A 561160-nucleotide genomic window follows, 5' to 3' on the forward strand; every position below is an offset into this window, starting at 1 on the left:
GTTTGTATAGGATGCCTTCCAGACTTTTCATACTTACCTGAATTATTAGAGCCAAACGAAATACCTTAATACCTACTAAGAACGTGCTTTTATTTGCCAGAGACTTCAGGTGGGAAGCGTGGTTCATAATTTGCCCTAGAGACAGCCAGAACCTAACAGAGGAGACGCTGTGCTGCGGCTGGTGCAGTTCCTGCGCTGGGCGCCCGGTGCCGCTGCTGGCCAGCGCTGGGCGGGGGCTCCCACGCAGGGAGGGACCTGCGAGATGCTGCGTGGCTGACATCAGCTGACAGCCGAGCCGAAAAGCCCCGGCTGCACTGGGATACGCCTTACTTCAAAGCCCTTTCAAGGGATATGCTGGGAAATTGCTGCATCGAGAACCGGCTGGAAACATCAAGAGCACAAGGCAGAACCGGGAAGGAGAAGGAGGGAGACAGTCTCCCAGGTCCAGCCTTGGGGAATTTGGGAGCATTTCGCCGCAGGTCTGGCGTGACGCAGGCAGAGCCTGTTAGTTGGTAAGCACCGACTTAACACCGCGAGAAAGAAATGTTTACATTTAACGGAGTCATGGGGAAAGCATTAACTGGAATGAATGCAGAGAGAGGAGGCCTGCTTAACGCTCGGAAAACGAACCATAAACAGAAGCTGTACCAGCGGGATTTACGGTATAACGGAGAGCCAGCAGGTTGGGAACGATTATCCTGGCTTTCCTCACGTTTGCATCTAGCTGAGAGCTCAGGGCAGCCATTTTCACAGGGGAGCTGGGAATTCAAGCGCCGTGTGAGTGCTGGAGGAGAGAACAGAAACCAGTCCTGGAGCTGGCTGGGAATGAGAGGACTGGAATGTTGGTCCCTCTTTGCACGCGGGTTTGGAAGCCACAGGGACTCGGGGAAGCATTTGTGCTTTCGATCTGCAGGATCGAGGAGTCTGCAAGGACTCCTCCCAAGCCAGGCAGTCCTTGGGGTGTGCTGGAGGTGGATGAACTCCAGGGATGGGGAAAACCCTTTACCCAGGAGGTCAACCAAACTTGGCATGGGGTCTCTGAGAGTTCACTCGGTGGATCTGAATTCCCAGCTAGAAGACCAAGAGGAGGAAACTGAAATTGCTCAGGCTGCAGAAGCGCGGCGGAATTTTCGTTTAGAAACACTGTGTTCTGAAATAGACATATCAGGAACTGAGCAGAGTATGTTGCAGTAGGTCTTTTCTAGCGGTAAGATGTAAATCTCCGGGTAAGAGGAGAACCAGTTTTCCATCATTTTAAGCTACCTTCTTAGAATAAAGATGTTATCACTAAACCAAGAAAAGAGGAAGCCTACAACACCACTACGTGCTCCAGGAGATACGTAAATTCTCTGACACCTTTATGCAAATCATAATTTTATTGTGGCTATAGTTCGTTATGGTGTGTCCTAAAACACAGTGTGCTGGCAGCATACATGCTTCTTTTTTCCAGTTATACACATCCATTTTATTGTTGTGACCCAACAGAAAATACCAGCATCCATCCAAAATCCAGTGGGGCACGGTAAGTGACCCTCTTTATTTGATATTTCTCTAAAAATGAGCTTCGGCTTAAGAATAGCATCTTCTGATGTGCAAAGGTATTACTGTAGCTAAGAGCTCAGTTAAGGATCACTGTTCCTTTTACACCCTTCTACGCTTGAAGTTGAAGATCATTCCCCTTCTGAATGAGGCAAGTAACAATTGCCGGGTTATTGCTGAGAGGGTGGGAAGTGTCTGTGGAAGCTCTTCTTAGCTTGTGTCTGTTCCGTAATTAGGTTATGTAGAAGCAAAACCACCTTCGTCTCTCGGACGTGCGAAGAGCTGAGCAGGAGCACTGGCAAGGGCACAAAGCAAATGGATTCCAGGTATAACTGTTATTTTTGCATGGCACGAATGAGGAGAGAAGCAACATTCCAACATATCTACCACTGTACTTGACCTATGTTTGATTTTACATCAATCCTCTGTGCTGGTGAGAATGATAGCAACTCAAGAGATGGACATGGACATGTCCCTGAAAGGGAAGAAAGGAAGAAAGAGCTGACCTGGTATTTCATGTTAGTCTTTTCAATTCTATTACCCTTCCAAGACATAAGAGCGGTAAGAAGAAATCTCAAAAGATGGCTACACTCGCACGAAGTCCTAATAGCTAAAAATGTAGTTAAAATTCTGTAAATTCAACCTCGGTTACTACATTCTCCTACTGACACAGTCACGAAGTTTTTATTTTAAAACAAATGAAGGCATTGGCGAATTTCTAGGACTTCACCTGGTGAGTATTGCTGGAGAGTGGCAGCCCTTTTATCGAACAAAAAATAAAGGGGAAACACCTAGGAAATTAAAGGAAAGGTGTGAAAACCAAGGAGGTCGGGATACTTTACGTATATACTAAAAAATAGCGCACCAGAGGTACATGGCGTTGGCCTTTCCCCGAGCTCACCGCTGGCTCCCTTGTGGTTTCTGGTTGAACCTCTTGTGATTTACACTTGAATGGTTCCGTTAATTGTGTCTTTAGATCCCGGGTCCTTGCTATCATCCCCTTTAGCTCCTGCTCATTAGCTTTTGAGTGTCTGGGGGTTTAATTTATGAGCTCTCCACAGGGAGAGGAGTTCAGGATTGACATCTGAGTAGAGGAACCTTTAAAGTATTTCTAAACCTGTGGGGTAACAGGGGAGGAGAAAGGACTGTGTACTGTCTTATGAAGACAGGCGGAGAGAGTTGGAGTTGTTCGGCCTGGAGAAGTCATCCCCGGGGAGAGCTTAGAGCAGCTTCCAGTGCCCAAAGGGTCCTACAAGAAATCTGGAGAATAGCTTTTTATAAGTGCGAGTAAAGATAGGACAAGGGGTAATGGCTTTAAAGAGGGAAAATTTAGACTAGATACTAGGAAAAAAATCTTCACTGTGAAGGTGGTGAGACACTGCCGCAGGTTGCCCAGAGAAGCTGTAGCTGCCCCATCCCTGGCAGTGTTCAAGGCCAGGTTGGACGGGGCTTGGAGCAACATGGTCTAGTGGAAGGTGTCCCTGCCCGTGGCAGGAGGTTGGAACTGGAAGAGCTTGAAGGTCTGTTCCAACACAAACCAGTCTGGGATTCTGTGATACCTCCAAAACAGCAAAGCAGGTTGCAACATTTCCATGTCTGTGTACGGCTGGGGACATTTTTCATTAATGTGTTGTACAGTGATACACTTATCGTGAGTGCAAGTGTCAGCAGTTTGCAAAGGGTGGGGGGAGAAAAACGCTTTTCACACAGAAAAGCGTTAAAGTTTTGTGCCCTTTGTGCGAGGTGTGATACACAAAGTGAAGAAGCATTACGATGGTGTGTCCTAGAGCAGCATGATCATTCTAGAGTGATGGTGAGCTGGGGTGATGGAGAAGCACTTACTTTCGGGAATCCTGGTCCTGTCATCTTTCTGGCACCAGCTCGCATATTCTTCTCCGAGCCGCCCCACTTGCCAACTGCCCTGCTGATTACCACGAGGAGAAGAGAAGGAAAATCCCACAACACACCCTGTGGAAGTGGCAGACCTTGCTATAGCTGCACCACACAGAGGAAACCCAAAAGCTCCGTATGAACAGTTTGTGGGTGTGAGCTGGGAAAGTGATACCCAGAGCATGCAGGGAAGAAGCCGGCTTCCAAGCGAGGAGTGCATTTACACTGCGCCCGTTGGCTTCGGTTTGGCAGGGAGGGTACAGAATTAAGCAACAAGCTCGGAACCAGCAGGTCTGCCTCGAGTAGGGCAGAGGGACGGACTATTCCCCCTTACGACGCTGGGTGGGGATGTTGCCCACGGACCAGCAGGTTCCTCTGCCCACCCGGGGTTTGCAGGCACAGGGAGACAAAAAAAGCCGGAGGAGCTGCTCGGGAAGGGCTGCGCGGCGCGGAGCTGGCGTGCGCGGAGGCTTTCAGATGCCACAACCCCGGGATTCCTGACAAACACTGCTCTGCCTCGGACGCTGCTTAAAAATGCTGGGAATCACGGAAGACAGTGGATGGCTTTTCTGGAGAGTAATGGCGTGTGGGAGAGTGAACAGAGACAGCAAGAGGCAAGTGATCTTGTTTTTTCTGTGCTTTTGCGTGTGTCGGAGCGGGGCCGAAACCCTCCGCTATTCTCTGCCGGAGGAAATGGAGAGAGACTCCTTTGTCGCCAATATTGCAAAGGACCTGGGGGTTTCTCCGAGCCAGCTTGTGTCTCGCAATGCCCGTGTTGTGTCAGAGGGGAACGAGCAGCTTTTCCTCCTTAATCAAAACACGGAAGTCCTGACGGCAAAGGAGTCTCTGGACCGAGAGGAGATCTGTCCGCAGAGGGACACCTGCATGCTCGTCTTTAAGATATTCCTTGAAAATCCGCTGCAGCTGATCCGAGGGGAGGTGGAGATTCGTGATGTGAACGACAACTCGCCCGCGTTCCCGGAGAAGGAGATGGTTTTAGAGATACCGGAAACGGCACCCCCTGGGTCCCGTTTCCCTCTGGAAAGCGCCCAAGACATGGACGTGGGCAGTAACGGTTTGCAGAACTACAGCCTTGGATCAAATTCGCATTTCTCCCTCGCTCTGAAAACAGGGAAAAATGGAATGAAATATGCGGAGCTCGTCCTACAGCGCCAGCTGGACCGCGAAGAGCAGCGAGAGATGAATTTACTTATCACGGCCACCGACGGGGGCTCGCCACCCAGGCTGGGGACGGCTCAGGTCCGGATCGTGGTGGTGGATGCCAACGACAACATCCCGGTCTTCGGACAGGAGGTCTACGAGGTACGCCTGGCCGAGAACAGTCCTCCGGAGCAGCTGGTGGTCAGAGTGACAGCAGCAGATCTCGACGAAGGGTCCTACGGGAAAGTGCGGTACACCTTCACTCAGACACCGGAACGATCTCGGCAGCTCTTCGAGCTGAATCCAGCCACCGGGGAGATACGGGTGGCGGGCAACCTGGATTTCGAGGAAGCGAAAACCCACGAGATGGTGGTGAAAGCCACTGACGGCGGGGGGCTGTCGGCGCACTGCAAAGTGCAGGTGGAGGTCCTGGACGTGAACGACAACCCTCCGGAGATCGCGCTCACTTCCCTCACAGCCTCCATCCCCGAGGCCGCCCCGCCCCGCACAGTGGTAGCCCTGTTCAGTGTGCGGGACCGGGACTCCGGGGACAACGGCAGGACAGAGTGCTCGATTGAAGGGGACTTGCCTTTCAGTCTCACCCCGACTTTTGATAATTACTACGAACTGAGAACGAGCGCGGCCCTGGACAGGGAGAGGACAGCGGAATACAACGTCACCGTCACAGCCATGGACTGGGGCACGACGCGGCTCAGCTCTCGGAAAAATCTCTTTGTGCAGATATTGGACGTGAACGACAATTCCCCAGAGTTCACCCAGGAGGTTTACACCATGTCGGTCACGGAGAACAACAGCCCCATGCTTCGGATAGGCAGCGTGAACGCCACGGATGCCGACGCGGGAAACAACGCCCGCATAAACTATGCGCTGGTGCAGCAGGAGGGCAATGAGCAGCCAGTCGTGTCGGTCAACTCTGAAAACGGGGATGTTTATATCCTCCGCCCGATGGACTACGAGGAGGTGGGCACCTTCGAGGTGGCGGTGCGCGCTACCGACGGCGGGTCGCCGCCGCTCAGCGCCCAGACGGTGCTGCGCGTGGTGGTGCTGGACGAGAATGACAACGCGCCCGTCGTGCTGCACCCGCCCCCCGACGGCAGCGCGGCGACGGGCGAGCTGGTACTGCGCTGGGCGCGGGCGGGATACCTGGTGGCCAAGGTGGTGGCGGTGGACGCGGACGCGGGGCAGAACGCGTGGCTGTCATACGAGCTGGCAAAGGCGACGGAGTCGGGGCTGTTCCGCGTGGGGCTGCACAGCGGCGAGGTGCGCACGGCGCGGGCAGTGTCAGAGAGGGACGCGTCCCGGCAGAGGCTGGTGCGGGACCGGGGGCAGCCGCCGCGCTCCGCCACCGCCACCCTCGGCATCACCCTCGTGGACGGCTTCTCCGACGCCCATTTGCGAGTGAGCGAGGAGGTGCCAGCCTCTGAGCCTGACGGGCCGCTGACTCTGTACCTCATTGCCTCCCTAGCCTGCGTGTCGGCGCTGTTCCTGGCCACCGCGGTGGCCGCCGTGGCGGTGAAGCTGCGGCGGGCCAGGCAGAGTGAGGCGGAGTCCTTGCCCACGTTTCCGAAGGCTGCCACAGATAGCAACGCTGGCTCCTTGCCCCGCAGCTACCTGTACGACGTCTGCTTCGCCGCCGGCACCGTCAACAGCGAGTTTCGGTTCCTCAGGCCCCTCTTGCCCTGCTTCCCCGCCGGGCTGCCCGCCGGCCCTGGCGAACAGCGGAGCTCGGTGTGCTCGCAAGATGCGGCTATCCCCGGAGAAGGTGGCGACTGGTCAGCACAGGTGAGGGACTTGACGGCGCAGAGGCAAGGGGGAGAGGGGGGAGGAAGCAGCGCGGCGGCGGGGCATGAGGGGATCACCCTTGGCAGTAAGGACTATTGACGTTGCGGAGCTGGTGGTGGAGGAACGGGTAGAGAGGGACTCGGAGCCGATGGCGGGGCCTCCCTGAAGGATCTGGATGGCTCTGGTGCTCCCCAACTGTTGAATAACCACGCCTCTCCGCCCCTAGCTCTGTTCTCTGAGCATTAGCGTTAGATCAAGTCTTAGATCAAGTCTGGTGCTACCACAGTGGGGGGCAGGTGGGCCACGAGAATATGAGAACTAGAGGTTATAGGATTGTGATCCACGCAGTGAGTCCTGTCCATGCACTGTGTACTCTACTCGGCAGGGACCCAGAGCAGGAAGGACAAATCTCCTAGGGACACGTTCGGTGGCACCGGGAATGCGGTGGTCCTGTCCAGAGTCAACTGGGACTGCGAGGACAAGGGTGGGAAGGGGTGTCACGTCGCTAATTATGTCCCCTGCACTGCTGTTAGGAGCTGGTGCTCGGTGCTGCCAAGTGCTGTTCATCAGAGTGGTGGCAATGCTGAACTTGGGCTGTCTGATAAGCTGCTGGAGGCCATGGAGGTGGGGACCTCTGCCATTGAATTCCCTTACATTTTTTGTGGCTTGCACCAATAGTATTTGCCAGAAAAATATGGTTACCTGGACTTTACAATGCACCCTCCCAGCCTTTTCCTGGCCCAGTGGGTGCTTTCAGACAGTACCAGCTGTCAGTATTGCTGTGAACTCAGTGAGTCATGTCTGAGGCACCCGTTAACCTTCGGCTGTTCAAAGAGCATCGGGGAGATAAGAGGTGATCATTGAAGCAGTTCCTTCTTTTCTCACTCTCCCAGGAAGTTCAAGTCCCCTCTAAATATGGGGGTACTAGTTTCTGGGGATCCATCCAGCACTTCACAAGGGTCCGGAGCATGAACATATATGAGACTGAGGACCTCATATATGTTTAAAGATCCACAAACCTGTAATTTTTGTTTACATCACATTTTCGTATTTCATAACCACAGATGACTTACTGCAGGTTCTCAGAACCAGCTGCAGTAGCCTCAAGGGAGACCAGGACCCATCTTGATACAACAGCATTAAACCACATTTACTGTTAGTGAGAAAATGGTTTTATTCTGGGCTTTTACTGTCTTAAAATACTCTCTCAGACTCATAAAGGTTTGCCTTTGTCATATTCACAGTGGAGGATGTTTTCTCGCCTTAGATTTTCCCCGTTCAGGTCAGAGACCCACCACCAAGTCCAAACTCCTCCTTGGCTCTGGGTAGAGAAGGGTGGTGTCACACATGCAGTGGTGTAAGACATGCCCTTCAGTTTCTCGCTGCTGTCTGCTTATCTTCAAAGCTCAAATGACAACCTCCACTCTGTTCTCTGCAGGGCAGAGCTCCTCCCCCCGAAGGTATGGGTCCCAGCCCCGCAGAAGCAGCCTGCACTGCGAACAGGGGGATGGAGCTAAATGTCAGTTCTGATCAAAACCGCTGGCTCACACAGCAGTAAGTGAAGAGAAAGACAAGCACTCCTGTCCTCACTGATGAACGTCCTCAGAGTGAAAAGGGAATAAAGGGACCAAACACCCAGCAAAAAGTACCAGGGAGGTACAAAGCTTTCCTGTGTGAGCAAAACCACTCTTTTGAGCAGTTCTTTATTCATGTAGGTATTTTGTAATCATGATATGGATGAAGGAGGAGGACTACGTCGTATTTTGATTACACTGAGACTTGATATATGATTGCAAGAGTGCTATTGCTTCTAAATGTTAAGGGAAATACTGAAAACTGGAAGCAGGTCTTCAAGATAACTTTTTCCCACATCACCTTTTCTTTGTTGTTGTTTGGTTGCTTTTTTTCTTATGAAGAGGATTCTTTAACCATGTCTTAATTTTCTGCAGCCTGTTCAGTACCAGGCCAAGCAGATATTAAGCAAAATGAAGTGGTGCTTTCAAAGGAATTCCTTAGTAACAAGAAGAAGCGGCTACGTTAGAACAGCTAATTACATTAGCTATTACATTAGAAACAGCTGATATTGGTTACATTAGAAAGAGCTGATATTGACACACTTTGCATATGTGACCAGGAGTTTACAGGTTCTCTATACTGTAAAGAGTGGGATTTAAGCAATGTATTCAATTTTATTTTCCATAACGTAAGATTGAAATTAACATTTCATCGAGTAGAAAGTAGTAGAGAATTAAAAGTACCATTTGTGGGTTTACAGTAAAATAGACTAAACCGTTTACAATTAAGGCACAGTAGAATATAGGGCTTCAAGAAGCTTTCTGTTTTAATTTCTTTTTATTAACCGGTATTGATCTATAAGGTAATGTGATATTTCCTGTCGCTCACACATTTTTAAGAGTTAAATGCCCGATAACAGAAAAGAAAACCTACTCGGACCTCCCTCGGGTGAGTGTGCTTTCTCGAAGAGCATTTGTCGCAGTCATTGCCGAGGAAACAGCTGCCTAAAGAGCAGGATTTCGGGAGTAAATCTGGGGACATTGTGCAGGGGAAATCAGCAGGCTGTTCTCAGAAGGTGGAGCAAGGTTCCAAGAAGCTGTGTAAAATCTCGATGTTAGAAGATAGGTCCCAGAATACCTTAGTGATGGTGGTGCCTGCTAGCGATTTAGACACAGGAATGAACGGGGAAAAGCCGTTCCACCGAACACCGTGGAGGCCTTCGCCAGTGTGCGGGACGGGACCAGCACTGAGCAAAGACGAGCCGGCGCGGACGCCCCTGGGCCGTCTGAGCGCAACGGACGCCGAAGCGGGAAACAATACCTGTATGAGATAGGCGCTGGAGCCGGCACCGCCGGGAGCCCTCGCAGCGGCATCATTTCTGTTGAGGACGCGGAAAGCGGAAACGTGCAGGCGCCCGCTGGACCACGGGAAGTGAGCGCCTACGAGGTGGGGATGCGAGATGCCGACACGTGGTTTGCTCATTCAAGCGCGGGACGCGAATGCCAATATTCCAGTCGTGCTGCACCCAAACCTCCACAGGACGCGGGCGGGCTACCTAGTGGCCAAGGTGGTGGCGGTGGACGCGGACGCGGGGCAGAACGCGTGGCTGTCACGAGCTGGCCAAGGCGACGGAGCCAGGGCTGTTCCGCGTAGGGCTGCACAGCGGCGAGGTGCGCACGCACGGCGCGGGCTGTGTCGGAGAGGGACACGACCCGCCAGTGGCTGGCCGTGCTCGTGCAAGAACAGGGGCAACCGCGGCTCTCCGCCACCACTACATTTGGCATACCCTTTGTTGACGGCTATTCGGACACGTCCTTCAACATGTCTCCTGCTTCTGCAGGGCAGAAGCAGCAGCTGCTCAGGCGGCCGAGGAAGACTCACTCAGGACCCGTGTCATCGCTCTTCCTCCTGCCCGATCTCGGCTTTGCTGCGGCCACGCTGTGCACGGCTCGCCTCGGGGACCTTGCCAGCAGCGGGGAAAGCCGTGGGGCAGCTGCCGGCGCTGCGCGGGCGCTCGGGGTGCAGGGGCGGCCCCGCGGGGCTCTCGGCGCTCCTGCCCGTGATTCCATCCCCGGAGCGGTGTGCGCGTGTCCTGCCGCGGGTCCCACGCGGGCAAGCGCCCGGCAGCAGCGCTTGTGCTCATGGGTCCGAGTGCCGGGGCGAGCCGGCAGTGCCGGCAGCAAGCGGCGGCGAGCGCAGTCCCGCCTCGGGCCGCAGGGTGGTGCTGCCGGCCAAGGCGATGCAGAGCCGGCTGCGGGAGAGGAGGAGGCTGAGCTCCCACTGGCTCTGCCGAGCAGAGCCCAACAGAGTGGAGCCGGGCAGCGGATGTGAGTGGTGCCCCGTGTCATCTGCGGCGGCCGTACTCCGGGCCGCCAGCCAGAGTCAGAGAGAGAAAGGGCGCACGCCCGCCGCCCCGTCGCTCTGCTGCCGGGCGCCAGTTGCAGCAGAGGACTACGCGGGCGATAACCGACACGGACGCTGCCCGCCGCCCCGCCATGGCGACCGCAAGGCAAGTGCTCTGTCTCTGTGCTTTCCTCTCCCTGCTGCACGCTCGCGCTGAGCCCATCCGCTACTCCGTAGCCGAGGAGGGCGAGAGCGGCTCCGTGGTAGCCAACGTGGCGGAGGACGCGGGGCTGTCCCCGGCGCAGCTCTCGGCTCGCGGCGCCCGCCTGCTCTCGGAGGACGGCCGGCAGCACTTTCGCTTAGACCGCGCCAGCGGCCGCCTCGTCGTGGGCGAGAGGCTGGACCGCGAGGAGCTGTGCGGGCAGTCCGCTACCTGCACGCTGCCCTTCGAGCTCCTTCTGTCAAACCCCGTGCAGTTCTTTCGGGTCGAGGTGGCCGTGGAGGACACCAATGACCACGCGCCCGCTTTCCCGGAGGAATGGGTCAATCTTAAGATACTGGAAACGAGCAACCCGGGGTCGCGTTTTCCTCTGGAGGGTGCTCGGGACCTGGATGTTGGCAGCAACGGCATCCAGGCTTACGGCATTGCTCCCAAGAACGAGTACTTTAGTGTTGACTTTGGGAGTCGGATTAAGGGCAAAAGGTATGTGGAACTTGTTTTGGAAAAGCCTCTCGACAGAGAGGAGCAGGCAGAGATGGATTTCAGTCTCATTGCCATGGATGGGGGCTCTCCACCCAGGAGTGGGACTACCCAAATCCACATTCTCATTCTGGATGCAAACGACAACGCTCCCATCTTCTCGCAGGAGCTGTATGTTGGGCAGGTTTTGGAAAGTGCCCCAGAGGGCTCTGTGGTTCTCAGAGTAGTGGCAACAGATCGTGATGCAGGGGTGAATGGGGAAATCTCCTATCAGTTTAGCCAAGCAGGAGACCAGAGCCACTCGGCATTCACAATTGACCCCACAAGCGGTGAAATTAAACTCACAAAGCCTCTGGACTTTGAGGCAGCAGAGACTCATGAGCTCAGCGTGCGAGCCACAGATGGTGGGGATCTCTCAGCAATCTGCAAAGTGTTGGTGGAAGTGGTAGATGTGAATGACAATGCACCGGAGCTGGTGGTCAGTTCCTTTAGCAGTCCCCTCCCTGAGAACGCATTGCCTGGGACGGTAGTCGCCCTCTTTACTGTCAGAGACCGGGATTCTGGTGCCAATGGGAAGATCTCCTGTGCCCTTGAGGACCAGCTGTCATTCTCCCTACGCCCAACCTATAAGAATTACTTTGAGCTGGTGACTATGAGTGCGCTGGACCGGGAGGAGACAGCACGGTACATCCTCACAGTCACAGCAGCAGACGCGGGGTCACCTCCTCTCACAACGACCCAGACCTTCACAGTGGACATCTCCGATGTCAATGACAATGCACCTGTGTTCAACCAGACATCATACACCATGTATGTGCGTGAGAACAATGTCCCCACAGTGCTTGTTGGAACCATAACTGCTACGGATGCTGACGTGGGGCCCAATGCCAAAGTGACCTATTCCCTGTTGCCAGCCCACCCTGCAGGGCAGCCTTCCTGCTCCTGCATCTCTGTGAACTCTGAGACTGGGGATGTGTTTGTGCTGCGGCCCCTGGACTATGAGCAGGTGAGGCAGATTGAGGTGTCAGTGAGTGCTTCCGATGCGGGGTCACCTCCTCTCAGAGCCAACGTCACTGTCCGCATTTCTGTGGTGGATGAGAATGACAATGCCCCACTGGTGCTTTACCCCTCGCAGGACAACAGCCCTCCATCCAGTGAGTTGGTGCCCATTTCAGCTGAGGCAGGCTACCTCATCACCAAAGTGGTGGCTGTTGATGCTGACTCAGGGCAGAATTCATGGCTCTCGTACCACCTGCTGAGGGCCACTGATCCCGGGCTGTTTGCGGTGAATGCCCAAAGCGGGGAGGTGCGACTGAGGAGGCCGGTGACAGAGCGAGATGCCGTGAAGCAGAATCTCATTGTGGTTGTGCGAGACAATGGTAAACCTCCACTGTCAGCCACTGCAGCGCTGAGTGCACTCGTGCTCAGTGACTTCTCAGATGTGCGGCTAACACACAGCAGCCTGGCCACAGAGGATGATGGCAGCTCCCTGACAACCTATTTAATTATTTCTTTGGTCTTCGTCTCGCTTCTCTTCCTTGTGTTCATAGCAGCCTTCATCGCTCGCAAGCTGTGCAAGAGAAAGGAGCTGAAGGATGGGCACGTGCTTTATGGTGCCAGCAACTTGCAGAGCAGCCTGGCTGATGCAGCTGCTGCAGGGACCCTGCCCCACACCTATTGCTATGAGATCAGCCTCACGACGGGCTCAGGCAACAGCGAGTTCAAGTTCCTGAAGCCCATCCTCCCCAGCCTTCCTCCACAGCTGCATGCCACAGGTGAGGGCACCAACAATGAACAAGACTTCCCGTGTGGCATTGTCACTGCAGAGGACATGGTACCAGACAACCCTGACATGCTCTCTGCAGAAGAGTTCAATAGTCTTTCCTTTAACTAGGATGGTGTCAGCACAGACAGAGGCTTCACGTCTCATGAGAGGACGTCATCCCTGCTAGGACCTGTGACAATGGGACCTCCAGAGTAAATCTGTATTTACAGTTGGCATCAATGATTTCCCAGAAAGACAAAATGAGAAAAAATATTGACTTCTACAGAAAAAACCCAACTAAACCCAATGGAAGAAACTAAAGCTCCCTCACTCAGGAAATGGCATGTTCCAGCTCTATTGCAGCCATTTCTGAAATGCTTTCAGATTGGGATTAGTACCAGGACCCCACCTAAGTTCTTGTCTCAGTTGCTGGCAGGCAAGACCATGGACCAGTTCCCCTGCGCTGTAACACAATGGTGCAGTCCGGCAGGCAGACTACAACCTCATTGGAATGCATGTAGCCCCCCTTGTGGGTTAGGAAAGCAAGAACGTTGTGAGTACTGTGTGACAAGGTGGTGTGAACATGGGGCTCTTTCTCCTCTGGTTTCTGAATGCCTTTGTCTGAGATGGGTGTGCTCTGTGTGTTTTTCCTTCTAGACACTGTGTCTGTCCATAAAGTGGTTATGTGTCTGCCTATGCTGCACAAGGGCTTCCCATCAAAGCAGGCAGTTGCTCACATCCAGCCATTGCATATCCTTCCAGCAAAGAAGAAAGTTGTTTTGACCTTTTGAGTACAGCAGTCTCATCGTCCTTAAGGGAGACCCGTAAAACATTTGAGGTCTTCCTTTGGCCCGTAATGGATGGTTGTGTGGACTGTTTCCTTTGGATTGCCAGGAGAATAAAACAGCACAACTGATGTTGGATAAAGTGTAATGGACCAGAATAGACTAGACTAAGACTGGACTAGAATCATTTAATTTTAAAGGGATCTACAACAATCATTTGATCCAACTGCTTGACCACTTCAGGGCTGACCAAAAGTTAAAGCATGTTTTTAATGGCATTGTACAAATGCCTGTTAAACACTGGCAGGCTTGGGGCACCAGCCCCAGCTCTAGGAAGCCTGTTCCAGTGTTTGGCCACCTTTTCAGGAGATAAATGATTCCCAGTATCAAGTCTAATCCTCCACTGGTGTGACTTTGAACGTTATCCACTCATCCTACCACTGGATATGAGGGAGAATAGCTCAGTGCCTCCCTCTCCACTTCCCCTCCTTAGGGAGCTGACCCTCACTTGCTACTTCAACTGTGGCACTCAGCACAGCACAGAGTACTCAAGGTGGGGCCATACCAATGCTGAATGCAGTGGGATACTCACATCTTGTGAGTGGCTGGTTGTGCTGTGTTTGAAGCCCACAGGATGCAGTTTGCCCTATTGGCTGCCGGGGCACACTACTGGCTGCTACTGAGCCTACTGCCCACCAGTACCCCCAGCAGCTCCCTTTCTGCAGGGCTGCCCTCCAGCCTCTGCTTGCCCAATTTTCACTAAAATCCAGAAAAACTACAGTGACAACCTTCCCTTCATCAAGGAGGCAGGTGACCTTAGTGCCAAGTATGATCTTCTCCATATGTTTTCCAGGAGCTGAGGTGAGAGTAACAGGTCTGTAGTTGCTTGTGTCTTTCCTCATGCCATTCCTTCTTGCAGACTGAAAGAATATTGGCTAGCTGCTAGTCAGAAAGCTCAGGGGACTGGGCAGCCCTGGGGTGGATGATTTAATTAAAATGTGAGGTAAGAAAAGCACTGAATGGCTTCTCTTCTCCTTCCTCTCTCTTCCCCAGGGAGGGACCACCTTCCAGGAGTACTAGTTTAATGTTTGCTTTTGACCTCCTCTTGCTGTAAACATACTTGAAAAAGCCATTCTTGTTGTCTAACGAAACACTGTCCAGTTTCAACTCAAATCGAGTTTTGATGTTTTGTGTCTTCTCCCTGCATACATGAGCAGAGCTCTGCAAGCCTCCTGCAAAGCCTGTCCTTTCTTCCAGAGATCATACAATTTCTTCTTCCTCTGGAGCTTCACAAAGAATTCCCTATTCAGCCAGGCTGGTCTTCTGCCCCTCATGATTGACTTTTGGCACATGGAATTGCCTGCTTATAGAACGCAATTGAACAGAGTAGTGAGAGTATGTTCCTTGTCCTGGGTCGGATTGTAGGGAAACTCCACAAGTTGCTTCAAGGGTTTTTTTCTGAAGGTAGACTCAAGATGAAATCTGAAAAGGGACTTTGGGTTTGGCCTTGTTATTGTTGTTTCTGAATACAGAGGTTTCTTGATGGGAGTGGAAAGAGGTATTGTTATGATTTGCTGTGTTTTTTATTAGACAATTGCATTCTCCTTTTTGCCTTTTCTTCTTCTCCTCTGTGAACTCTGTTTGAGTACTGTATTGCATCTTCCTCTCAAGAAGGACTCTCTCACCCATGTATAATAGCAGATTGTTTGAATGAAGGCATTGTGTCATGGGATATTTGGAAACTCTCACACTGTGTTGTGCAGCAGTTGTAAACCATGCTGTTGTAACATGGGAGACCCTTGTGTGTAAAAGCAATATAAAGAGAACATCCAAATGCTTTGTGTGGAGCCAGTAGTCATTGTAGAGCTGTTCTTTCTGGTAAAGCTCTGTCACAGATTCCAAAGGGCCAGGAGTGTTTTTCCCATGTTGTCCATTGCCTGAGGTTGTGTTGAGTGGGTACATTTCTTGAGTTGGGAGATGTTGCCATCAGAGCCTTCAGGAAAGTTGTGGGGAACAGGAAATTGCTGGCAGGCCTCTATGGATCTCCTCGGTACTGACTATCTTGCTGTGATGGGGCAGAGCTATTTGTAGATTGGGGCAACCTGTCCCCTACCTTCCCAGAGACCCAGTTCTGCCTTGGTGGGAGGTGGGGAGAGTGACCATCTTAACTCTTGTGACAGCTCCAGCTGCAGATGACAACTGTGAGGCTTTTCAGAGGAAAGTGTTTGTGACACTAAAGTTGTAGGAGTTTCAGAAGATGGATGTCACAAAAATGGCATCCCTGTTCCTTTGGAAGTGTTTGAGGTGGCACCAAGAGCATTTGGTAAGCAAAACCAGCGACCAGGGAGAGGCTTCTCTCCGGAAATGTCTTGGTCTTCACAGGCAAGTGCTCCAGCCTCATCGCCCAAGCCACAGAAGGCAAGTCGTGGACTGGGAGAATGACCACCTACTGTATAGAACACCAGGTTTGAGACCATCTAAAGGAACATGAAGATGCAGAAATACATGGGACCTGAAGAGATGTAATAGTCAAGATATTATCCATCATATTTCAGAAGTCATGTCAGCCAGGATAAGATCCCAGTGACAGAAAAATGGGAAACATAACCCTCATATTTTCAAAGGGAAAAAGAGCCAGGGAACTACAGGCTGATCAGTCTCACCTTACTGCCCAGTAAGATTATGCACCAGAACCACCCGGAATGCGTGCTAAGGGTCATGGAATGTAAAGATGTGATTGGTGCCTGCCAACATGACCTCACTAATGTTCTTGAACAATTTGATTGCCTTCCACAATGGAGTTATGACATTGGTGCATAAGAGAAGAGCAAATGCTGTCATCTACCTGGACTTGCGTAAAGACTTGACACTGTCCCATATTACATCCTTCTTCTTAAACTGGAGAAGTATTTATATGATGGATGGATCACTTGGTGGATATGGAATCGGAAGGATGATTGCTCTCAAAGATTTGTGGTTAATGGCTCTATGTCCAAGTGAGAAGTGGTGTTGGTTGATGCAAAGCTAAATGTGACCCAGCAAGGCATGCTTCCAGCTTTTAGGCTGACTACATATGAAGGACATGGATCTGTTGGAGTGAGTCCACAGGAGTGCCAGGAAGATGATCAGATGACTGGAGCACTGCTCCTATGATAAAACCCTGAGAGAGTTGGGGTTGTTCAGCCTGGAGAAGTGAGGGTTCGAGGCTGCTTTAGAGCAGTCTTCCGAAAGGAGGAGTGCAAGCGTGTCTAGTGATAGGACAGCTGGTAAAGGCTTTAAATTGAAAGAGGGTAGATATAGATTAGATATTAGGAAGAAGTTCTTTCTTGTGAGGCTGGCAATGGTCTGGAACAAGTGTTTCGATGTCTCACCCCTTGCCAGGTTGGATGGGGCTTTGAGCAACCTTGACTAGTAGAATGTGTCCCTGGCCATTGGAGGGTGTTCAGAACTAGATGAGCTTTAATGTCCCTTCCAAGCCAAACCATTCTTGGATTCTAGGATTCTATGAAATGCAGAGGCCTACAGCCATACCTTCTGGAAGGCCCTGATAAAAAGGTAAGTGCTGAGCAAAGACTCTACTATCCAGTCAAGCTGAGCAGAAACATAGAATCATCTGGGATGGTCCTTGAGATCCTTGAGACCATCAAGTCTGGTATTATTTAGCAGTGCTAAGGGCATCACAAAATCATGTCCCAGAGTGCCACATCCAGGAATGGTGACTCCACCACTTCCCTAGGAAGTCTGTGCCAACACTTGACAAGCCTTTTGGTGAAGAAGTGTCTCCTAACATCCAATCTAGACCTTCCTGGCACAAACTGGGGCCATTTCTTCGTGTTGTGTCACTTCTTACTTGCAAGAAGAGACTGACCGCAGCCTCACTACAATCTCTTTTCAGGCACAGGCCTTGGCTGTCTTGTGCTGTGTTTTGTTGCACAAATCCTTGGGTAGAAGTCAAAATTCATCTCATTGTAAATGAGGAACCTTCAGGCAGCACCTACTTGCTACTGGTGAGAAAGCCACCTGTGAGCAATGAGTCTTCAAGGGAATTTCTTTTCCTGGGACAGTGGAAATGAATAGAAACTGCCCTCTGACAGGAAAGCTCTAAACTGGCTTGAAGAGCTGACATGGGAGTACTCTCTCTTTTCCCTGAGTGGGGTCTGCCTGACAAGCAGTTTGTGTCTGGAGTCCTGTGTGAAGCTACTCTGCTCAGGGTTCTCCACATCTAAGGGGATATAAGATTATGGATGCTAATCTCCTCCAAGAGTGACAACTGTAACAAAGGGGGTTGTGAAAGACATTTGGGAGAGTAGATGTGTCTCTTCTCCAGAGATCACAAGGAACCAGCACCTCCTGGTGTAAATTGCAGCTTCTTGACTCGTTCCAGCTGCATGGGCCAGGTGTCTGATGCAGTGCATAACTAGAGGATGTATCACAGTTTCTACCCAAGGAGATGAGGGAAGCCTTTTCCTGTCATTTGAGAACGTGCACGCACTGCTGAACTTTCCCGCGGGCTCTTGGGAGACGCCCTTTAAGAAGCATTGTAGTGGGCAGGAGGGGTCAGAGAGACTAATCTGGGCGCAGGCACGTCTCGTGCCTCTGCAAGCACCACCACGCTCGGCATCGCCCTTCTGGGCGGCTCCTCCGCCGTCTCCCGCCAGCTCTGCTCCGCTCCTGCGTGTCGGGCCTCGGCTTTGAGGTGGCCACGCTGTACGCGGCTCGCCTCTGGGATCTCGCCAGCCGCCTGCTGCCCTGGCCAGAAGCCCGGATGCTCGTTGTGCAGCGGCGGCCCCGCGGGGCTTTCGGCGAGGTGTGTGCGCATCCTGCGGCGGGGACCCAACGCGGGCGAGCGGCCGGCTGCTGCGTGTGTGAGCACGGGTGTGTGTGCTGGGGCGAGCAGACAGCTCGGGAAGAGGGCGGCTGCGGGCGCAGTCCCGCCTTGGTCCGCAGGGTGGTGCTGCCGGCCAAGGCGATGGAGAGCGGCTGCGGCAGGGGAGGCGGCTGAGCTCACACTGGCTCTGCCCAGAACAACGCAGGCGTACCCAGACGAACCGAATCCACTCGAGCCGTGCAGAGCCGAGCAGCGGAGACGAGCGGAGCCCCGTACCATCCGCTGGCGGGTTAAAGCGGCCGCGCTCCGAGCCGACAGCCGGAGTCAAAGAGACGAACGGCGCACGCCTACCGCCCCGTCGCGCTTCTGCCGGGCGCCGCTTGCCCCAGAGGACTGCGAGCGACCCCCGACACGGAGGCTTCCCTCTGCCCCGCCATGGCGACCGCAAGGCAAGTGCTCTGTCTCTGTGCTTTCCTCTCCCTGCTGCACGCTCGCGCTGAGCCCATCCGCTACTCCGTAGCCGAGGAGGGCGAGAGCGGCTCCGTGGTAGCCAACGTGGCGGAGGACGCGGGGCTGTCCCCGGCGCAGCTCTCGGCTCGCGGCGCCCGCCTGCTCTCGGAGGACGGCCGGCAGCACTTTCGCTTAGACCGCGCCAGCGGCCGCCTCGTCGTGGGCGAGCGGCTGGACCGCGAGGAGCTGTGCGGGCAGTCCGCTACCTGCACGCTGCCCTTCGAGCTCCTGCTGTCAAACCCCGTGCAGTTCTTTCGGGTCGAGGTGGCCGTGGAGGACATCAATGACCACGCGCCCGCTTTCCCGGAGGAATGGGTCAATCTTAAGATACTGGAAACGAGCAACCCGGGGTCGCGTTTTCCTCTGGAGGGTGCTCGGGACCTGGATGTTGGCAGCAACGGCATCCAGGCTTACAACATTGTTCCTGAGAACAAGTATTTTACTGTTTCCTATAGGAGTCGAATTAATGATGACAGATACGTTGAACTTATTTTGGAACAGCCACTTGACAGAGAGGAGCAGGCAGAGATGGATTTCACTCTCATTGCTGTGGATGGGGGCTCTCCACCCAGGAGTGGGACCACCCAAATCCACATTGTTGTTCTAGATGTAAATGACAATGCCCCCATCTTCTCGCAGGAGCTGTATGTCGGGGAGGTTTTGGAAAATGCCCCGAAGGGCTCTGTGGTTCTCAGAATAGTGGCAACTGATAGTGATGCAGGAGTTAATGGGGACATTTCCTATCAGTTCAGCCAAGCAGGAGGCCAGAGCCACTCGGCATTCACAATTGACCCCACAAGCGGTGAAATTAAACTCACAAAGCCTCTGGACTTTGAGGCAGCAGAAAATTATGAGCTTAGAGTGAGGGCCACAGATGGCGGGGGCCTTTCAGCAATCTGCAAAGTGTTGGTGGAGGTGGTGGATGTGAATGACAATGCACCAGAGCTGGTGGTCAGTTCCTTTAGCAGTCCCCTCCCTGAGAACGCATTGCCTGGGACAGTGGTCGCCCTCTTTACTGTCAGGGACCAGGATTCTGGTGCCAATGGGAAGATCTCCTGTGCCCTTGAGGACCAGCTGTCATTCTCCCTACGCCCAACCTATAAGAACTACTTTGAGCTGGTGACCGTGAGTGCGCTGGACCGGGAGGAGACAGCACGGTACATCCTCACAGTCACAGCAGCAGACGCGGGATCACCTCCTCTCACAACGACCCAGACCTTCACAGTGGACATCTCCGATGTCAATGACAATGCACCTGTGTTCAACCAGACATCATACACCATGTATGTGCGTGAGAACAATGTCCCCACGGTGCTTGTTGGAACCATAACTGCTACGGATGCTGACGTGGGGCCCAATGCCAAAGTGACCTATTCCCTGTTGCCAGCCCACCCTGCAGGGCAGCCTTCCTGCTCCTGCATCTCTGTGAACTCTGAGACTGGGGATGTGTTTGTGCTGCGGCCTCTGGACTATGAGCAGGTGAGGCAGATCGAGGTCTTGGTGAGTGCCTCCGATGCGGGTTCACCTCCTCTCAGTGCCAATGTCACCATCCGCCTTGTTGTAGTGGATGAGAATGACAATGCCCCACTGGTGCTGTACCCCTCGCAGGAGAGCAGCCCTTCATCCAGTGAGCTGGTGCCCGTTTCGGCTGAGGCAGGCTACCTCATCACCAAAGTGGTGGCCGTTGATGCAGACTCAGGGCAGAACTCATGGCTCTCGTACCACTTGCTGAGAGCCACCGATCCCGGGCTGTTTGTGGTGGGTGCCCAAAGTGGGGAGGTGCGACTGAGGAGGCTGGTGACAGAGAGAGACGCCATGAAGCAGAATCTCATTGTGGTTGTGCGAGACAATGGTAAACCTCCACTGTCAGCCACTGCAGCGCTGAGTGCACTCATGCTCAGTGACTTCTCAGATGTGCGGCTAACACACAGCAGCCTGGCCACAGAAGATGACAGCAGCTCCCTGACAACCTATTTAATTATTTCTTTGGTCTTCGTCTCACTCCTCTTCCTCGTGTCCACAGCAGCCTTCATCACTTGCAAGGTGTGTAAGAGAAAGGAGCTGAAGGATGGGCACGTGCTTTATGGTGCCAGCAACTTGCAGAGCAGCCTGGCTGATGCAACTGCTACAGGGACCCTGCCCCACGCCTATTGCTATGAGATCAGCCTCACGACGGGCTCGGGCAACAGCGAGTTCAAGTTCCTGAAACCCATCGTCCCCAACCTGCCACCACAGCTCCATGCCGCAGGTGAGGGCGCCAACAATGAACAAGACTTCCCGTGTGGCATTGTCACTGCAGAGGACATGGTACCAGACAACCCTGACATGCTCTCTGCAGAAGAGTTCAATAGTCTTTCCTTTAACTAGCATGGTGTTGGCACAGACAGGGATATTGTGTCTCATAACAAGAAGGGATTCCAGCTCGGACATGTGACAGTGATACCTTCAGAGTAAATCTGCACTTGCAATTGTCATCATTAATTTCCCAGAAAGACTAAGTGAGAAAAAATATTCAGTTCTTTTACAACAAAACTAACAAAACCTATCAAAAGAAACTAAAACTTTTTAAATCAGGAAATAGCATGTTTTAGCTCTGTTGCAGCATTTTCTGAGATGCCTTGAGAGTGAGATTAGTTCCAGGACCCCAGTTAAGTTCTTGTCTCAGTTGCTGGCAGTCAAGACCATGGACCAGTTCCTTCGTGCTGTAACGCAATGGCACAGTCGGGCACACAAACTACGACCTCACTTGAATGCACGGATCAGGAAAGCAAGGATGTTGTGAGTACCATGTAACAATGTGGTATGAGTATGGGGCTCTTTCTCCCCTGGTTTCTGGATATGTCTGTCTGAGTCAGGTGTGCTCTCTGTGTTTTTCCTGCTGGTCATTTTGTCTGTCCGTAATGGTAGAGTGTCTGCCTCAACTGCTGCTCAAGGACTACACATGAGAGCAGGCAGTTGCACGTCCCTGGCAGTGTTCAAGGCCAGGTTGGACAGAGCCTTGGACCACGTCGTTTAGGGCAAGGTGTCCCTGCCTATGGCAGGGGGGTTGGAACTAGATGATCTTAAGGTCCTTTCCAATCCTTACGATTCTATGATTCTATGATTCTATATCCAGCCATTGCACATCATTGCAGCAAAGCAGAAAGTAAGCTATTTTCAAAATTTGAGTAGAGCAATCTCATTGTCCTTAAGGGAGAACAGCAAAGCACTTGAGGTTTTCCATTTGCCCATAAGGGTTGGTGGGGTGGGCTGTTTCCTTTGGATTGCCAGGAGAATACAGCAGCAAAAATGGTATTTGAATAAAATATAGTGGACAAGACTAGACTAGAAGTATCTCATTTTGAAGAGACCTACAATGATCTTCTGCTCCAAATGCCTGACTACTTCAGGGCTGACCAGAAGTTAAAGCGTGTTTCTAAGGGCATTGTACAAGTGCCTGTTAAACACTGACAGGCTTGGGGCATCGACCCCAGCTCTAGGAAGCCTGTTCCAGTGTTTGGCCACCCTTTCAGGAAATAAATGGTTCCCAGTATCAAGTCTAATCCTCCACTGGTGTGACTTTGAACGTTATCCACTCATCCTACCACTGGATATGAGGGAGAATAGCTCAGTGCCTCCTTCTCCACTTCCCGTCCTTAGGAAGCTGACCCTCACATGCTGCTTCAATTGTGGCACTCAGCACAGAGTACTCAAGGTGGGGCCACACCAATGCTGAATGCATGGGGATAATCAAGTCTTGTGAGTGGCTGGTTGTGCTGTGTTTGAAGCCCACAGGATGAGGTTTGTCCTCTTGGCTGCCAGAGCACACTGTTGGCTCCTACTGAGCCTACTGCCCACCAGTACCCCCAGCAGCTCCCTTTCTGCAGGGCTGCCCTCCAGCCTCTGCTTGCCCAATTTTCACTAAAATCCAGAAAAACTACAGTGACAAGCTTCCCTTCATCAAGGAGGCAGGTGACCTTAGCACCAAGTACGATCTTCATACGTTTTCCAGGAGCTGAGGTGAGAGCAACAGGTCTGTAGTTGCCTGTGTCTTTCCTCATGTCATTCCTTCTTGCAGACTGAAAGAACATTGGCTAGCTGCTAGTCAGAAAACTCAGGGGACCTGTCCTCTGTCTCAGGGGACTGGGCAGCCCTGGAGGCTAACAATTAAATTAAAACTTGAGGCAAGAAAAGCACTGAATGGTTTCCCTCCTCCTTAGTTCCTGTTACTCAGGGAGGGACCACCTTCCACAAGGACCAGCCTAATGTTTTCTTGCAAACTCCTTTTGCTACAAACATACTTAAAAAGCCATTCTTGTTGTCTGACACAACACTGGCCAGTTCAACTCTCATTGAATTTTGGTCTCTCGTATCATCTCCGTGCATATATGAACCACAGCTCTCCAAGCTTCCTGCAAAGCCTGGCCTTGCTTCCAGAGATCATATAATTTCTTTTTCTCTGGAGCTCTATGAGGATTTCCCTGTTTGGCCAATCTGGTTTTCTGCCCAGTGTGCTTGACTTTTGGCAGAGTGGAATTGTCTGATGATAAGTGTACGGAGTAGTGAGAACATGTTCTTCATCCTTGGGTAGAATGTAGGGAAACTCCGCAACCTGCTTCGATGGACTTTTTCTGAAGGTATAATTGAGATGAAATCAGAAAAGGACCTTCGATTTGGCCTTGTCATTGTTGTTTCTGAATCTGGAGCATTCTTGATGGGAGTGGAAAGATGTCCTGCTATGATTTTCTGTGTTTATCTTTGAGCATTTGAGTTCTCCTTTTTGTCTTTTCTCCTTCTACTCTGTGATTTGTATTTGAGCATTATCTTGCCTCTTCCTCTTAAGAAGGACGTTCACCCCACATATAATAGCAGATTCCTTGAATGAAGGCAGTGTGGCATGGGATATTTGGAAACCCTCACACTGTATTGTGCTGCAGTTATAAACTGTGCTGTTGTAACGACGGAGACCCTTGTGTGTAAAAGCAGAATAAAGAGAACACCCGAATGCTTTGTGCAGAGCCAGTTGTCTCTGTAGAGCTGTTCTTCTTGTGAAAGCTCTGTCACAGATTCCAAAGCGCCAGGAGTGTTTTTCACATGTTATCCCTTGGCTGAGTTAAGGTTGTGGGGGTACATTTCTTGAGCTGGGAGATGTTGCCAGCAGAGCCTTCAGGGAAGTTGTGGGGAACAGGGAATTGCTGGCAGGCCTCTACGGGTTTCCTAGACTGTCTGGCTGTTATATGCACAGTTATATGCAGATTGGAGTGACCTGTTGCCTACCTTCCCAGAGACCCTGGGTCTGCCTTCGCGTCTGCAAAGCAGGGAGGTGGGGAGAGTGGCCTTACCAACTCTCCTGACAGGTCCAGCTGCAAACAGCTACTGTGAGGCTTTTCAAAGCAAAGTGTTTGTGACACTAAAGGTGTAGGAGTTTCAGAAGATGGATGTCACAAAGATACACTCCTATTCTTTTGAAAGTGTTTGGGGCAGCAGCAGGAGTTGGGCATTTTGTGAACAAAAACTGCAACCAGGCAGAGGCTTCTCTCTGGAAATGTCTCAGTCTTCACAGGCAGGTGCTCCAGTGTCAATGCCCAAGTCACTAAGAGCAAGTCATGGACTGGGAGTATGATGAACCATCTGCTGTATAAGAAGATCAGGTTTGAGACCATCTAAAGGAACACGAAGGTGCAGAAATTCATGGGATCTGAAGAGATGCAAGTGGCCAGCATATTACCTGTCATGTTTCAGAAATCATGGCAGTCAGGAGAAGGTCCCAGTGACAGGAAAATAGGAAACATAACATCCGTATTTTCAAAGGGAAAAAGAGCCAGGGAACTATAGGCCAATCAGTCTCACCTTACTGCCCAGCAAGATAATGGAACAGATGCCCTGGAATGTGTGCAAAGGCTCATGGAATGTAAAGATGTGATTGATGCCTGCCAACATGGCCTCACTAACATCCCTGAACAGTTTCATGGCCTTCCACAGTGGGGTTATGGCATTGGTGGACAAGGGAAGAGAAAATGCTGTCATCTACCTGGACTTGCACAAATACTTGACATTGTCCCATATTACATCCTTCTCCTTAAACTGGAGAAATATTTATATGATGCCTGGATCACTTGGTGGACATGGGATTGGAAGGATGATTGCATCCAAAGATCTGCTGTTAACAACTTGACGTCCAAGTGAGAAGTGCTGTTGGTTTATGCAATGGTAAACATGACCCGGCAATGTGTGCTTCCAGCTTTTAGGCTGCCAACATAAGGATGTCGATCTGTTGGAGTGAGTCCAGAGTGCCGCAAAGATGATAAGATGGCTGGAGAACTGCTCCTATGATAAAACCCTGAGAGAGTTGGAGTGGTTCCGCCTGGAGAAGAGAAAACTCAAGGAGGCTTTAGAGCAGCCTTCCTAAAGGGGGAGTACAGGCTCATGTAATGATAGGACAGCTGGTAGTGGCTTTAAAATGAAAGAGGGTAGATATAGATTATTACAGAGAAGTTCTTCCTTGTGAGGCTGGTAAGGGACAGGAACAGGTTGCCCAGAGAAGTGATGGATGTCCCACCCACGGCCAGTTTAGATGTGGTTTTGTGGAACTTTTCCAGTGGAATGTGCCCCTGCCCATTGCAGGGCAGGTTGGAACTGTATGATCTTTAAAGTCCCTTCCAAGCCAAACCATTTTAGGATTCTGTGATTCTATGAAATGCAGAGGACTACAGACGTACCTTCTAGAAAGCCCTGATAAAAAGATAAGTGCTGAGCAAAGTCTCCAGTATCTATTATATCTGAGCAGAGTCGTAGAATCATTTGGGATTGAAAAGATCCTTGAGACCACTGAGCCTAAAGGTTATCTTCAGACTGGCAAGGCCACCACAAAACCATGTGCAGTGTTATCCAGGGATGGTGACTACACCACTTCCCTAGGAAGCTTTTGCCAAGACTTGATAGTGCTTTTGGTGAAGAAGTGTCTCCTAACATCCAATCTAGACCTTCCTGGCACAAATTGAGGCCATTTCCTCATGTTCTGTCACTTCTTACTTGCAAGAAGAGACTGACCCCAACCTCACTACAATCACTTTTCAGGCACAGGCTTTGGCTGTCCTATGCTGTGTTCTGATGCACAAATCCTTTGGTGGAAGGAAAAATTCAGCTCATTGTAAGCGAGGAACCTGCAGGCAGCACCCACTTGCTACCGGTGAGAAAGCCACCTACGAGCAATAAGGCCACGTAGAACTTCTTTTCCTGGGACAGTGGAAATGAACAGAAACTGCCCTCTGGCAGGAAAGCTCTAAACTGGCTTGAAGAGCTGACATGGGGATACTCTCTCTTTTCCCTGAGTGGGATCTGCCTGGCATGCTGTGCCTTACTGAGGTCCTGTGTGAAGCTACTCTGCTCAGGGTTCTCCAAATTCAAACAGACATAGGACAATGGACACTAATCTCCTCCAATAGGACACCTGTAACAAATGGAGTTGTGAAAGACATCTGAAAGAGTAGGAGTGCCTCTCTTCTGGAGATCAAAAGAAACCAGCACCTCCTGGTGTAAAACTGCTGCTTCTCGGGTCATTCCAGCTGGATGGGCCAGGTGTCTGATGCAGGTCATAACTAGAGGATTTATCAAGGTTTTTACCCAATGAGAGGAGGAAAGCCTTTTTCTAGCATTTTAGAACCTGCATGCACTGCTGAGCTTTCCCGCGGGCTCTTCGGAGGCGCCCTTTAAGAAGCAATGCTGTGAGCGGACTATCCTGGGCGCAGGAACTTCCCGCGCCTCTGCAAGCACCACCACTCTCGGCATCATCCCACTGGACGACTTCGCCGCCGCCTCCCACCAGCTCTGCCTCACTCCTGCGTGTCCGGCCTCGGTCTGCGACGGCCACGCTGTGCACAGCTCGCCTCCGGGGCTTCACCAGCGACGGGCTCTGGGCAGCGAGGGAAGCTGCGGGGCAGCGGCGGCCGCGCGGAACTCTCGGCGGTCCTGCCCCGTGATTGTGTCCCCGGAGCGATGTGCTCGCATCCTGCGGCGGGGCCCAAACGCGGGCGAGCGCCCAGCAGCAGCGCTTTTGCGCACGGGACCGTGTGCCGGGGTGAGCCGGCAGCGCAGGCAGCAAGCGGCGGCGGGCGCAGTCCCGCCTCGGGCCGCAGGGTGGTGCTGCCGGCCAAGGCGCTGCAGAGCGGCTGCAAGAGGGGAGGACGCTGAGCCTACGTTGGTGTGCCCAGCCAAGCCGATTCTAGACGAGCCGAGAAGAGCCGAAACCAGCCCAGCACAGTCGAGACAGGCAGCGGAGGCGAACGGTACCCTTTCCACCCGCTGCCGGGCCAAGGCGGCCGCGATCCGGGCTCCAGCTGGAGTCGAAGAGCGGAAAGGCGCACGCCCGCCGCGCTGCTGCCGGGACCTGCTTGCCGCGGAGGACTGCGCGGACGATCCCCGACACGGAGGCTGTCCGCCGCCCCGCCATGGCGACCGCAAGGCAAGTGCTCTGTCTCTGTGCTTTCCTCTCCCTGCTGCACGCTCGCGCTGAGCCCATCCGCTACTCCGTAGCTGAGGAGGGCGAGAGCGGCTCCGTGGTAGCCAACGTGGCGGAGGACGCGGGGCTGTCCCCGGCGCAGCTCTCGGCTCGCGGCGCCCGCCTGCTCTCGGAGGACAGCCGGCAGCACTTTCGCTTAGACCGCGCCAGCGGCCGCCTCGTCGTGGGCGAGCGGCTGGACCGCGAGGAGCTGTGCGGGCAGTCCGCTACCTGCACGCTGCCCTTCGAGCTCCTGCTGTCAAACCCCGTGCAGTTCTTTCGGGTCGAGGTGGCCGTGGAGGACATCAATGACCACGCGCCCGCTTTCCCGGAGAAAGAAATCACTCTTAAGATACTGGAAAGGAGCGACCCTGGTTCACGTTTCCCTCTGGAGGGTGCTTGGGACCTGGATGTTGGCAGCAACAGCATCCAGTCTTACAGCATCTCTCCAGACAACGAGTACTTTAGTATTGACTTTGGGAGTCGGATTAAGGGAAAAATGTATGTGGAACTTGTTTTGGAAAAGCCGCTAGACAGAGAGGAGCAGGCAGAGGTGGATTTCACTCTCATTGCTGTGGATGGGGGCTCTCCACCCAGGAGTGGGACCACCCAAATCCACATTGTTGTTCTAGATGTAAATGACAACGCCCCCATCTTCTCAGAGGAGTTTTATGTTGGGCAGGTTTTGGAAAATGCCCCGAAGGGCTCTGTGGTTCTCAGAGTAGTGGCAACCGATCGGGATGCAGGAGTTAATGGGGACATCTCCTATCAGTTTAGCCAAGCAGGAGGCCAGAGCCACTCGGCATTCACAATTGACCCCACAAGCGGTGAAATTAAACTCACAAAGCCTCTGGACTTTGAGGTAGCAGAGAATCACGAGCTCAGCGTGCGAGCCACAGATGGCGGGGATCTCTCAGCAATCTGCAAAGTGTTGGTGGAGGTGGTGGATGTGAATGACAATGCACCGGAGCTGGTGGTCAGTTCCTTTAGCAGCCCCCTTCCTGAGAATGCATTACCCGGGACAGTGGTCGCCTTATTTACTGTCAGAGACCGGGATTCTGGTGCCAATGGGAAGATCTTCTGTGCCCTTGAGGACCAGTTGTCATTCTCCCTGCGGCCAGCATATAAGAATTACTTTGAGTTGGTGACTGTGAGTGTGCTGGACCGGGAGAAGACAGCACGGTACATCCTCACAGTCACAGCAGCAGACGCGGGGTCACCTCCTCTCACAACGACCCAGACCTTCACAGTGGACATCTCTGATGTCAATGACAATGCACCTGTGTTCAACCAGACATCATACACCATGTATGTGCGTGAGAACAATGTCCCCACAGTGCTCGTTGGAACCATAAGTGCTACAGATGCTGACGTGGGGCCTAATGCCAAGGTGACCTATTCCCTGTTGCCAGCCCACCCTGCAGGGCAGCCTTCCTGCTCCTGCATCTCTGTGAACTCTGAGACTGGGGATGTGTTTGTGCTGCGGCCCCTGGACTATGAGAAGGTGAGGCAGATTGAAGTCCTGGTGAAAGCCTCCGACGCAGGGTCACCTCCTCTCAGTGCCAATGTCACCATCCGCCTTGTTGTAGTGGACGAGAATGACAATGCCCCTCTGGTGCTGTACCCCTCACAGGAGAGCAGCCCTCCGTCCAGTGAGTTGGTGCCCATTTCAGCTGAGGCAGGCTACCTCATCACCAAAGTGGTGGCTGTTGATGCTGACTCAGGGCAGAACTCCTGGCTCTCATACCACCTGCTGAGGGCCACTGATCCTGGACTGTTTGTGGTGGGTGCCCAAAGTGGGGAGGTGCGACTGAGAAGGCCGGTGACAGAGAGAGATGCTGTGAAGCAGAAGCTCGTTGTGCTGGTACGAGACAACGGTCGACCTCCACTGTCAGCCACTGCAGCGCTTAGTGCACTCGTGCTCAGTGACTTCTCAGATGTGCGGCTAACACACAGCAGCCTGGCCATGGAGGATGACGGCAGCTCCCTGACGATATATTTAATCATTTCCTTGGTCTTCGTCTCACTCCTCTTCCTCGTGTCCACAGCAGCCTTAATCACTCGGAAGGTGTGCAAGAGAAGGGAGCTGAAGGATGGGCACGTGCTTTACGGCGCCAGCAACTTGCAGAGCAGCCTGGCTGATGCGGCTGCTGCAGGGACCCTGCCCCACGCCTATTGCTATGAGATCAGCCTCACGACGGGCTCGGGCAACAGCGAGTTCAAGTTCCTGAAGCCCATCCTCCCCAGCCTTCCTCCACAGCTGCATGCCACAGGTGAGGGCACCAACAATGAACAGGATTTCCCGTGTGGCATTGTCACTGCAGAGGACATGGCACCAGACAACCCTGAGATGCTCTCTGCAGAACAATTCAGTAGTCTTTCCTTTAACTAGGATGGTGTCAGCACAGACAGAGGCTTCACATCTAATGACGTGAAGGGATCCCTGCTAGGATATGTGGCTATGGGATCTCCATAGTAAATTTGGATTTACAGTTGGCGTAAAAGATTTCCCACAAAGTGAGAAAGAATATTGACTTCTCCTACAGTAAAAACCCCAACAAAACCCAACAAAGAAACTAAGGCTGCCTCATTTAGGAAACGGCATATTTCAGCTCTATTATAGAGGTTAAAATACATTTCTGAAATGGTTTTAGTTCCACGACTGCAGCTACGATCTCATCTCATTTGCTGTCAGGCAAGACTATGGACTAATTCCTGTGTGCTGTAACACAATGGCGTGGTCAGGCAAACTACAATCTCACTGAAATGCAGGTAGCCTTCCTCGTGGGTCAGGAAAGCGAGGACCTGTGAGCACTGTGTGACAATGTGGTGTGAGCACGGGGCTCTCTCTTCTCTGATTTCTGAATGTCTCTGTCTCAGATGGGTGGGCTCTGTGTGTTTTTCCTTCTGGACACTGTGTCTGTACAGCAGCTGTGTGTCTGCTTAGGCTGCACAAGGGCTAGACATCAAATCAGGCAGTTGAGCACATCCAGCCATTGCACATCATTCCAGTGTAGCATAAAGTAAGTTATTTTCAAAATTTGATTACAGCAGTCTCACTTTCCTTAAGGGAGAGCAGCAAAACACTTGAGGTCTTTCACTGGCCCGTAATGGCTGGTTGAGTGGGCTGTCTCCTTGAGATTGCCTGGAGAATACAGCAGCAAAAATGGTGTTGGGATACAATGTAATGGACTAGACCAGACCAGGCAAGACGAGACTAGAATACACTAGAAGTATTTCATTTTGAAGGGACCTAGAATGATCTTCTGCTCCAACTACCTGACCACTTCAGGGCTGACCAAAAGTTAAAAAATGTTTTAATGACATTGAACAAATGCCTGTTAAACACTGACAGGCTTGGGCCATTGACCCCAGCTCTGGGAAGCCTGTTCCAGTGTCTGGCCACTCTTTCAGGAAAAAAATGCTTCCTAATGCCAAGTCTCATCCTCCACTGGTGTGGCTTTGAACTATTCCTACACACCCTATAAATGGATATGAGGGAGAAGAGCTCAGTGCCTCCCTCTCCACTTCCCCTCCTTTGGAAGCTGACCCTCACATGCTGCTTCAATTGTGGCACTCAGCACAGCACAGAGTACTCAAGGTGAGGCCACACCAATGCTGAATGCAGTGGGATATTCACATCTTGTGAGTGGCTGGTTGTGCTGTGTTTGACCCTCACAGGATGCAGTTTGCTCTGTTGGCTGCCGGAGCACACTGTTGGCTCCTACTGAGCCTGCTGCCCACAGTACCCCCAGCAGCTCCCTTTCTGCAGGGCTGCTCTCCAGCCTCTTCCTGCCCAATTTAGACTAAAATCCAAAAAGACTACATTCACCACTTTCCCTTCATCAAGGAGGCAGGTGGCCGTAGTACCAAGTATGATCTTCTCCATATGTTTTCCAGGAGCTGAGGTGAGAGCAACAGGTCTGTAGTTGCCTGTGTCTTTCCTCATGCCATTCCTTCTTGCAGACTGAAAGAACATTGGCTAGCTTCCAGCCAGGAAACTCAGGGGACGGTCCACTGTCTCAGGGGACTGGGCAGCCCTGGAGGCTAACAAGTAATTTAAAACTTGAGGCAAGAAAAGCAGTAAATGTCTTCTCTTTAGTCCCTGTTACGCAGGGAGGGACTACCTTCCACAAGTACCAGTCTAATGTTTTCTTTTGACCCTCTCTTGCTGTAAATGTACTTAAAAAAGCCATTCTTGTCACCTAACACAACACTGGCCAGTTTCAACTGTGGTCGAGTTTTGGTCTCTCGTGTCTTCTCCCTGCATATATGAACCGCAGCTCTGCAAGCTTCCTGCAAAGCCTGACCTTTCTTCCAGAGATCATACAATTTCTTTTTCCTCTGGAGCAATACAGGAAGATCGCTGTTGGGCCAGGCTGGCCTTCTGACCCAAAAGCTTGAATTTTGGCACAGTGTAACTGCCTTCTAATAGACTGTAACTGTACAGAGTAGTGAGAACATGTTATTTGTCCTGGGGTGGATTGTAGGGAAAATCCACAAGTTGCTTCAAGGGACTTTTTCTGAAGGTAGAATTGAGATGAAATCTGAAAAGGGACTTTGGGTTTGGCCTTGTTATTGTTGTTTCTGAATTCAGAGGTTTCTTAATGGGAGTGGAAAGATGTATTGTTATGATTTTCTGTATTTTTTATTAGACAATTGCATTCTCCTTTTTGCCTTTTCTTCTTTCAGTCTGTGATCTGAGCATTGTCTTGCCTTTCCTCTTAAGAGTGACTGTCACACCCATGTATAATAGCAGACTGTTTGAACAAAGGCAGCATGGCTCGTGATATTTGGAAACCCTCACACTGTATTGTGCTGCAGTTATAAACTGCTGTTGTAACACAGGATACCCTTGTGTGTAAAAACAAAATAAAGAGAACATCCAAATGCTTTGTGTGGAGCCAGTCGTCTTTGTAGAGCTGTTCTTTCTGGGAAAGCTCTGTCACAGATTCTAAAGAGCCAAGAGTGTTTTCCCCATGTTGTCCCTTGGCTGAGGTAAGGGTGATTGGGCACATTTCTTGAGCTGGGAGATGTTGCCAGCAGAGCAACTTCAGGCAAGCTGTGGGAGCATAAAATTGCTGGCAGGCCTCGATATTTCTCCGCAGTACTGAGCACCTGGCTCTGACGGGGCCCAGTTATATCCAGATTAGGGCAATCTGACCCCCACCCTCGCAGAGGCTCTGGTTGTGCAAGGGTCTCTCCAAAACATGGTTGTTAGGAGAGTAGCCTCCCAACATTCCTGGCAGCTCCAGCTGCTGATGGCAACTGTGAAGCTTTCCAGCATGAGGTGTTTGTGAGACTAAAGGTGTAGGAGATTCAGAAGATAGATGTCACAAAGATGACATCCATGTTCCTTTGGTAAGTGTTTGGGGGAGCTCCAGGAGGTGAGCTTTTGGTGAGCAAAACCAGCAACCAGGGGGAAGCTTCTCTCCAGAAATGTCTCGGTCTTCACTGGCAAGTGCTCCAGAATCAATGCCCAAGTCACTAAGGGCAAGTCATGGACTGGGATAATGATGAATGATCTGCTATAGAAGACCAGGTTTGAGACCACCTAAAGGAACATGAAGATGCAGAAATTCATGGGATGTGAAGAGATGCACGTGGCCAAGCCGTTATCCATCATGTTTCAGAAGTCATGGCAGTTTGGTGTTCATAGTGACTGGAAAATCAGAACCATAACCCCCATTTTTACAAATGGGAAAAGAAGAGCCAGGGAACTACAGGCTGGTCAGTCTCACCTGGATGCCAAGAAAGATCATGGAGCATATTCTCTGGAAAGTATGGAAAAGCTCCTGTAAAATAAGGAGGTGATTTGTGACTGCCAACATGGCCTGACTTATGTCCCTGAATAGTTTGGTGGCGTTCTACAATGGGGTTATGGCACTGCTGGATAAGGGAAGAGTAATGATGTCACTTACATGGACTTATGCGAAGATTTGACACTGTGCCAAATGACATCCTTTTCCCTGAACTGGAGAGATATTTGTATGATGAATGGATATGATGGTGCATAATGAATTGCAAGGATGATTGCACTCAAAGATTTGTGGTTAACGGCTCGATGTCTAAGTGACAAGTTGTGTTGGTTGATGCAAACCTAAACCTTCCTGACACAAAATGAGGCCATTTCCTCATGTTCTGTTACTTCTGACTTGAAAGAGGATATCTCCAGAAACCTTGCTACAAGCCCCTTTCATGTACGGGCCTTGGCTGTCATCTGCTGTGTTCTGTTGCACAATTCCTCTGGTGGAAGAAGAAATTCTGCCAATTGTAAGTGAGGAACCTACAGGCAACAACCACTTCCTACTGGTGAGAAAACCAACTATGAGCAAGGAGTCCTCGTGGGAATTTTTCTCCTCGGAGAGTGGAAATGAGTATAAACTGCTCTCTGTTAGGAAAATTCTAGACTGGCTTGAAGGACTGACATGATGGTACTCTCTCTTTTCCCTGAGTGGGCTCAGCCTGGCATAGAGTGTGTGCCTGGAGTCCCGTGTGAAACTACTCTGCTCAGGTTTTTCCACATGCAAAGGGATGTAGGATTAGGAATGCTAATCTCCTCCAGTAGTGACAGCTGTAGCAAACGGGGTTGTAAAAGACATCTGAGAGAGTTGGAGTGTCTTTTTCCGGAGATCACAAGGAACCAGCCCCTCCTGGTGTAAAACTGCTGCTTCTTGGGTCGTTCCACCTGGAAGGTCCGCTTACCTAACACAGTGTATAACTAGAGGATTTATCACAGTTTTCACGCAATGAAACGGAAAAAGACTCATTTCTCCACCATAGACCGTGCACGCACTTCTGAGCATTCCCGAGGGCTCCTCGGAGGTGCCCTTTAAGAAGCAGGACCGACCAGAGAGACTATCCCGGGAGCAGGCACGCCCCGTGCCTCTGCAAGCACCGCCATCCTCGGCATCGTCCCACGGGACGGCTTCTCCGCCGGCTCCCGCCAGCTCTGCACTGGTCCTGCGTGTCCGGCTCCGGCTTTGGGGCGGCCACGCTGTGCACAGCTCGCCTCCGGGACCTCGCCAGCCGCGGACTCTGGGCAGCGTGGGAAGCCACGGGGCAGCTGCCGGCGCTGCCCGGGCTCTCGGGGTGCAGCGGCGGCCCCGCGGAGCTCTCGGCGCTCCTGCCCAGTGATTCCGTCCCCGGCTCGGTGTGCGCGTGTCCTGCCGGGGTCCCCGGCGTGGGCAAGGGCCCGGCAGCCGCGTGTGTGCTCACGGGTCCGTGTACCGGGGTGACACGGCGGAGCGGGCAGCGGGCGGCGGCTGGCGCAGTCCCGCCGCGGGCCGCAGGGTGGTGCTGCCGGCCAAGGCGCTGCAGAGTGGCTGCAAGAGGGGAGGCGGCTGAGCTCCCACTGACTCTGCCCAGCCAAGCCGACCACAGCCGAACCGAGCACAGCCGATCCGGGAGCGGGGGCGAGCGGAGCCCCGTAATATCCGCTGCCGGGACACGGCGGCCGTGCTCCGGCCCGCTAGCCGGACTCGGAGAAAGGAAGGACGCCCGCCTGCCGCCCCGTCGCTCTGCTGCCGGGCACCGCTAGCCGCGGAGGACTGCGAGGACGATCCCCGACACGGAGGCTGCTCGCCGCCCCGCCATGGCGACCGCAAGGCAAGTGCTCTCTCTCTGTGCTTTCCTCTCCCTGACGCACGCTCGCGCCGAGCCCATCCGCTACTCCGTAGCCGAGGAGGGCGAAAGCGGCTCCGTGGTAGCCAACGTGGCGGAGGACGCGGGGCTGTCCCCGGCGCAGCTCTCGGCTCGCGGCGCCCGCCTGCTCTCGGAGGACGGCCGGCAGCACTTTCGCTTAGACCGCGCCAGCGGCCGCCTCGTCGTGGGCGAGCGGCTGGACCGCGAGGAGCTGTGCGGGCAGTCCGCTACCTGCACGCTGCCCTTCGAGCTCCTGCTGTCAAACCCCGTGCAGTTCTTTCGGGTCGAGGTGGCCGTGGAGGACATCAATGACCACGCGCCCGCTTTCCCGGAGGAATGGGTCAATCTTAAGATACTGGAAACGAGCAACCCGGGGTCGCGTTTCCCTCTGGAGGGAGCTCGGGACCTGGATGTTGGCAGCAACAGTATCCAGTCTTACAGCATCTCTCCCGACAACGAGTACTTTAGTGTTGCCTTTGGGAGTCAGATTGGCAATGCCAAATATATTGAATTGGTTTTGGAAAAGCCACTCGACAGAGAGGAGCAAGCAGAGGTGGGTTTCACTCTCATTGCTGTGGATGGGGGCTCTCCACCCAGGAGTGGGACCACCCAAATCCACATTGTTGTTCTAGATGTAAATGACAACGCTCCTGTCTTCACACAGAAGGAGTTCATTGGACAGGTTTTGGAAAATGCCCCGAAGGGCTCTGTGGTTCTCAGAGTAGTGGCAACCGATCGGGATGCAGGAGTTAATGGGGAAATCTCCTATCAGTTCAGCCAAGCAGGAGGCCAGAGCCACTCAGCATTCACAATTGACCCCACAAGCGGTGAAATTAAACTCACAAAGCCTCTGGACTTTGAGGCAGCAGAGAATCATGAGCTCAGCGTGCAGGCCACAGATGGTGGTGGCCTTTCAGCAATCTGCAAAGTGTTGGTGGAAGTCGTGGATGTGAATGACAATGCACCGGAGCTGGTGGTCAGTTCCTTTAGCAGCCCCCTCCCCGAGAACGCATTGCCCGGAACAGCGGTCGCCCTCTTTACTGTCAGAGACCGGGATTCTGGTGCTAATGGGAAGATCTCCTGTGCCCTTGAGGACCAGCTATCATTCTCCCTACACCCAGCCTATAAGAATTACTTTGAGTTGGTGACCGTGAGTGCGCTGGACCGGGAGGAGACAGCACGGTACATCCTCACAGTCACAGCAGCAGACGCGGGGTCACCTCCTCTCACAACGACCCAGACCTTCACAGTGGACATCTCCGATGTCAATGACAATGCACCTGTGTTCAACCAGCCATCGTACGCCATGTATGTGCATGAGAACAATGTCCCCACGGTGCTCGTTGGAACCATAAGTGCTACAGATGCTGACGTGGGGCCTAATGCCAAGGTGACCTATTCCCTGTTGCCAGCCCACCCTGCAGGGCAGCCTTCCTGCTCCTGCATCTCTGTGAACTCTGAGACTGGGGATGTGTTTGTGCTGCGGCCCCTGGACTATGAGCAGGTGAGGCAGATTGAAGTCCTGGTGAAAGCCTCTGACGCAGGGTCACCTCCTCTCAGTGCCAACATCACTGTCCGCATTTCTGTGGTGGATGAGAACGACAATGCCCCTCTGGTGCTGTACCCCTCACAGGAGAACAGCCCTCCATCTAGTGAGTTGGTGCCCATTTCAGCTGAGGCAGGCTACCTTATCACCAAAGTGGTGGCCGTCGATGCTGACTCAGGGCAGAACTCCTGGCTCTCGTACCACCTGCTGAGGGCCACTGATCCTGGACTGTTTGTGGTGGGTGCCCAAAGTGGGGAGGTGCGACTGAGAAGGCCGGTGACAGAGAGAGATGCCGTGAAGCAGAAGCTCGTTGTGCTGGTACGAGACAATGGTCGACCACCACTGTCAGCTACTGCGGCAATGAGTGCACTCGTGCTCAGTGACTTCTCAGATGTGCGGCTAACACACAGCAGCCTGGCCATGGAGGATGACGGCAGCTCCCTGACAATATATTTAATCATTTCCTTGGTCTTTGTCTCCCTCCTCTTCCTCTTGTCCACAGCAGCCTTCATCACTCGGAAGGTGTGCAAGAGAAAGGAGCTGAAGGATGGGCACGTGCTTTATGGCGCCAGCAACTTGCAGAGCAACCTGGCTGATGCGGCTGCTGCAGGAACCCTGCCCCACGCCTATTGCTATGAGATCAGCCTCACAACGGGCTCGGGCAACAGCGAGTTCAAGTTCCTGAAGCCCATCCTCCCCAGCCTTCCACCACAGCTCCATGCCACAGGTGACGGCACCAACAATGAACAAGATTTCCCGTGTGGCATTGTCACTGCAGAGGACATGGCACCAGACAACCGTGGGATGCTCTCTGCAGAGCAGTTCAATCGTCTTTCCTTTAACTAGCATGGTGTTGGCACAGACAGGGCTTTTGCTTCTCATGACAGGAAGGAATCCATGCTATGACATGTGGCAATGGGACCTCCAGAGTAAATCTGCATTTGCAATTGGCATCAATGACTTCCCATGAAGACAAAGTGAGAGAAAATACTGAATTCACCTACAAAAAACCCCCAACCAACCAACCAAAAAACCCTACAAAACCCAACAAAAGAAACTAAATCTGTCTCATTCAGGAAATTGCATGTTTCAGCTCTGTTGCAGCCATTTCTTAATCACTTTCAGATTAGGATTAGTACCAGGACTCCAGCTAAATTCTTGTCTCTGTTGCTGGCAGGCACGACCATGGCCAATTCCTCTGTGCTGTAATGCAGTGGCACGATCGGGCAGGCAAATTACAACCTCACTCAAATGCATAGGTCAGAAAAGCAAGGGCATTGTGAGTACTGTGTGACAATGTAGTATGAGCATAGGGCTTTTTCTTCTTTGCATGTCTCTCTCTGAGATCGGTGGGCTCTGTATTTTTTTCCTTCTGGTCACTGCGTCTGTCCATACAGCTGTTGTGTGTCTGCCTATGCTGCATGATGGCTATACATTAAAGCAGGCAGCTGCTCTCATCCACCCATTGCGGTTCCAGCACTGCAGGAAGAAAGATATTTTGGCTTTTTGAGTACAAGAATCTCATATTCTCTAGGGGAGAGCAGCAGAACAAGCGAAGTCTTCCCTCGGCCCATAAGGGGGTAGTTGGGTGGGTGTTATCCTTGGTATTGCCTGGGAAATACAGCAACACAAATAGTGTTAGGGTAAAATGTGATGGACCAGACCAGACTAGACTAGACTAGAATAGAAATATTTCATTTTGAAGGGACCTATAATGATCATGTGGTCCAACTGCCTGACTATTTCCAGGCTGACCCAATTTAAAGTATGTTTTTAATAGCATTGTACAAATGCCTGTTAAACACAGGCTTGGGCCATTGACCCCAGCTCTAGGAAGCCTGTTCCAGTGTTTGACCACTCTTTCAGGAAAGAAATGCTTCCTAATGTCAAGTCTCATCCTCCACTGGTGTGGCTTTGAACTGTTCCCACGCATCCTACCAATGGATATGAGGGAGAAGAGCTCAGCATCTTCCTCTCCAGTTCCCCTCCTTAGGAAGCTGACCCTCACATGCTTCTTCAGTTGTGGCACCCAGCACAGCACACAGTAGTCAAGGTGAGGCCTAACCAATGCTGAATGCACGGGGATACTCACTATAATTAAAGATTGCTAGGAGTGGCTGGTTGTGCTGTGTTTGATGTCCACGGGATGTGGTTTGTCCCCGTGGCTGCCAGGACACACTGTTGGCTCCTACCGAGCCTGCTGCACACCAGCAACCCCAGCAGCTCCCTTTCTGCAGTGCTGCCCTCCAGCCTCTCCTTGCCCAATTTAAAATAAAATCCAGAAGAACTACATCCACCACCTTCCCTTCATCAACGAGGCAGGTGATCTTAGTACCCAGTATCACCTTCTCCATATGTTTTCTAAGAGCTGAGGTGAGAGCAACAGGTCTGTAGTTACCTGTGTCTTTCCTCATGCCCTTCTTGCAGACTGGAAGTACACTGGCTAGGTTCCAATCACCAGGGAATTCTCCTGACTTGGGAGAAGAGCTTGGGTAGGTGACTGGGAAGGGTCCTGCTGTAGCATCTGTCAGCACCTTCAGTGCTCTGGGCTGAATCATATCAGGCCCCATTGGCTTTTGTCCATACAGCTGATACAGCTAGGTCCTGATGATTTCAGTGTCCACAAATGGAGAGTCACTGTCTCTGCACTCGTACTCCTCTGCCTCAGGGGACTGTGCAGCCCTAAGGTTATTGGTATAATTAAAGATTGAGGTAAGAAAAGCATTGAACAACTCCAACTCTTTTTTGTCCCTGTTAGTCAGGGTGTGATCTTCTTCTATGAGTACCAGTCTAATGTTTTCTTTCAAACTCCTCTTGTTATGAACATACTTAAAAAGCCATTCTTGTTGTATGACACAACACTGGCCAGTTTCAAGTCTGATCGAGTTTTGGCCTTTCGTGTCTTCTCCCTGAATATATGAACCATAGCTCTGTAAGCTTCCTGCAAAGCCTGACCTTGTTTCCACAGATCATACAATTTCTTTCTCTTCTGGAGCTCCATAGGGAATTCCCTGTTTGGCCAAGCTGATTTTCTGATCTGTGTGCTCGACTTTTGGCACAGTGGAATTGTTTTCTAATAGACTGTAACCCTACAGAGTTGTGAGAATATGTTCCTTAAGAAAGATTGTAAGGAAACTCCACAAGTTGCTTCAAGGGACTTTTTCTGAAGGTAGCGTCAAGATGAAATCTGAAAGTGGACTTTGAGTTTGGTATCATCATTGTTGTTCCTGAATTCAGAGGTTTCTTGATGGGAGTGGAAAGCTGTTATGCTATGATTTTCTGTGTTTATCTTTTAGAGCATTTGCATTGTCCTTTTTGTCTTTTCTCCTTCTACTCTGTGACTACTTTTGAACATTGTCTTGCATCTTCCTCTTGAGAAGGAATGTCACTCCCACATATAATTAATAAAGGATTGTTTGAAAGAAGGCAGCATGACACGAGATATTGGGAAACCCTCACATTGTGTTGTGCTGCAGTTATAAACTGTCTGTTGTAACGACGGGAGATCTTTGTGTGTAAAAGCAGAATAAAGAGAACACTCTAATGCTTTGTGTGGAGCCAGTTGTCTTTGTAGAGCTGTCCTTCCTGTGAAAGATCTGTCACAGTTTCTAAAGGGCCAGGAGTGTTTTTCCCATGTTGTCCCTTGGCTGAGGTTGACTGGGTACAGTTCTTGAATTGGAGACATTGCCAGCAGAGCCTTCAAGAAAGTTGTGAGGAGCAGGAAATTGCTGGCAGGCCTCTATGGATCTCCTTGGTACTGACTGTCTTGCTGTGACGAGGCAAGTTATATCCAGATCGGGGCTACCAGGCCTCTTCCTTCCCAGAGACCCTGGGTCTGCCTTGGTGTCTGCAAAGCAGGGAGGTGGGGAGAGTGTCCTTCCCAACTCTCCTGACGACTCCAGCTACAGATGGCAACTGTGAGGCTTTCCAGAGCAAAGTGTGATGCTGAAAGTGTAGGAATTTCAGAAGATGGATGTCACAAAGATGGCATCCCCATTCCTTTGGAAGTGTTTGGGGGAGCTCCATGAAACGGGTATTTGGTGAGCAAAAACAGTGACCAGGGAGAGGCTTCTCTACAGAAATGTCTCAGTCTTCAGTGCTCCAGCATCAATGCCCAAGCCGCAGAGGGCAAGTAATGGACTGGGAGAATGATGACCACCCGCTGTAGAGAAGATCAGGTTTGAGACCAACTAAAGGAATATGAAGATGCAGAAATACACGGGACTTGAAGAGATGCAATAGTCAATATATTATCCATCATGCTTCAGAAGTCATAGCAGTCCAGAGAAGATCCCAGTGACAGAAAAATGGGAAACATAACTTCCTTTTTTACAAATGGAAAAAGAGCCAGGGAACAATAGGCCAATCAGTCTCACCTCATTTCCCAGCAAGATCATGGAACAGATCCCCCGGATGTGTGCAAAGGCTCGTGGAATGTAAGGATGTGGTTGGTGCCTGCCAACAAGGCCTCACTGATGTCCCTGAACAATTTGATGGCCTTCTACAGTGGGGCTATGGCATTGGTGCGTAAGGGAGGACCGAATGCTGTCATCTACCTGGACTTGCACAAAGACTTGACACTGTCCTGAATTACATCCTTTTTCCTAAAGTGGAGAAGTATTTATATGATGCATGGATTACTTGGTCAATATTGAATTGGAAGGATGATTGCGCTCAAAGATTTGTGGTTAATGGCTCGATGCCCAAGTGAGAAGTGGTCTTGGTTGATGCAAAGCTAAATGTGACCCACCAATGTGAGCTTCCAGCTTTTAGGCTGACAACATAAGAAAGATGTGGATCTGTTGGAGTGAGTCCAGAGAGGACCACGAAGATGATGAGATGGTTGGAGCACTGCTTCTATGAGGAAACCCTGAGATAGTTGGGGTTGTTCAGCCTGGAGAAGAGAAGGCTCAAGAGGCTTTAGAGCAGCCTTCCTAAAGGGGAAGTACAAGCTCGTGTATTGATAGGACAAGTGGAAATAGCTTTAAAATGAAAGAGGGTAGGTATATATTAGATATTATGGAGAAGTTCTTCCTTGTGAGGCTGGTAAGGCATTTGAACAGGTTGCCCAGAGAAGTGATGAATGTCCCACCCATGGTCAGGTTGGATGGGGCTTTGTGGAACTTTTCCAGTGGAATGTGTCCCTGCCCATTGCAGGGCAAGTTGGTACTAGGTGATCTTTAAGGTCCCTTCCAAGCCAAACCATTCTAGGATTCTGTGATTCTATGAAATGCAGAGGACTACAGACGTACCTTCTGAAAGGGTCCACTATCCAGTCATCCTGAGCAAAACAGAATAATTTGAGTTGGCAAAGATCCTTGAGACAGTCAAATCCAACAGTTATTTAACACTGCTAAAGCCAAATCAAAACCATGGCCCAAAGTGCCATGTTCAGGGATGATGACTCCACCACTTCCCTGGGAAGGTTTGCCAACGCTTGACAACCCCTTTGGTGAAGAAGTGTCACCTAACACCCAATCTAGACCTTCCTGGCACAAATTGAGACTATTCCCTCACATTCTGTACTTCTTACTTGCAAGAAGAGACCAACCCCAACCTCACTACAACCTCCTTTCAGGCACAGGCCTTGTGCTGTATTGCACAAATCCTTTGGCGGAAGGAGAAACTCGGCTCAATGTGAGGAAGCTGTAGTGAGCACCTGCTTGCTACTGGTGAGAAAGCCACCTGTGAGCAATGAGTCCACATAGAACTTCTTTTCCTGGGACAGTGGAAACAAATAGGAACTGCCCTCTGGCAGGAAAGCTCTAAACTGGCTTGAAGAGCTGACACAGGGGTACTCCCTCTTTTCCGTGAGTGGGATCTGCCTGGCATGCTGTGCCTGACTGGGGTCCTGTGTGAAGCTGCTTTGCTCAGGGTTCTCTGCATTCAAACAGACGTAGGATTATGGATACTAATCTCCTCCAATAGGACACCTGTAACAAATGGAGTTGTGAAAGACATCTGAAAGAGTAGGAGTGCCTCTCCTCCGGAGATCAAAAGAAACTAGCACCTCTTGGTGTAAAACTGCTGCTTCTCGGGTCATTCCAGCTGGATGGCCCAGGTGTCTGATGCAGTGCATAACTAGAGGATGTATCACAGTTTCTACCCAATGAGAGGAGGACTCTCCAGCACTTGGGAACCTGTATGTACTGCTGAGCTTTCAGACGGGCTTTTTGGAGATGCCCTGTAGGAAGCATGGCAGTGGGCATACTATCCTGGAAGCAGGCACTTCCCGTGCCTCAGCAAGCGCCACCACCCTCGGCATTGCCTTTCTGGAAGGCTTCTCCGCTGCCTCCCGCCAGCTCTGCTCCGCTCCTGCGTGTCCGGCTTCGGCTTTGGGGCGGCCACGCTGTGCACGGTTCGCCTCTGGGACCTCGCCAGCCGCGAGCTCTGGGCAGTGGAGGAAGCCGCGGGGCAGCTGCCGGCGCTGCCCTGGTGCTCGGGGTGCAGCGGCGGACCCGCGGGTCTCTCGGCGCTCCTGCCCAGTGATTCCGTCCCCGGCGTAGTTTGCGCGCGTCCTGCAGCAGGGCCCCAGCGTGGGCGAGCGCCCGGCAGCCGCGTGTGTGCGCTACAGGTCTGTCTGTCGGGCGATCCGGGAGCACCGGCAGCCGGCACCAGGGGCGGGCGCAGTCCCGCCTCGGGCCGCAGGGTGGTGCTGCCGGCCAAGGCGATGCAGAGCGGCTGCAGGAGGGGAGGTGGCTGAGCTTACACTGGCTCTGCCCAGCCCAACGCAGACGAGCCGAGCCGAACCGAGCCGAGGTGGGCAGAGCCGGACAACGGCGGCAAGCGGTTCTCCGTGCTATTCACGACCGGGATACGGTGGCGGCGCTCTGGCCGCCAGCTGGAATCGGCGAAAAGGAGACCGTCCGTCCACTGCTCTGCTCGTCGCGCTTCTGCCGGGCACCGCTTGCCACGGAGGACTACGAGGACGATCCCCGACACGGAGGCTGCTCGCCGCCCCGCCATGGCGACCGCAAGGCAAGTGCTCTCTCTCTGTGCTTTCCTCTCCCTGACGCACGCTCGCGCTGAACCCATCCGCTATTCCGTAGCTGAGGAGGGCGAGAGCGGCTCCGTGGTAGCCAACGTGGCGGAGGACGCGGGGCTGTCCCCGGCGCAGCTCTCGGCTCGCGGCGCCCGCCTGCTCTCGGAGGACGGCCGGCAGCACTTTCGCTTAGACCGCGCCAGCGGCCGCCTCGTCGTGGGCGAGAGGCTGGACCGCGAGGAGCTGTGCGGGCAGTCCGCTACCTGCACGCTGCCCTTCGAGCTCCTGCTGTCAAACCCCGTGCAGTTCTTTCGGGTCGAGGTGGCCGTGGAGGACATCAATGACCACGCGCCCGCTTTCCCGGAGGAACAGGTCACCATTAAAATCCCGGAAACGAGCAACCCGGGGTCGCGTTTCCCTCTGGAGGGTGCTCTGGACCTGGATGTTGGCAGCAATAGCATTCAGACTTACAGCATCTCTCCCGACAACGAGTACTTTAGTGTCGTCTTTGGGAGTCACATTAAGGACAAGAAGTATGTAGAATTGGTCTTGGGAAAACCTCTCGACAGAGAGGAGCAGGCAGAGCTGGATTTCAGTCTCATTGCCGTGGATGGGGGCTCTCCACCCAGGAGTGGGACCACTCAAATCCACATTCTCATTCTAGATGTAAATGACAATGCTCCAATCTTCTCGCAGGAACTGTATGTTGGGCAGGTTTTGGAAAATGCCCCGAAGGGCTCTGTGGTTCTCAGAGTAGTAGCAACTGATCAGGATGCAGGAGTTAATGGAGACATCTCCTATCAGTTTAGCCATGCAGGAGGCCAGAGCCATTCAGCATTTGCGATTGACCCCACAAGCGGTGAAATTAAACTCACAAAGCCTCTGGACTTTGAGGCAGCAGAGAATCACGAGCTCAGCGTGCGGGCCACAGATGGTGGGGGCCTCTCATCAATTTGCAGAGTGTTGGTGGAGGTGGTGGATGTGAATGACAATGCACCAGAGCTGGTGGTCAGTTCCTTTAGCAACCCCCTCCCTGAGAACACGTTGACTGGGGCAGTGGTTGCCCTCTTTACTGTCAGAGACCGGGATTCTGGTGCTAATGGGAAGATCTCCTGTGCCCTTGAGGACCAGCTGTCATTCTCCCTACGCCCAGCCTATAAGAATTACTTTGAGCTGGTGACTGTGAGTGCACTGGACCGGGAGGAGACAGCACAGTACATCCTCACTGTCACAGCAGCAGACGCAGGGTCACCTCCTCTCACAACGACCCAGACCTTCACAGTGGACATCTCCGATGTCAATGACAATGCACCTGTCTTCAACCAGCCATCGTACGCCATGTATGTGCGTGAGAACAATGTCCCCACAGTGCTTGTTGGAACCATAACTGCTACGGATGCTGACGTGGGGCCCAATGCCAAAGTGACCTATTCCCTGGTCCCAGCCCACCCGACAGAGCAGCCTCCCTGCTCCTGCATCTCTGTGAACTCTGAGAATGGAGATGTGTTTGTGCTGCGGCCCCTGGACTATGAGCAGGTGAGGCAGATCGAGGTCTTGGTGAGCGCCTCCGATGCGGGTTCACCTCCTCTCAGTGCCAATGTCACCATCCGTATTTCTGTGGTGGATGAAAATGACAACTCGCCACTGGTGCTGTACCCCTCACAGGATAGCAGCCCTTCATCCAGAGAGCTGGTGCCCATTTCAGCTGAGGCGGGCTACCTTATCACCAAAGTGGTGGCTGTTGATGCCGACTCAGGGCAGAACTCATGGCTCTCGTACCACCTGCTGAGGGCCACTGATCCTGGGCTGTTTGTGGTGAATGCCCAAAGCGGGGAGGTGCGACTGAGGAGGTCGGTGACAGAGAGAGACACCGTGAAGCAGAAGCTCATTGTGTTGGTGCGAGACAATGGTAAGCCTCCACTGTCAGCCACTGCGGTGCTGAGCGCACTCATGCTCAGTGACTTCTCGGATGTGCGCCTACCACAAAGCAGCCTGGCCATGGAGGAGGATGAAGGTGCCTCCTTGACAACCTATTTAATAATTTCATTGGTTTTTGTCTCACTCCTCTTCCTCGTGTCCACAGCAGCCTTCATCGCTCGGAAGGTATGCAAGAGAAAGGAGCTGAAGGATGGGCACGTGCTTTATGGCGCCAGCAACTTGCAGAGCAACCTGGCTGATGCGGCTGCTGCAGGAACCCTGCCCCACGCCTATTGCTATGAGATCAGCCTCACAAAGGGCTCGGGCAACAGCGAGTTCAAGTTCCTGAAGCCCATCCTCCCCAGCCTTCCTCCACAGCTGCATGCCACAGGTGAGGGCACCAACAATGAACAAGATTTCCCATGTGCTCCTCTCACCATGGAGGATGTGGCACCAGACAACCATGGGGTGCTCTCTGCAGAGCAGTTCAATAGTCTTTCCTTTAACTAGCATGGTGTTGGCACAGCCAGAATCTTTACGTCTCATTACCCAAAAGGTTCCCTACTAGGACATGTGGGCAATGGTACCTTCAGAGTTAATCTGCATATACAGTTGGCATCACTGTTTTCCCACAAAGTGAGAAAAAATATTGAATTTTCCTACAAAAAAACTAACAGAACTCGACAAAACAGACTAATGCTCTCTTATTCAGGAAATGGTATTTTTCAACTCTCTTACAGGCATTTCTGAAATGTTTTGAGAGTGGTTTTTTTTTTCAGGACTCAGCTAAGTTCTTGGCTCCCTTGGTGGCTGGGAAGACCACGGACCAATTACTTTTTTCTGTAACGCAGTGGCGTGGTTGGGCAAACAAACTTCAACCTTGCAGAAATGCTCGTAGCCCTCCTCATGGGTCAGGAAATCAAGGACATTGTGGGTACTGTGTGACAAGGTGGCGTGAGCATGGGGCTCTTTCTCCTCTGGGTTCTGGATGTCTCTATCTGAGACTGGAGGCTCTGTCCATTTTTCCTTCTGGACACCGTGTCTGTCTGTGTAGTGGTTGTGTGTCTGCCTATGCTGCACAAGGGCTTCCCATCGAAGCAGGCAGTTGCTCCCTTCCCATCTTTGAGATTCAAGCAAAGCAGGAAGAAATATGTCTTCACTCTTTGAGTACAGCACTCTCATTTTCTCTAGGGTAGAGCAGAAAAACACACAAGGTCTTCCCTAGGCCCATAATGGCTGTTTGGGTGGTCTGCCTCTTGGGATTCCTCGGAAAATACAGCAGCACAAATGGTGTTGGAATAAAATCTAACGGATCAGACCAGACTGGACTAGACTAGACTACACTAGGATAGAAGTATTTAATTTGAAGAGACTTACAATGGTCATCGGGTCCAACTGCCTGACCCCTTCAGGGCTAACCAAAAGTTAAATTATGTTTTTAATGTAATTTTACAAATGCCTGTTAAACACAGGCTTGGGACATTGACCACCTCTCTAGGAAGCCTGTTCCAGTGCTTGACCACCCCTTCAGGAAAGAAATGCCTCCTAATATGATGTCTAAACATCCCCTCGCGTGGCTTTGAAACATTCCCATGTGCAATATCACCGGACATGAGGGAGAATAGGTCAGTGCCTCCGTCTCCATTTCCTCTCCTTAGGAAGCTGACGCTTACATGCTGCTTCAATTTTGTGCTGTGTTTGATGCCCACAGAATGCAGTTTGCCCTCTTGGCTTCCAGGGCACACTGCTGGCTCCTACTGAGTCTGCTGCACACCAGCATCCCCAGCAGCTCCCTTTCTGCAGGGCTTCTCTCCAGCCTCTGCTTGCCCAATTTAGACTAAAATCAAGAAAAACTACATCCACCCCTTTCCCTTCATCAGGGAGGCAAGTGACCTTTATACCCAGAATGATCTTCTCCATATTTTATCCAACAGCTATGGTGAGAGCAACAGGTCTGTATTTGCCTGTGTCTTTCCTCATGCCCTTCTTGCAGACTGGAAGAACATTGGCTAGCTGCCAGCCAGGAAGCTCAGGGGACTGTCCTCTGTCTCAGGGGATTGGGCAGCCCTGGAAGCTAATGATTTAGTTAAGAAGAGAGGCAAGAAAAGCACTGAATGGCTTCTTTTCTCCTTCGTCCCTGTTACTCAGGGAGGGACCATATTCTGCAAGTACCAGTCTAATGTTTTCTTTTGACCTCCTCTTGCTATGAACGTACTTTTAAAAGCCATTCCTGTTGTTCACCACAACACCTGCCATTTTCAACTCTGATCATGTTTTGGCCTTTCATGCCTTCTCTCTGCATATATGAACTGCAAGCTTCCTGCGAAGCCTGACCTTGCTTCCAGAGATCATACAATTTCTTTTCCCTCTGGAGCAGCACAAGGGTTCCCTCTTTGGCTAACCTGGTTTTCTGCCCTACATGCGCGACTTTTGGCAAAGTGGAATTGTCTCATAATAAGTATACGGAGTTGTGAGAAGATATTCCTTGTCCTGGGATGGATTGTGTGGAAACTCCACAAGTTGCTTCAAGGGACTTTTTCTGAAGGTAGAATTGAGGTGAAATCAGAAAAGGGACATTGGGTTTGGGCTTGTCATTGTTGTTTCTGAATCCAGAGGTTTCTTGATTGGACTGGAAAGATATTCTGCTATGATTTTTGTGTTTTTCTCTTAGAGCATTTGCATTCCTGTTTTTGTCTTTTCTCCTTTTACTCTGCAGACTGTATTTGAGCAGATTGTTTGAATGAATGCAGTGTGGCACGACATATTCAGAAACCCTCATGCTATGTTGTCCTGCAGTTATAAACTGTGCTGTTTTAACTTGGGCAGCCTTGTGTGTAAAAGTAAGTAAAGACAACACCCAAATGCTTTGTGTGGAGCCAGTCTTCTTTGTAGGGCTGTTCTTTCTGGGAAAGCTCTGTCACAGTTTCCAAAGGGCTGGGAGTGTTTTTCCCATGTTGTCCCTTGGCTGAGGTAAGGTTGAGTGGGTCCATTTCTTGAGCTGGGAGATGTTGCCATCAGAGCCTTCAGGAAAGTTGTGGGAACTGCTGGCAGGCCTCTATGGGTCTCCTCAGTAGTGAGCACCTGGCTGTGACGGGGCAGACTTATATCCAGATTGGGGCAAGCTGACTCCTACAGTCCCACAGGCACTGGGTATGGAAAGGCCTCTCCAAAACATGAATGTTGGGAGAGTGACCTTCCCAACCCTCCTGACAGCTCCAGCTGCAGATGACAACTGTGAGGCTTTCCAGAACAAAGCATTTGTGACAATAAAGGTGTAGGAGATTCAGAAGATGGATGTCACAAAGATGGTATCCATGTTCCTTTGAAAGTGTTTGGGAGCGCTCCAGGAGGTGAGTATTTGGTGAGCAAAACCAGCAACCAGGGAGAGGCTTCTCTCCAGAAATGTCTCAGTCTTCACTGGCAAGTGCTCCAGCATCAATGCCCAAGTCACAAAGGGCGTATCATGGACTGACACTGATGAACCACGTGCTAGAGAAGAAGATCAGGTTTGAGATCACCTAAAGGAACACAAAGGTACAGAAATTCACAGGACCTGAAGAGATGCAAGTGGTCAGCCACTATCCATCATGTTTCAGAATTCTTGGTGGTTGGGTGAAGTTCCCAGTGGCTGGAAAACAGGAAACATAACCCATATTTTTACAAAGGCATAAAGGAAGAGCCAGGGAACTAAAGGCCGTTCAGTCTCACCTGAATGCCAAGAAACATCATGGAGCAGATGCCCCCAGAAAGTATGTGAAGGGTCATGGAATATTAGAATGTGATTGCGACTGCCGACATGGCCTAACTGATGTCCCTGAACAATTCGGTGACCTTCTACAATGGGGTTATGGCCCTGCTGGATAAGGGGAGAGCAAATGATGTCATCTACCTGGACTTGTGCAAAGATTTGACACTGTTCTAAACAACATCCTTCTCCCTGCACTGGAGAGATGTTTATTTGATGGATGGATCACTTGCTGGATATGAAATTGGAAGGATGTTAGCACTCAAAGATTTGTAATTAACAGCTCGATATCCAAGTGACAAGTGGTGTTGGTTGATGAGAAGCTAAATGTGACCCAGCAATGTGTGCTTCCAGCTTTTAGGCTGCCAGCATAAGAAGGACATGGATCTGTCGGATTAAGTCCAGAGGGGGGCCACGAAGATGATCAGATAGCTGGAACATTGCTCCTATGAGGAAACCCTGAGAGAGTTGGGGTTGTTCAGCCTGGAGAGGAGGAGGCTGAAGGAGGCTTTAAATTAGCCTTCCTAAAGGAGGAGTACAAGCTCCTGTACTGATAGGACAAGTGGTAACAGCTTTAAAATGAAAGAGGATTGATATAGATGAGATATTAGGAAGAAGTTCTTCCCTGTGTGGCTGGTGAGGCACTGGAACAGGTTGCATGGGGAAGTGGCTTGATGTCCCACCCATTGCCAGGTTGGATGGGGCTTTGAGCAAACTAGTCTAGTGGAATGTATCCCTGACCATGGCAGGGGTTTGGAACTTTTATGGGATCTTTAAAGTCCCTTCCAAGCCAAACCATTCTAGGATTTCGTGATTCTATGAAAAGCACAGCCATACCTTCTGCAAGGCCCTGATAAAAAGGTAAGTGCTGAGTAAAGGCTCCACTATCCAGTGAACCTGAGCAGAATCATAGAATCATTTGGGTTGGAGAAGATCTTTGAGACCATTGAGTCCAACAGTTATCTTCACACTGCTAAGGCCACCACAAAGCCATGTCCCAAAATGTCATATCCAGGGATGGTGACTCAACTGCCTGCCTGGGCAGCCTTTGCCAATGCTTGAAAACTCTTTTGGTGAAGAAACATCTCCTAACATGTCCAATCTAACATGACCTTTCTGGCACAAACTGAGGCCATTTCCTCACATTCTGTCACTTCTTGCTTGCAAGAGGAGAGATCCAGCCACTTCACTACAAGCTCCTTTCAGGCACAGGCCTTGGCTGTGTTGTGTTCCACAAATCCTTTGCCGAAAGAAGAAATTCAGCTCTTTTCTAAACAAGGAACTTGCAGGCAACTCCCACTTGCTACTGATGAGAAAGCCACCTGTGAGCAATGAGTCCACATAGGAACTTCTTCTCCTGGGACAGTGGAAATCAATAGAAACTGCCCTTTGGCAGGAAAGCTCTAAACTGGCTGAAGACCTGTCACGAGGCTACTCTCTCTTTTCCCTGACTAGGGTCTGCCTGGCATGAAGTGCAAGTGGCTTGGGTGCTATGTGAAGCTGCTCTACTCAGGATTGTCCACATCGAAATGGACATAGGATTAAGGATGCTAATCTCCTCCAGTAGTGACAGCTGTAACAAACGGAGCTGTGAAAGACGTCTGAGGGAGTTGGTGTGTCTCTCCTCTGGAGGTCACAAGAAACCAGCACCTCCTGGTGTAAACCTGGTATTTCTCAGGTCGTTCCAGCTGGAGAGTCTAGGTGTCCGAAGCAGTGCATAACTAGAGAGTTTGTCACAGTTTTACTCAATGAGATGGGGAAAGGCAACTTTCTGCACTGGAAGGACTGCACACACTGCTGAACTTTCCCTAGAGCTCCTCGGAGGCGCCCTTTAGGAAGCAGTGCGACGGGCAGGAGCGGTCAGAGAGACTAGCCTGGGTGCATGCACGTTCTCTGCCTCTGCAAGCACCGCCACCCTCGGCATCGTCCCACTGGACGCTTCTCCGCTGTCTCCCGCCAGCTCTGCTCCGCTCCTCCGTGTCCGACCTCGGCTTTGGGGCGGCCAGGCTGTGCACGGCTCGCCTCCGGGACCTCGCCAGCCGCGGACTCTGGGCAGCGTGCGAAGCCGCGGGGCAGCTGCCGGCGCTGTCCGGGAGCTCGGGGTGCAGCGGCGGCCCCGCGGAGCTCTCGGCGCTCCTGCCCCACTTTTCCGTCTCCGATGCGGTGTGCGCGTGTCCTGCCGCGGGGCCCAAAGGCGGGCGAGCTCCCGACAGCAGCGCTTGTGCTCACGGGTCCGTGTGCCGGAGCGAACTGGCAGCGCGGACAGCGGGCAGCGGCGGGCGCAGTCCCGCCTCGGGCCGCAGGGTGGTGCTGCCGGCCAAGGCGATGCAGAGCGGCTGTGAGACGGGAGGGCGCTGAGTCCAGCCTGGGTCTGCCGAACACACGCAGGGCAGAGCAGAGCAGAGCCCCGCCAAAGCCAGCCAGACAACCGCGCCGAAAGGCAGCAAGCGGAGGAGAACGGTGCCCCGTGTCATCTGTTGCCGAGACACAGCGCCCGCACTCTGGGACGCCAGCCGGAGCCGGAGAGAGGGATCGCACACGTCCGCCGAGCTGCTGCCGGGACCTGCTTGCCGCGAAGGACTGCGAGGACGATCCCCGACACGGAGGCTGCCCGCCACCCCGCCATGGCGACCCCAAGGCAAGTGCTCTCTCTCTGTGCTTTCCTCTCCCTGACGCACGCTCGCGCTGAGCCCATCCGCTATTCCGTAGCTGAGGAGGGCGAAAGCGGCTCCGTGGTAGCCAACGTGGCGGAGGACGCGGGGCTGTCCCCGGCGCAGCTCTCGGCTCGCGGCGCCCGCCTGCTCTCGGAGGACGGCCGGCAGCACTTTCGCTTAGACCGCGCCAGCGGCCGCCTCGTCGTGGGCGAGAGGCTGGACCGCGAGGAGCTGTGCGGGCAGTCCGCTACCTGCACGCTGCCCTTCGAGCTCCTGCTGTCAAACCCCGTGCAGTTCTTTCGGGTCGAGGTGGCCGTGGAGGACATCAATGACCACGTGCCCGCTTTCCCGGAGGAGCGGGTCAATCTTAAGATACTGGAAAGGAGCGACCCTGGTTCACGTATCCCTCTGGAGGGTGCTCTGGACCTTGATATTGGAAGCAACAGTATCCAGTCTTACAGCATCTCTCCCGAAAATGAGTTCTTTAGTGTTGACTTTGGGAAACCGAGGGACAGCGACCAATATGTTGAACTTGTTTTGGAAAAGCCTCTCGACAGAGAGGAGCAGGCAGAGGTGGATTTCACTCTCATTGCCGTGGATGGGGGCTCTCCACCCAGGAGTGGGACCATTCAAATCCACATTGTTGTTCTAGATGTAAATGACAACGCTCCTGTCTTCGTGCAAGACCGATATATTGCACAGGTTTTGGAAAATGTGCCAGAGGGCTCTGTGGTTCTCAGAGTAATAGCAACCGATCGAGATGCAGGAGCTAATGGGGACATCTCCTATCAGTTTAGCCAAGCAGGAGGCCAGAGCCACTCAGCATTTGTGATTGACCCCACAAGCGGTGAAATTAAACTCACAAAGCCTCTGGACTTTGAGGCAGCAGAAAATTATGAGCTTAGAGTGAGGGCCACAGATGGCGGGGGCCTTTCAGCAATCTGCAAAGTGTTGGTGGAGGTGGTGGATGCGAATGACAATGCACCGGAGCTGGTGGTCAGTTCCTTCAACAGCCCCCTCCCCGAGAACGTACTGCCTGGGACAGTGGTTGCCCTATTTACTGTCAGAGACCGGGATGCTGGTGCCAATGGGAAGATCTCCTGTGCCCTTGAGGACCAGCTGTCATTCTCCCTGCGGCCAGCATATAAGAATTACTTTGAGTTGGTGACTGTGAGTACGCTGGACCGGGAGGAGACAGCACGGTACATCCTCACAGTCACAGCAGCAGACGCGGGGTCACCTCCTCTCACAACAACCCAGACCTTCACAGTGGACATCTCTGATGTCAATGACAATGCACCTGTGTTCAACCAGACATCATACACCATGTATGTGCGTGAGAACAATGTCCCCACGGTGCTTGTTGGAACCATAACTGCTACGGATGTTGACGTGGGGCCCAATGCAAAGGTGACCTATTCCCTGGTCCCAGCCCACCCTACAGAGCAGCCTCCCTGCATCTCTGTGAACTCTGAGAATGGAGATGTGTTTGTGCTGCGGCCCCTGGACTATGAGCAGGTGAGGCAGATCAAGGTCTTGGTGAGAGCCTCCGATGCGGGGTCACCTCCCCTCAGTGTCAACGTCACTGTCCACATTTCTGTGGTGGATGAAAATGACAACTCACCACTGGTGCTGTACCCCTCGCAGGATAGCAGCCCTCCGTCCAGTGAGTTGGTGCCCACTTCAGCTGAGGCAGGCTACCTTATCACCAAAGTGGTGGCTGTTGATGCTGACTCAGGGCAGAACTCATGGCTCTCGTACCACCTGCTGAGGGCCACCGATCCCGGGCTGTTTGCGGTGGGTGCCCAAAGTGGGGAGGTGCGACTGAGGAGGCCGGTGACAGAGAGAGACACCGTGAAGCAGAAGCTTGTTGTGTTGGTGCGAGACAATGGTCGACCACCACTGTCAGCCACTGCGGTGCTGAGCGCACTCATGCTCAGTGACTTCTCGGATGTGCGCCTACCACAAAGCAGCCTGGCCACAGAGGATGAGAACAGCTCTCTAACAACCTATTTAATAATTTCATTGGTTTTTGTCTCACTCCTCTTCGTTGTGTCCACAGCAACCTTCATCGCTCGCAAGCTGTGCAAGAGAAAGGAGCTGAAGGATGGGCACGTGCTTTATGGTGCCAGCAACTTGCAGAGCAGCCTGGCTGATGCGGCTGCTGCAGGAACCCTGCCCCACGCCTATTGCTATGAGATCAGCCTCACAAAGGGCTCGGGCAACAGCGAGTTCAAGTTCCTGAAGCCCATCCTCCCCAGCCTTCCTCCACAGCTGCATGCCACAGGTGAGGGCACCAACAATGAACAAGATTTCCCATGTGCTCCTCTCACCATGGAGGATGTGGCACCAGACAACCATGGGTTGCTCTCTGCAGAGCAGTTCAATCGTCCTTCCTTTAACTAGCATGGTGTTGGCACAGCCAGAATCTTCACATCTCATGACTCAAAAGGATCCCTACTAGGTCATGTGGCAATGGTACCTTCAGAGTTAATCTGCATTTCCAATTGGCATCACTGTTTTCCCACCAAGTCAAAGTCTGAAGAAAGGCTGACGAATCCTACAAAAAAACAACCAAACAAAAGAAACCAGAGCTTCTTTACTGCGAAATTGCATGTTTCAGCATTCAGAAATAGCCATTTCTGAAATGCTTTAAGAGTGGGGTTAGTTCCAGAAACCCTAGCTAAATTCTCGTCTCTATTGCTGACAGTCAGTGCTGTAACACAATGGCATGGATAGGCAGACATCACATCCTCACTGAAATGCATGTAGCCCTTGTCCCACATCAAGAAAGCAAGGAAATTGTGAGTACCATGTGGCAATGTGTTATGAACAAAGGCCTCTTTCTTTTCTGGGTCCTTTTTGTCCATCCCTGAGATGGGTAGGGTCTTTTACCATGTATGTCCACACAGGTTTTTTGTGTCTGTACATGCTGCATCAGTGCTGCCCAGTGAAGCAGAGACTTGCTCACATCTAAATATGGTGATGTGCACAATTCCAGCTCAGCAGGCAAGATTTTGATCCTTTAAGTACAGCTGTCTGATTTTCTCTAGGGGAGAGCGGCAAAATGCATGACATCTTCCTTTGGCCTGTAAGGGGAAGTTACTTTCCTTGGGGTTGCCTCTGAAATACAGCACCACAAACAGTGTTGGGATAGAATGTAACATAACAAAACAGAACAGAGTAGTAGTATTTGAGTTGTGAGGGGCCTAAACTGATCATCTAGTCCAACTGACTGACCACTTCAGGGTTGACCAAAAGTTAACATATGTTTTTATGGGCATTTTATAAATGTCTGGTAAACACTGTCAGGCTTGGGGCATCGACCACCTCTCTAGGAAGCCTGTTCCAGTGTTTGACAACCCTGTCAGGAAATAAATGCTTCCTAATGTCTAGTCTAAACTTTCCCTGGCACGGCTTTGAACCGTTCCCTGTCATGGATGAGATAATCACCTCTTTTGGGCCTCTCCTTGCCTGATTTTTACTTATACCCAGGGGCAGAGGTTTTTTATATGAACTTGTTAGATTTCCTGCCATTAATGATTCCCCAATGTCTCAATCTATCCAGATTCCTCTGCATGGCGTCTTGACCCTCAAGAGAGCCAACTGCACCTCCCAGTTTAGTATCATTAGAAGAGTTGCTAATGATCCATTCAACTCCTGCATCTAGATCACTGATAAATACATTGAAAAGTCCTGGGCCTAGAGTTGAACCATGAGGAACCCCACTGCTGCCTGTTACCAGACAAATTTAGCCCATATACTGCAGCCTTTCAAGCCCTGCCCTTCAGCCAGTTCTTTACCCAGCTCGCTACGAACCCAGTCATCTCACAGTGACCTTATCGTAAGCAGAACTTTCCCCTGGGGAGCCCATGTTGACTATGTCTGATGACCTCATTGTTCCTTAAATGCCTTTCAGTAGTACCCAGTATGACCTTATCCATGATTTTTACAGGAGCTGTGGTGAGACCAACAGGTCTGTAGTTGCCTGTGTCTTTCCTCATGCCTTTCTTCCAGACTGGAAGAACATTGGTTAGGTACCAGTCACCAGGGACCTCCCCAGACTCCTGAGACCTTGGGTAGGTGATTGAGAAGGGTCCTGCTGTAACTTCTGCCATCTCCTTCAATGCTTTGGGCTGAATCCCATCAGGTTTCATGGACTTTTGTCCATACAGCTGATACAGCTGGTCCAGAAATGGAGTCACTCAGTGTTCTCACACTTGTGGTCCTCTGTCTCAGGGGACCAGGCAGTCCTAGGGACTAACAATTTAATTAAAAAGCAAGGAAAGAAAGGCATTGCACACCTCCAACTCTTTTTTGTCCCTGTTAGTCAGGGTGTGATCTTCTTCTACAGGTACCAGTCTAATGTTTTCTTTCAAACTCCTCTTGCTATGAACACACTTAAAAAGCCATTCTTGTTGTATGACACAACATTGGCCAGTTTCAAGTCTGATCGAGTTTTGGCCTTTCGTGTCTTCTCCCTGCATATATGAACCACAGCTCTGCAAGCTTCCTGCAAAGCCTGACCTTGCTTCCACAAATCATACAATTTCTTTCTCCTCTGGAGCTCCACAAGGACTTCCCTATTTGGCCAATTTTCTGCCCTGCATGCTCGACTTTTGGCACAGTGGAATTGTTTTCTAATAGACTGTAACCCTACAGAGTTGTGAGAACATGTTCCTTGTCCTGGGGTGGACAGACTGGAAGAACATTGGTTAGCTGCCAATTCTGAAGGTAGAATTGAGATGAACTCAGAAAAGAGACATTGGATTTGGTCTTGTCAGTACTGTTCCCAAATTCAGAGTCTTCATGATGGGAATGAAAAGATGTCCTGTTATGATTTTTTGTGGTTTTTCTTAGAGTATTTGCATTCTCCTTTTATATTTTTTTTTATTTTCTTCTACTCTGTGAACTGTATTTGAACATTTTCTTGCCTCTTCCTCTTAAGAAGTACTCTCTCACCCATGTATAATAACAGATTGTTTGAATGAAGGCAGTGTGGCACAGCATACTTGGAAACCCTCATTCTGCAGTTATAAACTGTGTTGTTGTAACGCAGGAGACTCTTGTGTGTACAAGCAAAATAAAGAGAACACCCGAATGCTTTGTGTGGATCCAGTCATCTTTGTAGAGCTGTTCTTTCTGGGAAAGCTCTGTCACAGATTCCAAAGGACCAGGAGTGTTTTTCCCATGTTGTCCTTTGGCTGAGGTAATGTTGAGTGGGTATAATTCTTGAGTTGGGAGATGCCGCCAGCAGAGCCTTCAGGAAAGTTGTGGGGAGCAGGGAATTGCTGGCAGACCTCTACAGGTCTCCTCAGTACTGACCACATGTGTGATGGGGCAGTTATATCCAGACTGGGGCAAGCTGTCCCTCAGCCTCCTGGGGGACCTGTGTGTGCAAAGGCCCCTACAAAAGAGGGATATAGGGAGAGTGATGTTCTCAACTCTCCTGACAGCTCCAGCTGCAGATGGGAACTATGAGGCTTTCCAGCACAAAGTGTTTGTGACACTAAAGGTGTAGGAATTCCAGAAGATGGATGTCGCAAAGACAGCATCCCTGTTCCTTTGGTAAGAGTCTGGGAGAGCTCCAGGAGACGGGCATTTGGTGAGCAAAAACAGCAACCAGTAAGAGGCTTTGCTCTTGAGAAATGCAGAGGATTACAGTCTCCCTTCCACAAGGCCCTGATAAAAAGGTAACTCCTGAGGACAGGCTGGTGTACTGATGCTGACCAGAAGACCATTTTACATCAAGGACTGAGAGATCCACTGTCCCGTTGATCTTGGAAGGCACAGGCTTAGGCCATCCTGTGTTGTGTTCTATGGCATAAATCCCTATTCCATAGCCAGCTCATGTTAACTGAGGAACCCACAGGCAGCTCCCACTTGCTACTGGTGAGAAAGCCACCTGCAAGCAAGGAGGCTGCATGGGAATTTCTTCTCCTGGGACATGAGAAACAGTGAATAGAAATTGCTCTCTTGCAGGAAAGCCCTAAATGGCTTGAAGAACTGAAATAGGGGCACTCTTTCTTTTCTCTGAGTGGGGTCTGCCTAGCAGTGTGTGGCGGGATTCCCCTTTCTAACTACTCTGCTCAGGGTTCTCCACATCCAAAGAGACATGGGATTATGGATGCTCATCTCCTCCGATAGTGACAACTGTAACAAATGGAGTTGTGAAAGACATTTGAGAGAGTTGGCATGTCTCTCCTCTGGAGATAAAAGGAACCAGCACCTCCTGGTGTAAAACTGCAGCTTCTCAGGTTGTTCCAGCTGGAGGGTCTGGTTGCCCGATGCAGTGCATAACTTCAGGATGAGACAGGGAAATGCTCTTTTCTGCACTGGAGAACCTGCATGAGGTTTCCTGAGGGGCTCATCTGAAGTACCCCTTAGGATGGATAACTTCTTAGTTCAGGTAAGACACAGTCCTACCAGAGGAGATGCATTTCTGGACCTGCTGGTCACCAACACAAGCAAGCTAATCCGAGACATCAAGATTGGAGACGGTCTGGGTTGCAGTGTCACATACTGGTTGGTTTCACAGTCTTGAGGGGTATAGGTCAGGTGAAGAGTAAAGTCATGTCCCTATATTTCAGGAAAACACACTTCCCACTCTTCAAGGGGTTAGACCCCATGAAAAACTGCCCTCAGGGACAAAGGAGCATAATTGAACTGACAGATCTTTAAGGATGCTTTCCACAAAGTGCAAGATCTCTCAATCCCCACACATAATAAATCTGGCTGCGATGGGGCCCAGTTATATCCAGACTGGGGCAACCTGGCCCCTACTCTCCTGGAAGACCTGGATGCGTAAAGGCATCTACAAAGCAGGGAGGTTGGGGGAGTGATCTTCCAAACCAGGATGGAAAATAAGGAATAGAAGGCAAGAGACTGACATGGCTGAGTAAAGACTTGCCATTCAAACTAAGGGGCAAGAACGAAATACACAGGCAGTAGAAGCTGGGATAGGTATCCTGGGAAGAGTCTAGGGACGCTATCCGGTTGTGTAGGGGCGGAGTTAGGAAGGCCAAGGCATGACTGAAGCTGAACTTTTCAAGGGATGCATAGAATAGCGTGAAGGACTTCTACAGGGGGAGCAAAGTCCTTCCCCTGCCGCTGTAAGAGAAGATCAGGTTTGAGACCACCAGAGGAACTGGAACATACATAAGTTTATGGGACTCGATGAGATGAATCTCAAGATTCTGAGAGAATTGGCTGATGTAGTTGCCAAGCCACTCTCCACGATATTTCAAAAGTAATGGCAGGCAGGTGAAGTCCCCGGTGACTAGAAAAAGGGAAGTATCACACCCATTTTTAAAAAGGGTTGAAAGGAGGACCCTGGGAACTAGTGACCTCAATCTTACCTCTGTGCCTTGGAAGATCATGCAACAGATCCTTCTAGAAGATGTGTAAAGGCACATAGAGAAGAGGGAAGTGATTTGAGACAGCCAGCACAGTTTCACTGAGGGCAAGCCTTGCCTGACCAGCCTAGTGGCCTTCTATGACAGAGTGACTACATCAGTGACTAAGGGAATGTATCTCCCTGGGCTTCTGTGAGGTCTTTCACACAGTCCTCCACAACATTCTTCTCTCTAAATTGGAGACAGGTGGATTTGATGGATGGACTGGTTAGTGGATGACGAATTGGCTGGATATTCTACAGCATAATGTCCAAATGGAAATCAGTGGTGAGTGGTTTGCCTCCAGCATCCATATGGGGGCCAGTACTGTTTAATATCTTTATCAGTAACACAGGCAGTGGGATCAAGTGCACCCTCAGCATATTTGCAGATGACACCAGAATTGATGGTGTAGTTCATACACCTCAGGGACAGGATGCCATTCAGAGGCAGCTGGACAAGCTCAAGAAGTGGGTGCAGGTGAATGCCATGGTGTTTAACAAGACCAAGTGTAAACTCCTGCACCTGGGTCAGGGTGTGGCAGATACACCCGCCCTGATAATAGCCTTGACAAGGACCTGGAAAAAGCCTATGGAAGCTTCCCCCCACTAATGAAAGCCTGGGAGAGCTTCCTGCATGCTCAGCTCTTGTTCCACTCATATGGTGGCAAGCAGAGAGACGAGGAAGTTGGGGTTCTGAGACAATGAGGGGCTACATGACCATCTATGGCCACAGGTCACGTTCAACCAGGGTATAAAAGGAGCCCCTTGGGCAGCCATTTTGATTTGGCCCTCCTCAGAGCAGTGGTCTGCAGTCGGGGGCTCTTCACTTTGGCCAGGACACCATCCAAGGTAACTCCTTGTGGTTGAGAGCCCTCCATTTTTAGGGGAGTGATAGCACGTTTTGGATCATTTGGCCCTAAAGTTTAATAATTGGCAGTGTAGTGATGAATCCATGTGACATCTTGAACCTGTAGTTAATGTGGCTGGAGCTTTAATTGAATTTGAACAATACATTTTGTTTAGACTCTATTTATTGGTTCTGTGACATGGGGCAACCTCCAGAATCAATACAGGCTGGGGGATGAAGGGGTTGAGAGCAGCCCTGCAGAGAAGGACTTGGGGGTAATGGTGGATGAAAAGGTGAACGTGAGCCAGTGATGCACTCTCACAGCCAAGAAAACCAGCCATATCCTTGGCTGAATTAGCAGCAGCATGGCCAGCATGTTGAGGGAGATGATTCTGTCCCTCTGCTTTGTCCTGGTGAAACTCCACCTGGAGTGTCACATCCAGCTCTGGGGTTACTTTATTGTGGCCTTTCAATAATTCAAGGGAGCTTGTGAGAAAGATGGGGACAGACTTTTTGTAGGGCCTGTTGTGATAGGACAAGGATGAATAGATTTAAACTAAAAGAGGGTAGATTCAGACTAGATATAAGGAAGAAATTGTTTATAATGCGGGTGGTGAAACACTAGAACAAGTTGCCCAGCGAGGTGGTAAATGCACCATGCCTGAAGATATTCAAGGCCAGGTTGGACAAGGCTTTGAGCAACCTGGTCTAGTGAAAGGTGTTCCTGCCCATGTCAGGGGGGTGGAACTAGTTGGCCTTTAAAGGTCCTTTCCAACCCACACCATTCTGTGATTCTATCATTCAGTAATTCTATGAAGCAATGCGGTGGATAGGACTTGTCGGATAGACTATCGTGAATGCGGGCATGTGCGTGAATCTGTAAGCACTGTTATCAGAGGTAAGAGCAAGCGCTGCTAGCTGAGCAAGGGTGGAGCGCCGGCCAGGAGAGCCCCTTACCCTACGCTGCAGTTGCTGTCTGCGGCTCCGAGTGTCGCTGTTGGCTCACGATGGGCCGAACGGAGGGCGGCGGCTGCCCGAGCAGCGGCGAGGGAGACGCGGGGCTGCAAGTTCCGAGCCCGAAAGAAGCGCTGTGGGAGAGGTACGAACCGAGCTGTTCGGAAGAGGGCTCGGCGGGAGGAGTGCGGCGGCAGAGGTGACCCGCGAGCGGCTTCGGCGGATGCTGCCGAGCTTTGCAATGGCGGAGAGAGGAAGGCGCTGGGGCCAGCGGGAGCGAGCGCTCCTGTGGACCGTCCTGGTGGCTGCGTGGGACGCGGCGTGGGGACAGCTGCGGTACTCGGTTCCCGAGGAGCTGCCCAAGGGCTCATTCGTGGGCGACGTGGCCAAGGACCTGGGGCTGGAGCTGCCGGCGCTCCGCGACCGCGGCGTCCGAGTCGTCTCTGAAGGTAAGACGCAGTATTTCGCCCTGCACGGGAAGACGGGCCATTTGGTGACTGCGGAGAGGATAGACAGGGAGCAGCTGTGCCGGCTGGTGGAGAAATGCGTGCTGCGCTGTGAGGTGATCGTGGAGGGGGACATGAAGTTTTACGAAATCACAGTGGAGATCACAGACATTAACGACAACGCCCCCAGCTTCAAGGAAACCGAGCTAGAGGAGACAATGAGCGAAATGACAGCCCCGGGGTCGCGGTTTCCTTTGGCCAGGGCTCACGACCCAGACTCAGGCCCCAATTCCCTGCAGCGCTACGAGCTGAGCGGCGACGAGCACTTCTCGCTGGCCGTGCAGGCGGGCCCCGGCGGGGATCAGCGTCCCGAGCTGGTGCTGGCGAAGGCGCTGGACCGCGAGGAGGCGGCGTTTCACGAGCTGGTGCTGAGGGCGAGCGACGGCGGAGAGCCTGCGCGGACGGGCACGGCGCGGATCCGCGTGGCCGTGCTGGACGCCAACGACAACGCGCCCGTGTTCAGCCAGGCGGAATACACGGTGTGTGTGCCCGAGGACATGCCCGTGGGCTCTGTCCTCATCATCCTCACGGCCACCGACGCCGACGAGGGTCTGAACGGACACGTGAAATACTCGTTGAAGAAAGAAACGCAGCTGACATCGGAGATATTTCAGCTGGACTCTGAGGTGGGAGAGCTCACGTTGGTGCGGAGCCTGGACTTCGAGGAGGACGACTCCTACAAACTGGACGTGCAGGCAAGGGACAGCGGAGGCCTTTTTGACACCGCGAAAGTTGCCATCACTGTGACAGACGTCAACGACAACGCACCAGATATTTCAGTGCGGTCGTCGCTGAGCGAGATCTCTGAGGATGCGCCGCCGGGGACTGTGGTAGCCCTTCTTCACTTTCAGGACCGGGATTCGGGGGCGAACGGCCAGGTGCGATGCTCGCTGGACGGGGGCATCCCGTTCCGGCTGCAGAGCTCTCAGGGCAGCTACTACAGTGTGGTGACGTCGAGGGAGCTGGACCGCGAGAAGGTGTCTGAGTACAACATAACGGTGAGGGCGGTGGACGGCGGGTCGCCGGCGCTGGAGAGCAGCGCGGTGCTGGCGCTGCGGGTGCTGGACGTGAACGACAACGCACCGGTGTTCGCGGAGGCGCGCTACAGCGCCCGCCTGGCCGAGAACAACGCGGCGGGCGCGCTGGTGCTGACGGTGCGGGCGTGGGACGCGGACTGGGGGCAGAACGCGCGCGTGCGGTACCGGCTGTCGGAGGGGCGGGTGCGGGACGCGCCGCTCTCGTCGTACGTGTCGGTGCAGGCGGAGACGGGCGCGCTGTACGCGCTGCGCTCCTTCGACTACGAGGAGGTGCGCGAGGTGCGGCTGTGGGTGCGGGCGGAGGACGGCGGCGCGCCGGCGCTGAGCAGCAACGTGTCGGTGCGACTGGAGATCGTGGACGAGAACGACAACGCGCCGCAGGTGCTGTACCCGCCGGCGGCGGCGCCGTCGTCCGCGGCGGGCGCGGGCTGGGCAGGCGTGGAGCTGGCGCCGCGCTCGGCGGAGCCCGGGGCGCTGGTGGCCAAGGTGGTGGCGGTGGACGCGGACGCGGGGCAGAACGCGTGGCTGTCGTACGAGCTGGCCAAGGCGACGGAGCCGGGGCTGTTCCGCGTGGGGCTGCACAGCGGCGAGGTGCGCACGGCGCGCTTCCCGCTGGCCCGCGACGCGGCGCGGCAGAGCCTGGTGGTGGTGGTGAAGGACCACGGGCGGCCGGCGCTGTCGGCCACGGCCACGCTGACGGTGGTGCTGGCCGAGAGCGTGGCCGAGCTGCTCTCGGAGCTGGGCAGCGCGGCGGCGGCGACGCCGGGCGAGCCGGCCGGCAGCCTCACGCGCTGGCTGGTGCTGGCCGTGGCGGCCGTGTCCTGCCTCTTCCTCGCCTTCCTGATGCTGCTGCTGGCGCTGCGCCTGCGGCGCTGGCGCCGCTCGCAGCTGCTGGCGGCGGCGGGCAGCGCCGCCTTGCGCGGCGTCCCGGCCTCGCACTTCGTGGGCATCGACGGCGTCCGCGCCTTCCTGCACTCCTACTCGCACGAGGTGTCGCTCACGGCCGACTCGCGCAAGAGCCAGCTCCGCTTGTCGGCCGGCAGCTGCTGCGACACCCTCCCGGCCCGGCCGCCGGCTGAGGCTTCGGGTGATCTCGTCCATACCGGAGATCACATTGCCGGGAATGATGGCCAAGTTTCCTGTCAGGTACGTTAATTTTTTTAACCACCTTCTGCTTGCAGTTTCTTTAGGATTCTTAGGGTGGCCACTGACATTTCAAACTGCATCGTTCCCAGTTTTGAAAATCGTGGTTTACGATAATAGCCGGCTCGTGAATGTCATCTTCTGAAGTGTGCTGAGTCTTCTCTGCGCGTTTTATGTGCCATGTTCTCTACCGGCTAGGCAGATTTCATCACATCTAACTTTCTCTAAGGCTGGAAGGTTCCATTGCATGTGCAGCTGCACAAGGAAATTTCAGTCTAGGTCTTCCTCTGACACTTCCTTGAACTTGTTTACTCACTTTTAAGTACACAGTTCCCAGAATTTCATTGCTATGCACTGTATCAGGTCTTAAGTGCTGGTAGAATTGGTCCACCTTGCATCCCCAAAGCCAACATCTTTAAAGTCCCAGGTTACTTGGAAATTTGCCTTTAACAAATTAATTTATTCCATTTAAAGACACTCAAAGTTCTATGAATTGATTCGTATTCGCATGGGGAAAAATCAGCCTGATAACCCATCGAGATTTTCCCACTGCTGGGTTTCATGACTTAACCTTTGGATTCGATATAAATTATCAATTGATGTACAAACGTAGACATCCAAATATCTGCTAGAATACAGATTGAAAATATTTTAAAACAAAGTACGATTCATCACTGGCTGTTTATCTTGTATCTAATTTTGGAATGCAAGTTAATTTAAGAATATAAACGACTTAATTTCTTGGTTGTCTTATAATATTAAATATATTTTTTTTCCTGCCAAGCACATCATTCTGTTCTGAAAGTACGTCTACCAAACAGGCTGTTTTGGAAGTGACTTGCCTTATCTCTTCCATTACTGATCTTTCAGTATGGCCTGGATAGGCTTTTAGGACTTCAGAAATAGAATCAATGGATAATATTAGTTCGCTCTATTGTTTGTAATTCTCCTATTGAAGTTGGTGATACATTGCATCGTTGCATGAAAAACAAAATGAACTCGTGTCAAAAAAATGACTTTTCAAGTCGAGGGAAAATCATACTATAAGGTTCACGGTGCAAGTCTGCAGAGTGGTTCTTGTGGTGATCCTAGATCTTGCTAAAACATTGTGACTGATGCTTTTGAGTGTGGTGGAAATGTAAACTGAGGCACAACATATGCTGCACATAAATTAACCTTGTGGATGTTATGCCTTTCTGCTGTCCTTCATCAGACACAAAATTACATGGAATATGCATATGAGAAGAAAGTGTTTCCCTCGCTGATGCAGGCTGATTCTTAGCTGCCGACCTTCTGAGGCTGTATTGTGTCCTACAGACCCAGGCACAAGGGGGAAGAGAAAATCGTGGAACTAGGAGACATCAATCTCCGCTTGAAACAGCGGTTGGGGGGTGGGGGTGTGCCTCGCTGTGTGAAGATGCATGAAAATGTGTGTGTGGGTGGTGATAGTCGAATTTTGTCATATAGGAGGCAGAGAATTGACCGTCACACGTTTCAGCAGTCCCGAGGTCCCTATATAAATATCTACATCCTTCTTTTGATCTCATGTAAACACGTTCACCTGTTTGCTGCCACTTGACTCCTGAAACACTACACATTAAAACCAGCTTCTCGTTCAGATAAGTTATTAATGTGTCACCGTGAATTATGTGTAAGCGTAGCTGGAAGAGAAGGAATTCTTCTCCTCTGGCTTAATGGCCAGAGTCAGCAGGAAAACACATTTTCTAACGCTTTACTGAGAAGAGGAGGAGGTCTTCACGCTGACCTATAATGACGCTGTAGGTAATGTGGAGGCTTTTCTAGTCTTTCTTTGTCTCCTGTGTAAGGGGCTGTGGTGATACAACCTTCCCTCGGGTATATGGGTTGTTTGTTTCTTTTTTTTGTTCACGGTAAGTGGAACGAGTTTTTAATGTACAGGTGAGATACAACGCCTTTTTGTGAGGGATCTCTCTGGTTTCTCTTGGCTTGTTCAAGGAATGCTAAGCGTCGCTGACATTTGCCAGCAAATATTCTTAAGGTTTGAGACCCACTGCAGTAACGGCTGGCTTAGGAGATGAGGATGTGGTTTGTCAGATATAAGAAATTCGGGATTGGATTGTATGGTACTGACATGGTGATGCTGGTCATGGAATGTCAAGAGACTGCTCTGGTGGGTCTAGTGTGAATTCTGTGGTTTAATCAGGGTCTGGGATTCCTGGGGCTGCAGCGTTCATCCCGTCCTGCCGCTTCTCTCACAGTGGAGAGGAGGTGGCAGCGAGGACACCCCGTGCAGCACCCTGGAGATCAGAGCTAGAGACCTTGCCTCACATCCTCCGAGCAATGGGGGAGGATTTGGCCTGCAGAAGATTTGTAAGTGTAAGGAATTCAGGCAATGGGAATTCCTAGACGCACCTTTTCAGCACAGGTACAAGTTTTCTATTTCACGTTACTGACGTTTATATTTTCCCACCCGGATGTGAGTCCGATTTCAGGACGTGGCAGCACCTTGGGGTGTTCTCTTCCTCTTGGTCGTTGCTTTTCTCCGGTGCGGACTCACGGTGTCACTGTTGGCCAAGTCGGAGAAGCAGCTCCGCCGTCGGCCCCTCCCCGGCCCCGATCTGCAGTGCCTCTCCGCCGAGAGCGGAGAACAGGAGCAGCCCGACTCAACCGGTCCTCCGCCCGGCAACAGGGATTTCCTATATTTATTTCTCTAGGGTACTGATCCAGCTGCTCCGAAAGCCTAATTTAAAATCGCCTGCAGAATCCTCTTCAGCAAAGCGGAGCATGGAGGAGCGATCGGCAGCGCAGAGCCGGGCAGCCGCTGCCTGGATTGTGCTGTTGGTCGCGCTGCTGCCGGTGTGCTGCCGGGCGGCGCCGGAGCGGCTCCGCTACGCCATCCCCGAGGAGCTGGGCAGAGGCTCGCTGGTGGGGCCGCTGGCGCGGGACCTGGGGCTGAGCCCGGCGGAGCTGCCGGCACGCAAGCTGCGGATAGTCTCTGGTAATGAAAAGCAATACTTTAATCTAGCGGAAGAGAATGGAAATCTGCGCGTAAAGGAGAGGATAGACAGAGAGGATGTCTGCGGGGCCTTGTCGCCCTGTGTCCTCAATTTGGAGGTTGTCGTGGAAAAGCCTTTCAATATCTTTCATGTCAGCGTTACTATCCAGGATATCAACGACAATGCGCCGCAGTTTGACAGAGAATTTGTTGACATAGAAATAATCGAGTCCACGGTTCCTGGGGCCAGGTTCCCCCTGGGCAGTGGCAGAGATCCTGACATCGGAGCGAACTCCTTACAAAACTACCAACTTACCCCCAACCCGCTCTTCTCCCTTGTAGTGAGGGAGAGTCCTGATGGGACGAAACATGCGGAACTGGTATTGGAGAAAAGCTTAGATCGAGAAAAACAGAGAAATCACCATTTGATATTGACGGCGGTGGATAGTGGGGATCCAGTCCGATCCGGGACCGCCCAGGTTACTATTTCCGTGACCGATGCAAATGACAACCCGCCAGTATTCACAAAAGAGATCTACAAGGTTCAGCTTCTGGAAAACCTGTCAGAGGGCTCCTTAGCTTTTCAGGTGAAAGCTACCGACAGCGACGAAGGTACAAATGCAGAAATTATCTACACTTTCAGTGACATTGCAAACAGTGCTCGCCAGCTCTTCACTCTAGACTCGAGGACAGGAGACGTGAAGGTAACAGGCCCCTTAGATTATGAACAAGGAAAATATTATGAAGTGAGTGTTGAAGGCAAGGACGGGGGCGGACTGAGTGCTCATGCCAAAGTCCACATAGACATTCTAGACGTGAACGACAACGCACCAACACTTTCCCACCTGCTTATCTTGAACCCGATACCCGAAGACTCGGTCCCGAGCACAGTTGTAGCTGTGGTCAATGTCCGCGACAGAGATTCGGGAGATAACGGCAAAGTAAGCTGCAATATTGACGGCGATATGCCTTTCAGACTAGAATCGTCATCAGGGAACACCTATAAACTAATAATAGCGAGTGCCTTAGACAGAGAAAAGGACTCTGCTTACAATATCACCATCACGGCCAGGGACGGGGGCAGCCCGGCGCTGTCGAGCAGCACGGCGCTGGTGCTGGAGGTGTCCGACGTGAATGACAACGCGCCGGTGTTCGACGGGGCCGCCTACAGCGTGTACGTGGCGGAGAACAACGCGGCGGGTGCTCCGGTGCTTCGCGTGAGCGCGCGGGACGCGGACGCGGGCGCCAACGGGCGCGTGAGCTACTCGTTGGAGGGCGGCAGTGCGGGCGCGGCGCCGTACGTGTCGGTGGAGGCGCATAGCGGCGCGGTGTACGCGCAGCGCTCCTTCGATTACGAGCAGTGCCGCGAGTTCGCCATGGTGGTGCGGGCGCAAGACGGCGGGTCGCCGGCGCGGAGCTCGACAGCGACGGTGCGCGTCTTCGTGTTGGACCGCAACGACAACGCGCCGCGGGTCCTGTGGCCCGCGGCTGGCGCGGCGGCAGAGCCGGCCTCATTCGAGGTGGTGCCGCGGTCGGCCGAGGCCGGGTACCTGGTGGCCAAGGTGGTGGCGGTGGACGCGGACGCGGGGCGCAACGCGTGGCTGTCGTACGAGCTGGTGCAGGCGCCGGAGTCGGCGCTGTTCCGCGTGGGGCTGCACAGCGGCGAGGTGCGCACGGCGCGGGCCGTATCGGAGAGGGACGCGGCGAAGCAGCGGCTCGTGGCCGTGGTGAAGGACCACGGGCAGCCGGCGCTGTCGGCCACGGCCACGCTGCACGTGGTGCTGGCCGAGAGCTTGCAGGAGGCGCTGCCGGAGCTGAGCGAGCGGGCGGCGGGCGCCGAGTCGGCGGCGGAGCTGCAGTTCTCCCTCGTGCTGGCGCTGGCGCTCCTGTCCGCGCTCTTCCTGCTGAGCGTGGCGCTGGCCGTGCTGACAAGGGGCCGCCGTGCCGGGCCGCCCGCCGTGCTGCGCTGCCTGGGCGCTCAGCGCTTCTCCGGGGCGGGCGCCGCCTTCCCGGCCGACTTCTGCGAGGGCACCTTGCCCTACTCCTACAACCTCTGCGTGGCGCCGGGTCGCGCCGAGGCCGCTTGGCCGCCGGTGCCCATCCTGCCCGCGGAGGAGCTTCTCGTCGGGGAGCCCTGTGAAAAGCGGAGCCTGAGCAGCAGCGCCGGCGCTGGAGAGCCGTCCGCGGAGCTCAACGCACCGCAGGTATGTAAGTCCGTTCTTAGGTTCTTATCTTGGACACATTCCGAAACTGTGGTAGCTTGTGGGATGTTGCTTTTCGTTGCTTTGTCGGGGAAGAGGGAAGCTGCCGGTCTTTGTTTCTAGGAAAGAACGAAACAACCCTGTCTCTAGGCTGTTTTGGCCGCAGGCATTGTGAACGGGCGTTTTCGGCGCGCTACCCGCCGTCACAGGTGTAGATTCGGTGGGAAGGCCCTCGATTAACTATTGAGCGGCTAATTTTATCCAGGCATTATTTGTTGGAATTTCTTGTGCCCTTTTTTTTTTTTACCTTCCCCCCTCCCCCCATTCGTCTTCTGCCTTTTTATACAGGGGTTAAGTCGTGTTCTGTCTTTGATAGACTATTTTGGTTTTTTACTCCCCCCTTTCCTAAAGAGCTGTACTTTGTGAAGAGCTTGCTTTCTGCCCGATTTTTTTTTTTTTTTCCTTGTCATGAACCTCGAGAGCGAGTGCGTTCGCATCGCTGCCTGCTGCTGAGTTACTCTAGAACGGCAGCCCCTAGTCCTAGGCAATAGTGTCAGCCTATAATGAAAGATTCCCAAGTGGTGACGGGAGAAGTGAGAGCTGTTTGCTGACTACACAACGGGGTCGAGAAAATGGGGTGACGCTTGGTATTGGAGATGTTTCCTTCCTGATCACTTTTTACCGAAACGATAGTCTTGGACCTGGTTCATGCTGGTTGCCAAAAGCAATGCGCGTGTGGTTCCCTGAATTGAGCAGTTATAGATTGTCCCTCCCTAGGGAATGTTTCTGTTTTCTGTCTTGTGCCCTGCCGCCTTTCGGAGAAATAGCAGCATTGATGGCAAGGATAAGTTCTATCGGGGCGTAATTTTTCTGAGTTCTTTGTGCAGTTACTGTTCATCCCTTTTCCCTGGTGGTGGTTGCCTCTTCTTTATCGTCTTTGCTCAGTGTTCCATACACTGGTGAAGGTGTAGTATGTGATCTCAAAATAACAAAACCGAACCAACCTCCTTTGGTATGTCGGACCCTGTCCTCTTTTGCTCTGCCCGTTTCACGGAGAGGTGCATGGAATAAACCAAGGAGTTTCGTGTGTCAGCCACACACACGGCAATTAAAAAGGGAAATTACCCATTAAAGTCCTTAAACTTCGCTTTTACAGTCGAATATTGGGAAAAATGGGTTTATATGAAAAACGTGGAGCAGTCCTATAAAATCACAAGAGCAAAGGCAGATGTACCTGCTCCGGTTCTTACTCTAGTCGAACACTTAAATGTCTCATCTCCGGCAGGGCTGGTGGTATAGTGAATTCGAAGCTTGTTGCGTATGAACTGAAGTATTTAAAGCAAAGTTCCCGCCACCTGGGTTACTGAGCTGAAACCAGATTTTCGGGAATGGTGGGAAGGGTGTGTCTGATTATTATGTTTGGGATCTCAGGGCCCGTTTTCTTTTGCTCTCCTTGTACAAGTCGTTCAGTAACTAAGGCTAAAAAAAATTTGTGGTGGAGATTATGCTTTTGGACTGATGGAAAAATTCCAAGAATATTCTTTATGTTAAAATCAGAACAAGCGTTTTACTTTATGTATACCGCCAGCACCAATACACTTTTCCTGGGCGGTGGAAATCCCCGGCTAATGGGTCACGGCAGATCTCGTCTCGAGGGCAGCCGAGGCAGGAGAAGATCGCTGGCCGGGACCGATGGCAGGTCCTTGGTGCCCGGGCCGACCCCGCGAAATGGCCGTGGGCAAGTCTGGGAGGGCAGCGCTCGGTACCTGCAGTGCCGAGAGGAGGCTGCGGGCGCCGCTGTTGGCCGAGGAGGAGCGAGAGGAAGGCCGGAGTGCTGCCGGCAGCCCCGCCCGCTGCGGCCCGGCTCTCTCGCTTTCTCGCTGGCCGTCCCGGCGCCCGGGAGGTCTGCGAGCGTCCCCGCGGTGCGGAGCCGTGCTGAAGCGAGGTGGAGAGGCCGGCGGCAGCGGCGGCCGTGACAGGAAGCCAGTGCAACAGCCGCAGCAGAAGAAGGAGCAGAACCAGCGGTCTGCGGAGAGGAGCTGCCTGCGGCGGTGATGAGCGCTGCGTGGAGGCGATGCAGCCGGCGGGAGCGAGCCCTGCTGTGGGGCGTCCTGATGGCGGCCTGGGACGCGGCATGGGGGCAGCTGCGGTACTCGGTTCCCGAGGAGCTGCCCAAGGGCTCGTTCGTGGGTGACGTGGCAAAGGACCTGAGGCTGGAGGTGCCGGCGCTCTGCGACCGCGGCGTCCAAGTCGTCTCCGAAGGTAGGACGCAGTATTTCGCCCTGCACGGGAAGACGGGCCATTTGGTGACGGCAGGGAGGATAGACAGGGAGCAGCTGTGCGAGAGTGTGCAGCAATGCGTGCTGCGGTGCGAGGTGATAGTGGAGGGGGAAATGCAGGTTTACAAAATCGAAGTGGAAATAAAGGATATTAACGATAATGCTCCCAGCTTCCGACAAGAAGAAAAAGAACTGAGAATGAGCGAGATGACTGCCCCAGGGTCGCGATTTCCCCTGGCTAGGGCTCACGACCCGGACTCGGGCCCCAATTCGCTGCAGCACTACGAGCTGAGCGGCGACGAGCACTTCTCCCTGGCCGTGCAGGCGGGGATCAGCGTCCCGAGCTGGTGCTGGCGAAGGCGCTGGACCGCGAGGAGGCGGCGTTTCACGAGCTGGTGCTGAGGGCGAGCGACGGCGGAGAGCCTGCGCGGACGGGCACGGCGCGGATCCGCGTGGCCGTGCTGGACGCCAACGACAACGCGCCCGTGTTCAGCCAGGCGGAGTACACGGTGCGTGTGCCCGAGGACGTGCCCGTGGGCTCCGTCCTCGTCACCGTCACGGCCGCCGACTCTGACGAAGGTCTGAACGGACACGTGAAATACTCGTTGACGAAAATCACAGACAAAGCCTCGAAGGTTTTCCAGCTGGGCACTGAGACGGGAGCACTCACCCTGGTGCGAACCCTGGACTTAGAAGAAATGTCCTCATATGAACTAGAGGTGCAGGCGCATGATGGGGGGAGTCTTTTCGACAGCACGAAAGTCGTGATCACTGTGACAGACGTCAACAACAACGCACCCGAGATTTCAGTACGATCGGCTCTGAGTGAGATGTCTGAGGACGCGCCGCTGGGGATGGTGGTGGCCCTGCAGCACGTCCACGACCGGGACTCGGGGGCGAACGGCCAGGTGCGGTGCAGCATCGGCGAGAGCCTCCCGTTCCGCCTGGAGAAGTCCTTTGAGGACTACTACCGCGTGGTGACGTAGCATAATAACTCTGCACGTGGAATGATGATTCATGGGTAAAATGGCTGAGGGGCTGTTGAAGGGAACAAGAGACATAGGTTACTTCTCTCCCTGTTCTGTGCCCATCCGTGTTATTGGGAAATGCTTCGTCTTCCCAAAGAAGCTTGGCCAAAGAAATGTTTTTCCAGCTGTACAGGGAGCCTTGGAAGGTTCTTGTTGTGTGTTTGCAGGTTGTTGTGATGTTTCTAACTGACAGCTTAATTACGTACTTATGACAGGTGCCATAAGCTTTGGGAGGAGACAATTTTGGGAGGATTATTCATTCCCTACTACAGACCTGAATTCTGTACCTATTCTAAGAGCCATTATCAAGAAGAGTATGTTATGATCCTTTTGTTTTGTATGTGTTCACTTCTTCCTTGCTTGTTCTCATGATCTAAAGGTGGGAAGTTGTTTCTAATAATGTGTGTAAGATCAGATCTGTTACATTTGCCTGCCTGTCCCATACATGTTTTTCATGTTTAGTGCTGTGATGAGGAAGACTTTCACAGACATGTTTCCTTAAAATGTCATTGGAAGAAATACTCTCGCTTCTCACATACACATGGTGAGAATTCAAATTTTATCCATGGTAAAGATCTTCTCTGTGCATCTTTTCTTTTGATGGAATCTGAATGCAAATTATGAAGATCGATGACAATGATGCAAGCTGTGAAGGGTTTGAGGAGGGTCTCAGGGTGTTGTGTGTGAGAAGGAGATTCCCAGATTTATTGCTGGCACACAGAAAATTATTCTGAAGGTGTATTTTTTTTTTTTTTTTTTTTTTTTTGGATACTCCCTTGGTTGATCTCCAACTGTCCAAGCTGTAGGTTCATCAGCTTGCTTTCCTGTTGCATGATCATTTTGTGATCATAGATGTATGGTTTACATTAAGCTTTCAGTCGTGTATCTGCCAAGTTGACCATGTGCTGAAGTATGATGATGGTGTTTTGAGCTAATAGTTTGATGACTGGGTCTTCATCAGAGCTGCATATTGCTTACGCACTTGAGAACATTTTATATTGTGTTGTAGTAGTGTGATGAGCAGTGAAATCTCTCTGAATGTGTCCCTGTTGTGATATTTATTCTCAGTTGCATGCGCAACTTTTCTTTCAATTGTATCTGTCTGCAAATATAGCTTTCCTGTTGTGTAACTTTAGGCAGAGTGAGAAATTGTCTGTCCAGAGATAGGACAGATGTAAAAGTTTGCTGTGATATAATTTGAAATGTCTAAAATATGCAGAGATGGTGTAAAAGTTCACTTTGTCCTTATTGTTATTTGAGGCCCACAGTCGTGGTCCCACGTATACACTTCTTTTCTACTGTCCAAAGAAATTGACTGGAGAGAATATGGCTATGGTCTGTGGTGTGAACTCATGTGGACATTTTACCAACTGTATCCCCCTCTTGTGTACCTACTACAGCTGACATACTCTGAAATGTTAAGCTATGGTTCCTTCCCATCTGCAGGTTTTCTATTCTTGCCTTGTTTGTTATCCAGGTTTAAACCTGGGCCTCATTGTCCCTGCTAGCCCCTAAAACATTAAAAGATCTCTTACACTTGTTGGGCTGGAGGAACAGTTGCCATCCATACTGTCGAGGATTTACTCTACAAAAACAAAGATAAATCTTTTATATGCCTCTGTTTCCTTAAGATGTCATAGAATGACATGCTTTTTCATGCATAGCTGATGTATGGCCAAAACATTGGATATGATCTGTACTGCAACTAAGGGCTAGGAATACAATTCAAGGAGGGTGAGAGTCTGGCTTGGAACCAGGAAAATAAGTCGATCAGCATGGCTTTGGTTGGGCAATGCTTTGATTTTCTGCCTGATGCCAAGGTCTGTGCCATATTTTGTGTGCTCCTGGTTTCCCTGTTCTGAAAGGCAATGGTAGTAGAGCATTTGCATTGTAAATCAGTACATAGGGGGTGATGCATAGGTACAATGGCTTATAAGTTTTTTGGGAAACCTCTTTTTTCCAAATGGTATCTCCCTGTAACATTACAATGTAAATTTTCTCCATAGCTGTAGTTACAGTTTCTTTTGGGCCTTTGTTTTCCAAAAGGTCATGGTTCTTTTCTCCCATTTTGGGCAGTGCTTTTGCATTTGAAATGGTGCATGTTGTTTTGCAGCAAATACTTCAGCTACCTAAGACAGAATTGTAAGTGTGAGGAGAATGAAGCAGAAGCTAAAAGAATATCTGTTGTATTGTTGAATACTGAGCTGGAAAAAGAGAACCATGATAAAGCCTTTACTCTTAGAGCTTCATATTTTTGGGAGATGAGCATGCTACAGAATAGAAAACAGTTGCTGAGAGCTGGTGACTATTAAAGTGAGCCCCATACTATGTAGTGCAGAGGAAGACTTTAGGCCCAGAGTTGCAGCTTGAGATATGAATGACTTCCAGGTGTTCCCAGGGATGAATTTCAATGCTTGCAATGAGGAGGAAGATGTCTTCCAGGTAAGTTTCTCTGACAACACTTTCTCTTCTAATGTTTCCTTGCCTTGCTTTTCTGACTTCTGGGTTTACAACTCTACACGATGCTGTTGGGAAAATGTGATTGTTGCTTGATATTTGAAATTTTTTGTTTATGAGTGCTTTTTCCCGACATGATGGACTTGCACCTTGGTGACAGATTAACAAGAATTGGTTGGTTAATGTTGTTTTAGTGTTGGACTCCATAAGGAAATGTGCGCGGGGCTCCACCAATGGCGAAGTGGCAGATTGTTCCACCCTAATGAATGTTCCTCCCCTCAGCCTTGTGCCATCACCATCTTATGGTGCAGGGTTGCTGTGGAAATGGCAGCAGTAGTGGAATGGCTCAATTTTGTCCAAGCTTGATTTCTTTATTCTCTTTGTGCAGTTATTACTCAGTTTGTCTTCCATCCTGGGTGGCAGTTCCCTTTTTCTTACCATTCCTTATCTGTCTTTTCTACAGCTGCATAAAATGGAATATAAAAAAGCCTTTGCTCTTACGGCCTCATCTTTTTGGGAGAATAGCATGCCACACAGTAGAAAACAATTGCTGAGAGCTGGTGACTTTCTTTTCTAATGCTTCTTTGCTTTGGTTGTGTAATCAATGGTTTTGGTTTCCTCTTCTTGACTTCCTAGGTGTATAGGTTTAGTTGTAATTGTCAGCATAGCTTAGCAAAGCAAAGTAGCATGTGTTAGTGCCTCATGCTCATGCTCCAGCAGGTATGAAAGGTGGAGGAGGAGATGTAAGGGTGTGTTTTGTTATTGTCAGGGGTATCCAATGTAAACATGACCTAAGTAGAAGTCGCATCTCTGTGGAACAGCTTGTGTGAAAAAAGAGCACAGGAGACTCCCCCAAACAAATAATTTGGCCTCAGAAATGTTAATCGTCCTGCTCTGTTCATTTCTGCATGTTTTCAACTCTTGCCTTGTTTCTTGTCATGAGCTGGAGCTGGACCACAGGATGTCTGGTCAAATAGAGGGAAGGTCACATCTGTTCCAATTGTCTGAGTGCAGGTGCAGTTCCCATATGCACATTTGATGTTTACAGCTGTGAAGAGGAAGGCTTTCATAGGCATACGGGTGCTCACCCAGGTACACTTGTTTGCAGTGAAAGAAGGCAAAACCATCTCTGCTGCCACCCTCAAAGTGCAGAGTGGCAGCCCAGCCCAGACATGTTTCCAGGAAAAGAGTGGAGACCAGAGGGAGAATGTGTGCAGGGTGTCTTCCACACTTTGCCCCATAACGTGTTGGCTACTCAGCTGGAGGGATATGGTTTTGACAAGTGTACTGTTAGATGTATGAGGAAGGTAGGTAGCTGGACACATATAAAGAGTTATAGTCAATATCCAGTGAAAGGGATCAAGGACAGATTTGACAGGGCTTGCTGGCAGGTTCAAACCTCAGTAACTTCCAGGTGCTCTTGGACGCAAATCTTCAAGACTGAGTTATGATAAAGAACCTGTACATTCCAGGAATTTAATATTTACCCCATTTAGGCCAGTCAGAGCTTTTCATTTTGTTTATTAAGAATCAGGAATGTCAGATATTTGAGCTTCTGCTTCACAAAAAGGAGACATGGAGAACACTTGCACGCACCCCTACCCACTGCTTACTTCTAGTGGGTAGCAAGGTGTCCTTTAGCACTGAGGATGTTTTAAAGGCAAAAACTCGTGGCAAAGCGACTGAAAATCACAGTACTGAAATACCTGCCCTGATGAAGTAAGATCGAGGTTTCTGTTTTCTGCAATAATCACCAGAAATCATTGAAAAGCATCCAGCTGACCATGCTGTCCTTGGAGGAGCAGGACAAGTGATGGGACTTTTGCTAGAAGCTCCCCAAATCAAAGCAACGAAAATATGAACTCAATTATTATGGCAGATCTTGGATTTTTCGGTTCACCAAGAGCACTGAAGGTTTTTCCGGATGGAAGAGGAATCAGTGTAAGGATGTACACAGGGCAAAGAGCCTAGATGGTTTTTCCCTTTCTTTTTCTCTGCCAGGTGTGGACAGTGTCACTGGTCTGAGTTCAGGTCCACTACCTTTAGGCCTCACAATTCTCCATCGGTGTTAATCCTTATTCTAATTCAGAATCAAACCGGAGCAATTCACAGCAAAATGAAACTCACCCTGGCACAAAGTAATACTACTTTAAAAGTCGTCTACAGATACAGAAATCCTCTTTCGGTGGGTGCCTACCGCTGCTGCTTTGATCACGGGTGCAGCCACCGACCCGCCGACGGAAACCGAAGTCCTCCGCAGCGCGGCCATCACCCGGCTGCGGTGGCATCGCGGCGCCTCCGGGTGCCGCTGTTGGCCGACGCGAAGCGGCGCTGGAGCCTCAGCCACAGCCGGAGCCGCCGCAGAGCCCTTCCGCCCCAGGCTGCTCGCTCACCCGGCGCCGGCCAGAGCGGCAGCGGCACGGGCAGCAGAGGCAAGACGCGGCGCGGGGATCAGCGGCGTCCGAGCCGGCGCCGAGCTCGCTGCCCTCCGGCAGCCCCTGCGCTCGCTGCGGAGAGGGGCTGGAAGCGAGGGAAGGCAGCGGCAGGAGGGAGGAGGGACGAGGCGAGCGCTGCCGAGAATGGCGGGCAGGCAGAGGCAGATGCGGCGGCCAGGGGCCGGGCGAGTGCTGCTGCCCGCTTTGCTGCTGTGCTGGTGCTGCCGGGCGGCGCCGGAGCGGCTCCGCTACGCCATCCCCGAGGAGCTGGGCAGAGGCTCGCTGGTGGGGCCGCTGGCGCGGGACCTGGGGCTGAGCCCGGCGGAGCTGCCGGCACGCAAGCTGCGGCTGAGCGCCGAGAAGCAATACTTTACCGTGAACGGGGAGAACGGGAACCTGTACGTGAGCGAGAGGCTGGACCGGGAGGAGATGTGCGGCGAGTCGGCGTCCTGCTCCGTCAGCTTCGAGGCGGTGGTGCAGAACCCGCTTAACGTTTTCCACGTCGACGTGGCCATTCATGACGTAAACGACAACGCGCCGGCCTTTAGCAAGGATGCTCTGGACATCGAGATTGGTGAATGGATCGCTCCCGGTACTTCTTTTCCGCTGGAGATAGCCCGAGATATGGACGTGGGCAGGAACTCGCTGCTGACTTATCAGCTCACTAGCAACCCGTCCTTCAGCCTCGCCGTCAAGGAGAGCCCCCGTAGAAAGAAGCAGCCGGAGTTAGTCCTTGAGAGAGCGTTAGACAGGGAGAAGCAGAGCTCCTTTCAACTACTGTTGACGGCGGTGGATGGCGGAGACCCCGTGAGGTCCGGCAGCGTCCAGGTTCGTATCAATGTGACGGATGCCAACGACAACCCGCCCGTTTTTAGTAAAAGCGTCTATGAGGCGCGAGTGCGGGAGAATCTGCATGCGGGGTCGCTTGTGCTGCGGGTGCACGCCACCGATGCGGACGCGGGCTCCAACGGACGTGTCACCTACTCCTTTGGCAACGTCCCGGGCGACGTCCGCGCGTTGTTCAGCATCGACGGCGCCACTGGCGAAGTCAGGACGGCGGGACACCTCGACTTCGAGCATAAGAGCAAATACAGCTTCGGCCTGGAGGCGAAAGACGGCGGCGGGCTAATCGGTTACTGCGAAGTGCAAATAGACATAAGCGACGAGAACGACAACGCGCCCGAAATCACAGTGCTGTCGGTATCGAGCCCGGTGCCCGAGGACGCGCCTGCCGGCACTGTGGTGGCCCTGGTGAACGTGAAGGACCCGGACTCCGGGGAGAACGGTCAAGTGTGGTGCGAGCTGTCGGGCGAGGCGCCGCTGTCGCTGGTGGCGTCGTCGGGCGGCTCGTACAAAGTGGTGACGGCGAGCTTGCTGGACCGGGAGCAGGCGTCGGAGCACCGGGTGACGGTGGTGGCGAGGGACCGGGGCAGCCCGGCGCTGTCGAGCAGCACGGCGCTGGTGCTGGAGGTGTCGGACGTGAACGACAACGCGCCGGTGTTCGAGGAGGCCGCCTACAGCGCGTACGTGGCGGAGAACAACGCGGCGGGCGCACTGGTGCTTCGCGTGAGCGCGCGTGACGCGGACGCAGGTGCCAACGGGCGCGTGAGCTACTCGTTGGAGGGCGGCAGCGCGGGCGCGGCGCCGTACGTGTCTGTGGAGGCGCAGAGCGGCGCGGTGTACGCGCAGCGCTCCTTCGACTACGAGCAGTGCCGCGAGTTCGCCGTGGTGGTGCGGGCGCAAGACGGCGGGTCGCCGGCGCGGAGCTCGACAGCGACGGTGCGCGTCTTCGTGTTGGACCGCAACGACAACGCGCCGCGGTTCCTGTGGCCGGCGATGGCAGGCTCGGGGACAAACCCGGGAGCGGCCTCGTCCCCATTCGAGGTGGTGCCGCGGTCGGCAGAGGCCGGATACCTGGTGGCCAAGGTGGTGGCGGTGGACGCAGACGCGGGGCGCAACGCGTGGCTGTCGTACGAGCTGGTGCAGGCGCCGGAGTCGGCGCTGTTCCGCGTGGGGCTGCACAGCGGCGAGGTGCGCACGGCGCGGGCCGTGTCGGAGAGGGACGCAGCGAAGCAGCGGCTCGTGGCCGTGGTGAAGGACCACGGGCAGCCGGCGCTGTCGGCCACGGCCACGCTGCACGTGGTGCTGGCCGAGAGCTTGCAGGAGGCGCTGCCGGAGCTGAGCGAGCGGGCGGCGGGCGCCGAGACGGCGGCGGAGCTGCAGTTCTCCCTCGTGCTGGCGCTGGCGCTCCTGTCCGCGCTCTTCCTGCTGAGCGTGGCGCTGGCCGTGCTGACAAGGGGCCGCCGTGCCGGGCCGCCCGCCGTGCTGCGCTGCCTGGGCGCTCAGCGCTTCTCCGGGGCGGGCGCCGCCTTCCCGGCCGACTTCTGCGAGGGCACCTTGCCCTACTCCTACAACCTCTGCGTGGCGCCGGGTCGCGCCGAGGCCGCTTGGCCGCCGGTGCCCATCCTGCCCGCGGAGGAGCTTCTCGTCGGGGAGCCCTGTGAAAAGCGGAGCCTGAGCAGCAGCGCCGGCGCTGGAGAGCCGTCCGCGGAGCCTGACACACCGCAGGTATGCAAGCCCGCTTTATGATTCTTATCTCTGAAGTTTTCCGAACAGTTGCTGGCACGGGTGCTGTGCTCCCCCTTGCTCTACCGGGGGAGGTTGCTGCACTTCGTTTCCAGGGGCGAATGAAATAATCCTGTCCATTGTCAGTTTTGGCAGCAGGAACTGAGATCGGGCATTTTCGGCGCGTCACAGGCCGCCACACATGTAGTCTCCGTGATGGGGTTCTTCTGTGAATTGCTTATTGACGAGTTATTTTGTCCAGTCGTTATTTGTTGGAGTTTTTTGTGAAACTATTTCTCATTTCGCCTCTAAACTCCCCCGCGACCCCGCGCAGCTTTTTCTGCTGTTCATTATCTGTCTTTTTTACGGAAGTTAAGTAATATTCTGTCTTTAATAGTCCTTTTTTTTTTTTTAACCCCCCTTTTCCCAGTAAGCTGTACTCTTTTTTAACCTGAAGGCAGTATTCGAAAATTCCTAAGTGGTGGTGAGAGAAGCAGCAGCAATAAAAAGTGATCAGAGCAGCTACTGGACTGCAGGAGAAAAGTAGGAAAATCCAGAGGAAGGGCCAGACAGAGGAGGTCTCTTTTTGAGTAGACATCCTCATGGGTGCCTTGTGGTATTGCTCGGGATTTTAGAAATTAATGTGGCTGGTGGCGTTCCGGTCTGATACAGTTCTGATATGCTGAAAGGCTGAGGGAAAAGTCGTTCGAGCAAAAGGATTACAAAAATCTGTTCAATGGATGGGGGAGAGAGCGCCTGCGGACTGATGGGCTAAGGCTTCTAGTACTCTAAAAATCTAAAACCACAAGAACTTACTCTGAAAAGTAAGAAGCTGGTCTTTTCTGAAATGTTATGAGCCAGTAACGGTGCACGTGGATCCTTGCGGTGCAGAATGAGATCCGCTAACTACGCGACAGGGTGGAGAAAATGGGGTTGACGCTTGATATTGGAGATTTTTCCTTCTTAATCACTTTTTACCGAAACGATTGACTTGGACGTGGTTAATGCTGTTTCCCAAGGGAAACGCGCTTATGGTTCTCTGAATGTCCCTCACCAGTGAATGTTCCGTCTTCTGCCCTGTGCCCTGCCACCTTTTGGAGAAGGCTGCTGCAGAAATGGCAGCAATGATGACAAGGATAGGTTCTATCTGGGCGTGATTTTTCTGAGTTCTTTGTGCAGTTACTGCTCATCCCTTTCCCCTGGGTGAACGTGTAGAATGGGATCTCAATTAAAAAAAAAACAAACAACACCCCAAACCAAATCAACCTCCTTAAGTATATCGGAATCTGTTCTCTTTTCCTCTCCTCATTTCCCGAAGAAAGGTGCTTGCACTAAACTGAGTTCGGTCTGTCAGTCACTTTTTGCAATATTTGTTGCGCTTTCCTGGTTACCAGTAAACCCTCTACGCATTTCGAGAACGAGGTACGAAAAATGGCAGAAATTAGGCGCCCGAATAAAAGCCATTTGCACATTTACAGGTGATCCGCGTAGCTTAAGGTTTGCAGCTCTAATTGTCTCCTGTTGTCCTATGTTGGTTTTTTAAATAGGTGTTTATGTGCACTAATAAAGGGGGAAATTACCCGTTAAAATCCTTCAACTTCGCTTTCCAGTCGATTATGAGGAAAAATGGATTTATAAGAAAAATATGCAGTAGTCCTATAAAACCCGTCGCAAGAGTAAAGGTGGGTGTACCTGCTCTGGTTGTTATTCTAGTCGAACTCGTAAATGTCTCATCTCCGGCAGGGCTGGTGGTGTAGTGATTTTGAAACTTGTTCCATATGTACTGAAGTATCTGCATCTGAGAACTCGGAGCCAATTTTCGCCTGCTCTCCATGTACAAATCATTCAAGCACGAAGGAGAAAAAAAAATCGTGTTAGAGACTATGCTTTTGGAGAAATAGGAGAATACTAAGAATATTCTCCACATTAAAGCAAGAACAAGTATTTTACTTTAAATATACCGCCATCACCACTTCATTTTTCAAGGCGGAGGAAATCACAGGTCACGGGACAGCTCGCCTCGAGGGCGGCGGAGCTAGAAGAAAGGCTGAGACCCGACGGCAGCTTCGTCTCGCCTCTACCGCTCCCGCGAGATGGACCTGAGAAAAGCCGGGCAGACAGTGCTCGGCAGCACTCGGTGCCTGCAGTGCCGAGAGGAGGCTGCGGGCGCCGCTGTTGGCCGAGGAGGAGCGAGAGGAAGGCCGGAGTGCTGCCGGCAGCCCCGCCCGCTGCGGCTCGGCTCGGCTCGCTCGCTCGCTCTCTGTCTCGGCGGCCGGGCGGTCTGCGAGCGTCTCCGGGGTGCGGAACAGTGCTCCAGCGAGGCGGAGAGGCGGGCGGCAGCGGCCGGGAGCGGTGACCCGGGCCGGGAGACGGAGCCCGAACCGGAGCAGCGGTCGGCGGCAGGGAACTGTCTGTAGCGGTGCGGGGCAGGCGGAACGGCGGCAGAGATGGGTGCTGCGGGGAGGCGCTGGGGCCGAAGGGAGCGAGCGCTCCTGTGGACCGTCCTAGTGGCGGTGTGGGACGCGGCGTGGGGGCAGCTGCGCTACTCGGTTCCCGAGGAGCTGCCCAAGGGCTCGTTCGTGGGCGACGTGGCCAAGGACCTGGGGCTGGAGCTGCCGGCGGTCCGCGACCGCGGCGTCCGAGTCGTCTCCGAAGGTAGGACGCAGTATTTCGCTCTGCACGGGAAGACGGGCCATTTGGTGACAGCGGAGAGGATAGACAGGGAGCAGCTGTGCGAGAGTGTGCAGCAATGTGTGCTGCGGTGCGAGGTGATAGTGGAGGGGGAAATGAAGGTTTACAAAATCGAAGTAGAGATCACAGACGTTAACGACAACGCCCCCAGCTTTCGACCAGCAGAAAAAGAACTGAGAATGAGCGAGACGACTGCCCCAGGGTCGCGATTTCCGCTGGCCGAGGCTCACGACCCGGACTCGAGCCCCAATTCGCTGCAGCGCTACGAGCTGAGCGGCGACGAGCACTTCTCGCTGGCCGTGCAGGCGGGCCCCGACGGGGATCAGCGTCCCGAGCTGGTGCTGGCGAAGGCGCTGGACCGCGAGGAGGCGGCGTTTCACGAGCTGGTGCTGAGGGCGAGCGACGGCGGAGAGCCTGCGCGGACGGGCACGGCGCGGATCTGCGTGGCCGTGCTGGACGCCAACGACAACGCGCCCGTGTTCAGCCAGGCGGAGTACACGGTGCGTGTGCCCGAGGACGTGCCCGTGGGCTCCGTCCTCGTCACCGTCACGGCCGCCGACTCTGACGAAGGTCTGAACGGACACGTCAAATACTCGTTGAAGAAAATCACAGACAAAGCCTCAAAGATTTTGCAGCTGGACTCTGAGACGGGAGCGGTCAGGCTGGTGCAGAGCCTCGACTTTGAGGAAATCTCCTCATACGAACTGGAAGTGCAGACTCATGATGGCGGCGGTCTTTTCGACACCGCGAAAGTCGTGATCACTGTGACAGACGTCAACGACAACGCACCAGAGATTTCAGTGCGGTCGGCTTTGAGTGAAATCTCGGAGAACGTGCCGCTAGGGACGGTGTTGGCCCTACTACACGTGGAGGATCGGGACTCGGGGGCGAACGGCCAGGTGCGGTGCAGCATCGGCGAGAGCCTCCCGTTCCGCCTGGAGAAGTCCTTTGAGGACTACTATCGCGTGGTGACGTCGGGAGAGCTGGACCGCGAGAAGGTGTCGGAGTACAACGTGACGGTGCGGGCGGTGGACGGCGGGTCGCCGGCGCTGGAGAGCAGCGCGCTGTTGTCGCTGCGTGTGCTGGACGTGAACGACAACGCGCCGGTGTTCGCGGAGGCGCGCTACAGCGCCCGCCTGGCCGAGAACAACGCGGCGGGCGCGCTGGTGCTGACGGTGCGGGCGTGGGACGCGGACTGGGGGCAGAACGCGCGCGTGCGGTACCGGCTGTCGGAGGGGCGGGTGCGGGGCGCGCCGCTCTCGTCGTACGTGTCGGTGCAGGCGGAGACGGGCGCGCTGTACGCGCTGCGCTCCTTCGACTACGAGGAGGTGCGCGAGGTGCGGCTGTGGGTGCGGGCGGAGGACGGCGGCGCGCCGGCGCTGAGCAGCAACGTGTCGGTGCGACTGGAGATCGTGGACGAGAACGACAACGCGCCGCAGGTGCTGTACCCGCCGGCGGCGGCGCCGTCGTCCGCGGCGGGCGCGGGCTGGGCAGGCGTGGAGCTGGCGCCGCGCTCGGCGGAGCCCGGGGCGCTGGTGGCCAAGGTGGTGGCGGTGGACGCGGACGCGGGGCAGAACGCGTGGCTGTCGTACGAGCTGGCCAAGGCGACGGAGCCGGGGCTGTTCCGCGTGGGGCTGCACAGCGGCGAGGTGCGCACGGCGCGCTTCCCGCTGGCCCGCGACGCGGCGCGGCAGAGCCTGGTGGTGGTGGTGAAGGACCACGGGCGGCCGGCGCTGTCGGCCACGGCCACGCTGACGGTGGTGCTGGCCGAGAGCGTGGCCGAGCTGCTCTCGGAGCTGGGCAGCGCGGCGGCGGCGACGCCGGGCGAGCCGGCCGGCAGCCTCACGCGCTGGCTGGTGCTGGCCGTGGCGGCCGTGTCCTGCCTCTTCCTCGCCTTCCTGCTGCTGCTGCTGGCGCTGCGCCTGCGGCGCTGGCGCCGCTCGCAGCTGCTGGCGGCGGCGGGCAGCGCCGCCTTGCGCGGCGTCCCGGCCTCGCACTTCGTGGGCATCGACGGCGTCCGCGCCTTCCTGCACTCCTACTCGCACGAGGTGTCGCTCACGGCCGACTCGCGCAAGAGCCAGCTCCGCTTGTCGGCCGGCAGCTGCTGCGACACCCTCCCGGCCCGGCCGCCGCCCGACGAGCCCGCGCCGCTGCTCGGGGAGGACTCTTCGGCTGCCCTCTGCGCGGACCCCGCCGCTGCCCCGGTGAGTTCTTTCCAGGAGTCTTTCTCTGCGCCGCTTCGTTCCCTCTGCTGCTGCTCGGTCCTTTCCCCGATGGGTTTCTCGTTCCGCGTGCTATGGTTCTCGCGGGAAGCTTTGAGTAGGCAAAGCTTGTGTGAGGCTCGCGCTGCGTGCTGGTGCTTTTGCTCCCGGGAGGCGAATGCGGGTGGATGCTCAGCTTCCTAGAAGGTAGGGAGGAGCGAGGCTTCTGCCGGCATTAGTTTCCTTGGAGAGGTGTTTTGTGTTTCACCACGTCCTCGCTGTGTTTCACGCTCGTCAGCGAACCATTCTCTCCTGGTGGCCTGTGCCTGGTTTTCTTTTACACCTTGATATATATATCTTGAAGTGTTATGAGCAGGCAATCTGTCTTTACCTTAGGGTAGATATGCAAAGAACACCATGTGGGTGTTGGAGAGGATGCTCAGAGAAGCTGTGCGCGAGTGGTTGTTGAAGCACACAAGAGACATGGTTTGCTCCTTTCCATGTCCAGTCCCCTTCTGCAGGATTGCTATGGCTGATGTTTTTCTTCCTAAAGAATGTTTGCTAGAAGACACGTTATTCTTGCTCTATAGGTGGTGTTTGAAGTTTCCTCCCATGTGCTGTAGGTTGTTGTGGTGTTCTTAATTAACAGTTACATTATGTACTTATGACAAGTTCCCAGCTTCCTGGAGGAACCAACTGTTCTGCCAGTTCCAACAAGCCCCCTTTTCCTGCATACTGAGAGATGACAATCATCTCACAGACTTGTGTGCAAGCATTAGGGAAGGAAGTGTGAACATCACTCTGGGCTACCATGTTTAAGAACTGCTGTGTGAAACATCATTTTGTCATCTATATGTCCTTGTTGGTTGTATGAAGCTTTCCTCAGCCTTAACCAACTTTCAGATGTTTTCAATGGCTCCTGCTCACATGAAGTAATTGCTGATGTTTTGTCCATATTAAAATTGGTGAGAATGTAGGGAGTGTGGGTTGGGGGGGTATTTCTGTCATTAATTTCTTTGTCCAGAGTTTGTTCCTTAAAATATGTGCCAGGAAGTTACTCATTGTATGCACTATGTCTGATACAGCTTTTCCTGTGAATGGTGGTTATTGGGTGTAGATGTAAACATTGCAGGAAGAGTTGTAGAATCGCGTGTCTGCAAAATTGCCCATGTGCATGGTGGTGTCATTGAGCTGATACTTATGACTGAGTCTTGAACCAACCAGCTAGATACTCTTCTTATGGCCTGCTACAGATGACATAATCGGAGCTACTGAGCTATGGTGCCTTCACGTTCCCATTTTCTAATTCTTGCCTTGTTTTGTCTCCTGTTCTATACCTGGGTCTCAGTTCGGCTGATAGTAGAGAGCTCTTCTAGTTGTCAGTCTGGGAGAACACTTTCCATCCATTGTATGAAGGTGTTCAGATGACAAGAGAAAGATTTTGATGTAATTCTGTTTCCTTAAAATGTCAAGGAATGAAACTCTTCATTGTCAGCTTCTAGCCTACATATGGTCAAAATTAGAATATAGTCTGTGGTGCTACTAAAGGCTGTTAATGTCAAACAAGGAAGGTGAGAGGCTGGCTTGGTACCAGAAACATGGGTGGGTCAACATGCTTTTTGCCTGGTTCCAAGGCCTGTGCCACTCATGCTGTGATGCTGGTTCCTTGTCCTGAAAGGCAGTGGGAGTCCTCTGATAAAAGAGCATTTGCATAATATCTCTGCATGTAGAATGATAATGCATGGGTAGAATGGCTGAGAAGCTGTTGAAGGGCATAAGAGACATGGGTTGCTCCTTTCCCTGTTCAGTGCTCAGCTGTATTATTGGGCAATACGAGTTTCATCTTCCCAAAGAATCTTGGCCAAAGTAATATTATTCCAGCTGTACAGGGAGCCTTGGAAAGTTCTTGTTGTGTCTTTGCAGGTTGTTGTGGTGTTTTTAACAGCTTAGTTATGCGCTTATGACAAATGCCATAACGGGAGCTTTGGAAGGAGCCGATTCATTCTCTATGAAAAACCTGAATTCTGTACCTAATCTAAGAGCCGTTACCAACAAGACTATCTTAAGATCCTTTTGGTTTTGTGTGTGTTAACTTCTTCCTTTCTCCTTGTAATGATCTGAAGGTGGGCAGTTGTCTCTGATAGTGTGTATAAGATCGGATCTGCTATATTTGTCTGTCTGTCCTGTATGTCCCTTTCATGTTCACAGCTGTGAGACTTTCATAGGCACGTTTCCTTGAAATGTCGCTGGAAGAAATGCTCTTTCTTGTCACATAAAGATAGCGAGAAGCCAAATATTATTCATTGTAAGGATACATTCTCTGTGTAACTTCTCTTTTGATGGAGTCTGTAAATTATGAAAATCGATGACAACAATGCAAGCTGTGAAGGATTTGAGGAGTCTCAGGGGTGCTGTGTGTGTGGAGGTACTGGTGGAGATATGGCATGCTTTGTGTCAATTCCCAGGGTTTATTGCTGGCTTACAGAAAATGAGTCTGAAGACATCTTATCTTTGGATATCACACATCTCAGAATCTGACTGTCCAAGCTGTGGGTTCATCAGTTTGCTTTCCTGTTGCATGATTATTTACTGGGCATAGATGTATGCTTTACAGTAAGCTTTGAGAGTCGTGTATCTTCTAAGTTGTCCATGTGCTGAAGTAGGGTGACAGTGTCTTTGAGGTAATACTTTGACTAGGTCTTTATTGGAGCTGCATATCACTTTTGTGCTTGAGAAAATTTTACATTGCTTCTAAGTAGTGTGATGCAGAGAGAAACCTCTCCCCATGCATCCATGTTGTGATCTTTTTTCTCAGTTACGTGTTGAACTTCTCTTTCAGTGGTGTCTTCTGCAAATGTAGCTTTCCTTTTGCGTGACATTTGGGCATGGTGAGAAATTCTGTCTGTCCAGAGACTGAGCAGGTGTACAAGTTTGCTATGGTATGATTTGAAATGTCTAAAAGATGTAGAGATGGTGTAAAAGTTCAGTTTGTCCCCCCCCGCTTTTTTTTTTTTCTTATGAGGTTCAGAGCTGTTTCCATGCATTTACCTCTTTTTTATTGTCCAAAATGAGGGAATGTGGCTATGTTCTGTGGTATGAGCTCCTGTGGACACTTTATCAACTACATCCTCCTCTTGTATACTTACTACAGTTGAGATGCTCTGAAATGTTAAGCTATAATGCCCCACCTCTGCAGGTTTCCTGTTGTTCCATTGTTCATTGACCAGGTCTAAAGCTGGATCTCATTGTGGCTTGTAACCCTTACAACATTAAAAGATGCCTTATAATTTTTGAACATGGTAGTAGTTTCCATTGATATCTGTAGATGAATGATTTAATCTACAAACATAAAGGCTTTGATATACCTCTTTTTTCTGTGATGTCACACAATTACATGATCTCTCATCTGTGGCCAACATGTGACCAAAACACTGGGTATTGTCAATGTTGTGACTATGGGTTGTGAATACAGAGCAAGGAGGGCAAGATGCTCGTTTTGAACCAGGAAAATAGGTGGGTCAGCATGACTTTGGCTGAGCAATGGTTTGAATTCCTGCCTGGTGCCAAGGCCTGTGCCTTTTTTTTGTGATCCTGGTTTTTCTGTCCTGAAATGCAATCATAGTAGAGCATTTGCACAACAACTCAGCACATAGAGGGATGATGTGTGGCTGGAATGGCTGGTAATCCATCTGAGATCTCCATTATCCATCTATATCTCCCTGAATATTGTGATACAGCATTTCTTCACAGCTGTTGTTCCACTTTCTTTCTGGCCCTTCTTTCTTGGAAGGTCATGGTTCCTTTTTCCCATTTCTAGGCAGTGCTTTTGCATTTGAAACTGCGTGGTTTTTTGCAGCAAATACTTCAGCCTCCTAAGACAGAATTGTAAGCGTGAGCAGAAAGAATAGAATCTAAAAGAGAATCTATTGTGTTTTCTCAGAAGAATGCGCTGGAGGAAGTGTCCCATGATGGGGAATAAATGAGGAATTAGAGATGTCTACACGTCTATGGGAATATGACATCGTTGGAATCACAGAAGTATGGTGGGATGGCTCCTATGACTCGAGTGTTGGAATGGAAAGTTATAGGCTTTTTAGGAAAGACAGGCCAGGCAGACAGGGAGGGGGTGTAACTATTTATGTCAATGATAGTCTGGAGAGTATGGAACTGCCATACTGCCCAGGGAGAGGTGAGGAGCCAACAGAGAGCTTGTGGGTTAGGGTCAAGGGAAGAACTGTGATGGGGGACATTACTATGGGGACCTGCTACAGACTGTCTGATCAGGAAGACTCTGTGGATGAAGCTTTCTATAGACAGATAGGAGCAGCCTCATGCTCGCAGGTCTTTGTCCTCATGGGGGACTTCAACCACCCCAGTATCTTTCGGAGGGATGGTATGGCCTGGCACAAGCAATCCAGGAGGTTCCTTGGTTGTGTGGAAGACAACTTCCTCTTGCAAGTAACAGAGGAGCCAACAAGGAGAGATTGAGCTCGTGCTCACCAGCAGGGAGGGGCTGGTTGGGAATGTGATGCTGCAGTGATTATGAGATGGTGGAGTTTGAGATCCTGAGGACAGTGAGAAGGGCATGCAGCAAGCTCACTGCCCTGGACTTCAAGAGAGCAGCCTTTGGCCTCTTCAGGAACCTGCTCAGTACAGTTCCATGAGATAAAGCCCTAGAGGGCAGGGGAGCCCAAGACTGCTGGTTGATATTCAAGGATCAAGCTGCTCCAAGCTCAGGAGAGTTGCATCCCAGCAAGAAGGAAATGGGGCTGGAAGGCCAGGAGGTGTCCATGGATGGATAAGGAACTGCTGAGAAAACTTAGAAGGAAAGAAGCAGCTTATAGAAGGTGGCAGTGAGGACAGGTGGCCTGGAAGAGTACAGGAACATTGTCTGGGAACCTAGGGATCAGGTTAGGAAAGCTAAGGCCCCGACAGAATTGAGTCTGGCCAGAGATATCAATAACAAGAAGAAGGGCTTCTGTAGGTATGTTGCAAACAAAAGGAAGTTTAGGGATAATATGAGCCCTCTCCGGAAGGAAATGAGAAAACTGTCTACCCTAGATTTGAAGAAGACTGAGGTTCTCAGTGACTTCTTTGCCTCAGTCTTCACTGGCAAGTGCTCTGACCACAACACCCAAGTCTTGGAAGGCAGATGCAGGGCCTGTGAGAATGAAGAGCTTAGGCCCACTGTAGGAGAGGATCAGGTTCGAGATCATCTTAAGAACCTGAAAGTGCACAAGTCCATGGGACCTGATGAAATCCATCCATGGGTCCTGAAGGAGCTGGCGAATGAAGTTGCTAAGCCACTGTCCATCATTTTTGAAAAATCATGGCAGTCAGGTGAAGTTCCCAATGACTGGAAAAAGGGAAATATAACCCCCATTTTCAAGAAGGGGAAAATGGAAGACCCAAGAAACTACAGACCAGTCAGTCTCACCTCTGTGCCTGGCAAAATCTTGGAACAGAGGCTCCTGGAAAGCATGCTAAGGCACATGAAAAACAAGGTGGCTGGTGACAACCAGCATTGCTTTACTAAGGTCAAATCATGCCCGACCAATTTAGTGGCCTTCTGTGGTGGGGCTACGGAACTGATGGATAGGGGCAAAGCAGCTGACATCATCTACCTGGACTTGTGCAAAGCATTCAACACTGTCCTGCACAACATCCTTGTCTCTAAACTGGAGAAACATAAATTTGATGGGTGGACCACCTGGTGGATAAACAATTGGCTGGATGGCCACACACAGAGAGCTGTGGTCAACTGCCCAATGTCCAACTGGAGGTGGGTAACAAGTGGTGTCCTTAGGGGTTGGTGTTGGGACTGATCCTATTCAACATCTTTGTCGGTGACATGGACAGTGGGATTGATGCGCTCTCAGCAAGTTTGCTGACAACACTAAGCTGCGTGATGCTAACTTCATGAAGTTCAACAAAGTGCAAGGTCCTACACCTGGGTTTTGGCAGTCCCAGGCACAGCTACAGGTTGGGCGGAGAAGAGATTCAGAGAAGCCCTGCAGAGAAGGACTTGGGGGTGTTGGTCAATGAGAAACTGAGCATGAGCCGGCAGTGTGCACTTGCAACCAAGAAAGCCAACCGTATACTGGGCTGCATCAAAAGAAGTGTGACCAGCAGGTCGAAGGAGGTGATCCTGCCCCTCTACTCTGCTCTCTGAGACCCCACTTGGAGCACTGTGTGCAGTTCTGGTGTCCTCAACATAGGAAGGACATGGAGCTGTTGGAGCAAGTCGAGAGGAGGGACACAAGGATAATAAGGGGCTGGAGCACCTTCCGTACGAAGACAGGCTAAGAAATTTGGGGCTATTCAGCCTGGAGAAGAGAAGGCTGCATGGAGACCTCATGGCAGCCTTCCAATATTTGAAGGGGGCCTACAAAATATAATGGGTTCCAACTTAAACAGGGGAAGTTCAGGTTAGATATAAGGAAGTTCTTTACTGTGAGGATGGTTATGCACTGGCACAAGTTGCCCAAAGAGGTGGTGAATGCTTCATCCCTGGCAGCGTTCAAGGCCAGGTTGAATGGAGCCTTGGGCGACATGGCCTAGGGTGAGATGTCCCTGCACATAGCAGAGGGGTTGGAACTAGATGATTTTAAGGTCCTTTCCAACCTGAACTATTCTACGATTCTTTAAACTTACAGCTTCATTTTTTTGGTAGAATAGCATGCAACACAGTAGAGAACCAGCTGAGGGCTGGTGTGTATTTCTTAAACTGAACCCCAATACTATGTGGTACAGATGAAGACTTTAGGGCTGCACTTGCTGCTTTAGATAGGAATGACTTTCAGGTGCTCCCAGGATTGCATTTCAGTGCCCGCGGTGAAGACCAGCAAGATTCCCCAGTGAGCTTCAATGACAACACTTTATTTTCTAAAGCTTCCTTGCCTTGCTTGTCTGATTTATAGTTTTGGTTTTGTCGTCTTGGTTTCCTACATGTGTATGTTTACTTGTAATTAGCAACATAGATTCATTTAGCAGTGCATCATATGTTAGCGCTTCTTGCTCATGCTCCAGTGGGTGTGAAAGGCACGAGATGTGAGGGTGTCTTTATGTTCTGTTATTGTTGGGGGGAACAAATGTGAATATGAACTGAGTAGAAGTTGCATCTCTCTGGAATGGTGTGTGTGATAAATGAGAGGAGGAGATTCCTCCTAAGTGAATAGTTTGATGACCCAATCTCTGTTGGATGACCACTCCTCTTTTATTTTGGCCTTTTTGTATTTGTGTGCTTCAGAGCCCTTGTGTTTCTTCTGAGAATGGTGGTGAGAAGCCAAATGTACCTCCCTTCTTGTGCAATGGTAGGACATCATCCTCTTATAATAGGTTACTGGCAATTTAAGAAGGTCAGAAGCAATCTTGCAAGTTATATAGGGTTGGAGAAAAGACCAGGGAGCGCTGTCTGTGAGCCTGTAGAAAAGCTGATGAGCATTTCCTTGCTTGCCATAGATAACGCAAGTGTGTGCCTGATAGAGTACCACAAAGTTTGAGTTCCTGCTTCTCAGTGGCTTAAGAAATACACATTTGTCTCCAGCAAAAGAAAGCAAAGCTATCTCTGCTGCAGTCCTCAGAGCGTAGAATGGCAACCCAGCCCAGCCAAGGTTGCCATGAACGGACTAGAGGCTAGTGGGAGAAGGCCTGCAGGGTGTACTCCACACATTCCCGTTCAACATGGTGGCCACTTAAAGGGCAGGTGGACAATTAGGTGGTTGAGGAACTGGCTGGATGACCAAGTTCTAAGAGTTAGAGTCAATGGCTCAATGTTCAAGAGAAAACCGGTGGCATATGGTCTCCCACAAGGGTCCATATTGAGACCCTTGGACTATTTAGTATCTTCTTAGTGGGATTGAGTGCACCATCAGCCAGTTTGCAGATAAGTGGTGCCACTGATTTGTGGGAGGGAATACATCCCATGTCATCAGCCCCCTCATATGTAGGCTCCTTGGGGAGGTTCTCCCCATTCAACATGTGCTGCAAAAATGACACAAGTGAGGTGGATCTCTTAAATGACCTCTGCTGATGCTGGATGTTTTCAAGGCAAAAATAGAGACTTTGTTGTTGTTGTGTTTCACTCCAGTTAGTTAGTGATGGCATTTCTTGGTTCATCACATGTTCAGGTACAGCTGAAAAGTTTTCTCTACAAAGGTTGTGTTGTGTGAAATGCTATGACTTAATAAAGGTGAAGGCAGTTCGTTAGTGTGTAGAATGACATCTGCCAACTCTACATAACAGGGTTGGGGAAATAGTGTTTCGTTGTCTGACTCCCAGAGGAGCCCGAATTCCTAAGTGGAAGCGCAGCCTCTAGTGTCAGGCTGTAATGAAATATTCCCAAGTGGTAGTGGGAGAAATTGGACAAATGCAGGGTGATCTAGAGCAGCCTCCGGAGTGCAGGGGAAAAGTAACAAAGTCCAAAGGGCCGGCCTGGAAGACAACTATCTTTGAGGCGGGATCTTGCTCGCTGCCTTGTGCTATTACTTGCGATTTGGGAAATTAATGTGCCTGATGTCATTCCAGTCTGATAAGTTTTAATCTGCTGAAAGGCTGCAGGAAGAGACATTCAACCACAACGACTAAAAACAGCTGTGCAATTGGTGGAGATTGTGCCTGCGGACTGATGGGCACATATATATTCTGTGTGGTAGTAGTAGAGCCACCGAAAGAGTATTATTTCTACCTGGCCGGGATCGCCGCGAGGATCACGGAGGAGCTCGTCTCGAGAGCAGCCGAGGCAGAGATCACCGCTGGCCAGGACCCGATGGCTGCTCGGTGTCACCCGTCCCGTGCCCGCGAGCTGGACCTGGGCAAAGTCGGGCGGGGAGCGCTCGGCAGCGCCCGGTGCCTGCAGTGCCGAGAGGAGGCTGCGGGCGCCGCTGTTGACCGAGGAGGAGCGAGAGGAAGGCCGGAGTGCTGCCGGCAGCCCCGCCCGCTGCGGCGCGGCGCGGCTCGCTCTGTCGCTCGCTCTCTGTCTCGGCGGCCGGGCGGTCTGCGAGCGTCCCCGGGGTACGGAACAGTGCTCCAGCGAGGCGGAGAGGCGGGCGGCAGCGGCCGGGAGCGGTGACCCGGGCCGGGAGACGGAGCCCGAACCGGAGCAGCGGTCGGCGGCAGGGAACTGTCTGTAGCGGTGCGGGGCAGGCGGAACGGCGGCAGAGATGGGTGCTGCGGGAAGGCGCTGGAGCCGAAGGGAGCGAGCGCTACTGTGGGGCGTCCTAGTGGCGGTGTGGGACGCGGCGTGGGGGCAGCTGCGCTACTCGGTTCCCGAGGAGCTGCCCAAGGGCTCGTTCGTGGGCGACGTGGCCAAAGACCTGGGGCTGGAGCTGCCAGCGCTCCGCGACCGCGGCGTCCGAGTCGTCTCCGAAGGTAGGACGCAGTATTTCGCCCTGCACGGGAAGACGGGCCATTTGGTGACTGCGGAGAGGATAGACAGGGAGCAGCTGTGCCGGCTAGTGGAGAAATGCGTGCTGCGGTGCGAGGTGATAGTGGAGGGGGAAATGAAGGTTTACAGAATCGAAGTTGAGATCGCGGATATTAACGACAACGCCCCCAGCTTTCGACCAGCAGAAAAAGAACTGAGAATGAGCGAGACGACAGCCCCGGGGTCGCGGTTTCCCCTAGCCGAGGCTCACGACCCGGACTCGGGCCCCAATTCGCTGCAGCGCTACGAGCTGAGCGGCGACGAGCACTTCTCGCTGGCCGTGCAGGCGGGCCCCGGCGGGGATCAGCGTCCCGAGCTGGTGCTGGCGAAGGCGCTGGACCGCGAGGAGGCGGCGTTTCACGAGCTGGTGCTGAGGGCGAGCGACGGCGGAGAGCCTGCGCGGACGGGCACGGCGCGGATCCGCGTGGCCGTGTTGGACGCCAACGACAACGCGCCCGTGTTCAGCCAGGCGGAGTACACAGTGCGTGTGCCCGAGGACGTGCCCGTGGGCTCCATCCTCGTCACCGTCACGGCTGCCGACGCCGACGAGGGGCTGAACGGACACGTGAAATACAGTTTCCATAAAATTTCAGACCGGGCGTCGGAACTTTTACAGCTGGACTCTGAGACGGGAGAAATATCCCTGAAGGACGTTTTGGACTTTGAGGAAATTTCCACACACGAACTGCAGGTGCAGGCACTCGACGGAGGAGAGCTATTCGGTACAGCGAAAGTCGGGATTACGGTGACAGACGTCAACGACAACGCACCAGAGATTTCAGTGCGGTCGGCTCTGAGTGAAATCTCAGAGGACGCGCCGCCGGGGACGGTGGTGGCCCTGCTGCACGTGCAGGACCGGGACTCGGGGGCGAACGGCCAGGTGCGGTGCAGCATCGGCGAGAGCCTCCCGTTCCGCCTGGAGAAGTCCTTTGAGGACTACTACCGCGTGGTGACGTCGGGGGAGATGGACCGCGAGAAGGTGTCGGAGTACAACGTGACGGTGCGGGCGGCGGACGGCGGGTCGCCGGCGCTGGAGAGCAGCGCGGTGCTGTCGCTGCGGGTGCTGGACGTGAACGACAACGCGCCGGTGTTCGCGGAGGCGCGCTACAGCGCCCGCCTGGCCGAGAACAACGCGGCGGGCGCGCTGGTGCTGACGGTGCGGGCGTGGGACGCGGACTGGGGGCAGAACGCGCGCGTGCGGTACCGGCTGTCGGAGGGGCGAGTGCGGGGCGCGCCGCTCTCGTCGTACGTGTCGGTGCAGGCGGAGACGGGCGCGCTGTACGCACTGCGCTCCTTCGACTACGAGGAAGTGCGCGAGGTGCGGCTGTGGGTGCGGGCGGAGGACGGCGGCGCGCCGGCGCTGAGCAGCAACGTGTCGGTGCGGCTGGAGATCGTGGACGAGAACGACAACGCGCCGCAGGTGCTGTACCCGCCGGCGGCGGCGCCGTCGTCCGCGGCGGGCGCGGGCTGGGCGGGCGTGGAGCTGGCGCCGCGCTCGGCGGAGCCCGGGGCGCTGGTGGCCAAGGTGGTGGCGGTGGACGCGGACGCGGGGCAGAACGCGTGGCTGTCGTACGAGCTGGCCAAGGCGACGGAGCCGGGGCTGTTCCGCGTGGGGCTGCACAGCGGCGAGGTGCGCACGGCGCGCTTCCCGCTGGCTCGCGACGCGGCGCGGCAGAGCCTGGTGGTGGTGGTGAAGGACCACGGGCGGCCGGCGCTGTCGGCCACGGCCACGCTGACGGTGGTGCTGGCCGAGAGCGTGGCCGAGCTGCTCTCGGAGCTGGGCAGCGCGGCGGCGGCGACGCCGGGCGAGCCGGCCGGCAGCCTCACGCGCTGGCTGGTGCTGGCCGTGGCGGCCGTGTCCTGCCTCTTCCTCGCCTTCCTGCTGCTGCTGCTGGCGCTGCGCCTGCGGCGCTGGCGCCGCTCGCAGCTGCTGGCGGCGGCGGGCAGCGCCGCCTTGCGCGGCGTCCCGGCCTCGCACTTCGTGGGCATCGACGGCGTCCGCGCCTTCCTGCACTCCTACTCGCACGAGGTGTCGCTCACGGCCGACTCGCGCAAGAGCCAGCTCCGCTTGTCGGCCGGCAGCTGCTGCGACACCCTCCCGGCCCGGCCGCCGCCCGACGAGCCCGCGCCGCTGCTCGGGGAGGATTCTTCGGCCGCCCTCTGCGCGGATCCCGCCGCTGCCCCGGTGAGTTCTTTCCAGGAGTCTTTCTCTGCGCTGCTTCATTCCCTTTGCTGCTGGTCGGGCCTTTTCCCGGCGGGTTCCGTGTGCCGCGAGGGGAGTCGTGGGGACGAGGAAGGCAAAGCTCATTTGAACCCCGTGGTGGGTGCTGGTGCTTTTGCTCCCGGGAGGCGAATGCGGGGGATGCTCAGGTTCCCAGCGGGTGGGGAGGAGCGAGGCTTCTGCGCGTATGACTTTCTTTTGTGTTTTACCACGTTCTTGCTGTTTCATGGTCTTCTGCGACCCATTGTCTTCTCGTGGTTTCTGCCTGCTTTTGTTGTGCAACTTGACATTTTTTATCTGAAGCGTCATGAGCAGACAATCTGTCTTCACCTTAGTGTAGATATGAAAAGATGTGCAAAGAACACCATGTACGTGTTGAAGTGTTGGACAGGATACTCAGAGCGAGGCTGCTGCAGACGGGACTTTCCTTGGAGCAGCTTTGTGTTTTTCCACGTCTTTGCTTTGTTTATGCTGTTTAGTGACTCCATCTCTCCTGGAGGTCCGTGCTTGGTTTTCTTTTAAACCTTGACCTTTCCCGTTTGAAATGTCGTGAGCATTCAGTGTGTCTTCATCTTAGTGCAGAGATATTAAAGGTATGCAAGGAATACGATGCGAGTATGAAGGATTCTTAAAGTGGGTCCTGAGAGATGTGGCCTACAGTTGTGTCCTGCAGTGTGAGTTTCATCATCACAAATAATGTCTGCTAGAAGAGGTGTTACTCCAACTGTGTCGGGAGCCCTGAGAGGTTCTTCACGCGTGTTTGCAGGTTGTTGTGACAGTTTAATGATGACAAATGCCTTAGAGGTAGCTTTGGGAGGAACCAACTTGTTATTCATTCTCTATTAAAGACCTGAATTTCTCTAAGAGCCATTATGAAGAATACCACGTTATGATCCTTTTGTTTTTCCATGTCTTAACTTGTTCCTTGCTCATTGTGTTGATCTGGACATGGGCCATTGCTCTCATGGGATGTGGAAATCAGTTCTGTTACATCTTTCTGCCTGTCCCGCATGTTCCTTTCATGTTTAGAGCTATAAAGATGTGTGAGAGAGATCAGATTGGTTACTGTTGTATTTGTGTCCCGTATGTACCTTTCATGTTTACAGCTGTAATGAGAAAGACTTTCATAGAAGTGTTTTCTTAAAATGTCACTGGAAGAAATGCTCTTGCTTGTCACTTAGACATTGTGAGAAGTCAAATATTACCGTGGTAAGAAGTTTTCTGTGCAATTCCTTTCTAATCTGTCTGTAGATGAGGAAGACCAATGGTAGCGATGTAGCTGTGAAGAGTTTGAGGACAGTCTCGTTGGCGCTGTGTGTGCAGAGGTACTTGTGGAGACAACGCCTGTGTTGTGTTGATTCCCAGGGTTTATTATTGGTCTGTGGAATAATGATTCTGATTGTGTCTTATTTTTTTATATCGCTTTGCTTGAATTTTTCTTTCCTATTGCATGAGCATAGACATACAGAAACCATTGATCTTTGAGTCATGGACTTCTAAGTTGCTCATGTTCTGAAGGAGGATTATGGTGGTTTTGAGCTGATACTTTGACAACTAGGTCTTTATCAGAGACGCATATCGCTTATGCACTTAAGAATGTTCTCCATTGCTTTCAAGTACTGTTATGAGCAGATAAATCTCTCTATACATGTCTGTGTTGTGGTCCTTGTTCTCAGTCAGAGGCAGCATGTGCACCTTCTCCTTCACTGGTGTCTGTCCAGAAATGTAGCTTTCCTGTTGCATAACATTTGGACAGGGTGAGAATTTCTTTCTGTTCAGAGGCAGGGCTGGTGAAAAAGTTTGCCGTGGTATCATTTGAAATTTCTAAAATATACATAGATGGTCTGCAGAGAAGGGTTTGAGAAGAGTCTCGGTGCTGCTCTGTTTGTGGACGTAACAGTGGAAACATGACATGTGTTATGTTGGTTCCCAAGGTTTGTCACTGGCTTACAGAAAATTATTCTGAAGGTGTCATATTTTGGAATATCACTTTGCTTGGGCTAAACCTCCAAGCTGTGGGTTCTTCAGTTTGCTTTTCTGTTCCTTGATCAGTCAGTGACCATAAACGTACACTTTATGTTAAGCTTTGAGAGTCATTTATCTTCCAAGTTGCCCATGTGCTAAGGAAGGATGATGGTGTCTTTGAGCTGATACTTTCATGACTGGGTCTTTATCAGAGTTGCATATCGCTTATGCAGTTCAGAATATTTTTTATATTGCTTCCAGGTAGTGTGATGGGCAGAGAAATCACTTTGCATGTGTCCATGTTGCAATCCATGGTCTTACTAAGGAGAAGCTGTGTGTGCAACTTTTCTTTCAGTGGAGTCTGTCTACAAATGTAGCTTTCCTCGTAACTTTAGGCGGGGTGAAAATTCTGTCTGTCCACAGACAGGGCAGGTGTAAAGGTTTGTTGTGGTATAATCTGGAATGTCTATAAGATGTAAAGGTGGTGTAAAAATCTAGTTTGTCCTGGTTTGATGAGGCCCACAGTCATGATTCCATGCATTTACCTCTTTCTTTATTGGCCAAAGAAATTGCCTTGAGGGAATGTGGCTATGGTCTGTGGTGTGAACTCTTGTAGAGGTTTTACCATCTAGATTCTCCTTTTGCATACCTACTGAAACACTCTGAAATGTTAAGCTATGATGTCTTCAATTCTACAGGTTCCCCATTCTTGCCTTGTTTGTTCTCCAGGTCCAGGGCTTCATTGTCCCTGCTAACACTTAAAACATTAAAAGATCTCTTACACTTGTTGGACTGGGGCAATAGTTTCCATCCATAACCTGAAGGTGTTCAGCTGCCAAAAAAAAGACTTTGATATACCTGTTTCCCTGAGATATCACAGAATGACATGCTCTTTCAACTGTGGCTGACATATGGCCAAAATGCTGGATGTTGTCGTTGGTGCAACTAAGGCTGTAAATGGAGAGCAAGGAGGCTGAGAGGCTGGCTTTGAACCTGGAAAATAGGTGGTTTTCCTTGGGCAATGGTTTGATTTCCTGCCTGGTGCCAAGGTCTGTGCCATATTTTGTGTCATCCTGGTTTCCCTGTCCTGAAAGGCAACGGTAGTAGAGCATTTGCACCATAAATCAGCACGTAGAAGGATGATGCAAGCATAGAATGGCTTATAAATCTTGTGGGAAACCTCTTTTCTCCAAATCATATCTCCCTATAACGTTACAATGTAGAGTTCCTTCACAGCTGTGGTTACACTGCTTTTCAAGCCATTGTTTCCCCGAAGTTCGTGGTTCTTTTTCCCCATTTTGGGCAGAGCTTTTGTATTTGACACTGTGCATGTTGGTTTGCAGCAAATACTTACTACAGCCATCTGAGACAGAATTGTAGGTGTGAGGAGAATGAAGCAGAAACTAGAAGAGAATCTGTTGTATTGTTGAATACTGAGCTGGAAAAAGAGGACCATGATAAGGCCTTTGCTCTTACTGCTTCATATTTCTGGGAGATGAGCAGAAAACAATTGCTGAGAGCTAGTGACTATTAAACTGAACCCTCTATGATGGAGTGCAGAGGAAGACTTTAGGCCCACAGTTGAAGGTTGAGATAGGAATGACTTCAAGCTGCTCCTAGGAATGAATTTCAATGCCCGCAGTGAGGAGAAGGAAGACTTCCACATAAGTTTCTCTGGCAACACTTTCTCTTCTAATGTTTCCTTCCCTTGCTTGTCAGATTTATGGGTTTGTAACTCTATATGATGCTGTCGAGAAAATATGATTGTCGCTCAATGTTTGAGATTTTTCTTTCCTGATGTTTTTTTCTGAAGTGATGGACTTTCACTTTTGTGACAGATGAACAAGAATTGGTTGGTTAATGCTGCTTTGGCATTAAACAAATGTTGGACTCAATAACGAAACATGCATGGGGCTCCATGAATGGAGAAGTGGCAGATTGTTCCACCCTAATGAATGTTCCTCCCCTCAGCTTTGTGCAATCACTTCTTTTGGTGAAGGGTGGCTGCAGAAATGGCAGCAGTAGTGAGATGGGTTAATTTTCTCTGAGGTTGATTTCCTTCTTCTCTTTGTGCAGTTACTGTTCAGGTTGTCTTCCATGCTGGGTGGCAGTTCCCTCTTCTTTAGCATTCCTCATCTGTCTGTTTTTCAGCTGTGTAGAATGGGGTCTAAAACAGCCTTTAAAAAAAAATTTTTTTTTTAAATTTTTTTTTTTTTTAGAATAGCATGCCGCACAGCTGAAACTATTGCTAAGAGCTGGTGACTTTCTTTTCTAATGCTTCCTTGGCTTGCTCGTGTGATTTAGGGCTTTGGTCTTCTCTTCTTGATTTCCTCAGTGTACATGTTTAGTTGTAATTATCAATATAGCTTTGTTTAGCAATGTGTGTCATGTTAGTGCCTCTTGCTCATGCTCCAGCAGGTGTTCAGCATCTTCTGTCATTGTCAGGAGGAACAGACTTCCCCTAAACAGAGAGTTTTGCCTCAGAAGTTTTAATTTTCCTGCTCTGTTAATTTCTGAATGTTTCTAAATCTTACCTGGAATCTTGCCATGACTACAACTAGACCTCATGGTTTCTGCACTGACAAAGAAGGTTACATCTATTCAATTGTCTGAGCACACGTACAGTACTCATATGCACCTTTGATGTTTACCGCTGGGAAGATGAAGGCTTTCATAGGCATACAGGAGCTCATCCAGGCACAGTTGGCTGTAGTGAAAGACTGCAGAGAGGCAACTCAACCCATCCAAGGTTTTCAGAGAAGGACCCAGTCGGAGAATGCATGCAGGGTGTCGCCCACACAGTCACCCATAAAGTGTTGTCTACTCAGTTGGCTAGATATGGGGTTAACAAAGTGTACTGTTACATGGTCTGGTTTCAAAAGCACTAACCTAGGCCTTACATTTCTCCATCAGTGTTAATCCTTATTCAAAATCAGAATCAAATTCAGAGTAAAAAGAAATTCATCCTGACAGAGTGTAATACTACTTTAAAAGGATTATGTAGATACAGAAACCCTCTTTCGGTGGGTGCCTACCGCTGCTGCAATGATCGCAGGCGCAGCCCCCGACAGGCTGACGGAAACCGGAGACCACGGGAGAGCCGCCATCACCCGGCTGCGGTGGCGTCGCGGCGCCTCCGGGTGCTGCTGTTGGCCGACGCGAAGCGGCGCTGGAGCCGCAGCCGGAGCCGGAGCCGCCGCAGCGTCCTGCCCCCGCAGGCTGCTCGCTCGCCCGGCGCCGGCCAGAGCGGCAGCTACACGGGCAGCAGAGGCCAGAGGCGGCGCGGGAAGCAGCGGCGTCCGAGCTGGGGCCGAGCTCGCTGCCCTCCGGCAGCCCCTGAGCAAGCTGCGGAGAGGGGCTGGAAGCGAGGGAAGGCAGCGGCAGGAGGGAGGAGATAGGCGAGCGCTGCCGAGAATGGCGGGCAGGCAGAGGCAGATGCGGCGGCCAGGGGCCGGGCGAGTGCTGCTGCCCGCTTTGCTGCTGTGCTGGTGCTGCCGGGCGGCGCCGGAGCGGCTCCGCTACGCCATCCTCGAGGAGCTGGGCAGAGGCTCGCTGGTGGGGCCGCTGGCGCGGGACCTGGGGCTGAGCCCGGCGGAGCTGCCGGCACGCAAGCTGCGGCTGAGCGCCGAGAAGCAATACTTTACCATGAGCGGGGAGAACGGGAACCTGTACGTGAGCGAGAGCCTGGACCGGGAGGAGATGTGCGGCGAGTCGGCGTCCTGCTCCGTCAGCTTCGAGGCTCTAGTGCAGAACCCGCTCAACGTTTTCCACATCGACGTGGCCATCCAGGACGTGAACGACAACGCGCCGCGGTTTCTTAGAGAAAACATGCACTTAGAAATCATAGAATCAACACCTCCTGCTGCCCGTTTTTCCTTGGGCATGGCATACGACGCAGACGTCGGCAGCAACTCGCTGCAAGGCTACGAGCTGGAGGCCAACGGGTACTTCTCAGTGGAGGCGAAGGAGAGCCCGGACGGCAGCAAGTTCGCGGAGCTGGTGCTGCGCCGGGCGCTGGACCGGGAGCGAGAGCAGAGCCTGCGGCTAGTGCTGACGGCGGTGGACGGCGGAGACCCGCCCCGGAGCGGCACCGCCCAGCTCTGCATCAACGTCACAGACGCCAACGACAACGCCCCCGTGTTCGCGCAGGAGCGGTACCGCGTGAGCCTGCGGGAGGACGCGCTGCCGGGCTCGACGGTGCTGAACGTGTCCGCCTCCGACGCCGACGCTGGCAGCAACGCCCGCATCACCTACGGCTTCGGGGAAACGCCGGCCAAGGTGCTTCAGAAGTTTGTGGTGGTTGCGGAGAGCGGGAGGATCACGCTGCAGGAGTCGCTGGACTTCGAGGACACACGTAGCTACACGCTGCTGGTGGAAGCAAGGGACGGGGGCGGTCTCTTGGCGCACTGCAAGGTGGAGGTGGAGGTGCTGGACGTGAACGACAACGCGCCCGATATCACGGTGCTGTCGGTATCGAGCCCCGTGCCCGAGGACGCGCCGGCCGGCACGGTGGTGGCCCTGGTGAACGTGAAGGACCCGGACTCCGGGGAGAACGGTCAGGTGTGGTGCGAGCTGTCGGGCGAGGCGCCGCTGTCGCTGGTGGCGTCGTCGGGCGGCTCGTACAAGGTGGTGACGGCGAGCTTGCTGGACCGGCAGCAGGCGTCGGAGCACCGGGTGACGGTGGTGGCGAGGGACCGGGGCAGCCCGGCGCTGTCGAGCAGCACGGCGCTGGTGCTGGAGGTGTCGGACGTGAACGACAACGCGCCGGTGTTCGAGGAGGCCGCCTACAGCGCGTACGTGGCGGAGAACAACGCGGCGGGCTCACTGGTGCTTCGAGTGAGCGCGCGTGACGCGGACGCGGGCGCTAACGGGCCGCGTGAGCTACTCGTTGGAGGGCGACAGCGCGGGCGCGGCGCCGTACGTGTCTGTGGAGGCGCAGAGCGGCGCGGTGTACGCGCAGCGCTCCTTCGACTACGAGCAGTGCCGCGAGTTCGCCATGGTGGTGCGGGCGCAAGACGGCGGGTCGCCGGCGTGGAGCTCGACGGCGACGGTGCGCGTCTTCGTGTTGGACAGCAACGACAACGCGCCGCGGTTCCTGTGGCCGGCGATGGCAGGCTCGGGGACAAACCCGGGAGGTGCCCTGGCCTCGTCCCCATTCGAAGTGGTGCCGCGGTCGGCAGAGGCCGGGTACCTGGTGGCCAAGGTGGTGGCGGTGGACGCGGATGCGGGGCGCAACGCGTGGCTGTCATACGAGCTGGTGCAGGCGCCGGAGCCGGCGCTGTTCCGCGTGGGGCTGCACAGCGGCGAGGTGCGCACGGCGCGGGCCGTGTCGGAGAGGGACGCGGCGAAGCAGCGGCTCGTGGCCGTGGTGAAGGACCACGGGCAGCCGGCGCTGTCGGCCACGGCCACGCTGCACGTGGTGCTGGCCGAGAGCTTGCAGGAGGCGCTGCCGGAGCTGAGCGAGCGGGCGGCGGGCGCCGAGTCGGCGGCGGAGCTGCAGTTCTCCCTCGTGCTGGCGCTGGCGCTCCTGTCCGCGCTCTTCCTGCTGAGCGTGGCGCTGGCCGCGCTGGCAAGGGGCCGCCGTGCCGGGCCGCCCGCCGTGCTGCGCTGCCTGGGCGCTCAGCGCTTCTCCGGGGCGGGCGCCGCCTTCCCGGCCGACTTCTGCGAGGGCACCTTGCCCTACTCCTACAACCTGTGCGTGGCGCCGGGTCGCGCTGTCGCCGAGGCCTCTTGGCCGCCTCCGCCGGTGCCCATCCTGCCCGCGGAGCAGCTTCTCGGCGTGGAGCCCTGTGGGAAGAGGAACCCGAGCAGCAGCGCCGGCGCGGGAGAGCCGCCCGCGGAGCCCGACGCACCGCAAGTAGGTAAACCCGCTTTATGATTCTCTTTCGGAGCTTTTCCGAACCGTTGCTTTCAGTTGGGCTGTTGCTTTTCGTTGTTCTTCTAGGGGAGGCTGCTGGTGTCTTTCCAGGAACGAATGAAAAAATCCTGTCCCTAGTCTGTCTTGACATGAGGCATTAAGAACGGGCATTTTCTGTGCGCCACCAGCCACCACACGTGTAGTCTCGGTGTGAAGGTTCTTGCTGTTAGTTCTTGACGGGTTAATTTTGTCCCGGAGTTATTTTTTGGAGATTTTTGTGCAACTGTTTCTTTATTTTTCCCTCTCGCTTTGTCTACCGTTCCTGATCTGTCTTTTTATATCGAGCTTAAGACATATTCTGCTTTGATAACTTATTTCCCTTTTCGAAAGAGCTGTACTTTGTTTAAAGTGAAGAGGTTGGTTTCTGCCCTATTTTTTTTTTAATTTTTTTTTTTTTCCCTCTTGAAATGACATCGGGAGCGAGTGCGTTTGCATCGCTGCCTGCTGCTGAGTTACTCTGGAACGGCAGCCCCTAGTCCTAGGTAATAGTGTCAGGCTGCAACGGAAAATTTCCAGGTGGTGGTGGGAGAAGCAGGGTGATCCAGAGCACCCTCCGTAGTGCAGTTTAAAGGAACAAAGGCCAGAGGAATCGTCGGCCCTGAGGAGGACTCTCTTTGAGGGGGGATCTTCATCGATGCCTTGTGGTATTGCTCGGAATTTGGGAGATTGATGGGGCTGATGGCGTTCCTATCTGATACAGTTCTGATCTGCTGAAAGGCTGAGGGAAATGCCGTTTAAGCACAGCGACTACAGAAAGCTGTGCAAATGGTGGGGGGGATTATGCCTGCGGACTGTTGGGCTAAGGCTTGTTATACACAAAAAAGCTAAAAAGACAAGAACTTACTCTAAAATCTAAGAAGCTGGCGTTATCTGAAATGTGAGTCAGTAACGCTGAAGGCGGCACTTCACTGTGCAGAATGAGATCCACCAACTCTGCATAACGGACTCGAGAAAATGGGATACGCTTAGTATTGGAGATTTTTCCTTCCTAATCACATTTTACCGAAACGATGGACTTGAACCTGGTTAATGCTGTTTCCCAAAGGAAATGCCCATGTCGTTTCCATAAATGGAGCAGTTACAGATTTTCCCTTCCCAGTGAAGGGTCCCATCTTTCGCCATGTTCGCTGCTACCTTTTGGAGAAGTCTGCTGCAGAAATGATGGCATAGATAAATTTAATATGTGCGTGAATTAGCCGAGTTCTTTGTGCAGTTACAGCTCATCCCTTTTCCTGGGCGGTATTTCCCTCTTTTTTATCGTCTTTGGCCTGCCTTTCATACACGGGTGGACAAGTAGAATGGGATCTCAAAAACATGGCAAAGAGCCCAAAAAGAAAAATGTGGAGCAGTTCTATAAAACCTGTCGCAGGAGCCAATGCAGATACATGCGCTCTGATTCTTGCTCTACTCGCTCGTGTAAAATCCAATCTCCAGCAGGGCTGGTGGTGTAGTGAATTCGAAATTTGCACAGTTTAAACTCCAGTATTTAAAGCAAAGTTACAGCAGCCTGGTTAATGAGCTGAAACCTCTGCTTTTCGGGGTCACGATGGCCGCTCCGTGCTGCGAGGACACGATGTGCCGCGCCCGCGAGCTGGCCGTGGGCAAAGCCGGGCTGGAAGAGCCCGGCCGCGCTCGGTGCCTGCAGTACCGGGAGAAGGCTGCGGGCGCCGCTGTTGACCGAGGAGGAGCGAGAGAAAGGCCGGAGCGCTACCGGCAGCCCCGCCCGCTGCAGCCCGGCTCGCTCGCTCGCTGGTTGTCTCGGCTGCCTGGCGGTCTGCGAGCGTCCCCACGGTGCGGAGCCGTGCTGCAGAGAGGCAGAGAGGTAGGCAGCGACCGGCAGACGGAGCACGAACAGGAACCGGAGCAGTGGTCAGCAGAGGGGAGCTGCCTGCGGCGGAGCGCGGCCGGGGCGACCGCGGCGGAGATGGGCGCTGCGGGAAGGCGCTGGGGCCGAAGGGAGCGAGCGCTGCTGTGGACCGTCCTGGTGGCGGCGTGGGACGCGGCGTGGGGGCAGCTGCGGTACTCGGTTCCCGAGGAGCTGCCGAAGGGCTCATTCGTGGGCGACGTGGCCAAGGACCTGGGGCTGGAGCTGCCGGCGCTCCGCGACCGCGGCGTCCGAGTCGTCTCCGAAGGTAGGACGCAGTATTTCGCCCTTCACGAGAAGACGGGCCATTTGGTGACAGCGGAGAGGATAGACAGGGAGCAGCTGTGCGTGAGTGTGCAGCAATGTGTGCTCCGGTGTGAGGTGATCGTGGACGGAGAAATGAAGGTTTACAAAATCGAAGTGGAGATAACAGACATTAACGACAATGCCCCCAGCTTCAAGGAAATGGAGCTAGAAGAGAAAATGAGCGAGACGACAGCCGTGGGGTCGCGATTCCCCCTGGCCGAGGCTCACGACCCGGACTCGGGCCCGAATTCCCTGCAGCGCTACGAGCTGAGCGGCGACGAGCACTTCTCGCTGGCCGTGCAGGCGGGCCCCGGCGGGGATCAGCGTCCCGAGCTGGTGCTGGCGAAAGCGCTGGACCGGGAGGAGGCGGCGTTTCACGAGCTGGTGCTGAGGGCGAGCGACGGCGGAGAGCCTGCGCGGACGGGCACGGCGCGGATCCGCGTGGCCGTGCTGGACGCCAACGACAACGCGCCCGTGTTCAGCCAGGCGGAGTACACGGTGCGTGTGCCCGAGGACGTGCCCGTGGGCTCTGTCCTCCTCACCCTCACTGCCGCCGACGCCGATGAGGGTCTGAACGGGCACGTGAAATATTTGCTGAAGAAAATCACAGAGAAAGGCTTGAAGATTTTCGAGCTGGACTCTGAGACGGGAGCGGTCAGGCTGGTGCAGAGCCTGGACTTCGAACAAGGCGACTCCTATGAACTGGAGGTGCAGGCACGGGATGGCGGGGGCCTTTTCGACACCGCGAAAGTCGTGATCACTGTGACAGACGTCAACGACAACGCACCCGAGATTTCGGTGCGGTCGGCGCTAAGCGAGATCTCTGAGGACGCGCCGCCGGGGACGGTGGTGGCCCTACTGCACGTCCACGACCGGGACTCGGGGGCGAACGGCCAGGTGCGGTGCAGCATCGGCGAGAGCCTCCCGTTCCGCCTGGAGAAGTCCTTTGAGGATTACTACCGCGTGGTGACGTCAGGGGAGATGGACCGCGAGAAGGTGTCGGAGTACAACGTGACCGTGCGGGCGGTGGACGGCGGGTCGCCGGCGCTGGAGAGCAGCGCGGTGCTGTCGCTGCGGGTGCTGGACGTGAACGACAACGCGCCGGTGTTCGCGGAGGCGCGCTACAGCGCCCGCCTGGCCGAGAACAACGCGGCGGGCGCGCTGGTGCTGACGGTGCGGGCGTGGGACGCGGACTGGGGGCAGAACGCGCGCGTGCGGTACCGGCTGTCGGAGGGGCGGGTGCGGGGCGCGCCGCTCTCGTCGTACGTGTCGGTGCAGGCGGAGACGGGCGCGCTGTACGCGCTGCGCTCCTTCGACTACGAGGAGGTGCGCGAGGTGCGGCTGTGGGTGCGGGCGGAGGACGGCGGCGCGCCGGCGCTGAGCAGCAACGTGTCGGTGCGGCTGGAGATCGTGGACGAGAACGACAACGCGCCGCAGGTGCTGTACCCGCCGGCGGCGGCGCCGTCGTCCGCGGCGGGCGCGGGCTGGGCGGGCGTGGAGCTGGCGCCGCGCTCGGCGGAGCCCGGGGCGCTGGTGGCCAAGGTGGTGGCGGTGGACGCGGACGCGGGGCAGAACGCGTGGCTGTCGTACGAGCTGGCCAAGGCGACGGAGCCGGGGCTGTTCCGCGTGGGGCTGCACAGCGGCGAGGTGCGCACGGCGCGCTTCCCGCTGGCTCGCGACGCGGCGCGGCAGAGCTTGGTGGTGGTGGTGAAGGACCACGGGCGGCCGGCGCTGTCGGCCACGGCCACGCTGACGGTGGTGCTGGCCGAGAGCGTGGCCGAGCTGCTCTCGGAGCTGGGCAGCGCGGCGGCGGCGGCGCCGGGCGAGCCGGCCGGCAGCCTCACGCGCTGGCTGGTGCTGGCCGTGGCGGCCGTGTCCTGCCTCTTCCTCGCCTTCCTGCTGCTGCTGCTGGCGCTGCGCCTGCGGCGGTGGCGCCGCTCGCAGCTGCTGGCGGCGGCGGGCAGCGCCGCCTTGCGCGGCGTCCCGGCCTCGCACTTCGTGGGCATCGACGGCGTCCGCGCCTTCCTGCACTCCTACTCGCACGAGGTGTCGCTCACGGCCGACTCGCGCAAGAGCCAGCTCCGCTTGTCGACCGGCAGCTGCTGCGACACCCTCCCGGCCCGGCCGCCGCCCGACGAGCCCGCGCCGCTGCTCGGGGAGGACTCTTCGGCAGCCCTCTGCGCGGATCCCACCGCTGCCCCGGTGAGTTCTTTCCAGGAGCTTTTCTCTGCGCTGCTTCCTTTCCTCCACTGTTTGTCTCCTATTTCCGCGACGAGTTCTGTATTTCTTGTGAGAAGATGTGTGGATGAGGGAGGCAAAGCTTGTCTGAGGCCTGTGCTGGGTGCTTGTGCCTCTTGCTCCCTGCAGGGAAAATGGGGTGATTGCTCTCAGTCGTGGGAAGGAGTGTGACTGTTGCTGTAGTGTCTTTCTTTGGAGCAAGGCGTAATTGTTTTGCCACATACTTGCTCTGTTCTATACTGTTCAGTGACCCTATCTTTCTTGGCAGAAGCCTCATTTTCCTTTTAAACCTTGACATTTCTTCTCTAAATTGGCATGAGCAGAGAGTTTTTCTGAATTTTAGTGTAGAAATGCAAAGATATGTAAACAACACAATGTCTGTGGTATAGGGTTGGAGACGAGAGCCTTGGAGTTGTGCATGAGGGACTGTTGAATTGCACAAGAGACATAGTTACTTCTTTTCTGTTTCCACTGCCCAACTTTAGTATTATGCAGTGTGACTTTCATCTTCCTAAAGAATGTGTGCTGGAAGACATATTGTTCCGTCTGTATGGGGAGCCCTGGAAGATTTCTCTTGTGTGTTTGCAGGTTGTGGTTCCCAATTGACAGCTTATGGCAGATGTGGTAATGAGAGCTTTTGGAGGAGAAAACATGTTCATTGCATATTGAGTACCTGAATTATATTTCTAGCCTAAAAGCCATTATTAAGAGCACGCTGTGATCCCATGCTTCCTTCATGTGTTACCTTTTTGCCTTGCTCATTGTGATGAACTGAATGTAGGCTGATATCTCTGATAGTGCTTTCCAGCAGTGTTATGAGCAGATAAAGCTCTTTATGGAGCCTGACTTACCACAGGTCTATAAGCTTGCATGGTTTTCCTGTTCTTCCGAATGCTTGCTGAACTGTTGTCTTCTTTCCCATGGGTATTCCAGAATGGTGTAGATTGGGAGTGCTGAACTGTGTGTTTCTAGACAAATACAACGACGGGGTCAGTCCCTTCCTCCACGAGCAGGCACTTGGCTGTAGTGCTGCATGCTGCTTTGGTGGTTGCAGGTTCAGGTTCATCTGAGAAGTTTGGCCTACATCTCACATGCGAGTTAGTAACGGTGAACATGGTAAATGAATGACATGGTGATTCTGTGTGATGGAGGTTTTTCCTTTACGATCACCTTTTTCCCAAACCAATGTACTTGATCTTGTTTGAGAGCTGGATGCAAAACTGTTCCTTAATGCTGTTTCATGAAACTTGCATGTGGCTTCATGGGTGGAGGTTACAGACTGTTCCTCCAAAGTGAATATTTCTATCTTTTGGAGAAGGGAGCTGCAGAAATGGCAGCATTAATGTTTGCATTTGTTCTTTTTCTACTCAAAGTAGGTAGTTAGCGATGGCATCTCTTTGTTCATCACACATTCAGCTTCAGCTGAAGAATTCGTCTATGAAACTTGCGTGTTCTCAAATGTTATGAGTCAGTATTGGTGAAAGTGGATCCTTACTACAGGGTATGATATTCACTAACTCTACACAACGGGTTTAGGAAAATGGAGTTGATGCTTGGTGAGCAGTTGTCTTTGCATCTTTTCTTCTGATGGAGTCTGCCTGCAAATGGTGAGGATTGATTGATGAAGACAGGCTGGGGAGATGAGGAGGGATGTTGCCCTCTAGGTCAATGACCAGCTGGAACACATGGAGCTCCGCCTGTGGCTGGATGAGGGGCTGACTGAGAGCTTATTAAAGGGACAGGTGACATTGTAGTCTGTGTCTGCTACTGGCTGCCAGACCAGGTGGACCAAGCAGATGAGGCCTTCTATAGGCAGGAACAGCCTCATGTTCACAAGCCCTATTCCTCACTGGGGGCTGCAACCAACCCAATATCTGTTGTAGGGACAGCACAGCAGGGCATAAGCAGTTCAGGAGGTTCCTGGAATGCATTGATGGTAACTTCCTCCTCCAAGTGACAGGGGAGCCATCGAGGAGAGGGATTATGCTGGACCTTGTCTTCACCGACAAAGAGGGGGTGGTGGGAAATGTGAAGCACAAGGACAGCAATGGCTGCAGTGACCATGAAATGCTGGAGTTTGAGATCGGTAAGGAGGGTGTACAGCAAGCATGCTACCCTGGACTTCAGAAGAGCAGACATGAGAGCAGACATTGGCCTCTTCAGAGATGTGGTAGAGTGCCACAGGATGAAGTTCTGGACAGAAGAGGGGCCCAAGAAAGGTGGTTAATATTCAAGGACTGCCTCCTCCAAGCTCAGGAGCCATGTATTCCAACAAAGAGGAAGTCAGGCAAAACCAACAGGAGGGCCCCGTGGATTAACAAGGAGCTCCTGGACAAACTCCAACACAGAAAGGAAGCCTGCAGAGGGTGGAAGCAAGGGCAGGTAGCCTGGGAGGAATACAGAGAAATTTTCTGGACGGCCAGGGGTCAGGTTAGGAAAACCCCGATAGAGTTAAATGTAGACGGGGACATCAAGGGCAATAAAAAAAGCTTCTATAGGTACATCAGTGATAAAAGGAAAACTTCAGAATATGGGGGCCATCTCCAGAAGGAAACAGGAGACCTGGTACCAAGAACATGGAGAAGGCCAATGTAATCTACAATTTTTTTGCCTTGTCTTCACTGGCAACTGCTCCAGCCACCCCACCCAAGTTGCAGAAGGCAAAGGTAGGGTCTGGGAGAATGAAGAACCATCTGCTGTATGTGAAGATCAAGTTTGAGACCATCTAAGGAACCTGAAGGTGCACAAGTGCATGGGACTTGAGGAGATGCATCCATGGGTCCTGAGGGAACTGGCAGATAAAGTGGCCATATCCAAATATGACATCATATTTAAGAAGTTGTGGCAACCCAGTAAAGTTCCCAGTGACTGGAAAATGGGAAACATAACCCCCATTTTGAAAAGGGAAAAAAGGAAGTCCCAGGGAACTCAAGGCCGGTTGGTCTCACCTTGTCAGTCTCAACCCTGCAAGATCATGAAGCAGATCCTCCTGGAAACTATGCTAAGGCACATGGAAAATTAGGAGGTGATTGGTGACAGCCAGCATGGTCTCTCTTGTGGCAAATTGTGCCTGACAAATATGGTGGCCTTCTACAATGAGGTTACAGCGTTGGTGGATAAGGGAAGATGTCATCTACCTGGACTTGTGCAAAGCATTAGACACTGTCCCAGACAACATCCTTGTCTCTAAATTTGAGCAGCATGGAATTGATGGTCAGAGCACTTGGTGCCTAAGGAACTAGCTGGTCACACACAAAGAGTTGCAGTCAAGGCTCGATGTCCAAGTGATGAGTGGTGTTCCTCAGAGGCTCATATGGGGACTTCTGCTGTTTAACATCTTTGCTGGTGACATGGACAGTGGGATCAAGCACCCTCAACAAGTTTGTGGATGACACCAAGCTGTGTAGTGCAGGTGACACGCTGGAGGGAGGGGATGCCATTCAGAGGGAGCTGGGTGGGCTTGAGTCATGAATCTGTGCATACTTCATGAAGTTCAACAAGGCCAAGTGTAAGGTCCTGCACCTGCCTGGGGCAATCCCAAGCACAACTACAGGCTGGTTGGATTGAGAACAGCCCTGAAGAGAAGGACTTGGGGGTGTTGATTGATGGGAAGCTCAATGTGAGTTGAATTGAATGTATGCTTGCAGCCCAGAAACCCAACAGAGCTCTGGGTTGCATCAAAAGAAGTGTGACCAGCAGGTCGAGGGAGGTGATTCTACCCCTCTACCTCATTCTCGTGAGACCCCACCTGGAGTAGCATATTCAGCTCTGGGGCCACAACATAAGAAGGACGTGGACCTGCTGGAGCTGCTCCAGATGAGGCCATAAAGATGATCAGAGGACTGGAGTACCTCTCCGATGGACACATGCTGAGGGAGGTGGGGTTGTTCAGAGAAGAGAAGGCTCTGGGGAGGTAGCAGCCTTTCAGTACCTTAAGGGGGCCTACAAGAAAACCCTACAAGAGGTTCTTTCCACAAATAGTGGTAGGACATATAGTGATAGGACAAGAGGGAATGGCTTTAAACTGAAAGAGGATAGATTTATGTTAGATGTAAGGGAGAAGCTCTTCCCTATGAGGGTGCTGAGGCTCTGGCACAGGTTGCTCAGAGAAGCTGTGGCTGCCCCATCCCTGGCAGTGTTCAAGGTCAGGTTGGATGAGCCTTTGAGCAACACGGTTTAGTGGATGATGGCCCTGCCCATGGCAGGGGGTTGGAACTAGGTGATCTTTAAAGGTCCCTTCCAACCCAAGCCATTCTATGATTCTGTGATTCTATGATTCTATGATCAATGACAACAATGTAAGCTGTGGCACATCTGAGGAGAGTTTCAGGGTTGTTGTGTACGTGGAGGTTCTGGTGGAGACAAGGCATGTGTTTTCTCAGTTCCCAGGGTTTATTGCTGGCCTTCTGAACGTGAGTCTGAATGTGTCTGAACATGACCAGGACTTGAACTGATCTCCGTATTGCTTATGGCCATTAGAACCCTTGATGTTTCATCAAACTCTATGGGATGAGCAGAAAAATCCCTTCACATGCAGCTGTGTTGTGATCTCTGGGCTCTGAGAATTTGTGTTCACAGCATTTCATTTGATGGTGTCTGTCTGCATATGTAGCTGTCATGTTGTGTGAGGTTTGGGCAGGGTGAAGAGTTCTGCCTGTACAGAGACAGGGCAGGTGGAAGAGTTTGCAGTACTACAAGTTGAAATGGCTAAATGGAAGGTGTAGAAGTTCAGTTTGTCCTAGTTGTTATTTGAGGTCCACACTCATGGTTTGATGTATTTCCCCTTTTTCATTACAAAGAAATTAACTTTGAGGAACTATGGCCATGGACTGTAGTGCAAGCTCCTGTGTGAATGTCCTGTGGACTTTTTACCATCTAGGTCCCCCTCTTGTGTACCTACTAGCTATGACATAATATGAAATGTTAAGCTATGATGCCTTCACTTCTGCAGGTTTCCCATACTTGACTTGTTTGTTGTCGAGGTCTAACGCTGGCCCTCACTGACCCTGGTAACCCTTAAAACATTAAAATATCTCTTATAATTGTAGGGCTGGGGGAACAGTTTCCATCCATACCCTGAAAGTCTTCAGCTACCAAAGTAAATCTTTGATATACCTCTGTTTCCCTGAGATGTCACAGAATTACATATTCTTTCACCTGTGGCAAACATCTGGCCAGAATTCTGGTTATTGTCTGTGGTGCACCTAAGGGTTGTGACTGCAGAGCAAGGAGGGTGAGAGACTGGCTTGGAATCAGGAGAATAGGTGGGTCAATGTGCTTTGGGCTGAGCAATGGTTTGATTTCCTGCCTGGTGCCAAGGCTTGTGCTATATTTTGTGTGATCTTGGTTTCTCTGTCCTGAAATGCAATGGAAGTCCTCTGAGAATAGAGCATTTGCACAGTAACTATGTATTTAGAAGGCTGATGCTTGGGTAGAACATCTCATAATTCCTCTGTGAAATCTCTGTTATCCATTTGTATCTCCCTGGAATGTTGTGATACAGAGTTTCTTCACAGCTGTAGTTACTCTTTCTTTCAGACCTTGGTTTCCCTGAAGTTCATGGTTCCTTTTCCCTATCTCTGGACAATGATTTTGCATTTGAAACTGTGAGTATTGTTTTGCCACAGTTACTGACTTAATTAACCTAAGACGGAATATTATCCCTGATGAGAATGAAGCCAGAAGCTAAAAGACATTTGGTTATATTTTCTCAAAGGGGTAAGTTGGAGAAAGAGGCCCATAGTAAAGTCTTCACTCTTACTGCTTCATATTTTTGGGAGATGAACAGGCCACACAATAGAAGACAATTGCTTAGAGCTGGTTATTATTTCTTAAACTGACTCCCCCCTACTCTGTAGTTCAGAGGAAGACTTTGAGCTGCACTTGCAGCTTGAGGTAGGAATGACTTCAAGCTGCTCCCAGGGAGGAATTTCAGTGACCTCAGTGAAGACCAAGAAGACTTCCTGGTGAGTTTCTCTGACAATACTTTCTCTTCTAATGCTTCCTTGCCTTGCTTGTCTGGTTTATGGGCTTGTAACTCTACACTATGGGGTCAAGAAACTGTGATTGTTTGTCAGTGTTTGAGATTTTTCATTTATGAGTGCTTTTTCCTGAAGTGATAGACTTTCACTTTGGTGATAGATGAACAAGAATCTGTTGGTTAATACTGTTTTGGTGTTGGACTCACTAAGGAAATGTGTGTGTGGCTCCATGAATGGAGAAGTGGCAGATTGTTCCTCCTTAATGAATGTTGCTCCTCCATCACACCTTTTGGTGAAAGGCTGCTGCAAAATGGCAACAGTAATGAGATGGGTTCCTTTTCTCTGAGCTTGGTTTCCTTATTCTCTTTGTGTAGTTATTCACAGTTTATCTTCCATCCTGGGTGGCAGTTCCCTCTTTACTGTTCCTCATCTGCCTTTTCTACAGTGGCATAGAATGGGATTTAAACAGCCACAGAAAATCGGTGGCTGTTTTTCTGAACATGATTTCTTTTTCTATCTCTTTTCTCCTAAAATTGCAAAGTACTTTGTCCAGGGTGATAGCATTTAAGCTACGGGTGTGCTATGTGCTAATGGTTTCATTTTGTTAATTGTCCCTGACAGAGAGCGTGTGTGCAACAGCGCTTGCTGCTGAATTGAGCAAGCACTCAATTACTCCTGAATGGAGCCGCAAGTGCTAAGTGAAAGTGTGGACTGTGTTGTAAGGCTGTAATGAAAAATTCCCAAGTGGAAGTGGGAGAAGGGAGAACTATGCAGGTTGTTCCAGAGCGGCATCTGGTGTGCGGGAGAAAAGTAACAAAGTCCAGAGTGAATGGCCAGAGCTATCCTGCGGGATGAAGGGAAACTTCTTTCAAGCTCAACGACTACAAAACCCGATGCAATTGGTGGGGAGATTGTGCCTGAGGGCTGATGGGCTAAAGCCCATAATGTTCTAGACAATATAGAGAATATTCTGTATGCATTAGATCACCATTAGAAAACCCACTTCCGGAAAGGTAGGAGCAGGAAAACAACAGGAAGACTGTGCCGGGAACGCAGCGAGTATCACTGAAGAGCTCGTCTCGAGAGCACCCGAGGCAGGAGATTATCGCCGGCCAGGACGCGATGACTGCTCTGTGGCACCTGTGACGTCCCGGCGAGCTGGCCGTGGGCAAAGCCGGGCGGGCAGCGCTCGGCAGCGCTCGGTGCCTGCAGTGCCGGGAGGAGGCTGCGGGCGCCGCTGTTGACCGAGGAGGAGCGAGAGGAAAGCCGGAGCGCTGCCGGCAGCCCCGCCCGCTGCGGCCCGGCTCGCTCGCTCGCTGGCTGGTTGTCTCGGCAGCCGGCCGGTCTGCGAGCGTCCCCGCGGTACGGAGCCGTGCTTCACAGAGGCGGAGGGGCCGGCGGCAGCAGCCGAGAGCGGCGACCAGGAACTGGAGACAGTACAGGAGCCGGAGGAGAAGAAGGAGCGGGAGCACCGGTCGGCAGAGGGGAGCTGTCTGCGGCAGTGCGGGACAGGCGGTTCCACGGCGGAGATGGGCGCGGCGGGGAGGCGCTGGAGCGGGCGAGAGCGAGCTCTGCTTTGGGGCGTCCTGGTGGCGGCGTGGGACGCGGCGTGGGCGCAGCTGCGCTACTCGGTTCCCGAGGAGCTGCCCAAGGGCTCGTTCGTGGGCGACGTGGCCAAGGACCTGGGGCTGGAGCTGCCGGCGCTCCGCGACCGCGGCGTCCAAGTCGTGTCCGAAGGTAGGACGCAGTATTTCGCCCTGCACGGGAAGACGGGCCATTTGGTGACAGCGGAGAGGATAGACAGGGAGCAGCTGTGCCGACTGGTGGAGAAATGTATACTGACCTGTGAGGTGATAGTGGAGGGGGATATGCAGGTTTACGACATTGAAGTGGAGATCACAGACATTAACGACAACGCCCCCAGCTTCAAGGAAACCGAGCTAGAGGAGACAATGAGCGAAATGACAGCCCCTGGGGCACGGTTTCCCCTGGCCGGGGCTCACGACCCGGACTCGGGCCCCAATTCGCTGCAGCGCTACGAGCTGAGCGGCGACGAGCACTTCTCGCTGGCCGTGCAGGCGGGCCCCGGCGGGGATCAGCGTCCCGAGCTGGTGCTGGCGAAGGCGCTGGACCGCGAGGAGGCGGCGTTTCACGAGCTGGTGCTGAGGGCGAGCGACGGCGGAGAGCCTGCGCGGACGGGCACGGCGCGGATCCGCGTGGCCGTGCTGGACGCCAACGACAACGCGCCCGTGTTCAGCCAGGCGGAGTACACGGTGCGTGTGCCCGAGGACGTGCCCGTGGGCTCTGTCCTCCTCACCCTCACTGCCGCCGACGCCGATGAGGGTCTGAACGGGCACGTGAAATACAGTTTCCATAAAATTTCAGACCGGGCGTCGGAACTTTTCCAGATAGGCGCTGAGACGGGAGAAATATCCGTGAAGGACCATTTAGACTTTGAGGAAATCTCCTTACACGAACTGGAGGTGCAGGCACGGGACGGCGGCGGTCTTTCCGACACGGCAATAGTGGCGATTACGGTGACAGACGTCAACGACAACGCACCCGATATTTCAGTGCGATCCTCGCTGAGCGAGATCTCTGAGGACACACCATCGGGGACGGTGGTGGCCCTGCTGCACGTGCAGGACCGGGACTCGGGGGAGAACGGCCAGGTGCGGTGCTCGCTGGACGGGGTTGTTCCTTTCCGGCTGCGGAGCTCGCAGGGCAGCTACTACCGCGTGGTGACGGTGGGGGAGTTGGACCGCGAGAAGGTGTCGGAGTACAACGTGACGGTGCGGGCGGTGGACGGCGGGTCGCCGGCGCTGGAGAGCAGCGCGCTGTTGTCGCTGCGGGTGCTGGACGTGAACGACAACGCGCCGGTGTTCGCGGAGGCGCGCTACAGCGCCCGCCTGGCCGAGAACAACGCGGCGGGCGCGCTGGTGCTGACGGTGCGGGCGTGGGACGCGGACTGGGGGCAGAACGCGCGCGTGCGGTACCGGCTGTCGGAGGGGCGGGTGCGGGGCGCGCCGCTCTCGTCGTACGTGTCGGTGCAGGCGGAGACGGGCGCGCTGTACGCGCTGCGCTCCTTCGACTACGAGGAAGTGCGCGAGGTGCGGCTGTGGGTGCGGGCGGAGGACGGCGGCGCGCCGGCGCTGAGCAGCAACGTGTCGGTGCGACTGGAGATCGTGGACGAGAACGACAACGCGCCGCAGGTGCTGTACCCGCCGGCGGCGGCGCCGTCGTCCGCGGCGGGCGCGGGCTGGGCGGGCGTGGAGCTGGCGCCGCGCTCGGCGGAGCCCGGGGCGCTGGTGGCCAAGGTGGTGGCGGTGGACGCGGACGCGGGGCAGAACGCGTGGCTGTCGTACGAGCTGGCCAAGGCGACGGAGTCGGGGCTGTTCCGCGTGGGGCTGCACAGCGGCGAGGTGCGCACGGCGCGCTTCCCGCTGGCTCGCGACGCGGCGCGGCAGAGCCTGGTGGTGGTGGTAAAGGACCACGGGCGGCCGGCGCTGTCGGCCACGGCCACGCTGACGGTGGTGCTGGCCGAGAGCGTGGCCGAGCTGCTCTCGGAGCTGGGCAGCGCGGCGGCGGCGACGCCGGGCGAGCCGGCCGGCAGCCTCACGCGCTGGCTGGTGCTGGCCGTGGCGGCCGTGTCCTGCCTCTTCCTCGCCTTCCTGCTGCTGCTGCTGGCGCTGCGCCTGCGGCGCTGGCGCCGCTCGCAGCTGCTGGCGGCGGCGGCGGGCAGCGCCGCCTTGCGCGGCGTCCCGGCCTCGCACTTCGTGGGCATCGACGGCGTCCGCGCCTTCCTGCACTCCTACTCGCACGAGGTGTCGCTCACGGCCGACTCGCGCAAGAGCCAGCTCCGCTTGTCGGCCGGCAGCTGCTGCGACACCCTCCCGGCCCGGCCGCCGCCCGACGAGCCCGCCCCGCTGCTTGAGGAGGACCCCTCCGCTCCCCCGGTGAGTTCCTCTCGGGAGCCTTTCTCCGCCCCGCTACTTTCCCACTGCTGATTCTCTGCTCTTTCGGCAACGGGTTCCCTGTGCCCTGTTGGGAGCACTGGAGACGAGGAAGGGAAAGCTTGTCTTTGCCCCGTGGTGGGTGCTGCTGCTTCTTGCTGTCGGGAGGGGAACGTGAGGTGTTTGCTCAGATTCCCACCGGGTGGGGAAGTAGGAGGAATGAGGCTGCGGCAGGCGGGACTTTCATTGTGGCTGGGTATGTTGTGTTTTACCCCGTGTTCACTCTGTTCGACGCTGTTAAGTGACGAAATCTCTACCGGAGGTCCATGTCTCATTTTTTGTTTTTTGAAATCTTGAAGTTTCTTCTCTGAAGTGGCGTGAGCTGACACTGTGTCTTCATTTTAGTGTAGTGATATAAATGTATGCATTCTATGCGAGTTGCGAAGGGTTATTTAAGTGAGTTGTGGGAGATGTGCCCAACAGTAGTGTCCTCAAGTGTGACTTTTGCCTTCCCAAGGAATTTCTGCTACAAGAGATGTTATTCTATCTGTATGGGCAGCCCTGGGAGGTTCTTCATATCTGTTTGCAGGTTGTTGTGACAGTTTAATTATGACAAATGTCTTAGCGGTAGGTTTGGGAGGAACCAACATATTATTCATTCCCTACTAAAGACCTGAGTTACTCTGTGAGCCATTATCAAGAATATCATGTTATGATCCTTTTGTTTTAGCATGTTTTAACTTGTTCCTTGCTAATTCTGATGAACTGAACATGGGCCAGTGCTCTCATTGTATGTAGAAATCTATTCTGTTAGATATTCCTACCTGTCCTATATGTTCCTGTCATGTTTAGAGCTGCGAAGGGAAAGATTTTCATAGACATGTTTCCTTAAAATGTCACTTGAAGAAATGCTCTTGCTTGTCACATACCCATGGTGAAAAGTCAAATATTATCCGTAGTAAAGAGAAGTTTTCTGTGCAACTCTTTTGATGGAGTCTGTCTGCAATTGATGAAAATCATTGAAAATAATGCAAGCTGTGAAGTGTTTGAGGAGATATAGCATGAGCTGTGTTGTTTCCCAGGGTTTATCACTGGCTTACAGAAAATGATTCTGAAGGTGTCATATGCTTGGATATCATCTTGGTTGAACTTCAACTGTCCAAGCTGTGGGTTCATCAGTTTGATTTACTGTTCCATAATCAGTGACTGAGCATAGAGGTATGCTTTATGTTAAGCATTGAGAGTCGTGTATTTTCCAAGTTGTCCATGTGCTAAGGAAGCTGATACTTCCATGACTGGGTCTTTATCAGAGTTGCATATCGCTTATGCAATTGAGACTACTTCATATTGCTTCCAAGTGGTGTGATGGGCAGAGAAATCTCTTTGCATGTGTCCGTGTTGCAATCCATGGTCTCACTAAGGAGAAGCTGCTTGTGCAGCTTTTCTTTCTGTGGTGTCTGTCTGCAAATGTAGCTTTCCTGTTCACACAATGAGAAATTCTGTCTATGTACGTCTGTGACAGGGCAGGTGTAAAGTTTTGTCTTGATATAATCTAAAACCTCTATAAGATGTAAAAGATGGTGTAAAGGTTCAGTTTGTCCTGGTTGTTTGATCAGGCTCACAGTCATAAGTCCATGCCTTTACCTCTTCTTTTATTGTCCAAAGAAATTGCCTTGAGGGAATGTGGCTACTGTCTGTGGTGTGAGCTCTTGCAGAGTTTTTACCAACTAGATCCCTCCCTTGTGTACCTGCTACAGCTGACATACTTTGAAATGTTAAGCTATGATGCTTTCACTTCCGCATGTTCCCCATTCTTGCCTTGTTTGTTGTCCAGGTCTAAAGCTGGGCCTCACTGTGGCTGCTAACACTGAAAACATTAAAAGATCTCTTGCACTTGTCGGACTGGGGCAATAGTTTCCATCCATAACCTGAAGGTGTTCAGCTACCAAGAAAGACTTTGATATACCTGCTTCCTGAGATGTCCTGGAATGACATGCTCCTTAACTTGTGGCTGGCACATGGCCAAAATGCTGGGGTTTGTTCATGGTGTAACTAATGGCTGTAAATGCAGAGCAAGGAGGCTGAGAGACGGCTGAGAAAAAGAAATACAGGTAGATAAATATTTTCCTTGGGCAATGGTTTGATTTTCTGCCTTGTGCCAAGGACTGTGCCATTTCTCTGTGTGATTCTGTTTTCCTGGGTCTGAGAAGCAATGGTATTAGAGCATTTGAACCATAAATCAGCATGTAGAAAGCTGATGCAAGGGTATAACGCCTTATAAATCTAGTGGGAAACCTCCTTTCTCCAAGTTGTATTTCCCTGTAACATTACAGTGTAGAGTTCCTCCACAGCTGTAGTTACACTTCCTTTCAGGGCATTGTTTCCCCAACGGTTGTGGTTCTTCCCCTATTTTCAGTAGTGCTTTTGCATTTGAAACTGTGCGTGTTGTTTTGCAGCAAGTAATTACTTTCAGGCACATAAGATAGGATTGTAAATGTGAGGAGAATGAAGCAGAAGCTGAAAGAGAATCTGTTGCACTGTTAAATACTGAGCTGACCATGATAAGGCATTTCCTCTTACTTCTTCATATTTTGAGGGATGATCACACCACAGAGTAGAAAACAATTGCTGGGAGCTGGTGACTATTAAACTGCACCCCCTACAACGTAGGGCAGAGGAAGATTTTAGGCCCACAAAGCAGCTTGAGATAGAAATGACTTCCAGGTGCTCTCAGGGATGAATTTCAATGCCTGCAGTGAGGAGCAAGACAACTTCCAGGTAAGTTTTCTGACAACACTTTCTCTTCTAATGCTTCCTTGCCTTGCTTGTCTGATTTATGGGTTTGCAACTCCAGATGATGGAGTCAGGAACATGTGATTGATGCTCAGTGTTTGAGATTTTTTCCTTCCTATTTTTTTCCTGAAACAAAGGACTCTCAACTTAGCAACTGATGAACAAGAGTTCGTTGATTAATACTGTTTTGGTGTTGGACTCAATAAGGAAATGCGCGTGTTGTCCATGAATGGAGAAGTGACAGATTGTTCCACCCAAATGAATGCTCCTACTCTCAGCCTTGTGCCATCATGCCTTTTTGTGAAGGGCACCTGCAGAAATGGCAGCAGTAGTGGAATGAATTCATTTCCTCTGAGCTTGATTTCCTTGTTCTCTCTGTGCAATTATTATTCAGTTTGTCTTCCATGGTGGGTGGCAGTTCCCTCTTCCTTATTGTTCCTTATCTGTCTTTCCTATAGCTGTGTAGAATGGGATCTAAACCAGCCTTCTATAGCAGAAGCGGTTGCCAAGGGCTGGTGACTTTCTTTTCTAAGGCTTCCTTTCCTTGCTTGTGTGATTTACGGTTTTGGTGTGTTCTTCTTGATTTCCTAGGTGCATAGGTTTAGCTGTAAGGTCACATCTATTCCATTTGCATGGGGGTATTTCCCATACGCACATTTGGTGTTTACAGCTGGGAAGAGGAAGGTTTTCATAGGCCTCCGGGTGCTCATCCAGGCATAGCTGGCTGCATCAAAAGTGTGCAAAGTGGCAACCCAACCCAGCCAAGGTTTCCAGGAACACAGAGGGACAATGCATGCCGGGTGTTCCACAGACAGTCCCCCATGACATGTTGGCTACTCTGGATAGATATGGATAGGCAAGTGGATATGTTGGATAGATATGGGTTAGACAAGTGGGCTATAACATGGTCTGAGTTCAAGTCCACTACCTTTAGTCCTCACAATTCTCCATCAGTGTTAATCGTTATTCTAAATGAGAATCAAATTTGAGCAATTCAGAGTAAACTGAAATTTGCCCTGACTAAGAGTAATACTACTTTCAAAGCTTTCTATAGATAGAGAAACATTCTTTCTGTGGGCAGCTGCCGCTGCTCTTATGATCCCGACCCGCGAAACCCCGGGAGCGCCGCCATCACCCGGCTGCGGTGGCGTCGCGGCGCCTCCGGGTGCCGCTGTTGGCCGACGCGAAGCGGCGCCGCAGCCGCAGCCGGAGCCGCCGCAGCGTCCTGCCCCCGCAGCCTGCTCGCTCGCCCGGCGCCGGCCAGAGCGGCAGCGGCACGGGCAGCAGCGGCGTCCGAGCCGGCGCCGAGCTCGCTGCCCTCCGGCAGCCCCTGCGCTCGCTGCGGAGAGGGGCTGGAAGCGAGGGAAGGCAGCGGCAGGAAGGAGGAGGGACGAGGCGAGCGCTGCCGAGAATGGCGGGCAGGCAGAGGCAGATGCGGCGGCCAGGGGCCGAGCGAGTGCTGCTGCCCACTTTGCTGCTGTGCTGGTGCTGCCGGGCGGCGCCGGAGCGGCTCCGCTACGCCATCCCCGAGGAGCTGGGCAGAGGCTCGCTGGTGGGTCCTCTGGCGCGGGACCTGGGGCTGAGCCCCGCGGAGCTGCCGACACGGAACCTGCTGCTTAGCGCCGAGAAGCAGTACTTTACCATGAGTGGGGAGAACGGGAACCTGTACGTGAGCGAGAGGCTGGACCGGGAGGAGATGTGCGGCGAGTCGGCGTCCTGCTCCGTCAGTTTCGAGGCGGTGGTGCAGAACCCGCTCAATGTTTTCCACGTCGATGTGGCTATCCAGGACGTGAACGACAACGCGCCGCGGTTTCCGCAGGACAGTTTCCAGCTGGAGATCAACGAGCTCACTTCTCCCGGCGCCCGCTTTGCCTTGGGCATGGCGGAAGATGCAGACGTGGGCAGCAATTCGCTACAGGGCTACGAGCTAGAGGCCAACGGGTACTTCGTGGTGGAGGCGAAGGAGAGCAAGGACGGCCGCAAGTTAGCGGAGCTGGTGCTGCGCCGGGCGCTGGACCGGGAGCGAGAGCAGAGCCTGCGGCTGGCGCTGACGGCGGTGGACGGCGGAGACCCGCCCCGGAGCGGCACCGCCCAGCTCTGCATCAACGTCACAGACGCCAACGACAACGCCCCCGTGTTCGCGCAGGAGCGGTACCGCGTGAGCCTGCGGGAGGACGCGCTGCCGGGCTCGACGGTGCTGAACGTGTCCGCCTCCGACGCCGACGCCGGCAGCAACGCCCGCATCACCTACGGCTTCGGGAAAATGCCGGCCAAGGTGCTTCAGAAGTTTATGGTAGACGCGGAGAGCGGGAGGATCACGCTGCAGGAGTCGCTGGACTTCGAGGACACGCGTAGCTACACGCTGTTAGTGGAAGCGAGGGATGGGGGCGGTCTTCTAACGCACTGCGAGGTGGAGGTGGAGGTGCTGGACGTGAACGACAACGCGCCCGAAATCACGGTGCTGTCGGTGTCGAGCCTAGTGCCCGAGGACGCGCCGGCCGGCACGGTGGTGGCCCTGGTGAACGTGAAGGACCCGGACTCCGGGGAGAACGGTCAGGTGTGGTGCGAGCTGTCGGGCGAGGCGCCGCTGTCGCTGGTGGCGTCGTCGGGCGGCTCGTACAAGGTGGTGACGGCGAGCTTGCTGGACCGGGAGCAGGTGTCGGAACACCGGGTGACGGTGGTGGCGAGGGACCGGGGCAGCCCGGCGCTGTCGAGCAGCACGGCGCTGGTGCTGGAGGTGTCGGACGTGAACGACAACGCGCCGGTGTTCGAGGAGGCCGCCTATAGCGCCTACGTGGCGGAGAACAACGCTGCGGGCGCGCCGGTGCTTCGCGTGAGCGCGCGGGACGCGGACGCAGGTGCCAACGGGCGCGTGAGCTACTCGTTGGCGGGCGGGAGCGCGGGCGGGGCGCCGTACGTGTCTGTGGAGGCGCAGAGCGGCGCGGTGTACGCGCAGCGCTCCTTCGATTACGAGCAGTGCCGCGAGTTCGCCGTGGTGGTGCGGGCGCAGGACGGCGGGGCACCGGCGCGGAGCTCGACGGCGACGGTGCACGTCTTCGTGTTGGACCGCAACGACAACGCGCCGCGGGTGCTGTGGCCCGCGGCGGGCGCGGTGGCAGAGCCAGCCCCGTTTGAGGTGGTGCCGCGGTCGGCCGAGGCCGGGTACCTGGTGACCAAGGTGGTGGCGGTGGACGCGGATGCGGGGCGCAACGCGTGGCTGTCATACGAGCTGGTGCAGGCGCCGGAGTCGGCGCTGTTCCGCGTGGGGCTGCACAGCGGCGAGGTGCGCACGGCGCGGGCCGTGTCGGAGAGGGACGCGGCGAAGCAGCGGCTCGTGGCCGTGGTGAAGGACCACGGGCAGCCGGCGCTGTCGGCCACGGCCACGCTGCACGTGGTGCTGGCCGAGAGCTTGCAGGAGGCGCTGCCGGAGCTGAGCGAGCGGGCGGCGGGCGCCGAGTCGGCGGCGGAGCTGCAGTTCTCCCTCGTGCTGGCGCTGGCGCTCCTGTCCGCGCTCTTCCTGCTGAGCGTGGCGCTGGCCGTGCTGGCAAGGGGCCGCCGTGCCGGGCCGCCCGCCGTGCTGCGCTGCCTGGGCGCTCAGCGCTTCTCCGGGGCGGGCGCCGCCTTCCCGGCCGACTTCTGCGAGGGCACCTTGCCCTACTCCTACAACCTGTGCGTGGCGCCGGGTCGCGCTGTCGCCGAGGCCTCTTGGCCGCCTCCGCCGCTGCCTATCCTGCCCGCGGAGGAGCTTCTCGGCGGGGACACCTGCGAGAAGCGAAGCCCGAGTAGCAGCGCCGGCGCGGGAGAGCCGCATGCAGAGCCCGACCCACCGCAGGTCTGTAAGGCGGCGTTTAGGTCCTTATCTTGGGGTCTTTCCAAACCAGCTGTGTGCTTTCACTCGTCTTTGCTCTGCTGGGGTTGGGAGGGGAGGTCATGCCGGTCTCTGTTTCCAAGAACGAAAGAAATAATCTTATCCCGTGGCCTTTTTTGGGGAACATTCACTCTGAACAGCCACTTTTTGGCGTGTGACCAGCCACCACACGTATATTCCTCGTGGGTGAGTTCTTGCTGTTAATTGGCTCTTGACGGGTTAGTTTTGTCCAGGCGTTATTTGTCGAAGTTGTTTTTGCAACTATGTCTTATTTTTTCTTCTCTCTTTTTCTACTATTTCTGATCACAGTGTGCGTGTGCATCACTGCCTGCTGCTGAGTTACTCTAGAGAAGGGCCCCAAGTCCTAGGCAGAAGTGTCAGGCTGTAATGGAAAATTTCCAAGTGCTGGTGGGAGAAGCTGGAGCAGTGCAGGGTCGTCCAGAGAAGCCTCTGGAATGTAGGGGGAAATTAACAAAGTCCTGAGGAGGACTCTGTCTGAAGCGGGAATTTTATCGCTGCCTTGTGCTATTATTGCTTGGGATTTTTGAAATTAATGTGGCTGATGGCGTTCTGGTCTGATACAGTTTTGATCTGCTGAAAGGGTGAGGGAAAAGTCGTTCTAGCACAACGACTACAAAAACCAGTGCAATCGGTGGGAGAGATTGTGCCTGCGGACTGATGGCTAAGTCCTGTTCTACACGAAAAAGCTAAAAAGACGAGAACTTACTCTAAAGACTAAGAAGCTGGTGTTGTCTGAAATGTTGTGGGTCAGTAACGGTGGAGATGGATCCGCATTATGCAGAAGTAGATCTTCCAACTCTGCACAACGGGGTCGAGAAATCGGGGTGGAGCTTGTTATTGGAGATGTTTTCTTCCTAATAACTTTTTACCAGAACTATAGACTTGGGCGTGGTTAATGCTGTTTCCCAGAGGAAAAGCGCATGCGGTTCTATGAATGAAGCAGTTACAGATTGTCTTTCCCCAGTGAACATTGGCATCTTCCTCCGCGTGCCCCCTTGTCTGCAGCAGGAGAAGGCTGCTGCAGAAATGGAAGCATTGATGGCAAGGATAAGTTCTGTCTGGGCGTGATTTTTCTGAGTTCTTAATGCAGTTACTGCTCATCCCTCTTCTCTGGATGAAGGTGTAGAATGGGATCTCAAAAATGACAAAGCAAAAAAAAAACAAACCACCAAACCCCAGAAAACTCTTTTGTATTTCGGAGCTTGTCCTCTTTTTCTCTCCCCATTTTCTTAATAGAAGTGCTTAGACTGAAGAGTTAAGTCTGTCAGTCACTTATTGCCACAGTTGTTGTGTTTGTCTGGTTACTAGGATAGTCCTCTACCCATTCTGAGAACATATCTAGCCCGAGAAAGAGGTAAGCAAAAAGGCAGCAAATGGGCACTGGAATAAAACCCATTCACACATTTCAACGTGGTCTGCGTAGTTCAGGATTTGCAGCTGTAATTGTCTACTGTCCTATGGTATTTTGTTGAAGAGGTGTCCTACCAACACGAAGAGTCGAGGATTAGCTGGAAAGTTTATTAACAAGTTACAATCCTTTACATCAGTATTCCAGAGCTATCGAATTACTTGAATAAACTAGAACACTCTTAATTTTATATGGCATATTAAAAGGGGAAGTTACTCTTTAAAGTCCTTCAACTTCGTTTTTCCAGTCGGATATTTGGAAAAAAGTGTTCTTAAGAAAATTGTGGAAGTAGACCTATAAAACCTCTCACAATAGCAAGGGCAGATGTATCAGGTCTGGTTCTTTCTATACTCGAACACGTAAAGATCTCATACCCGGCAGGGCTGGTGGTGTAGTGAAGTTGAAGCTTGTTCCTTCTGAACTGAGGTATTTAAAGCAAAGTTCCTGCCGCCTGGGTTAATGAGTGAAACGTGGTTTTCGGGAGGTTTGAGAAGGGTGTGTCTGATTACCGCATTTGGGATCTTAGAGCCAGTTTTCTTTTGCTCAGTCGCTCAAGTACGAAGGATAAAAACCGTAGTGTTGGAGACTATGTTTTTGGAAGGACGGAAAAAGACTATTTTTCAAATATTTTACTTTACATATACCGCCATCACCACTTCGTTTCTCCCCGGCGATGGGAAAAAAGTGGCTATTGTTTAGGGAAAAGCTCGACAGGAGCCGGGCAGGCAGCGCTCGGAAGCGCTCGGTGCCTGCAGTGCCGGGAGGAGGCTGCGGGCGCCGCTGTTGACCGAAGAGGAGCGAGAGGAAGGCCGGAGCGCTGCCGGCAGCCCCGCCCGCTGCGGCCCGGTTCGCTCGAGCGCTCGGTGGTTGTCTCGGCGGTCGGGCGGTCTGCGAGCGTCCCCGGGGTGCGGAGTCGCGCTGCAGCAAAGCGGAGGGGCCAGGAGCGGCGACCCAGACCGGGCGACGGTGCAGAACTTGTACCTGGAGGAGCCGGAGCGGCGGTGGGCTGCGGCGGTGCGGGGCCGGAGGGGCCGCGGAGGAAATGAGCGCTGCGGGAAGGCGCTGGGGCAGGCGGGAGCGAGCGCTGCTGTGGGGTGTCCTGATGGCGGCGTGGGACGCGGCGTGGGGGCAGCTACGCTACTCGGTTCCCGAGGAGCTGCCCCAGGGCTCGTTCGTGAGCGACGTGGCCAAGGACCTGGGGCTGGAGCTGCCGGCGCTCCGCGACCGCGGCGTCCGAGTCGTCTCCGAAGGTAGGACGCAGTATTTCGCCCTGCACGGGAAGACGGGCCATTTGGTGACAGCGGAGAGGATAGACAGGGAGCAGCTGTGCCGACTGGTGGAGAAATGCGTGCTGCGCTGTGAGGTAGTGGTAGATGGGGAAATGCAGGTATACAGAATCGAAGTGGAAATCACGGACATTAACGACAATGCACCCAATTTCCAAGAGGAAGAAACGGAAATGAAAATGAGCGAGACGTTGGCCCCGGGGACGAGGTTTCCCCTCGCCGAGGCTCATGACCCGGACTCTGGCCCCAATTCGCTGCAGCGCTACGAGCTGAGCGGCGACGAGCACTTCTCGCTGGCCGTGCAGGCGGGCCCCGGCGGGGATCAGCGTCCCGAGCTGGTGCTGGCGAAGGCGCTGGACCGCGAGGAGGCGGCGTTTCACGAGCTGGTGCTGAGGGCGAGCGACGGCGGAGAGCCTGCGCGGACGGGCACGGCGCGGATCCGCGTGGCCGTGCTGGACGCCAACGACAACGCGCCCGTGTTCAGCCAGGTGGAGTACCCGGTGCGTGTGCCCGAAGACGTGCCCGTCGGCTCCGTCCTCGTCACCGTCACGGCCGCCGACTCTGACGAAGGTCTGAACGGACACGTGAAATACTCGTTGAAGAGAACGAAGGACACGGCATCGCAGGCATTCCTGCTGGATTCTGAGACGGGAGCGCTCACGCTGCTGCGGAGCCTGGACTTCGAGGAAGGATACTCCTACGAATTGCAAGCGCAGGCACATGATGGTGGAGGACTTTCCGACACGGCACTCGTCACCATTATTGTGACAGACGTCAACGACAATGCTCCAGAGATTTCGGTGCGGTCGGCACTAAACGAGATCTCAGAGGACGCGCCGCCGGGGACGGGGGTGGCGCTGTTGCATGTCCACGACCGGGACTCGGAGGAGAACGGCCAGGTGCGGTGCAGCATTGCCGAGAGCCTCCCGTTCCGGCTGGAGAAGTCCTTTGAGGACTACTACCGCGTGGTGACGTCGGGGGAGCTGGACCGCGAGAAGGTGTCGGAGTACAACGTGACCGTGCGGGCGGTGGACGGCGGGTCGCCGGCGCTGGAGAGCAGCGCGGTGCTGTCGCTGCGGGTGCTGGACGTGAACGACAACGCGCCGGTGTTCGCGGAGGCGCGCTACAGCGCCCGCCTGGCCGAGAACAACGCGGCGGGCGCGCTGGTGCTGACGGTGCGGGCGTGGGACGCGGACTGGGGGCAGAACGCGCGCGTGCGGTACCGGCTGTCGGAGGGGCGGGTGCGGGGCGCGCCGCTCTCGTCGTACGTGTCGGTGCAGGCGGAGACGGGCGCGCTGTACGCGCTGCGCTCCTTCGACTACGAGGAGGTGCGCGAGGTGCGGCTGTGGGTGCGGGCGGAGGACGGCGGCGCGCCGGCGCTGAGCAGCAACGTGTCGGTGCGGCTGGAGATCGTGGACGAGAACGACAACGCGCCGCAGGTGCTGTACCCGCCGGCGGCGGCGCCGTCGTCCGCGGCGGGCGCGGGCTGGGCGGGCGTGGAGCTGGCGCCGCGGTCGGCGGAGCCCGGGGCGCTGGTGGCCAAGGTGGTGGCGGTGGACGCGGACGCGGGGCAGAACGCGTGGCTGTCGTACGAGCTGGCCAAGGCGACGGAGCCGGGGCTGTTCCGCGTGGGGCTGCACAGCGGCGAGGTGCGCACGGCGCGCTTCCCGCTGGCCCGCGACGCGGCGCGGCAGAGCCTGGTGGTGGTGGTGAAGGACCACGGGCGGCCGGCGCTGTCGGCCACGGCCACGCTGACGGTGGTGCTGGCCGAGAGCGTGGCCGAGCTGCTCTCGGAGCTGGGCAGCGCGGCGGCGGCGGCGCCGGGCGAGCCGGCCGGCAGCCTCACGCGCTGGCTGGTGCTGGCCGTGGCGGCCGTGTCCTGCCTCTTCCTCGCCTTCCTACTGCTGCTGCTGGCGCTGCGCCTGCGGCGCTGGCGCCGCTCGCAGCTGCTGGCGGCGGCGGGCAGCGCCGCCTTGCGCGGCGTCCCGGCCTCGCACTTCGTGGGCATCGACGGCGTCCGCGCCTTCCTGCACTCCTACTCGCACGAGGTGTCGCTCACGGCTGACTCGCGCAGAAGCCAGCTCCGCTTGTCGGCCGGCAGCTGCTGCGACACCCTTCCGTCCCTGCCGCCGCCCGACGAGCCCGCGCCGCTGCTCGGGGAGGATTCTTTGGCTGCCCTCTGCGCGGACCCGGCTGCTGCCCCGGTGAGTTCTTTCCAGGAGCTCTTCTCTGCTCCGCTTCCTCCCCCCTGCTGCTCCTTTGCCCTTTTCCCGAGGAGTTCCCTGTTCCATATGCTGTGCGGCATGCTGCGGGAACGAGGGAGTCAAAGCTTGTCTGAGTCTCGACCTGGTGCTGGTGCATCCCCGGATGGGATCGTGGTTGCTCATTTTTCGGGTTGGTGGGGGAGACGGGAGGAGCGAGCTGCCTTCTGGTGGGACTTTTGTTGAAGCTAGGCTTCGTGGTTTACCGCGTCTTCTCCCTGTTCCACGCTATTAAGTGACCCAGTGCCTCCTGGAGGTCCATTCCCCGTTTCCCTTTAAAACTTGACATCTTTTCTCTAAAGCGTAGTGAGCTGACAGTGTGTCTTCATCTTAGTATAGAGATGTAAGTATATGCAAGCAATACTATGCGAGTTTTGAAGGCTTATGGAAGTATGTTGTGGGACCTGCGCCTAACAGTAGTATCTTGCAGTCTGAGTTTTGCCTTTGCAAGGAATTTTTGCTAGAATGGATGGTATTCTATCTGTATGGGAGGTTCTTCATGTGTCTTGCAGCTTTCCTTAGCTGAAGCTTTGAAAGAAACTGATTATTCATTCCCTATTAATGATCTGAGTCGCTCTAAGAGCCGTTATCAAGAATATCATGTTATGATCCTTTTGTTTTAGCATGTGTTAACTTGTTCCTTGCTCATTATGATGATCTGAACATGGGCCATTGCTCTCATAGTATGTAGAAATCAGTTCTGTTAGATCTTCCTGCCTGTCCCATATGTTTCTTCTATGTTTAGAGCTCTAAAGAGAAAGACTTTCACAGACATGTTTACTTAAAATGTTACTGGAAGAAATGCTCTTGCTTGTCACATACACATGGTGAGAAGTCAAATATTATTCATGGTAAGGAAGTTTTCTGTGGAACTCTTTTGATGGAGTCTGTCTGCAAATGATGAAGATCATTGACAACAACGCAAGCTGGTAAGTGTTTGAAGAGAGTCTCGGTGGTGCTGTGTGTGAGGAGGTACTCATGGTGACATGACATGTTGTGTTAATTTCCAGAGTTTATTATTGCCTTACTGAAAATGATTCTGAAGGTGTCATATGTTTGGATTGCCCCTTGGTTGGACTCCAACTGTCCAAGCTGTGGGTTCGTCAGATTGCTTTCCTGTTCCATGATTAGTGAGTGAGCATAGAGGTAGTCTTTATGTTAAGCTTTGAGAGTCGTGTATTTTCCAAGTTGCGCATGTGCTAAGGAAGGATGATGGTGTCCTTGAGCTGATACTTTGACGATTGGGTCTTCATCAGAGCTTCATATCGTACAGACTTGAGAATATTTTATATTGCTTCCAAGTAGAGTGATGAGCAGAGAAATCTCTTTGCATCCGTCTATGTTGTGATTCATGGTCTCAGTAATGAGAAGAAAGAAAAGAAGCAACTTTTCTTTCAGTGGTGTCTGTCTGCAACTGTAGCTTTCCTCCTGTGTGACTTTAGGCAGGGTGGGAAATTCTGTCTGTCCACAGACAGGGCAGGTGTAAAGGTTTGTTGTGGTATAATCTGGAATGTCTACAGTATGTAGAGATGGTGTAAAGGTTCAGGGTCTGCGGTGTAAGCCTTATTGTCCCTGCTAACCCTTAAACATTGAAAGGTCTCCTACACTTATTGGTCTGGGGCAATAGTTTCCATCCATACCCTGAAGGTGTTCAGCTACCAAGAAAAAGACTTTGATATACCTATTTCCTGAGATGTCATGAAATGACATGCTCCTTAACTTGTGGCTTTCATATGGCCAAAGTGCTGGGTGTTGTCCATGGTGTGAATAAAGGCTGTAAGTGCAGAGCAAGGAGGGTGAAAGGGTGGCTTTGAACCAGGAAAATAGGTGTGTCACTGTGACTTTCATTGGGCAATGGTTTCATTTCCCACCTGGTGCCAAGGCCTGTGCCATATTTTGTGTGATCCTGGTTTCCTTGTCCTGAAAGGCAATGGTAGAAGAGTGTTTGAACTATAAATCCATATGTAGAAGAATGATGCAATGGTGAACAGCTTATAAATCTTGTGGGAAACCTCCTTTCTCCAAATTGTATCTCCTTGTGACATTACAGTGTAGAGTTCCTCCACAGCTTTCTATCAGGCCATTGTTTCTCTGAAGTCCATTATTCTTCTTCCCCATTTTGGGCAGTGCTTTTGCATTTGATACTGTGCTTGTTGGATTGCAGCAAATACTTACTACAGCCACCGAAGACAGAATTGTAAGTGTGAGGAGAAGCTAGAAGAGAATCTGTTGCATTGTTGACCACTGAGCTGGAAAAAGAGGACCATGATAAGGCCTTTACTCTTACTGCTTCATATTTTTGGGACAAGAGCAGCAAACAATTGCTGGGAGCTGGTGGCTATCAATCTGAACCCTCTACAATGTAGGTCAGAGGAAGACTTTAGGCCCACAAAGCAGCTTGAGATAGGAATGACTTCCAGGTGCTCTAGGGATGAATTTCAATGACCACAGCAAAGACCAAGGAGACTTCCAGGTAAGTTTCTCTGACTTTCTCTTCTAATGCTTCCTCGCGTTGCTTGTCTGATTTATGGGATTGTAACTCTACACGATGGTGTCAGAAAAATGTGATTGTTGCTCGATGTTTGGGATTTTTCCTTCCTGATCATTTTTTCTCAAGCGATGGACTTTCACTTTTGTGACAGCTGAACAGGAATTTGCTGTTTTGGTGTTGGACTCACTAAGGAAATGTGCATGCGGCTGGATGAATAGGAAAGTAGCAGATTTTTCCTCCCTAATGAATGTTCCTCCCGCCATCCATGTGTGATCACGTCTTTTGGTGAAGGGCTGCTGCAGAGATGGCAGCAGTAGTGGGATGGATTAACTTTCTCTGAGCTTTATTAACTTGTTCGTTTTGTGCAGTTACTATTCAGGTTGTCTTCCCTTCTGGGTGGAAGTTCCCTCTTCCTTACCATTCCTCATCTGTCTTGTCTAAAGCTGTGTAGAATGGGATCTAACCCCACCTTTTAAAACTTTTTTTGGGTGGTTTTTTTTTGGGGGTTTTTTTTTTTTTTTTTTTTTTGGGTTGGTTTGGTTTAGTTTTTTGAGAACAGCATGCCACACAGCTGAAACTATTGCTAAGAGTTGGTGACATTTCTAATGCTTCCTTGGTTGTCTGGTTTATGGTTTTGTTTTCCTCTTCTTGATTTTGTAGGTGTATAGGTTTAGCTGTAATTATCAGCATAGCTTTTTTTAGCGATGTGTTGTGTGTTAGTGCCTTTTGCTCATGCCCAAGCAGCTGTTCAATGAGTTCTGTTATTGTCAGGGGTATCCAAGTAAATATGACCTGAGTAGAAGTTGCCTCTCTGTGGAACTGTGTGTGTGAAAAAAGAAGACAGGAGACTCCCCCTAAACAGAGATTTTAGCCTCAGAATTGGTAATCATCCTGCTTTGCTCATTTCTGAGTGGTTCTTATCTCTTACTTCGCATCTTGTCATGAGCTACATGTAGACCTCATGGTTTCTGCTCAAACAAGGAAGGTCGCATCTGTTCAATTGTCTAAGCAGGGGTAAAGTTCCCACATGCACCTTTGATGTTTACAGCTGGGAAGAGGAAGACTTTCATAGCCATATGCGTCCTCACCCAGGCACAGTTGTCTGAAGCAAAAGATTGCGTAGTGGCAACCTAACCCAGCCGAGGTTTCCAGGAACAAAGTAGAGGCCAGAGAGGCAATGCATGCAGGGTGTCCCTCACAAATAATACGATGGCTACTCAGTTGGATAGATACAGGTTTGACAAGTGGACTGTTAGATGGTCTGAGTTCAGGTCCGCTACCTTTAGGCCTCACGTTTCTCCATCAGTGTTAATCCTTATTCTAAATGACAATCAAACCTGAGCAATTCAGAGTAAAAAGAAATTCATCCTAAAAAATGTAATACTACTTTAGATACAGAAATCCTCTGTCGGTGGTTGGCCGCCGGTGCTGCTATGATAACGCGCGTCCCCGACCCGCGGCTGGAAACCATCACCCGGCTGCGGTGGTGTCTCGGCGCCTCCAGGTGCCGCTGTTGGCCGACGCGAAGCGGCGCCGGCGCCGCAGCCGGAGCCGCCGCAGCGTCCTGCCCCCGCAGGCTGCTCGCTCGCCCGGCGCCGGCCAGAGCGGCAGCGACACGGGCAGCAGAGGCAAGAGGCGGCGCGGGGAGCAGCGGCGTCCGAGCCGGCGCCGAACTCGCTGCCCTCTGGCAGCCCCTGAGCTCGCTGCGGAGAGGGGCTGGAAGCGAGGGAAGGCAGCGGCAGGAGGGAGGAGCGCGGCGAGCGCTGCCGAGAATGGCGGGCAGGCAGAGACAGATCCAGCGGCCAGGGGCCGGGCGAGTGCTGCTGCCCGCTTTGCTGCTGTGCTGGTGCTGCCGGGCGTCGCCGGAGCGGTTCCGCTACGCCATCCCCGAGGAGCTGGGCAGAGGCTCGCTGGTGGGGCCGCTGGCGCGGGACCTGGGGCTGAGCCCCGCGGAGCTGCCAGCACGCAAGCTTCGGCTGAGCGCCGAGAAACAATACTTTACCGTGAGCGAGGAGAACGGGAACCTGTACGTGAGCGAGAGGCTGGACCGAGAGGAGATGTGCGGCGAGTCGGCGTCCTGCTCCGTCAGCTTCGAGGCGCTGGTGCAGAACCCGCTCAATGTTTTCCACGTCGACGTGGCCATCCAGGACGTGAACGACAACGCACCGCGGTTTCCGCAGGACAGTTTCCAGCTGGAGATCAACGAGTTCACTACTCCCGGCGCCCGGTTTTACTTGGGCACGGCGGAAGACGCAGACGTGGGGAGTAACTCGCTACAGGGCTACGACCTGGAGGCCAACGGGTACTTCGCGGTGGAGGTGAAAGAGAGCCCGGACGGCAGCAAGTTCGCGGAGCTGGTGCTGCGCCGGGCGCTGGACCGGGAGCGAGAGCAGAGCCTGCGGCTGGTGCTGACGGCGGTGGACGGCGGGGACCCGCCCCGGAGCGGCACCGCCCAGCTCTGCATCAACGTCACAGACGCCAACGACAACGCCCCCGTGTTCGCGCAGGAGCGGTACCGCGTGAGCCTGCGGGAGGACGCGGTACCGGGCTCGACGGTGCTGAACGTGTCCGCCTCTGACGCCGATGCCGGCAGCAACGCCCGCATCACCTACGGCTTCGGGAAAATGCCGGCCAAGGTGCTTCAGAAGTTCATGGTGGATGCGGAGAGTGGGAGGATCACGCTGCAGGAGTCGCTGGACTTTGAGGACACGCGTGCGTTTCGCCTGGCCGTGGAGGCGAGGGACGGGGGGGGTCTCTTGGCGCACTGCCAGGTGGAAGTGGAGGTGCTGGACGTGAACGACAACGCGCCCGACATCACGGTGCTGTCGGTATCGAGCCCGGTGCCCGAGGACGCGCCGGCCGGCACGGTGGTGGCCCTGGTGAACGTGAAGGACCCGGACTCCGGGGAGAACGGTCAGGTGTGGTGCGAGCTGTCGGGCGAGGCGCCGCTGTCGCTGGTGGCGTCGTCGGGAGGCGCGTACAAGGTGGTGACGGCGAGCGCGCTGGACCGGGAGCAGGCGTCGAAGCACCAGGTGACGGTGGTGGCGAGGGACCGGGGCAGCCCGGCGCTGTCGAGCAGCACGGTGCTGGTGCTGGAGGTGTCGGACGTGAACGACAACGCGCCGGTGTTCGAGGAGGCCGCCTACAGCGCGTACGTGGCGGAGAACAACGCGGCGGGTGCTCCGGTGCTTCGCGTGAGCGCGCGTGACGCGGACGCAGGCGCCAACGGTCGCGTGAGCTACTCGTTGGCGGGCGGCAGCGCGGGCGCGGCGCCGTACGTGTCGGTGGAGGCGCAGAGCGGCGCGGTGTACGCGCAGCGCTCCTTCGACTACGAGCAGTGCCGCGAGTTCGCCGTGGTGGTGCGGGCGCAAGACGGCGGGGCACCGGTGCGGAGCTCGACGGCGACGGTGCGCGTCTTCGTGCTGGACCGCAACGACAACGCGCCGCGGGTGCTGTGGCCCGCGGCTGGCGCGGCGGCAGAGCCGGCCCCATTCGAGGTGGTGCCGCGTTCGGCCGAGGCCGGATACCTGGTGGCCAAGGTGGTGGCGGTGGACGCAGACGCGGGGCGCAACGCGTGGCTGTCGTACGAGCTGGTGCAGGCGCCGGAGCCGGCGCTGTTCCGCGTGGGGCTGCACAGCGGCGAGGTGCGCACGGCGCGGGCCGTGTCGGAGAGGGACGCGGCGAAGCAGCGGCTCGTGGCCGTGGTGAGGGACTACGGGCAGCCGGCGCTGTCGGCCACGGCCACTCTGCACGTGGTGCTGGCCGAGAGCTTGCAGGAGGCGCTGCCGGAGCTGAGCGAGCGGGCGGCGGGCGCCGAGTCGGCGGCGGAGCTGCAGTTCTCCCTCGTGCTGGCGCTGGCGCTCCTGTCCGCGCTCTTCTTGCTGAGCGTGGCGCTGGCCGTGCTGGCAAGGGGCCGCCGTGCCGGGCCGCCCGCCGTGTTGCGCTGCCTGGGCGCTCAGCGCTTCTCCGGGGCGGGCTCCGCGTTCCCGGCCGACTTCTGCGAGGGCACCTTGCCCTACTCCTACAACCTGTGCGTGGCGCCGGTTCGCGCTGTCGCCGAGGCCTCTTGGCCGCCCCCTCCGGTTACCATCCTGCCCACGGAGGAGCTGCTCGGCGGCAATGCCTGCGGGAAGCAAAGCCCGAGCAGCAGCTCCGGCACTGGAGAGTCGCCCGCGGAGCCCGACGCACCGCAGGTCTGTAAGCCCGCTTTTAGTTCCTTATCTCTAAGCCTTTCCGAACCGGTGCTGTGCTGCTGGTCTTTGTTTCTCTGACGGGGACGGTGGTGGCGTCTTGCCGGTCTCTGTTCCCAAGAACGACCGAAATAATCATGTGCCGTCGCTTTTTTTTAGCAGCAGGCACTGGGAAGGGGCACTTGCCGTTTCACCAGCCTTCACACGTGTAGTCTTTGTAGGGAGGTTCTTGTTGTTAACTGGCTCTTAACGACTTAGTTTTGTCCAGGCATTATTTGTCGGAGTTGTTAGTGCAACTATTTATCATTTTTTCTTCCCGCTTTTTCTACCGTTCCTCATTTGTCCTTTCCTAGGGGGCTTAAGTCACATTCTGTCTTTGATAGCCTATTTTTCTTTACCCCCTTTTCAATAAGAGCTGTACGTTGTTTAATGTGAAGTTTTCTTTCTGCCTGAATTTTTCTTTTTTTTTGTTTTTTTTTTTTCTTGTAATCAACATGGGGAGGGAGTGCGTTTGCATCGCTGCCTGCTGCTGAGTTACTCTAGAAAGGCAGCTCCTAGTCCTAGGAAGTAGCGTCAGCCTGTTATGAAAGATTCCCAAGTGGTGGTGGGAGAAATTGGACAAATGCAGTGTGATCTAGAGCAGCCTCCGGAGTGCAGGATAAAAGTAACAAAGATCAGAGGAAGGGCCGACCCTGAGGAGGACTCTTTTTGAGAGGGGATCTTTAACGATGCCTTGCGCTATCACTCGGGGTTTGGGAAATTAACGTGGCTGATGGTGTTCCGGTCTGATACAGTTCTGATACTCTGAAAGGCTGAGGGAAAAGTAATTCAAGCACAACGACTGCAAAAATCTGTACAATTGGTGGGAGAGTTTGTGCCTGCGGAGTGATGGATTAGGGCTTGTTATACACGAAATAGCTAAACAGAGAAGAACTTACTCTAAAGACTAAGAAGCTGGTGTTGTCTGAAGTGTTATATGTCAGTAATGGTGCAGGTGGATCCACACAGTGCAGAATGAGATCCACTAACTCTACACAACGGGGTCGAGGAAATGGGGTTGACGCTTGGTATTGGAGACTTTTCCCTACTAATAACTTTTTACCGAAACGATGGACTTGGACATGCTTAATGTTGTTTTCCAAAGGAAAAGCGCATGTGGTTCCATGAATGGAGCAATTAGAGATTGTCCCTTCCCAGTGAACATTGCCATCTTCCTCCGTATCCCCGCTTGTCTTTTGGAGAAGGCTGCTGCAGAAATGGCAGCATTAATGGCAAGGATAAGTTCTGTCTGGGCGTGATTTTTCTGAGATCTTCATGCGGTTACCGCACATCTCTTTTCCTTGGGTGCAGCTGTAGAGTGGGATCTCAAAAATAACAACAAAACCACCCAAAACTCTTTTTTATTTCGGAGCCTATCCTCTTTTGCTATCCCCGTTTCCCTGAAAGAGGTACTTGGACTGAAGAGTTCTGTTGTCTGTCACTCATTGCAGTAGTGGTTCCGTTTACCTATTTTACCCTCTAACCATCCTGAGAACACATCTAACCGGAGAAAGAGGTACGTAAAAGGACAGCAATTAGGCACTCGTATAAAGCACATTTCAAAGTGGTCCGCGTAGTTCAGGGTTTGCAGCTGTAATTGTCTCCTGTCCTGTGGTGTTTTCTTGAAGAGGTGTCCTACCAACACGAAGATTCGAGGATTAGCTGGAAAGTTTATTAACAAGTTACAATACTTTACATCAGTATTCCAGAACTATCGAATTACTTGAATAAATTATAACCCTCTTAATTTTATATGGCATATTAAAAGGGGAAGTTACTCTTTAAAGTCCTTCAACTTCGTTTTTCCAGTTGGGCAAAAAAGCGTTCTTAAGAAAAATGTAGGAAGACCTATAAAGCCTGTCACAATAGCAAGGGCAGATGTAGCAGCTCTGTTTTTTTCTCTACTCGAACAGGTAAATGTCTCATCTCCGGCAAGGCTTTAGGTGCAGTGAAGTTTAAGCTTGTTAATTGTGAAGTGAGGTATTTCAAGAAAAATTCCTGCCGCCTGGGTTAATGATCTGAAACGTGGTTTTCCGGAGGGTTGAGAAGGGTGTGTCTGATAACCGCATTTGGGATCTTAGAGCCAGTTTTCTTTTGCTCAGTCATTCAAGTACGAAGGATAAAAACCATAGTGTTGGAGACTATTTTTCTGGAAGGACGGAAAAAGACTATTTTTCAAGTATTTTACTTTACATATACTGCGATCGCCACTTCATTTGTCCCGGGCGGTGGGAAAAAACGGCCTACGATTCACGGAAAAGCTCGACAGGAGCCGGACAGGCAGCGCTCGGAAGCGCCCGGTGCCTGCAGTGCCGAGAGGAGGCTGCGGGCGCCGCTGTAGACCGAGGAGGAGCAAGAGGAAGGCCAGAGCGCTGCCGGCAGCCCCGCCCGCTGCGGCTCGGATCGCTCGCTCGCTCGGTGGCTGTCTCGGCGGCCGGGCGGTCTGCGAGCGTCCCCGGGGTGCGGAGCCGTGGTGCAGCTAGGCGGAGTACGCTGCGGCAGCGGCCAGGAGTGGCGATACTGGCCGGGAGACGGCGCAGCAGACGGAGGAGGTAAAGGAGTCGGAACAGGGATCGGCGTCCAGGAGCTGTCTGCGACGGTTCGGGGTCGGCGGTGCCGCGGCGAAAATGGGCCCAGCGGGAAGGCGCTGGGGCCGAAGGGAGCGAGCGCTGCTGTGGGGTGTCCTGATGGCGGCGTGGGACGCGGCGTGGGGGCAGCTGCGCTACTCGGTTCCTGAGGAGCTGCCCCAGGGCTCGTTCGTGGGTGATGTGGCAAAGGACCTGGGGCTGGAGCTGCCGGCGCTCCGCGACCGCGGCGTCCGAGTCGTCTCCGAAGGTAGGACGCAGTATTTCGCCCTGCACGGGAAGACGGGCCGTTTGGTGATGGCGGAGAGGATAGACAGGGAGCAGCTGTGCCGGCTGGTGGAGAAATGTGTGCTGCGCTGTGAGGTGATAGTGGAGGAGGAAATGAAGTTTTATGAAATCGAAGTGGAAATCACGGACGTGAATGACAATGCGCCCAGCTTCGAGGAGGCAGAAACGGAACTGAGAATGAGCGAGATGACAGTCCCTGGGTCGCGGTTTCCCTTGGCAAAGGCTCACGACCCGGACTCGGGCCCGAATTCCCTGCAGCGCTACGAGCTGAGCGGCGACGAGCACTTCTCGCTGGCCGTGCAGGCGGGCCCCGGCGGGGATCAGCGTCCCGAGCTGGTGCTGGCGAAGGCGCTGGACCGCGAGGAGGCGGCGTTTCACGAGCTGGTGCTGAGGGCGAGCGACGGCGGAGAGCCTGCGCGGACGGGCACGGCGCGGATCCGCGTGGCCGTGCTGGACGCCAATGACAACGCGCCCGTGTTCAGCCAGGCGGAGTACACGGTGCGTGTGGCGGAGGATATACCCGTGGGCCACGTCCTTGTCACCCTCACGGCTGTCGACGCCGACGAGGGTCTGAACGGACACGTGAAATACTCGTTAAAGAAAACCAAGGACACGGCATCCCAGACCTTTCAGCTGGATACTGACACGGGTCAGATCATGCTGGTACGGAGCCTGGACTTTGAGAAAGACGATTCCTACGAACTGGAGGCGCATGCATGGGATGGAGGAGAGCTTTTCGACACGGCACTTGTTGCTATCACTGTGACAGACGTCAATGACAATGTCCCTGAGATTTCGGTGCGATCGCTGTTGACAGAGATCTCGGAGGACGCGCCGCCGGGGACGGTGGTGGCCCTACTGCACGTCCACGACCGGGACTCGGGGGCGAACGGCCAGGTGCGGTGCTCGCTGGACGGGGACGTTCCGTTTTCGCTTCGGAGGTCTCAGGGCAGCTACTACAGAGTGATGACGGTGGGGAAGTTGGACCGCGAGAAGGTGTCGGAGTACAACGTGACGGTGCGGGCGGCGGACGGCGGGTCGCCGGCGCTGGAGAGCAGCGCGGTGCTGGCGCTGCGGGTGCTGGACGTGAACGACAACGCGCCGGTGTTCGCGGAGGCGCGCTACAGCGCCCGCCTGGCCGAGAACAACGCGGCGGGCGCGCTGGTGCTGACGGTGCGGGCGTGGGACGCGGACTGGGGGCAGAACGCGCGCGTGCGGTACCGGCTGTCGGAGGGGCGGGTGCGGGACGCGCCGCTCTCGTCGTACGTGTCGGTGCAGGCGGAGACGGGCGCGCTGTACGCGCTGCGCTCCTTCGACTACGAGGAGGTGCGCGAGGTGCGGCTGTGGGTGCGGGCGGAGGACGGCGGCGCGCCGGCGCTGAGCAGCAACGTGTCGGTGCGGCTGGAGATCGTGGACGAGAACGACAACGCGCCGCAGGTGCTGTACCCTCCGGCGGCAGCGCCGTCGTCCGCGGCGGGCGCGGGCTGGGCGGGCGTGGAGCTGGCGCCGCGCTCGGCGGAGCCCGGGGCGCTGGTGGCCAAGGTGGTGGCGGTGGACGCGGACGCGGGGCAGAACGCGTGGCTGTCGTACGAGCTGGCCAAGGCGACGGAGCCGGGGCTGTTCCGCGTGGGGCTGCACAGCGGCGAGGTGCGCACGGCGCGCTTCCCGCTGGCCCGCGACGCGGCGCGGCAGAGCCTGGTGGTGGTGGTGAAGGACCACGGGCGGCCGGCGCTGTCGGCCACGGCCACGCTGACGGTGGTGCTGGCCGAGAGCGTGGCCGAGCTGCTCTCGGAGCTGGGCAGCGCGGCGGCGGCGGCGCCGGGCGAGCCGGCCGGCAGCCTCACGCGCTGGCTGGTGCTGGCCGTGGCGGCCGTGTCCTGCCTCTTCCTCGCCTTCCTGCTGCTGCTGCTGGCGCTGCGCCTGCGGCGCTGGCGCCGCTCGCAGCTGCTGGCGGCGGCGGGCAGCGCCGCCTTGCGCGGCGTCCCGGCCTCGCACTTCGTGGGCATCGACGGCGTCCGCGCCTTCCTGCACTCCTACTCGCACGAGGTGTCGCTCACGGCCGACTCGCGCAAGAGCCAGCTCCGCTTGTCGGCCGGCATCTGCTGCGACACCCTCCCGGCCCGGCCGCCGCCCGACGAGCCCGCGCCGCTGCTCGGGGAGGACTCATCTGCTCCCCCGGTGAGTTCCTCCCAGGAGGTTTTCTTTGCGCCGCTTCCTTCCCGGTGTTGCTTTTCTGCCCTTTGTCTGACGGGTTCTGTGTTCGTCGCGGGCAGCTGTGTGGACGAGGAAGGCAAAGCCTGGCTTCGCCCCGCGCTGGGTGCTGGTGCTTCTTGTTTCCGTTAGGGGGATGTGGAGTGTTTGCTCAGGTTCCCAGAGGGTGGCGAGGCGGGGGGAGCGGGGCTGTTGCCAGCAGGAATTACGTTGGGGCTGCGATTTTCTTGTTTTGGCACGTCTTCATTGTGTTCCACGCTGTTAAGGGACCCAGTCTCCTCTGTAGGTCTGTGCCTAGTGTTCCTTTAAACCTTTATGTTTCTTTTCTGAAGTGGTATGAGCAGACAATGTGTCTTCATCTTGTTAGAGATGTAAAGAGATGTGCCCAACCATAGTATCCTCCATTGTGAGTTTCGTCTTCTCATAGAATTTTTGCCAAAAGACATGTTATTCCTGTTGTATGGGAGCCCTGGGCAGTTCTTCATGTGTGTTTGCAGATTGTCGTGACAGTTTAATTATGAGAAATGCCTTAGCGGGATCTTAGAGAGAAGTCCACTGGTTATTCATTCCCTGAATTGCTCTAGAAACCATTAGCAGGAACATAATGTTATGATCATTTTGATTTCGAATGTGTTACTTTTTTTGCTGATTGTGCTCATGTGAACCTGGGGCATTGCTCCCATAGTATGTGGAAATTAGTTCTTTTATATCTTTCTGCATGTCCTATATGTCCCTTTCATGTTTAGAGCTGTAAAGATGTGTGTTTTAGATCAGACCTGTTACTGCTGCATTCCTGTCTGGTACATGGTTTTTATGTTTACTGCTGTAATGAGACTTTCATAGACATGTTTTTTTAAATGTCATTTGAAGAAATGCTATTGCATTTCTCACATAGAGATAGCAAGAAGTCAAATATTATCCATGGTAAGGAGACATTCTTTGTGCAAGTTCTTTCGGTGGAGTCTGTCTGCAATTGATGAAAATCAATGACAACAATGCAAGCTGAGAAGGGTTTGAGGAGAGTCTCAATGCTGCTATGTGTGTGGTTGTAGTGGTGGAGACATGTGTTGTGTTGATTCCCAGGGTTTATCACTGGCTTACAGAAAATGATTCTGAAGGTGTCATATTTTTGAATATTAGCTTGCTTGTACGCCAGCTGTCCATGCTGTGGGTTCATCAGTTTGATTTCCTGTTCCATAATCAGTGACTGAGCATAGAGGTATGCTTTATGTTAAGCTTTAAGAGTCGTGTATTTTCCAAGTTGCCCATGTGCTAAGGAAGGACGATCATGTCTTTGAGCTGATACTTCCCTGACTGGGTCTTTATCAGAGTTGCATATCGCTTATGCAATTGAGACTACTTCATATTGCTTCCAAGTGGTGTGATGGGCAGAGAAATCTCTTTGCATGTGTCCGTGTTGCAATCCATGGTCTCACTAAGGAGGAGCTGCATGTGCAGCTTTTCATTCAGTGGAGTCTGTCTGCAAATGTAGCTTTCCTGTTGTGTAACTTTAGTCATAATGAGAAATTCTGTCCACAGACAGGGCAGGTGTAAAGGTTTGTTGTGGTATAATTTGAAATGTCTATAAGATGTAAAGATGGTGTAAAGAATCAATTCGTCCTGGTTGTTTGATGAGGTCTACAGTTGTGGTTCATGCTTTTACCTCTTTTTTTATTGACGAAAGAAATTGACTAGAGGGAATGTGGCTATGGTCTGCTTTGTGAGCTCCTGTTGTCTTTTTACCAACTAGGTCTCCCTTTTGCATACCTATTACCAAGGACATACTCTGAAATGTTAAGCTATGAAGCCTTCACTTCTGCAGGTTCCTCATACTTGCCTTGTTTATTGTCTGTGTCTAATGGTGGGCCTCACTGTGGCTGCTAACCCTTAAAACATTAAAAGATCTCTTACACTTGTTGGACTCGGGCAGTAGTTTCCATCCATAACCTGAAGGTGATCAGCTGCCAAAACCAAGACTTTGATATAGTGGTTTCCCTGAGATGTCATGGAATGACATGCTCCTTAACTTGTGGCAGACATATGGCCAAAATGCTGGATATTTTCCATGGTATGAATAAAGTCTGTAAATGCAGAGCAAGGAGGGTGAGAGGCTGGCTTGGAATCAGGAAAATAGATGTGTCAACAGAGCTTTCCTTGGGCAGTAGTTTCATTTCCTACCTGTTGCCAAGGCCTGTGCCATATTTTTTGTGGCTTTTCTTTCCCTGTCAGGAAAGACAAAGGCAGTAGAGTGTTTGCACCATAAATCAACATGTAGAAGGATGAGGCAAGGGTGGAACGGCTTATAAATCTTGTGGGAAACCTTCTTTATCCAAGTTGTATCTCCCTGTAACATTACAGTGTAGAGTTCCTCCACAGCTTCCTTTCAGGCCATTGTTTCTCTGAAAGTCGTGGTTCTTCTTCCCCATTTTGGACAGTGCATTTGCATTTGACACTGTGTGTGTTGTGTTGCAGCGAATACTTACTACAACCATCTAAGACAGAATTGTAGGTGTGAGAAGAATGAAGCAGAAGCTAGAAGAGAATCTGTTGTATTGTTGAATACTGAGCTGGAAAAAGAGGACCATGACAAGGCCTTTACTCTTACTGCTTGATGTTTTTGAGGGATGATCAGGCCACAGAGTAGAAAACAATTGCTGGGAGCTGGTGACTATTAAACTGAACCCGCTACTGTGTAGTGCAGAAGACTTTAGGCCCACAAAGCAGCTTGAGGTAGGAATGACTTCCAGGTGCTCTCAGGGATGAATCTCAGTGCCTGCAGTGAGGAGCAAGACAACTTCCAGGTAAGTTTCTCTGGCAACACTTTCTCTTCTAGTGCTTCCTTGCCTTGCTTGTCTGATTTATGGGATTGCAACTCTACATGATGGAGTCAGGAAAATGTGATTGACACTAGATGCTTGAGATTTTTCCTTCCTATTAATTTTTCCTGAAACAATGGACTCTCACCTTGGTGACCGATGAACAAGAGTTTGTTGGTTAATGCTGTTTTGGTGTTGGACTCCATGAATGGAGAAGTGACAGATTGTTCCGTCCTAATGAATGTTCCTCCTCTCAGCCTCGTGCCATCATGCCTTTAGTTGAAGGGCTGCTGTAGAAATGGCAGCAGTAGTGGGGTGGCTCAATTTTCTCTGAGCTTGATTTCCATGTTGTCTTTATGCAGTTATTACTCAATTTGTCTTCCATCCTGGGTGGCCATTCCCTCTTTAGCATTCCTCATCTGTCTTTTCTACAGCTGTGTAGAATGGGATCTGAAAAAAGCCTTTTAAAACATTTTTGGTTTTTGAGAATAGCATGCCACACAGCTGAAACTATTGCCAAGAGCTGATGACTTTCTTTTCTAATGCTTCCTTCCCTGGCTTATGTGATTTATGGTTTTGGTTTTCTCTTCTTGATTTCCTCAGTTCACAGGTTTAGTTGTAATTATCAGCATAGCTTCGTTTAGCACTCTGACTCATGTTAGCGCAGAGTGACATTGCAAAGCAGCCAAGGTTTCCAGTAGAAGTACACGCGCAGGGTGTCCCCATAACATGTTGGCTACTCAGTTGGAGACATAGGGGTTTGACAAGTCGACCGTTACATGGTCTTAATTCAAGTCCACTACTTTTAGGCCTGACTTCTCCATCAGTGTTAATCCTCACTCTAAATCAGTATCAAACCTGTGCAATTCAGAGTAAAAAGACATTCACCCTGACAGAGTGTAATACTACTTTAAAAGGCTTTTGTAGAAACAGAAATCCTTTGTCGGTGGGTGACTGCCGTTGCTGCCATAATCACGGGCGCAGCCTCTCATCCTCTGACGCCCGTGAGCGAAGCCATCACCCCGCTGCGGTGGCGTCGCGGCGCCTCCGGGTGCCGCTGTTGGCCGACGCGAAGCGGCGCTGAAGCCGCAGCCGCCGCAGCGTCCTGCCCCCGCAGGCTGCTCGCTCGCCCGGCGCCGGCCAGAGCGGCAACGGCACGGGCAGCAGAGGCCAGAGGCGGCGCGGGGAGCAGCTGCATCCGAGCCGGCGCCGAGCTCGCTGCCCTCCGGCAGCCCCTGCGCTCGCTGCGGAGAGGGGCTGGAAGCGAGGGAAGGCAGCGGCAGGAGGGAGGAGATCGGCGAGCACTGCCGAGAATGGCGGGCAGGCAGAGACAGATGCGGCGGCCAGGGGCCGGGCGAGTGCTGCTGCCCGCTTTGCTGCTGTGCTGGTGCTGCCGGGCGGCGCCGGAGCGGCTCCGCTACGCCATCCCCGAGGAGCTGGGCAGAGGCTCGCTGGTGGGGCCGCTGGCGCGGGACCTGGGGCTGAGCCCGGCGGAGCTGCCGGCACGCAAGCTGCGGCTGAGCGCCGAGAAGCAGTACTTTACCGTGAGTGGGGAGAACGGGAACCTGCACGTGAGCGAGAGGCTGGACCGGGAGGAGATGTGCGGCGAGTCGGCGTCCTGCTCCGTCAGCTTCGAGGCGCTGGTGCAGAACCCGCTTAACGTTTTCCGCGTCGACGTGGCTATCCAGGACGTGAACGACAACGCGCCGCGGTTTCCGCAGGACAGTTTCCAGCTGGAGATCAACGAGTTCACTTCTCCCGGCGCCCGTTTTCCCTTGGTCATGGCGGAAGATGCAGACGTGGGGAGTAACTCGCTGCAAGGCTACGAGCTGGAGGCCAACGGGTACTTCGTGGTGGAGGTGAAGGAGAGCAAGGACGGCCGCAAGTTCGCGGAGCTGGTGCTGCGCCGGGCGCTGGACCGGGAGCGAGAGCAGAGCCTGCGGCTGGTGCTGACGGCGGTGGACGGCGGAGACCCGCCCCGGAGCGGCACCGCCCAGCTCTGCATCAACGTCACAGACGCCAACGACAACGCCCCCGTGTTCGCGCAGGAGCGGTACCGCGTGAGCCTGCGGGAGGACGCGGTACCGGGCTCGACGGTGCTGAACGTGTCCGCCTCTGACGCCGACGCCGGCAGCAACGCCCGCATCACCTACGGATTCTGGAAAATGCCGGCCAAGGTGCTTCAGAATTTCGTGATGGATGCGGAGAGCGGGAGGATCACACTGCATGAGGCGCTGGACTTCGAGGACACGCGTGGCTACACACTGCTGGTTGAAGCGAGGGACGGGGGCGGCCTGGTAGCGCACTGCGAGGTGGAGGTGGAGGTGCTGGACGTGAACGACAACGCTCCCGAAATCACGGTGCTGTCGGTATCGAGCCCGGTGCCCGAGGACGCGCCGGCCGGCACGGTGGTGGCCCTGGTGAACGTGAAGGACTCGGACTCCGGGGAGAACGGTCAGGTGTGGTGCGAGCTGTCGGGCGAGGCGCCGCTGTCGCTGGTGGCGTCGTCGGGCGGCTCGTACAAAGTGGTGACGGCGAGCTTGCTGGACCGGGAGCAGGCGTCGGAGCACCGGGTGACGGTGGTGGCGAGGGACCGGGGCAGCCCGGCGCTGTCGAGCAGCACGGCGCTGGTGCTGGAGGTGTCGGACGTGAACGACAACGCGCCGGTGTTCGAGGAGGCCGCCTACAGCGCGTACGTGGCGGAGAACAACGCGGCGGGTGCTCCGGTGCTTCGCGTGAGCGCGCGTGACGCGGACGCAGGCGCCAACGGTCGCGTGAGCTACTCGTTGGCGGGCGGCAGCGCGGGCGCGGCGCCGTACGTGTCTGTGGAGGCGCAGAGCGGCGCGGTGTACGCGCAGCGCTCCTTCGACTACGAGCAGTGCCGCGAGTTCGCCGTGGTGGTGCGGGCGCAAGACGGCGGGGCACCGGTGCGGAGCTCGACGGCGACGGTGCGCGTCTTCGTGCTGGACCGTAACGACAACGCGCCGCGGGTGCTGTGGCCGGCGGCGGTCTCCGGAGCGGAACCGGCCGCGTCCCCGTTCGAGGTGGTGCCGCGTTCGGCCGAGGCCGGATACCTGGTGGCCAAGGTGGTGGCGGTGGACGCAGACGCGGGGCGCAACGCGTGGCTGTCGTACGAGCTGGTGCAGGCGCCGGAGCCGGCGCTGTTCCGCGTGGGGCTGCACAGCGGCGAGGTGCGCACGGCGCGGGCCGTGTCGGAGAGGGACGCGGCGAAGCAGCGGCTCGTGGCCGTGGTGACGGACCACGGGCAGCCGGCGCTGTCGGCCACGGCCACTCTGCACGTGGTGCTGGCCGAGAGCTTGCAGGAGGCGCTGCCGGAGCTGAGCGAGCGGGCGGGCGCCGAGTCGGCGGTGGAGCTGCAGTTCTCCCTCGTGCTGGCGCTGGCGCTCCTGTCCGCGCTCTTCTTGCTGAGCGTGGCGCTGGCCGTGCTGGCAAGGGGCCGCCGTGCCGCGCCGCCCGCCGTGCTGCGCTGCCTGGGCGCTCAGCGCTTCTCTGGGGCGGGCGCCGCCTTCCCGGCCGACTTCTGCGAGGGCACCTTGCCCTACTCCTACAACCTGTGCGTGGCGCCGGTTCGCGCTGTCGCCGAGGCCTCTTGGCCGCCTCCGCCGGTGCCCATCCTGCCCGCGGAGGAGCTTCTTGACGAGGAGCCCTGCGGGAATCGCATCCCGAGCAGTGCTGAAGAGCCGCCCGCGGAGCCCGACGTACCGCAGGTCTGTAAGCCCGCGTTTAGTTCCTTATCTCTAAGCCTTTCCGAACCGGTGCTAGCCACCCTAGTCTGTTGCTCTTCGTTGCTCTGCTGTATCGGGTGTCGTGCTGGTCTCTGTTTCCGGGAACGAAAGAAATAATATTGTCCCTAGGCTGTTTTGGCAGCAGGCACTGCGAATTGGTATTTGCCACGTCACCAGCTATCAGATGTGTAGGCTCCGTGGTGAGCCCTTGCCATTCAAGTCGTGTGATGTAGCTCTTAGGTATAATGTGCTCTGTTGGCGATGCTGGATGTTAAGAAAGCAAAACGCTTTCTTCCTTTTCCATTCATAGAAGGAAATTAGTGATGATCCTTTTTTGGTTCATTGCACATTGAATTTCAGCTAAGTTTCTTCTACCATGTAGTATATGTTAGTTATGATTAACAGGGACTCTTTATGTGCCGAAAGAGTTCTTGGACCTTTCTGAATCTCCCTGCTTTTTCTCCTGGGGTTTCCCCCGGTCGGGGAATGAGAAGTGCTGGTCCGTGTGACAATGAAAAGATGAAAGAAGGAACAGGTTAATCCTCGTCCATGCAGAGCAAGCAGGTAGCGGCAGCACTTCCTGGCTCATCAGAGGTCGGAAATTCAGGTTCACGATACCAGTTTTGGTTACGAAGCTTGTGTTTTGTATGATGTTATGAGTCAGCAATGATGAAGGCGGGTCCTCACTGAACAGAATGAGATCTGCTAATTGTATATGATGGGGGGAATTGGATTGACGCTTGGTGCTGGAAGTTTTTCCTTCCTGATTGCATTTTCTCACAGAGATAGAGTTGGAGCTGGTTTACAGCTGAAAACAACCCCCTTGGATAATATGCTTCTGTGTTCGACTCCCTAAGGAAACGTATGTGGCTCCATAAATGGAGAAGTGGCAGATTATTCCCCGCCTCGATCATTTGCCCTCCCATCGTTATAGGGAAGGTCGCTGCAGAAATAGTTGCACGAGTATGACGGGTTAATTTTGTATAAATCGAGGACTTGGGTTTCTCAGTCACTTTTTACATTATTTGTTTCGTCTGCCTATTGTACCTGGAGAGGTCTCTACCCATCAAGAGAACACAACTACCCCGAGAACACAAAATTGCAGCAATTAAGCATTCGAATAAAGCTCGTTAGTACGTTTACATATGGCCCGTGTAGTATAGGGTGTGCAGTTGTAATTGTCTTCTACTTCCTATGGTATCATTTGAAGAGGTGTCCTACCAACATGGAGAGTCAAGGATTAGCTGAAAAATCCTTTACCCCGTCATTTCTGAGAAAACGACACTTCCTTATGGTTCAAGCTATAGAATTACTTGGTAAACGTCACTATGTAAAACTATAAATCCGCTAATTTTATGTGTCTTATTAAAGGGGAAATTGCCATTCAAGACCTTAATATTTTCCATATGGACTGAAGTATTTAAAGCAAATCCCCCGGCGCATGTGTTAATGAGCTGAAACCTGCTTTGGAACAGGTGAGAGGGTTGTGTATCTGATTCTTGCGTTTTGGAACTCAGAGCCTGGTTTCTGTTGCTCTCCAGAACGGCTGCTAAGAATTTCTGCTGGAGATGATGCATTTGGACTTACAGGATAAGACTGAGAATATTCTACACGTTCATATACGAAAAAGTATTGTCCCAGGCTGTGGAAACTCCAGGCGTACTAAAAAAATTTGCATTCCTCCTGGCCGGGTTCGCAGCAACAATCAAGGAAGAGCCGGGACACGGTGGCAGCTCCGTGGAGCTTGTGACGTCTCCGCGAGCTTGCCGTGGGCAAGGCCGGGCGGGCAGCGCTTCAGCAGCGCTCGGTGCCTGCAGTGCCGAGAGGAGGCTGCGGGCGCCGCTGTTGACCGAGGAGGAGCGAGAGGAGGACCGGAGCGCTGCCGGCAGCCCCGCCCGCTGGGGCCCAGCTCGCTCGCTCGGTGGTTGTCTCGGCGGCCGGGCGGTCCGCGAACGTCCCTGCGGTGCGGAGCCGTGATGCAGCGAGGGGGAGGGGCCGGCAGAGGTGCTCCGCACCGGGAGACAGTGCAGCCGCGGCAGGAGGAGAAGGAGCCGGAGCAGCAGTAGGCAACGGGGAGCTGTCTGCGGCGGTGCGGGGCCGCGGCGGATATGGGCGCTGCGAGAAGGCGCTGGAGCCGGCGGGAGCGAGCGCTGCTGTGGGGCGTCCTGATGGCGGCGTGGGACGCGGCGTGGGCGCAGCTGCGCTACTCGGTTCCCGAGGAGCTGCCGAAGGGCTCATTCGTGGGCGACGTGGCCAAGGACCTGGGGCTGGAGCTGCCGGCGCTCCGCGACGGCGGTGTCCGACTCTTGGACAGAGGTAGGACGCAGTATTTCGCTCTGCACGGGAAGACGGGCCATTTGGTGACGGCAGAGAGGATAGACAGGGAGCAGCTGTGCGAGAGTGTGTGGCGATGTGTGCTGCGCTGTGAGGTGATCGTGGAGGGGGAAATGCAGGTTTACAAAATCGAAGTGGAAATCACGGACATTAACGACAACTCGCCCAGCTTCAAGGACATGGAGCTGGAGGAGAGGATAAGCGAAACGACAGCCCTGGGATCGCGATTTCCGTTGGCCGAGGCTCATGACCCCGACGCGGGCACGAATTCCCTGCAGCGCTACGAGCTGAGCGGCGACGAGCACTTCTCGCTGGCCGTGCAGGCGGGCCCCGGCGGGGATCAGCGTCCCGAGCTGGTGCTGGCGAAGGCGCTGGACCGGGAGGAGGCGGCGTTTCACGAGCTGGTGCTGAGGGCGAGCGACGGCGGAGAGCCTGCGCGGACGGGCACGGCGCGGATCCGCGTGGCCGTGCTGGACGCCAACGACAACGCGCCCGTGTTCAGCCAAGCGGAGTACACGGTGCGTGTGGCCAAGGACGTGCCCGTGGGCTCTGTCCTCGTCACCGTCATGGCTGCCGACGCCGACGAGGGTCTGAACGGACACATGAAATATTCGTTGAAGAAAATCACAGAGAAAGCCTCGAGGATTTTCGAGCTGGACTCTGCGACAGGAGCAGTCACGTTGGTGCGAAGCCTGGACTTCGAGGAAGGCGATTCTTACGAGCTGCAGGTACAGGCACGGGATGGCGGGGGCCTTTCTGACACGACCAGTGTCGCTATAACGGTGACAGACGTTAACGACAACGCGCCCGAACTGACGATGTCGTCGGTTTTAAGCGAGATCTCGGAGGACGCGCCGCCAGGGACGGTGGTGGCCCTGCTGCACGTGCAGGACCGGGACTCGGGGGAGAACGGCCAGGTGCGGTGCAGCATCGCCGATGGCCTCCCGTTCCGACTGGAGAAGCCCTTTGAGGACTACTACCGCGTGGTGACGTCGGGGGAGCTGGACCGCGAGAAGGTGTCGGAGTACAACGTGACGATGCGGGCGATGGACGGCGGGTCGCCGGCGCTGGAGAGCAGCGCGGTGCTGGCGCTGCGGGTGCTGGACGTGAACGACAACGCGCCGGTGTTCGCGGAGGCGCGCTACAGCGCCCGCCTGGCCGAGAACAACGCGGCGGGCGCGCTGGTGCTGACGGTGCGGGCGTGGGACGCGGACTGGGGGCAGAACGCGCGCGTGCGGTACCGGCTGTCGGAGGGGCGGGTGCGGGGCGCGCCGCTCTCGTCGTACGTGTCGGTGCAGGCGGAGACGGGCGCGCTGTACGCGCTGCGCTCCTTCGACTACGAGGAGGTGCGCGAGGTGCGGCTGTGGGTGCGGGCGGAGGACGGCGGCGCGCCGGCGCTGAGCAGCAACGTGTCGGTGCGGCTGGAGATCGTGGACGAGAACGACAACGCGCCGCAGGTGCTGTACCCTCCGGCGGCAGCGCCGTCGTCCGCGGCGGGCGCGGGCTGGGCGGGCGTGGAGCTGGCGCCGCGCTCGGCGGAGCCCGGGGCGCTGGTGGCCAAGGTGGTGGCGGTGGACGCGGACGCGGGGCAGAACGCGTGGCTGTCGTACGAGCTGGCCAAGGCGACGGAGCCGGGGCTGTTCCGCGTGGGGCTGCACAGCGGCGAGGTGCGCACGGCGCGCTTCCCGCTGGCCCGCGACGCGGCGCGGCAGAGCCTGGTGGTGGTGGTGAAGGACCACGGGCGGCCGGCGCTGTCGGCCACGGCCACGCTGACGGTGGTGCTGGCCGAGAGCGTGGCCGAGCTGCTCTCGGAGCTGGGCAGCGCGGCGGCGGCGGCGCCGGGCGAGCCGGCCGGCAGCCTCACGCGCTGGCTGGTGCTGGCCGTGGCGGCCGTGTCCTGCCTCTTCCTCGCCTTCCTGCTACTGCTGCTGGCGCTGCGCCTGCGGCGCTGGCGCCGCTCGCAGCTGCTGGCGGCGGCGGGCAGCGCCGCCTTGCGCGGCGTCCCGGCCTCGCACTTCGTGGGCATCGACGGCGTCCGCGCCTTCCTGCACTCCTACTCGCACGAGGTGTCGCTCACGGCCGACTCGCGCAAGAGCCAGCTCCGCTTGTCGGCCGGCATCTGCTGCGACACCCTCCCGGCCCGGCCGCCGCCCGACGAGCCCGCGCCGCTGCTCGGGGAGGACTCTGCGTCTGCCCTCTGCGCGGATCCCGCCGCTCCCCCAGTGAGTTCTTTCCAGGAGCCTTTCTCCTCCCTGCTTCCTTCCCTCTACTGTTTCTCCTTTATGTCACGGATTATGCTCCGGGGAGCTGTGTGAACGAGGAAGGCAAAGCTTGTCTGAGGCCTGTGCTGGGTGCTGGTGCCTCTTCTTCTTGTTAGGGGATCGTGGAACGTTTGCTCAGGTTCTCGGCGTGTGGCGAGGCGGGAGGAGCAAGGCAGCTGCCTGCAAGTCTTTCCTTGGGGCAAGGCTTCTTCTTTTTGCCACGTCTTTGCTGTGTTCCATGCTGTTAAGTGTCCGACTTTCTCGTGGTGGTCCGTGCCTCGTTTTCTTTGAAACCTTGACATTTCTACTCTGAAGTGGCTTGTCTTCATCTTAGCGTAGATACCTAAAGATAATGCAAGGAACACCATGGGCGTTGTGAACGTCAGGGTCGTGGCAGTTGTGCATGAGTGGCTTTTTGAAGTTCACAAGAGATATGCTTTGCTCCTTTCCATGTCCAGTGCCCATATGCAGTATCCTACAATTTGACTTTTTTCTTCTTTTCTTCCCAAAGAATGTTTGCTAGAAGACATGCTATTCTAGCTGTTTTGTGAGCGTTGGGAGTCTCCTCCCATGTGTTGTAGGTTGTTGTGGTGTTCCTAATTAACATCTGCATTATTTACTTATGACAAGTACCCTTGGAGGTGCCAACAGTGTTCTGTCACTTTCACCAAGCCCCATTTTCCTGCATTTTTTCTGAAGGGGGGTGACAATCCTCTTAATATCATGTCTACAAGCGGTAGGAATGGAAGTGCCAACATGACTCAGTTTAAGAACTGCTGTGTGAAACGTCATTTTGTCTTTTATATGTTCTTGTTGGTTGTATGAAGCTTTCTGCAGTCTTGACCAACTTTCAGGTATTTTCAATGGCTCTTGCTCACATGAAGTAACTAATGATGTTTTGTCAGTATTAATATTGGTGAGAATTTAGGGCATGGGGGATATTTCTGTCATGAATTTCTGGGATTGGGGCTTGTTCTTTGAAGTATGTGCCAGGAAGTTACTCATTTTATGCACTGTCATGTCCGATGCAGCTTTTCCAGTGAATGGTAATTATTGGGCGTAGGTGTAAACGTCCCATGAAGAGTTGCAGAGTCACATATCTACAAAATTGCCCATATGCATGATGGTGTCATTGAGCTAACAACTCGTGACTGAGTCTTGAACCAACCAGCCAGATAATCTTCTTTTGTACCTTTTACAGATAACATAATCGGAGCTACTGAGCTGTGGTGCCTTCACTTTTGCATTTTCTTATTCTTGCCTTGTTTTTTCTCCTGTTTTAAACCCGAGGTGTCCGTTTGGCTAATAGTGTAGAGCTCTTCCACTTATCGGGCTGGGGGAGCACTTTCCATCCATTCTATGAAGGTGTTCAGCTGCCAAGACAAAGATTTTGATGTAATTCTGTTTCCCTGAAACGTCAAGGAATTTAGCTCTTCATTATCGGCTTCTAGCCTACATATGGTCAAAAATAAGATATAGTCTCTGGTGCAACTAAAGAATGTGAATGCAGAACAAGGAGGGTGAGAGGCTGGCTTGGAACCAGGAACCCAGGTGGGTCAACATGCTTTTTGCCTGGTTCCAAGGCCTGTGCCACTCATGATGTGATGCTGGTTCTTTGTCCTGAAAGGTAGTGGGAGTCCTCTGGTAAGAGACCATTTGCATAATAACTCTGCATGTGGAACGATGATGCCTGGGTAGAATGGGCTATTGAAGGGCACAGGAGACATGGGCTGCTCCTTTCCCTGTTCAGTTCCCAGGTATAATATTGGTCAATACAAGTTTCATCTTCCCAAAGAAGCTTGGCTGAAGACATGTTATTCAGGGTGTATGGGGAGCCCTGGAAGTTTCTTGTTCTGTGTTTGCAGATTGTTCTGATGTTTTTAACTGACAGCTTAATTATGCATATATGACAAATGCCCTAAAGGGAGCTTTGTGAGGAGCCAAGTGATTGTTCATTCCCTACTGAAGACCAGAATTAGGTGCCTACTGTAAAAGCCATGGTCAAGCAGAGTGTCTCGTGATCCTTTTGTTTCTGCATGTGTTCACTTCTCCCTGTTCTTGTTCTAATAATCTGAAGGTGGGCAGTTGTTTCTGGTAGTGTGTGGGAGATCAGATCTTTTTTATTTGTCTGCCTGTCCCATACATGCCTTTCATATGTACAGCTGGAAGGGACTTTCATAAATGTATTTCCTTAAAATGTCTCTGGAAAAAATGCTCTTGCTTGTTGTGTAGAGATCGTGAGAACTCAGGTATTGTCCGTGGTAAAGAGATGTTCTCTGTGCAACTTTTCTTTCGATGAAGTCTGTCTGCAAATAAGAAAGATCAAGGACAATGATGCAAGTTGTGAACGATTTGAGGAGTCTCGGTGTGCTGTGTGTGAGGAGGTAGTGGTAGAGACATGGTGTGTGTTGTGTCAATTCCCAGAGTTTATTGCTGGCCTACAAAAAATGAGTCTGAAGGTGTCTTATCTTTGGATATCACACATCTCAGAATCCAGTTGTCCAAGATATGGGTTCATCAGTTTGCTTTCTTGTTGCATGATCATTTTTTAGCATGGACATACCATTTGCATTAAGCTCTGAGAGTCGTGTATCTTCCAAGCTGCCCATGAGCTGAAGTAGGATTATGGTGTCTTTGAGTTAATACTTTGATGGCTAGGTCTTTATAGGAGCTGCATATCACTTATGCATTTGAGAATATTTTACATTGCTTCCAAGTAGTGTGATGAGGAGAGAAACCTCTCTCCATGCATCCACGTTGTGATCCTTTTTCTCAGTTACATATTGAACTTCTCTTTCACTGGTATCTATTTGCAAATGTAGCTTTCCTTTTGTGTGACATTTCAGCAGGGTGAGAAATTCTGTCTGTCTGTACATAATGTGAAAGTTTACTGCGGTATAATTTGAAATACAAACTTCCAATATGTACTTCAGCTTCCTAAGACAGAATTGTAGGTGTGAGCAGAAAGAATGAGAAACTAGAAGAGAATCTGTTGTGTCTTCTCATAAGAATAAGCTGGAGAAAGTGGCCGATGATAAGATCTTTAAACTTACAGCTTCATATTTTGGGGAGAAAAATTAGGGTTAGTTAGAGATGTCATTTCTTGGTTCATCACATTTTCAGGTTCAGCTGAAAATTTTACTCTATAAGTGTTACGTTGTGTTCAATGTTACTAAAGGTGAAGGTGGTTCCTTAGTGTGTAGAATGAGATGCACCAACTCTACATAGTGGGGTTGGGAAAATGCTGTTCCATTGCCCGACTCTAAGAGGAGCCCAAAGTCCCAAATGGGAACGCAGCCTGTAGCGTCAGGCTGTAATGAAACATTCCCAAGAGGAAGTTGGAGAAGAGGAGCAATGCAGGGAGGTCCAGAGCAGCCTCTGGAGTGCAGGGGAAAATTAACAAAGTCCAGAGGAAGGGCCAGCCTGGAGGACAACTATCTATGCGGGGGCATCTTCACCTCTGCCGTGTGCTACTACTCAGGATTTGGGAAATTAGTGTGGCTGATGTCATTCCAGTCTGATACAGTTTAGGTCTGCTGAAAGGCGGAGGGAAAAGTCATTCAGGCACAACGACTTCAAAAATTATGCAAATGCTAGGCGAGATCGTGCCTGTGGACTGATGGGCACATAAGTTTCCTGTGTGGTAGAAGTAACAGAGCCACAGAAGGAGTGTTATTTCCGCCTGGCCGGAATCGCTGCGAGGATCACGGAAGAGCTCGTCACAAGAACAGTCGAGGCAGGAGATCACCGATGGCCGGGACCAGATGGTAGCTCCGTGTCGCCTGTGACGTCCCTGCGAGCTGGCCGTGGGCAAAGTCGGGCGGGCAGCGCTCGGAAGCGGTCGGTGCCTGCAGTGCCGGGAGGAGGCTGCGGGCGCCGCTGTAGACCGAGGAGGAGCGAGAGGAAAGCCGGAGCGCTGCCGGCGGCCCCGCCCGCTGCGGCCCGGCTCGCCCGAGCGCTCGGTGGTTGTCTCGGCGGCCGGGCGGTCTGCGAGCGTCCCCGGGGTGCGGAGCCGTGGTGCAGCGAGGCGGAGGGGCCGGCAGCAGCGGACGCAGAGGTGATCCGAACGGGGAGACAGTGCAGCCGCCGGAGGAGGATAAGGAGACAGAACAGCGGTCGGCAACGGAGAGCTCTCTGCAGCGGCGCGGGGCCGGAGGGGCAGCGGCGGCTATGGGCGCTGCGGGAAGGCTCTGGGGCAGGCGGGAGCGAGCACTGCTGTGGGGCGTCCTGATGGCGGCGTGGGACGCGGCGTGGGGGCAGCTGCGCTACTCGGTTCCCGAGGAGCTGCCCAAGGGCTCGTTCGTGGGCAACGTGGCCGAGGACCTGGGGCTGGAACTGCCGGCGCTCCGTGACCGCGGCGTCCGAGTCGTCTCCGAAGGTAGGACGCAGTATTTCGCCCTTCACGGGAAGACGGGCCATTTGGTGATGGCGGAGAGGATAGACAGGGAGCAGCTGTGCGAGAGCGTGCAGCAGTGCGTGCTGCGCTGTGAGGTGATAGTGGAGGGGGAAATGAAGTTTTATGAAATCGAAGTGGAAATCACGGACATTAACGACAACACGCCAAGCTTCCGGCAAGCAGAAAAAGAACTGAGAATGAGCGAGACGACAGCTCCGGGGGCGAGGTTTCCTCTAACCAGGGCTCACGACTCGGACTTGGGCCCGAATTCCCTGCAGCGCTACGAGCTGAGCGGCGACGAGCACTTCTCGCTGGCCGTGCAGGCGGGCCCCGGCGGGGATCAGCGTCCCGAGCTGGTGCTGGCGAAGGCGCTGGACCGCGAGGAGGCGGCGTTTCACGAGCTGGTGCTGAGGGCGAGCGACGGCGGAGAGCCTGCGCGGACGGGCACGGCGCGGATCCGCGTGGCCGTGCTGGACGCCAACGACAACGCGCCCGTGTTCAGCCAGGCGGAGTACACGGTGCGTGTGGCCGAGGACGAGCCCGTGGGCTCCGTCCTCGTCACCGTCACGGCCGCCGACGCCGACGAAGGAGTAAACGGGCATGTGAAATACTCGTTGACGAAAATCACAGAGAAAGCCTCGAAGGTTTTCCAGCTAGACACTGAGACGGGAGCGCTCACATTGGTAGAGAGCCTGGACTTTGTGGAAGTATCATCACACGAACTGGAGTTACAGGCACATGATGGCGGGGGTCTTTTCGACACTGCGAAAGTCGTGATTACAGTGACAGACGTCAACGACAACGCACCCGAGATTTCGGTGCGGTCGTCGCTGAGCGAGATCTCTGAGGACGCGCCGCCAGGGACGGTGGTGGCCCTGTTGCACGTGCAGGACCGGGACTCGGGGGAGAACGGCCAGGTGCGGTGCTCGCTGGACGGGGGCGTCCCGTTCCGGCTGCAAAGCTCTCACGGCAGCTACTACAGCGTGGTGACGTCGGGGGAGCTGGACCGCGAGAAAGTGTCGGAGTACAACGTGACGGTGCGGGCGATGGACGGCGGGTCGCCGGCGCTGGAGAGCAGCGCGGTGCTGTCGCTGCGGGTGCTGGACGTGAACGACAACGCGCCGGTGTTCGCGGAGGCGCGCTACAGCGCCCGCCTGGCCGAGAACAACGCGGCGGGCGCGCTGGTGCTGACGGTGCGGGCGTGGGACGCGGACTGGGGGCAGAACGCGCGCGTGCGGTACCGGCTGTCGGAGGGGCGGGTGCGGGGCGCGCCGCTCTCGTCGTACGTGTCGGTGCAGGCGGAGACGGGCGCGCTGTACGCGCTGCGCTCCTTCGACTACGAGGAGGTGCGCGAGGTGCGGCTGTGGGTGCGGGCGGAGGACGGCGGCGCGCCGGCGCTGAGCAGCAACGTGTCGGTGGGGCTGGAGATCGTGGACGAGAACGACAACGCGCCGCAGGTGCTGTACCCTCCGGCGGCGGCGCCGTCGTCCGCGGCGGGCGCGGGCTGGGCGGGCGTGGAGCTGGCGCCGCGGTCGGCGGAGCCCGGGGCGCTGGTGGCCAAGGTGGTGGCGGTGGACGCGGACGCGGGGCAGAACGCGTGGCTGTCGTACGAGCTGGCCAAGGCGACGGAGCCGGGGCTGTTCCGCGTGGGGCTGCACAGCGGCGAGGTGCGCACGGCGCGCTTCCCGCTGGCCCGCGACGCGGCGCGGCAGAGCCTGGTGGTGGTGGTGAAGGACCACGGGCGGCCGGCGCTGTCGGCCACGGCCACGCTGACGGTGGTGCTGGCCGAGAGCGTGGCCGAGCTGCTCTCGGAGCTGGGCAGCGCGGCGGCGGCGGCGCCGGGCGAGCCGGCCGGCAGCCTCACGCGCTGGCTGGTGCTGGCCGTGGCGGCCGTGTCCTGCCTCTTCCTCGCCTTCCTGCTGCTGCTGCTGGCGCTGCGCCTGCGGCGCTGGCGCCGCTCGCAGCTGCTGGCGGCGGCGGGCAGCGCCGCCTTGCGCGGCGTCCCGGCCTCGCACTTCGTGGGCATCGACGGCGTCCGCGCCTTCCTGCATTCCTACTCGCACGAGGTGTCGCTCACGGCCGACTCGCGCAAGAGCCAGCTCCGCTTGTCGGCCGGCATCTGCTGCGACACCCTCCCGGCCCGGCCGCCGCCCGACGAGCCCGCGCCGCTGCCCGGGGAGGACCCTGCCGCCGCTGCCCCGGTGAGTTCTTCCCAGGAGGTTTTCTTTGCGCCGCTTCCTTTCCCGCATTGCTTGTCTGCCCTTTCCCCGACGTTTCAATTTTCTGTGTTTCGTGTTCGGTGCGGGGAGTTTTGGGGACGAGGAAGGCAAAGCCGGGCTCACCCCCCACTGTGTGCTAGCGCCTCTTACTTTCGGCAGGGAAACGTAGGGTGATTGCTCAGGTTCTCGGCGTGTGGCGAGGCTGGAGGAGCAAGGGTGCTGCCGGCAGGACTTTCCTTGTAGAGGTGTTTTGTGTTTCATGTCCTCACTGTGTTTCACGCTGTTCGATGACCCAGTCGCGGTGGGTCAGGGACCCGAGATCTCGTGGTCTCGATGTTTCTTGTCTGAGGTGGCATAAGCAGACAATCTGTCTTCATCTTAGCGTAGAGCTGGAAAGATATGCAATGAACACCTTGTGGGTGTTGAAGTGTAGGAAGGGTACTCAGGGCAGCTGTGCCTGAGTGACTTTTGAAGGACGCAAGAGACATGGTTTGCTCCTTTTCCTGTCCAGTGCCTATCTGCAGGATCTGACTTTTTTGTTCCTAAGCAATGTTTGCTAGAAGACATGTTATTCCAGCTCTGTAGGGGGTGTTGGGAATTTCCTCCCATCTGTTTTAGGTTGTCGTGGTGTTCTTAATTAACAGCTGTGCTTCTACAATGTAGATTTGGAAGAGCCACCAGTTTTCTTTCACTGCCACAAAGCCCCCTTTTCCTTCCTCCTGAGAGGGAATGATAATTCTCTGAGAAATTTCACTGTAAGCAGTAGCCATGGAAGTGCCAGCATTACTCTGGGCTACCGTGTCTAAGAACTGTTGCGTGAAACATCATTCTGCCATCTATATGTCCTTGTTGGTTGTCTGAAGCTTTCCCCAGCCTTGACCAACCTTCAGATGTTTTCAGTGGCTCCTGCTCACATGAAGTAACTGCTGATGTTTTGACAGTTTTAAAATCGGTGGGAATGAAGGGGATGGGAGGGTATATTTGTAATAATTTCCTGGGTTTGGGGCTTGTTCTTTGAAGTATATGCCAGGAAGTTACTCATTGTATGCACTATGTCTGATATAGCTTTTCCTGTGAATGGTAATTATTGGGTGTAGATATAAACGTTGCATGAAGAGTTGCAGAGTCACGTATCTACAAAATTGCCCATGTGCGTGATGGAGTCCTTGGGCTGATAACTCATAACTGTCTTGAACCAATCAGCTAAATACTACTCTTATAAACCTACAACTGATGACATACTCGGAACCGCAAAGCTAAGGTGCAACCACATTCCCGTTTTCTTATTCTCGCCTTGTTTTTTCTCTTCTTCTAAGCCTGGGTCTCAGTTTGGTTGATAGTAGAGAGTGCTTCTAATTGTTAGTCTGGGGGACCAGTTTCCATCCATTCCTTGAAGGTGTTTGGATACAAAGACAAAGATTTTAATGTAATTGTTTCACTAAAACGTCAAGGAATGAAACTCTTCATTGTCAGCTTTTAGCCTACGTATGGTCAAGAACAGGATATAGTCTGTGGTGCTACTAAAGGCTGTTAATGTAGAACAAGGAGGGTGAGAGGCTGGCTTGGTACCAGGAGCACATGTGTCAACAAGCTTTTTGCCTGGTGCTAAGGCCTGTACCACTCAGGATGTGATGCTGGTTCCTTGTCCTGAAAGGCAGTGGGAGTCCTCTGGTAAGAGAGCATTTGCATAATAACTCTGCATGTGGAATGATGGTATATGGGTAGAATGGCTATGGGGCTGTCGAAGGGCAAGAGACATGGGCTGCTCCTTTCCCTGTTCAGTGCCCAGCTGTATTATCGGGCAATGCAAGTTTCGTCTTCCCAAAGAAGCTTGGCTGAAGACGTGTTACTCAATGTGGACGGAGAGTCCTGGAAGGTACCTTTTGTATGTTTGCAGGTTGTTGTGATGTTTTTAACTGACAGTAAATGCCATAATGGGAGCTTTGGAAGGAGCCAAGTGATTATTCGTTCCCTACTCAAGACTTGAATTATGTACCTACTCTAAGAGATATTGATCAAGAAAATGCTATGATCGTTTTGATTTTGCATGTGTTCACTTCTTCCTTGCTCATTGTGATGATCTGAAGGTGGGCAGTTGTCTCTGATAGTGTGTGGAAGATCAAATCTGTTATATTTTCCTGCCTGTCCCATATATGCCTTTGATGTTTACAGCTGTAAGAGAAAGACTTTAATAATGTATTTCCTTTAAATATCACTGGAAGAAATGCTCTTGCTTGTTATGTAGAGGTATTGAGAAATCAGATATTATCCATGGTGAGGAAAAGTTGTCTGTGCAACTTTTCTTTAGATGGAGTCTGTCTGCAAATAAGGAAGATGAAGGACAATGATGCAAGTTGTGAAGGGTTTGAGGAGTCTTGGAGGTGCTGTGGGGGGGAGGTACTGGTGGAAACATGGCTTGTGCTATGTTGATTCCCAGGGTTTATTGTGGGCCTATAGAAAACGAGTTTGCAGGTGTCTTATTTTTTTGATATCACGCTTCTCAGAATCTGACTGTTCAAGGAGTGGGTTCATCAGTTTGCTTTCCTGTCGCATGATCAGTTACTGAGCATAGACGTACAGTTTATGTTAAGCTTTAAGAGTCCTGTATTTTCCAAATTGCCCATGTGCTGAAATAGGATGATGGTGTCTTTGATTTAATACTTCGATGACTGGGTCATTATTGGAGCATTATCACTTATGCACATGGAATATTTTACATTGCTTCCAAGTAGTGTGATGAGGAGAGAAACCTCCCTCCATGCATCCACGTTGTGATCCTTTTTCTCAGTTACATATTGAACTTCTGTTTCACTGATATGTGTCTGCAAATGTAGCTTTCCTTTTGCGTGACATTTGGGCAGAGTGAAAAATTCTGTCTGTCCAGAAATCGGGCAGAAGTAAAAGTTTACTGCGGTATAATTTGAAATACGAATTTCCAATATGTACTTCAGCCTCCTAAGACAGAATTGTAGGTGTGAGCAGAAAGAATGAAAAGCTAAAAGAGAATCTGTTGTGTTTTCTCATAAGGATAAGTTGGAGGAAGTGGCTGATGATAAGGCCTTTAAACTTACAGCTTCATATTTTGGGGAGAAAAATCTCGGTTAGTTAGAGATGTCATTTCTTGGTTCATCACATGTTCAGGTGCAGCTGAGTTTTCTCTACAAAGGTTGTGTTGTGTGCAATGTTATGAGTTAGTAAAGGTGAAGGTGGTTCCTTAGTATGTAGAATGAGACCCACCAACTATGCATAACGGGCCTGAGAAAATGGTGTTTCATCGTCTGACTCCCAGAGGAGCCCCGAGTCCTAAGTCGAAGTGCAGCTTCCACTGTCAGGCTGTATGTTTCAATGTATTGAAACATTCCCGAGTGGGAGAATGAGAACAATCAGCATGATCGAGAGCAGCCTCTGGATTGCAGGGGAAGAGTAACAGGGTCCAGAGGAAGGGCCAGCCTGGAGGTCAACTATCTTTGAGGAGGCATCTTCATCTCTGCCTTGTGCTATTATTCGGGATTTGGGAAATTAATGTGGCTGATGTCATTCCAGTCTGATACAGTTTTGATCTGCTGAAAGGCTGAGAGAAAAGTCATTCAGGCACAACGTCTACAAAATGTTGAGCAAATGGTGGGGGAGATTGTGCTTGCGGGCTGATCAGCACATAAATATGCCTAAGTGGTAGAATTAGCAAAGACACGGGAGGCTTGTTATTTCTGCCTGGCCGGGATCGCCGCGAGGATCACGGAAGAGCTCGTGTCGGGAGCAGTCGAGGCAGAAGAATATTGCAGGCTGGAACACGATGGCAGCTCCGTGTCGCCTGTGCCGTCCCCGCGAGCTGGCCATGGGCAAGGCCGGGCGGGCAGCGCTCGGAAGCGCTCGGTGCCTGCAGTGCCGGGAGGAGGCTGCGGGCGCCGCTGTTGACCGAGGAGGAGCGAGAAGGAAGGCCGGAGCGCCGCCGGCAGCCCCGCCCGCTGCGGCCCGGCTCGCTCGCTCGTTCGTTGGTTGTCTTGGCTGCCGGGCGGTCCGCGAGCGTCCCCGGGGTGCGGAGCCGTGGTGCAGCGAGGCGGAGGAGCCGGTGGAAGCGGCCGGGAGCGGCGACAGGGACCAGGAGACTGAGCAGCAGCCAGAAGAGTGGTCAACGGTGGGAGCTGTCTGCGGCGGTGCGAGGCCGGCGGTTCCGCGGCAGAGATGGGTTCTGAGGGAAAGCGCTGGGGCCGAAGAGAGCGAGCCCTGCTGTGGGGCGTCCTGGTGGCGGCGTGGGACGCGGCGTGGGGGCAGCTGCGCTACTCGGTTCCCGAGGAGCTGCCGAAGGGCTCATTCGTGGGCGACGTGGCCAAGGACCTGGGGCTGGAGCTGCCGGCGCTCCTCGACCGCAGCGTCCGAGTCGTCTCTGAAGGTAGGACGCAGTATTTCACCCTGCACGGGAAGACGGGCCATTTGGTGACGGCGGCGAGGATAGACAGGGAGCAGCTGTGCCGGCTGGTGGAGAAATGTGTGCTGCGCTGTGAGGTGATAGTAGACGGGGAAATGCAGGTTTACGAAATCGAAGTGGAGATCACGGACATGAACGACAACGCTCCCAGCTTCCGGCAAGCAGAAAAAGAACTCAGAATGAGCGAGACGACAGCCCCAGGGTCGCGGTTTCCCCTGGCCGAAGCTCATGACCCGGACTCGGGCACGAATTCCCTGCAGCGCTACGAGCTGAGCGGCGACGAGCACTTCTCGCTGGCCGTGCAGGCGGGCCCCGGCGGGGATCAGCGTCCCGAGCTGGTGCTGGCGAAGGCGCTGGACCGGGAGGAGGCGGCGTTTCACGAGCTGGTGCTGAGGGCGAGCGACGGCGGAGAGCCTGCGCGGACGGGCACGGCGCGGATCCGCGTGGCCGTGCTGGACGCCAACGACAACGTGCCCGTGTTCAGCCAGGCGGAGTACACGGTACGCGTGCCCGAGGACGTGCCCGTGGGCTCTGTCCTCATCACCGTCACGGCCACTGACGCCGACGAGGGTCTGAACGGACACGTGAAGTACATTTTCCATAAAATTTCAGACCGGGCGTCGGAACTTTTCCAGCTGGACTCTGAAACGGGAGAAATATCTCTGAAGAACGATATGGACTTTGAGGAAGTCCCCAGACACGAATTGGAGGTGCAGGCACTCGACGGAGGAGAGCTATTCGATACAGCGAAAGTCGCGATAACAGTGACAGACGTTAACGACAACGCACCCGAGATTTCAGTGCGATCCTCGCTGACAGAGATCTCTGAGGACGCGCCGCCGGGGACGGTGGTGGCCTTGCTGCACGTACAGGACCGAGACTCGGGGGAGAACGGCGAGGTGCGGTGCTCGCTGGACGGGGGCGTCCCGTTCCGGCTGCGGAGCTCACAGGGCAGCTACTACCGCGTGGTGACGTCGGGAGAGCTGGACCGCGAGAAAGTGTCGGAGTACAACTTGACGGTGCGGGCGGCGGACGGCGGGTCGCCGGCGCTGGAGAGCAGCGCGGTGCTGTCGCTGCGGGTGCTGGACGTGAACGACAACGCGCCGGTGTTCGCGGAGGCGCGCTACAGCGCCCGCCTGGCCGAGAACAACGCGGCGGGCGCGCTGGTGCTGACGGTGCGGGCGTGGGACGCGGACTGGGGGCAGAACGCGCGCGTGCGGTACCGGCTGTCGGAGGGGCGGGTGCGGGGCGCGCCGCTCTCGTCGTACGTGTCGGTGCAGGCGGAGACGGGCGCGCTGTACGCGCTGCGCTCCTTCGACTACGAGGAGGTGCGCGAGGTGCGGCTGTGGGTGCAGGCGGAGGACGGCGGCGCGCCGGCGCTGAGTAGCAACGTGTCGGTGGGGCTGGAGATCGTGGACGAGAACGACAACGCGCCGCAGGTGCTGTACCCTCCGGCGGCGGCGCCGTCGTCCGCGGCGGGCGCGGGCTGGGCGGGCGTGGAGCTGGCGCCGCGGTCGGCGGAGCCCGGGGCGCTGGTGGCCAAGGTGGTGGCGGTGGACGCGGACGCGGGGCAGAACGCGTGGCTGTCGTACGAGCTGGCCAAGGCGACGGAGCCGGGGCTGTTCCGCGTGGGGCTGCACAGCGGCGAGGTGCGCACGGCGCGCTTCCCGCTGGCCCGCGACGCGGCGCGGCAGAGCCTGGTGGTGGTGGTGAAGGACCACGGGCGGCCGGCGCTGTCGGCCACGGCCACGCTGACGGTGGTGCTGGCCGAGAGCGTGGCCGAGCTGCTCTCGGAGCTGGGCAGCGCGGCGGCGGCGGCGCCGGGCGAGCCGGCCGGCAGCCTCACGCGCTGGCTGGTGCTGGCCGTGGCGGCCGTGTCCTGCCTCTTCCTCGCCTTCCTGCTGCTGCTGCTGGCGCTGCGCCTGCGGCGCTGGCGCCGCTCGCAGCTGCTGGCGGCGGCGGGCAGCGCCGCCTTGCGCGGCGTCCCGGCCTCGCACTTCGTGGGCATCGACGGCGTCCGCGCCTTCCTGCACTCCTACTCGCACGAGGTGTCGCTCACGGCCGACTCGCGCAAGAGCCAGCTCCGCTTGTCGGCCGGCATCTGCTGCGACACCCTCCCGGCCCGGCCGCCGCCCGACGAGCCCGCGCCGCTGCTCGGGGAGGATTCTTCGGCTGCCCTCTGCGCGGACCCCGCCGCTCCCCCGGTGAGTTCTTTCCAGGAGGTTTTCTTCGCGCCGCTTCCTTTCCTGCATTGCTTCTCTGCCCTTTCTCCGATGTTTCATTTTTCTGTGTTTCGTTTGCCGGCGGGACTTTGCTTGTGGCGAGGCTTAGTGTTTTTATGAGGCGCGAGTTCTTTTTTCTTTTTCTCTCTTGCCGTGTTTAATATCGGATTCCTGGTAGTCATGTCTCATCTGAACATATCGCTTTATTAGCAAATGGAAATTTGCATTATTAGCATTGTCAGGTTTATTCGCAACAGAAACTGTGTCTTAGTAGCGTGAGAACCGAAACGTTATCGCCCCCGCATAGAAATTTCCGTGATAGGTTAATATTTTGTGTATTTTAGGCAGTCTTATTGGTTGTTTCGTAGCATTACCTGTTTGCACGTGTTGTACCACTTCATCTTGTGTCGTTTGTTATTTATCATTGTTGAAAGCAGTGTGTGAGGAACGGAGCTTTCTATATTTTTAAATGCGGTAGTTATTAGGAATATTCTCTTTTTCTGTGCTTCTTAACAACCACTGAGCAGTTTTACGTATAGGGATGGGACTATTGCAAACACAGAATGGTTTTTAAGTTAACTGCGTGTTAATTGAGGTGTTTTTCTTTTGTCCGTCTTTGCTTTCACATAATTCTTAGTCTTCCCTTGTTGCACATCTTTTTGACTTACCTGTCTTTATTTGGGAGGAATGTAAGCCGTTGTTGGAAGTGAACCCCTTCTTTGGGGTGGGTCTTGGTCTTGTCTCATGTGTGAAAGTTCATTACAGCTTGTTTCGTATCGTTATCCCTCGTGTAGCAGCACCGGGTCTGTCGATGCTGTGTTTAAAATCAGTGCAGAGTCTGAGAAACAGAGTAGTATGCATTCTTAATAGCGTTACTGGTTAGAATGTCTGCTTTCTCCTTCTGTGCTCTTTACCAGCTACTGAGCACATCCAGAGTCTTACTGCGCATGAAATGATTTTGTGATAGTGAGCTTGTTGTTCGCGAGAAGCCTATTTGCCAGCTACCTTGTGGCCTCTTCTGCTAATTGAGGGTTGATCTCCAAGTGATTGTTATTGTCCTGTGGTCACTTTATATCTGCTTTACTGCTTGTCATTATGTCCTTTACAACAAGGTGTAGTTAGAGGTAGCAGTGTAGCTGAGGGTGTAGCAATAGTGTGTCCTAACATTTCTAATGCTGATATAATGTTCATTTCTTGCTTGTTTGTTTATCACTATTGCCTTACAACATAGTTTTCATTTACCATTAATATTTGTAAAACATGTAAGTACACCTTAGTAGTGCAGTGCAAGAAACGTTGAGGAAGGGCAACATTCTGCATAAATACCTGCTCAGTATGAGTAGGCAACCCTCTTGTATGTGTCTCTCCACCTGAAGTAGAGTGTGGCTGCTGCTTTGTGAGAATGGTCTTGATGAGAAAGAGCCTATTCTCAGAGCAATGTTGTGGCTGAGTGATTGTGTGCTAAGAACTGCTACAGTGGAATAAGCTTGTGAAGGAGAAACTGAGTCCTGTAGTCGGTCTCTTTGTACCATCTAAAGGAGTTAAAAGAGTGGCATAACCAGGATCTGAGTTATCACTAGGTCCCGGTGAATGAGCACAGTAGCCATCCATGCTGTCATCTCTTGTCCAGAGCAATAGGAGCGTTAGGAAAATCTGCTGTACCTGTAGTTTCCAAACCCATGGTCTTGGTAGAACTTCAAATGATTCAGGTGGTGATAATGTGTCCCTCTCTCTCCATGGTCATGAATCAAGATGTGGTGGTTTAGAGAGTCTCGCATTCCGTGATTTCTTTAGGCTGTTGCTGAGAGGTGGTGTTACCTGTACAAACAGGCATTGGGGAGGATCAAGTACTTTTTCATAGGCGATGCACTGTAAGAGTGTTTTATCCTTTTCATTTTCAGAGCACCCCACACCTGGAGTGCTCTGTGTATTATCGGTGCAAAGAACACGCTGCTGTGTTTGTGTCATGGATGAACTGTCTTCTCCGTCGCTGCCCTGCTGTCTTTTCTCCTTGCGACTTTTGTTGTTGTATTCTTTTCTGCAAGCCTATACCTATCCTGGGAAAGGTAGCTCGGGAATCACATGTCGCAGACACCTCGGGCATCACCCCCGAGGAGTACACCACTCCTTTTTACAGTTCTTGGAATAGCACACTGTTAATTGAAGGCTCCTCGGCCATGGGGACCTTTTTGCTGCCCGTCCATGTTCTTAGATCTTGACGGTTTTCCCCCATCTCAGTCACTCTGAGAGGTATATAAGATAAAAGGGGTATAAACAAGAAATTGGCGGCTCTGTTGCTTCCTTTCCACAACAGCTCCTCATCTGAAGTGTTTTGTAGCTGTTGCTTCACAGAGCTCGCAGAAATGAAAGAAACTGCTGAGGAAAGACAACCCGCAGCAGTAGTAGAAACTGTTGGAATATGTCAGACGTTTGCTGTGCTGTGTACCTGCTTGTACTCACCTGTGCTCTCTGTACGAGGTGTGCGCGCTCCTCCGCTGCCCGGTAACGCGTTCCCCAACCAGACTCGTGGTTTCCCCTGCTGAATAGAGTTGCTTCGTTCGCCTTCCCTCTGGTGTGAGAAAGCGAGAACTGAAGGATGAGTCGCGTTTTTCGGTGGCCGATGGCGCCGACTTGCGGCAGCCGCTGGCAGCGTGATTCGGAGTGTAGGGACCGGAGCACCGCACGGCCATCACCCGGCTGCGGTGGCGTCGCGGCGCCTCCGGGTGCCGCTGTTGGCCGACGCGGAACGGCAAAGGAGCCGGAGCCGCCGCAGCGTCCTGCCCCCGCAGGCTGCTCGCTCGCCCGGCGCCGGCCAGAGCGACAGCGGCAGGGGCAGCAGAGACAAGAGGCGGTGCGGTGATCAGCGGCGTCCGAGTCGGCGCTGAGTTCGCTGCCCTCCGGCAGCCCCTGCGCTCGCTGCGGAGAGGGGCTGGAAGGGAAGGAGGGACGAGGCGAGCGCTGCCGAGAATGGCGGGCAGGCAGAGACAGATGCGGCGGCCAGAGGCCGGGCGAGTGCTGCTGCCCGCTTTGCTGCTGTGCTGGTGCTGCCGGGCGGCGCCGGAGCGGCTCCGCTACGCCATCCCCGAGGAGCTGGGCAGAGGCTCGCTGGTGGGGCCGCTGGCGCGGGACCTGGGGCTGAGCCCGGCGGAGCTGCCGGCACGCAAGCTGCGGCTGAGCGCCGAGAAGCAATACTTTACCGTGAACGGGGAGAACGGGAACCTGTACATGAGCGAGAGGCTGGACCGAGAGGAGATGTGCGGCGAGTCGGCGTCCTGCTCCGTCAGCTTCGAGGCGCTGGTGCAGAACCCGCTCAACGTTTTCCACGTCGACGTGGCTATCCAGGACGTGAACGACAACGCGCCGCGGTTTCTGCGAGACAGTTTCCAGCTGGAGATCAACGAGCTCACTTCTCCTGGTGCCCGGTTTTACTTGGGCAGGGCGGAAGACGCAGACGTGGGCAGTAACTCGCTGCAGGGCTACGAGCTGGAGGCCAACGGGTACTTCGCGGTGGAGGTGAAAGAGAGCCCGGACGGCAGCAAGTTCGCGGAGCTGGTGCTGCGCCGGGCGCTGGACCGGGAGCGAGAGCAGAGCCTGCGGCTGGTGCTGACGGCGGTGGACGGCGGGGACCCGCCCCGGAGCGGCACCGCCCAGCTCTGCATCAACGTCACAGACGCCAACGACAACGCCCCCGTGTTCGCGCAGGAGCGGTACCGCGTGAGCTTGCGGGAGGACGCGCTGCCGGGCTCGACGGTGCTGAACGTGTCCGCCTCTGACGCCGACGCCGGCAGCAACGCCCGCATCACCTACGGCTTCAGGGAAACGCCGGCCAAGGTGCTTCAGAAGTTCGTGGTGGATGCGGAGAGTGGGAGGATCACGCTGCAGGAGTCGCTGGACTTTGAGGACACGCGTGCGTTCAGCCTGGCAGTGGAGGCGAGGGACGGGGGCGGTCTGGTAGCGCACTGCCAGGTGGAAGTGGAGGTGCTGGACGTGAACGACAACGCGCCCGAGATCACGGTGCTGTCGTTATCGAGCCCGGTGCCCGAGGACGCGCCGGCCGGCACGGTGGTGGCCCTGGTGAACGTGAAGGACCCGGACTCCGGGGAGAACGGTCAGGTGTGGTGCGAGCTGTCGGGCGAGGCGCCGCTGTCGCTGGTGGCGTCGTCGGGCGGCTCGTACAAAGTGGTGACGGCGAGCTTGCTGGACCGGGAGCAGGCATCGGAGCACCGGGTGACGGTGGTGGCGAGGGACCGGGGCAGCCCGGCGCTGTCGAGCAGCACGGCGCTGGTGCTGGAGGTGTCAGACGTGAACGACAACGCGCCGGTGTTCGAGGAGGCCGCCTACAGCGCGTACGTGGCGGAGAACAACGCGGCGGGTGCTCCGGTGCTTCGCGTGGGCGCGCGGGACGCGGACACAGGCGCCAACGGGCGCGTGAGCTACTCGTTGGCGGGCGGGAGCGCGGGCGGGGCGCCGTACGTGTCTGTGGAGGCGCAGAGCGGCGCGTTGTACGCGCAGCGCTCCTTCGACTACGAGCAGTGCCGCGAGTTCGCCGTGGTGGTGCAGGCGCAGGACGGCGGGGCACCGGTGCGGAGCTCGACGGCGACGGTGCGCGTCTTCGTGCTGGACCGTAACGACAACGCGCCGCGGGTGCTGTGGCCGGCGGTGGCCTCCGGAGAGGACCCGGACTTGGCTCCGGCCGCGTCCCCATTCGAAGTGGTGCCGCGGTCGGCCGAGGCCGGGTACCTGGTGGCCAAGGTGGTGGCGGTGGATGCGGATGCGGGGCGCAACGCGTGGCTGTCGTACGAGCTGGTGCAGGCGCCGGAGCCGGCGCTGTTCCGCGTGGGGCTGCACAGCGGCGAGGTGCGCACGGCGCGGGCCGTATCGGAGAGGGACGCGGCGAAGCAGCGGCTGGTGGCCGTGGTGACGGACCACGGGCAGCCGGCGCTGTCGGCCACGGCCACGCTGCACGTGGTGCTGGCCGAGAGCTTGCAGGAGGCGCTGCCGGAGCTGAGTGACAGAGACGCTGTGTCTGAGCTGGCATCTGATCTAAACCTCATTCTTGTAGTGGCACTTGCCGCCTTGTGCCTGTTCTTCGTTTTCACAGTCATTTTGATATTGTTCTTTAAATGCCGACGGTCGAGGAGCCCTCCCGTTTTTATTACTTCTGATAAGGAAATGTATTCCACCCTGGGCTCAAAAGCACCTTACAACTACTGCAACAGCACTCTGCCCTTGCCCTACTCCTACGAGGTGTGCTTAGCCTCCGAGTCGGGCCAGAAGGATTTTACATTTCTGAGACCAGCGGCAGCAGCGCTGTCTGACCGTCTCCTAGCTGGGGAACCCGGCTCAGGCACTGACTTTGGCAAAGACCCTCCTAGCCCTGGGAGCTCGGCACAGGTGAGCTTCTGTCCTGGGATCCCTCTCTGCGGGCTTATGTGAATCTTCTTCCCCTGCTTTCCCCTCGGGGATCGGTGGGCAACCAGCAGAGCTCAACGTCGCCTTCGGGCACATTGCTCGGGAACGTCCGTGCAGGGTTTGGGGAGGACGTGGGACCCAGACTCTTCCTTTTGACCTGCCCAGTCTCATCCGCGATTTGTCGATTGTGCCCCGAGGAGCGTCACAATGTTGTCATTACTGTTGTCTATCTATCCTACTTCTAGTGCAAGTTTCACCGAGACGGGGTGCTGGCTGGACACAGGGTGGAGCGGGGGCAAAAGTGTCGTGGGGTCCGAGGTTGAGGCAGCCCTTTCTTCTTGGTGTAGTGACTGCTTCCTTTATTATCTCAGCCAGATCTGAGCGCTTTCCTGTGATAACGATGTGTGATATATATCGGCGTGTTCGTTCAGTGAGAGCAGCAACTCTGTAGTTCCTGGTTTTCCCTTCCAACTCGTTGTTTTGTTGGATTTTTTTTCATACTCTGAACCCCTCAAAAGGAAGATGTTGTGTACACCCGTGACTTAACATATCCCCGCTGTCTGGGAAGCCGGGGCCGGTGCCTCTCTGTAGCTCTGAGCCCAGAGCAGAGCAGAAAATGCTTTGGGTTTGCTCCTGCGACCGGCTCCTCCTGAGCCCCGGCAGAGCCGGGAATAACGTCACTGAGCGGCTCTGGCTAGGATTTGGCTTGAACCCGTCCCCGAAGGTATTTCTGATGCAGGGAAAAGGCGGTTTTCCCCTTAAGCTGTCACACGTTTCCACTCTTCCCTCTCCAAATGGTGCTTTCTGGAGCAATGAAGCGTCACTTTCAGTATTCGGGCTTCCCATCAAAGTGGAGGAGACGTAATGTCTCCAGATCAGCCAAAATATAGGAGATGGAAATGTTCGGTCTTCCATGCCTTTCCCGAGATCTTTGCTGTACTCAGCTCTCTGCCGCTTGGCCGTTCTGCTACTGCTTGGATTAAGCGGATGAGGTACTCTGAATAGGGGTCGTGTGTGCACTCACATGGAGAGAAACTCCTTAAGAATTGTGGTACTCATGGTAGACAAAATTACTCAGTAAACTGTGTTTAGGAAGGACACGAAATGGGCAGTGCTTGGGAAAAAAGCTTCAGAGCTTATTTCAGAGAAAATAGGTGGCTGAATACTGTTTCAAAATTTGCCTCGAAACAAGCTGTGGATTTTCTTCTTTTTAGATTATGTGTAAGAAAAGTAATTGGGATTTGGTTGCATAAGGACCTATGAGAAAAGAAGTCAGCTCACAGCACTGTGAGCCTGCAGACATGGTGTGTCTGAGAAGCGCTCCAAAAAGGATAGAGAGGAATAACATGTACTTACGTGCACGATGCAGCTGCGGTGGTTAAAGCGTGTAATTTTCTTTCTCATTCTTTAAATTGCTCCGGAATTAAATTCAATTAAAATACAGCATTAGATGACTAACGTTGGGTTTTACCGGCATGAAGCCTATACTTTTATCACATTTTGTGGACTGGTGATAAGAATGCTAAGTAGCCCTGATAGGATTTTTCACTCGGCAGTGATTATTCGGTAGGAAAAGAAATAGCATGTAGAGAGGAAAGACTGCACCGATCTGTTCGATACTGCGTCTGCGGGCGGATCTTGCCCGATCACGGCAGGTAACAGGGCTGTACGGAGCGAGGACACATAGCCAGAGTCGAGGTCCCTGTGTCGTGTCTCCCACGTTAGTTTGGGTTATTTGCAGCCCTTCCACAACGCGCTCAGCCACGAGAAGCAGCTGGGTAACAGGAATCCAGCCACCGCGTTTCCGAACCAGGTTTGCAGGAGAGCCTTGTCCTTTCTCTCGGTCCGCAAATGAACTCCTGGGAGCTCATTTCCAGCCCGAATTATTTCCCAGACATCGCCATCTTTTCCTTATCTGTCTCGGCTGTTGGAGGACACTTGGACGCTGTTTCTTGGCCACAGCCGCCACTGACATTGTCCTGGCGCTCCCTCATCAAGCTTCCTGGTGCCCTTCCCACAGCGATAGCTGAGCAGTTGTGCACGTAATGGAACAACAAATGCCGAAATTACCGTAGTTTTATTCGTATGAGCGATCGAAACGTTGGAAAACCCTTCGTATCACGAGTTATTGTTGACAGCAACCCCAAATGCAGGGTGGTACCCCGAGAATTGGCTATTTCTCGCCCAGGCACTGCCGGTGCCGTGGTTCACGCAGTGCCGTAACCTGCTGGGCTGTTGCTGCACTGGAACGGGAACCGGTCCCGCCCCCGGTGAACCAGACCGTGATTTCCCTGCGTCTGGCTGGTGGAAACAGGTACCAGGGAGCAAGCTGGGAGGTGGCGAGAGCAGGAGGGCTCATTAAAACGAGATCTCTACGATTTGTCGGGGAAGATGCCTGGGGGGACAGTGGTGGGGAGTGGGAGGGGGCGCCTGCGAGGGGTGCAGGAGGGGCGATGCCCCTGGGAACCCCGCAGCAGGAGCTGCCCTGCGGGGTGACTGTGCTGCGGCCAGAGCAGCTGCTCGTCAGTAGGCAGCACTAAACCTGTGTTGTTTTGCCGGCTACGGTACTTTGGTAGCACACAGGCGCGACGCTATGGGGTGTCAGGAAGGAGCTGACCAAGCACTTGGGTGGCAGGACCGGCATCCTCAAGGTCCCGAGGGACACGGAGCTGGGTTTCCCCAGCGCTCCGTGTGCCCCGGCCGATCCTCTTCACCTCCCCCTTTTGCTCCCGCTGCTTCTTTCCAGCGAGGTTTTCCCGGGACACCCTCCACCCTCCCTCGTTTCCATCTCTCTCTTTCTGGCGTCATCCTCTCCACCACCTCTCAAACACCTTCCTGCCCGCACACGGCAGTCGCCGTGCCCCTTCTACACCGCCTCTCCCAGCCCGGCTGTCCTCATCAGCCGGGTTTCTCGCAGGGCTGTTCTTGCCCTTCGGGGTCAACGGGCTGGAGCCCTGCTGCCTTCGGGCCGGAGCCGCCGCGCTCCCTCTCGGCGGGCGCTGCCCCTCGGCGGGGTTCCGGTAGCCCTGCGCTCCGTGCAGTTATTGGCCGGGACTGTGTGTGCCGCTGTCGGCCAATGATGGAGAGGGGGGGATCTGCCGGCCCGGCCCCGCTCGGAGCCGGGATGAGGCGCAGACGGTCTTAGAGAGAGCCCGGGAGGGAGTCGCGGCGCAGCCTGAAAAGCAATGCCCGTCCTCCCGCCGCCGCCGCTTCCCGGGGCGCGCTGGGCAGCGGCATGACGGGGCGAGCTGAGGATTTCTAGCTGGGGCGGGGGGACGAAGCGGAGAGCGCGGCCGTCCTGTGCGATGAACGGCGTTGCTGTAAGGAGCCGCGGGGTGACGACGGGGCAGGTACTGAGCCTCTTGCTTTTGTTCGGCGTTTCCGACTGGGTTTCCGCCGCTATTCGCTATGCGATTCCCGAGGAGGCGCGGAGAGGCTCCGCGGTGGGAAACGTGGTAGCCGACTTGGCGTTGGACCTGGGGCGGCTGCCGGGACGCCGGCTGCGGGTGGTGTCCGGCGGCAGCAAGAAGTACTTCGGGGTGGATCTGGCGAGTGGAGCGCTGCTGGTGAGCGAGCGGATCGACCGGGAGGAGCTGTGCGGCGCGCTCTCTCCCTGCTCCCTCAGCTTTGAGATCGTGGTGGAAAACCCGCTGGAGCTGTACAGCGGCGCCGTGGAGATCCAGGACATCAATGACAACGACCCGGTTTTTCCCAGCAGCCAGGCGAGGCTGGAAATCAGCGAGTCGGTGGCGGCCGGAGCTCGCTTCCCGCTAGAGAGCGCGCAAGACCCCGATGTGGGGATTAACTCTTTGCAGACCTACCAGCTCAGCGCCAACCCCCACTTTGCACTCGACGTGCAGACGAGGGTGGATGGCAGCAAGTACGCGGAGCTGGTGCTAGAGAAGGAGCTAGACAGGGAGGAGCAACGGGAGTTGCACTTGGTCTTGACCGCACTGGACGGAGGCAGCCCGCCACGGTCGGCCCATGTCCAGATCCACATTGACGTCGTGGATGCCAATGATAATGCCCCAGTCTTCAACCAATCCACCTATAAGGCAAGTGTGAGGGAGAACACGCCCAATGGTACCCTGGTTGCCAGGATCAGTGCGTATGATCTTGATGATGGGCCCAATGGAGACATCATCTATTCTTTCAGCAGCCACACACCCGCCAAGGTACGAGAACTCTTTGCTCTGGACTCGGCCTCAGGAGAGTTGAGGGTCAAGGGCCAGCTGGACTATGAAGAAACAAAGCTGTACGAGATTTACTTACAGGCTAAAGACAAGGGTGTCGTTCCTGGTGTGGCTCATTGCAAAGTGCTGGTGGAAGTTTTGGATGTGAATGACAATGCTCCAGAGGTGACAGTGACTTCTGTGTACAGCCCTGTGCCTGAAGATGCAGCCCCAGGGACGGTCGTAGCTCTGCTGAGCGTAACTGACTTAGACTCACATGACAACGGTCTAGTGAACTGCTTCATTTCTCCTGGGATCCCATTCATGCTCAGCTCCTCCCTCAAAAATTACTACACATTGAAAACAAAAGCAGCTCTGGACCGCGAAAAGGCATCAGAATATAACATCACTGTCACAGCCAAGGACACAGGCTCACCACCTTTGTCTGTGGTAAAACAGATCCTGGTGCAGGTATCAGATGTCAATGACAATGCGCCCAAATCTTCCCAGGACTCGTACGATGTGTATGTGCTGGAGAACAACATGCCTGGCATTCCCATCCTTAATGTCAGTGCCACAGACCCGGACCTTGGGCGCAATGCCCATCTCTCCTATGCCCTCTTGCAGGGTGACTCCAATGTAGGCCACCTCTTCTCTATCAACCGGGAGAATGGCACTCTCTACCTGCTCACCTCCCTGGACCACGAGGACCAGGTGGAGTTCAGCATGACAGTGCAGGTCCAGGATGGTGGCTCTCCACCTCTGGCCACTAATGTCTCGGTCAGTGTGTTTGTCACTGACCTCAATGACAATGCCCCAACTGTGCTGTACCCTCACCCAAACACCAATGCCACCTATACTGATGTGGTGGCACCAGGCACTCCGGCCGGGCATATGGTCACCAAGGTGGTGGCGGTGGATGCAGATGGAGGATACAATGCCTGGATCTCCTATACCCTGTTGCAGGCCACTGACCCCAGCCTTTTCTCAGTTGGGCTGCACAACGGGGAGATCTTCACAGCCCGCCAGCTCCAGGAGGATGATGCTCCCCAGCACACACTAGTCATCCTGCTCAAAGACCATGGGGAGCCTGTGCTGTCTGCCACTGCCACTGTCTTCATCTCTGTGGCTGAGATGGTCAAGGAGGTGCTCACTGACCTCACTGAAGTGTCATCTGCCAACGATCCCAAGAGGCATGTGACCTTCTATCTCATCCTGGCTGTGATTTTGGTGTCAGCAGGTTTCTTCATCACCATGTTGTCAGTAGGCATTTTCAAGTGCTACAAGTGGAGGCAGTCTAAGGAGCTGTACAACAGTTCCAGGAGCACTCTTTACAGGACACCTGGGCCCTTCCACCACATTGATGCCGTGCGGGGTGGCTTCGTGCCACCCAACTTGTACCACCAGGTCTATCTCACCACAGACTCTCACCAGAGTGATGTCCTGTGTAAAAAGCCCTTCTCTTCCAGCCCCCTGGGGAGCCGCCAGAGCACCATAAGGAATGGTGAGCCAGGGCTGTACCACCAGATCGTGGGCACTGCCAGCCGTCTCCCCACACCTGCTGAGGTAATGTAGCTCCTTCCTTGGCATGTCCCAATGCTGAGCAGAGCCATGGTTCACTTGCGCCATAGGCATATGGCAGTGGATTGGGGTTGGGGGGAATATCCAGTTGTGCCATGCCTCCAAAGAGTGGTTAGCAATAGCTGAACAGGTCTTCTCTGGAGTCAAATGAGCCATATTGAGTGTTGATGACATTTGCATTGTGGTGAGCAGGATCAAGTGAGTCAGTTTACTCAGGTCAGCAAACATAGGTCTTTCAGATGCAGTTTTGGGTACGCCTTGCACGAGTAACCGGTGGAGGCTGAGGTCAGCTTGCAACAACTTGCAAATCCTTGGCAGAAAGTTTGCTGCTAATGGTATATCCTTCCCTTTGCAAAATGAGAGCCGAGGGGAATACTTGGTGGGATCAGGGGCTGGGAAGGGAACACAACCTCTCTGCGTCGTGCCCGGCTGTGGGCTGAGGAGGTGGTGGTGCAAATGGGGCTGGGAGCCACCATCCCAGTGGGGGACCACGGTGTAGCATGCAAAGCTGAAGGACGATGCTGGTTCCTCCATTTGATGGACCGTGGCCACGGAGCACTCCCTCCTGCCCGTGTCTAGCTTCATGTTTGACTCCTGATGGTTCTGGTTTTGTTTCTGTAGACGTTTTGTGATGATGTTGGCTTCAGTGTTGGGGGTGGCATTGCAGACTGCCCCAGTAGCTTGCAGGGCTCCATCAAGCTGGACTGTAGCTCTGAGCAGGATGATGAGTCTTCCACGCAGGTGTTGTTTTAACAACCCTATTACAAGCCCTGCATGATTTGTAATATGCTATCTCCGGGTGATGTCTAATATTCTGACTGAAGAAACAGCAGCCAGGAAGGCATTTGCGCATGGCAGGCAGCTTCTGTGCTTCTTCCCCGGTGGGAATTGTGCATCTTAATTTGAGAGCTTTCAATTATAGCAATGCTTTAATCTCTATGATGAGGCTGGGTGGTGGATCCAGTGGAGTCGAGGGGGCATCTGATGGGTTTCCGAGGTGGTTTGTGCCAGTAATGTGTCCTTTCTCGGGAGGCTGTCAGTAGGAGCGACCGGTTCCTTGCAGCAGAAGGAAGTGAGGTGCAGCGGAAGCTGTGCATGGGTGTGGGGCTGCGTGTGCCGCCTGCTCGCTGCAGCCAAATCACAGACAGTGGCAGAAACCTCTCAGAATTATTTTTATGGCTTTCTTATTTCTCTCCCCCCTCCTTGTGTTGCTGCTCAGACTCAGCGCTTCTGATTCCTGGCAGGTGGGAATGGCTGCAGCAGCTGCAGGAGCAAGTGTTCCTCTGCATTGTGTGGGCTGTGCTACAGCTGGGGACAAGGATGTCCCCTGCACCAAAGGGTCCTCTGCCTCTGCGGCTGGGGACAGTAAATGATTTGGAAGGAGGTGATAATGGGCAGGTGGTAACCTAAGCCCTGGCCATGGCTCCCTTGTACTCCCCAGTACTCCACTGAGAAGGCACTAGCCAGCTGAGCTGGCACTGGGCCCTGGATTTGCAGTCTCTGTGGTGACAGAAGATCCATCCCAATGCCATGGACAGTGTCAAGCCTGCAAAGGCTTTATACCTCTTTGCTCTGCAGGGCAACAGCCACACCCCAAAACCAATGCAGTGGGGGTGGTGCTGGCCCCATCTGTGGCAGATGGCATGCCCTGCCCTGAGGGATCCTGCCCTGCGGGATCTCCAGTGATGTCTCAGCTCCGTGGGTTGTCTGGGTCAGAACCTTTCTAAAGATGAGCTCTGGCCCTCTGGAAGAGGGACATCTCCTCTATCCTAGACATCCTGTTCCCTTCCTGCCTTGCCACTATCTCCGTCCCAGGCTTTGGCAGGCCCAAGCAACAGCAGGATCCCCCTTGTGGAACCTGTCCCTTGCTCCAGCCCCTTGGTGACTGAGCCACCTCGGGACAGGTGGGTCATCCCAGACCATGCGAGCTTCACAGATGGCTTCTGCTGAGGCACCACAGCAGTACCAAACCCATTCCCGGGGGTGCAGCACCCTGTGTTGCCAGTAGCAATGACAGTCACGCAGGTGTGCTGGCCCGGGCCCTGCCTGGGATGGGGACAGGGCACATCCCAGAGTCAAGGTTACCGGAACCTGCTGGTGGCACCGTCAGAAGCCCTCGGGGAATGAGTACATCCAAGCAGGTATTGGTTTGTGAACGTTAGGGAATCTACCTGTCTAGCGGTTTGCTGCGCTGGCCCTTTAAGAATGCGTTCTCTCCCCCACTCCCCTTACCGAAGCAGGCAGCAGGTGGGACCCGGGCCGTGTTCTGCACTAATCGGGAGGTTCCTTGCTCTGTCTTTCCCTGACTGGCAGCAGCGTTGTCCCGCCCCGTGGCTCTTGGACTGGGGGAATGGGGGGGGCAGCAGAGGGAGGGAGGCCCCTCGATGATAGCACCTCCGCCGCCTCTGTCTTTTCCCAGAAGGATGATGTCCCTGTCACAGTGCACTGTGCATGGGTGTCCCCAGTCTCTCTTGCCTATTCTCCCAGGTGCCCTTGGTGCCCAGGCACTCGGGACAGGCAGGGTCCCAGGCAGAAGCTGGGTCCCCTGCCTGTCACACTGTTGTGGACCCCAGTCCCCCAAGGTCTGCGTGCACTGAAGGGGGTCAGGGTGGCCTTGAGTGCACCGAGGACAAGACTCCAGGGCATAAGTGCACAAAGTTTCTGCAGGGATGTGAACTGAGCTAACATCCTGTAGCTTGCCACCATCCTCTGGGACAGGGAGAGGGGGAAGTTACTATGATGCTTCCCCCAGGGGAGGCTGACAACCCTGCTTTTGCCCTCCAGAAGATGGCTTGTCTGCAAAGCAGAATTTCAGTATGTGTGTCTGGTAGGTGGGATGCTTGGACCTCCTTCCCAGTCTGACATCCTGACCCATTGTTGTAATCTGGTGGTGGTCTGGTGGGATTTTTGCCTGACTCTGTGTGTTTGCAGTGACTTAGGTACTGTGAAGATTGGCCCATTCCTTGTCTCAGGGTGAGGAAGGGGCATCCAGCCAGGTGTGCACAGGGAGCAATTGCATTCTGGCTTTGAATGGCTCACCTTCTGCCTCCAACACCTACGGGGGCCTGGCAGGGCTGGGTGTCCTTGTCTCGGTGAGAGGTCTACTGGCTGATGGTGGTACTGGTGGCAGTGATACCTCACTTACAGAGGCAATCGTGGGCTGAAGGCAGTGGCCAAAGCATTAGCTGTGGGGGGAGAAAATGAGTGGGAGAAGAGCCCCTGGAACCTCAGGGCTCTAACAAGTACCTTTTCATCAGGCATGAAAAGTCCTTTGGCCAATGTTCATGACAGCTGCCCTTTGTCTGTGGGTGCGATGTGAAGCCACCATTGTGGAAAGGGGAGCACACAGGGAGGGCTTGTACCTAGCTTCCAGGCTGCCAGGACGTGCAGTTTCCCTGCGAACGAGAAGCGAGCTGTGGGAGAAAGTGACTCAGGCTGGTGGAGGGGAGGCCGGGGGTGGCAGCCCCGCTGGTGCCACCGGCTCGGGCCCCTGCTTCCTGCACCTCCTGAAAGCGACCGCTGGCTGAGAGGGGACGGAGCTCCCGGCCAATTGGGCGCTGATCTGAAGCAGGGGGGGCGAAATCTGCTTCTCTCTCTTCCCCCCCCCCCCACCTCCGCGCTGGGGCTGTGATTCAGTTCCCCTCCCCCAGCCCACCCCCTCTGCTCGGAGGCTGACAGCCGGATCCGCAGCCTGCCGGAGCCCCGGAGCTGTTTTCCAAGCCGTGGAAGAGAGAGACCCAGGGATTTTTTCTCAGCTCCCCTGCTGAGTCCCAGGCCGGACGCGCACGGACATGGAAAGCGTCAGCTTCCAGCGACCCGCCTGGAAATGGCAAGTACTGAGTTTGTTTTTGCTCTGCGGCTGGGGCTGGGTCTCCGGGCAGATCCACTACTCGGTGGTTGAGGAGTCGGAGGTGGGAACCGTGGTGGGGAACGTGGCCCGGGACCTGGGCTTGAAGGTGGAGGAGCTGCCAGGTCGCAGGCTGCGCCTGGGCTCAGAGGAGAGCCAGCGCCACTTCGCCGTGCGCCTGGACACTGGCGCGCTGGTGGTGAGCCAGCAGCTGGACCGGGAGCGTCTGTGCGGAGCGGCTGTCAGCTGCGTGCTGTCGGTGCAGGTGGTGACAGAGAACCCCCTGCAGCTCTTCCGCCTGGAAGTGGAGATCCTGGACTTGAACGACAACTCCCCGAGCTTCCCCACCTCTCATCGCACCCTGCGCATCGCCGAGTCTGCCACAGTGGCTGCGCGCTTCCCCCTGGAGAGCGCTCAGGACCCCGATGTGGGCACCAATGCTGTGGGTTCCTACCGGCTGAGCCCCAACTCCCACTTCTCCCTGGACGTCAAGCAGCAGCAGGATGGCAAACTCTTCCCGGAGCTGGTGCTGGAGCGTGCCCTGGACCGGGAAGAGCAGCCAGAACTGCAGCTGGTGCTGACGGCCATGGACGGGGGAAGCCCAGCCCGCTCGGGCACGGCACAGATAACGGTCCTGGTCCTGGATGTCAATGACAACGCGCCCACCTTTGACCGTGCCAAGTATAAGGTGCAAGTCCCGGAAAACACACCTGTGGGGGCCCTGCTCCTCCGGCTCAATGCGTCTGACCTTGATGAGGGTCCCAATGGGGAGATACAGTATTCCTTTGGGGTTCACACTTCTGACTCAGTCCGGAGGCTTTTTGCCCTGGATCCCCGCAGTGGTGAGGTCCGGGTGAGTGGGGCCCTGGACTTTGAGGAATCACCTTTCTATGAGATTTATGTGCGAGCCCATGATGGAGGGGTCCCGGAGATGGAGGGCCACTGTGTACTGCGGGTGGAAGTGGAGGATGCCAATGACAACCCCCCCGAGGTGCTGCTCACTTCCCTGCTGAACCCAGTGCCAGAAGATACCCCACCGGAGACTGTCGTGGGCCTCTTCAACGTACGGGACAGAGACTCAGGGGCCAATGGGGATGTGAGCTTGGGGATCTCCTCTGATGTGCCTTTTGCCATCAGGTCCCTGCAGAACCACTTCTCCCTGGTCACCCGAGAGACCCTGGACCGAGAGTCCACCTCACAGTATGTAGTGGAGCTGAACGCCCAGGATGGTGGGTCTCCTGCTCTCACCACAACACTCACACTGCTCCTCAACATATCTGATGTGAATGACAACCCTCCCCACTTCTTGCAGCCCTCCTACGATGCCTTCCTCCTGGAGAACAACCCGCCTGGCGCCCTGCTGTGCACTGTCTCTGCCTCAGACCCTGACGACGGGGATAATTCGCGGCTTGTTTACTCCATAGAGAGTGGGCAAGTGCAGGGTGCCCCCACCTCTTCCTTTGTCCACATCAACCCTGACAATGGCAACCTCTATGCTCAGCGCACGTTTGACTTTGAGCTGCTGCAGGTTCTGCCAGTGTCTGTGGCTGTGCGGGACTCGGGGTCCCCCCCACTCCGTGCCAATGTTACTGTCTACATCTTTGTGCTGGACCAGAATGACCACGCCCCCACCATCCTGCACCCTGCCAGTGACAGCGATATCCCAGCACCCCAGAGGGTCCCACTATCTGCCCCACCGGGCTACCTGGTCACCAAGGTGACAGCAGTGGATGCAGATGCTGGGCACAATGCCTGGCTCTCATACCAACTGCTGCCACAGTCCACTGACCCCTCTTTGTTCCACGTATCACTGTACACCGGGGAGGTGCGGACAGCACGTGCCTTCAAGGACACCGACATGGCAGCGCAGCAGCTTATTGTCCAGGTGATGGACAATGGTGACCCACCACTCTTCACCACTGTCCCCATCACTGTGATCCTGGAGGAGGCAGCCCTGGAGGAGAGCTACAGCCCTCGGGATTTCCTGGCTGGTACCAAGGAGAAGCCGGACCTGACCCTCTACTTGATCATCGCTCTGGCAGCCGTTAGCACCGTGGCACTCGCCACCGTCACCCTCCTGGCCGCCCGGTGCCTCCGGCGCAGAGGCCGTGCTGCTGCCTCACCCTGCTGCTGGCACCATGAATCACCCTCCCGGGACTTCTTCAAGCACTCCAGCCCCAAACTCCAGCTCAACTCTGACGGCACCCTTAAATACATGGAGGTCACTCTGCGACCCACCGACTCCCCATCCCAGTGCTACAGCACCTGCTTCTCCCCCGGCTCCGAGGGGAGCGACTTCACCTTCCTGCGGCCTTGCCCCCGCCCCGCCACCCTACCGAGGGAACCCGGGGCTTTCTTCTCCGCTACCGGTACGCTGCGGGACCGCGCCCAGGTGAGAGCCTAGGGGCGGGGGAAGGCGGTGCCGGCTCGGGGCTCGCCGGACCGAACCGGACCGAACCGGAGCGGACCGGGCAGTGCCGCGCCTTCCCCCGGGGCCGCCCTTCCTTGCTCCCGCCGGGGCGCGGGGACCGCGGCGCCGCCGCCGCTCGGGGAAGCGCCGCGCAGGTTCGCGCCGCGCGGCAACCGCCTGCGGGTTGCGATTGGCGCCGGTGTTGCTGTCCTGGTCACGGAACGCGGCGATTGGAGGAGCGGCGCGGCGTACGGAGCCAATGGCGGGGCGGCTGCGCGGAGCCCCGGCGCCCCCCGCCCCCGGTGGACCGCGTCCGCCCCGCACAATGAATGGGAGCGGCGAGCGCTGAGCGCGGCCCCGGAGCACGGAGGGGAGCGCGGCCCGGCCGCCCACCCGGCAAGGATGCCGAGGGCGGGGAAGGCGGGCCGGTCCCTGGGGCTGCCGCGTGTCTTCTCTTTCTGTTTGTTCCTGCACAGCTCCTCTGCTCAGATCCGGTACAGCATCCCCGAGGAGCTCACCCGGGGCGCCTTCGTGGGCAATATCGCAAAGGACCTGGGCACTGATGTGGCGAAACTGGCGGCAGCTAATCTGCAGGTACTGTCCGATTCGGATTCGCAGTACTTCTCAGTCAATGTGAACACTGGTGTTATAATGGTCAGCGAGCGGATAGACCGGGAGCAGCTCTGTGGGCAGAACCCACGCTGCTTCCTCCACCTGAAACTTGCCATCGAGAACCCAGTGGAGTTTTACCGCATTGAGGTGGAGATCCTGGATATCAATGACAACCCCCCGGCATTCCCCAGTGATGAGGTTTCCTTGCGGATCTATGAGCTGGCATCCCTGGGTGCCCGCTTCCCCATCCAGCCTGCCCAGGACCCTGATGTGGGCACCAACACCTTGCAGACCTATCACCTGAGTGCCAATGAGAACTTCAACCTCAATGTGAAGGCGCGCACAGATGGTGGGAAGTTCCCTGAGCTGGTGCTGGAGAGGGCCCTGGACCGGGAACTCAGAGCTTTCCACCACCTGGTCCTGACAGCCGAAGATGGGGGCTCTCCACCCAAGTCCAGCAAGACACGCATCACCATTCAGGTCCTGGATGCCAATGACAACCACCCGGTCTTTGACAGACCATCGTATGGAGCCCGCTTGGTGGAAAACTCGCCACTGGGCACCCTTGTGGTGAAGTTAAATGCCACCGATGTGGATGAAGGACCCAATGGAGATATCCGCTACTCCCTCAGCAGCCACAACTCAGCTGCCTTACGCCAGATCTTTGCCATCGATGAGCAAACTGGGGAGATTCGTGTCCAGGGCAACCTGGACTTCGAGGAGGCAACGGTGTATGAGATTGAAGTGGAGGCCAAGGACATGGGGTCGCCAACGATGGAGGAGCACTGCAGCGTGGTGGTGGAAATCACTGATGTGAATGACAACGCCCCAGAGGTCATTCTTACCTCATTCTCCAGTTCCCTGAGCGAGGATGCACCTCCGGGCACTGTGGTGGCTGTGATACACGTCAGAGACAAGGACTCTGGTGACCAGGGCAAGGTCCAATGTCGTGTATCTCCAGATCTTCCTTTCCAGCTGCGTAAGGACTATGAGCACCAGTACTCACTGTTAACAAGTACCCGTTTGGACCGGGAGTATATTGCCTACTACAATGTCACCATCTCTGCCTCGGACCTGGGCAGGCCCCCACTTTCCCGCCACACCATCTTGCCCATCGCCCTGGCAGATGTCAATGACAATGCGCCCCAGTTTGAGCAAGCGTCCTACGAAGTGCTTGTGGCAGAAAACAACGCAGTGGGCAGCGTGCTGGTTACAGTCTCTGCTGCTGACCCTGACTCGGAGCAGAATTCCCGCCTCTCTTACACCATCCTGCGAGCTGGTGGGACAGATCCAGGCCTGGATCCAACTCGCTACCTCTCCATACATCCCACCAGTGGCCAGGTCTCTGCCAAATTCCCTTTTGACTATGAGCAAACCACCTATCTCCAGTTCCACGTGGAGGTCTCTGATGGTGGCTCCCCGGCCCTGAGGAACAGGACGCTGGTTCACATTTTTATAGTGGACCAGAATGACAATGCCCCACAGGTGCATTTCCCCAGGGCCGGGGAGGACTCTGCTACCCAGTTCCGAATCTCCCCCTTCACCACCCCTCCTGCTCTCATCACCAAGGTGGTGGCAATAGATGCGGACTCCGGGCTCAATGCCTGGCTCTCTTACCACCTCGTGGAAGCCACAGACCCGGGGCTTTTCAGTGTGACCCTGCGCTCTGGGGAGATCTGGATCACACGGGCCCTACAGGAGACGGATGCCTCTGCGCATGAACTGTTGGTGGTGGTCCGGGATGCTGGGGAACCCCCACTCTCCACAGCTGTCACACTGGTGGTGCTGGTGGAGGAGAAGGGCCCAGAGGCCTTGCAGGGCTCAGAGGCTCGTGCCACTGATGGTGGGGGTTTACCCACAATTACGCTTTACCTGATTGTGTCCCTAGTGCTCATCTCCACCATCTCTCTGGTGGGACTGGCCACACTGGGAGTGCGGTGCCTCCGGCGGCGCTCAGCGCCTGCCAACCAGGGCTGCTGCGTGGAGAGTGTGAACACGCTTCAGCCCCCACCCAGCCACATTTTTGGGCGCTTGCACTATGAGCCTAAGCAAGGGGACACGGTGATGGGCGTCCAGGTGACAGCCACGGCCCCCCCCGCCCCGCTTTATCGCTCCTGCTTCTCGCCGGTATCAGACATCAGCGAGTTCATGTTTGTGAAACCCTCCGCGGCTCCAGCCGGTGCCAACCTGCCGGATGCCACCCTGTGCAAAGAGGTGAGCTCTGAAGCGTGTGAGTCTGTCCCGACCGCAGCCCCGGCGTCTGCAGGGCTCGGCACCGAACCGGCTCGGGATGCGGCACCCCCCAGCCGCTTTGGGGGGGGTGGGTGCCCGCCGGAGCCCGCTCCCAGCAGCCGGGCGGGGCGGAGCGGAGCGGGGGTTGCCGCTGCCGGGAGTCCCCGGCGCCCTCCCGGCGCTGCGAGGGCGGATTGGCGGCGGCGGGGCTGGGGGGGGCTGCGCCGTGCGTATTTTGGGGAAGGCAGTGATGGAGGAGGAGGGAGAGAAAAAGGAGGAGGAGGAGGAGGAGGAGGAGGGGGCTGTGGAGAGACGTAAAACTGTCACTCGTTCCATCCCCTCCGCTCGCCGACTTTGTGTGTCTTTGCGTGCCGAGAAGCGGCTCCGCCGGCCGGGCTGCTATCGCCCCCCCACCCCCTCCATCCCCCCCCTGCCTGGCTCCGCGGTTCCGGCGGCGGCTTCCTCCCTGCACAATCCGCTCGGATCCCCCCCGGTCACCGGGGTTCCGGCGCGGCGGCGGCGGCTGCCGGGGTCGGCAGCGGGGAGACGGGGGAGGCTGCTCGGAGCCGCCGCCGCTCCGCTCCGCGCTGCTCAGCTCGCGCACCCGGTACGGGATGCTCGGGGGACGGGGTTGGCCATGGCAGCTCCCGCTGCTGCTCGCAGCTCTCTCCTGCCTGGCGGCTTCCAGCAGCGCTCAGCTCCGCTACTCCGTGCCCGAGGACCGAGAGCCGGGCTCCTCCGTGGGCGACCTGGCCAAGGACCTAGGGGTGGAGGTGCGGAGCCTGGCCACCCGCAACCTGCGCCTGGTGAGCGAGGGGGGACAGCGGCACTTCCAGGTGGACTTAGTGGCGGGAGTGCTGCTCCTCGATAGGAGGCTGGACCGGGAGGCACTGTGTGGGCAGAGCCCCACGTGCTCTCTGCACCTCCAACTCGTCATGGAGAATCCCCTCCAGCTCCACCGTATTGAGGTGGATGTCCTCGACGTGAATGACAACGCACCCCAGTTCCCTAAGCCAGAGGTGGTCTTGGAGATCACTGAGGTAGCCAACCCTGGGACTCGGCTACCCTTGGAGGTAGCAGAAGACCCGGACATGGGCTCCAACTCCATCTCTACCTACGAGCTCAGCCCCAGTGAGCATTTTGCCCTGAGTATCAACATGAGGGGAGATGGGGTTAAAATGCCCGAGATCGTGCTTGAAAAAGCACTGGATAGAGAGAAAGTGCCTGTTCATCATTTAACACTGACAGCCCTGGATGGAGGGAATCCGGTGAAATCTGGCACTGCCAAGGTTACCATCCATGTCCTGGATGCAAATGACAACCCTCCTGTCTGTGATCCACCTATATCCAAGGTACACCTGGAGGAGAATGTACCGGTGGGCACTCTGGTCACCAAGTTGAATGTCACCGACCTGGATGAAGGTCCCAACGGGCATGTGGAATATTCTTTCAAAACAAGCAATAATGCACCTGGTAAATTCACCAAGCTGTTTTCCTTAGATCCCCGGACAGGGGAGATCAGAACCAAAGCCCCCCTGGATTACGAGGAATCCAGTGCTTATGAGATTGCGGTTCGAGCCAGGGACAAGGGATCCCCAGCCATGGAAGGGCACTGTCACCTGCGAGTGGAGTTAATCGATATCAATGATAACAGCCCAGAGATTGTTCTGACCTCTCTGTCCAGCCCGGTGCAGGAGGATGCAACCCCTGGCACTGTGATTGCTCTCATTGGTGTGAAGGACAGTGATTCTGGTGACAATGGGCAGGTCCGTCTGCAGATAGCGAAAGAGCTCCCATTTAAACTGGTGTCATCTTTTAAAGAGCATTTCTCACTGGTTACAAATGGTCCCCTTGATCGGGAGAAGGCCAATGGATACAACATCACAGTGAGAGCTGTGGATTCAGGGTTCCCGCAGAGGGCTACACAAAAAACCTTCTACCTCCAAATTGCTGACGTGAATGATAATGCACCAAACTTCAGCAGCCCTTTTGATACAGCTCACATTCAGGAAAACTCTCTTCCTGGAACTTCTGTCTTTTCTGTGTCAGCATCTGATCCTGATGAGGGTAGCAACTCCAAGCTGTCTTACTCCATCTTGGACAATGGGATGCAGGATATACCCATCTCGACCTACTTTCGAATAGACCAGGACAACGGCACCGTCTATACCATGCGAGCTCTGGACTATGAGCAGGACAAGGTGTTCCAGGTGCCTGTGGAGGTGAAGGATGGTGGGTCTCCTGCACTGAGTAGCACTGCTGTGGTCCATGTGTTTGTCCTGGATGAGAATGACAATGCCCCCACCATTGTCTACCCGTCCGTCCCTAAGGGTTCTGCCTTCCACCAAACCATCCCGGTCTTGGCAGAACCTGGCTATCTGGTCACCAAAATTGTAGCTGTTGATGCTGATAGTGGCCATAATGCTTGGCTGTCCTACCAGCTGCAGGAGAGTGCTGAGGCTTTGCCCTTCCAAGTGGAACACCGCTCTGGAGAGATAAGGGTTGCACAGGCTCTCAGGGAGTCAGAAGATCCCCACAGGCTGGTGGTCGAAGTGAGGGACAATGGGACACCATCCCTCTCGGCCTCTGTGGTAATAGTAATTTCTCCAGAGGAAAACAGTGTGCAGGACTTTGCCAAGTCCTTGGACCTCCCCAAATCTTCTCCCAAGGATACCAACCTAACTCTTTACCTCATCATCTCCTTGGTGTCCATTTCCCTTGTGTCCTGTGTGATGTTTGCTGTGGCGGCTGCCCGGTGTCTCAAAGCTGGCACTACCAGCTGGACCTTTGCGGGTTGCTGCCGAGGGACTGGCCGCAAGCCCGCCTCCCATTTCCGTGGGCAAATGAAGCCAGATGGCTTCATCAAGTACCTGGACGTGGGAGGAGCGGGCTTGACCTCCCAGGCACAGAATTACACCTCTTGTTTTTCGCCCATGTCTGACCAGAGTGACTTCCTCTTTGTAAAACCTTTCAGCCATTCTAGCACTGCGGAGACTGTGGCTGCCTATGAGCAGGTGACCAGCACCTTAGCGAGTCCCTGCGATGGGGTAAGAGAGGGGGGGTTCTTGCTGTCCTATCTGCTAAGTGCAATGGTCAGTAATATCCAGGCCAGTTGGCTGTTTTCTGTCTGTCCTTCCACCTGAGAAGGTGGCTTCAGGGAACGTGTGTCACTGTCACCTCCTGGGAGGTGGCAGGTGAAAGCTTTGGCTCGGTTCGATGGATGTGGTGAAGCGGGTGGGCAGCACTATAAAATCAAACACTGTGTGTCTGTAGAACTGGAGTTTTCCCTTGGCCCCGTTCGTACTCTTTTCTTTTTAAAGTGATCCTTAGCATGGTCAGGAACATGATTTTTTGGGGGTGTTTAACTTCTTGATTGTTTTAACCCCTGCTCATTGCAGGGGTCTGGACTAGATGACCTTTGAAGGTCCCTTCCAACCCAAACTGTTCTATGATTTTGCATGGCGTATAAGGAGGTTATCTGAAAGCAAAGTTTGTTGGTGTTTCTTTTGCTTTGTTTTAGAGGTATATTGTAGAAATTGCTCCTTTCTTAACCCCTAAGTGTTATTGAATACTAATTGTGCCCTGGCAAGGTGTCATTTTCCAGATTGGTTATTCTGAGCAAGGGGCTGAATTCACTATTCAGCACTGAACGTAGTGACATCTTTTGCAAGCATCCTGGTGACCTTACGTGCCCTTGGGCTTGCAGAGACTTTAGCCATTTATATTCAGATGTCTAAATATGGATATAGGTGACTGTGTTTAGCTGTAGCTTTTATGAGTTTGGGATATAAAAAGTAAAGTAATTTTGTGTCATAAATGCCTGCCCTAAATTTGAAAGTGGTAATTACAGCAGGAATTCAAAATATAGATTGGGAAGGGCTTATCTAGTGCAGGACTGTGTGTGCAGAAATGTGTATCTCAAATCTGAAGGGCAACTATTTAAACAGCTTCATTTGCATGCAGCTTGGGTACCAGTGGGGCCTCTATTTTAGGGGAGTAATTTATTCTAATATATTCTTTCATCAGAATCATCAAAGCTGTGGAGAAATTAGTGAAATCACATTTACTAAATCAAAATCTAGGTCAGCTCTACCCGTCTTCACTTTTCGTTAGTAATAGCATGTACAAGCAGAATAATCCTATAAAATAGATGTTCCGCTGTATGGATGATGAACTGCTCATTCTGAAGGTAACTGAGAGAAACGTTGTTCTTTCCAGGTAGCATGTTATCATTCTGGAGTTAATTAAGGAGATTATGATTCTCGGAAGTATGTGTCTTCCAGACAGCAAACAGTTCTGCTATTTAGTGCTCTTCACAAAGGCATGATTCAAACAGGAATATACAAGCTTGCTTCATGTCCTTCCTTATTTACAAAATGTCCATTGTCTGATGGTGAAATAACACAGGCAGAAAGTGATATGGGGGCTTACTAATGAAGTGTGCTGCTGTGTCCAAAGTTTATTGTGTCTCCTAAACAAATAATGCTTTTTTTCTTTTGCTGTCGGAAGTTCATTTTTTTTCTCCATGGACAGAAAAATATTGTAATGCTCCGAGGCCACAGCATCTAGGAAAAGTCATTCAAATACAATGTGTGAGATCAAGATCTCAGGCAGGCCTTTTTAAGAACAGAAGAAGGACAGATTAGGAAGGTCTGTTTCCATTTTACCTTCTGGCATTAAAAGCATCTTTCTCAGTATCAACTAACTCTGCCATCACCACCCCACTCCTCCAAGCTCATTACTTTGGTACCATTGCTCCTGCTGAATTGATGCTCTTATCAGTTTATTTCATGCTTCATTTCTTTCACAGCCTGGTTTCCTGAGCTGCTGAGGAAGATTATTCACTGAATGTTTTTTTTCATGCTTTTCAGTATTCATGCTGTTTCAGAAATTCTCAAGAAAGGAGGAGGGGGTGCTTTCCTTTTGTTCTAATTGATTTGCTTTACTTGGAAGGAACATGCTGATATTCCACGCTGAAATAGTCCAGGATCAGTTCGCTTTCATTTTCAAAGGCAAGAATGGAGGTACTAAAACTCTTCTATTTTCTTTGCAGCAAGCTCAGCCTAACACCGACTGGCGCTTCTCTCAGACCCAGAGACCTGGAACAAGTGGGTAAGTGCCTCTTTCTTCATGTATATGTCTGGTGAATGTTTCTTTCCTTTGCATGCCACTTTTAGTGCTGCAAAGTCCTTGACTGGTAGCTCTGAGGATGAGTGTTCCCTATCACTGTTAGAATTGTCTAGCCAAAGAGTCAGAAAGAGTGCTGCTTCTGTGCCAGCTCTGTTTTGTGGTGGCATGAGCTGTTGTTTGCAATGGTGTGTGTGGTTTTGGTGTCTACAGCTCAAAGATAGTCAGGAATCAGAAGGAGCTCCAGGTGAAGTTGTGACATTATTAGGAGACTGGAAAACATGCTTCACAGAGAAAGGTTTATTCTTTGAAGCAGATTTTGAGCATTTAGACTAGATTCTGAATCCAAAATCTTGATTCCTCCTCATGAACAGAGGCCACTAGAAATCACCATGAGTTCCTTTACCAACCATGGAGCCTCAGGTTCTGTGCTGCTGAAGGGTGTTGCCTGCTCTGGCTGTGTAAGCTCCTGTGGGAGCCAGAGGTTGAGTGGCTGAGCCACAGGTCCCTAAAAGCCCCTCTGGAGAAATGTCTCAGCCACATCTAACACAGCAGGATCAGGTCCCTCATGAAATGCTGCTATATGTGCTTTCTCCTGTGGGCTGGTCTGGCTGAATCAGGGTTGAGACCCATGGATCCAACTCTATTTGTTGGGAAGTTTGAAACCTTTCTTGAATTCCTTGGGAAGTGCCATCACCAACATGGGATGGCTCATTCAGGTGAGGAACCCTCTGCATGCTTCCCACTGGAGCTGGGCAACTGGACAGGGGGAGGCTAAGGAAGAAGAAATTAAACGTAATGGTTCAGGAGGCTCACAGGAAGGGTATGTCCTAAGGCCTGGTTTTGCTGTCAAAGCCATGGCTGAGTTTTTGCATGTGGTGTCAAAAAGATAAGCCCTGGAAGCAGAGCAGAGACCTGCCTCCAAGAGTACCCCTTTCTTGACTGTGCGCTCTTGCCTCTGGCCCAACAAAGTTTGCTTTTCTTGGTCCATGGTGAGAAAGCGTTGACAAGAAAATGTTGAGCAGGTGCTCTTCACCTCTCCCATCTTCCTTCCTGGTCCATAAGCAAGAGGTAGGGATCCTCTTCAGAGGGTGAACTTATTTGAGTACCATCAGGGTAAGAAAGGACTTAAACTTGGAGTCCACCCTCCTCTGTGTATACTCCAACCAGACCAGAAGTTATTGTGTATGACCAGACTGCCTCCAGGATAACTTATATGTGAAAACATTGTATTTTGGGGGGAAAACCAAAGGATTATAGCATTGGAGCAATCAAGAGCAAGTTCAGATGTGCTTCCTTGGCTGGCTGTGGAAAAGAGAGAAGCTCGTACCTCTGTGCTTTGTCATTCCTGGTGGACAGGGACACGGTCCCTGGCAGCTCCTGTGGAGGTTTACATGGTGCCACATGGAGTGTTTGGTCTTGGATTTTGGTGTCGGAGCTTGCAGTTAAACATCTGTGGCAGCTGGTTGTGTCTGAATCTTTCCCTGGGCCTGGCTTGATAATTTAACTTAACAGAAAATGAAGAGCCTGCTATAGCCAACTTGTTGCAGTGATTAAGCTTTGTTACTAGGCTCTTCTAGCTGACAAAGCTAAAATGGAGTGAGCCTTTGATGTAAAGCAGATAAAGCATTCCTACTAGAAACCAGCCATGGACTTTAAAACAAAACCATTGCTGGAATAGTTTTCTCAGAGGTCTGTTGAGTTCCCATCACTGAAAACATCTTAATCAGGAAAAATCTTTCTATCCATTTACGCTCTAGTTCCAATGACAATTAACAAAGCTCTGTTAATACGGAAGTACACCAGAGCTGCTGTAATAGTTTTGTTACAGAAGCAAGTAAATGAGCCCCATCAGAGCAAGCTCTATTGCCTCCTCTTCTAGCATCATGCTGGAGCTCATCAGGATACAGAGCTGATGCAGTCCAGACCTACTTAACTCAGTAACAGGAACCTTTTGTCAGGTCATGGGGCAGTGACCCTCACCCTAGCCTCTACCCAAAGCTTTTTACAATTCCAGCCCCTTCCCGGTGCCTAAGGGGGAGCAGCAGCACGTGGGATGGGAAGAGAGAGGGCAGGAGGAGAGGCAGCCTCAGACTGTTCATGGGGAGCTAAACCAGCCCAATGTGTTCTGCTGCATTAGCCATGATGTTATCCCTGGTGATCTGTGACCTGGGTGCCCACAGTAGTCTCTGAAACAGCTGCTAGCAGCTTGTGTCAGTGCTGTTCCTGGAACACGGGCTGCCTAGGCTGGCCCCTGGGTTTGGAGAGGGGTTTTGTCTAAGCGTAGGCTGGTACAGAAATAACTCAGTGGATTTTAATTCCTGCTGTTTTTTCCCACCTGCCTGTGTGCAGATGCCACATTTGCAATGAAACAGCTCTTTTCTAAAAAAAGAAAGAAAAAGAATTATTTTTCCTGTTTTAAGTTAAATCAAGGGAGATATTCTTATTTTAAACCTGTGTCACAACAGTAAAGGATGGAAATAGAAAGTGGTATTATATGTTCAGTGCCCAGTCCTGACGTCTCCCTGGAAATCAAACAGGCAAATCCTGGAGAGCAGTCTGCTCCCTGTTGTGCTCTTACCATGCTATTCCCAGCGTTTTGATGTCTGGTGTGTGAATTCCCCAGGCACTGGCTGGTAGTACACGTATTAAAGAGGTTGTGGGCCTGAGCCCTGCCTGCTGTTACTCCCTCCAATGTTAGCTCACACCATGAGCTCTCTGAACTCAGAGCTCTGCTTGATGCTTGGGGAATACAGGCTACCTATTAGCTGAAAAGATAAAAAAGAGATATGCTTTTAAGTGCGTCTGACCCAAATTAAATAGCAATAAAGACAAGGCAGCTTAGGCTTGTGGTTTGAATGGATCCCGGAAGGAGTCCGGCACTGACCCTAAACCAGAAATCAGGTTTAAACCCATGTTGTGATTTCTCCTTTGCTGTGTTCATGAGAACTGGAGAAGGAACAATTCTGTCTTTTCTCAGCATAGTCCTGCCCACTGAAACAAATCCCACATGTCTCTGAGCACCTGGAGCCAGGCAAAACTCCCGGTAAGCTCAGTAAGGGATGATCTCTCGATCTCATATATCCCTGTTACAGGACAACAAAGAGAATTTGTTCTTTGTCCTGAAACACAGGGGAGCTCTGGTGCACGTGCTTAGGAAAAAAGAGCTCAGACAATATCCTCTGAAAATATGGCAGGGAGTCAAACCTGGGTAGAGCAATTCTCAATTAATCTTATTGGGGAGAAACAGGAGGATAGATATAAATGAATTAATTTAATGATGCTCTTATTTTGTTTTCCAAAAACAAAAAAACACCCATGCTGTCTCTGGGCAAATGTAAATGAATACAGAATGATACCAAGCAGCAGATGCTATTCCCAGACAAATCAGATCAGTGGCTGTAGTGGAGATTACAGCGATGAATTGCCCTAAGCGAAGTAGACGTATAGTCTGGCAGTGTTGCAAGACATCTCTTGGGATCACTGGGGTTTCCTGGGGGAGATTGGGGGTGGCATGTGGGGGGAGAACCCAGGGACTGGGACTGGTACAAGGGACCCATCTTGTTGCTGTTTCTCTAGTTGCCAAAGAGACACCAGACTTGTGCCTTGCACATTCCCGGTACTTGCCTGACCCTGGTAGCTCTTTGTTTTGATTTTTGTGTGATGGTTTATCCAGGAAAACGCTGGACTCAAGTCAGGATTTCCTGCCTGGAGGAGTGGGAAGGGCTCTGTGTTGCTCACAGGTTGGCATGGGAGGGTGAGACATTGGGCTGGGAAGAACTGGTATGTCCTGGGCAGCTCATAGGAGGAGTGGGGACAATCTTAGGAGGAGCTGGGACAATCTCAGGCCATGTGAGCAAGGTAGAAGGAGATCCCAGGCAAGGAGGCATGCCGGAGACCATGGTGGGGGGCTTGAAAGGGGGTGGAGAGCAGTGTGGGAATCCCCGGTCACACCAGGGGAGGAAGAAGCAAAGCATGCGAAGAAGATAGAGTGCCATTTCACACACACACACCCCCTCCCATTTATTCCCTCCAATCCTAAATCTCCCTGTGTTAATGCTTGCTAACGCTGTTGCGAGGCAGACTCCCCTTCCAAGCCCCTGCACAGCCAATAGTGAGGTTCGTCATCCCCTGCCTGTGCGGTGGGAGGAAGGAGAGTGCAGCAGAAGGGGTTTAGGGCTGACAGTGGGGATACAGCAGCAGTGCCCACCAGACAGCCATGAAGGAAAGGAGGGTTTTTTTGTTGTTTGTTTGGGTTTCATGTAATAGCTCTAAAAGTCGGGCTTGTAGGACTAGCAGCAGCCTCCCTGTGCGTGTTGGGGGACAGAGAGGGGAAATAGGTGCCCCATATGGTCCTTAAAGCTCTCAGAAGCGTTCTTGGGGCTCAGAGCATGCAGGTACCACCAAAGGGTGGTGCAGCTTGGGGTCTTCTGGTACATGGTTGTGGTCATCAAGAGGTCCTGTGTGACACCCCAGTATTCCAGGACATGCTCCACAAAGGGGACCCCATGTGTGTATGTCTTGGTGGGACCTCCCAGAGCATGCAGCAGCTGGGGCCAGAGGATAGAGAGAGGGAGATGTGGATGTTCACGGGCTTACACAGCACAGGGGAGGATCCAGAGCAGAAAAACTACTGGCCACAGATGAAGGTTTACCACATCCTTCCTAAAAAGAAATACTTGCTAACCCAGCAGCCATAGGGGTGTTTGCGGGTGTTGTAACCTCCTGGGAATTTATGGTACAAGGTTGTGTAATGTTATAGCGGACACGATAGCAAGTGGTATAGAGCACATGCATGGGTGCACAGCGGAGATGTCTGGGAAATGCTGATAGATTTACCTTCTGTTCACCCTTTCACTGGAAATGAGTGAAAATGGGCACATGCGGGGCAGAGGCACTGGCCAAGCTGCAGCATGCAGAAGTCCAGAGACAGTCCTCAGGACAGTGTCACCTTGGAGAATGTGCAGCCAGTGGGATGTGCACCACAGCTCATGTCACCGTGGCTCAGGGAAGGCCAGGAGCCTTGGGACCGACTGCTGGCACTTCTGGGCTGTACAGGCTTCCCATTGACAGGGTGAAGAGAAGCAGCAGAGGTAACTGCCACACTGGGAAGTTTAGGAAATAATTGTAATCCTCAGGTTTCCATCCCAAATGCACTCAAGGGTTGAAACCAGCAGGTGGTGTTTGCTTTGCCAAGTGAGGTTCCACATGTTTTGCAGGTGAATCAAAAAAGGTGCAAGTCTTTGGGCTAAATTTGCTGTTGCTTCTGGCTGGTTTGCATTCATAGAACCACTGAATGGTTAGGAACCACAGAAGCCCAGCAAGGGCCAGATGGTTACATCTGCCAGGTTTGGTTTTGCTTTGCTGGGTCTTGAAATAGGAAAGGTTGAAGACCACTCAGAGGCTCATGGCTTTGAGGTGCTGGAGCATGGCCCAAGAAGGGCAATGAATGTAGTGAAGGGCCCAGAGCACAAGTCTTAGGAAGAGCATTTAAATGTGGCGCTTAGGGACATGGTTTAGTGGTGGACCTGGCAGTTTACAGTTGGACTCAGGCTCTTAAAGGTCTTTTCCAACCTAAATGATTCTATGATTCTATGGCTGTGGTTTCTTATCAAATGCCACAGAGAAAATGCTGCTTTAAAGCATTATGAGGCTGCTCAGAGCCTGGCTTTGCTCTGAGTGTGAGCTGCAGCCCCAGGGTGAAATTTTGGAGTGGATTTTTGGTGCTGGGACAGGCAGGAGCTGTTTTGGTGCTGGGAGCAGGAGTTCCCTCTGGATAACTGCTCTCCTTTCCCCTCTTCCTATGGAGCTCAGCCAGGGAAAAAACTCTTCAGCTTCCTGGGACTGGAAGCTGAAGGTTTTGTAGTGATGTGTCCTGGTCTCACCCCACCTCCCCTTCCACAGCCAGGATACCACAGAGCTGGTTGTGCTGTGCATGATGCCTGTGAGCACTCCTGCTTACAGGTTTCGCCGTTTTGTCTGTTACAGCTCAGTTCTCAGCAGATTCAGTAGATCACATAGCCCCCTTCAGCTGAATGTTTCCTTCCCTTATTGACCATCCTGGGCCAATAATCCCTATATCTGCATTTGTCAAGGCCCTGGAAGTCTGAGCTATCCAGATCCTGCCAGGTTGGGCAAAAGCTGGCGAGCCTTTCATGGAGAAGAGGAAATATCCTAGCAATGGGATGTGGTTCTCATTCTGGAAAGCCCCCAGAATATCATCAGTTTCATCATCACAGCTTTATGTATAGAAATGTTATTTTAGGTAATTTAGCAGGTGCTATGTGTATTAGTTTAACTTTTCTCCCCCCATCTGCTTCCTGCACAGCTGAGCACATGCCATGGCTGGCTGCAGGGGCGCAGGGATCCGACAAATAGGCACAATAACCTTTCCAAAGCATTTCTCAAAATATCCTTCACAGCGAGTTAAGGGTGGCGGCATGATGGGCTGGGTGAAATAATTCCTGCCCTGAGCTCCATCTCATTCAGAAGGGCTAGAAGAGTCCCTGGGAGGGGGGACATTGCCCCTGCTCCCCCTTTTAGAGCCATCGTGGGCTTTTGTTCTGCTTCTGTCTGGCAGAGCAGCATCCCAGCAGCTTGGCTGGCTGTATGCGAGGACTCACTGGTGCTTTGGGAGGCTGCAAATCTCCCCACTTGCCTGCTATAGCGTTTTCAATCTCATCTTTGCAAAGTCATGATCTTAAAGCTGGGCCTCATCCAGGCCCTTGTAATGGCATTACAGAAGCGGCAGGGAATGTGGTGGGGGAAGGGCCGGCAGCATCCTCTGTTAAGGAAGGGAAAAGGGCAGGAAATTGTGGCAATTTTGGAGCTGATCCCATTTTTTCCGGAGTCTGGGGGTGGCGAGAGGGTGATGGGCTGTAGGATGCTAGCGTGGGCAAGTAGGACAGAGGGATGCTCGACCTAGGGCTGCATCCCCAGCCGCGGGGCTGTGTCCCCAGCACACCTTAAGCACAGCGGAGGCACAGCACCGGCGACGACAGATCCATTCCCTCTTTCTTGTCACTTCGCCAGGCTGGAAACACGCAGGCTGAGATTTTATTGCTGTTGCCTGTGGCTGGAGCTGTGTGTGGGAGATGGAAGGGGGATGGGGAAGGCTTGGAGGAAGCTGGAAGAGAGGAAACAGCAGTGAAAGGGGTTAGGCAAAGGCAAGAAGCCTGGAGGGACCTGGGACTGCCCCAGAACTGGGCTGGAGGAATGGGTTTGAAGATACCTCTGGCCAGAGTTCTGCTCGGGGGGAGCAAACGGGAGTGAAAAGGGAAGAGTCTGGGAAGAGAAACAAACCCCAGTCGCATCCCCCTCCCCGGAGTGGGGAAGCCTCGGAGCAGCTGGGCTGTGGGGTGGGAGAGGTGCTGGCTGGGGGGGGGCACTGATGCAGAAGCCAGAAAGCCTCAAATGAGAGAGGAGGGAGGATGCTGTGGGTGTCCCAGGAAAATCCTGAGGCCAAGCACTGCCTGCAGTCCTGCTGGGCACCCCAGGGTGCTGGGCTGTCCTTTCCAGCCCCTGGGGCTCTGAGAGCACTGCTCAGGCACAAACCAGCTTCTCTAGTTTGTTGTGGCACTGCTATAGCTCATGATTCCAGCTGCAGAGCGAGGAAAACAGTTTTTTCATGAATCCACCAGGCAGTTGTGCAAATCACTGTTTGCAAGGCCTTTGGCTGCCATAGTGACGAGCTCCATAGCAACCCCACCAGGAAATGAATAATTTTGGGCTCTGCTCGAAATGGAAGTTAAAAAGGGATATGGTGGTTGGACTGCTGTGAAATAGCTGGTGAGAAAAGCACCCAGGTCCACCCTGCGCTGCTCGGGTGGATGCCTTTCGTAATGGTGTAACCTCGCGATGCAGCGTGCAATGGGGCTGTGTCAGGGCTGCAGGGCAAGCCTTTCATTTCAGCATTCCCTAATTTCCACATAGAGAGGTTTAGTGAAGGTGTTCACAGGTTGTGCGCTGCCTGTACCTGCCTCTGCTGGCACAGCCCCTGTCCTGTGCTCTGTGTCCACCATGCCCTGAGCCCCCCTAAGATGCTGCATCCCTCAGTTTGTCTCAAATGTGGGTTTGCTTCCTTCCCTCCAGTCCTAGTGGTGCTGGAAACGTTCCCAGAAATGAAAGCCAGCTCTTTTCTGAGCTTTGAAGTGTGGAGTAGGATTGAACAGAGGAAAAAAAAAAATTCTATGGGGGATGGGTTTTTAGGAAAAAAACCCACTATTGAGTCAATGGCATTTGTATTATAAACAGGGAGTCCTTGGAATCATTTCCATAGGAACCAGCCCTCCCATTCCGGGCAGCCTCCCCGCAGCAGTGCCCCAGCAGTGCTGCAAGGGGGGGTCTGAGGTCTGCCCACTCCAGGCAGGGGAGCAGGGCAGGGAAGGCTGCTCGCTATTGAAACAGTGATTCACAGCTCTGATTCACAACTCCATCCTATCGCTGTGGAAAGCAGCCAGACCTGGTCATCAGCTGTGTGCCTTTTGCCAAAGCGAGAAGTTATTTTTGGGTGTTTTTAGATTACAGCACTTATTTTTTTAAATGCGCCTCTGAATTCTGGATTATTGCACTGCAAGTAATTGAGGCACTTGAATTTCCTGCTTAGACGAGTGAGCTCAATAACATTTTTTGCAACTCTAAGACATTTCTAAAATAGCTTTTCTGCATCACGGGGAGCAGACACACAGCTTTGGGGCTGTTTGTGCAAGATTTGGGAGCACCGGGTGCAGTAAGTTTGCAGAGAAGGGCCTGGGGACCATCAGGCTGAACATGAGTCACCAGTGCACCCTTCCTGTAATGGAGAATGACTCGGTGTTACTGGTAAGATCATAGCCAGCAGGTCGAGAGAAGAGATGGTTACCGTCTGGTTAGGGAGCTGCGTGAGCTTGGGGGTCCTGGCGCTACCTCCCAGGTCAATGCCCTGACCACAGGGTGAGCCTTTCTTTCTTTCCTTTCCTTCCTGCATTCCTGCTGTCCTAGGGCACACAGCTTTGACAGGAGGCAGGAGGAGTTTCTGTCTTGTGCAGCCCATTGCCTGAAGGAGAGGTGGGAGGAAAGAGTCTTTCAGGAGGTGGAAAATGTGATGCTGGCACTGCTGCGTCAGAGAGGGAGTTGAACCTGGGTCTCTGCTTTCAAACCAGAGTTCAAACCACTGGAACATTGCAATTAAAAGAGAGAGATTTGGCACTTCCTTGTGCTTTCCCTTTCCCCATCCCTGGATAACATCACCATGCCAGGAGCAGCAGCTTGGAGGCACCAGGGTGTTTCTGGGCAGCTTTCCTGTAGCCCTGAAAAACCTGGGAACCTCAACTGCCCCAGTGGGGCAGGAGCTGCTGGGGTTAACTGGTGGCTGAATGGGTTGTGGTTTGCAATGGGGTTTAGGTTCCTAAGTCCTTTATTGGATCTGGCCTGGGGCTCTATTCCCAGCCCTGCTTGTGACATTAACAGGTCACTGCAGCCCCAGGGCTGTCCCCACCTTGTCCTCACTGCCTGGGTTGCCGGCACGCTGCTGGCTGGCTCAACATGGAGTGCAGGGCAGCAGTGCCCATGCCTGAGGAGTCTCAGCACAATCATCATGCAAGCACTGAAATCCATTTGTGAGGCAGACAAACCTTGCTTCTGGCCTTCTTGAAACTGTGCCGCCACATGCATTGTGGAGAAGGTATATAAATAGTTTTTGGGATGCCCTGGGTTGCAGCAGACAGCAGGTATTTCAGAAGTGGTGCTGTTGGCAGGGTCATGCCTCTGCTACATTAGTGATTGGTTTCATCCTCCATGGATATACCAGTGTGAGAGCAGCGTCCTGCCTGGCTGGGGATGGATCAGGCAGGCAGTACAGAAGGGGAAGGGATGGATGGTCGCATGGTCTTGGCACAGGTCCTGCATGTCTTTGGACAAGTTGCTTAAGACCAGATTTCCCACAGAGTACATGGGAGCATCCATACATGTATCTTTACACTCAGATCATGTGTTTCAAAGGGAGTTTGACTACAAGATTGCTGTGGCAGATACATGCCTGTGGGTCCATCCCATTTCCAAAAAGGCCATGTTAAGCCTGTCCTGTGTGAGGGCTGCAGCAGGCACAGCCAGCAGGGGCACTTGGGCAGTGGGATGCTCGGCATGGGCGTGAAGAGCCCATCTGCTACCCAGCATGTGGTGTTGAGCTGGCACCAGCAGTGCGTGTGCTGGCAGCTCAAGCATGAAGCTGCCGGCAGGAGACCCCAGAGCTGGGGGAGATCTTGGCTGCTTGAGCATGTCTGAGCAGGGCTTTGGGGTCCAAACAGGGCTTTGGGGTTTGGCAGCTCCTGGATGTAAGGGCTGGGACCACAGCAGTGGAGGAGGATGCCACCTCTGTGTCTTGCAGCCTGGTTCAAACCGAACGCTTGCCTTGGGAAACAGGCTCAGCTCTCTCCAAGGGAAAAAGATGGGGAAAAGCTTCCCCGTCTCACTTCTAGAGAGCTCCCAGCTGCTAGAGCAGGGCAGCCCTCCTGCCAGGCAAGCCAGCACACAGCCAAGGGGCAGATCCTGGTATCCCAGGGGGTGGCAAGAGCTGTGGGTGGTCAGAGCACTCAGTGGGGACAGGTGGTCTGAGTGATGTGGTCACTTAGGGTCAGAGCAGAGGAGAGCAGAGGAAGCTGATGAGATGTTCAGGTCTCTGCTGGAAGCCGGGAGGCTCTGGAGGGGCTCTGGGAGAACAGCCCTGACCTCTCTGGAGGGGAAGTGCCAGCACCAGTGAGCGGTGGCTGAGCACAGCTGGCACCTGGCAAACATGAAAGCGGGGCTTGTTCAACTGTGCACAGACTGCTGATTGTAACCTCGGTCACAAAACCTCCTTGGTTGAAGCCTGACAGCATCCCCAGAGGTTTCCCAGGCACATCTGTGGCTCTCAGCCCCCCATCCGCCAGTCCCAGGGAACCAAACCTCCCTTCTCTCCTCTTCCTGTTGCTCCAGCCTCCCCAGGACTCTTTGCTGTCAGCTCTGCAGAGCTGCTGCCTGCTCTTGGACTCCCTTCAGAGCAAGTTTTGCAGTGCCGGGCAGCTGGCTCCATGCTGGTCCCAAAGCCCACCACACCACAGGGTTTTCTCATCCTCCATCCTATGAATGAAGCTGCAGAATGGGGTTGTAGCCTGAAATAGCTTGAGGGGTGCATCCACCCACATGGCCTGGAAAAGGACCAGAGGACCTGGTGGTACAAGGGTTCATGCACCTCTGGGGCTTTAGGACCAGCATTTTTTTGTGGTATTACGTTGTATCAGTGGGAAGGCATTACATTATGTCGGTGGGGTTTTGAGATGATGAGGTATTGGCTGTCTCTGAAGTCAGCAGGAGTTAGGTAGGTGTTGTTGGAAGCACCACTGAGTCCCCAAGTGCTTTTGGTATTGCTGGTTACTGTTCAAAAGCCTGGTGGGGGATGGAGACCTCTGAAAGAGTTATTTAATAGGATAGTGTTATTTACTAGAAGGATTTAAAGCTTGCAAACTCCTCTCCACCAATGGACAAGCCTACAGCCTTGGTTTCTGATGTGGTCTGACAAGCCCACTCCTCCTGACTGAGCTGCAGTAACTTGCTGTTTCTTTTCTCTTCCCATAGCTCCCAGAATGGAGAGGAAGGTGGAGCCTGGCCGAACAACCAGTTTGACACGGAGATGCTCCAAGCCATGATCCTGGCTTCAGCAAATGGTTGGTCTCCACTGCATGCGGGAAAATCATGGCGCATGCTCTTGTGCGGCCATCTCGGTGCATGCTGGCAGGATTGACGTATCTGTTAACTGGGGTGGCTTCAAAAGTCCTTCTTCAACATATTCTGGTGGAAAAGCACTGCTGTCTGTGTTACCCTGCAGAGGAGAGGGGTCAGGAAGGATTCAGGCAGAGGAGATACCAGATAGCCATCAGCATCGGGCATGCTGTAGGCAGGGCTACCTCTTCCACCCAAAATATATTCTCTATGTACTGGACAGAACATTATCTGGCTTGTGATGCAGTTCTGTTACATGAAAAAGCCAGTCTTGAGATGATGTTTTATAAACTACTTGGTTCCAGAAGGTCACAGTAAATGAAACCTTTGCTGTGTTGCCACTTGCTATAAGGTGAGGATGTAGGAAGTCTGGAAGATTTGCTTGTGGCTAGAGACTAGGCCAGGAATACTGTAAATGCCTGACTCAGTATCCCCGACAAACCTTGTGTCCAGATGCTGGCTCGTACCAGGTCCCTCTGCTGAGGACTGCTGGTGGTTCATTGCAGTTGTAGTCACAGGGACTTGGTTTGGGGTCATTTTGGGTTGGTTTGTTCTGGTTTACAGCTGTGCCATGTGGAAGCGGTGGGCAGGGAGGGGTATTCCCATGCACCCACGGTCACGAAGTGCGATTATTGCTCGGCGCAGCACTACGGATGAAGAGGCTGTTTTTCATGCAGCCTGTATTTATAAATACCTCGCAGTCCTTTCCCCCTTGACTTAAAAATAGAAGCAACAGCACAGCCATAAAACCTTGTGCAGAATGCTTAGGATGCTTCCTTTGAGCTGCTGGGAGAGAAAGAATCTGGGGGAGGGGGATGGCTTTGGCGTTGCTTTCTTGGAAAGCTGCTGCAGATGAACTTTGCTGTTGTGCAGACACCAGGCAGCCTGGAGACACAGCTGCTGTGGCCAGGGAAGGGGATGAAGGTCTTGGGGTTGTTTACACTCAAGGGAAAGAAACAATGCAAAAACGTGTCTCTGCTCTGAAAAACGACCATGGAAAAATATCCTCTGGGGTTGCATGTGGTTCTCATCACCCAGCGCCTCTAGATCCGGTTTCCTTGCTCACAAATAAAGCTGTTTTTCTGACTGCTGCTCCAGTCAGAGCACCAGAGAGCTGAGCGGGTCCCTTCAAGGTTAAGCCCTGAGTTCCATGCAGCCCTGGGCCCCATTGCAGCGTATCTCCCCCAGTGCACAAGTCTCCACAGTCCTAACCTCTCCCACGGCTTCAGTTCACCCTGGGGGTTAATTTAAAGCAGATCCATCTGCCAGATTAGGGCTTCCCCTGCTGCAGCCCCACGAGAGGATGGCTCTGTGCACTCCATCCTTTCCTTGCCCATGCCAGTCCCTTGCTGTACTGGAGGAAGGGAGGGAGGGAGGGATGGATGGATGTATGGATGTATGGATGGATCCACCTGCAAACACAGCACGAGCTTTTTCCACCAGCACTGTGTTTTGATGTCTCCCCTGATCTCTGTCCTCCCTTTTCTGCTCTCACTCATAGCGAGAGCTAATAATGTTGATTGGAGCAGTCTTTGACTAGGGGCAGTACTAATTCCCATTAAACTTTAGGATGCCCACTCTTGGGTGATGTTTCCTGGCTATTTAAATGATCCTTATCTCTTACTTTCACCTGCTGAGCTCTGAGCTCTGGGGTGGCAGGTGGGACACAGTGACAGAGGTGATGGCACTGTGTGCTGAGTGTGAATTTCCATCCACACCATGTCAAGTGCATGCTCGAGTTGCACTGAGCAGAGACCATCTGGGAGGCAGAAACTCCTCTGATGCTGCTCTGCTCCATGAACTAGGGATGCTCCCCAGAAGGGGCTGTGGATGCCCTGAGCGCATCCTTACCCTGTGCCAGGGGTTATCCTTTGCTTTGGCAAGAGGCTGAGCTGGCCCAGCCATGCCAAGACTGTACAATCCAGTGGCTTTGAGGATTAAATTATTTGCCTAATGGTTAAATCACACTCCCAAGCTGGAGTACCTGGGGAGCTGGATTTCCCCCAGGGCTGTGACCGTGCAGTAGGGCTTCTGTCTCCCTTCCTGGGCTTCCTTCCTCTGGATCTTCAGAGATCTTTGATGCTGCGAGGGCTGTAGCAGCTCTGCTCTGGAGCCAGGCTGAGAGAGCTGGGCTGGGTCAGCCTGGAGAAGAGAAGGCTCCTTAAGGGGAGACCTTAGAGCAGCTCCAGTGCCTAAAGGGGCTCCAGGAAACCTGGAGAGGGGCTTTGGACAAGGGCCTGTAGGGACAGGACAAGGGGAATGGCTTTAACTTGCCAGAGGGGAGATTGAGATGAGCTCTGAGGCAGAAGCTCTTCCCTGTGAGGGTGCTGAGGCGCTGGCACAGGGTGCCCAGAGAAGCTGTGGCTGCCCCATCCCTGGCAGTGTTCAAGGCCAGGTTGGACACAGGGGCTTGGAGCAACCTGCTCTAGTGGAAGGTGTCCCTGCCCGTGGCAGGGGGTTGGAACTGGATGAGCTTTAAGCTCCGTTTCAAACCAGTCTGGGATTCTATGATTCTGTGATCTTCCTCCCTTGCCTGTTCCCTTATGGGAACAGCATAAAAATCTGTGTTTTTGAGCCATCTGAAGGGGCAGAGGCAGCTGCTAAGGCAGACCAAGGAGCTGCAGGACACCAGACACTAAAGGGCAGACATCCTGTCCTTAAAATACTCTGGCTTCCAGAGAGAATTTATAGGGGTGCCACAAGATGGTGGGATAGCAGACGGAAAGGCAGTTGGAGGAGGTCCTTCTCCCCAGCTCTGCTGCCTGCAGGCAGGGGCAGACACCCTATATCGGGTTCTCCGGAAAGCCCCCAGCAGCTGCAGCAACACGTGCTCCAGGGCTGCCTCCAGCCTCTCCTCCCCTCTGCCCATGAGGCCGATGGAGCCACTAGCTGGTTATTTTTGTGAAGGCCAAATCCTTGTTTTCCTCCTCAGGACCGTTTGGGATAATGGCTGGCTTGCTGGTAAAGGCTAAGTGTAACCTTTCCCGTAACAAGAGCTGAAGGGCCCTGCTTGGCAGGAGCAGCTCGGTGCCCATTTATAAACCTCTATTGTCCCTGTTCTCTCTTTTTTTCGGCCTTAATGTCAATGTTACCTAGAAACAGCCCTTTGCTCTTCCCTGGGACCAACTGGCAGGCTGGGAACTTCACGGGTGGCTTTTTCTTCCCTGTGAAAGCTGTGCTGTGACTGCAAACTAATTCATGGGGACCCGTAGTCCTGGATGGTGCTGGCAGCTGCCCAGCCCCATCACTGCTCGGAGCCCTGGTCTACCAGGGATGGCCCAGGGCAGTGGAGAAGGTTTCCAAGCCCACCAAGCCCCCAGCTGGGCTGTCTACAGCTAGAAAACGTTATCTTGCCCACTGCCAGAGACCATAGTCCACCTGCAGGTCAGTCCCTGGCTGCAGCCTGGTCTGACCCCACATCTCCAGCCATCCCATCCCTGTTTTAACACCCTGATGGGTATGGGGTTGAGCTGGTTGTTAATGAAACAAGCTGCTGCTGAGATGAGTGAGGATGAGCAATAAATATCACCAACCATATATACAATCTCTGCCAGTGCAAGGTCCTCAAAGCCCCACCAGGTCTGGGACCCACTTAATGGGGACAGCAGAAAAATCCTCCTTCTGGTGGCTGCTTCCACAGTGGAAAGCAAAAGGCATTTCCCCATGCTGGTTCACTGTGTTTGTACACTGCCCTGTGCATCCCCTGGCCCCAGGGCACAATGTCCTGCCTGGGTTTGGGCTTGCTGTGTGTTTTCCTCCTCCTCTGGCTCCAGCAGAGCAGCTGTAACTTTTCAAACTGCAGTTGCTTCATACTTCTGACCTCTGCGAGGGGATGTGTACACGGCAGTATTGCAGGGGATGGGGGGATGTGGCCCAGCTTTTTGTCTAGCTTTCTGGCTGGCTTAGCCACCTCCATCTGCTTAGGGGAAAGCAAAGGCAAACAGAGGCGTGCATGGATCTGGTCTGGAGAGAAGAGAAACATGAGAGGACTGGCCCATGATCTCTGCTTGTTGTTTTTCTTTATTCCTGTGGTCTCTCCACCTTCAAAAGGAGGGAGCAGCAGTCCTGGGCTCTGCCTTGGGCCCTTCACGTGGCCTTGCTGGGTGTCTCCAGCCTCCCAGGAGAGCGTGTCCACAGCCACATGCATGAAGCAGTTAAAAGGCTGAGATAGGATCCACAGTATCCAGGGCAGAGAATTGGGTTTAGCAAATCATTTCTTCGGAGGGCTGGGCAAGGATCCCACCCTCAGCCATGTACAGGCAGTTGCACTGAAGCACATCATGCAGCAGCTCATGGCAACAAGCATCACTTGTGCCTTGCCATCCCCCCATGCTCATTTCTCCCCCTGCTTCCATGCATCCCCCCGTCTCCATCTGGTTGTTACCATCCAGCCATGCTCCAGCATCCCAGGGGGAGTCTGGGCCCTTCCCCATCCCTATGCTTAGCTCTCTCCACGCTGGGGCTTTGCAGAGCAACAGGAATGAATTTGCCTTCCCCTCCCCCTGCTCCCAGATCTGGACCATCAGACATGCTTCAGCATTGATTTGCTTTGTGCTCAGCTTCCTAGAGCCATTTTGCAGTACTGCAGGGGAGGGGTTTTCTTTCTCATCTCCTGTGCTCTGCTCCCTGAATAAACCTGGCTGGAGAAATACTGGGGGCAGGGTTTTAAATGCAATGGAAAAACAAAATAGTATTGGATTTCCCTTAATGTGTTACTAATGGTTGTAGCTGTACAATATGTTTGTAATGAGGATGCTTTTGGTGGTGGGGGGGGTGTTTTTCTGTGGAGGCAGAGCAGGCAGCAGCAGGCAGGCAGGGAGAGACAGGCAGCCCCATCACAGCCAAGGGCAGAGGAGAGCTTGGCTGGAGGCCCCAGATCCCAAACCTTTAGCAGCAATGTGAGATGAAACAAGGAATTTTGGTGCCGGCTGTGCCATGCTCTCCAGCATGCGCATTGCAGCCATCCCATGGAGTGATAGCACCAAAGCGTAATGAGGGGTGAGGGCTGGTGGCACCGAGGTCTGGGTTTGACACCTAGTGAGAGCCTTTTGGCACCGCTGATGCTTGTCCGACATTAACAACCTGCCCTTCTCTTTCCCCCCACCCTCTGGTGTCCCCCACAGAAGCTGCTGATGGCAACTCGACGCTGGGCGGTGGGATGGGCACCATGGGGCTGAGCGCCCGCTACGGCCCCCAGTTCACCCTGCAGCACGTCCCCGATTACCGGCAGAACGTCTACATCCCGGGCAGCACCGCCACCCTCACCAACGCCGCCGGCAAGCGTGATGCCAAGAGCGCCGGCTCCTCGGGAGGCAACAAGAAGAAGTCCGGGAAGAAGGAGAAGAAGTAGAAGAAGAAGAAGGAGACCTTAGAGCCACAGGGCAGCCAGCTCCAGCACTCCCTCAACCCACAGCTCAGGCCGGAGGACGAATGTCAATAATATTGTGTTGCTAAAAGTAGGAAACGCTGCGAATGTATCTCCTCATCATCATCAGAGCTAGGAGCAGGGTCTCGCTGCTGTTAGATCTCATGATGAAAACCAATCCGGAAGCTAAACCGAATGCAAACAAGTGCCCTGTGAATACTTGCTAATGTTTTATACGATCCCTTGGGTATTAGAATATGCAAGGGCAGAAGGTCTTCTGCCACATCTTTCGATCCGATTTGCTCCCAGATAGTCCGAGAAGGGCACAAGGCTTGTGCTCGGCTTTGCCCAGTGTAAATAATTTTAGCAGGGATCTTTTAATTTATAGACCTTCAATCATTTTTCTTTGGAAAGGAAGTTCCTAGCTTAGAGCCCATGCTCCAGATCTTTGCTCTTAAACTTTCCATTAGTAAAATTCACACCCAGTTAATGATAGTGATGGATTTGTTGCTGAGAAGTTGGTAGGGAGTGCTTCAGTTCCTGCTTCCCTGTTACCTGGAAAAACAATAAGTAAGTGTTTATATTGCATGAGTCAAAGGGAATATGGCAAAGCTGCATCCTAAACATTTATTTTCTTGTTTTAAAGTGCAACCACTGATGGCCTGAAAGATGAGATTAAAATCCCCTTCCTGATGTCTTAGAGGTGGGGAATTCAATGAGGAGCACGCCGAGGTGTGCGGCAGCTGCCCCAGCGGTTCTAGGGGTCTCCGAAGAGCAGACACATCTCATCCCTTCTTTGCAGTAAATATTTATATGTACAGTCAATGTTCTTCTGGAATTAAAGCTAAGAGAGTCTCACTCCCCTGTGGCCAGGTGGCCATCTGGCCAACTCCCCTTCAAGGGGACCAGGGGACAATGCTTCACGCTTCTGCACACCGTGTCTGCATGCACGTCCTTCACCTCACGCCTGCACTAGCGCAGTTAGCTCCATGGACCCAGAGAAGTCCTCGCATGCCCATGCAGCGTAGTGTGAACAGCCCCTCTGTGCTGGGGCTGCCTTGGGAGGGGTGGGGTGGGTGGGGTGGGTGAAATGGGATGGGGAAACTCATCACTTCTTATTTGGGGGTTATTTGGGGTCTCAGCCAAAGGGGTGAAATATGCAGAGCTGCCAACGTAAAGCTTTGGTGCAGAGTTGGTGACTGAGTAAGTGATAGTTGGTTTGGTGGTGTTTGGGGACCAGACCCAGGGAAGGGAGCTAAGAGCTGACGGTGAGCATGGGGTGATGCTGCAAAGCTGGTGAGCTGGGGCAACAAGGTGGGGATGTCACAAGGGACCACGCCAAGCCAGCCCAGAGGAGATGTTCCCACTGACTTCAGGCTTTCCACCCGGTGTAGGGAATCAAAGGATGACGAATAGAGTTTCTCCACATGCCCATCACCCTTGCACCAGGTCAGCTTCCCGTATCAAAGCAGCTCTGAGCCCCCTCAGGTTGGCAAAGAGGGGCTTTGTGTAGCCAGAGCGAGGAGAGGGGGTGCGGGCTGGCCAGGAAGGGGTTTCTTAGGGGGTGTGTGTTGTTTTTTCCTTTTTTAACCACTAACACATAACTCACCCGAGCAGATCCAGCCCTTTCGGCCAGGCTGTGGCCACCCCACCGCTGCCCCCTCCCCAAACCCAGGGCAGCAGGAGCATCCGCTGTGGTCCATCTGGATCCAGCCACCTCTGGCACTGGCTGCACTGGGAGCAGTTCCCAGCCTGTCCCCTGCAGCTGCCACCTGCCCCCCTTCTAGAAATGCTGTAGCTGAATCGTAGTCTTTATATTTCTTTTTAACCTGCAATCTGAGGTAGCATAGTGAGTGTTGTGTATTTAGTGCTGTGTTATTTTTAATCTTGGTAACTAACTCGTGGCCACCAGTATTTTCAATTCTCTCTGTATCTTCTTTCCATGTGCTCTGTGCTCCGAGTGTATGTGAAATGAAACACGTTTGCCCTTTCAATGTGTCTAATATTGAATTATACTTATATATTATATATATGCTTATATCCTTCTTATACCCATATAGACCAACGTCGATGTGTTACACGCAAGTTTTATACTCTAATATTTATATGGCTTTTTTTCTTTGGGAAAAAAAAAAAAAAAAAAAATGGTTTCTTCTGAATGAATTCTCTTTATTCTGATAGGAAGAAGGGGGAAAAGATAGGGCCTGTCCATCCCAGGGCTGCCGCTGTGCTGAGGCTGCTCGGGGCAGTGTTCCAGCCCCAGCCTGGCTCTGGCAGTGGGGATGCTCTTGGGGCACCCCCGTCTCTAGGTCACCAAGGGTGGAAGGTGGCATGGATGTGAGTCGCTTGAAGAGACTGTGGTGTCCACAGCTACAGCCCCAAGGGGATCCAGTTGCCCTTCCCCATCACTGGCAGGGGTCCGGTCACCCTTCCCCAACCCTGGGGAGAATCTGGTCACTCTTCTCCAAACCCAGTGGGGATCTGATTATCCTTCCCCATCACTCCCAGGGATCCACTCTCCCTTCTCCAACCCTGGGGTGATTCGCTTTTCATGGTGGGGATGGGGGAGTCAGGTGCTGTGCGTGGGGTCCTCCAGCCAAGACGAACCCCCACACTGTAGGAGGGTCCAACACAGGCTGGAGAGAAACATCCTGTGGTTCAGGGTGTCACAACCACAGAGGGAAAAATCAGCTGCTGCTGCCCAGATGTGACGGGGAGGTGGAGGAGGTGGGGGCAGAGCGGTCCTGACAGACGACAAACACACACACAGCCAAGGTGGGGGGAGGCTGGGCTTCCCCCCCACCTTAGCAGAGTGCAGGATGCTCCAGGAACATAGGGCACAACCCCTGCACCCCACAGAGCCAACCCTCCTCCCTGTGCACGAGGACAGCCCTGATCCCACACTCACACACACGTGTGCACCCACATGCGCGCACACGGGACCATTTTCCAACCCCCAGAGCATCCTCCTTTGGGGCAGGCGGTCGCAGACCACAGGGGAGGGCATGGGTGAGGGGGTCAGGGTGGGAACAGAGCAGTGACCTGGTGCTGTGAGGGCCCCTGTCACACTGTGCCCTCTGCCCCCAGCCCTGGGGCCACCATCTCTCCCACGCTGAAGCACCTGGAGCGCATTAGAGGCAGGTCCGGAGGGATGGATCACATCAACGGGGAGCCGGGCTGAGCGCTTCCAGGTGCCACCCGCAGGCTGGAATGTCACCTAAGCTGGGGTGACGTTGTCCCAGGGCGCCTGGAGTGGAGTGATGAGGGCTGTGGATGGAGGAAGAGGGGATAGTCAATCCAGTGGGTCCCTGGCCGGGTGACAGCCACTGCTGAAGGGAAGCAAAGATGCTTTGCAGAGCTGTGGCCATTGGAGTGGCTTCAGCCTCCCTGGTGTCCTGAGCCCCGTGGTGTCCTCGTGTCTCCAGCTGCTGGTGTCAGCGTGAGGATGTGTGCAGTGTGAGGGTGCATGTTCAGTTTCATTTCATTTCTCCTCTTTGTTGCACTAAAATCACCCCGGGCCATTGAGAAAACAGGGAAGGGAAAGGCACAAAGACACAAGCCTGGCCAATTAGCACTGATGAAGGGAACCCGGTCAGCTGTGCTAATTAACAGGGACACGTGGGAGTGGGAACATATTCATCCCAGCACGGTTAGCTGATGGAGAGCCTCCTGAGCTGAGGTGATGGGAAAAAGGAGGCCAACAGAAACAGAGCCTAAATCGCAGCCCTGACAAAAGGGACATGAAGGGGGTGACAAGACTGAGCCCCTGGCAACCACTTGGGCTGAGTGACCATCAGGGGATTGGAGGCACCCTGGGAAGGGTGGCATGGCCTTGGAAAGGAGGGGATGATCCTGGATGTAGGGTGGGAGCCAGTGAGCAGGTGGGGGGGGTGTCTTTCACCTCCAGCCATGAGGGACACTGAGGAACTCTGTGGCTGGAGTAGAGCCATGGGTGACAGCCCAGTGCTGGCTGCTGGGGGGGGGATTTGAGTGGCTGTACCCCACAACCAGGTGTGTGTGTGTGTTTACCAGCACTGTGGGGTGGCCCAGCCAGTGAGCAGAAAGGGGACCACCACAGCAAGGGTCCATGCTGGGATGTTCTGGACATCAACAACAGCCAGAAGGGTCTCGTAGAACCCATCTCGACCCTGGTGCCCTCCTGCTGCTGCTTTGCTCTGCATCTCATCCTCCTCCATCTCCTTATTTTGCACCCCCACAACGGGGAGCAGCTCATTGCCTCTCCCCCCCACCTCACTGTCCCTTGTCACCCTCCCAGATACAACCATGGCATTGGACCAGGGGAGCCCCTGTTCTGCAGGCAGCTGAGCTGGAAGCCCTTGGTGATACAGAAACAGGCTACACGGTGCTGGAGACCCCGTTGTCCTTCCCCTGGGGATTGTCCCCAGCTCACCGCCTGCTGCTGGCAGGGCTGAAGCCTCCAGATGCTGTGGGCAGTGATGGCCCCACGTCACCAGCTTGCAGGGCTCTTGTTCGCAGCAGTCACGTTTTTTGGCCAGTTGACCTTGAAAATCAAACTGAAACAACAGCAGCAAAAAAACCCAAAACAAAACAAAAAGGAATTGAGCAAACCTGGTTTTCCACTGGATTTGTGAGCTGAGGTGACCTGTGGCCGCTCGGCCCCAGGGAGGGCTGGGTGGGGAGCTGGCATCCCGCCTGCTGACATGCTCCTTGGCATCAGGCTGCGGTCATGGGCCAGGTCCCATTGGGCAGCTCCTCCAGCCATGATCTCACCCAGCAAAGAGGCGGGGGGGGGGGAATAATCACTAAAAAAGCTGAATTTCCACTTGGCTGCCTCTCACCCGCTCCTTTGAGGTCCCAAAGGCAGGCAGGAGATCACCCTGGGTCTGACACAGAGCCTGGGAGCTGCAGGGTTAAACGAGGCTTCATGCATCCCTATGCCAAGAGCCTGCAGCTGGATTTTGAGCTTGCTCGGAGCAGAAGAACCCCCTGGGAGCTGGTGGCAGCGGGGGGGCTGCTTCTCCCATAAACACATCAGTGGGGAGGGCTGGTGCTGTCAAAAAGCACATAGAAACCCTGGTGGTTGGGATAGAAAAGGTCTAAAAGGGACTTGCTGGGGCAGAGAGTGAGCCAGGCAAGGGGAGTGGGTGTCCATAGTAGGGTGGTGTGGTGGGAAAGCCCTTCCCGCAGCCCGCACTTCCTGGCTCCCCACCAACCCTCACCATAACATCCCCTGGGATTGTGTATCCCCCTGACACAGCCGGCTCTTCTCACAGCCTCACATTCCCGGCTGGGAATGAGAAGTATTTCACCATCCTCCGTGTCCTTTCCTGCTCCATAAATCCACATCCCAATGCTTTGATTTGTTATTTCTTTTAACAGCTTAAGCCCAGCGTGTGGAGACGGAACAAAACTTGCCTTTTGCTGTCTGGAACCTCGTGACTGCAGCGGGGGAGAGGGTGGAGGGAGGGCACTGCCTGCCCTTTGCCGGCCCTGCCGGGGCTCGGTGCCTGCCAGGAGCCCATCCATCACATGGAGGAGACCAGGCAAAATAGGATGTGGTGGGATTTTGCCCTTTACAGCCTGTGTGACCTCGTGGTGGCCTCTGCTGTGCAGTGGCGTGAGCTGCTCGGAGTCTGTCATGCTGCTGGGTCTGCCTGTCCTCCCTGCAGGGCAGAGCCCTTGCCTCAGCCATGCTGGTGGCCAAGTGCTGGAGGAGCTGGTGGCAGCTGTGGCCAAGACATGAGGTCATGGAGCCAGGGAGAAGGGAGAGGGGAGGAAGGCAGAAGAAGGGGTGGGATGCCGGGTGGGATGAAGGCAAACCAGGAAGAGGGGGACTGCCTGTGGGCACTGCTGTTGGGCCATGGTGTGGCTGGAGGGGCTATGCTCCAAAAGGACGCTGCTGTCCCCCCTGGAGCCCACCCGCTCTGCTGGAACATGCTGGGGCCTCTGCACTGCTGTGGGTAGGAGCTACGAGGGTGATTGTCACTGTGCTGCTGGTGGAGGAGCCAACCCATGTGCTTGGTCTCTGTGTCTGATGCTGCCTCTGCAGTCAAGAACACCCCCCCACTGCCCCAGAGCCCAGTGCTGGTCCCCCCAAACCCATCCCCAGGGAGTCCCTATCAGCGCACAACCAGGCAGGGCTAATACCCTCATAGAATGAGGATGGAACAGATGCCCTCAGCCCCCATCAGCCCCCAGGGAGTTTGGGCAGAAGCAGTGCTTTGGGAAACCCCCAGCCAAAAAAAATATGACAGGAAAAGGCACTCATATGGGAAAAATGCTCCCCCGGCAGTGTGCACGGCAATGGGCAGGGCTGCCCATGTCCAGCGCTGCCTGCCCAGCCTTTCTCCTTTCAGCACATGCCAGAAGTGGCCATTCCCAGTGCGGGGAAGGTGTTTTTGGCACCCTCTCCATGGGAATGGGCAGTGATGTGGAGCCAAACCACCCAGGGCTTTGCTGGGGCAGCTGGGAGCATGTCCCTCTTGCAGGGAACAGGGACATGGGAGGCACAGTGCTGGGCACATCCTGCTGGTCAGAGTTTGGAAGCCACTGTCAGTTTTGGGCTGGAGAGCAGAGCCACATCCTGGGGACCCCCCCTCCTCTCCCAGAGAGCTCATGCCACATGGGATTTGGAGTGAACCCCAAGTGACACAGCCCTGCTGGCATGGGGAAGGGAATACAGCTGGTGAAGCTGTGCTGCGACTGGCACCTGGACAACTGGTCCCCAGGACGTGGATGGATGCCAGGGCAAGCAGGGTGGGGACCCTGCTCATCACCTCCAGACCAGGGCACAGCCAGGGGTCCCCATGAGCTTCAATAGGGCAAAAAGGGGGCTTGCACCCCCTCCCTAGAGATGTAGAGAGGAAGAGGGTCCTTGTGCTGCACAGGGAGACAGGACAGGCGCCAGGGAGGGAGAGCAGCCAGACAAGAGGAGAGGAAGAGGAAGAGGCAGACAAAGCTGCTTTGTGTGGGGCAGCATCCGGAGGGGAGGGAAGGGGGGACATGGGGAAGGGGCCTGTGGATGCCAGATGGGGAGAGTTGGTCTGGCTCACTTGTCCCCATTGGTCCCCAAAGTGGGGTGCACAAGATGGTCCATTGAGGTGCAGGAAGAAAATACCTTTTAGTATCATTAATAAATATAAAAAAACCCCATTTAAACTAGTGTTTTTTTCCTCTCTACCCCCTCCTGTTTTAATTTCTGGTTTAGTTTGTGCTTTACAACTTACCCATTAGTATGTGTAGGTAATTTATACATCCATAAATATATTGGGGGGGATGTAATAAAAACCGTTTGGAGACCGCTGCTCTACAAGATGCTGCTGGGTGCCTCGTGCTGTTAGAAACCAGACATCCTCCCCCACTGCTGCAGCACCCCAGGGCGATGCAGCACTTCTCCCTGCTGAAGCTCACGAGGTCTCTGCTGGCTCCTGCAGAGCTTTGGGTTGTTCTCACCCCCTAATCCAGCATCAGCCCATCCTGGCATCTCTGAGGCCGTCCCAGTTAGCAACTTGTCATTGAAGAGGTCATCAAAAGGCTGCTATAAAATCCCAAACTGAGGTTTGACACAAACTAGGGCAACAATCAGGTCCCTGCCCTCATTTTTAAATCATCCCTGCAGTCCCCTGTGTGTCCATGCCTGTCCCAAAACCCCTGTGGAGCCAGAGCTGGCTGGCTAGCGCCATCCCACACCCGTGGCAGCAATAGGAACACCTCGAAGAGGAAAGGGGGCTGGAGAAAAGGCAGAGACACTTTAAAAGACAGCCCTGGCTGATGGCCATGTCCCCCCAAGACTGTGCCTGTGGGGTGATGGGGAAGGAGTGGAGGAGGACAGAGGATGAGGAGGTGCTGGTGGCAGCTCGCTGCAGCAGGAGGGTCTGAAGCAGCCCCTGGGAATACATACAATCCCCTTGGTGATGTCCCACCACAACCTTTCTAAACCCATGGTGGCAGGGAAAGGAGCAGGGGCTGCTCCCCGGTGCAGGCAGGGGGGTAAAGGCAGTGCTGGCCAGGGCGGGAGGGGATGGGGCTGGCCGCAGCGGGGATTCAGACCCCCCTTGGGGTACCTACCATGAGATACCAGCAGGACTTCAGCAGCAAAACAGCTCCTGTAACATAGACTCAGCCCCAGGATGGGGAACAGAGCCCAGGCTGGGTTGTCAGACACAGCCTTTCGCCCTTGGCTCCAGCCCCATGCACAGAACCAGTTGCAAGGACAAACTCCTCCTGTGCCACCAAGCCAGGGCCACCAGCACATGGCAAAGCATTTGTCCCTCCAAAGTGGCCATCTGGAAGAAGGCATCCTTCCTCCCAGCAGAGCAGCAGGAGCTGCAGCCTGGCCCATTGCTGGCAGGGTTGACCTCAAAACTCAGCCGGTGGCCAGGCTGGTGCTGCTGACACGAGAGCCAGGGCAGGAGGACCCCTCTGAGGGGTCACCAGGAGGGACACTGCTGTCACACAGCTGCCACACGGGTACGTGCACCTCTAGGGACAAGAAGGGCTTCACCACTGTGACCAGGGCTCTGCCCACTCTTTTATCCCTGAGAAATATCCATCATGGCAAGTATTTGGACAGTGAGGGTGGCTCCTGCCCTCACCAGCTTCCCACCTGCCTGGCTTTCAGCCCCGGTGCCATTTGGGCAGGGGGGACGCTTCCATCCCCCAGAGCCCATTCCACAACTGAGCTCTCAGGAACCAGACCAGCTTTGCCCAGGTGGATTTCTGTGCAGGGAACAGGACTTCCAGCCCCCAGCCTACCACAGGCAGCCGTCATGCTGCTCCAGCTCCTCAGCTGCACACCCCAGCCTGGATGAGCTCCCTTCAGTTCAGTGCCTCAAGGCTCCAGGTTCATCTCTGCACCAGCAAAGGTATGACACAGAGGCAAGATCACATTTTTTGTGCTAAAAATAATGTTTATTTCTCCATCATTTGTACACACAAACTGTTACGATAACGCAGTGCTACTGGCCCATCACTTGCCCACAGCTGCAAAGCCATGAAAAAAGGCTTTATATCAAAGGAACTGTTACAAGAGAATAAAAGCTCTCGGGCAGGGCTCCAGGCTGGCCAGGGTGCAGCTCACGTACCCCAATTTCTCTTTCATTTTGCAGCTTTTTGGGACTGCTAAATGCAGCCATGGGCATTTGGTTGCACAAAGGCGACTCCTGCCTGGACTCACCAGCCTGGCAGAGCCCACCACCCCCCTGGCACGAGGGTGGCACAGCTCTTGCCCCTGCAAGGAGCCCTCTGATGCCCCAGCACCAAGAATGCAGAGGGGCTTTGACAGGGGCTCTGTAGGGACAGGACAAGGGGAATGGCTTTAACCTGCCAGAGGGGAGATTGAGATGAGCTCTTAGGCAGAAGCTCTTCCCTGTGAGGGTGCTGAGGCGCTGGCACAAGGTGCCCAGAGAAGCTGTGTCTGCCCCATCCCTGGCAGTGTTCAAGGCCAGGTTGGACACAGGGGCTTGGAGCAACCTGCTCTAGTGGAAGGTGTCCCTGCCTGGGGCAGGGGGTTGGAACTAGAACTCCAACCCTAACCATTCTGTCATTCTCTGATTTAACTGTCCCACCTGCTCTTTCTGACTCCCTCATCCCTTCCCAGGCAGGAGAAGGGGTCAAGCTTTGCTTCTAGTGTGCTCCTGGTTCACCCTGGTTTGAGTGTGGGGAGTCCCTGGACCATGTCCAGCACCACCCTGCCCAACCAGCTGCTCGAGGCTGAACCCAAGCAACTCTTCTCCCCTCTACAATCAGCATTTTCTCTTTCAAGCACAAATCTCTTGTACAAAAGGCACACTCCTACCTCTTCCCAAGGGCCGCTCTGCATCCGCTCGCTCGCTGTTATTCTCTCTGGTTCATGCACCAGTGGGTTTGCATGAGCCAAGCACCTGGGATTGGAGCGAGATAACAGACATGAAGTGCACTGGAAGCACAAAGAGCCTTGCTGAATGCAGCCACCGCCATGAGGGGACTGGCGGTTGTGCCACGTGCCGCAAGGGAATGCTGAACTTCCAGCCTGTGATGTGATGGACAAGCTCCAGGAACACCAGAAACACTACCAAAAAAGAGAATTGTATTATTAGTGAACACAAAAGGGCATTAAAACAGCTGCAAAGGTTCAGGGTGACCCCAGGAGGGACCAGTGCTCCCAGTAGCGCTCGGGTGGGCACAGGCTCCTGCAGCAAAGAGCTGGTAGTGGGTGATCGCAGTCATGCTAAAGGCTCCCAGATCCTGCTGCAGTGCTTGTGCTGCCTCACCCCGCCCTGGGAGGCTCTCCCAGACGGGAGGGTGCCATCCTCCCTTCTCCCTGAGAGCATTCCCAGCCACCCTATTTCCTTCTCCACCCTCGTGGTACCCCAGCTCCCTGGCCTGGGATCAGCCTGCCTCCTCCTGCAGGGATGTGGCAGCAGCCAAGCCGTGCGCTGGCTGTAGATGATGCTGGACTGTTATGGATCCCTCCATTACTTCAGTGTTACAAATAAATTAGGACAGAAAACTCAACGTCTGGAAGCTGCAAGCTGGAGCAGAGCTGTTCTCACTGTAATCTATTGCACCAAGAGCCAGCACCCTGCAAGACAAGAACTGCCAAGCAGCACCCTGCTCTGGCACCCCAGCACCAAGCTATGTATAGGGAGGGCTGTGGCTTCCCTTTCTGTCCCTGCCTTTCTGTTCAGACTGCTTCAGCATGAGAACTGCAAATGAGGTTCCTCCCCTGGGCTGAAGCCTTTGACCCTTCAGTTGTCTACAGGAGCAGACCAAAGATTGGACAGGAGAGCTACAATGACAAAAAACTGGGTCAAGCAGCTCCAAAAGCAAGAAGGAAAATAAATTACCCTGCACAGCCATGCACAGATCCCAGAGTGAAAGCTTATTTTACTTACTGAAAACTTTTGATGGTCCAGCAGTTTTTTGCCCAGGAACAATGTGTAGCTCAAGCAGCTGATGATCTCCGCTGTGTCCTCAAGGATGTCACTATCTCTTGTCACCTTGCTGGCTTTGCTGGTCTTGCTTGGTTCTGAAAACAAGGTGGTGTTAAAAACAAGGTGTTGTTAAACACAAGGGGGAGAAGCTGTAGTAGAACCTCCAGGCCAGCTCTGGTACATCTTCCTCAGGGGCAGCAGCCAACTGGGCTGGAGGACCTCAAGACACTGGGGAATTGAGAAATTCCCACCATGGGAACATGGTCCAGGGCTGCCCAATGCACTACATTAAGTGTTGAGGCCTCTGCCTGTCTTCATCCCAAACCCAGGAGCAGGCATAGCTCCCTGGTGGGCAACACCATGACCCAAATGGGGCTCTACACCTCAGACACCACCTCCTTTGGAGGCCCCTGTGCACCCCATGGGAGAGGACAGTGATGGTGTAACAGAGGATGCTGCCTGCGAGGATTACAGCCCTGAATCCCCCCATGCCCCACACTTTGGCCTTATCCATTTAAGCCCAGCATTGCCTTCTAAACACAGCCAAGTGTTGGTGTCCCAATAACAAGGCCTAGACAGTGCCTACCCTTAAGAAGCCTTTACAGCTTAAAGCTGAGCTCATCCAGCTCATGACGCCAAGCTCGAGCCAACAGCCCCGAATCAGAGCAGCCACCAAGCGCTGACCGGCACTGGGGCACGCTGTGGAAGGGGACATGGGGCTGAGCACCACCACAGCACAGCCTCCTGCCTTCAGCGCATGGAAAGATGTAGTTTTTATGATTGGGAGGGGATGGCAGAAGGGAGGGGACCCGCTCAGGAATATAAAGCAGCAGCTGAATTAGTGCCCAGATGCTGCAGGCATGAGAAGTTAACTCTTTCAGGGCTGAAAGCCTTTCATGCTCTCACCATAGCTCCTGAAATACCAAAGGAAGGCACATGAAAATGTTCAAAGGAGATGAGCTATAGGCTGCTATACAGGATTTAAAAGTCTTTTGAAGAGTCTGCTAGATAACCATCACAAACTCAGCATCCATCTCTGGAGCACCCCGGAAACTACCCCTTACACCTCTCCTTGCCGTGGCTGCTCTTTCCCTGCCCTGCTCCCACCTGCAGCCCCCCCATGGGGCAGGAGACATCACTTATGGGTCTGCCCTCCACCCCCCAGACTAGAAAAGCAGCAGAAACGTGGAGGGAGCAGAGGAGACAGGAGGGCAGCCCTTCTGCCCTGTGCACAGCAGGGCTGACGCACGCAGATCACGCGCAGAGCCTGGCTGAGGAGGGACCAACTGCCTCCAAACACAGACATCAACCATCTCCCTTCCAGGTCTGCTGCCAGGGTGTCCCCTGTGCAGGGTGGGTGTTTTTCGGCGCTAGACCCTGCTGAGTGGACCCTCTGTGGGTGCTGCTGCTGGGTCAGCCCCTCGGGGATGAAGCATTTGGTTTGGGCAGACAACACAGGGAGCATTCAGAGATGCCAGGCTTTGTACACTGATTCCCTCAGGGCTACAGCAGAAAGGAGGAGGGTGAGACATGTCCCCCTCAGCTGCCAGCTGGACTGTAGCACAGCTAAACAGAGCTGAAAGAAAGCAGGAGCCTCTACTCAATGCACTGCTTGTCCTCCTCCCTCTGCAAACCCTCCTCTGATGCTGCAGCCCCTTCTCCCCGCAGGGCCTTGCCCTGATCCCAGGCTCTCTCACGGCCCCCAAACCCTCTCCTGAACCCCAGCCCGCAGCAGCAGCTCCTCGTTCCTCACCCTCCCACAGCACCCAGGATAACCCCCTTCCCAAGACCCGGCAGGAACCCAGCAGACGGCTCCCGCCCTCCACCTCCGCTCCTCGCAGGTCCCAGATTCTCCCTCACGCCCGCACTGACACTCTCTCATCTTTCTGAACCGGTGAATTTTCTCACATCCTCCCACCGTTTTCTTCCATAAATGCTTTATTCGGTTGCTTTATTTAACCCGGGCAGTCTGTAAGCATCTGCAACATCCTGTGAGGAGGAGGGTTGTGAAACTACAGCTTGGCATTTAAACCTGCCCCTCCCAGCTTCGGTCCTGTGGGAGAGACACCGACATCTCCAGGTTATGATTTCATATGCCTCCCTCGTGTTCTTTTTATGAATTAAGCAGACCCAGTTACCCTTGCTGCCTCCCTCTGCTCTTTATCTAGCTTATGGTGTCCCCCTTCAGGCAGGGGAACCAGAAATGCAGGCAGCACAATGCATATAAAACAAAAAAGGCTGCTGCTGCTGTTGCCTTTCCTTCCTCTTGCCCAGAGATTTCTAGGTCTCAAAAGGAGCTTTTGGGTTTTAACTACTACAGAGCGCTTGGCTGACAGTGTCGCAGACCCCCACACCCCCCCTGTTTCACTCCCACTGGCAACAGTCAGCTTGGAGCATCTCCATGGAGTTATAAAGGAAAGGCACACAGGGCAAGACAACCCCTTCAAGATGCTCTAAGCCTCCAAAGCATCCAGGTGAGGCCCCTCTGCAGCTCTTCACAATTAGGCTTTTGTTTTTTTGCTACTGAAATAGTGCCAGAAATATTCCTACTATTCACAGTCTTCCTGATGTGTTTTGTTTCCTGCCTTTTAGCCGGTTAAATGAGGGGTTAGCAGTTGGATAGGAACCTCCCCTCTCATCCTGTGAGAGCTTAACTGCTTTAGGAGACTGCAAGAGACCCCTCTGGAAATCCAGGTGGGCTTTATCAAGTAGCTTCTCATGCCAGCAGCAGCAGGACAACAGGAAAACACTGGAGCTACTGAACATGAATAGTGTTTTGGGCAAAGAGTATTTATGGCTTGGCCAAAGGATCACTGGGCTGGAAACCCATGCCCAAATATGCTATTTTTGGTCATCCCCAGCAGATCTGATTTGAGATTGCAGTGGCTTTACAGATGACTGGCAAAACATTTCAGGAATACTTGGAAATTGCTGCCTCCTACACACAAGACACAGATTTTGGCCCTGGTATGATTGCATCCACCAGCAAAGACTGCAACCTGCTCTGCTCCCCTGGCCCTGTTTGGAGTGATGACCATCATCATCTCTCCCACAGGCCAGGTAACTGCCTGGTAACACGTCTGCTCTGTGCGCCATGGCTTCATCGTCTCTGAGAAAGAAGAATCCCCTTGAAACCAGCCCAGCTCAACCCTTCCTCTCTTCCCTTTGGATGCCCAGGCCAGCAGCGACGGATTTGTGATTGATTTTCTGCCTTCACTTTGCTGCGCGGTGGGAAGCAGATGGCACACGCGTGACATCGGGGCAGCAGCAAAGGACACCAGTTGAGTCATTTCAACCACAAACAAATTCTGAATCATCTGGCTGAAGCTCAAGGGTAGGACAAGTGCTGAGCCAGACCAGAGGAAGACACGGAGCTATTGTGTCCGTGCCCTGCCGTGCTCCTCACGCCTTCCTCGATGAGCTGGCTGCGGCATCCCCTTTCACTGACCTCGCTCCCCCACAACGGGTCCTTTAAGCTATTAAGCAGAAGCCCGGTGGCTTTCCCCATTCCTTTCCAGTCTAGGGATGGAGCTGCTCGTGTCTGAATAGAGCCAGCTGCTGGGCAGGACAGGAGTCAGATCAGAGCTGACAAGGCTCACATGCTGAGCTCCTGTCTTCCTTGGCAGCCGTGACAGGAGATGGAGAAATGTCCTGACAACTGGTGATGGAGAAGAACAATACATTCCACTGGGAGAGCTCCTGTGGACTGCAAAGCATCAGACAGGAAAGTCATGGGGAGGAGGACTGAGAGAAGCACCAGCTCCAGCAGGATCCTCTGCAAACACATGCTCTCAGACCTGGTGTGGGTTAACCCCGGTGGGCAGCTCAGCCCCACACAGCTACTTGCTCCCTACCCCGCAGCAGGATGGGGTCAGAATCAGAAGGGTAAGGGTTGAGATAAAAGTGGTTTAATAGGGAAAGCAACAGCAAAACAATGAGGAATTCATTCACCACTTCGCATCAGCAGGAAGATGTTCAGCTGTTTAGTGGCTGGTGGTGTTTAGCTGCCTATAGGGTTAAACCACGAGAGGACCACATGGGTACTGCACTGAACTGAAATCACTTCCTGAAAAGAGCAAAGAAGGGGAAGATCCAGGGGGCAGGCGAAGGGAATCCCACGGTGACAGGGAGAGTTCAGGCTCAAGTGGCTGGTACCCCCCCTCCCAGCTCCTACCTCCGGAACCCTCTTGGCCATTTCCTCCTGTAGGCAGTGAGTCAGGGCCCCTGTTTTTGCAGGTGTGGGAAGGGAAATCCTCCCCCTCCAAGGAAGCTGAGTCTGAACCAGCTGCAAAGGCAGTGAGTGCTCCCTCCTGCCCGGGGTTTTGATTACAGCAAGAGAGCTTCCTGCCCTCAGAGCACACAGTGCTCCTCTGGGAAAGGGCCAGAGGGGTGAAACCAAGTCGGGGAGATGTCAGTGGGACACAGGGCATGCTGTCACTGACAGCCGAGGCTGTGTATGGGAGCGCATGTTGTGCCATGTCACAGGTACCTACAGGATTTGGGCTGCTGCCGCCCACAGCCATCACTGATGGAGGACCACAAGTACCCTGCACAGCACCAAGACACATCTGCCATACAGACACCAAGGTGGCCAGGGTCTGGGGGGGCAGCAAGGCTACACTAACCATGCATTAGCCTTGGACCTTGCTGAGGCCGAGAGGAAGATCAGCCCCGTTACTTTACATCCCTGCCCTTTTCTGCATGTAAAAGATGAGCAAACATCCCACTGCTACTGTAGGCTGCTGAAACTGAGCTGGAGATTTGTCTCCGTGCTTCTCCTGACCCTCCTCTGTATATTTGAGACAGAAATGTTGTAGCTTTGTCTTTTCTACATCTCTGCTCTGGTTTTCTCTTTCCAAAAGCTTGGCTGAGAGATCTTCTTACCCCACTCTTCTGGTCTGGTCACCGGCTTGCAGCCACTTCTGTGGCACTGATCTAACACCACACGTCCCCACTCCCAGTTTGGGTACTGTTTTGATCTGTTTTTCACCCTGAGCACATCATATCCCCCCTACCCAGAACCTCCTATAGAGCAGCCATTTTCAGCAGCACATAAGATGCTTTAACATCTCTTCACTGTGTCATTTGTGAACCCACTTCCAAGCTGCCTCCTTTTCCAAACCTTCTTGATCTTTCTTCTTTCTGCCCCTAACACAGCACAAGCCCCTTCTCTCTCTTTCCCTGTACTGCTGGCAGTGGGGGTGTGTGGGGGGAGTATCTCCGTATATCTCACTACCACCTCAACTCTTTCCATCTCTGCAAGTCTCTCTGGTCCTGTCTTAACCACATTCATGCACGTAAAAGGTACAATTCTGCTTTCTCAGCCCAAAATAAAACTTTTTAGTGGGGCCTGTTGTGATAGGACAAGGGGTCGTGGTTTTAAATTGAAAGAGGGTAGGTTCAGAACAGATAGAAGAAAGAGATCTTCTATGCTGAGGATGGTGAGACACTGGCACAGGTTGCCCAAAGAGGTGATAAATGCCTCATCCCTGCAAATATTCAAAGTCAGGTTGGAGAGGGCTCTGAGCACCCTGAGCTAGTTGATGTCCCTGCTCACTGCAGGGGGGTTGGACTAGGTGACCTTTAAAGGTCCCTTCTAACCCAAACAGTGTATGATTTTAAGATAAAGTCTGCTGTCCTGGTCTGCATCACTGGGCAGGAGAACAGACAACGGCAGGCGGGAGTGTGCAGTGAAAGATGCTGTGTAAGCCACCAGGAATGGAAGGGTGGAGAAGCTATTTTGGATGTAGATTAAAAGGATGTAACGTCAGCGACTGCAGCAATACCAGCTGGGTATGTGAACCATGCCATGGTTTCCTTGACAGCTGCAAGGAAGGAACAAACATGAAGTAGTAAAAGTAGGCACCATTTTTTTTCCTTCCCTTCCCAGCCCTGGAGCTCCCTGTGGGAAGAAGCACAGAGCAGGGGAGCAGCACCTACCCTGCCATGCTGCCCTGCTCTGGTGGGACAGGCTGCTGGACCACAAAGCTCCTGTAAAACATCCATCACTCCGGCCCCATTAGCCACTGGCAAAGAAAACACAGGACCCTGTGACACTGATGTGGCAGGAAGAGGGAACAGAGCCCAGCGTCTGGCCTCCTTCTTGGTGCCTTTGTGAGCAACAGCCTCACTCACCCCCTACTCTGCTATGGAAAATAGCATCTTTTGTCTCTTGTATCAGGGAAAGAGACAGTATATATTCAACATCCTGTCTACCATGTCTCTCAGGTATGGAGTAAAGCCCGGTAGCTTTTGACTCTGTATACAGACTCACAGAATGGTTTGTGTTGGAAGGGACATCAAAGCTCATCCAGTTCCAACCCCCTGCCACGGGCAGGGACACCTTCCACTAGAGCAGGTTGCTCCAAGCCCCTGTGTCCAACCTGGCCTTGAACACTGCCAGGGATGGGGCATATGCTTCGAGGGAATGTTTTCATGCCCCATGGGTCTGTGGAGGCTGGGAAAGCATCCACACACATTCCCCCCCCGGATGGGAGGGAATGGATTAGGACCCAGACTGCCTGGCAACACCTTCCTGCTGGGGAGGAGGGAGCAGGGACAGCTCCTCTGGGATCCTTGGGTATGTTGTCTAAAACCTTTCATTTCCTCAGAGATCCCAGCTGTTGGGTTATTTGCTGCCGATGGAGGAGGCCTTTCCAGCTGCTCCGCTGATGTCTCCCTGGGGTCTTCTCCCTCTCTGCTTGGCTCAGTTGTCTCCTTGTGCCTCTCCAATGAGCATCCCGGGTTGCTAATGCCACCCTGCCCTCTAATCTCCCTGTCACTCTCGTGATGGTGCTCAGGCCACTAAGGCGATTAGCCTGGCCTCAGCTGCCGGCCTGCCCTAGCGACAGGGGTGTCACCCCTCGGGGAGCCATGAGCAGGGGTGGCCCATGCCCTGCCACCACCCCGGTGGCAGCGCAGCTCTGGTGCCCTCTCCTGTCCAGCCACACACCCAGAGGAGGTCCCCAAGCTGCAGCCTATGAGATGTGCTGAGAGCAGGCACTGGTAGGACATTTCCCTGCACCCGTCCTTGCCTGTGGCTCCCTCTTATTAGCAGGGAGAACTAAGCTTGAGAACAAGAGGGCTAGGACATGGAGGCAGAAGATGCACCCAGCCTTGTGCTCCAGCATCACAGGAGCAGGTTTAAAAAGCCATTAAACCACCAGACATAAATAAAGCAGCTGCCTCTGCAAAGCCAGCCGGAGGCTGTGAGCTCCAGATCCACATCACTTACCACCAGCCTTGCAGCACATCCTGCCCTTGCCATCAGCACGGCACCGAGGCGGTTAACGCCGAGCGCACGGGGCTCTGCAGATCTCTGTTTCCGTGACAACAGCTCCCGATGAGACCCAGAGCTGTAAAATCCCATTAAACATCTGTGAGAGGCTGCCTGTGCTGCCTGCCACCCCCCCATTGCCCATGCCAGCAGCACCCAGCACCCCAGAAACACGGCGGAGGGGAGCAGGGCAGCACCAGCATGCGGGGGGGGGGGAAGTCTGGGGCATGAAACGTGGCTATCAGACCTGGCTTTTGGGCTAGTGAAGGGAGGCTGTAAGGACAGAGGGGGCAGGTATACACCCCACAAGTCACTGGAACCTTGGGGGCTCCTAGGGGTGACACAAGACCCCTCACTGTGACTTTGGCTGGCAGAGATGCTCCTCTCGCAACAAACCAGTCCACATTCACCTGTGGGGGCTCTCAATGCCTTGAGGGCAGGTTTGAGTGACAGCAGTAAGCACTGGCATCTATTAGGGCTTTCTAGTTCCTTACACTTACCCACCCGCTTGTGCCAAGGCCAAGTAGAGGGTCTGGGTGGCTGTGAAGGGTCCATATGGGTGAAACAGCTCAATTACCCAACGGGGACTTCAGACTGAGCTCAGCCCAAGCTAGACAATGGGACTGGAAGGCTGAGGGAGGATGCTGTGAAACAGGGATAATTGGGGTCCCTGCCGAGCCTCTGGGCTTCAGCTACACTCCCCCCGCCCCAGCTTTAGCATACTCAAGGACTTCTAAGCACCCTTTCTACTTTACCTGATTGGAGAAGTTTGGGCTTCTCCTTCTCCATGCTTTCACCACTTCCTGCAATAAGAAAATGCATCAGAAGAAGGTGAGTAGGAAGTTAGGGAGGTGATTTAAGGTGATGCTGCTGATGGCAGAGCTCAGCCGACGCATTCCTGCTGTGGGTGAGAAAAGCAGTGCTAAGTTTAGTCTGGTATCACACAAAGGCGTCTCTGGGTACTGGGCAAACAGGGCTCTGGCACTCAAAAGATCCTAAGGAGTTACTACTCCTTGTAGGGAAAGTGGTCCGGGGAGGGGGAAAAGGGCACCATTGCTCAAAGGGAAGCTCAAACAACAGCACAGGCACAACCCATTCCCTGTGCCTGCTGCTGGGGCTCAGTGATGTTAGGTGACAGAACATGGACACACAGTGTCCAGGCTTATTACAATACAGCTTATTATACAATATATCATAATATATAAGCCATATATATACATAGCAATACATAAGCCTCCTTATACGATAAGGTTCCTGCATCTGAAGCTGGCTGCAGGACTGCTCAGCCACAGACATTTATCTGCTGGGGCTTCCCTTGAGCTGTACCCCAGGTTGCTCCCCTGCACTCCCGGGTTCAGAGGTGCAGCTTTTCCTTCTGTTTGCAAGAGCTGCCAAGTCACTTGTATCCTGGGAAGAGCGCCTTTCCTCTGCTTGCGGAAGGATGGGGCAGGAAGCAAGCAGGGAGCAATCAGTGCCTTCTTCGTCCCCCCCATCATCTAACTCCATCACCGGGAAAACAGTCACAGGGACTCGCAGCAGCAGCCCTGGAAACTCTGGCATCTGCAGGAGCCAAGGGAATCCAAAGGGGCCATGGATGAAAGCTGACACAAAGAAAATACTCTTTTAGAGCTACAATTGCTGGCACAGCTGCTGGCCAGACCCCCTTCCACAAACTGAAACATGCCAGCAAGGGGATGGAAATCATTAACTTGTTCGTTTGTGTGATTTAACCATTTCCACCCTCCTGTCCCTTGAATAAGCTCAGATTTCTTTAGATTTCCAGTACCCCAATACAGCAGCACCTGGGGTCCCCCAGAACAGCAGGCAGGGTTTGAGAGAACCACTAATGGAGAAGACAGGGCTCCCTCTCCCATCCTCCTCAGGCTTTTCTGCAGGAGATGATGTCCAGGAAAGAAGCCAAACAGCACCCAGGAGGAACCCAGAGCAGTTTGATGCTCCTTTCAAAGCACAGAGGCTCAGAAAGCCCACAGCCTCAGAAGGGAATGAGGGGGAATAAGCCCAAGTCTTGCAAAGAAAGAGGATGGCTGAAAACAACAGGGTGATCTAGGAACAATGCTGAGGCAGGGTGGGCACCTCTCTAGAGGAGCAGGGACAGAGACTGCTAGACATGGAACATGCATTTAGTGGGCTGGCTAGTTCTGCTGTGGCAAGCCGAACCCTTGGGCTTCCCGGGCTGAGCTCTAGGGACAGTGTGGGTCTGCAGCCTTATCTGTGCGTGCACTGGATCAGGACCACCTTGTCAGAGGCAGCAAAGCGGCAGGAGGGAGGGAGGGAGGAACGCGAGAGCTTGCAAAGCATCTCGCTGCGGGAGTTCAAGCTGCCAGGAGGAGGGGATGCGTTTCAGGAAACACAAAGAGGCAGGAAATCAAGGGAGAGGGACAGTAATTGAGTCCATATGTTGGAAGCAAAGAATGCATCTGGTAACAGGGAGCAGACTAAGGGAGAAAGCCCACGCTGTGGGGACAGTCACAGAGTCGCGTTAACCTCCTGAGCCAAGCAGAAGGTTGAATTCGGACTAACCACAACTGCTGAGACAGGTCACTTGCCACTTGTGTGGCCTTTCAGGTCTGTGCCTGTAGTAGCCACACATTCACATCCTAATGTAATGGGTAATGCTGCAAAAAGGAGAAGGAAATTGCTAGTTTATTACAAAACAACAAGGTTAGATCTACATCCCTGAGCATGTATGGAGCTAGGAAGGAAAGTGGAACACAGTAACGTCAGAATATGGTTTTGCTCTTCATCGGGTAGTGATAGGAGGGACGGATGTCAGGTCCGCCCTGCTCCCAGGAAGCAGTACAGCTTTGGTGCAGGAGTACCTGCTGTAGGATTCCCTCACCCAGAGGTGAGGGCACAGGCAGGGTGAGGAAAGAGGAACCTGAGACTGCACAGTCACTGCAAGATTATCCCACAGAGGCTGCCCTGCCGGTTGAGGTACTCCCAGGTTCAGGCTACAGCGCTGGGAAAGCTCCTAAGCCTGTTTATGGCCTCCCCATCCCCCCTTTTAAAACACATTTGCAAAGAAATCTGAAACGTGTGTGGTTGGAACAGAGGAGCTAATGCCAGACTGCTGCAGAACAGGCTGGGAGCGGGGAGAAGGGCTCTGGTGATAATGCTCACCCGGCTTCCTGAGAAAACAATGGAGGAGAAAAGCACAGGACGAAGCACTGAAAGGCCATACAGGATTTTGGTGTGCCATGTAAACGGCTGCATTTTATATAGGGCTGACAAGAAAGCTGGAGAGAGGGTTTTGACAAGGGCAGGTAGGGACAGGACACCACCCTCACATGGAAGAACTGCCTCAGAGCTCATCTCAGTCTCCCCTCTGTCAGGTTAAAGCCATTCCCCCTTGCCCTGTCCCTACAGGCCTTTGTCCAAAGCCCCTTTCCAGGTTTCTTGTAGCCTCATTAGGTATTGGAAGCTGCTCTAAGGTCTCCCCAGAATGCAGTCAGGTAACTCACTTTTAAGCAACAACTGAACAGAGCAACAATTCCTTTGTCCAAAGCTGTCAAGGAGGCTCAGGATGACAGAGATGCTCTGCTGATGGCAAACAGCATCCCTGCAGCACTGCAAGATCCCCCCCAGCTGTCGAGGAACCCTCCGTGGTCCACACCATGACAGAAATGCCTTTTCCATATGATGAACCCTTCTACTCAGCCTCCAAGCTTTGCTGAGGCCCGTGAATCCCTTTTCCACAGCTTATATCCACTTGGAAACACTTTTCTTTCTAAAAACAAAAGGATGTTGTAATTTTTTCCCCCCAGATTCATCACTCTCATCTGTGTCAGCTGGGAAGTTCAGGAGATCACACTGCACATTCAAGATCTGTCCTTTGGTCACGTTGAAGCTTTCCTACATGTTCTCAGCAGACACACACAAAAAAGGAAGAAAAATAGAGAAGGGCATTCCTAAAATATTTGCTTCCAGCAGGAGCAGTTTCTACCCTGCAACTGTCCTTGGGGCGCCAGATGTCCCCCTGAAAATCCCCTTGGTCTCACTGCCAGGAATGTGGCTCATCCCCCTTTTAGATCCATTGAATCACCCACACACACCGAAAATTAACTGTTCAGGCAATACCCCAGTGCTACCCCAGCAGCAGACCAACCAGGAAATACGGTCTTTCCTGCTCCCGGGTGGTGTGTGTGCTCATAGCAAGGGCAAACCTTGCTCACACATACCCTCATGTGCATTTCACAGGCAGATCATAGAATCCCAGACTGGTTTGTGTTGGAAAGGACATTAAAGCTCATCCTGTTCCAACCCCCTGCCACGGGCAGGGACACCTTCCACTAGAGCAGGTTGCTCCAAGCCCCTGTGTCCAACCTGGCCTTGAACACTGCCAGGGATGGGGCAGCCACAGCTTCTCTGGGCACCCTGTGCCAGTGCCTCAGCACCCTCACAGGGAAGAGCTTCTGCCTAAGAGCTCATCTCAATCTCCCCTCTGGCAGGTTAAAGCCATTCCCCTTGTCCTGTCCCTACAGGCCCTTGTCCAAAGCCCCTCTGGACCTGTTGTTAAAAGCTGCTTAAAGACTGACAGCCCCAGAGTAAGGTGCAGAGACACAGTGAAGTGACCTGCCCAGCTCTAGTGCAGCACAGCGGCATTGGCTCAGGAGCCTGGGACAAGGGATGAGACAGTTATACTGGCGATTTGACAGTATGTTAGAAGGAGGCTTGTTAGCTGAATGTAAATACCAGACCAGGTAAGAGAAGACCAGAGCACCGGGGGGGGCAGCAGGGAGCTGTCATCCTCTACCCAAGGAACGGATACATCTGCAGTCCGCATCCTGCTCCTGCCTCCTGCTTTCCTTCCTCCCTGGACACTGACTCAGCACCACCAGCCTTTTATCACAGGACAAAACAATGAGTATCCTTCCTTCCAGGCATCACATCCGCCTGTTTCATCAATGTTTCTTTCCTTCGGCACCCTGCACAGGACAGCACAGCCACAGCTCTGATAGGAAAAAGGCTTCCTCTATAACACCACAAATAAGGCATCTTTGGGATGCAGCCTCAGGCTTTGCAGCCAATGACACAGCAAGGAGCCAAAACCATCCTTGCTCAGAGCAGCCAAGATCCAAACCCATGTTCCCCAGCCACAGCAAACATCTCACCTCCACTGGGATCACCTCTGATCCCAGGATTTTTGTTTTGGAGCTGGTCATGGGAAAAACTGGTCAGGAAGACAGGACCATATGGGAGGCATTGGAAGCCCAGCCAGGAGGTATTCCCGGGTGCTGGAAATCCTTTGGGTGTACCTTCTTAGCCACGCACATGCAGGTGGCTGGGAAATAAACTCAGAGAATGCCAACCAGTTCCTTAAGCCACCCACATTAAAGCACTCACCTTGCAGAGAGCCGATTGCTCTGGTTCTGCTCCAGAGTCCCCAGGCTGTCCCAGAGCTACCACCCCCCAGAGACCCACATGTTAGGTCAGGCTTTGAGCTGCAGAGATGGAGCCCAGACACTGTACGATGCCCAGGCACACTCTGCCAAGCAAAACCGTGATAAATTCAGTCTTACTGCCAGAGGCAGCAGATAGGTGAGTAGGTGCAGGATGTGTGCAGGCACTAGAGTTGGCAGGCAGCAGTAGTTGTCTTTGCCATCAACAGCTCCTGCTTGGAAGATGGACTGCAGAAAGCACTGAAGTGATGCCTGCAGTCCCACAGGCTTCAGACCCATCAAGCACTTATTTCCTGCTGACCTGAGCCAGAGTCCAAAACAGCAACAAGCACAGAAATCAGGAGGAGGATAAGGCAGAAAGATGCGCTTAAACAGAGATAAAAAGATGCTTCCCAAGATGAGCATCGACTGACTGAGTCTCAAGGGGCTGTCACCGAGCATGTCCATGCCACAGCGTCCTGCAGCAGCACAGGCACGTCTCTGAAGCTGCCCACTAGGCAGGACCTTCTGCTTTTTGGACATGACTGAATAGAAGCAGTCACTGAAAAATGATTGCTCGTTGCTTGTGCTGCTTCCCAACTTGTTATGGCAACCAGAGCTATTTTCTGAACAGGTGGGTTCTGTCACCAGAGCACATTCAGATCTCATCCTCAGGCAAGCTCTTGGGAAGGAGAATCAGACTGGTTTGTGTTGGAAGGGACCTTAAAGCTCATCCAGTTTCAACGCCCTGCCACGGGCAGGGACACCTTCCACTAGAGCAGGTTGCTCCAAGCCCCTGTGTCCAGCCTGGCCTTGAACACTGCCAGGGATGGGGCAGCCACAGCTTCTCTGGGCACCCTGTGCCAGCGCCTCAGCACCCTCACAGGGAAGAACTTCTGCCTGAGAGCTCATCTCAATCTATCCTCTTTAGAAGCCCTCAGACTGAGTGCATGTTACCATGGCCAGGAATGGGCTTATAAGGTTAAGCAGGAGTTGAGTAAGAGGAAGGAGGTGGAATTCAGGTTGCAGACTCTAGGCAGGGCACAAGAGGAGATGCTTCCAGAAAGAGCATAAGCAAGGGTTGAACGATGGCAGAATTCTTCCCAGGGAGGCTCCTTCTAAGCTCTGAATGAATTTTAACTGTAAAAACAGTACTCTGATCAATAAAAGTGAAAAAATGACAGGAAAAGGCATTTTTGAGGTGGTTTATCCTTCCTGTATGTCACAAACTTTATAAAGGTAACCAGCATTAGGAAGGAGGTCACATTAATTTTCCACTCCCCTGTTTCTGACAAGCGTCAGTGCTCTCATTTGTGGCCATGGTCTTAACTCCTGGAGACCCCATCCTCCTTGGTGCAGGATCCATCAGACATGGGGTCCTGCTCTTCCCATTCCCCACCTCACGCTCTTGCCCGTTACCCCACAGCAAGGCTGAATGGACTGTGAAAAGTTAATGGTTCTGCTAAAGGCAGATTTTTAGCTCCAGCATTTTGAAGGCTTCTAACACTGAAGAAAAGGAACAAAATGAATTTGTATTGGGCGTTTCCTATTGGCATCACACGGCCAAGTTTGTGTGTTTTTGGAATTCAACGTGGCAGGAGAAAATGACCTATTCTTTTGGAGTTTCACCAGATGCTTTTGCCTGTCAAACATCACATTTCTCCTGTGTGCACAATCCAGAGTTCTGTGTCTTAAAAACAGGACAACTGATACCATCTCAAGATGTTTTGCGAAATTAAATAGGGAGCTCTTAACTCTTCCTTTTTTCCCCTGCCTTTATAAAAAGCAGGGTGGGGGTGTGAAGCCCAGCAACCATATGCATTATGAAATCTTGTACATAGAGAACAATGACAAGGAGCATAGATTTTTCTGGAACACATATAAGGACATATAAATCTCATCCAAAATTTACTCATCTAGATTCTCCCCACAAAGTGAGATGATAAAGCTGCCTCCTCAACAGGAAGAGTCAATTTGGAAACTCAGGTAATAAAGCTGGTACTGATCAAGCAGCCCACAGAGAATTACTGCTGTCCAAGCAGGTTCAAGACATTGGTAGCCCTTTTTTGGACAAAATAAGCACAGAATTTGAGTTCATCACTGGTTGGCTATAAGGATGCTAAAAAACATTACCAGACAGCAGGATGAGGAAGAAAAGGAGATTAAGAAATAAAGTCCCTACTGTAAGCAGGGCGTGTAGGTGACAGACCACGCAGAGGAAACTTTCCAGTGTTATTTTCCTTGAGAGCAGATAAGGACTTAGAGAACCAGACCTAAGACTAACCCTGAACCCACACAGTGCCTTAACCTTATCTCCCCTAAATCAGCCCCACAGCCCAAGTCTGTTGTGCTGTGTGTGGCAGTGGGAAGCAATTAGACGGGAATAGTTAATTACTATTGATGTTAATGCGGATCCGCCTTTTCCAGCCCTTTGTGCTGGGAGCTGTAACCTAGTACCGAGGCCCTCGGCAGAAAACAGCAGGAGACAAAGAGCATTTAAAGCACCACTAAGCATCACCCAAGGATGGGCAGCATTAAGCTTAAAGGGCAATTAACATTGCAACATCTGCACCTGATCAAAGCCAGCTCCAATCAACACTCTCAGCCTAAGGATTGGCAATGGGGACACTGAGCAAGAGCTGAAATGTCCAGAGAGCTGCAGTAGGAAAAGTATTTGAGGGACTCTTTCCTTGCTGCACTGGAGAAAGTGCTTATTCAGGGAGACTCTTGCTGTTTCTCACCCCATGTGGCCACTGAGAGAGCTTCTGCTTTCCCTTTTCTCTCTTTTCTCCCACTTCTTCCCCCTCCACACCCCCAAAACGGAACTTTTGCTGCTGAAGCTGATGTTTTCCACTAGCACCAGATTCTAAGCCTCAGTGTTAAGCCTGCCTCCTCATCTTTTGTGCAACACTACACAGGGGAACTGCAAAGATACTGCAGGGAGCACAAGGCGAGGGGGGGAGTGGGGCATCACACAAGGAACAAAACAATGAAAAATGCAATTTTTCTGTTGGGGAAACATGTTGATGTAACCTCTGTTTGTGTGACTGGAGGAAAAGTCACTTACCAGAAGCTCCAACTGCTCACACTCTGCCAAAGCTGCGTTTTCCTGAGCTTTACCAGCTGTGGAAGCTTGAGCAAGTTCTGCAAGAGAAGTGCACAGTGGGACAGAGCTGCCTGGACCTGCACCAGGGCGAAGTTCAAGAGATGCAGAGTACAAACAGGTCCCTGACCATAAACCTTTCCCATCCTTACACAAAGGGTAGATGCAGAAACTCACCTGCACCGGATTAGTGCTCAGCCCAGTCTCCTCCAGCTCCAGGACCACAGTCTTGATCTCTTCATAAGGCAACTGGAGAAACCTCAGGAAGCATCTGCCAGAGCACAGAAAAAGCATGGGTCAAGCTTTAGAACCACCCCCTGATGAGCACCAAAGAGAAGAGGTTTCTGACTTGGTCCCACTGGCAGAGAATTGTCCAAACCCAACAAGTGCAGCTCCTTCCCCTTTTTTCTTTGGAGGTTCTTTCTTCTCTCGCCCTCCTGGTCTTTCTTTTCTGAGTACAGCAAACCCAGGTAAGCCATGAGCTGTTGAAGGAGTCATCCCTTGGGTAAGCACACGGCTTTTCTTCATGCAGAGGCTGACCAGAACTGCCCTCCTAATAACTACCAAAGCTCTGGCTGCTCCATGCAACGAATGCCTTTACAAAGGGGTAGGGAAAGATCAGTGTTGCTTTCCCTGTGTCCACAGATACAGACACAGGTTACTCTGCCACAAAGAGCAAGATAACTTCACTGAAGATATCTATTGCCTTAAATCAGTGCAGAGACTTCAGGCCTGACAATGTCCACAATATCCACTTGCACATCAAAGCTCAGTGCAAGGCACTGAACACTAAAGGATTTGTGGAGAGGCATGAGGGAAGTGTTTCAGGAGACGTGTTTCTAGGTTTGGTGCTGGAAAAGTGGCTAAAAGGTGCCCAACATCAGCACAGCACCAAAGCTTTCCTGCCCCTTGTTAACAACCCCTTCCTCTGCATCACACAGGAGTCAGGTTGTCACAGACAACCCCTTCTCTGGGAGCATGGACAGTCCCACCAACACTCCTGGGACTTGCACAGAGGAGAATGAAAATGGTTTGTACCCTGTTCTGCGACTTCAACTGCCTCTGCCAGCTCCACGCTACTGACCATGACTGAGGCATCCCACTGCTTGGATACTTAAAACTCCTTGCTTCACAATGAGTGGAACAAGCAGGGAGGTCTCTACCCATCCCAGCGGGGTTAGTAAAGCCGAGGCACACCTTCCTGCTGTATCCCAACCATGGGGAGGGCGAGAAGCAGCACAGAAACCCAATCCTAAGCAGATCTGCTGGGTGCTCACCCTTCAATACCATGGGCAAGGGGGCTCCAGGAGCCTGTAGCACCCCAGCATCACCCCCCCTCAGCTCAGCGGTCCCTGAAGCGGAATGCTGCCCAGTAACAAGGCAGGGGAGGACGAGCATCCCTCCCTTGAGCTAACCTATGGCTGTGCCGCGGCTCTGTGCCTCCTCCTGCAGCCGCGCCGGCGCCCGGAGCCGCTGCCGGCACAGAATCACTGACCTATTTTTGTATAGGCACAAGATCACAAACAAAGGGAGCTTTAGCTCAGGGTATTTAAAGGAAAAGATACTAATTTAAGTCTCCCCAGAAACCGCAGCAGTCTTATGACATTTATTATCTCTGAGAAGCATCTTTGAGCATGGCTGTGGTAAGGAAAAAAACCCCAAAGTATGGAGCAGTTGGGTGAAAGCAAAGCAAAAAGCTGCAAAAATCACATTTCTAAGAAAAATAACAAAAGGAGATGTAAGAAATTGGGAATAAACTGAGCCTCCATAAGCACAAGCGTGGAAGGAACAGATTTCTGTAACAAGGAGTGACTAAGCAGGGATATCCCCCATCTCCCTGTCACTGATGGACGAGCTGCTTGTGCAGACTCATCTAAACAGACTCGAAACAAGTCAGCTTTTCCAGGGAATTTTGTCTAAGTTTGCTGATGGACTTGGACCAAACTGTGAGGTATTTAATCTGCACCTCAGGCAGGTTTTAGAGCCTTCAGCTTCAGCTGTTTTGAAGTTAGTTGGATGCTTTATGGCAGCTACTAAGTCTGTGCACATACTATGAGGGTGAGGACCTAGCAATTTGCTTCTCAGGTACTGCAACAACAGATGCCACGAAAGAAAACCCTTAAACTGCACTCCTTAGTCTGAATAAAACTAAAACAAACCCAGTACAGAGGTTCACAGAACTGTCTCCTACCAAACACCTCTCATGGAAGGGAGAGATGTGTTGTGCTCATTACACAAGAGCAAGAGCCTGTAAAGAACCAGTGACCGGGAGCAGACCACAGCCCATCTCCGAGCAGGCAGCATCCTTGTTTGCTTTGTTCAGTGAAATTCACTGTTGGAGAAGCCTCCAGTGAGTTGCCAGCTTGCTTCATATCCTGGATTGGGAAATGCCTGCTCGCCCCCCAGTGCTCCACTGCACAACACGAAGGATGCAGTGACAAACAACATAAAAATGGTTACTACAAATAGAGATGCTGACAATAGTTACTCAATATCACATGCTGGCAGCTCTCCTGGGGCTCTCCACACAGCTGGGAAAGGTGCTGCTGCCAGGAGCTGTTGGTCACGAACCTGGGGCAACATCCCACTCCTCCCAACGTGCACAGGCAGGAAGGAAAAATAGAGCAAGAATAGATCCCAGCGTCTGGAACAATGAAAACAGGAAAGTCCCTCTCATCTGGGGAGCCCGGACAATAGCAGCTCTGCAGTGAAACCGTAGCTCCATCCCGCTTCCAGGCGGTTTGTGGGGTCTGCTCAGCCTCCTATGGAGATGTGGGTTCAAAAATAGGAATATGGAGCATCCTGTGGAGGGATGGAGGGAGGAAGGGATGGATGGAGGGCACCGTCCAGCCCCGGGGACTCCAAGCAGTATTTCATCCCAAACACCAGCTCACTCCGCAGACCCCCCCCGCCCCAATTCTGGCATCTCCCCCCAAGACCCCCTCACTCTGCATCCCCCCGGCACAGGTCGGGGCTCGCTGCCTTCCCCCCTCCAAGCCCCGCATCCCACCCTGGTGCCGGGAAAGCGCTGCCAAGCTTCGCCTCGGCACATCCCGCTCCCCCCCCCCCCATCCTCCCCCTTTGCCAACCTTTATATTTTCTGCGTCAGAAACATAAAATGGAGACTGCAGGGAAGGAATCCGCTTTTCCCTAAGATGGCTGAGGGAGAAGCAGGATTTGGACGGCGGAGCATGAGCACCCTCTGCTGCTGGATGAGCCGCTCCCGGGGCGTGGGGGGGGAAGCAGCTCCCCAGCCCCACAAGCTCCAGGCAGAAAGAGACACCCCAACCAGCCCTTACGGGGGCATTTAAATTGCTCTTATAGCCAAAATATTGGCTTAAAAGCCTTTCATCAGCCTTATTGACTCCAGAGCTTTCCTGGTTGCCTCTCCCCACCATCTCTTTACATTCTGCTTTTCCTCACTGTGTTACATTCACAATCCTTAAGAAAAAGGTAGTATTTTGTATTAAAAGCAGCACATTTCACACGAAACTCCCCACAGCTAATGCCCACAGCTCTGCACAATTATATACTCTTCCAGGTTTGAGAAAAACCACCCTATTTCATTTGTATTAAGTTATACATGAGGGTGAGTGCCCAAAGCCTAGTGTTACCTCTTGTAGGAACACACGCAGGCCCATGGGTGGGAGAAAGGGCTGAAGACAAACATGAGGGGAGAACCAGCACCCTCCTGAAGTGGGGTGAGCAGATGTTGTCCCTAGGAAAGGTTTAGGGATGAAAGGGTACATGCAAAAGCAGCACACAGATACCTTGCAAGTCACTCACTGAGCATCCAAACTTTCAAGCCAGTATATCAGCATAAGCCAAAATCCAGTTGGAGCTGAGGCTTAAATTTCCAAGGGAATCTTGCAAGAAGTTTTCACAAGATCACTTCAAAAAAGGCTAAAAGGCATCACTCAAATATGACACAAAACCCACAACTAGATCCAGGATCCCAAGTCTTTTGTTGTAACTTCAGCACTGAGGAAGATGAGGAAGAAAAGCAAGGAGGTTTAAAAAATGAAAGGAAAAATTAGACAGAGAGAAAGCACTTACACAGGTGACTGCAGGTAAAGTCCTAACACTGGAGGCTTAAATTCATCCAGGAGCGGGGTTGTCCAGCACACATTTTGGCACTACAGCTGCACACATCCAGCCTGCAAGGACAGAGCCTGGCAAGCACTGGTGCGGGGGTACCAGCACTTACACACCACAAAGCTGCATACAGCAAATCCTACAGCTCTATACCCAACTACAAAAGTACCTTTAAGGGCCTTTCCTGGGAGAGAGCTGTCCTTTTTGTGGGGTCAGGGTGAGGCTGACCCCAAGCCAGAGCTGGGGGTGATGCTCCTGCTGCAGCAGCAAGCCTGGGTGCAGACAGAGTGGATGGGACACCCAGGGGGGCTTGACTTTATTACTGTCATTTCTGCAGCTGCAAAAGCTATGGGCATGTCCCCCTGGACGGCAGGAGACAAGTGAGACTGGCACTGGGATGGTAGGGAGCTCGGCAGGTCAGAACTGGCAGGCAGGGGTGCACTGAGCATCAGGCATTCTTGCAGTGTTGCTGTATAAGAAGAGGCATCAAAAGATGTGGTGCCAGAACGCATCATCCTGTGAGCAATGGGGGACTGAAAAAGAGTTGCAAAACACAGCTTTGGGGCTGCTAAAGACGGGTGCACGCCCAGCACACCCGGGGTGACTCAGGCTGGGAGTGCTGGGAATGCACAGTGAGACATCAGGGTGGACCCCAGCCTGGTGGGATGGTGCCATGGGGCAGGAGCAATGGAGATGGGCTTGGTTGGAGCCCAGGACTGCAGTATGCTGCCATTGCTGGCACCCACCCAAGCCTGCAGTGTCAGCAGGGAAGGGGTTTTTTGGGAGGCAGGAATAGAGGAGCACTACATGATCATAACAGGAATGGGCTGAGAGCACAGGGCAGGAAGGGGGTGCACCGGAGAGATGGGGGCTCCCCACAGCAGAGGGGTGCAGAGAGGGGCTCGCACAATGCTACAGAGATCTCTGACACTTCTAATGATATAACCCACTGCTAATCCCTTTTCCTGCTCTCAAAACGCCTGACAACCAAGCACCCAAAAGGCTGGGGGGCAAATGCTGCCTTTGTGTGCCAGGGCAGGTGATTTCTCTCTGCGCCCCCCCATTCCCCCCAGCAGCAGATGGAGGCCCCCCCTCCCAATTATGGTCTTGTCACAGGCATTGAAAAGAAAGACAAATGTCCCAAAGAAAGCTGTCTGACAGGACAAAGGATGCTGGAAATGGGAGCTGAGCTGTTCTTTCCAGGTTCGGGGGGGGGGGGGGGGGGCAGAAGGGGGGGCACAACAGAAGCGGGGGCTGGCAGTGCGCAGGATGGGATGCGCACGCAGCCAGCACTTCCCGTCTTTGTCTGGAAAAGGAGGTCGCGGGGGGAGAGATGGGGGATGCAGGGGAGGATGCAGGGAAGGATGCGGGACTGCGTCAGCCGCTCGTCAGCAAAGCAGCTGATCTCTTCTCCCAATCCCAAGCCTCTGAGCTCATTCCCAGGCAGCGAGCCAAGGCGGCTCAACTGCGCACACCTGGCGGATGAAAACAACACTGCAAGGGACCTGGGAAGGGGAACACACAGCCGGGGGGCACAGAGAAACCCCCCGGTTTTTACAGCCAGAAAACCCCCAAATCCCCATGAGGCGAAAATAAACCCTTGGGGATCCCTGTCCCTAACCTCAGTTTCACCCAGGAGCTTCTTGAAGCTCAAATTGCAAATAAAATCACTGCCTAACACTGATGTTCCAGTGTGAACACGGGGGATGAGCATTAAGGGGTACCACAGGCAGAGTCCAGCTCCCAGGGTCTCCCAGTAAGCAGCACACAGTGGTGCAAGTCCACCAGTAACACCCCAAGTGCTTCTTGCAGTGGCAGCAGCCTGGGACAGGCAGGAGCTGCACCCCAGAGCTGCTTGCACCCATCACCTGCAGCACCCCCAGAAGTGAGCACCCACAATGGGGGCAGCAGCAGCTCCTCGCTCCCAAGGAGGCAGCCCTGGGTGACAGTATGACCTCACTCCCACTTACTTTTCCATGTGTCCTCTGTTAGAAACACCACCTCCACCTGGAAAAATACCTGCACCAGGATGTCTGCTGCAGCTGGAGCAGGCCGGGTGCCCTGGGGATGGCACTGCAAGGGCAGGAAAAGTGCTCCTTGCCCTGGAGTGTAACTAAAGGTCAGTCCAAGACATACAGGTAACACTATTGCCTGTTGCAAGGTGAAAACATCAGCTGGTAAAATACACTACAGAAACTTTGTGAGCTGGTTGCAGTTCTTCTCTCCACACTCTGATACATACATGTGGGAAAGAGCAGGAACATACAAACACCCCTCAGACCAACCAACACTGTACCTGCTCTTGTAGATTGTATACGTGTGATAAGGAGTGACTTCGGTTTCTAGAAACTCCAGGGAACAGGCTCAAAACTCTCTCCTAAGCCATGATACAGAGATTTAACACAAGATCTGGGGAGAAAATTCTCCAAACAAACAGGTTCTGCCTCCTTTAAAAAGCAAATGAACATATAGTTTCCCACCAGCACCATTTCCAGAGTCCTGTAAATGTACAGAGATGCTGTCAGTGTGTGTTTCCCAGCAGCACTCTGGGAGAAACGAGGAAGCAAGAGCAGGGAGAAGGTTAAGGGATAACAGCCACCAGCTCCAATGAGGGAAATCCTGACTTGATGCAAGGAGAATGTGAAAATCTTTGCAAGGGTGGTTAAACACCAGCAAGGGAGCCCAGTTCCATCCTTGGATCTCTGTCCTTGAAGAGATTCAAACTTGACTGCAAAAGGCCCTGAGCAATCTCTAACTTTCAGGTCGGCCTTACTTGGAGCAGGACAGATGGACCAGAGACCTCCAGAGGACCCTTTGAATCAGAACCGTTCTGTGATGCTGGAAGCATGCCTGGTGAGCTCCCCCCATCCGTTCTCCTCAGTGGACACTTCTGAACCAGGACTTACCAGCTCCTGGGTTTGGGGACAAACTTCTCCATTTTGTCTGAGAATATTCCTGAGCAACAGAGGAAGAGAGAAGTTTCTGTCCCTGGTCACTGTCACTTGCTCAGCCAATGCTGCACAACAGGCATGGATGCTCGAGGAAGAGAGAAGCTACAGCTGCAGAATCCTGAAGGCCTTTGCCTTACCAGAGAGAGGTGATGGAGCTGGGGACACTGGGCTGCAGAAGGACAAGGGAAGGAGGTATTGGCTAGAGGAGACAACACTTGTGCAGCGAGACATCTGTGAGCAAGAGAAAGTGATGGCTGCAGCATCCTGGAAATCTGGAGACATGAAGAGCACACAGGGATGCTTTAAATGCATTTGTGAGCACCTGAAGGGCCTGGTGAAGCTGGAGCAGACATTTTGGGAGCTCTGCCACAGTGCTGGGCAGCATCTGCACAAACCCCCAAAGTTTCATTTGGAGGAAAGCTTTGGTTTGGGTCACATAAGGTATTCAGGGCCCTGACCCCTGGCTGGTTGTATACAGCATCGCTCTTTGTTAGTGATATCTTAAGGCTTCTGTGTGTTAGGAGCTAAATACTTTCCGGATCTGGTCTTCTGGAGCTAAGGAGTCACAGACTTCCAGCAAAGCTCTGAATTTTATTAGGTGGATAAGAAATTGACTGAATGGCTGCATCCAAAGGGTTAGTCAGTGGCTCAATGTCCAAATGGAAACTGATAACATGTGGTGCCCCTCAGAGGTCCATACTGAGACCTACACTATGTAATATCTTATCAGTGACTTGAGACAGTGGGATTGAGTGCACCCACAGCTTGGACTCACCTGCAGGCTGGCCGAGTGGGGCAGGTGATGCACTTGAGGGAAGAGATGCCATCCAGAGGGACCTGTGCAGGCTGGAGTGTGCCATACAAACCACATCATGTTCAGTGAGGTCAAGTGCAAGGTCTGACCTGGGTGAGGGCAATCCCCAGTGTCAGTACAGGCTGGGGAATGAGTGGATTGAGAGTAGTGCTGCAGAGAAGGGCTTGGGCATGCCGGTGGTGACAAATGGAACAAGACTGGCAGTGTTCTACAGGAAACCTGGAGAGGGGCTTTGGACAAGGGCCTGTAGGGACAGGACAAGGGGAATGGTTTTAACCTGCCTGAGGGGAGATTGAGATGAGCTCTGAGGCAGAAGCTCTTCCCTGTGAGGGTGCTGAGGCGCTGGCACAGGGTGCCCAGAGGAGCTGTGGCTGCCCCATCCCTGGCAGTGTTCAAGGCCAGGTTGGACACAGGGGCTTGGAGCAACCTGCTCTAGTGGAAGGTGTCCCTGCCTGTGGCAGGGGATTGGAACTGGATGAGCCTTAAGGTCCCTCCCAACCCAAACCAGGCTGGGATTCTATGTGTGCTCTCAGCCCAGAAAGGCAATTGGATCCTGGGCTGCATCACCAGCCATGTGAGCAGCAGGTCAAGGGAGGGGATTCTCCCCCTATACTGTGCTCTGGGTGAGATTCCCAGGGGCACCACATCCAGCTCTGGGGTGTCCAGCACACAACAGTCACGGATCTGTGACAGCGGGGCCAGAAGAGGCCACAGAAACAGTTTGAGAGATGAAACAACTCTGTTGTGGAGAGAGGCTGAGAGCTGGGGGTGTTCAGCCTGGGGAAAGGCTCAAGGGAGACCTTAGAGCAGCCCTTCAAGAAAAAAAAGGGGCTTTTAAGACAGGTTGAGAAAGACTTACCAGGATCTGTTGTGACAGGGCAGGGGGCAATGGTTTTAAACTGAAACATTCAGGCTGGACATGCGAAATGTTTGACAATAGGGGTGGTGAGGTACTGGAACACATTGCCCTTGGAAGTCAGGACTCTGCTCCCCAAAAATCCACCCCCCAGGCCTGCAGCATCTGGTGTCCAAAAGCTCTGCCCTGACACCAGTACCGGGTCCCAGGAGCAAGAGGTGGAACAGAAATGCTTCCCCCCACTTCAGATGTCACCTCTCTGCATCTCTGGGTCCTGTTGCAGGGTTTCTCCCCACACTCACTGTTCATGCTGGGCGCACTCAGCGCTGCTGCACCCTGGGTTTGCTCTGGGGAACTGAGACAGGATGGAGCTGCCCCCTGAGGTCCCTTCCAACCCAAACCAGCCTGGGATCCTATGAGACTGTGGTCCTGATTTCCCATGCTCACCTATGGATGCACAAACTTTCTCCCAGCTCATCCTACACCTCCTATGGAAGAACCAGAGCTGCAATAGCAGCAGCAGTTTAATGAAGTCTGGGTTACTGCATTTTGGGGCTGGGTGGGGGCCTAAGGTTCAGCACAGCTCCCAGTGGGGGGGCACAATCCCAGCCCATCACCTTTCCAGGCCACCTTCAGCTCCAACCCGCTCCAACCCGCTGCAGTGGGATTGGGGATAACCCTGAGCCTGAGTTATTAACCAAGGGGCACTGATTTTAACCTGAGGGCAGTTCTGGATCGATCCCCTGCCTCTGGTGTGCTCTGCAGGAGCTGCATCGCACTGGGGTCCCCCTGAGCTCTCCCAGAGCACAGCCAGGATTCTGCTCCCCCCCAGAATCCACCCCAGACCTGAAGCCCCCCCGACAGGCCCTCGCCACGGCTGGAAGCGCAGGCGGCAGCAGCACACAAAGCCTCCGTACACAGCAAGAGATCCATCTGCCACCTGGTGGCCAAAAGCAGCTCTGCACCGTGACCCGGATTGCAGGGAGATGGGCCTGAAACGGGAAGAGCATCTCCAACGGGACAAGCACACCCTGCTCGGCTGCAGAACCCCCCCTGTGCCACCCCTCCTGTCCTACAGACCTGCGGGTCACAGCACAGCAACACAGAGCTTCAAAGAGCCCCTATATGTTTTCCTTCATGCAGGTTAATTCTGTCCCAGGAGGAAACTCTTTGCCAGGTTCCCAGATCCTGTGGACATCTCATAGAATCCTAGAATGGTTTGGGTTGGAAGGCACCTTAAAGCTTAAAGATCCATCTAGCCCTGTGCCCACCTGCAGTGACCAAATGACAAAGGCAGGAATGGCACAAGCACAGGGCAAGCACACAGCAAAGCTTCTCCAGAGCACTCACCCAGCCACCACCAACCTGAACCCAGAAGTGTCTCTATATTAACAGGCTTGATTTCTCCCCTTCCCAGTCCCTTTTCGAAGCCACATTCACAGTACCCAATGACAAAAGCTTGCACAGCTCACCTTTGTGTGTGCAAAGCAACCTCCTCCTCCTTGAGCTGGCCCCTTGCTAGCTTAATGTGATGCTCCTCTCATGTTTGGAGATACTGTCTCCAACACTCATGGGTTTATAGCCCTCATGGCTCCTTTACGAGCCCAGTTCTCTCCGCAGCTGAGGGATCCGCTTCCATCGAGTCATTCCTTGCATAGCAGCAGTGCTGTACCTCTGACCATCCTTCTCCCCACCTATTCTAATTCTACCCTAACTTACTCCTCTGGGTACCCAGTGGGAGTAACCCTGCCTGCTTCATGCTGTAGTTACACAAACTACAAAGCAGTCACCAACAACGGCTTTAGGAAAGTGAGACTACAAAGAGCAGGCTCTTATAGAAACTGCAACTCAAAGAAACCATGACACCTCAAACAACTGCAGCAAAGGTTTCTTGAAGGAGCTCTGCAGCTTCCTGCAAAGCTTTTACTGGACTCAGAAGCATGAGCAGGAGTGTCTACCACCTCCTGTAAGGGAATTCACTCCTCAAACTCACCAGCTTATACTTTAAGGAGCTGAACACCCTCTGTTCATTCAGAGGACACTACCCTGCTGGGGATGATCCTCATGTTCTCAATCTTGAGAGGACAGGAGCCAAAAGGTGTGAGCATTAAACAGACAAACAACAGATCAGGTAAGAAAAATACTGCCTCTTCTTTTAATGTTTAAAGACCTCAGTAAACAAACAGAACAGTACAGACAGAGGCTAAAGCCCTCCCGCCTCCCCAGACATGCTCCAAACCAGGTACCAGGTGATGACTTGGGAGGAGGAGCAGCAAAGTCTGGAATTTGAGGGATGGCCGAGGGAAATCTCTGCTGTGTAAGGGCAAGTAAGCAGGACCTGGAGGAAGCAGCTTCCCTCATCCATAAGCAGTGTAACATCTTACAGTCAAGAGGGAATGGTTTCCACTCGGAGCGAGCAGCCCAAATCTCTTGCTAACACAGGGCCATGTGTGACCTTGGAAAACACAGCTGGAAACTATATTAGAGGTGCAAGACATTATGTACTGACCTTGGCAGCCAAACCTCTGCTCCAGCGATTTTAGCCTCTTGAAGAATAAAGAAAAGAGGGAAGTTAGGTCCAACTCAAAGTGTTGCAGTACTCATTTGGAACACAAAACTGAGGGGAGAGGAGAAGAGAGGAACAAGACTATGCTCTGCATCCGTTCCTCCATCCTGCTCCATCAAGCTGCTCCCTGTCCCAGGGACTCTCCCAACCCCTATCCCACAACTGGCCTTGTCTTCTTGAACAGTTTTCCTTGAGCTGTGGAGTATCAGATGGTTAGGAGGGACATCAGGAAGCAACTTTCAGTGCAGGCTTCAGAGGACAGGCAACTGGGTACCTGAACGGTGGGCTGGGGAGAGCAGGATGGATCAGGTGCTGCTGCAGAAGAGAGGCAGAGATCGTAGGCACAACCCACTCCAGCTCCCTGCTGCTGGCAAGAGCCTGCACGGGAGCTATGGGAGGTGAGGAACCACCACGGGTCAGGCTCTGAAGGCAGCTGCATGGCTGCAGTCAGTACACAGCACAGATCCAAGTGCTACTTGAATTCCCATATTCCAGAGCAGAGACAACTGGAACCGTAACATGTGGTGGAAAGGAAGGCGCACGTTTCCCTGCTCTCTGCCTCTCCAGGCAGCAGAAGCCTGCAGTGGTGGTGTTTCTGCTGCCACCACATGCAATCAAATTCAAAGGGAGGGCTAACTGGCTCCTACACCAGTTACCTGCTCCAAGCACCCATGTCCAATGTGGGACCCTCCACAGTCCAGAGCCCCACAGCAGAGCTCTCAGATCTCAACATCACTCTCTTTGTCGTTATCGTGGTCACCATCATAGAACTCGTTGGCAGCTTCAGGCCTGAGGGAGAGACAGTCACCATCAGCAAGGAGAGCCCCAGCACCCTGGAGGCCACAGAAGAATGCTTAAGTCCCACCACTGAAGGTCAGGAGATGCCCTGCACCCAAACACCCCATGACATGTTCTGTGAGGAGACCACATGTTTCTAGAGAGAGGCTCTCTGGATAAAACCAGACTTGGAAGTGATTTAGTATCTGTTGTAGGAAACAGATGGTCTCCAGTATATCATCTGCTCATTCTACCCATGGCAGGTCGAAGGAGATGATCCTGCCCCTCTACTCTGCTCTCGTGAGACCTCACTTTGAGTATTGTGCACAGTCCTGGTGTCCTCAACATAAAAAGGACATGGAGCTGTTGGAGCAAGTCCAGAGGAGCCCACGAGGATGATCAGGAGCTGGAGCACCTCCCATATGAAGACAGGCTGAGAACATTGGGGCTGTTCAGCCTGGAGAAGAGAAGCTGTGTGGAGATCTCAGAGCAGCTTCCAGTGTCTGAAGGGGGCTACAAGGATGCTGGGGAGGGACTCTTCATTAGGGACTGTAGTGGTAGGACAAGGGGTAATGGGTTCAAACTTAAACAGGGGAAGTTTAGATTAGATAAAAGGAAGAAGTTCTTTACTGTGAGGTTGGTGAGGCACTGGAATGGGTTGCCCAAGGAAGTTGTGAATGCTCCAACCCTGGTGGTGTTCAAGGCCAGGTTGGATGGAGTCTTGGGTGACATGGTTTAGTGCAAGGTGTCCCTGCCCATGGCAGGGGGGTTGGAACTAGATCATCTCAAGGTCCTTTCCAGCCCTAACTATTCTATGATGCTATAAAGGGAAGCCCCTTTCTCCAGAACAGGATCTGGTACCTGCTGTAGTTTTCCTCAGAGCCTCTTTCCTCTGGATCAGGCTCATCTGTGCGATCGTAGCTGAGCAAGTCAGAAGGGACATCATGGATCTGCACGCTGGGAGCATGGTTCAGCATCTTCAAGTTCTCAAATATCGTCTGCCTGATCTGGTCCAAGTACTGTGTAGAAAAAAGAGAGAGAGATGACCACAGTGAGATGTGGCAGTGCACATCAAGCACTGCTACCTGCCTGCACCATCTGTGTGGTAGCCATGAGAAACAAATGTGTGCAAAAAGCTGCTTATCAGAGCAGAGGAGGTGGGAGAGTTAATTCAATCACTGAAACTCAAGCACACACAACCCAGCAAGGTTTTCAGATGCTGTGAGACTTTCTGACATCCCAGAGGAAAGGTTCTGCTTGTTCTTGGTCAGTTTTCTGCCCCACAAGAATTCCTTGCCTGGAATTCACAGGGCAGAGCATCAACCACAGGGTTTTGCTAGTACCCAGCTGATACTGCGACAAGGCTGCAAGGACTTACCTGCCTGGAGTTCTGATTTTCAATCCTTGTACTGACATCAGGATGAAGGGTGAAGTCTGGAGCGAAGTATTCAAAGTACTCTGTGATGGAATGAGAGAGAGTTACAGCACGGAGGCAAGGGAACCAGCCCACAGTGCTCTGCAGAGAGCAGAGCTCACTCCCACCATGCTAGGAGGGACCAGACCCTAAAAACCAGAGTGATGTACAGCTCTGCATCCACAAGGAATTGTACGAAACAGAGCCAGCAAAAGAAACACTCAGGTCACTAAGCAGGAAACAATCTGGATTAAATGATACATGACACAGTAACGGTGTGTCTGCCCAGGAAAGTGAGTGGTAGGAGACAATCAAGGCCACTTTGGTCCTTATCTTATCTCTAGCCAATGCAGAATAGAAGTGTTAATTCCTCAGTTGATATAACAAATAGCTCAGCTCGTGAGGAAATAACAAAACTCCAACTTACCACTGTAAGGGAGCTCTTCACTAATGGCTTCATCTACAAGCAATGATGTTTCATAAGTCCTGAAAACATAACATGGAGTAAGATGAGCTCAGTTCAGAGAAAGCTACATGGTGCATGAAGGGACACAGCCCATAGCAACTGCCTAACCAGTGACCTTCCATAAGCAGAGAAGAGACCCACCAGCATCGTGCCACATTGCGGACTGTGTAACCGCCTCCTCCCAGCACCAGCAAGGGGATGTTGAAGCTCTTCACATACTCCACACACTCCCTAGAAATCCCAAAAGAAAAATGCAGCACACGTGCTGTTAATTGCAGCACACATCCATGTGTCAGACATGTCACTATGCACTAAAACACCACTACATAGAATCCCAGACTGGTTTGGGTTGGAAGGGACCTTAAAGCTCCTCCAGCTCCAACCCCCTGCCACGGGCAGGGACACCTTCCACTAGAGCAGGTTGCTCCAAGCCCCTGTGTCCAACCTGGCCTTGAACACTGCCAGGGATGGGGCAGCCGCAGCTCCTCTGGGCACCCTGTGCCAGTGCCTCAGCACCCTCATGAGGAAGAGCTTCTGCCTAATGTTTAATCTGGGTCTCCCCAGAGTACAGTAGGGGGGACAATCCCCTCCCTTGACCCGCTGCTCATGCTCTGGGGGTGCAGCCCAGCACAGGGCGGGAGGGTCTGGGCTGTGAGCACACAATGCCAGGTCCCACTGTCAGCAAGACTGGTGTGATACACCTGAGTTCAGGGCTTCCACCCAGGCAGCCTGAACCATGTGCTACTCTGTGAGCCAGCAACTTGTACAAAGCCTCATTCTGAGACCCCCTCCTGTCACATCGGAGTTAGAAAAAGCCCAAAAAACCTGCTGGTGCTGCTGGAAGGCTGAAGTCAAAGCTCAATCCTCACAGCAGAGGACTCATGAGAGCCCTTCAGACTAAAGGATGGTCTTTCAACCACCTGCTCTGCCCCAGCCCTGCTGTACTTACCCATGTCCTCTTATACTGAGGTTAAAACAACCCAAACGGTCACAACCCAGAGAATCAGCACCGCACTGGGGAGCAGAAAAACAACAACAGAGTTTTTGCTACAGAGGCATTGCTTTCCAGACACGTATCAGTATTTCCACCCCTTGTCCATCCTTATTCACCAGAAGGTAAGGACAGCAGCACCAAACACCAACCCTGACCCCCCAGGAACAGAGGGTAACACACAGGTAGCAGCCCACTCCAACCTCAAAGGGATGAATACACTCTTACCTGCAGCACTATGCAGGTGGGCTGATAGTAATCCACCACCTGGTTAATGACTGGCTGGAAGAGGTGTTTATAACCTGTGGAGAGAAAGGTAGATATGGCATGGCTATGGAGAAGGAGCAGCAAACACCCGGGCAAGGGGAAGCAGCAGGGAACACCTACTTTGGTCATCAATGCCATCCCGTAGAGGCACATTGAGACAGTAGTAACGCCCGCTCTCTGCACCAACTTCATACATGTCACCTGGCCAGGGAAAGACACGAGAGTCACACCAGCTCTGAGGCTTCAGAGGTGTGGAAAGGCCAGATCTGGTCAGGGTTGAGATCTCTTAACCTAGCTAGCATCCCTCTTTTTAACAAATAACACTTCTGTTCCTCTGTGACTGCTTTTCCATGCCCTCTCTCCCATCGTTTCTCCCTGCAGCTCTAATTTCATGGTTTTACACTTTTATACTCCAGCAGAGCTTCCAAAGGATTCTGAAGCAAGGCCAGGCTCACACTATAAGGCAAAATACATACCTGTACCAGGAAAGAAATAGTTCCCGTATTTATGAAATGACACTGTCATGACACGGTCTGTCAAGTAGAAAGCCTCCTGCACCCCATCTCCATGGTGGATGTCAATATCAATGTACAGCACACGTGGGTGATATCTGTTGAACACAGGAGGAAATAGCATTACTGTCTGCACCAAAGCCAACCTCGCTGCTCCCCATATCCCTTAGCATCACCTGGCACTCTGACCACCACCACCACCATCCATCCATAAGCCACTCACCAAAAGAACTCACCTGAGCGTGTATCAAATCAATAGGAGACATTTTATAGAGTCAAACATGCCCCACCACTAAAACATTTTCTTCTGATGTGCTTCAAATAGATACTAGAACAAAGGGGTTTCAGATGGGGCCAGAAAGGTCTTGGGAAGCAAATGTTGAAGAGAACCTATTTTACAGAATCACAGAATGGTTTGGGTTGGAAGGGACCTTAGAGATCGTCTGGTTCCAACCCCCTGCCATTGGTTGCAGGTTTTTGTTCCCTCTACAAACAAGATGCCGTTAGTAAATTATTAAGAGCTCCAGTACTTTATAATCATATGAGGAAATGAAAGATAAGCTAGCCAAGGAGGAGGCACAACACCTACTTCCTCCATGTACCAGAGCATTGGCAGCAATATGTCCCAGCTGATGAGCACCAAAACCACCAGACTGGACTAAATTTACTTGAGAAGCAGCCTGCTGGGTCACAGAGACAGAGGGTAGAGAAGTGGAGATCATCACAAGTAAATGCACTGGGGTAATAGTCAAATGCAACTCTAGTCTGGAGCCAGGTTGAGAGAGCTGGGCTGGGTCAGCCTGGAGAAGAGAAGGCTCCTGAAGGGGACACCTTAGAGCAGCTCCAGGGCCTAAAGGGGCTACAGGAAACCTGGAGAGGGGCTTTGGACAAGGGCCTGTAGGGACAGACCAAGGGGAATGGCTTTAACCTGCCAGAGGGGAGATTGAGATGAGCTCTGAGGCAGAAGCTCTTCCCTGTGAGGGTGCTGAGGCGCTGGCACAGGGTGCCCAGAGAAGCTGTGGCTGCCCCATCCCTGGCAGTGTTCAAGGCCAGGTTGGACACAGGGGCTTGGAGCAACCTGCTCTAGTGGAAGGTGTCCCTGCCCGTGGCAGGGGGTTGGAACTGGATGAGCTTTAAGGTCCCTTCCAACCCAAACCAGTCTGGGATTCTATGATACTACAGTCTCCCATGAGGGGTAACTGGGCTGTATTTGAAGCCTCTGGCATATGACACTCATGTAAGACTAGAAGATGGGTGCACAGAGATACACAGATCTGAGGTTCCAAACGCAGAGCAGGAAGACTGGCAGAGAGGAAGGAGGTACAGGACACCCCAGTACATCCCATACACCTGACTTTGAGAGCAAGCAGGCTTGTCACCAGTCACATAATTATTGTCTGGTCAACCCCAACTCTTTTAACTCCATAATATCATGTCTTAGATTCAGGGACAAGGAGGGCATTTGAGAGTACTAAACCCCCCCCCCTTAATCGCAGATCAATCCAGGAAATGGAAGGTATTTCTGTAACTCTTGTATTCTGAATTTACTGTTCATTTTCTAATAAGAAAAGTCATCTCTCTTCTACTCAAAGCAAGTGTCCTTTAATCATCCATGTGTTGCTCAAGTCCTGTTCTTAAGCCACTCAAGCAAATCAAGACAGATTTGAGTCATTTAACTGTCTCCTGTGAGCCATAATTTGCGTTTACCTACAAGATGCTCACTATGGCAAAAGTGCTGAGACTCAGGAGACCCTGAAATGAGCATTTCACAGATGGATGAGAAATGGAACTGAAGAACTCTTTTGTATCTCTTAACCTGCATGCAGTGAAACTGGAGTCAGGTATCCCAATTCTCAAGCCCCACTTCTTGTATCTGAAGAAGCCAGGACAACAGTTGAGTTGTTGGCCTTCCTGGATACTAGAAAGGCAAACGAGGGGAGCAGAGAGAAAAGGGAAACCACAGCCAACCCGGACAGGACTGCACTTGCCCCAGGTCCTTACTTGAGCAGCTCCAGGATGCCGATAACTATGTCGTTAACATAACAAAACCCAGAAGCCTGCAAGAGAGAGCAAACAGAACAGCATTAGAACAGGATCAGCACAGAGCTGGGGCCTCAACAGGTCAGGAATACACATTTGCCTCATTACCTCAAACTTCTTGGCATGATGCAGGCCCCCTGCCCAGTTTATTGCAATGTCACAGATCTACGAAAGGAAAGGTCGGTTAGTTTCAGGTGACAATGTGCTAAGAACAACCTTGCACCCACTTCAACCTGCCCATCCCTGTGGCACACAAACACCCTTCTGTCCATTCCTTTGCTTATGGAGGATGGTTTGGGTTGGAAGGGACCTTAAAGCTCATCCTGTTCCAAGCCCCTGCCACGGGCAGGGACACCTTCCACTAGAGCAGGTTGCTCCAAGCCCCTGTGTCCAACCTGGCCTTGAACACTGCCAGGGATGGGGCAGCCACAGCTTCTCTGGGCACCCTGTGCCAGCGCCTCAGCACCCTCACAGTAACTGGTTTTGGTTACACCATGTCCATACTGGATTAGTCCTGTGCTCTACATTCCCTGCTAGAGTAGAGATCATCTCTCACCACCACTGCTCCCTCCCCAGCCAGCAGCAGGCCCAGCATGAGGCACATACCATTTGTTCCTGCACTTGTTCTTCCTGCTCATTAGACCTTTCTCAGGTCTCCAACAGACTCAAACCTATGTAGATTATTTTTTTCCACCCTCCTGGACCCTCTTCTTCAGACCTTCTGCCTGGGCTCATTTAGTGCATGTCCATAGGACAGACCTAGCAGCACTCTTGGTCTCCCAACAGCCAGTTTCACTGAGGACCCCAGGTTCGTTCCACAATGCTGAGAGAACTTTTTGACTTTCCTGTATGCAGCATCAGTATCCTCTGACTCCCTTCAGATTAAACATCTACTGAATGGTTGCCTCTGACAGTACAGAAATGGTCTTAAGCTTAGACCTACAGCACTAGGTATTTACACTGCAGCACAGCAGTGCTGGCTATGCTGCTTTACAGAACAAAGCCAGGAGGTTCTTCTTAAATTAAACACCAGTTGGCTTTTATGGTGGTGTTTCAAAAGATAAGGTCAGCAGCTCCATTACCTTGTTGTTCAGCTGTGTTGCTCCTTGCAGGGAGGCGCCGGTATAGCGAGAGCAAAATTCAAAGAGGCCTGGAAACACTGGGCTGGAAAAGAAACCATGATTCAAACACAGGACACCACCTTGTTCTCCGGAGCAAAGCTAGGAATAAACCTGTCCAGGGACATCATCTGCGCAAGATAAAATCTCACTCTCTGTGAAAGAGTTAATCTGGGGTCACTCCAACTCTGCTTATAACACACTGAAAGCCAGCAGGGAGCAATTTGGCTGCAAACACAATGGGAAACTCTGAGTTTCATAATGATCACCAAAGCTTCCAAGCCAGCCTTGACAAGGCTTCCCTGCTCACAACCATGCTGGAGTCTGTCCTGCAGCCTTGCTGACATGGGCCCAGAGCTGGGACATGATGCAAGATGCTGCTCCAGGAGAGGGAAGAGCTGGTCTGCTCCTACACTGTCTCCCCCATGGCTGTACCTGGAAGATCCTGCCCCTGCTCTGCTTCCAGGCACGCAGCCCTGCATGCCGTGCACTGCAACTGGAGACGAACCCTAGAATGGTTTGGGTTGGAAGGGACCTTAAAGCTCATCCAGTTCCAACCCCTGCCACAGGCAGGGACACCTTCCACTAGAGCAGGTTGCTCCAAGCCCCTGTGTCCAACCTGGCCTTGAACACTGCCAGGGATGGGGCAGCCACAGCTTCTCTGGGCACCCTGTGCTAGCGCCTCAGCACCCTCACAGGGAAGAACTTCTGCCTAAGAGCTCATCTCAATCTCCCCTCTGGCAGGTTAAAGCCATTCCCCCTTGTCCTGTCACTATTTGCCTTTGTTAAAAACCCCTCTCCATGGACATGGCTGGCTTTCTGGGCTGCAAGTGCATACTGCTGGGTCACGTTTAACACTGCTCTTAAGATAGCACTAAGGTCTGATCCATCCCACCATGCAGAGCCAGCAATGGAAGAGTACAGAACCACAGGACATGCAGCCCCTGTGTCACCAGCTGGCTGGCATCATGTCCCACATCTGTGGGCAAGTGATGGCTTAAAGACTACAGGATTTTATTTCCCCTTTCATTTCTGATAAGATGGTGTCTGATTATAGAGAACAGCAAGGTTACAGGATAGTCTTCTGATTCTCAGCCTAAATATTAAAACCCAGGTTATACTGGTATCTTTTTGGGTTAACACTGTTCTCTAGCTAACACAACTCCTCTTATGTTAGTACCTAGAGCTTTCCCCTCCACAGAGTACATAAGAACAATCTTACTCTCTGACAGCCCTTATAACCCAGACAAGGCATATTGCCATTTCCCCAGTCACTCACAGAGCCCTTCCACACATTCTTTCAAGTTTAATCTCTCACAAACATTAAAGGCTGGAATCGAATATTCTCAACAAGATCTCATGTAGTTTTGTACAGAAGATGAGGATCTCCTTAGTTCTACCTGAAACTCAGCCTCTCAAAGCTGCCTTGGATTTAACATGCACATATAAAGGTGGCTAAAATGGCAGGAAATTATTAAAAGAAATAGTTAGCATGTTCAAGAGCTGGAGGCTCTGCAAGAACAAGCAGAGATACCATTAATGCAACAGGCTTACAGCCTAAATGTAGATCTAAGAAGGAGGACTGCAAGATTTAAGGAGAAGGGAAAGGAATTGAGGGAGTTCCAGTAATCTGAGACACACAAGAGGGACACAAACCTCATCCTGGTTAAAAACAATTAAGAAATGGGACATTCTAAATGGGGTTTCTGGACACAGCCATGCAGGAGCACCCCCTTTGTGACTGTGGAGGAGGCGCAGAGCACTCACCAGTCATCCCCCACGTTGAAGGCGTTGAGGCTCTTGGTGAACCCCTGCATGTTGTTGGGACTCACTCTCTGCAGGAAGTCTATGTAGTCCTCAGAGTGGAATCGGCACATGTCATGCTGGGATGCCTGGTATGGTTTGAAAACCTTCAAGAGAAAGGCAAGACTCATTTCCCATCCAAACTCGGGTTTGCTTTGGCTGTGAAAGGTCTCAAGCTAATGGACCAACAACCTGCATGTGGTATACCAAAAACCATCGAAAACATTGGCTTCCTGATATCTGTGTCATTTAAATTCACTCAGTTGCTCAACAAAGCCTGTTCTCATACCAAGTTTTCTTCAAACTAGAGTTTTTTCCTCATTAGGGGCACTATTTACCTGTTTTTCCACAATTTTAAGTCCTTGACATAGGGGTGGTTTCAGTCCCTCTGTTGGAATCGCCTGCAATGGGCTGAGAGTTACTTGCAGAAAGCTCACAGACAAATAGAAGAGTTGCATCAGCTTTGTTTTCTTTGGAAAGCTGGCAGAAATGGTCAGGGAAGTGGATGGATTCAAATTCAAGCCCTTGTGACAATACAGACTTGCCAGTTTGGCACTTAATGCACATACCTCAATATACAGGGAGTTAAAAATTAACACCACATACCTGGCAAGAGGCAATTTGAGTTGCACTAAAAATCAATAATAGATCTTTTATGTGTTTCCCAGTTTATTTTTAATTAAAGCAGGCACTTTATAGAAAAAGTGGAACATGAGGAAAATAGGAGATGCACAAGCTTGTCTCCAAAGGGAAAATTTATGAGGGCAACTGCACCAATGTGCCCGTTTCCTGGGCTAAGCAGGAGAATGTTAGTTTTCAGAGACAAAACATACCCATCATCTCCTTTCCTGAGCTTATTTGTGTGTGGTAATGGAGTTTTCCACATGGATGTGTGGGGTTTGCTGTTTCTCAGAGGCTACTGCTTCTGACAACTCAAAGGAGGAGGATGAGGTAACTCACAGCATGAGCCTGCAGTGCAGCTGCTGAGGAGGAAGGCAAGACCTGACCCCCTAAGGGCTCTCCCAGGAATCCTGATGGCTGATTAAATCAAACAAGACCAAACCCAATGCTAAAGAGCCATAATGGAAAAGAAATACTTCTCAAAGATATCCAGATGATCTCTTGGAGAACAAGAAGTAGGGATCTGTGATTCAAAGTAGACAGGGAAGGGGGTGAAGACCAAAAGCTTCAAGACAGGCTCAGTTGCTGGCAGAGGAAACAACCTGCCTCCTGCCACCCTCTACCCTGCTCCTAGCAATCACAGAATCATAGAATGGTTTGGGTTGGAAAGGACCTTAAGATCATCCAGTTCCAACCCCCTGCCATGGGCAGGGACACCTCGCACTAAACTATATCACCCAAGGCTCTGGTCCAGCCTGGCCTTGAAGACTGCCAGGGATGGAGCATTCGCCACTTGTTTTGGCAGCCTGTGCCAGTGCCTCACCACCCTCACAGTAAAGAACTTCTTCCTTATATCCAACCTGAACTTCTCCTGTTTCAGTTTAAACTTAAGTTCACTGCATTCCTGCGCCACCACAGCCACAGGGAAGCTGGGAAAGGCACGAGGAAGCAAACCCAGCTTTGACAGAATGGCAGACTTTTATTTGGAGGAGGCAGAGAGGGCAGGTAATGATGTAACCACAACACAACCTTAACAGGACCTTTAATAGTCACAGCTGACCACAATCCTGCTTTTATTTGCCCATAACTTTCCCAGTCACTGTCTGTTCAGGAGGAAGCTTCCTCTGCGGTTTTCAGCTTCGAGATGGCATAAGGAGGACATGGAGCTGTTGGAGGAGACTGGAACTGACACGTTTCTGTCTGGCAGCTCTGAACAATCACCACATTTTCACAGCAGCTCATAATTTACCCCTAAGGCATGCTGCAGGTGTGAAAACACAGCACTGAGACATCCTGACTACACTCTCCTCTCCACATCCTCAAAACAAGCCCAACTATTACCAGTTCCCTGCAATCTACAGATGCAAGCAACAGCCCACAACTGAGTTCTACAATCATTTTGAGAGCACAAACCTCAGTCTAACCTCCAAGGTCAGCCAGTTATCATAGAACCATAAAATGGTTTGTGTTGGAAGGGACCTTAAAGCTCATCCAGCTCCAACCCCCTGCCATGGGCAGGGACACCTTCTACTGGAGCAGGTTGCTCCAAGCCCCTGTGTCCAACCCGGCCTTGAACACTGCCAGGGATGGGGCATCCCATCCCTGTTCAGGCTCCTGAGTAACAAGGGAAGCAGCTGGTTTGCAGAGGATCACAAGGAGCAGAACCTGATTGCAGAAGGGTGAGGAACACACATGGGATGCGTACGCACAAAGAAGGAGGACATGGGAAGGTCGTAACATACCTCACAGATCAGAGCAATGGTGGGTTTGTGCCCTCCTTTGTGCCTCTCCATTTGCTAGCTATGCACGATGATGACCATCACAGAAGTGCTCCTCATCTCTTTTAACAGGGTAATTCCCATGAAAAAACACTGTAATGCACTCTAAATGCATGTGTGTGTGTGCCCATGTATGTGTATATGTAAATATATACATATATGTACATAAACCAGAAGTATCTGGAGCTGTAGCTTACAACAAGAAGAACATTCTGGACATGCGCCTTTCCCTAGGGCACATCAAACAGATCACAGACAATAGGCAGCAGCTACACCCAGCCTGTGGACCAGATAGCACAGCCTGGAACCAGGCCAGCCAGGCAGGAATTAAATCACTCAGTGGCCCAAAACAGCTCAGAAGCATCCCCACTGCACTGAAAGCGAGAACAAACCCACAAGAGACTGAAGAAGCTGCCCTAAAATGATCAGCAGCTGCAGGTTTTGATGGGCGTTCTGCACATCAAAATGGGTAAAAGCCACCTCAAAAGGGCCAGAACAGTAGAAGGCTTTCACCATTCCTGCCCTGGTGTTGTATTGTGAGGCATTAAGTTATATGCCCTGTACTTCCGAGAGCTTTTAGTTCACTCTGTGCTGCAAGAAGGGGCAGAAAAGTTAGCACGGATTCTAGCGTAAGGAGCAGGGTTCAACCCTGCTTGCACCAAGTGAAATCAAATAGATGTCAAAAAGGGGTTCCACACATTCATGGCGATATCCCATTATCCCCAAACTAGTTCATTTCTTGAAAGATGCAGATTTAAGTTTGCTTTTTGATTATCGCTCCACGCTGACCACATTTTGTCAGGTTTATACAGGCTACATTTCAGAAAGAGAAAAACTTCACACCAAGAACCAGAGTGCACTTGATTGGGTTGTCTGAGCTGGTTGGGCTACAAAGGCTTTGAAGAGCAGGTTGGACTCTCAGTGATCAGGTGTGAGATGGGATTAGTGAACCCCATTACATCATGAAGGGGAATTTGGAAGCCTCTTGAGGGCTTGATTTCTTTCAGCTTTAACTATTCTACAATCACACAGTCCACAGTGGTCACCAGGTCAACCCTAGAAGGGGCTCCAGAGACAGCAATGTCGCACAGCAGCGCTGCTGCGGCTCCGGGCACACGTTTGAACAAGACACTGACCAGCAATAACGGCACCTTTCAATCAGTGCTAGGTGGTACAGTGAGGGCTCAGGGTGCTTAAAGCCTTGCCTGTAACATCTCCATTACGGGCTGTGCCAAAAGAGGAGCTGAAGCAGAGGCAGCACCGCAGGGAAGCTGTGAAAAGCCGACAAACACGAGCCAACCCCAAACACAGAAGGGGTGAAGCGGGCAGCTCAGCTCCCCATCACCTCCACGCTGAAGCCAGCCCCGGGGGCTGCTCGCCCCGAGCCGCCCCCCGCAGCCCCCTGTCCCCGCCCCCCGCAGCCCCCTGTCCCCGCTCCCAGCCCCGGGAGCGGCCCCGCTGCTTACGATCATCTTCTTGTAGAGCCCGTAGTGCAGGACCAGGCTGTGGGTCAGCGCCAGGCGGTGCGGCTTCATGGGGTGCCCCGCGCCTGCACGGGAAACACACGGCGAGTCAGCGCGGGGGACACCGGCGGCTTCCCCCAGCCCAGCCCAGCCCAGCCCACCCCACCCCGCGACCGGCCCCGGCCCCTCCGCCGCCCGGCCCCGACCCCGGCCCGCACCGTAGTGGAAGTTGCCCACGTCCGGATCGTAGAAATAGGCCACGGTCTTCGCCATGGCGGAGAGGCCGGGACCCGCCGCTCCCGCTCACATCATCACGCCGCGACCGCGCCGCCAGCCCGGCCCGCCCCGAGCGCCGCTAAGAGCGAGCCGGGGCGGGGCGATCACCGCGGCGGCGCCCCCGTGGTCCTAGTGCCGGCCCCGGGCACCCCCCGCCGCACGCCCGCAGTCCCGGCTCGTCCCAGGTGCCCGCTGTAGCCCTACAGGGCCGCCAAGCACGTCACCAGTTACCTCGGGTTGCACCCCAGCCTCATCTCACTGCCCCCCACCAGCCCCCAGCTGCCCCCAGCCAGTCCCAGCTACCGCCCATCACTCCCAGCTGCTCCCAGCTGCCGGCTGGATCCTTTCCCATAACCCTACATCTGCTCCCCATCACCCTTAGCTACCCCTCGCTGATTCCACTTGTCCTCTGGATTCTCTTCTGTAGCCCTACAGCCACCCCACAGTCACCCCCAGCTGCCCCAAGTTACTCCAAGCTGATCCCAGTTCCCCCCTGGATTCTCTTCTGTAGCCTTACGGCTGATCCCACTTGCCCCCTGGATTTTCTTCCGTAGCCCTACGGCTGCCTCCCAGTCACTGCTCACCAGTTACCCCCACTTGTCTCCCAGAGACCCCCAGCTGCCTCAGCCCACCAGCCAAGGGCACGGTGGATGGGGTAGTGGGGTTCCCTTGGGGCACCCAAACCTTGCTGGGATTCATTCCTTTCTGGGGAGCAGCCCCCTGATAGGGGCCGCCACTGCTGGCTGTCACCTGGCCAAGCAGCCCCCCAAGGTCCCACCCTGCCAGAGTGCAGGTCCCCCCTTCAACAACAACCTGCTGGGGTTGGCAGGGATCGGGGGCAGGGAGGCACTGCCGGGCAGGGGGAGGACAAAAGCCCCATGGAAAATTGCTGTGTACAAAACAGCAGCCATGAGGAACAGGAGAAAAACCTTGAACCTCCCCTGGAGCCAGCGAGGGACAGGGCCGGAGCCATGCTGTGAGCGACGGTGGTGGCAAAAACCTGTTCCCTGAGAGCTGGAAAGAAGGAAAGATGAAACGAGCAGGTAGCCTTGTCCAAAGGCTTGGAAAACAAATTAGCCAAAATCAATGCTTGGCAAACTCTTGGCGCTGCTGGTTTCCTGCCTGATCACTTCCCGCGGGCAGGAAGCTGGGGGAGAAGGATGCTGAGCTGGAGGCAGGCTGCCCAAATCACTTGCAATAAACTGGGGTCTCAGAGAGCAGCAGGCAAAGAGCAAGGATGCCCAAGGGGCATGCCAAGAGCTGGATAAGGATGGAGAACACATCAGATTGACACCAGGATGTTCCATGGCTTCTCAGCAACAGGATTTTGGTGCTGGGTAATACACGTGCGGGAGGGAAACCCCTCGGTGTGCAGCAAGGGGAGCTTCCTGCATGCATGGCTGGGGTGTGCGGGATGCGGCTGGCAGGGTGTCAAGGTGATGGCATGAGATTTTGGGTGCTGTGCTGGCAGCAAGCAGGCGAGGGACTAGTTTCAAGGCACCATTAAATCATGGGATTATTAAATGATGCTTCTGGCTGGCTTTGCCACCTACTGTAGGGATGCTGCTCCCTCCACACTGCTCCTTGTGCATGTTTCCCTTTAGGATGCTGTCCCCAAAGGAGCAAGGATGCTCTGAGGGGCATAGGGCAGTCTGGCTTGACCCCACAGGGCTGGGGGCACTCAGAGCTGCGGTTCTTGGCACAGTGAGCACTGACCCGAGCACCATTTAAATAAACAGGCTTTGAACGTGCAGAACAACAAGGGTGTAGCAGAGAACGCGAGGAGCGCGCTGACGTCTCGGTGGGGCTGCTCCCTCGGCATGACGATCGCCTGGTTGTCACTCTGCAAGGTGCTGCCACCAGATAGCGTCCAGCTGGCTGGGGAAAGGGGCGAGGAAGGGACAAACACGGCCCTGCTCCCAGCAGGGATCGCTTTGCTGGCCCAGCTCCCTTTCTGGAAGCTGGTTGCTACTCTGGGCATCTTCACAAGTCTTGGAGCGGTGCAAAGAAAGCATCGGAGAAGGGTATTTTTAGATGCTCTTTGTGCTCAGAGAGCATAACCATGCTGTGGTTTAAAGGCCATTAGCTTTGAAAAACTTAAATAAGGGCTTAATAGTCAGGGAGATGTTTGATGCGATGGGACGTAGCACTTTTACAGAGATGATGGCATTTTCTGGGCTGAGCATCACAGTGGAGACCCCGGTTGGAGCGTGCCGGCAGGATTGCTGGAGCCAGATGATCTGGCCTGTTTAGCTGCCACGTGGACAACCAGTGGGACCGGGGCAGACAATCCCCTGAGAGGAGAAACCCGCCACATTGTTTGTGGGGTTACGTCTGTCGTGATGGCTGCGGAGGAGGTGTGGGAAGAGAATAGACAAGAGGTAATGTGGTGATACACCGGGACCGGAGCTGGCCATGGGATGGGACGATGTGGGACAAAACTGTCCTTCCACTCCCTCCTCATTGCTCTGTCCCCTCCTTCCCTGCCCACCTTTAGACCTGGTGGCTTAAAATATAAGGGCTTCCAGGCAATGGCGCAAGAGGGACAAAAACCTCCAAGAATTTGGAGCTCCAGCAGGACTGGTGCTGTGTCTCAGCTTGCACTACCTTGACTGGTGGGGTTGCACAGGATGGGGACAGGAGCTGAGAGGGGGTCGGGAGGGGACAGAGGGTGCAGAGTCCAGCCTCTGGGTGAGCCATGAGCATCCAGCCCACAGCTGTGTTCACACCTCCATGGCATGGTGTGGGGCTCAGACCCATGTGGGAGCATCCCCACTGGCCAGGATGGGCTCAGACATCCTGGTTGGAAGGGAGAGCTCAGCTGTGTGGGTTTATGCCTGCCTGGTCTCAGGGCAGAGAGGAACTGTGATGTCTTTCTTGGGTCACCTGTGAGGCTCATGGTGTGGCCATTGAAGTGCTAATGGGGTCCCACCATGGGAGGAGGACTGAGCAGCCCAGGGGGATGCTGAGGCTGGGCTGGTGGAAGGAGGATGGAGACTTGGACCATCCCTGGGCGGGGGGGCATCAGGAAGAGAAACACTATGGGCTGGGATAACCCAGATGCAGAGCCAGGCAGGAGCAGCTTGACAAGTAGTGGAGCCCCCTCTTCATCCCGTTCGCCCCACTGAGACCAGGATTTGTCCCTGGGTGGGTTGCTGGGTTGTGGAAATGCTTCGACACCAGAGGAAAATGGGAATCTTCTCTCCAAGAGGAGGGGGCTGAGCAACCCGGGCTATTTTTGCTTGGCATGGCTGGAGGCTGGAAAGGGAGTAGGATGCAGCAATGCATTGGGTGGGCGGGAATGCCTGGGAGGAGAAAGAGTGATTTGTTGTGCAGGACAGCACGTGTGGGCACGAGGAAAATGGGAATAAGCTCAGCATGACTGCATCCCCTCTGGGCTCTGCAGAAACCCAGACCTGCGAGGTCCCCCTCTTCAAAGAAACAAGGGCAAGGAGTAAACCACCCTTAAGGTTTTGATTAGCAGAGACTCGAATGATGCTGCAACTTGTTCCAGCATTAGGAGACCTCTCCTCTCCTGTGGCCATAGCAGTGAATGGCAGGAGGAATAAGTCTCACTGCCTGTGGTCTCTTCTTGCCATAGATGGCCCATCTTAGGAGCTGCCTCCCTACCAGGACAGCAGATGCATGGGTGATACCTACGATGCTGTGACCTCCTGATATTACAGTGATGGAGGAGGCTCCTGGGCTCATGAGAGGTGACTCTTGGTTCTCACTTGAGTTGCCCTCACTTGTGGAGAGGGACAGGAGCCCTCATCATTACATAGTTGAAAGCCTGGAGGAGCTGCAGGTTGCCTCACAGCAACACGGAGTACGGTGGGATAATTCCTACAAATAAATGTGTATGTAGATAGACAGTTCAGTAGAGATGGGGTGTGAGGAATTTCAAGGTTTGCTTGTGCTTCTCAGGGTGTGGGTGGAGAACTGGCAGGTGGGCTAAGGATGGACAGGAGCAAGCCTAGGTTGCAGTAGGAAAAGAGAGTTGGCTGAAGCCTCCCAGAGTGAGGATAATGTGGTGGAAATGGAAAAGGAGGTCCTGGGGCCACGGCAACTGGAGATTTCAAATGGATCAGCCACTCCTTTTGAGGAAGGAGGCAGAGACAGTTGGCTGGGGCAGAGGGTTGGGGTGTGGGGTCTCCCGAGGCTCCTTTTCCACCATCTCACTGGTGCTGTGATCATGGTGAGGGTGTCTGCACCCCTCTCCCCCGACACACACCAGTGCAGGACCGGTCCTGGACTTGCTGAGCCCCACTTCCACCCTTCTGCACCCCCCCATCACTACGGCTCAGTGTTCTAAAAATCGCCGAGCGCTTCGGAAAGGAGGGTGCGAGGGGGAACCAGGGCTGGCTTGCATGTGGGTGAGGTTATTCGCCTCGGGGCGGGCAGCAGCTTGCCAGCACCGGCTTCCCTGAGCGGCATTCCCGTTTGCTCCCCGCTGCAGCCGCCGGCATTTCCCTGAGCTTCTCTCCGCACCTTCATCCGCTGAAACCGCTTCGGAGTGATTTTTCCCAGCGCCGGGACAGGCGGGTTGCTCTTGCTGTCAGGCAGCGGCGGGCTGCCGCGGCTGCCAGGAGCAGCTTGGCTCCTTCCAAGGAAGGAAGAGGCAGCCGGGAGCCGGGGGGCCAGAGGATGCTCGCCGCGGTCCCCGGCCGCAGGGATGCGGGGTTGCTAGGAGGCAGGTGAAGGTGAAGAGGAGAGCGCTGCGGAGGACCGCAGGCCCAGGTACCGCCGCAGCAGCGGGGACAGCCGGGGGACACCCCGCTTCGCACCGGGAAGTGGAACCGGCGAGCGGGCGGCCGAGCTCTGAGCCCCCGGCAAGGGAGATGGGAAAGCCCAGGGGAGCCGGGGCGGAGAGAATGAGCTCTGTTCTGCGGGCGGACGATGCGGGAGCTGCCGGCCGGCTCGGCCCTCCGCCCGCCCGGCTGCCGCGGCTCCCTGCCTGCCCTGCCTCTGCCTTTGCCTCTGCCTGTGCCGGTGGAGGCCCCCGGCCGTGAGTAGCGAGGGATGCAGGGGGCGGCGGGTCGGCGCTGTGCGGTGAGGATGCTCATCCTCCTGCAAGGGCGAGCGGGGTGATGCCGCTCGCCGCAGAGCCCGGCGGAGGCCGGGACACCGGTGCCCTTGGGAAGCTGCTTGCAAGGGATGGGGAAGCGCCGCAGCCGGGGGCCGGGCAGGCCTGCGGGGATGCTGCCACCGCTGCCCTTGGGGTGCCTCTTGCCGGGTGCGTGTGGGGCAGTAGTGTCCTTGGGAAACTGCACCGAGCCACCTCCAGCCCGCCCTCTCCTCCGTGGGCCCCCAACCACAATGGACCTTGTGGGGCAAGAGATGAGCCCTTGGCAGCCCACCCCAAGCTGGGAGCTGGCTCTTGCCTAAGGGGGGCAGGAGGAAGAAGAGGAAGAAGAAGATGGGCATGGGGAGCCTGGCAGGGGGTGAGCACTGGGGTCTCTGAGCTGCCTTCCCCCTTCTCCTAGATCCGCATGTCAGACCAGCACAGCACCGACGATGGGGAGTCAGACCCCCAGCACAGCCTGTCTATGGTCTTCCTCCTCGTCCTTGTCTTCTTCATCATGGGGCTGGTGGGTTTCCTGATCTGCCATGTCCTGAAGAAGAAGGGTTACCGGTGCCGGACCTTCCGGGACGAGCTCGACCCAGATAACAAAGACGTGCTGGCGGAGCTCCAGGCCAGTGAGTGCTGGGGCTCGGGGGGCTCAGTGGGGATCTGATGCTGTCTTTTGCCTGGTGTGGACTGATGCTCCTTAAACACACTTCTGGAATGTGGGCTGGGGATGGGAGGATTACCCATCATGTGCTGCTGGGTTGGGAAAAAGGGATGGGCAGCGCAGTGTTCCCTGGGGATTGGGAGTATTGTCTGGAGAGCCCTCTGAAATACCAGCTCCATGGGCTGGGAAGTCTGGTGGTGCCAAGGAGGTGGGAACCAGCATCTGGCTCTTCCAAAAGCAGCATTATCACCAAAACATAATGCTGTTGAACAGCCAGATCCTGCTGAATCCCCAGCACCTGAATTATGTCCCATGTCCCCTACAAGTAAAGCATCCCTCAGCCAGAGCACAAGCCGTCCCTCTGCCCTTTTAGCATTAGGAGGTCCAGCATGGAGCCAGGATGGTGTTTGCTATTGCTCATGTCTTCCTCCGGTCCCTGTTGTGTTCATGCGTGCTGGAGGAATAGGTGTGTTTCCTTGGTATCTGTGCCCAAAGAAATGCCAGAAGGGGATCTTTAGGTTTTTTTTCCATCACTTCAGGCCACTATAAGTCACTCTTGCGTGCAAACTGGTCTAAGCCTGGTCCAAGCAAGATCTGTCTTTTGATGGTTTCATGAGTCTCTGCTGAAATGGAGAAGACACGTTCCTCTGACTGCTTCTGTAGGCCAAATGGTGCTACATACCTCCTTCAGCTTCCCTGTGCCATCACTGGTGCCTGGGGGGATCAGCACCTCCTCCTACCACTTCTCATGCACAGGGAAGTAACATGGCTCCACCAGCTCACCCATGGACACAACAGGAGCTTCCCAGTGTCCTTGGATACACTCCTCTGGCTTAAATGACTTGGCTGCATACGGAGACAGTGTGTGAACTTTCCAGCATTGGCTTTGCCCGCTGGATATGCCACAGCCCAGGGAAACATCTCTGTGGGCTTCCAGGATCATGGTGGTAGCCCTTGACCATGCTCTTTGAGGCAGCTGCCTTCCGGACCATGGCTCTGACCTGCTCACTGGAACATGTAACACCGTGGACTGGGCTGAAGGTCCAGCCAGCCCAACCTTCTGCCTCCAACAGTGTCCACAAGCAGGTTGAGAAGGATGCTGGGGATGAATAGCACAACAGAGCAGACACCGAGCCAAGATTCCCCAGCATACTCTTTTAGGCTTCTAAAAGTGTGCAGCTCTGGGTTTTCTCCATCCGAGATGGTTTCTCCGTATTTAACAGACCCCAGTGGGTTTCTTTACTGTGAACTTGTTCAGTTTACCCTTGGAGACTCAGCACCAGAAGCATCCTGCAGCCAGGGGCTCCAGGGCTGGACTGCTCCCCCAAAAAGCCTCCTCTTCTGACTTGTTTTGAACCTCCTCCCCACTCATTTCAGTTCTGAAGGAGCAGCACAACCCCTATATGTGTTTCCCCACACACATGGGTGCTGGTTTAGCCATTTCTTTTCCAGAGTGAGAGATCTGCTGTTCCCCATGGGTTTCTCCATAGCGGGGACATGAGGCTTCACCAACCTCTCTGTTGACATGGCTGCTCTGGGAAGGGACCGTTGTCCAAATCCCAGCCCTCAGTGCCACGTTTTCTCTTTCCAGATGAAGAGGAGGAGCTGAACGAGGACACTGTGGAGAAGATTGTGAGATGCATCATACAAAATGAAGGTGAGCACTTCCTAGGGCCGGCCTGGGGATGCGCTGACCAGTTTAGCTGATGCATTTCCTTCTTCCTCTCTCTTCAGGGAACGCCGAGGCCCTCAAAGAGATGCTGGGGGACAATGAAGGGGACATCCCAGTGCCAGTGCCCAGGTGAGGGAAGGCTATACCAGCTTGTAGGGAGTAGGGAGCAGCCTTTGGGTATCACCTTGGTCTGGAGACTGCAGACAGCCCCTTTCCAGCTTGTTATAAAGCATCTTCCCAATAGAAGTCCTGCTTTCCTGAGGATTGCGATGGGTGCTTCACTCCACTGTCAAGGGGGATAGCTCTTCCTCATGCCTGTCCTCAGAGGAGGCCTCCTTCAGAGCTGCTGCTTCTCAGGGCTTGCTGCAGTGAGGCTGCTCCAAGGTTGGGAATTCTCCTCCAGATAACATGACCTGTCATGTCTTTCTCCTATTTGCAGCCTTTGTCCCCACCGTAACAGCCAGGACGGAGGGCCACCACATCACCACACGGTGCATCTGGGCTCCACGCAGGCTCCCTGCATCCACTGCAGCAAGAGGAAGAGGCACCCACTGCATCGACAAGGACGGTCCAAGGATGGCAAAGGCAGGATGCATCCTGGAGAGACCACTGTCTTCTCAGTGGGCAGGTACTTCAGTGACACTTGCCAGACATGGCCCATCTGCTCTGATGAAGCAAGCATCATGTAGAGTCTTCTCAGTTGCCTTGTTCCTTTCCCCTTCCCCACTTGCCCAGCACCAGGCACCCTCTTGCTCTTCCCCATGTAGATGCCCCAGTTGTGGCTCTGCAGCTGGGAGTCCTGAGGGCTCAGGTGCCTCTTGGACCTGGAAATGCCTGTGGTATGTGGCAGGCCATGATGCTTATGTGGTGGCTTACCTCCTTCTCCTTGAGGAAGGTGACTCAAGCCTGGGTTGTTCTGCTGACTCAGTGCTGGGCAGAGCCCCAAATCCACGTCCTTTCAAAGCTTGCTGTCCCAGCTATGTGCAAGCAGGGCTCTTGCTGCCCAACAGCGGCAGTAACCCCAGGTTTTAGGGATCTCATTAGGAAAGAGAGGAGGTGACAGCAGGGCCCAGGTCCAAGTTACCAGCCACCATCATCAGAACAAAAGGATGGCTGTGCTCCTCCAGGTCTCTGTGTCAAATAATGACTGTAATTAGATGACATGGCAGGAATATAAGAATAGGGGAGTGTACCTGATACTTCTCACAGATACTTTCCAGTCCCCTCCTGGTTTCACCTCAAGGGACTTCCTGTGGTCTCTGTGTAGTCAGTAACCTTTAGTACCATCTGCAGCATTGCCCAGGTTGCCCTATTCCCCAGCACAAAACCTTTAGCAAAGCCCTCCAGGGCTCAGCTCCTCACTGCTGTGCTGACCAGGGCAGGGTGATGAGCAACTGGTGGTCCTTGGATGGCCACCTTGGTGAGACATAGAGCTCTGCTGTGCTCAGATCCTGCAGCAGGTCTTCATTCAGAGCCTAAGCCTTGTTGAAGCTCCACGTTGTGGTCCAGAGAGACAGTTGCTCATGGTGATGTTGAGCCAGAGTGGGCATCACGGGGGTGGGTTTTGGGTTTTTCCACCATCACAGCTAGGAGTCTCAGTAGGGAGGTGAACTAGGGGCTTGATGGGGAGCTGGGGAAGGGGAGACACACGCTGGACCTCCCCATGGTGAACTCCAGATATGATCTCCAGGACTTGCTGGAGATTGAAGGCTTCTGGCTTCCTCTTCACCTGTAGCCGTCAGCTGTCCTTGGCGGTGGTGGTTGGTGGCCAGATCTCTGCATGGTTGCGTACTCATGGCTAATCTCATTTCCTGGCTGGTGCCCACCTCCATCCACTCCTCTGTGCCCTTTGCCTATGCTCTTCTCAGTCTTCTCTCACTCACCTCTGAGTGCCAGAGAAGATCGCCTCCTTTCCTAGGGGCACCTTCCTGCAAATCTGGTTTTTCTCTCTTTATCCTTGTTAATATCCTGTGTCACATCAGCCTTCTCCATGGCACGGTCATAGCATTTTCCAAGGTCATATTTCAAGTTTCCATGTCTTGTTTCTCTTGGTATGAGGTCCAAGTGCTAAGGGTCCTGTGAGCCCATGAGGTACAAAGCTACCTCCAAATTCTGGTTCTTCCAAGCTGGCCCGTTTGCTCTTTCAGATCCCGGATGACTCTTCTGGTACTGCTCTTGCTGTGCCTTATTTACCAGGAATATCTTGATTGCAGGAAGTGCTTTGACTCATGACTGATCCTACTGACAAAAGCTCCTTTAACCCACCTCTTCTGTTGCAATCCTCAGGTTTTGTTCTCTTTTCCTTGCTGTTGCTTTTGTCTTGGATACAGTGGTTGGGAGTCCAGCACCCTTCATTGTTACCTACAGCTCACTGAGGCTGGTTGGCAGCTGGTAGGCACAGGCTCCTCTCTATTGGAGTGGAAAGAAGTGAGGATAGTGGAGGTCCACCAAGATCACCAGAGGCTGGAGCATGTGGCATGTGAAGAACTGCTGAGGGAATGTGGTTTATTTAGCCTGAAGAAATAATAGAGGGGGATCTCATTGCTCTCTAAAACTACCCAAAGGGGTGGGGGAGCTTAAATGAAGATGGAGCTCGGCACTTAGAGGTGCACAGGGAAGAGGCAGTGGCCAAAAGCTGCAACAAGAGGAATCCAGAAAAGACATAAGGAAACACTCTTTCACTATGAGAATGGTGCAGCACTGGGGCAGGGCCCAGAGGAGTGGAGGGGTCTCCATCCTTGGAGACTGGACAGGGCCCTGGGCAACCTGCCTGAGGGTGGGAGGTGTCCTGGTTCCGAGCAGAGGGTTGGACTGGAGATCACCCGAGGGCTTTTTGCTCCTAAATGATTCTATAATTCTGAGGCAATCAGCGTTATATGATCTGCACTCTTACATTATTGACTGATCTACCATTTATCTTAGGGCTTTCTCTAAACCAGTTGTTGTCAGTGGCAGAGCTTGTCCTCCAGGGATTCTGACCCTCCATTCTTAGCCACAGTGCCACATCCTACTGAATCAAATGCCTCAGTGATGCTGGGCAGGCAGACAGCCAGTGCTCTCCTGCCTTTCCCCTCACCACCAGAGGTCGGTTACATTAGCTCTTGTGCCCGCTCCAGTCTGAGCCCTGCCTGCTCCTTCGAATCCATTCCTGGCTCCTCCAGGCTGGCATTGCTCAACGGCATTACCAAGCAATGATCCTGCCACTCGTGCCTCCTCCCTGTCCCTCTTCAGGACTGGAACATTCTTTGGTTTTCCTGAATCGTAGTTCTTGGTGCCTTATCTGCAATTATCTGGATAAACCTGAAAGGCCACATTTGCTGCTGTTTGCCCTGACCCGAGCAGTCCTGTGTGTGCCTAGTCTGGAGCTGGAGTATTTCTCTTCCTGACCCTTCCAATCAAGAGCAATCTGCTGCAGGGGCTGTGCTGTCCACAGACTGCCACCAGGTCCTCAGCCTGGCAGTGGTCCCCTGCATCTCTGGCATCTCATGTGGCATCTGTTCTTACCTCTTGGACCTTTCTTCTCAGGTTCTTCCTCCAGAATGGCTGTACTGCCACGTTCTTGACCTTTGTGCCCTGTTTGTCAGGCCCAGCACCTTGAATTCTACTGCTGAAGTTGTGTTTTGCCCTGATGCTGGCTCACAGCTGAGCCTCAGCAGAGCCAGGGCCATCTGCAGCTTCTCCACATGTGACTCAAGCGCAGGGCTGCTGCGTGAGTCATGAACTGCATGAGATCTCCGTGGTGGGATCAGTCTTCTTTGGCTGGTAGACACCAGCTCACATGGAAGAGTATTCCCGTCTGCTGGTCCAGCAGCGGCTTGCCTTGCTTACGAAGAGGAGTCACAGCATCAGTCACAACCAGCTCGACCGCAGTTCTGACCTTTAGGCTTTGCCTACATGTTACCCCTCACAAATCCCAAAGTTATGGTAGATCCCTAACTGCTCCTCCCTATATGCAGTACTGCATCACCTCTGATTATAAACTAATCCTTTGAGGGTGTCAGACCAACTTCTGCAGCTCTTCCCCTGACTACCTCAGTTCTCTGAGCTGTTACCTGGTACATGGTGGAATCTTGGTGAACCATGTAGGTGCCATCCGTCACTCCAAGGGACAGTGCAAAATGAGCTCTGGCGGATTTTACTTACACAGCTCCTCCAGCCTTTGATCCCCACACCCAAAAATAGCTCACTCTGCCCAAAGCCTGTCCCTGCCCTCACTCAGGGTGTGCTGTCTGCTGAAAACTCTGGCTCTTGTTCCCCTGATGGCATTCAGTCAGTGCATGCAACTTCCATGCAGCTCTTTGTGGCCATCCCTTCCTCACCAGGCTTAGCAGGTTTGCATTTCACCCTCTGAATCAACCCCTGAGTTTCTGTACAAACTCCTGCTCATCCAGGTTGCATCTTGGAGCATTTCCAAGAGCTGTGACCCATCTTGCTGTAGGGAAAACAGGATGGCAGGATCTACACTGGGCAACACCTGGATTGACCTTTTCATCCTTCTGTTTCTATTTGTTCTGCCAAAAATGAAGGGGAAAATGGGGTCAAGTCAGTGGGGGCATGGCTAGAGTGCAGATCGGTGGTGTCGACTGGATCTGCAAGGTTGGAGATCATCTCCAGTTGATGGCAAAGAGAGGAGATCCAAGGCTGGAGGTGCAGGCAAGCTGGGAATACAGCTGGGGAAGAGGAGGGAAAGGATTTTGATCCATCCTGCCCCCATTCCAGGTTTCGTGTCACACACATCGGGAAGAAACCCACTTTCCATGAGCAGCAGGATGGGCCCCTGCCTGATGGCAGCCGGGAGCTGAGCACAGAAGAGCTGGAGCACAGCAGCGATAGGCTCCAACGGGAGCGGGCACGCAATGGGACTGTCCCCACGGGTGGCCTGCAGAACGGAGATGTCCAGAAAGGTGTCCAGGGTGGCAGAAGCAGGGGGCAGAGCTGCTCCACCACCCCAGCCCCCAACACACCAGCCAGCTCCGGCACTCGCGGCAGCCGACGGGCAGGCAAGGGCTCCGGCACGGCGGGATCCCTGCAGGATGCTGGCGCTGTCCCCGGGAGCACCAGCCGCCAGAGGAAGCTCCTGAGCCAGCGGGTGCTGGGAGGGTCGAGTCCCAGCATCCCGGGAGCGCTGGTGCAGGAAGGAGCCAGCATCTGCCTGGAGGAGACCGGACTGGGGTCGGCAGATGAAGTGTCGGATATTCATGGGAGCCTGAGCCTGCACGAGCAGGTTGATGACTTGGGAAGAGATGACAGCAGCAGGAAACAGCCTGGAGTGGAGGATGTGGCGCAACAGGTGGGTTCCTCTTCCTCCTTGTCCCCATATGGTCCTCTGGACTGGGGAGTTTGGGTTGTGGCAGCACCCCAAATGCTGCTGACAACATCAACCAGCCCCAGTGCAGTGGTGTGAGCTGTGCAGCGGGGACAGCGAGCTGGGCTGTGGGACCTGGCCTGTCCTGCCGCCCTGCTTCTGCTCACCTTTCTTGACTCCGTCTGCTTCTAATGCCTGGGGGATGCAGAGCTACCGTGACAGTTCCCACCCTCCCACTACCTGCACTGCTGGGGCAAAGGCAGGTCACCGGTTGACTTGCACAGGGGATGCTGCAGACCTGCTGCCAGCTGCCCCGTGGGCAAGGGGGTGAGTTTTCCTTTGTGGTTGGGCTCTCTGGAGACATCCACTGGGATGACTTTTACTTGACCTGAAGGAGCTCTGTCACTGCACATAACTTGGTCCCTCCCCACAATGCTGGGGCTCAACATAGCCAGCAATATCCAGGCAGGGACAGATGGCTCCAGGAGCCTTTCTTGCCTCAAAGTCTAGGAGATGGTGAAGCCAACCAGTCAGTTCTTGGTTGTTTTTCCCTGCTGCAGAGGGGCTGGTGCTGGCTGTGCTCAGACAGGAGGCCACCACGGCTGGAGCTCCCAGCACCCTGGTATCTCCCAACCTTCCCACTCAACCACCCTGCTGGAGGTGCCAAAGAGCACTGGCGAGGACACCAGTTGCTTGGCCATCAATAGCCCCCAATTTGGGGGATTCGCTCCATGTCAGTGGCTGTCACCACTGCGCAGATGAGGGTAGACCTTTGGTGATGGCAGCAGCTACCCAACGTGTTCACTGACTCACCTGGAGTTATGCAGAAAGACTTTTGTGAAGGCGGCTGGGGAAGGCACCTTATGCAATGTCACCCCATCTGCATCAGCAGCCCCAAGAGCTGGCCTTGGCACAAAACCAGCACTGGACACATGTGGCAAAGCCCTTGGAAGAAAAGGGAAGCAAACCACCTGGGTAAAGAGCCAGGGACATTCCCTGGGACTGGCTCTGTTGGAGTTCCATAGGCCAGGCATGGACCATGCCTGCAGCCCTTGGCAGAGAGGTGGGATGGAGCCGACTGGGGCAGCATGGGAGAGCCCAGGGAAAGGTTCCCGGCTGAGCATAAGCTAAGGAAAAGGCAGGAACTCACTGTGTTTATTGTTCCCCTCTTTGCTTTCTGGGGGCCAGGCTGGAAGGTTTGAGCTGTTCTGTGAAGGGCAGCCCAAGGCATCCAAGCAGGACAGAGCTGATGGGCCTTTCTCCAGAGACCTGGAGAGGTGGCGGCAGCTCCTCCTTCCTCCCATGGCCCATTACGCCTTGGCAATGGCTGTGGTCCCTCTGATCACTGGGGAAGCAGTTACATGCAGGGACATTTCTCCTCTGTGGCACCAGACTCTTACCTCAGACCCTGCACTCACCAGGCTTTGGAGTGTTGCTTTGGTGTGCTCCAGGACATGGGGTTCCAAGAGAACTGTAGAGACCTCACTGGGATGTTTGTCACCAAGCCTGGGCACCACTCGGATGCTCTCTCATCCTCAGGTCCCAGCCAGGGCCACCACAAGGGTTATTAGTTGCTACTCAGTGCGTCCTGCAGGTGATGAGGAAGGGCAGTGAGATGGTGTTTGGGCTGTTGTCAGCTGGAGCCTCAGTGGGGTTCTGCCCACTGGCCCATGGGTCACTGCTGTGGCCAGTGGAGACCTGACCCCCTACCCCAGGACCCTGGTCCCACAGGGGCACTGACTTCCACATCCCTCCTCCATCCCACAGGAGCCCAGGGCCATGGTGCAGGACCCAGGAGCAACTGTGTGACGTGAGTGCTTGTCCCCAGTCCCGGGGCGATGTCTGGGATGGGGTGGGAAGGCACTGGCTGTGTCCCTGCCCTAGTGGGTCACAGCCTGGTGATGGAGAGAGGGTGAACCCCTGCTCCAGGAAGGTTGGTTCCCAATGCTCCAGCTCCTGCACAGGCAGGTCCTGTCACCAGTGTGCCCAGCCCCAGGCAGTGGCGCTGGCTCTGGGTAGACAGTGCCAGGACAGCCTGGTTGTACCTGATGGGGGATGCCATGGGCGCATGGATGAGCCCGATCCTGCCCCCTCTCCCCACAGCTCCTCTCTGCTCCTGGCTGGAGCGCGGACGGGAGGCGCTCAGCCCCTGACCCCCGCCGGGCTGGGGGCTCTGCCGTGGGGTATCCGTGGGGCAGCCAGCCCCGGCCCCGGGTGGGCAGCTACGCGCTTGGCATGGCCGGAGCGACGCGCCGACGTTGCAGACAACGCGCTCGGTGCCGGACCTCATCCCATTGGCAATAGGTACCTGACTCCCACCCACCGCACCTGCCCCGGAGACCCCCCCCCGGGCCTGGCGGGGGCAGGACAGGACTCGGTCCCCACTGCCCATCCGGTGCCCACAGCCCCCTGGTGCTGGGGGAAGGATGGACCCGAGGGGCTGCAGCGAAGGGCAGGGATGGAGGCAGCAGCTTGAGCTCCCCCGGGGTGGGGAGCAGCACCCCTCAACCCACCCAGCACGTTTACCACAGAGCACAGCCCCCCCGGGCACCCCTGCCACGCAGAGCGGGCACAGGCACACATCCTGCACCGGCGAGGGACCTGGCCAGGTCCCTGAGGGATGAGGCGGAGAGAGGAGCTTCCAGCCCCATTCCCAGCACAGGAAGGGCTGGAGCCCGGCCCGGGGGGGGCAGGATTGCAGCCAGGCCAGCGGGCAGCCCCCGTGCCCGCAGCGAGCTTTGGTGTGTAACCGCACTGTACATAGACAAGCTAAAAACCATTAAAGCTGCTGAACCCCTCAGGAGAGTCTCAACTGGCTTTATTGGGGCACAGCCCCCAGTGCCTACTCCTACCTGTGGGGAGATGACCCCAGGGCTCAGCCCCCCCAGGAACCAGGGCTGCACTGGGGGAGCATGGGCGATGCCAGGAGGAAGGGGCAGAGGCAAGAGGTGGGTGAGATGGGGCCCAGCCTTAGCACTGAGCACCCCAATAGAGGGGCTGTGACGATGTCCCGTGCTGTAGAGGGATGCAGGACCACTCCGCAAGCAGTGCTGGGCAGGATGTGGCCCCTGGAGAGACCAGCTCAGGGTACGAGGCAGTGCAAGCCCCTGCTGCCAGGACAGCAGCCCATGGGGGCTCGCTGGGGTGAAGCGCTTTGGGGAGCAGGGAGCGATGTGGGGAGCTGCTGGGTCAGCTGAAGTGCAGCTCAGGGTCAGGCTCGGGGCCTCTCCCGGGCGGTGGCGGTGGTGCACGGAGCTGCGGAAAGAGGAGAGAAGTGGTACCAAGGCCTCTCATCACCCTCCAACCCCTCCAAAGCATACAGGTAGTGCTGTCCCCCGTTACGGGAGGGCTGGGGGCAGCTTTGGGGGCACAGCATCGCTGTAATGGGGCTTACCGGCCGGAGGCGGGTGGCTGCCAGGTCCGGAGAGCTCTGCCCGCTGCCCGTGCCATCCTGCCGGCAACCTGGAAGGGCGCAGCAGCTCAGCCCAGCTCCCTGCCTGCCCCCCAGCCCCTTCCCCAGCCCCCCAGCACTCACCTCCCAGAGACGATGGTTCAGGAGAAGGGTTGGGGGCCAGGCTGGCCCCGGGTGTGAGGCCAGGAGGGGAGAAGGGCGGTGGGGATGGCGACGGCAGCTCCTGGGAAGATACAGCCAAGAGGGATGGGAACAGCAGGAAGGGGGGGGTCTTACCCCCAGCAGCCACTGCACAAGACAGGGGGCTGCCCCATGGCAATGGGACACAATGACCATGGGCCACTGACCTGCCCAGTTGTCCCCCGGGCCCCGGTGAGCTCCTCCACCACCAGTGAGGGGAAGACACCAACGCGGCCATTGAAGTCACCCGTCCAGAAGCCATCGTCCACCTCGCCAGTGGCACGGGGCAGCACCCGAATGATGGCCCCCTCGGGGAAGCTCAGCTCCTCGGGGCTCTGCCCCTCGTAGTCATACAGGGCTCGCACGAGCCAGGCTGTGGGGAGGATGGGGCAGGGGCTCAGCCCCCTCTGGGTGACCTGTCCTCATCCCCAGGGTTTGGAGGGGGGATACCCCAGGACCCACCTCCGGGCTCCAGCACCAGTTCTGCAGCCATGATGCTGGAGAGCTGGCGGTGCAATGCAGAGGGTCCCGGGGGACCAAGGCCCGCCTCTGGCTCACCCCCCAGGGACAGCAGGTACTTTTCAGGGACGTAGCCAACCTGGCCTGCCTTGTTCCGAGCCTGAGGGGACAGAAACCACATAACCACCCCTGCCCCCGGGGAGGGGACAGCATGGGGGACCTCCGCAATGTGTCCCCCCAGCATGGTGGGGGGATGCTGAGCCTGCTCCCACCTTCACCCACTCCTCTGCATCCCCATCCTCGATGATCTCCAGCTCCTCGCCCTGGGTGATGGACAGCTCGTCTGCCTGGCAGCCCTGCAGGGGACAGGGGACAAAGTGGCAGGGATGCTGAGGGTGCTGGCCATGGGCAGTCAGGGTGAGGGACAGGCACCCACGGCTGTACCTGGTACCCAAAGATCACCCGGCAGGTGTAAGGGTAGGTACGGGCAGCAGGGCCGGGCTCATCGTCCTCATCCGGCTCGTCACTGTCCTCGTAGTCATCGAACTCGGCTGGATCCAGCCCTGAGGGAGCCTCTTCTCCTGTCCCCACCATGGCCCCCGCCAGCCAACTGTCCACATCCAGCCCCGCTGCCCGCAGCAGCGCCAGCCGTGCCTCTGCCTTCACTCGGCTCACCTGGGCACACACACACACGGTCCAGGTCTATGGGGACACCTATGGGGTGGGGGGACAGCCCAGCAAGCTCCATCGCCCCCAGTCCCCAGCGTGGCTGCCATGGTGGCAGAGCATCCCCAGGCACCACAGCTCCCCATCCCTGCATCCACCACCCTGCAGGTGGCAGACCCTGAAGCCACCCCGAGCATCCTGACGGGGGAACCCACCTCTGCCTTCCGGAGGTTCTCCCTCACTTCTTCCATCTGCCGCTCCACGGCGGCTGCTTCCACCTCTGGGACCTGCTGCCGCCTGGCCTCCAGCCGCTGCAGCACCTAAGTGGGCACCCCGAGGTCAATGGGAAAGTGGGAGCAGGGGGGGAAACGAAGAAAGCCCCTCCTTGACCCCGCCTCCCCATGGGGAAGGAGAGCACCCACCTCCTCGCTGTGTGCCTTGTTCTTGTGGTCCCGGGCCACCCGTGTGGCCCAGCGCCGTGCCTCCTTCTCCAGGCTGGCACCGTCATCCCCGGGTGGCAGCAGGCACACCTGGGGGAGGACACAGTGGCTGAGAAGGGGCTGGTTGTGCAGAACCCCCCCGCTGTGATGTCCCACCACCACCACCTACCTCCTCTACCCCGGTGAGCTGGAGGCGCTGCTCAGGGGCCAGGGTGAAGGCAGGATGCTCCTGCAGGAAGAGGATAACATCCTGCTCCCGGCACACCTGTAGCAGCGGAGCAGTGTGAGGCCGGGGGGGCTTGTCCATCCCCTCCTGCCCTCCCCAGCTCCTGGTCAGGGGCTGTTACCCGTGCGGATGCCTCCGCAACGCCCTGGAAGCAGTCCCTCGTGGCCCAGCAGGTCTCCACCTCTGTCCGGCTGGCTGCTGACAAGTGCTCCCGCAGCCTCTCATAGAGGTCACCATCCAATGCCTGCAGGAAAGCAGGGGGGAACGCCCCTGGCACTGCCTGCGTCCCCCTGGGAACATCCCTACACCACCATCAGGACCTTCTCTGCTGCACCTCCCCTCAGCAGCACAGGGGAGATGCTTCTTATGGGACCCTTGTGCAGGGACATGGGGGGTCCAGGCAGCTCCTACCTGCATGGCAGCCGGCAGCTCCACACGCCAGTAGTGCTCCAGGTGGGCAGTAGCAGAGACCAGGGCAAAGCTGTACTCGTTGTGCACCCCTGCGAGCTGCCTCGAGTGCTCGGCCAGGCGTGCGGAGAACTGTGGGGATGGGGAGAGCAGGGCTTGGCGATGGGCTGGGGGCCACCACCCCATGGACCCCGGCATCCCGCTGTTTGGGTACCCCCTGCTGCTGACCTTAGCGCTGAGCTTTTGCAGGCTGGCCTTGGTGTGAAATATCCTCCGATCACTCTTCCGGAGCCTGGGAAGGATAGATGAGGGGATGTGAGCCCATCCTGCAGCCACGGTGGCCCCTTCCCACCATCCCCTCTGCTCACCGAGCCTCCACATCAGCTGCCTTGTCTTTGGCCACCTCGTTGCTCCGCTGGAGGTGGGTGAACTGCTTCTTTGCCTTGTCCAGTTCCTTCACCGTCTCCAGCAGCTCCGCCTGCGCCTTCTGCAGCCGCTCGATGCCCTGTGGGGAGTGTCAGCAGTGGGACACACACAGAGCTGTCCCCACCGCCCGGGCACAGGGGACATGTCCTTGCCCTGGTACCTTCTTGAGCATCCTCTCCTTGGAGAGCCGGGCGGTGCGGGCGGCCTCCGTGGCGAGGGCACGGTAGGTCTCCGAGGCGGTGACACGGACCTGCCCGGCGTGCGCGGTCCCCTCGATGACACCCCTCCAGACAGCGACTGCGCTCCTGTGCGGGGTATGGGGGTTAGGACAAGGCAGGGCACCCTCCGGCCTCCCTGCCAGCATTCCCAGTCCCATCTGAGTTGGGTACCACCACATCCTTCAGGACATCCCATCCCCAGAACACTGAAATCCTGCTTGGCATTAGGCATATCCCAGCTGGGAGAGCCATGGATGGGTGCAACCAGCCCCAGCCCCTTGTCCCCTGTCCCCAGCCCACCTCGAGTCGCCGGCCTCGCTGCGGCCCCGCTGCCAGTCTCTCTTCACGAACTGGCTTGCCAGCCTCTGCAGTGCCTGTGGACAGACCCAGTGTCACCAGCACTCCCCAACCCTGCCAAGCACCCCGGCACCGCTCCATCCTCCTCTGGGGCTGAAATTGAGGTCCCCCACATCGTCTCTTCACCCCATGGGTATCCTCAGAGCAAGGAGGACACATAACTCATAGAAGCTGGAGGTCAGCAGGGATCCCATCATGCTCCCTGCAGGAAGACCTTTTTGGGGAGCAGCCATTATGATGAGAGGACCCCCCACTGTGGCTTTTGGGGCAGAGGCTGGCAAAGGGACATCAGTGAGGGACAGTGGCTACAGAGGTGGGGTAGAAGAGTCCCCAGCAAAGCCAAGTGCGCAAGACCCCAACCCTGGGGGCATGGTGTCCCCCCAGCCTGGGGAGGGGAGAGGGAGCGGGGTGGCACGGAGCCCAGCTGCAGGGAGGGGGGGATGCAACTCTGCTGCAGGCGGTGCCCAAGGGATGCTGCGAGGACATCTCGCCGAGCAAACCAAAGCTCTGACATTTAAGAGCAGAGCCCTGCGATGACCCAGCAGACAGCAGAGCCAAGCAGCTTCCTCCCACTGCAAGATTTTCCCTCCAGCCCCCAAAACACGTGAGGTTCAGGCCATGCTGTGCTCAGCAAAGCATCCCAGTGGGTGCCCTGAGGTGGTCAGTGTGTCCGTCCCGCCCTCTCCAGCAGGGAAAATGCTGCACCCATCACCACAGCCCTTCATGGCTGGCACAGAGCAGCCAAGCCTGGATAATTTCCAACGCTGTACATCACTGCGTGGGGCCGTGCCCTGCTCTGGAGCCCCCCCATGCAGGAAGGAGGGGTTCTGGTGCTTATTCCCCCTCAGCCCACTGGTCCATGAACTGGTGGTACCTTCTCACCTGCCCGTACTCCCTGTCGATGGCAGCCCTCTGCTTGCTGTAGGACCTGTGGGGAGAAGGCACAGAGAGCTGGTGAGGACCCACACAGGGGGGTAGGGACGGGCCACCTCTGCCATCACCCCCCTGCCACCGCCCCACAGCGCAATGCCCCCATCCGGCCACCCCGGCGGGTGGTGGAGCCCACGACCTCGGCGCGGCAGGCTCAAGGTGAGCCGTGCGGGCGGTCTGGGCCCCCGGCTCACACGTGGGATGAGCTGCCCGGTCTCAGCTCTGATGGGAGCAGGGGGCAACACATGCACCACACACAGACTGGCGTGGGGCCCTACCTGATGTCCTCCAGCAGCTCGGCATCCCGCTGCTGCTTGCCCTGCAGGCCCGAGAGCTGCTCCAGGACGTGGACCCGCACCTCCTGCGTGAGCTTCACCTGCGGGACGGCACCGCTCAGCGCCCGCCGACGCTGCAGCCCCGGCCGGGCCGGGATGGGCGGCGTGCGCTGCCCCACCACCGGTCCCCACTGCCCCCCGCACCCCGGGTGCCACTGCAGGTACGGGCCGCCAGGACCCAGCCGCGGCCCCGCTTCACCCAGCCCCGGTGAGGGTCAGCCGGGGGCGACTCGGGACCAGCAGGTCCTGGCCCTGCTCCGCTGGCAGCCGGGGAGGACCCGGTCCCCGGCGTCCCGCTCCGTGCTCACCTTGCGCGGCGGCGGCTGCATCGCTGCGATGCCCGGTCCCGGTCCCGGTCCCGGTCCAGGTGCCCGCCCCGCGCGTGCGGAGCCCGGAACTGCCGCGGCCGGACCCGCCCCTCCCGAGGCCCCGCCCCGCCACAAGCCACGCCCACAATACACGCCCTCCCTAGGCCACGCCTCCTCGCCTGGGCAAGCCCCGCCCCTTTGGGGAAGCCCCGCCCACCGCGGCCAGCAAGCCGCGCCCCCCCTCCCGCCTTGTCCACAGCGCCACCTCGTGGCCGGCGCCGCACATGTTGCCGGAGCGCTAAGACACGGGGACACGGGGGGACACGGGGGGAAATGGGGAGCACTGGGGCAGGGAGACATGCGGCATGGGAAGTGCTGGGACACTGGGAACGCTGAGGTGAGGGCGCACAGGCCAATGGTCCCGGGACATGGTGACCCCTGGGGTGCTGGGGAGATGTGGGATGCTGGAGCACTGGTGCTGGGATGTGGGAGCATGTGCGGCAGCGGGGACTCAGCCCCCAGGCACAGGGATATGTGGGTTCCCAGTCAGGTGGAGGGTGCAGAGCCCTTGGGTTGGCAGGGCCCTGGCATGGGGACACAGGCACCGGGCTGAGCAGTGGTATTCGGTGGGGGGCATCGAGAAACAGGGGGAGACCCCAGCCAGCCCTTGTCCCACCTGCCCCCCGGTCCCTCTGTCCCTCTCTCATCCCCCTCCCATCCCTCTCCCATCCCTCTCCCATCCCCTTCAGCTCTCATCTCACTTTCCATCCTGCTTTTTCTCTGCCTGTGGTTCCTGCAGAGTTTGTGGCTGTCCCCACTGTCCCTTTTGTCCCCTTCTTGCTCTTTCCCTGACATTTTTGGGGTCAGCTGCATATGTCGTAGTTCCCCTCCTGCAGCCAATGCGCAAGACAGGGCTGGGGCTGTGTCACTGGCTCTGTTGTTCCCCTCCATGGCTCCTCTGCTGCAGGAGGGAGCTGGGAAAAGGAACCAGGGGCCACCCAGCACCCACTTTGATTGCAAGAAGGGGACAGCAGAGTGGGACAGCGCAGTATGGCCCCACCTACAGAGTGACATGGGCTTGTCAGCCAAGCCAAGGTGATGAATGCCTGGTCCTGGCAGGGCTGGGCGGGCAGGGTGGCCTGTCCCCATGTGTGCTGCTGAAGATGTCACCAGGCTGGAATCCAGCTGCCTCCTTCCTGCCCCTCGCGTGGGACACGTACAGCTCCGCTGCGGTTCACAACTGTCTTTCGATGGCTGCCTTGTGCCTGCTTCCCCCTCCCCACAGCATGTCACTGCGGGTGGGCGGCCGGAAATCACCCCGGCCTCAAAGCCGTCCCCTGTGTGCTCGTCAGTGGTGGCAGCTGACGGTCATCTGGAGCTCCCCGCCTCGTCTCACCACGAGGATGTGGTCGCAGGCATGACATGGAACGAAAGAGGAAGGTGGCAGCGGGGACAGGGCTGGCGCCTGTCCTGCCGCGGTGACGCACGGGGGGCCAGCCCTGTCTGTGGGGCTTCTGCAGACCCAGCTTGTGCAGAGGCCACCCCGCAGAGATGTCCCCGCTCGTGCCATCGCCCAGCTCTGCTGCCGCCTGCGTTGGCCTCCTGCTCGGCTGCGCCTGCCTTGGCTCTGCCGACCAAGTCTCCCCAAGTAAGTGCCTTGGTGGGTCTAGAGGGTGACGGTACAGGCCAGAGACACCTCAACATCATGTCCTGTGGTGCTCAGAGGGGATAACTGAGTGTCACGGTGAAAGCTCAGGGCACTACTCTGCTGCCTTCCGTGGGTGTCCATGTTCAAAACCTAAGTGAAGACCTGAAACCTGGCCACCCCTTCTCCTTTTGGCAGCAAAAATCAGGTTACTTCTTTTGTAACCTAAATTTCCCCTGTGCCCTGGATGTGGAGAGGTGGCAGAGGTTATGAGAAACCTGTTGGATGTAGCCAGGGTCCCCTGGGCACCACCTGAATGGAGCCTTTGGAGCTGAGGGTGACGAGCAAAGCCTGGCTGTTTTTTGAGCCAGCTGGAAAAGGGATTTGATCAGAAGTTGTTTGTCTGGTGTCCCGGGACCTTCCTGTTCTTCACTTTTGTTCTGAGCATACAGCAAAAAGCCTCTGACTTTTTGCTGGAAGATGGGGAGACAGCCTCCTAGTTGGGGGCCTGGCCAGTACGAGGAGGCATCAGCCCCGGAGGGAGAACATCTCCCATGCTGGCATGGGTGACCATATCCGAACCCTGTCCCTGTGGCTTTCCTGTCTGCCCTTTTGATCGCGTTGGGTTGCAGGGGACCCATTGTGCTTGGTAGGAAAAGGGACATGGGCAGAGCTGCATCCCAGGGCTGGCAGTGTCAGGGGCTCCCATGTCCGGAGCCACGGGGCAGGGCAACGCCAGGTCCTGCAGTTGCTGGTGACAGCTCCTGCATGGTCCCGAGTGGGAAGGAGCAGTGGGAGCTGAACGCGATGCCTTGTGTCCTCCACAGTGCGTGGTAAAGGGCGAGTCTTGATCCCCCTCACTGCCCAAGAAGAAACCGCGTGCCCCAGCGCTTCCGTGGAAGGTTTCCTCAACAGCACCCTCACCACCCGCCTCCTGCCTGCCCTCTACTCTGTGATCCTGCTCGTGGGGCTGCCAGCCAACGCTCTGGCCTGCTGGGTCCTGGTGACCAACTTCAGGAGATGTTCCAGCACCCTCTTCCTGCTCAACCTGGCGAGTGCCGACCTGCTCTTTGCCCTCCTGCTGCCCTTCAAGATCTCCTACCACCTCCTGGGCAATCACTGGCTCTTTGGGGACTACCTGTGTCGCACTATGATGGCCTTCTTCTATGGGAACATGTACAGCTCCATCCTTTTCCTCACCTGCATTGGCCTGGAGCGCTACATCTCTGTTATGCACCCATTCCTATGGAAGGGCTCCAGTCAGACGTGGGTCAAGGTGGGCGTCTGTGTGGGCATCTGGCTGGTGGTGGGGCTGGGCATGACCCCTCTGCTTTTGTGCCCCCAGACAAGTCATATCTCGAGCCTGAACATCACAACGTGCCATGATGTCCTAGGAAAGGATAAGCACACGTTCCTCGTCTACTATTTCCTCTGCCTAGTGGGACTGGGCTTTGGCTTGCCCTTTGTGATCATGACCATCTCCTACAGCTGCATCCTAGTGCAGCTGCTGGCCAAGGAGAGACGCTATGGGCAAGTGGTGCATGTCCTGGCCGTGGTCCTCCTGGTCTTCATCCTCTGCTTCACCCCCAGCAACGTGCTGCTCTTCATCCACTATATGCTGGAGGCCAAGGGGTGCCACAACGTCACCTATATCTGGTACACTGTGGCCCTGGTGCTCAGTGCCTTCAACAACTGCTTTGATCCCTTCGTCTATTTTTATGTCTCCCGGGATTTCCGGAGCTGGGTGCGGGATGCAGGCGGCTGCTGCCCAAGGGAGCTCGACACCTCCTCGGGAAGGGCCTCGGAGAAGGCAGCCTTGCCCCTGCGGTCCAAGGAGCAGAGCCAGCTGTAGGCAGGGCTTGGGGTGCTGCGCTGTGTCCCCCTACCCCGGGGGGGGGACATCCTGCAGTGCGGTGCCACCACAAAGAGCTGCGGCATCCCAGGCTGGCATCAACCCTGGGCAGAAGATACCACCCTGGATCTGAGCTTCAATAGGACTTCACCCCAGTTTTGTAGTTCCTTTGCCACCACCAGTGCTGCCCCCATCCCGTGGGCACCCCCCGGCTGGGTGTCTAACCCTGGCACCCTTATTTCCCCATCTAATGGACCCTGACGTCCCTCGCCACTCCTCCTGCAGTGACCAAACCCTCCAGAGTACAAATAAACCTTTATTTCTCCCTGCTGCTGGAAGGAAGAGGTACAAACACCCTGGCTGAGCAGGAGCTGTCCTCCATCGCCAGGACTATGCGCCGGGCACACATGGCCAGCCCTGCTCCCATTGACCACCCTTCTCCCCCCACAAATATGCCATGTTAGATGCAAGAAGGGAACTAGGGGGTGACTTGGGTGTCCTGACCCTGCTCCATGGGCCCAGTGCTGGAGAGGGGACATCATGCTGTGTTCCCCCATGCTGGCAGGCACCGTGCGCCCCGTGCCTGACACCGTGGACGCTGCCGAAACATGCAGGCACCATGTTTCTGCTTTCATTTTCCCTTTTACTTGCTTCCCGTGGTGCTTGGCCCAGTGGCAGATGTGCCACCCAGGAGCGAGAGCACATGTGGCAGCATCCCCAGCCCTCCCAAGACGGGGTACCACAGCTCAGCATCCTGGTCCCCATTAGTCCTCTGGTTCCCACTAGTCCCCGGGTCCCCACTGGTCCCCACTCCCAGCCGGCTCTGGGGTCAGAAGGAGGAGGAGGGTGCGTGCTCCATGCTGGAGGAGTGTGGGGTACACATTGTTGCTGCTGCTGGGCACAACTTGACCCCCAGGTCGGTGGCCACCCCTTTGGCACAGCGGGTCACGTCACCGGCTGGCCCGGCCCCGGTGGCTGGCCCTCGTTCTTCCTGAGGATGACGCTGCTGAGCTCCTGGATGAGTTTGTCGTTGATGGGTGAAGGAGGCTGAATGCTCCTCTTCCTGGCCATCTCCACTGTGGTCTCCGCACTGGGACTGCTCCCTGGTGTGGCTGCCTGCTCCCAGTCCCTGCCCAGTGCCAGGGAAGGTTCCATGTTCCTCTCCAGAGAGGCCGTTTTGGTGGGTCTGAGCCCCTGTGCTGGAGCTTTGTCGCTCTCCAGGTTCAAGCCCCTCTCGAGGGACAGGGCTTTGGTGACAGAGGGACCTGCCACCCTCTGGGCCGGGCTGGCGGGCAGCGAGGAGCGCAGTGCTGTGGCTGGGGGCTGCTCAGGGAACGGGGATGGCTTCTTGGACCTGTCCATGGGGGGCACGGCCGACAGGTCTGCCAGCAGCCCCTGCCCCAGCTCCAGTGTGGCCAGCTCTGGGAAGTTGCCCACCTCCTCATAGACAGGATCAGCATCTGCCTCCTTCTCTTGCTGCTCCTCCAGGGAGTCCTGGTGAATCTTCATGGGCTGCGGGAGGGCAGGATGTCAGGGTGAGGGGCACTGTCCACAGCACTCAGCAGTATACCCTCCATCCCCCCTCACCTTGCCCTCCCTGCAATCCCTGCCATGGACACACTATCCATCAGCTCTCTTGGCTCAAGGCACTGTAGCCCTTTCTTCCCCATTGCTGATGTTTGGTGAGTGTTATGAACCTGATAGTCCATGCCACCAGGCTGTAGCATCAGCCCTGCACCCCTTGGCAGAGGTGGTCTGGGGTGGGAAGGGAAGATGGGTGCCCATGCAGAGCACAGAGCCAGGCTAGGTGAGGTCCAGCCAGGTGGTCTCCATGCGAATAACCTGATGATGAGGAGGACCTAAACCTATTTCCTCACATATGTTGATCCTTTCCGGGTAATGGGAGAGGCTGTGGGAACTGGGCTGGACTGTTGGGGTCTTGCTTGCACACACTGGGACCACGCAGGGACCCCCATCCCTGGGTATAGGATGCCCAGAGCAATAGGCACTCCCTCCTCTGCCACACAGGGGGGGCAGGATGGCCTGGGCATGTCTCAAGCGTAGGTGACATCTCATTGCCAGCAAAGTGCAAAGCCAGCAACAAATGCACTCAGTGTGTGGTGGTACTTACAAAGAACATGGACAAAGTCCTTCGCGTGTGCAGGCGGCGCTGGAAACAGAAGAGATGGGCAGAGGTAAGCGTGAGATAGCAGGGAGCAGGGTTGCGGATGCCTGGGCAGGCAGCAGGGAGCTGCCATGGGCACAAGCACAGCACCAAGCACAGGGACACCCATCCAAAGCATCCATCAGGGACAGGCGCACGCATCCAGCTCTGGGGACCTGGGGTGGGTGCATGGAGCTGGGTGGGTGCATGGAGCTGGGTGGGTGCAGAAGCATGGGGTAGCTGTGGGGCTTTACCAGGGTCTGGTTGGCAGAGAGCATGGTGGCATCGGTGCTGTCGCCGTGCAGCGGCACCAGCGGCATGGTGCCGAACTTCTGCTTGGCGAGGTCGGAGGAGGAGCGCCGGCGCAGGATCACGGGGCGCAGGTCATCGTGCTGTGCACAAGGACAGGGAGCGGGGTCATGCTGGGCTGCCCTGCCTGCCCCCTTGAAGCCCAGCACAGCCAGCCTGCACCCACCTGAGCCTTGAGGATGCTGGTGGTCCAGTCCCACAGCTCAGCCTGCCCCGAGCACACCAGGTACCTGCAGTGGAGTCAGAGGAGAAGCTGCCAAGGAGCAGGGCCAGTGGGGCCCATGTCCCCTTGTCACTTTGACTGTGAACCCGGGACTGTCAGGCACAACTACACCTCTGAAACTGTGCCCAAATCATGCTTCAGAGCAAAGTGAGAGCTCCTCAGCTCAGATGCCCTTGCTGCCCTTAGCAGAACATCTCAGCCCCATGTCCCTGCCCCAGTATCAGTAGTGTCAGAGGAATGGGGAGGGCCTGAGCAGGATGCAGGGATGTGTCCGGTGCTAGGGAAGCAGGGGCAGGGAGCCCAGCTTGGTGCAAGGCACAGGAGCACTTGGTGTTGGGTGATGGGGACACAGGCTGGGTGAAGGCTGGCAGGCAGCACAGCCATGCAGGTGCCACGCAGACCTGAGCAGGGTGGGAATATCCCTCTGGAGCCTGCTGTGGGTGCTTGGAGCCACATCCCCCAGGGGTGCTGGTGTGGATGGGGAGGTAGGAGGGGTGTGTGGTACGGAGATTGCCCCTAGAGCCTGGCCCCCACCTTGTAGCAGGGCACATACAGCCCCACCACTCTGTCCCTCAAGTGCCCCAGCCAGGCACCAGCTCTGCCCTGACCCTGGGGCCCCATAGCACTGCCCCTGGCTGTCCCACTGCCACTGAAGCTGGGGACCGATCTCAACACCCCCAGCCCCAGGGGGGCAGGGACAGGTACTCACAGCTGCTGCTTGTCCAGGGTCAGTGTGAAACCCCACCTGGGGAATGGAAGAGACAGGCTGTGAGGAGGCACTGCCGAGCTCAGACATAGCCCAGCGTCTGTGGGCAGCAGTGGGGTGCTGAGCTTGCCCCATGGGTCCAGGCTTGTCATGGGCTGGGTCCCAGTAGGGCTTGGCATGCTCCCAGTGGCTGTGTGTGGGTGGCCAAGGGACCGAGGGATGCATGGCCCAGGGAAGGTCCCACTTACTGGGCTGGTGGCTTCAGCTTCTTCCTAATGCCCATGTAAACCTTGGCTGCATCCAGGGGCCACTCGCGCTCCGGTTTGGCACTCTGGGGAAGGAGATCCATTGGGTCAGCCCAGCTTGGTGCCAGCTTCCCTGCCAGGAGGACAGCCGCCACTGTGACACTGCTGTCCCCATGTTCCCCTCCCTGCCTCTCCTCCCTCAGCATCCCCTGGGTACCCTCTTCTCCTTGAGCAGCAGCAGCCTCCGGTCCCGGATGACGAAGTAGCGCTCCTGAAACTTGTTCCCCAGCAGCTTGGGGGGCTCCTCGCGGCACTTCAGCAGCCCACACTTGGGGGTCTCACGCTTGACGCCTGCTCATTTTGGGGACACATGGGTCAGGGTCCCACTGTGCATCTCAGGGATTTGCCCCTGATGGCCGCAGGGTGGTGGCCAGGGCAAGGGGAAGCTCAGGCAGAGCTGTCCCCCCTGGTGACACTGGGGTGCCTTTGTGGTTACCTGTGAAGAGACAACTGCCCTCGCCGATGGGGACCTTCTTCACCAGCAGGTACGCGGCGCTGGGCTCCGGGAGCTTGCACCACTGCAAAGCTTGCTCCAGCACCTTCTCCTTGGGGTGCAGGGGCCGCTCTGGGGAGGCACAGACACTCTGTCCCCTTCCCTGTCACCAGCAGCAAGCTGCCCCCTTACCCCACACCTCCTCCTCACCATGCCGAGAGCATCCCCCCGTGCCATCCCCACCACACTCACCCAGCTCCCCGTTCTCCAGGGCCTCGAAGGTCAGCCAGATGTCCAGGCTGGCTGCCACGTTGCGCATCTCCAGCACATGGTTGGTGAGCTCCTCTGCTGTCATCGTGGGGGACACCTGCGGCCGGACACACGGGGAGCTGTCGTGGGTGGTGGCAGGATGGGTCCCAGGCTGTGCCAGAGCCTGCATTCCTCCTTGCCTCCCCCAGCACGGCCCTTTTTTGGTACTCACCTTCAGGGTCACGCAGCAGTCAGGCAGCTTCTGCTCCAGGTAAACCTCGATGATGAGGTCTCCTGCCTGTGAGAGCTGGGGGAAGATCAGGTGGCATTGGTGCTGTGCTGGCATGGGTGCTGTGCATAGCCTCTTCCATGGGGCTGGTGATGGTGACCCAGGGAGCTGGGGGTGCTTATCCCCTGGGCAGGAGCCTCAAGGTGATGGGTGAAGGGGACACAAGTGGGGGAAGGTCCTTCTCCATGTATCTGGTGTGGGACAGTGGGAACCTGGGAGTCCCACCAGCCCAGGGATCCCTAATGGGTGCTGGCAAGCACATCCCCAGTACCTGGGTGTCCTTCCAGGTGGTGATCAGACTGTTCTCCAGATCCATCTGGGAGACCTGGTCCTCATCAATCTGCCAGAGGAAGGGTGCACAGGGTGAGAAGGGAGACACATGGAGTCAGTGTGGAGTGGGATATGGCTTGAGGACACATGGCCAGGATGGAGGGATGCAGGAGGAAGCAGAGTTGGGTAATATGGGGGGCTACAGGGGGAGACAGACAGAGTTAGCATGAAAAGGCCCCTGCAGGGAGCTTACATTGAAGATGCTGACATAGTTGTCAATGAGGTCTTCCATCACCTTGACCTCGTGCTCCCCTTTGCCATCGGTCTGGAAGAGGCTGGGTGCGAAGAGAAGCGACAGGTTCTTGGTGCTCATCTGGTTGAGGTCCGCACATTTCTGCACCCTGGGACAAGGAGGACAAGGTGAGGGGCTGGTCCCATGCTGGATGGGGTTTCAGCCCCAGCCACCCTCCTCTACCTCATACAGACTCTCCTCAAAACAGCTGTGGAATGTGGTATTTTTCCCTCTTTTTTTTTGGGCACTGGGTGAAGTTTATGTCCTACAGGGGGGTGTCCTTTACTCCCAAACCTCCTGTCACTCCCCTTTGCTGCAGGATAACTTTGGGAACATTTGAGATGTCCCAGAGCATCATGCTCCAGCACACCCCAGCAGCTGGGAGGCTGATGGAGCAGGGCACGGGCACTGGGCTCTTCCTGTCTCCCTGGAATGGGATCCAGCATTCCCTGGGCAGTGGGGTGACCCCACACTGCTGGCTGGCCTTGGGTACCCTGGCTGGACTAGGGGACCCTGCAGGGAGGTGGCCACTGACCGGTAGAGGTGCCCGATGAGCGCAGCCAGGGTCTTGTGGTTGAGGCGAGGCAGGCGATGAATGAGCTCCTTGTACCGCTCCAGGCGCTGGGGCTTCGAGGATATTTCTGGAGTGAGGAAAACAGGTCATGGCTTAATGGTGAATCCAGCAGATCCAGAGCTGACACGGCACCAGGACCCTGCCCTGAGGGACATTGGCTCAGGCGTCCCTGGCAGGCAGCCCAGTGTGGCAGAAGGATGTACCTGCAGCTTCCTTCCACTGCGGGTGCAGCTCCAGGGTGAAGACAGGATCTTCCAGCTCTCGAAAGAACCTCTTCAGCACGTCTGTGACATCCTCGATGAAGTTATCATTGATGCGCAGCTTGACGTTGCGGGCGTCCCGCCGGAACTCCTCCATCAGTACCTTGATCCGGGACTTGGCTCCGTTCTTGCGGTAAATCCCCTCATGCCGCAACCCTGGGACAGAGACATGGGGTCACGGGGGCCTGATCCTGCCCAGAGAATCCCTAGTGGGGGTCCCTGGCCCTGTTGGCCATCCCATGTGTGTTGGAGGATGCTGTGGCCGTGGTCCCCCCGCCGGACTCACCGTACTGCGTGATGAAGGCGATGCAGCTATCCACGATGATGGGGATGTCTGCCCGGCTCAGCTGCTGGTCGCGCAGCGCGTTACCCCGGCCCCCCGCTGATGCCTGGATGTCGCTGTACCACGCTGCCGAGTCCGCCCGCGACAAGCCCTGCAGGTAAAACGTCCTGAGAACAACAAGGGCAGAAAAGAGGGAATGAAGGTTGCCAGGGGTGGCAGGTTATCCCCTCCTGCCCGTATGCACAGGGAGCAAGGCACAGCCAGGCTGAGCCAGGGGACACCCTACCCCAGTGAGACCCCAGGCTGCGTGACCTCTGTAAGCCCCTTGGCCACAGCCCTACAGTCCCAGTAGCACCCCCACCATGGGTTTGGGATCAGCATCAACCCATGAATGAGTGCCTTTGTCCTGCGCAGCCTGCTGAGGTTGCTTGGCTCATTCTCCGTCATTCCCACAGCCAGGCCTCACCTCCCCATCTCCACCAGGATCAGCATCTCCTTCTTTTCTGGGGTCTCCGTGGGGGGAACCAGACCTGCATTGGGGGAAGAAGTAGAGGGGTCAGAGCCATGCATGGGCGCCCACCACATGGTGCCTTGTCCCGGGCTGCAGCACTGGCACTCACTGAGCTCCTGCAGCCGCCGCAGGTTGATGCTGTCCTCAGCCCCGTCATCCTCGGCGGGGCAGATGAAGAGGTGGGCTTTCTGCAGGATGAAGAAGGCCTGCTGCCACCGCTCGGGGTTAAGCATGCACTTGTAGCGCAGCTGGCCCACGCGCTGGAACTCGTAGCCCAGCAGGCAGTGACAGCTCACGGGTGTGAACCACTGCGGGATGGAGCAAGAGGTGAGCTGGGTAAAGGCAGGGCTCAGCACCCGAGCTCAGACCCCCCACGAAGATGGGGACAGGTTGCTGGGGAGGATGGGAGCCCCTGCAAAGGGAAGGAGGGTGCTTGCCACAGAGGATGAAGAGTGTGGGAAGCACAATGGGGAAGCAGGGACAGAGCACAGGGACCCACCAGTGGCACGGGGCTGGCTCACCTTGCCGACGGCGCTGGCCCATGCTTGCAGCGTCTCGGGCCCATCGGTTCCCAACTGCTGCACTTTCTCCCCAGTGAGGAAGAGCTCGAGGGTGAAGCGAAACCTGCAGAGGATGAAGTAGCCCATCAGGGCAGCCCCTTACCCTGAACCTGCACGCAGAGCCAGAACAAGGAGCAGGAGCAATGCCCATCCGCAGGCTCCCTGGGCATGCAATGGGGGCACAAATGGGGGTACCTTTCAGTGGGGCCAGGGCTGACGACTGCCTGAGCTCTGCTCACGCCCATGGAGAGGAGGTCCCCGCTCTCGATGTGGCCCAGGGGCTCGGTGCATTTCTCTGTCTCGAAGAAGAGCAGGGCTCTCTCCAGGGAGCACCACGTGCGCTGGAAGTCTGCGGGACCAGGGGGTCAGTGGCACTGGGGTGCGCACCTGCTGGCTGCCCTCCTGTGCTCCCCACACTTACCCTCTTTGCTCTTCTTGGTGCCTGGGAGCTTGTGGGGGGCTGTGGCCCGGTACAGGTACCCGCTGTGTGCCACTGGCTGAGTGATCTCGTTGTAGACACTCTCCGGCCCTGGTTCCTGTGCGTGGGGGGTCCCTGTGGGGGAATGGTGCTGATAGAGGGGTGGGAGCAGGCACCCACCAAGGCATGGGTACTGGAGGGGCAGGGAGAAACCACTCATGCAGGTGTAGGCAAGGGGGTGTGCCAGGCATGGGATTCCCTGAAAAGGGGCTCCAGAAGAACCCACTGCTTTGCCCCATCCCAAAGGGGGGGTGCAGTGGGGCAGGTGGGTCCCCCACAGCAGCTGATGTCCTGGCTGTCCCCAGCCTTGGAGTGTGCTGTGGGGGGCAGCGGAAAGGAGGAAGCCCCCATATCACAGGCAGATGGGGCTTGAGGGTCCTCGTACCTGAATGGCTCCTGGGCCTTTTCCTCTCCGGTCCCCCTGGTGCCACCTCGCAGGCAGCAGGGTCAGCCGCCAGCCCAGCCTCCGTGGATGAGAAGAACTGCAGGATGGTCTTGAGCAGAGCTGGTCCTGTCACCGCAGCGCACAGTGCCTGGGATGGGACAAGTGCCTGTAGGGACCATGTCCTGGCACACAGAAACCCCCAGCCTGCTGCCAGGGGTGCTTGAAGGCAGGCAAAGAGGGCACAACCTCCTACCCGAGCCCCCAGAACTGCCTGGCACAAGGGTGCAAGCACAACAGAGCCAAGCAGGAGGTGTTGGCATCTCAGCCCAAGAGCTCTGGGATGGTTCCCAGCACCCCAACACCCTGCCTGCATCCTAAGGTTCCCTGCTCCTACCTGGAGCACGTCCTCCTGAGTGGCGTAGTGGGGATGGGGCAGGCGGTACCATCCCTCTCGGTACTTGCGGGAGATGAAGTCCCGTCTCTGCTCGGCGCTGGCATCTGGGCACAGGGCCTCGGCGGCGGGGAGGCGGGCGGCCCAGAACCGGTTGGCTCGGTCATTTCCCAGCATGATAAAGAGCTGTAGGAGAGTCCCATGGACATGGCTAGGGTCAGACGGGAGGAACAGCATCCCTGCATCCCGAGGGAGACTGTGGGGCTGCTGCCCTGCCTGGAGAAGCAGCCTGGCCCCTGAGCCTGCCGTGCCAGCCCCAGTGCCCTGCCCTGAGTGCCTTTACCTGTACGATCTCATTGGACCACACGCTGGTGTCAAGCTTCAGGCTTTGTACTTTGGAGATATTGGAGCCCAGGCTACGGTGCTGCCCTGTGGGGAGCAGGACAGTGAGGACCCCTTGGTCCCACCAGGGGAACCAGTACCCAAGTTGCACCCATACCCCAGCCAGCACCCTGACCCATGGCACCCCAATATGCCCCCCAGGGAGATGTACTGGCCTGCACACTGCTTGCAGATGACCACGCACAGGTTGATGGATGCCCAGTCGGGACTCGGAGCCCAGCAGTCCGCACAGTGTTTGTTGGCTTTGTTGGACCAGATCTTCTCTGCCACCTCGTAGTCGTAGAGCATCTCAGCTATGGCCTCCTGCAGGGCCTCCATCCACTCCCGTTTCTCCCGCTCCGACTCCGCCACAAAGCTGTGAGCACCAGCACAGCCAAAATTCAGGGGTCTGGAGCAACCAGCACCCAGGTCCAGCATCAGGCTGCTCCCCCCACCTCATCCCACTGGATAATTGGGATACCTGAATATTTTGGAGGGGGTGATGAGCTCGAAGCTGCGGTTCTTGGCTTCGCGGATGGTGGAGCCACGCATCTCAATCACGCAGATGCCAATGCCCATTTTAAAGAACTGCAATTCAGAGTGGCACTGGTGTTGGCTCCGCAGCACCGTGGCTGTGCGGGACACACCACCCCAGACATGCCTGTGATGCTGGGCCTGGAGCCGGGTTGCTGCATCCAGCATCCCCAGCATCCCATCCCTGCTTTGCCTGGACAAGCCAGACCTGGTACCATGCTACATCTACCAGCTACCTCATGAGGGCTGACATAAAGCATCCTGCAAATACATGATGGCTTAAACTGAAAGGCAAGTTCTGCACACAGCCCCTGAAACCCGGGCATTCAAGTGCCTCAGTTCTGGGGTCAGGCACACTCATAAGGAAAGCATCAACTTGAGCAGAAACCACAGAGACTTGATGCTGAGCAATGCACGTCTGGCAAACTGAAAATGAAGTGACTGGAAAACACCAGGGGTGCTGAGAAACCTCAGCAGGCAGGAGGAGGAGAGTCCCGTGGGAAGCAGGTCACAGTGAAGAGACTGGGACAGGGGTCCATTCCTGGTACCTGCATCTCCAAGCCCAAGCTCCTACTACTGCTGCCCTGTGCAGGATCTTCAGCTTGCTGATCTGCCATTCCCTTTCTCCTACACATTTTTTTCCTCTCTGCTCTCCCTTTGGCACCAGCCCTAGCTAAAATCCCTCCGTCCCTCCATTGCTCTCATCCCATCCACCATTAGCACAGCCCTCTGTGTCCGCTCCAGTCACGAACCTGCTCACTCTTGTACAGCCACATCTCGGGCAGGCTCAGGGTTGCGAACACCTTGGACTTCTGCCCCTTCAGCTCCAGGATTCCTGACTTCTGGCAGTGGGCGGTGTTGGCGGGCCGGGGCCGGGACCCCACCAGGCGCTGCTCCGTCACCTTCTTCTGCAGCGTGGAGCACCACTCATTCCTCTGGGCTGGGGACCAGGTATGAGGGAGCGGGTCTGAGCCCTTCCCAACAGCCCTGGCATGGAGCAGAGCACCCAGCGGACATGGCAGGGGACAGGTCCCCTTGCTCATTGTGGCTGGATGGTTTGGGGATGGGGTGAGAGCTGTCCCCGGGATGCTCTGGCTGGAGAATGGAGGCAGGCACCAGTGGTCCCTGGCCGGGGTCTTCGCTTACCCTCATTCTCAGCACGGAAGACAAAGATCCGGTGGCTGGTGATGACTTGGAACTTGTTGTCCTTGGTGGAGCGAGCCATCTCAATCACAGACAGCGGGACCACCCCCTTGGGGTAGGGCTCCTGGAACAAGCCCCAGGCAGGGTTATCCCCCTTTGCCCTTCCTCTGGGACACATCCATAACCCGGCCACCCAGCACCTGTCCCTGTGGTGCCATACCCATAGGGGTAAGGAGGTGGGGCAGAGCCCACAAGCTCCTGCAGTTGTGGGCCGTGCATGGCACGTGTTTCTGCATGGGTGCCACTGATGTAGGGCCAGGGCAGCAGAGTCTGTCACTCCAGGCGGCGTGGCAGCCACCAGCACCCCACATCAGGCCTAAATGGGGCCATGCACCCACAAAAGCATGAGAGGACGTGGGACAGGAAAAGGTTGTTGTTTCATCACATGCACCTAACCCACAGCGCAGCGCTCACAGCAAGAAAAGCTGCTCTGTGCAGCACATCTCAACACCCCGCAGGTGCTCGGCTGGGTGCTGCCTCAAAGCACAGCCCAGGGCCACCAGGAGATGAGGATTTAGGTAGGGATGGGTCCATGGTGGGACCCAGAGATCCCCCATTTGCAGTCTGCTCCAGTGCTTCGGAGCCAGAAGAGCCCCCCTTGCCTGCTCTCTGTTGGCAGAGGGACTCTTGCTACCCTGGGCTTCCCATGGCACGAGGCTGTTTTCAGAGCCCCACCATGGCTGCTCTGCCCTGGTGATGGTGAAGGAGTGCTGGCTCCTTACAGAAGGACAAGGGGAGGCAAAGGGGATACGACAGCTCATGTGGTGTCAAGACACCCTGCTCTGGGTGCAGCCTCCCCGCCCTGCCCACATCCTGCCCCTTCGTACCTTCTCACTGCTGAAGTACATCAGGTTCTTCCCGTCGAAACGGACGTAGCGCCTCTGGAAGACATAGTTCCTGTTGGGATGGCAGAAAAACGGGGCTGTTGGGAAGGGAATGATCCCCCCAGGGACCCCTTATCTGCTCACAGACCCCCCCTTCCCCTAAGAATGGCTGCACAGAGACCCTTGCAATGGTACCCAAAAGGGTCCTCCTCCTGTGGGGACGTCTGGCACGGTGACCAGTGTGCCCATCACACCAGCCTTGCCCAAGGGGGGCTTTACCTATGGGGACTGTCCCATGGGTGGGCACATACCCCTGTGGGGAAAGCTTGTCCAGCCATCCACTGAGCATGGTGGGCCGGGGCTCGGACAGCGACGTGAAGCTGGCGTAAGGGGAGATGGTGAGATCATCCAGGACCTCGTCCGGGTAGAGATGTGCAGGCAGGATGAACGGGGTGCCCTCGGCCCGCGGTGCCTCCACAGTGGAGTATCCCTCTGTGTCATTCTGGATGATGCGGTCAATGAGCCGGGACCGGGTCTCCTCGTCCTCACTCCTTCCCTCGCTGCTGCACTCGCTGCTTGTCCTGTGGGAAATGGGGCTGGGAGGGAGCTGGCCTGTGGCAGCTCAATGCCATCCCTTCTGGGACTGTCTCACACTGCTCCTGGCCTCATCCTGAGCTCCTGGGGGCACCCAGTGATGTGGGTGTTTGCATCTCCATGAGCAGGGTGGGACAAGGGCTCAGTGATCATGAGCCCCATAGCCATCAGCAGCCTGGGGCTCAGCCAGCCTTACATGGTGGCAAGGCTGGGGCTAGCTGGCAAAACGGGCTTCCCACTGTGGGTAACACTGCACAGGCCACCACACATCTCCAAACCCCCGGCATCACCTCCTGCCCCTCTTCACAGCAGCAAAACAAGCCCAGTCCCACCCCCTGCTCCCCGCTCTACACCCACCCCAGACACCTCCTCACCAGGGGTCTCTGCTTCCTTCACTCTCTACCCCTCCAGCGTTCATGGTACTGAGAAGGTCCTTCAGCCATGACAACCTCCTGCCTGCTCTTTTGTTTTGCAAAGAGATTGGGATGGAGAGATGGGCCTGAGGAGCTCCTGCAGCCATCTCCTGTTCTTGGGAAGCTCTGCTATCCCCCAGCCAGGCCTGGTGAGCCCATCCAGCCACAACAATAAAAGGAAGTTATAAAAATAAGCTTCTAAGCCTGCCCCTTCCCCTCAGCACTCTCAGCCAGACGTGTTTCTTTGCCTGGAAAGGAAATGTGCTGGAAAATGTCTGACAGTCCCAGGAGCAAACAGCCGAGCTGCCCAGGTGCAATGGTGATGGGCAGCAAGAGGGTCATGGAAGTTGGGACACCCCAGCAACCAGCACCATGCCACTGGGTCACTGATGGCATCCAGTGCCAGGATGAAGGAAAGGCTCCAAGAGAGGCAACAAGGATGGTCCAAGCCCTATCACAGCTTCTGCCCGATGAGCACCTGAGCAAGTGGTGCTCCACTTCTCCAGTGGGGAAAGGGCGAGTGATGGGGCAGGTTCCTGAAGCCATGAGCAGCATGAGGAGGGCAGAAAGGCATCTCCCCTTTCTGCTGCCACAGGAGCTGGGTGACGGCAGATAAAGCCAGCAGGCGCAAGGTGCAGAACCACATGGGAAAGGAGCATCTGACCTGTGGGAATCCTCACTATGGGATGTTGTAGAAGGAGAAATTTATGGAGGAGAAATCCACTGGGGGATACTTAATATGAGAAACCACCTCCAGCAGCATCCCATGTGCTAGAAGTGCTTTTGGAGCAGGAGAATGACCACAAACACCTCTCCTCATCGTAAATTCTCAGAACACCTTGTTTTGAGCACTGCCTTATCATAGGAACCAAGGCAGTGCATGGACTTGTGCTTTGGCCCTGGACAGGCTCTTTATGAGGCCATTGGACATCAGATGTCCCCAAAGCACGTGGGACAGAAGTAAGACACACAGTTTGCCTGGGAGGATGTTGGGCAGGAGCCACCCAGGCTGGGGGTCAGCTCTGGGATAATGTGTGGGGCTGGAAAGGGAAAATGGTCTGTTTGGCTCCAGAAAGACAAGAAATGGCCATGGGTGGCTTGGAGGCTCAGATCACAATGACCATTGCTGTTTAATTAGTGTAACAGAGCCTTGGCAGGGTGATAGATCTGGCTGCAGTTCCAGCCTGGTGTCCAGCTCCTACAGGGGTGGCTGTAGGGCTCTGCACGTCACAGGCGGGCATCAGCCTTGATGTCAGAGCCAAGTGGGAGAGACGCTCTGAATGGGTCAGGGCAAGAGAAAAAGAGGAAAACCCCATGACGGACCCTTCCTGAGCCTTCCTTACAGCCACTGAGGCCACGAAGAGCTGGAGGACAAGCAGCACCCAGCAGGGACAAGCAAAGCTCATGGCCCAGCTGGAGTGCGGTCTCTCAGCATCCCAGGAGCATGCCAAGACCCTCAACTTCCAGGCCTTGAGGACAGGGTTGGTAGAGGAAGGCTCCAAACCTCCAATTAAGTCTACTAAGGCCAAGTCGTCCCCCTTTCAGCTGGTGCTGGGCAATGGAGACAACTAACCTTAGGGCCAAATGAGTCCCCAGGTCAGCTGAGCCTGGAGGCTGATGCCTGAGGTGCACTGAGTTGGGGCAGTCTCAGCCTGCCAGTGCTTAAATGGGAGATCTGGGAGATGGAGGATGGGTGATGGAGGAAAGGGATCTGCGGGTGGTGAGGGGACCAAGGAGCTGCTGACGGATCTAGTTACTTCAACAGGGGTCATGGGCCAGACAATCAACCTGGAGGTAAGTAGGGAGATAAGGAATAAGCTGTCAAGGATACACCATTCCTAGTTTTAAGGTGAATTTTCATTCCTCTCCCTCGTTACTGAGGATATCTCATTGCTGGCCAAGGTGGCTCTGCCTGTCTCTAGCATTAACCCACAATGCCCAGACCCCAAGCCAGAGAGCAGCGTGGTCCAGATGGAACTCTCCCATAAGAGGGTGAGAGGAGGTATCTCATGTAGGATACAGATAGCCCGTAGCTCCAGGGGGATCATGGTTGGACTGGTGGGGCTGGTGAGGAGAGGAAAGCATTGAAGCAGCCCACTAAAAGGATTCATGAGCACAATGCGAAAAGCCTTCAAAGGCTTTTCTGTCCCTTGTTCAACTCCCCACACCCCAACCACCTTAGTGCTCAGGCTGTGAGAAAGAAACCTGTCAAGTGCTGCCTGTGACGCTGCTGGTGGTCACATTCTGCCTCCTCTCAGCAAGACCCTGCTGGGTCCAGGGCTGAAAGCACTCAGCTGATGCCCTCAGGATGCTCTGCATGCTGGCTCCCTGGAAGCTGATAGATGGAAACTGACCCATGGGCCAGCTCCCAGCCCTGCTCTGAACTACTGGTTCAGTATCTCCACAGCAGATGTCAGCATTTCTGTTTCCAAAGCTCCTATTCCCAGGTATTTGCAGTTCCCCATCCATGGCCCGTGTTGGGACTGTGACCCTGGATCAGGCCAGACTCGCTCCCAGAGCTGGACTGACCAACACTGGCACCAGAAAGGCAGGGGCATGGGCATGCACTGGCCAGCAAAGCCACGGGCAGAGCTGAAGGACACAGCGCCTCAGCTCACCGCCTCCTCTCTGAGCAACACAGGAAAAGGAGCCCTCCCCATCCGAAATGGGAAGAGCAACTTTCCTTCCTCTTTCTGAGATGGTATCAGGAGCTATGGAAAGGACATTTGAAAAGCATTTTAAAGGTGCCCCTCACAATCTCACTGTCCACCACAGCGCGTGACAGGTCAGCAAATGCTGATTAGATGATGCTGAAGCCTTTGAAGGTCGCACATTCCTTTACCTGGACCTTAGAGCAATCCCATTTCTGACCGATCCCTGTTCTCCTCTGGTGTTTTCCTGCTTAAGCAGCCAAATCCAGGCTTTGCCTGGTGTGCAGGTGCCCAGTGCCACGGGAACAGCCCCAGAGCATCTGCTGGCAAGCGCTGTCCCCTCCAGGGCCACCCACCAGCACAGCCCCTTCTCATGTCTGAGCCCGTCGGCTCTTCTTGAGATGCTGACCTGATCCCAGACACTCCTGATGGGTTCCGCAGTGGGGAAAAAGCCCCCGTGGCCTCTCAGGCTGTCCCCAGGGGTGTCTCTGCCCCCTTGGCATGCAAATCCCAGCCCCCGAGCCCAGAGGAGGTGATTCCTACCTGCGCGCTTCTCGTTCCAGGTCCAGCTCGGACACTGCCTCGTAGCTCTGATCGGAGGAGATGCCAACACCCTGGGAGGAGACATTGGTCACATCTCTCCCCTCTGCCTTCTCCCACCCCAGACCTCCTCAACCCACCTGTCCCAGTGCAAGAGGACTCAGTCTGTGACCCCCACCCCAGCAGTGATGCTCAGCACTGCCAGGCACCTCGGTCTCACCAGCAGCAGCTGGTGGGATGCAGAGTGACATCTGGGGACACCCACCATCCCCACTGTGTCCTCTCACCTTCTGCTCCTGCGATGGGGCTATGTGCCCGAAGATGGTCTCGCTGTAGGGGCTGACGAGCTGCTCACTGACGTCTGTGGGCAGAGACATGGGAGGGAAAGCAGTCAGCAGTGCCTGACAACCCTGGAGGGGACCCCCCCACTGAGCCCTCCACAGTGAACCCCAACATCCAGAGCATCTGGATAACAGAAATGCCAGCCAAATGTGTCCCTGAGTGAGACAGGGGCACAAGGCAGGACCTGGGGACAAGGCAGAGGGTGTCCTCCTAACTGCCCCTTCATTGGGGACGCTGGGAGATCCCCGCTGTGCACCCTGGGTGCTCTCACCTGATGTGCTGGTGGGTCTCTGTGGGACGGGGGGCAAGCCGGGACTGCTGGAAAACAGGAGAGGTATTATTGTGGCTCCAGCCAGGATGGGGAGGGATCTTTCCACCTTGTTTTCCCATGTAGCTCACTTTGCTTCTGGCCGGGGCTGAGCCCAGCTTCACCCCCAGGATGTGCAATATCCCCTCCCTGCTCCCAGCACCCTCCTTTGCTCCCTTCCTCTCCCAACCCCATGCTGTGTCTCCTAGGGCTGCCGGGCATTTCCCATCCCAGCTCACCGCCTTCTAACATATCCCACCTTGCTCCCAGCAGGAGCCAGACCCAGACCCTCCCTCAGCCACCCCTCACCATGACAGGGACCCCCAGCCCTGCTGCCCTGGGAGGGCAGAGGAGGGGCAGCAGCTTCTCCCCCCAACCAGAGGAGCCATGCGGGGGCCCAGGGCCACCCTGTCATCTCGGAGGGATCCCAGCTGCCCTGCGGGCTGGCTCCATGCAGAGCCTGGGGAAGGCACGGGAAGAGTGGTGAAAGGGGCTTGTCAGCACCCAGAGGCAGGCAAAGCCAGGCTAGGAATGGGGTCCTGTGGGGGGACGGTTTCTCTGGATCCTTGGATCTGGATGCTCTGCACCCCCCCCTCCACTCCATGTGGGGAGGGAAAGCATCTGCTTACTCAGGCTTGTCCGGCTGTGTCAGCTCCTGCGGGGACAGAACCTGACCCTGGGGACCATCCTCCCCTCCCGAGTCCTCAGCGGGTGCTGACGGGTGCTTGAGTCCTTCATAGATGACGTTGGACACCATCTCCATCCTGCCCTGCGCTGAGGCAGGCTGCAGGGCTGGCCTGGGGCACGGCGAGGGGTCTCTCCTGGCTGGGATGGATGTGGGGTGCCCCTCTGGCACACTCCCAGCGCTGGGCTCCGCTGCCGGGACCCTATGGCTGTGCCGTGGTGGGACAGATGGGATGAACAGGGGGGACTTCTCCGATGCCTCCAGGGTTTGTCCATGATCCGGAGCTGGTGGGGACCGTGTCTCCTCCCGAGCGCTCTCCCGCACCCGCAGCCGGGATAATCCCATGCCCATGGCTGCCCCTGGGCCAACCGGCTGCACTGGCTGGGGATCTGGGCTCTCCAGATCCGTGGAGCTCTCCCCTGGCACAAACCCCTCCAGTACCACAAAGGCTGCAGTTGCCCTGTCTCTGCCTGGGCCGTGTGCCGGCACCGTGGTGCGCGCCGGCGGCGCAGGCGCTGAGCCCTGCTCTGGCTTGGAGCGAGGGAAAACCGTCCTCGGCTTGGGAACGGGCTTCACGAGGGGAGGAGCAGGGTCCTTCTCTAGAGGCGATGCCTGGGCGGGCGCAGCGACACGCTGCTGCGTCCCCAAGGCGTCAGTAGCCCCTCCTGGCTCTGCTTTCATGGCATCCTTGCCCGTCTGGGGGGCATCCAGCACCTCGGTGGCTTGGAAATGGGTGTTTTCCGCTGCGAGTCCACTCCAGGACTGACTAAGCACCCGTGTCTGCTGCACCAAGTTCAGGATCCTTTTGCGGTGCCCGGTGGCGGTGATGCCGAGCTGCTGCAGGTGGTCACTGTCCAGCGAGGCGGCGTCTCTGGCCACATGGTACCCATGCTGCTTGAAGACATCCCGGTACCTCTCCAAGTGGATGGTGGCCAGCCAGTCTGCGATATCAGAGTCAGGACCGCACAGAGAGCTCATGGCCCTGGGGTGCCTCTGCGACGGATGCTCAGCCCATCATCTGTGGAAGGAGGAGAGAAAGGAGATGAGGAGGCAGCAGGAGGGGAAGGGGGTGTTCAGCTGTGAGTGGGAGCACGGGCAGCTCCCAAAGGCCCCCCTGCCTTGCTGCTCTCCCCGTTGTTGCTCACCTCCCAGCTCCAGGAGCCCGCATCCTGTTGTTTCTCAGCCCCAAGCCTCTCGCCCCTCCCCGGAGCTGCCGGATCCTGGCCCCGCTTTGTCGGTGAGGCCGTGACCCGAGTCCAGACAGGAACCGAGCAGCCGGGGGCTCACAGGGGAGCGGGTTGCTGAGCAGATGCTGGGCGATGGGACATCCCGGGCGCTGCCACACACGGGGCTGGGTGTGAAGAGGATGGGAGCTGCCAGAGGGGTGTCCCGGAGGAGGAGCTGCCCCAGGCAGATAATGGGGGGAGCAGCTGGGCCCCTCCCAGGGGATGAGCTCCTGAGCCGGCCGGCTCGGGGAGGGCTCTGCGGCCGGAAGGGACAGACTATAATCTCTCTCTGTCACTGCTGGCGAGGGCATGGGAGAGGTCAGCGTGACTCACGGCAGGCAGAGGGGGGACAAGCCTCCCACCCCAACAAGCCCCTGCCTGCCCCACTACCAGCACCCACAGCTCGAGGCAGAGGGGCATGGCCGGGGGCTCAGCACGCTGCCGCCCCCCAGGCCCTGCTCTGCTTGTGACCCCCATCCCCAGATCATTTGCTGGCACAGCTCTGGGACAGAGCCGTGGTCCCTGCGGAGCGCTGAGGGCCTTTTTCCCATGAATCACGCTGCTCCGCGCTGAACCATCTGTGCTGACTGTGCTGCCACTGGGTCTTTTTCCAGTTCCTCCATTTCCCTCTATTGTTCAGTGCAGGCTTCCTTCCTGCTGCCTGCATGATCCCACGCATCCCCTGCCCCCTCCCGCAGGAGCGGAGGGACAGCCAGGCCAGGATTCCTGCTGCATGATCCCTGTGCAGGCATCTGCTCGCTCCCCACTGCTGCCTGCACAAGCAAGAGTTGCAGCAGTGCCGTGGGGCTGGTGGTGGCTGTGGTGTCCCTGAGCACGTGAGGAGGATGCTGTCAGCAAGCACGCATGAAGAGCAGGGCTCTCTGCTTACATGTGCCCAACCCTGTATGTGTGTGCATGGGGGGCTCCCCATGGGGCAAGTGGCTGCACACTGGAGTGCATTGAGGAGGGACAGTCGTGGCAGGAGCTGGCTGAGAAGGTGGGGCAGCAAGGCATGGGGAGCAGGGCATAGGGACGCTGCAGCCTGATATAGGACCAAAGGGCTGGGCAGAGGGGTATGGAGGGTGACGACCCATATGGGTGTGGGTTGGATGTCACTGCCACAGGCTTAAAGGGCTGTACCCACTTGTGCCGAGCAGAAATGGGGCAGTTTCCCCCTTCCTTGTGCCTGTATTGCCCCGAGGGATCTGTGGCCAGCTTTGCCCACTGCCTGCCCTGCCTGGGGGGTGGTTCAGCAGGCAGCCTCCTGCCAGGACCTGGCTCCCGAGAGCCTCCCATGCCAGGCACTGGGCACTGGCTGTGTTGTGGCACTTTGGGGCCGTCCCGTTGTGCCCACGGGCAGTGGCACTTTGCAGGGAGGTGGACACCGTCGCTGTCCCTGCAAGCACAGGCAGACCAGCCAGTGCAGGGGGCTGGAAGAGGGCATGAACTGCCTCAGCCCTGGCCCTTCCCTCCCTGTCCCCAGGTCTGCCCCGTCCTCCCCCTGCCGCCGTCGGGGTTGTCCCTCACCTCTCGCCCCGCAGCGCGGTCCGCAGCCCCCCCGGCCGGTGGCAGTGCCGCTGCCGGCTCCGTCCCGCTCTGGGCTCCAGGGTGATGCAGAGGTGTCCCCCCCCGGGCATGGGGCGCAGCCCGCAGGTACCGCGCACGGGAACCGCTGCGGGCACAGCCAGGCTCCGCAGCACCCAGCCCGCCTCCCGCTGCCGGTCCCTCCTACAGCCCAACCCTCCGGCCCCCATCCCTGCCCCGTCCTGACCCTTCCTCGGCATCACCCTGCCCCTGGCCCGGCTGCCCCGTGGCCTGCCCCTCAGCCAGGCTCTGCCCTCCTTTGGGGGCTGCATCCTCCCTGCTCACCCCTCGTGCTCCTTCTCTCACCTTCCCAGTGGAGGCCCTGCTCCCCACATGCGTTGCCATGGGGGAACCAGACTCCCCTGAGACCCACATCCCAAGGCTGCACAGCTGAGGGAGATGTTTGAAGTTCTCAGGTGCATTGGGCTCTATCTGCTCTTCCTGCCTCTGGCCACACACAAGAGGAGGTATTCATCCTGGCCTAGAACCAGGCAGGGTGCAGGTGCTGCCAGATTGGCGAAAACAGGCTAAAATGCCCATGTTTATGAAGCGACGGGGGGGCTGGCGCTGGGGCTGGCTGGGTGAAATGCTGGGAATACAAACCCCTGCCTTGCGCTGCAGGGATGCTGGGGATGCAGCACCCACCCCACTGCTGCTGCCCCATCATGAGAGTGGAATGGGCTGAGGGGCAGGGTGGCAGCAGGGTCTGGGTGGCAGGGGGACATCAGGGGGTTTCTCTCCTACAAGGAGCCTGTGCTTTCACCGCGGGCTGACCTGGCTGCCTTTAACGCAATGCTTTCGCAAGAGCCGCAGTGGGGCTGGCAGTTAGTGCAGCTCTGCTCTTACCCAACCTTGCACACAGCATGTCCGAGGGTGGTATCTCACAATACCCTTCAGCCCTTCTCTGGTCCTGATGCTGAGGCTCCGACTCCCCTTAAACCAACTCAAGCTGCTCCTTCCCTGCCCCAACAATATCCCCAAAAGCCATTGCAGGGGCTGGGAGCTGCGGGAGGCCCTGCTGTGGGAAGTCCACCCTTACAAGCCTCTGTGCGTGCAACTAGAAGTGAAAGGGCAGCTTCTCCTTATCACAGGCTTGCTCCTACAAAGCAGAAGCAGAATTCAGCATGAATCTGCATGGCTTTTGCCTTCCTCACCCTTCCCCACCAGCTGCTCCAGTGGTGGGTGATGTCCCTGGGGCTGGGGACAGCATTTGTGGCCCCATGGACCACCCCTGTGGGTGAGGTGTGGAGACAGGGTGCACGGGGACCCTAGGGGTGTGCAGCGACCCTCTGATCCTGCCCTACTGACTCTGCCATCCCCCTGGGCTCCCACCTCTGTTGTTTGGCTGAACACAAGCACTGGTGCTCAAGGGAAGGTTGCTGATGTCTGCAGTGTGAGTGGCTGGAGGGGCAGAGCAAAGGGTGCCGGTGGCACTGGTGGCACTGGGGTGCCATCACTTCCATCGCGCTGTGCTGGGGCACTAGCACCAGTGAAACACACTCCTGCAAGGGGCCAGATCCTGGCTCACTGCTCTTCAGCACCCTGAAGCATCTCTACAGACCCCTCATAACCTGCTGTGGAGAGCAGTGCTCATCCCCATGTACCAGGAGGGCAGAGATAGGCTGCTGGGAGGGAAATGTATGAGGGTGGAAGGGACACCCCGGGACACCCCCAGAGTGGCAAGTCGCAGTCCCATCCTGTGGCCAAGTGTGACCACGAGTTCCCACAACCCACATCCTGATGGCTGCTGGCAGGCCAGTTCAGCACAGAAAACCTTCTCCCCTCATCCTTTCTCCCTCCACAGTCACCTAAGTGCCAGGACTGGGGCTCGGTTTCCCTGGCAGGGGGAAAATTGCTGCTCAAACACCCAGCACCCGGTTCCCAATGGGAACTGCCCAGCTGGAGCTGGGATATACCTCACCCATGGGACCACCAGGGATCCAGACAGCTGGAACAGGGGGAATGGGGCACAGCAGAACACCAGGCCTCAGGGTCCCGGTGTGGGTGGTGCGGCTGAGAGTTGCCCAAGACGTATCCATGAGCTCAGGCGGTGCAAAGCATGAGATGAGGGTGCTGAGGCGCTGGCACAGGGTGCCCAGAGAAGCTGTGGCTGCCCCATCCCTGGCAGTGTTCAAGGCCAGGTTGGACACAGGGGCTTGGAGCAACCTGCTCTAGTGGAAGGTGTCCCTGCCTGTGGCAGGGGCTTGGAACTGAAGGAGTTTTAAGGCCCCTTCCAACCCAAACCAGGCTGGGATTCTGTGATCCCGGGCATGCAGTCTCATCCTCCCCCAATCAGGGTGTGTTTGACACTGGGGGCACTGGAGTGGGCCGCAGTTGTGTGCGGGCAGAATGGGGGGCCCACACCATGCTCCCCCTGACCCCTATCCATTGGGTGCTGGCTGACATCACCGCCTCCGGGCTAATCTCTTGTCCAGCAGCAGCTTCCCGTTTCCTTTCCAATCTCTGGAATGGCTTGTCTCTGCTTGGGGCCAGCAGGAAAGGCTGCCCAGATGGGGCTGCAGCCCCTGTGTGTGTCTGCCCATGTCCCACTGGGCTGTGGACCACCCATGAGGGCACACAGGGGGCTCCGGTCCCCTCACACACTGCCTGCTTATCCCTCCCTCAGGCACTCCGGGATACCAGCACACTGCTGCTTTCCTCTTTGTGCCACAGGAAACCCAGCAGTGTCACAGGGAAGAAATCACCATGCTGAGGGTCCAGCACCCCACAGGGTCTGGGGCAGCCCCACTCCCCTGTACCACAGGTTTCACCCTGCTCCCTGGCCAGGGTGATGCTGGGGACCAGGACCTGGATGTAGATCAGTGCTGGATGTGGACCAGGGTCCCTGCCACCCCAGTGTCCCTTGTCCTCTCCATGCGCTCGATGTCACCACCAACCTGGATGTCTTGAGCATCATCCTGGGCCGGGATGTCACTCTCTGCACAGCCTTCCCTGAGGCTGGTGGGAGCGGGGACTCAGGCAGCAGCTCCTCACACCTACTCTGAGATGGCTAAAGATAGCTGCAGCCTGGCTGCTGCTGAGAAACCTCTGGGGAATGAGGAGAGAGGAGGCTCTTCCTGCAGCACTGAGGCTGTGCGGGGTGCTCTCCACTCCAGCACCCTGCAGGCTCGGGGTGCCAGGGGGCTATGCCCCACTAGAGCAGCACCCAGGGGTGTTTCTGCCCATTGCTGTGTCCATGGTTCCCTGCCCAGCTCTACCACAAAGTGTTACTGGGGCTATTTGGGGCTGGGATGTGTTAAAATCCTCCCTGCTGTGGGTGCCCTCCCTCTGCTGACATGGTGGGAGCAGCACAGGGCAGGGAGGGACTGAGCCCCGTGTGCTGTGAGGGGGGAGTTGCACATCCCCAGCCCTGGAGTGTTCCACATCTTCCCTGCAGAGACGGCTCCTCGCCCCTGCTCTGCTTGTGCTGCCAGCCCAGCTGCAAGCCGTGGGAGCTGCTGCCTTGATGGACTCCTCTCTCTTCCCCAGCACATGTGTGGGTGATGTCCCCATGGACCAGCACATATGCAGGACATATGTGACCTTATGGGGCAGCTAAAGGCAGACAGTGAGCATCCGTGGCAGGGATGCTGGGATGGGGGTCTGAACGAACTGGGGAGGAGAAGGACAAGGTGGGGGGGAAGCAAGCACAGGGCAGCAGCTCTCACAGCTCAGGGTGGGATCACAGGGGCTTGGGGTGACCAGGAATGTGAAGCTGAGTCGGTCAGAAGGGTCCCAAAAGACACAGTGGCTCTGTGGATGCTGCTGGGGGGTCATCCCCCCCATTGCCTAGGCTCACCATGTCTGCCGTGTCCTGGCCATGTCCCTGTCCCCTGGTCTTTACCTTGCTGGGACAGATCTGGAGCTGAGCCTCTCAGCACCATCAGCAGTGACAGCCCCGTTTGCATTGGCCTTGCACAGATCAGGATTAAACCCACGTGGGGCAGGAGCCCAGCAGCTGCAGGCAGCCCTGGAGCACAGGGGCGAGCGGATGGATGGAAAACCCAGCTCTTGTCAGTGTATTCCCCAGCGCTGTCTGTCTAGACTCACTTCCCGTTGTCCGGTGGAAGCTGCCCCGTGCCCATGCACACTCACATGGGTGTGCAGGGCGCAGCACCCACCTCTTCTGCCCCATCACCAGCCACCTCGCTCTCTGCTGAGCATCCCCCCTGGGTGCTGGGGCTCTGTGGCTGGCCTGGCCCTCCTGTCTGACCAGGATCTAGTGCTGGACAGCCCCAGGGAGGGCTCGGTGCCAGCACCATCCTGGGCCAGCCCAAAGCTGTCTTGTGCACACAGCAACCCCTTTATTGTTGTGCCAGAAACCACAGCAGCGGCAAACACCGAGAGAGTGGGGACAGAGGCTGCCGAGACCCCACTGCCAGGACAAGCCCCCCCAACACCACTGGGAAAGGGGTCCCCAGAGCCAGCTGGGCTAGAGCCAGCCTCGGAGGTGAGCCTGATACCCAGGAGAGGACCTGGGAGCGCTCCCTGAGATAGGGGGGTCACACTAAAACTGAGGGGACTTGGTGGGCTGAAGTGGGTCCAGCCTGATGGTGGGGCTGTCAGAGCTGGAGCACAGGCCAGAGAGGCTTAGTGCAAGCCCTGTGCTGCAGCAAAGCCTGGGCAGGACCCCCATAGATCCCCCTACTTCTGGACCTTTGAGGGGCACCCCTAGAAGGTCTTACAGTGGCAAAGGTATATCCTGGTGCCAGGAAAGCTCCTACCCACCCCCTGAAGGGCTCCCCCTCTCTCTGCCCAGCCTCTCCTTGGGGCTCCCGCTCCCACTTCCAGCTTTATGTCCTGCATGGGGACATCATTTCCCATGGGACAGTACCTTGCAGCACTGCTAAGGGGGTCTATGGTGAAGGAGTTGGGGAGCAGACATGACTACTGGGGTGCAGGGGGCCAAATCCCCACCCGTGCCCCCCCCCCGCTGCCAAGCCTCGGTCACGAGGGGGTCCCCTGTGCGGTGAGGGCTCAAGCCTCATGGTCACTGGTGCTCAGGTGGTCCTCGGGCAGCCCGGTCTCATCGATGTTCTCCAGCGAGTCGGCGTGCTGCACCGAGAGCTCGGCCAGGCTGACACTGGGCAGCGTGTTCTGCTCCGGGTACACCCAGGGCTTGTACCCGGGGTCGTGCTTGCGTTTCCACTCCGGGTACTTCAGCCCAGCCTTGTAGATCTTCTTCATTGCCTGTGGGCAGAGCGGGACCAGCCCACCACAGTGCCCCAGGTCCCCACTGGGGATGGAGCCACCCTGGTCTGCAGGCACAGCTCCCATCTGCCCCATTACTTGCTTTTTGGGGGTGCTTGGAGGGGATGGGGGCTTAGTGGTGGCTTGGACTACACAGACCTGCAAGCCCTGGGTCACCCAGCACCCATCCTGCGAGGTCTGGGTCACCAGCATCCATCCTGCCCCTACCTAGGGGCTACTTCAGGGCAGCTCATCCCTGATACCCCTGCATCCCACCAACGGCCACGCACCCTGCTTACCTTTGGTGCCACAAACTGGGAGACACGGTTCACCACCCACTTTGGCAGCGACCCTGCAAGAGCCCAAAGCCCCATCGCTCAGGCGATCTGGGCCCTGCACAGCACCCTGTGCCAGACTCAGCACCCCCCAGCACTGATGGCTGTGCCCTGGGAGGTGACCCGCTTCTTCCCTGGGTTGTCCCCGCTTCCCTTTGGTGATGGAGAGCCACAGTGGGTGAGCTCTGGGGGTACAATGGGGGGCATGGTGCACCTTCCCCTCCTGCTGGCACTCACCACGAGGGTCCACCTGGGTGAGATAATAGAGGATGCAGGCACCGGTGCCGTTCGCCTTGATGAGGTAACCTGTCTGCAGGGACACGGCTCTCACAAAATCCTTCCGGGGGGGGTATTTCTGCAGAGAGACCCCGTGCACCTCAGAGCCTGCCCCAGCCGCTGCCCAGCCCTGCCTGTGCCTGCTGGCACCAGCACCCTGCCAGCGCTGGAGCTCACCGGGTGCTTGACGCTGTAGTTGATGATCATGTAGTCATTGCCCAGGGGCAGCCAGGAGCGCAGGGTGACGAAATCCCTGTTCTTCAGCGGGCTCGGGCATTTCCCTGCGGATAGACCCTGTTACATCCCAACCCATTGCCTCTCGTGGCCCCGTAGCCATGCACGGTGCTGTGGGGTCAGGGAGGGGGTCCCCAGGAGCTGCTCACAGGAGTAGTATCCCACGTCAGCATTCACCGTCAGGCGCCCGATGTCGTAGGTCTCGATCATGTTCGAGTCCCATTTCTTGCGGTAGTCGGTGTCGTGCAGCACGTCATAGAGTGTCTCGGCAGGGACGTCCTTGCAGGAGATGCGAGTCTGGGGGGGTGACAGGCAGTGGGGCAGGGGTGCAGCACCCACCCCAGAGCACAGAGCAGCGCCTGTCTGGGGATGAGGACTTCAGGCTGTTCCTGTGTGCGGTGGCATGTCCCCGTGCTGCTGTAAACCCATGTACACGTGTGCCATGGAGGATGCTCTGCACACACACGGTGCAGGGCATGTCCCAGCTTCAGGACAGCCCAGGGTAGCCAGAAGGTACCCAGTGGGTAGAAGGACCCTCTGCTCTCAAACGGAGCTGCTTGGAGGTCTAGGCTCGGCTGCCTGGGCACCCCGAACCCAAACCTGCTCAAGCACAGGGATGCTCCTGCCCCGGCATGGTGGTTTTGGTGTGGGGTCCAGCCCAGGGGGGTTGGTGGGGCCCCGGCTGTAACCGGAGCCGTGGAGCTGCCCGACCCGGCAGCGAGTGCATTATTGATGAGCTGGCCGCTAGGTGCCGGGAGGAGGGAGATGTCATCTGCTCCTCGTTAGAGGCCTTGCATCTTTGATGAGGTGCTCAGCGCTGGTGGGTAACTGGAGATGCCCCTCTGAGCGTGGCAGGTCCCATCAATCTCGGGCAAGCGTTCCCCGATGGCCCCGGTGACGGTTTCTGCCCCGTGTACTGGACTCGTGCCCAGGGCAGGCTTGGAGATGTGCTGCAGCCCCCGGGGCACCAGGGAGTAGAGTGTGGGAGCACCCAGCCCCCTCGTCTGACCCCCAAGCCCCATGCTGTGCAGCTCAGCTCATGGGTGGCATCCTCCATCCTGCGTTTTGGGAAGGGTCCCAAACCCATGCACCATGCCCAGGCCCTCTCCAGATCAGGGAAAAACCACATCAAGGAGGTATTCCTTGCAATGAACCAGGGTGATGGTGCTCAGGCACCCCAAACCTGCCTCTCTATGGGGCTTGGTGGTGGCAAGGGGGGTACAACTGCACCCCCGCTGCTGGGCTGTGCGTGTTTGACCTTGGCTGGACTTCGTGAGGTTCCTGCCAGGAGCAGCTTTGTCTCCAGCATGTCAAGTGCTCTCCACGCTTCAGTGCTGCACACACTGCAGACTTGCTGATGGGGCACTCGATCCCGTTATCCCAGTAACAGGGTGGGATCCAGCAACTGGCCACCATTCAGACCGTGCACTGCTGCCCACCATGCTGTGAGCCTGGTGCTGAGCTGGTTTTCTACCCACCTCATCATCGGCTTCTCCAGTCCAGATTCCATCAATGTGGTGATGAGGGCACTATGGGAAACCCTGCCAAAGGTTTTACTAAAGTCAAAGTACGGGGCTTTCACTGTTCTCCCCACACCCAGCCAGCCAGTCCTCTCATTGCCGGAGGCAATCAGCTGGTCTACCATGATTTGCCCTTGGTAGGTCCCTGCTGCTATCAGCACTGCCCTTGTCCTTCAGGACATGGCTTTCAGAAGAATCTTCTCCATCCCATCCAGGCCATAGTGCCCTGGAGCATCCTTCTTGCCCTTCTGGAAGATGAATGTGACATTTGCCTCTTCCCAGTTATCAGGGACCTCCTGCAGTCACCAGGACTTTTCAAAGAGACATTGACCAGCACCTCCCGGGTGCATCCTGCCTGGTCCTGTGGACTTGTGCATGCCCAACTGGCTTAAGTGCTCCCTGATCCTAGCCCAAAAGCTCTTCCCTGGCCCACAGCAGCAAGGCAGGATGCATTACAGCTACACCTCTGTAAGGAGTGCTGCTCCTCCTCCTCACCTTGCCCTGAAGGGCCTCCCTCCATGGCAGCACCGCAATCATCGTGTGCCCAGCTCCACCTTGTGTCTGCCCAGCCGCAGGCCCGTGAGCTGGGCTTGCAGTTACTCTGTGGCCAGGAGAGCAGCGCAAGAGCCTCCTCCAGCATAGTGTACCCCAGACACCCCCACCACCTCCCCATGCTGTTCAGGTCATAGTAACCCTTCCCTGACACTCCTAGTTGACAGCTCTCTTTGTCAAGCTGGCTGTCCCATAGGTAAGATGCTCCTGTCCTACTTGCTTGGGCAGATCCCATCCCTGCCCAGCAGCCCTGAGCCTCGGTGACCAGAAAAGCCAAAGCCCTGCCCGTGACACCAGTCATTGACCCGCAGGATGATCACACCCAAGGCTTACCCTGTAATGGGGCTCCCTTGCCCCCAGCACCCTGTAACCACTCTTGATGACCTCAGGGTCACCTGCCAGCGTCACTGGTGCCATATAGAGGAGCAATAAGGTATAACAACCTGAGGGATGGTTGAACCTCATCTCAGATCCATTCTGGAGGTGAGGAAGGAATTGTTTACAATGAGGGTGCTGAGGTGCTGGCACAGGGTGCCCAGAGAAGCTGTGGCTGCCCCATCCCTGGCAGTGTTCAAGGCCAGGTTGGACACAGGGGCTTGGAGCAACCTGCTCTAGTGGAAGGTGTCCCTGCTCATTGCAGGGGCCTTGGACTAGATGACCTTTAAAGTCCCTTCCAACCCAAACTATTCTATGATTCTATGATCCAGCCCCTGGCAAGCAACAAACACCCTAAGACAGCACATGGGAGCTCTTAAACTCTCCAAGATGCTCCCCCAGTGCAGGATGCCAGGGATGCACCCCAGGATGGTGTGGCTGGGGGAGAGGCACCAGGGAGGCATCCCGTCAGCCTGTCTCATGCTCGGGGGCTCCCAGCAAGGCCATCTCTATAACGTAATCGATCCTGGGGCCTTCCCTCCTGTGTCTGGATCAAGGGCAGCCGCAACGTGAGCCCACATGCGTGCATGGTAGGATGCTGCAGCGGCATCCCTGCAGGTCGAGAGGCTAAAGCCACAGGACAGGAAGCATCAGCCCTGGCGTTCAGGGCAGGAACACCCCCAGGCAGGCTGGACCAGGGTGCTGTGCACCCCCAGGATGGGCCAGCACCCAGGGACCCTCGGGTGCAGCTGAGGTAAGGAAGGGCTGTGGTCCCACAGCTGCAGGTGATTGCTTACCTTGATTTTCTGCACAGTGCAGCTTTCCTCCTGGCCCTGACTCCACACGGTCACGCCAGCCTTGTTATACCGACAGTGCCAGCCCTCCAGGCTCTCGCACTGATCCCTGAAGGAGCTGAAGTCGGAGTCATCCGGGATATAAACCATCTCCCCTCCTTTGGACATGGGGCTGCGCTGCCGGACCCAGGGCGCGGGCACTTGGCTGCAGGCAGGCTCCTTCTGCCTCACCTCCCGGGGAAACCCAGCTCTGCCCTTGAGCTCTGCCTCGCCGGGTGCCTGCTGCAGCTCACATCATCCTCCGAGCCCTCAGCCCGTGCCCCTGCAGTGGGCACCGGCTGCCCAGGCACCCGGGATGGGCAGAGACCTCCAGGCACCCCGGAGCAGCGGGGAGGAAGGCTCCGCGCCTGTAGTTGCTATCGCAGCTGCTGGAAGCTCGGATGTCTTCTCCGGCTGGCTCCCAGGATCACATTTCTCCCCGGCTGGCTGTCAGCTCCTCTATTATTCAGCAGGTAGCAGCCTGCAGGTGACTCGGCTTTCAGGGCAGAGCTGCCCCTGGCCCCCCGAGCCCCCCAGCCCCGCCGGCCCCTCGCCTCACGCTGGCAATCTCTGTGCCTGACTTTGCAGCACCGGCTCGCTGATGGGATCAGCTGATCACCTGCCTGGAGCAGCAGCCGGGCCTCCAGCAGCGCGGCGGAAGCGATGGGCAGCAGCATCAGCAGGATGCGGGCTAGCGGGGAGCCCGGCCTGCCTGCGGTGGGGCCGCGATCCAGTGCACAGCAGCCTGGTGCTCAGGGTGGCCTGGGTCTGGGGGGAGGCTTTGCAGGTGGGGAGGTTGCCTCTCACTGGGCTCGGCAGGATCCTGGTGATGCTGGTGGGAAGGGATCGCTGGGGGTCTCTAGCCCACCCTCCTCCTTGGAGCAGAAACACCACCAGCACAGTGTAAGGTGACCCATGGCTTTAACCAGCTGTGACTTGAAGGATGGGCTTGCCCCATGCCCCTGGTGGCATGTCTCACGTGCACAACCTCCCCAGGAATAAAAAAGAGTATTTCCTACGGTCCTACCTGAAGCTGCAATTAGTTCTCATTGTCCTTTGTTACATCTCATTTTGGCTGTTGTCCTTGGTTACTCCCTACCAAGACAGATGGCTCCATCTCCAGGTAGCTGCATGCTTGTAGATCCCTCCTGTAGCCCCAGGCCCCAGCCCTGCCAGCAGCAAATGCTGGTCCCTCTCCAGCTCCTCCACCTCCTCCTGAATTGGGGGCCCCTGTCTCAGGCTGCTGGCCCCACTACTCCTCATGTCACCCAGGATGTAGCTTGTCCCATTTGTTCAGCCTCTTCCCATGACTTTGGGTCCTGGTTTGTGTTGTCCCAACTTTGTAGTCCCTTGGGGTCCACCTGGGCTGAAGCTCTGTGTTCGCTGCACACCCATTCCTCCCAGTTTAGCCTCACCTGCAAGGCAAGGGTGCACTTCTCATCAACCCTCTGCTGATGATGTGGGACTGACCCTGGGGTACCCCACTTGAGACCAGCTGAGCATCAAGGCATGCGCAAAACCTCATGGAAGGGAGAGCAGGGAGGAAGCTGGAGAGCTGCAGAGCTCACAGAGCCTTGCCTAAGGAGGAAGGCTGCCTGCAGCTCTCCATGCTGCAGCACGGTGGGCTGAGCAGCTCCTCCATGCACACCAGCTCATCCTGGGGCTGTGTTTCACAGCTTGGGTTGCTCTGGGTGCCATGGTCACCACCAGCGAGGCAGAGCTGCCAAGAGCCACGCTTGGCTGAAGAACTGCCGCAGTGGGCAGGAAGCAGCAGATCCTGAGCTGGGGATGGTGCAGAGGAAAGACCTTGGGGTGGCCTTGGGGCTGTGGAGTAGGGAGCAAACGGGGCCAGAGGGATGGATGTGTGGGATAAGGTAGAACCCGAGCCTGGGGGCTTTGTAGCTGCAAAGCTCCACAGGGTGAAAGGAGGGAAGACACTGCAGTCCTGGGGATGGAGGAGCTCTGTTGGGCTGTGTGGAAAGGAGCACACTGCTTGCCCAGCATCACTGAAGCATGAACCAGCCCTGCTTGGCCACATATTTCTCTGCACCTGAGAGATGGAGCATTTGTCTCCCTGGTTGGACAGGCTGGTTGAATTGAAGGTGCTTTCCTCTCTTCTGCAGCACCCCTGGGTCAGTGTTCAAGCTGGGTAAGAGTGCAGCCACCCAAGAGCTTGCTGGTCACCATCACATTGCCTGCAAGTTGAACTGAGATGGGTTCCCATCACCCACTTGCCCTTGCAATCACTCAGGGCTCAAAACAACCCCCTTTGTCACTGTCCTTGGCTCTTTTGGAGCCAGGGTCTGGATGTGAGTGATGCTGCTGGGAAGCTGCACACCCCAAGGGAGAGAGGAGGTGACTGTAACAAAAGTAAAGCCACAGGTTAATGTGGCCTTGCCTCTGTCACACCTTTTGTAACTTCTATTCATGAACATTGACTATCAAACATCCTGTGGCTGGAGCCACCTTGAGTTTCCAGCCAGGCAATGGCTTCCAGGAGCAATTTTATGGTGTGTCTCCAGGTATAACATTCCCATCCTCCCCATCTTCCGTTGAGGAAGTGCTTCTCAGCAGCGCTGTGTCTGAACAAGGACTTTCTGGTCCCTTCCTCCTCCTCCTTTCATTCCCCGGGTCACATTCCTAAAATCTGCAAGTGTCTTTACAGACCCTAGAGCTGGGATGTGGGATTTCTGCGCTGGGAGTGGGGTTGCAGGTCTGGGATGTGGGTGTTCAGGGCTCCGTTGACGAGTTTGGGTGCCTGAGCAGGATGAGCTTCCAGCCTCTCCAGAGCTGGAGAAGAGCATCCAATCCAATCTCCCCTGCAGCGACTGCTCCTTCTCCTCCGAGAATGGGCTTCAACAGGCTTTGCAAATTGAAATGAAAAATGCTTTTCCTACAGAAAATAGTTGTGCTTCGGCTTTATGTGAATCACAGTGCTAGCTCTCCTCAGGTACTTGGGTTTATCTCCTGGGGAATGAAGAAGACAGGCAGGAGGAAAAGCTAAAGATGGGCTGAGAGTTTCCTGGCATGCAGTGACAAGAAAAGACACAATGGCTTTAACCTGCCAGAGGGGAGATTGAGATGAGCTCTGAGGCAGAAGCTCTTCCCTGTGAGGGTGCTGAGGCGCTGGCACAGGGTGCCCAGAGGAGCTGTGGCTGCCCCATCCCTGGCAGTGTTCAAGGCCAGGTTGGACACAGGGGCTTGGAGCAACCTGCTCTAGTGGAAGGTGTCCCTGCCCGTGGCAGGGGGTTGGAACTGGAGGAGCTTTAAGGTCCGTTCCAAACCAAACCAGGCTGGGATTCTGTGACCCCTTGATGCCAAGTGTGGTCACAGAGTCCCAGGACCTCAGGAACCACCCCAGAGCCCCGGGGCCGCAGGGATCCCCCCAGCCATGTGCCCACCCAAGCCAACCTGCAGCTCCCTCGGGAGGACAATGTCCCCGCACCGCTGGCACCCCCAGGCCAGGGCCCGGTGCGCAGGGCCCCTGCCCGGGCTGTGCCGCCCTGTGCAGTCTGGTGCTCGCCCGCTGGGTGTCACGAGTGCTCCACGGACCGCAGCGGCAGGGACACGGCAGGGAGAGGCCGCGGAAAGGGACGAGTCGAGGGACAGAGAGCGGGGCGGGGCCATGCCATCGGAGAGGACAGCGCAGGGGTGACCTGTCCTCCCCTCCGCGCTGATGCCACCAGCTCGTCCACGGAGGTGGAGGTGATGGCTGGGGCTGATTCTGAATCACGGAATGGTTTGGGTTGGAAGGGACCTTAAAGCTCATTCAGTTCTCCCCAGCAGAGGGGCAGAATCCCCTCTCTCGACCTGCTGCTCCTGCTCTGGGGGTGCAGCCCAGCACACGGGGGGGTTCTGGGCTCAAGCGCACACTGAAGCCGGGTCATGGGGAGCTTCTCATCAACCAACACCCCAAGTCCTTCTCCTCAGGGCTGCTCCAGCCAGTCTCCCCCAGCCTGTGTTTGTGCTGGGGATTGCCCTCACCCATGTGCAGGACCTTGCACTTGTTGAACTCCACGAAGTTTGCATGGTCCCACCTCTGCAGCCTGTGCAGGTCCCTCTGGAATCCATCTCTTCCACACACAGAGTGATGCAGATGTGCCCTGTATGTGTGCAGACATGTGTGCCCACTACAGCTGCTTTGGCGTGTACCTTGCTGCTCCTCAAGGGCCTTCCCTTAAGCTCCCCACTCCCATCTCTTAAGCCTTGGTGCATCCTTCTTCCCACTTCCCTTCTGCCACCATCCCTGCACTGTGGCCCTGCATTCCCCCTTTCTCACTCTCCCGCTGCCCCATGCTGCTCATGTCAGCTAAATCCTTCTGCTGAGCTGGCAGCCAGCCTTGTGTCCCCCCTGCCTTGTGTGCCCTGGAGCATCCCTCCCTCCCCACACTGCCCACAGCCACCCAGGTACCCTGTGCCAGCCCCCCAGTGCCCATACCCTATCTCTGCTCCACCACCCTTCTCCCAGTGCGGCACACAGGGCTGTGGTACCCCATGGCTGCCAGGCCAGGGCTTGCTCGCACAGTGCCCCAGCCAGGTATCAGGATGATTTAAAAGGACTGTGAAAAACGTAGTTATTTTTTTTCCCCCTTTCAGCTGCAAGTCAATACTTGGGTAAAGATGTTTAATTATCTTTGTCACCCTCCTAAATCTCTTTATGAAAGGGTTTGGCTGCAAATCTTCACATCGTTTCAGAGTTATTGGCTAGCATGGTGCGCAGCGGCATAGTAAATCAGCTGGTTAGAGCAGGCACGGGTGACCCCCCCTGTGCTGTGCTGGATCCAAGCTCATCACTACCCTGGGGCTGTGCCAGGGTGGGGGGCAGCAGAGGAGCCCCCTGCTTGTTTGGGGTTAGAGCTGGTGTCCCCTCCATGCATGGGCACCAAGTGGGCATCATGTCCTGGTGCATGCCCCATCCCTGGGGGCATGGCTGCAGTGGGTAATGCTACAGGCTGGCAGCTCCTGTGGGGTCCAGGATCACAGAATCCTAGAATCAACCAGGTTGGAAAAGACCTGTAAGATCATCCAGTGCAACCTTCCCCAGCCCTGCCAAGGCCACCACTAACCCATGGCACTGAGGGCCTCATCTGCACAGTGTGTGAACACTTGCAGGGACGGTGACTCCAGCACTGCCCTGGGCAGCCTGTTCCAATGCCTGAGCACCACCAAACCTCCCGTGGTGCAGCTTGAGGCCGTTTCCCCTTGTCCCATCCCTTGTTCCTTGGGAGCAGAGACCAGCCCTCTCCTGGCTCCATCCTCCTGTCAGGCAGTTGTAGGGAGCGATAAGGTCCCCCCTGAGCCTTCTCTTCTCCAGACTAAACCCCTCCGGTCTCTCAGCCGTTCCTCATCACACTTGTGGTCTAAAACATATGAGACAGGATCCAGGGGACACGGCACAGCCTCCTGCACCATGAAGTCCATTGTTCTCTCTGTGCCATGGTACCCTCAGCACAGCCTGTAACCTCATTCCAGATGCTCTCCCCAGTGCTGGGGACACTCTCACTGGAGCTGGGGCTGTGGTTACCTGGTGCCATGGCTGGCAGGATCCCCCCAGGATCACCAAATATCACCCCTGTCTGAGAGATGGACCAGGATGGGGCTGAGGCATCTGCACATCAAAGACTCTGGGTCCACCCGGCTGCTCCGAGCCCCCCAAACTCCCCAGCCCTCCACCTTGCACCTCCTCGAAGGTAGACAGGAGAGAAGACAGATGTGCTGAGATCCAGTGTGGTCACTGCTGGGTGCTGCTGCTGTGCCCAGGGCAGGAGATCACAGAATCATAGAATCACAGAATGGTTTGGGTTGGAAAGGACCTTGAGATCATCTAGTTCCAACTCCCTTGCTATGGACTGGCCACCTAACCCTAGACCATGGGCACAGGGCTGGTTGCTGCAGACCAGAGGAGGATGGAGATGCTCCAGCAGCATGGGGAGCAGGCACAGCCGCGATCCCCAACGCCTCCTCTGCTTGGGGACACAGAAAGTGGGTTGCAGCCCCCCCCCATCAAGCGGCACCCATCGCCCTCTATGCCCTAAGCCTTCTGTTCTCATGCAAAGCCAGGGCTGGGCTGGAGGCCTGAGATACGCTGGAACAAAATGCCAACTTCCCGATAATGCCTTTTATTGGACTAGGTGACACGCAGGCTTTAGGGGATAGCGGGAGAATCCTCTCGGCTCATCCACAGAAAGGATTTCCACAGCCCACCCGGCGGCTTGTTAGCACTCGGCTGCGAGCCCCTGAGGAGTTATTACCTCCCGACACCCGGCTCTGTCTGCTGGGAGCTGAATGGGAACGGTGTCCCTGCCCCCTGCTCGCTGCTTCCAAAGATTACGGCGCCTTTGGATAAGCTCTTCGGAGCGCTGCTGCAGGCGCATCAGACAGGGGCTAATCACAAAATTAGCAGGGAGAGAAAACTTGGTGGCAGGAACTTATCCGTGGCGAGGGTTGGTGCTGCTCCCGCACCTGGCCTTAGGGAAAGCTTCCCTGGGATCACAGCAACAAGCCCTGCTGCAGATGTGTGGTATGAGGAGGTGGTGCCATGTGTGTGTGGTTGAGCATGGAGATGCAGTGTGTGCAAACACACCTGCATGCATGTACAAAGACACGCTGTGTCATACATGCGGACATCCATCCATGTGTGCTTGTGTAGAGTACACAGTTCTAGACATGGGCACATACACAGAGGTATGCCTACACTCATGCACATGTATGTACACACATGCAGACATGTGCATATAGATAGGTATAGCAGCCTTCCACTGCTTAAAGGCGCTACAAGAAACCTGGAGAGGGGCTTCGGACAAGGGCCTGTAGGGACAGGACAAGGGGAATGGCTTTAACCTGCCAGAGGGGAGATTGAGATGAGCTCTGAGGCAGAAGCTCTTCCCTGTGAGGGTGCTGAGGCGCTGGCACAGGGTGCTCAGAGAAGCTGTGGCTGCCCCATCCCTGGCAGTGTTCAAGGCCAGGTTGGACACAGGGGCTTGGAGCAACCTGCTCTAGGGGAAGGTGTCCCTGCCCGTGGCAGGGGGTTGGAGCTGGATGAGCTTGAAGGTCCCTTCAACCCAAACCAGTCTGGGATTCTATGTGCACATGAATATACTACATACACAAGACATGTGATTACTTGCGTGTACACTCACACACCTGCACTGCGGAGCACGGACACATACGTGCACATGCATATCCCTACACATGTGAACACACGACACTGGGACAGCAGTTCCGGACACCCTTGGGTGCTCCCCAGCCACCCCATGCTGTGCCCTGGGGCTGGCAGTGCGCTGGGGGGGCAGGAGCTGTGCAGGGGTGATTAAAATGCGCTGTTTGTTTTATTTGAGCACAGTGTCAGGGAGAGTTACAGGGCACTGAGCTAGAAAATAGCATTTACAGAACCACCTCCTGCCACCCGAGCCCTGACCTTTGCAGACTTCATTAGCACCACACACATGGGTGCACCTCCAGCCTGAGGGGCACGCAGAAGGGATGTAAGAGACAACTTCCAACCTGATGCCAGCACGGCCCCTCCATGGGACCACAAACACGGCCGTGTCCCAGCGTGGGGGCTCTCTGTGGGGTGCCTGAGCCCCATGGCACAGTGGTGATGGTGGCACTGAGGGCAGGGGGACATGGATCGTGCTGGCATCCCCAGGGTGCTGCTGCCCCCAGGGCTGTTGGGGCAATACTGGCAGCCCCACTTGGCCATGGCCATCTTTTGGGGATGGCTGATCCAACCATAGCAAGGGTTGCTATGATTCCCTTTTCCCATTCCCTTTATCCTGACTTCTCCATCTTCCCATGGCAGCTCTGATGCTGCCGGGGATGTGTTTACAGCAATTAAAGCTCATTAATTGCTCAGAAGCAACGGAGGCCCTATGGCAATGTGTGGGGGTGAGTCCTGCAGGGGAGACAGACCTGGCTGGTCCCAGCACATCCAGGGTGGTGTGGGGGGAAACAGGGGTCTGCACCCACCTGGTGCAGGGATGAGCTTAGATCCCTGGAGGGATCTGGAGCTGGCAGCAAAGCCTGTGGGATATGTAACGTGTGGGCATTGCCACTCAGCAGCGCTGTGTGGACATTGAGTGGTGCCGCACCAAGCTCTGAGCATCACAAAGGGGGTCAAGTCCCCAGATGTCTCTTCCCTCGGGGGGTACCAGCCTCATCTTCCACCCTATAGCCCAGTGCTTTGTCATGAGGATGAAACAGGCTCTGCTCTGGGCAGGCTGGAGCCAAGTGGGTGCTTGCTCAAGGCTCTGTCCCATACATGTCTTGAGCAGAGCTGGTGCGGGCTGAGCGGCTGCTCCCAAGCCTTGGAAAAACAAAAGCATTTGGTAGGAAGTGGGGGAAAACCTTCTCCTGGATTGAAATGATGCTTTGATTGGGAACAGATGCAAGAGAGAATAGGAGGAGGCAGGTACCCGCATGGTTAGACACAGGGCCAGCCGCCAGCCTGCTGGTGGGTCCTGGCTGCGAGGAGCTGAAGGGAAGAGCCCCTGGAAGTAGCTGGTGCTTGTCTTCCTGCTGTTCTGTCTGCTCCAGGGCTGCCGGGATGGATGAGGGTCTGCCTCGGCAGGCGGCAGGCACTGGATTGGGTGGAGGGTGCAGTGGCACATGGGATGTGCCCCGCTGCTGGATGCAGGGTGCTGGATGCAGTCCTGGGGGGACTGGGTGCTGCCATGGCAGGGTGTGGGCATCAGTCCTGGGGAGGTGAGCTGTCCCGTGGCTGGGGGGTCACTGGCAGCAGGGATTCATGGGGAGAGTGCTCTGCCATACTGGGAGGAGCTGCAAGCCTGGGAATTATCCTGCCAGGGAGGATGCGTGTGATGCTGAGCCCCATGCCCAGCTTGGTATCCTGCAGGACCAGCACAAGAAATGCTGCGGGTAGCACTGTGTGGTCTCCTTCTTCTCTTCCTCTTCTTCCTCCTCCTCCAGCGTTGGCCACAGGGCCCAGCAAGACGAGCCACAGCTCTGGCAGGCTGAGGCCAAGGGCACAGCTGACAATAAAGACTAATTATGCTGAAATTCAGTGCTCTCCTGCCTGCACAGAGGCTGCTGTGCATGGGGCCGGGTCCTGGGGTGCTGGCACTGGTGCTCAGGGGCATGCTGCTGTCAGCAGGAGGTGGAGAGTGGCTCGGCAGGGCCTGACCCCTGCCCCAGCTCTGCCTCCATCCTCTCTGGCTCCCATGCTCACCCATGGGACCATCGTGCTGGAATCCCTCTCTGCCTGGCAGGAGGGTGCAGAACGGGTGAGGAGCTGCCCACTGATGGGTCTGGCCTCGGGTGGACAAGAACATCCTGCCACACCAGTGGGGGAGAGGAGAGCACCCACCAGCCCTTTGGAGACCCCAAATTCCCCTGGAAAGACCTGCAGAGGCTCATCGCCCACCTCTGAGGAGGTACAAGCCTTTTCCTCCCTATAAGCCAGCTCCCAGGGGTGGGAAGTGGCTATGCCTCCATTCCCTGGGAAGGGATGCAGCGTGGTGGGAAGGGATGCAGAGCTCAGTGAGCTTCCCTGCGAGGCTGCAGGCACCAACCCAGCCCCATGTCACCCCACTGCCCCACCACACTCTGCCTCAAGGCTCACTGACCCCAGAACCCAGGCTGGGAAACAGCAGGAGCAGCCAGGGAATACTTACATGAGCCAGAGCATTGGGGTGCCGGGCACGCTGGGAAGCTGGGAATGGGTCCATCCTGCCTGGGGAGGTACCATGCCTGGGTGCCATGCAACACCAGCAACGATGGAAGATGCTTGTCCTGTTTTAACCCTTTCCCTGGAACCGCTGCCTCTGCCCATGATTGCCACTCGGGCTGGGTGTCCCCCCCCATCATCCACAGAAGATCCAGCGGGAAGCAGTCGTCAGGCACCCGCTGCGGAGCGGCGCTTTTCTTCTCTAATCTTCTTATTTCATTTTAGCATTTACAATACAGGCAGCCGGTAATCCTGACATCAAACACGCCACGCACACTTCAAGCTGCACCGACGTCAGGCTGCGCGAGCGCTGGCAGGAGCTGGCAGCTCCGACGTCTCCAGATAACACACACGAGACAGACAAGGAAAGCGGCTCTGCCAGCGTGACGAGCAGCACCGGGTGCTGTGGCCTCCAGAGCCCTTCCCCGGGAGGCACACGCAAGGTGCCCTGGGTGCAGGACCCATGGGGTGCCTCTGTAACTGAGGTGGGTGCCCGCGCTCTTCAGGACAGGTTGTGTCTCTAGGGAGAGGTTGGAGTCAAAGTGATCCAAGCTGGCAGCCCAGAGGACGGGGGGGAGCTGGGTGACCCGACTGGTGCCTACTCGGCTGTATTCCTCCCCCTTGGAGCTGCACATGCCTCTGGGGCAATGGCAACGCTGGAATGTTGGAGGTTCTTCTGAGCCTTCACTCCGCTGGAGCATCCTTTGGTGAGCAGGCACGGCAGCTGAGCCTTGGCTGGGGTACCTGAGTCTGATGGGGATGCCATGGGGTTGTGCAGGGCCATGGCACCATGTCCCACATGGGGTTGGCTGCAGAAACCCAAGGGCTGGGAAGCCAGTGAAGCTCACGAGTCTCTTTGCCACCCTGTCACCAGTTTTCTGTTGGACACCAATGGCTGGACCAGAAATTTAGGTGGCCAAGGAAACATCTCCCTGCTCCCACATGGTGTGGTACAACACCCATCTCACCATGGTGAGACAGATCCACAGTGTTCTAGCATCCCCTGGGGTGTCTTTTCTTCCCCAGCCTGGTGTCCAGCACTGAGCTTCCAGCTGCTGAGAAACTCCCGGAGTTTTCTTGGAGCTGAAAGGCTCAGTGGGGTTGGTGAGAGGGGCTGATAGGAGAGAGGCAGAAGAGCCTGAAAAATCATTTAACCCATCCTCAGGCTCCAGTGAGGATGGGACCTGCCTAGATCCCTCTCATGGGTGGTTTCAGCGGGTACCCCAAGGCTCAGGAAGGCTTCACCTTTCTGAGCATCCTAATGCCCTCTGCCCAGGTGGTGCCCTGCGCCCATGCAGCGTTACCATCCTCTTCCTCAGCCCGCTCAGGAGGAATGAGCTCTGCTAACACTGTGCTCGGCTCGGCGCTGACAGTGCCAAGGGATGTGAGGGATGACAGCCCATCGAGGAGGGCAATGGCTCGTGTCCCCATGCAAACCCCTGCCAGCCCATCCTCAGGGTGCCTGCATGGGGCCAGGCAGGTGCTGGGACTCTGCCTGGTGGGTTGCACCCCCAGAGGAATAGACTCAGGTCTAATCTGTGCCTTGATAGTCGGGATTTAATCGTCCCTGAAGTAAGCAGCTTGCTGGGTTTTTTTTCTTCTAAGGCAGAGAAGAGCTCCGACTCCATAGGAATTAATTTGCCTAATTAGGGTCTTTGGGAAGCTCTCCCTCCTGCGCTTCCCAGTGGGGGGATTTGAGGGCTTGGGGTCTCAAGATTGTGCCTTAGGGGGTGCTGCCCAGCATGCTGATGCCCCCCTGGTCCAGACAGCCCTGCCCCAAGGCCCTGCAAGGAACCGGCCCAGGATGCAGATGTCGAGCATCATTTGGATGCCCATCACCGTGGCGGCACCCACTGGGTGCTGAGCGTGGCCGGGCACGGGTGGTGTGGGGCGGGGGGGGCCGGCCGGGGGGTGCAGGAGCGGGCGACTGACAGGGAAGATGAATGGTTTTAATCACACCGCTTACAGGGCACCATCTGAAGTTTCGTGTAAGTTATGATAGCGACAGTTTGCACGAAAATTGTATTTCCAGGCTTCATTGACTGGCTTAATGAGAATCTTTACATGTCAGATATTAAATTAAGAAATTAAAGAGCTGTTTCGGTGTGTATAGACTCCTCTCCCTCGCACTGAGCTGCTTCTTCCAGATCAATCAGGAACGTGCCTCTAGAAAAGATGGGAGAAGCCTTTGATTTTCTGTCACTGGGGAAGTGAATGTAATATGCCTTGGCACCTAATTCATGTTTTATTAAAAGGTATGAGGTGATGCTGCTGGCCCCCGCCTCTGCCCGCTGCCCTCCCTCTGCCTGCGCTGCTCCAGGAGGAGGGAGCATCCCTGGCTCCACCATCCTTGGATCTCCGCACTGCCCGGCTGTCACACTGCATCCCAAATACCAGCATCCCAGGGCTCAGGTGATGCTGAGCACTGAGAAGGTGCAGAGGTTTGCTCTGCTAGCCAGAGGTTAAGATCAATTTGGAAAACTCCCATGTTGGAATCACTAGAATGGAAAATACTACTGCTCTCCTGTGTTGTATCCCGGCTTTCATTTCAGTGCTGGCCATGTTTGACCTGAATTCACCGACTGTTTTGGTCTTCCCTCAGATTTTGTTGGAAATGTGCACTTGGCCAACAATTCCACAGTTGGGGAATGGAGAAGGTGTCCTGGCCTTGGGGAGGGACTGGAATGGCTGAAGGACATGGAGTGAGCAAGCTCTTGGGAATGGTGAGCAGGAGTTGTGAACCAGAGCAAGACAGGGCAGTGGATCACTTAAGGCCACACCATGGACACTGGAGATGAACACCCGGTTCAGGGATGCCGGAGAGTAACTCATGGGACAGGGACCCCAGGGGTAAACGTCCCAGGGCAGGGACATCAACGGGCACCAGAGATCAGGGTGAGGGCATCCAGGACACAGGAATAAATGCCACCATTCAGAGGCATCCAGGGAGATAACCCCTGGGGTAAGGACATGACATGACAGGGCAGATAAGCTGGAGACACAGGTCAGGGAGGGAGTCCATCTGGGATGTCTCCCCATGTCCTGACTCACCTTGGCCCTGCAACATGTCATGGAGGAACCTGGGGCCACCTTGGCCCCTGCCACCATCTCAGATGTCCCCACAAAGGGGACAGGAGCATCAGGCTCTCTCTGGCTGGGATAGTGAGCCGGGATGAGCCCCAGGCCCCGGCTGTCAGCGTGTTTGGATGGAGTCCTGCTGCCCGGCTGCTCTCGGAGTCCTTTCACCGCATCTCCACCTTGTGAAGTCGCAGGCGAGGAGGGGAAGGCATCGTTGTTGCAAACTGTCTGTCACGGCAAGAAAAATCACACCTCCGGGTCCCTGAGAGTGCCATCCATCTTCACCTCCCCACGCCGGCCCCGGCTTCTCCTTGTGCAGGGAAAGTTTGAGTAAACAGCTTAATTTGGCACTAATATGAGCGGAGACATCGTTCGTGGTGTCAACTATTGATTTGTGTCCTTACGGCCCCATCAATCTTTTGGGCTTTTTTCATGTTTTGATATTACAATCAGAAGGGATAAACCTCCCAGCAGCTCCAGGCTGGGCTCACTGTGCCTGTCCCCGAGCCCCATGGCCAGGGACCCCGTGTCCCCACAGGAGCCTGGTCCTGGTGCATTCACCCTGTCCCAACCTCTGCTTGCAGTGTTGTCCCCATGGGACATACAGCAAAGGGGGACATGGGGGAGATGGAGCCATGGTGACCCCTGCAACAAGGACTGGCTACCAGGATAGAAGCATAGAATCCCAGACCGGTTTGTGTTGGAAGGGACCTTAAAGCTCATCGAGCTCCAACCCCCTGCCACGGGCAGGGACACCTTCCACTAGAGCAGGTTGCTCCAAGCCCCTGTGTCCAACCTGGCCTTGAACACTGCCAGGGATGGGGCAGCCACAGCTTCTCTGGGCACCCTGTGCCAGTGCCTCAGCACCCTCACAGGGAAGAGCTTCTGCCTTGTACCTAACCTGAACTTCCCCTACCTGAGAATACACTCAGGACCCTTGCCCAGCAAGACAGGGATGGGGTCAGGACCAGGATCCACGGATACTGTTGTCCCCATGCGATGTCCAGGCTGGCCGAGGTGCTGTCACAGCCCGCCCTGGCAGCCACGCACCCCGCTGGCCCTGCCTAAATGCCTCATTAAAGGGATCAGTGGGGGGTGCTGAGCTGGGCTGTAATCTGGCTCTTGCCATTCATTTGTTCCAGGCAGTGGGAAAGGTCGTTGGATCTTTAATTACGCCGATGCAAGCAGCGGGCACAGCGGGGAGGAGGAACCACTGCGGGCATCGCGCAGGCAGCGTCAGGGTAACAGGGAAAGGCTTTCTGTCCTCGGGAGCCCCGGCCAGCGCAAGGAACCTTCCCAGTGTGGTGTCGTCGTGGCCAGACAACCCATCCCCTGGCTGCACAGTGGCTGCGACCTCGGATGGCATTGCGCCCTTCCTACCCTTCCTCCTCCTTGTCCAAAGCCCCTCTCCAAGTTTCCTGAAGCCCCTTTAGGCACTGGAGCTACTCTAAGGTCTCCCCTTCAGGAGCCTTCTCTTCTCCAGGCTGCCCCAGCCCAGCTCTCTCAGCCTGGCTCCAGAGCAGAGCTGCTCCAGCCCTCGCAGCAGCTCCGGGGCCTCCTCTGGCCTCGCTCCAGCAGCTCCACGTCCCTCTTGTGCTGCTGCCCCAGAGCTGGATCAGGACTGCAGGGGGGGTCTCCCCAGAGTGCAGCAGAGGGGGAGAATCCCCCCCTTCGACCTGCTGCTCACGCTCTGGGGGTGCAGCCCAGCACACGGGGGGGTTCTGGGCTCAAGCACACACTGAAGCCGGGTCATGGGAAGCTTCACGTATGTACAACATGCGCATGTGTGTGCCTGTGCACACTCAACCATGGTGTGTTCAAGCATGTGGGTGTGTTTCTCAGTTCTGAATACCCCCAGAATAAAGGATGTGTGTGTCTATGTTGTATATGCGTGTACAGTGACACGCATGCAGGATATAGGCTGAGTTTGCACACCTACATGTGTGTAGCTCACTGCTGCACGCACATGGGCTAAGGCCCATGTGTGCACATTGCATGTGCACACATGCATGTGCGCTCCCACCTGTGGCTGCTCAACGCTGGCAGGATACACAGCGTGTGTGTGCTGCGCCGTGCAGTGCTTGTTTGTGCTGCGGGAGGGGGCTGGAGGATGCTGTGTGCTTGACAGGGCTCCAAAGAGCAAGTGACAGCAGGATGGGAAGTGAGGAAAGTCAAACAATTATCCCTGCCCTGCATGTAGAGCCATCCTGCTCCGCCACAGTCATTAGTGGGCTGTCATGTCCCGCACTGACATGTGGGGACCAGTGATTGACACACAGTGAGGTGCCTGGGGGCTGCGGGCTTGGGGTGACAGGCAGGGACCATGGTGGGGATGCGGCCTGCCCCTGCCCATGCGCTCTGCCTGGCTCCTGCTCCTTGGTACCCCCCAACCCTCAGGGTGACACTGCACCCGGGTGCCCAGGGAGGCAGGGTGATGCTGTGCAGCCCTCCCCGCTGTCCCCATGGGCTGCAGAGCGTGCTGCGGGGATGCAGAGGCTCACTGGAGGGATGCAAATGCTCTTCCACCGGTCCTGTGCTGGTGGGGGGACATTCCAGCCCCAGGTGTGCCCCCGGGGCTGGCTGCAGCCTGAGTGACAGCCTGTCACAGTAATGAGCCCTGATGCCAGGCAGATGGCTGACACCCGCAGCCACCTCCTCGGGCCATCCCCAGGGGCTCGCCACCACCAGCACTGTGGGGGGGGCTCACGCTGATGTCTTCCTTCCTCCTCAACACCCCTGGAAGCTGCCTGGTTTGGCCCCAGCAGTTTTGGGGTGCCAATTGCCCTAGAAAACATGTGGGGTCCAGGAGATGCAGCCGTGCTGCCCATGCTCCCCAGTGCAGGGTCACGCTGCCTGCTGCCTGCCCAGATCCATGGCCTGTGAAGCGTTCCATGGCTGGCCCCAGCCACCCTGGGCAGGGCAGTTGGAGAAAGGTTGAGCCTGGCCAGGGCTGTGGAGTAGGGTGTGTTCTGGACACTAAACACTGATTCTGGAGCAGCCTTGTCATGCCACAGCATCATCCTCCTGCCTCGGCACCATTTCTGGAGCATCCTCTTGCCTATATCCCATTTTTGGAGCATCTTCTTGTCTATATCCCACCATTTCTGGAGCACTCTCCTGCCTCTATCTTAATCCCACCATTTCTGGAGCATCCTCCTGCCTTGGCCCATCATTTCTGGAGCATCCTGCTGCCTTGGCCCATAATTTCTGGAGCATCCTCTGTAGTTTCTCTGCATCGCTGCAGCTGTGCCTCTGGAGCCATTTCCAGCTCCTGGCTCCAGCCTTTGCAATAGCAGGGGGGCCTTATTCCACATTTGCCTATCTCTTATCTCTCTCCCTTCCTCCCACCTCTCTGCTGGCTCACTCCTTGAAGACACACACTTCTAATCCACTTGTTAGCTTATCCCTTCATCTAAACCCGATACGGAGCTGAATGCTGAAGGTAATGAATTGATCAATTAGATAGAGAACTGCCTGTGCTGATGGCAGTGCACCTGCAGCACGGTTCCCCAGCATCCATCCTGCACCCAGCCATGCACACCCAGCTACATCCCATATGCACACCCAGCCACACACGCTGTATGCCTGCACAATGCTTTTTGGAGGGTACTGAGCACCAGTGCACTCGCTTCCTGCCCTGATTTGCTCACCACCTGCAAGGGGTCCCACAGGAAGGGACAGGCCACACATCAGGGTGACCATGGGGTGCTGGCAGCTCATGGGGATCATGGCCAGCCTGCCTGCCCTGCTGCAGGGACCCCAGCCCATGGCCCTGCTGTCCCCCAGCCCAGCCTGGATGTGGGCAGGGGATGGGGCAGTGCCAGGCACCTCACCACCACGTCAGAGCTGTGTGACACTGTGACATGGTCCGCAAAGCTGTGGGTGCCCTCTCTGCTCCCTGGGTGTGGGTGTTCCAAATCCTACCTGGGGGCTCCTGCGCCCTGGTGTGCCCCCCTGGTCACCACCTCTGGGTGCTGCTGTGCCTCGGTGCCCCAAGCATCCCAGAGCATGAGGTGGGATGCAGAGCACCGGGAGGGTCCCAGCACCCAGGGGTGGGGGGGCACAGACGGGGCTGCCAGGGAGTCAGGGCGAGCTGGGGAAGTAAATAATGCAGCAAACCCATGTCTACCAACCCCCTCCTCCACGGGCTTTGAAAAGCAACACATTACCCTGATCTCCAGACATGAGTTTTTGTCACCAAACAGGATGATGAGGAGACTTTGAAGCAAATACAAACACCGGGAAAGGGAATACATAAGAATAGAGTCGCGTGTTCTCTTCAGAAAACAATTGTGGTGTCAACTACATGAAGCAGATCCGTGGAAGGGGAGCTGCTAACCAGGAACCTGACAGCCCCGAACACCCGGGAATTAGCCTCAAAATCAGGAATCCTCCCTCCGCTGTCAATGCTCCGGAGCCTTCCCCGTTCCTGGATACAAGGAGCTTGGGGTGCCCCTTCCTCTTCCTCACTTTGTATCCCATGTTGTTTCAGGTGCCCCCACCTCTGTGCCCCAGTGGGTCCCTGCGGTGACATTGCCATCCCAGCTGGGGACACAGCACCCCTGAGCCCCTCTGCACCCGCTTGTGCTTTGCACACGTTGTCACCTGCAAATGCATGCCTTGCATGCACACTCTCGCACCCTGCACGCTTGCACACCTTCTACAACACTCACACCTTGCACAAGCACTCACAACTTGCACAAGCACTCACACCTTGCACAATCACACCTTGCACACTCACACTCTGCACACCCACTTGTGCCTCACACACGTGCTCACACCCTGCATGCCATGCACACTTCCCTCTCCCACAGTCCTACACATGCCCTACCTGTGTGTTCCCCTTCTCCTCCCTGACATCCTCCTTAAAGCAGCATAAATAAGTATATATCTGTATATGTATATAAAGGCAGTGCTATATATAGCGTGGAAGATGTTATCACAGGTCCCTTTGTGCCTCATAGATTTCACTTGGGCATTTAAGGTGCCTTGGTAATTCGGGCAGGATCTGGGGGGTCTGCCCTTGAGCAGGGCCCACATGGAGCTCAGGATTGCCCCTGGGAGCCCAGCTCGGGGTGCTGCCCCTGTGCTCTCTTGGGGAGCCAGGCAAGGGCTGTCCCCAGGGGCACGGCTGGTGCTGGGGGTGTCTCAGAGTGGAGGTCCTGCACAAGGGCCCCCAGGAGCATGCGGGTACGGGGGACATCTTTGTGTAGCACACAGTTGCCTCCTCACCTTCAGACGTACGTGCACTAATGCTCTGCACGTGCACTCCTGCCCCGGCACACTTGCAGCACATGCACATTCCCTCCCTGCGCAAGCACTGCCACCCTGCTCACACTCATCCCTGCACAAGCACTCCTTCTCTGCTCATACTCACTCCTTGCACAAGCGTTCCTGCCCTGCTCACACTCACCGTGTACACCCTCTCTGGCCTTGCACACTATGCACACTTACCCAGGCCTTGCACACCCATTCACCTCTCAGGTGTGCACTCATGGCCTGCGTGTCTGCTCACATCCCCCTTGCACTTCCGCTCCTTGCACGTGTGCTCAGCCACTGCACGTCCGATCACACCCTGCCCATGTGCTGTCCCTCGTGCTCCTCCTCGTGCCTTGCACACGTGCACGCTCAAAGGTGTCTCCCTGGCACGACCACACTTCAACAGCCCCCAAACACACCTCTGCCCATCCCCGCAGCTCCTGGCACCTCTCACCGCTTCCTGCGCTCCCAGACCCCAAACCTTGCTCATGACCCCCACACGCTGCAGACCTGAGCATGTCAGTTCACCCCCCGCATCCCTGCCCACACCTGTCCCCATTCCTTGCTTCCCACTTTGCTCATCCCTCATCCATTCCTCTGTCCACCCCTCCATGCCTCCATCCACCCGTCCATCAATTCATCCATCCATCCATCCATCCATCTGTCTGTCCGTCTGTCCGTCTGACTGCCACCTTCCCGCACTCGATGCCAGGCACACTTCTCCTCCCTCTTTATCTCTGGCTCCCAGCTGCTTCTCGCCCCTCCTCTCCGCTCCCTCCGTCCCTCCTTCTCCCCATCCCTCGCTCCCACAGTCTCCTGTCACCGTTATCGCTCCTTCACATGCATCCCTCTTCCCTCCTTCCCTCCATCCTTCCCTCCCTCCTTCCCTCCCTCCTTCTGCTCATCCTTTTGCCCTTCTTGCACTTCCCTTCTTCTTCTTCACTTCCACCACTCATTCCTTCCATTTCCAGATCTCTTTGACCCCCATCGCTCATCCCCTCCATCTCCAGATCTCTTTCACCCCCATTGCTCACCCCCTCCATCCCCAGATCTCTTTCCCTCCCATCCTTCCCTCCCTCCCTTTCCTGGTCTCATGGTCCAGCCTCGTGGCCACCACCCCGCCCGGCCACACGTGTCCCCCATGTCCCCCGGCTCACGTGCCCCTCGGTGTCCCGCCGTGCCCCGTTTCCACCCCGCTGCTGCAGCCTTTCAAGTTTCAATCAGCGCTGGCTGGGAGAGGCAGGGAAGATGCGCCTCCCGCTCCCAGCCCCGCGACGCCGCGCTGCCACTCTGAGTGCTCCCGCCTTATAAATTTTACATTATTACCCTCTTTAAAGTATATAAAATAACTATTCATAAATTATTGAGGGGAAATTTAAAATACTACAAATGTTTATAAATGTTTATCAAGAGGTCTTCAGAAGCGAGCGAGCGGAGCCGCAGTGACTTCCCCAGGGCTGGCGGGAGCATGACAGCCACCCTGCCCCTGCCCATGGGGGGATTTCCATGGGACCAACATCAAGAGAACAGCGCTGGCTCCCACAGCCTCTTTAATCCATATCCCCGTGGATGGTGAGGAACAAATTACCATCCATGCGCTCCCTTCTTCTGCCAGTGGTGCTCTGTGCTTGGGCAGCCCTGGCCTTTCCTGTTGCTCATGGCTGTGTGACCCCACTCCGGGACCGCCACTGGGAAAGGGACACGTCCTGCCACAATGGGGACATGTCCTGCCCTGCCACATACAGGTCCTGATCAGCCTGGGGATGTGTCCTGTCCCCCAGCCCAATGCCCACTGTGTGCCCAGGTCACAGGCTGCCTCAAGTGTTCCCAGCAAGGGACCGAGTGGTGTGTGCACACAGAGATGTTGGTACATGTGTGGACACACATGTACATGCAGTGCCAGCTTGATCAGCTTTGTTGCAACTGCCCAGAGCTGGTGCTTCCACACTGCTGGAACCTCACAGTGCCAGGGAGCAGTGGCACAGTGGCACTGAGCCATGCCAGGATGCTGGTGACAGGCAGGAGGGAGTGTGTGGGATGCACTGAGCAGGACATGGCCAGGGCTGCCTGAGTTGTGTGGCAAACAGGCAGACCTCATGGCTTCTTCCCTGTGAGGGTGCTGAGGCGCTGGCACAGGGTGCCCAGAGAAGCTGTGGCTGCCCCATCCCTGGCAGTGTTCAAGGCCAGGTTGGACACAGGGGCTTGGAGCAACCTGCTCTAGCGGAAGGTGTCCCTGCCCGTGGCAGGGTTTGGAACTGGATGAGCTTTAAGGTCCCTTCCAACCCAAACCATTCCATGATTCTATGATTCATCATGCGCCAGGATGGGGTTTGGCATTGACACACACACATGTGGTACCTCCCCAGCAAGCACAGCACCTCCGGGACTGGGCAGCAGGCATGGCATGGCATGGCATGGCACAGCCCTGCAGGTATGGTACTGCAAAGCCTGGCCAGCCTGCTTGGCACAGCACGGCACAGCATGCCATGGCACAGTACTGCAGGGATGGCTGTGCTGAGTCTGGGCAGTGTGCTTGGCGTGGCACAGCCCTGGCACACTGGCTGGCACAGCACAGCCCCAGCACCATGATACTGCACACTTCTGCTCCTCAAGGAGCTCCAGGAGCCGGGGCTTGCCTGCAGCAGGGTGTCACTTCCAGCTGGATACAGTGCTGGAGGTGGGCTCTGTCAAACCAGCCATCCAAGGAAAGACCAGTGACTGGGACAGCCGCATCCCTGTGCAAGACATGATGCAACATGCGCACTGCAGGACACGGACACAACCGAGGCTACTGGAGTCTTCCCCCTGGTCTGGGAAGCCCAGCACAGCCTGGAGACTGTGCCCACAGCAGGGTGGCAAAGGAGCTCTGTTGTAGCCCCGGCGAGTGGGTCTGCCAAGTGTGTGCAAGTCGTGCGTGGATGCTCGGTGATCCTGTAGCTTCCAACAAGAGCTGCCTGCAGGGATTGTGTTTAAAGCGCTGGCTGATTGGGGTAATCATGGGAGCACGGAGTGCATTAGCTGTGAAGGTTTATAAAGGGAAATTAAAATAAAATTGGATGTGACAGAAAAGTACATGGAAAATTAGTATAAGAATATGAATATTTATGGCTGTGGGAGCACGCACTGGGAAAGTGCTCCTCTGTGCTCCCTGACACCCCCCGCCGTGGGTCTCGGGCTTGTCCCATGGGCAGCATCCAGCCGTGGGGCCAGGCTGTGGGGCTGGACATGCTGCAGTGGGCACACGGACCCTCCTGTCACCACCTACCTGCCTTCAGGGTGACTTTGGGGGTGATGGAGGCTGCAGCATCCCCTCGCATCCCCAGGGGTTCCTGCGGGGCTGGTGGTGGCACTGGCGCAGGGTGCTTCCACTGCTGTGATGGCACAATGGCATGGGGACAGTTCGGACAGGGCTTGGAGCAACCTGCTCTAGTGGAAGGTGTCCCTGCCCGTGGCAGGGGGTTAGAACTGGATGAACTTTAAGGTCCCTTCAACCCAAACCAGTCTGGGATTCTGTGATTCTATGGGAGGCACAGCCCATGAGCATCGCTGGTGGCAGAGAGGAGGGGGTTGGCACCGTGCAGTGCTGGCACACGCCGAGGCTGCTCATGCAAGAATGAGGGCACTAGGACAGCGCTGAGGCTTGCCAGGATGGCAGGGCACAGCGCTCCTCCTGCCCGCTGGGACTCTGCCCGCCGGGCTGCGCTCGGGCAGGGATGCACCGGCAGCGGCGTGTTAGAGATGCCACCACCCTGCTGGGGAGCACATGCTTCTCCCCAACCCTCCCAGCGCAGGGCGCTGCCCACAGCATCCCTGCCCGCCCTGCCTGGGCGCTGGACCCGGGAGCATCCATCCCCCTGTCCCCTCCCGCTGTCACACTTAGAAGCCATTAAAATAATTGAATGCTTTAAATATTCAGCGCTCGGCTTAAATATTCATCAGCAAAGTTATTCTGATTGCTGAACTGCATCAGCCAGGCTGGGGAACGGTTCCTCTCCACAGAGCATCCCCCACCACTGTGCACAGCCCTGCGCGCCCCGACCTGCACGTGGGCTTGCACACACACACGCGTGCACACACATGTACGCACTCGTGTGCATGTATGCACACATATATGCGCTGCACCTCTGCACAGACATGCATGTGCATGCGCATAGGGAGAAGGATGCTTGCACACACACTCCCGGAGCGGGTGGCTGTAGGTACTGGGAGCACTGGGGGGCACTGGGAGCACATTTAGGTGGCTGGTTTGTACCTCCCCTTAGCTGTGCTCCCCTGCAGAGGCTGGGGGTGGCTCCCAGCCCATCCCTGCCCACCCTGGCACCAGCAGCCTAAATCCCACTCCAGGACCACTCTAGGGTTGGTCCCAGCATCCCAATATCAGCATCACCCAGGCTCCTGGCATGGTCCAGGGCATGGCAGCACTCACCTCCACCTAAAGCATGTGAAACCTCTGTGTGTGATGTGCACACGGGGGCTGGTCCTCGAGCTGGTGCTTGCATTATTTACCTGTTTCTCCAAGGGGGAAGGACAGATTAAGGACTGATTCACAATAAAACAGAAGTGAGAGACTGTCTGAAGCTGAGCTCGTTGCCTGGAAAGGTTTTGCTTTGAACCCTCCTTGCCCACCCTGTGGTACCCCATGGGTATCCCAGCCCTTGTGGTGCTGCCAAGCCATTGCATGCTGGGGACAGGCAGCAGAGAGGTGCCTTTGAACACAAAAGGAGGGTTTGTTCGCATCTCTGCAGGGCTGATCCACCCAGCTGGGCCTGTCAATACCCCCAGCTTTATTCTTCCTAAGTGCCCGCTGCATAATCCCATCCCTCAGGCCGGCTCCTGGTGGGGGTGCTCTTGGCCAGCTCTGCAGATGTGGCACCACACATCACTTGCAGGATGATGTGCCCAGTCTTGACCATCCCACCGTGCCCTTGGCTCTGACAAGCAGGCAATACTCCCCTTTACCCTCTGCTATGTATTTTCCGGGCCCCCAAATACTGATCAGGATGGCCTGAACTAGGGTGTGAAGGAGAAGAGCATCAGTGGAGCATCCCCTGCAAAGCTGGGGGTCAAAGTGGGATCTGATGTGAACCCCAAGAGGGGTAAGAGCTCTGCACTGCGCCAGGGCTCTGGAGCTTCTCTCATCTTCTGCTGAGCTTGACAGCACTCTGGTATAATCTCCTATTAGGAGACAAAAGATCATTGCTTGACACCTTTGTTCCTGGAACAGAGCAACTCAGCTAAAAGAGCAAGAGGAGGAGAATCAAGAGCTGATATAACCCATGGCTGGGAGCACAGGATGCCCTGAAAAGAGGAAAACAACCTGCCAGTGCCAGGAGAACCTGGAGCTATCCTGCTTTTAAAAGGATTTTCCTTCTTCACTGAGATGCTCCGGGGTGCAGCAGCATCGGGGGAGCCTGTGGGGAGCCCGCACATCCCTGGCCAGGCAGGCACAGCGGTGCATTCTCCACTTCTCCCATCTGCAAAGAGTCCTGCAAGAGGCAAGATCTGATGTTCAGGAACCAGGGACCGAGTCCATCACATGGAGCCTCAGAGCCACCAGACCCTCCAGCGAAGGTCTGCAGCCGCCCATCGCCTTGCTGAGTGAAGCCAGCCAGCGGTGCTGCATCCACAGCCCTCGCCGTGAGTGTTGTTGGGTGATAAAGAGCTTTTGCCTTTCACACAGGACTTGTTTGCTCTCTGGCAGCTGGCTGCCAGGGCGGGAATTACACGTGGGTGCTGGTACACAAGAACATTCCCGCGTGCACATGGGTGCTGGCATGTGCAGGCGCGCGGAGAGGTGGAAGCAGCCCCGGCAAAGCTCTGCAAGCAGCACTGATAAAATTGTTTCTCCAATACCTAAAGCAGGCTTAGGTTTAAGCGATCTCGCTCCAAAGACGGCTCCCGCATCCATTTCGCAGGCTGGAGCTGCAGCTTTAATCCTTAGGAATCATGTACTTTGCATTTGCTTTGCCATTCAGATTTGAGAGGGGGCATGGTGCTCCCTGCGCAGGGTGGCTGGACCCTGTCCGTGCCATGGACCCAGAAGCAGAGCGGAGCAGGGCTGCCTGCTGCCCTGCACGGCTGCTGAGCACTGGGAAAGAGCTGCTGGTTTATCTGATACGATTTAATCAGCCCTATAATTAGATTAATTTGTTGATTTGATAGCAACCCATTTCTTGCTGTTAGATTTGTTTATGTGTGTTTTATGCGTCGCTTTGGCAATAAAATAGGAACTGAGGAGGTGGGAAAGTCCCTCTGTGTGCCCATGGTCTGCCCCTGCAGTGTCTGGGCTGGAGATGTGTGTCCTGGGGCTCTGTGGGCTCTTTGTGTGGGTCAGGAATGGGCAGGGTGGGCAGCTGAACCTCGGGGGGTGCCAGGAAACAGTCTGCAATGGTGATATATAGATATTCCTATAGGGATAACTAGGGGGCGAATGAAGGTACCTGGGATGGGGATGATCCCCATGGCAGGAGGCACCCCATGCCTTGGGCTGGGCTCAGGGAATGGCTGCAGGATCTCATTTCCCACTCCCTGGGGTCTCTCACAAAGGCCAGCTCTGCTTGCTGAAGCAGGTTGCATTTTGCTTTGATGAATGGACACAGAGCTGACCTGAACCTGCTGCATTGTTTCCCTCCCTGTGTCAGTAGAGGGGGTCTATCCAGTTCCATCCCATTACCCTTTGTGCATCCTAAAGCAGCATCCCCTAAAAGGTAAAAATAAACCACAAAACTTGCTTGTTTGAGGGGGGAGTAGATGGGCTGCAGAGTGTGTTGTGAAACAGTCAGGGAATGGTTTGGGTTGGAAGGGACCTTAAAGCTCATCCAGTTCCAACCCCCTGCCATGGGCAGGGGACACTTTCCACTAGAGCAGGTTGCTCCAAGCCCCGTCCAACCTGAACACCACCCAACGTGGTTGTCAGCATCACTGCCATACAGGGGCTGCCTGCTCCCAGGTACAGCACTCCCTGCCACCAGCTCAGGGCCACCTCCATGGCACGTCAATCCTTCACCTCGCTGGCAGCCAACGTGGCATCCAGGCTGGAACCACCCTCCTAAAGGGAACAGCTTGAATAATTAACATTGAAAATAATGGTTTCAGGGCAGGGTGTGGAAGGCAGGCAGGGAAGGCAGGCGGGGAAGGAAGGAAGGAGACACGTGGAGCGAGCGTGAGGGGTTGCTGGAGAAGCCAGTTGCGAGGAGCTCTTTGATGGGCAGCTCCTTTGATCAGAGATCTGAATCTAGCCCTCACGTTCTCCCCGCGTGAGCCTGCTGCCTAATTACCAAATGGCAGGGCTGCCTGGAGTCCTCGGCATGTTGCTGTAATAGATTTCACCATGTCCAGCCTGGAGAAGGACATCGATCCTGCCGCAGCCGCAGCCTCGTGCTAAACATTGCTTCCCATCGATTTTCCTTTGCTTTTGCTTTTTTTCCTCTTTTTCCTTTTTTCTTTTTTAAAGAAAAAAAAAAAAGAATTTTCTTTATTTTCATTAAATCATTAATCAGGGAGAAATCTACATTTTTATCATTTCTATGGCTGGAGAGGAAGAGAGGAAAGTTATATTGCCATAGAAACTGTTCCCTACCATTCTCAGCCTCGGAGCAGTCCCTCTTGTGCTGTCTCTTGTCAAAAGGCGTAATTGTTGCTCCTGATCTTCACTGCTCAATTAGCAGTGATGTCTCCCTTCAAGTTAATTGCTGGAGATGGGAGGAAGTAGGACAAATGTAACCTTTTAGATGAAAAGATCTCGTCCCCCCCCCCCCCCCCTTCCCCGCCTTTCCTCGCTTGTGTGCAAGAAGGGCCCCTCTGCAGTGAGATATGGTGGAGGGGAGCCCCACCAGCCTGGGCAGGAGTCACCACATGCTCCACCACTCCCACACAGCACCAGGCTGGGGACCCCTCCCCATCTTCCTCATCCCTTTATCCATGGCAGAACCCCTCTTTATCCCCCCTCGGTTCTCTCTGCCTGTTCCAGCAGCATCATCGCCAGTTCAGCCTCTCCATGCTGCTGGTGTCGCATCTCCTGGGCTGGGGCCACCCTTGTGGGTGCTCCGGGGTTGCTCATGTGGGATGGTCCCATGCTGCAGCAGCAACAGCACTCAATGGGTTCACAGGGATGGGGTGGCTTTGGTTCTGGAGCAGAGGGACCCCTGCACATGCCCAGGACTAAAAGCTGGTGACAAAACAGGGCTGAGCATGGGGGTATAGATGGGAAAAGAAGTGTGAGGATTTTTTCCTACAGAAATGAAACCCAGAACAGCAGCACGGTGTTTGATGGGAGCAGGGACCATGGTGGGAGGAGAGCTCAGAAATGGTGCTGGGGTAGGGGGGGTGCAGCCTTGAGGGAAGCCAGACAAGCCAGATAATACATTAAGAAGTGTGGCAGCTGCCTGTACTTTTGTCATCCAAAGAAGAGCCCTTAAACAATGACTGAAGTGTTTGCAAGACACAAATCACCCCAACCAGGCTCATGCGGAGAGCACAGACACATGCGGTGATGCCAAGCGCACGCAGCAGCCCCGTGGGCAGCAGCAACAGTGGGGAAAGGCACCAGGGGTCACCTCGAAGCAGGGACAAGGCAGCCTGGCCAGGCCTGCAGCACAGGACCCCCTGCCCATGGAGCAGCTAATGAAACAAGCAAGCTCCTGAAGCTCAGGGTGATGGTGAAGGGAATGTGGCAGCTGGTGAACAGCGGTAGATGGAGGGTGCGATGGCATCCAAAGACTTGCCCCATGGGCAGGAGCTGGATGCAAGGAAAGAGGTTGTCACCTCCCAGGGGGGACACTGGGGCAAGCTGTCAACCTGGAAGACCACTGTGAAGGTCCAGAACAGATCCATGTAGCAGAGACTGACAGCAATGAGAGCTGATATTGCCTTATGACAGTTCCTTGCCCCAGAACTGCTGTTCCCAGCTCCATGCTAGGACCTGGGGTTCCCCTGCAGACCTCCCCATAGGCTGATTGTTTGGGGTAACAGTCCCTTGTGATGTCCCCAGCCATCCTGAAGGACCCTTGTTCTGGGGGTTTCTTGGTGGTGGTGGGATTGCTGTGGCTACCTGCACCTTAGAGGGTTGGCTCTTTCTACAGCAGTGGCAGGGGTGCAGTGTCACCAGTGTCCTTGGGCATCTCTTTGCCATTCTGAGACATATCTGCTGCAAGGATCGCGCTCTCCAAACTGGGTGCAGGAAGAGCCCTCACACCCTGCCCTGCCTCTGTCTGAGCTGTGCCGCAGGAGGTCTCAGCTAACCAAGGACCATGGCTGCACAGTGGGGACAGAGGGGCCCCTCATCCAACCTCTTTTTCAGAGCAGCTCTGTCCCCAGTGCTAGATCCAAGCAGAACTACAGCTAGAAACTCCCCATGGGTTCTTGAAGGAGGAGCCCATGTCACTCCCAGAAGGTCTTGAGCTCAGCTGAGGAGCTCAGCACCTCCTTCAGGAAGCCCAGAGCAGCAGCAGACCACGCAAAACCCCGCTCAGCATAACCAGTCCTCATCCAAAGCAAAACCTTGCTGTTGCTCAGCAAACCACTTGCAAGAGGACACTGCTAAGAGGCAGATAAGCCCACTGCTCATCCCTACTCCTGCTCTTGGGGTAGCCCCCAGCTCCAGGCTGGTCGCTACTTGGGTAGACCTGAAGGACATCAGAAAGGTTGGGAGCGAGGTGTGATGGAAGTCATGAAGCAAGGGCAGCTCTTACCTTGAGATGATGGCAGGGTACATGGGCAGTGCTGCTCACACCTTGAGCAGGGGCAAGAGATGCTGGGAGCCCACAGAGTGATGGTCCTCACCGTGGCCCTTCCGGCTGATCTTCTCCTTTGCTGTTCTGCCAAGTCAGACAGTAATTACTGACTTTTATCTCCTGGAGTGGGGATTGGGGCAGCCAATCTCAGGAAGCCAGAACTAGGTTATCCTCCTGCTCCCGTCACTCGCAAGAGGCATTGCTGAGCACATCCACCCTCAGCTCCGTGGCAGTCTATATCACACCAGCCCAAGGCCACTGCATCTCTACCTGGATGCTGCTGGGCCAAGTTCCTCCTGCTCCAGCAGTGTGTGCCCTGGCTCCTTGTGAGCTTGGTTTGCAGGTCCGAGACAAGGACGTACCTTACCACTATGCATCAGAATCACAGAATCACAGAATTAGGGTTGGGAGAGACCTCTGGAGATCATCTAGTCCAACCCTCTTGCTAAGGGAGGTTGTAAATGCTGTCCTGGCCATGCATGCACCTTCTATAATGCCTGAGATGCTCCTTTTGTAGAGCTCGAGATGCTCTGGGAAGTCTTTAAGCCACGTGAGGCTGAAAAGAAGCATTTTGGGGGCTGAGCACATAGAGGAATGACTTGAGGATGCTTCCCTGTGTGGATGAGCACTTCCCTGGCCCCTTGGCTCCGGAAGGCAGGGAGAAACAATTGCCAAGCTGGGGGCTCAGCTCCCGCTTCCCTTCCGCTGGATGCAAACAAGCCCTTAACATTTAAGCAAGTGCCTGTGCTTGTGGAGGCACGCGGGGGGCTGAGTGCTCACTTCAGAGCACCTCGTGACTCAGGCCCCCTGCGAGAAGGTCAGGGAGGAGGATGACAGGGAGTAGAGCACCCAAAGGCCGCTCTGCTGTGGGAGGTGAGGGCGCCCATCGCCGCGGCACCTGGGTCCCACCATTAAAGCTCACCCTGAGCGTTGCATGAATGTCAGGTTTGCATCTGATTTCCCCTGCGCCAGGTAAGGAGGGGCCAGCAGGCTTGGAGAGGGATCACACGTGGCAGCTTTTAATAGCAACCCGCCCGCCTGTCACTGGCTCCTCATCGTTCCTCTTGAAACGGTTGCTAATTACCAACAAGCTGGTGTTTGCGCTCCGGGTGTGACGTTCCCCTCGGCTCCCCCTCCTCCTGCTCTGCACCCAAGCTGCTGCCAAAAACACGGGGGGCTTCAGGGAAGGTGGGACTTGCTCCAGAAGGGCTGTAAGGACCTGGGTCCTTCTGGAGATGGACCCAAGGGTGGGTGGAAAATGGCTGTCTTCTGCTTTCTCCTCCCTTCCCATCTTCAGGGAAGGACGGATCCTCTGGAAGTGTTAAACCTGAGGAGTTAGGGCGTTGGGATCACACTAGCCACCCCCTCCCAGCCTGGTGATGCTCTGCTGGACCAGGACACCAGTGCCACCCGCTCTGCCCAGGCAAGATGTGAACCCCTATGCCGGGTCAGCCTGCTCCACGCATCGCCCCTTTAGATCCTTACCATGGATCATGCACAAACTTCCAGGGACATTCAGACTTGAGTGGTGGCACATGTCAACATGTCTTGTCTCCCAGCTGCTGCCTCGGGACGTGCCACCCTTTTCTCCCATGCTTGGGAAGGCTGGGGGGTGGCCAGCACTGTGGGCAGGGATGGGATGGGGACCTGCTGCCAGTGATGCTCTGTGAGGACAGAGAGAGCCAGTCCTCAGGGGCTCTGACCCCATGAGGCACTTCCTTCGCCCCTCACCCTGTGTTCGGGATCCCTCCTGGGGCAGCAGGAGCCATTGGGGAAGCCAGGGTTGGGGAAGGGGCTGGAGGCTTGTTTCAGAGGGTGTCCCAGGGAGGTGCAATGCTGAACAGCCTTCACCCCGCTGTTACCCAAGCACTGGGTCTGCCCCCATGCCAGCCACCCCCTCCTCTGACCATGGCAGTGAGTGCTCAAGCATCACCTCAGTGCACGCAGAGCCTGGCGAGGGGCTGGAGAGGGGAGATACCTGCTGAGCCCAGTTCTAACCATTCCTAAAGCAGGCATGACACTTGGGATGGGTGGGAGATCACTGCAAAGGGTTCTCCTGGTCTATGCCAGCCCCAGCAGCTCCCTGCTCCCTCCATGTCCCAGCTTCACGCAGAGCCCTGTGGTTCTCCAGTGGGTTACTGCACATGGGGTCTCAGGGAGTTCATAAATGCTGCTTTTAGCCTGGTGCAATCTGCTTCCCTCCAGCACCAGGGATGCTGATGGGGTGGGAAAAGGGGGGAAGCTATTTGGGAGACCCCCAGCTTTACCCACCCACCTCCTGAACATGGTTTCGGTGGTCGGAAAGAGACCAAGGCAGGTGCTTTGCTGTCTGAGGAGCCCATCCAGCACGGGGAGAGGCACCCAAAGGCACCCAGCTCCGGCTGCCACCCGGGTGAGCGACAGCTCCCAGCCCCCCAGCCCACCTCCCCCCTTGTCAATCCAACAGGGAATTATTTATCCTGACAATAGCAATTGTCTGCACGGGCCCTTCCCCCTCCCCAGCACCTACCCCGACAAAGGAAATCATCCTGATATGAAAGGGAAAATTAAATTACCCCAATAAAGACTTAGTGCAGCTTTAATGACATCACCAGACTCAGGCGCTAATTAGCTGAGTACAAAGGAAGCTAAATGTGAAAACGTGCATTTCTGTTCCCTTTTCTCCTGTCGGAGAGCGGCGGGAGCGGGAGCAGGCGCAATGGGAGGAGATGCTCCCACCCGGCCCCGTGCCAGGCTGGCTGCTGCCCGCGGTGCCAGGGGAATGACATCCCCAAGGTTTGGGAGGTGCATGGAGCAGATGGAGCCCGTTCGGATCCAGGCAGGGATCCCCGCGGTGCCCACGCTTAGATCCTGCTCCTGGTCATCCCCGGCCACTGTGCTCTGCCCCTGTGCCGTGGGCATGCAGCTGCATGGAGCGTGCCTCGCCTTTGCATGGGGTCATGCACCCGCGCGCCTCGCATGGTGCTGCACTGCATGGCTCACAGCTCCCACATGGGCCTGCACTGCACACACACTGCACTGCACACACACTGCACTGCACACACACTGCACTGCATGGCTCATAGCTCCCACATGGGCCTGCACTGCACACACACTGCACTGCACACACACTGCACTGCACACACACACTGCACTGCAGTGCTCACAGCTCCCACATGGGTGTGCACTGCACACACACACTGCACTGCACACACACACACACTCTGCACTGCATGGCTCGCACCTTCCACATGAGTGTGCACTTCACACAGGCACTACACTGCACACACACACCTCCCACAGTGAGCATGCACTGCACGCACACACTGCACTGCATGTCTCACACCTTGCATACTGTGACACACACTGCACTGCAGAGCTCACACCTCCCACAGTGAGCATGCACTGCAACACTCCTCACACTGCACTGCACAGCTCACACCTCGCACAGTGAGCGTGCACCGCGCACACCCTTCACACTGCAGTGCACCCTCGCAGTTCACTGCGTGCACAGCACACTGCAGGCGTGCACACACGGCACCTCACACACACGAGCTGCACTAACCCCTCACACTGCACGTGCAGCATGGCCTGTACCCGAACACGTGCACATCTCATGCTGTGCACCCCATCTCCCACACACCCTGCACCTCCGCACACCTCCACTGCACCCCTGCACTGCATTAACACACGCTGCACACACTGCCTGCACGCAGCAGGTACAGTGCACAGCCCCTTGCACAAGCTCCATGGCATAGAATCATACAATAGTTGGGGTTAGAAGGGACCTTCTCAGGTCACCAAGGGAGCATGTCTCTGACACCCAGGCCAGCACCTCCCTTGGAGCAGTGCTGAAGCCGGCCGCCCTCCTTCCTCCCCACACGCCATCAATGCATCATTTCTGTTTGCTCTGTGCAGGCTTGGCTGCCTCCCCTGCAGGCAGCACCCACTGCTGTGTCCCCCATCGCTGCACACCCCTGCCCTGGCACCCCCCATCCTCCCGGCCATGGACTCACCGGTGCAGCGGTGCCGGTGTTCTTCCAGTCCCATCCGAACGGCGACAGCGCTAAGCTGCCGGAGGGAGCTGCCAGCACCACGGAGCTGCTCAGCCTCGGGGTGCCGGCGCTGGTGGGACCCACATAGAGCCAGGGGAGCTCCAGCAACACTCCACAAGCACCAAGCCCTGGCCCTGGGGCTGCATGGTGGGACCAGTGCACGCCTGAGCACCCTCCTGGATAAGGGGAGAAGGGAGATAGCGGGAAAAGGTGGCGGGGGCATCTTTGCATCCCTTAATTTGCCTCCATATCTGGGGCTGTTTTTTCCCACTGGAAGTGCTGCTACATCTAACCCCCCTCCCCCCCCGGATAATTTCTTAACCGGAAGGGCCGCGGTAATGCGGGGGGGACTCCAGTAGAGGCACCAGTGCTGCCCGCAGTGCCGCAGGCCGCCGGCTGGGGGGGAAAGAGGAGGGGGGGAGCTGCTAATACTTAAAGCTTCATTTTAATTAAAGCTTAAATTATCCACAAAGCCAGGATGTGGCTGCTTCCACCCTGAACCTCACCCCAGCCCTTCGGTCTGTGCTCACAGCCACCCCCCAGCGCCTGGGGCCACCTCAGGAATATTTGGGGGGGGGGGGGATGTATTGACCTCTGCTCCTTGCAGGCTCTTCGCTATCACCTGCTCAGGCTGGGCTGGCAGCAGAGTAACTGCCCCAGTGCCACCAGTTGCTCCCACTGGCCCCAGGGGATGCTGGCACACCCTGAGCAGGCAGCCCTGCCTGCACCCTCGCTGCTGGCTCCCTGTGGGGTGGCACTGCTCAGGGACCAGCCGACCCATCGGGGACCTGAGGGGATGCCGGTCACCTCCACCCCACTCCCCTCGCTGGGGTTCGTCCGAGAGGGATGGGTGCCAATGCCTCTGCGCCTCCTTAAAATGACATAGCTGGTCTCCATGGCAACTCTCCTCTGCCTTTCGCCTCAGACCAAGAGCATCATCTGCTCCATCATCCCTGCAGGCCAGGGCGGGCCTCCCCGGAAAGGGGCTGATGGGGTGGTGAGGCTGCTGGACCCCCCCTGCCCCACACCTCTGCCCTGCCGCCAGTGCCAGCTCATGTGGCTCGTGCTACCTGCTCCACGGCCAACTACAGGGACCCGTCTGCCTGCAGCATCCCCGTTTCCCCTTTCCCACTGCGGCCGGTGCTGTGGGATGAACAGCCAGAGTGCAGCCTGCCAGGGTTGTGTCTGGATGGAGCTGGCACCGCTGGTGATGCCATGTGGCCCCTGCCCACCGCAAAGGCATTCAAATTCACAGCAAAGCCCCTTGCTCCACATCCACCTCCCCCTGCAAACACTGGGTGTGCTGGGATCATCGCGGCAGAGCTGCACCAGCGATACCAACCTGCCCATCAACCACTCAGACCCCGCTGTGAAAATGAGAGGACAGAGCAGAGCGGCAGGGAAGTTGCCTGGCTCTCAGCAAACCCCACCACCCCCTGCCTGTCACGGTGGGGCTGGCCTCAGCCTCCGACCCGGCATGTCCCTGCCTTTCCCTTAAACCTCGCTAAGCCGTGGTGTGACAGCAGAGCTGTGGTGGCACGGATCCGGCCTTCCTTCTCCATCCCTGGGCAGGCAGGGCCCTGAGGATGTGGATCTTTGTTGGGGAAGAGGGAGATGTGTACACAAGGATTGACGGAGGCACGTGCATGGGGGGGCACACACTGGGATGCAGGGGTAAGGTAATGCAGGGGTAAAGGGGAGCTTGCACATCTCCCCTTTGGGATGGAGACGTGTGTTGCACTCACAGGGGATGTATGTGTGCATGTGTGTGTGTGCAGCAGGGTTGCAGGGGTGTGCGCGCCCCATAATGGCACATCTTCCCCTCCAGACCACACAGGCATTGTGTCACTTTACAACCCCTCCTGCCCGGGGGCTCCAGCCTGTGCCTGGCTCCCCAGGAGCTGCCTTCCTGCTCCCCATGGCTCCTTTGGCAGGCGACGGTTCCTAATACCCACGCAGCGTTCGCCGTGCTTGGTCTCGCCCCATTACCCCCCCGCTGCCCACCGGGAGCTGCACGGTCTTGCCTCCCTGCAGCATCCCGGCGTGTGGGAGTGTTTGTTTCTAGGGCTGCTGCAGAGCCGGGCGCTGCGTGGGGCCCCGCCACCCCCCACACGGCTGGGCACCCCCCTGAGCCGTGCCCCGGTGCCCGCTGCTCTGCAAACCCACTTGTGGGGGGAGTTCATCTCTCCCAGCACAACCTTCTGCATCTGCACCTTGTTTCCTGCTTGATCAGCCCCATCGCAGCCTCCAGGCTTGCCTGAGGTCCTGCTGTTGGGTTAAACTTCCCTCTCTGGAGGTACGTGTGTCTTGAGGTCTTCTCCTGCAGCCCCTCCTTAAGCCTCACTGAGGTTTTCAGGGCGTACCTGGTATGCCCAGCTTGCCCAGGCCACCCTGCACATCTGGGTCCAGCAAGGGAGCCTGCCTGTGCCCAGGGGACGTGCTCCTGCTGCTCACTGTGTTCTCGACCCAGGACACTGGTCTGTTTGCCTTAGATTACAAGGAGATATGGAAAAGCCAAGGCACATGGGGATCCCGAGGAGAGTGTGTTGCAAACACATTCCCTGGCTGCACCCAGGCTTTAGAATACCTGAGTGGGTGCATCTGAGTCCCATGGTGCAGCCGGAGGTGTGCAGGGTGAGGGCATGGAGGTGGCAGTCTGCATACCATGAGGTGTCCCGTGGGGCACCGACAGCTATTGAGCTGATGGGAGGATAACCAGAGGCTCAGCTTACGTGGGCAGATCCACTTGATGCCAAGCTCCGCTCTTTGCAATGAGACAGGCTATGGGGGAGATGACAGGATCTTGCTTTAGAGGCACCCTGCGGTGATGGAGCACCTAGATGCAGCTCCCAAAATGACTTGGTGAAGGGGCAAAGGGATGGCGATAGGTCAGGAGGGTGCATGTGTGGTCAGGAGGCTGCTGCAGGGGGGCAAACTCTGCTTAGATGACATGTCACAGGGGGCTGAGCCGCTGCAGCCCCCTGCGTGCACTGATAAGAGCGTCCATGGATCTCTGAGGGCACAGGGCCAGGGCCAGAATGCGGGACAGGGTTCGGATGATGCAGCCCAGCCCCGCACTCGCTGGCCTCTCATTTGTTCTCATTAAGGGCTGGCAGGGTGTCTAATTAGGCGGTGTGAGTGCCAGCGCCCTGCTGACAGGCACCTGTGCAGACAGACCTCCTCCTCGGCCTGCCTCGTAATTAGCTTGCAGGATGCTGCCGCGCCGCCCGGCAGGACCTGCTCTGGCACCGGCAAACAAAGCTCTTCCTCGCCGGGATGTGGCACGGCTCCAGGCCCTGCCAACCACTGCCGTGCCGGTACGGCTGGCACTGCAGCCCCACGGCACGCCAACCCCATGGCTATGGCAGCTGCGGGGAGCATCCCCCTGCATCCCACTCCTGCATCCCGCCATCGTACCCCAGCCACACGCTGGCACCGCCAGGAGCCTGATGCACAGAGTAGAGTCACCCCACCATGGGCAAACAGCTTTCATACCCCCTTATTCACCCCAGGGCAGGGCTCCAGGCACCTTGGATCCATGGAGGGAGCAAGCTGTGGCTCTCCATGCCCACTCGTATGTGCCCACCCGAGCTGCTCGTGGGCAGGAGGATGGTGAGGATGGGCTAGATGCCTTCATAGCCTTGTGAACTGTGCAGAGATAATGAGCCAGCGGCCGCTTTAATTAGATTAATTGGCTCCCATTCGACTCCAGAAGAGCTGTCAGGCTGCAAGTGTGTTCCTGCTGTACCTGGCTAATTACAGCACCGCGGCCGCCACTCTGCAGCGCTTATGGCCACCGCGAGCCAGCACCGGGCAAAACTGTGCTGGTGAGATGATGCCAGGCAAGGGGATGTCTGGGTACCAAAATAAACCTGAGAACAAGAGGAGGAGGAAGATCAGGCACACCTGAGGATGCTCCTGGCCCTGGGGAAGGGGCAGAGCTGCAGGAGAGCAAGGGCTGGACCATGCGAGAAGCTGGAGCCCAGGGATGGGGTTTGAGGAGCGCAGGAGCAGAGGATGGGGATCAGGGCCAGGGAAGGAGTCAGAAGGATGTGGGGGTAGAAACCAGAGGATGAGGAGCCCTACATTGAGGACAGCATCTGGAGCACCCAGGTGACCCCAGGCAGTGGGCCAAGCTGTACCCAAGCCCTGGAGGCTGGCAGGGAGGGATGGGTGGTGGGATCAGGCTCTATCCCTGCTGTCTGTGCACAGAGGAAGAGGAGGGTGCTGACAGCAGCAAGCAGGCAGGGCTGGGCAGGTGAGGCACGTCAAGCACGGCCACATCAAGCTCCCGTCTGGCACCGGAGCTGCACAGAGGCGCTGGCTATTTATAAAAGCCACCAACAAGAGAAGCAAGAAGGTGACAGCCCTAAAATAACCACCTGGGCTGGGGTGGCGAGGCGCCACTTCCTCCCCGGCTGCAGAGGGGGAGGCAGCACCGGGGGTTATTTTTATCCCTCTTGTCCTCAGCCTGTCATTACGGTGCTGGCCCGCAGTGCCCACGGCAGCTGGAGCTCCAGCCTTTGCCCACGCAGATGGCCCATGCACCAGGGCATGGTGTTTGCCCGGAGACACAACTTGCGAGTGCAGAAAGGATGGTGAGCAGCTTTGTGGCTCTAGGAGGCAAGTAATGTGCCAGACACTCCTGTACATCCCCAGAAGACACCCCACAAGCCCTCTGAGCATCAGCGCTGCTGCAGGTGGCTGGTACCTGAGGATTTGCCCAAATGTGGGATGCCAGCATCTCCCCAGGGCGCTTCCCAAGGGAGAAGCAGCAGTGCACATGGGTTGGGAAGACACAGCTACACACACATATGTGCAGAGCATCCAGCTGATGCTACACACCAGTGTGTGGCTTGGGGACAGGCTGGACCCTGCACACACCAGGGACAGAGGAGGGGAAGGGTTTGCAGGTAGGGGTGGGTACCCCTGAGTGCTTGCTGTGCATACGGCCCATGCTATCCTGGCGTCCTGGCATCCTGGTGTGGAGGGCACACTTTGCCCACATCTATGGGGGATTTTATGTGTGGGTTCGTCACACAGCTCAGCAATGAGCCCCCAAGCCCCATCGCAGCTCTCCAGTGTACTCCTAGAACCTATATGGATCCTGTAGCCCACAAACCCCACATGTCCCTATAAGACACCAACCTGCAAATCTCCTGATCACAAAACAGGTCACCGCACATCCCCAAGGGCCAGTGCAACACCCTGCGATGCCTTCCCAACCTCTGAACCCCAGCATGTCCTTGTCATAACTGCATGTCCCCAAGCAATGCCCACACAGACCCCACGCCCCAGCACATGGGGTGGCTGAGGAGGCAATGGCAGTGCCAGGAGATGGGCAAAGAGCTGGGAGAAGATCAGGGAGGAGGCTCCATCCTCAGGTGTGCGCAGGATACGTTCAGCTGGGAGCTTGTTAACCAAGGCATGAGCAGCCCTTGCAAAGAGCTGACGCGGCTGCAGCACACACATCCCCGGGGCTCCCAGGGGAGCCTGCGCTTCGATTCGTGCCGCACACGAGGCCCCCAGCACAGGCGCAGCTTGGATGGAGTTATTTTTCTGCTGGTGAATGTTAATCCTGGCTCAGCTAATGCCTCTGCAGCAGCTCGCCTGGGCCCCCCTCCAGCCTGACTGCTGCCTGCACTCCCCGGCAGGCAGCGAGGGGGGATGCGTGGGGCAGCCTCATCCCTATGGCTCACTCTGGGGTGCTGCTGTGGCATGGCAAAGAGAGGAGAAAGCACCATGCCCGGGATGGGGGGCAAAGAGAGGAGGGTGGATGAACTGCCCAGGCCCTGAGGGGCTGCTGTGCCCCGTGTCTGCTGTGCATGGAGCGACACCCTCAGTGTGGGGCCAATGGATGTGCCTGTACCCATGGGGATGGGTTGGTTGTTAGTGGCAGGATGATGGGATCTGGTACCCCCAGCACTGGTCCCACGGGGGATGTGGAGAAGGGCGGGATGGTGGGAGCAGGGAAAGGGCTTCCCCAGCTGGTGAGGAGGATGTAATTGTGCAGTGTGATGGAGCCTGTCAGGTGTCCCTCTGGCAGCGCATCCCGGGGTGCCTGCACCAGCAGTGATTAACAACAGCCTAGAGAGGAGGGGATGAACCGGGACAGCGAGGAGCTGTTTCCTAAATGGTGGGTTTGCATTCCTGCGGAGGCTGGGACCGCAGCCACCCCGATGCCATCCGGGGAGCAGGTACCTCCTCCCCATGGCTTCAGCAGGGAAATGCAGGCAGGGGAATGCAGCTCTAGGGCAGTTGGGGCTTAGCACAGGCAGGCAGAAGGGCAGTGGCAGCCCTGTCCCACAGGACATCCCCTGATGTTGGACAGCCTTGGGTCCAGCCAGGCTCGGTGCTTTTCCTCTCATCCTCTATTTAACTTCATTCCTACTAAACCTTTAGAGGAGAGACCAAACTCCCAGCGTGCTGCCCCATCCCCGCTCAGAGGGGCTGGGATGCAGGTTGTTCCATCTCCTGCCTTGCCCAGGATTTTGGGGGAATCTCAGTTGGGCAGGACTGGGATGGGGTTCCTGGACAGCCCAGACAGCTTGAATTTCCACGTGGGTTTAGCCGAGCTAAAACCAGCTCTGGGAGGAGGCTGGGCCAGTTTTGGAGATATAATTATGTATAAAAAAAGCTTGGCCTTATCCCTGTGGGGATGAGCTGCGTCCAGCTCTGCTGCTCAGGACGTGCTGGGACCTGACAGGACCATAGGGACCCCAGACCCCAGCTTGGGGCTCTTTCCCCTGCACCCAGCCAGCCTGCGGGCGGGGAGTGCCCAGCCACCACCGCACACAGGGCTGGTGCCCGCTGCTGCCACGTGTCCTGGTTCCCATCCCGGATTACCCCCTCCCCACTGGCGGGAGAGGAAGAGCTCCCTGAGTGCCAGATGGTGCCGTTTGGTTTCTGGGTGAGGCTTGAATCTGTTGGTGCCCGTGAGCAGGACCCTGGGAGAGCAGCAGCTCAGAGCCCTTCAGGTGCAGCTATTTCCCATCTGGAAAACAGGAGCTTTGCAGCGAGGACCATTCCCAAAGCATCTTCCAAGGCTCTTTCTCACTTAGCAAACACCCCTTGCTGCAAGCACGGTGACCCCAGCCCGCTTTGGGGTGATTTTGCAGCCCTGCTTCCCTGCCTTTCCCAATTGTGGCCCACTGCCGGGCCAGCAGTGGAGGTGCTGCCTGGCAGATTGCTGCCCGTGGCCTCTGCTCAGCTCACAGTTATCTGGGGTAATGGCACGGGAGGGTGACCCAGATAGCGCGGGGAGGATAATAAGGAAGATGTAAGTAAGGCTTTGGGAATAAGAAATGAAGGGGGAACAAGGAGGAGAAGAGCTCCAGGATGAACCCTGAGCTGGGAGGTTGACCCGGCACAGCCCAGAGCATCCCTGCAGTGCACATCATTCCTTGTCCAGGCAATATGTCCCTTGCTAACCTAAAATATCCCCTCCCAGATCTATGGTCCTCTATGGTTTGGGGTGGAAAAGGGGTAGGAATGGGACAGGGCAGCAGTGTCTCCCAAATAAAGTATCTCTTTCCTTCCCCAGTGAGTGCTCCTGGCTGGGATGAGCGGAGAGGTTGGGAGTAAGCGGTGCTGCAGGGGCTGAGCATCACCCCACTGTTGTAGCCACCTCTAGTCAGCTCTCGGAAGGGACAGCCACCCGCTGTCCCCAGGGGCATGTCTCACACAGCTATGGGGACTTTGCTGGAGGGCACCTTGCGGGAGAGCACCTGCAGGTCGGCAACGGGGGGACTGGGGCTCCTGCCCTTGCTGAGCACCTTTCCTCCTTGCAAAGGCTGCACGCAGCAGTTCTGGGACCCAACTGGCACACACCAAGCAGTATTTTGTTATAAATCTCTCATCCCTTCTCCATGAAGAGCTGAGGAAGCAGAGGTCTGAGCCAGCGCTCATACATCACCACGGAGAGGTGTCCCCACGCAGCCACCACCTGCTCCGGCCACCTCGGCAATCTGCTGTGGCCACTGCCCTGGGGACACCCTGCCTCTGGCTGCAGCTCTGCTCCATGGCTCCAGTTCCCCCACCATGGGCTGGGGCAGAGCTCATCTCTCCCCTCTCTGTTGAGCTTTGAGGCTGGTTTTGAGCCGAGCAATGAAGACCAAAAGTGGGGACTGCCCGTCCGAGCGTGATGCTGATGATGTACTGGCAGTGCAGGGCTCTTCATTTAAATAAGCTGGGAATGGTGTGGGATCAGGCCAGCATTCCAAATCCCATGGTGCGGGGACAACCCCTGAGATGTCCCTAGCCAGGGATGCTTCTCTCCAGCCTGGTGGCTGGCCAAGCGTGAAGTGAGAGCCAAAGGTCTTTGTCCCAGCATGGTGAGCACGTCTGGTGGTGACATGTCCATGTCACAAGGGCAAAGATTCAAGTTCAGATGCTTGGCTCTGAGCTACAGATCCCAGCAGGACACAGGGTGTCACTCATGGCTTTATGTGGGGGGGCAGAGTCTGCCCTCATCCTGCCGCGGGTACAGGAGGAGCAGAGGAGGGGAGCTGCAGAAAAGGGACCTTCTGCTTCATCAGTGGGTTGTGGGGGTGCCATTGGGTGACCCCCCATCAGCATTATGGTCTGGAAAGCATCACTGTGGGCACTGGCACTGGTGAGGAGCTGGGGAACAAGACCCAGCAGAGCAGCACCAGCGTTTCCAAGCAATCTGGGCTCCTCATCACAGGATATTTTAAGTGGCAGAAAAGAAAATGAAGCAGACAAGGGAGGGTGGGAGAGAGGACGTGCTGGAGGGAGGGGAGGAGCTGCCCCCCTTCCCTCCCATGCAGCCCTATGGCTCAGGGCGACAGGGTGGGCTGGGGTGATGCTGGAGGGGGCCGGGGCATGGTGGTTTTTGCAGGCTGGATTTCAAAGGGAGTATGATGTTTTCCACGACAGGCTCAAACGTGACTCAATGTCACCTACTTTCCACCATGATGACTTGTGCCACTTCATCTCCTCAGCGCAAAACTGGGGCTCGGAGAGCTCGAGACGTGGCTGTGGAGGGGGGTGAAGGGGAGGAGGCTGCCGTGAGGAGGAGGATGCGATCCTTCCTCCTTCACTCCCCTCCTGAGCTGCCCCCGCGGGTGCCTGCGCCCCGGGGAAGGGAGCACCGAGAGCCCTGCAAAGCCACTCTGTCATTAATTGAATATTCAATGTTCAGAATAACCTTGAGAAACTAAATGAAGAGGCTGGGAAGAGATAGCTAATTGTCAGCTGCACCTGCTCGGCACCCAACCACAGAGACGCTGCTTCCAGCTTCCCTCCAGCCCACTCACACCATTTGTATAGGTTTATTTTCCCCCTTCTCCCGAGCCATTACGTCAATGCAGAGGGCATGGCAGCCCTGCAGGGCATGAGGAGCACACGGGGCCCCCGTGCACGGGGTGCAACAGGAGCATCGGGGCTGTGAAAGCTGGCGAGGGGCTTTGCCTGGCCCTGGGTGGTGCTGTTTTGCCAGGCTGGGAGAGCAGGGTGGGATGTGGTACCATGAGAGGTGCAGGTAGTGATGCTGTACCTCAGGGTGGTCACGGTTTGAGTGCCCCCAGGCAGTGCTGCCTCTGTGGGGCAGTTCAGGGGGATGCCATGGGCTGCATGGACTGGCAGGGACCAAGGCATCCTGCTCCCATTGTGGGGCTGTGCTTGTCCCCATGCCACAGCCCAGAGTGCACCCAGCATCACCAGGCCAAGTTGTGGTCTCATAGTGCTGACGCTGGCTTCTCCCTCCTTCCTTTGGGTAACCCCTTGCCCCCTCTGATGCATTATGTGCATCAGAGGCACATAATGAGCCTGTCCTCACCCTGGAAAAGCTCCTCTGTGCTGGCTGCCCAATCCATGGGCCATTAACCCAGCAGAAGCAGCACGACTCGCTCTTCCCAGGGATGCTGAGCCCCCCAGCCTGAGCATCCCAGGGCAAAGTGTGCCCTGCATGCTGAGCTGGGAGCAGGCAGGAGCACAGGGCACTTCTGCAGCCACTGCATCACTGCCTGCATGCAGGAGGGGTGGCCAGGGCTCTGCTCCTACCATGGCAGGGAGCATCCTGCAGGAAGGGACCTCACCACGGGGGCAGCCGGACTGGTCCATATGCTGCCTTTCACCAGCACTGCCCGGGCCCACCTCTCCAAACCGCTTGCTGCCTCCACACTTGGCTGCATTAATAATCAGCCGGCTGATGGGGAAGGATTTACCAGCTGTTTTCCATGACTCCATTGGCCTCAGATAAATCAGGGAGGGGGGTGTCGCACGGCATTTGCCAGGGGCCTGATGGATGGTGCCGAGCGAGCGGATCGCTCACACGCTGACACTTACAGACTCTGTCAGGTTGGCGGCGAGCTCAGGATTAATGGCCCCAATCAAGCGGGAAGGAACGGCTGGGGTGGTACCCAGCCCACTCCCCCGGCACAGCATCGCTTCCACCCCGGCAGCGGGGGCTGCCAGCGGGGGCTCCCTCCCCTTCCCCGGCTCCCCGGCTGGTGTGGGCAGCTCCCCCAGCCCCGGCTGCAGCGTGGAGATTAGCTCTAAAGAGCTGAGCACACACAATCTTTCCAAAGCAATTGCAAGCGAAGCAGGGAGCAGCTGTGGGCTGAGCAGCCGCCTCCCGCAGTACCGGCAACATCTGGATGTGGCAGCTGTGCCGGTGAGACAAACCTGTGCGGGGTGAAGGGGAAGGGTGCAGGGACCCCATCGCTCGGCTGGTGATGAGAAACAGGTCTCTGCTTTCAGGCTGATTCTCCAGAGGCAGCGTCCTCTCCCTGTGCTGTAGCGCAGGATGCTGCCCCCTCGCCCCATTGTGCACCCATTGCGCACCCATTGCATTAGGAAGGCACTCATCCCACTTCCCTCGGGTGTGACGGGAGCCTTTGCCCTGGGTCCATGGCACACTGCAGTGTGCTACCCCCTCTACAGCTTGCTTGTGGTCCGTGCTGTGCAGGACCCCGCTGTGGCGTGGGTGCTGGGGAGCATGGGTGCCCCACGAGGGCTTGGGTGCCTCAGTGGGGAGCCCAGCTCTGCTCTGAGCATCTCAACAGCATTGCTGGAGCTGGAGCATATGTTAAAGGTGAGCTTTCAAGTGAGCTGAGACCCAAGGGGGCTGTAGTTTGGGGGGTTGAAGCCGGCTCTTGCCCAGCCAGGATGAGGGAGATGGGCAGAGCAAGCTGCTGGCACACAGGATGTTTCCCCACTGACCCTCCACCCTGAGCTGGCCTGGGGATGGAGCACTGGGGGACTGCCCTACATCCCCACCGGGCTTGGTCCCTTAGAGTCCCAAGGCCAAGACACCACCTCCTGCCCATGCCAGCCGTGCCAGGGAGCAGTGTGGCAGCAGGATGCGGGCACGCTCCACAGGACAGACAGCAAATGCCTTTTTGAAGCCAAAACGAATGAATTATTCCATTTAATTGGGGGCATGAGCAGCAGCACAGGCAGCAGTGCTCCTCTCCCGGTGCTGCAGCTCCTGGCTTCACAGCACCCCATCTGCACAGCTCCAGGTCAATGCACGCTGACCGTGTGCCTGCGATGGGCAGGACAGGAGGTGGAGGTGACCCTTCTTCCTTCTGGGGAGGAGCAGGGTGCTGCATGGGGCCAGCTTCAAGCAGGCAGCCCCATGCCCACCCATGGGTGCTCAGCTGGGCAGCAGCTCCCGGTGGGGGTGGGGACACGGGCTGCGGCTCCTCAGTGTCCCTGGCTGCGGGCAGATGATTCCAGCCCCTGGGCTGAAGGAGGGCACAGCCTGTGCTCGGGTGAGCTCCTGGCCAGACTGCTTTGATGTCCCCCCCTCGCCTGCTGGGAGCGGACGTGCCCGCTCCGAGTGCTGCTGCCTCTTTGCTCTGCGCAGGGCCTGGTGAAATATTCACACTGTGCTCCCCCTTGAAGTCTGGCGTGATCCCAGCCCTGCTCCCCGCAGCCCGCTGCCCTCTGCTCGGCGCTTTACAGGCACGGAGCTCAGCCCTGCTGCACCCATCCCTGCGGCAGGGAAGGGCTCGTGGCCAGGATAACCCATCCCACTTCCCACCGCTCTTGCTCCTTGCATCCCACACTCCTCATCCTCCTAGCATGGGGTGAACAGGATGCCACAGAGCAACCCGGAGTTTTCTTCCATCCTTGGAATGCTGCCTGGCTGGATGTGCCTGTATGCGCAGACAAGCATCCCTGCTGTGGCTCAGGGCTGATCGTGCTCTGGTCCCCTCCTGCCTCATCCCACGGATGTGGTGATGAGCCCCAGGTTCCACACTGAGCTGGGAGCTGCACGGCTGGGTGAGGCTGGGTGTGGAAGCTGTGCCCCATGCTTCCAGCTCCAGCAGCACGGCCCATGGAATGGGAAATGGGAGCTGGAAATGGAACCACCTCCTGCTCCCTGCCTGGGTGTGAGTGAGACACCACTCCCAGCCCTGGCCACGGACCATTTCCTGCTGGCTGTGCCATGTGAGAGCAGCCATCCCTGTCCCTGGCATGCCACAAAGAGGAGGTATGCCACCAGCAGTGCCCCTGGCACTGCCACCTGCCCCGGAGCATGGGAATGGGGTCTGACGTGGGATGGATGCACCATCTGTGCTGCAGTGCAGGGGCTGTGCAGCAGATCCTGGGTGTACCTTGCTGAGCAGCATCCCTGCTGCAGGGCTGACTGGAAGCCACATCCATCCTTGCAATGGGAAATCCTCCACCTTCCCTCTCCCTGAGGCACAGAGGGATTTGCTGAGCCTGGATGCTGCCCATGAGACCTGCACCTCTCTGTTTGCGAAGCCCCATGGTCTTTGCAGAGCCACCAAGCACACGGGTGGGGACAGTTGTGGTGGCTTTGTCTCTGCTTTGGTGCAGGCACCTTTGGGGCTGGCCAGCCATGTCCCCAAGCTCCCCTTTGGCTCCAGCTCCAATGGTGTTTTCTACTGGAACACCATCTACCTCTTCAGCAAGAAGGAAATTTGGACTCACCAGGAAGCTGGATTTGGCAGATGCAGGTGCCAAATGGGGACACCCTGCTCCCTGCTTACCTGTCAGGGGCTCTGCCAGCACCCTCACCTCCTCTGGGCGGCCGGTGCTGCCTACAAACATGAGAACCAGCCATTTCCACCCTGGGAGCCTCAGTGATGCTTTTCATGGGGTGAGGGGAAATCTCTCCTGCTGTCCCTTCAGGTCAGGAGACATGAATGGAGACACCCCCATTCATTTGGGGCGCATTGGCTGTACTTGGGGAAGTGCTGGTGCAGGGCAGAGGGAGCACTGGGGCCTCTTGTGCCCACCTCATGCCCTGTGCATGGCGGTGCCATGCTGCAATGAGAGGCTCATCCCAACCTCACCCCTCCAGCCTCTATATTTTGGGGATGAGCTCTCCCAGCACATCCTTCCAGCCTGCCCTGGGGTGCAGGAGGCTCCTGGTATCCCCCTTGGGCAGGGAGGGCATCTTGTGCGTGGAGCAGGAGAGCAGCTAATTGCAGTCCTCTGGCACCTGAGAGGAGTGAAACTCCCCTGATTTATGGGTTGGCAGCAATAAAGCCTCGCATCACTGCAAGGCGAATTCACCCGCCTCTGAAACAAGGTTAAATAAATAGCTAATGGGAGTGCTCAGTAATGCTGCAGCACACACACTCACACGTGGGGCTGGTGCCACATTCACAGTGACACGGTGACACACTCAGTGTCACTTCACCCCCCCCAGTGATGTGCACACAGCGATGCACAGGGATGCCCAGTGACACCCCCATCACACAGGCACCCTGTCCCCTGTGCAGGCAGCAGGGGGTCCACAGACCCCCCATGCCCATGCACAGTGCCCTCGCCTTTGGCTTCTAAAAGACCAGCAGTGATGCTGTGGTGAGAGCCCTGCGGGCACCTGGCTCACCAGAGGATGGGGATGCTACGGAGTGACTAAAAAGCATCTGAAAACATCCTGCCAGCTGCATGTCGAGTGTCATGTCGGGGACGTGGAGCCGCGCCGGAGTTGTTCTGCTCGAGGCAAGATGCTGGCTGGTGTCCCCGGGGTGTGGAGCTGAGCAGTGGCACGGCACTGTGCATGGCTAAAGCATGGCTCGGTGCATGGGGGCAGAGGCATGGCATGGTGCATGGCAGCAGCGGCTCCCAGCTCTGGCTGTGGTTAGCCCTGGCTCCAGACATGTCCCCAGGGATGCAGTGGCCATGGCCCTGGTGCTATCCCATCTGCATGGGGATGGAGTGGCAGAGGGAAGGATGCAGCCGGGGTTGATGTGCCTCTGAAAACCGTGGGCTTCTCATCCCTGCCGCGCGTTCCGCAGCACTGCTGCCGCCTGCTCCCTGCCTGAGGCTGCAGCAGCAGGGCTTTGCAGGAAAAGGAAATTTCCTGAACGATGCGTGGGTTACAGAGCACCCCAGCCCTGCGGCGGCATTGCCTTGAAATCCCCCTCTCCAGATCAGCCTGGACAGCTCTGGCCAGCCCCTGTCCTGGCAGGGGGACACCAGCTTGTCAGCAGGACCTGAAGCACCCATGGAAGCAGAGCAGCCCTGGGGATGCTCCAGCTGAAGCTGGCTGGAGGATGCCAGCCCGGTGCAGCTGCACATCAGCGGGGTGGTGGAGCAGGAGGAGGGCTGCACGCTGTGGTGTGCACCTCCAGGGCCCGGCAAGCATCTCCTGTGCTGAGCATGAGGAGCTCTCCCATCAGGCTGGGAGCGCCGGTACATCTTTAGACGTTTTGTTCTCTGCATCAGCCCATCTCTGGGAGCGAGTGCGGTCGATTGATTTTGTGCTGTGCTGCACCGGCAGCCACCTGCTGAGCAGGGACCCATCACCCTGCCTGCAGCACCCAACGGCACCAGGGAGGTGGCAGGCAGCGGATGGGGACACTGCAATGGCATGGCCTGCAAAGTGGGGTGCTCCTGTGGTGGATGAAGGAGAGGAGGGGGTGTGGGAAGGAAGGGTTGAAGGTTTGTATGTGGGAATGGGGGTATGGATGCTTCCTGTATGTATGGAGAAAGCAAGTTTCTCCAGAAGGAGAAAGGACCAGGAATGACAACTGCCCTGGGGATGGATATCAGCTCCTGCAGCTAGCTGGGAGCTGTAGGTGATGGAGCTGAGTGATGCAGGCAAGACGCTGCAGGTAACCCATCCAGCCAGGACGAGGATGCTGTCCTCCCTCATCCGAGGCCACCACCCCACTCAGCATCCTCCTCCCACCTCCTCCAGCCTGCCTGGTGGCAGGTGAGCCCCCGGGTGACATGTACACTGCGCCCAAGGCCGGATCAGTGCTGGGGTGAGCATTGTGGTGCTGCCGGGGAGCTTTCCCCCCATAATTGCGGTGTGTTTGCTGCGCTCCCGCTTTGCCATGGCAACGCCTGCCTGGCAAAGCACAAACGCGCCTCGCAGCACATATTGTTTCGCAAAGGTCACCGCCGAGTGTTGGTGGGCTCAGCAGAGTGCGCTGCTTTGATTTCTACATATTTATGAAGGGGGAGATGGAAGGTAATTACAGCCCCTTCTCGAGAATTAATCTCATGATGGGCTGGGGCGTTGCTGGGGATGAGCTCCAGGGTGGATGCTGGTGGCTGAGACTTGCTGCAGGCGAACCAGGCACTGAGTATGGTGTGGCACAGCAGTGGGGTGCAGCACTGTGGGGCTCCCCGGGGTGTGGGGCATCATGTGGGGCACCATGGGGTACTGTGGATTGCAATTGGAAGGAGCACCATGGGGTACCACAGGATAAGGCATCATGGTGGGACAAGGAGAGCCACAGGCAGTACCAGATCCCAGCCCTGCACTCCTGGCTTGCCCACAGCTGGGAATTAAAGATGACTCAATGCAGCATTGCTGGGTGGGTGGCAATGCCTCTGCTGCCCCCGTTTCCACCAGGGACATGGTGACTCCCTCTCTGGCCCCGTGGATGGACTGGCTGGGAGCAACCTGCTCTGGTCAGGGTGGTGTCCCTACAGGAAGGTGTCCCTGCCTGTGGCAGGGGGTTGGAGCTGGATGAGCTTTAAGGTCCCTTCAACCCAAACCAGATTCTGTGACTGTATGAGGAGAAGGGGCCTACCCCTCTGCCAAGGTCCTCGCATTCCCTTTTCCAGGATCCCCTCCGTGCCCCCTGCAGCCACTGCAGCACCCGGGGAGCCATCGTGGTTAAATATTCAGGAGCACTGGCTGTGCAGGGTTTGTAAAGATCAAGCAGGTTTCCAGGTCTCCCAATGCACTTTCCCTGCCACTGGGATGCAGCTCCTGCCTTCATTAGTTTGCAGAACGATGCATTTCTAAAGTCATTATTTCTGGCCATGCTCACAGTGACAGCATTTGCTGTGCCCCCCCCCGGCGACCTGCACCCCCTGCGTGTCACAAAGGCGTCACCCCGCAGGGATGGGGCACCTGGAGGGGAAGATGAGGACATGGGTGGCTGTGGGGACTGAGCGAGGAGGGGTCCCTGAGGGGACGGACACTTCTGTGTCCTCACTGCCCACCACAGGTCTCTGCATGGCATGGGGGTCCCTGGGGACACGGATCTTTGTCCTAAGGGTATGGGAACATGGATCCTTGCCCTGCCTAATGGCAATAGGGATGTAGATCCCTGTCCTTCCTGAGGACATGGGGACACTGATCCCTGCTCTGCCTGGGGCATGTGGGACATGATCCCTGCCCTGTCTGGGAATATGAGGACATTGGCCCCTGTCCTTCCTGGAGACATGGGGGCACAGATCCCTGCTCTGCCTGGGGCGTATGGTACATCATCCCTGTCCTGCCTGGGGCATGTGGGACATGATCCCTGTCCTGCCTGGGGACACGGGGGCTCTGTGTGTGCCCTGCGTGGGGCAGTGCAGGCAGCACAGGCACGGCAGCAGCCGCTCTCCTCCCATTGCACACAGGCAGGGGCAGAGAGGCAGGGCCCAAGCTGCACACCAGCAGCAGCCCCGCGGTGATGCTGGGTCTGCCTGAGCTGAATCACAGCCTTTGGAGGAGCAGCAGCCGGGAAGTGCCATGGAAACCATCCCAGTGCTGCACCCAGGGCCCTGCCCCACGCTCCCACCACCCATTTGGGGCTGCATGTCCCACACATGCATCTGCTGCTGGATCCACTGCTCTTCTCTGCAGCTCACCCTGCCCTGCCCACTGCCTACTGCATCGCTTCCCACTGCAGCATCCTGATTTCCCAGTGCAGCATCCCTGCTCCCAGCCCCATTCCACTCCCCAGTGACCTCTTTCTTCTCCTGCCCCTCCCCTGCTCCAGGCCCTGGTTCCTGCTTGGGAACACACAGTATTTTTCCAGGTTTCAAGAGGTATTTCAGCTCTGAGAGGACAGGGTTCCACTGAAATACGGGGCACGGGGGCTTTGATACATCAACTGGGAATGAGACCTGGCATAGGAAGTTGGTGATTGGCAATGAACTCACCACGCCACCGCTGACGCCCTTGCCGTGTCACCTGCATATGTCCCAAGCCTGCAGGAGCAGGACAGGCAGAGCACCCCAGGGACCACCACCTTCTTCCTCCCCACTGCCTGCCTTGGCCAGTGAAGGGATACTGAGGAGTGGGAGCAAACTAGCACGAGTGGACCAGCACTCTGTGCAAGGCACGGGCACTATCTTACCAGCACGTGGCTTTTAGGGACATTTCTCAGCTTCTCCATGGCCTTAGAAGCTGCTGAATCCATAGCTTTTCCCACATGGAGTCTGGCAACTTTAGAGGAGGTCGTTGTGGGCATGAGGATCTTTATAGCCAGCTCACGTGGCTTCGCTCCAGCTCACGGCGGGGGTTGGGGCTCTTCCACCTCCTTGCCATCTGTAACCCCATGCAGGGTGTCCCCATGCTCGGTCATCAAGGTGGGAGAGCAAGAATCAGCTGTGAGGTGCTAACAAACACCAGACCTCTGTGGGAAGCTCTTTCACATGGCTGTGACCTGAGGGACACCAGTGGCATGGCCAACAGAGTCGGAAGTCCAAGTGAGCAGAGGGTGACACATCCTGCTCATGGCAGGCTATGGGATCACCGCCTGGAAGGGTGCTGGGTAGGACACAGGCCATCTCATGGCAGACCCAGGGGAGATGAGGACCAGGAAGCGTGGTGAGTATCAGGGTTTGCTTTGGCTCCCTACCTGGTTACTCAACACCCATGCAGGGCACCCGGGAGATGCCCGGGCTCCACTATACACCCAAAAAGGGGCAGCTCCATCAGCACTGGTGGCATTGTGCCCTCCCAAGGAGGGAGCTTGGGATGCATTCCTTCTCTCAGCAGCTGCCAGCAGGAGCATCCTAGCGCTGTCGCTGCCTGGCCACCTTGGAGAGGCTCTGGAGGGGCACGGGTAGGTGAAGTCCATCACATGGGGGCTCTCTTCTCCCACGGATTTGGGTCCCCGCACCACTGCACGCTGTGTAGGACCTGGCTTTGCCGGGACACACAGGCTGGGGTGCAGACGGAGGTGCCCCAGCAAGGCTCTGCAGCCGAAGCGCTAAACTGCCTGCCTGGCGATGGAGAGATAACTCGGTGCCTCCGGGCCCTCGGTTCATTATCTCGCCTGGATGTTCATTAATCAACAATTCTTATGTAAACAGACACATCCCCAGCCCTCTGCTTCCCATCACCCTGGCAACAGCACAACAGAGCCGACCCTGCTCCTCTTAGGATGTGCTCTGGCTCCCACCCGCTCCGCAGCCCTGCCTGTAACTTTTTGCCTGCTCCCTTTGCTCCCACACCTTTTCCTTGGATGATCACGCCTTTGAGCTCCTCTTTCCTGGCTTTGGATCCTGGATTTCCCCATCTCCAGCAGCTGCTGAGGCAAGGAGTGGTGACTCAGCAGTGTGATGAGGACCGGGCTTGGCTGATGTCCTCCCTGGCTGGTCCATGGCCAGGACCCGGTGAAAGCAGCCCATGAGGATGAGTGTTGGCTACAGGGATCATGGCAAGGGCCAGCCAGACCCACTGCGGTGCTGCAGAAGCCAAAGCCGGGCTCACACAGTGCTGGGGGTCACCTCGGGGTCCAACTGAGCTGCACTGGGTGTGATGTGGGCCAGGGCAGGGAGAAGCAGTGGGTGTGTGGAGAGGGGTTCAGAGATGCCTGCCCTGTTCCAGTCCGGATGCTCTCTCTGGGAAGCTCTCACAATGCAATGAGCAGATATCCTGTCCTGCTGCCTCCATCGGGACACCCTGCCAGGGCAAGAACAACTCCTGGAGCTCCCTTAGGATCCAGCAGGGAGCTGCCAGAGGAGTGTGCTGCAGGCAGGGGACTGCTGCCTCCTGGGGCTGCCCCTCAGCAGGACAGCTCTGGTGTGGAGGAGAAAAGCCCTGCATGGAAGCTGAGAGAAGCCAGAGGAGCCCAAGTCATTTAAGGTTGAAGAGAAATGTTAAAGACAGCAGGAAAAGCAAACATTAGTGGTAGCCATGCAGCTGAGGGGAATAGGAAGGGCTTTTACAAATATATCAAGGGGAAAAGGAAATACTGGAGAGCCAAGACAAAGTAGGCCCATTAATAAATGAGGAAGGATATTAAATTAATGATGATTCTCAAATGGCTGAGTTAGTGAACTACTTATTGAGATCTGCCTTTAACAAGAACAACAAGGCAAAGTGGCTGAGACAATCAGAAAGCAACCAAGGATGCTGAAATTTTCCTCGATAGAGCAAGGGGAAGGGGACTGCTGGGCTATGAGCCCTGGTTGACAAGTGCCCGGGATTGAGGAAGAGCCAACCCTGTCCATATCTTCCCCAAGCAGGAGCAGAGGGAATGAGCCTCATCACGAGCTGCAGCATCTGGAGCAGACCGATGCTTGGCAATAGACACAAGGCAAGTGAGGGATCTGGGGGGACCACGGCACTTGCCTTGGAGCAGGATGGGACCACGGGAGCTGGAAGGGAGACTCCCAGGTGCTGCCCAGGCTTCGGCACACCCTGATCCATGCTGTGGATCCAGCATCTCTCGGGATTACTTTTTGGTCCACCGAGGACCAGCAAGTACAGAGCCTGTGTTTAAAAAGGAGGGGAAGAAGTCCAGCTAGCTGGGCCTTAGTCCTCTCAGCTCATTAAAGTCCATCCTTGTAAAATAAGAACCTCTGGCACTGACCTGCCTCTGTTTATCCTCCCATTTAATTTGCACTGAATCAACCAGCGACTCCTCAGCCCAAGTTTGCTCCTGTGCTCAGCTCTCCTCCACTGAGAGGAAAAGCTCTGGGAAGGAGATTTTCTGTCCCTCTGGGGAGCCTCAGAAATCCCTAAAGACCCCTCAGCTGCTGCTGATCAAATCAAGGGGTCAAATCAAGGCAACATCATCCCCTGCTCTGGCATCCCTTGGGCTCTGTGGGAGCCAGCGTGGCTCAGTGTCCCGGGCTGCGCCTGCTGATGGGGAGCAGGAGCTGATGCAGGCTGAGCAATGGCTGGAAACAGCCTCCCATACATGGCACATGTCCCCATATATGTGGTTCATGTCCCATACATGGGGAATGATGCCTGATGTCCACCTGGGTCCTGGATCTTAGGCTGGGTCCTGCAGGATGGAATGGGATGGGATGGATGGGATGGGATGGATGGAATGAGATGGATGGGATGGGATGGATGGGATGGGTTCATATCTCTCAGCAGGGCTGGGCAGAGATGTGGGGCACAGTCCGTGCTCCTGAGACCTGTGGGCTCAGCACAGCCTCACTCAGCCCCATGTGCCTCACCCAGGACCTGTGCTGGTGCAAGCACCCCAGGGCTGTGTTCACGCTCAGGGGTGAATGGTGACCTTCCTCTTTCCCCATCGCACCAGGAGCCGGGGCTGCATCGCGGCAGTGCCCATCCTCAGCCAGCTCTGAGCACGCAGCCCGTGGATGTGTCATCTGACAAAGGGGTCCGTGGGGGACGATGTCCAGGAAACGAGGGCCCTTGTCAATGTTTTATGGGCCCAGGCGTCCCCAGGGCATGTTTACGGGGCAGTAAATTAAAGCACTCAGCCAAGTGACATTTGTGTTCTGCAAATGCGATTATTATGCATGATTAGCAGCCAAGCGCAGTGAAAAACCCACACTCGCAGCGTGGCAGCGGGACGCTCCAGAGATGCACCCCCTGGGCACGCACCTTCTCCATAGAAAAGCCTCTCCAGGGGACAGCACACAAAGATGAGCCCAGCACCAGCATGGGCAGGGACCCCAGCACCACCATCATCCTGCCTGCTGGGGATGGAGTGTGGTAAAAGAGGTAAAAGATGTTCTTTGCAGCTGCTGACCCGGCTTTCCAGAGGAATGCATCCAAACCTGCTTTTTAGCTTTAATTATTTATCTGTAACCAATTTGGCAGGAAAACCAATTAAACGAGTGGGTGATTAATGACCTGCTGATTCGCACAGGTACCTAATTTAAATGTCTATATAATACATAAGCACATTTCGGTGATGCTTCGATGGCTCGGTTCAGTCCCCAGCTGCTCGGACCTGTGTGTGCATGGTGCTGGGAGGATCACTCCTTGGTGAGCAAGGATGGTTCTTGGGCTGGAGCATCTCGTGCCTCCCGCTGGCTCGAAGAGCACAGGGGCTGTTTGCTCCAGGGATCCCACTGTGCTTGCTCCCTGGCCAAAGCCATGCTCACCAAGTGCCTCCCTTGCCAGTATTTCTCACTGGGAAGGTCTGACTCAGATGCAGGAGCCGCTGGGACAGAGGATGCTGTCTCCTGGGCAAAGTGCTCTGTGCCTGAGCCAGGGAAAGAGGCTGGAACTGGTGCTTCTCAGCTCCTAGGATGCTGGGTAGGGGCTTTTGACACCTCAGCTGGGCGCAGATTTAGGCTGGCACCAGCTGGTGTGCACAGCAGAACCAGCCAGGCTCTTTCCTCCTGGTCTGTGCAGCTCAGAGCATCCCTGTTCTCCCCCACATCATCCATGCTTCATCCAGGCATTGTCTGTGGGGTGGATGGGTCTGTACACAGACTCTGTGGCATCTCAACAAGTGGCCTGATGCCACCGCACTGGGAACATGCCTATGCAACACCTTGCAGACCTCCCAGAGGGACAGATACCCTGTGGATGGACAGCAGGACCCCCGGGTTCTCCACTGCAGCCTGGAGTTGGGGCCAGTCAGAGGCAAGGCCAAGGGCTGCCAGACCCTGAAGCCTCCCATGTCTCTGTAGAGCAGGGCCATGGTGTGGTCTGAGACACCCTGGGGATGGTGGCAGGGAGATGCACCTCGTGGTAACAGGGAGCAGCGGGGAATGGGACCATTGTTGATACAGAAATGGCAAATCCATTAATCTTTAGGAATACAATTTGCCGTGCAAAACAGAAAGGGAGAAGCGACACCCCATTTGTTATCAGGTGCATTGTTGGAGTCAGGTTCTTTAATTATCTCACCAAATTCTACAGCCCATTCATCAAGTTGCCACCACCAACCTGCCGAGATTACCACCCACAGACCATCTGGGAGCTGCGGCGGGAGCCGAGGCGCTGCCGGCCCCGGCCACGCATGGATGCTGCAGCACAGGCACACGCTGCTGCTGCTGCGCCTTGCCCATGGGTCCCCTCAGGTCAGTGCTACCATGGGCTGTGGAGGTAGAGCCCTGGAATTCCTTGCCCTGAGGCAGCCCAGCAGGAACCATTGGCTTGTCTGGTACGGCTGCATCAGGCCTGGTTCAGCATCCACTGGCAGACCTGGGCAGGACTCGGTGCCTCTTAGCTCCTGCTGTCCCACATGGGTGAAGGCTTCTGCCCAGCCTGGACACCCTCCGGTGGGTGAGGAAGGGATGCTGATGGGATGGACACAGGGAAGCAGAAGAGGGTGATGGCAGCAGGGACATTAGCAAGGAAGACGGAAAGGATGCTAAGCGATTGGAGATCTCTCTGGGATACTGATCAAAAGCAGACTGTTTCCTATAAGAGCAGGGAGAACTGGCACCCATAGGACATGCCTGCCTGGCTAAATTCTCTGTTTAAACAAAGCCAGAAAGGCGAGAGGTGGCTGCACCCACCTTGCTCCAGGCCCCCAGTGCATGGGTGCAGTGTGGGGTACACAGCGCTGCGCCTCACTCCTGTTCCTCTACCCTCTGCTCCTGCCCTCCAGAAACCCCAGGCACTGGGGAGCGTCTCAGCTCCTGCAGCCGAGGATGGAGCCACGGGAGCTGTTCTGGGAGTTCCCACTGATCCCATGGGAGGGGATGGACCAGGCTCCTGCCCCCCCCCCAACCTTCCCCCAAACCTCCTGTGAGGAAAACCGGTTCCGGCCCATCTGGAGTCCAGATCGGCTCCGGTGAGTAATGAAGGAGTGGGAGGGAAGGCAGACGTCTCCCTGCTCTCCCCGGCAGCGTGGAGGAGAGAACAGACTATCCTGGGAGCGCAGATGCGGTGGCACAGCACCATGTGCGGGGTGTGCTTAACCCTGCCGTGACCGGGACGGGCAGGGGAGAGGGGCTCGTGGCGGCCAGACCTCAGCCTTCACCTCCCATCACTTCTCCATGAGTTCAGGAAGGAGACCTCCCACCCCGGGTGCCCCAGGAGAGGCCACAGTGATGGTCACAGGGCACAGAGCAGGGTCCCCCAGCCTGGGTGAACTCCTGTGCCCGCAGCAGAGCTGTGGCTCTGCGAGTGCTCTTTAGCTCAAGCCACGTCTGGGGACAGGAGAGGTACGAAGCATTGCAGATGCCCTCAGCAAACACTTCCTTTAGTGTGAAATCACAAGCAGAAGCAACCTCGCAAAGGCCACGAGCAGCCAGCACGGGGAGAGATGTTTAGGCAGTGCTGTCACTGAAATCACCTCCTTTTTCCCCAAGGTGCCAAACGAGTTTATTTTAAGGCCTGACAGAAAGCCAAGCTTCCCCTGGGTGCAGCAATCACGCAGCAGCCGCGCCAGGGCCCAGCAGCACAGGCACCTGGGAGGAGGAGCGGGATGCTTCCTTCCTCTTTGGGATGTCAGGTCACCTCCATCCGCATCACTTGCTTTGGGGCACTGCCCTCCAACCACCTTCTTGCTGCCTCTGAGACCCCACCAGAGCCCTGATGCTGGGATGTGTTCAACACACTGCGATGCCCCAAGTGGGATGCCCATATCCAAGCACAGTCTGGGAAGCAGAAGCCTGATGCAGAAGCCAAGTGTCTTTTGCTATGACTATTTGTTCTTTTCTCTTCTCTTTTATTTTTTTTCTGGTCAAATGCAAACATTTCTACAGGGAATGACTATGACTGATTACATTTGTCAGGGTTTTTATCAAGCAATTGAAAGAGCCGGAGATTTTTGGAAACCAAATAAGTGAAATATTTTGGCTGGTCAAAATTGTTTCCAGTACAAAAAAAAAAAAAAAAAAAATCCCCAGAAAATGCAGAAAGAAACCCTTGTAGGAAATTTGCAGCACAAATTAAAATGTGTTTTTTCCAAGGGAAAACAGCTACAGGGAATATAGATTCCTTAGCTGGAAGATGCTCTGTGGTGAAGGCATCACCCCCTGAGAGCACTCTGGGGAGCAGGTCCCGGGTGCCCCATGGGTGCTGGGCCCTGGGAGCGCGGTGCCAGCCCAGGGCTTGCTTTTGCCCTCACTTAACTGGGAAATGGCTGCACAGATTTTACTCGCATTATCCTCTTTATGTCACTGTGAAGGGAGGAGGATTTGGGCTGAGCGGGCTGTGTCTGGCTGACGTGGTCTCCTGTGCATGGTGGCTGGAAGGGGAGCAGGCAGAGGGGATGCGGTGAGGACACCCAGTGCTGATGCTGTAGGACAGCTCGAGACATGCCTTAGGAAGGGGATTTACAGAAGCTGGGATGCTGAAGGGGTCCCTGTAATAATGTCCTAAGAAAGTCCAAGAGGAGAGAGGGGCAATGAAGGATGCTGGCAGGGAATGCATATTCACATCCTTTCTTGCCCCTTTGGCTTAGAAGCTTTCTCTAGCTGCCAGGCTTCACTGATGGATTTGTGCCCTGAAAAGGGAGAAGGGAGCAACTTCTCCAGGCAGGAGCCCTGTTGGGGCTGTGCCTGGGGCTGTAAATGGGTCTCCTGCAAAACTGCAGCCTTTTACAAAGAAAGCCAGAGAACTCCCTGCTCCTGGATCCCAGTGTGGTCACCGCTGCAGCTTGCAGCCTTGCTGACCCCACTGTGGGCTGTGGGTTGGGACCTCTGCATCCATGCCGCATCTCCCATCACTCCTGATGCTGTCCCAGCAGCTCTGTGGCCACCGGGAGCCTCCTCTTTAAACCCTGAGCATCTCCAGTGGCATGGCACAGTATGGGCTGATCCCTTGACCCCAGAGCAGGCTGAGCTCTGTGCTGAATGAGCTGAGCTCCCAGGTTAAAAATAGCTCATGACCATGCAAATCACCGGCTGGATATTAATGCGGATGCAAATAGTCCCTGGCAAAGCTGGCAGAGATGCCCTGCCCAGCCATTCCTACCTTGAATCTGCAGCATACAGGCTTTTAACATCTGCTGCTGGGAGTCATTTGTTAGGCTGAGTGGCAGAGGCTTGGGAAGCCCTGGTGTGTGGGTAGGGACAGTGAGGGGCTGTAGGTCCCCTATGGAAACATGCCCTGGGCTCAGATGGCAGCTGGGGAATCACAGAGTCATGGAATGGTTTGGGTTGAAGGGACCTTAAAGCTCATCCAGTTCCAACCCCCTGCCACGGGCAGGGACACCTTCCACTAGAGCAGGTTGCTCCAAGCCCCTGTGTCCACCCTGGCCTCGAACACTGCCAGGGATGGGGCAGCCAGGATGGGAAGCTTCCATGGGCAAAGGGGAGGCTGACTGCCCTTCTCAGCATCACTTCTTGTTGGTGCTGGTGGTTGGCATGCCTGACAAGTTAATAGCAGAGCCCAGCGTTGTGCTTCTGGGTGCCACATCACATGTGCCACGCTGCACGTTGCAGCCGCCACCGTCACAGCCCCAGGGGTGATCTGAGCACCCCAGAAATGCCAGCCCAGGAGCGGGCAAAGCAGCTGTTTAGAGCAAGCTGGGTTTGGGTTCTCCACCCCTGGAACGCCCCTGAGAAAAAGCCATTTGCCATCTCTGCTGCAACGCTGTGCATGTCAGATATACAGCTCCTGCGGGCACAGCAATAGTCAAGAAGAGCCAGAGCACTCCACGGGCAGAGAGAGTCATGTGAAAAATGCTCTTGTTCCCTCTTAAGATGCTTGGAAGCAGCCTGAGGGCTTTAGCACTGTGCCGCTTTGGTTTAAGTTTCTCTAATGAGGTTTGCCTTCTATTACTGTCAGGGAACATTTTTCATTGTTGAAGCCACTGTAAATGCAAAGCCTTAAAAATGAGTTTCCATTTCAGATCTGACAGCTCAGCTGCTAATGTAAAATAGAGAAAAACCACAGATCACGCTGCCTTTTAGTGCAATTAGCCCTCCAAATGGAGCAATTTACATTGGCACACTTGTGTATCTTCCTGCAGAAGAAGGGAAGGAAAGAAAAAAAAACCTCATTACTTAAGCTCAGACCCTTTATGAGCAGAAATGAGGGGAAGAGAGAGAAAACACACCAGGGACCGGAGCTCTGGGATGCGCACTCTGGAATGTGCCATGGAGCCGCTGGCTTTGTGGATGCACATGGAGCCTGACCCTCCGTGCTCTCACCGGTGCCTCTCCCGATGCACGTGCTCAGCACGGAGCCGTTGACACATCCTCGGGCAGAGGGTGGATGCGGTGCACCGGCATGTGGGAATGCAAGTGTTCCCCATGCCAAACGCTCCTCTGCTGGGAGGGTTTATGGATTAGAGGCTCTCATCAATGTTTCAGTCTCTGCAAGCACTCAGATGCCATCGTCCTTCCTGTGGTGTGTGAGGGGGCCTGGCACCAGGAGCACCTCCCAAACCGTGCTCCTGGAGGAGCTGTCACCAACCAGCTCCCCGTGCGGGCGCTGCGCCTGCATCTGTAACACCCACCCAAGGCCACAGCCCCGCAGCCCCGGCTTCTCCCTCAATAAAATGAGGCTTCTTCGAGGTCTCAGAGCTCTAATTCACACAATGCTTTTGTGTCCTCCTCCCCTCCCCGCTCCATCCATCTGCCTAATGAGGCCGGAGCGGCTCTGTCCGGAAGGTCCGTGTGCTGCCCGTGCCTGCGAGAGGAGAGAGCCCTTGAGACACAGCCCGGCTGCAGCCAACCCCAGCAGCCCCCGCATGTGTTAATGCCATTTGCAAGGACAAGCTCCAGCTGCCCTGGGGGGAGGACGCAGGCAGGACACTGATGGGGAAGCCAGTCCCTGCAGCGGGCAGAGGCCAAGCTGGGGCTGGCTCAGCGATGCTGCTTGGGCAGGATGTGTCTCGGCTCCGGGCGGTGATAAATCAGCATTAGCTGAGCAGCTTATGAACTGCTTTGAACTTGGAGACAGCCTGGCTGTGGTGGGGTGCTGCAGGGAATGGGGCTGAGCAGGGTGTGCTGCAGCCCTGCATGGTCACTGAGCTAGCAATTCCAGCCTTTCTAGTCCATCCGGTCACCCGGATGGGCAAGGGGGAATGGCTTTAACCTGCCAGAGGGGAGATTGAGATGCGCTCTTAGGCAGAAGTTCTTCCCTGTGAGGGTGCTGAGGCGCTGGCACAGGGTGCCCAGAGAAGCTGTGGCTGCCCCATCCCTGGCAGTGTTCAAGGCCAGGTTGGACACAGGGGCTTGGAGCAACCTGCTCTAGTGGAAGGTGTCCCTGCCCGTGGCAGGGGGTTGGAACTGGATGAGCTTTAAGCTCCCTTTCAACACAAACCAGTCCAGGATTCTATGATTCTACAATCTGACCTTTCTTTCCAGGCATCCTGCACCCAAATCCATTGCTATTCCCCCCACTTCCAGCCCTTAGTGCAAGGTTTTATCCACGGGTCTCTGTGCCAAGCTGGCTGGGGTAGCAGTAGCCATCCTTGTGTGAGAGCAGGCTACAGGCAGGATCAGCCCTTCAGGGATTTCAACATCGCTTGAGGTAGCTGCAATGTCCTGGGGGCTCTCCCCAAAGCCTCTGTGTCCCCTCTGGGGAGCAAGGAACTAGGCTTGTGCTATGGGCACGAAGGGTGGAAGAAGGATGGGTGATGGCTCTCTGGCTCATAAGCAAGGAGATGTAACCCCAGAGGTCTGCACTGTTCCCTTTGGCCATCAAACCTGTCTCACGCCCCCAGATGATCCTGTCAAGCTGACACCACGCTTCCCCAACAACCCGTGTTGCCTGGCACTGGTTACACCACCTTCCTCTGGCTCCTCCAGCCCTGTACAAGCCGCTCCGTGGCAGTGCCCTGGATGGATGTCAGGCCGACCTTTTCAAACCCCAGCCTGACACCAGCCTGCCTCCGCTCACCTGAATCCTCACCCGCTCACAGAGCAGCGGCACGGCAGGACACAGAGCTCCGTATCCAGCTCTTTCCAACCTCCCTGCTCTGCATCCTCCACCTCTGTACCCCCCACCTCCAGCAGAAATCACCTCCTCATTTCCCCCAGCTCTTCCCAATGGAAAGGCACAGCAGGTCCTGAGCCACCGTGGCCAAACCCCCCTGTCCCTACGGCTGCTGCTGGATGCGCAGGATGCCGCAGGTGTCCAAACGCCGCTTTCCATTGTCTCCCACAGTTGTTTTGTCACTTTGCAAGGTTGGAAATGATCAGCTTCCCGTTCCCTCGCTTGCTGTGTATTGCTGCTTTCATTCTCTACAGCTGGTTTCACTTTTGTCTAATGCTGCCCGCTTTCCTTAACAGGCCTCTGCTCTCCTGATTGAGGGATTGTCTCTTCGGGTAGCTGGTAAAGTATTCTTCACAGCTTGGAATTATGATTCAAATTTTTCAGTTTAAATGTGCTCTTCCAGCTGATTCAGCTCATCATTGTTTTCAGCTCTGTGGAACTGGCCCGCTCGATGCCGCAGGCATGTTCGGCGTTGGGAGGGAGGCTCAATTCCAGCCACGTCTTGGTCGCTCGCACCTAAGCAACCACTGCCTTTTAGCTTGGACATCAATTCCTCTTTATGTGCCAAGATGGGTCTGGTACAGGCTTCCCTATGCTGCATGAAACTTTGTTTTATTGAGGGTATTGATTTATGAATCCGTGGCCCCTTTGGATACCAGCGAGTGTGAGATGCTTGCAGGTCACTAGGTTTTAAGCACTCTCATGCTGCCCTTCTCCTACCGTGCGAGAAGCATTTAAGGAGTTGGTTGTTCGTCTCCCAGTGTATCCAGTGAACTCCATGCAGGCCAGCTGGCCAAAAGCAGAGGGGGAGAATGGTGCATCACCAAGCTGGGATGGAGCATTGGCTGATTGCAGCCCCTTGGGGTGTTGCATGCCCGAGGGAACAGTGCTTCTCCCTGTGAAGATCAGTGATGAGGCTTGGCCAGGCCTGCCTGCTGTGCTGCCATGGGATGGTGTCTGGCAGATAGGATCACCCCAAAACCTGCCTGAAAACCATGATGAGGACTCAGCATCCTGCCAGGAGCCACAGCAGGCTTCTGACATCCCTCTCCCAAGACACCGGGATGCAGGGGGCAGGTTGGCAGGCAGTGGGATGGCACCGTGTGCGCACGCTTGTCCCTGTGTGACGGGGCTGGTGCAGCTCTGGAAAGTGCTCCCCGGCCTTTTCTGTTGTGGGAGGAGGCTGGGAATGGGATGAGGCATGAGGCTCATCCCCCATGTCCCCCCCAGCAGCCTGGCAGGGTGTGAGGATGGGAGATGGGGCTTGGCTGGGGGGACCTAACCCACTGTGCCTTCACAAGGCGCCAGCTGAGGGTGGATCTGTCCCTCTCCTGGCACCAAACCTGAGAATTCAGAGCTAAAACCAATTCCATGTACAAGGCAATGGGTGGCTGCATTTTTCATGAGCCAGATGACTGCAAACAAAACAAGTCTTTTCTGAGCAGGGGGATAGCTGGGGCTGCTTTCGGCTGCCACTGCGGTCACGGTCACTAAGCAAATGAGTGAGGAGCAGATTTGACAGGCCATCATGTTCCTGTGGTCCACTGACAGGATCCATCCTTGCTCCCCAGCCTCCAGCCAGCTTTTCACACTGGCAGCATCCCCAGGGGATGCCGTGGGGCCGCTGACACTGGTACACACGTGAGCAGGCTTTGCTTGACACCTTCCTCATCTCCCCCCCAGCCAGCTCCAGCCCCGGCTGGGCTGTCCCATGGGAAGAGCTGCGTTACTTGTTGCTTTTTTTTCATGTCTGTCTTTATTTTTAACACAATTAATTAAAAACCAGCGATCATTTCCCAAAAGACATTGTGGAAAAGCATAAACTCAGGAGCAGCCGGGCTGCCAGGCAGTGAGGATGCTCCTCTGTGTTTCATCATGCCAGTGGAAGAGCTGCAGCGCGCACCTCTGGGTGGGCATCACTGGCCAAGGCACAGATGGACCCTGCCAGAATCCTCCTGATGCAGGATGCAGCTGGGTCCCAGGGCTGCCCCCAGCCCAGGCTGGGTCTCTCTGGATCAAGCAGAGCTTTGCAGGAGTCTCCATGCTTGTTCCCAGCATCCAGGACCATCCCTGCAGAGCCGGTGGCAAGCGTGGCGGCGCAGCGGCGGCTGAGCGCAGCGCAGCGAGGCCAGCGGTTGTGAGCAACCACCACGTTCACAAGGCTCCAGGTCTTTGATTTTGGTGCCGTCTAGACGGGAGCACATATCAAAGCACAGAAGCCGAGTGCATTTGCGAGAGGGACCTGAAGAGAGCGTGCAGCACACCCCCTGCTCTTCCAGAGCCAGCGTCAAAAGCCTTTTGACTCAGAAACTAATGAGCAGGTTCCCTAACGACTTCTGGAAATGCTGCCAGAGAAGCATTGGGAGCCTGGGAAGGGACCTGGCAACATGCTTGTTCTTGCAGAAATGAGGTTTTGAATATAGGTCTCCATGGACATGATGCAGATGTTCTCCTGGGTGAATGGGACTGCTTGTCTCTGGGACAGGCCATGGGGGCTGTGATGTGTTGTGGTGCTGGTGGTGTTTAAATAGGGACTTGGCTGTGATCTGGCTTTGAAGCTTGCCCAGGGGGGTCATTGGAGAATGTGGGGTGACTTTGCTCCTCCCCATCATTGAAAGTGGTGTCTGAATCAGTGCTTTAATGATAAATAGGCAGCAGGGCCATAGAGCCAGCAGTGAGTGACAGGTCCCCACCCCTCCTCTGCCTGATGACAGCCCCAAGTGTGCCCATCATACACCTTGGGAGAAGAGTCTGCTCTGTAAAACCAGCCTGGGATCCAGTGGGATGGATCTCCCCACTCAGCCTGTGGGGGTCCAGGGGTACCCCAACCCATCCCATGCCCAGCATCACCAGCATCACTGTGGGGAGACCCGGCTCATCCCCACAGAGGCTCGGGTGCTGCAATGCGCTCACCAGGTCTCCTGTCAGTGCCTGACCCACTTAGAGGAGTGGAGAGAGCACAGCTAAGCTTGGGTGTGGGATTTGAGTTATTTATTTATTTCCAGGCAGAGCATTCCTGATGTAAAATCAATGCTGGCAGGCGGGCAATGGCTCCCTGCCTGCCACGGGAATGGCTTAAGCCCTGGTGCTGGATTCGGGCCTGGAAGCGGCAGCCAACACATCCCCAGCTGACAGCAGCTCTAGGGTGCACCCCCATGGGCACCCCCATGGGCACCCCTGGCCTTGAGTGCCTTGTCTTCATCCCAGAGGCAGCACTGAGGCATAGCTGGGTGGGAGAGCTTTGGGAATGTGCAGCCAATAAGCCACTCCTCCCCAAAAGGCTGGAATACTGCTAAATTTGGGACTACTCTGCTGTCACCTCCTCACCAGGGGACAATCCCTCTGTCCCCAGTGCAGTGTTCCTCACGTAGAAAGACTTTCAGGGCTCTGCTGGGCTGGGGAGGTTTGTGGTGGTTTTGGAGACCAGCGGGAGGTTCTGGGGGATGCAGTGGCTGAGTACCCATGGCCAGGTTGGATGGGGCTTGGAGCAACCTGCTCTAGTGGAAGGTGTCCCTGCCCATGGCAGGGGAGTTGGAACTGAATGAGCTTTGAGGTCCCTTCAACACAAACCAGTCTGGGATTCTATGATTCCGGTGCTGGGGGGGTCCTTAGCAACAAGCAGGCAACTTTGTGCCCATTCGAAGGGAAATGGAGCTGCCAGAGCTAGAGTAAATAATTCAAGTTGTAACTGTGGAGGAGACAGCAGAGATAACGGAGGGAGCTCAAGCAGAAAACATGGGATTCGCTCTCCACGCCAGCAGCTCTCTTGGGCACGGTCACCCCATGGCCCCACTCCCCTCTGCCCAGTCCCCCTGATAGCCATCCAAGCTTGACCCCATCATCCTCCCCTGTGCACGGCTTTGCCATCTCCCACTTGTTTTCACACTTTGGCCACTGCTTTCACACTGTGGTTTCCTTCTGGTGCTGCTGCAGCTTGCCCCATCTGCACATACCCCTTCATTGCCCTTCCTTCTCCTCCTCGCTGGCAGCCCCCCACAGCCCTCTCTGCGCCTGGCCCCACCTCACAAGGAAGCCTCTTCCCCAAGTGTGTGCCTGTTGATTCATCTTGTTTTGCTGCTCCCTCCTGTGCTTCATAAATGTCAACTTTTTTTCCCTGACAAAGAAATTTGGTGGTAATGACTCTTTGTGCCGCTTCTAAATCCCCAATTACATAAGGAGCAGCAGCACAAAGCCATTCCCTTTGGTGGAAATCTCCGCGTAATCCCTTTTCCAGAGAAGCAGCCCGCCAGTGACACGCTTCTAACTCTTTGTTTGTTCTTTTGGATCAAATCTAACTGATTGCCGTGACTAATTAACTTTCCCTTTCTTCGGGCCTCTGTTGTCTTAATTAATTTCACAAATACTCCATTCCCAGCTCCCAGCCAGCAGGCTCGGTGGTGCAAATCACACAGTGGCAAGGCGGGCGCCTGTGGTGTGCCAGCCTTCAGAGCAGGGCTGACCTTGCTGCTGCAGCCTGGTCTTGTGGCAGAGGCATCACCCAGCCATGCCCCCAGTGCCACCAAGCCACCGAGATGGGCTGCAGGGTGAGATCCCCCCGGGCACTGATGCTGGTGTGGGTGGCAGGGCAGGAGGTGCGTCATCTTCCATAGCTGCTTATGGGGCTGCTCCCTGTGCAGGGCTTAATTCCACCTTCCAGCACCTCCATACCCTAACCTTTCCCCTCCCCTACAAGCCCCTCTTGAATCAGTGCCCAGACATGGAGAAATCAGCCCATGCATAGGGAACTGATGAAGTCTTGCTGAAAAGGACTGGTTTTGTGACAGCTTGCCCCATTAGTGACATGGTTTAGTGGTGGACTTGGCAGTCCTGGGGTAAAGGTTGGACTTGATGATTCTAAAGGTCTTTTCCAACCTAGTTGATTCTGTGATTCTGTGACTCCCTTCATGCTGGATCCCAGTACAGTGGTCACACCCCCTACCCCCCCCAGATGCCACTCCAGGACCCCAAAGCCTGTGCCACCCCCCCCCAGCATCACTCCCAGACAAGCAGCAGTGGATGTGGCCCACGTTCTGCAGCAATAGGCACGTGGCCCTCAGGGTTAGTTCTTCTGTGGAATGGATGCACGTGTCTCTGCAGTTACCCTCCCGGCTGGGTTTTTCTGGACAAGGTCTGGTTTGAGATCAGCATTAAAACATGTCCTGTTGTCCTCGCCAGCGCTGCACAATGGAGCTGCATATTCATGAATTGCATTACACAGTGGCTAATGCCTCGTGCGTGCAGCAATCTTTGAGATCCTATCTGCTTTTTCAAGTAGCCCGTTGTGGTTGTTATCAATGTGTTGGTATCTAGGGTCTGTCCTGGATGAATAAACATCAGAGCTCTTCCACTCAAAGGCACTTGGTCTATGGAGTGAAGCAATAGATGCTTGTTGAAGATAAAGGGCAGGCAGCCTGGCAGCTTGCAGGGAACGGGATGCGGAGCTGCTGCAGCCCAGGCTGAGGCTGCTGCCAGCATGGAAAGTGGGGCTGGTTGCCCTTGTCACCCCATAGGGAGGGTTTTGCTCCATGGGAAGCTCACAAGTCTTGGGGGAACCTGGGGCAGGGGAATGGGGGGACACACATGCCTTGGAGACAGCTCCAGCCCTTGGTGTGGTAGAGTTGAGTGGCCACTGTGTGGTTGGGGATGATGGGACCATGAGCATGGCCAAGGCAGGGGGGTTGGAACTAGATAATCTTAAGGTCCTTTTCAACCCTAACCATTCTATGATTCTATGGAGCATCCCATTGGCTTGTGGGATCTGCTGGAGGTGCCCTTGGCACAGGCTAGCTCAACTGGCAGAGCTTCAGCATCCTGAGGCCAATGGAGGCATCACGCAAGGCAGTGAGATGGGGCAGGCAGAAAGTTGTGAGCTCTGAATCTGTGTTCAAGGGGTGACCCTGTTTGCCATCAAGGCCTTTGGTAGCAAATGAAACAGTTGGAGGAAATCCAGGAGCTTGGAGGGGGGGTGGTTAGTGAGGGCAGCCCATCACCCCAGCAGGTTCTGGGATCTCCGAGGGACCTGTGCTTTGGAAAGCACGCGGTATTACTGGAACAGAAGATGGCTTGGTCTGAAGGCTGCCAGGAGAAATCAGATCCTTTGCGGAGGGCAGATTAAAATCCATTTGCAATTAAGCAAACGCAGAGCTGCTGCATTTCCTCCCGGCTTGGCCAGGCCTTGCAAACCAGGGTGCTGTCAGACCCGGCTCCACAAGCGAGGAGACATCCACTTCCACTCCCAGGAAGCTTGCTCCTCTGTCGCAGGGCTTGTAGCTGCAAAGCTTCTTTCTCTCAGTAGGCAGAAGGGTACCTGGCCCCGAGGGCAGACACTGCGGCTCGGCTGGCCCCTGGCAAACGGGGGTAGAGCTTCCGAGGAGAGGGCTAAGGACACATTTAAAAAGATCTGGTTTCCCTTTGTAGATACCTTTGATTGAAGCATGGCAGCAGGATTGAGCTGGAGCTCATCTCCCCGGCCTCCCACCCCCTCCTACTTCTTCATCTCCTTCTCTTCTGTCTGCTTTCCTCCCTTTACTTTGGAAGGGAGCAGATCGATAAATAAATAAACCAACAGAAATGTTATTTCTCTGGCGAGCAGCTCCTTGAAGTTCCTCAGCAGGAACAACCCCAACCCCTTGTGCATGCAAAAGCAAGGGAGAAAGGGATGTGATGAGCCCCTGGGGGGAAACACCAGTGAGACACGTTGGGCCTGTTTGGGAGGGTGTCAGAGTGACAATTTAACAGCAGTGTTTGAGATCTTACTCAGTGGCTGGAAGATTTTGACATGAAAAGGACACCAGTCAAACGAACGGAGGGATCATCTTGCAGGATTAAATGTCCTTGTCACTAACCCATCAAAACATGGCATTATTTTGAAGGGACAAATCGTGCCAAGGAGTTTACAGCAGATTAAACCTGAAAGTCCAGGGGATATTTGGCAGATAAAACTGCTGCAGGTGGCTTCAGTGTTGCAGGAGCACTGGGTGACTGCGTGTCAAGTCCTGAGACAACTCGTCCCCAGGAGGATGAGGATAAGGATCTGCCTGGCTCTGCAGGGAGCCCCAGCCCTTCATCTGCCATGCAAAGGAGCATGCAAAGCCCTGGGGTTGCTCCCAGATGGACCCAAAGCTTTCTCCAGAGGATGGGTGCATTGGAAATCCAGACTTTAGGTAACTGGTGCGATGAGTCAGGTCCAAAGGCTTTCATCTTGGGGCTTGACTGCAGTCAGAAGTGCCCTGAACTGCCACCTGGAAGAGTTTGTGAAGGAAACATTCCTGCAGGCATCTCCAGGCTAACACACGTGTCCATATACAGTGAAAGCCACCAGGGTGCATTCCTGAGATGGGGCATGTGCCTGTGTCCCACCAGCAAAGGCAGGTCCCCAGAGCACAAGCCTACAGCCAGGAGCCAGAGGAGGAAGGCTGCATGTGGGACACTGCTGCAGCCCCTCAGACTCCTCCACCCCTTCTCAGGGAAGGGTAGGATGCAGGGAGAAGGTGGACAGGACCCTCCTGGGCTGTGCCACAGTACAGCGCTGCCACAGATGAGCTCTGGTTGTGTTCTACCAAAAAAGGGAGCAGGTTTAGGGAGGGAGCATCCAGGGAAGTGCAGGGCAGGTGCCTGCCAGGACAACCTGCATGTAGTGGTGCTGGTGAGGAACCATGGGACAATGATGTGTGTCTTGGGACAAGGTGGAAATAAGGGATATCTCCAGCTCTGAAGTGTTAAACCAGCTCCTCTCCGGGTGCAGGTGTTAATGGGAGCTCAGCTTCGATGCCGGCTGTGGGATAAAAGAGATAGGAAGCTAATCTAAGAGTTACTGGCTGTGGGTCAGCAGCACTAGCGGGGGCTGTGAAGAATAAAGCCTGCATTGCAGAAGCTGGGGTTTCTCACTCTGGAGCAGAGTGTAACTGATAAATGTTGTGACTTCCTCTGCTGCACGTGATCCTTCATGGTCTCCAGCAATAACAGCCCGCTGACCTACGTCTTCACCCCTGCAAAGCTGAGTACCGCAGCACGCCGCACTAGTGGGTCACAGGCTTAGCTGGGTATAATGTCCCAGTTAAGTAGCATTCAGGGAGATCTAATGCAGAGATAGGTGCTCCAAAGTGCTCTTCAATAAGGAAAAATCACAAGGATACAGTGCAGAGGGAATATTAACAGCATCTTCCAGTCCTTGCCTACAGAAGGAGACAGCAAGATATCTCAGTTAGCAGCTATTGCTGTCAGTTGACAAGAAAATACTTGCATGCGAAGTCTACCCCACAGTCTATTCCATGGGAAGATGTTGGCAGCTTGAAAGAGAGTTACAGCAATTCCTGAACGTCTTCCATGAGGATTTTCACAGCCCAGCATAAGCAAGGGGGTGTATGGGAAGAGACAGTATGAGCTCTCTGGTGTCAGCGCTGAAATATTGGTTGTGTTCAGGTAAAGAGAGGCTGCAGGATGGGTAAAGCAAATCAGAAGAGGAGAGAAGGCATGAGAGGGGCTTTGGACAAGGGCCTGTAGGGACAGGACAAGGGGAATGGCTTTAACCTGCCAGAGGGGAGATTGAGATGAGCTCTGAGGCAGAAGCTCTTCCCTGTGAGGGTGCTGAGGCGCTGGCACAGGGTGCCCAGAGAAGCTGTGGCTGCCGCATCCCTGGCAGTGTTCAAGGCCGGGTTGGACACAGGGGCTTGGAGCAACCTGCTCTAGTGGAACGTGTCCCTGCCCGTGGCAGGGGTTGGAGCTGGAGAAGCTTTTAGGTCCCTTCCAACCCAAACCAGTCTGGGATTCTATGAAAACTGGCATCACTCGGGAAATTCAAAATATGTAAAAATCCCAGTGAAAGGACAGTGGAGGTGAAATGGATTCAGCCTGGTGGGATGAAGGCCCAAACATGGTGTTGCTTAGGCCTGTCAAGCAGAACTCCCCCAGCCAGCAGGAGCATCTCTCAAACTGAAATCTCTTGGAGCTTTGTGCAGCACAGCAGCAGCAAGGAGGGGGGGACTATGTCAGAGGCGACTGTTTCACCAGCTTTGTCCAAGCCTGCCATCCCTCTGGGAAATCAACCAGAGGGATGGGGGACAAGCAGCATCTTCACTTGCTGTGTTTTAACATTCTCATTCCTTCAGAGAAATTCGGTGTGACCAGGCCAGCCGGTTTCCAAATCACTTACCCTGAGGTTACTCACTCCCAGGAGCACTGCAGAACCAGCACGTCTCCTGTCCCCTCCCCAGAGCACACTCAAAAGCCAGCACATATAGGGCAGAAACAGCCAGAATTGCAGGATGCTGGTAGGGATGGATCTTCTGGCACTGTTCTAGGCTACACCTGTATTCAGGGGTGCTGCAGGACACCTTTGTTTGTCCTCTGCCATTTAAACGCGTTGCTATAGAGGCTGCCCTTGCTCTGCCTGTGACTCCTACTTGCACCCTGCTGTACAGGAGGAGAGGAGCTCTGCCAGCACCCGGCGAGGCTCATGTCCAGTGGCTGTGAAGGCAGACAAGCAGCCCAAAGGGCAAAGAAAGGGACATGCAATGAACAGCCAGCCCTGCTCTGCCAGGCCCTGTGGAGCCAGGCAGGACCAGCAGGTCCAGCCAGCACAGGGAGAGTGCCCAAGGGCTTCTCTCCTTCCTGCTGCTAGCAGCTTCTCCAGGTAACCCATGGCTCCTGCAGCCCTGCACTGGGGATGCAAGCTGGACTGCTGAGCTGAGCTGGTTTGAAGGGAAAAAGGGCTGAAGAGGGGTGGTTAATGCGGCTGAGTGCTTTGCAGCATCAAAGGGTGGCCTAAGCTCCTCTGCCGCGCTGCCCAGCTTGTTTTGGTGCCTCAGGGATGATCACGGCCCCCTCCTACATATCTCTTTTTAAACAGCTTTTGGTCCATCCCTCCAGGGAGTTCATGGCTAAATGCTCAAGCCTGGTGTTTGCTGATCTCCATTTCACCAGAAAGGTGATGCAGGGATGCTGCGGTGGGAGCCGGAGGAACGATGCTTCTGGAGAAACATGGGATTGTGAAACACTCTGGACCTCCCACCCCTCCCATCCCAGCCAGGCTTCAACCCATTTCCATGAGTAGAAACAGCTGCTACAGAACGAGTGGGAGGCGTAAGATGTGCAGGGTATACAGATTACAAACGATTCTTCCATTCCCCACACTCTGACAAGGAGAGGGAAGAGCAACAGCCTGTCACGCTGATAGGCAATGCCGTCCGTGGCACAAACATCTTATCTGCGCCTGGAAAATGAGGATGTGGAACCTGGAGATGAGGAAACTGCTCATTAAGCTAATGTGACATTAATGCTCCATGTTGTGGAGACTGGAGTGCCCACGGTGAGCCTGCAACCTGAGAGCAGCAGGGCCAAAAGGAGGGACATGCACAGCAGCCCTCACTCAGGGGTGGGAGCTGGGGGCTCAGAGACACCCCCTGGTTGTGGCAGCCTCATCCCTGTCCTAAACACCCATGCATCTGGCATGCCCCATGCCAGCACCCCCCCCAAAACCTCTCTTCTTTTGCAAGATTGCTGTTGTAGCAGTAAATGAAACGCTATTGCCCCATTACAGTCAGGATATCGCTCGAAATTGACTGTTTTATAGTCTTAGGTAATTTAGTTTTTTTATTTAGTGAATGGCTTGCCATATGCCCACCGAGTGAGTGATACAGCTACAACATGGATCACGGCAGAGCTGCTGTATGGGAAACGCTGTTCAGCCCCTGTTGCTGGCTGTTGTGGTGGTTTGCTGCAGGAAAACTCTGCCCAAGCAGGCAGAAGACTCTTGAAGGAGTCTTCCCTGCCCAAGCATCCAGAGACTCTTGAGGGAAACTGAGACCAAGACCAAGCAGCAGCCTGTATTTAGATGGTCGAGGAGTGAGGTGCATGGTTCTGAGACTGGGATCAGCATGGCGAGGATGTGTGTGGTGTGTGCATCCTGGCTGGGCACGCACTGACTGCACTGCTGTGGCTCCTGATGTGCACCCAGAGCTCTGGCATGGTGCTGGGAGCTCAGGGCACTGGGGTAGAGGCTATATTTTGGGCTGCGCATGCACAACAAAGCTCCTGGTTAGGCATTCATCCTAGTTTATCTTCCTGCAAGCAGTTGGCACCCTCCCCTGGGGCGGCAGCATCCCCAGGGCTCGTGGGCAGCCAGCCTGGCTTAAAATACTCTAGGAACAGCAGAAGGATTTTCCAGCCAGACTCTGATCCTCTGAAAACATGGGATGGATGGTGAGGAAAGGAAACAGCAGTGTGGCAACACCCCGCTCAATAGCAGTGGTAAGTCTTGCTGAGCCCCACTGCACCACGGGGCTCCCCCTCCCAGTGACTCAGACCGCGATTCAGATCATTTTCTCCTCAATGGCCTGGCTGTGTTTTTCCAAATGGATCACATTCTTCCTCCAACTGCCTGCAGTCTCAGTGGGACCCACTCCCTCTGCCCTCTATCCTCCTTAGGGTTCTCATCTCTTCTCCAGTTCAGTTTCATCTGTGCATTTCAGGGATGTGCTCTTTAGGGGAGCTGTGTGTCTTCCTCATTTCAGTGAATACCACTGGAAATACTGCTCTTGATTCTGGTTTTAAATCATTTTATGCAAAACTCCTGATTTTTTCCTGGGTTTTTTTTTTTTTTTTCAGCTAGATTGGGAGAATTGTCATTTCATATGACAATAGTTATGTTGTGTGAACAGGGAGTGCTTTGCTCCATCATGGGATGCTTCAAGACCCAATATGGAATGCCCCAGAGACCCAACAACTACATATGGGAAACCATATGTAAAAAGGTTTTCCTTTATTATATCACAGAATCCAGACTGGTTTGGGTTGAAGGGACCTTAAAGCTCATCCAGTTCCAACCCCCTGCCACGGGCAGGGACACCTTCCACTAGAGCAGGTTGCTCCAAGCCCCTGTGTCCAACCTGGCCTTGAACACTGCCAGGGATGGGGCAGCCACAGCTTCTCTGGGCACCCTGTGCCAGCACCTCAGCACCCTCACAGGGATAATCCATAATCCCATCCCTAGCACAGGTCTGGTTTCAGGCAGATTGAGCTGAGTGCAGATGTGCCCATCTGGGTGCCTGCAGAACCTTGTGCAAGGACTCTGTCAGCAATGGGAGCCGTTCCCTTGTGCATGGGAGGCTGGACCCTTCCATGTGCCCATGGCCTCCAAGGCCCTTCAGGAAGCCTTCTGGTGATGTCTTCTAAGTCAGAGAAGAAAAACTAATGAGTAAAATCATTGTCCTAAAACTGAGACCTTCAGGACTCAAAGCCATCTTTGCAGGTACCCTGAGGACTGGGAAGAATTCCACCCCAGCAAAACACTGCTTTCACACTGGAAAGTACCTGTGAACCCTTCACAGTCGGTTCTTCTGTTTCTCTCTCTGCCAACATTATTAACAAAGGTGTTAAACAAGCAAACCTAGCACTGGTCCCTGTAGTTCCCCCAGCACTGCCTCATCTCTATCATTGTCCTTTGTCCTCACCTTTGGGGATGGTTACACCACTTCTCCAACACAAAGGTACCAGCAAGTGCCAAGGAAATACTTCCCAGTGGAGATGCAGATTTTATTGCTACAATGGAGATGAAGTTCCTGCAGTGACTGTGTCTTTGCCAGGCAGCTTGACCATCCCCATGCCAGTGTCTCCATCCCTGAGGCTGCCTAGGGGAGAGCACTGCCTTGCATCTATAGACTTGTTGTCTATGGGACAGTGTCTATGTGGCACCTTTTGGGATGCCTCTGCTGATCTGGATCTCACACTGTTGTGTCCTGTGGGAACACAAGCCCTACATCATCCCTTCTTCCACATGCATGGGTGCAGGACATGGGGAAGTGGTGCCACATGAAGTGGGGCAAGAGGCAAGAAGGAGCAAAAGATGCTGAAAGCATCTCTCTACAGCAGCTCTAGGGCAGAGGGAGACCAAGCTTGATGTCCTCTGGCACTGAGAGAAGCCAGGCAGCGGCAAGGATGCACCAGAAACCTGGGAGACAAACCCAGTTGCAGTCCCATGTTGCAGTCCTTGGCCAGGCTGGCTGGTAGGACTCTTCCTAGGTGGGAAGGAGAGCCAGCACCCTCCCAGCCCAGGCAGCAGCTCTCTGCATGAGTCCCTGGCTTCAACAATCAGCTGTGACCTTGGGAGCAGGAGGGGAACTCCAGGATGTGCTTGTTATTCCACATTCCTGGTGCATTTGCTGTGGGCTGGACGCTGGGGTCTCCACCATTGCTGTCCCCCTGGTGGGTTTACCCTCCCATCCCAGTTCTGGTCCCGAAGCCACCACGGGAGTCACTGAGCCCCCATGGCCTTCTCTAGAGGGGAAAAGAGGTGGTGTGTGCCCTGGGGTGCCAGCACCCATCCCCGCTTCCCCTCACCCCTGCAGCCTGAGTGCCGGGAAGCTGCGAGCCAGCTCCTGGGCTCATTAAGGTGGAGATGCTGCTCCCTGCGCATCGATCTGATAAATGAAGAGCCGCCGATGGTATTTGCTACCCTTTTAAGTGTTAAAATAACATTTTAGTGAAATATGAGCAGGTCAGAGAAGAGCTGCCCCCCTTTCATCTGGCAGCACAAAAGCAGGCTGGCTTGGGGAGGGGGGTCTGCACACTGTGTGCGTGTGTGCTCGCAGCAGGGAGCAGGACCCCTGGACTTGAGGGCAGATGTGGCTGTGCACGAGGGGTGCCCACATGTCTGTGGGAGAAGATGAGGAGTAACTGTGGGTGCGGAGGTGGCAGTGAAGCACAGGGACAAGTGCAGAGGTCGGGCTGTGCACGACACTTGGAATCCCAGCCTGGTTTGTGTTGGACGGGGCCTTAAAGCTCATCCAGTTCCTACCCCCTGCCACGGGCAGGGACACCTTCCACTAGAGCAGGTTGCTCCAAGCCCCTGTGTCCAACCTGGCCTTGAACACTGCCAGGGATGGGGCAGCCACAGCTTCTCTGGGCACCCTCCGCCAGCGCCTCAGCACCCTCACAGGGAAGAGCTTCTGCCTCAGAGCTCATCTCAATCTCCCCTCTGGCAGGTTAAAGCCATTCCCCTTGTCCTGTCCCTACAGGCCCTTGTCCAAAGCCCCTCTCCAGGTTTCCTGGAGCCCCTTTAGGCCCTGGAGCTGCTCTAAGGTCTCCCCTTCAGGAGCCTTCTCTTCTCCAGGCTGCCCCAGCCCAGCTCTCTCAGCCTATGGGAGAATGCTTACTGTGCTGGGGCTCTGCGTGAGTCCAGCTCAGCCTCAGGCCCCAGCCCTCTTTTCCACCCTGTTGCCCAATGTCTCTTCCTTCACCGCATCCCTGGAGTATGATTACTCCGCGCCCTGGGTGAGAACAAGAGAAATATGTGCTGACATGACATTTCAGTTATACATGATGCTATTAAAATATGATAAGAACGCTATTAACATTAATAATCCTTTTCATTGTATCATTTAGGGAGCAAAACAAGCCATTAAATATTACAGAGTCATTGGTGCTTTGATGGCTTCAGGGAGGGGAACATTTGGCCGTATTTGTCTACATGCACTCTGAAAATATAACATTATCTCTGGGAAATGGGTTTCTCTGGGCTTGTCATCTCTCTGCAGCTCGGTGGATCCAGGCCAGTCTCCAATGGGCGAGCATCACGGAAGAGGCAGGATGCAATGGCTGGGTCCCAGGTGAGGTGGTGGTGTTGGAGATGGCACCCATGCACCCTTACTGGTGCACAGGAGATCACACAGGCTAGGACACCATGTGCCTGTGTGCAAAGAGGCTGAGTTGGAGAAACCATGTGTTGCTTGTACCCGATGGAAGGAGATGGCATGGGTTGGGAAGGGCTGCTCAGCCCAGTGCAGGGTTGCAGATAGCTACAAGTACTTGTCTTCAAGTTTAATGCTTCCTTCTCCCAGGTACATGAAGACTTTACAGCAAAAGAACCACTTGAATTGCCCAATGTTAACCACATGGTCCAGGCCAGAAACTCTCAGGCAGAGCTCAGCTCTCGGAGCAGGCTGCCCTGTTTGCATACAGAGTGTGCTGCTTGGTGCTCCCAGCCCTGTCAAACACCCTTCACGCTCACTACAATTTACCCAAACCTCAACATAAATCTATCTACTCTCCCTGATGCCGTGCTCAGCCCCAAAGTTCATCCATGTGGGAGTTCCCTGGACACTGAAGCATTAGCTCTTAAATGCTCTGAAAGGCACCTCGCTCCCAGCAGCGTCCCCAGAGAGGACCAGTTTCTGCATGCCTAATGCTCTGCCTGCACTGGTTATGTTCATCTGAAGCCTGAAGCTAGAGCTGGCGACAGCAACATCCCCTTTCTGCACAGTCACCTACTGGTGAGATAGCAGCAGGGACCTGAGCTCCTTGCCCTTCTTTTTTACCTGGAAAACCCTCTTTTTGGGACAGCTGTTGAGTGCCCAAACTACCAGATCCACCCAGTGCCTACACCCAGACAGGAATCAGTGTCTGCTCCTTGTCCAGCCCATCCCCAGGGTCCTGCCATGCAAAGTCCAGGATATGAAGTGGCACCTTCAGCATTGTGTTCTGGTCTTGAGCACTGGGCAGCACTTTGGTACCCACAGGCTCATTGGTGATGCTGCTGCATGGGGCAGATGGGTGGTCAGTGCCAGGCTCAGGATGCAGCCATGCGTCCCCAGGCTCACCAGTAACTGCTCAGTGTGCCAGGCAGGATGATGCAGCCAAGCCAAGCCCCCTGAGCTGCTCAAATGCCACCAGGACTGTTGTTATCTGTATGTTTCCCCATGGTGACAGGAGCAAATGAGGGAGAGAACTGAAAAATGTGCAGAAGCTTTTGACAGGACTGTCAGAGCACCGAGTGAGAGCTAACAAGGACAAGTGTGGGCTCTTTAAACAAATCACTGTCATGTTGCAGGCATATCATGGTTTAACACAGCCACCACAAGTCACCAGAAAAGGTTAAAGCAAGAATGGAAGATTTAGTCCTAGGAAACATGTCACAGCCGAGCTGTCCTCAGGACTGATCGTTTCCTCGCTGCACCCAGGCTGGCTTTAGGTCTGGAGCCTTGCGGTACTTGGAGCATCCTTAGGATGGACCTGCCATAGTGCTGGGTGTCAGAAAAACTCCTCTGTGCAGGTGTGATGCTCACCAGCAAAAGCAGCTGCATAACACCCTCTGCTCTGCATTGGTGAGAGCTGGGGAGAGGCTTGGCCCCATGCATTGGCAGCCAAATGCAAGCATGTACCTGCAACAGTACCCCTGGGATGCTCCAGGGATAAGACCCAGACAGATCTGGGAATGACACACTGCCCAGAAGGCTCTGAGCCCCCCAAGGTTTTCCTAAGGGGCCTGTCTGGCTGTGTTTGACCTGCAGCTGTCCAGAATCCATCATTCAGGAAGCCTCAGGTGGCTTTGGCATCATGAGCTTATCGGCTTCTCCATAGGGAACAATGCCTGAGCTGCCATTGGATATAGTCCCAAGAGAGGACCAAGGACCTCCAAGGAGCCTTCCCACCCACCGCTGCAGGATCCTGTGCAGAGAAAACATCCCGGTAATGTGAGCCATAACTCTTTTGAAAGTGTAAGAAATGAAATAGCTGAGGTTGCTCGCTGACACGCGGGGTCACTGCCTGCAATTCATGAGGAGCCGCTCGCTGCACAGAACCAAATGTTCCTGCATATGAAAATCATATGCCAAGGTCACATAAGCAATCCGGACTCCAACCTTAGCACTCAGCTCATGTGCAAACCATTAGGCAAGGAAATATATAGCAAACAGCCCCCAAAGATCCTAAAGGCCCTACACAGCTCCTACAATGCCTAGCAAGTCTTCTCTATCCATCACGTAGCATCTCCCAGAGCAGTGCATCAAACTTTAATATCTTACTCTTAGTCACACAAAGGCTGTAACAAGCCTGGCCTTTCATGCTACACAATCCACCAAATCAAAGGCTCTCTGACAGAACAGAGCACCTGAATACAATCTTTCCCTCTCATCTAGACCTCATCTATTTCAGGGCTCTGCATACCCCTCATCACTGCGATATACATCAGCATTGCCAAACAGCCCATTTTCCTACTGTGTAAAACAATTGGGCCGGTTTCTAATTAGACAAATATCATTAGGCATAAGGCTATCGTAGGATTGATGAAGGCAAACCCTATGTGAATTCACAGCCAAGCCCACTGTGCTCCAACACCAATTGCTTATCCCTCCATCCGTCCTTAAACGTGATGCTATGGGGCACTTTGCCCACATTTGCAAGGATAAAAAACACAGAGCCCACTCCTGGGGGTGAAAAACAATATAGGGAATGCAGGCTAAAGGAAAAAAGAAGCAAAAAGAAGGATGAGAAGGAAATGCCTTCAAAATGGCTGCAAGACAGCAACACTAAGGATAATTCCTGGCAGCAGGGATTTCACAGCTTAGAGGAGATTTTATAGAGGAAAATTTGGGAGAGAGGCAACAACAAGGATGTTTCCCTGCAGGAAGGGGTGGTGTGGGGATGTGGGCACTGCCCACCCGTGCTAGGTGGCAGGGCACTGCTGGATCCCCACATGGAGACTGAAGGAAGCAGCCTGACCCTTGATGTCAGGATTTTCCTCTTGGACAAAGTGTCCAGAGAGGGAAGACATGACTCAGACATGCTATGAGCTAGGCAGGGTCTTCCCAGCCTGTCCCATCCTGTAAGTGCTGGGGCAGGAGCAGAGAAAGGGATGAAGTGGGATTAGTGTTTGTTGGGGTCAGGGCATCCCAACCCAGAAGTCATGTGCCAAAGGGTACAGCTTCCAGCAGCTTGGAGATGCTTCCAGCTCCTTGCCTGCCCCTCTGGTGGTGCCCACAGCTGCTTGGGTGAAGCCATCTCCAAGGCAAGATGTCATCCAGAGGGTGTTGCACAGACCTTGTAGGACACGGCTGGCAGAGCAAAGCATCCCCCAACCTTGGTGTTAGGACTTGGGCTCAGTGGAACTGCCCAACCCTGTTTTCCATCCCATGGCTGGGGATGTCCTGGAGCCCACACACAGCCTGTGTCCAGGATCACCCATCCCCTGCACACATGTCAGTGTGGACCAGCTCTGGCCAGGATGCCCTGCATCCCATCCTGGTCTCCAGAGCAGTGTCTGCGCCCTGTGCTCTGCCACAGGAGCTTGGGCATTTCATGGGATGTGGGCATCTCTGTCCCTGTAGTGCCGTGGCTTTGCTTTCCTGGGCTGTTTCCTGGGCTCTAGGGTCCACAGTAGGGGACTGGCAGGACTGAGGCAGCGGTGGAGTGCAGGAAGAGGGTTTTAACATTCACTATCTGCATCCATTCCTATTTGGGTCCCCGCGCATCAGCAAAGCATCTGGATTTGTGCAGTTGGCAGAGCAATTCCATGATCCCAGTGAATCAGAGATTATCAAGGGGGAAAAACACAGGGCTTAGGTGGGATCAGGAGGAAGAGACGGTGATTTGGAGCTGGTCCGATGGGTTAAGCCACTTGTACTGGCTGAGATTAGGCAGAGAAAGAGTCTGATTTAGATGTGAAATCTGCTGCCACTTCCTCTGAGCCCTGCCCATGCAATCCAGCATCTCGCAGTGCAGAAGGGTGGCAGCTTGTCCCAAAACAACATAGCTCAGAGGGCAGCAGTGGGACCTGGAAGCTCTCCTTTTCCCTTTCCAGAGCTCCTGTGGGAGATTAGGAGTGTTCCCTGCCTGCGCTGCCATCCTCAGAGATCCTCTCTCTGATACAGCATCAGTCTTGATGCCTGCCCATTGGGTCCTGCCTCTGCCCTGCCTCTCTCCCCTCTGGATAACCCCCTTGCTAGGCCTGCAGATGGAGGGAGATGCAAATAATTGGCATTTGCTGCTTCCTTTTCCCACAGGGATCCACGATGAGTAGGGTCACAGCTTTCATGTCTCCAACCCCATCCATGCTTGCTTCCCTCGTGCCCAGAATGTTTCCCTGCTCCAGCAGGGTCTAATTCACTTATTAACTTGAAATACTGCCTGTTCCGCAAGGAAGGGCAGCACTGAATACAGCTGGGTCCCACATGGATGCTCTTCTGTCCAAGATTGCCACTGTTTTCCAGGACCTCCAGTCTCCTATCTCCTGGCTGTGCAGCCAGTGATTGCTTCGGAAGCCCTCAGCCCCATAGCACTGGCCTTGTGGGATCTCTGTTGGGACCCTGCTCCTTGGCATTGGCACCCTGCTGTTTCCAGAGCAGAGCTGGGTCTGTGGGATGCCCTCCATGCCAATGGCTGGCAAGACATTCATGATTTTCAAGGATGAAGGCAGCCTAAAAAGAGGCAGTGATGTGAAGCAGCCGCTGGAAGCAAAAAGAGCAGTCATCAATGACAGCACCTCCTGGCGCTGTCCTTCCCATGGTGCTTCCAAGCGGTGTCCCTCCCGGCTGCTGTGCAGACACTTCTGGGAGCGGGTCCCAGGCGCTGGGAGCACTCAGCAGCTTCCAGTGGGTGCTGGGAGAGGAAGGCAAAAGGCACCTTGTGTATCTGTGAGAGGCAGCCTGGAAAGGAGACAAAATCCACCTCTGAAAGCAGTCCCTATGCCTGGTGGTGGCCAAGGGTGGCAACACAGCTCTGCGCATGGCCATCGCCAGCCAAGCACTGCCAGGAGGCAGCCTGGACCCTTGCAAACCCTCTGGAGAGGCAGGAACCAACACAGGAGACCCCAAGAAGGGGGGTCTGAGTGGCAAAGACTATAGGAGACTCTGGGTGGCAAATCCCCAAGCGCAGCCCTTGGCCTCCTTTCGGACTCCCTATGGAGCGTGGTGAATCCCTTTGCCCTGGTGCAACAGCACTGCCTGGCACCAGGGCTCTCATAGAATCATGGAATGGTTTGGGTTGGAAGGGACCTTAAAGCTCATCCAGTTCCAGCCCCCTGCCACGGACAGGGACACTTTCCACTCATGAGCCTGCTGAGGAGCAAAGTGAGCCAGAGGGGGTAAAGAGTCCCGTTTTAGTTGTAATGAGACCCCAGGAGTGCAAGATCAAAGTGCCAGCAGCCCTGAAGATGCTGCTGGCTCCTGCGCAGCAAGTGGGAACATCTTGGTGCCACCTCCAGCCATCAGCTGCCTCTGGAGAAGAAAATGAATGTCTCCTCATGGGGAGCAAGAGCACCAGACCTGCACGAGCCGGTAGCGGGAGCTGCATGCTCGCATAGGAAGGAGACCTAATGAGGTGCTTTATTAATTGCATTGTGAACTATTCCTTTAATGATTCTCCCCACAACTCCCTCTAGTTAAAGCTAATGGCCTGTAGCATGTTCAGCAGATGGATTACCCAGAGGTGCCCAGGCAGGAGGGCCTGGCTGACAGAGGGGTGCGTGGGGGCTGCCAGCGAGGCTCACACATCACCCGCTGCTCCCTGCTGCCCCACAGCCCTGCAGGGGCTTCGCTGGACACCAGGGACAAAGGGGGCACCCTGTCCTCACACATGCACCCAGTGCAGCAGCCTGCGGCAGTGATGCTGGGACCAGCATCTCTCTTGAGCCTCTGCTGCTTGAATGAGCAGGCAGCAAGATGCTGGGATCCATGGTGTGGGGGGCTGCTGGGCTTCATTGTCCCATGGCATGAGTGTGGTGCTGTTTGGGGCAGCTGGGACAGTGCTGCAGTGCAGTTATTCCTTCTTTGCTTTCAGCACAAGGCAGAGCTTGGCCTGGAGATGGCAGGTAAGATCCCCCGTGGGAGCAGGAGCAAACCTGGGTGCACCAGGGCAGCGGGGTGATGCTCAGTGGCTGGGCACCTCCACTCATCCCAGGATGCTGCTCTAGGGACTTCACTGAGCCCTGAATTTGAATTCAAAGTGGGGATCCAGCCTCATTATTTAAATGAACTAGAGTGGATGCTCCCCCAAAACGACCACATGCCACCAGCTGCTGCTGGTAGTCCCTTGAGAGCAGCAGAGGCAAACAGCTTGTGCTGCCCTGTCCCAGCTGACCGTGGCAGAGCAGGATGGCCTGGCAGCAGGTCAGCAGTGCACTTGCTACCACACAGGTTATGCAGTACCTTGTGGGAAGATAGTGGTTTCCATTGCCCACAGACAGCAGGAGTCATGGTGACCAGCACTGTGCATTAGCGTGGCTGCTGGCTGTGAGAGCAGAGAGCTGTGCTCCATAAAGTCTCCTGTGGGTGCCATGGCTGGGTTCATGATCCAGGAAGAGCCACAGTGGTGTGTGCGTGAGCCAGGGGCCAATCTTCTGCAGGTCCTCTCCAGGCACCCTCCATCAGATAACCCTGTGTCTCCAACAGAGCTGAAAGGCAGTAGATTGAGATGAGCTCTTAGGCAGAAGCTCTTCCCTGTGAGGGTGCTGAGGCGCTGGCACAGGGTGCCCAGAGAAGCTGTGGCTGCCTTATCCCTGGCAGTGTTCAAGGCCAGGTTGGACACAGGGGCTTGGAGCAACCTGCTCTAGTGGAAGGTGTCCCTGCCCGTGGCAGGGGGTTGGAGCTGGAGGAGCTTTAAGGTCCCTCCCAACCCAAATCATTCTATGATTCTATATCTTAGAGTTGCATCCTGCCCTGCATCCCTCCGCAGGCCTTCAGCTCTTCCCATGCTCTCCTGTTTTTCCCTGTCCCTTCTTGTCCCACTCTCCTGGCATCAGGGCTGCTCTTTTCACAGCACATAGAGGAGTTAAGGGTGGGCACGGGCAGCTCGGGAGCCGGCTGCTGGGGCCCATCGCACGTAGAGGGGCATGTTTGCAGGCTGAGCAGCAGGAAGGGGAATAAATTAGCAGCTTCCAGCAGAGCTGGAGGTTTCCACGTGGGAGTTTGTTTCATTTTTAAAGCAAGTGCTGCTGAAGGCTCTGCCTTTCAGCCTGTCCACGTCGCGCTGGTGAGGAACGTGGATGTGTTTGTATTTAGCATTGGCATTAATTAGTGGTGGGAGACGGGTGAGTGTGAGCTCCAGCTCTCCGCAGACGAGGTGACTCATCCACCCCTCTCCATCACCGCAGAGTCTCTGCTGTCGCTCAGCCTCGGCCACCCCCCTGCACCCCGGAACCTCCGCAGAGCAGCTCGTGTGTGCCCACCCTGCGGACCATGCTATGGTGAGTGCCTCATGTAAGCTCCCTTCTCCTGCCCCATGATGAGCCTCTTGCTTTGCTGCCTTCCCCAAAGGCACCCCCTGTGCTGGGGGTCTCATAGAGCACCAGGTCACACTCCCATGGCTGGGGCTCTCCTCTGGCTGTGTTGGGGTGCTGAGGACTGCACCGGTCCCCAGAGCAACACCCCCTCTGAGCCTCTGCATGAGTCTGACATGCTGCTGAGGGCTTTGCCCCCAAGTCCCTATCCTCACCATGGTGCTTAGTGGGGTTCAGGTGGCTGTGGAGATGCTGGGGGAGGTCTGGGCATTGCCAGGGTCATGTCAACCCCTCTGTAACCACCCAGCCTGCAGCAGCCCATGGTCTCCACTAAGCAACCAGACATAGGGAAGGGATGGGGCAGGATCTGTCAGCCTGGGGGGAACCTGCTGCACGGCAGGGTTGGGAGCTGCCTCGGGGGACAGGGAGATAGCAGGGAGCTGAGGGGGGGCTGCCTTGGTGCAGGGGAGGTGACATTTTTGGAGATGGAGATACAGGGCCACAGCAAATGGGTGCAGGGGGGGCTTTATAACACAGCATTTCCTCTGTTCTGCCTCTCCCTGAGGTCTCCGTGCCTGAAGCCAACCTCATTCCTGCTGGAATGAAGCCTGGCATGAAGTTAGATGCTCTCTTGGTGGTGAGACCCATTGCCTGGGTGCTGCAGGGCAGGGAAGCGCTGAAGGGTGGCTGCAGGCAGTAGGATGGCCAGGCTGTAGGTGTGGGCTCGCATCCATTCTGCTGTCCAGGGGATGAAAGCAGGCTCTGAGAGTGCCCTGGGTGGAGGCCACCATGCAGGGTCTTGAGCTGCTCTTTAGCAGCCTCTTAGAGCTGATGTGTGGGGGGACCCTTAAGCTCCCCATGGCTTCTCAGAAACCCCCCCAGAATCCCCATCTGCCATGTACATGCCCCTTCTACCTCCCCACACCCCTGTTCAGGAGTTGGGGGATGCTGTGGGGCAGCCCAGCAGCTCCAGGTGACTGTGGTGACAGAACCACCCTTCCTTGGTGGACATTGCAAAGCACTTCCCCACACCAGCCTGACGCTTGGGCCACGTCCTCAGGGTCACCATGCCTTAGTGACACAGCTTCTCTGGCACAAGGACACCCGTGGTGACCAACGCCATGTCCTCCATGGCACGGAGCTTGGCCAGCCTCAAGCTCCCAGCCATTAGCTGCAGACGATGCTCATCCATGCCCCATGGGGGATGGCCACCAGCCCGGAGGAGCTGTCTGTTGGTGGCCCGGGCAAGCCAAACCCCTCCAGGCTCAGTGCTTGGCAGCAGAGCCAAGCAAATCCCCTCAACCAGCTCCACACAAAGGCAGAGGGGAAGCAGGGGTCGTGGGCACCAGCCCAAGGGGCCCTTCACGTGCGAGCATCCCATGAGAGCCTGTTTCCTGCCTCTTGAGCACAAAGCAGCTGGGTTTTTGTTTTTTGTCATCCTGTAGCTGGGATTTTGCTGAATGTTTTGTCCTGGAACAGATGAAAATAGCTCCAGTCAATGTTAACAATTCATTAGCTGGGTTTTGTCCTGAAATTCCTGTTGCTGTTGCTTGTGCAGGAGGAGAATGGCTCCGGTGGTGACAGAGCACTGTGTTTGCTGCCCAGAGCTTCCCTAAAGACTGCTGTTTGCTGGGGCCCTGGCTTCAGAGGCAATTTCCACTTCCCTGACCCCACTCCTGGCATTTATTATGTACCTGTTTGATGCAACACAATCCAAGGCAATTAGCTCGCCATTATGGTGGCACTTCCCAGCTTGTGCACCTTTCCTCAGAGATTCTTTCTATGGGAGCTCAGGCCAACACTCTGCTCAGCATCCTTAATGTGCTGGGGTGGGTTTTTTGTTTGGTTCTGAAGCCTCTTGGTGTTAACACCATCAGTTCAGAGCAGGGGGGAGCAGACCCAGCACTCATTTTGCTGCTGGCCTTCTGCTATTGCTGTGCATCCTCGATGAGCACAGCCGAGGTTGATATCTTCCTATCTCCAGCTCTGTGTCTCCTCATTTCCGGCATGGGGAGCAGGGGTTTCATTACCAGCAATGTCCTCTCCTGGCTGCCCTTATATTTATGGCAGTCCTTCTTTTTTATAGCCAGTTTTGCAGAGTGCCCAGCAGTTAGCTCAACTGCTTCCTTTCATTTCTGCATTATTGCCCATTTCCTGCTGCACAGACTAAATTTATCACATCTTTAATTGTTTGATAATTCCTAGAACCAGCTTCGAGTCACCCTTCCCTACGCTGGCCCAGTTCCCTACGTGCAGGCTTCATGCTCCCGTCCCCAGCATGTGTCTTAGTCCCCTCCCAGCACTTATCTGCAAAGAAGATTCCAGCCTCAGAGCCAGTCTCAGCATCTCTCGGGTGCTTTTGGCCTCCTTTCTCTCATTTTAATTTGCCAGTCCCAGCTTAGCTCAGCAATCATACTTTGGTCCATTGCCAGTTTATCCTGGGAGTCCTTGCGGTGTGTGTGGGTCCAACCGGAGGTCCTCCTCCTGCCAACAAGGGCAGCGTTATCCTACAGATGTTTGCTCTGAGCTGTGTCCTTCTCATCCCGTGCCTGTCCCAAAGCAGAGACTAGGACTGCTGCCAGGCATGGGGGTAGGTCCATGGCACCCACTAGCTGCCTGCATTTGGGCTGTGAGGTGACTAAGAGAGGGGAGGAAGGGTGCTGTTGTTGTTGGGACAACCCAGTCCTTCCAGTAGAGTGGTCCAGCCCGTGCTCTGGGGCTGACAACTGCTCTTGGATCAGGGTGCCAGCACAATGAGACAGCTTTTCAGAGAATCATAGAATCATGAACGCTTTGGGCTGGAAGGGACCTTAAAGCTCATCCAGTTCCAACCGCCAGCCACAGGCAGGGACACCTTCCACTAGAGCAGGTTGCTGCAAGCCCCATCCAACTTTAGCTCCTTTCCACTTTAGCTCTGAAGTCCTCGTGATTGCTCATTTCTGTGAGCTCTTCAGAAGTCCCTGATGACTCTTTTGGTACCTGCTGTCCTGCGCTGCTGAGCCAACAGCATCCTGGCTGCTGGTTGCATCCTCAGTCTGGCCTGGCAGGGAGATCTGCAGACCGGCTGCTCGTGGCGGGTTCTGCTCCAGCAATGATTTCCCTCCTGACTGCAGGCTGCCTCTCAAGCTTTCCTGGGAAGCTTCCAGTTCTATCTCCTAGATTCACTTTAGCTGGACTTGTAACGCCTCCAGTTATTGCTTTGAGTTTGTTTCAGTTTTGCCAACCTTCTGGCCACTGGTGATGTGTGTGAATGCATTTGGTTGTCTGCTCCCTTCCAGCACGGCTAAGGAGTGGATGTGCATGGAGTGCACATGCAGGGGTGCATGGTCCTGAGCCACGCAGCCCTGGACCTCCTTCAGCAGGGCACCAGACTCCTGGCACAGCCCCTAATGCTGCATCAAGCCCTCCATGCAGGATGGATGCCTGAGGCTGAGCCCCACAGCTTTGCCAGTGGCCTGGCATGGAGGTTGTATCTCCATGCCATGAAGAGAGGGCAGGGACAGTTTGAAGGCATCAGTGTGGAGAGGCTTTTTGGGGGCAGAGGCACACATGCCCCACAGACCACCCTATACTGGGTTCCCCATTTCAGGGGCTCCGCTCCAAGCCTAATCACAGCTTAAAGCAAACGTGCCAAGACTTTCTGCTGAGTAACATCCAAATGTCCCAGGCATGTGCCCCACTGCTCTGCAGCCACTGAGCATCACTTCTTGTGAGCACCGCACCCTTGCAGGAAGAATCCTTGTGCTGTACAACGCTTATCCATCCGTTTGGGACCAGTTTACTGTTCTTGTTGCCTCAGGCTGCCTTTGATAAGTGAATTAGATGGGTCTCAGTGCTATGCCCCATTTACAACTCATCGGGTGAAATCCCCAAAGGCCGAGGGGGGGAGGGAGCAGCCCGTCCTCAATGGAAGTCCTGCCCCAGCCTTTGCATCTCCCCCAAAGCAGCCCAAGCCCAGCAGCACCAGAGGTGATGGCTACCTTTTAAGGGTAATTTGGAGGCACAGAATTACCAGGGGGCTTCACGCCTTGTATTGTTAGTGCTTGTCAAATATTTATGAAAAAACAATCTGGGGATAATTAATTCAGCAGCGATGGCAAAGCCCGGCTGAGATTTATGTGATGGGTATGATTGGAGCACGCACAGAGTTCTGCCAAGACCGGGGATGTGTATCATCAATAATAGATTTGTCAATAGATGAAAACATCATCAGATAAGCCAGCCTTGAGTGCCACCTGACCACCACATCCCCGCAGCCATCCATGGCCACTGCCTGAGGGATAGATGTGCTCCAACCTGCTCCCAGTGCCACCTTGTTGGGCTGAAGTCCTGGTGAGAGCATCTCCAGAGCCACTCCTCACAGCTGGCCCCACAGGGGACAAAGAGTGGGACACAACAAGCTGCAAGGGGGAGAAGCTGGGGGCAAAGAGCCCCCAGCGCTGGCCATGTGCCATCATTCCTCCCTTTGGTGTCCCCGCTGTCCCTATGGGAGCCGCTGCTCTGGGATGCACGGCACAAAGGCGACCTTAAGCGCTGGGAGGCCAATGCCCTTTCCCTGAATAGCTGCCCCTCCGCGCCGCGCCCGCGGGGTACTCCTGACCCGGGGCCCGGTCTGGGGCTGCGGGGTGCCGCGGGGGGCCGCGCACACTGAGCCCATTCATCGGCGAGAAAGGGGCCCTTGTTCCCTGCAGACAGGCTGCGGCGGCGCGGGTCCACCCGGGGCAGCACCAGCCCCGGGGCTGCGCAGCCCGGCTGGCTCCAGCGGGGCTGGACCAGGCGCTGCGCCGTGTTTCCCATGGTTCCCGCTGCTGGCAGCTGCAGGCTGGAGGACAGGCAGGGCTCAGCAGCCTCCGAGCAGGCTGTGCCGGGACATACCGTCCCGTTCCCATATGCTGGGCAGGGACCAGAGCCTGCTGCTTCTGCAGCTATGCCCGTTGAACCCAAGGGACTGTCACCTTCTCCTGGTGTGTGCCACGCTGAGGGGACACCGGGGAGCACATCGAGCAGCGCAGCGGGCTGGCTCAGGTGGATGCGGGGGGCGCCTGATGCAGTCATGACCCCATCCTGCCCTGCAGCATCTCCACTCCTGCTCTGACAAATCCCAGCACCCCACTTGCAGCATGTGGGGCTGTGAGTGGGGCAGGAGCTGGGGGTCTGTGCCACCCTGGCAGGGGTGCCCCAGCTCCCCAGGGGCACCAGGGCTCTGCAGCCGCCTGGGTCGCTGGCTCAGGCAGTTTCTCATCCATCTGCTCTCCTGTCACATCCCCGTCTCCCTGATTATTTTAATGAGGATAATGATTCACACCTGGGCAATTCACACCCGCTAACAATAACAATTTTAATTAGTTTCCACTACAAATCTGAAACGGCGTCATTAACATTTAAAACGCTCGCGATTGGCAACTCCAGCGCAGGCAGGACCTGGGTGGGCTGGAGGGAGCTGTGGGAGGGGTGGGCAAGGCTCAAGGGTGCAGGTGGGATGTGGAACCCGCTAATAGGGAGGTAATAGGGAGGGTCCGGTGCGCACACAGGGCACGAGGGGAAAGGGATGGGGACATGGCCATGGCCATGGCCCAGGGGCTCTCACCCCACCTCCCCAACGTGAACCCTCTGCTCCCCCAAGAAGCTTTGCTACAGACTTCCCTCTGCCCTACAGCATCTGAAGACCATGAGTATTGGGGTCAAGCCCGTCTCAGTCCTACACCCCACAGTGTGCCCCACAGCTGCCTTCAGTGCCTTTCCCCCAGGCAAATCTCTCCAGCTCTGCCCAAGCAGCCCTGCGAAGATGGGGAAGACTTTGCAGGGACGAGGTAAGGATGGAAACAGGCTCCTCTCTCACATAAGCTGTGAGACTGACTGGGGGAGAAGTGATGGTGCCCTGGAGGAAGATAGAGGGGTGGTTTTATGGGTGGGAAGAGACAGTGCCCTGGAGCACAGAGCGGGGTTGAGAGGCTCTGGCTGGTGCAGGCTGTGTGCAGATCACCTATGGGCACACATTAGGAATGCTCCTTGGACCAGCAAACCTTCCTGACCCAGCCCCTCCAAGCTCACCCCATGGTGTATCTCCTATCCCCAAAGGCCTTTGTCACCAGCCACAGCTGGTGGGGTAAGGGGATGGGGGCTCTGGGCAGGCTCCTGTAGCATCTGGAGGGTGGGCCTGGTGCAGAGAGCAGAGCAGGGTTAAATGCAGCTGCAGAAGAGACCTGCTCCTGTCACCCTGCACACGCTGGGGTCCCACAGCCCTCACCCTTCCTTCTGCCTGCTCGCCTTGACCCTCCTGCAACCCGGCACAAGCTCACACAGCCCCATGTTCCCCCTGCTCCTGCCTCTGCCTGTGTCTGTCCCCCTCTGGAGGCATCTGTGGCCCCGTTCTGCGCTTTACCCTTGCTTGGCTTGCTCAGGCATGTGCGGCAGGGGACCACCCTGCAAGAAGTTGCTCCGGGCACTACAGGCAACAAGGGGAAAAGACAATGCCATTGATGCTGTGGTCCAGCTGCTGCCTCCAGGATGGAGGGTGCATGTCTCCATGGACCCTGGGCTCAGCTTTCCCTCGACGCCAGATCTGCCTTTGCAAAGCAGAGCCCTCCTCAGGCTGCTCCTGCAGCTCCTGGTGCTGATGCTTGCTTGTCCCTGGAGGAAGCCGGAGGAAGAAACACTTCCACAGTGCCCAGCTCAGGCAACCTGTCAGCGATCACATCAATCATTCAGCCAAGCCTGGCCTCACGGGATGTGTTCAGCAGGAGGAGCTGCAATAATGCTGGGCAAGGCTGTCGAGCGGCACATGTGAACCCGCGTGCGTGTCACCCAGCGGCAGGGCAGGAGGGTGCTCCCCGAAAGGCAGCAGGAATGAGCAGCAGAGCTGAAGCTGCAGTTCCAGGGCAACAGGGATGCAGCAGTCCCCTGAGGGTGCTCCAGCGATGGGGGAGCAGGCAGGGATCTCCCAGCTCAAGGCATGGGGTGCAGGAGCTTGCACGTGCTGGCAAAGGATGTAGAGAGGGAAGGGTGACCCATAGCCTGGGCTGGGACCTTGGGGTCAGACTGGGGGCAATACTGTGGTCCTGATGCTGTTTGATGTCCTTGGAGCTGTTTCTCTCCAGGCTTGTGCACCTCTTTGTATGCTGATGGAGGGAGCAGCCCTTCTTAGAGCTTCCCCTCAACCTGACAAGCCTGTGGGCACCATGGCTGTAGCTGTTTCCCTTGTGACCACCCTGCCAGCTGTGGTGCAGGGACACAAGGAGCCCTCCAGGAGCTGTGGGGGGTATTGGGGTGCCTGTTGTCACAGCAGTGCAATGAGGGGCACCCGTGTGGGAATGGGACAGGGGCTGTGTCTCCATAGCAGCCCAATGTCACCATCACCCAGGGCAGACCCTGCAGCACCTCCTGGATGCTCCGTGCTGGTGGGGAAGAGCCAGTTGTGTTCAGCAAATCCTCCACTCCAGCTGGATCCCGGCTTTCCCTTGTGGCGTGGTGACACCCTGCCTGGCCTGCACCCAGGGTGCAGTGGTCTCCGGCCCTGGGACATGGGGCAGTGAAGGGCTGTGCAGCTTCCCTGCATCTCTTGTAAATGGGAGGTGCTGGGTAGTGGGGAACAGTGTTGGGGCAGGTCTTGGGCAAGGAACAAGAGATAGGACAACAGGAAACGGCCTCAAGCTGCACCAGGGCAGGTTTAGATGGAGATGAGGAACAATTCCCTCCCCAAAGGGTGCTCAGTCATTGGAACAGGCTGCCCAGGGCAGTGCTGGAGTCACCGGCTCTGCAAGTGTTCAAAAAACAAGATAGACGAGGCACTCAGTGCCATGGGTTAGTGGTGGCCTTGGCAGTGCTGGGGAATGGTTGGACTGGATGATCTTACAGGTCTTTTCCAACCTGGTTGATTCTATGATTCTATGGTGAGTGCTGTTGTGGCCCTGATCCTGCATCCTTCTGGTAGGGATTCCCCTTTACCGCTTCCCTCCAGGACCCCATGCCCAGGAGCAGTCAAGACCAGCTCTTCTGCAGGATGGACACTGACAGGCTTAGGGCAAGGAGTGCATCTGTGCACCTTGTCCCCAGAGTCCCCTAGACTCAACACCATGCAGGGGCAGAGCATCCTGTCCTCACCAGCCCACAGCAGAGAGGAAGGCCACAGCAGAGATGTGATGATGGAGCCAACACACAGAGCTTTGAGACAGGGTGGTAGCATCGCTGCTGAGAGCCCTGAACCATCCCTGCAGCCAGGCCCTGGTTGAGCCTGTTGAGCAGGTTCCTGAGGGGCTGGCAGGCAGAAAGCATCGTGGAGATTACAGCCACCTCCCTCCCCCAGCTACACCGGCTGTTGTCTTGGTGTAAACAAGGTATTTAATATGCAGAAGCACTCATTAGCATCTCCTGGTTGCAGCGGCACTGTGTCTGCAGCTGGACTCGCGGGACGTGTCACAGGAAATCTCTACACACAACTTTTAATTACAGACAAATGGGTGGACACGTTGTCACTGCCAGCTCCCGGTGCTTCCTGCCACTCCAGCTCTGCCTCACCTCCACAGGAGCCCGTGGCTGGGGCTGTGGGGGGGTCCCCAGTCAGTGTGGACAGTGGGGATGCTGGTGGGCACTGGGACCTTCCAGCAGCAGAGATGCAGCCCCGGCTTGCTGCAGTGTGGAGGCTGGTACAGGACAAGCCCCATCCCTGCTTTGAAGGCTGGGGTCTTGGTAGGGTGGGTACATGAGGTGGCATGGATGGAGGCCCCTCTTCCTTCCCCTGGAGCCTCCTAAACCCTGCTGCAAGGTGTTCAAGCCTCCATGTCCTCTATAATTGCTCGCTGGAGCACAGCCATGGACTGCAGCCATCCCTGACCCCCTTTTGCTGCTCCTTAGGGCCCTGCGGCTCATGATGACAAGGAGACAAGGAAACATTCAGCCCTTTGCTGGGGTCAAACTAATGGATCCTGGAATGGTCCCTGTTCTTCCCAGCGTGCCAACAGAGCAGCAGCTGTGTGTGTTTGCAGGTCAGTGTGCAGACAGATGGCCACTGCTCATCCATCTTTACCCGAAATCAGAGGTGTTGGCCCAAAGCAGACACTCCAGATTCCCAATGCCGGTGCATTTCCAGAGCCCAGAGCTGCCCATCTGCAGTGAGGTGGGCAGCCAGGTCCTGCAGAGAGGAGCTGGGGGGGGAAAGGGTCTGGGTAGGAAACCCACATCCTCAGAGGGAGCGGTGTGGAAGCAGGCACCAGCCCAAGGCACAGCCAGCAGTCAGGCACCAGTGGAGGGGGGGGGACAGGGGATGAGCCATGTGGGGACCCCTTCTGCACAGCCCAGCTTTGCTCTAGCACTCCTGGAGCCAGCACAGACCCCCCCTTCTCTGGTGCTGGTGTCAAGAGCATGGCCGGGACAGCACTTGGCCTGGGGCACAGGCAGATGTGTTGATCCCTCTTTCCATCACACAAGGGAACTGTCTGAGCTGCAGGCCTGCTTTCTGACGCTGGGCTGGCATAGAAAGCAGCTATTGTCCTCCCGGGGCCACCTCTGAGCCCTGGGACATGGGCCAGCACTCCAGCCCTGCTCGGGCAGGGTCTGCCTGCACTAGAGCAGCGCTGTGTGAGGACCATCTTGTGGAGGTTTGCTTTTGCAAGCCACTAAGGGAGGATGATTTCTCTCTTGCTTTCCCTTGGGGTACATATATGCTCGAGGGAGGGTACAGAGGGGTATTTTGCACCCAATCTGTGGATGGTTTGGAGGCTGCAGTGAGCTGCCCCAGGGCACTTCCTTGCACTGGCTGCTGGGCAGCAGAAGGTTCTAATGTCTCTTCCTGCAAAGCTTTTATCAAAAGCTGTTTGTTGGCTACCAGAGTTATCTGTAGTTGCATTCCAGCCATGAGATGCCCCTCCTGAGGCAGGCGCCAGGCAACAACCAGGTCATTGAAAGGATGCTAAGAGGATGATCAGGGGCTGGAGTATTTCCTGTATGAAGACAGGCTGAGAAAGTTGGGGCTGTTCAGCCCACTGAATAGGTTGTCCAAGAAAGTTGTGAATGCCCCATCCCTGGCAGTGTTCAAGGCCAGGTTGGACACAGGGGCTTGGAGCAACCTGCTCTAGTGGAAGGTGTCCCTGCCCGTGGCAGGAGGTTGGAACTGGATGAGCTTTAAGGTCCCTTCAACCCAAATCGCTCTGTGATTCTATGTCCTGCTCACTCTGGCACCAGCCTTCCCATCCCAGGACATCCTGACAGCTAATGCAGTGTGGGATGTGGGGTGCAGGAGGCAGGCTGGGATCTGTGCAGTGCTGCAAGGAAGAACCAGCTCATTCACGTGTGGTTTGAGCATCTCCACGCTGCATGGAGCTGTGCTGTCCCCTTTTTCCCTTGGAGAGGCCAAGCAGGGCTGAGTGTGCTGCTGGCACCACTCTGTGCATCCTCCTCAGGGGCTGCCAAGCCAAGCGCAGGCAGAGCTGCTCCGCAGCCCAGGGGTCATTGGAGGTGAGCAGAGAGGTGATGTATGGACATGTCTCCCCTCCTCCTGATGTAGGCTGGGTGCTTCCATTCCCTACTGCCCTTCCCTGACTGCAGAGCAAGCTGGGATCCCCTGGAAACATGAGAGACAAGGATCGTGCCCATCCGCCTGCTCCATCCCCTGTCCAATCTGCAGTTTGCTGTCCCTTACATCGCCCTGGCCCTGTAGATCCTTACTGCTAGCCACATCCCAAAATCAGCTCCCTTAAATATAGCTGTCTGAGAACCCAAGCCTGGCTTGGCACACGCACAGCCCGGGGCTGGGAATGAGCAGGAGGAGCTGGGATGCAGCTTGGCAAGAGGGAGCCTGGGAGCCCTCTTGGCTGCCCGAATGGGTGTGTGCACTCGCCCGTGTAACTGTGCACTTATATATAGCCTGGGCTTTCTGCACTGGGGCTTGGAGCTGCCAGCTCCTCCCCACAGTGCTGGCACTGCAGCCATGCAGCCACATCAGTGCCTGGCTAGCACCTCTCCCAAGGGACTATGGTCCCCATCCCATGGGAAAGGCAGGAGGGATGCAGGAAGGACATGAACCAGGCGGGCAGGAGGTGGGATTTGGGGGCAGTGAGGTGGGTGTCTGACTGAGGGTGAGGATGGCTGTGGCAGGGTTGGGAGGGGGCATGGACACATGGGGAGTATCCAAGCCAGGAGGAAGGGAAGTGGATAAGAAAAGCCAGGTGGGAAAAGTCTGACGGCTTTCATGGAGATGCTGCACTAGGAAATCCAGCAGGATTTACATCTGGAATGGGAAAATCAAGAGCGGGCTGGGAGGAGGGTCTCGCCCAGGTTAGGGGGTGAGAAGAAGGGCTCTGTGGTGCTCTCCATGGCAACTGCCAGAGCTGGAGGAGGGAGGGCTGAGGGGAGGATTAAGGGATGGGGTTTGGCCATGCTGATCCTAAACTATCGCCTGAACGTCTGTGAAGCACCGTGGGTGTCCCTGTGCATCTGTGTGCACAGCAGTCCAGAGCGGCATCCAGCTGCTGCTTGGCCACCACCATGAGACCTGACAGCAGAGAGAGGGATGGTTTGGGGGGAAAAAACACCCAGCACCTCCCCAAACTCAACGGCAGGACACCTGCAGTATCCTCTGGCCAGTGCCCTGGGTTAGCCCATGTCCTGACAGCGATAAGCCTCCTGCCTTGAATCCCTCCCAGACACTGCTTGGGTCTCACTGCTACTGCAAGGAGAAAACTCCTCAATGGGGAGGTATTTTTAGGCCCGTTTCTTGCAGGTTCCTGATGCTCACAACCCTTCAGTGTGTGAAAACACAGGCCCCTTGCAGCCAGCCCATCCCGCAGGGGTGCTGCGTGCATCGAGAGGCACATAGGCTCATGCACGGAAGCAGAGGTGTCCCAGCTCCACCGAGAGCCAGGCAAAGCGTGCCTCCCTCGCCCCACGTCACTGCCACCGGTGACCTGGATTCCTCCCTGAGACACGAGCCGGTGACCTCAGCAATAAACAAAGAAGTGGAATAAAACCAGGGCAAGAGAGATGCCTGGTTTATAGGCTTTTTAAAAGCTTTTGACTCATTCTGGCAGTCAGGACTAACCTTAAATTGCCGTGTGATGGAACTGGTGGAAAAACATCGAAGCCCTGCACCGATCCATCAAGCACAGGATAAAAATAAACAGCCCTGGGGCTGGTGGGAGGAGCAGGGCCCTGGCGCTAACCTCTGCACCCTGCACAGCACCCTCCCTTCACCCTCAGTGCTGAGCATCCTCAGTCCACCTACACACAGGAGGGATCGGCTCTATGCAGGATGGGGCCCGAGGACTGGTACCTCTGGTATCTATGATCTGGTACCTCTATGAGGTTCTTAATGGAAAAGTCCTTGGCTGGGACCTCACTGCTGTGCCTAGGACTCTGCATTGCCCCATGGGACCCCAAGCTGGCATACCTCTGCTTCCCTGGCAGGGTTTATAAGGGTAAACATCCTGCTCTGAGGAGTGAGGGGAGCTTGGTTCCTAAACAGAGCTCTGGAGCAGGGGCACGTGCCAGCCGAGCACATCCTCTCCCAGGGCAGGATGGGTGCATCATCCATCACCCCTCCATCGGGGTCCCACTGCTCTGGCAGCAGCATCCCTTGGAGAACTGACTGGAGCTGCAGCCTAGGTCCCAAACCCTGTGTGCACCCCAGATCTGCTCTGCCCCAGCACCCAGGGGTGGTTTACCAGAAGCATCCACACCAGACCTGCATCCAAGCAAGCATACCAAGGAACTGGGTACAGCGGTGGGTGCAATCACTCGCAGCGTGCCTGTGGGTGCTGGTGCACCCAGGTACCAGGGTGGATGTGCAGTCCTGGTACCAGCCAGCCGGCAGTGTGGTGGCTGGTGAGCCCATGTCACCCTGGGGACACAGAGCTGGGAAAGTGCATGTGACAGCCTGCTTTGCCTGCCTTTCAGCAGGGAGCATTTGCGGCATCAGATGTGCTGCTCCGATCTGGAAGGCTTTGAAGCGGCTTCTAATGCATTTCTAATTCCTGCTTATCGCTGGAGCCTGTCGGAGCTTGTCTCCCCAGCCCCTCCCAGTGCTGTGCACTCAGCTCAGCTCCGTTACAGGAAGATTTCAGCTTTAGACCTGCAGTTTTTGCCCGGAAAATCTCCCCACAAGCCCCTGCCCTGGCTTGCTCTGTGGTGAGGGAAGCTCACACCACATCAGTACCCTGCCTGTCCCTCTTCCCACTCCTTGGATCCCTTGGCACTGGGTGGGATGAGGTCCTGGCCCTTTGGGCTGGCAGATGTCCCTTTGCACTCTCTCTGTCCACAGGTCGGGTCACCTTTAGAAGCTAAGGAAGAACTTGCAGGATGAACTGTGCAACCCAGAGCCCCTGAGGGACCCTTTTGGGGTGACCGAAGGTCCCCAGTGGAGAAGACAAGTGAAGTGGCACCTATGCTGGAGCACTGTCAGCCCCAGAGCTGTGGCTGTGGGGCAGGGAGCTGGGTCCCAGCCCTTTGCCCTCCCGTTTGAGCCGCTGGCAGCGCTGGAAGGGCAGCGGAAGGAGCAGGTTTGGCATCCCCGCACCAGCCAGCTCCCGGGTGAGGTGCTGCTGCGCTCCTCGTATCTCATGTGATGGGGAAATAGCTCAGTGCAAAGTGCTCTGAGGCTGCGGATGGGAAGTGCCCTCTGCACTGTGCTGAAAGCTGTTATTAGCGCTAATGGCTCTTTTGCTGGGGATATTCAAATGCAACCGCTCCATTTTCATTGCAAATCTTCTCCCCCCCCCCCCCCACCTTCCCTGCTCCCCCGCGAGGAAGACAAAGGCTCCTCACTGCAGAGTCCCAGCAGAGCCGCTGGCTCTGTGCTCCGGGGACCACCAGTGCTGTCAGGGGCCTGGATGTGCCCAAAGAGCCGCAAAACCAGCACTGACGGAGCAAACAAAGCTCCCTGGTGCAAGGAGTACCAGGTAGAAAGCAGGGATGGGGAAAGCACGTACAACACATCAAGGCTACGGGTACTGGTGGGCAGCAGGAGCTGGAACAGGCACAGCAGACACACAGAGCAGCTCCCGTCTGCCCGGCACCGGGCACGGTATTTGCATTTCTGGGATTCACGGCAAAGCAGAGTGATTTTTTTGTCCTTCCTTAGTAAGCACAGAGTTTATGTTAGTTGAAAATTGACTCAATAAATATTTCAGCCAGTATTTTAACTGCATGCGTGGGCTTCAGAGGCTATTAAGGGAAGAGCTTTATACAAACAGGCACTGAATCACACTGGCCAGAGCACATTATGGACCGAGGTATGAAGACTATTCCCTGGGGAAGCTGTGCTTGCTGCTGCCCAGTTTGGATAAAGGCACTTTGCCTGCAAACTGGGAGGGATGGGACCTGGGACCTGCATCCCTGAATGGACACCACTCACTGGGGAGGATGCTGAGCTGGGGATTTGGAGTATTGGGGTGTAAGCCCTGGTACTGCCTTGCTCTGGGAAAGCTCATAGAATCATGGAATGGTTTGGGTTGAAGAGACCTTAAAGCTCACCCAGCCGCAGCCCCGGGCCATGGGCAGGGACGCCTTCCACTAGAGCAGGTCGCCCAAACCAGTGATGACACCAGTGTCTCTGCAGGCTGCTTTGGGACCTGCTGCCAGGTGATGAGGAGACCTGGGTGCTGCCACAGGGTTGAAGCACTGGGAGGAGCAGGACCCCCTGCTCTTGGGGTGCTCCCTGGTGCTGCAGAAATGAGCCGGGCAGCAGCAGAGGAGGGCACGAAGCCCAGGGGGAATCATCTGGTGGGGAGAGGGAGGCAGTTCCTGCCTGCAGAGCCCTCCCCATTGCCCGTGCACTGAGATGGCCCGATGGGCAGGCTGCCAGGCACGCGTAGCTTGGCCAACTTGGGCTCTGCAGCTCCCAGCATCGCTCACCCTGTGCTGCTCCGAGCTGCCTCATCCCAGCAGGGCACAGCCGGCCACGCTGGGAAAGCAGGGATCTTGCTTTGGGCACCCTGACACCCCTGTCACCAGGCACCCTGTGCCCCCTTCCCTGTGCCACCTCCCCATCGGTGCTGGTGCAGGCGTGCGTGCTGGAGCCCAGCAGACCTGAAAGTGCTCACAGCCAGCCAGATGAGTGGAAACCACTCCTCTCCATTTGGAAATTAAATGGGAGAGTTAAATATTGCTGAAGCCAATCGATGGGGCGGGCAGGAGCCCAGTGTGGCCCTTGCCAAGAGCTGCCCGGCATGGAAAGGAGAGGGCTCGGATACCCGGCTGCCCCAGCAGCATCACCTCAGATGTCCCCAGCCCCATTCCCCTCAGCCAGTGCACCCACAGAGCTGCATGGGGACACCCCATCATCCCCAGCCCTCCCTCAAAGCCACAGCATCCCCGTGGGGACCTCAAGGGGTGGCTATGGCCCATCAGTGCCCCTCACTGCATCCCTGCCCCATGGTGCAGATCGGTTACAGATCTGGGGGGCAGGGAGCCTTGCGCCAGGATTAGAGCAGTTTGCTCTGGGATTAGAGCACTGTTTAGCCATAGCACGGCGCAGGAGCCCCGCTCTGCTCTACTGAGCTCTGCGGGATTAATGCTTTGTTTCAAGGGATTAGGGAGATTAGGAGTGTTGTGGGGGGTGCTGCAGGATGCAGGGCTGCTTACTGGTGCCACACAGCAAACAAGCACTGAGTCCAGAGACCTCGGTCCCTTGGGTAGCTGGGAGGGCTCCAGAGATGTCCCAAACTCATGGTCCCATCTCTGAGGGCTGCTGGTCCCACTTAAGATCATGTCCAGGGCACCAAAGTCATGCACAGAGCTGCAGAAGACACACACTGCCTGGATGCAAACCCACTCTGTACTGCACCAACCAAGCCCCATGACGACCCCATCTTCCCCTTCCACACGGCTCAGCTGCCTGTAATCCCATTCCTGCACAGCCATGGGCCATGCAGCAGGCAGGGAAATGTGTAAAAACAACGTTATGAGCTGTCCTCAGGTCCACGTCCAAAGGGACCTCTCATCCTTGACACATTGGCCAGCGGCTTCTGGCCCTGGGACCGTCGGTGCCACCCTGGCACCACAAACCAGAGGAGCTGGGGTACCTGCAGCCCTCTATGGTGAGGATGCTGCAGCGGGCAGAGCTGGCACCAGCACCCCATGCTCACCTCCTGCCCCTCGAGGCTGCTGGGCACAGGAGGTGCTCTCTCTGCCTGCTTTCCCAGTGAGGTGAGGTGTTCCTGTGAGCCCCTTGCTCCCCAAGAGACCCCAGCTCTGCATCTGAAACACTGTTCTGGGGTAGGAACTGCTGGATCCCAGCACAGGGAGGTGAGCGGGGCTGGAAGCAGGAGCAGAGGAACAGCTCTCCCCTGGTCTGTCAGTGCTGGAAGGTTAGAAGCTGGAAAAGCCAAGGAATCCCAGCTGGAGGCTTCAGCCCTTGGTGTCGGGATGTGCACAACGCCCTGTGTTACTGGGTGCAATGGGAGGCAGCCCCACACCATGGTGGTAGTGCCAGGGATGGTTTCTAGGCTCCTACATCTCAGCTCTCCTCCTCTGCCAATACATCTGCTTGCTGCACTGCTGCAGCCCAGAGCCCTGGATTGATCCAGCTGCACAGGATCCAGGACTTGGCTCCATTGCTGGCAAAGCCCCATGGCTGAGGGCTGGTGAGAGGCTGTGGCCAATGATGGGGTGCAGGGGGACCCCCAACCTGCAGCTCCGGATGGATGATGCTCCTGGGCCAGCAGCAAGGAGCGGAGCAGCCCCTGGACCTCTGCTCCTTGCCTGCAGCCAAGATCCTACAGTCACATCTTACCATGAGACACAAAGCTCTGCTCAGGTCCCACCACCCTCTTGTCTCCCTCCTTTGCAAGGGGGCTACTGGCCCACAGCCCATGTTGCTGTGGGGTTTGGGCTGGTTTAGCTGTCCAGGAGATAGTTAACATCAGCGTGCAACTACCTGAAGTGGCGAAGATGCTGGAAGTGAACACTTCAGTGGAGGCAGATGGTGTCCCAGAGGTTGTGCTGGATGTGAGGAAAAACTCCTTCCCCTGGCACAGGTTGTTAGAGAGGAGGGAAGGAGCTGACTCTTTGGCAGCTGGGCCGTGCGGAGCTGGGGCTCACCTTGCCTGTGCTGGTGATAGTGCTCGAAGCCACACAGGCAGCACAGCCCCAGCACACGTGTGCAATTCACGTGTACAGAGACACGACTGCACACACCAAGGGAGAGGCACACACACTGGGAAGCACACGTGTGCAATTGGAGTCTCCCAACCACTGGCATTGTGCAGAGGGATAAATCCCATGCAAGGAAATGTCCTCCTTTGCAAAGGAAATGTGTGAATGCTGCTCTGGGCATGGCCACACCGGGACCCCAGGCGCCAACCCAGCAACCCAGGGCTCCAGGTCTCCCTGCCAAGGGCCAGCCCATTCCCAGCCGCTTGGATGCTTCATGGAGCACAGCATCCCTGGTGACTCCCACCGCAGTGCTCACACGCGTGAGGGTGCCATGGGGAGAGGCAGCTCCTCTGGCTCCATCCTCTTCCCCAGCCAACATGGGAGAAGCAGCAGCAAACCAGTCACCATGCTGAGCTCCATCAGGCTTTGTAGTTGAAACCTTCACCCAAAAGGATCTCCTTCTCTTGCCAACCTGCTGTGCCAAGGGAATTCCCTGGACAGGGACTGGCCATGCCTGGAGAAAGGAGATTTGCAGCTCTGGGGTTGAGCTGTGGAGGATGTGCAGAGGGTTGGGTGGGTTGGGGCAGGATGCCTGGGGTAAGCAGGGATGGTTTTCCTCCTTTCCCTTCCTCCAGCCTGTGAGGAGAGCTTTATTTTAAATCCTTTTCCGCCACTCCCGCCCCCCCCCCCCCCCAGCTCGCGCTGTGCTGGAATAGCTTAATATTGAAGAGAGACAAATGAGTGACTCATGCACATATGCAGAGGATAAAAATACTCAAGCCCCATGCGTCCCACAGCCTGGACCCATGCGGCGTGGCCGTGCAGAGCGGGGTGATGCTGGAGGTGACACCTTCCCGTGAGCAGAGCTGGGGACCGGATGCTCTGGGGACCTGGGGAGTGCTGCTGATGCTGCCTTGGTGATGCTCAGGTAATGCTGCTCTCCCCCCGGCTCTGCTGGCCTTGAATGAAGGGGAGCAAGGGCCATGTGCTGTGGGGAGCTGACCAGGGCTCATGTCCTTCATCAGGCAGAGGAAGATGCAGCTTTTGGCAGTGATCCTGGACCCTGCTGCTGTGTGAGCACCGAGCCAGGTGACAGAGCATGTTGGGAGGCCAGCAGCACACATACACACAGCCTAGCTGTAATGCTGCATCCGAGGGGTGGCCACAGGGCACAGAGCTCATCCCCTCTGGCCTCTGGAGGGGTAACACATCCCTTTTGGGCAATGTCAGCAAGGCGTGACCAGCTTTCAGTGCCACCCGGCCTGCATGAGCAAGGGTCAGAGCACAGCAGCTCGTGCTAACCCTTGCTTTCCTATTCCCAGGTGGAGGAAGGAGGTTTGAACGCAGAGTCTTAACTTTACATTTCTTACCTTTCATAGGACATTTTGCAATGTTTTTGCATGCTTTATGCTGCTTTTTGAATGCTTTATGATGAAAGACTCCCATGTTGGGGAGTGCACATGCTGCTGATAACACCCAGGGACCATTCATGCCCATCCCTCCTGTTGCTTTGTCCCCGAATGGCAGTTGTCCTGCCCTTGCAGAGCCTGCTGCCAGGTATGTTGGTGGCAGGCATCACCCAAGTGTGCCTGGAGGCTGGTCCAGCCCTGCCGAGCTGCAGAGGATGGCACTGCCCGGGCAGCAGTGGTACCCGAGGTACACAGGGCTTTGCCTGGGGGGTGGTTTGTGCAGGTCTGTGCGCTGGGCAATGGGCAGAGAAGCACCCTCAGGACCCGCACCATGACCTGCACTCCCTTGATGGGCAGAGATCAGTGCTAGCTTGTAGAGGGCACACAAGAAATGATGAAAACAAGAGAAAAATGGCTAAAAAGAAAGAAAACCCCCTTGGCACAGCAGGTTGGCAAAAGTAAGAGATGCCTTTTTGGGTGAAAGTTTCCATGACAAAGCCTGATGGAGCTCCTGGCCGCAGAATGACTGGTGGTGACCAGTTCTCTGCTTCATTCAATTCTCTCCCATGCTGGCTGAGGAAGAGGATGCCAGGCAGAAGTGCTCCCACCGGTGTCCCCATGGCACCCTCAGGTATATGGGTACTGCAGTGGGAGTCACAGTGATGCTGTGCTCCATCCCAGGGTCCATGCACCATCCAAATCCAGTTAGATTCCCTGGGCCCACAGTCTGGGAGGCTACAGGGGGGATGTAGGGATGTGGTCTGAGCACCCCATGGTGCCCGTGCCCCATGCACCCAGTCAAGTCACCCATGTACTGGGTGTTACTTGTCCAGCTGGTGATCTTCCAAGGAGGGGGACCACCACCATCAATTTGCCCAGAGAAGGGTTAGACAAGGAGCAGGACATTCCTGGCTTGGCTGTGATCTCATTCCCTTAGGGTCCTGCCTCATTCCCTCCAATGCCTCTGAAGTGTGAGCTGCATTCCCAACCTGCTGGTACCCATCAAGGGGTTTTTTTGCAACCAGCTCTGAACCTCAGCAGGCTCTGGTGGGCTTTGATTCACCAGAAAGTTCCCAGGCACAGGGAGATGGGAGACCAGGGTGCTCAGGAGAGCAGGACCACTGATGATGCTCCCCACAGCGAGGGATGCAGGACCACCGGTGATGCTCCCCACAGTGAGCGATGCGGGATCACTGATGATGCTCCCCACAGTGAGGGATGCAGGACCACTGATGATGTTCCCCACAGCGAGAGATGCAGGACCACTGGTGATGCTCCCCATAGCGAGGGATGCAGGACCACTGGTGATGCTCCCCATAGCGAGGGATGCAGGACCACTGGTGATGCTCCCCATAGCGAGAGATGCAGGACCACTGGTGATGCTCCCCACCAGCCACCCCACCACCATAGCTGCAGGTGGTGGGAGAAAACGTCTCCCCCCCCCCATAACCTGGCAAGCTCTGGAGATCACGTTTCTGGCATTTAGCTGGAAGCTGAAATGCAGGAGACGGGGCTCTGGCAGGGATCCCAGCACTCTCCGCTTTACTGGTAGCGGGGTGGGAGCTGCCACGTCGCGGTGGGAGCCCAGCCAGGGGCTGGGGCTGGCGAGGAGGAAGGATGCGTTTGCAGGGATGCAGCCCTGGGAGCGGGAGAGGGCAGAAAGCCAGGGTGGGAAAGCAAGGAAGGGTTCCAGGCAGGAGGGAGCCTGTGCAGAGCTCAGGCGCGTTAGCAGATGCAAATTGCTCCAGCCCTGTTCACCCGCTCTGCTTAGCTCTCCTACATGGCTCCGTGCACACGCCTGCTCTCCCAAAGGCAAATGTGACAAAGCAGAGGCTGTTTGTCACCCTCTTGAAACCTGTGTGCAAGGGAGCTTGGGGACGTGCTCCTGGGCTCACCTCCATCGCAGAGCAATGACTCCAAGGGGGTCCTGTTTTGGCTACAGTGGCTTTGTGTGTGGTGGGTGCTCAGTGTCAGAGGGGTCTCTCCCCACTGCTCACCCCACTGGCAGGGGTGGAAAACTGGGCACTGGGGACCACTGGGGCAGCGGTGGGACAGCATTGGGCTCTTGGTTATGTGCTCCCAGAGCATGTCAACCTGCCTGACTGGGGCTTGAAGAAGCAACTGCCTCACAGAACTGAGCCTGGTTGAAATATATGTGCATGTATTGCAAAAGAAAGAGCCATTTTTAGCTTGAATTAACTCCTGGATCTGGCTCTGACTCCCTGGCAGTCCGCATGGCTGTGCCAGAAGTGCTGGGTAGCAATGGGGCAGGAGCAAGGGGATGGGAGATGGGATACCCTGACCTGGCACCGGTGCCAATACAGGCAGGACACACACCAGGGCACAGGGTCACCTCCCAGAGGCATTTATACCAGGCTGCAGGCAGCCAGAACACTGGAAGGGGCAGAGATTACCACCCCATCCCCAGCCACGTGCTCCAGCCACCCTGACTCATGACAACGCAGACATGAGTCAGCGTATGGTGACAAAACACTCCTTTTCTCTGTTTTCCTTTGCTGCATCCCTTCCTAGATGGAGAGCTTGCTGAGCTGTCTGCTCCACAGCCGCCCCTGGCCAGTGCCAGCATAAGGAGGGAGTCAGATGGGCATTTCCTACAGATGGAGTATTCTACAGCCTTTTCCCTAGGGCTATATCCAGTAGCAACATCCCCCTCACTGCTCCCATTGCTTTCTTGCTCCTCAGGACACATTGATCTGCCTTTCCTGGGAACTTCAACCCAGCAGCCCGGGGCTGGCCAGTGCTCCAGTCTTGGAAACACAGGGAGGGCAGGAGCCTCCTGCCTGGGGTGGCACGGAGCTGAGGGGGAAATCCGTGGTGCATTTGAGGGCACGGCATCTCACACCAACTGCACGGCACCGCCTGTGCCATGCCTGGCTCATCAGAGGCTGTGGGACTGTGCATGCTCCTTGGCCAGGGCTGTGCTGCCAGGGCAGATGCTCCTGCAAGCACCTACCTTGTGTTTCTCTATGGCTTGGCTATCTCCTGGCCAGGCTGGAGGGTTCACTGGCATGGAGCCGGGTGCACGTTCGGGAAAGCCAAGAGCTAATGCTGCAAACCTCACATGCTACCTCAGGCAGGGGCTGAGGCTCAGCATTTCTTAGCACATGCATGAGCCAGTGGCAGCAGCAATCCCCTCCTCTGCTCAGGACCACAGCTGCCCTCTCCTCGGTGCTTGCAGGGATGCTAATGCTCACCTGCTATGTCTCCTGCATATTTCTTCTCAAATCCCCAATCTCGGTTTGGCAGGAACAGCCTGCACTGCTTGTTCCTAGTTATAACTCTCAGCTGGTTGTATTAAATAAGATGGTTGGATTGGCCTGTGCTGGTCTGAGGAGCGCCGTCTCTTCATCACTATTTACTGCTCTGCCAGGCTCATGTGTCAGCTGCAAATATTAGCAGCAAGATCTTGGATTTACTGCCAGCCTATGATGAAAATGTGGCACAGCAAAGAACAGCTCTTGTGCTGGTCTACACACGCCTGGGAAGCTCCAGAGCATCTCGGAGTGGATTCATGAGTGGAGAGACCACCTCGGGCTGCTGCAGGTGACACCCCCCACCACGACCACCCTGCCTGGTCCCAGGGGTGACCCCACGGCCTCCGCAGAGCTGCTGGGGGGCTGTAAATCACCACCTGGTACATGGAGGAGACACGAGATGAGTTAGAATCATAGAATTACAGACCAGTTGGGTTGGAAGGGACCTTAAAGCTCATCCAGTCCCAACCCCCCGCCACAGGCAGGGACACTAGAGCAGGTTGCTCCAAGTCCCTGTGTCCAACCTGGCCTTGAACACTGCCAGGGATGGGGCAGCCACAGCTTCTCTGGGCACCCTGTGCCAGCGCCTCAGCACCCTCACAGGGAAGAGCTTCTGCCTCAGAGCTCATCTCAATCTCCCCTCTGGCAGGTTAAAGCCATTCCCCTTGGCCTGTCTCTACAGGCCCTTGTCCAAAGCCCCCTCCAGGTTTCTTGTCAACCCTTTAAGTCCCTTTTGTGCTGTTGCCCCAGAGCTGGATCAGGACTGCAGGGGGGGTCTCCCCAGAGCGCAGCAGAGGGGCAGAATCCCTTCCCTCGACCTGCTGCTCACGCTCTGGGGGTGCAGCCCAGCACACGGGGGGGGTTCTGGGCTCAAGCACACACTGGAGCCGGGTCATGGGGAGCTTCTCATTGACCAACACCCCAAGTCCTTCTCAGATCTGCTCCATCCAGTCTCCCCCAGGCTGTAGTTGTGCAATGTCTGTGTATGTGTTCGCAATGGCTCGGGGGGTGTGTGTGTGCAGTGACTGCCTCCTGCCACGGAGGTTCAGCGGCTGCTGCACCAGCAGCACAACCAGTGTGGCAGCACAGGCAGGGGGTGGAGCGGGGAGCAGGGGCAGGAAATGCTGCCCTCACATTAGCCCACCCGGGGGGTGAATCAGAGCCTTTTCCAACCCTGGCTATTCAACTGTGGATTGATTGAATAAACATGCCATAATAACAGCTCATAACCTGTAAGGTGGCACCCATTAAGTGCGAGTGCCCTGATCCCAGAGCAGATACCGGCAGAAAGCATCTTGCCTGCTCTGTACTTGGCAAGGAAACCTTGTGCAGGTGAGAAAACAAGGCGAGACTCTTCCAGGCTCTGCAGGGTTGAGCCTTGTCCCAGAAGGAGTCAGGCCGGTACCCACCATGCCACCAGCACACCCTCCAGCACCAGCATTGCTGTGGGAAGGGAAGGAAAAACGAGTCCTTGCCTTTCTTTCCTTTTCTTTCGTGTCCATTCTATTCGACATGAGACAGCAAGAAAGACTGCATGACTCAGTTCTTTGCAATGCAGCTCCTCCATGGCTTCCTGTGTCTTGGGGACTACAACCCACTGACTGTCCCTATGTCGGCTTTGCCTTTCTAGCTCAATTCCTCTTCTGTGGGAAACGTGGGCTCCTCCAGGCTTGGCTTCCCCTGGGCAAACTGCCTGTGCTGCTGGAGCATGGGGTGAGCTTGCGTGGGCCCCAGGTCTCGCAAACACAGACAGCAGGACATGAAAGCTTGAATCCGTGGAGGATATATGGAGAAAGAGGAGTCACATCTGGGCAGTGCAACACAGCCCAAGCAAAGCCACCCTGAGCAAGAGGGGTCCTGCCCGTGGTGCTCTGGTGCTGCTGCAGGAACCCATGGGTGCCTGGAGCTGGTGGGACATGGGGCTTGCTTGCATCTCCTCACCGTGGGCATTCAGAGCAGGTTTGCTCCGTGGGTCTGGTGCGAAGTGCATTGTCATGCACTGATAAACTCTAACAATAGGGTGAGAATCTCTCTTGCATTGTTGTCAGGTTTCAAATCTCCCATGGGCTGGAGCAGAGACAACGCTCTTCTGGTTTGCTCCTTTTCCATCTCTCATGATTGGGGCTGAGTGGGCAGATCTCTCTAGAGCAAGGTAGGCAGGGAGCTGCGAGCTCCTTTCTAGTTTCATGCTCTTTACACTGTGATGTGTCCTCCAGGACCTCTTGTTTCCATTTTGTTGGATGAGAGGCAGTGTGTGGCCCATTTCTCCCCTTCAGATCCATTCCCTGAGCTCTCAAGTGGTTACCTGAGCAAGGGGAGCTGAAGGGAGCAGCTCCAGCACGCCCAGCCCTTGTGCTTCCCACAGCTCTTGAGGTGCTGCCTATCCAGAGATCAGAGGAATTGCAGCCTGTATCGGCCATCACTGAGAGCCCAGGAGCTTCCAAAGCCGGGAGCAAACCTTGCTCTTCATGGGCACTTTGATGAGTGCTGGTCAAGGAGAGGTTGAGTTTGCAGGGTCTTTCTGTAGTGCTGCTCATGCCTCCCTGCTTCAGGGGTCTCTGCAGGCCACTGATGCCCTTCCTACAGCTGCTGGTGGGAAGGTGCCACCTCCACCATCTAGAACTGAGGATACAGTGTCCAGGGTGTTGCAGGCTCAGGGGCATCTCCCCATCATCCTTATCCTGTCACCCCTACACCTCCATCACTGCTGGTGCTGTATCATCTGCCCCCAGTGCAGAACAAGCTGCACTGACAGAGCAAACATCTGTACCTCAGCCCCACAGCAATGCTTCTGCTGTAGTCCCCACTGCAACACCCCTGTCTCACCAGCAATGTCATAGATCATGGAATCACAGACTGGTTTGGGTTGTAAGGGACCAACCATCCAGTTCCAACCCCTGCCACGGGCAGGGACACCTTCCACTAGAGCAGGTTGCTCCAAGGCCCGTCCATCCTGGCCTTGAACACTTCCAGGGATGCCGCCCCCTACATCAGACTCCCCCCCATCCACCCCCTTGTCCTTGCTGATGCATTTCCCACTGTCCTGGCATTCTGCAGCCACCCTGGGGAGGAGGCAGGGATGGATCTAACCCCCCCGGCTATTTTCCTAGTGTGTCTCCCCAGGAGCTGCACCTCCCACCGTGTCTGCAGGCAGCGTGGGGAGCTGCCAGCACGGCTGAGCTGCCTGGGCACTCATCTCCGCTGCGAGGGCTGTGCCACGGAGCCCACGCCGGCAGCACTGGGTCACGCTGCGGGACTCATTTATATCGCTCATCACAGCATGCGGTGGGTGCTTGTCTCTGCTCCGGGTGCTTCTGGCTCTCCACTAGCAGGTGGCCCACTGGGGTTTGCTGGCAGCAGTCAGGGGAGGGTATTTTTAGCTCCCCACTCCCTCTTGCTGTGGGCGGTATATGGCATTTTATTTGTTGTTAAAGTATTTGTAATTAGGGTGGCAGGCTGCTTACACAGCAGGAGCGACGGCACCGGGCTGAAACGTGCTGAAGGTACCAGCGCTAACCCCCAAGGCGCTGGGGCAGTGGTCCCGCAGGCTCCCCCTGCTTCCATTGCCCAAAGGTCCGGTTGGCTCTCCCCATGCCACAGGGAAGCTAGATAGAAATGTCAAGACCCAAGTCCTGAGCTGTAGGTAGAAGCACAGCTGAACTTCCAGGGTCACAAATCCATCTGTGTTTACACAGGCACCACCGGCTCAGGCTCTGTGTGAAAGCATTTGGGTGTCCTACCTCACAGCATCCCTGGGAGACACCATCTCTAATCAGGCAAGCGCTGCCTCCTCTTCTTAGCCTCCATGTGTCCATGCCCAGGTTGGACCCACTTTTCCTCATGCCAGCCCCTTGGCTCAGCTCCTGGTATTCCCAGGCCTGCATCCAAGCTCCCTGCCTGTCCCACTTCTCCGTGCCTGCCCTGCGCATGTGTCTCTGGGGAAGAAACACCTTGTGCCAGTGGAATAGTGCCCTGCAGGAAAACACTATCGAACCTGTTGGGGTAGCTCTCTGCAAGGGAAGCCTCTGCGTCTCCTAAACGCCCGCAGGCTGTTGGAGCATCCCTGGCACTCTCTGCATTCCCTGGCATGGGCCAGAGCCCTGCTGGAGGCAGCTCCGGTGCACGGGGCCAGGAGTAGCATCATGCTTGCTGGGAACCCAAGCAGGGTTCAGTGCATGTGGGCTGCTGCGTGGCCAGGCTGCAGGGCTGCAGCACAGCAGGGAGGGTGAGTCCAGCCTCGGCTCCTTCGTGCAGGGGTGTCACACACACCTCTGGCTCCATGGACCACGCTGCTCCCCCTCCATCCCTCTCCCCACACAGGCTGCAGGGGCTGATGCTCGGAGCACGCCGAGGTGTGTTTATGTCAGAGCCAGACTTTCAGAAGCTGGCAGCAGCCCAGGTTTGCTGCTGCAGCTCCTTGTGCTGGCATTAGAAACCCAGATCAGAGGCAGGGGGAGCATTCACCAGTGTTCCCGGCTGCGGGAACTGCGTGGGAATGGAGCACAGGGGGGAACATGCAGGCTGGGAAAGCAGATGCCAAAATAAACCTTGGAGACATCTCCCAGTGCTGGATGTTCTGCCCTGGACCCTCTGTCGCCCCCAGCATGATAAGGTGTGTGCTGACACACGCTCTGTGTGCGTGCACATGCGTGTGTCCGTGTGTGCAAGCTCATGGGTGTCTCCTTTGCAGTGACACAGCTCTGGGGAGTGCCCAGGCATGGGCAACCACCTTAGACTGGACCTGTTGCTGCAGCCTCTCCAGTGCCTGCATGGCAGAGAGCAGACAGGAGCTGCCTGACTCACTGCAGGTCCAGACACTGTGGGAGGGCTGGTTTCAGGCCCAGGCTCTCAGTATGACCAGTGACAGCTCCTGGCTTGTGCCCACACCACCAGCTGAGGCAGGACCCCAGGTTCAAAGGTGGTGTCTCATAGTCGCATCACTTGTGCGTGGCTCCACCTGAGAGCTTAGGAAGAATTGAGGGCAGAATTTCTGCCAAACAGTAGTGCATTTGGTCCCTGCATGTCCAAATGATATCCCCATATGGGTGGGAGTTCACACCTTCATATGGATCCATGTGTGTGCTTCCTCAGGAGCTCAGCCAACACCACTGCCTCAACACCACCAGTGTGTGTATGCACACAGGCATGGTCAGGGTGGGTGCCTGCATGTCCCCAGCAAGCCAGGCTGCATCTCAGGGTAGCATCCGGAGCAACCAGGGAAGATCATCATTCTGAGGGACCCTCAAGCCTCCTGCCCTTGTTGCAGCACTGGGTCTGCAGCAATGCCCCACGGGTGCTGGACGAGCAAGTGGAGAAACCTTCCAGATGCAGGATGCTGCAGTAACCGTGGATACCAGCAAGGTAATTGGTGAGAAAGGCAAAAACCTGCAAAAGGCACCTGCTGCTGAATTCAGCCATCGCGAAGCTCTTTGAGGTTGTGGCTGATTTACACATCAAAAGAGGGAGCTGAGAAAAGCTTGCCAAAAGGTTGCAGCTGAACTGTGCTCAGGTCTGCACCCAGATGGCTACTGGCCTCTGCAGATGGGATAGGACGTGTTCCTCTCAGCTCAAACTGCCTCCCCATTGGGTCTGCTCTGAGTTGTCCCTTTATAGGCTGTGGCAGAGATGGACACCTCTGGAAGACAACTTGTGACATTGTTGGGAAGCTCCAGGACAGGACTCTGGATGGTTCTGGAGCAGCCATGGGCTCAGATCCTGGGGCTTGGCTATGGGAGGGAATGACTAGTGGGATGGAAGGCACCACTGCAAAGTTTCCATGGGCAGGGATCCCACACGCGTGGGGCTGGACAGCCACCAGCTCTGATGCCTTACCTGCTGCGATAGGGGTTGTTTCCTCAGCCTTTTGTCTCGTGCTTTGCACTGTGGCCTTGTCCCAGGCTTCTCGGAGGGATGGGCAGTGGAACAGGCATTCCCCTGGTTCCTCTCTTGCCCTCCCACCATCAAATGGTTTCAAGGGAGCTGGCACCATGTGCACACCCCCAGCAGATCAGGATGGAGGGGATTGGTTTCTAAGCAATGGAGAATAAAAGCTTTCTGAAGGATTGGCTGGAACCACCCAGATGTTGCCACCAGTTTTTCAGGCCAAAATATCATCATTCATTTCAGTTACAGCTCCTTCTCCTGCTTATGGAGCTGGGCCTGGAGGAGAACAAGAATAGGGTGCAGAAGGAGAAGGCTCAGAAGCTGTTTCACAAGGGATCTCTCCTTGGACCATCTTCATCCTGCACATGGCTGAGCTGGTGCTCGGTGAGAGCAGAGGCTCAGCTGCAGGCCTGGGCTCAGTGGCTCCAGCTGCAGCCCTTCAGGGTGGCAACAGCAATTTCCATGGTGCTTTCCAGCCTGTCAGTGGGGCAGGCTGGCTCCTGAGGTCCTGCTGAAGGGGATAGGCACCGTGTGGTCCCCATCTGCTAATACATTGTCCATCCAGCTCCTCTCCTCCCTTGTTTCCCAGCTGGGCTGTACACACACTCAGTTTTGGACGTGCCTTCACTGGGCTCTCAGGAGGCTGCTGACAGCCAACACTGCCCTATTCCAAATACCAGCTCCCAGGATAGCTTCTCTGGCACATTGCATGGGGCCAGGGTGAAGTCCCCCTGAGTTCTTGGTGCTCACAAGGGATGCACTTTTCCATGCTTGCCCAGCAGCCCTTGGCCATGGCATTTTCCAAGCCTCGGGGAAGCTGTTTGCCAAATGCCATTGAACCACTGGCTTGTTCTCCTCCAGGGATGTGGGGATGAGGAACAAATGCCCAATGCTCAGCTGCCTTATAAAGCAGGGAAGAGAGGAGCATCCTGCATCACCCGGAGACCTCCCGCAGCCAGGCAAAGCCAGGAGCGCCGCTCAGGAGCCGGGGTCAGGCTGGAGAGCTGGGCTGCCCCCAGGGAGCAAGGGGACAAAGCGGTGGCCTGGCAAAGGCCGGCCTCGGATGCAGCCCACATCAGCAGCCTGCCTGGAGTCTGTGTATTAGCCGTGAATTAATGTCCTGCAGAGGCTGGGAACTGGGATCATGGGGGGATTAAAGAGGCATTACCCCTTTGTTAAAGCTGATGTTTTTGGGATAATCTGGAAGCTTTAGCTAATACATTATTACAGAAACTCCTTCAATCACAGCGGCAGACAGTAAGCAGATTTGGATATTACTGCAGAACTGCACAGGCCTGATGCTGCTATTCTTCTCTGCCTGGGCAGCATCATGGCACAGCCATGTGTGTGTCCTGCCCTGAGAGCTCTGCAGACACCCTGTGTCTCAGAAGAGATCCCTGTCTGGAGATGCTCCCTGCACAGCTAAAGGAAGGCTGTGTCTTGGCCAAGGCCTCCTCTGGGAGCAGCTTTGCAGCCACTCAAGAGGCTTTGTCCGTGGAGGAGAGCACTGGGAGCATCCAGCCTGGGTAGTTCCAGACCAAGCAGATGAAGCACCTCTGGAGCAGGAGGAAGCTGCTGCTGTTGGCACACACGTCATCAGCTCATCGCTGGCCTGGACTGTGCTGGTGGGGTCAGGTCCTCATCAGCAGACACAATGGCAAGACACTGATGGTCTGCAGTGTGCCTCTCCTCTGGCTGAGGATGGGTGACACCTCCTTTTCTGCTGGTGCACCCCTGTGCACCCATTTTCCCAGCCTCAGTGTGCCACCTCAGCTGAAGGCACGTCATTTATGCATCCCCAAAGCTCATGCATCAGCATGAGCCCAAGCTCCCTGCCTGAGCAGGGTGGAATGCCCTTCCCTTCCCATGGAGATTCCTGTTTAGGCTGTAAGTCTGGTACAAGCCAGAGCTGGATTTAATCTCAGTCCCTGCCCATGACTTTGCCTCTGATCCTGCCCCTTGGTAAGGTTGTGAGTCCCACAGAGCAGTCCTGGAGGCAGGGTTATTAAAGCTGCCATCGCTGGGATCGAAGGAAGGGCAGTTCTCACTGTGACACATGTAGGAGTGGTGGATGGAGATTGAGGAGGCTCAAGCCTGGCCCTGCAGAGCTGCAGGAAAGGCACAGACCCGAATGTGGCAGCATGCAATGTGACGGGACTCGGGCTCGAGCCTGCTTAGCAGTGCTTTGGGAACAACTGGGAAGAGAAACAGGGAAGGTTCATATTGCTCTTACGGCAGATGCATGAGATTGTTTGAGCCAAATGCTGTTGAGAAAATAGATATTAACCTCCAGAGAGCTAACAGAAAGAGAGAGAAAGCAGCGGGTAAAACGTGGGATGGAAATGGGGAGGCAGGGATGGCTGAGAGCACATACAGCAACACAGGGCATGCGCGGGGGAGCCTGCTGGGAATGAGGGCATGGAGAGACGTGATGGAGCTGGGGGACCACACGGCCAAACAGGGGGGCATCCCGAAGGGAAATCCTCATTCAGGAGCCCTGTTCCCAAACTCATCCTCCTCAGGCAGAGAAGAAAAAGGCAGAGATGGAGGATTCGAAGCTGGATCGCACGAAAGGTAACAAATCCCCAAGCCTGGATGACACATCTGGAGTCCTCAAAGAGCTGGAAACCAAGTGCCTAAGCTCTCAGCAATAACACACAAATTCACATCCTCCAACTATTGGACCGGGGGCAGTAAATGCTGGGCCTACATTTTAAAGAAGGCCCCGGGGTGTGCTAGGGATTACAAACCAATAAGCTTTGCTTCAGCACAAGGAAATGCTGGAAACAATTATGCAGGAACATAATTAGAAATCTCATCGAGCTGGGGTTCCTGAGCTACCGTATGCAGCCACTCCAGGCGAGTGCACGTCCCCCGAGCACCTCCTCCTTTCTAGGCCAGGTTATTCGTAGGTCTGGTCCCCCCATGGACACACAAGTTGTGTCTGTGCAACAGGAGGCACAGATCAGAGCAAGGATGGAGCAGAGCTGCCGCCGAAGCTGTGAGCAGACCCCAGAAGCTCAGGGCCATCAGGACACTTATCAGAGGGTTTAGACTCTGGCACCCATGCCAACAGCAGCAGGGCAGACCCAGAGCAGCCCAGGGCGTGAGGCTTTGCCCTGGTGCTCCAAAGAATCACCTCCCTCTTCATTTCCCTGAGATGCTGCACCCAGCATGGATGCTTGGCACAAACAAAGAGGAAGGAGCACATTCAGGCACAGAAGGGAACCTGCTGTTCATGCACAGACAAGGAGGATGCTGCGGGAACACTAAGCAGCTCCATCCCTGGTGTTTCTGCACATCAGGATCTGGCCCCTGGCTGAGAACTGGCCTCTGAAACCAGCACCATGGCTCAGGAGTACTGCGGGGAGGGAAGCAGCCATGTAAGAGGTTGCCATTTGCTCATGTTGTGTCTTTTCCTCATTCAGGGCACATTCTGCACCTCCCCATATTCAGCCACTGATTCTGGGGACACCCCAAGGGAGGCAAATCCTGAAGAGCTCAGTCCCATTGGTGAAATCAGCCAAGAGCTAAAACTGCCTCATTTCCTTAGAAAACCAGGCTGAAATATAAGGACCATAAACTAAACACCACAATAACTAAATAGCCATCAGCCTCCTGCAGCCAGCCAGGGTGTCCCCATGGGCTGCTGTCCCAGCAGGGACTGGGCGTGCTGCCTTGCACTGTTGCTGGTCTGGGTTATATGTTTTCAATGCTAACAATAGGATTGCAAAACAAGAATGCATGATGGCATCTGCTGTATCACTTCCTCCCCTCCCTCTTTCCTAAATAGGTGGAGGGACACGGAAAGGTCCACAGGGTTTAAATACCTGACTCAGGCTGAATAAAAAACACCCCAAAAAAACAGTTGAGAAAGACTTTTCTATAACACCTTTTGTGACAAACCCCCTGCAAGGAAGCTCAGCCCCATCAGCAGAGGGCCTGATGCTCGGAGGGTACCTCTTTGCCTGCTCCAGTCCTTTGGAGCTCACCGTGCCCTCAAACCAGCCCCTCTGAGCCCCCCGTTGTTAGGAGGTGGGGGTACAGGCAGGCAGCTGGCAGAGATGAATGTTTCTGCCCCAGGCTTTTCATGGCAGAGAGAAGAGCAAACACCTCCCTCAAGGGCCTCCCCTGCTGCCTTGTGCCCCGGGCATTCATGCACCTTCCTCCAGAGCATTAGCACGGGGCACCGCAGAGACTGCAGGCTACTCCGGGGGGATGCTGGCCTGGAATTCCCCACTGCAGCTTCCCACAGCATATGCTGAGGGGCCTGAGGACATGAAATCAGGAGGGACCCCCGCCCTGGCTCTTAACTGTTGGAAAAGTAGGACAGGTCTTCCAGGCTCTCCTGTGCTCCTTCCATCGCTCCCAGCAGCTCTCCAGTTCACTCCTGCCTAACCCTGCCCGCTCTTGCTCCACCACTGTAATGCTCAAGCACAGTAATGTTCTTCGTTGAGCTGCGCCTGTCTGGTGTCTCACAGGACACTAAAACTGCAGGCGTGGAGTCACAAAGAGAAAGAGAAGGGCAGGGAGGAAGAACACATTGCCCAGCCTGGGAACTGCCCCTTTGCCCCAGCTAAAACTGCCACTGCAGGCAGCTCCATGAGGTACTGGCACTCTCTGCCACCCCCAAGATGGACAAGGAGGTGCTGAGCACCATGCACATCACTGGTGGGTCTGGTGTCCCTGCGGGGCTGATGTGGCAGAGCAGTGGTGTTCTAACTGCCTTGTCCCCACCTCATCTCCTGTTCCACCCCATCATTGGCCCCTCTTGCACTTTTGCTCTCAAATCCAGACACACTCCACCCATTTCCAAAACAAGCCCCAGGGCAGCAGAGTCCAGAGCTGGGCACAGCCCTTGTGTCACCACACTCATCCCTGCAAGAGGCCGCACCAGGCACGATGCTCACCAACCTTCTGACCCCATTCCAAGCCCTGTCCCAAATGCCTGGATGTGGCCACCCCATTTCCCAGGAGCTGAGACATCATCCCAGGGTCACCCCACACCATCGCTGGCCCCGGCAGAGCTCCGGTTCCAGCAGCGCAGCTCCAGCTCCTGTCCTGTGCCAGGCCAGCAGTGACGCAAGTGGCCATGGGGTTGTTTGCCTGCCTTGGCTCCCCCAGCCCCTCTTTTGCCAGGCTCACAGGCGTGTGGGTTGTGGTGCCTCTCGGGGGCCCTTGCATCGTGCCAAGGGAGCTTTTCTTATCTTCACAGGGATGAAAACCTTTCCGAAATCAAAGTGCCTGGGTGGCTTTGAAGAGTTTCCTCTGGAGATGAAATAAGGCTGTTCGCAAGCGTGAGCCATCGCTGCTGAAGCTGCAGCTCCTGGTGGGACAGTGACTGGTGAGCACTGGACCAGCTCAGCAGTCCCGGGGCTACCTCAAGCTGGGCACTTTGGTGACCTCAGCAGGCTTGAGGCCAAAGGAGCCGTCCTCCAGGCTGAAACTTCAGACAAAGCCCACCAACACGAGGCCTTTCTAGTTCATTTCCCACCAGCTGCATGCTGGCAACTGTGTGGCATGAAAGACAGCCAAAAAAGGAGTGTGTTAGAGGATTATTTGGAGATGATGTTCAAAGGGCACCCTGCGCCATTAGGTGCTGAGCAAACCCTCAAGTCCTCAGGACCCGCAGGGCCCATCTGGAAGGGAAAAAGAAAGGCAAGGGCCAACACAGTAGATGAGCCTGAAGAAAACCTGGAGGAAACCCCCCAAGAATGGGTTGTTCTGCTCTGAGAGGCTGGATGAATGGAGATGTGGAGGGACCAGAGACAATCTTGCTGTGGGCTTGGGGCAGGCAGACATGCTTGTGTGATGAGGGACTCACCAGCACAGGCTGTACCTGCCAGCATGCCCTGGGGAGCAGAGAATGCCTGGGAAGCCAGGATGCATGTAGATTATTTGTCGTTTGATGTTTTCCCTTTAATACTTCTGCCCTAAAATAAATATACAAAAGTTTAGAGCCCTGCAGGTTGTGTGTTAGCAAGAGGAATGGAAGACTTGAGTCAGTTACTGCTTTGGAGCAATTGATCCTATCTGTTTGCCAGGATGGGCAAAGTCTGGTCTCCCTGGACACATCTTGCTCCTCATGAACCTGCCCCAAAGCTGTCTCACCACACAGCGCTGCCACCTCTCCTCTGCCTCCCTGGCCTTGCTGCTTGTGCGCAGAGCACATTCGCCCATGTGGCACCAAGCAAACTGCTGACACGCTGCTGCATGGACCAGATCTCCTGGGCTTTGGGGACAGAAGGACTTTGTCAAGGGGCAGGAGGGGTGAGGGATCCCAGGATGCTGGATCCCAGCCTGGGGCAGCGATGCTCAGGGAAGCAGGATTGCTGTGTGCTCTGTGTCAGTGATGTGCCCATCATCCTGGCTCCTGGGCTCCTGTACAGAGCACAGCGGTGCTCACCACATGCAGCCCATCCCCAGTATGACACCCACTGCATCCCAGGTCCAGCTGATCCCCACACCAGCACAGGCACCCTGGCACATCCACCATCCCCAGCCCCACGCGAAGATCCCTTTACAAGGATCCCACATTCCAGCCCTCCAGATGTCCTAGTTCAGGCTCATTCTCTCCTTAGGGATACACCATTTCTGCACAGGGCTGGATCAGGGCCACCCTGGCCACCCCTGCTGTGCAAAGCTCTCACTGCTGGGACCTGAGTCCCTTGTGAGAGAGTCTCAGTTGGGCTTTTCAGCAGAGCTCAGCTTGTTTGTCACTTGTTTGGCACTGCAATCCGCTCCACTGGATTTTGCCCTGGAACACTGTTAGCTTTAGGATATTGCAGAGCAAACAAAGAGCAGACATAAAAGGACAGACAGCACCATCCCTTCAGAGCAAACATAACTCTCCAACCTCCATCCCAGTGACAGCAAAGGCCACACAGGTCCACCACTGCTGTCACCTCCCACCCCAGCCCCTTGCTGGCCCCAAGCCTCTGCCTGTGCTCCTGCCTGACCTCCTACCAGATACTGTCTGCATGGCATCAGTGCTTCTCCATTCCCAGCCTGTCCTGCCCTGGTCTTTCCCATCCATGAGCTCCCAGGGACAAGGCTGCCTGTTCCCACCTTCCATGTCCACAGTGATCTTGTTTCTACCCTGCTGATGCTCATCGCAACTTGGGGTCCCTGCCCTCTATCTCCCTCTTCCTTTGCTGTCTCCTTCCGCTAACCTTTCATTAGGTCCCCACCCCTAAGCCTGTCCCTGCCATCTCCTGCCATGTCCGTGCTGACCCTGAGCTCTCCATCTCCTGGTGTCCATGCTCATGGTCTCTCTGCCCCCGCCATGGTCCATGCGCCATGGTTGGTACCCAGCACCCTCCCTGCCGTGATGCCCATCCCTGACACAACCCTACAGGAGCATAGCTGGCCAGGGCTCCCTGAGGTGTGTGCCCTGCCAGGAGCAGCAGCAGGGGAGCCCAGTCTCTCCCTTCCTCCATATACAGAGCAGCTCCTCTCCTGCCCAGCCCAGTCTCTGTGGGCAAGTCAGAGCGTGAGCCGAGTGTTCTGCTGTTGTATGTCCTGTCCTCATGTCAGTCACGTTGGGCAGGGCAGGTCTGAGCTGGTCTCCTCTCCCCAAGTTTCCTCCCTTAAACTATAGCTAAAAGGTAGGATGTTGTGGAGAGGTCACAGCGGCCCCAACAGTCAACAGCTCCTGTTCTGAGGATGTGGAAACCTCCTTTCAACCTGCTCACAGAGACTGGACCATCTCCCAGCAGCAGTGGGGGGCTGGATGGAGGTAAGCTGACAGGCAGGAGACCATTGGGCCCTAACAAAGGCAGGAAATGGGGATAATTCTCCTTACGGAGGAGGTATGAATAGCAGGTCACCCAAATGAGGTGAGGCCAGCTTAGAAAGCAGCAGGGACATGGTAGATTCAGCTGGTTCCTGTGCTTCCAGAGCGCTTCCCTCTTCCTGCTCCTCTCCAGCTTCTCCTCCCTTTATGCCAGCTCTGCCAGACCCTCAGCAGCTCATGCACAAGCAGGACACAAACCCAACAGTGTTCTGGCCAGGGCATGGCTGAGGGTTCCTGCTCCTAGACCTGCACCCTGCCAGGTCCAGGGGTGTAGGGGTGGGGAGGCAGCAAAGGGTGCCAAAGGACCCCCATACCTTATGCATAGCACAGATTGCTGCTTCCTACCAGGAGCCCAAGTGCTAAGCCCCATGAGCAAGCCTATGAGTCTGTAGGGGAATAAACCAAGTGCCAGTAGCGGGGATGGGAGGGAGGCCACCAAGTCCCTGGCATGGGAATGGGCATGGAAACAGCAGGAGCTGCCCCTTGAGGCTGGCTCACTGCCTGAGGAAGCTGAGCATCCCCACAGACTTCTGACAGTCTCTGGGAAGCTCTTCTCAAGTCTGGATCCCAGGATCAGCTTGGGCATTAAGCACCTAAGCTCCATTTATCAGCAGGGTTTCATATCGGGTGCTCTTGCCGTTTCTACTTGAAGGAACCTCTGGTGCCGCAGAGGATGGGTGGAGATTGGAGGAACCTTCCTGATCCCTGCAGGAGTCCGCCTGACCCCTGGAGCAAGAGATTGATTAATCATTGCTTGAATAATTGCAGGGCACTGCAGTCTGTTCCCAATGGCCTGTGAAGGGAAGGGAGGAGGTGGACAAGGGTCCCTTGAAGGCCAGGGGAGGTCACTCACCCCGGCCCATTCGCACATCACCCTCAGAGCTGCTCCCAGGAGCTGGATTAAATGGTTTCTTTTTCACAGAGTGATGTAATCTCTTTAAAAAGGCCTGAGTGATGCTGTGAGCCCATCATCTCCCTGGTAAAACCTCTTCCAACCTTCACATGTTTTCACCTCTGGGACACTGGCTTCCAACCCAAGGCTCAATCTGACCCTCTTCAGCTCCAGCCCTGCACTTGTTACACCTTTCTGTGGGATTTAATGGTTCCTCACTATCTTTTCCGCACGGGAGGACATAGGCTAGGTCCTAGATCACCTAACAACATACTTTTTAACAAGCATCACGTCATTAGGTCTGGCTTTCCAGCCTGTGGTCAGGTCTGTGGTCAGGTCTTTGCGTATGTCCCTGCCTTCATCTGAGTGTGGGTGACAGATGCAGTGCTCTAGCAGTGAACTTCCCTTTCAGATACCTTCAGCTGGGCTCACCAAGTTCATCTGGGGGGACTTAATTCCACTAATTCCCCTTCCACGGACAGAACTGCATCATGGATGAGGCAGATACTCCTGCGAGAGCTTTCAACGAGCTCCCTCGGTTGCTGGTTAGAAGCCAGTGTTCATATCTCCATCCTGTACAGGCATGCCTAGAGTCATTGCTTTCCAAGATGTAGCCTGGAGGCTTAACATGCAAGCTTCATTTCCAGATATATTCCTGTGTTTATCTGTATTCAAATGCACCCTGACCATTTAACCAGGTGATTCAGCATGAAACCATTCCTCATTCCTTTCTATCTCATCACTCACAGTGTCATTTTCAAGCTTTACCAGCAAAGATTTCATATCTTCATCTACATCACTGATAAAAATGTTTAATAGCAGTGGACGAAGAACAGGTCCCCGGGGGGAGGTAGGTAGAAATAGTGCTACTTACTGATATCTACCCATTAGCAGCTACCTCTGAGATCTGCCAGGGAAGCATTTTTAATCCATCTAATATGTGCCCTGTTAATTCCTTATAATGCAAGTTTTAATCAAAATGTCAGGTGGAAGTAAGTCAAATGCCTCGGAGAGATCCGAGTGTACTATATCAACACAATTGCCTTTCTCAACCACACCAGGAATCCTGTCAGAAAGAAGACAATAGATTTGTATGACAAGCCCCACCATCCGTGCCACCACACTGGCTGGGGCTCCTGATTCTGGGCACCTCACGTCACCATTTGTTCCTTGACCACGTGTGGACAGAAAACCCACCAGAGACCAGCAAACCCCACTCTGAGCAATGCTCTCACTCCGTTCCCCTGGCTTTCAACCCATGTTTCCCCCTCATTCGCAGTGATATTATGGGGACAGTGATCCCTGAGGAAGGGGATGGGCTTTCAGGCCTGGACAAGGAGGTCAGTGATGCTCAGCCCCAAGGGACCATCCCAGGAGGAGCTTCCAGCATGGCAATGGTGGAGCCCTGAGATGCAAGGTGGGCTGAATGCTGTGGGAGGACCAAGAGCTCAGGGGCTTCCCCGGCTTGCAGGATCTTTCATCCTCCGTCACCACCGAGCCGGGCCAGACCTGCATTTGCAGCAGCCCACAGAAGCTGCCTCTGTTGTCTTATTTTTGTTATTTTTGAGAGCATATTTTAGCGCTGAGCACATTCCCTCCTGTTGCCATGGCAGCCGTGACAGGGGTTATATACCGTGAGAAAAATACCAAAATTAATGAGTGAGCGAAAGTGCAGCCAAGAGAAAAACAAGGTTAAAAAAAGAGTTAAAACAGTAATAAAAACAACCTCCCAAGAATTCGGCAGCAAGCACCTCCCAAGGCAAGACAGGCAGTGACCATCCGAACCGTTCAGCCCCTCCATCCATCCATCCCGGCGTGGGGCTGGCCACCCGTATCCCGTGTCCAGTGCATCTCCTGACCACGCTCTCCAGCTGGTGTGGTCCAAGGGATGTGCTTCTACTGCTGGATCCCACTTATGCTCCGGATTGGGCTGAAACCACCCATCCCCTTCCCCCGCAAACCTGCAGCCCTTCATTACGCGGTAGGCATGCGGAGGAGAAGTTCTTTAATGTGCTCATTTCCTCGCATTTGGGGTTTGAGGATCTTTTTGTTTTTAATTGTAGAAACAAGCGAATTGTCAGAACATCTGTGTTATTAGCATTTGCTGCCCAAATCCGCGCTGCTGCTTCTCCTGTGGAGCCCAGAGCTGATGAGAGAGAACAGAAGAGCCTTTGAACTCCTTGCAGCAGACGGCAGCCAGGTTGCTGCGTGTGTGTGTTGGGGAGGGGGTATTTATTCTCTTGTAAGGTTCATTTGCTCTCCGTGTTTCCCTTTCTTCTCGCTTTCCCAAAGATTTAGCTGGATGCTCTTCCCTCACAGGCTTTGTTCTTCTGACAGGCCTCACCGGCACCACGAAGCAGCCGTCTCTGTGTGATGCCAGAGCATCCCCACACGGGGTACCTGCTGCATGGGACAAGCCAGCACCTCCAACAGCATCCCCAGGCTGAGTGGCACTGATGGTGAGAAGGATCTAAAGGGTCTCCTGGAAGAACTCTGTAGCCAAAGCTGCAGTTTGATGGTTTCCCATTGCTTAGACTGGCTCTGCTTCCCAGGAAATGGCAAAGAGATGGTAAGGATTCATACTAGAACACTCAAGCACAGGGAGGACAGGGAATGGCAATGCCATCATCAGCCTCTCCTTGCTGTCAGAGGGCAAGGAGCACTCTGGAAGGAGCTTGTCTGCTTTCAAAGGCAGCGGGCAGAGGAGGAAGGTAGGACAGACAAATCACCCCTGGTATGCCAGGCCTCCGGTGGCCTGGACATGGTGTCCCACCAGCTCCCTTGGCCATCAGGTGCTGCTGGCAGTGCAGGGGCTTTGCCGAGCAGCTCCTCTGGGCTACAGAGGGCTGGGACATTTGTCCCCCCTGTGCCCATAGAGCCTGGACCTGCCTCTCCAAAACGTGCCCAAGCAGAGGCTGCAGATGGCAGGCACCATTCCCTACCAAATAGTTAACTGAGTGCAGGGACAGCTTCCTGGGTGCTGCCGGCACCGCATGACTATGACTACAGCTGCCTCTTGTGAAATGGAGACCTTTGGTCACCAGTGAGCTCTTCAGTTTGCCTTCACCGCTCCAGAGCCAGCCTTGGATCCGCAGGGTCACTTCCTCTGTTCTTCCCTTTGCTGCAGCTCTCCTGCCCTCCAAGGAGGGCTGCTGGTAAATTAAATCTCACATTGTTTCCAAGGAGTTTATTCCCCCTCTCTGCGAGGGTCCCTGGCTCTATCAGCAGGGTAAACCCTGGCAAACCCCGCAGCTCCTTTCCCTGCCCTTCCACGGTGGGCTTTGACCTTCCCTGGGTTCTAACTTCACATCTTCTGCTAAATTGGCTTCATAAGAATGGACACTCAGGAAAAAAACCCAACACATGGATGTGGAGAAGCCGACATCTCTGCAGGAGCAGGAAGTCTTGGCGGAGAGCAGGGATTCTCACCCAGAGGTGATGACCTTCCAGCCCCTTCCTCCTGCCTAGCAGGAAGAAGAAGGCCTGCCAGGGACTGAGCTCCCTTTCTTGGGGGGGAAAGCGGTGTGGTTTGGGCTGAGCCGAAGCCAGGGCTGCTCTAAGCAGGGCTGCGCAGCCTCTAGATGGTGCAGTGATCGCAGCCGAGCTGAGCATGTGTGCGGCGCTGGGCGCTGCGCAACAGGTTGGCGTGGCTCGGCGGGAAGCGATGCTCTCGGCCGCACGCTGCGGCCAAGCAGAAAGGACTTCCCAGCATCCCGGCTAGAAAGCTGCTCTGCAACCGGCCGGGGAGGCGGCTGCTGCTTGGGGAGGAGCCCTCATGATGCCGAGAGCCACCCCAGCATCTCCATCCGAGAGCGCTGAGGCCTTTGGCAGGGCCAGGCTGCAGAGCCAGCGCGCTGGCAGGGAGCGTTGGCTCTCCTCGCAGGCACACAGAGGAGGCATGGAGGGAAGGGACACCCCTGGAGCACGCTGTCCCCAGGCCTCTCCGGAGGTCCCGTGGGGCCAGCTGAGGGAGCAGAGCTTGCGAGGGCACCGCAAGGGCAGCCGGAGCTCGCAGGTGCTTTCGGGAGCTCACAAATGCTCTCTGCTCCCCAGTCCCGACACTGCAATAAACGCGTGATTCACCAAGGTGTGACGGGAGGGGACAGTCCCTTTTCCAAGCCACACTGCCTCGCACGGGCAGGGCTGCGGGAGCCATTGCTGGGCTGGGAGCCCGCCTCGGTTTGGGGGTGCGCAGAGGGGTGTGCACAGCCCCCCATGGGCTCACTCCCATCCCTTAGCACAGCGGGGTGAAAAAATAAACGGGTGAATACATAGATAAGAGCACCGAGCGGAGAGCGAAAGGGGAGACCCGTCCCACACGCGAGTGAGTGAGGAATGGAGGGGTACGCGGGGTGAAGGGGTCCGCGGGGCTGCGGGTCCCCCCCTTCACCACCGCGGGGCCGGCAGCCCGGAGCCGGGCGGTTCGGCGCTGAAACGGCTCTACCTGGCCCCCAGTGCCCGCTCGCCCCGGCCCGGCTGGGCTCGGGATCTGATAAGGAGCCGGAGCTCCACCTCCCCGCGGTGGCGGCGGGAGGCGGAGGCAGCGGGGGGGGGCTGGAAGGGGCCGTGCCTGCGCTGCGCTTCGCTTGCACATCCTCACACACACCGAGGGACGGAGGCGGGCACGGACGGAGCTGCCCACCGGGGCTGCTTCCAGCCCTGCCGCCGCCGCTCCGCCGAGGAGCCGCAGCCCCGGCCCGGGGAAGGGGGGGCGGTTCCCACGGGACGTTTAGATTTATTTTTTGGGGCCCCCCCTCATTTTTCCCTTTTTTTTTTATTTTTTTTTTTTTTTAAATTTGATTTTCATTCGTGGATAACGATCGAGAGGAGCCGGGGGGGGTGCGGGGAGCCCGGTCCCGGCGGGGAGGAGGCGATGCAGACGCCGCTGGATCAGCGCGCAAGGGGCCAGCACGGAGCGCAGCGCCGTCCGCATCCAAGTAAGAGCTGCGGCAGGGCCGGGAGCTCCCGCCCGCGGCCGCGGAGAGCTGCGGAGCCCTGCGGAGCCGTGCGGGATGCCCCGGGCGGGACCCCGCCGCTGTGCGGGAGCGCGGGGCCGGGCGGCGGCGGGAGCGGCGCCGGGAGCATCCCGCGTCCCTCCGCGCTCCTCCGCGCCGGGCTGCGCGGGCGGCGGCTCCCGGTTACCGGTCCCGCCCGGCTCTGCCACTTGTTGTGCGGCGCGGGCAGGGCGGGCGGCGGGGGGTGGCTGTGGGTGTGCGGTTGTGTCGGAGCGAGAGCGTGGTTTGGGTGGGATTTCTGCCCGTCGGGGGTGGCTCTGGGGGGGTGTCCCCGCTTCCTGCCACCCCGGGGTGTGTGTGTCCCCCCCCTTCCTGCCACCCGGGTGTGAGCGCGGCTCGGGGCGCGCTGTGCGTGGGAACCGGAGAAGTTGCGGGTGAGCTGGGAGCGGGGCTGCGTGTGTCCGTGCGGGAGGAGCGGGGTGAAGGGGTCTGGCTGCTGTGCACGCCCGTGTGCGTGTGCCCCGGAGGGGTAGGATACGGGAGGGGTGCGTGTCGAGGCTGCGGTTGTGTGTTGGGGGATGTTACCGGAGCGGGGTGTCTGAACGAGTGAAATCCCGGTTTTCGCTGCCGCTGCGCCGGGCTGGGTGTGGAGCCGGTGCTGGGAGAGCGGCTCCCGGCTGTTTTCCCGCGATGTCCGTGCGGGGCTGGCGGGAGAAGCCCCGTTTCATCCCCCCGGGGCTCGCCGGGGAGCGGCGGAGCGGGGCGCTGCCGGCCGCGGGAGCCTCAGCCCGGGCCGCCCCGCCGGGAGCCGCGGAGCCGAGCCCGGCCTCCCTCCTCCCCGCATCCCTTCCTTCCATCCTCTATCCCCTCTCCCCAGCCGCTCCTTCCGGCCTTGCCGGGGTGTTTCAGGCCCGCGGCATTTTTTCCTTCCCCCAGGACCCCCCCTCCAGGCCGGGATGGCGGCAGGAGGGGACGGGAGCCCGGAGGGGCTATAGGGGACCCCCGGGGTGGGAGGATGGGGGCTGCCAGCCCGGGGAGGCTCTGACAGGTCTCTGCCTCGCTGGCTGCCGGAGTTGGAAAGGATGTGGAGAAGGAGGCAGGAGGAGGGAGGGCCCCGAGCTTCGCCCTCTTTTCATCACTGTGCAGCTCCTAAGAGATGGTTTTGGGGTAAAGCTGCCCATAGGCGAGTGGGGTTCCCCATCGCGGGATGCTCCGGCTTGGGGTGCTTGGGCCCAGCCTGTGTAAATGCCGAGCAGCCGCAGTGGCAGCTGGAGCCGAAGGAAACCGTGGGACGTGCCACGGAATGCCCAGGATTCAGCCCATCTGTGCCTGCGATGCAGGACTGAGCATCCATGGCCGTTTTTTGGACAATATGGCCCTTGATCCCAACCCCTTGCCTGTAGTGGAGCCGTGATTTGCATTTGCTGCTTGCTTGGATGTTGCTCCAGCTCCAACATCCAGCTCCGAGTGTCAGAGTAGAGCTTGAGGGGGGGGGGACGGTTTGGGGGATTAGTACTTGTGTGCTCAGTGCAGGGTTTGGATGGACTTGTAAGCATGGCTCCGAGCCATGCAATCAGCCGTTGGGAGCAATAAGAGGGTGGACTTTGGTGCCCGTTCCCGGAGCGGAGCTGCCTTCTGTGGAACGGGGCCAAGGGGCTGTGGGAATCGCAGGGAGCACAGGCTTGTCCAAGCAGTTACTTCAATTCTCAGCGCTTTATAACCTCTCTCTCATTAGGACTTGGGGTTTTTTTTGGGGGGTGGATGGCTGAATTCTGTAGGATTTTGCATGCCACTGTCCTCTGAGAGCTTCCCAGTCATGCATTAAGCAGCGTGACTAACGCCTCTCTCATGTGGTTCAGTCTCTCTCACACTCTCCCCGTAGGGAGAATTGTGTGTGCGGAGGAATAGTTGTTTTGGGAGGGGTTTTGAGTTTTAAGTGCTCTGTGCTCTGCCAGCAGGTTGGAAAAAAGGTGCCTGGCACCAGAGAAGAAAGTGTGGGATGGTCCTTAGATCCCATGGGAAAATAGCCCGATGCCTTGGACCAGCCCCTGGGAAGCCTCTGTCTCCTGCACAGACGTGCTTTTCCCCAGTGGTGGAGCCTTCCTCCTCCTCCTCCTCCTCACGCCCAACTCTGGGCTCTCACGTCTGCGCTGTGTCATTCGCACCCTTAGGCGCTGAGCAGGATTCCTCACCCAGTGAACCGGGGCCCCTCACACCCCTTGTGGGGTGATAGTCCTGCTCGGGCCCCCAGCCCCTCTCTTCCTCCAGCCTCCTGCTTCCGAAGTTTCCTTCACCTGTGGGAATGGGGCTCGGGTTCAGGCTCCAGCCCCTATTTTGGAGCAGAAATCATAGGTGTTGGGCATCTTTGGGTGACTCCCTTCCCTCTCTGAGGCCAGCACAGGCGTTCCCAGTTCCCGGCTCTCAGTCAGGGCTGTGTGAGGCATCGCACCGGGTCAGGAACTTTTACGTTTACCTGCGATCTTCCACCTCACACCAAGGCTTAGTCAGGACGGCGCTAACGTCATCGTCAGTCATGGCCCAGCCTAGTGCAAACAGGCTTGTGCAAACAGTCCAGAGATGGGCGCGGGTGCTGCTCCTGGATGGGGTGTCCCTTGGGACCCCCTTCCTAGCATCCAGGGCTGCCCATCTTCGCCTTCTCCCCATCCTCACTGCTCCCCATGTCCAAAGGGAGTGCAAGGCAGCAGGATGATGAAGCTCAGTGTTGGTTCAGCCACCCTGTGAAGGCAACTGTAGGGGTCTGGTGTGAGCGCACACGCCCACTGCGTGCAGACACGCGTGTGACCCAGCCAGGGCGTGCACACGCACACGGTGTAAGTACCCCCGTGTGGGGTGACATCACCTGAATGCACAGCCGGTGGCAGCAGGGACATGCGCACATGGTCCCCCCACGCAGGCACACGCATTGCTCGATGCACGCACACGTGCGGGAGTGCAAGCTCGTGTCTGGTGCACAGGCTGCCCCGGTGCGGGCACGCATGTGCTCCATGCACACGTGTGGCACGCCTGCACACCCTGCTAAGTGCACATGTGGGCACATGTGTGGCTTTTCCTACAGACACTCAAATGCTCATAGCGCGCACACGGGTACACGCAGGCAGTGCACACGTGTGTGCGTGTACACGCATTGCTGGGGAGGGCCTGTGTTAAGGCAGAGGGGCGTTGTGTTTCTGCTCAACTTCTTACCTCCTCCATGCTCAGCCTCTGTGGGAATGGAATAGTCCTCTTTGCCTCTTCCCTTCCTCCTGGGGATGTACATCTCTATGCCGGTTTGGACAGTTGTGCATGCTCTCAGCAAGGTGGGAATACCTCTTCTCTGCATGAAGGGTGCTCGCAGGACAAGGGAGCAGAGTCAAGCTAGGCTTCAGGACCATAGTTTCATCTCCAGAAACAGAGATGTATTTTCACCTGTGGAGGGAGAGCTTCTCTCTTCCATGCCATTGATGAGGCACTTATCATAGAATCACAGAATCCCAGAATCCCAGCCTGGTTTGTGTTGGAAGGGAGCTTAAAGCTCATCCAGTTCCAACCTCCTGCCACAGGCAGGGACACTTTCCACTAGAGCAGGTTGCTCCAAGCCCCATCCAAGCTGGCATTGAACACCTCCAGGAATGGGGCATCTGTCTGTGGGGAAGCGGAGGGGTAGAGGGACTGGGAGATGCTGGCTTGTGGGAAGTACCAGGGTGGACAGTGCATGATGCTCCACTTGTTGAGGATCTGTACAATGCCAGCGTCACCAGGGATTAGGCACTTGCTATGTGGCACCATGGAGGGGAGATGGTGGAGGAGCGCTCACCCATCCCACAGGCTGGGCGCAGACGATGGAAAGAGGAAGCGATGGGGGTGGCGAGAGGGTTGGTGCTATGGGGCCAGGGCAGATGCTTTTGGCTGCTGATTTTAGGGCACCCAACCACGGTGATTTTGGGGTGCTGGTGAGCTGGGCTGCACCCTTCATGCTCACGGCTCAGCAGAAGCCGTGTGGGTGCGCCTGGACCCTGGAGGTGCATTCCGAGAGTGGAAAGCAGGGGACAGGAAAGCTGGTGGCCAAGCACTGCCCCAGACAGTGGGCAGTGGGCCTGTGGCTTGGTGCAGAAGTGGCTGGCAGTGCCTCTGCAGCGTGTGCACACTGCGAGGAGGTTTCCAGTGGCTGGATGCCTGCGGTGCAGCGTGTGCAGTGTGTGTCTCTGCAATGCAGGGGGGCAGAACGTCTGCCACTGCCTCTGCAGCAGTGGGGTGGGCACCCAGTGCATGTGTGTGCAGTGTCCCAGTCTGGAGTGGGAGGAATGGGAAGGAACAGTGTGTCTGCAGTGAGCGAAGGGAACAGTGTTTGCTGGCGCAGGGTGTGGGGTTGCCTAGTGACTGTGCAGCAGAGGGGAGATGCTGTGCCTGCCATTGCAGTGTGCTGGGGCTGTGCAGTGCACAGGGAGGCACAGGGTCCGCTCTGTGGGATCTGCGCTGCAGAGTGGGCAGTGAGTCTCTGTCCCTCTAATACAGGGATGGGCAGTGCCCCTCTTCCTGTGAGGGCAACAGGCGGATGGCAGTGCCCTGCATGCAGTGCAGGAGGGATGATGCTCGGGGCTCCTGCATCCCTGCAGTGCTGGATGGGTGGTGGCTTCGTATCTCGCAGTGCAAGGCTGGCAGTGCTGCTGTGTTGGCAGTGCAGGGAGGGCAGTCCTGCTCTCTCCCTGCCGTGGCAGTGCCCCGTGCCCCTGCAGTGATGGATGGGTGGTATTCCTGCAGTGTAAGCAGTGCTATGAATCTCTGCAGTGATGGATGGGAGGCAGCTGTGCATCCCTGCAGTGTCCCATGTCCCTACAGTGCTGGATGGGTGGCAGCCATGCATCCCTGCAGTGCTGGATGGGCAGCATCCCTGCATCCCGGCAGAGCCCTTGCTCCGCTTTGGGATCTCCTGTTTCCACAGGGCTGGCAGATGGGTGCAGTGCCTCTGTGTCCCCGCCGTGCGTGGCAGGCAGTGTCCCTGCAGTGCGTGGCACACAATGCTCCTGTGTTCCTGTGGTGAGAAGCTGTCTCGGAGCCTGGCCGGCTCCCATCGGGTTGCTGGCAGGGCTGTGTGCAGTCCACCCTGTTAGTGTGCCTCGTTGGGTCTAATTACAGTTTGTGTGGTGATGAAGAGGGTGGACAGTGGCAGGAGTGGCTTCCTGCAAGTGACAGGAAGCCAGGGCTGGGGTTTCAATGATGGGGTTGCTCACCCGAGCAGGGCGTTGCAGGAACTTTGCAAGCCAGGACCAGTCCTTCAGGGCACTTGCTTGTGGAGGCTGCCAGGGGACCACAGCTCTGCCAGCCCCTTCCCTTTGGGGGGCTGCTTTGGAACCACGCACAAGGGGTGCACCCAAAAGGAGATGCCAGGGAAACTGGCTGGGGCAGAGTGGTCCTGGGGCTGCCTAACGTCTGGTGTCTGTGTCTCCTTGCAGCTCCCCTGCAGCACAGGATGAAACCGCTGGCATCCTACCTGGGCCTGTGGCTCCTCTTCCAGCTCCCTGCTCTGGTCTCTGGGACACGTGTGGTCTACAAAGTGCAGGAGGAACAACCCCCCAACACCCTCATAGGGAGCCTAGCCTCTGACTATGGCTTCCCGGACGTGGGGCACCTCTACAAGCTGGAAGTGGGGGCTCCATACTTACGTGTGGATGGCAAGACTGGGGACATCTACACAACAGAGACCTCCATCGACCGGGAGAGCTTGCGTGAGTGCCAGCACCTCCTGCCCGGAGACCCCTGCTTCCTGGAGTTCGAAGTGTCCATCACTGACCTGATCCTGAACAGCAGCCCACGCCTGCTCGAGGGGCAGATAGAGGTGCTCGATATCAATGACAACACCCCCAACTTTGCCTCGCCCGTCCTCACCCTCTCCATCCCTGAAAACACCAACATCGGGACTCTCTTCCCCATCCCCCTGGCCATGGACCGGGACTCGGGCCCCAACGGTGTTGCCTCCTATGAGCTGACGGCTGGTCCGGAGGCGCAGGAGCTCTTTGGGCTGCAGGTAGCAGAGGATCAGGATGAGAAGCAGCCACAGCTGATCGTCATGGGGAATCTGGACCGGGAGCAGTGGGACTCCTATGATCTGACCATCAAGGTGCAGGATGGAGGCAACCCACCAAGGGCGAGCAGCGCCCTGCTGCGCATCACCATCCTGGACATGAACGACAACGCGCCCAAGTTCGAGAAGGCCCTGTATGAGGCAGAGCTCTCCGAAAACAGCCCTGTGGGGCACTCGGTCCTGCAGGTGAGTGCGGGGGCTTTCTTCTCCTCTCCAGCTCCCCTCTTGCCCAACTGCAGCAGGGACAACCCAGGGAACATTTATACAGCCACTTGTTGCCACAGCTCCTCAAGGGAGGAGGGAGCATGGAAGGGGTACAAGCTGTAGGAGCATGGTGTCACTGGCAGGCAGGTCCCTGGGATGTCACATCTAAAATGAGGGTGTAAGGGACGCACGGGAAGGTGCAGGACACGGCCAAGAGGCAGCAGCAGGGTGGCGGGTGTGCAGGATCAAGGCTCCGGGTTACGGGGAGGGCTGGGACCCAAGGTCCATGGGGAGCCTGGCTTCATGCCAGACCCGTCTCAATGCTGCCTGCAGACAAGACATAGACCCTTTCATAAGTTGCATTCCCTTGGCCTCTCCATGGAAACTGAGGCTTGCACAGGAGATGGGGGGCAGGCAGCATCCCTGCTGCCCGTCTGGGGGGCCTGCCCATGGCTCTGGGGGTGCTTTGCTGTCTGCATGGGATAGGGGCTCTGCCCCGTCTCAGGCAGTGGTGCAAACCGGCCCAGGGAGCCCGAAGCGATGGATCGTGGTGGATTTGGCTTGGAGGGGACACTGAGATGATAGTAGCTGACATGTGTTTATCTGCAGCTGCCATCTTAATAAGCGGAGCGCGGCCAGCTCTCATCTGCTCGCTAATTCTGATGTGAATGTTTTAAGAATTCATTTTTCACTGTTAAGAGAATGGAAGTTGGAAGCAGATAAGGGAGCTGCATGGCCAGGAGGAGAATGGGCTGATCCGCCGCTTGCTGCCATTGCTCAGCTTTTATCTTTCAGGGGGAAAATGACTTCTGCCTTTTTTGTGAGTGGAGGTAAAAGGTGGAATTTACATTTAACAACTTTTCGTTCTTCCATCCAAATCTGCTGAGCAAGATAACGGCGGAGCAGCAAATGGTGCAGAGAAGAGGCTGCTCGGAGAGCCGATTAGGGAGGCAAATGTTAGACAAACCTCATCTTTTCTAGAAAGCAAATAATAGGCGTAAAGGCAGGTTTATGTGAATGCAGAGCTCCTGATGGACAGGCAGGGACTGCTGGTGCCATGCAATGCTCAGGCAGCCCTGGTCCCCACTTGGCTGCATCCCTGGATGCCTGGATGGAGCTGCTGCAGCTCCATGCATCCTCTCCTCCCTCCTCCTCACCTTAGCCAGGCAGCTGCTCGAGCTCCTTTTTGGGGAGGGTTTTGTGGTCCCTCCCCGCTGCTGCCTGGGTTGCACGGCACGGGTTCCAGAGGATTCCCTGCGTGCCGGAGCTGGCCGGGAAGGGAGCATGGCCAACCGGCCCAGCCGGTTTCACCGGAAGAGCAAGGAGAAGCCTCCATGCCGGAGGGCCGCTCCCAGCTGCTCTGCCGGTCCCAGGCTCTTTGCCCCATAGTCGTTGGCCCCAGAAGAGGAAATCCTGGTTTTCCACCCCCCCCACAGCCGTCCCCAGAGGAAGCCGCGGCAGGAAGCGCGGTGGTTTGTGGAGGGGCTCACACCACCGTGCTCTCTGCTCACCGTTTCTCCCTCCATCCCTTAGGTGAAAGCCAACGACTCGGACCAGGGCGCCAATGCCGAGATTGACTACTCCTTCCACCAAGCCTCAGACATGGTGCGGCGGCTGCTGCGCCTGGACCGCGCCACGGGGCTCATCACCGTGCAGGGGCCCATCGACCGAGAGGACGTCAACATCCTCAAGTTCTCCGTCATGGCCAAGGACAAGGGGGCCAACCCCAAGAGCGCCCGCACCCAGGTGGTGGTCACCATCAAGGACATGAATGACAACGCACCCTCCATAGAGATTCGGGGTATAGGGCTTGTCACCCACCAGGATGGCATGGCCAACATCTCGGAGGACGTGCCAGTAGAGACAGCAGTGGCTCTGGTACAAGTGTCCGACCGAGATGAGGGTGAAAACGCTGTGGTGACCTGCGTAGTGGCGGGTGATGTCCCGTTCCAGCTGCGGCAGGCTAGTGAAACAGGGAGTGACAGCAAGAAGAAATACTTCCTGCAGACCACCACGCCTCTGGACTATGAGTCAGTGAAGGAGTACACCATTGAGATCGTGGCGGTGGACTCAGGGAACCCGCCTCTCTCCAGCACCAACTCTTTGAAGGTGCAGGTGATGGATGTCAATGACAATGCGCCCGTCTTCAGCCAGAGCTTCACTGAGGTGGCATTCCCCGAGAACAATGAGCCCGATGACCTGGTGATGGAGGTGAGTGCCAGCGATGCTGACAGTGGCTCCAATGCCAAGCTAGTGTACTCCTTGGTTACGGATCCCTCCTCCAAGGGATCCTTTGCCATTGACCCTGACTCTGGGGAGATCCGGGTGAAGGCGGTGCTGGACCGAGAGCAGCGGGAGCGTTATGAGTTCTTGGTGGTGGCAGCAGACAAGGGCAGCCCCAGCCTCAAGGGCACAGCATCTGTGGCCGTCAACGTCATGGACAGGAACGACAACGACCCCAAGTTCATGCTGAGTGGCTACAACTTCTCAGTGATGGAGAACATGCCACCCCTCAGCCCTGTGGGCATGGTGACGGTGATTGATGCTGACAAAGGAGAAAATGCCCGCATCCAGCTGTCAGTGGAGCAAGACAACGGGGATTTTGTCATCCAGAATGGCACTGGCACCATTCTCTCCAGCATCTCTTTTGACCGGGAGCAGCAGAGCACATACACTTTCCGACTCAAGGCGGTAGACGGTGGGGATCCTCCCAGGTCTGCCTACGTGGGGGTGACCATCAACGTCTTGGATGAGAATGATAATGCCCCCTTCATCACTTCACCCTCCAATGCCACCTACAAACACATCCTGCCCCACACCAGCCCTGGCCAGCAGGTGAGCAAGGTGAAGGCAGAGGACATTGACTCTGGTGTCAATGCAGAGCTGATCTACAGCATCACAGGAGGCAACCCCTTCGAGCTCTTCCAGATCTCCCCGCACAGTGGGGACATCACCCTGGAGAAGGAGATCCTGCGCAAGCACCATGGCCTGCACCGCTTGGTGGTGCGCGTCAACGACAAGGGCAAGCCCTCGCGGCACGGCACGGCGCTGGTGCACTTCTACGTCAACGAGACGCTGGCCAACCGCACGCTGCTGGACACGCTGGTGGGGCACAGCCTGGACACCCCGCTCGACATAGACATTGCTGGAGACCCCGAATATGAGCGCAGCAAACAGCGAAGCAACATCCTCTTCGGAGTCATCGCCGGCATCGTGGCCGTCACCCTGGTCATCGTGCTGGTCGTCCTGGTGCGCTACTGCCGGCAGCGGGAGGCCAAGAGCGGCTACCAAGCAGGCAAGAAGGAGACCAAGGACCTATATGCACCCAAGCAGGCCAGCAAGAGTGGTAAGAGCAAGAACAAGGTGAAGAAGAGCAAGTCTCCAAAGCCACCCAAGCCCACAGAGGATGAGGAGGAGACGGGGCTGCAGAAATCACTCAAGTTCAACCTCATGAACGACTCTGTCAGCGACAGCCCCCGAATCCACCTGCCCCTCAACTACCCTCCGGGCAGCCCGGACCTGGGTCGCCACTACCGCTCCAACTCGCCGCTGCCCTCCATCCAACTGCAGCCTCAGTCGCCCTCTGCCTCCAAGAAGCACCAAGTGGTGCAGGACCTGCCGGCCACCAACACCTTTGTTGGCACCGGGGACAACAACTCGACGGGCTCCGAGCAGTACTCGGACTACAGCTACCGCACCAACCCCCAGAAATACACCAACAAGCAGGTAGGAGAGCTCATCCTGCGGCCGGCAGCGGCCCCCCCGCTGCACCGGGGAGCCATCTGGACAGAGGTGTGGGAGTGAGCCTGGACTGGCCCCCAGCCCTGCATGCGTGGCCCCGGGGGGGCTGGCTGAGGACTGCCCTGGAGCCGAGCCGCGGAGCCTGGTCATGGGATGGGGAGGGGATGGGGGTTGTAGGGGGGGAGGCCAAAATCTGTTGGAGCCCTTGTCAAAGCGCCCGGGGCTGGGTCCTGGTGGCGCTGCCTGGGTGATGGTGATGTGAAGGGCGCTGCATGTGTGTGCCTCTGCATGTGGGGCTCTGGGGAGGGAATCCCACCTGAATCCCTTTGGGGACTGGCTCTAAGAGCACCAAGGAGGGCAATGCCCACCTTCCCATCCATCCCTCCACTTGGGCTGGCTCGTGGGAAGGACAGACTGGTCCTGCTCCTGCCACAGCTCTGGGCAGGCAGTTTCCAGCCCTGCCCCTATCCGGGGAGCGGTGAGGAAGGCACTAGCCTTGCTGTTGCCAACCCAGCTCCGCTGGTGTGGCTGAACCCTTCACCATCCCTGCAAAAAGCCGCCCAAAAGGGAGTTCTGCACCCACTGTGGCTGCCCAGGCAGGTGGGGCTGGGTGGAGGAGCAAAGCTCTGCCTTTTTCCCAGGCTCTGGCTTCCCCCAGGCTTGGGCCCTCTGCCATAGCCAGCGCGGTGAAAACCAGGCTTCCCTTAGCGCGAGCATCGGGCCCGGAGCTATGGCTCTGCAGGAGCCGTGCTGCAGAGAGGGAGAGTGGATCTGGGCGGCTGGGATGCTTCCTCCAGGCGGGATGGGTCCGGCCGTGTGCCGGGGTCTGTGCTGGGAGCTGGAGGAGGGGGGCACTGGGGTCTCTGCTGCGTGCTGCGCTCGGGTCACTGCTTTTGGTCTAGCCAGGGTCTCTGCTGCGTGCGGGGCAGGGAAGAGGTAGGTCTTGGCTGTGGACTGGGAAGGGCTGCTCGCTGGTGTGCACTGGAGCTTGGAGCTGTCCCAGGAGGTCGTGGGATGAGCCCGGAGCTTGCAGGACCCTCTTTTCTCGGGCTGTCTGGCCAGTTAGCTTGCACCACGTTTCTGCTTTGGCGCCTGTCGGGTCTATCCTTAACTAGCTAGGGATGGAGAGGGGGGACGAGTGCCTGCGGCTTTGCCTTCTTCCTGGGTTCCTGTGGGTGAGAGCCACCCATTCCATTCCCCCACCGTGCTGTATCCTCTGTGCCCTATGGAGACCCCTGCTCCCTTCTTTGTATCCCGGAGAGCGGCAGGCTGGGCTCCTGCCGTGGGGCTGAGCTCAGCTGCCCTGTTGGATTTGACTTCAATAAAGTTTTCTATTTTTGACCGGTTGTGCCTTATTTTCCCTGCTGCCCCTGAAGATGCTCTTGCTCCCAGCAGTTTCGCAACCATATTTCCCACATCCTCAGCCATTGAAGTACCCAGACCCTGCAGCACCCAGAGGTGATGCTCATGTGGGCCAGCCACCTCCACAGGCCCTCCACTGTGCCCCAGCGTGGCCAGTCCAGAGGCTTCATGGTATTGACCCCCCTCATCAGATTGACATCTCCCATCTCCAGTCACTGCTTTGCCATCTAAGGAGGCACCTTCCTCTAGGACATGGTTCACAATGCATGCATGTACATACACACGTGTGGACGTGGAGGCAGTCTGAGCCATGGACCATCCCACCCAGCTTTCATCCACCCCAACATCCCCCTTCACAGCTTCTCCTGGTTCATTCCCATATCCTTTTGAGACCCACCCATGTCCCAGCGCATGGAGGAGCAGATCCCTGCCTGGCTGCCATGACCCACATCCTGCTGTGAGGGTTGGAAGATGCCTCTCACCCGCCGCAGTGCTGGAATGAGGACGCACGCAGTTGCAGATGGAGCCTGGGTGCGTCAGCAGTGCTGAGGGGGAAGCACCTGAAGCAGGGTGCTCCCCCACGCTGGGATGCCATGGGCACCCTTGCACAAAGCAGAGGTGCTCCCATGCTCCCAGGCAGGCTTGCTGGCGGCGGCGGGGCTGCGGGAGGGCGATGGAGCCACGCTCCCCATGAAGATGGCTCTGCCCCTCCTGTGGGCAGGTTGGGGGTGATGCTGCTGCCCTGGAGCTTGCTCAGGCTCTTGTCTCCAGTGGGCTGGAGAGAGGATGGATCCCAATAGGCAGGAGCCACACATCACCTACACCCCGCTCCCTCCAGCCAAGCACCACATCTCATGGACCTCCTTCCCCAGCCACCCCCTTCCTCTTTCTCATGGTTTATCTTTCAAACTGGGGCAGACATCCCTGCGCCCATCACACCAGCTTCACCTCTTCCCCAGGGGCTCCAAAAGGCCGCACCAGGCTGCTGGAGAAAGAGGAGCTCTGGCGCTGGGAGAGATTAGATCATCTGGGGAAACCAGTGGTTCTGGCTTCGGTGGTTTCAGCCCTGTGCCAGCCTTGGCTCTCACAGCCTCCTAGTTTGTTTTGCTAACAGCATAAGGTTTTATCTTGAACCATCCAGGAAGTGTCTGGGCCTCCTAGGCAGGCAGGGCTGGGACCTGTGGGGAGATGCTATGGCTGCAGAGGAGGAAAGGAGACACCAGCAACCACCTAAATAACTAGGCCCCTCAGGGCTGGGCAAGGCAGTCTGGGGGCTTGGCTCAGCCTTGCTATCTGCTTCCCTTTGGGAACTTTTGGAGAGAAGTTTCCCTTCCTTCCTTGTCCTCAGCAGCTCTTTGATGAACCCGAGGCGAGAACGCGTGGGGAGAGTCTCTTTCTTCTGCCCGTCTCCCAGGCTCCATCCTTTGGGGCTGTTTTATACCGAGGAGGGATCTGCTGCATCCTTTCCCAGCTGCACAAACCAAGCCTGCCCTGGGTCCTTAGAGGCCCCACTGCCCAAGAAGCTGCTGGAGTGGTGTTAACTCCAGCAGGCTGCTGTGAGCTCAGCAGAGGTGCCTGCACCTGCCTGCAGGCTCAGGAGCACAGTGCAGTATTAATTACTCTCTGCAGGGGGGGATAAGAGGGATATTGTAACTGTAATGGGCAGAAATGAAATTGTCTTGTCTCAGAATTTAGCTTAGAGCCTCCATAAATTACAGGTTTAGGTGTTGGCAGATGTCTGGGAAAGGCTCCCACCGTCCTGGGTCAGTGGATTTTCTCAAGGTCGTTCACGTGGAATGAGCTGATAAATGGATCCAGCGAGGAGCTGCAGATGGAGCTGAGGGTTCATGGGGGACCTGCCCTGGTTTTCCCCAGTTTCAGAAAGGTGCTGTGCTGGGAGCAGCTCCCTGGTGCTGCACAGCAGCTCCTGATGCCAGGATCAATTGCACTTGCTTCAGCTGTGGCTTTGGCATGTGGAGACCAAAGGAGGGAGCGTGCTGGTGATGTCCCAGGGGTTGAGCTTACTCTCTGCTGGGAAGAGCGTCTGGGCTCTGCAGAACAGCTCTGAGTGCTTGTGAGCATCAATGGGGTGCTTGGGGGAGCATGAGGAGGGGTGAGAGTGGGTTGTACATTGTGCTTGCTTCTGGGGCATTGGTGAGGATGTGGAAAGTCCCATGAGCAGGGCAGGGATGTGCAGTGGCTCCTGCAGGTCTGTGCTGGCGAACTTTGGTTTATGGCAGGGAGGGTGCCTGTGCCTGAGGGAGCACCGTGGGGCATTGGAAAGCTTCAGCCATAGGAGATGAACAACAACCTGTGCCAGGAGGAGGTGGCAGTGGGGTGCATGCAGCCTGTATGGGAGGCCCGCAGGAGGAGGCATGGGGGATGCAGAGCTGGTACCACAGAGAGGTGGCACAGGGTGATGTGCAAGCTGTAGCATGTGGAGTGGTGGCAGTGGGGTGAGCACAGCCTGTATGCAGTGGGAGGTGACAGTGGGGTGTACACAGCGTGCAGCCTTGGGCAGTCCTCTGTCAGAAGCCTGTCTGCAAGGAGGCAGTGGTGCTCACTGTCCCTGTACCATCGGGGAGAGCATCTGGGCTCTCCTGCCTGGCAGTCCCTGGCCCCACAGCGCTTCGGACCTCATCCTTTGCTTCCTTGAAGATTCACCCAGCCTGTGCTACCTGCCTGGGGCTCCTCACATCGGGCTGGGCCGCTGGTTGACTTGCAGCTTTGGCCAGTTCCCCTCTTCCCACCCTGCTGTGCCAAGATGCTGCTCATTCCTCCTTGGCCTCCTCTTCCTTTTGCTTCTCAGACCCCCAGGCTCTCCCCTGCCTGATGCCCTTGGAGCCAGCGTTGGTCTGTGGTGAACACAGGCTTCCCTAGCTTGGATTTGGGAGAGTTCTTTTATTTTCCCTCACCCCCCCCTCTTTCACAACCGTATCTGCTCCTCCATCCCTCCCTCCTGATCTCTCCCTGTCTGCTCAGGCAGTGACCACCCTTTCCCCATCGCTTTCCCTTCTCCACCAGTCTCTCTGACCGGCTGGCCCTGCTGCAGAGGGATGCTGAGACTGAGGCCAGCTCTGCCAGCCGAGCTGTGGATCCCTGTGGATGAAAGCGCTGGCTGTGCAGGCCAAGCTGTGCTGATTGATATTCCCAGCACTGCTCTGCCCGCTCGGCCGGGCTCTCAGCTGCAGTGCACAGACCAGCCTGGAGCAGTGCCCAGCCCTGCAGCCTGCTGAATCCGTCACCCAAACCCAGGGTAAAACCCAGCAGGGTGTTTCCCTGGGCTCCCTGTGGTCCCTCCACCCAGAGCAGCCAGGAGGCTGTGGATGGGGTGAAGGGTGGGGTGTTCTGGGATGGGATGGAGAGGAGGCTGGGGTAATGAGGGGGTGCGTGATGTAGGGCAGGGTGGGGTGCTGCGGGGGAGCGTGAGGGGACACAGAGCAGCTCTATCCATGGGAACTGTGTCAGCTCAAGGTGGGGATGGCAGCCCTGGGGAGAACATGGGTAGCGGTGAAGAGGTGGATGCTCTGTGCTTGTGGATGCTGTGTGCTTGTGTCCCCAAAGCTGATGTCCACCCTGGATTCCTCTGCAAGAGCCATGGAGCTGTGCATGGGCTAGCTCATACAGGGCTGTGCTGGAACAGGAGCTCCCCTTCATGATTTGTGGAGTCCTGGACATTCAGCCCATGCCAAATCTGTCTCTTGGTGGCATGTTCTTTTGAAGGCTGCCCATGGAGCCAAGCCCTGTGCCAAGCCCAAAGCTCCTTCCTCCCCCTCCACCCTCCATCCCCACGCATACCTGTTGGGTGAGAGCACCTATGTGTGAAACCCTGGGCACAGCCCATTTCCATGGGAGAGTTGTGCTCCTACGCGCTGCCCTGCATGCTGGTCCACCTGAGCTGCAGTTACACAACCCAAGCTCTGCTCCTGGGAGAAACCAAGATGATCAATGGAGATTTCTTCATAAGGAACTCTTACCCTTCTCCTTCAATGCCCCAGGAAGCATACAGCCTGCTTGGTTGGGGCAGAGATGGGTTGAACATGGATGAGGTGGAGCCTGGCTGCAGGGGCATGGGCCACTTCTGGCACCCTCTTGTCACCTCTGGCAGCAGCTGCAGCATCCATCAATCCAACCTAGATGAAGCTCAGTCTTGGTTTCACCTCTGGGAGCCAGGGTCACCTGTGACTTAGACACACTCAGCCTTCCCCCAGTAGGTCCCCTGTTGACTTTGTCTTCTCTCTGACTTTCTGGACATTTCTGGAGGTCTCGGTGTGCACCCTTGAGGACCTGCTTTCCCTATCCCACCAGTAGTATAGATTTCTTTTCCAAGTGGGGTTCCTGACTCAATCCAGCAGTTGAGAGCACAAGAAGAAGAGGAGGTCAGATAAGTGAACAGAAAGAAAACAACTCCCAAAGATCCCTTAAAAACATCTCCTGGTTGGTTTGCATCAGTGTCTTCCCATGCTGTAAGCTATTTACTTCGGTCCCTCAGATGCTCACAGGATAGAGTGGGTGGGAGAGTAGGTTTGTAGCAGTGACCTGCTAGGAGGGTAGGAGAAAGCTCATACGTTATCATTTACATCCATTTTGGCATTCACAGGCATGCCTTGTGGATCCTGCCCAAAGATCCCAAAGATGCCCTTGCCCCAGAAGGTAAACAGCCTTCTGCGCACCTCCACTTGCAAAATACCTGCTTGATGATCAACTATCTAAATGTGGCATCTAAACTATCTAAATGTGGTGGTCTTGGTGGGTTTCATCAACACTGTCTTTAGAGCCATCATTTTGGGAGGGCAGCAAATCCCCCCTTCTCCTTTGGAACTGATCCTGCTCCGTAGCAAAGTTGTAGGAGCAGAGTGCCCTGATTTAGCTCCTCTGAGACATCTCCAAAGGCCCGAGCAACCTGAAAGCCTGGAGCTATTTAGCTCCCACGTGGCCTGGTTTTCACATGCTCCAAGCTCCCCGATGCTCTTAAGCAGCTGCAAAGCTGCTGCCAGGAGACTCTGAGAGATATCCATCCATCCTGCTGGGGGGGGAGCTCCTTGTCTGAGCTCGGGACTGAGATCGTGCTCTAAATGTCTTGCTAATGTGGTGTCTGATGTTCCTCTTACACTAATCTGTTAATCTTTCTCCTTCTTCATCAAAAGCACTCAAGCCCAGAAGAAAGCCAAATCAGTATTTCAGATGTTTGAAGAGCTCTTCGTTATTATTCAGGCTGGGCAAGACCTTTTGGGGTGTTGTGCTTCAAGGCCCTGGGAGTGCCTGGAGGAGCTTGGGCTGTTTTTTTCCAAGGATTTCAAGGAGATCACAGTTTGTTAGGGACTATTGGGATGTGTGTTGCCTGGAGAAGACAGTTCAGAAATGTTCTCTAATGTTCAGGAAATCTTTCTTGAGCCATGATCTGCAATGTCTGGCCCAAGGACTTGACAGCTCACCCAGGATTTGAGGACAGGGTAAAAGAAAGCTGTCCTTAACTCATCCATACCCGGGATCCTGTGCCAGTAGGAGTGGTAATGCCAGCCCAGTGCAGGCAGACAAGTGGCCTTAACAAGCCTTACAATGTTCCTTATCTTACCTGCTTGACCTCTCCAAATGAAGGCTTGTCTTACCCACTATCCTCATTCATCATCAGATGTAGGTTGGTTGCAGCCCACTAAAGTGAGGGCTCTAGAGCGTGTTAGTGCACAAGCTTATGGAATAGACACAATTCCTTGAGCAAGAAGGAAAAGCTTCTGCCCTTTGCCTGTGGAAATGGAGGTGGTTAGAAAACAGAGTGGCCATGAGAGAAAGATTTTCAACTTGAAAACAAATCAGCAGGAACTGACAATTTTCTTTTTATTGTGGCTCAAGGAAATCCACGGATGTAGATGTATAAATATCTATTTCCTAATAATTTCGAAAGGCATGATTCTCACTGACCTTTTGAATTTAACTTCATAATGAATACTTGGCTTGAATGCTGAAGGGAAAATTACCTTTGCAAGAGCATCACTTTTTCATTTTTACATGTCAGCAAAGATATCCCCCCTGCCCCAACTTAGAAACAAGAAACTCGCTTGAAAAATGATCTGATTTCAACAAATTGACATTTTTTTCCATGCCAAGTCTGATGCTGAAGAATTCCTGGTTCTCTGAGTCCTGAGTTTGTGGCTTGGGACCCCCTGCTCTCCCCAGAGCTTTCAATACTATCTGTCAGCTCCACTGACTGCAACTGGGAGCCAGATTAGCTCATTATTTTCCCAGCGTTATTGTCCCACTCTACAGCTGTTGGATTCCTCAAGGGCTTTATTCAAGTGTTACTCCCAGTTCTGGAACCCTTTTTCTCCCTGGGATCTTCAGATGGTTTTAATGTGGTTATGAGACCTCCTTCTGTGTCCCAAGCAATTTCCATTCCATACCAGCTATCTACAAAATGGCTCTATTATCAGCTTGAAGGTGATAGACATTTTGGGACACCACGGTCAGTCCAATTTAGACATTATTCCATAAAGATTATGACCCCTTTAGATTTTATGGTTCATCCTTCAGATGATTTATTTTCATATTTTCCTTTCCAGTCTTCATTTCAACCAAAGAAAAGCCAAATTGCACATCCTTGATGGGCTCAGAGCTCTGATAGGCACAGAGGTTAGGCAATCTCTGTCCTGAGGCTGTCTAAATGGGTTTCTAATTGCGTTAGATCTTGCTATGAGTTAGATAAATTCGATCTGACCAAGCAGGTTGGCACCGGGCTTTGGCAGCTTCTTTGAGCATCATGCAAATTTCAGGAGGCTTCAGGGCACCCATGTGGAGTCAGCCCACATTTTACCCAGATTTATTCATTAAATAGTGCCTCGGGATCTGCTGTCCATTTTAGGACGGCTGTTCTGCTATCATTATTTCAGCAGGACTTGCAGCACCTCTCTTCTTGTCTGCAAGGTCAGCACTTGCTAATGGCCAGCGATGGATGCCATGCAAAGGGCCACTTAGAAGAGTGAGCAAGTGCTTTTCACATAATACCTGTCTTCAGAGGTGTGATTCCCAAGAATTCCTCTGCGTCTTTCCTCCAGTTATGGATTCCTTCTGTAGTTTCATTCGTCAACAGTGAAAGATCTAAAGCGTTGTTGTGACCAACCATCATTTCAGACACCGGGGTAGGGATGGACACAAGGATTTGTGGGCAGAAAACAGCCATCAAAGGAGACATCACCAACATAGAATCATAGAATCACTAGCGTTGGAACGAACCTTAAAGCTCATCCAGTTCCAAACCCCTGCCATGGGCAAGGACGCCTTCCACTGGAGCAGGATACTCAAACACCAGATGGACCAGAACAGTCATCCCTGTTGCTAATGTGCTTTGTGCAACCACAGGAGCTGTGATGGAGGTGACTCCAGCAAATCACCAGATTTGCTGATCAGAAAACTGGGCCTTTAATTCTGCTAGTGGTCCTGTCCAGAACTGTTTGTCCAGAACTGTCCAGACAGTCTGCTAGTGGTCCTGTCCAGAACTCCAGTGCTTGTTTGGAGACACCATCCTCAGTGACAACATTTTGGGAAGGCCTGAATGGTTCTTTTGAATGCAGGAGGTGCATAGACCACACCTTTGCTTAGGGCTGGTTCCATCTATCTCCCTCCCATGTTAGTGCTGGCTGGAGCTCCAGGCAGGCGGTTGTCCTGCCTCATTGCTCCATCCCTTCCTTGTCCAAAGCAAGTAGAGTCCCTGGTACCTATTCCCTTGCTCTACATAAGCTCTTTCCTCAATTCCTTCGTGTTGTGCTAAAAGGGAACAAGCCAGTACTGCTGGGAACTGCAGCTCTGGTGTGGTTTGGTCCACTTTAAGAAGTGATAGTTAAGCCTCTGGACATCTGGACCTGGGGATGCTGTGGCAGCGCAGGGCGGTACCTCTGGGGCAGACAGGATCCCCAGACCATGAAGGGGACCAGAGGGAGAAGGGAGCAGAGGGTTACCATAGGTGCCAGGAGGATGATGCCAAGCTGGGGTGGCATTTGGCTTTTGCTGCTCAATGCTCTCCCTCATCACACTGCTCTGCTGGTGCCACGTATCGCTGTGAGCTCTTTACATCATGTGCGGGTGATGCAGGTATGGCAGCCCCAGGGATGAAGGTGGGTGCAGGAGGAGTGGGGGATGCTCTTGGGGGAGTTTCTTCTCCAAATGTGAGTGCATGGCTGGTTAGTGTCCTGCTGGGGTAGCATGGGGAAGGATTGGAAGAGCAATCTGCTCTGAGTCCATCTTCACCCCAAAACACCAGCAGAAGCTGTTGCTCAGATGAGCTGTAAAATGGTCCACTGCTTATGGCCACGAGCTTGTGTCCTGTTTCCTAGAGCCAGAATGTTGCCCTGGATGGCTTTTGGCAATTCAGGTCCAGCTTTCCTTGCGGCTTGCCCTGGTTTCCATGGGCATAATATTCCCGTCAGCCTCCTGCTCTGAAGCCTGTGTTGCATTGCGCTGGAGCTGTGCTCCTCTCCAGGCATAACACTAGCAAATAAAATCATTCCCACATGCAGCAAAGCCTCTGTACATGAAAAGCGTAGTTTGGAGCATGATCTCTGGACTTATCGTTCTGGGTTTTTTTGCAGTAACCAGGGATGTTGCATAGCTCCAGGTTGGTTTGTAAAAGAGAAGGGTTCATGAATTAATATCTGAAGTTGACTAACTCATGGGCTACAATGGCTCCCTTGTCACTTATTTTTATATTCTGGGCATTGGGTCTGACATTGCCTTTCACTTGCAACCCTGTGAGTTGCTGCATTGTGGCGGCTGTTGGGGAAGCAAGCTCCTTTGGCAGCTGGCTGAAAGGCCGTTGAGGCTCCTGGCATGTGGGGAGGCGCAGGAGCAATTGGAAGCTGCCAGATGAGCCCATTAGCCGCGAATCCTGCTTTCGGATCAGCAGCTAATGGCATTGAAATATCAACATTGTAGTTATCAATGTTGATATTTCCACCACTCCAGCGTTCATCGATGCTCAGGGGGGAGCAGAGCTGCTCATCCCCATGGGAGCTGTCGCTCTGCACCGTTCCTGTCGGCAGGAAAAGTGTGCCCAGGGTGGATTTTAAGGTTTCCTTTGTGAACAGCACAATGTCAGACGGGGACCAGCATCTCCTGCTGCTCAGCCCACGTTGTCTGCGCAGAGGGTGATGCTGTGTGTTTGTGGGGAGCTGGTGCAACACCCACAGCCCTGTTCCTTCATAGCACTGCTCTGGTTTAGGCTGAGTGTGTTTTCCCTGGGTTTAGCAAGGAGAATCAGCTTGGGTCCTGACAAGATGTTTGCAATGAAGGGACGAGGCAGGAGGGAGCAGGGATGGGGTCCCCTTAGTCCCCCTCCTGCATCTGTAGATGGATACCCTTATGGTAGAGAGCAGCAGGACAGAGGAGCCCTGGTCTAGTGTGAGTCATCCCTGCCCATGGCAGGGGTGTTGGAACTAGATGATCCTAAGGTCCTTTCTAACCCAAACCATTCTATGATTCTATGGCAGGGACTGGTTTTGGGGGGTTTTGGGGTGCGCAACCAGGCTGAGGAAGGCTTTTGGGGAGAAAATTTCTCATCAAAATAAGCCCCTGCTACTGTCAGATAATCCCCAAAACTGGAACTGAGGGTGTGATCCTGTTTCCCCCGTTGCAGAAAGGCTGGTGCAGAGCTGGAACAGGCACAGGGAAGGGCAGCAAGGCTGGCCTGACCTGCCCGGTGTCTGCGGGAGGACAGGCTGCACGTAGCCGCGCGCTGCAGCTCGCAGAGGACACGGTGGAGCGGGATGCAGCGCGGATGTGTGAAATTGGAAAGGGGTAGAGCGAGGAGCAATTACTCATGTTTCCTCATAACCCTGCAGGCAGGAGGATTTCAAGGAAAAATTACCAGGCAGCAGATGCAAAACCAAAGGGAAGTGCTTTTTTTGCTTAGCACGCGGGCAGAGAGTTCACTGCTGCAGGATGCCGCGGAGGCCAAAAGCAGGCGTGGAGTCAAAAAGGAGCGAATGCACTTCACAGAGAATGGGGGATATTAAATGTACGAACTGCAAACAGCTCCTTGCTCAGGGAAAAAAACCCTGAGCTGCAGCACAACAGAAACCCGCAGGATTTACCAGGGGATGAATGTCTTCATCAGAGCATCCGCTGCTGCTGGAGGCAGCCGCTGGTGCCGGTGCTCCCTGTGGAAAGTGGAATAGGGGCTCGTTTGCTCCTTGGATGTAGAGGCTGGCACAGGCAGGTCTCCCCATTGGGGATATAAAAGCAGGCACTAGGGAGCCCTTGAAAGGAGTTTTTTCTCAGAGCCACAATTCCTCAGCTAAGAAAATAGGCAGCTTTGCCCCAAATCCCCATTCTAGTGCAGTGGCAAAGTGGAGACAGCAGTTAGAAACAGCAAAACAATAGATGGGAGAAGGAGGGAGGAAAAGAGAGGGAGTGTATGGCAATTAGTAGAAATGAGTGGTTATGGAGTGTAGAGAATTGACAAGGAAAGCCAAAGACATTGGGGGAAAATCAATTCTGACAAGCTCAACGCAGTGAGGAGTGCTTTAAAAAATGTGCTAGCAAGAGGTGGAATCCAGGAACTGTCATTTCCAAGTGGAGATTGCAGAATGGTTAATTACGTAGGAAAAATGCAAACGCATTCAATAAATAGTTCTGGTAGTTTGGACTGAGACATAACAACGTAGGATGCAGTACCTGCCAGTGTGCTGAGAACCAGGTTCAGTTCAACATTAAACATAGCTCCTTGGAAGCGTGATATTTGAAATAATCAAGTCAAATAATTTGTGCTAAAGAGTCCTGAAAGGTCTAGAATAGGAGCTGTCTGATCTGGGGGTGTTAATGGAGGTAGGGACCCCAGGATGGGCCAGGACGAGTGAGAGCCAGCTGGAATAGAGGTGGGGTGCTGTGCGCAGCGTACACTGTCCTCACCAGCCCCAGGGAACAACTGGATTAATAGCTAAGGCAGGAAACTCAGTGATGGAAATAGCATTGACGTCAGCCAACGCAGTTTGATGGGAAGGGATACTGGGCAGTGGCATTACGTGACAGGTTCAGCTCTTAAACCTTTCCTTAGGTATTTGCTCCTGGCCACGGTGAGGAACAGGATCTGCTCTAGGCATACCTGCGGGTCTGAAGCAGCAGATCTGGTTTAATGCTGGTGGGAGATTACAGCGTGCAGCTGATCAACTTGGAGCTGGATGAAGATGCTGAGTTGATAATGCATTATGTTATTATTATTATTACTTTGCATTAACACTCCTCATTAGAAGCAAAGCATTGTTAGCTAGATGAAGATCTGGTTTATCAACAGCTTAGTGAAGAAAAGCTGTTGTTGGTTGGGAGTCCTCATGGAGCGAGGTTCTCCTAGAGGAGCTCTTCGGCAGCAGCACTGTGCCCGCTGCCATTCAGCGTTGTAATCAACGATCTGGAAGTAAATATAAAATCACCACTGATAAAATTTGCAGCTGACACAGAGATTGGTGGAGTGGAGATCATGATGAGGATAGAGCAGTCATGCAGAGCAATACAGATTGCTTGGTAAACTGGGCCTATTTAAACAAAGTGCATTTTAACACAGCCAAATGCAAAGCTTGGATGTTGTGAAATAGGGAATGCTGGTTTATATCCTGGAAAGCACTGACTTTAAAATGGATTTAAGGGTCACACTGCATGAGTAGCTCAGTGTGAGCACTCGCAGTGCTCCCACCAAAGGGTTGTTACAGTCCTAGGATGCAAAACCCTGAGAGGAAGGAGGAGAAGCAAGGCTCTGCGGACAGCCCTGATGGGATGGCACCAGCAGTTCTGGAGGGATCGCCACTGAGGAGGAATGGGGAAGAAGTGGGGCAAGTAAAGATGAGGGCCACAACGCTGATCTGCTGGCTTGCGGATTGAGACATAAGGAACCTGGGTTGTTTAACTTCGCCAAAAGAAGATTGAGGCGTGCCTTGATCGCATTGTACAAGCAACTTCTTGTGTAGGAAACGCTGCGTGCTGAAAGGCTCTTTAACCTCACAGGCAAAGGTCAATCAAAACCCGATTGCTGTAAGTCAGTGCCAGACAAATTGATTCAGTGTCTTCCTGTGACTCCAGAGCAGGGCTCTCTGGGTAGAGAGCTTCAGCCAGGCACAAGCTACCAGGACTGTGCAGAGTACGGGGCGGGCAATAATCCCCATCAGTGCTGTGCAGGGTTGGAGGGGAGTGGGTTTGAGTGTAGATTGCCTTTGCCATGCAGTGAGAAGAGCCCATTCGGGGGCTGCCAGGCAGGACCTGACACTTAAAGGAGGTGTTTTTTACGTAAAAGTGATGCTATTTGGAAGGGGACCCCTCGGGGGAGGGATAGTAACTGTCACAGGCTGGGTTTCTGAGGCTGTTTGTTTGTGTTATTGCAGGCACCCCAAGGAGTCCTGGCTGCTTGTCTGGGGTTTTACAAGCACAGAGAGAAAGCAAAAGCATTGAGATGTGTAGATGTGGCATTTATAGGGACATGGTTTAGTGGTGGACTTGGCAGGCTTGGGTTTGCAGTTGGACTTGATGATCTTAAAGGTCTTTTCCAACCTAAATGATTCTGTGATTCGATGAGCCCCAGTGATGGAGGAAAGCAGTCTCAGCCAGGCAGTCAGGGTGCAGGAGGAAGCAGTGGGACAGCGGTGCCTGGCATGGTGATGTGAGGAAGAAATCCTTTACAACAAGGGTGGTAAAACACAGGTTTCCAGGTGGATGCCCCATCCCTGGAGACAGTCAAGCCCAGGCTGGATGTGGTTCTGGGCAACCTGATCTAGTTGAAGATATGCCTGCCCGTGGCAGGGGGTTGGAACTTGATGAGCCTTGAAGGTCCCTTCTAACCCAGACCATTCTATGATTCTATGTTGGGTAGTGAGGTCTGTGCAGTGAAGGCTTTTCCAAGGCTTTACACAGCTGCAGAGCCTACAGAGGAAGGATGTCCTCTGGAGGGTCATCTGCATGCAGATCTGCAGTGGGCAGGACTGCCCTGACCTCAGCTCCTCCAGAGCTGTACACACACACCTCCTGGGAGATGCTTGCCTATCCCTTCGTAAAGATTGCACTTCTGCTTTGGCAATCTATTGGCAATCTAAGCTAAACCTACCACTGTATTTTCTTCTTTAGCAGCTAACCTTAGTCTTTGCTGCTGCAAGTGAAGGCCATTCCTTCCTGTCTGCCTGTGGCCAAAAGCAGCAGCTTTCTCTTTGCAGAAGGCTTTTATGAGCTTGAAGAGTGCTGTGTCTCTGCCACCCTTAGCCCTCTCCTCCCCAGACCAGGCTCCTCAGTCTTATTGCTATTACTTGTTTCTATTCCCCTGGTGCACATGTTCTCAAAAGCATTGCCCAGCCTGGACGCAGCTCTGCCTCTGCAGCCCTGCTTGAGCTCTGCAGAGCAAACACATCCCTGCGTGACTCCAAGACAAAGCTCCTGTTTGCACATCCCAATGTAGATGCATTTGTTGGTGTGAGATTGACACGTTGATGGATCATCAACCCAGGATCTGTGGTAACCCCCAATCCCTCAGCCAGCCTGCTGCTTGCACGGTGTGCAAATGTGACAGATCTATTCCACATCTGGCAGCCAAGCAGTTAATGAAAACACGGGCTGGAGGGACTCGGGACACAACCCGAAGAGTTTCATTTGATGCATCGTCCCAGCTGAAAGGCCTGTCTGCAGTAATTACTTTCTGACTCCAACTTTCTGAATGCCTCCCATCCACCCTGCAGTGAATTGCACTATATTACCTGAGCAGGGAAGTACTATGCTGCACCTACATTGTTTTTCCTGCATTACTTAGGAGAACATCGTCTAAAACAGTGTCAAAAAACTTCCTAAAGTCAAGACATAACATTTACTGCTCCTCCTCCATCCACGAGGCCTGATGTCTTTTCAAAGGGAGAAGTTCAATGGCTTGACATGTTTGTTTGTGACAAACCTACAGTGGCTGTTACTCATTTTCTTGTTATCTTGTAGGTACTTACAAAGAGTTCTTTTATCTGTTTCAGTATTTTTCCAGGAACTGAAATTAAGCTAACTGCTTTGTAATTCTCCAGCTCTTCTTTTTTCTCCTCTTTAGAGACAGGTGCTATTTTAGATCACTTCCAGGCTTCTGGAAGCTCCCTGATTCTCTACAAATTCTTTTTAAAAAGTATAAAAGGCAAAAAGAAAGAAAAAAAGCCGAAAAAAAAAGCCATAACACCTCTGAAGTGACTTAAATCAGGTCTCTAAGCATCTGGGGTGAATTTAATCAGGTCCAACCAACCTAAAAAGCAGGTAGCTCATCTAAATGCTCCCTGTGTGTTCCTTCCCTCCATTAGGCTCAATTCCTTCCCCTTCCTCGTTGGCGGTACCTGTGTGGGATGCCTGATTGCCACTCAGTTGTAGTAAAGACATCAGCCTAAGTGGTGTGTTGGTTCCTCTCTATCCTGATCGCCTTCAGATCCCCATCAAATCGCTCCTTTCTTGGTCTCCCTCCTATGTTTATGGGCGATTTTGTGTCTTTTCTCTCTCTCTCGGTGTTTGTTTTTCATTCTCTGCACGCTTCATCCTGCTCTTGCCCTGTGAACTCGTGCTACCCCTTCCACTCCTCAGTAATCATCACAAAGAAGGATTTTATGGAAGGGTTTGGAGGAGGATAATGGTGTAGCTTAATGGCTGTTTGCAGGGAGCTCCTCCCAGGCATGAGGCAACGCTGGGGAGAGAAAGTGTAAAGTAAGGTCATTGAAATGTTTAACAAGCAGACAAAAGAAGTGGTGATGACCCTTGATGGAGAATCTCTTGGGATGAGCCGTGGTGTCAGGTCAGAGGCTGGAAGGTGCGGGATGGCATCACCGTGGCTCTGTGCTGGGCAGTGATCCCATCAGAGAGGCTTTTGGGTGGGCTAAGACGGGTGGGTCTCTGAGGCGGGGTCTCTGAGAGCACCCAGGGTGCATACAGAGTCTGGAGACCCCAGATGAAGGGTGGGGGGGGTGCCAGTGATGCAGGATGCCGTGCTAATGGGGCTCCTTACTGGAGCTTACCCATGACGGGAAAGGGCATCTGCCCAGGATTGTCTCTGGGTGGAAGAGGAGGCTGGAGCATGAGCTGCTGGATCAGGGGAGTGCAGGGACTGTGCAAGGTGTGCTCCCTGCATGGGCTGGTGTCTGATGGGGTGCTCCTGCCTGGGGTGGAGCCCCACACATGTGGCTGTGTGGGGCTGGTGATGGACCCTTCTGGTGTTGGGAGCACTGACCCCCCTCTTTGCCTTCATCGCTGGGTGGGTGATACAACAGCTTTTCTCTTGTCTCCCAGTTACCTCATCGCCGAGTGACGTTCTCTGCAGCCAGCCAGGCTCAGGACCTGCAGGATCCCTCCCAGCACAGCTACTACGACAGCGGGCTGGAGGAGTCAGAGACCCCGAGCAGCAAATCATCGTCAGGGCCCCGCATTGGGCCACTGGCCCTGCCTGAGGACCACTACGAGCGCACCACACCCGATGGCAGCATCGGGGAGATGGAGCACCCCGAGAACGGTACGTGCTCGCCACACGCGTGCCTGCCCCATCCCAGGGACCCTGCGCCAGGGCTCTCCATCCCCAGTGCTGCACCTCCCCTGGTGCGGGTGGGATGGGGCGAGGAGCTCGGACGGGACAGGCTTGCCATGTGGGGCTGGGAGGCTGGAGGTGAGGCTCAAAACAAGAGAGCAGCAAGGACAAGGTGGGGAGGGGAGAGGTGGGTGAGGGAGAGGAGGCCTGGGGGAGGCAAGGAGATATGGGAGTGGGAAGATGAGGAGGAAGATGGGTTTGGCAAGAGGCAGAGGGGTTTGGCATGGTGTAGACAGGGGGCCCAATAGGATGGTCCAAGGTGGCAGCACAGGCAGCATGTGGAGGGGGTTGTAGCTGATGGTGAGCTTCCGTGCCACAGTCAGATGGTCCCATGGGTGCCCCCATGGCAGGGCAGGGGTGCAGGGGTGGTCGGGGTGTGATGCAGCTCTCCGTGCTGTGGTGGGTGTTAGAGCTGTGGAGTTTCCTGAGGAGCAGAGGGGGAGAGCTTAGTGGCACAGGCTGGGGTGAGGAGTTACATGGAGCGGAGGATCAGGGAGCGTGGTGGTGGCAAACCTGAGAGCAAAGTGTCCTGCCTTCACTGGGACCTCCTGCTCGGCGCCACCTTTACCTGAGAACCCCACGGGAGGTGTCTGCAGCCTCACTGCGGGAGAGCTGGCTTCCCCCTGCCCTGGCACAGCTTCAACCCCAGTTCTGCTCCTTGTGCTGCCTCTGTGCTGCCTGCCTGACTACCCCCAGTGAGCCCACTCCCCAAGCTATGTTCTCTGGCCAGCTTAAGTTGCTTCCTTGGATTTGGCTCTGGCTGTGCACATAACATCTACTTTCCTGTACCTGCTGCCTTCTGTGCTCTTGTACCAAGGGGAGGTTGCAGTGGGGCTGGCAAGTTCAGAGAAACCTCTGGGAGGGAAAAAGAGGACATGCAGAGTGTTCTCCTGAAGTGTCCTCCTACTCCTGGGAGCATCCTTGACTTTGGGACAGGTCTGTATATGGTGTGAAAAGGGCTGAGAGTGTGTCCAGGGAGCTGCAAACCTGCTGCGTCTCCCCATCAAGGAACACATGGGGCTCAGGGTAATCTGTGGTCTTGAAGGTCTAGTGGAATGTCTCTTCCTTCTTCCAGGTTACTTCCTGGAGTAACACTGGAGTTTGCTATGCTACAACCTTTGAAGCAAGGCATGGTGGTGCCAGGTCTGGCAGGGTTCCCAAATCCATATTGCTCTTGCAATATGAAGCATCCTCCTGTCTAGGAGTGTCGTGCCCATCACTTTCTTCTCAAAAGTACCAGCCAGTCAACTGGGAAGAGCAGTATGAAGAGGTTCCTGGAGTCCTGGCACAGGACAACAGTAATAGACTTCCCAAGTGCCCTAGAGTACCAGCCTGTACCTGCAAGAGAGGCTTGAAGGGCATGTGGGCAAGGAGGTGCCACATGGCTGTGCTGAAGGATATAGCGGAGCAGTGGTGATGATGGGCCTGGAAGAGGAAAGTTTGAGCCCCTGAAGGTGAAAGGCAACCCAGAGGTGATGAGGGAGGAGCAGGGCTAAAAGTAGAAAGAGGAGAAGCCAGGTTGGACAGGGCTTGAAGCAACCTGCTCTAGTGAAAGGTGTCCCTGCCCGTGGCAGGGGGTTTCAACTGGATGAGCTTTAAGGTCCCTTCAACCCAAACCATTCCCTGATTCTGTGACAGAGAACAGGACCTGGAAGATCTGTGGCAGGAGATGGAGGGCAGGGAGGGCTGCCTGTAGTGCTTGGGATGTTCACTGTCTGTCCAGTGGGGATGGGGAGACCCAAGGAAGGCTGGGGGACACTGCCTGGAGCAGGGGCTCTCAGTGATGGAGCACCCAGGCATGGTTTCCTGCCCACAGCATCACCAAACCCAGCCTGCCCTATGCATTAGGCAGCTCCCTCCCTTCACACATGACACCCTGTGTGTGTTCATAGCCCAGGAGGACAGAAACACCACACACCCATCCATGAACAAATCCACAGCGTATGCAGAGGCTCCCAGGGGATGACTGTAACCCTGTTCTGCTCTCCATCCCCCAGCCTGTCCTGTCTCGGCTCCCTTCACATGGCAGTGTTGGGAAGTCAGGCTCCAGTGCCTCCAGCAGCCATCCTGACCTGTATAAACCAGGATCAGTGCAGAGGCCAGGGCGGGCCAAGGCTTTGGGGAATCCACCAGCATTAACCCTAGTTGGTCCTGGTGCTCTGCAGATAATCTGGCAAAGGCAGTTCAACGAACCTTAGGGGCTGGGGTCAGCATCGTGATCCATTAAGCAGGCACCAGGCCAGGCGATTTGGAGATTAGGAGGTACTGGTCATGTTATATCTGTTCATCAGAGCAGGTTTCTCATAGGCTGCCTGCCCGAGATGTGGCACATCAGACATCTCCCTGGTGCAAACAAGACATCTCCACCTTGTTTGTCCAGAGAAGGATCATCCCTTGCTTCCTGCAAAGAGTCTCCAGTGATATGGGACCATCATGACCTTTTAGGGGACTGTCTCACCATGCCCTTGTCTCGGTTTCTGAAGCAGCACCAGCCCCTCAAAGAGATCGGATACTGGTTTTCGTGAATCTGGGAAGATTAAGCCATCCTTGACCTTATATTAAACTGAAGAGATGAGTTGGATCCCACACACCCTATCTCGCGGCACGAGCGCAAGACTGACACGACTGTGCATTTTCTAGGCTTTCATCTAGTTATAAATATCCAACATAACAGGGCTTCCATTGCTTTCTCCAGGAGATTATCCCTGCAGCCGAACCAATCTGATAAGCAAGTATGCAAGGCTATTTATAGCTTCTCAACTGGAAGACAGATCCATGCCTTTTCTTTGTAGATGGTTCTTCACTTGATTAACACACATATCAGTGTCCTCCTTTTTTGGACACTTTTGACTGTGCAGACTGCAGTAAAATGCTGTATTGCAGGGGCTGAGCCAGGTCCTTTTCAGGAGGAATTACGATGTTTCTGATGAAGACTTCTCCAGTATCTTGGCACTGATGTGCCAGCTCCTCCCTCATCCCAGGCATTTGTCATCCCTGGTATTTTACCTAGCTGCCCACTGTTTCCTCCCCAACATTTTGCCGTGCTGTTATTCACTTCTGTGGGGTACACTGAGCTGGGAACTGAGCTTAGTCTCCCACTTGGCCACCCGTTGCTTTCGCTAAAGACATCTGCTCCCCCTGTATCACAGATTTGCTTTAGTTGGAAGGAGCCTGGGAGTGATTCTGCTCTGCAGAGGATCTGCCCTGCCATAATACATGCAGAGCTTGGATGATGAAAGTGCCAGTCTCCCTCCATTGACGATGGAGAGAATTTAGGAAGATTACAGGGCCAAATATGTGCAATTTAGGAACCGTTACATCAAGGCTGTTTCGCTCTGTCCCTGTGTGGTACAGAGGTACCTGATGATGTATCGCATGAAGTATTTCTGAATTCAGCCCACAGAACAGGGCCAAATGTTTAAACTGCTTTATCCCCATTATTTAAAGTGGGCACCCCATGCCATTTTTTATGCATGCCATCACAATCCCGCACTGAATATGTAATTAACAATCATCTCCTGAGCTTTCACGATGCACTTAGTGCAGTAGTATCTGTACTTCACAGATGTTAATGAGTTTATCCTCGCAGCTCCCCTTCCAGGGAAGAGATTCCACCCTAGGTGGGGAATGAAACAGAAAATCATAATCTGCATTTCTGAGCTGTCTGCTAGCATTGGGTGACCCCCAGATGAGGGGCTGCAGCATCCCAGTGCTCCCGAGCCATGAGGCAGGTCTCCAACTGCTCTTGGATGGCAAAGCCAAGGCTGCATCGGCTGCCTCCGGCATACGACGCATGAGCAGTGTGGCTTTGGGACTCTGTGGCAGAGCTAGATGGAAAACCCTCTCGCCTGGTTCATAGCCATAGGCTTTTCCGTCAAGACCAGTCTTTTTTTGATGGTCTCCTGCCTCCTTTGTACACCTCAGCACAGCTTGAGCAAAGGAATTGAGATACCATTGCCAGGGTTTGACTGCTGGACTTCATTAAACCCTTTCAGTCCAGATTATCGTTTGTTTCAAGAAAGATTGGTAGATTGATACAAAGCCAGAAGGAGCGGCTTGTCTAACCCCTGCATGACACAAGCCATAACATTCCACGCTGTGATTTCTTCATCTCACCACGACTGAGTGTGAGCACTCTTTTGGAAAGGTCCCATTTTGATGGCAAATGGTGGCAAGTGATCGCTTCCAGTGGCACATCCTCTCTGTCCCCAGTTTCACAAGCCTACACTTGAATTCTGCTTGAGCTGCTCTAGCTCCCATTTCATTCCATTGAATCCTACAACATTAGGAGACACCTCACGATGCATACTTGTAGATCACATGTGAGCAAGTCAACATTTAAAGTTCTCTTTGATACACTCAAAAACTGAGTCAAGTCCCTTACTGTGAGCAGAGCCAAGGCAAGATACTTTGGCAGCTGGGTCTCTCTTCCTTCCCTCCCACCTTTCTCTGCGCTCCTCCCAGCCATTGCCATCTGCTCATGACGCCACCACAGACCTGCAGCCCCATTCCTGGGCAGCAGCAACATCTGGCACATCTTGGATGTGTGTGCTGCTTTTTGGCAACCCTTGCAAAGGCAGCCTGGGGAGATATTTTCCTCCTGCTCCCCTTTGCTACACTTCTGATTATAGTTCAAATCTTCCCTTCCTTCATATCGTTTTTTCTCTGCGTGATGGCCAATTTGCCAACAACCTTTTAGCGGTGTGGATGTGTCCAGATGATAGCCCACAGCTCTCAGCAGCACTCAGTGGCATCCATAGCAGCACCAGGCACAGAGATAATGTGACTGCTAGTGTTCATCTTCATAGCCTCACAACAGGCATGTGTGTCCATCGCATGCGAACAGAGCTGCTGCTGCCTATCACGGCGCTGTGTGTGCCCCCTGCAATATCACAGCACCTTGAGAAGGTGGGTGGCTCAGAAGAGGAATCCCAAGCCAAGAGTTCCTTCTCACTGCTCATGGTGATGGGATGGATTTGCAGCACTGGGCAGCCACTAGCTCCTGTCTTCTCCTTCATGTCAGTCCAGTCATGAGCTTCTTTTTAAGATTCTCGCTGCTGTTGTTGTTCAGTTCCTTTCAGCCAGCAGATGGGACCAAAAAAAAATGACTGTCTCTCTCCTCCTCTGGCAGAGTGAAGTCTCTGGATCTTAAACCCTATTCTTTTTTCTGCATTATCTCTAAATGTCCCTTTTGTCTTGCAGAAAGTGTTCCAGGCACATGTTCAGTCTGCAGATTTGTTTTCAAACAGACCCTGCAGCACTTTTGCTTTGTTGCAGAGCACTGAGGAATGCTTTTGACTGGGTTTCTGTCTCGGCTGTGGGATTCAAGCAAGCTCTGTGCTGTGTCCTGGTCAAACACTGTGAGCCCAGACAGGTTGTCTGGTACATGGCTCTTACTGAAAGATCTCACACCTTTTAGGAGAACACTGAGGGTATGGCAGAGGGTAAGATAAATGATGCTGTCTGTGGAACAAAGAAAGATGGTCTCTGGCTGGCACTGTGTCCCCTTTCTGACTGAGAACCAGCAGGTCACACATCTAAGGGCTGTTGACTTGGGTCTGGCTGGTGCTTGGATTCCTCTCTAGCTGAAACACTGGGATTTTATTTAACTGATCCTTTTTAACAGTGGCTGTTGACACCAGGGCTGGAATTACTTATTGTGATGTTTTGTCATTACTAGTAGTTTCTGAGTCCTGATCTTGTTCAGGACACACATCCTGTCTGTGACCATCTCCTGCATCTCGTCTGCTTCTACAAGTTACATCTGGGTTCCTCAGTGATCTTCAGCTCTGCAGGCATCTGCATTTCTTCATAAGAAATTGTGAGCTTCTCTTCTTTCTTCACTTAATATTGGTTCATCCCCAAAGACAGCTTCTGATTCTCCTAAGTATTACTGAAGAGAGATGTAGGGAAAGATTTTCATCGGGAGAGGCAACATCCGACAGATTGCAAATGGTCATGGATTACACCATCACGATTTCAACACGTCGTTTCTGTTGAGCTGTAACTGCAAACTTGTTCTCACCCTCATTCTTTTCTTTTCCATGTTTTCCAGCACCCGTGCCTGGGTAAACTCTCTGTTACGACAGAGCCATTGGGTCAGAGCAGTTGTGGGATGCCATGTCAGCCAGGTCACCTTCCTCACCTCAGTTGCACCAAGGAGCCCAGGGTAAACAGGGTACAACTGGTTTCTCTTCCCCACACTGAATACCAACTGCATTGTTACTAGCTACAGAGAATGCCTTTAATCCTCTCAAGACCTTCTAAGAAGGATGCTACTTACTTCTGACATTGTCCAAAATAGCTTTAATAATTTATTTGACAATGTCTTTCTTGCCTCACAGGATTATGTGGTATCGCGCATGTAAGATTGTCCTCAGGTTCTCCAAAGAGCATTGGCAGATCCTGGACAACTCCAGAGGAGCTCTTTGAAGGAACTAAGTTTCCCTGTTGGATTCTGATTACTTTTTTCACCCTTTCTGTCCCTGAACTGTGGTCGCATTATGTGGTTATGGAAAATCAAGGCAGGACAGCAGTTCTCAGTCAGTGCCTGAGAGACGAAAAGCTTCATATTTCAGCAGGAAGGTGCCTTCTCTTATAGAATATATAGATCCCTGTGGCTGTATGTGTGCCTCCTGCATTCAAGATGGGAGTTTTTGAGTTTTCTGCTATTCCTTGTGACCCCGAGCTGGGCTGTGACATCTTCCATTCCCTCTTGCTGTCTGTGGCAAGGTGATGGGAATTAGTGAATGTCATCTCCCTTCTTTTGTGTCCTTCACATTCTCCGTGCTCTGAACATACTGGATGGAGAAAATCCTGTCACTATTCTTCATCTTTTTTCTTTCTTCCATTTGTGTGAGTGCACATCTCAGGGAGGTGACCCTGCTCTAAACTTGCTGATTTAATGCACAGTACTGCAGAGACCCAAGGCTTGGAGAATGTGCTGAAAGCCAGCCCAAAACTCACCTTGCTTTTTGGAACCACGCTTCCCAGTTCTCTAGGCTTGGTCAGCTCCACAGAAAACTTTGAGTCTTTTCATATAGGAACCAACTGCAAACAGATGGGAGCATGTAATTTTTATCTAAGAATTATAAATGAGCTTATGCAGGGAAGGCAACTTCTATTGTCCCAGGGAAAAAAGGATTTCCCAGTTTTCCAGTGCAGGGAGACCAAGCAATGCCATGTACATTCTTCAGTCCCGGGCAGGAACATTTTCCACCACCATTCCATCTCAGCAGGCTGGGTTGTAGCATTCACCTGGCAGAACACGCACTCGGGCAGCCCTGGTAACATTGAAACAGGGAACCCTTCACAAGGTGGCTGCAAGGTGAGATACAGTTTATTGCCACTCAGCCTGCACAGAATAAGGGTTTTCTGTTTTGCCTGGCAGTGGTTGCAAATGCCCATGCAAATGTTGTTCTTATCCGGACCAAATCTAAACACCCTTTCTATTGCAAAGTCTATTTTCCAAAGAGTGGCTTATGTCATCCTCAAACTATTCATGGGTTCAACTCAAGTTTGCTAAAGTGTGTTACAGGAAGAAGCTTTCAGAATTAGGTCTGCAACAGGAACAAGAGGGTGGGTCCCTTTTTCATTTGTACCATGTTGCTCTCCAAGGAGGACGTTTCATCAGAACGAGGGGTTGGATGAAGCTCCCTCAGACTCTTCTGTTGTGTTTGGTTTTGTATAGAAATATTTTCTATATCATTTTAAAATCTGCATTTAAACAGGGCTTTGAACCCAGTCTCCTGCCCTTGGACAGGTTCTCTGGAGCAACTGCAGATGTGACATAGAAGCATAGAAACATGGAACGGTTTGGGTCAGAAAGAACCTTAAAGCTCATCCAGTTCCAACCCCCTGCCATAGGCAGGGACACCTTCCACTAGACCAGGCTGCTCCAAGCCCCATCCAACCTGGCCTTGAACTCTGCCAGGAGTGGAGCATTCACATCTTCCTTGGGCAACCGGTGTGTCTCACTGGAACAGGACATCCATGAGGGAGAGCCAGCAGCTGAGTTGTTAGCATTTCTGTTGATGAACCAGTTAACCACAGCCAGCACCCTGTGTGTTTTGATAGCAAGACTGCCAGAATAGGCAGCTCCCCTCCTCTGTGTCCTGGTTTGCTCATCCCTGTCCCTGTGCCATGTGCCCTGTCGTGCCAGCACAGCAGTTTGGCTGAATGGTGAACTGGACTGGGGAGCTGATCAGGCTGAAGTTTTGCTGGATCACTCTTTTTTTTGGCCATATTACTCTGAAGTCAGAGCAATTTTCCTAACCCGTGGCTCCACAAAGAGCTAAACTTGCAGAAAGCAGGGCTTTGGCAGAAGGGCACTGAACAGCCAGGTGAGGATTAGAATACATCTAAACCAGAAACAGTGACTAAGTGTAAAAGCAACAGACAACTAGGATCCCTCAGCAGCCCCAGACTATTTGTTGTTTTCAAAGACCTGCTTCCTTAGAAAGCTCCTTTTGAAGTAATTTGACATGCCATTTCCAGCTCCTGTGTGATCTAAGTCAGTTATTTCTCCTTTATCTGCCTCTGAATGCTCCTGCACATCTCTATAAACCTTCCTGCTTGGCAATACCGCTTCCCATGTAAAGGGACCTGCATTAGTGTGGGATTTAAACTTAATGCTAGAGAAGCTTATGAAGTCACCCATTTGAGCTTCTTGAGGACTTCACGCTGCATTTTCTTTCTCATAGAAATAGCATGTGCCTCAGTTTGAAGGATTGGTCAGGTGTAGATCCCTCAGGTGGAAAATCCCTCTTGTAGGCATGAGAGAGAGGATAAGGGATTCATTCCTGTCCTCAGTGGAATCAATGTGAGGTCAAATGTCAATCTCAGTTGTTCACTCTTCCCCAGGATTTCATCCTTTGTGCTCTCACTATTAATGAATCTCTCTTTCTGTCTCCTTCCCACAAGCTCTCATCCATCCTGATTTGAAGTCGCCTCCAGTAAGTGCTGTAACGCTAGCTCTTTGCTTTACTTGCGGAGGGGACACTCCATAAATCTAACATTAGTCATGGCATCTGGCGAGAGATACCAAGGATAGGCTGCTTTGACTCAGAGCTTATCTAACCATATCAGCCGCTGCGTTCGCCTTTCAGAGAGCTGAGGTTCCCCTGCAGGAACCAGGGCTCATTTCATGTGAGCTGATGCAACCATGCAGGGCCGGTGCTGACACAATAGCAGAGTAGGGAAGCCACATGGTGGTGAGCTTCTTCTTCCCTGGGCAGTGTGGTTGGACCCAGATAATCTCTGCAGTGGGCTTCAGCCTCACTCCTTGTGGGAAAGGAGGGCTGCACCTCCCTGACGGGAGAATAGGACTGCCCAGGGTCTGATGGATACCAAATCCTACACGGGTGCTTCTTCCACCGCCATATCACTAAAAACAAGCCAGATCTTATTCTTGGGCTTTGAGGCCAACCACCTCAGCACATCTCATATCTGCTTGGCTAAACTCTTTCAGTCAGTGTTGCTTCATCCATCCTGTCCATTGGGAAGGGTTGCTCCATGCACAGTGCTCACCTCCCAACTTGTCTGGTAGAGAGGTGCTCTGATTCAGGCAAAAGCCTCAAAATGAGCTGGATGATGAGGACAGTGCTCCTTGTGGGTCTTAGAGATGCTTAGATTTACACTCAGGACCCTTGCTCCAGCATAAGACTGGCATTATCAGGTTTAACTTGTTTTGCTCATAAAATCATTTAGGTAAACTGGCAAAAATGCCATGAGTCAGGAATAAATCAGCTCTGGTGGCCCATGTGTGAAAGGACGTGTGCCTCTGGTTTAGTCTGTCTGTGTTCATATACTTACTCAGATATAAAAGGTTAAATGTTCTTACAGGGATGGCCATAAACCATCTGTACAAGAAACACTGGGAGAGGCTGGGGAGGGGATCTGGCAGAGAAGAGCAGGATGGGCACAAATTCATAAACCAAACAGTTCTCAATCCATTGTATGTCTGTGTCTGTTTTTAAACAACCTTGCTTGGAAGGGAAAAAGCAAGGAGGCAGCAAGAGAAAGAGGGAAAGGGTTAGGATATGATCTTTGTTCAGGGATGTGTCAGAACAGCATGTTGTGTTGGTTTATAGCTGCCGAGGAAGGAGAAGATGGAGTAGGGAATGTAAAATGACAGGGAGTGAGTAGATGTGATATTTGCCTGACGTATTTTGCTGGTAATTAGTATAATGCCAATTAGACATAAGTAATCTTTTTTCTTCTTCTTTGGCTGTATAAGTTATTGCTTGAAAATATGCCAGCTAAAACCAAGATATTAAACTTGGAGTGATATGGAGATCTCTGTTCCTTGAGGATCTCTAGATGAAATTACCCAGACAACAGGGATCTTGACAAAAGCAAGACTTATTATATCTAGAAAGAAAATGAATAAAAGCAAAAGGAATTGTGTATTCCGTGTCTAGCATCTTGCTGCTTATTAGCCACAGAGGAAGGGGCACCCACAGAGATGCAGATAAATCAGGGAGAGAAGGCAAATATCTTGCCTTTCCTGAAACGAGTGCTGCTTTCACGTTATTGTTCTCCCTATCAGCAGCCATATCCTGAACCCTTCCCATGCTCAGGCAATTCCCTGCTGCAGGTAAACCCCTTTGGCCACACACATTCTATTTTTCATCTCTAAGGCCTGTTTTCTCTTTGCTAACCCACATCAGAAGACACAAGACTCATGTTGCTTTGCCTTTGGGACCTCAGGACATAAACCTCCTTAATGATGATTAATGGCTTCCTTCAAATGGTCAATTGCTGATCCTAAACCTCTCAAATCACAGATCCTTTTGAGCTATCTACCTGTCCAGTTCTGAGCTGCTTTTTCAAACAGGTACACTGCTGCTTTGCTCAGTGCTACACATATCTATTGCTATGGACTGTGCATAAGGAGCAAATCTGCTATTACCATCTTCTCCCTTTTGACAAATAATCTGTAAAAATTATGCCCTTGGACTGATTCTGGAAGTTTTCAGACATCTCTGCTGGACCATGAAATCAAAACCTTCTTGTGATCATCCTGCTGTTCCCTTGTGCTGCGCTTTGGAGGTGACAGAGCTGGCAAATCCCCTTTGCCAACGCAAGGCGATGATGTATCCCCCTTGTCCTGCCAGGATGCTAGGCAGCAGGTTTGATCCTCGCTCATTTCTTCAAGCATGTTTTATTCATCCTGCGCCTTTAGGACTGCCTCTGGCAGGTCTCCCTTGAGTGGTGCAAACTTTATTGCATCTCACCTCCAGCAGTCTGTAAACTGCAGCACTCAGGGGTAGCTGGAGGTTGATATTCCCTATCGGAAGCGATTATCCTTCTTTTTCCCACTCTCCCAGAAGAGCGCCTTTCTGCCATCCTAATAACAAACATAGGGCAGGGCAGTATTCATCAGGAGTTAGGCTTTTCCCCTGGATCTTCCATACAAATCGTAACCAGTCTGCCTCATTCCTAAACCTCCCCATTTGCATCAGACCACTGATATCCTCCTGTCTGCTCCAAGCTGCACTTTTAGCAAGCTTCATTTGCGTTTTGATACCTCCTATGTTTACATGACGAGATGACTTCTGCCCTGCTGTGGCCATCACCGCTGCAGATCCTTTCAATGCCCCAGTGGGGGATTATACCAGCAAGATGGCAAGTGCTTCAATTCAGAAACTTTGACTACCTGGATTGATTTCTTGGCACATATTGTGGCTGCACCACAGGAGGATGTGACCAGTGTATAGGCTGCTCCTGCTACGTGACAGCAACAAAATCCCTCCCCATTTAGTTTCCACTGCAGATTTTCAACCTCTGAGGCTGTGGGTGTTTGAGGCATCAATAACGTGCATGTTCAGCTGGGTTTATGGCACGTCTCTTCACTGCAGAGAAGTGGGCTGGGTAGTTCAGAGGTTCAGGCTCTTCTGTGTGGGCTCTTCAAGCAGTCAAACACACTCATTTGCTGTTGGGCCATTCCTCCAGATTTTTGTGACCGTAGCCCTGGTCTAATGCTCACTGCTGTGTGTTGGATTCCACCTGCATTTGCTTCTCTGTGGCTGGGTGTGGTATCCAGGCCTATGCATGCATCCTCCATCAACACAGACATTTCCTCCTCAAGCCTGAGAGCATCAGTCCTCAATTTAATGCCCATTCCCTGTTCCTTCAAATATCCACCACAAATTCTGGCAAGGATCTGGCCTCTTCCTCCTCAGTGTGTGCATCATGGCTGAGCCAGCCAGCATGTTTCCAAAGTCAGAACAGACTGCAAAAAAGCTGAAATGACAAGTGAATGTGCTCACTTTACTCTTAAGCAGCCCAGGAAAGATCTGTGGAAAGAAAACAAAGCGTATGCATGCAAATCCATACTGTCATTTCCTCTCCCGTTTTCCTTGGGGTTTGGCTTGACTCTCTTCCAAAGGCTCTTCCTTCCCTGCTCTGCTTCCCTCTGAGTGGTCTCGGTTTCCTTTGTTTCCAGCTCTCCTTGTTGGAGGCAAGCCCTTTTCATAAAGTTGTGATTTCTTTTGTCAGTTAAACACCTATGTGACTTCAAAGGCCTCGAGCAGCACTTTACTGTGTGGCTACCGGCCCCCCTGCAAGAATAATTTCCCCTGATTCATTGTCCTGCTAGAGAAAGATTATTAAATTGTTGATGGAGCTTAACAATGGTTTTGTTCAAAGGCAGACATGCGTACGCCAGTGCTTTTCTCCTTGACACAAGAGCTTTAGTACAAGCTTACAATGAAAGGCAGCCACCAAGGAGCAAACATAGAGTGCTCATAAAACCAGAGCAGTGCTCCTAAGGCCCCCTTGCACATGAATTGGGGCACCTTGTGATGCAGTCCAAGGTTGCACATGTGGCTACAAGCCTGGAGGTGACAAAACTGGTCTTGATAAAAATTAATCTAAAGAAGAAATTAAAATATCATGCATTAATTCTTACTCATGATTAAGAGACTGGAAGGCTTGAGGAATTAGCAATGGTGGGAGAGGACCACCCCTTCCAGGAGCAGTGGAAGGGCTGCGCAGTGTTGGCATAAGGCTGAATGGCTCCATTCCTCACTCTTGGAACGTGCCAAGCACACGCATACGTCTCCCAACCAGGCTGCACCTTCCCAGCAGCTTTAGGAACCTGCAATGAGGATCATTATATAGACTGTACAGCCTCCGGCTGCTTGGCATTTTGTATTATACAGCCTTGGTTTTGATTGCTTATCACTTCAGCAGATTTCCAACACTAAGGCTTGAATTTTCCATGCTGGGTTTCCCTCGGGTCGATTCCTTTTTCTTGTGTTCTGAAGTTTTAGCAGGGGTGTTCCAGCTGTTTCTTGAGAACAAGACGTGCTGGCTCAGCCCTGCTAACAAACTGATTATAAGAAGTTCTTTTCAAGACCCATTAGCTTAACCATGCTTTGGAAGAGAGGTGTGGAATTTGGCACGGAAGCTGTCAGCATCAGTTGGGGGTTGCATGCCCCGAAATGCCTGAGTCCCAGCACGCAGCCCTGTGGAGCTGCTCCCACGCACTGTTGTGTGGCCTTCAAACAGCAGCAGCTCTCAGGGTTTATGCATCCCAGCCCTCCCTCGCAGAGCTGGTGCTGCAGCTACTGCTGTTTGATGACATCCCTCTTGCACATGCCTCATCCCCAGTACACTGGGGTCCCCAGTTCTCTTTGGGATGCTGGGTGCTGCATGGCACGGGTTGTTCCTTGCCTATGGGAGGGCTGAGTGTGGCTTGCTGTGCTGCTGGAGCATGCAGCATGCATGGGCTTTGGTGTCAGGGTGCATCTGAGCGTGCCTTGCTGGGGTTGCTGCTTTGGGGTGGGGGGTCCAGGGTCCTGCTCCTGCTGGCAGATGGAGCTGGGCTGTAGTGCCTCCCATCCTGCCTGTGGCACTTGCTGTCAGACCTCCAGGCTGACATCCCGGAGGTCCATGTAAAGCTGGGAGGACCCTGCATCCCCACGAAGAGCATCATGGCTGGCACTGGGGATGGGGCTTAGTCCCTCCCTGCCCACCCAGTCACGGAATCCCAGACTGGTTTGTGTTGAAGGGACCTTAAAGCTCATCCAGTCCCAACCCCCTGCCACGAGCAGGGACACCTTCCGCTAGAGCAGGTTGTTCCAAGCCCCGTCCAACATTGCTGCCAGCACAAAGGGGCTCTGTCTTCTTCTCCCTTTTATTGTCCTTCCTGGGGTATGTTCCCTGCCTTTGTCCTGCTTCTTCCGTAGTGAACTGGCAAAGGCGCTGCCTCAAGCTCCAGTGCGCTCCCTGATGAGCTGCTGCCAGGCAGGGAAGCGCACTGCAGCTTTAATTAAATGATAAGGGCAGAGCCCCGGAAGTGGGGAGATAAGTGCAGGGTGGCTGTGTGCTGCCACACTTGCCCAGGCTCTTTCTAATTAGCTTTGAGGAGCTCTGGAGTGGAAGATTAACCCTTGGAGCGAGGCTGGCTGGAGCCATGGGCTGCGGCAGAGCCAGGGTGTTGAACCCAGCCCCGCACATGGGGGCTGTGATTCACACTGTGGGGTGTGGGCTGGAGGGGACCCCTCTGTGTGCTCTCCCTGAGCCCCATCCCTGCAGAGAGGGGCTGGGACAGAGAGGATGAGGCCCCTGCTTTACACAGGCTCAGGCACAAAGGTAGAGATCAAGGATTAGGTGCTCAGGTTCCTCCTGTAAGAGCATTTGCTGCTTTAACACACCCTCTGCCTGGCAGCTTGCGGTGGCTGGGTTGCTGTCCCGAGGCTTTCAGTGCAAGCACATGGAGTGTCCCCAGCATCTAGAGAGTGTCCTCAGCCTCTGGAGCCATGCACAGGGCACAGTCCTGTAGGAGCCATGGGACAGGTCTCCAGTCCCCTACAGAAGCCATTATATGTCTCAGCGATGCTCTGAGAGGGGAGGAGGGGTAAGAGAACCACTGTATTTCAGCAACCCATAATAATATGGACCAGGAGCTCCCCAGGACCTGGTGCTGCAAGGGCCGTATTGCTGCTGGTCACCCAGACACAGCAGACCCTGGCTGGAGAGTGCATTGCATCGGAGCCAGGGAGCCCCTGGCTGGATCACAGCCCCACAGACCCAGTCTGGGACCCCCACTGGGAGGGTCTGGGAGGATTCCTGTGCACAGGAGACAAGGTGGGAATGTGGAAGGAGCAATTGTGTCGGTATTTGGGTAGCAGGAATGCGCATACAAGGCCTGCATGAGCCGACAGCCCCAGGGGATGGCAGCTGGTGTTCCTCTGCCCATTTACATAACCATCATCAGCCTTCAGAGAGCACCCAAAAGCCAGCAGAGCCCTGTGCTCCCCTGGCCCCTCCTCCTTGGGCAGAGGGGAAAAGGGGAGGCTGCTCTGCTGCCCACCACTTCTTGTCAAGACCTTTGTGCACTCCTGAAGCTACTACAGGAGTTGTTACTCGCCTGAGCTGGATATTGCAGGAGCAGGTAATGAGACTGGGAAGATAGTTTGGTTATTGCGTGGCTCCTTGACCTGTCTGGTGGTTATTTGTTGAACGGCTGTTGTCTGTAGGTGTCTTGAGAAGTTTTTCCTTGGCCAGAGGACAGTGTTTGGTTATTACAGGAACCAGGATTTCATTTTGGAGCTAGGCTTGTTACTGTGTTTTATACAACGTGGGTGAAGAGGATCATAGAATCAGAGAATCCCGGACTGGTTTGGGTTGGAAGGGAGCTTAAAGCTCATCCAGTCCCAACCCCCTGCCATGGGCAGGGACACCTTCCACTAGAGCAGGTTGCTCCAAGCCCCTGTGTCCAACCTGGCCTTGAACACTGCCAGGGATGGGGCAGCCACAGCTTCTCTGGGCACCCTGTGCCAGCACCTCAGCACCCTCACAGGGAAGAGCTTCTGCCTCAGAGCTCATCTCAATCTCCCCTCTGGCAGGTTAAATTGCCCAGTGATGCTCATTACCTGACTTGGGTTTCAGTTGCTTGAAGTTCTGACAAACTTGAACTGCAAGGACACAGTTTCTCAGTGTACCAAAAAATACCAAATATTTTGAAAAGTGGCAGTGAAATCTGTCCAGATATTTCATTTCCAAAGGAGGTAGGAATGCAAATTGCTGGGTTTTTCCTCCAGAGTAAAGCAATCTCCACCCTCCAGCCCCAGCTTTAGAGAAGTAATTTTCTGTGATCTTTTGACCCTTTTATTGTACCTTCCCCAATTCCCACAGCCTGAGGGGTAGAGCAAAGCCTTTTCTTCCCAAAAACCCTGGGATATCTCCCAGATGGTTCTGTTCTCTCCCTCGGAGGTGCAAAAGGACCCTGGGGAGCACAGTTTTGTTCTGCATCACGAAGCAGACCTTCATGAAGTGAATTAAGACTTCATGGACAATCCTAATTTTGGCATTTCCTAACCTTTGAACCCTCTAATCCTATTAAGTTAGTTCTTACACAATTATTCAGTAGTTTAATGTAATAATTCTGCTTTTTATAGCCCAGCAAAGGTTGAAGCCCCACTGTGCCGGGGTAGGAGATCATGTAAGTAGCACCACACAGCACAAAGTCTGTTGTAGGGAGATTGAATTTGTCTTGCTGGGTACCACAGGGGTTGCAGTGAAGCTGGGGGGCAGATGGTGCTTTTGGGTGTCCTGTGGGTGCCGTAGTCTATTGCTGAGCCCTGTGAGCCCTGCATGGTCCCTGCAGGAACATGGTCAGTGTCCAGAGTCATCCATTTGGGTGCTGGGATTACCTCCCATTGCTGTGGTGATGTGGCTGTGAGATACCTGTGTTTCCCGGCTGCCTGCAGTTTGCAGGGATAATGGGAGTAATAGGTGGTCCCTCCAGCTCCAGCTGTGGCAGGCAAGGGAAGAACATGTCCTCTGGGAGCCAGGGCTCAGACTCTCACTGCTGACAATGGTTTAGTGCTACCTGTGCTGATGATGCTGAGGCTGGCGGGTGATCTGTCCACATTCATTACATGCCAGTTCTGCTGTGATCCCCTTGGCAGGATCTGGGAAGTCGTTTGCTCCGGTGCTGTAGTTAGTGTGTGCTGTTGTAATATACTCCAGGGGCCGTGGTTTGATAGGTGCATGCATCTGGGGGCAGACAGGCCATTAACTTTGGAGCAAGCTGTCGGTACTAGTGGTTGGATGCTATTGTTTAGCATGAAGGGAGAGATGCTCAGCGCTGTAGGGTCTGGGGGACATGGCTGTGCACGTTATATCTCTTGACTTTGGTGCCTAGGAGAAACCAATCTGTGTGCTGGCATCAGTCTGAGGGTCTTTCTCAGTATTTATTGTAAGAGCGGGTGTTGCTCGTTATTGCTCCAAGAGCTTTAGGTGTGGCATTGAACTGCAGTAACCACCTCTATGGGCAGTGTTGGGTCGGTTTCAGATACCAGAAGCCATCTGTCTGCGTGCTGTAGTGGATGGTGTTAAGTTTGGAAAGCCATCTGTCTGGGTGTTGTAGTGCTAGAATTGGTCCCCAAAGCCGTCTGTCTGGGTGTTGTAGTGCTAGGAATGGTCCTGCAAACCGTCTGCCTGGGTGTTGCAGGGATGATGTTAGCTCAGTCTAGGAAAAATAGGGGCTGACGTGGACTGCGGGGAGCTCTCTGCTTGTGCTTTCAGCTTCCGATATTGCTGTACTCATTGATCTCTGGAGCATTGCTGTGGAAACGGGCAGCTGTCCAGCAGCCTTCCCCAAGGCCTGGAAAGTGAAATTGGTGGTGTGCTTGTGCTGCTCTGGAGATAGAGAGCTCTGGTCACATCCACATGGGATGTGGGAATCAGGGGCCAGAAAAGAGCCAGACTGAGGAGCTGCAGGAGAGCTTGCTGCTCCAGCCCCCTGTGCCTGGAGGGTGGGCATTCCTGCTGGGAATAACACACTGGCCATGCCCACCTCATTTGGGAGCCTTGAAGGGGAAACCTTGTGTCTGGGCTTTGCAAAGGAGATCATAGCTCCACAGCTACCTACAGCACAGCTCCCCTCTCCCAAAAGGGCTAGAAGGGGAAGTCATGTTGGGAAGGAGCCAGTGAGCTCCTGTATACCAAGGGAAGCTCACACTGGGCTGGCCAGGTAGGGATGGGCTGTTGAGCATCTCTTGCTGCCAACATGGGGGGGCTTCTCCAGGCTACTAGGTCATCCTGCTGCTGGGAGGGAAGAACATGGAGAAGGTTAAGTCAAGGAGTGGGATAGTGCAAGGCAGTGCTGGGAAGCTAAGACATGAAGAATAGAACAGAATATGATAGGGTAGGGTAGAATGGAATGGAATGGAGCAGAATGGAATAAAATAGACTAGACTATAATAGAATATAATTAAGATAGGATAGAAAGGAATGGAATAGGATAGGATAAGATAGGGTAGAATGGAATAGAATGGAGTAGAATGGAGTAGAATAGCAGTTGGGCTGCTGGTATAAGAAACCGGGATGTTGGAGCACACTATCCACATTGCAGTACTGTTGGGGTGTAGTGAAGAGGGAGCAGACCACAGGCTCTGGTGCCTGGAGGAAGCAGCACCACAGGAGGGTGGTATCTGGAGGGAACAGCGCTGTAAAACATGGTACCTGGAGGAAATGGCACCATTAGCACAGCAGTGCCTGGAGGGAAGACTGCAGCGGGGAAGATGCAATACCTGGAGGGAGCAGCAGCACAGAACATGGCACCCGGAGGACGTGGCACTGTGGGGGACCAGTACCTGGAGGCAGCAGCGCTGTGGCGGAATGGTGCTTCCCAGGAATGGTGCTGCGGGGAATGGCACCTGTAGAGAGCAGCGCCATGGGAGAGTGGCACCTTTGGTAACCACGCCGTGGGGGACAGTATGTGTAGGGAACAGCGCTGCAGGGGAATGGTACCTGTAGGTAGTTGCGCTGTAGGGGAGTGGTACCTATAGAGAACAGTCGCATGGGAGAATGGTACCTGTCAGCAGTACCGCGGTGCCTGTGGGGAACAGCGCTGTAGGCAGTGGTACCTGTAGGTGTGAGCACTCCAGTGGTACCTGGAGGGAGTGATGGTGCAGAACGGCACCAATAAGCTATAGTGAAGTAGAGGAATGGTGCCTATGCTCAGGAGCTGTGTGGTGGGAATAGCCATTGGAAAGAGCAGCATCGCAGAGGCTGTTCCCATTGTGTAGATGTGGGAGGGGCAGGGAGGGAGGGCAGTGCTGCTGGGATGGGATGTCATGGGAGGTCACCATGTAAGAGGTGTCCCAGGGATGTCTGCAGAGCTCCAAGGGCTCGGTATGGGAGGTGTTTCCAGGTGTCCACACCAGGGCAATGGAGGTGGTAAAGCTGCTTGTACTGGAAACTGCATCCTTCCCTGGCTAAAAGACAGCCATTGTGAAGGAAGTACCTTGCACCCCAGCCCTCAGTTTGCAGCCTGAGGCATGCTCCACCCCTCTGTCCCCTCACCAGGGCTCCACTGCTTTTGGTCTCTGAACAGGGTTGAAATCAGTGGCCAGTGTTCTTCGTGCCACCAGGTAGGGAAGATGACTCTTTCTGATCTAATGCTTCAGGAAAGCATCCTGCTTTGCCTCCTACACTGCCATATTCCCCATTTCTCTGTACCACTGAACCTCTCCAGTCACTCCTAGCATGCTGTGCTTCCCTCCTCCCTTCCGGGCTTCTCTGCACCCTCTGCCATGCTCTGCTGTGCCACATCCCTGCAGTCCCACTGTCTTCCCTCCCAGAGCTGCTCCACTATATCCCCTCACCTGCAAGATCTGGCCTCCTGTGCTGCATCATCCCTGCACACCACACACATGGTGCTGATGTCTGACACAGAGGGAAGACGGGGAGAACCAAACCAGACTGCGGATGTTGCAGATGGTGGCAAAATAAGCAGTTGAGGTTGGCTCTCAGCCTCTGTTTGAAGCTACCTGGCTTGCAGTGGGTGAGTGAACCTCAGCACATCCACTGCAGGAGATGGAAGTGCCTGCTGAATGAGGCTGCCTGCTTTTGTCTCCTGTCTGACAGTGCACTGTTGAAATCCCCCACTAAGAGCTGCTACTATTAGAGGAGCCCTTGCAAGTGGCTGAAGCAGGATGTGTCCCTGCCCTGCATGGGTTTATATAGAAAGGAATAATTAGCAGTGGCACCAATATGTGCCTCTTCCCAGAGGAGACAGCCCGGCACCTTCTCCTTCACAAACTGCAGAGGTGCCCTGGATGTCTGGAGGTGAGAACAGCCACACCAGCACCCAGAGCAGAGCCACAACTCAACAGAGCTGCCCCTCCTCCAGCCAGAACAGGGGCCCAGGGTGCATCTCTGAATGTACCATGGAGTGAACCCCAAACTGTGCCCTGCTTTCATCTGGAAAACTCAAAGGGATGCGACTTTTACTGCCCCAGATTCATTCCTATGCAATTTGCTGAGGCAGAGCAGCCTGGAGGGGGCTAATGAGGATACCATAGGAATGCAAAGCTGTAGGAAGTGGGAAGCTAGAAGGCTGTGAGGACTGTGAATGCCCAAACAGCCACACAGCTCTCCTGGCTGTGAAGTAGAGCCTTCTGGTGTGGAAATGGCAATAACAGGATGGGCCAGCCCTCTGAAAGAGGAGGCACAGACATAGCTCTTACTTTGCATGGCCAGGATGCTGTGGAGGAATGAGATGCTGAAGAGGGCATGGCCATCCTCTTCATGACCTGAGAACTTTGTCAGTTCCTGGGGTGGAGGAAGGAACCAAAATCCCAAGTATCCTTTGTCAGGTGAAGTGAGCACCTTGACCCCATTCAGGGTCTGCCTCCTGACCACGCTGCAGGGCATCCAGAATCAGCACTTTGTGAGCAAAATTTCCACCCCCAAAGAAGGATTTCTGCTTGCCTGCAGTGGCACAGCAAGTCTCTGAACCACCACCACCACCATGTGCTGAGAATTAGGCCGTAGGGTTGTGCTTGTTGCTTGCTCCAAATCACAGCTATTCAGGAATGACACCCTGCCCTGTTCCTGGGCTCTTGAAGCAGAGCTGGTTGTGTTCATGGCACATAATATGCTCCTTTAGCAGCAGAGCTCTGATGCCAGCATCTCACTGCAAGCGAAGGGACAGCACTGGAAAAGGATATTAGTGCCAGAAACAGACAATGGGAAAACCAGAATAAAAGACCCTGAACACAGCGTTCCTGCTTGATCCTGTGCTTTCTAAGCTGCCATTGGCATGAGGAAATCACCATAGCTTTGTTCCCTGGAGAGGTAGCTTTTATTTCTGTCCTGCAATTACCCTCCATAGACTCAGCAAAGCACCTTCTGTCAGAGCAAGAACTGACAGCGCTCATCTGCTCCCCACCCTGGGAGTGTGCAGACCAAGGCATGTCTGAAAGTGGAAATGATGCTGAGCCATGTCATTTGTCTGGTAGGAAAGCAGAAAGCAGATGAGACAGAGACAGTGGTATTGCTTCTTGAATAGAAGTGAAAGACAGCATAACATGACCTCAAACTGACCACATCAGTGGCCACCATGGCATCCAGTGTCCTGAGAGGAAGACCTGTTGGGTCATCTAAGATGTGAGCTCTAGTCTCTGATTCGCACAGAGATGAAAACTGAGCTGTCATAACTCTGGGTTTGTCTCTTGCTTTCTGTCTGTAGCAAGGAGAAAGAAATGAGGCAACTTTAATAGGAAATAGGACAGTTGGTCTGTGGCCAGCCCTGAGAACGACCCCAAAGCATGCACTGGCAAGCTCTGCTCTCACGCTGCCCTGCATGGGCGTCTTGTCGCCTGTGATGCTTGTGCTGCTTCTGCTGTCCCCTGCACATGTGTTCATCTGAATGTGCTCGTTTGTGTTGCATGAGCACGTCGGTGGCACCAGCTGGGCTGTATCCGTGTGTGTGTGTGTGCACGTTGCTGTTTGATGCACAGCCCCCGTCCCTCTGCTTAAGATGCCACAAGCCGGGTGGCTTCAGGCTTTGCTTCAGGTTCCCATGTGAGTCCTGCAAGGGCCAGTGGGCTCCAGGGAGGCTAGGGTAAGGCTGGAGAAGCTAGTCAAGGGTCAGCAGTGGTGGCCAAGCAGCCTCAAGGAGGCTGGAGAAGGGCCAAGGGACTCAGTGGGTACCAGAGGGGTGCTATGGGCTTGGTGCAAGGGGATGGGGAGGGCTGGCAGAGGCTGAAGGGTTCAGGAGGATCCTGAGGGTGGGTGTGGAGGCTGGGGCTGTGCAATGATGTGACCCTCTCGTCCTTTTTCTGCTCCTCATTAGAGTCCCCTGAGCGGAGCAGGCTGTGAAGGGGGTCTGCGCTGAGGTATGTCCTTATGGCTGCTGCCAGGATATCACAGCTTACGTGTGTGCCCGGGGACGGGACACAGGAGGTGGCTCCCAGCATCGGGAGCAGTGTGGGTGCCAGATCCTCCACAGGAACCAGGGGCACAAACTGGGGTGCCTCAGCCCCCTGAGGAGCTGAGAACTGGGGTACAGTCACTGGGGCTTGTGGTAGGGCAAGATATGCTCACGCACTGGTTTGCTGCTAACGTCGCCCCTTCTCCCATGCCCATCTCTCACTTGTGACCCTTGTCAACTGTTCCTGGCATTGTGTGGAGCCTTCTCCTGCAGAGACCTTCCTCACATCCCAGGGTTGCCTGTGTGTGAAAGCTGTGACTGGGGGACATCTGCGTCCAAGGGCCCCAGGCTGGTGGCAGGAGGGATGTGCTGATGAGGGCAGAGCCCCCAGGATGGTGCAAATGGCTTTGGTTTGCTTCTTCCCAGGGGTGAGGAGTGCCAGTGGGGCTGTTTGTCAGCAGTACAGTGGAGTGAGCTCCTGGATGGAGATGGAGACGACCTCTGTGAACCCGAAGGGATGTCTGCAAGTCAGAGCAGGCTCAAAGTTATGAGCAGCCTGCCCTTTCATCAGCACCAGCCTTGATCTGCCAGTAGGTGCTTATGGGCAGTGATGTGTCCCAGGCAGTGGCAGGGGGCTGTGTTGTGTCTCAATTTGGGGTAGGTGGCAAGGATTGGCTTGTGTCTGGAATGGCTCTTGGAGGGACACTCACCTCTGCATGGAAACGCCAAGTTTCAGCCTCTGAAGACTTGTGACAGGTACTCTCTGTGTAAAGGATGCATGGCCAAGGCTTAAGAAGGTCTTACAAGTGTCTGGGGTAGAGGGTGGCTGGTATGTGAGGACACCAGACCTCAGTGGTCAGTTTCTCAGCTATGCCAGGAGCAGGGATTGATGCCCTCAGGTAGATACCTGGCTCCCTCAGGGGCAGGTGCTTGGTGCTTGGGCACTCCTAGGGTAGGGACTCATGAGTATCAGGTATGTGCAGCCTCTCTGGAGGCAGACCATGGGGTTTGCCCATGTGTGCTTTGCTGTGCTCAGGGATTTCAGGCTCCATGGGAGACCAGCCGATGTCTGAGGAGTTCTGGCTGGGCTTGGGGCTCCTGCTGAGGGGTGCCTGGGAGGTTTGCAGGTGGCCTGGCATGCCTGATGGAGAGCAGAGCAGGGCTGGCCAAGGATGGTGCTCAGGAAGCATGGTTGTACCTCAGGGCAGTGAGGAGCCTGCCTGTGTTTGGGGCAGTTCCCTGTCTCTGTGTGGTGAAGCTGTCAGTGGTGCCCAAAGATACTGGACCAAGGGAGTTCCTGGAGCCCGGCGGTGCCCACAGCTTGTGGGGTGGCGAGTCTGGTGCCAGCCTGTCTCCTGCTGTGCAAACCCAGGCTGTGGAGCCCCTCCTGTGCGATGCTCATCTCCAAAGGGAGTGAGCTCAGTGAGCTCTGCCCTGTGCTCTGCCTCCGTTTCTCTGCACGCATCTGCTGCAGGGAGGATGCTTGTCCAGAGGCAACTGAGACTGTGAGCTTGGACTGGAGGCATTGGCTGCCAGGAGCCTCGGGGTCCCCTCGCAGGCTCTGCTGTTCATCCCTGTGCTCCATCACAGAATCCCAGACTGGTTTGGGTTGGAAGAACTTCTGCCTAAGAGCTCATCTCAATCTCCCCTCTGGCAGGTTAAAGCCATTCCCCTTGGCCTGTCCCTACAGGCCCTTGTCCAAAGCCCCTCTCCAGGTTTCCTGGAGCCCCTTTAGGCACTGGAGCTGCTCTAAGGTCTCCCCTTCAGGAGCCTTCTCTTCTCCAGGCTGCCCCAGCCCAGCTCTCTCAGCCTGGCTCCAGAGCAGAGCTGCTCCAGCCCTCGCAGCAGCTCCGTGGCCTCCTCTGGCCTCGCTCCAGCAGCTCCACATCCCTCTTGCAGTAACATGTGCTCAGTAACCTCCTCAGGTCCCGAGCCGGTGGTACCCAGGTGTGTGTAACGATGCTCTCATTTGCTTCTCCGCAGATCTCCGGCCTCTGCCCGATGTAGCCATGACTGGGACCTGTACCCGGGAGTGCACAGAGTTCGGCCACTCCGATACCTGCTGGATGCCCGGCCAGTCCTCCCCCAGCCGCAGGCCCAAGAACGCCCTCAAACTCTCCACTTTTGTGCCTTACCAAGACAGAGGGAGTCAAGAGCAAGTCGGGAATGGCAGCCCCAGACTCTCAGAAGAGCGCAGCACCAAAATGGCCAACCTCCGCCTGCTCCCCACGTACAGTGCCTTCTCCAATAGTAGCCATGAGCCCTGCAAGGACTCTCCCATGGAGGAAATTCCTCTCACCCAGACCTCGGACTTCCAGCCAGCCACCACCCCCTCATCCCAGACCACCAAGAGGGAGATCTACCTGTGAGGCTGGGCGTGAGGGGCAGGGAGCAGACGCGCTTCTGAGGCCAGTGTCCCAAGGAACATTTTAACCTTCAATGCTTTATCGCTCCGGTTCTCCAGGCAGTGGGCTCTGTGGACAGCAGGGCAGGGCGAGGCAGGGATGAGAGGAGCACCTTTTTAACCCGTCCTTTCCCGGGGCCAGGGGTGGGTGGGAAGGATGGAAGCATCCAAAAGCCCATTTCAAAGCACTTGTGGGTGCGTGTCTCCGAACTGCTGCGTCGCCGGGGAGGGCTGGGCAGGCTCCTGGTGCGGAGGGCATGGCTGGGGAGAAGGGCTTATGTACCAAAGGTCCACGCAGAGCTGGTGAGTTCCTGGGGCATAGGATGAGGGGTGTCCCCATGCACGGGGAGCGAGCTGCCTGTCTCTTTGCTGTAGACTCCTGTAAATACGAAGCTTAGGAATGACATTCAAGTCCTGCCTGATCGAAACTTTTTATTGTCCTTGAAACAAAAAGACGTTTAAACAAAAACAAAAAAAAATACAGAAAAAAAATACAGAAAAAAAAAAAGGAAAAAAAAAAAAAAAGGAAAGAAAAAGAAACCAGAAACAAACAGGGAGCAAGTTCCAGCTTTGAATGGTTTGCTGCGTGGAAGAGCCCGCGGGAGCGCAGCATCCGGCCCACACTCATGTTCTATATTGTAAATAGAGATGTGACCAGTCCCTGAGGCAGCAGCTGGGGAGCTGGAGGAGAGGGGCAGCGTCCTAGCCGGACTGTAGGGACTTTGCTGTTTCTCAGCCTGGACCTCTTTCTGAACGTTGTCACTGTGCCCACAAGCTGCAGGGTCCCTAGGGACTGCCCGGTGCCATAGGTGGGGTCTGCTTTGGGGGGGGTTCCCTGGTGGTGGCCCTGCGCCCGGCGGGTGGAGAAGGGTTGGGGAAGCCCCCAGTGAAGGGACCGGCTGGGTCCGGAGAAGCCCTCAGTCTCCACTCTGCTGGCAGGGAGGTCGTCATCGGCTGCGGTGTCTCAGCCCATCACCTTGTGCCTCCTCCGGGGCAGGGGATGCCCGTGAGGCCAGCTGTGCCATGCCTTTGACCTCCATCCCATCCGCCTGTAAGCCACCATTGCCTTTGTGAGGAGGAGCTTTGTCTCAGGGTCACACCAGGGGCCGCCGAGCCCCTGCCTGCTGGACTCCTGCTGCCCTTAGGCCACAGGGCCACTCTCACGGGGTCCAGCTTTCTCTTCCATTGTCAAAGGTCCACTGGTCTCCCTGGCAGGTCCCCACTGCCCCGGCATCCTCGGCTCCCTTGCAGGGCACCCAACCGGGGCAATGGAGAGGACCCCCTTCTCCCCTCAAGGGACTACCCAGAGGGGGATGCCTGGGCACTTTCCTGAGCCTCTCTGCTCCCTTGGGAGCTGGGGCACAGCCCTGTTTTGGGGGGGCTCCATGTGCAGGAGGGGTCCGGGGGACTCGCACCTCATTCCTGGGTAGCCCGTCCCGATCCTTCCCTGCCAGGATGCGGGGAGGGGCTGTGCTGCACCGTTGTTCTTCCCGTATTCACATTGATCGTCTTCATCTCTGGCATCTTCCTTAGGGAGCGAGGCCAGTGGTAACTGCAGGACGGTTGCCCCCGTGGCTCATCTCCGGTCCATGCGGTCCATCACCGCGGGGCTAGAGGGTGGCTCTGCTGGGCTCGACCAGCACAGGGACACTGCAGGGACCTGGCACCCGGCTGCTGCGGGTCAGAGACTGCCCTGCCATAGCTTAGTGCCTGTCGGGGTGCAGCGCGCCAGGGGCTCCCTCTTCCCAGCCTCCTCCCCTCCAGCATCCCTGTCTCTGAGCAGCTCCTCTCCCTCTGCTTGGGCGGCGGTGGCAAGACACGGGCAGCTCCCCGGTGTGGCTCTGGTTGGCCTGAGGGGACACAGTGCAAGCCGGGTGACATGAGAAGGGTGGCAGAAGGTGCCTGCTCGCACCCGCTCCCCTGTGCCCCAGCCCTGCTCCTTGCCATCCCGGGCAGCACCGCATCGCCTGCAGCCCTGGCACCTCGGGGTGTCACCCGGAGGGGGCAGGACCCTCCTCCCGGCCTCCTGCTGCTGCTCCCTCGAGGCGGGCGCGATGCTCCGGTGATGTCCGGCCGGGCATCCCTGCTCTACCCTTGCCCATGGTGGCCGCCCGACAGGGTCCGTGTTCCCCTGGTCTGGCTGCCTGAGCAGGTCACGCTCCTGAACTTGTTTTTATTGTAGCTCTGTAGTTTCAGGGCCAAACTGGGCAGAATGTGCAATTTGGCCGCGCTGGCCAGGATCTTTGACTCCACTGCCAGCTCGACTGCTCACGCCTCCCCTTGGCTCAGGCAGCAGCAGTGTCCAGTGTCCCTCTTGGGGACCCCTTGAGAGAGCAAGACCAGCTTTCACCCCAGCCCCTCGCCTGTGGGTGGGCTCCCTACCTTCTGCTCGGGGTCACAGAGGGACCCTGAAGCTCGAAGCCCCATGGCTGGAGTTGCTGTCTTGTCTCCTGGAGCGCCTGGCGATGTTCTCAGTGCAAGGGGGGGTGAGTGCAGAGAGGGGTCCCCGAGGGGCAGGAGGGGTGGGTGCTGGGGGTCTGTGCCATGGGGAGGGTGGGAAGGGGGGATGCACAGCAGGATGGTGGGGTTGGGTCTTTGGAGGGGAGCACAGTGAGGAGAGGGCAATGGGTATCAGCAGGGTGGTGGGTATCTGAGGGATGGAGAGGGGATGGGTGTCTATGGGGAGCATGGGGGGCTGAGGGTGGGTCTGTGGGGAGAAACAGAGGGGGCACTGGGAGTGGGTCCTGATTGGGGTGCCAAGGGCTTGAGAGGCTCTGCGGGGTGCAGCAGGGATGGGTCCCTGGGGAGATGGAGGTGCTGGGAGAGGGGGTGCTGGGTGTTTGTCCTGGGGTGAAGTTGTCAGTGTCACTGGGGGAGGGCAAAGAAGAGGTGCTGTGGGAAAGAAGCTCATTTGCACAATTATAAGCCAGAAGGATAAAGCCTCTGTGCACGTGGGGGGATGACGCTCCCCACGGGCTCCAGTCTAGACAAGCACAGGGAAGAGGAGGGGGGTTGACGCCTCTGCAGAGGGGTTCACTGTATCTCACACTGCACTAGGACAAGCCAGGGGTAAAACCAAAGGTGGGAGCCAGGGAGCAGGCGGGCTGCGTGGGAAGGATCTAAGCGACCCCTTTGTAGCTCTTCAGTGTTGGTTCTATTTATACGAGATTTCATTTCCTTGCTTGTGATGCCTTGTTTTTTGTACAGTTTTATGTACATGCAGGTGTAGCTTTTCTAAAGGAGAAATCCTATGGCAGAGTAAAGTACCCAACTATTTTTCAGATGGTGACCTATGTCTAAGGCAATGCCTCTTGCTAAGGTTGTATTGCTCTCAATGTGTGATGCATTTCCCTGTGCGGGGAAGGCTTTGGGCCTTGGGCTTAGTTTTCCCCGGGCGCTGTGAGCACAATTGATTCCCTTGTAATTCTTTCTGTTCAGAGCAGTGAGCATGACACCGTCGTGATCCCCTTTCCGTTCTCTCCTGTTCTGTTTGTTTGCTGAGCTGTCAGATGACCAACTCCATTGTAATTAGCCCTTCCTAAAGCTTTACAATAAAAGTGTTGAAAACCCGGCTGCTTGTGCCTGACGGATTCTTACCATGTGTCGCATCCTTTGAGGCGGCTTGGGGCACCCTCAGGGAATAAAGCACATGGAGGCAGTGAACAGAGGTGGCTGTGGGGAGATACCTGCTCCTGCTGCCCTCCTCCCAGTACAAGGAGCCCTGGTGTGGCCACTCTTGGCTTCCTGCTCCTGTTCTCCAGCTTAAGGATGTTTCTGCCCAGGTATGAGCAGGATAGGGTTATCCACAAAGCACTTTGCCACAGACCAGTCTTCTTTATTTAAACCCAAAATGTTTCAGTGAAAACATGAGAAAAGGCTTCCTGCACTTCTGCCGGTCACCAGCTCAAGTGGGGACCAGGGCAAGCCCCACCAACCAGCTCCACGCTCCCACCTCCATCACTGCTCCTTGGATGATGCCATTTCCCACCATTTCACCATCTCCTTCACCAAGCCTGGTTGATGTTTTTAAGGTAGTTTAGGCCCTTTAGACACAGCTGGGCCACTTCAAACCAGGGTATGATGTGGCTGCTTCCTACTGCAGCTGCAGGGAGCTTGCGCAGATGTGGCTGTTGTGTTTTCCTGCTTGCCTTTGCACAGCGCTGCGCTAGGCAAGATCAATAACTGCACAAGGTAGTTTCTTAGCTTGGAGTAGAGACACTTCCTCATTAGTGGGGTTATATATGGGTGCGATGTGTCTCGGCTGTGGTGGGCTCACACACAGCATCGTGCCTCTCTCTTTGCTGAGCTGCAGGCACTGGGCTTGATGCAGTCTTAGCACCAGGCAAAGGCAAAACTTGTCCCCAACTTGGAAGACACCAGCAGGTATTCCTGGGAAAGAAGAGTGAAGATGTAAACCACCGTCCCCTCTGTGGGGTTCTGTAGACACTCCTTTGCTACAGTCCCCTTCTCACTGGGCTCTCCTGTGGACAATGGCCCCCACTCCCAAGGAATCATATCCTCATGGGTGAGGGGTTGGGGGGTCTCAGCTGCCCCTCTGTGCCCCTGAGCAGCAAGGATTCTGTTTCCAAGGATCCCTGTTTCCAGGGATCCCAGGGAACCAAGTGGCTTTTTCACCCATCCCAGGGAAAGAGGATCCAGCTGTTCAGGATGGTGACAGGCTCCCACATCTGGCACGGGGGGGCACCACACACGGAGCTGTCAACACCCAGCTGCCCCCAGGATAACCAGGATCACCAAAAGGTGTCTTCCTAAGCAGAGGCACAGTCCCAGGACCTCCCTGTCTATCCTAAACATTCCTGGCCTTGTGCCATGCCCTGTAGCTGTTCCTCATGCTCCCTCCTCTCCCCCAGTCAGCCCAGTTCAGACCCCCTGTGCCCCCATTTGTGCCTCCTTCTGCTCCTCTGCTCTACCCTTCTCTACCCCATCAGCATGTCCCATCTCACCCACTCCCTCACCTCCTCTGTTCCCTCCTTGCCTCTCCTCCCCTGCTCCCCCCCTCACCCACCACGATGCAGCAACCCTTTTAGGTGCTCCAGCACAGCCCCAAGCATCACGACCATGCCCTGAGCATCACAACCAGCCAGATCTGTGCTGGTCTGGAAACTGTTTGGTTTCCATGGCAGCACACATCGATTGCCGGAGTGGGAAGGGACCTCGCGCATGCTGCTGGTGAGGATGCTGCGGCGGCACAGCTTGGGGCATGAACACAGTGCTGCTCTTGGGATGGATTTTGGTACCCAGTAATGGATGTGGAAGGGTATCCTCCAGCCTAGGATGGTCCCACCAGGCTGAGCCTCATGAACAACCCAATGGAGTCGAGTGCGGTGGCCTTGGTGTCCCTACCAAGTCCTTGGAGGTTTGCACAGCCTGGGACTCCACAAGAATCATCTGAGGTGGAGAAGCTGCTCCTACTGCCTGCTCCTTGGTGGCTTTCCCTGTGGTGGAGGTATATGCAAGGAGGGTGATGGTCTGACTGGCTGTCAGATGGGCACAGTCTGTGATGGGTGATGGGATCGGTGAGGAACCGCTTGCTGCATAAGCTTTGTTCTGACCTGGGTTTCTGAAGCACATCTGGTTTAATAGGGTCCTGGGCTTACAGCAGGAACTGGGAATGTGCCAGGCCAGGGACACTCATTTTGATGGAAACCTTAATTCTCATGTCTACTGAGGGCCTGACCCTGCAGCTCCAGCTGCCTGCACTGATCTGGCGGATTTCTTTTTGGTGTTCACATGGTGATATGGATGAGGGTTGGGATCTCCTTCTGGCTCTAACCAGGAGTGACCAGGTGCAGTGGCACCACCTTCCTCATGGAGGCTGCCTCTCCTGAGGCTTTGCTCAGTAAAAAGCGTGATGAGGTTTAAAGCAGTGTTGTCAGTAACAGAATATCTGTGCTTACTTGGTTCCTGGTCTCAGTCCCTCACTTGCACAGCAATGGGCATTTCTTCATGCTGGAAACAGGAATCCAGGTGGAACTCTCAGAACTGCCTGGTCTATTTTCACTGAATGAAACAAAATGATCCTGAGATGGTTCCTGGGCCAAGCAGATGTGGTGGGAGGACAAAGTGAGCCCGCAGAGCTGTGCACAGAGCTGGCTGAACTGCCCAGGCAATGACTTCCAACCAGGGTGTCTTTCTTGCAGGTCAGCACAGCCTTTGCTGCCTACCTGTGCTGTGACAGTGGCCCCAGATGCTCTCCTGATATGGGAGCAGGCACTGGGCCACTGCTGCACCAGCCTGATGCTTGGGATAGAGGTTCAAAAAGAGCTGAAAGCAGTGTAAGAACTGACACCACCTCTTCCAGCAGGAGATGTGTTTTATGCCACAATGCCCACAAACAGCTGTGGACAGCTGTGGAGAGCAGGGCTCGCCATGGAGAGGGCAGTGATGGGCTTCAATAACCAAACCCCACAGCGAGATTGTGAGGAACAGAGCGCGCCATGCAGGAGGTATGGGGAAGCTGCAAAACCCCCCTTCCCTGGCTGGATCTAGGTTGTGGGGAGCTTGCCCCTGTCCTGCTCATCCCTCCGTTGTATTGCCATTAATAGGATGAGCAGGGTTGCCTCTGCTCATGGCAACTGGCCCTGCATATGTTGCAGTGGCCTCTGGGGGAGATTGGATATTGTACTACAGGAGAAGCCCCTGTAATCACTCACAGGATGATTGGGATTTGCAGCAGCTTGGGGGAGGCAGGGGGGCCCCAGCCCCGGGCAGCTTGCCTCTGTGCCTCTGGTGTCTGGCAGTATGATGAAGGGATTAGGAGATTTAGAACAAGCCCAGCCCCTCTCCGGGGGGCTCTCCAGCTGAAGCCCCAGCAGAATGCATAGCTCAGTTAATTCCCATAGGCAGATTGATAGAGAGAAGGCTGGGGTGCTGCTAACAGCAGCTAATCTAAGAGTAGGAGCTTCCCCGCCTCTGCTAGCAGGGAATTGGCGTAATCTAATCCAGAGAGAATCTATGAGGTTCTTCCACAGCCAGATGACCAGCCCGCAACAGCTTTCATCCTGCATTGCTTTTCCCATCCCTTCCTTGCGCTGATCCTAGCCCCAATCTCTCCTCAGTGCTGCAAGCAACCTTTAGCCTGGCATGAACCTCCGAGAAACCACTCCAGGCTGGCCTGGCATCACGTTCTGATCACACAAGGAGGCACAGTTGGTTGGACTGTGCTCTTCTTCCCCATCTGCTCCTGGTGGTGGTGGAGCTGAGCCTGACCCACACACAGGCAGCTGCTGTCGATAAGGGAGCGCTCACGGGGGCTTAGTGCAAACAGACCTAATGGGATTAGCGCAAATGGGAGCCACGCTCTGTTCCAGCAGCGAGGGAAGCGTGCCTGCCCTCCCTCCCTGAGCATCCCTTTCCCTCCCTGCCTGTCCATCACCTGGGAGCGGGGTGCCAATCACCAGCTATCTCAGCACTGTGCTCCTCAGGAAAGGCAGCTCTAAACTTCCCTGTCCTAGGCTCCTCCAAACTAACAGATGCGATGCAGCAGATCTCTGAGCTCCCTGAGCCTGTGTTTCCACCCTGATCTCATTATGGACAGCCAGCTTCTGTCGCAGAACCCGGCTGAGTCCCACTTTCACTTGGGAAACAGCCCCAAATTGTGAAGTTACCAGATTTTACTCTGGGGAGTCTTCTCAAAAGGCTTTAAACTAGAGGTTTGCAATGTCAGGGACACCAGACCCTTCCTCAGTGCTCTCTTCTCAGCAGCCTTGTCACAGCTCCATGCTGTAGGGAGCTGGGGTCCTCTGAAGCTCCACAACACTTACCTTTCTGGCCAATGTGGGAAGGGTCTAGAAGACCATCAGCATGTACTGTTTATTAGTTAGTGTTGCAATAATACTGAATCATAGAATCCTAGAATGGCTTAGGTTGGAAGGGAGCTTAAAGCTCATCCAGCTCCAACCCCCTGCCACGGGCAGGGACACCTTCCACTAGAGCAGGTTGCTCCAAGCCCCTGTGTCCAACCTGGCCTTGAACACTGCCAGGGATGCGGCAGCCACAGCTTCTCTGGGCACCCTGTGCCAGCGCCTCAGCACCCTCACAGGGAAGAGCTTCTGCCTCAGAGCTCATCTCAATCTCCCCTCTGGCAGGTTAAAGCCATTCCCCTTGTCCTGTCCCTACAGGCCCTTGTCCAAAGCCCCCCTCCAGGTTTCTTGTAGCCCTTTTAGGTATGGGAAGACTCTTAAACCACTGTGTTGTTACACTTGGCACCATCAGACACAGACCAGAGATGTTTGCTTCTCTGGTGTTGCCACACATTGTGATTTATAACATGTTTATGCTGGTGTGTGGGCAGATTACCATCCCATGCAACCACAGCCCCAACAGACCTTCCCCACCAGCCACCCTGCCTGGGAAGCTCAGATGCCTGTTGAGTGTACACTGAACCTGGGCATCAGGGCTTGTAACTCTATAGCACAGAGGAGCCCTTGGAGGTAGCACAAAGATGGGTATCAGCTGAGGGGAGCTGAATTAGGCAAAGTTGATCATGTCACACAAGGCCATCATGGGCAGGATAGTATGCTGGTGCCAGCCACCCTGTCCTGGCTGCTCCAGCTCAGAAAGGATAGAGAAATGCTGCTGTGGAAACTGCTCCTAGGGCTCTCACCATGCAAGAGGAGGTGTCTGTGGGCAGCTGCATGGCAAGTACATGGAGGTGAGCTGCAGCAGCATCTCTGCTCCCACCGGAGATGGGCTTTGAGGCTCTTCACAGGTAGCATGGAAAGTCATGGATATCTTGTCTCCCAGATTTGTCCTTAGCTGCTTTTCACTTCTCCTCCTGCCCTATGAAATCATTCCAGGTCTGAGGAAAAGGCTGCACAGGCTGCTTTCCAGGCCAAGAAAGGTAGCAGGGAGTGACTTAAATGGCTTTTCCAAAGACAACGCAGACCTGAGACAGTCCTTCATTGCTGGTCCAGCAGATGAAGGGTTCTCCCAGAGCTTTGTGTGGGCATTTTTTGGGCATCACATCTGGAGTCTTCTGGAGCAGGTCAGGCCTCAGTTTCCCTGTGAATATGGGGAATTCCCTACCTTATCTTACCTCAGCCTACAGCCTTGCCCCATGCTCTCCCATCCCACTCACTGCCTGCTCCTGGTTCTGGCCAGCGTTCCGGCTGTCTCCAGTTTCCCAGGAACCTCCTCCTCCATCCCTGGTAGGTCAGACTCCTCCATGCACACATGGATGGAGCAGCTCCCACGTGCCGTGCTTGCTCACTGCACCCAGCCCCATCACTCACATGTGGGAAGCCCAGCAGCATCACCCCCCTGTGTTATTTATAGCCCAGCCTAGCAGCCTCCTCCGAGCACGGCATTCCTTTCCAGGGATAAGCTGTGCTCACCCCAGCCTTTTCCAAGATTGCTGGAAAGGATGGCATCTTTCCCAGGGCATTTGTAGCTGCCAAAGTAGGTCTGCCATGGCACAGCTCCCTCACCATGTGGACAAGCTCATTCAAGATGCTGCACCCCGAAATGCTTTGCTGGGAGTAAGGTGCGTGAGGAAGGAATTGCCATTTCTAGGGAGCAGAAAGCAAAGGAGAGGCTGTTTTCTCCTGCCTTGTGCCTCTCTCTGTAGCCTGAAACCTGCTGAATTATGCTCATGACTCAAATTTGCAGGAGATGAGGAGATGATAAAATCCTGCTTGCTGTTCCAGGGCTCCGCCTCCAGCCCGATGCGGTGCTGGTGAATGCTCCCACAGCACAGCCACCAGCAGCAGCACACCGGAGGCAACGCGTGAACCCCTCACAGATGCTGCTGGTCAAACAGCCTTCAGGGCATGGTGTGACCCCAAATGGGTCATATATGCGAAATAGAATGGGCCACGGCTGAGCCTCCTGGGAGCCGGTTTTCCCAACTCCTGGCAAAGCTGAGCACTTGCTCTGTGAGATCCTCGCCCTGCCTGGGAGCTACCAGGAAACCCCAAATCCCACAGTTCTCACGCTGAAACTGAGGGCTGTCTCGTCCAGCTTGCTCCTTCCTGGCTTCCTTCATCCCTCATGTTTGTCGTCTCGTTAGCACCAGCCCCTGAGGACCCTCGGACCTGCCTTGTGCCTGGAGAGAGGTCCTGGTCACCTTGGCACCGTGTCCCCCATCCTGGTGACCTGGAATGAGTCACCACCAGAGCCCGAGGTCTGCCCTGCCTCATTCCTCTCCTGTGGCACCAGACTTTCCTCAGCCAGTCTGAAGTCAGCATCTCACCTCCCCAAGCCCGAACGAGAGACAATGGAGCTCCCACATGCTCCAGAGCTGGACTCACTTAATCAACTCCTGCCTTGTCTGGATCTGGGCACTCTCTTTCCAGGGCCAGAGGTCAGTGGTGGCAATGGAGGGATGATGCAGGCGAGACTTTGCTCTGGGAGCAGTCCTCTGCTTACCCTGTCAGCTCTAGTTTAACCCAGCAGCCTGCAAGGCTCAGCAGAGACAGCAAAGAAGTGGGAGGCTGAGCCTGCCCTGCCAGCAAACATGGCATGCAGCCCTGTTGGGGACAGATTTCCATATCCTGGCACTGTGCCTAGGGAGGGGTAGCCAGAGCTGCTCTCTTCCCCTTGCCCATAGCCTCCCTGGGGCAGGAAGAGTGTCTGAAGAGGGGTTCATTGAAGGGAAGACAGGATTGAAAGGGCTTTGTGGGGTCTTGGGCCATGCAGCTGGATCTTGCCACTGTTCCAAGGAAGACAAAAGCTTTGAGGGCAAACCTTGCTCCAAGCGCCTCATCCTTCCCCTGTCCTGGGATGAAGGGATGCCCACAGCAGCCTGGGTACTGTGCGGGTACATTGCATACAGCACATACTGGGGGGCCAGTGCCCAGCACTCTGTGTGAGCAGCGGCTGCTGGCTGGTTTTTGCTGGTGCCATTCCCATTGCCACTGGGACAACTCCATGGGGTACCAACAGGGCTCTGGGTGTGTGCAAGCCTGTGCCAGCAGAGATGCTCTGTGCGTCCATGTACTGAGCACGTCCCTGTGTGTCCTCCCTGCGCAGGGGCAGGGGTGCACACGCTGCCTGCGCTCACACACGTGTGCTGCATTCGGCCAGGAGTGGTTATTATTCTTTATTAGTTTTCCTGTCCATCTGACATACTCTTTATCACTCTGTCTCAATCTCTCACCCGGCCTCTTCCCTCCCTCAATCACCCTCGATTAGTTTTGCTGTCTGCCTCACATTCCCATGTTCTTCATCAGGCGCTTCCTCTCCCACCCTCCCCTTCTCCCTTTCCTCCAGCTCCATCTCCCCCCCTCACAGCTTTCCTCCCTCCTGTCTCCTCTCCCCCGCTGCTGTGGGAGCCTGTGAGCATGGAGTGGTCAGGAGCTGGTGGCCCCGCGAGCACTCCCGCTCCATCTCCATTGCTGCTCTGGCTGCCAGGCACTGGGAATTCTCCTAGCTGCCCGGGATGCTGAATGCCTCCAGCCCCCCATCAGTGTGGATGTTTCTATGCTGCTGAATTCATTGCAAACTAAGCCCCTGGCTCAAAGCAATTCAGAAGCTGACATCTTTGAGAGGGAGCAGATCGCCTTGGATGCTCATCACTTGCTTTTGCTTCCCCATCCCTCTGTTCCTCCTCCAGTTCATCCCAGCATGCATCCTCCAGCAGGGAAAACACTCATGTTGTGCTTCATCCCCATTCCTCTTCCAGGCTAGTAGTACAAGTCGGTGAATAGGCTGGTGCTGTAGGACTCATCTGTGAGATGAAGGCATCTTGCCAGTTGCCAGAAGAGGCCCTGGCTGACAGCCCCAGGCTTTAGTGCCTCTTATCCCAGTGTCTGTGCTGCTCCTGCTGGGTGCCTCCTCCTGCATAGACTTACAGCCACCAACCATGGGGGAGATCAGAGCAAGGGAATGCCACAGGGTGGGATGGAGTTGCATGGCCAGACACTATGGAGACCAAGCAGGGAACAGAGCTGCTGATGGACCTCAGGGTTTGAGGCACAGCATGGGAGAGATGCTTTGGAAGGCTCCTTTGGCTAAAGACGGGGCATGGATGAAGACATACCCTGCATCCTCCAGCAGAGAAGGCACAAACATTTTGCCTCCCTCCCTTTGGGGACCAGAAGATGGAAGTCTGGAGTGCTGGAGGACTCAGGTAGGTGAAATAGGCTGGCAGTGGCTGCTGTGCCCCAGGCACCCAGAAGAATCGATCGGCCCAAACTGATGGCAGCTCTGTGTGGAGATCGTATCTGCTCTATTGCTGCCCTCCTCTAACCCCAGAGGAAGAGGGTCCCCACAGGACCTGGTGCTGGCAGCTCTCTGCATCCTTGTCCCTGCCTCCCAGCATGGGGAAAATCAGAGCTGGTATTGCAGGGAAGACCCTCCATGCCACAGCATCCCCCTCTGCTATGTGTGAACAGCGAGGGTGGGTGTCTTGACGTGTCAGATGAGACAAGCACAGGGTTTCTGCTGGGCCCAGCGTGGCGCTCAGTCCTGGGCATGAGCCATCCTATCCACAGGCTGATTTCCCAACACTGTGCTTGCTCCTGTTGCTGGCTGAGAAGCCTTGTCCCTGCCCAGCCCCAGAGCTGCCTTTCCTCTTGCCCACAGGGTCAGAAAACCCTATTTCAAGGGGTGATGAAGGAGCTGAGCTACAGCCGGGAAGCCCCATCGGCTGGGAGGCCTCGTTAGCACCCAGCAGAACCCCAGCCCCCCTTGGCAGAGGGGTGCTGCAGGAGGCGGCCGGTCCTGCGCTGCATCCGCTGCCGCCGCTGATGTATGTGACAGGCGCGGGGTTGCCAGGAGACAGCATCCTCCTCCTCGGGCGCTGCGCAGCCAACGCGGCTCTGCGCTGGTGAGGTAATGCTCAGTGCCTGCCCCGGCGCTCCCTGCCAGCGGTGGAGGGGGGTGCACAAAGCCTTCACACACCTTCCTGTGGCCGCCCTCAATCTCCCTCCACCCTCCTTCGGGTGCAGCGAGAAAGGGTTTGCAGAAACCAGCCCTAGAAGTGCTCTTGTGCCCTTCCCATCATCATGCGCGAGGTCCATCACGACCCCCTGCTCAGGTTCTGCCTGCAAACAGCCCACAACGAGATGTGGAAAGGTCTTCTTGGTTTGTTCAGCTGTGGGGGGAGAGGTTGATGGCCGCTCACGCATGCAGAGGCTCATTGAATAAATATCGGGCTACAAATTATCTGCTGATCTAATAAAAAAGATATTACCTACCTCTACAAACCTAGTTTCAAATTATTCCTTCTGCTCTGTTCAGTAGCCTACTGGGAGATCACTGGCAGGTTAATTTGCTATTGAACGGGTCCCAACTGGAATTAGCACTTGAGCCTGCCTCTGGTTTCACTTGACAGTTAATGAAAGTCCTGTTATTCACTCCTGGCTCTGAACTTTATGCACTGCACCATGTTTCGCAGGTGTGAAAGAGCTGACCAGGAGATTTTGCTTGGGACTTGCAAGGTATTCAATGCTTGCAAGACCCAAAAGGTGCTGAGATAGAAAATAAGCTGCCATTTGTATGCTTTTACATGAGAACTCAGTGCGTTCCTAACAAAAGTGGCCTTTATCTGGGGACTGTCATTTTGATTATTTTATATCTGTACAGTGCCCCAGAGGTGTGCATAGAAAATGAAAACAGATAAAGAGCCTGAGTGAGGCAGAGCTCTGCCAGAGGCCCTAATAACCCAGCAAGCTGGGCTGATGGGGGGAGGACAACATGGGGGGGATAAGTTAAAATGATCCCTCCTGCAAGCCAGTGTTTCTGCCTGCTCTGCTGCTGGGGAAGGCAGCGTGAAGAGTGGCAGGTCTGGACCATGGCACTGGGAGATGTACCTTGTGAATGCCACTGGGGAGGAGCGACAGCTCTCCTCTGCCTCCTCTAGGACCCAAACCCATCCCTCCCCAGCACAACCAGGGCTGACGACCAGGACAGACAGCTGACTCGGACAAACTCTATGCAGGCATTGATGGCAGCATCCCATGGAGCTGTGTTGCCAAAGTCAAGGTCTGTAACAACACAGACAAAACAGGAAAAGCAATCAGTTTCTTGTCAGTCCCATACCAACTTTCTCGCCTTGCTGCTCTCCTTGCACAGCCCCATTTTCCCACATGTTCCCCATGCTCCATCACCCTCCTCTCATCCCATATACAATTCCTGCAGACCTCCTTGCCCTGCCAGCCATGGGCCAGAGCTTCCCTTGCAGCCCAGGCATGGTTTGGTTGGGGCTCAGTCCCATCCTCTGCCCCTGAAAACCCATCGCAAAGAGCAGGAAGAGCTGAGTCAGCAGCTCTGGCATTCCTCTTCCCCCTCTGACACCCCAAAGTCCCCAAAGTAATTTCCATCTCCCACAGTGTTTGCACCCTTCAGACACTCAGAGGCAGTTATCTGGCTCCTGCCTGCATGATTGATAGGCAAAGCTCGACAGATTTAGTTCATTTAATCTGCCTCCTAAATCCCATCCTTCAGCCCCTTCAATCATTCTCCTTGTGTCTCTCTATTGTCTCTGTATCTCCCCGGGCCAGCAGTGCCTCCGGCTGTGCCCAAGCATACACGCTGCTGGTGCCAGCACAATGCCTGGCAGCCCCGGTGTGGACGGCACGGCTGCTGTGCAGGGGTATCCCGCATCCCTGGGCTGTCCCTGCTGGGTATAGGAACCCGGGGTCCCCGAGGATGCCTGGGGGCACATTGCATGCCAGGCACCTCCGGTTATCCCCTCTGCATGTAGGAACCTCCTTTGGAAAAGCTGCTCCAAGCCTGGCGCTCATGATGTGATGCTGATGATCCTCTGTGCCCTCATCAGACCCCTCTTATTGCATGCTCCTCAACAAACACTGCAGAAGAGAGCTTGCCAAATCTGGCAGCACCAGGGCAGGAAGAGGAGGCATGGGGCATGGCTGCAATCATTCAGCTCTCTATGCCAGTACCTGTTGTGCTGCAGCATCCTCTCCTTGACACAGCCCACCGTTCAACCTGGCATCCCCTTGGTCCACAGCTGAGCACCAGGCACTGGAGAGCTGCTTCTGGGCAAACCCAGGACTCTGCTCTCACAAAGATTCACTGCTCAGAGATTTCTCTCTGCAAAATTTGGGCCAGAATCTCTGCTCCAGGTTAAACCCAGTGATGTTTCTCATACTTGCGGAGGAAAATCTCATGACGGTGACGATGTATGATGGATCCAGCAAGGCTTGCCTGATCCTGCAGAGACCAAGACTGCAAAAACCTGTCCTGCCCCTCTGGGTCAGTGCTTTGGAGCTCTTCTCTCATTCCTATGCAATAAGACAGTCAATATTTCCACCCCAGAGTCATCCAACAGATGTGCCTACAGTTGCTGTTTCTACCTCTCGATCTGATTAGGTCCTTCCTCTGACTGCCCAGATTCCCCAGGGGAGCTGTTGATGCGTTTCCAGCACCAGAAGCCCAGTGTGACTCCGTCTGAAGCAGCAGGACTGTAGCTGATGCTCAGATCCCTGGAGCCAACCTCTCCACAAGGAGGGAGCCTGGAAGCAGAAGACACATCTCCCCACATCCCAGGGCTGTGTTTTGCACCAGCCCTCTGACTGCTGCCACGAAAAGGGACTTATCCTGTCTTCTGTGGGGACAGAACAGGGATAAGTCACAGGGATACAAATACCTGCGGGTCATGCTCCTGGTCCCCTCTGCCCTCACGGTCCCAGCGGACACTGCCACAATCCTGTTATTTTCCAGAAGTCTCCCTGGCTATCGGCTCTATTGTTGGGTTGAAGATGGAGCCGTAAAGTTATCGCTGCAGGGATCACTGTCTTTTCATGAAGGCTGCTGTACTTCCCTTTTCCAAATCCTCTGGTAATTTCCTGCTTCTCTGTAACTTAAACAACTCTATTGTCGGGCCCGGCTTTATTTCATCAGCTCAGTCCCAGCCCTGTCCCTGCTGCATGCCCCCAGCCCTGCTGAGCCATACAGGTTCACCCTGCCTTTGCTCCAGAATCATATTTTGACAAGGTTTTCTTTGTTTTCTTATTGTCTGTAAATGCTCTTTAGCTTTTCCTGGTTTTTTTTCTTGTTTAAAGGCTGATTTTAGGAGGCTTTGCTGCAGTTCAGCCATTTGAGAGTCATCATTAATTTAATCTTCTTCCTAATTTATTAATGGCTCCTTCTTTGTCTCCAGGATTTGAGACTCCCCTGGTATATTTGTAAAAACCCTCTTATTCCCCTTAACCTTTTCAGCAGTGTTAGTTCATTCTCATCCTGCCTTTCCTCCCCATCTCTTGCAGGCTGAAGCCAGTCACCATCCTCCCAGTCTCCACCGTAGTCACGTCCCATCCCGTCAGATCTCCCAGCAGTTTTGCTGCCTGCTCTTTTGTGTGCTTCTTGTTAGGTGACTCGCTGAAAGCTGCCCCACTGTTGAGGGGATATGTCAGATTCTTCCCATGCCACCCCACAAAGTAACACCCTTTCCTCCTCACGTCTCTCACCAGCAGGCAGGGGAGCAGGGGACATGATGAAGGGGCCATAGCTTGCTGGTTTATTCATCACAGTCCAGCAAAGGTGCATCCCTCCCTGGGCTGGGAAGGCAGCGCTAGACTTTAAGAGATCTCTTGTAATCAACTGTACTCTGCAAGCAAGACCTGACTTGCTGGTGCACACCAGCTAACACATGATAAATGGAGTAAACTGATAAGCAAACATCACTTAAAGAGCAGGAGGAAAGGGCCGAGACTGACCTGCAACAGTAAATATATTATGCTAAATCCATCGCTGGTTGAAGTCCCCCGTATGGCCCGAGATCCCAGTGGCTGCAAATCCCTCTGAAGGGCTGCAGGGGCTAGCAGAGATCCCCAAAAGCTCCCCATCACTTGAAACATGGTAATAACTGATCCACTGGTGACCAAGCCTGTTGGAATCAAGTCTTGCCAAAGAGAGAAGGATGGGTGGCATCTGGTGGGGTGGTTCCTGCTGGAAGTCAGACTGGGAGGTCCCACTGCTGGGGACTGGGCTAGCCCAGGTCCCGGGAGCACCCCAGCCCCAGTCTTTGCCCTGATGCTGTGCCTGCATCCCTGCCTGCTCCCAGGGCTCTGCATCGACACCCAGATGTCTGCACCCACAGCAGCAAGGACACAGCACCCCACATCTGCCCCATGCGGCCCCAGAGATGATGGATGAAGTGAGCTGGATTTTTACAGGAGATGCTGAGGATGTGACTTTTTTCCCCTTCATTTGAAATTTTCCTCATCATCAAAGTCTGATTTTTTTTCTAGAAATGAAGTTCTGGAAACGGTTTTTTTTTGGATTAGTCCAAATGTTCAGTGTCAACAAAGCCAAAATGTGCCGTTGCAATTTGGACTTTTTCAAACAGAAGCTGGAAGAACACTTCAATTAAATTTGTTCCTAAATGCCGTTTTGAACAAAGAGTGAAATTCCTCAGCCTGGAAATGTTGAAGCAGACATTTTGCTAGCACTAGAATATTGGTAATCGTACTAAAATAAAATAAGATGGGAATAGATATATTTTTATTCCGGTTTTTGCTTTTGGGCAAAACCACCATAAAAGATAAAATCCTGCCATTTAGCACCATTTAGCACCATTTAGCACTGTGTGCTCCAAGCAAGGTGATGGGACCCCTGTCCACGCTGGAGGCATTTGGGGCTGTAGCAGTGACTGGATCAGGGAGGGGAAGCAGCTATTGGGCTCCACCACCCCACCTCATGCAGGGTGCTGTGCTGGGAGGCTCCATCTCTGCCCATGGTGCCTTGGGTGCACCCATGGTATGATCCCATGGGCACAGCAGCTCCATGTGAGTGCAGGGGCATAGCATGAAGAATCTCTGCAATCATCTAACCAAAACTCTCTGCCTTTTGGGGACATGAAATGGTTTGTAGAGCAAGAAATATTTCCTCAGACCACCTTGTATCTGCCAGGTTTTCACCACGCTGCAGTTAAACTCCTTCATGTGCTCATAGCCTGCCCCAAAGCAGGGCACGCTGAAAGTACCTGGATCTCTCCCCGAAGCTGCCTCTCTAGATGACTCCAGCCTTGTAGGACTGATGAACCTCTGTGCCAGCTCATTGCAGAGCAAAATCAAGTTAGGAGGAAAAAAACCTGTTATCATGAGCTGGAGCTGTCAAAGCAGAATTGTGTTCCCAGATTGCTAGAAATGAGCAGAGCGGAGCCTGGTCAGCAGCAGCTGGGGCTCCTTCACCCTGTGTTTGCTCAGGATGGGTTTAGAGCTCTCCCTGCTGTGAAGCTGCCCTTCCCCATGCTGCAGACGTCCATGTGTGTGACAGCCCCTCGCACTGGCAGCACCCATGCCCCTGGGTGCAGGGTGCTACGTCCTTGACTTCCCCACCAGGACTGGGCTTTGAGCCACCTTACCAAGCTCTTCTCAACCTTCTGTGGGCTCAGCCACCCTCACTTCAGGCTCCAGAGCACTAAACCCCCCATCTCTCCAGCTGCCATGCCTCCCTATCTCTGCACTCCCCAGGTTTTGTATCTGTTGACCAAAATGTTACTTAAAATATCTGTGTGGGGTTTTTTTTCACTCAAAATTGCATGGTATTTAGCCAATGTGTTTTGACTGCAGTGATGAGATATTTCATCTGAATTGCTAGCAGCTGTAAAATGCAGACCCTGCCTAAAAGGGAGCCAAGCTTGCGTACCCACTGCAGATTCAGGCCAGGAGCCCTGTGCTTCCCTGCCAGCAGCAGCCTGCATTGCCATTGCCCTGCCCATGCTGGTGACAGCACCATTTGCCCTGCAGCAGCCAGGATGCTGCTCAGAAAGAGGCCAGACCAGAGCCTGTCTCTCATGTGAGCCGTTTTCATTTCACTACTGGCTATCGATGCACTTGCAAATCTCCTGCCATGCTTGTGAAGCTGAAGAGACACCAGTTCCCACTCCCAGAGCATCCTCTGGGAAGGAAAATGGGAGAGAGATGAGCACAGGCATTGAGAGGCTGAGGGCAAAGACCCTTTCTTGTGCACAGCTCCATGCAACACACAGCATCTCTTACTTCTATAACCAGCAGCAGAGGTGGCGTGAGTGGCACGAGGGCAGCTTGGCTTCCTCCCCTCCGGCACTGAGCAGAGCTGAGCGGCAGGAACGTGGCTGCAGCATGGATGAGGGCCAGGACTGGCATGTCAGAGCATTCATTCAGGTTTTTTTCATATGGATAAAAGCAGAAGCCATCAGCACTTGGACTGGAATGCCCTGTGGTTGCCTGACAGCAGAAGCCAACCTCAGCTACAGTCGCACAAACACCGAGCAGACAATGAGGAGATCTAATTATAGCGAGGAGGAAAGCAGCCGTCTAACCAAGGCAAAGATTGTGATTTCTACCAGCAGACTGCAAGTGGGAGGCGGGAGGACAAAAGGAACAGGAAAACGCTGCTCTGGGCTGACTCATGCTTCACTTGACCCCAAGGAACAAACGTGTGCTGGATGAGCGCACGCAGCGATGACAGGCAGGTGTCACATCGGTCCACCTGGGTGCTGGCAGGTCCCTGTGTCACCAGCGCCCTTCCTTCCCCTGACACAGGCAGATAGAGTCGTTTCAGTGCCTCTTAACCCACAAATCAATATGTAACACCGTGGAAAAGCATTCATCTCTGCAGGGTGGGCTCTAAAGGCTTTACAGGACTCGCTCCGGGCTCTTGCATGCTCTTAGGGCATATCCTTTCACCCCAGCTGCAAACTTGGTTCTCTAGCACTTGGAGGCACATCAAGGTGGCAGAGATTGCTTAGCAGCTGAATGAATGCCCTGTTTCTTCTCATGTACTTGGGGATATATAGCAAGTAATGAAGCTGATATTGTGTGGGATTGCCTTCCCAGCCAGGCTTCAAGGAACTCAAATCAGGTTTCTGGATGCTATCATAGCTGCAATAACCCGGAGAAATCACTGACGTGCCAGGAGAGTGTTGTGCCTGCAGCAGCTGAGATGACCCTGCAGAGGATGCAGGGTGCTGGGTGCCAGGGGAGCTGTGGGAGCAAACAAGGATGCCATAAGCACTCCTCAACCCTTACCCTTCCCAAACTCTCCCTGCTGCAAACACCCCCCGGGGTGTTTTGAAGACATTCCTCTCTGCCTTCTCTGGCTGCTCCCATGAGCAGGGCCTAGGCAGTATATGCACCTTTTTAAGCAAGGATGATGGTCAGTTTGTGTTCGTTCTGCTCACAAGTAACTGGGGTTGTGTTTTTAGCCCTAAAACACAGAGAAAATGCTTCAGAGAAGGAGTGAGATGGGAGGAGATGAATAAGGGTCTCACTGTGGCTGCTTTCCAGGAGTTCAGCTGGAGGGAGCAGCATGAGCAGCTATCTTGTGCCCAGGGGAAGTGGTCATTCCCCTAACCTGCTATGGGGTACCCCATTCCCTCCAGGCTGGACCTCACAGACCCAGGCATCCCCAGAGCTGTGAGCACATGTGACCCTTTCCCAGTGGAGTTCCCTTCCCAGACATCCCGCAGCCAGGCTCGCATCCTGCCCTGGAAGCACCATGTCGCCATGGGATGCCTGTCACTGCCTGTCACTGGCCTGACACATGCACAGGCTTCCTCCAAGAGCTGACGTCCTCGTGGGGTCTCGAGTCAAGGAGCTGCTGCTGCTGCCAGTGCTGCAGAGCTGGTCCAAGAGGAGTGATGAAGTGGAAGCAGAAGCAGCCGGTGCCAGTGCTGGGACCCGCTGCGCTGGGCGAGTGGTGTGTGTGTCCTGCCAGCGCAGCTGGGTTCCCGGAGCTGTCAGGACGGATGGGAAGTGCCACATCAGGCTCGTCAGGTCACATCATGGGGGGAATGCAGCAGCTCAGCAGCTCTTGGCAGCTGCAGAGCCCCACGGGCTTTGGGGGAGGCCAAAAGAAATGACACCTTGTGGCTCAGCACAGGGAAAGGGGATTTTGGTGGGATAGGTGATGGATGGGCTTCACACCTGCATGGGTCCACCTATCAGTAGAAGCCAAGACATGCCTGCTCTCAATGAGTGGCCATGGAAGAGATTTGACCACTGCCAATGCTGAGACTGGGTCACTGTGTCACACAGTGGCTTGTCTTGTCAGGTTCGGAGAAGAAGCCAAGTGTGTGGCAGGTGACATATTGTGATAGATGTCCTTCTCACCCAGTTTCATGCCAAGCCTCTGGGCAGCAGGCAGGGAGAAGAGCAGTGATACATGAGGGCAGCAGCATTACACCAGCTGGCTCATTCATGCAAACCTGGAGCACGGCGTGCAGCGTGGTCACAGGGCTGGAGACCTCAGAGGGGTCCCAGACCTGTGTTTACACCCTGGTGTGTAGCCCATTGCACCATCTGTTCAACACATTTTGCTGTGACTTCTCAACCCTCCTGACTCTAGCAGGTTATTCCAGGGCTCATGGCTGTTCAAACCTTTGTGCCAATGTCACCCTTTAGCTCCTCCATCACCCTCCCTGGAGAATTCCTGGGGAGCAGGCTGCCCTCTGAGCCATTCTGGTGGGCAGACAGGCTGAATCCTTCCAGAGATGGGAAAGGGGCCACAATGGGAGACTCTTGGAGGGAGCAAAACTGTTCCTGATGAGGCCTCACTGTCGCACTGATGGCTGCTCTCTCCAGGAGCTATTGCAGCTCGGCTCACACATGCCTTTCTCACCACTGAACCACATTGGCAGTGCATGGCCTTTTGGTGGGTGCCTCCCCCAGCAAAGCTCCTTGTGCTTTTCATTTACTTCCATCTCCTGCTGAAGTTCCTGCATCAGTTCCTAAGTACCTGACCTCACATTTGTACTATTGAATTTCCTTCCAGGTCTCTTACTGCAGTCTTTAAGGTCACCCAATCGCTTCTGTTTGATATTCCACTGCTATCATGCATTGCCTTCCCCCTTTGAACCCTCAGCAGGTTTTATCAGCAGTCTCCTACCTTTTGTGCAAAGATCATTAGTGGAAATATTAAGCAAAACCAGACCCCAAATGGATCTTTGAGAAACTCCATTAGTAGCCTGCCTGCAGCTTAGTGCTTGCTGGTTTAACACTATCCATCGCTGCCTCCCCTCCAGCCATTTCCCATCTTACCCTTGGTCCTTATCTTTTTCTTCATTAATTCCCATCTTCACCAGTTTAATTAATAATTTCTCATGTGCGTTACATCAAATGCTCTACTGAGGTTCAGGGAGATGAGATCTACTTCACTTCTTTTGTCTGGGAAAGCAGATACTTTCTTAAAGAAAGCTATCAAGCCAACCTGCCACCGTGTGCCTTTGGTAAATCCAGGTGGTGGTTAATCCTGTTTTCTATTTACTTCAATGCTTTTAATTACAATTTCCTTTCAAGTCTATTCTAAAGCCTGGCCTATTGCTCAGGTCAGGTCTCAAGTCGTCTTTTCTCCAGCTCCTGTTTTCCCTGATTCGGGTCAGCCAGCTCTTCAGCCCAGTGAAAGACTCCTGTGGGCACAAGCACTGATCTAGAGGAAGAGAGTTGTTGGAAATGCAGCTTGGGCAAGATTGGATAGCTTGGAGAAGACTTCCAGCTGTGACCCACAGCCAGCTGTGACCCACAGCCAGATGTGACCTACAACCAGATGTGAACCACAGCCAACTGAGACCCATAACCAGCTGAGACCCACAGCCACCTTCTGGTAGTGTCTTGCTCTGCAGTGGGAGTCTTTCCAGAAAGGGGTCTATGCCTGGTAGGTGCAGACAGACTATGATACCCACACATCCATTGCAAGCAAATATCTAAACCTTCCCAGCCTTTAGTCCAGGGGTGGTTCCCCACCATGTGCTGGCAGGTAACAGGGTCTCCATACAGAGAAGCAGTTGACAGTGACAGTTCGTGCTGCTGTGTGCAAAGATCACATATCTGGAGGCATGTTTCTGTGCTAGAGGTTTCAGAGGAAACCAGAAGGCTTTGGACTTTGTGGGATCAAGCTTGGTGTGTTGGACCGGATCAGCCATCAGATAACATCAGAATAAGGCCAAAAGTACCCACATCTGATTTCAATACCCAGGGAGAAGAAATTAAAAAAGCAAAGCATGGATAGGCATCCAGGAAAGAGAAAGTGTGGACAGTTGTAAGAGAAACTGCATGGAGACCTCCGAGCAGCTTCCAGTGTCTGAAGGGGCCTATAAGGACGCTGGAGAGGACTCTTCATCAGGGACTGTAGTGATAGGACAAGGGGTGATGGGTTCAAACTGAAACAGGGGAAGTTCAGATTAGATATAAGGAAGAAATTCTTTACTGTGAGGGTGGTGAGGCACTGGAAGAGGCTGCCCAAAGAAGTGGTAAATGCTTCAATGCAGTGTTCAAGGCCAGCTTGGACAAAGCCTTGGGCAACATGGTCTATTGTGAGGCATCCCTGCCCATGAAAGGGGGTGGAACTGGATGATTTTAAGGTCCTTTCCAACCCAAACTGTTCTATGTTTCTATGATTCTATGACAGCACCCATGTGGATCCCTGCTGAGGGAAGCCCCATGCCTAACCCACCCTGCAGAGCTTGGAGAGGAGAGACCGTTAGCAGTATATTGAAACAAGCGAGGATGGACCAGAGGAACTTGTGCAACACAGGAGATGGGACACCACAACATTACCCTCCTTTTCCAGGGCTTCCCTGAGCCCCCCAAACTTCCCATCTGCTGGAAACCAGTGCAGGGATGTGCTGTGCCCATGGAGTTCTGCTTATTAGAAGTGGGTAATGCTGTCCTGCTGCTTTGTGTTGGCATTTCATGAGGCTGTTGAGCTGCTTCAGTTGTGGGATGCTGTCCTTCTCGTGCACCTCAGGCTGCCCAGCAGCCTACTGGCCCTGCAGTAGACTTCTCCTGGCTCACCTCATGTATAAACCTTGGGACTGCCCCAAAATGTTTAACCCAGAAAAGCGATGGCTGAAAGACATGTGATAGCTCTTTATAAATGTTTTTGGGGAGAAAGAGAGGTAGGGAAAGGTAAACATCAGCAGGGCAGCTTGTTATTTAAACTACAGGCCGGTGTTGGCACAAGAACAAATGGGATAAACTATTCATGAATGTATTTGGAGTAGAGATTGGGAAAACTGCTGAACCCATCAGAAGATGAGGGAAAAGCCTCCCGAGAGGAGAAGCGAGGGACTGGATCAGAGCCTCATGGGCTGTGCAGGCCACCCTGCTCCCAGGGGCAAGGAGGGAGGCTCCCACACTCTGGGGGTCCACACAGGAGGAGCTACACCATGTCCTGCTGCCCCCCATCCCTCTGCCCTCCTCAGGTGCCATCACTGCCCCAGGGGGCTTGTGCTGTGCCTTGTGGGGCTCACAGCTTTCCCCTGGAGAGGTGGGAGAAGACTCGTGGGGGCCAGCACCCCTAGAATGACCATGTCTGAACATATTGCACTTTCCTTATTTATCCAGCTCAGCTTCTCCTTTGCTTAGGAGAAGGGAAATTTTCCTTTCCTATTAGCAACAGCTCAGCTGGGTCTTCTGTTCAATCAGGACAAGCAAAATCACTTTAAATCCCAAAACTCTTTGCTGGGAAAGGGTCCCCTGACATGGAAGTAGGTGCAGCAGTGAGGGACAGAGGTGGTGGTCACTTTGTGGAAGAGGAGAGGGGCTGGACCCACCAGCTCTGTCACATGGGAGGGGACAGAAATCACTCCCAAGGAGCTATTGGGGTTTGGTGTGAGGCACTGGTGATGGGTGAGAACAGGGTGACCCACATGGCATGGCATGACCTTGTCTCTGAAGGACCACGAGGCTGGAGGTGGCTCTCACACCACCACTGCAAAATCATGTCCCTATATGCTCCTGCGCAAGCTTTGCATGGAAGATGTGTTCCCATCTCGTAGTAGGTCCCAGTGTTGAATAAGAACATCAAATACCTGCAGCAGCAGCTACAAGCAGCCCTTTGCCCAGAAGATTCACTCCAGATTGGAGACCCTCAGACCGCCCCAAATCCTACACCCTATTCCTCCATCTCCCTCTCCTTTCTCCCTTCACTCTCTTTTCCAGCTGGGATAGACGCTCTGCTGGGTCTTGTCTGAGCTTGCTCCTGACCTTCAGCTGATGGATCCATAGAGAGGTTCCACAGACTCTGCACCCAGCTCCCAACAGGCTCGACTCTGACATTGCTATGCAGAGTACAACCAACAGGTCATCTCCCAGCTTCAGAGAACCCTATCCTGGATCGACAGAAGTGCCTGCGAACCAAAGACTGTGTTTGTATTTATGTGTTGGGGGTTTTTTTCAGCAACATATGTTTAGTAGCAGATGCTTCCTATGGGAATGTGACCAAAGAAGGGATGCCTTTGTCTGACCCTCTTTCCACACTGTGCAGACCCAAGGGTAAAATGGAGAGCAAACATTTGTTCTCAGAGGTTCAGGAAGCTGCGTTTCCACCCTGACAGCCCCTTCACCCTGCACAAGAAGTCTGTCTGTGTTTGCAAAGATCTGTGGTTACCAGCTTTGGTGTATAAACAACTGTGGCCTCTTGCCAGTCTGCATTTATCTTGTAGCAAAACTCACATCCACATTATATACAAATTAGGTGTAGTTTAGAATCTTTTGGTTAGTTCCCAAAGCAGCCTGGAGTGCTGGAAACATCACACATCTTTGAACTAGGGAATGAAAGAGGCAGAGGAGTTCATGGAGCTTCCCCAGAGCCTGAAGTTTGGACACTAATTGCTTAGATGTGCTCTTCAGACAGTAAGAATCTGCCAGCTCTTCCTTTTGACTGGGCCAGGACTGGCCCCTGAAGCCCGGGATCACAGGGAGCTCCAAAGCTCATGGAGAGCAGCTCCTCCCTGGTTCAGGAGCACATCTCCATCCATGGGCTGCTGTCCCACTCCCCACATTGATCTTCTTCCATTTCTCCTCCTCCTTGCCTCTATCATGTTTAAATACAGAAGGTGGAGGCATGGTATGTACCAGTATGTGCCAGTATGGGTGACTGGAGGTGAAAGACTCAGCTTCTGTGCCCAGATCCCAGCCCCTTGGTCATCTCTGGAGTTTGTCCATTTGACTTGGTTGTCTCTGGAGTCTGCAGCCAGGTACTGGAGCTAAACCATGTGCTTCAGGCTAAAGACACAAAACCCTTCAACAGCCTGGTTGGTACAACATGTTGGAGCAGCGTGTAACCTGTTAGAGTCCTGAGCTGAGTTCTGCCTTTCCCTGCGAGCAACGCCTGGATCTCCTGCACATGTGCTATGCCTCACTGCTGCAGAAGCAAACCTGCTGGAAGGGAAAAGGGATTCTCTGCTTCTGCCTGTGCCACAGTGGCATCGGCTCCAGGGCAGTGTCTCCAGCAGTGAGCTGCAGCCCTGAGAAATGCTGAGTGGAGCGTTAGTGCCAAGAACATCTCCTCCCTTGGCAAAAAGAGCCTAGCCTTCATCACTTCCCATTTCTCAACACCCGAAACCTGGACATTCAACGTTGCAGTCTCCAGCCTTCTCCTGCTGACTCCTTTGTGCTCCCCACTGCCACCTCCAGATAGGAACCAGTGCTTCCATGCAGCTGGGGGGTCAGCAGGTCTTGTAGCCCCATTCAAACGTGCCTGTGCATGGTGACCTACAGGTCCTTTTCAACCCTAACTATTCTATGATTCTATGATTTTCTCAGCAATTGCCCAGCATACAGGCGAGCACCAGGAGCAGGGTTTGTCTAAGCAGAGCTCGGAGCTCCTCAGTGTTAGATGGCAATGCTGCAGCTTGCCTGCTGAGCTGTGACAGAGCTCCTCACACAGGTAAACACGCAGGCATCTGCAGGCAGGAGTGATGCTGGGAGGGGGACAGTGTGGCATCAAACCTCCTGCAGAAGGAAATCGTGGGCAGAGATGTTCTTTCTGAGGTCTGGATGGGTTTGATTGCTTGGTTTAGGTGTAAAAGGCTACTTCCCTGAGATAGCCTCATCTGTGCAAGGAGTTTTGCTGGTATAACGTGGTGGCATTTGTGTACCAGCAAGGCATTTCGATTGAAAATCCCCAATGAGCTTATTATAAACTAGTAGCTTAACTGTGATGTTAACCTCAGCCAAGTGTCAAGAGGTAGCTGCCTGCTCATATAATCTTTTCTGTGTACATTTGTCCCCCTGGCTTTCAATAATGAATTATGATCAACCAAAACATATAGCCTTACAGCTTGACACTACAGTGATTCGCTATCTGTCCAAAGGGCACAGTTCCACTAAAGTTCCAGGGACAGCAGGGGAAAATGGCTGGATCTGTAGGCCTGGGGAAGACAGGAGCATCCTTGCAACAAAATCAAGCTCCTTGAACCATAGGCCCGTTCAACCCAGCACCCTGATTCACAGGAGGGATCCCATGGCAGCAACCAAACCCCAGGAGAGAGGACAGATTTCTCAGCTCAGGTCCTGGAGACACATTTTGGAAAGAGAACTCCTCTGGGATGCCTGTCAAAGCCTGTCTGTGACATCTCAGTCCCCTGAGTGATGATGAGCTGCTGAGGAGCCTTGCAGCCCAATGGCTGGAAATAGCAATGCTGCCAGGAGGTAGCAGAAAGGTACAGTGCAAAGGGCTCCTCTGGCTCCATGCCACTACCTTCTGCTCCATCCCAGGAGGCTGCCAGTATGTATCCACAAGCTCCAGAGGTTTCTACTCATTCTCCCTCAGCAGATAATGCTAAAACCCATGGTCCACTTGAAGAATTGCTAAATATGGTCTCAGAAAAGCACAGAGAGAAGTGCACAATCCTTGCTTCAGGTCTATGATTGTAATTAACACAAATGTCCTTCCACAAGTTGTTTTAGACGGTGTCCTCATAACAATCTGTCCAATTCTGAACATAAAGTCCTCCAAATTACTGAAGCTGATGCCAGCACAGAAACCTTATATCTATAGAGTGGCCTGCCATTTAGACCTGAGGTTTTAAGTTGCTCCAGTCTTACTTTTCTCTGCTCCTTCCAGCCCAGACCTTCAGTCTCACAGACACCTTTGCCTGTTGTGCTCCATACAGCTCCCACTTGCCTCATCAACCACATAACTTTGTTTTGCTGGGGTGGTCCTAGGGCTCAGAAGTGGCACAAATGGCTTTGGAGTGTTTGACCTGGCAATGCCGTGGGTGTATTCATCTCATCATCCGAAACACTTGATGTTTTAAATACTTATCTCCCAGCAGCTGCAGAACTGTGCCTGTTGGAGGCACAGCCCCCTCACAGGGGAGCCAGCTCTGAGGTGACAGGAGCTCAGGGTGACAAGCATTCCAGGTCACCAGCAGTGAAGGACAGCGTGAGGAGCTGTGATGTGTTAAACCCAGGTTAACGTGCTCCTGCAAACTCACCTCATACTCTTGCTCTGCTTTCCAGAGCCTCCAAAGCCACCAGAAACTCCCCAGGCCAAGTAATATGCCCATCTTCCTGCAGCAGCTGACAATCTCAAGTCTAAAGGACATTCAAAAAGGCACAAGCATTCAGAGGGACACCAAAAGGTGCCTTTCTGCCTCAACTCCCCTGTAATTTGGAGGCCAGAATGTTGCCGCTTCCCTTCAAACCTGTTCTCTGCTTTGCGTCAGAGACTGCAAACCCATGTCCAACAGACTCACCTCATCACCTGCCTTGGGCAGGACACCAAAGGCAGTGCCCTCTCTGGAGGGATGAAGCCATCCCAAGGTGACACCATACTGCAGATACCACACCACACAGCCTGGGGCTAGCTGGGTCCTGCAGGTCCTGCTCAGGTTCTTGAAGAGAAGTGGGACGAGGAGCTCCCTTGGCTTCTAAATCAGTCACGTATGGATGGAAATCAGATCTGTGGGGGTCTGCAGTGGGGTCTGCACCGTGAAGAGTCTGGATAACCTCACGGACAGGGCTGAAAATTGACTAGCTGTCACAGGAGATTTTAATATCCAAAGAGGCATTTTGGGAAGTCCCACAGAAGTCCAGCAGGGATCAGACCACCCCACTCAGGCCAGGAGCTTCCTCGGGCCCTGCTGAGCTGCACTTTGAGGCTATGTGTGAGAGATGCTCCAGCACACAAGTCTGCATCCCCCCCAGCCTTCACTCCAATGCACGCCATCTCTATCTGGGGCAGAGCATTTGTGCAGCCTTCCAGATGTCCTGCTGCTGCTCTTGCAAATCTCTGCTAGAGCAGTCCACCCAAGGAAATGGCTGATGCTGGTTTCCTTTTCATTTTCAAATTGCTGACAACTGCTTTTTGTCCTTGGATGTTGTTTGGTTTTTTTCACTTAGGCTTTTTTTATCAGTTCTTGTGGAACTGAAATAGTTTGTGACCAGACAGGCCCCCGGACCTGCTCTGAGCCTACAAACACAGCAGCAGCTCATAGACCCGCTGCAGCTCTTGGTCCCTAGTCTGACCCTGCTGCCCATGCATGCCCCCACTGTGTGTCACTGATGCTGGGACAGCCTGCTATGGCAAGGGGGGATCACCTGCCAACCATCATCCATAGGTTAAATTAGCCATGATGAAATCTGGGGCAGTCCCTAGCTGTCCCCCATCTCACCATCCCTTCCCTGCTGTTCTACCGTACCATCACTGTCCTGCCCAAGCATCCCTGTGCTCTGCATCTTGGCCCTCAGCACTTTTCACATCACCATTACCCACTGGCTGTGGCTCCTAGACACTCTCCAGGCACCCTGATACACCGTGTGTCCATGCTCCCACCCCTCTCATTCATCTGCCCACATCTATGGGAAGACCATGGGGCCACTGCCCACATCGCCAGTCTTTACTCACTCTGCTCAGTGTCTGTCCCTTTCCCGAGCAGGGCAATGCCTGGCCTTGACGTTTGTGACACTCTGGCCTGGCTCGCTTTGAATTAATAACATTCATTTCACAGTGCCAGGATTTCACTGAACCCTTATCCTTATTTTTCACATGATTGCCAATCTCTTTTGTTTCACTAGTCGGGTCTAACCATTTCTCTAACTGTCCAAAAGGGCCATTAATCAAATGAGCAGCCCCTGCTCCATGCTGTACGTGAGACACGTTTCTGTGTGCAGCCCTGTGGAAGTCAGCCTTTCCTTTGCATGGCTGGACTTGAGCTCTCCAGCGCATCCTACAGCCTCATGGCTGGCCCACTCCTCTCTCCATTGACTTTGGCTGCCATCCTGGATGTTGTTCTCCGACCTGGGCTCCTTGCTGGGACCTGGCTGTGCCACTACCTCCTCCTCAGCTCCTTGGCTAGCAAGGATGGAGGTACTGCTGAACCTCCTTACCTGGTCAGTGCAGACTGTCATCTGGTCCTAGGCAGTATGCTAGGATCAATGCCAGTCTGGATAAGTGGGTCCGGGGGAACTGCTGCCAGCAGCATCATCAGGGTTTGGTCTGGTTCATCCCACCTCCTGCTTCATAGAATCATAAATCATAGAACCAAGTAAGTTGGGAAAGACCTTTAAGATCATCAAGTCCAACCATTACCCTTGGACTGCCAAGACCGCCAATCCATCTTCCCTTCTGGTTCATCTTCCCTTCTGGTTCACCACCCTGCCTGGCCCACCTCCCTGCCTTGTCTGTTTGATCTGCAACATGGACCTGAGCCACTCTTGCATGGGGAGGCTAGCAGAAGTCGGAAGGGAAGGGGGTGCCTTCACATCCTGGCTATGCTCCCATGGGATGCAGAGAGGGCAGGAAGAGCAGGGGCTATCATGCCTTAGCTGGGCTCTGCATGTGGGCTGTGCTGGATGGTTGCCTGTGCTTTGCCAGCCTTCAAGTTTGTGCACGAGGCTGTTCTCTGGGCCCCTCATATCTTAGCAAGTGCCAGGGAGGCCAGGGCACGCTGGCTTCCTCCTGTTTTCATGAAGCCTTATGGTCCCAGTGAGAGATGTTGGGGGTCAGCTCCTCAACCCCCTTTGCCAGCCTTGGTTGGGCAGTTTGATGCTGCACTTGAAACTATGCCTGAACATCTGAGCCCTCAGCAGAGCTTCTACTTCCAGGCAATTGGCTTTGACCTCTTTGTAGCTGTAGGGCATCTCTGTTTCTCCTAGAAAGCCTCTAGACAGAGCTTGAACTTCTTCCAGCCCTCCTGGTATTTTTTCATACATTTCAGTTATTTGCTTCTTCTCCATTTAGGAATAAAGGCTTCCAGCTTCCTTGAACACTGTGTTTGTACAAGCTCCTCTGTTATCACTGGGCCTCCTTGCAAAATGCTTCCTGGAAAGATGAAACGAGGCAGAAGGTCAGTCTAATCTGACCAGAGGTAAGCATCTTCACCCCAATCAATCACCCTGAGCCCCTCTTACAGCAGATTGGGGGTGTGTGCCAGACTCTATCAGCCATATCTTGCCTGGAAGTGTATTTTTCTCTGCAGTGAGTGCAAATGAAGCAGAAATGAGTGGCCCAGTTGGCGAGATGCACACCACAGACATCTAAAGCCAAGAGAGAAGGACTCTTCCCAGGTGTCTGAGCACATTCCTCCTGCACACTCACACCCACAGGCACACACACATTACACCAGGCAGGGCAGTATCTTCTTCCAGGAACAATATCACAATATCAGCACCCGCAGTGGGGAACTCAGCAGCAGTGAATTGATTTTCCTGCAGGGCTTTTAGCTAATAGATGTCCTGCTCTCACCCACTCCCATCCCACGTGTCCCTTATTCCAAAGGCACTGCCTGCTTTCCTAAGGCTGAATGTTTTCTCACTTGCTAAGGAAGATCTGTAAGACTTTGTCCAGTGGTACAACGTATTAGCTGTGGCACAAAGCCTTAGCTAATAACATGGGGAAACAAGACAACAGTGACATTGCATATGACACAAACAAAGGCAAGTCTGGCCTGTAGATGCATGAACAGAACGACCTGAGAGTGTAAATATGTGTTCCAGCAAGAGAAAGAACACACATCTGAAAAAGAAGGTGAGCATTACTGTGAATTCATGTGCCATGGCCATGGTCCACCATGGATGTCTTCCTCCACTTCCATCCTCTTTGACCAGGGACCCACCGACCACGCCAGGATGCAGAATAAGTGTGATAATAGATGCTATGGATCTGTCTTCATGTTAGAGGTTGGGTAAAAGCTGCCCCAGACAAGGTCCTTGGGTTGCAGCTGACCAGAGGTGAAGCTCACAGGTTCACTTTCTTGCAGGCAAATTGTAAGACACAGCTCGATGCTCCTTTCTCATGTCACCTGGAAGCAAGCACACCAGGAAGCAGCCAGCATCAGGGTGATGAAGTGCTGCACCTCAGGGACTTGGCATGCAGGGAACTGGAAAGGGCTGGCATGGCTTTGCTTGGGGAAGAGATGATGGGTGGGATGTGGTGCAGGGTAGCTGTTCCCTACAGGTTTCATAGAATGAACAGCCTGTCCTCCCTCTTGCCTCTTCTCAAAGCAAAAAAGAAAGTGCCAGACCATTAAACCAGAAGGCAACCTAATTAAAACTGATAAAAGGAAATGGTTTCATATGTACAGCAAAAGCATAGCTGGAGGGACTCATGGCCACAAGGCATGCCTAAGGATGTGGATTTAGCAGGGATCAGAAGAGGGTTAGATCTGTAAATGGGTTATATGAGGTCCCTAGTGGCCACCCTTGGATGGGATCACACTTTGGCTTAGCCAGGAGACAAGCCTGCACACTTTGGGCCATAAACCAGCCACTTGCTCGTGCTCTCAGGCATCTGCAAGGAAAGGGATCCCTGCCAGGTAATATGGCAGAACCTTGTCAGGAGGCTGGAGATGAGGCCAGACTACAGCCTGAAGAGGAGATGCAGGCTCCAATGGTAGCAGTTGAGACTGGGAAAGGAAGCAAGACAGTCATGGACAAGAGCAGCAGAGCTGGAGTGTCCCACTGGAGACAGGACCTGACTACTGCTTCCCTGGATCCACCAGATGCCTTGTTCCTGCTGCAGGACCCAGCTCTGTCTTTCTGGGGAACACTGGTTGTTGGCTGAGATGTGGAGAGAAGAGAACCGGAATCTGCTTCTGACTGCAGAAATGAGGAGGGATCAAAGAGCAGGAGCTGGTTTTGGAGCAGGATGTGGCTGTCACAAGGAGGGGGACTCTGGGCAGGTGGAAAAGGCCCTGGTGGTCCAGGGATACTGAGCCCTTTGGGGTACAGGAGAGTGCAGCTGTGCTTACAAACCCCAAAGATAGGAAACCCCGATAGCTAAATGGGGATGGAAACACCTCTGACAGGTGACACAGAGCCTGTGCATTGCAGCTGCCAGTATCAGTGCCCATTTGACCTGATGATAGCTCTGGGAAGAGCCCTGGCACATCCCCATGGACATCTGGGATCTGCAAAATCAGTGCTGCTTATAGACCCCAGGGATGAGCACCCCTGGTCCCACAGCCCCTTGGGGAGGATGCCCGTGGAAGGCAGCCATCCCTCCAGTCATGGGAAGAAGCAAAGGGCACCGCCAACCTCAGCCCAGAGAAGGCTCCACACAGGAAAAGCCACAGCAGTGTCAAATCCATACAAAGCCCTTTCTAAACACCAACAGAACATTATAGGAAAGAGCTTTAAAGACTAGAGAAAGGCACACTAATAACTCTTGGTAGGAGCCATGACACCAGTGCTGAAAGCATCAGTCTGGCTATTCCAATTGCAGGGATTTTCAAAGAGACTCCGAGTGTGGCAGGGATCCACAGGCACTTCAGAGCGGGGGAGATGTGAATGGTGAAGTTGGGGCTGCTTTGACAAGCCAGCCTCTCCGCCATGGATAAAGGATCTCTTTCTAATCAGCAGTGCTGGGACCCAGCAGAGCACACGCAGAGCGGGGGGTTCCCAGGGTACACTCTGAACATTGAATTCACACAGCAAATAGCAAGCAAAAAGGAAGGAAATAAAGAAAACCCAGTTCATATAATTAAAGTGTGAGTGAAGAGAGAAAACAGGCTCGGCGCTGGGTGAGCTGGGGAGTGCTGGAGCCAGGCAGCTGGAAAGAAGGGGCGGGGGGGAGCAATTGTGGTAAAAACCTGGAAAATTCATTTTGAACAAACTCATTAGAAAGATTGCAGGCCTGTCCTCAGAGGGGCAGAGGAAGAGCTATTGTGGAGAGTTATTGTGCTGCTCAGGAAGGACTCGGTGCTGCAACGGCACCAGACTATGGGAGGCGGGTGGCAGGGCTCCAGGGCTCTCCGTGCTGGGAGCGTTAAGCCCTCTCAGGCCAGCAAGCCCCAAGGAGCAGGTGGATTAGGAATTTCCTTGGATGCAGAGCAACCACAGGCGGGGGATTTGAGCTGTGGAGCCGCTGTGCTGGCCGGTGCAGAGCACTCCCTTGGCAGAAAGAGAAGCTGCCTCTTTGCCATCTTAAAGCTGCAGCTTTGTGGTTCTGATCCAGCAGTTTCACCAGCACCCCGGGGGCATGGGGGCTTGGAAGGGGTGGCAGCACTAGGGAAGAACAGAGCAGGACCCTGAGAGAAGGCAGCAGCTCCAGTTAACCTGTGGTTTACCCCAACACCAGGCAAAGCTTGCTTGGCTCCCTTTTGCTCACAGCCAAGCTTTTAGCCATGAGGGCTGGCAGCTCTCCACACTACTCCAAGCTGCCTCATGCACTGTCCCAACACCAACAGCAGACTGGGGGGAGACCTATCACCCTGGTTCTCTGCCATGGGTTTGGTCATCAGGACCCCAAAGACATCTCAAGACTGCCTGCAGGTCCCCTCAACATGTCACGGGGGCTCTGCCTGTTACCTGAGGGGTGTTAAACACCCAAGGTTGCGCGAAGGGAGCTGGTGGTGGCAGGAGGACAGGACATTTAACTCCAGGGGTGTCAGTGTGATGGGGACATTCCACTTCATCTGTCAGCAGCGACCTGTACACACGGAAATCCCCACAGCAAGCGCTTGCCATACCCTCAATGGTGAAATGAAACCACAGACCTGACTCCAGGGAGCTGATCCCGGCTTCCCACAGTTTCCAACAGCGTGCAGGTGGGAAGCACAGATGGCAGTAAAGGATGCTCTGCCCTGTGTGACTGTGGCATGGTTTATAGGGAGAATTAACTGGTGAATAGGGTTGTTTTTTGTGGCCTGACAATCTCCACCGTGAGGTTTCTCACTGGGGGCAGTTCAAAACATGCTTTATGCCACCACGTGTGCTGCTGTGGCTTTCGTGTGCAGCGACATGAGAGGGAGATGAAGGAGATAGCATGAAAGCAGCTGGGCTGGGAGTGCATGAAACTGTCACTAAGGTTCAGAGCAAAACTTTATTGCCAGGAGAAGCTGCAGAGCAGCCGCCGTTGCTCTGACAACAGCCGGAGCATCACGGTCCCCGGGTGAGGAGGATGTGAGCTCAGTGTGAGCTGGACTAGCACCACCAGCTCCTGTGTGCCTGCGGAAGGGCCTGCCCTGGCTCTAAAGGGCCTTTCCTTGCCCCAGCAAATGATAAAACCTCTGCCCTTGTGCATACCTGCTTTCTGGAGCAAACCGTACCTCAAGGGTACGAAAAAGCTCCAGCCCCTGAAATAAAACCCTTGCTTTCCAGGGTGGTGTGGCTGTCAGCTCAGCCACACAGTGCTGCATCAGCCAGAAAGTACCGTGTAGAAGCCCATCTAAACCCAGAGCAAGTAGCTTTGTCTGATGACTCCTGTCCTCAGAACCTAGCATCCCTTGTTAGAGACAAGCTGGTGAAAAGAGGCATAAAATGGGTCCATCATTCCTTCATCACCTGGATCAGATAACAGAACAGGTCTGGGGGCAGGCAATGGGGTACATGATCTGCAGGGCTTGACACCGTGGTCTGTTCTGCTTGATCAGGGATAAGGAGTGCTCTGTGTGGTGCCCATTTGAAGTGCCACTCGCCCCATCTCTGTGGAGGAAGCCTGGTTTCACCCTGGGTTTGGTTTTCAAGTCACTTTTGGTGTGGCTGTGCCCAGGTCTTGGATGTGGTTGTGCACTTCTCCGCTCTAGGACCCTGATTTTGGTGTCCTTTTCTCATTCTAAACACTGTTTGGCTTTCCTTTATGTTCTGGATTTTCTCCAGGACCATTCCTAGTATCACAAACTCTCCTGTCTCACTCCAGGGCAATGCATGTAGGGAGAGACCGAGTGGAGACTGAGAAAAGAGCTGCTGCATCAGCAACTTTCAGCTGACCACAACAAACATCACAGCTCATGGCCAAGTGGGACAAGTCAGTGGGACAAGAGTAGATATCTATCTCCCCCAAAAAGCCGTTTTCATTCTATAAAGGGTTTTCCAGGCCCATACAAGATCTCCAGCCAGGTCAGATACCTCCAGCACCTCACAGAAGAAAAACTGAGGAGCTTGGGATCATCTCACCCTTCTGGTGGAGATGAAGGCAAATCCCCAAGCAGGGTAGGGGGGATCCTGTCTAAAAATTGAGAGAGGGAAGACACAGGGATGGAGGGACACAGGTTCTGTGAGCGCGGCAATGTTGCTGAACAGGGGGACAAGTTCTGACATGGAGAAGTGCTTTGCTGGTGCGAAACACTCTCATGAGAGAGAAAGGGGCATGTTCCAGGCTCCTCTGAGGCATTTTCACCCAGTTTTCCTTCCCTTCTGAACTTGATGCTTCTTCAAGGGGCCTGACACATAAAGATGGGGAAGCAAATCCCAGCCTGCTTGCTTTCAGCCACATTATGAATGGCTACAGGGATTAGTCCTCTCTGGAGCAAGGATGCACTGCTGGGAATGTCATTAAGAACATGCTCATGTGTCTTCAGCGCAGAAGTGGTCATTGCACATGCGGGGGATAGGAGACAGGAGGGCCTGATATTAACCACCTGGGTTACAATAATGTCATTTACTTGTCCCAGGGGACAGGAGACACCTCAGATGACAAATGTGGCAGTGCTTAGTCAGAGCGTTGCTGGATAGGTTACTTACTAAGGGAGTGTATAGCACAGCGCTGCAGGTTTTCTGGGATCTCATGGGTCTGGGCCATGGGACCCCCTCAGAAACCTCAGCTCTGAACTAACTGTGAACTGACAATACTTAGATGCTCTTAAAAGTGGTGATGTGCTCATGGCAGGAGGTTCTGCCCAGGCCAGAGAGAAAGGGAAAGGTGATGGAGAGATCAAGGAAGAGCATAACAAACCATCCTAAACTTGGTCACAAGGTCTGGGGAGAAAAAAGCCATGATCCAGGATAAGAGACTCATCTGGTTGGATTTCAGCATGGAGACCTACTCAGACTTGCTGAGTATGCTAATTCCTTGTCTTCAGGTAGGTTGGACAAACCATCACCTTCTCTTCTCCATGGACTAGAGAAGCCGAGAGTGACCAGCAGAGCTTTAGCCCGACATTGTACACAGCAAAAGCTGGATGAGATCCCATCTTCCCCTGGAGCTGGCAGTGAGAAAAGGGGGTTCGAGAACAGTACGTGTGGGCTGCCTGCACTCCCTGCCACCCAGGCTGCCTGCCAGCACCACGGAGCCAAGGCTGGACACTGGGTCCTCCTGGCACTGCTCCGATGCGGTGCTTGCCCAGGCAGGGCTGTGGCCAGAGCTGAGCACCACCCTGCTCATGGACATGGCTGGTTTGCCTGGCACTACGCTTCCCAGAAAGTTTCTTGGTCATTTTCATCACCATCCATGCTGCTCGACATCCAAATATCCATGGAGACAAGACACCACCTTCTCCAAGCTTTTCCTGCGCTGAAGACAGTGCCCTCTACACTCTGGCAACAGTGAGCTGCACATTTTTGACCTCCGGGCTCAATTACTGCAGCTCATTATATCTGGGAATGGAGCCAAGCAGGCTGAGAAAGCTTCCACTGGTGCAAAATGTAGCAGCCTGCGTGCTCAGATGCCTCGGGGCTGTGATCCATCAGCCCGCAGCTCCTGCTTCTTTACCCATATTCCCAACTAACCCAGCATCCCTGCCAGACTCCAGCCCAGGACCTGAATTGTCTCACACTTGCTGAGACCAGCTTTATCCCAGCAGCCGGTTTCTCAGCTGGCCACATCTGGGACTAAAAGGGGACATCACAGCAGAAGACAGCCCTTCCCAGGCAAGAGGCACAATGTCCACCTCTCCTTGTAGACTCTGTCATCTCTCTCATTTGATCTCTCTTGGTCTGGAGGTCATTCCCATGGGGATGTGGGGGTCTCTGGTCTCAGTTTGGGGTCTGGCTCCCTGGCAGAAGGAAGAGAAGGTGGCAGAAGCAAAGGGGCAGCCGTAGGCACAGAGGAGGTGGCAGAGAAGGGCAGGCAAAGCAGCCCTGGCTGATGTGTGTCCCTGCCAATCCATGACTCCTTGCAGCTGAAGCAGCCAGATCCCCTACTCCTGGATCAGTGTTACCTTGGGAGAGCAGGAGCCAGCACTAATACCCCTGAGCTGCCCTCAGGAATGGGGATAGTCCAGATTAGCATTTGGACGAGCAGCTCCCACGGAGATTGGCAGGAGGAGCTGGGGGCTTTCCTTTGAGCTTCACAAACCTGGGTGCCCCTCTGCCTTCAGCCTCAACTTCCTTTTGCCTCCTGCCTTGGTCTCATCCTGCAGGCTCTTCTGCTGCCCTCACAGGTCAATCGGCAACAGGGCAATAATGCCGTCCCTTTTACCCCTCTCCCACCCCTTCCTTTCATCCCCTCCTCCAACCTCACTAACTCATTCTCCTGCTAGTTTATGGCCAGAACATTTTGTTTGCAAAGTGCTGTCAGATGCGACATTAAGAGGCGCAGTAAATCAGAGCACAGGGGCCTCTCCAAGCCTCCGCAGATGAAAACCTTTTATCACAATTTGGATCTGTTTGCACTGGTATGAAAATTATGGCTCCAGTTTAGCATCAACTTCCCATTATTCATGTCCCTGTGAGCAGCGTCTGCTAAATTGGATTGTTTCAAGCATCCCCACCCTGCTGGCCCTGAATGCTGGGCAAGTCCCACCTGGCTTTCCCATCCTCACCTGGATGTCTTCTCCCAGTGGGATGTGAGCAGGAGCAAAGTTGTGTCACACTGTGCATGCTCCTGGCTGGAGGAGGGCTTGGGAGCGAGAAAAGGAATGCTGGAGCAGATGAAAAGGCTTCTGCATCAGTGTGCCAGCATCCCATGCTGAAGCAGGCACTGTCCCCACTCCAAGTTGCAGCCTGATCCCTGCTTCTGCCACCCCCTAGGGCGGGAAGTGCAAGTTGCTGCCTGTGGCTCCGTGCATGTCCGTGCTCCTCTGTGCCCAGGCACATTCTAATGAGTGGTAAGTGTTTGGGAGACAGAAGCAGAGTTGGTGGGTCCAGGAAGGAGGGAAGGATGAGGAACAGAGCTCTAGCAGGGATGCAGATGGAGCTCAGGGGAAAGTAGATTATATTCAGCCACGCTTTGATCCTCATTATATCATCAGAAATCAGGATGCACTTCTTCCCCATCCTGCTAAGGAGGACAGATGGGGGATTCCTTGGGGCAGAGAGGGACAGTGGCTGGGCGTAGGGATAAAGAGTGGGGCAGGCTGGAAGGGAGAGCCTTGCTCGTCACTTGTGCTGCCCCACACAAGAGCTGAGAGCAGTGCTGAGCCCTGGCAGGTAGCTCACTCTTGCTCTGGCAAAGGGAGACTATGGCTCTTCCCAGCAGCAGCAGAACAAATCTGCTCCATGCAAGGGGCTCTGCCTCCCTCTGTCCTGGTGCTGCAGGGCTGCAGTTTCAGGGGGCAGTTTAAACCAGACCCATTGGGGTCAGTGTGTCATGGCAAGTCATTAGGGGCAACAGATGGACCAAGAGACAAAGTCCAGGGGGCAGTTCAGTGGAGGGCACCAGTTGATACAGACAGTGCTCCTCAAGCAGTCCAGGCATGGGCTGCTTAGTACATGGTGTCCTAAGGAGTGTAGACCAGCACAGTCTTTGGGATGTGAGGAGGGAGTCATGTGTGCTCTCCCCAACATCTGGAAGCACATCTCACACCAGCACCACAGCCCTGGAAACCTGGAAAATGCACTGCATGTTGGTTTCCACCTGAAACACTGAGGTTCATGTTAATGAGGAGCAAGATTTTCTTTGCAACAAGTTTAACAAGAAACCTCCACTGGAAAGTAGTAAGAGGCACTATTTAAGCCCTAGTTGAAAGTGTTGGATGTTCCTGCGAAACTTAGCTCAGGCCCTATGGAAAGAACCATTCCATTTTCCCTTGGATAACATCAACTGGAACAGCCATTGTCCAAGGGGATGATCCATGTAAGCAGGGTTTATGGTGGTCAGCAAGCAGAAGGAGGAAGGAAGGACTGGCCGCTCTCACCTGTGGGCACGTGTGATTTACTGGTGCTTGTGAGGGATGGGGCAGGAGCAAAACTAATGCAAAAGCAAGAGTAAGCAGACACAGGACAAGAGGAGCAGCAACATGTGTGATATCAGGGGAAAAGGAGGGGGAGCTGCTTCCAGATGAGGCTGGTTTTGTGTGGCCAGCAGCCTCCTAACGTTCATGCTTGCTGAGCTGAGGGATGCAGCACTGCAGGTCCCAAGAGGGACCATGCCTGCATGTCACCATTGCCCCACTGCTGTGTCTGCCTCATGATGACACCAGGAAACTGCTCGGCCATGACACAACAACATCCCTCTGAATGACAAGTGGTTTCTGTGAAGAAAAACAAATCTTGTAACTACTGCTCAGCCACCTGAGGCCCCCACCATTGGGAGCATTGTACCCACATCCTCACAGACGTCTTTTATTCCCCATCATGTGAAGGAGTTCAAGCAGCAGCAGCAAAGACGTGGTTCTCAAGAAACAGGGAGCTGTGCAAGGGCTTTCACATAAGCAGACTTTCTGACACAGCTTGGGGACATTTATTCTCTTTCTTGCACCTTGCAGCAGAGATCTTGCCACAGCTGTAATTGCAGAGGGGGTTCTTTCAGATAATATGGCCAGATGCTCTCCAAACAACCCTTGAAGCCTGCCGTTGCAAGGCAATAGGTGGTTTAATTTTAACCTAATATCAGTGTGACCTCTCAGGATGAGACAATGTCACCATCCACCAAAGCCCTGGGGGTTCATCCACGACAAGCAGCTTTGGAGGGAGTTTCACTGAGCAGGTGACCATCCCAGTAATAAACCTGGGTATTTCTTGTGTTGCTTTTTTAATTAACACTCACCCAATGCTTGGCCCCCAGGCTATCAGCTCTCTCCAGTCAAGTCCATGCTAAAGATCCCCATCTCCCCATCAGGAGAAGTGAGATGACACTAATAAATACGCTTGCAGTGCTGCGAGCCTCTGGTGCTCTCTGTATTCTCCCTTGCATTGCAGGCAGTTCATTGCAGGCTGGCTCTATTTCTCTCTCGTCCATCACTGATTTGCTACACTGTCAGAGTTCAACAATAGCAGTAATAATTAACCATTTAATCTGAATCAGACACTGGGTCTCGCTTGCGCTTTCTGTATAGAAGATGGAAAACACTTGCAAAGATCAGATTCTGATGTTCCTCAGCTTAGTGTTAAGTGTCTTGACTCTGCAAAATTGCTCTGAGTCTTTCATTTTGCTCTTTAAGCTCGTTAGTCCAAATTAAAACCAGCATTCATTCTAATTCCAGCTTCTTGAAATCCCTCCAAGATCAGTGCTATTATGCTTTCTTTCAAATGCCTCAGGAGCAGAACACCAAAAGACATTCACTTACATTCCTGATGTCCAAATGGTTTAATAAGAGCAACTAGCTTCAACTTAGTGCTCCTGTCATCCACCTTGCCAAAGTGCACGTCGTGCTCCTCCTGAAAGCTTCACTGCCATTTGTGTAATGTGCTCCCCGCCTGCCGCTCACTCTTAAGGCTTCCTATGAGTCACGTAGAGGAATGCCCCTCCAATGTTATTTATGGGCTGTGAATCAATGGGGTGTGCATGTGACTTTGTCTTTTCACTGGTTCACGACTTCTGAATTTTGTCATGTTTAGGTTTAAATTGAGCTTGTAGGGAGAATGGATTGCGCTTGGTCACTGGCCTGCTTGAGCCATCTGTCCTCATTGCATCAAGAGGAGAGGGCTGAAAAGAGCTTGACCAAGCTACTGCTGCACTGCATCTCCGCTCAGCAAAGCGAGGGCTTTAAATCCTCTATGTGTTGCAAGTCTGGGGTCGCAAACAGGATCTCAGAGAGCTTCAGCCTCACATCAGGTATAAATGTAGCCTCAAATGCAACTCTTTCTCCACCACAGAAAACAACACACTGTTTTCTTCCTAGGCATTTCTCTTTTTAGTCTTGAAATGGTCCATCAAGTCACATGCTCAGTAGGTCATGCAACCCCAGTTTACAGCAGAAGAAGTTAGTGAGTCAGGCAGAGTTTACAGTCTTTTCCTAAGGGATGTTCAGCTTCATTTCATGAAGTAATAAAGTTGGGCAATGAGAGAGGAGGAGATGTAGCCGGAGGAAAGCTGCATTCACGAATCAGCCCTTAGCAGGCAGGCAGTTTAGGAGAGACCGCCAACAAAGGTTGAAGGAAGATCCGAAGTATCTGTTCACTGTCTGCTGATGCTGTTCTACATAAAGCTCCTGCTGTGGGGAGCCAGGAGAGCCATGGGATACCTTTCCAAGCTAAACCCTCCTTTCCTCTCTCCGCAGCAGCTCAGCAGCCCTGCTAAGAGCGGCGATGGTGTCCAGGGCAGGAAGCACGCCTGGAGACATTGCAAGTCAGCACTCAGTCCACTGCTGGGAGAGTTTGAAAGAGTTTCCTGGACGCTCACACATAGAGCCTGCAGAACCCACAGCACAGAGCCCCTCACTGGGAGCCAACCATTGCTCCAGGACACTTCATACTTGCTCAGCAGGCAGCTGCTCTGTCTCCATCCACAGACTGATTCCTCACCCCCCTCCTGCTCTTATTAAAGGAGCATGGAGTCCTGGAGGAGAGCAGTGAGGGTTGTCCTGGGGTAGGGGTAGATCTGACCATCCTTGCACAGCTCTTGAGGAGCTGGATGAGGAGACAAGCAGCAGAGAAGGTGTTGGAAGGTCATGTGCATTCATTTCCAACTCAGTACAGTCTCACAAGAGAGTGAGGGTAGGGGGTGAACGGCAGGAAGGTCCTTTGTTCACCAAGGCACACCCGGGAAGGTAATTCAGTGAGCACTGTCTAAAGTCACATCTGCCTCCAAGTCTTGTGTAGTCTTTGGAGAGCTCAACAGAAGATGGAAATTATGAGTTTAGGAAGATATAGATGCAGTTAATACCTATTTTACATGTACAGTCTATAATATGTTGCCATAGTCTTGAAAATGTTGTGACTTGGAAGCCATAAAAGCTGGAAGGAACATGCTAATTGAGAACAGAGTCAGGCTATAAATCCAGAGAAGATACCAGGGCTGGCAGGAGAGAAGCCCAAGTCCCAGGGAAAAAGAGAGGGGGAGGAAGTCAGCTAGAGAGGCAGGAAGGAAATTAAAGAGAAAGGAGAATGAGGGAGAAAATGGGCTTCCTCCGTTCCCCAAGGCTGGCTTAGCCTCAGGTAACACTCCGGGTTGATATTAGAAAATCAAAGGAATTGATTCAAATGGAAGTGCCATTAGAAGAGAGAATTTAGAACAAACTGGCAGCATGAATAGGGACTAATTGCCAGAACAATGGAGATTCACCCAAAAATCATATTGAAAGAGAAGATGGCATTTCCCATCTACTAACTGTAACACATTACCTATAGCTTAAAGTGGTCTCTGTAGCAAAGTAAGGGAAGGTATCAAATGTGACACTAGGGGGTTTGTGTGGGGGGTTTTAAAGTATTAAATGGGATGTAGAGTCTTACAGAGCAGTAGGTCAGACTTCTGTGTCAAGCAAATAGGCAGAAATTGTAACAAAGAATAGAGCTACCACGTAAATGAATAAATAACATATAACAGGAGAAAGTTTCTTCAGTTTCTGTCGAAGGAAATCATGCATTAGATACCATTAATATTCACTGAAGTGATCAATATGTGCCCAGGGGTGATCTGGTCAATATAATCTGTTCGGATTTTCAAAATGCCTTTGCGCAATATCCCTCAACAGAGACTCATCAGGAAATTAACCTGTTATGGGTCAAAAAGGAAATTCTTCTCCTGAGTAATTCTCCTGGTTGGAAAACAGGGAAGAAAAGGTACAAAAAGTCAGTGATTTTCACAGGGGGGACGGAGTTGGCCCACGAAGCAGAATCATAGAATGGTTTGGGTTGGAAAGGAACTGAAGATCATCCAGTTCCAACTTCCTGCCATGGGCAGGGATGCCTCACAGTAGACCATGTCATCCAAGACTCTGTCCAACCTGGCCTTGAACACTGCCAGGGATGGAGCATGTATCACTTCTTTGGGAGGCTTGTTCCAGCACCTCGTCACCCTCACAAGGAAGAACTTCTTCCTTATATCTAACCTGAACTTCCCCTGTTTCAGTTTAAACCCATCACCCCTTGTCCTATCACTACAGTTCCTGATGAAGAGTCCCTCCCCAGCATCCTTGTAGCCCCCTTCAGACACTGGAAGCTGCTCTGAGGTCTCCACGCAGCTTCTCTTCTCCATGCTGAACAGCCCCAACTTTCTCAGCCTGTCTCCATATGGGAGGTGCTGTGATGCTCAGTACAAGCATAGCTGGGCTGGGAAGGCCGGGAGCAGTGAGGCTGCAGAACTCACTGGTGGCATGAAATTAATATGGGCAGACAAACAAAATGTGACTGTGAGGAGCTGCCAAGTGTTGTCATGGGGCTGAGTGCCTGGACCGGAAAATGATCTGGTGATATTCAACTTCAGTGGAAAGTAATGTGCATGGGAGACAAAACTGCCCCGCCTGTACAGAGCGCAGGGAAAGCTCCTTGGAGTTACACCAAAAAAGATGACCTTGGTCCATGGTGGTGGCAGGAAAATAAAGGCAGCGATGAGAGCCATCATGAAAGAAATGCAAAGCAAAATACACAACTTTAGTTTGCCACTTTCTAAATTAAAAGTGGAGACAGCTTTGAAGGGTTGAAGGGTGGAGAATTCACACATGGCATGGGAAAGGCAAGCAGCAATTATTACCCACTAGTCAGAGATTTAAAGCAAGGCTTTGAGATGGTATGGCTCTTTCAGTGCCTAAACTGAGACAAACCCTCCACAGGTCCCACCTCTGTGGGCTGGAGGAGGAGAGCGGGAAAGGGAAGGCATCTACTGCTCCAGTCTGCTGAAGCAGCATTGATGTTCTCCTTCTTTTTCCTAGTAATCCCTTGCTTCTGAGGGGCTGTTTCTAGTGTGAGAGCACCCTCCATGTTCATCCCTGAGTTTCCTCCCTGACAGCCATGTGCTGGCTGTGCACTGGAGAATTGGTCTTCCTCCTTTGTCTGCACCTTCAGTGAGCCTTTATAGCTGCTTATGTTTTGTGTACCTGGTCTAGTATGAGGTGTCCCTGCCCATGGCAGGGGGTTGGAACTAGATGATCTCAATGTTCTTTCCAATCCAAATCATTCTGTGATTCTATGATTCTACCCTCAGTTAACTCATCTGAGCAAGCTGTAGTTCAGCACACTGAGTCAGCCCCATTACCAGCCTGTGAAGGTGCTGGCTGTCTCAGCCCTGGCGTGAGCCCCCTTGGGCCCCCTTGGATGCTGCTTTAGAAGCCCTGTGCAGTTGTTTCACAGTGCTATGACTTGGCTGTCATATCCTTTGCTTGCATCGTGTGCAGTGTCTGCGTCGCACTGTTTTGTGGGCTGACTGGTTTAAAGCAGTGAGTGAATATTGCACGCAGCAGCACAACCACCCAGCAGCAGCCCAGAGCTGGAGTGTGCTCAGTGGCAGGGTGAAACCATGGCATGAACCCTGGGGCAGAGCCTGCACCCTTCTTCTGCTCACTCAGACTGGATCATGGCAGATCAGCTGGGAATTGCGTTCCCCTCTGCCCTGTGTTAGCACTGGGAGGTGCAGCAATAGCTATTGGCAGCATCACTCGCCTGCCTGCCTCTCATTTCCGCGCTCTGCTGTCAGCAGGGATTGCCTGCAGACCCTCTCCCAGGCTCTGAGCGACCCTCTGCTGCTTTCTGCCTCCCTCATCCCCCGTGCTGACCAAGCAGTCCCAGCTCTCCTGCTGACCCACTTGGCACAGTGGCATTCCAAACACACGCAGCCCTGCTTTGCTTAACATTTCTGTTAGCGAAAACCCCAAAAAACCTCAGAGCCTGAGGAATGCCTGGTTTCTACAGCTGCAGGGCACTGCTGTTGCAATAGTGTTTTGTTCATGCTAAATTAATGCTCAGTGCTGTTGGTTTGGGAAAAGTGATGCTCTTGGTCCTCACCCCACTTCCCCTGCCAAGCCGGGAGTGCTGTGGGACAGTGGGGTGATGAGATGCCAGCCGGAGGGGACCCACTCTGCAGAGTGCTGCACAGGCAGAGGCCAGGCTGGCTAACAGGAAATGCCAGGGCTGGGAACAGGGACTGCACCAGGCATTAACCCTTGTAAGGCAGAGGTGCTCCAAGAATCTGGAGGCCTCACTCACAGCTGAGGTCCCTCGGGCACCAGGGAAGGGGCTGAACGCTTGCCAGAGGTCCGCAAGGAGGCTGTTTCTCACGTGGTTTCCTCCCCATTCCCAGCCACCAAATTGCATTTACAAGAAGCAAAACATATATTAAATAACTCTCGGATGTCAGAGCAAGCAACTGCTGTGGGGGATGTTCATGGAGAAAGAAGAAACAGCTGGTCCATCCAGGAGCAAAGAGAGGGGAGGCAATGGTGGGGGGGATGCGATGGGATGGGATGGGGGTGGGTTGGGAAGGGAATGGGGGTGACACTGGGGTGGAGGAGGTTGAAAGTAGAGGCAGATATCCTGAAATGAACATGTCCTCTGCCACGACTATGGTTGATGATGAATAGCCTGTAGCATAGGACGCTTCATTGTGAGAGTCTGTCCTGCAGCCTCCGGTTTAGAGTGCTTTTGTACACATGCTGCAGGAAGAAATGGATGTAAACACCCAGCATCTCAGACTGTAAACCCTGGCAAGGCATGATGGGGCTGGAAGGTCAGTGGTACCACCACGATCCCCCAGCAAAGGCTCCAGGGCAGGGGCAGGGGGGGCTGGCTGAGAGGATCTGCATGTGCCCCCCATCCGTCCTCTGCTCCAGCTCCAAACAGGAAACAACAGTCATGCCAGAACCATCCCAGGGAAAAGTGAATCTGACAGGGCTAAATGTATGGACAAATCCCAGCAAATATCTGCTAGCTTTCTATAGCGGATAATGACATGTACTCCTAGTCCTCAAGCAATGATCCCAGGAAAGCCAAGCCTCTGAGAGCTGGGATGAGCTTGTCCTCGGGTTCCTGCTGTAAATTCCCATGGTGCCATTTATCCAAGCACGCTTCAGGAAACAATTGGCTATTCCCACAGGCAGCAGCGCTGCTCCACCACAGCCTGCATCTGTGTCCCGAGGCAGGGGCAGGCCAGGGCAGGAACCTGCTCACACGGATGTGCAGGAGAGCGACCTCCTGATTCATTGCTTCCCACTGCGTGCTTGTGCAGACATGGAGCAGGTGAATCCTCCTGCTTCCCTGTTCTTTCCTCATCACGTTCAGGCAGGCAGCGTTCCCATCTCATCCCTCCCAGCAATGGCTCGGGAGCTTTTGTTTTTCCCTGGATGACTTTTGTGTTTCATTCCTGTTTGATACTCTTTCTTGGGAGCTATACAGGCAAGCGCAGAAGCTGAGTTTCCACCTCTGCAATACTCAGGGGGTTGAGGGGCAGGCAGGGCAGAGCCTGCACGAGGAAACCTGTGTGGACCACTGCATCTTCTGAGGAGAGTTTGCCATTGTTTAAGGGAAAAATCGAGAAGTAATAATCTCAGCAAAGCAGAGGGAGAGGCCCCTGTGGGCAGCTCAGCAGCAGAGAGCGAGCCCTGCAGATCTGCATGAATGAGAGCATGCGAGGGAGGAGCAGGAGAAACAAAGAGGGAGGATGAGATAGAGAGGAGCACATGAAAGGGATGGGTCCACGGCCGGCAGGTGAGGTGTGCAGTGCCATCCATGGCTTTGGTCGTGGTGTGCTCTGCCAGGCTGCAGGCAGGGTCTCTGGGGGAGACCAGTGCCCTGACTGCAGGAGTGGGACATGTCCTGCAGTGCTGGAGCACCTCATGGTGCCTTGTGCTTCCTCCTTCATGGGCTGAGTGGGACAGATGAGGTGGCTGTTGTGGTCCCCATCCAGGGCAGCAGCAGCCCTTGCTGCCTGTGTCTGCTTCCCATAGGATCAGCTCCCTGTCCTTTGCTTGCAGAATGGCTTTGGGTGTCTCAAGGGTGAGCTGCTCACCTGTGTTTCGAGGGCTTGGCTCCTGCAGGCATCCGGAGCACAGGGAAATGAGCAGCAATGTGGTTCACAGTCCCACTCTGAGACACAGTCCCCTTCTCCAAGAGAAGGGGCGGCTCAGAGGGTGTCCGAAGACACAGGGCGACGGGTAGGAAGTAGGGAAGGGTGTCTTCCTGCATGGATCCTTCCTCTGGCCCTCAGCTATTGTGCTGCTTCCTTCCTCCTCCCCAAGCAGCAAAGGAGCTGGGCTCTATCAGGGCAGTGAATCAGACCAGGTAATCCAGGCCACAGCTGCTTCCTGCTCTGCCTGGGACATCACTCTGTGAGCAGGAGGGAAGGAGATGAATAAGATGCTCTGCTGCTGAGAAACCCCGGCGAGGAACAGCCTGTGATTGCACTCCCCCACACCAGCCAGAGCACAAATCCTCCTTTCTGGGGCTTCCTGCTGCCTCTTTTCCACCCTGCTCACATCAGTTATCCCAAACAGGGAGCAGTCGGCTAAAACCCTGCTAATAGACTTCAGAGGGAGTGCAGAGCTGGGTCTAATTACCCGCCTGACAGCTCCTCTATTGGACACACACACAAGGTGTGTGATGCTCTCACCTTGCCTGCCTGAGATTGCCTCCTCCAGGGCTGCACTGCTGTGGTTCACAGAGCCAGAGAGAGGGTGGTGGGTGGGATGGAGACCCCACGGATGGCAGGGACCAACAGATTCAGGAGCAAAGAGAAGCTATACTGAGACTAGGGAGAGGGATGCTGTGGGAAGTGGCCCCAGGCAAAGAGACGGGAATTGGGGACATGACCCAAAAATGAGATCTGTGGGGCTTGGGTAGTCCCATGCAGCCCAACAGAACCATCAAGAGGGAAGCTGAGCCAAGAGCAAGATTTTCCTGCAACACTGACACTGTTTGAGCAGGGCCCCTGCGTGATCGTCGCACACTGGGGGCTTAGGGCAGGCTGCAGCATCCTGCCCATATCCCTTCTCAACCAGGCTCCTTCCCCAGCCACAGAACCCACCCTCAGTCTGAAAGATGCACATCAGCACTAAAAGCCTTTGCAGAAATTCTTGGGAGAAAAATTTGCCGAGTCAGATTGAGCACAAAACACAACCAGCACCTTGGGAGTTGATGTGCACCACATGGCTTGGAGGAAATCATACTGGTGTTGGTTTATACCCTCCAGGAAGCACTTGGGTTAAGTGAGCTCTTAGTCTGAGCTGCTTTAACCATTCCTGCTTCCTCCTGTGAAACTTTCCAGATCATCATGCATGAGAAATCCCATGTATATCCACCAAGAGCTCAGATTTGGCAAACTGTTGGGTTTTTTAGTGTGAAGTGGTTGCACTGGAAGCTCCGTGTGGATGCATGTGGATGTGTGTTCGGCTTCATGTAGCTCTCTCTATGTGGGTTTTTGCTCTGGTGCCTGCATGCCATGCAGCGGTCCTTGCACAGAGCAGGAGTACACTGCACAGGCCAGGACTGCAGAGGTTCTGCCCACATTAAAACCTTGCTCTTCACATTTCTCTGCCCATACAAGACAGGACATCACATTGCACTGATGCATACTTTCTGCAGCAGGCTTCTTGGGGAGGATTACACTGAACCCCGGTCTTCTTTCTGACCTAGTGCTGCAGTGGCTGTGTTACAAGCCAGAAGCACCGTGAGGAGCAGACTATGCAATACAGGCTGAGATCTCTCTCTGCCATAGAGCCTGAAAGCTTTCCCAGAGCCACACTGAATGCCTGTTTTCTCCAGAACCCCTGTAAGATGCCGTGCTCCCTGTGTCCGTGGTTCACGTAGCGATGGCATCACCTTGCTGGCACGCAGCATCCCTTCATCCTGGGGGCCCAGGATGTTCCTGTCATCGGTGCAGCGTGCCGGGGTCCTGCTCCCCCTGCCAGCCCCAGGGCCTGGTTGCACACTGGTTATTTTCATCCCACGCCTGATGGATGGGTGCACGGCTCCAGTGTTGTCAGATGATTTTCTAACAGTTCCTTCATGTAGCAATTTTTATTACCTCTTTTTTGTCGTCTCCGAAGCAGGAGAACACCTCCCTCTCTCTGCAATTGAACATCTGTAGGCCACAGATGTCGGTGCTGGTTTGTTCTCTGGGAGGGATCCAATTGGACTTCAATGGATTATGTTGCCTGCAGGACTGTTCTGGTGCTGTCACTCATGCAGGGGCTTCTCCAGCTGCCCAGGACCTCACTGCTGCTCCGGGATGTGCCCAGGTAGACAGGCTGGGATGATATCCTGGGTTGTGCAGGGCTGCATGTCAGCATCTCCACTGCCTCTGAGCTAGGGTATACGGTTTCCTGTGTTGGCCTAGGCGAAGGCTTCCCTTTCACTCCCACATTGTGTCAGGAGACCCAGGAGCAATCACCGGTGTATTTAAGTGTCATTGTTTTTCCAAGGATGCTGCTTTGTTCAGGGGTCAGGTTTCCGAGTCAGATTCCTTTCAGGAAGGTTGGGCTTTGCATCCTTTTGTCTGGTTACATTCTTCCTAAAAGGGCTGGAGGAGCTGGTGCGATGTATTATCTTTTTTTTCTCTTCTCCATTCCTTGTTTTCTGTTTTTCTACAGGACTATTGATCTACAGCCCTGCAGGGTGTTGGGGTAGCATATGGGAGTCCCCGTGCTGTGTGTTGGAAAGAGCACTTGCTTTTCCCCAGCTGTGGCTGTAGCGAAGCAATTGTTTTCCATTCTCCCCCTTGTTTTGGGTTCCTTCCCACCCTATTGCCATGGGCTAAAGAATTGCTTTGCCACCCTTGTGAAACTTCTGTGGCCGTGTTAATATTGTTTGAAGTATTGCCATAATGTTTGTTTAAAAACATATTAATTAGGTTGTCGGTAATTGGGGTTTTCAGGGCTCTCTCATATTGTTCTGCTGCTATAATTTGTTCTATTGATCTTCCTCGAGATATAACTCGCAGCCAATCTGCAGCGAGGCTGCGGCGTGCTGCTCACTGTTGCTATTAGCTGTGATTTGTTCCATGCACTGGGCTGGTGGCCGGTGGTGAGCATGGCCGTGTCCTGACCCTCAGCCCATTCCCATCATCACGAACCAAACCCATCCCGGCAGATGACCACTTTTTCCACCTCTCCTGTCCATGCTTGCTTCATGCAGAGCCCAGGGATGTGGCCGGTGGTGTCTTGTGCCCCCATCGGCTCTGCTACCGCAGACCCAGAGACACTGTGGCTGTGTCTCCTGCTGCGGCGCGGTTCAGCGATGGGTTTCCATGGTAACCCCAAGGCTCGTTCCCCGACTCCAGGTTTTTCAAAAGAGAAAATCTTCGTTTCCATCAAAAGCTCCTTTCTGCTGGGAGCCCCGGCACCACCTCCCCCAGCAGCACCGAGCCTGCCAGCTAATGAGCCCAGCCTGGGGAGCTGGGTGCCCACAGCCTGCCCTCCAGGAAGCTATTTCTAATGGCAACCTGCCCTGGTCCTGCAGTGGATGTCCTTACCCACCACCCATCCTGAGCCAGTGCCATCCTGCAGAACTGAGCTCACACACTGAGCCCCTCACTCCCTCCATGGTCAAAGAACTGCTTTTCCCAGCACTTTTCCTTAGTCTACCTGTTGGATACCCCCCTTGCCCGTGTGTCCCTCTTCAGCAGGACCAGGGTGGATGATGATGCAGCCTCCTTGCAGCAGCATCTGGCTCCTCGCATCCCCTCGGGGCATCTTTGCTGCTGTCCCAGCACACCTGGCAGTCGTGTGAGATCCAGTAGAGAAGTGGCCATTTTTCTGCCAGCAGACACAATGCATTCCCAAACAATAGTCGTTGCACAACTCATCCCTTCATTTAACAGAATTTTACTGGCAGGATAAATCTCGGGGCCTCTATAAATCTTGCTGCTGAGATAAGGAATGTGCATCCAGAGGCTTGTATCCTTACATGGAGTAAATCCTGACCAGCTCCGGGACACATGAGGAGCATCCTGTGTTTCACACCTGCTTTGGAGCCCAGCAGGAGATTTATGAGGTTCAGAAATGAAATCACTGCACTTTGCAAAGGCTCCACGTTCCCTGCCCTGCCCTGGCGCACTCCCAGTTGTCACAAGGATGGAAGATGAGATTTCCCAGACCAGCTGGCAGGATCCACTGGGCTTTGCAGGGTTGAGATGGGGGAAAACTCCCCAGTTTTCACAACTTCTGGGCCAGTGCTGCCACGTTTGCATTTTACAGCAAGAGCTCAAGCAAAATCCCAGTGGATGAGTCTTACAGTCCCACATTTCCACATGTCCTTAGGGATTCTCTTTGTGGTGCCCAGTTTCACAACCCTGGACCCCAGGGTTTCTGGCTGATGGTGGGGACCACCAGGACTTTTGGCATGAGCTGTTGTGTGAAGCCATTAGCTCATCTTTCTGGCTTGTCTCAGTAGTGAAACATCTAGGAGTGTCCTCTCCTAAATGGGCACCAGTACATCACCGAGTGAATTGCACAGAGGGGGGGATCTCTGGAAAAGAAAACATTCCTTCCCACAGATAAGTAATAGTAGTAACCAAGAAAAGAATAAAAGAGCAAGGGAGTGGCAGTCCATGGAAAGAAAAGAGGTGTAGAAGTGTTTTAAGCTGCTCACCTCTGCCATGGCACCCCTGAAGCTGTGGGAGCAGCGATATGAGCAGGCCGGGAGAGGTTTTATGGGACAACCCTGGGAGCTGCTACCCCCTGCCTAAGAAAACCCATTGCAGGCGTGCCCCTTCTAATGGTTTGCAATTCCAGCAATGCTGTGGTTTGTTCTGTGGCTGAGAAGACATTCTCTTTTCCTCATTTTCCCAGCCCAGTATCTCCCCTTTGGATAGAGCAAACAACTGGAAGTATGAGTCCTTCCACAAAGCATCGTACTGGTGAAGACCTGAGCTGACCCATGTGCTGGGTATGCTTGTAGGTAAACCATGGGAAGGGGTAGAGGTGTCTGGCATATCAGTTGGGAAAGAAGCTTGAGTCAGGTCCTCCCTGCTTAGGGATATGGGATTCCGAGTGTTTTTTGAAATAGGATTACAACCAAGAAGTATGGCTTTCTAATCCATTCTCTGTCTAACAAAGATAAGACTCGGTGAGCTGCTCAGGTCAGGACAAAGCACTGATCTCTATAGCACCCCCATGCTGAGGTCTGGCAGACCTGGACTGCCTGGTAGCAATTGGAAGTGCCTGGATTGTCTGCAGCAGTGGGAAGGCAAAAGCCCTGTGAATGGGACAGAGTTGCAGCAGAGAAAGGAGAAGACCCTATGGCGCCCAAAATCTCTCATGCAGCCACTTGGGAGCTGCACAGTGGGCATGACAGGGGCTGAGCTTCTCCTACCTTGGAGCAAACTGGGTGCTGATGTGGGTTAACCCAGGGCACTGCAGTGCTCCTGGGGAGCCTGTTCCTCCCATAGCATAGGATGGGGTGATGCCCTGCAGCTCCTTATGCTGATGGGGGTTGCTGGGAGTGCTTGAAAGCCAGCCGCAGGAGGAGCATTGCTGTGTAGAGCTGCGGCAGGCGTGTGGGCTGTGTGAGCCTCTCTCTGCCTGGGCTGTGCTGGGGATGGGGCAGGATGGTGCTTCTCCTCCCCCAAAGGAGCTTCAGTTCCTCCTGAAGGGGCAACGATAATTCTCTCTGCTTTTTACTGCAGAAACCTGACCCTGACAGACACTGAATCCAGACAAGAGTCTCCAGGGTCTTATTTCAGTCCTCCTCCACCTTCTGCCGCCTCCACTATCTGATGCCATGCAAATGTTCCTAGGCTCCGTGAATCCTTTCTCAGTCCCATCTCTGGTTCCATGGTGCAACAGAAAAGAAGAGGCTGGCTTTCCTGACTTCCCTGCTGTGCATTCATTTTGACCTGTGAAGGGGAAGTGCAAAGTGTGTAGAGAACACAGATAGATTAAAAATCCCTACAGGTTCAAGGGCAAATGGGATGGAAGAGAAGTCCACAGAGGGTTACTCATATCACAGTAATGATGCCTGGCCCATGAGGTCCCTGAGCTGCAGGCCGTGAGAGGATGGGGGGTGATTAAAGAGGAACATTGTGTGTGCTTGCCTGCTTTCTTTTCCTCTTCCCTGTCATCTGCTCTGGGTTTTGTTGGAGACAGGCGCTGTGCACCCAGCCTGTGTGAAAGAGGTCCCAATAATGTCCTGTGCTGGGAGGAAGAAGCAGATGAAGTGTGAGGATATGCATCAACCCCAAACCATCTACTGTTGCCCGGTGCAGCTGTGGTGTCAGGACCCAGCACCTACCAGGGCCATTCATCAGGATCTGCTTGAACAGTCTTCTACCTCCTGTCCCTTTCCCCCCTTGCCCCAGCTCTCAGGCAGCAGTGCCAGCACAACTGTGGGCAACAGGCACTAAAATTACTTTATTTGAATGATATTTTTACTCCCTATCAATGCAGAGAGATGATCAGCCCATCTAGAGATGGCCAAGGGCACGTATTGCTGCCCACATTGCTTTATCACTCAGAGCACTGACAGGACATCCTGATGTTGACACTTCCCTCAACCAAATTTTGTTTGAACGAAACCACATTTTTTTTCTGGTAAAGAAATAAAGAGTGAAGATGCCAAGAAATGGAAATGGCCACAGCCCTGGGGCATGGTGGTTAATCGCTCTCTAGACCTCTGTATTTATTTTGAATCTGCCAATGTACTACTTCTGGCCCTGGCTCTCCTTCTGCTTTGGTTCCTAGACCAATAATCAGAGCTTTATTCCCCTGCAGGCTCTTGCAGACTGAACGAGTTAGCCTTTCACCTCCTTCTTTTGCCAGGCTTATCATCCAAATTCATCATTTACCTGCAGGCACTTCAGCTACACTCACTTTGACGGGTGAAGCTGGGTAGAGCAGCAAGGGACTGGCTGAAGGAGTTGGCTGCTGGTGTGATGCGAGAGGGGCTGTTACCCCAGTAGCAATGATGCCTGGACTGGATGCTCTTGACCAAGGTGCCAGCAGAGTGGGCAGAGGCAATTCCCCTACAGGCATCCTGGCTGGATGAGCCCCAAAGGTGCACCCCAAAGGTGAAGGTCTTGCAGCGATGCAGTTTGACCCAGACCTGTGTTTTTGCCTTTCCAGAGTGCAGGATTTGGCAGCAGTGTGCATGGGCTCTGTTCCCAGAGCAGTTTGTAAGGGCATATGGTCCGGAGGCAGGAGGCACAAGTGTCAGCACACGCTCGATGGAGGGATGGTTGGGGGGAGGCAAAGCTGGAGGAGGTTTCGGGGCAAAGATGAGCTCCTGTTGCATCTGCCACTGGAATCCCCTCCTGCTCTCCTACACACCCTGCAGTGCTGACCTTTTCTTGCTCTCAGACTTGTCAACATGACCCATTAACTGAACTAGGAATGATTTCCCGCTGACATATGAAAGGTTCTTGGGAATGTCAATTCTTTCTTCTGTTCACCCAGCAATTAGCTGAATTTCTGCTTAGCAGCAGCCGTGCGCTGCTGCTTCACCTGCCACTGCCAACTTAGCCTGGATCGGGTTTGAATACACCATCATATTCCTGTCAGATTTGCAACATCCAACAATGTGCTATTTATTCCAACTTCACCCTGGCTATGCACTGGCTGTAAAAGGGCAGGCAAGATGGGATATGGCAGGAAGTTTGCTGGGGAAAAGCAAATTCCACCGAATGCTTCGAACAGCTGAACCATCAGGGTTTGTGCTGGATCGGGGCTCTGTGAGCAGCAGCGCTCCTGGCTCACGGTCAGGCACTGACATCAGATGTGCCATCTCACAAAGCCCTCTTACGTCAACAGCAAAATCGGAGCTGTGCAACGTCCTAGATGCTGTTGTACTGCAACATATGCACCACCAAAAGGTCTTCTCCATGCCCCAGGTGCAGCGAAATTACAGTTTGTTGGCTTTATCACAGAGCCTGGGCATGAACAGAATTATCAAACAGATGTCAGAATTGGGAAAGAGACTTTAGACTAAAAGCATCCAACTCTCATTCCACTCAGAGGGGTCTCCAAACACTGAGCTGCAAGGAGGACGCCCACAAAGGGCAGCCAATGTTTCTTGGAGAACCATCCTTCATTACCCAGGAGATCCTAAAGAACTTTCTGAAAGCTCTGGCTTTCTGCAGACATCCCAGGAATTGCATATAAAGCCTTTGAAATTCCCTGCATGTGTCTCACCTCCTCACACACCTTCACACATTGCACTGCTCCGCTTGGTCCGACTCCCCCTATAGCAGGTGCTGGGCCATCCCTGGGGGGATGAGAAGGGCCGAGTCCTCCATCTCTACCTTCCAGCAGCCACACACTTGGTGCTGCTCGAGCCCCAATATCCTCCCTTTCTGATAGACTCACCTGTGTGTGTCTCTCACCTTCCCCTGCTTTGGGGAATGGACAACTGGATCTGATGGAGGTGCATAGGGATGCCCTGGAGAAGGGAGGAACCCTGTCACTCCACAGGAAATTCCTGAGTGGGGCGATTTAGGGTGGGGGTTGTTACTGCCCAATGGTACTTTGGAAAACCTGACAGCCTGGGCAATGTTGGGACTGGGAGCCTGCAGTCATAGAATCATAGAATGGTTTGAGTTGGAAAGGACCTTAAGATCATCCTGTTCCAACCCCCTGCCATGGGCAGGGATGTCTCACCACGCGCTTTCGGCAGAGACCCAACCTGAGAAGTCAATCCCCATGGCCAGAGAAGGACCAAGCCCACCCTCTGGCTGCAGGGATGTCAGCAGGACCATCAGGGCAATGCCAGGCCAAGGGCAGCAAGCCAGCAGGAGAGGGACCCTATGCACAGCCTGGCTGCTGAGAAGAGCCGGAGGGACATGCCTAACTCGGCTGGAGACAGGGACAAGGGACCCAGGAGACACTGTGGAGGGTTTCTGGAAACCACTGATTGCTGCTAGACTGAGAACAAGTCTAGAAGAAGGCATGAAGCCCCTGGACAGCGGGCAGGGCAGGGCTTCTTTGCAATCTCTCTTGTTTTTATTCTCACTCCAGCACCACAGAATTCTCACCATTATTTATAGTTCTCTTGTGTTCTGCTAAAAGCTGGCTTCAGGCACTTCCCCCTCCAAGCTCTGGCCAGCTTGGAGCCTTGCCCGCTGCACTCAGAGCGTGCAAACACAGGGTGTCAGAATAGACACCCCACCATGGGACATTCTATAGCATGGGACAGGCCCCAGGGATTTTCTTTCCAGACAGGTCTGTCAGCTGGCAATGATACATCATTCCTCCTTACTTTCTAATTCCTCCTCTGATGGATGCAGCCAGCCCTTCTCCAAACCTGACATTTATAGCACCAGTTTTCTCTGGGTATAAATATAACCTGAATGCGTTGGAGTAGCAGGAAAATCGTTTAAATGTTCCCTTTGACAGCAAGTTTGAAGATTGCTGACACTAAAACCACTTACTTACATTGTTCTGTATCATCCTGCACACAGCCTTCAATCATCCTCATTAGAGGTGTGTCAGGCACTTTGCACAGGGATGCATGCATAAGCTCACCCTCTCCTGCCCGCTGCCCAGCCCATGACACCTTCTATAAGCCCAGACACCCTCATATTCCCACTTAGATAAAGAGCAGACCTAATTGCCACACAAAAGAAAGAGCTACCACGCATGTGCCTAAGTCAGTGTATGATGTGCCTAAGTCATAGGATGGCACATGCTAAGCCTAAGGTAAATGTGAGATGTAGGGAAAAGAGGTGCAGACAGACACTCCAGCGTACATGCTTGGAAACTTTTGGTCTCTCTTAAGTGCAAACTGGAGAGACCTAGAATCTCTGAGTTTGGTACCCAAAGTCCTCAGCTGAACCCAAAGTCCAGCCTCCAAATGATGGCACATGTGTGTGATAGAATGGCTTAGAAATACTTGTGAGGGTGATGAGGCACTGGCACAGGGTGCCCAGAGAAGCTGTGGCTGCCCCATCCCTGGCAGTGTTCAAGGCCAGGTTGGACACAGGGGCTTGGAGCAACCTGCTCTAGTGGAAGGTGTCCCTGCCTGTGGCAGGGGTTGGAACTGGATGAGCTTTAAGGTCCCTTCACACCCAAATAATGCCGTGATTCTATGAAATTTGGATTCAACATTCCTAACATGCAGATAGAGGATTTACAAATCTTGATGTGGTTCAGCATCCCTGACTGGATACCCACCTTGTGGTCTTGTAGGAGCATAGGAAAGGTGGAAGGCCCACCATGCAAGCATGAGAGCACCCAGGAATGGCAAAAAACCAGACACAGACTCATTTCTCCCCAGCACTGGCAGATGCAGGTGATTGCTGGCACACAATGAGCAGCATTACTTGCAGTAGGAAGGGTGCTACTCTCCTGACCTTGTTCATGTGGACTTATGCAGATCCCTCGTGGGATGCAAGCACACCCCTGTTAACGAGGCACCCATGACGGTCCCCTGCAACATGCCCTACCTTTGCTGTGACAGAAATAAAAGCAAAGCAGAACATCTTGTTCCACGGGGATATTAAAACAGCCCTCAGGCAAGTGGTCTCTAGGAGGAGGTTCCTCTGCTACTCCCTCTCCCTGAGCCTGTCACTGCATGAGCTGGGGGGGGCTGCAGACACTGAAGAAGGAGCAGATGATAACTAGCAGGCACCGTGGCAGGTAGTAACACATTACGCTGACACACTAGCTCCTGCAGACATGAGCTGATGATGAGACAAGTACAACGCTTTAAAAGCTGGGTAGAGAGATGAGCCCTCAGGTACTGTGTATTCTTGCGACTGAGACAAAAGCCAGCCAGGGTATGATATGCAACAGAAATAAGATCTTAGGAAAGATGAGGATAAATGCATTTCCCTGCCCATCCACAATAGCTTTCTGGGCCAAATGAATGGAACCGTGGCTCTCCCAGGGCTCATGACGGAGCAATGCTGAAGGATCTCAACCAGAGCTGTCCAGAGGTGTGAAATATTAAGAGCAAAAACACAGCAGGAGAAGCAGTTCTGAAAGACACAGACATTAAAGAAAGAGACTGTGATGAAAAGGAGTGCCAAACTCATGGTGACACAGCAAAGGAGACAAGCATTTCATGGCAAGTTTGCAGCAAACTGCTCAGCAATTAAGTCTCCTTAGGACCAGATAGATCAGGCTGGGCTCTGCTTTCAGGTGGTTTTATGCTAGCAGTGCCCTGAAGAAATGTATGTTCCCCTTCTGAGTCCCAAGACAATGGAAACGGATGCAGTTGTGCTCTGACACAAGGCTGGCGTGAGCTTCCAGCTGTGGGTGCAGCTGGTGGAGGGGCTCCATGGGCAGCATCCTGCATGCAGGGCTGCTGGGCGATGTCCTTGGACCGCCAGAGCTGCAGTACAGTCAGGCTCTGATTCCCAAGGAAGAGATCTTTCAACGCGTGCCCTTGTCTCTGGTGATGCCAGGTGATGTTCTCTCCTGTAAACAAAAGGAGAGATGACATATGCTTTGCTTTCTGCTTGGCTGGGTCTAAAGCTTTCTCTGGTTAATCCTCTGCTGAGGTGACACACTGCATGTTGTGGGCCAGAATCAGAGGTGACATGAATGGTGGTGTAAGTGACATGATGGTGAGTCGGGGTAAGCGAGTGAAAGGTGGTGTAAAACTTGATGTTGTGGAGATGCCAGTGGGCAGGGAGAGGCAGGGAGCAGGATACCGGCCACCTGGGAAACAAGAGAAGGGAAGGCAGCACGTACAGAGCCTCTTGCTTGGCACATGCCCACCAAGACCCAGCACCGATTCCCTGCTGGGGTGTGAAATAAGCGGGATGCCAATGTGCATCCTTGGGGAGGAAGCTGAGGGGAACCTCTTGACCCCCAACATTTAAAATGACAAGCTTGCATCCCAGAGAGCTCTCATGTTGCAGCCTCCACAAGGGAGGAGTGAGGAAGGTTGGTCTGGTGGGTCCCTGGTGCTGACACCCCTGAACCCTGCCCCTCTGTACACCGGGTTCTACCACAACCCTGCCATAGAAGGTGTGTGTTCAGCACAGTCATGGCAGCCTGTGTCAGCCCCAGGGAGGAGTCTTCGTTATTGACCCTGGCTGTAGCGGTTTCTCCTTACACACACTCTTTCAGACAACCCTGTCACATTGGTTTGGAACCAGCCAGCCAGCCTTTGTGCTGTGGTTTGCTTGAATTAAATAAAAACAACTCATAGGTAACATAACCTTACGGAGGAGACTTCCCACAGCCCCTCGTTAGCATTCCCAGGCTATTCTGCATGAAAGCAGTATTCTCTCTAATAGCATTTGTCTTCTAATATGTAGCTGTGCTGCTGCTGGGCATTAGCTTTTACAGTATTTTCTTTTCTTTATGGCAGCACCAGCTAAACACTGCTGTAACCCATATTCCAGTCTCCCCATGCATAATTCTCTATCTACAACCAGAATAATTCCCATCTTCTTTTAACACGAAGACGCTTTCTCCACTCAAGCTTCATGCACGTTGTCACAGTACCCCCCTTTAAGCCCTTCTCCACAGAGCAGTGGCACCACACAGGGAAAATCCACATATTGCTTATTCTTCCTGGTGGGAGGCAGAGCTGTGGCCCTTCCACCCAGCACGCTCTGTACCATCCTGGACATAATTTTGCTCTGCTTTCCTCAAAGAGATTTGCAGAGCAGGTCCTGGCAATAGCACGTCTTTCTGCCAAGCTGGAGGAGGGCTCCACCACCTCCAGAGAGGCAGCTCCTGCCTCTGCACTCTGGCTGGACCAGCAGTGCTCAGAGAGGTGGGATCACAAGGGCATCACTGTGGTTAACTAGAGGAGGATGCAAGAAGGAGAATCGGGGAACAGCTTGGGTGACCCGGATGCTTGCAGGTATCTGTCTAGGTTTTCAGGGTCATTTTTCTTCCACATAACTCATGAGATCTCACTCCTGCCAGAAAGAGGAGCTTTGGGACAGAGAGCTTCTCACAAAGCCCAGCAGCGCTTGCTAGCAGGGATGCAGCACTTGGCATCATGGGGCTCTGCGGCTGCTGGAGAAGGAGGGTTATCATTCCCAGGGCATTTGGGAAGCTGGAAAACACTGCCCTTGTGTTTCCCAGCATGATCTGCTCCACTTAATCCTGGGATAAGAGAGAGTAGTCCCCGGCTGGGTGGAAGCACCCATGAATATAGGACCCTCTGTAGAGCGGAGTCTCCCAGCTCTCCACATGGGGCAATCCCCTGGGTTTGCTGTGTCATTGGTGGTCCTGCTGGTCCCCATCCTCTCCCTCTGCCTCAGCTTGTTCCCACTCAAACCACCATGTACAGGCCCCTTGCCTGCCCCAGCAGGGCTGCTCCAAGGGCCAGGTGAAGGATCAGAGCTGGCACTGGTTTCTTAGAGGCAGTGAAGTTTCTCAGCCCCATTCTGAGGTGCAGGAGTGAGCACCAGGTGCCCTAAGCTGGTGTTACCATCAGGCCTTTTGTAGCACAAACCCCCGTCCTTCAATGCCTTCTGGGTACCAGCTGGTGGTGACTCTGCTGAGATTCAGCATGCACGAAATACGGCTGTATCCTCACTTCTAGGACATCCCAGGACCGAGCTGCTACCTGTTTTCCTGCGTGCAGGAACACCAGAAGGCATTAGCTCAGGGACACGAGTGCATCCAGCTTCCCTTTCCCTCCCCTGGGACCATCCCATCTCTGTTCTCTGCCTGCACTCAGGCTCCTTCGTGATATAGCGGGAGATAAACACCACGTGAGACTCTGACTGGGGCTTTGAGGCACGGTGAGGGGGGATGGAGTTTTATTGCTGGATTAATAATTTAACAGGACAAAATGAAATTCACAGCGCTGAGAATTTGAGAGATTCCTACTGAGGTTGCCCACTTCTCACCCAACAAGCGCCTGCTCTCAGACATTCCCGTGCTCCCACCTCCTTCCTCCAATCCCCCTCATTTCCAAGGCAGACCCTCCGCACCGCAGTGGGCATTTCCCACAGCCAGCCAAGCAAAGAGCGCTTCCCAGCCTCCAGTTTTGGGAGGAGCTGGCTGCTGCTGCTGCTGCTGCCGAGGTGTGATATGTTGGCCAAGCAGATTTGGCACCAAGAAGGAGACAATTCACAGCCAAGATGACTTACCTGGATTGAGTTAATCAAATCCAGTGCAGTAACTTTCTCAGCTCGCTGACATGTAGGGCTGCGCTCAGCTGTGCCTGAACGCGTGTGTGCGAACACAAGCCACACGAGGAGATGGGCACAACACTCTGAGAATAAATTGTGCAGAGAACAGCAAGAAAGGGAAAAAAAGCCTGACTTTGATGTGCAGGCATGCACACTATCTTCCATCTCTGGCACAGCATGCGGCCCGGAGTGGCCCTCGCCAGCCTGCTCTGTGCTCTGCATGGATATAGATGGATATTGAAAACCTGGAGACAATTGATTGCACTGGAAATGCATGCAAGGTGCACACTGGGGGGAAAACTGGGGGGACTTCTGTTCATCAGGAGCTCTTTGATTCATTGCCATGAATCAAAGACTCTCCTGAGCAGAAGTCCAGGTGCCACTGCCAATGGGGGCTGGAAATATGGCTTAAGCAGGGAAAATAGTGGGGGGTCCAAACTCCTCCTTATGGGAGAGCAAGGAAGCTCATCTAGAAATGAGAAATAGGAATACTAGTTGTTAGATAATGGTGAACTCATCAGTTAGCAGCAATGTTGGAGCCCATTGCCACAGGAACAACCTAGGGCAGATCTGACCCAGAAAGCCAAGCCAGAGGGTTACCAAGGTTGCAGAATTCAGCTCTCAGCAGACGTGTCAATTCATTTCTTTCCTGGATGAATGATGGTTTATCATATGAGAAATTTGGTTTCTTAATCCCACTTCTCCTAGGAGGAGGCAGTTCTGGGAGCTCACTGTTCCAGTGCTAGAAAGATGCTACTAATTTCAAGCTGGGATTTCACACTCCTTTCACCCCTGTTCGGTGCCGTATCAATATTCTCCTTAAATGGCACTGGGGTTTATTTGCTTTATGGTATAAACAGCAGCTGAATTCCTGCTTAGCTCTGAAATATTGCTGTGAAAATCAAGAATATGAGCTGATTTATTAGGAAAGAAAAATACCATGAGGGCTAATGCCCGGCTCAGGCACTGCACAGCCACTGAATAACAGCATTGCTGCTGCAAGGCAGGAGCCTGGGGCAGCGGCGTACCTGGGGCATCACGAGGAAAGCACAAGTTCCAGCCAAGCAAAGGAAAGGCCATGCAGGTGCCTTTCAAGAGCGATTTGCAGGTTTCTCCAGCCCCAGGGCAAGCTGTCCAGTCTTAGCAAGAGGCTCTGCAGAGATGCTGGGTCCTCTGTGCTGCTCCATCCTCCACTGCGCCCGAGCTGTATCCATGGGGGTTTGCCCTTGGCAACCTGCACGCTCAGTTCCTCTGGTCTGAGGACAACTAGTGTGGTGCCACGCAATACAAGATGAGAAAGTTTGAGCAGTGGGTACAGAAACCCCCTTTATCAGGGCACAGAGCCACCAGGATGCTCCTGAAACACCGTTCCTCTCAGTGGCAGCTCTTGTGCTTGGTTTAGCTGGAGGAGGTCACAGCAGAAAACAGGCTTGTGCTTGCATGTGCGGGCTCAGAACACAATGGAGATTTAGGAATACAGCATCACCCAGAGCAGGAGCAGCATACATTACTCACCATCAAGGCAACATTAACAAGATGAGAACATTTAGTTACACATCCCTGGCAGTGTTGAAGACCAGGTTGGATGGGGCTTGGAGCAATCTGCTCTAGTGGAAGGTGTCCCTGCCCATGGCAGGGGGTTGGAGCTGCATGAGCTTTAAGGTCCCTTCCAATGTAAACCAGTCTGTGAGTCTATGAAATGTTGGAAAACAGGGGGAGAAAAAACGCCATTCCTTTATAAAGAGCTTAGTAATGGTGTCCTGCAAACCCCTTTTACACTCAGCTCAAGTTGCCACACAGTTGTATATCACTATGAAGATGAAGCCAAAGCAGGATTTTAGAGAGGCTCTTTGGCAGGGGTGGCCCAGGCTACTCCCATGGGAAGAACCAGTCCATGCTCCCCATGCAGGGTGCAGAAGGAGGGGGGAACCTCCAGTCTGTGGTGAGGGGCAATCAAGCTGGGATTGGCATCCTCAGAAGCCAGCCCTGCCCAAGGAGGGTTCTTCCCATTCCAAGGGAGCTCAGGGCAGTGACCCTCCACAGGGCTACTCTTGCTCCACCAGCCAGCACCCTGTATATTCCTCTTCCAGCTGCCCAAAGGCGGGTGAATCACAGCCCATGTGCCTAACACACTAACCAGTACCTCCGTGCCTCTGTTTCCCCATTGCATGACCACAGACAATGACCGAAACATCTTGTGATCATTTCCTAATGCAGCAATATCACAGCATGTCACTGATTCATTTACTGGAATCAAACAGAAGACACTTTTGAGCCAGTTGCCAGGTCACCACTTTGCTTCTACTGAACCCGGGGTTTCGAGCTGGGGGTCCCCCAGCCAGGAACCTCTGCGTCCATGAAGCCAGACCAGAGCGACAGGCGCAACACTGCAGGGACATCTACTCCAGGACTGTCAAGGGCTATGGCAACACAACAGTCAACAAGACATATGCCCTCAGGCAGACCTCAATATTAAATTCCCTGGCGTAGCGGAGTTCCCAGCTTTAATAATTACACTTATCCAGTGCAGCAAAGGCCCTTGAAATCTTCTGATGGAAAGTGCATAATTTAAGTGTGAGGTACTTGTATTGTTGTTAGTGGTTAGTGGTTAGATCTGTGCCAGGTCTGCTCTCCGTTAACATCTTCATTTGATCTGAAAGAGGGAGGGTAAAGAGCATGTTAATTAAATTTGCAGAGGATATGAAATGGGAAGGTGCTGCAAATCCTGGTGAGGACAAAGAGCTAAAAGATAATGCACTGGGAAATCAGGGTCAGGCATAGGAAGGAAATAGCCAAATGAAATTCATTCTGAACAAATGCAAAGTAATCCAGCTGGGGAAATATAATTTAACACCATGGAGACTGGGAGAGAGACATTTGGAAAGCAGTAATACCGAGCGGCCTGAGGGACAGCAAATTACATTGGGATTTGTGATACATTCTGGTGGACTGCAGAGCAGGCGGCTGTACACAGGCAGCTCTCAGGCTCTTTGACGAGGCAGAAAGGTAAGGTTTCTGTTCTCATGTTGGGATGTCATTATGTGTTACACTGCCTTTGTATGCTGAGTGGCAAGGGGGCCAAATGCTCCTATCACTCCAGTAAAACCAGGGATGCTTGATTTTGAGGCAGCCCAGGGCCAGTTTGGGGTCACACTGGAGTGAAAGATTCGTGAGAGCACCTAAAGTCCCCAGTATCCCCTTCCCCACTGCATGCCCATGTCTGCAGCCCCGCACTTGGATCAGCAGGGAACACCAGGGACAAGCATCAGCTCTGTGCTGGGGAAATCTTTCATCACCCTGTACAAGTAGAAGGGCTGAGCACAGGCCTCCTATCCAAATCTCCCAAGCAGGGTGCAGAAGGCAGCTCCCCAACCACCGAGCAGTGCCCTGGCAGCCCACACCACCACCACATCTCCCCCTGCAGCAACCACATCAACACCTCCAGCACAACCTGCTAGGGAAGTCTGCCACAAGCACCTCCACATTGCCTGCCACCTCCCTCTCCATCACCTCCTCCTGTCACCTGTGTCCCTGGCACTGCCCACCCCATCATCACAGCACCAACACCAAGCATCTTTGTCTTGTCAGCTCTGGGCATATCTTAACTTGGGGCCAACTGCGCCCAGGGCATCACCTGCAATGGGTTATGGCACTGCACTGTCCCCATGGCAGTGTGGCCACCCTGTGGGCTGGTCCCCTGTCCCTCTGGGACATCATCTGCACGGGCCGTGCTCCACATCCTTCTTGAGGGTGTGAACATCGCAGATGGAAGGCAGACACACCTCCTGCTTCCAGGCGCCTCCTCAGCGTTGCAGGACTCCGCTGCTCCCATCATGCCCAGGCAGCCGCGCAGAGCAGACAGCTCCCTTTAAGACACACAGCAAGTTCCCAAGAAATTATGCTGTCTTCAAAGTGAGGTTGGCATGAATATTTCAATGCAGCTTCTTGGCCCCGGGTACCACACCGCATCTCTGGGAAGAGTCATTACCGCGGCATCTGTGTGCGGGGTCACGAGTCTCATGGCCAATGCCAACATCAGGGGGACCAAACACTGTGCTCCATGTACTCCATGACCCAGGCTTTCCCTTCTCCAGGCCCATCCCTCATCCCTGCCCTCCCCTCCACACAGTGGGACCCAGGAGCTCCTGCTCTCATCCTGCTCGGAGCCCCAGGGAGATGCCCAGCTCCTGCCTTCGCTCCCCTGCACACGAGAGGGCCGGGGGCAGCACACAGCCTGTCACTCTTATTCTGTAGACAAGTCCCCTTGCCAAAGCCGCAGCTTGGCAGCTCTTGTGCAGCCCATCTCCATCCCCATCCCCCTGCCCGCAGCTCCCAGCTCCCATTCATCACCCTTCGCTTCATGCGCCCGGCTCCCCCTTCCCCGGCTCATCACGGCTGGGCTGCCCGTGGCCTTGGGGGGCAGCGCTGGCTGCCAGCTCCTGCCCGCGTTAGAAAAGGCAGCTCGGGAGCAGATCCACACGTCTGCGGGGATGTGGGGAGCGGATGGAGGGGGCCAGGCAGCAGGACTGGGGGGAACCAATGCACCGTTCATTAGCCTCACTCTGCCTGTCCTAATTGCCTGTTCAGGCTGAAACAATTGTGTTAGAGGCTGCTCTGCCTAATTATTATTGTTCTTCTAAAAATAATGGGGGAGGGAGAAGGGGGGGGAAAGAGGGTGAAGGAAGAGGGAAGCGGAGGGAGGGAAGGAGCAGGAGGGCAGGGGAAAGGGGAAGGCAGGAGGAGTGGAAGCCAGGGAATCCAGCAGCTCTCAGACTAAGTGACTTGTTTAATGACTGTGAGCTCTGAGGCTGGTATGGAATAAACAGGCCTGAAATTGGTGAGCCCTCACCCCTCCTCCTGCCTCCCCCCTCGCCTCCCGCTTACTCACACTGTGTTTATTTCCGAGTGATCAGAGGGAGAATAAAAGCCCATCTAGTGTAATAGAGGGAGAGGATTTAATCTGTGTGCCTGGGACTTCAGTAAACTGCAAACATCGATCCGAGCCGGTGGGGAAAGAAAAAGAAATTTACAGACCAATAAAACTATATTAAAAAACTTCCCCTGCCCTTTCGGCCGGGATGGGGCGATGCCGCGGGGCTGCGGCCACGGAAAGGAGCCCAGGAGCGCGGCAGGGACCGGCCCTGGGCGCTGCTGGGGCGCAGGGGGCCTGGCTCCGGGGCTGGGGGGGCAGCGAGCGCCCCAGAGCTGTGCTGGGGGTGCTGCGGGGCCGGGAAGCGGAGGGTCTGGCAGCCAGTCTGACACTTAAGGAATTAGCTCTGCATCATTTGGAGTTTTCTGCTCTACTAATTTTCAGTCGGCTCCTCATTTGCGTCTTTTCTCCCCCCCTCCTACAGGTTTTAAAGGGGCAGCACCCGGGATTGCCAGCACCTCCTGGGACCTGAGCGGTAAAGCTCGGCCCTGCTGCTTGCTGGATCGATAACCTCTGTTGGCAAATAGATGGTGGATTTTGCTCTCTTCTCCATCAACCTCTTCCCTTCCATGGGCTGTGCATCGCGCTTCCATCCCTCGCTGGCATTTGCACAGAGACCCTTCTAGTGGGCAGCACCTCCCCTGCTGCAGCATTCCTGTGCCCAAAACATTCTGAGTCACCAGGCCAGGCAAACAAATCCACCCCGCTCTCACTTTGCCCTTTGGTGTTTGCTTTTGACTAACATTTGAGGCCTCGTCTGCCATGGCCTGTCGGTTGATGAAAACGGAATCTCAGTCATCTGTTGACTGATGGTGTACTTCAGACTTGCATGGGGGGAGAAGGAGGGAGTATTTGATCAGAGGTTTGCAGTCACCGTGCACAGCTCGCTGTGCTGAGTGGGAGGGTGGGTTAAAATACCGGCCTGGGCAGGGATACAGGGAAAGCAGGGATCATTTACACCTATTACTCAATGTGATGTGGCCAGCCTTTGTCATTGCATGGAGCAGTCTCTCTGCCTTGGGGGTGTTCAGAGATAAGAGCATCCCAAATCCCTGCTGCCCATCCCCGCAGGATGTCTCTGCTCCCAGGATATGGTTGGTGGGTGGCATCCAGTCCCCTCTGGTACCAGCTACAGCTACCACAAGCACATCAGTCCTGGCTTCAAACCCCTGTGCTGGCTCCAGCCCCTATTCTGGTTTAATGCTTGGTGAAGCGAAGGGACCGTTCCCAGCTCTGCTGAAGACAATGTCTCAGCCTATAGTGGTGACAGTGGCACGCTTGGGACAGTGCAGATGACAGTGCCCTGTGGAGCCTGCTTGGCAGTGGGAAGAGGCTCCACACAAGGCAGATGGACCCAGGGGCTGTCTGACCTTTATAGTTCTGCTTTTCCACCATGAGAGTGGGCCGAGGACACAGTGTTAGAACAAGCCCTATGATTTTCCTTCTCTTACCCAACACAGCCCAACTCTGATCATCCCATTAACAGTTTCTGGCCAGGCTAACAAAGGAAATCAATTACATTAAAAAAAAGAGAATAGAGAATCCAAGCCAAACCCCATCCTAGACACAGTCGTTATCCTGCATGAGGAGAAGTACCAGAAATTCCCCATAGCCGGCTCACAGCTTTGCAGTGTACTATTGATTGTGCATCGATAGCTTCCAGCCACTGCCGCGATGGGCAGGCAGATAAATAATCCAGGCTCAGCCCATCTTTCTGGATACCCCAGGCTCCTCAAAACTGCATTCCGGGGCCTCTGACCATTGCCAAAAACTCCCATCACCAGCACTGAGCCCGTCTGTTAAGGCACTCCTCTGGCTACAAGTGGTGGTTGCACAAAAACTATCTGAATATCCCACCCCCCAGCTCTGCTGGCCAGGTCCGCTTTAAAGCTGTGCATCCCAAAACCTTAACACTGGAGTGTTGCTCCTTTGGCTGAGCCCTTCCCTCTTGCAGGAGTGCCTGTGGAGTGCTGTGTGCTCCTGTTCAGATTTGACCCCACCAGCCCATGTCCTAGGCATCACCCTCACACCCCCCCCATGCCAATTCACATATCACTTTCAGCCCAGCACTACCAACCCCTCCTGCCCCACCACTGGTGCCCCTATGCCTCCGACCCACTCACTCCTTTCCAGGTCCCCAGACACTGCCCTGCTCTGGCCTGGTAAAGCCTCCCCTGCACACAAACAGGGCACATGAGCCATTTCTCTCCCACATGGGAACAGGAGCACTTCCCCTCACACCCAGACAGATCTCCACATTGCAACAGCTCCTCTCCCAGCACAAGCACCTCTCTCTCCCATACACACACAAGAGCAACCCCTCTAGTCCCGCTCCCCCTCTGATGCCCATGAGGTTGCTTTGCAAACCTCAGGCAATGCAACGGGAGCCACTATGAATATTCCCAGCAAACTTTCCTTGGTGTGAAAGCTGCAATTCCCGATGTACTCTCCAAGCGCAGACTTCTTCCCTTGTGCAGGCTTGCACTGTCTGCAGGCTCCAGTGTCATCCCTCCACAGGGGAATGTCACCAGGGCGAACACCTGCCCCATAGAAGAGGGAAAGAGAATTCCTCCAAGGGAAGATACAGTGCTGCCTTTCAGTGGAGCAAATGCTCTTTTATTAACCACTTAAGGCATGTTTCCAAGCCATTGTCCTTTCTGTCTGAATGCTCTGGTCACAGCCATAGGGCACAGCTCCCTGCTCCTGCCTGAGCACAGGCAGCTGCCTCCAGGTTTCCCCACCACCATGTGTGGGGCAGAGACTGAGACCCACAGCCCTCTCTGGATGTCTGCGGGTTCTCTTCACCTTCCTGACAGTGCCCTGTGGAGCTGGACAAGAACCACCAGGGGTGAACACCCTGGGCTTTTTCCAACTCTCCCAACACAAGAACTAAGGGGTTCGTCCCACAGCAGAGCCCAGCTGGACCTACGGCATCTCCAGGGCGGCTGGTGCATGCTGAGGGTGCAGTTGCTGTAGGGGCAGCATCAGGGAGTGAGGCAACAAGGGGGGCATCATCCCCAGCTGGAGGAATAGATGTTTTATTGTAAGGAGACTAAATAATAAGAGCTCTGGCCTTGAACAAAGATGAGTGAAGAGGGATGTGATTAGAGTTTTGTAAAGCCATGACTAGCACAGGGAAGGTGATTACTGAGTGATTATTCACGACTTCTCTTTATGTACAAACAAAATGAGATTATCCCGCAACTCAAGGAAGACAAACAAAAGGAAGTACTCTTCTTCTGTGGTGCACTGAGGAGCTCATTGTCACCAAGTGCATTCGGAGAGCAGCTCTGCCCATGACTATCAAACACGGTTCTTTGCAATAGCCTTCAGTGTGGCAAACCTGGGATGGCTGAGCTGAAATGAGGTCACCCCAATTTCTCCCATTCTCACTTAATCACCTGCTCCTGGTTGCCTCCTGGCCAGAGAAACCTCTGCTCTGAGTCCATAGGGCCGTCTCCGTGCTCGCTAATGTGATTCTCTCTCCACATGCAGGTCGCGAAGCACACAACAGAAACCAGAGTGGGACCTGGCTAGGAGCAACCCTCGAGATCACAGCAGTGGCAGTAATCAAGAAGTTAAGTGACAAACGCCTGGCTATGCAACTCAGCAGCGTGTGTGCAGAAGGTCAGAAGGAGCTGCCTGGCAGAGGGCAGTGGGCTGACACTCAGCTACCTGGGGGAGCTGCCATCAGGTGAAAGGAAAGGGGCTGCTGAGAGGGAGGTGGATGGGTGGACACAGAGTGCTCCTCTTTCAGGTGCTTGCTCCGGTGACAGCCAAACTAATGAAGACCTGGGGCTATGTAGCTGCAGCAGGCTGGACAGCCAGGCACTGAGGAGCAGCAGATGTAAAGGAGGAGCAGTGCCAAACCGCTCAGTGTTGGTGGTCAAAGTTCAGTGACACAGGAGATGGACACATGCGTAAAAGGGGGGGGTTGAGAAGACAGCCTGGAAGGAACAGGGAGGAATCTGAGGAGGCAGGAGCAGGAGGAGGCAGAGGTGCCATCATTAGCATCAGCTGAAGAGCTTGTAAAATAGGAGCTGCAGACAAAGAGAGCCTCTTAACCCTATGTCCCACCCGTACATGCTAAGGAATATATGCAGTCTAGTTTCTAGGAACGTGAGCATCATTCTAGCTCTGCAGTAAGCTGTGGGAGCTGTTCTGCAGACTGAGGCTGCAACCACAAGCACGTCTTTGCGGTGCGAAAACGAGATCTGCGTTCTGCAGGAAGAAAGCGGCATCTTCGTGTCCTTCTCCCACCCACGACACTTGTGTTGTGGCGGCAGAATCGAGGGACGGACTGACCCAAAAGGATGTGAAAATGGGTCAGAAGATTGCTTAGAGTTTGAAGGCAGCCTGCAGTATGTTGCAGTGCTTTGTGTCCTCCGGGGCAGAAGTGGCAAAGGGATACCTGCAATAAGTATTGACAGCAAACCTCTTTCCTGAGGGTTCAGCTATGGGCTGCAGACAACTGCAATGCTCTGGCTCCAGAAACAGCAGAGATAGATCTTGGATCTTTTTTTTTTCAGTTTAATTTAAAGGCTTAGCACATTTAAAATTATTTTGCCTTTCCAAGTTAAAAAAAAACAAACAACAAAACCCAAAAAAAATCAATATTTTTTGCTTTATGAGCTGCACAGGATATTTAGTGCTGACCAGCTTCATAAGATCCTTTAGCCCTTTGTGATTTTCCAAGGATTCAATCCAGCTTATTTCACTTAGGATTTGAGGAGACAGTTGGCCTTTAACTATGTGTTCGAAACCTTTGAATCAATCGATTGATTGACTGATTTGGGTAGACTTTTCAACAAGCTGGGTGCTCTAATCGATGCTCACCTTTCTGGGTGCAAAGTGTAAAAGGGAGGACACAAGTCCCTGAACTCCCAAAGACGATTTGGGACAGCTCAGCCCATCAGTGCTTGTGAACTGCACAAGTCTCTTGTCATTTCATCAGAGGGATCACACATGCAGGTGATGGCTTCAACAGGCCACAGGAAAAGATGACAAATAAGCATCAACCATCTCTAAGAAACGAGTCCATAAAAGAAGAAACACAGAATTTGTCCTCCAAGGGCTGACATTGCAGAGATTTAGTTCACTTCAGAAAGTGATGCTTTCGCAAAGTGACATTAGAGATATTTAGATGCTTTCGCGAAGTGATAGGCTTCCTAGCTCATTTAACTGCCCAGCTTCATGTCCTCAGCAGGATCAGAAAAACAGCTCTGGTAGGGTTACAGACTGCAATTCGTGTGTCGTGGGCTGGTTTTCATCAATGTAGTTGTGATCACAGAGGCGCTAACTGCCTAATTTGAAATGGGAAACCGGTGAGATGGTGGTGCAGGATAGAGGTAGCTGAAGGAGCTGCAGATGCTGTGCTACTGATGGCTGCCTTATCTGCTGTTATATCGGGTAC

The 561160-nt window shown here is 54.9% G+C and overlaps 16 protein-coding genes and 2 long non-coding RNA genes across 55 annotated transcripts; 11 read left to right on the plus strand and 7 right to left on the minus strand.

Annotated features, from left to right (window-relative positions):
• The first annotated feature begins 320 nt into the window (after positions 1-320).
• On the plus strand, positions 321-8267 carry LOC115615824 (protocadherin beta-16-like). 2 transcript variants are annotated; one of them, XM_030504458.1, is made up of 3 exons: positions 321-1522; positions 1776-6393; positions 7832-8267. In XM_030504458.1, the coding sequence occupies exons 2-3, from the start codon at positions 3964-3966 to the stop codon at positions 7949-7951; spliced, it is 2550 nt and encodes an 849-aa protein (XP_030360318.1). In that variant the 5' UTR covers positions 321-1522; positions 1776-3963; the 3' UTR covers positions 7952-8267. The 2 variants fall into 2 exon arrangements, with proteins under 2 accessions (XP_030360318.1, XP_030360320.1); XM_030504460.1 differs by having other exon boundaries at positions 481-512.
• Positions 8268-10396: 2129 nt separating this feature from the next.
• Positions 10397-23836, plus strand: LOC115615830. The gene is made up of 3 exons (XM_030504466.2): positions 10397-12828; positions 18160-18376; positions 18626-23836. Exons 1-3 carry the CDS (start codon positions 10404-10406, stop codon positions 21204-21206), a joined length of 5223 nt encoding a protein of 1740 aa, XP_030360326.2. The 5' UTR covers positions 10397-10403; the 3' UTR covers positions 21207-23836.
• LOC115615827 (protocadherin beta-15-like) lies at positions 21664-32210 on the plus strand. Its single transcript, XM_030504463.1, has one exon. It carries the CDS (start codon positions 27266-27268, stop codon positions 29705-29707), a length of 2442 nt encoding a protein of 813 aa, XP_030360323.1. The 5' UTR covers positions 21664-27265; the 3' UTR covers positions 29708-32210.
• A 2415-nt stretch (positions 32211-34625) lies between these two features.
• LOC115615828 (protocadherin beta-15-like) lies at positions 34626-41571 on the plus strand. The gene has a single exon (XM_030504464.1). It carries the CDS (start codon positions 34910-34912, stop codon positions 37349-37351), a length of 2442 nt encoding a protein of 813 aa, XP_030360324.1. The 5' UTR covers positions 34626-34909; the 3' UTR covers positions 37352-41571.
• A 1819-nt stretch (positions 41572-43390) lies between these two features.
• LOC115615832 lies at positions 43391-56904 on the plus strand. Its single transcript, XM_032920271.1, has 4 exons — positions 43391-45913; positions 46256-46338; positions 51110-51433; positions 51493-56904. Exons 1-4 carry the CDS (start codon positions 43470-43472, stop codon positions 54207-54209), a joined length of 5568 nt encoding a protein of 1855 aa, XP_032776162.1. The 5' UTR covers positions 43391-43469; the 3' UTR covers positions 54210-56904.
• A 4211-nt stretch (positions 56905-61115) lies between these two features.
• LOC115615496 (protocadherin gamma-A4-like) lies at positions 61116-210897 on the plus strand. 23 transcript variants are annotated; one of them, XM_032920251.1, is made up of 5 exons: positions 138920-141776; positions 152904-152945; positions 191567-191625; positions 203230-203318; positions 208497-210888. In XM_032920251.1, exons 1-5 carry the CDS (start codon positions 139371-139373, stop codon positions 208721-208723), a joined length of 2823 nt encoding a protein of 940 aa, XP_032776142.1. In that variant the 5' UTR covers positions 138920-139370; the 3' UTR covers positions 208724-210888. The 23 variants fall into 23 exon arrangements, with proteins under 23 accessions (XP_032776139.1, XP_032776151.1, XP_032776148.1 ...); XM_032920248.1 differs by lacking the exons at positions 138920-141776; positions 152904-152945 and adding an exon at positions 61116-63689 and having other exon boundaries at positions 208497-210897; XM_032920260.1 differs by lacking the exons at positions 138920-141776; positions 152904-152945 and adding an exon at positions 65487-68864.
• LOC115615492 (protocadherin gamma-A10-like) lies at positions 81877-93587 on the plus strand. The gene is made up of 3 exons (XM_030503639.1): positions 81877-84520; positions 91767-91830; positions 93172-93587. The coding sequence occupies exons 1-3, from the start codon at positions 82073-82075 to the stop codon at positions 93585-93587; spliced, it is 2928 nt and encodes a 975-aa protein (XP_030359499.1). The 5' UTR covers positions 81877-82072.
• LOC115615494 (protocadherin gamma-B5-like) lies at positions 101542-104005 on the plus strand. Its single transcript, XM_030503641.1, is given in 2 exon segments — positions 101542-102993; positions 102995-104005. Coding segments are annotated over 2 exon segments (2463 nt in total).
• Positions 105898-108410, minus strand: LOC116915280 (putative GPI-anchored protein pfl2). The gene has a single exon (XM_032920270.1). It carries the CDS (start codon positions 108218-108220, stop codon positions 107531-107533), a length of 690 nt encoding a protein of 229 aa, XP_032776161.1. The 5' UTR covers positions 108221-108410; the 3' UTR covers positions 105898-107530.
• Positions 210898-217608: 6711 nt separating the features above from the next.
• On the minus strand, positions 217609-239514 carry LOC115615671. 6 transcript variants are annotated; one of them, XR_003994123.1, is made up of 7 exons: positions 239468-239514; positions 235589-235682; positions 235376-235452; positions 227665-227712; positions 226868-226988; positions 219595-219728; positions 217609-218768 (listed from the first exon to the last, which is right to left on the minus strand). It is a non-coding gene; the product is annotated as an uncharacterized LOC115615671 (long non-coding RNA). The 6 variants fall into 6 exon arrangements; XR_003994120.2 differs by lacking the exon at positions 239468-239514 and adding an exon at positions 238501-238573; XR_003994121.1 differs by lacking the exon at positions 239468-239514 and adding an exon at positions 237983-238473.
• Positions 239515-246254: 6740 nt separating this feature from the next.
• On the minus strand, positions 246255-260420 carry HDAC3 (histone deacetylase 3). Its single transcript, XM_030504109.1, has 15 exons — positions 260162-260420; positions 259947-260029; positions 256046-256188; positions 254243-254324; positions 253269-253325; positions 253122-253177; positions 251085-251218; positions 250729-250809; positions 250570-250643; positions 250300-250364; positions 249492-249581; positions 249312-249370; positions 248849-248928; positions 248332-248489; positions 246255-247482 (listed from the first exon to the last, which is right to left on the minus strand). Exons 1-15 carry the CDS (start codon positions 260214-260216, stop codon positions 247413-247415), a joined length of 1287 nt encoding a protein of 428 aa, XP_030359969.1. The 5' UTR covers positions 260217-260420; the 3' UTR covers positions 246255-247412.
• Positions 260421-262129: 1709 nt separating this feature from the next.
• Positions 262130-275728, plus strand: RELL2 (RELT like 2). 5 transcript variants are annotated; one of them, XR_003994117.1, is made up of 9 exons: positions 262130-262600; positions 265706-265919; positions 267546-267611; positions 267689-267755; positions 268066-268254; positions 272346-272916; positions 274699-274741; positions 275035-275235; positions 275337-275728. XR_003994117.1 is itself a non-coding variant. In XM_030504111.1 (9 exons), the coding sequence occupies exons 2-8, from the start codon at positions 262562-262564 to the stop codon at positions 274738-274740; spliced, it is 1188 nt and encodes a 395-aa protein (XP_030359971.1). In that variant the 5' UTR covers positions 262130-262243; positions 262378-262561; the 3' UTR covers position 274741; positions 275035-275728. The 5 variants fall into 5 exon arrangements, 4 of the variants coding, with proteins under 4 accessions (XP_030359971.1, XP_030359970.1, XP_030359972.1 ...); XM_030504111.1 differs by having other exon boundaries at positions 262130-262243; positions 262378-262600; positions 275035-275728; XM_030504110.1 differs by having other exon boundaries at positions 275035-275728.
• Positions 275729-275731: 3 nt separating this feature from the next.
• On the minus strand, positions 275732-281379 carry FCHSD1 (FCH and double SH3 domains 1). The gene is given in 19 exon segments (XM_030504107.1): positions 275732-276186; positions 276326-276395; positions 276397-276566; positions 276691-276896; positions 276986-277142; positions 277255-277338; positions 277427-277657; positions 277864-277968; positions 278071-278178; positions 278258-278353; positions 278436-278558; positions 278726-278854; positions 278951-279014; positions 279091-279227; positions 279309-279453; positions 279667-279740; positions 280606-280651; positions 280932-281029; positions 281297-281379. Coding segments are annotated over 19 exon segments (2130 nt in total). The 5' UTR covers positions 281318-281379; the 3' UTR covers positions 275732-276120.
• Positions 281380-282818: 1439 nt separating this feature from the next.
• Positions 282819-285147, plus strand: LOC115615673 (proteinase-activated receptor 2-like). The gene is made up of 2 exons (XM_030504118.1): positions 282819-282944; positions 283769-285147. Exons 1-2 carry the CDS (start codon positions 282848-282850, stop codon positions 284791-284793), a joined length of 1122 nt encoding a protein of 373 aa, XP_030359978.1. The 5' UTR covers positions 282819-282847; the 3' UTR covers positions 284794-285147.
• On the minus strand, positions 285092-304763 carry ARAP3 (ArfGAP with RhoGAP domain, ankyrin repeat and PH domain 3). 3 transcript variants are annotated; one of them, XM_030504116.1, is made up of 34 exons: positions 304703-304763; positions 301894-302967; positions 301229-301275; positions 300903-300976; positions 300619-300689; positions 296729-296998; positions 296421-296490; positions 295537-295657; positions 295143-295330; positions 294338-294444; positions 294033-294232; positions 293819-293904; positions 293479-293661; positions 293085-293232; positions 292643-292774; positions 292417-292570; positions 292183-292285; positions 291771-291969; positions 291617-291680; positions 291154-291317; positions 290811-291023; positions 290569-290674; positions 289995-290142; positions 289743-289811; positions 289415-289489; positions 289186-289300; positions 288937-289065; positions 288658-288791; positions 288444-288526; positions 288199-288234; positions 287433-287496; positions 287212-287349; positions 286925-286963; positions 285092-286305 (listed from the first exon to the last, which is right to left on the minus strand). In XM_030504116.1, the coding sequence occupies exons 2-34, from the start codon at positions 302925-302927 to the stop codon at positions 285739-285741; spliced, it is 5331 nt and encodes a 1776-aa protein (XP_030359976.1). In that variant the 5' UTR covers positions 302928-302967; positions 304703-304763; the 3' UTR covers positions 285092-285738. The 3 variants fall into 3 exon arrangements, with proteins under 3 accessions (XP_030359976.1, XP_030359977.1, XP_030359975.1); XM_030504117.1 differs by lacking the exon at positions 304703-304763 and adding an exon at positions 303095-303395 and having other exon boundaries at positions 301229-301272; XM_030504115.1 differs by lacking the exon at positions 304703-304763 and adding an exon at positions 303095-303395.
• Positions 304764-309736: 4973 nt separating this feature from the next.
• Positions 309737-314203, minus strand: LOC115615674 (START domain-containing protein 10-like). The gene is made up of 6 exons (XM_030504119.1): positions 314039-314203; positions 310944-311091; positions 310738-310841; positions 310522-310639; positions 310249-310301; positions 309737-309949 (listed from the first exon to the last, which is right to left on the minus strand). The coding sequence occupies exons 1-6, from the start codon at positions 314201-314203 to the stop codon at positions 309737-309739; spliced, it is 801 nt and encodes a 266-aa protein (XP_030359979.1).
• A 25472-nt stretch (positions 314204-339675) lies between these two features.
• Positions 339676-346125, minus strand: LOC115615769. Its single transcript, XR_003994140.1, has 3 exons — positions 345823-346125; positions 341786-341911; positions 339676-339787 (listed from the first exon to the last, which is right to left on the minus strand). It is a non-coding gene; the product is annotated as an uncharacterized LOC115615769 (long non-coding RNA).
• A 90907-nt stretch (positions 346126-437032) lies between these two features.
• Positions 437033-496973, plus strand: PCDH1 (protocadherin 1). Of its 4 annotated transcripts, XM_030504477.1 has the most exons (7): positions 437033-437365; positions 442834-443648; positions 445200-447392; positions 464028-464247; positions 473242-473273; positions 486419-486461; positions 488480-492472. In XM_030504477.1, the coding sequence occupies exons 1-6, from the start codon at positions 437302-437304 to the stop codon at positions 486458-486460; spliced, it is 3366 nt and encodes a 1121-aa protein (XP_030360337.1). In that variant the 5' UTR covers positions 437033-437301; the 3' UTR covers position 486461; positions 488480-492472. The 4 variants fall into 4 exon arrangements, 3 of the variants coding, with proteins under 3 accessions (XP_030360337.1, XP_030360338.1, XP_030360336.1); XR_003994150.1 differs by lacking the exons at positions 473242-473273; positions 486419-486461 and adding an exon at positions 496963-496973 and having other exon boundaries at positions 488480-490407; XM_030504478.1 differs by lacking the exon at positions 473242-473273.
• The last annotated feature ends 64187 nt before the right edge of the window (positions 496974-561160 follow it).

Source organism: Strigops habroptila, chromosome 12, assembly GCF_004027225.2.
Source record: "Strigops habroptila isolate Jane chromosome 12, bStrHab1.2.pri, whole genome shotgun sequence".
Classification (NCBI taxonomy): domain Eukaryota; kingdom Metazoa; phylum Chordata; class Aves; order Psittaciformes; family Psittacidae; genus Strigops; species Strigops habroptila.

Bases quoted from the DNA above. Each gene is read 5' to 3' on its own strand.
- LOC115615824 (XM_030504458.1), top strand. From the start codon at position 3,964: ATGCTGGGAATCACGGAAGACAGTGGATGGCTTTTCTGGAGAGTAATG. The intron at 6,394-7,831 runs GTGAGGGACTTG...TGTTCTCTGCAG, and splicing joins GTGGCGACTGGTCAGCACAG to GGCAGAGCTCCTCCCCCCGA.
- LOC115615830 (XM_030504466.2), top strand. From the start codon at position 10,404: ATGGCGACCGCAAGGCAAGTGCTCTGTCTCTGTGCTTTCCTCTCCCTG. The intron at 12,829-18,159 runs GTCTTTCCTTTA...GTCTCCCGCCAG, and splicing joins CTCTGCAGAAGAGTTCAATA to CTCTGCTCCGCTCCTGCGTG. The intron at 18,377-18,625 runs GTGTGTGTGCTG...GGCGGGTTAAAG, and splicing joins TGCTGCGTGTGTGAGCACGG to CGGCCGCGCTCCGAGCCGAC.
- LOC115615827 (XM_030504463.1), top strand. From the start codon at position 27,266: ATGGCGACCGCAAGGCAAGTGCTCTGTCTCTGTGCTTTCCTCTCCCTG.
- LOC115615828 (XM_030504464.1), top strand. From the start codon at position 34,910: ATGGCGACCGCAAGGCAAGTGCTCTCTCTCTGTGCTTTCCTCTCCCTG.
- LOC115615832 (XM_032920271.1), top strand. From the start codon at position 43,470: ATGGCGACCGCAAGGCAAGTGCTCTCTCTCTGTGCTTTCCTCTCCCTG. The intron at 45,914-46,255 runs GCATGGTGTTGG...TCTGTAACGCAG, and splicing joins AATAGTCTTTCCTTTAACTA to TGGCGTGGTTGGGCAAACAA. The intron at 46,339-51,109 runs GTACTGTGTGAC...GTCTCCCGCCAG, and splicing joins GGAAATCAAGGACATTGTGG to CTCTGCTCCGCTCCTCCGTG.
- LOC115615496 (XM_032920248.1), top strand. From the start codon at position 61,224: ATGCTGCCGAGCTTTGCAATGGCGGAGAGAGGAAGGCGCTGGGGCCAG. The intron at 63,690-191,566 runs GTACGTTAATTT...TTTTCTTTGCAG, and splicing joins ATGGCCAAGTTTCCTGTCAG to CAAGCTCAGCCTAACACCGA. The intron at 203,319-208,496 runs GTTGGTCTCCAC...TGTCCCCCACAG, and splicing joins GATCCTGGCTTCAGCAAATG to AAGCTGCTGATGGCAACTCG.
- LOC115615492 (XM_030503639.1), top strand. From the start codon at position 82,073: ATGGGTGCTGCGGGGAGGCGCTGGGGCCGAAGGGAGCGAGCGCTCCTG. The intron at 84,521-91,766 runs GTGAGTTCTTTC...TGTGTGCTTCAG, and splicing joins CGGACCCCGCCGCTGCCCCG to AGCCCTTGTGTTTCTTCTGA. The intron at 91,831-93,171 runs GTAGGACATCAT...TCTGTGTGGTAG, and splicing joins ACCTCCCTTCTTGTGCAATG to TAGTAGAGCCACCGAAAGAG.
- LOC116915280 (XM_032920270.1), bottom strand. From the start codon at position 108,220: ATGCCCACGAAGTGCGAGGCCGGGACGCCGCGCAAGGCGGCGCTGCCC.
- HDAC3 (XM_030504109.1), bottom strand. From the start codon at position 260,216: ATGGCGAAGACCGTGGCCTATTTCTACGATCCGGACGTGGGCAACTTC. The intron at 260,030-260,161 runs GTGCGGGCCGGG...TTTCCCGTGCAG, and splicing joins CGTGGGCAACTTCCACTACG to GCGCGGGGCACCCCATGAAG. The intron at 253,178-253,268 runs GTAATGAGGCAA...TCTCTCTTGCAG, and splicing joins ATCATGCCAAGAAGTTTGAG to GCTTCTGGGTTTTGTTATGT.
- RELL2 (XM_030504110.1), top strand. From the start codon at position 262,562: ATGGCTGCGGAGGAGGTGTGGGAAGAGAATAGACAAGAG. The intron at 265,920-267,545 runs GTGAGTGCTGGG...TTCTCTTTCCAG, and splicing joins GCTGGCGGAGCTCCAGGCCA to ATGAAGAGGAGGAGCTGAAC. The intron at 267,756-268,065 runs GTGAGGGAAGGC...TCCTATTTGCAG, and splicing joins ATCCCAGTGCCAGTGCCCAG to CCTTTGTCCCCACCGTAACA.
- LOC115615673 (XM_030504118.1), top strand. From the start codon at position 282,848: ATGTCCCCGCTCGTGCCATCGCCCAGCTCTGCTGCCGCCTGCGTTGGC. The intron at 282,945-283,768 runs GTAAGTGCCTTG...TGTCCTCCACAG, and splicing joins TGCCGACCAAGTCTCCCCAA to TGCGTGGTAAAGGGCGAGTC.
- ARAP3 (XM_030504116.1), bottom strand. From the start codon at position 302,927: ATGAGCTCTCTGTGCGGTCCTGACTCTGATATCGCAGACTGGCTGGCC. The intron at 289,301-289,414 runs GTGAGTACCAAA...GTCCGGCCGCAG, and splicing joins ACTGCTGCGTGACCCTGAAG to GTGTCCCCCACGATGACAGC. The intron at 288,527-288,657 runs GTACCCAGGGGA...CTCCTTCCCCAG, and splicing joins TGCTGCTCAAGGAGAAGAGG to AGTGCCAAACCGGAGCGCGA.
- LOC115615674 (XM_030504119.1), bottom strand. From the start codon at position 314,203: ATGTCCAAAGGAGGGGAGATGGTTTATATCCCGGATGACTCCGACTTC. The intron at 310,640-310,737 runs GTGAGCTCCAGC...GTCTCTCTGCAG, and splicing joins ACTACAGCGTCAAGCACCCG to AAATACCCCCCCCGGAAGGA. The intron at 310,302-310,521 runs GTGAGTGCCAGC...GGGCTCTTGCAG, and splicing joins CACCCAGGTGGACCCTCGTG to GGTCGCTGCCAAAGTGGGTG.
- PCDH1 (XM_030504476.1), top strand. From the start codon at position 437,302: ATGCAGACGCCGCTGGATCAGCGCGCAAGGGGCCAGCACGGAGCGCAG. The intron at 443,649-445,199 runs GTGAGTGCGGGG...TCCATCCCTTAG, and splicing joins TGGGGCACTCGGTCCTGCAG to GTGAAAGCCAACGACTCGGA. The intron at 464,248-488,479 runs GTACGTGCTCGC...GCTTCTCCGCAG, and splicing joins GATGGAGCACCCCGAGAACG to ATCTCCGGCCTCTGCCCGAT.